The sequence below is a fragment of the Phascolarctos cinereus genome, unplaced genomic scaffold, assembly GCF_003287225.1.
Source record: "Phascolarctos cinereus isolate Bilbo 61053 unplaced genomic scaffold, phaCin_HiC Scaffold_3;HRSCAF=262, whole genome shotgun sequence".
Lineage (NCBI taxonomy): Eukaryota > Metazoa > Chordata > Mammalia > Diprotodontia > Phascolarctidae > Phascolarctos > Phascolarctos cinereus.
In genome coordinates this window covers 20,103,489-20,542,990 of record NW_027555736.1, presented here as the reverse complement: position 1 = coordinate 20,542,990, position 439,502 = coordinate 20,103,489, and the positions used below count along the sequence as shown (strand labels likewise).

General features: G+C 43.3%; 2 protein-coding genes and 1 pseudogene across 4 annotated transcripts; 1 reads left to right on the top strand and 2 right to left on the bottom strand.

The window, feature by feature from the left end:
- Positions 1 to 19,702: 19,702 nt before the first annotated feature.
- Positions 19,703 to 304,024, bottom strand: BICC1 (BicC family RNA binding protein 1). Of its 2 annotated transcripts, XM_020998233.2 has the most exons (22): positions 303,762 to 304,023; positions 228,891 to 228,937; positions 163,414 to 163,483; positions 83,918 to 83,997; positions 79,689 to 79,847; positions 77,955 to 78,008; positions 76,258 to 76,452; positions 75,619 to 75,870; positions 70,155 to 70,286; positions 66,765 to 66,951; positions 62,955 to 63,116; positions 61,668 to 61,864; positions 61,370 to 61,502; positions 60,220 to 60,376; positions 57,597 to 57,762; positions 51,086 to 51,125; positions 50,207 to 50,361; positions 45,927 to 46,083; positions 37,716 to 37,876; positions 30,028 to 30,127; positions 26,818 to 26,897; positions 22,412 to 22,499 (listed from the first exon to the last, which is right to left on the bottom strand). In XM_020998233.2, the coding sequence occupies exons 1-21, from the start codon at positions 303,946 to 303,948 to the stop codon at positions 26,842 to 26,844; spliced, it is 2,847 nt and encodes a 948-aa protein (XP_020853892.1). In that variant the 5' UTR covers positions 303,949 to 304,023; the 3' UTR covers positions 22,412 to 22,499; positions 26,818 to 26,841. The 2 variants fall into 2 exon arrangements, with proteins under 2 accessions (XP_020853891.1, XP_020853892.1); XM_020998232.2 differs by lacking the exon at positions 26,818 to 26,897 and having other exon boundaries at positions 19,703 to 22,499; positions 303,762 to 304,024.
- On the top strand, positions 129,612 to 133,184 carry LOC110216388 (large ribosomal subunit protein uL6 pseudogene; annotated as a pseudogene).
- A 113,326-nt stretch (positions 304,025 to 417,350) lies between the features above and the next one.
- Positions 417,351 to 431,254, bottom strand: TFAM (transcription factor A, mitochondrial). Of its 2 annotated transcripts, none has more exons than XM_020998267.2 (7): positions 430,956 to 431,254; positions 427,203 to 427,327; positions 425,194 to 425,264; positions 424,144 to 424,293; positions 420,914 to 421,009; positions 419,818 to 419,874; positions 417,351 to 418,370 (listed from the first exon to the last, which is right to left on the bottom strand). In XM_020998267.2, the coding sequence occupies exons 1-7, from the start codon at positions 431,066 to 431,068 to the stop codon at positions 418,218 to 418,220; spliced, it is 765 nt and encodes a 254-aa protein (XP_020853926.1). In that variant the 5' UTR covers positions 431,069 to 431,254; the 3' UTR covers positions 417,351 to 418,217. The 2 variants fall into 2 exon arrangements, with proteins under 2 accessions (XP_020853926.1, XP_020853925.1); XM_020998266.2 differs by having other exon boundaries at positions 427,203 to 427,330; positions 430,956 to 431,253.
- Between the last annotated feature and the right edge of the window lie 8,248 nt (positions 431,255 to 439,502).

Below are 439,502 nucleotides of genomic sequence, written 5' to 3'. Positions count from 1 at the left end.
AGTAGTCTTCAAAGTCCTTTCTAGTTCTAAACTGATGAAGCTTCTTTGCATTCTTTGTTTTGGAAAAGTTTTTTCTCACATCACAGATATGGCTAATGATTCACCAGAGCAACTTACAAAGGTTTCTCAATTTACCAACCTTTAGGTCTATTCTCGGTAGAGAAGTCCCAGTCAATCAATTAAACTATAAGCACTTACTAAGCACCTACTATGAGCCAGGTACTTAGGATATCATACAAAGACACAAACCTACTCCTAGGCAACTGCCATAGCAAGGACCATGTCTGATTTCTCCTAGTCTTAGGAGGGGAAATCCTCCCCTCCTCCAAGCCCCAGCACCTCCCCACTCTCTCTACCATCTGTTCGTGTCCACAAAGTCCAAATATTCTCTGGCACTCACCAGGTCAATTCCATCACAATTAATTCATCTCTTCCCATGTTTTCGTTAAACAACATCTGGGACTGTTGTAGGACTCTCTGTGATAAAAAACATTTTGTCTGATTTGTTCACGCTCTAGCAGAACAGAAGAGGGGGAAAGAATGGCTCTAAACCCAGGGGGAGGAAAGCAGCTTCTAGGCTTCTTCAGGAAAGAGGGGGTGGAATGAGCAGCCAGGAAGAATAGACTGGAGTCATTCTATAAATATTTATTAATTAATCTGTAATAACCTCATAAGAGACACAGTGTTAGAGAGCATACTTGGGGTCAGGTCCTATGCAAGTCATCTCAATCAATCAATCAATCAATAAACATTTATTAAGCACCTACCATATGCTAGACACTGTGCTAACTCTATAAAATTATGAAACAGATGTCAATTTGCATTGGTAGAAGAGGTTTCCTATTGAAAAAAAAATCATTGGGCCAAATCAATCAATCAGTCTGAGACTCAGTTTCCTCACCTGTGGAATGGAGGAGCTAGAACTAGACATGTTTGCTCCCCTCCAGAAGCTTACAGTCCCTCTCATTAGCCCCCCACCATTCTCTGACTTTATCGTCCTTGTTCTTAGTAAATTGACTCCCGTTTCACCATTCACAAAGTCTACACACTCCACGTTGGAAAAGACTTCAGCAGTCATTGAGTCCAGACTGTATTTGAGCAGAAATTCCCTCTGTGACATCTCCAACAAGTGCTCATCTGACCATCGCTTGAAGACCCTCCAAGGATGAGGATGCTGCTGTCTCCCAAGGCAGCCCTTTCCACCTTGGGAGAGGCCTCATTGTTAGGAAGCTCTTCTTACCTCAGGCCTAAATCTACCTCTACATCTTCCATCTGAGGCTCCTAGGTCTATCTTTAGGGGCCTGACAGAACGAGTCTAGACCCTTTTCCATGAGACAACCCTTCAGATACTTGAAGAAAGCTTTCATGGTAAAAAGAACTCTTCCCTTTCATCCTTGCTTAGCCCATAAGGAGCTGCTATCACCAAAGTTGGTGATGGAGGAATGGCGGAAAGGGAATGGAGTCACTTCTCATCAATGCCACCCAATGAAGAGAATGGCTCTGCTTTGCCAAGGCAGCACGGCATAATGGGAGGAGCTCAAGTTCAGAGTCAGAACATCCAAGTTGTCTGACCAGCTCTGCCACTTACCCTCCCTGCCTGGATGAGGTGAGCTGTCTAGTGCTGTGGGAAAAGCACTAAACTGAGAGTCAGAGGACCTGGGTTCAACTCCTGCCTCTGATGCTTACCTGTATGACCTTGACCAATTCACTTAACTTCCCTGGGAATCAATTTCCTCATTTGTAAAATAATGGTCCATAAGGATCCTTTCATCTCTAAATCCATGATTCTATGACTTGGAGAATCCTTTGCCATGTCCTACCTGTGTGAGTTTGGCAAGTCATTTAACTTCTCTGACCCACTTTCCTTACCTACAAAGTAAGGTGAGGTTGGTTGAGGAGGCTTCTAAGACTTCTTCCAATTCTAAGTCTATAGTCCCTTCTCTTTCTCCCAAACCCACCCCAAGCTTTCTCTTCTCCAAGCTGAAAGTACCCATTTCTTTCAACCAATCCTTTGATATGGATGTAGGCCCCTTCACTGTCCTGGAGGAAGCTTCTTTCCTGAAGCTTGTCAATGAATGCCTTCCTAGAATGCAATGTCCCACACTGAACCCAATGCTCCAACTGAGTCTGACCTGGGTTGTGTAGAGCAAGACATAATTTAGTCCTGAATTTGTATTCTACCAGTGGAATATCTGGGCAGGTGAGTGGTGCAGTAGATAGAGTGCTTAGCCTGGACTCTCATCTTCCTAAATTCAAATATGGCCTCAGACACCTACTAGCTGTGTGACCCTGGGCAAGTCACTTAACCCTGTTCGCCTCAGTTTTCTCATCTGTAAAACGAGCTGAAGAAGGAAATGGCAAACCACTCCAGTATCTTTGCCAAGAAAACCTCAAATGGGGTCACAAAGAGTCAGACATGACTGAAAAATGACTGAACTGAACAAGTGGAATGTCATAAATTAAAGCTTGACTGGTTGATTGATTTTATTCATTTTATGTTGCTTAGAGATTTATCTGTCCTCTATTACCCTCTCCATACCTGATATGAGCTCCCTCCCAGGAGAGAGACAGAGATGGCGATGGAGACAGAGGCAGAATAACAGAGACAGAGATGGTGAGAGGGGAAGGAGAGAGAAAAGAGAGGGGGGTCAGGAGAGGAGAGAGAGAAAAGGAGAGGGAGGGAAAAAAGGAGAGGGAGAGAGAGAAAGAGAGATACAGAGAGAGAGAGAGAGAGAGAGAGAGAGAGAGAGAGAGAGAGAGAGAGTCTTAAAATAGCACTTTTAGGCTCACATTCTTTTTCACTTCGGATGATTTTTCTTAAAATGATCTTAGCTGTGTGACCTTCAGTTACCTAACTCAATGACCATTCACTGTGCTGGCCAAAGATGCCTGCTCAGAGTTTCCTGAGGCCTGTCCAATTCCCTACATTCTTCCTCTGGCTCTCTAGCTCTCCCTTCCCAGAAGAAACATGGACCTAATGTGCCTGGGGCAAGGAACGTGCAACAAGTGATGAGGCATGCTAGGAGATGAGAGGGCATAGAGGAGAAAAAAATCCAAGAAAGAACCTTGAATTCAAATCCATTCAGCAAGCATTTGTTGAACCCTCGAGAGACACAGACAAGGAAGCTGAGGCCCAGAGTGTCATTATCTCCAGAAATCTTCCTTACTTCCTTCACTTTGCATGTGGTCCTTGAGACAAGGCTCTTAAAAATCACTCCCCCAGAGCATGAGAACAAATTCAGGTCAAGGCAAGTCAGAGGTAAGAGTAAAAGCTGATTCTTTCCCTGGCTCCTCCCTCTTTCTAAAGCCATGTTGTGTCACCTATGGCTCTTACCTGGAAAAGATCCAAGATAGAAATGGTAAGACAGAGAGTCCTGTCTTTCTCCCCTCCCCCACCCCCCATGTGCAATGGACTCCAGAACACTGACAGGTAAGATGCCCACATGCAATGGCAAATGGAGCTCGATTTTAACAAGCCATTTTCTAAATGCCCTAACCTCCATTCTCTCCAGTGGACATCTTGTGACCAGCTGGTTGATTCCCCTCCCTGCCTCTTTCCCCAAATCCCTGATTTTCTTTTTCCTTTTGTTACTGCCTCTTGGGATCTTAAGCTCATACATTCTGAGCGTGAAGGAATACAGTCACGGAATCCTAGAGTTCAAAGGGACCTTTGAGGACAGCTGGTCCGATCACTGCTGTGCAGAGAAAAACATTCCTTTTGCAGCATTCCCAACCTATGCTCATTGAGCCTTTGCTTAAATAGCTCCAATGAGAGGAGAATCTGCTGCCTCCCCAGGCAGCCCTCTCCACCTTTGGACAGCACCTATTGATAAAAGCTTTTCTTGACATCAGCCTTGAATCTGCCTCTTTGTACCTGTTGCTTCCAAGTCTCCCCTCCCCAGAGCCAAGCAGAACAGATCTAATTCTCGTGGATGGATGGATGGAGAGAGGACTAACCCTGGGATTTCGTTAGTAGAGAGAAGTCCTGGATAGGGAAACTCTCTCTACTGATGGAAGTGAGCAGATTCTCTCATCGTACTGATGCAAGTGGGTGAATGTCTAATCTTAGAGTTTCCTAAAGCACTGAAAATCTAAATGATTTGCCCAGAATCACAGAGGAAGGTATAACTTAGAGATGGAACCTGAACCCAGAGCAGCCTGATGTCAAGGCTGGCTCTCTACTCACTGTATGGTGTGCGTGTTCTTGTGCCATAAGGGAACTGGCCAATGAGAGCCCAGTCCTTACAGCATGCTCAATGTCCCCTGCATGCTAGCCTACATGGAGCCTTGGTGAGCGTGCCCTACTTCAGAGCAGGCAAAGATCTGCTCTTCTCCTGTCCACTTACTGAGTGCTGATGAGAAGACCTTTCATTGGCTGCTGAGGGGACCTGAGCACATACAAAGGGGCTGAGGAGAATATTTCTTCCAGGGTGACTTTTGGCTCCTTTTTTTTTCCTTTGCTAGGCAATGGAGTTAAGTGACTTGCCCAGGGTCACACAACTAGTAAAGGTTATGTGTCTGATGCCGGATTTGAACTCAGGTCCTCCTGAATCCAGGGCGGGTGCTCTATCCACTGTGCCACCTAGCTGCCCCTAGGGTGACTTTCAAACAAGGAAGAAGAAATACTGACAGCCTCTAAGTACATGTGAGGGGGGACATGTAGAGAGCTGCTGGAGTTTATACTTTAGGAGGATTAATTTGGCAGTTGAGTGAACAAAAAACTGGGGAGGTAGAGCCTTGAGGTGGGGAGACCCATAAAAAAGCCATTAGAACTGACCAAAGTGGACAGGAGGTACTGGGCCCTCTCTCCTCTCTTAAAGCAAAGACTGAACAACCACTTTGCAGGATGTTTTATTCAGATATGGTTTAAAATAGATGGTGTCTAAAATCCAGCCATTCTGTGATTTTATGAAGGCTTGAAAAGCATTCTCCTGGGGCAGCTAGGTTGTACAGTGGATAGTACCAGTCCTGAGTTAGAAGGACCTGAGTTCAAATCCCATCTCAGACCAAATACTTGACACTTACTAGCTGTGTGACCCTGGGCAAGTCATTTAACTCCCATTGCCTCAACAACAACAAAAAAGCATTCTCCTCATAGTCATCCAATGATGTAGAAACACAAATATTCTTATCCCCATTTCAGAGATGAGAAGACTGAGGCTTCTAGAGGTCACCATTTACCGAGGGTCCAAAGCAGAACCATAGCATAAGTCTGACTGCAAATGCAGAATACCACCTGGTCTTTTGTGGTCAATATTACTGGAGAGAGAGAGAGGTACTTCAGTTGGTGGCCAGACCAAACTCCCCTTAAAATCAGCCATTTCTTTCAAAAACACACAGACCACAACCCAACTTTGGCAGGAAGTGCAGTAGAAGGGGAAGAGGGAGGAAAGGAATGCTTCTGAGACTCAGGCTTCCATAAAGTCATCTACCCAGAAATAAATAAGCCGCTGAATTGTGTTGTTTATTTCAGCTTGGCCTCCCCACCAAGTGAAGACCTTGAGGGAAGGACGTTGGCTTGGAGTTTGCCACGGAAGGAAAAGAGGCCAAAGGTGGTACAGGATGCTGTTCCAGCATGGAGACTTGTCTCCAGTCTCCCAAATCAGGTCACTGATCCTTATTCGTTTCAGCTCAGAATTTAATATGGCACCAGTCAATTGGACCAAATGTCTGAGAACCTACCAACTGTGCCTGAGAAAGGAGGATGAACCCTAGGTGCCAAGGTCTCACAAGACATGAGCAACGGGGGAAAGGAGGCCTGGGTCAAGAGAGTTTGCCTTCAGTGCTCCTCATCCCAAATGACTGGTGCTTTCTTCTGCCCCTGTGTCCAACTGTGAGGCAGCCAGCCCAGGTTACATGGGCCTCTCTCCACAGAGCCAACAAACCCCACATAGGGTGTAGGGTGCCAAGATTTTTGTTCACTAGGTCACAAAATCATAGAGCTAGAATGGGAACTTAGAGGTCATTGAGTCCAACTACATTTCACAGATAAGGAAACTGAGGCACAAAGGGTTAATCACCAAGTTACCGGGTGGCAGAGGTGACTGATTTCTTGACCCCTGGGCAAGTCACTTTTCTGAGCACCCTCAGTCAGCTCTTCGAGCCTAGCTGCCGAGCAGTTGCTGACCACCATTGGTAGAGGGAATGCCTTTACAGAGACAATTTCACCAATGAAATCACAGGTCTAGACAAGAAAACAAAATCCTCCCACATGAGGATTCTTTTTTTTTCTTTTTGGTGAGGTAATCAGGATTAAGTGACTTGCCCAGGGTCACACAGCTAGTAAGTATCAAGTGTCTGAGGCCAGATTTGAATTCCTGACTCTAAGGCAGGAACTCTATCTACTGTGACCCCTAGCTGCCCCAGGATTCCTTCTTTTTAACCTGTGACTCATGGGAACACAATGCCTTAACCTCTGAATTTAGTGGAAGAATGATTGAATAGATCCATCTCTCAATAAGCATTTATTAAGTGCCTACTATGTGCCAGGTAGGGCAACTAGGTAACACCACAATGCATAGAGTGCAGGGCTTGGAGTCAGGAAGACATGCATCTTCCTGAGGTCAAATCTGGCCTCAGACACTTACTAGCTGTGTGACCTTGGACAAGTCACTCCACTCTGCCTCAGTTTCCTCATCTGTAAAATGAGCTGGAGAAGGAAATGGCCAACTGCTCCAGTCTCTGCAAAAAAAAAAAAAAACCCAAATGGGGTCACAGAGAGTCGGACACAAACGAAAAGTGACTGAGTAACTGAATGTGTAACAGGTACTGTGCTGGGCTGTGGGGATACAAGTCCAAAGAGTGAAACAATTCTTGCTCTCAAGTTTACATTCTAACAGAGGAAACAAGTACATATTCATACATATGCAGCATAAAGACAAAGAGCGGGCAGTCAATCTAATACAAAGTAACGAAATGTAGCCAGGGGGAGCACATCTTCAGTGGGACAGATCAGAAACAGTTTCATGCAGAAACTGATACCAGAGCTGCTTCTTAAACGAAGAAAAGGACTCTGAGGCAGAGAGAAGTCGTGGTGCATTCTAGGCCTGAGGAAAAGCTAATAGACTGCCATGGGGAGGGGAGATGGAGTGTCCATGTGAGAAGAACAGAGAGAAGGGCCAGAGTGAGAGGGGCAATAATACCCATTGAAGCTGGAAAGGTAGGTTGGGTAGATCTTTAAAAGTCTACATTTGATCCTAGGGGCAATAGGGAGTGTCTAGAGATGATTGAGTCGAGGCTAAGATCTGCTCTTAAGGAACATGGTTTTGGCCACCATGGAGAGATGGATTACAGTGGGGAGAGGCTTGGCCTCTTTAGAGACCAATTAGGAGGCTGTTTCAATAATCTAGGGGAGACGCGATGAGGGCCTGACGTAAGGGATAGCTGTGTAAGTAGACATGGTAGAAGCAGCAAGTTTGGCAACTGATTAGACATGAGTAGGGAGGGGAAGTGAGGTGTCCAGGCTCTGGTCTGGACTCTTGTGACTTCTTGAGGCTGCCCCATCCATTTTTGCATAGCAGTAAGTAATGGGACTTTTTTCCTCTTAGGAAACCAAAACCTGCCTCTTCCCAGCTCCCATTGCACCTCATTCTTCCCTCTTCAAGTCTTTCCAATGCTAGATGATGGCCGCCATGTCAAAGCTAAATAAGTGTCCTTATGTCACATGATCTCAATTCTCACGACAACATTTATAACAACAACAACAGTTAGCATTTATATAATGCTTTGTTGCCTCATTTTATCCTCACGACAATCCCGGGAGGCAGGTGTCATTATTACATTTTACAGATGAAGAATCTGACGCAGCCAGAGGTTGTGACTGGCTCAGGATCACACAGCTAGGAAGTGTCTGAGGCCAGATTTGAACTCAGACCTTCCTAATTCTAGGTCTAGTGATCTATCCATCTTCGATGCCCCTATCTCTGGACTCCAGTAGGTATTATTTTGTTGTTGTTCGTTGGACTCTGTGACTCAATTTGGGTTTTTCTTGGCAAAGATACTGGACCAGTTTTCCATTTCCTTCTCCAGATCATTTGACAGATGAGGAAACTGAGGCAAGCAAGGTGATGTGACTTGCCCAGGGTCACCCAGTTAATAAATGTCTGAGGCCAGATATGAACTCAGGAAGATGAGTATTCCAGATTCTAGGCCCGGCACTCCATGTACCATGACGCCACCTAGCTGCCCTTCTACATACTTACAGTAATATAAACCAGGTAAACTAATGTTTTATTCCTTAAAACTGTTGCCTAACAGAAGTCCTTAGAGGGGCTTTAATGAATAAGGGCACCTAATTTTAGTTAACATGTCAGTTGCATTGATATGGGTGTTTCTGAAGTACCTAAGGACTCTGAAAAGTATTCTTTCACCTGCCGGAAATCTTCTACATAGCATTACTTTATACTTTGTTGCATGGATATGCAAAGGTACATGCTAGCCGGTCTGCTCAATTCTCACAAACTCAAGTTCATGGGAGCATAGATTTACAGTTGGAAGGAGCTTAGAGGGAAACTAGGAGAAGACTAGAAGCATCTGAATCAATGAGGATTTACTGTCTGGTCCATTTCTCATTATTAAGGGCAAGGATGATATAGACACAAAAAATTCAAAACAAAATAGAATTAACTTTAATTTGAAAATAATTTATGGTAGTCAGCATGCTTAAGAGGCAGGGAGTGCATGCAGCAGAAGACAGCCAGTGACAGGGTGTCAATTGAAAGAAGCAATTTAGGAGATGGAGAAAGAATGTGAAGAATCCAGAGACCTCTTGCTCTTCCTCTCCCATAAAATGTTTCTCAGCACCTCCATTATAGACAGCTAGGGGGTGCTATAGTGGATAGAGAGTGCTGGGCCTAGAATCAGGAAGACTCATCTTCTCTAGTTCAAATCCCATCGCAGACACTTACTAGCTGTGTGACCTTGGGCAAGTCACTACACCCTGTTTGCCTCAGTTTCCTCATCGGTAAAATGAGCTGGAGAAGGAAATGGCGAACCCCTCCAGGATCTTAGCCAAGAAAACTCCAAAGCGGGCACAAAGAGTCAGCCATGACTAAACAACGACCACCATCATAGGCAGGACAAGAGGAAGACCAAAGAGAATGGACCACTCCATTCTGACCCTTGTGAAAGGTTGTGAGTGATAGGCTCAAGGAGAGGAAGAGATTGAAACTGTCCACTAAAGTAAGTTTGGAGAGTAATCTACGGATTGGTACAAATTCCTTAGCTCAGCATGGAAAGCCTCTCTCCTTGCCAACCTTATTTCCCACTACTTCACCACAAGAACCCTCTCCTGTGGACAACTGAGTTCACTCTCCTTCCCTGACCGAGCCCTAGGTATTCACAACTTCTTCTGGTAAAGGTGAAATGCCTACTCCACAATCTCACTTCAGTGCTTCAGGTTTTAATGATTTCAGCATTAATGACCTAGGAGACACCTGGAGAGCTATGTCTGCTTCACTTTGAAGCATTTGTCAGTGTAAGCTTAGAAGTCTTTTGTGTTTTAAACATTTCTTTTGTGTGGAAAAAAAAATAAATAGCTGTCCTATACCTGGCCTATATCATACTTCTTTTTTTGAGAACTCTAGACATGAGCTCAACCTAAGCTTTATATGATCTCAGGGCTCCAGGATAAAGGCATAAAGGGCCAGAAAGACAGAGCCTGAGCCATTGTACTAGGAACAAGGCCCTTTCAGTGCTAAATATGACCATGCATGTGGAGTGAGAGCTGGGAACCCTTTAAAGGGAGAGGATAAGAATCCCCCCAAGTAGGGCCCAACAGCCATGTTATGTTGCTACGTGATCTCGTTTAATCCCCACAACCATCTAGTGAGACAGATACTGCTATTATCCCTATTCTACAAAGGAAACTGAAACCCAGAGGTGGAATACCTGGCTAAAGGTCACATAGCTAGAAAGAGGCAGAGCCAGGATTTGAACCAAGGTCATCTGACTCCAAATTCAGGCCCCTTTCCATTGTCCATAGAAGAGTCAGTTTGTGTTCAATGGGCCCTCAATACTCCCTAAGGATTTGGCAGGTTTCACTCTCCCCAAAGTTTTGGTCCCTTCTCTGATCCTCTGACTGCTGATCAAACACAACCAGTCTCTTCCCCTGAAAATTTCCACTAAGAAGGTGTGCATGGGCAGAGCTCCCATGTTCAGCCACTTGCCACTTTCTCAAGACTGTCATCACCTCTGCTAGGCAAGCTGGCTTTCCTCTGTTCTTCACACAGGACAGCAAGGGAAAATGTTTCAGAAACTAGACCCAAAGTAAAATTACTCAAGTGTCTGGAGCACATCTCTGCCAGTTACTCCAAGGCACATCCAAAAGTCTCCTCCTCATCTCCAATGCTGACTCAAGGCTCAGGCTTTCCAAAGAAACAACTCCTTTCAAAACACACAAGCAAAAGAGGCCCTGGGGTCCTCAGAGCCTCAGCTAGGTGGAATCTCAGGGCCATAACCTGCTCTTAGGGTACAGAGGAGGAAACTGAGGCCTGAGAGATGAAATTATGGTAAGAGCAAAGCCTCTGATGCTACTATGTAGCTTTAGGAAATCCTTCAGAAATTCATCCTTCCTCAGTCCTTTCCCAGAGGAAAACTCTTTGGGCTCTGATTCTGGGAAATATGACCCTGATAATGTCTTCAGTAAGAATCAGAGTGATAACGATGATGATGTTAATAATAATACCTTGTATTTGCTTTAAAAAAACAAATTTTTTCACTTGTGCTTTCAATTGTTATTTATATTCATTAATTGATTCATTAATGTAAAATGATTTAATAAGTGCTATGTGCCGGTACTGTGCTTTCCTCTTGGGAGCCAAACCAAAAAAAAAAAAATCAGATAGTTCTTCCTCTCCAGAATCTCACTTTCTAACAGAGAGAGACCACATCTTAGGAGGATTCCACTGTAAGTCAGACAGAAAAGCCCAGTGGGCCTTAAGGTGCATCACGGAGGCAGATGACAGTACCCAGGGCTCTGGGAAGAGGGGAGGGCCTGGTACTCCTCTGTTTTATTGAAAGGATTGTTGGTGCTCATCTAGTGTAGGAGGGCATGCCCTCTCTGCAGGTGGGGTCTTTAGTGGCCTGGCTACTACCAATGGGAGGTAGCGAGTGAGTCTAAGGGTCAGAGGAAAGGAGGGTTCTGGGTTCCCTTCCCCAAGGGAATGGATGGGGGTGAGGGTCAGTGTTCAGTAAGGAAAGGAGGAAGAATAGAGGCTTTGGCAGTAAGGCCCCTAGGAGAAAGGCATCTCGTAACACTCTGCCAAGTCCAGCAATGCTAAAATGATATCTGGGCAGTCTTGGATGGAGGAGGAGGAAAGGCCTTCCCACAAGCATCTGTCCCAACGGTGCCCACATAGGTTCGTTTCAACCTCAGGACAACTCTGTGATCATAGAATGTGGAGCAACTCTGTTGGTCCACCCTAGAGGCTAACCCTGACCCTGGAGGTGCCAGCACACCTAGCCCACCTAAACCTAGTTTGGAGGCTGGAAATTGTCTTCTCCATCTAACGAGTACGGTGCCTGGCACACAGGAGGTGCTTCATAAACATTTGTTGATTGATAAGAAAACTGAGACCCAGAGACTTGTGCCCTCCCCACAGTCACACAGCTTGTTAGTGGGAGCTGGGACAGAACCTAGAATTGCATCAGTTTCCTCTTTGCCTCATGGCCTCCCCCAGTAGTAGAAGAGCATTGGACCAGTCATGATCCAGATCAAAAACTGGCAATTCTCTGCCCTCAAACCAAAGACTGGCATACGACTCTAAGGCAGAGCTGTAATGAGGGTGGGGTGACTTCAGCTATGCCCCCATGGCACCAGAAGTTAGTGGCTTGCATTCCTTTAGTGGGGAGAAAGAACTAAGCTTAGCACCAACTGTAATTAGCAAGAATCCTTGAAGAGGAGGCTTCCTCCCGCAATCCTGCCCACGGTGTGCATCTCCCACCCACTCCCCTCTGCTCTTCTCCCTCCCCATGCACAGGCCTCCCCAATAGCTGCCTTGAAGTGTCCTGGAGTCTCCACAAGGTGATACCTGTGATAGCTCCCACCTTAAAGTAGTCTCCAATTCCCACCCTCCCAGCACCCATCCCTAACCTTCATGAGTGAACGTTTCAAGCTCCAGACTTTCTCTTCTCCACGTGTCCAGTGGGGCATCCAGCTCAACTGCTTCCTGCATGGCCAATGGGATATAACGGGGCTCTGAGGATTCTAGATTTGGAGCTGAAAGAGATCATAGTGACCTTGCAGTCCAAACCTCTCATCTTACAGATTGGGAAATTGATCCCCAGAGAAGCAAAATGACTGTCCAAAGTCACCCTGGCAGTAAATGAATTGGAACCTAGGACCTCTTATGCCAGATCCAGCATTTTTTCCCACTACCTCATTCTTCCTCGCTACAAAGCCTCAAAAGGCTAGCCAATTCTCTGGACAATCTGTGGACCTGCCCTGAAATGTCAAGAGCCAGCTTTTAGAGTAGGGCAGGCAGAACTTCCCAGAAGAGAAAATCCAAACCATCAGGTTCCTGCTTTTAAGTTGAGGCCTAATAGGTCTTCCTGTGTAATGAGATCCCTCACTTTTCTTTTCTTTGACAGTGCACTTGGTTATTTTCCCTTCCCTTTAAAGAGCTGGCCTTCAAAATCCCAAGGCAGATTATATCAGGTTTTGTAACTGTCACTTTACCCAACACCTGGTCAGTCATGACTCATACGTCTATCAGCCATCCTCATCACATCATTGTTACCTTCATCATTCAAGATGTGGCCATGAGTGGGGTTTTGCTGATGATTCTATTGCTATAAATTTATCCTCATTGCTACTGGCTTGAGGTGTGGAGACAACACAATTTTCCTGTCGTAGAAAAACATTCAATCTCTCTCTCTCTCTCTCTCTCTCTCTCTCTCTCTCTCTCTCTCTCTCTCTCTCTCTCTCTCCATATATATATATATATATATATATATATATATATATATATATATATATATGTGTGTGTGTGTATGTGTGTGTGTGTGTGTGTATAGATATAGATATATATATACATATATACACATACATACACGTATACATACACACACACATATATATATATATATAAAACATACATATATTAATGTTCCCTAAATAAAATAGCTAAATTTGAAAAAAGAAAAACCCATATGATTGGAATAATGTGGCATAGATTAACCTGTGTGACCTGGGGCAAGTCACTTATCTTCCCTAGGACTCAGTTTCCTCAATTGTAAAATGAGGGGGTCAGGCTAGTTGACCTCCAAGGTCCCTTCCACTTGCAGAACTATTATTCCCTGAACTTAAATGGTTAAAAAAGGTTGGCAGAAGTCAGACAAGGAGCTCTAAAGGTCACCTGAGAGAGGGAAATCATCTAGCACAGCCTCTTCACTTTACAGAGGCCCAGAGAATGCCAAGGTCTCCCAAATAGCTCATTCTGGGTGGGCTGCTCCCCATAACTGGATGTCTCCAAGCAGAGCTAGGTGAGCCCTTGTCTAGGACATTATTGTAGGGGTTCTTTTTGTGTGGGAATTGAACTGGGTGACCGCTAAGATTCCTGGCAACTCAAATTCTGTGATTCTGTGATTAAGACCAGTAATGGCTGCCACGGCAGAGGGTGACCAGCCTCAAACCCAGGAAACCCGAGTTCAAGCCTTGCCTCTGACACAGCCTGCTCATATGACCTGGACAAGTCACTTAACTTCTCAGTGCTCTAGGCAGTTCTTCAAAAATATAAGTTGCAGAAAAGGTGCCAACCTATATTGGTAGAACTTTCCTCACCTGAGAGTTCCCCATAGGAACTCCCACATCTAGTTCCTTGCTCCTCCCCAATATAGTCAATGAAATAGCTAGAAGTTGAGGGACTTAGGGGAAGGTGAACTTGCTACACTGAGCAAATGGATAACTATTTTAGGATTCGTGGAAGCAGACCTGACAGAAGAATAAGAAACCCAACAAAAAATACACCACATATAAGAATATTCTGGGAATGCATTTTGGTGTCTCCAAAAGTCTGAACAAACTGAACCTCTGTGATTCTCATTCATTGAGAGGAGAGACTGCTTTATTCTTTCCGTTATATGTCATATATGGGACATGTTTCTGGCCCATAGGAGGTGTTTAATAAAATGATTGTTTTCAATTGTATTTAAGACATTTGAAACCATTCACCCTTACACAGCTGATGAAATATTGCAGGTGACAGTTGATCATTTTGCTCATGTCTAAGTTTCTTTGTTTAAAAAAAAATGGAATTTTTCTTCTTCCTCTAGATATTTGTTTCCAGTTTGGGAACTCATTGGCATCGTTTTCCAATGTGGCTGTCCTCATTCCAAAGAAGGGGTTTATGATGGGAGGCAGGAAGCAGGGTGGGAATGAGATACTTCATTTCACCAATATTAAAACCAAAGAAGAAGTTGAAAGAAAAGATCTAGAAGCCTGCCCCCCACCCCTACCACTACCTTGAACTTATAAAGATCCTGACTGCCTTCCAAAGCAACTTCTTCCAAGGCATGCACCAGAAAGCTGAACAAAGCCAGCCCTGTGCTTTGGGGAAGTATGTGCCTGAATGCGTTTTTTCCCCTAAGAGCTTGGCTAAGGTGTTTGTCTCACTTCCCACAAGGGATCTCCAAGCATCCAAGATTGTGTGTTCAAAGCCCTTTGCTTTCACCAGCCTTGGGAGGGAAGTGGTCACATATCCCATTTGCTCAGGACACTCTTCCCCAGCTCCTCTACCCAGGACCCTGGAACCATTCCAGCCATTCTGTTCTGAAAATGACCTTGCAGGGACTGATAGTTTTTCCTAAAGATTTTTGTTCCCACACTGAAGTCTTTGTCTCCACAGTTGAGAGCCTAGTTACCCACATTGGTTCCAAAACTCATTCAGGGCTGGACCCTTGGGAAGGAGAACATTGTATCCTGTTTCTTTCAGAATGAGTCAAAGAATTTTTTTAAAAAGCAACAGAATCTTCAAATTCTTGATGAGGTGTTGGTGAAATATCTCTCCTGGATCTGTCTGTAATGATAATAATCAAGTAGTATTGAGCTCACTTAGATAAATTTATTTTTAATGAAAAACAACTGTATACTCTACAAGCATAGGCAAACTGGATAATACCTACCCACTTCCAAAGGGAATTTTAAATACACACAGTATTTCAAATGTGTTAATAGACAGACTTAAAACCCAAAGTGAGCAGAAATGAAGAAAAATAGTCTGACCAAGTGTCATCATTCTTCTCCTTCACTGGGCTGGACAGTATACATGTTTTGGATGTTTGCCAAAATCAAATCCACCTTCAGGAGCCAGTCTGTCAACCACTATATACCTACTATATGCAGTATATACTGTATATGCAGTATATGTGTGTGTGTGTGTGTGTGTGTGTGTGTGTGTGTGTGCGCGCAGTATATACCTACTATATACCAGGCGCTGTGCTAACTGCCAGGGGTACATAGGAAGGCAAAAGACAGTCTCTACTCTCAAGAAGCCCATGATCTAATGGAGGAAATAGGAATTGCCTCTTTCTTCACATCTCTGCTGTATTTGCTATGGTTGGCTGTCTGTCCTTTTCTCCATTCTACACTCTTCTTGCTGGGTTGGGGGTTTTTTGTGGGGTTTTTTTTTGCAATACTGTTCTCTCATGGTTCTCCCCTTTCTTTTAGGATCACTCCTCAGTCTCCATTGTAACATCGCCATCCATGTCATTCTCCTAACTCTGGACTTTAGAGTTCTGTCCTGGGCCCTCTTCTCTTCTTTCTATACTTTCTCACTTAGGGATCTCATCATCTTTCATGGGTTAAATTATCATCTCTATGCCAATAATGACCAGATTGATATATCCAGGCTCAGTTTCTCTCCTGAGCTTCAGTCTCACATCACCAGAAGCCAAGAGGACCTGGATATTCACCTCATACCCAAAATGGAAATCCTTATCTTCCCCCTTACACTCATCCCTCCTTCAAACTGTACCATGAGGATATAATTATCCTTCCAGTCACCCAGGTTTGCAATCTTAGAGATCTCCTCAAACCATTTTGCTCCTTCCCACCCCACTCCCATGTAATCTACCACTAAGTCTTTCTGATTCTACTTCCATCTCACTTTCATTTCCTTCTTTTCATTCACACATCTATCACCCTAGCTCCAGCTTTATCACTCCTCACTTGGTCTATTGCAGCAGCCTAATTGAATTCTCAGATCCCAAATTATCCTCTCTCTAAGTCATTCTCTTCCATGACTGAAAAAAAATGATCTTCCTAATTATTTTTGACCATGTCACTGACCCACTCAGAAATGTGAATGGCTCCATTCACATTTCCTCCAGGATCAATTGCGAATCCCTCAACTTGGTATTTTAAATGTTTCACTCTATAGCTCCAGACTACCTTTGTAGACTTATTGCCCAATATTCCCCTTTATAGAGGCTACAAATTAGCCTACTTGTGTTCTCTGAACATAGCATTCTGTGACTTTGCCTGGCCATGCCCCATGTCTAGAATGCTCTTCCTCCTTACCTCTGCCTCTTTGAATCCTTAATTTCTGTTAAGACTTTCCTTAAGTGCAACTTCCTACATGAGATCCTTGTTATCATTCATTCATTCATTCATTTTCTAATCCCCAGAGTATTGTGTGTGTGTGTGTGTGTGTGTGTGTATGTGTGTGTGTTCTCTCCTCCTCCAAGTTTACTTACCTGTTTACATTTCTAATCCCCACAAAAGCATTAAGATCCCTGAAGGCAGAGCCCTTTTATTGGTTTCATTTTTATGTTTTGTCCCAATCATGCACCACACCATAGGCACTCAGTTGCTTGTTAGATCAGATGGATATTTGAAAGCAAGTACTTCCGGGTCTGAGGCCATTCCAAAACAGGAGTTACAGGATGACTTTAAGCTACAGGAGCACTAGGCCATCTCCAGTTATTCTGATGGATATCTGGCCACTGGACCCAGATGGCTCTGGAGGAGAAAGTGAGGTCGGTGACTGCACAGCCCTGCCTCACTCAAACCAAAGTCAATGGCAAGTCATGTCATCATCTCCCTGATGTCACGGTCTTCTTCAAGAATGAAGGACAAACCACAACCACACAAGCTACAGGAGCATTGCTGACTGTAGAGGCTGACCTTGATGGAGACAATGCATATTTGAATCATTAAGTTCTGGTATGTTTGCATGTTGGTTTCAAGTTCATGTGATTCATTTATTTGTATTATTACTCTCTAAGTCTCTGTTTCTCTCATAAATATTTGTCAATTAGGCTACATATTATTTATATCACGTGGGGTGAAATGAATTGCAAGAATCTCCTGAGTATCTGCAGCTACCACACTGGCATTCCTAACCCCCCTTACTCAAAAATCTTCAGTAGCTCCATTTTGCCTATAGAAAAACACATAAAACCTCATTCTAGCTCGTAAAATACTCCACAATCTGCCATCCACCAATATTGCCAGTCTTATTTCTGTTGACATATTGTGTTTTTAGATCATCATTTCCAAATATCCTTTCTCCTCACCCCCACTCCTTTACCTAGTAAATTATCCTTTGTAAGATGGCTAGGAAAGGATGGGGGAAGGGGGATGAGTAAAGTAGTTCAGAAAAAAATCAAAGACTCATCAATTCCTAAGGATCCTTATTAAGTCACGGAAGAGTCCCCATCTGTTCTGGAGAGAGAGTACACAGGCTCAAAAAACTCAGATTTTTGAAGCATTGAATTCCTTCTGTAAATTATCTGACTAAGAATCTGTCCAGCCCTAGGGCAATAGGCAATTGTTTATTGTTTGGTTATGTTTGTGTAAATGGATCCCGGGGAATGCTAATAAACATTTAATAACCATCTGGGGGAAGGAAGAGGGGTGGAGTGTGCAGACAAACTTTTAGCTTTAATCTGCATTAACATTTTCTTAAGTCTGGACAATCAACAAAATGATAACTCAATCCCTGATTTGTGGCAATGGCTGATTTCCGAGATTAAATAAATGCTCACAATGAAAATTAAACACTTGGCCCTCACCAAGAGTCGGAAGAACTGCTTCCAGCACATCCCTGTTTGGATCATACGACAAACTATCCCACACCACAAACATTTAGTAAATGCCTGCTGCATACTGTGGGCAAAGCACAGACAGCTTTTGTAGCAGTTTCTGAATTTACAGAGTTTAGGTCTTTGGCCTCTGAATCATTACCTTTAAATGTTCATTACCTTTCTAAGTCTTTCTATCTTTCTTGTTTTTTTCAAAGCTCTTTTATTTTTTGGGGGGTGGCAATTGGGGTTAAGTGACTGGCCCAGGGTCACACAGCTAGTGAGTATCATGTGTCTGAGGCTGAATTTGAACTCAGATTCTTCTGGCTCCGAGGCTGGTGCCCTATCCACTGTGCCACCTAGCTGCCCCTTTCTATCTTTTTTAATACCATTCCCCCTCACATGCTGTACAATCCCTACTTCCCTTCAGAGCTCAGCCAGGTATCTCTCCTTAATGAGGTGCCCCAATTTCCCTAGTTATTAATCCTCTGGCATCCTCTTTAAATTACTATATCTAGTCTTCTGTTTACTTTGTATTCACTTATCTGAGGTACATGTCACATCTTCCTAGTAGAATGGGAAGCTTTCTGAGGGCAGGGGCTCTTTCTCTCTTTTCCTGGAGCTTAGAACAGTACCTGGCACATAGTATGTGATTAATACTCATAGGTGATTAATTACCTTTTCATAGGTGATTAGTACTCATAGAACTGAATGTGTACATAATGCCTCTTTTAGTGGAAGGATAAAAGCTCCTATTATGTAACTGCTGAGTAATTCCAGGGTATGCATTATTTCTCAAATGGGCTGAAAGCTCTCTGGTGCTGGTTTGTATCATGTGACCTCTGAGGGTCCATTCCAGTTGAGATTTAGAGTGTATTTCTGTGTTTGAAAAATCCCAGTATCTTTCCCCATACCTATACACACACCCATGACAGTGTACACACTCACACATCCATACAGAAGCCAATACTTAGACACGTCTATGTATATACGCTTCTCAACCAAAGAAAAGGCCTGGGGAATAACAGCATCTAGAACCACAAGGAATCTTAGACAGCAAGTCCAAATGTTTCATCTTAAAGATGTCCAAACAAAACTGAGGGCCAGAGAGGGAAAGTAACTGAATCGGGATCACAAAGGTATTTATTTATACATTTCATGATCATAGACTAATAGACTTATAATTAGAAGGGACATTAAATGTCATTAAATTCAACCCTCTCATTTTACAGGTGAAGAAACTGAGGCTTAGAGGTTAAATGACTTCCTAGGGTCACCTATCTTGTGCTTGAAACAGAATTTGAATCCGGGTCCTCCTGACTCCCAAGTCCAATGTTCTAGTCACTATTGCACGCTGCCCTAAGCATGGAAAGATGCAAAGCTGGGATTTGAACTCAAGCCTTCAGATCCCCAATTCAGGGTTCTATCTTTGAAATCTGCATTCCCTCCTTTGTTTGATGTTACCATTCTTATTTTATACACCACCACCACCACCATAAAGGATAGCTGGAAACCTCTTTCAGCAGAGCCCACTAAATCTGTGCAAGAAACTGGGAACGAGGGAATTGTTTCTAAGCTAAATGAAGTGTCTCTGACCCACTTTGGCCAAAATGCAAGTGAGGCTTCTTCCAGATGGCAAGAACTCTTTGTACATGCACAAAAAAATACTGCACTCACCATGGACAATACAAAGAGGTTATATCAATTTATTTCTCATGTAACAATTGATTAGTTTTGAAAATTTTCCATTTTTAACATTTAATTCCATCTTTCTTCTTTAAAAAAAATCAGTAAAAGGACAAAACCCACACAAAAAATACAGTCTGTATCTGCTCCATATTTACAGATAACTGGTCACTATTAAGGCACAGATTTAAAACTAACATTTGAATCTATCAATTCCAATGTTTTGTGCATCACGTAACACTGACCACACTGCCCAAGGCAGCATTATATTCCCTTCGTGGAATCCAAAAGAAGTGAGAAAAATTCATTTCCAGTGTTTTTTGTTGCTGGTTGGGTGATTGGGTTTTGCACCTCTGTTGACTACTGGAGGGGTCCTGGGGTATCCTTCACTTTGGTATAACTAGCCAAGCCTTAATCTCAAGCCACACAATCTACTGAATACCAGACACATTTTACCTTCTTTCTCTAGCTGCAACGCCTTGTGTTGATCTCACAAAAGAAACAACTTATTTCCCAACTAGGGAGGTCTTGTTCAAGGAGAATGGCAGAATTCAAGATACTAACTCAGCTAAATCTAAATCTCAACTGGGATTCACTACCTGGGGCAGATAATTGAGCATGACAGGTTTAAATGAATAAAGCAGAAGAAATGACCAGAATCAGATCTATTTGGAGGAAAAGGCATTCCAATCCCACATCATGAAAAAGATTTGGCCCCATCCCCGGGTAAGCAGTCTCTCATTTGCAATTATTACTGATTATTCCATGATTACCTTTTTATCTATGCCTTCAATATGGCCACCTTTATTTTTTAACGTGAAAATTTTTCTGTGTGTGTGTGCAAATTTTCTCCTCAATTTTCTTTCCTTTCCTTAAAAGTAGGATTTCTCCATGAAAAAGTGTCAAGAAAGTATTTCTCATCCCATGTTTCCATTTTTAAAAAACCACACAATAAACTCAACTACTGTAAATGCTTATCTTAATGGCTTCTGCTTAGAGCACTTGACAGTGGTTTGTGTCCATTTTTAAAGTTCTGAATACTGACCATAAATAAGGCTTTACAGTACAGGTGAATCCCAAGATTTCCTATGGGAAAGTATTTCTACAAATTTAATGCACTTGGAACCTGACTGGGGAGAGAAAGAGAGTGAGAGAGAGAGAGAGAGAGAGAGAGAGAGAGAGAGAGAGAGAGAGAGAAGAGAGAGGCAGGCACATTTGGACTTTTTTTCTTCCATGTAAACCCTTCCTAAGTCTATAAGAGGATGTCTGAAAAGAGACACAGGGAACAACATCGCCAGGTTCTGTGGACTTTCACAGTATCAGAATGTAATCAGGAGCTCTGACCATGGACATTGTGGCCTTGGGTATTTCGAGCCTAGCCATGGTTGGAAAGGGCACATCTGAAGATGTCCAACTTCCCCTGCCCCAGATGAATCGCAGCCAAACAATGCATGTGATGGGGATACCTCCTGTACTTGTCCAATGCCTCCCAGTGGCCTATGGAATCAGCAGTGGCAGCTGCTTCCCATCATCACAGCATTGGTGCTGTCTTGTCAACTATGATTAGGTATCTGTTTAAACAGGGTTGGATTTGAGCTCCAGTCTCATGAATGCCATTCATTCTCTACCATATGCTTTAGCAGGTCTCAATTTCCTCTGTTATGTATGCTAATGCTTATAGTACCTAAAAATAAAAGTCTGATATAAATAAATGTCCTTTAGTGGCAGTATACTAAAAAATAGCCCTTAGCCTTCAGACAACCATTAAAATCATTTCTTTTTGGCAATACAGGCAGCAGTTAAATATGTTGACTGCAAAGGATTAATATTGCAAGATTCATTTTGGTCTTTCATCACACTGATTACAGATGAGCGAATTTCAGGGCTAAAGGTTTCTAGGATGCAAAACCTAAATGGACAGAATTGGTCCAGAACCAAGTGAACTTTTTATATCACATTCCTCCTCCCCCCTCCCTCACCTACCATGAAGTTATAGGACAATATTCATATAGATTATAATCTTGTACCATCAGGGGGAGAAATTTTATCTAGTAGGAACACATGGCTAAATTTGATTTGGGCCAATATGAGTTGATATGAAAAAATGGGAGGGAGAAAAAAATAATTTCCACAGGACAAGAAATCAGGACATGTAAAGTGCTGAAAGACCTCAATAATTATTTTTAAGCAGTACCAGAAAATTCCAACTTGATAAAAAAAAAAAACCCAAACAACAAAAGAAAAAAACCCAAATCCAAAAACCCACCCCCAAACAAAACACACACACAAAAAAAATCTACGCTCTCTGGCATCTCGGATGTCAATTCTTAATCCTTCATTCAAAGTAAAAATTCAGTGCATACATTTTATAGGAAATAAAAAAAACTAAACCCCTCATTATTATCATTATTATTATTATTATTATTGCAAATTCTGTCGATTCTATATAAGAAAAAGAAATCCACATTTTGGTGTTCTGAAAGACTACAGACAAATGTTTCTTTTCTTTTTTTGGCACCAAGTACATGTGCAGGCAAAATGCTTTGGTCCTGGTCCCCAATGCCAAAGTGCTGAGGGTGGTGTGCAGTGACAGCTGGTCGGTCACAGGATTCCTGTGTCCAACTCTAGAGTTATCTGTGTGAGAAAGCCAAGGGCTGAGCGCTACCAGCGGCCGCTGACACTAGCAATGTCCGAATGATACTGACGCGGCAGTCTCCCACTGGCTCCTCCATCCAGAGAAGAGGCACGCGCGTTAGGTGGTTCAAAAAGTTTTCGTCGGTTTTTGTTCAGTTCTAGGGAAGAGAAAGAGAGAACGGGAGAAAGAGGAGGGGGGATGGGGAAGAACACGAATGAATTACCAAGAATTGAATCAATATCTAAGGTAGCCTATGAGACCTAGGACAGTCTGTTCTGTAGCATCTCACATTGACACCAGGATCTGTATTTACAGCTCAAGGTCTACTATTAAGAAAAGGCAAACTGTTTTGGTTAAAAAATCCACTGCCCAGTTAGAATATAAAGTAGTCCAATTATAATGGCGAAGGCTTGGCAATGCAGAGTGGATGCTTGTTAGTTACAGATGCGAAAGCAACTCCCAGAACCCTCTGGAACCCAGAACAACAAATCAAACAGCATCCTCTCCACACCCCTCCCCAATAATGTCCTTGTAGGAGGAAAGGAAGGCAGCCAAACTTGAAGATATGCATATTTAATAGAGTAGCTGGCACAGATTTCTTGCGTGACAGAGGAAATGAGGAACGTTATTAAATTTTTAAAGACCAAGCATGTGATAATATTTGGACGGTTACAGCCCAATATAGAAGGATGAAAAGTAGAAATGTACCCAGCAAAGAGGCAAGTATGAACCTGGAAAGTTACTTATGTGTTCAAACCCCAGACCCGACCCCGACCCCTTTCCTCACCCCCATGAACTGGTCACAAGAAAATCCTTTTGACTTCAAGTCTCTTTGTCTTCAGAGAAACAACCAATTCAAACAAACAATGAATAATCACATTGGTAAGACTGTCAACCCCAAGAAAGTTCCTACTGCAAATTAAGCATATCACAATTTTTTCATGAAATGACTTGGACTATTTCTTTATACCCAAAGGTTGGGCCAACTTAATAAATAAACAAAGATATACACACATACATATACAAATATACATGTGTGTGTGTGTGTGTGTGTGTGTGTGTATATATATATATACATATATATAAAGATTTATACATACAAATATACATATGTGTATATATATAAAGATTTACACATACAAATATATATGTGTGTGTATGTATATGTGTGTGTATATATATATACATATATATAATATATATATATATATATAATATATATATATATATATAAAATGTATGTATGCCTCAAAAGTAGAAAGCCATGAAAAGTTGACCTTGTTTCCAAATATCTAGGAGGTGGGGGGAAGACCTGTGATTTCATAGGGCATGGGGAACTTCCAATGAGAGAATTCCATTGACCAATGCAGGTCCACATCTTCTCTGTCTTCTTAGGAGAACTGCCAGAGGTTATGTGACTTGCCCAGGGTCACACAGGCTCTGTCGGGGTGGCTGTGCGTTGAGCTTAGAGTCTTCCTGACTCCAAGGCCAGCTCACTGTCCACTCTATGCCTCACTGACTCTCATAGGCTCTCTCATAAATAATAGAGACCAGAAAATAAGGCTTGGGTCTGGAAGGCAGAACTCTTCTGAATGAGGGCTTTTCCCCTGATTATGATAAAAACTAGTCTCTAAGTCCGTGATACTCAACCATTTGAACTCCTTTTAAAGTTTAAAAACATTTCAGTCCCTTTCCCTCTCCCCCTCTTCCCCCCACCCCACCCCACTCCTGGGTGATGGCAGTTGTACTACACCCATCGATTGAAGAAACAAATGAGGATTTTTAAAAAGCTGGTCTGGCCTCAATAATGCTTTTAATACAAATTTGTGTTTTATTCATCACAACAGGATGGATGCCCATTTGAAAAATAGTAACCCTTAACATGTGCAAGACATGACTTGCTCAGTCAGTAGATGATAGGTTTGCTAATTTATGAGATTAAGTCACTTAATGAGATGGCTGGGACACACGTGGTTCTGCAGATACTTTGCAATTACTCCTCTAGTCTTGCGAACCACAGTTGGTAGAACCACTCATAGAGCTCTACAAAGAGGCATATCTGCTACCCCCTTCAAATACAAGTATTCAATCTCATCACCCAAACCACAGTCACAGTTGAGCAGGAAAGCTGGCTTAACTAGCTGTTTAATGGGAATGGAGTAATACAGATTGCCCAGCAAGGTAGTGAGCTCCCACAAATGGAGATCTTCCAGCCAAAGCTGCAGGAGCACTTGTTGGGGGTGCATTTGAAGGGATTCTTGGTCAAGCTGGGGATGGGCCATCTGACCTCAGAAGCTCCCTCTAAGATTCCATGATTCCACAGAAAGGACCACAGGGACATCATTAGTTATAAAGTCTGCTGTTTGGGAGGATGGAAGCTTGATACTGGCATAAGTGCGATTTTTTTTAATGTCTCCCCCCCACACACACACTCATTACACATAGGATCTACTTCACAGTTATCATAATTACAACAATAGTAATAACCCTAGATCACATTTCTGAAGCAGTTTAAGGGCTGCAGAACATTTAACATACATGATCTCTTCTGATCCTCATGACAGTGCTATGAGGTAGCCGCTCTTTATATTCCCTGCTTAGTGACTTGCCCAAGGTCCCTCAGCTAGGATCAATTTAAACCCAAGTCTTCTTGACTCCAAGTCTAACACACTCTCTCTTTAGGGCACCACTCTGCCTCTCTAATAAGTTTTTAGTGTTTGCTGAATGTATGAATGAATAAAATATACTGTCTCATTTAAGTCTCCAAATTACCCTATGAAGGCAGGCTATTTATCCTTATTCTTCTTCCCATTTGACAGAGAGAAAAACTGAGGCTCACAGACATTAGTTGACTAGTTTTCCAAAGAGAATCAGGAAAGCCCAAATTTCCTGATATCTACAGAACCCAATTCTGTTGACACTATATCCATACAGTCTCCAAAATTTTGAGATAATTATCTCCCAAAGTTTTAGCCTCAAGGAACATGTACTTACATGAATGGTTTCCATTCTATTCACTGGGGTCAGGGATAGTAAGTGGGTGTTAGGAAAGAGTCAAAGGAGACCATGTAGAAGAACACTATTTATATCTTTGTTGGCCAGAATATGACTAATCAGGGGCCCAACATTGGGCAAACGAAGTTTGCACTCTATATACGATGTCTTGCCACATTTTTCCAAATGGTCCCAAAAAACCCAACTAAGTTTACCTCTGAAGAAACAAAAGGAGGCTGGCAGCATAGTACAGTGGGGGGAAAATCAATACATTTGCATCTAAACAACTTGGGTTTGCATCCAGATTCAGCCACGTATTTAGCTGTGTGACCTTGACCAAATTACTTAACCTTTCTGAGCCTCGGTCTCCCTGCCTGTAAAATGAGGCAGTGGGTCTAGATGACCTCAGAGGCTCCTTGCTGCTCTAAGTCCATGATCCTCAGGATCTTTAGACCCACTGTCTCTCTCTTACACACCCACCCCCAGATACAAACACATGAGGATTTTCTGTTTCTATAGACCTATGATGGAGGAGCCATAACGTTGTCCATGGGTGGAACACACTCCCTCCACCAATGATCTTCCAAAGGCTAGAGCACTGAGTTGGGAAATCCATCACCCGGTGGCCCACCTAGTGCTAAGTACTTATATCTTATAGAGAGGTCACGGTTTCAATAGAGTGGTAGCTCCTTGAGGCCAGGGAATGGTTTCCATTTTTTCTCTTTGTAGCCCTAGCACAGTGCCTAGACTTAGTAAATTCTTTCTGATTGGCTAATGACAGCTTTCCTGATAAAAGCAGTATATGTCTATCTGCCTGTACCCCCTTCTTCCTCCCTGCCAAAAAAAGAAAAAGAAAAGAAACCACCCAAGAGAAAGAACTCCACTGAGGAGTTTTCTCCAGGCCACAGGAAAGTGTGGGTGCCTTCTGGCTCCTTCACCTCTCAGGCTTTCTCAGGCCTCCATTCCCTAGTGGGAGGATAACTTACAAGTCCAGGAGATGATAGCTACCGCTAGGCTCCAAGGAACACGTGGGGAGCAAAGGCCATAAGGCCGAGGTGGATTGTTTCTGCAATGCTTTCTAGCCTTGATTTCTTTCATAGACAGACAGAAAGCAATGGAGGCCAAGACTCCTTCCCCTTGCACTAAACACGCTGGGAAGTTCAGGAAGGCAGTGAGATCCAGTACCTATGCTAACAAACTACCATTGGCAAGCTTGAGGATACTGCCAGGAAATGCCTCGTCCCGAGGGTCTTCAGAGGTGCCTGGGCCAAGGGCTGGCGATCCCGTCAAGAAGCTCAGTTACCCTGATGCCCTAAACCCCCCACATGCCAGAAGTAAGAAAAAAACCTAACTCTGAATAGATTACCACAGTTTACGCCCTAATGATGAACTATTTTTTCTTTCATTTTAAAAAGCCACTTCTTTCCTATTTTTTTTTTTGTTTCCAGCAAAGCTGAGGGATAGTTTAGGAGAATACCAACCTTTTGTCCTTGTATTTCCAAGGTTCACACAATCCTGGCCGCCCTCAGGATCTTGTTGCGCATCTGACCAGAGTCACAAACTAAAAGAATAGGGCGGGAGATGTTAGATCTAACTGAGGCCTGGGAGTGAAGCCTGCACTTCTGCTGGGTCCCTGTCTAGGCAGTGGGCCGCTTGCTACCAACGTCTTAAATAGGGAACAGAATTCCAGTTTTCTGAGGCAACTGAGCTGGGTTATGATGACGCCACCATGGCTTTCATTCTCTGACACCCCTTCTAAATGTCGATTTTCTTTGCCCTTAATTAACATGCTAAAAGAAAAGCCTTCTGGCCCCAATTCTTTGGTAACCTGGTACACTATTTAGAGCTAGAAGGGACCTTTTAGGTCTGACAGTCCAACCCTCTTTTTACAGAAGAGGAAACTGAGGCTAAGAGAAATGTCTTGCCTAAGACCACAAAGCACAGGTGAAGTTTGAGTCCCAGGCCCCCAACACAGCTCTGTCTTCCCTCTGCACCACCCTCCATCCATCCTGCTCTCTACCCAGAAGGTCAGAGTGGAAACATCTTTTTGCCACCCTGAAACAAGTAGAAACAATCCTTTGAGGCACATTAACTGCCATCTTTCATCTCAGAGGAATCCAGTTGGCCAAAGAAGCCTTCTGAATTCTGGCTTCTCAGGGAAGCTCTGCTGCCAGGTGACAAAAGGAGCCGCTAAGTTTGTTCCTGAGTTCTTTACAAAGGAAAACAAGCCACTTCAACATAGTGTCTTCCTCACACTATCAGTGCCTTCAAAAACAGTGTCTTATTCAAAGCGCTCTAGACCCTTCAGAAGCTGATGAGCACTTTAGAATGGCCCCATGGAACTAGATCACACAGGAGCTGATCGCGCTCTCCAGTGCCATCCAAAAGCCAAGGTCTTTCCCCAGTTGGTCTCTTTGGGGAAAGACAAAAAACACTTCCATGGACCCATGACCAGTTGGAAGGCACACTGACCTCTGAAGATCCCACAAGCTACAGAGCCTTTGCCAAGGAGTTCTTCACTAAATTAAGTGATGACTTTTCCTTGGCATCTATTGTGAGCAGAAACTCCAAACACTTTCTGAACCCCTCATCAACCAGAAGAATTTAGTACAGTCCCATGTTCCTCTGGATTATGCCAGCTGGGCCCTGCCAACATATTAGAGGCAGCAGAGATGTGGTATGTATTCAGTTTCATTGGCTTTCAAGGAGTGATCAAGCTTGCCTTCCAAAGTCATACGAGGTGGGAACTGGGCATTCATCCCATTTACTCAGCTCATTTCTGTTCAGGGGCTCCTCTCAGGGGCTCATTATATTTATTCCAAACCACAAAAGAAGTTTAAAAAAAAAGAAAGAAAACTGTCTACAGTCAAACAGGATTTTCCAAGAGAGTCTCAGTGTTTTGTGTGTTTTCTCTTCCTCCCCATTAAAATGAAAATACCATTTAGACAAGACTGATGTCCTTCTTAGCAGGTGCTCATTAGTTTATGACACATTATGGAAGGATCACAGGCTTTCAGAGGAATACAGACATAGTTCAAAGGGACCTTATGGAGCAGTTAGTACCATCACCTTATTTAACAGAGCAGGAAACTGAGGCCCAGGGTGCTAAAAGGACTTGCCTAACCTCCCATAACTAGGGAGTGGCAGAGCCAAGATTAGGACCCAGATATTCCAACTCCCAGCCCACTACCCATTGTCATTAGATCACAGACATAGACTGAAAAAGACCTCTCAGCCACCTAGCCCAACCCCCTAATTTTATAGATGAGGAAAATGAGGCCCGAGGTTAAGTGACTTGTCCAACATCACAAAGCTAGTATCAGCATCAGGATTGGAACCCATGTCCTTTGACTCCTTCCACTGTTTAGCCCTTTAGCCTTTCACTACCTGATGCTAATCCAAATTAAGTAGCTAGGTTTGTGGAGCTGCATTCACTCCTCTATGTTCATTACAGATCCATTAATACAGCGCCTAACACAAAGCAGGCACTTTGTCATAGCTGGTGAATTGAATTACTAAAATGCCTTGGTGACCTTTTCTAGTTGGTCACTAATGGAGGCTGTGACCGACTGGTTTAGGCTGGTGATCATTCTAAGACAACACACCGAGATCAACATTTTCAAGAAGATGATGGGTCCCTCTCTTCAGCATTTTGAAAAAGAATTGATGGTCCCCTCTGAAACAGCTTTTCCTAAGTTTTTTCCGTCCTCTCTTTGGAAGGGAAGGAGCTCCTAGGTAGATAGTTACAGACAAACAAGTTTCACTCACCTGAAGCTTTCATGGGGAAATATTGAAAAAGTGACCCCTTCATTTTTCTCTGACTCAACACTTTATATTCCTTCAACCCTTTCTTACATCTTCCAGATGCATTTACAGACTCTAGACTCACCATCTAATCCCATTCCACCCACTCCCTGGAGACTTTTCAAGTCAGTGAAACAGCCAGTATATCCTTCTGCAGTCTTGGTGAAGGCCAGACTCAATTCTCTACAGTGACATGCCAAAGATTCTCACGGGATAAGTCTGAGAGACATTGTCTTCTTTCCTTCTGGTGGCCACCTAGTGGACACCACACCCCTCCTGTGATTCACATGGTCTTGTGATGCTGTACATTAGAATCCTAAATCCCAAAGCTTTCAGACTATCTCTGTCACGTCCCAAGACATAACAATGACCTTTTCCTAAGTTCTCTGCAGGCAATAGCCTCTATTCAATTAGATTTAATACCCATATCTGAAACCTATTGTCTACAAAGAAATCTATGTTTCTTAAATCACTGCCCAGGACACAAAACAGCAACCAGGAAAAACATTAACAGTCAAACTTTCCTGGACCCACCATTTCCATGCATCAAAATCCTCTCTCCTTTTTAGCTATTTCTGAGGAGCTCTTTGACAAGGACATCATATTTTTTAAGACAAGTGCTTAGATTTCAGGAGTTGGGGGTTCTCTTGGCCATGTGACATTTCATAAACAACTGCAGACCCAGAAGTTACCATTGATTTTAAAAAAAAGTCAAGATGGAAGAGAATTGGTCAAATAGCAGAGCCTATCCTGTGAGCTCCGAATCTGGACAGCCGGTGCTGTAAGGATCCCCAGAGGATGGCCGGGCACTGATGGGTGATCATTCCCATCCAGGAGATCCCAGGTCTAGGGGCGTCCTGGAACCCTGGGAGCTTTATTATAGTTACCTGAAATGGCGAGCAGCATTTTCCTTCTGGCCCCAAAAGTTGTAATTCCCAGCTCCTTTAAGTCCTGATCCGTAAGGGTGAGGAATGTCTGAAGATCAATCTATGGATATAAAAACAAGGAGAAGGTCCATCAGCAACATGAGATTCATCTCATTAAAGACCGGCTCTAAAATGATTGCTCACTTCAGGGACCAGTGCTTCCCGCTTCCCTCTTCCAAATTACCTCACATTTGCTTTGCATGAATCTAAAGAGTATATGTTGTTTTCCCTGACAGAATATAAGCTCCTTGAGGGCAGACTACTTCATTTTGGTTCCTGAATCTTTAGCACCTAGCAGAGTGTCTGGCAATAGCAGACTGTCAATAATTGCTTCTTTTCAGCTAGGTGGCACCATAGTGCCAAGCCTGCAGTCAGGAAAACTTGTTCTGTAAGTTCAAATATGGCGTCACATACTTACTAGCTGTATGACCCTGGGCAAGTCACTTAACTGTTTGCCTCAGTTTCTCCATCTGTCAAATGAGGAGGAAATGGGAAACCCCTCTGATATCTCTGCCAAGGAAACCCCAAATGGGGTAATGAAGAGGTGAACTGAAACAACTGAAGAACTGATCTTTCCAGTTCTTTGCGACCACAAAAATTGTTGCCATAAATACTCTTATATAGGAACATATCTGATGTACCAGGTAGCTAAGTAGGTAGGAATTAGCGACTTCTTGGGCATAGTTCTAAAACTGTTTTTAAGATGGTTGAAGTAATTTATAACTCTACCAAGAGTGTGGGTGGCAGCTAGGTGGCATCATAGTGCATAGAGCACTGGATCTGGAGTCAGGAAGACTCATCTTTCCAAGTTGAAATCTTGCCTCAGACACTTACTAGCTGTGTGATCCCGGGCAAGTCATTTCCATTTGTCTCCATTTCCTCATCTACAAAATGAGATGGAAAAGGAAACGGCAAACCACTCCAGTATCTTTGCCAAGAAAAACTCAAGTGGGATCATGGAGAGTCAGACACAACTGGACAACAGCCAAGAATGCACTAGTGTACCCATCCTCTCCTATCTTCTTCATTTGCTTGACAGATAGCATCACCTATTAACCTTCAGTTCTAGTCATACTAACTTTGTACAAAAGAACTGCCCTATTGGATCATGCAGCTCAGTACTCCATCTCTAATATTAGCAACAAGGAATATCTTGAGAGAGGGCATTGCTAGGCTCATTAGTTTAAGGGTACACTTCAAGGACCCTTAAATTCCCTTAACTAATGGCTGAGTAAGACCTCTCACTTATGAATTTATCAAATATGTCTTAAGCCAATTTATATTAAATACTCTTAACTGGCATTGGCATTGCCAATGGATGACTCTTCTAGTTAATTAAAAATCTTAATTAATAAACAGGAACCACATATACCCTCCCTCCAAATAAAAATACTACTCAAATGCCTCATCTCAGTGGAAAGCTAACCTTGGGTTGCTAAAGGCAATAATGGCCAGATTCTGGCTCTGACAGGTCCTACACCAATGAGGAAATCATCAAGCATTCATTAAGTGCCTATGATGTGCCACGCAGTAAGTTAAAACAACCCAACTGGAAAGGCTTCCAATATGAGACTCTCAATAGGATGAGTATGTTTCCTAAGGCCAGCTTAGTTAAACATAAAAAGCTTGTTACCAGAAGGTTGGCCACTAGCTACTTAATTGTTTTGGGACTCACAGATCCATGAAACAGACACAAATACAAAATGATTAAGCAGCTATTCTGTCCAAAGCACGGTACTAGGCACCGGGGTCTCAAAGACACATGAACTGGGATCATAAGAACTAGAACTGAAAGAGAGCCCAGAAATCATCTGGTTCAACCTCCACATTTCATAAACATGGAAGGACATCCAGGATCACGGATTTCAGAGCTAGAAGGAGCCTTAGAGATCACACTGAGGTCAATTCTCTTCCCTTGATGCATGAGGAAATCTGAGGCTGGAATGGTTAAGTACTGTGCCCAGCATAACACAGCTGACAAGTGTCTGAGGCAGCATTCAAGCACAGACCTTCCTACCTCCTTGGAAAGTGGGCAAATGACAAAATGGAACATGGAATCTGCCAGTATCCTGACTGTGCCCTGTTCTCATTGGTAAGAATGATGGAAACTCCACAGTTGGACTCCATCACCTCATTAACCAAGCAAGCAGAATGAGAAAGGGGCACGTGAAATAAAGGAGAAAAGAAGAGAGGACAGGCGTGACCTGAGTACATACAGAAACAATCTGTGCTGGTGGTGGCACCATTTTTAAAGGCACTCAGGGGTTGATATTTAATACACTCCAGGAGAGGGGAGGTTTCTACAAGGATGGAAAGATCCTGGATGATGCTTTTACCACTCTCCTCAAAAATAGTGATGGAAGACAGGGCTAGCAACTAAGCCATGCTTGCTCTTCCCTGACTATATAACCGTATATAATATATATCTTCAAAATCTTCAATAATCAGAGAAAGGTAAAGTGACAATTACAATGAGATACCACCCAATACCCATCAAATCAACAAAAAGAGTTAAAAGCAATAAAATTCAACATTGGCCAGACTGTGAGAATCCACTGGTCAATCAATTAACAATTATTAAGCCCCTGTTTAATAATATGAAGCGCTGCATGAGGCACTGCAGGGATACAAAGACAACATGAAACAGTTCCTGCCCTCAAGGAGCTTGCATTTGATCTGAAAAGACAAACATGTGCATGCATATAGAGGCAGGTGTAGATGGTGCTGTCAGCAAAGCTCTTCACTGGTGTGACAAGGTACAAAATGGATTGTATCCTTTGACTTGTGATCTCACTACTAAGACTATATCCATGGGATTTAATTAAAGCAAGCAGCAAAAAGATCTGCCCAAAATTTTTCAGAGAACCTACCTGTTGTATAATAACAAAAATTAGAAACTATGTATATTTATATTTAATATATGTCACACACATAATAAATTGATGATTGTATATAATAAATTACCATGTTATATATAAATATATTTTAAAATATAATAATGTAAAAACTTTTTATATATCTTGTTATATATTAATATATAAAATATATAATAAGTTACCACATATAACATGGTATAATATGTATAATATGGCTAACATATATCAATATATAAAATATGTAATAAAATACAATATGTAAAAATATTTTATAACAATATACCATAAATATTTAACAATGAGAGGGGTGGCTAAAAACACATTGGGTATTAATTAGTGTGATGGGCTATTACTGCGTTGAAACAAAGAAATATGGGAAGAGAGCTCCAAAGTCGATACAGAGAGAACACAATTAGAACATGTATCTTGACAACCATAAATTGAGGGGGGAATTAAGCAGCATTGCAAATGAAAACAGAAGAAAAGGTAAGAGAGAAAATAAATCACTGTGTCATTATTTTTGTTAAAGTATATTTTTTTGGGGGGGAGGCCAGGCAATGGGGTTAAGTAACTTGCCCAGAATCACACAGCTAGTAAGTGTTGTCTGTCTGAGGCCAGATTTTAACTCAGGTCCTCCTAAATTCAGGGCTGGTGCTCTATCCACTGCACCACCTAGCTGCCCCTAAAGTATATTTTTAATTAAAGTACAACTTGTTTGTGGTTTGAGGTTTTTACTTGAGATATCAATTTGTATTCTTGTTTCTTCTGCGACACTGTTATTAAGCTTATATGACATATAACCCCAGATACAATAACCCATCCCACTGGAACTACGGACATTGTGACATTTTTAAGAAGGAATGGAATCTTGGGGGAGAAGTAGTTTCACTGTTCTGGGGACTGTCAATAGTCAATTGTCATGGCTGGAGAGAGACTGTGAGAGACAGAAGGGAAAGGACATGATTTTCTTCCTGAGAGACTGAATAACTTATGTGTCAAGGAGAAGATGTTTCTGAGAAAGTTTAATTCAGGATATTTTGTGCAGAAGATACAATGTAGAGAAGATTTCCTAAAGAAAATTACTGAGAGACATTGGCTACCATCCTGAGAGAACTGAATTGTTGGATTGAGGTATCAGCAGATGCAGTCATGGTTAGAGGAGACTCTAGATGGTATCTTTCTTCCAGCTGATACACTGTTGACGTATTTAACTATGCCTGTGTCTTGTTACATATTAATAAATTGTACAACCGGTTACATTGATGCTGCTAAAGCCAATGGGATGAAAGAGAGAGGAGTATTTTGCAAATTGGTTGGGGGCTCAGATCTAATTGATTAATGAGAAAGATTGTCCATTTCTATTATTTTATTAGGAAATATTAGGATACATACTTTGACTGACTTAGAACCTAGAATAAGAAACAAAAAATTAAATAACTGCTGTTAAAGAAAGATGAGCTGAGATTACAAAAAAAAATTATTGAAGTAAAATCTTTATGAGAATGGTTTATATATACTTTAAGGGTATCCTTGATGAAAACCTGAGAAGGAACTAGGAGGGCTTCTACAGTTTTCTGTAGCAAACGGTCTATATCTCTATGGTCACACAACTGACTGATTATGATCTATGTCAGCTGTTTATTTTTTTAAATTAACTGAGTAGGAAAAAAATTTAGCATCAAAAGCTTTCCTCAAACAAGCTATCAATATATGGATCTATGACAAATGTGACCATGCAAATAATTTGGTTCAACACTTGGCCAAATGCTGACAGTTTGAAAGTGGGAAATGTATTTTCACGTAAGGTGTGTGACAGTACCATGGAAAATATCCTGTGCAGAATCCCTACAAAAGAAGCAATCCCCACATGTTGATGGAAAGGTTTCACAACTGCTCCTTTTCATAGATAACATTGTATAGAACCCCAGAACACTTGCAAAGCTTCCCCAATAAAATTCATGGCACTGTAAAAGAGATAGGGCTAACCATCCACACTGGAAAAACAAAATAGAAATACATAAATATGTATATACATACACACACACACACACACACACACACACACATATACTGCATCATGCAACTAAATAAGTAGGCTGTCGAGTTGGTCCACCAAGACTCAAACTTCAGACAGACAACAGACGATGTGCTGGGCCCAGTACTGAGTAGAAGTTCAGGTTGGACTATATTTGGAAAAATTCCAGCTCCCCAGAAACATGAATTATTATTACCATAATGAACTGAAGCTTATTACTGCTCCAAAGCCTATCTCTTTGATGCCAACACTGACATCATCTCCTAATGATGCTATGTGAATATGAAGCTTAGAATGAGACAATATTAGAAGAATCCAAAGGACAATGGATGGGTGAATGATGGGCACATGCAAATGGAAATATACTACTAACAATGACTCCCCTGTGAGAAAGGGCATAAAGATACATCAGTGTGGATATACGTGATCAGTGGGTCATGTAGAGCAGAGGCATTAAGCACATGGTCCACATTGCTCCTAAGTGAAGCCTAAACAAGACTAAAATGGAGTTCTTACCTGATTTTATTTGTTGATGTATTAATTAAAAAAAGAACACATCAACATATTTGGTTTTCTAGGTCAATCTGCAGGCCACAAGGACCTTTAGACGTGGCTTGGTTGGTGGTCCCCGTTTCTATCTAAATCCAATACCACTGCCCTAGAATGTCTTCAGGTCATCAGTGATCGTTGCCCTGGAGGTGTGCAGGTCACAGAGCTGCCTTAATTGATCAAATGATGGAAAAATCACTTGTTCTGGGTTGTTGGACACTCCACCACCTCCAGAGTCGACAAGTACCTCTTGCCTAAGCACGGTCTACATGAAAGCTTTTTTCTGCTCTTCCCCAGACAGGGAATAAAGCTCAAGGGAAAAAAGAAAAAAAGCCAAAAGGATCACTCTGTACCATTTAAACTCTGACTCTGGCACCACAAGGGTCTTTATACATCATCATGGTTTCTTCACCTGAATTTCCTCTAAGAGAAATCCCTGCCTACTCAGCCTAAGGATTTCAGAATCCTAGAAGGACAGAACTGAATTTTACATCTAGAAGGAATCTCAGAAACCATCTATAAGGGCCAGTTTTACAGGGTGTTAATGAAAACATTGTCCATTTTTGAAAATCTTTGGTGAGCTGAACTCAAACAAAGATCTCCTGGGTGGGGGAATACACCAACGCCCCGAAATGTAACCTGTTCTCCATAAAACTTCCTTTCTCCAACATGAGAAGGAAAAAGCCTGAGAAATTAAATTCAATAATTTATTGAACTATGTAAACATGAGCTGAATTTGTGGCACAAAGCTGGGATATAAAAATCAAGGCTTTGTTATGGAGAAGTGCACAGCTGGGAATTGCTGACTCAGTCAGCTGTTCTCTTAGAAGCAAAATGACAAAATCAGGCATGTCCAAACTAAACTTTGACCCCATTGTTGAGCACAGAAGAGCAGAGGTCCCACAAACGTTCTGCCCACACCCTTCACTTGAATGGTTCTACCAGGGTCTGCTTCTACCCCTCAGCCTCTTCTGATGACCTCACCATAAAATGTCCATGGTCCATGAGGCTGATGGAATATGGAAGTCAGAATGAATCCAGTACCATTTGGTCCCAGAGGTTATAGAAACTACTTTAGACAGAGGAGCAAAGACATTGTTCCTATTGCAAGCACTTCAGGGGAATCCCTATTGCCTCTATGGTAAAATACAAACGGGGCCTCTGTAAAGGCCTTCAGAATTGACTCCAGACTACTTTTCCTGGCTTTTACACACACACACACACACACACACACACACACACACACACACACACACACACACACACATATGTATATATCATTAATCATTCCCCTTCATTCACTCTGTGTCTCAGCCAAACCATACTACGTGAGGTTCCCTATACATGACAATCAATCTCCTCCTGTTCCTGGACTCTCTTCCTCATCACCTCTGGAAGGGGCCTTCTTGTGTCTCCCAGGTATTCATACTCATCACCTGTTCTCTCCCAAGTTACTTTGAATGTATTTCATATGTATTTTGCAGTCCTTGATCTTTGTATGTGTTATTCCTCCCTAGCAGGATGTAAGCTCCATGAGGGCAGGACTGGTTTCCATTTGTATTTATGGTTGTTCTGAAGGTACTTTGTCCCACTAGGAAGGAAGCCAGTGGAGCAAAGGAAATGGTAGGAAGGATTTTAATGGAACTCTCCTGCCAGACATCTTTTATAATGTACTTGTAGTTGGGGTCTGGCCTACTGAGTAGAACGTCTATTAAAAAAAAAAAAGGAAACAGCGCAGGCATCAGCCAGGAAAGGTGATGGATCTGGGACTTCACCTTATCCCTCTAGATCAGAGGTTCTTAACCTGGGGTCCATGGACTTGGATGGGGAAAAAATTACATCTTTATTTTCCTTAACTTTTGTTTTTCTTCATAAGTCTATGTATTTTATGCAACTTAAACCATCCTGAGAAGGGGTCCACAGGAGTCACCAGTCTGACAAAGGGCTTCCACGGCACAAAAAAAGATCAAGAACCCCTGACTTAAGGGCTAATTTGAGAGCATCACTCAAGAGTCATTGATTAAATCTCTCCTATGTGGACCAGGTGCTGGGGGTGTACAAACAAAATTGAACTGCCCCTGTCCTCAAGGATCTTATACTCTATAGGAGGCGATGATACGTATTAAAATAAGCATAGACAAAATATTGTGATGTTTTACAGACACATGTATGAGCAAAAAAAGACTGACCTCCTGCTGCTGGAACACGTCGGTGTATTTACCCAGTCCAAGCTTGCTGAAGAGCTCAGGGAGGTCAGACCCCTTGAGGGAGCTGTTCAAGCTACAGCCATTGCTTCCAGTCAGCGAGGAAATACAGTCCATGTAATTGCTGCTGCTGAGATAGTGTTCGGCTAAGAGGCCAAAGAGAGACAGAGACAGACACACAGAAATACTTGAGATTAAATACCTGGACATTTAAAACATGCTTTAATTAAAAGTTTTAATCATCCCCATATTTCTGATCCCCATTGTTGGTCTGACAAGAGCATCAGACTGCAGGAATATAGAAAGCTGTGACCCCGGTGGGCTGGCTTTTCATTAGTGGCATGTGGATTATTGCTCTCAGAAAGCTCTTGCCATTTAAAAGTTTACACTTGGGAGCCAGTAATCCAGCCACAAAACATCTGCAGTTATAGCAATTAATCATATTCTCACCAGGCATTCAGAAACATTAATTCTTTAATTTAATTTTAATTTAAAGATGGGCTTGGGGGAAAAAAGTCTGAACTAAATTAAGTGAGGAGGTTGGGGCAGCCCTAGAGACACAAATTCCAGGTTCCTTTTGAGGGACAGAATGGCCCCCCCAATAACCCAACCTACCTTTCCCTGTGGTCTAGGAAATCTTACAGTATCAGAAGCTACTACTCTGGTCACAACACGCATCTGCATGGACAGACAGTTGCATCCTCCACAAAGATGCCAAAGAGATATTCCTTCAGGTCTAACCATGCCACTCTGTAGTTCAGGAAGCTCCAGGACACCCCCATTACTTTTAGGATAAAATGCAAGCTCCCCTCTTTGACTTCTAAAGACCCTGACAGCCTGGCTCCAGCCACCTTTCCAAGCTGGCTCATTACAGTACATTATTCTCCTTCTCAGACCCTATGTTCTGCTCAATGGGATCTACCCACTCTTCCCTACAACCGAAAGGTCAGTGGTAGGAATAATGGCTTTGGAATCATGGGTCCAAATCCTGCTTTGGATGTTTCATGCAATTATGCCCTTAGATTAGTGACTTACCTCCTCTGAACCTCAGTTTCCTCATCTCTAAAATAAGGAGCTTGGATGATATGACCTCTTGAGGTACTAGCTCTTGTCCTGTGATCCTATGAGCTCCCATCTCCAGGTCTTTGTACAAACGGTCTCTGACACCTGGAATGTACTCACTTCTCCCCTCTACCTCTTAGGATACCTAGCTCCCTTCAAGATCTAGCTCATGCCACTTTTTACTTGATATGCCCACTTTGTGGTCCCACCTCCCACTTGAAATTGTATCCACTTTACATACAGCTTGTGTTGACATATCTTTGAACACATTATTCCTCTGTCAAAGAATAAACTCTCTGAAAGTGATGGGGTGGGGCATAGGGGTAGGAACTGTTTCGTTTTTATGTTGGTATTTTTAATATCTGGCACAGGACCTGACCCATAGTAACTGCTTCTTAAGTCCTCGTTGAAGCAATCAGTACAATTCACCTTGGGCATGCCAGCAGACTCTGGGCCACCCCAGGCCTGAACAAATGCCTGTCTAGGCTCCACCAGGAGGTCTTAAGTGAAGAGGAACCCAGGCCTTCCCAGGGCCCAGGGGTCCACTCTTGGAAAGTCCTGATGTTAGCTACTCTTTCCCTGGCATTGAGCCCAAGTGAGCCTCTCTGAAGCTTCCTCCCATTGTTCCAAACTCTAACCTAAGACTCTGCTGTGCTGTTGTTTTAGAAAAGGCTAAGCAAAGTTAAGTCTAATCCCTCTTCCATCTGAGAAGCCTTTGAATGCTTGAGGAACACCTTCTAGTCTTTGTGAATCAAGCACCTGACCTGCAATAGAGACTGTTCCAGAGCCTTGGAGGGACAAGACACTAAGACAGGTAGGCTGGACTTTGCACCAAGCTCTGCCCTGGATTCTTAGGTACTAATGGGTCAGTCACTTAACTTGTGTCTACACCTTCTACTGAAGTTATCACTCCCACAAAAGATTAAAGCCTGAATGATGGACTAGTGGACTGTTCCAACATATCTAAGACCCCGCCTTGCTATTGTCTTAGGAAAGACAGAAGATCTCAGCCAGGCAATTTCCTCCCTCAGTACTGGCCACTGGCATACAAAATAGAGCCACGTGAAAGTCTATGAGAAGGCTCCTGTTAGTTCTTCTGCCAAGTCTTTGAAAAGTAGGTAGCAAACGAGTCTTAATCCTGCATGTTTATTATTTAATGTGCTCTGTAATTTACCTCCCCACTTAAGTTGTCTCAACTGTTCCTAATTCTGTATGCCTACATCTTGCTACTTACAGTTACCAAAACCGTATGGTACTTCTGAACCTCAAACATGAAAAGTAGAGATCCCCCCATATTCAATGGCATCAGTCATCATCACCATTATTGTTGTTGTTGCTGTTACACCTGGCATTTAGTATTGCTCTAATGTTTACAAAGTCCTTTAACATACGTCTCATCTCACCGAATCTCACAACCATCCTATTCATTTCAAAGAAGACAATATTTGTAAAGTACTTAGTACAGTCTCTGGCACATAGTGGCTGCTTAATAATGTCTAACATAATAATGCCTAATAATTCTTAATAATGTCGAATAATAGTGGCTGTTTAATAAATGCTGGCACCTGCCCCTGTACTAAAGGCATAATTACTGCATTTTAAAGATGAAGAAACTGAGGCTTAGGTGGCTTGCCCTGGTCACATGGCTAGTGTCAGAAGCAGGATTCAAACTGAAGTCTCCAAGGCACATAGGATCAAAGAGGCAAAGCTAGAAGAAAGCTCAGTTAGTCATCTGGTCCAATGCTCTCATTTTATAGCTGAGAAATCAGAGCCTCAGAGAGTCTGGCATCAGAGGGTGGACTTCAAGCCCGAGGCTATCCTGCCTCTGAGTCCAAGACTATTTCCCTCACCTGTTAAGGCAAATAAACGATTGTATTCATTGAATCATCTTCATATATTAAGAATCCTGGGGGCAGCTAGGTGACACAGTGGATAGAGCACCGGCCGTGGAGTCAGGAGGGCCTGAGTTCAAATTCGCCTCAGACACATAACACTCACTAGCTGTGTGACCCTGGGCAAGTCACTTAACCCCAACCGCCTCATAAAAAAAAAATCCTCTCATCCCCTTGAATTTGCATTCAAGTGTTGCTGAGCTTCCCTCAACCAGGCAATTACTAGCATGGTCGTCTTTCCATTTGTATGAGAAGGTCCTGGAGGTTGACTGGACTTCAGGTTCAATTTGAGTTAATGGGATGACAATGATAGCCCCAATAGGCTGCCCCAAGGCACCTAATATCTGCTTGCTGACTGAACAGCTGAACATCCCACCGCACTCTGCCCTGGCCAGGCCCTATCGGAGGACTGTGTTTAGTTCTGGGTTCCCTATTTTAAGAAGGGCTTTCAAAAGTTGGCAAGCACCTGGGTGGGGGTGACCAGGATGGTGAAGGACCTTGATTTAATGCCACTTGGGGAGAAGTGAAAGGAACGGAGAATTTTTAGCCTAGAGAAGGGAAGACATAGAAGGGGCAGGATAGGGGCCTTCAAATATCTGAAAGTCTATCAGCTGAAAGAGCAGTCATGCTCACTTTGTTTCCCCTCAGAACAAGATTAGGAACAATGGACAGAAACTGGATGGAGTGGCAGATTTCTTTTGAGAGCAAGGACAAAAACAATCCACCAAGAGCCAAACACGTGGGAGTGGACTGGGATGGCTCCCTAAGGGTTTCCACCAAAAGCTCAATGGCCTCTTGTTAAAGATAGTGTTGCAAGGACTCCTGTTGAGGCTTGGGCTAGAAGCGATGGCACTGGAAGTCGCTTGTAGCAGTGGGATGATGGGATTCTCAGAGTTGATGCTAACTGTAGGTGGAAGAACCGGAGTGGGCTCAGGAAGACCGAGGGTCAGGTCTTTGAATACTGTCAGAGCCCCATCCTCAGACACACAAACACTTGTCAGTCTCAGGCCTGGCACCAAACCTCTCCCAACTCTCTCCAACCGCTAAGGTCCCAAGGGTCAGGGGAGGGAGCTGACAAGAGCAAGAAGAGAATCAGAAGGCAAGAACTGGAAGGGTGAACCATTTCCCCCTCTGGGCCTCTCTTCCCGCATCTGTAAAAAGAGTGGGTTAGAGGAGATGCTCTGCATCCTGTCCTACATTGCTACCAATAATGTGCTTGGAAAGAGGAGAACAATCCTGGATCTTCTGGTACTTTTTCAAACAGGAAGAGTTAGCAGTGTCAAATTCATACAAAATACCCTGGCTTGTCAAATTCTTGGCTAGCTGGCAAGATGATACATCCTAATCAGTAGCCAGCATGACTTTGCAGGCACCTCACCAGGGGCCTTCCAGGATTCAACAAAGCCAGAGAAGACAGCCGGGCCATCAGCAGCACCTGCATTTCAGAATACTGGAGCCAGGTAGGGGCCACAGACTTTGACAGGGAGGGTTAATGAGGAACAGAGCAGAGAGGGCTCTCTGTTCCCCCCAGACATGGATCGGTTCTTCCCTGTTGAAGCTTAGAGTCCTCACCAGAGATCAGTGCTCCAGAGCTCAGAGCCTACTGTAGCTACCCCTGCATCATCTAATTAGACAGGCATCACTGTCCTGGGAGCTCTCCTAGGACTCTGGAGGAGGCAGCATCTGGCCACTAATTGATTTAATAACAATTCCTATTTCTATGTTACTTTAAGTTTGCCGGGCAGTTCCTCACCATAATCCAACAAGATGTAGGAATCCCAAGTGTCATCATCATCGCCATCTTATTAGTGAGGAAACAAGCCTCACAGAGGCTGCAACTGACCCAAAGTCACCCAAGGAGTGAAGGGTCAGAATGAACACTGGAATCCAGGGCTCAGTTCCAAGGCCAGCACTCTTTCCACTAATCACTGGTCCTTAATGAGAGGTCCAGGGCCCTCCTGAGGGGATTTGGGGTCTGTGGATAGATTTCAGGAAATCTGTGAAGTTGGATGGGGAAGAAAAATCACATTTATATTTTCGGTTGCCTCTAAATAAGCATTTCTTTCGATGATTCTGAGGAAGGGTCCACGGGCTTCAGCAGACTGACTGCCTGCCCAAGGAGGCCACAACGCACAAAAGGTGAAGCACTGCTGGGCTAGATCATGCTCCCTATTATTAATGTTAACAACATACAATCACTTTACAAAGCACGTATGTGTTATCTCATTGTTATGATGACTGCTCGTGGCCTCCATGAGCAGTCCATGTCTAGGTGGGCTAATGGCATTTTAGCTCAATGTTTAATGGTACCACTCAAACTGCATTCTTAGAAGGGATGGGAAGAGGAAGTCATGACTTCTCAAACAGTCAAAATGTTTTCCCACTGGCTAATTTAAATCCCTTTTGCTTTCCCTCTTGTCCAGTCTTTGACAGAAAAAGAGAGACAGAGACAGACAGAGACAGAGACAGAGAGACAGAGACAGAGACAGACAGAGACAGAGACAGAGAGACAGAGACAGAGAGAGACAGAGACAGAGACAGAGACAGAGACAGAGAGAGCCTAAACCAGTCATACAATGCTTTTTCAAGGCTTTGAGATTTGTGTTTTCTTCACAATAAATCTCAGTTTCCACTTACTGGTCTTTGAACGGACCCTAATTTTCAAATTATTTTGTTCATTTTGTTTTAAAAAATCCTAAAACATACAGAAGCCCAATGTCACATTGTTTAGCCTGGACAATGACAGTCACAGAAATGTAATGTGTATCCTTTACTGGAGCGAGATGTCTCAACCTCGCACTCATATCTCTCTACCAACCATCAACCCAGCATCAACCCAACTTTCCCTTGAGAAGCAGTGACAAGTCAAGAGGATTTTTAAAGCCCTTACTATGTGCTAGGCACTCTGCTAAGGGATGGGAATGCAAACAAAAGGAGAAAGAAAGGCAGTCCCCACCCTTTGCATTCCAATGACACAATGGATATAGTGCTGGACCCGGAGTGAGGAAGATCCAAGTTCCAATTCTGCTTCAGACACTTAACTATCTATGTGACTCTGGGCAAGTGACTTTACCACTGTCTGTCTCAGTTTCCTCAAGTATAAAATCCTACCTTGCAGGATTGTTATGAGGATCAAATAGGATAATGTGTAAAGTGTTTTACAAACCCTAAAATGCTATAGAAAAGCTGGTTATTATTATTATTTGCTCAATTTCAGGAGGCAGCCTGGGACAATGCGAAGCATGCTGATTTAGCATCAGAGAAGCCAGGCTTATCCAACTTCTGTTACACCTGTGTGGGAAGGCAGTCACTCTCAGGGTCTGGACGGGCGCAGTTCTGTGGTCCCTGGTACCTCCAGACCTATAATGGGACGCCTGGACAATCCCCCCTCCTCCTGCTGAGCCAGGCTCTGTGCCATCCCGCATGTTCTGAGTTCACCTTTGGCTCTTTGCTTCTTTTCTCCCTGTTCCCTCACAACCACTTCTGTTGATCGATGGCCTACAAGTGCTTTAAGGGCTGGCTACCAGACACATCTCCTCTACACAAAGCCAAAATGACTGACCCTTCCCCAAATGGCCAGTTCTTACTGGCAACATTATGTTCCATTCAACGCCATATCTCATTCAGCTCTTCCCTAATCAATGAATGCCAACTTAGCTTCCAAGTCTCTGCTGTCATGAAGGGCATGACTCTGACTGTTTGGGCAAACTCGCGGCCTTTGTTTGTGTTTGTCTCTTTGCTTGTCCTTTCTCTGGACAGCCCCTTCACTGACACTGGAGAATGCAGGAAGGGCTTGGCAGAGGAAGTGTGAGCCGTAATCATTGGCCAGAAAGCCAGCGTCCCTGGACAGCAGAGGCACTGGAGGGGGGGCAGGTGTAAGAAGACTGGAAAAGAAGGAAGAAGTAAGGCTGCAAAGCACTTCCAAAGCCAAAGAGAGGACGTTACATTTAATCCTGCAGGTGACAGGGCAACACTGGAGCTTTGTGAGTATGGGAGTGAGATGGCCCAACCTGAGCTTTAGCGAAATCATGCTGGCAGCTGAGGCTTGGACTGGAGTGGGGGAAGCCTGCAGGCAGTAAGGCCCACCAGCAGCTCTGTGGTAGTCCGGGCATGAGGGGAGGAGGGCCTGTACAAGAGTCCTCGCTGTGAGAGGGGAGGGCCCCCAGAGGTGAGCAGAAGGATTAAGAAAATCAGCTTCAGAAAGGAGAGAACCCAGAATACTTGGCTTGGTAAAGGTCAAAAAGAGGTCCAAGCAAACAAAGTTTTAGCAGCAGCCTGACTGGTTATCCTCAGTCCTCGAAGGCCAAGACCTTGTTCAGCCCTGGGAGAGTGATGGAAGAAAGAACCAGCAGCAAGAACTGGGGCTCCAAAAAGAAAAGATTTGGTGTAAATGAATGAGTGAAAAATCATTTAACTGTCTACAGTGTGCCAAGAACTGTGCTAAGCACTGAGGAAACAGTTTAAAAACAAATCGACAGTCCCTGTTTTCAAGGAGCTCACACTTTAATTGGGGGAGATGATACATAAAAGAAAATGCAGCCACAAGGCAGAAGCGAAGGCCAGAAGGCCTTAGAAAAGAAGCAAGGAAGTATATTTGGAGCAAGACCCCATAGAAAAATCGACAGTGAATGATACAGAGAGACAGAAGCTGAGAGCAGAGAAGAGATAAGAACTTATTCAAAGGAAAGCATCTCAGAGGAAAGCCAGGTTCTCAGTGGACAAATACTTCACAATAACAGCAACTTAGTTGAACTCTAATGAGGAAAGTGAAGATATTCCAATAATTTCTACAAGGCCCCTCAAACAAGAATGGAGCAACTCCAAGAATGTCCAAATTATTCAGAAAAGCAATCAGAAGTAAAATAAAAATACAAAGTAAATAAAGACAGCGACGAGAGCACTTTGAGGAAGAAAACAACTCTAACAAGCAATGAGGAAATACAGAACAAAAGACAGAGACCCATCATAACAGCAGATTCTCTGAAAACAGAAGCAACAGAATTAGAATGGATGGGTGGGGAGGTAGAAAAACAATTAATAGAACAAGTTTTTCAAGTCTGGAAAAACATGAGAGCTCTGTAAAACTAGAAATACTAAATCTGAAGATGGAAGCAAAGACACAGTCTAAGGATCATAGGTCTTCCAGAAAGACAACCTGAAGAAGACAACCTGAAACGCGAGGAAGTCTCTTCTCCCCAAGCCACAGACTGAAGGTGAAAGCCACAATTAAGCTGAAACTCACTTGATTTGTTTTGCTTGCGTTTCGGGCTCCCCAGAGAAGGCGCAAATTCATTGTGAGCAGTAGGACCAATTCCGTTCCGGTCTCTCCAGTTCTCAGATTCACTTCCACTTCCCAGGTGTTCACGACTGTTAGACCGTGAGAGAGACATTGACGACCCCTGCCATTGAAAGAAGAGTCCAAAGAAAGACAATGATGAGTAACTTAATTTGTGGGTTGGGGGAGAAGTGGGTAGGGAGGAGGAGAATAATTACAGTCTGCAGAAGAGCACTTAATTTAGTTTTATTATGGAATTAACTTTCTGAAAGGGGCCTTGAAAATCTAGTTCTGCACTAATGCATGGATAGTGAGGTTGTGAACTGATCCAACCATTCTAGAGAACGACTGGGAACTATACCCAAAGAGCTAAAAACTGTGCATGCCCTTTGACCCAGCAATACCACTACTAAGTCTATAACCCAAAGAGATCAAAGAAAAAGGAAAAGGAAAGATATGTACAAAAATATTTGTAACAGCTCTTTTGTGGTAGTAAAGAATTGGAAATCGAGAGGATGCCCACCAACTGGGGAATGGCTGAACAAGTTGTGGTATATGAATGAAATGGAGTATTATTGTGCTGTAAGAACTGAGTTACATGAACTGATGCAAAGTGAAGTGAGCAGAACTAGCAGAATATTGTACACAGTCACATCAATACTGTATGACGATCAACTGCGAATGACTTAGCTATTTTCAGCAATACAATGATGATTCCAGAATATTTCTGATGAAAAATGCTTTCTACCTCCATAGAAAGAACTGATGGAGTCTAAATGCAGATCAAAGCATACCTTTTTTTCACTTTCTTTGTTTTTCTTGTTTTGTGGGGATTTTTTTTGGTCTATGCTTTCTTTCACTACATGACTAATATAGAAATATGTTTGACATGACTGTACATGTATAACCTATATCAAACCATTTGCCATCTTCGGGGGCAGGGAAAGGATGGCGGAAGAGAGAGAATTTCGAACTCAAAAAATTTTAAAGCAAATGTTAAAAGTTGATTTTACATGTAATTGAAAAAAAATGTTTAAAAAAGTGCCACCAAAAAAAGTCTAGTCCTACCTCCTTATTTTACAGATGATGAAACTGAGGCTGAGAGGAGAAGTAATTTGCCCAAGGTTACACAGCCAATAAGTGGCAGAGATGGGATTTGAACCCAGGTCTTCAAACTTCAAATCCAATGTTCCTTCACTCTATAGCTTCCCACTTGACTACATTACCTCTGACAATCTCTAGAGACTGGAGCTCTACTCTGGTGTACTGATATCATGGAAGGAGAGTCAGACTTAGATATGTATCACATGAATGACAGTTATTAGCATCGCATGATTTCCCTGGTGCATGGATGTTCCCTCTCCAACCTCAAGGCTCAGAAAGTGGTCTTCCAGAGCACCATGAGGTTCTGCCTTGCTCCTGTCATAGAGCTAGCATGTATCAAAGGAGGGAACTAGGCCCAAGTTTTCCTGGTTTCCAATCTGGTATCTAGTCACTCCACATGGTCTCTCTAAAAACAGAAGAGAGCAATATAATATAGATTTTTTTAAAGGGGTAGAAAAAAGAAACTGAACGCTTTGATAACATCTCATTCAATTGTGGAGGATTCCCACAGCTCCCCACCCCACCCCTCCAAGGAAAAACCAATGAAGACATCCCAGGGGAATGAAATGTGCCATTGTTTCAGGAAAACTAGCTTGGCAACGGCAGGTAAGAGAGACCTAAGAAATGAGTAAATTACAGCAGAAAATTTAGTTTGGAGACTATTTCCATTTAAGGAGGGATTGGAGTATAGCAGAAAAAGCCCAAGATTTGGGATCAGAAGACCTGAGTTCAAATTCCTACTCTGCCAACTTACTACCTAGGTCACCCTGGGAAAATGACATCACCTCTCTGGCCCTCAGTTTCTTCATCTGTAAAATGAAGGGGTTGGGCTGGATAGCACTGAAGGCCCTCCCAACGCTAGTTCTATGATCCTCTGTCCCTAGTCTGCGATAACAAGGGCCTAGACCAGGCGAGACGTCAATGGAAACAAAGGGACTGATACAAGGAAGGGACTGACAGAAGAAGATATTGATAAGACTTGGTGCCTGACTTGTTTTAGCCTAGAAAAAATAATGGAGTCATGGACCCAAATTGGGAAACCCAGAGAGGAAACAAAGAGGAAAAAGAAGATGATGGGCCATACAATGATGTCTAGCAGACCATCAGGTGTTGAACTATCAGAAAAGACATCAGGGTTTCCAATGTAGATTGAAGAGATGTTCACCTAGAGTTGAATGTAAAGCCATAAGGACAAATTAGATTGCCCAGCTGAAGAGCACTAAAGATTGAACCTTGGTGTCCATGACTGGTTAATGTAGAGAGAGCAAAGTATAGTAGATAGAGCACTGGATGTCGTCTCAGAAAGATTTGGGTTCAAATCCTTCCTTGGACACTTCCTGGTGTTGTGATCCTAGACAAGTCATTTAACTTCTCATCTGTAAAATGGGGATAATAATAGCTCCTAGAAGAGTCTTCCTAGGAAGCTATGAAAATTCCAGAGCAGGGAGAGACAGGTCTGGCCCCCTCCCCTGCCACACAGTCTGCATTACCCTCAGCCAAGCTGCCTGGCTTCTCTACCCTGTGCAGGCCATGGCGGCTCTTTGGGCCAAGAGACTCTGGGTCTCTGAGCTTCTCTTTTTCCCCTTCAGTGATCACTGAAAAGCCAGACGTGAGAGGCTGTTTAAAGCTAGCTGTTCCAGGACAGCTGTGGCAGGGTCTGCAGCAAGGAGACTGCCTCCTCCCAAAGGGCTGACATTAGCAATGCTCAGGCTTCCTCCTTTTCATCGTGGCTGTGCTATGAAGCCTGGGGGCTGCTGCACATTGGGCTGAGCGTTTGTGAGCTTGGGGGCTCTTGGGTTTGATGAATTTCTTGCTCTCTGACCACCTATCTCTACAAATTGGAAAGATTGGTCATGCTAACAGTGGAACAAACTAGGGCTGGCGTTATCTTTGATGGTGCTCTATGTGGCATAGAGAGCCAGGGTGGGGTTCGGGGGTTAGATTTTTTTTTCTTTTATAACAAAATTCAACTCCACCACTATGTAATCATGGACAAATCACTTCTCTGGGCCTCAGTTTCTTCATCTGTCAAGACTAGATTTTTAAGGACCCTCCCAAGAAGTTAATAAAACTAATTTAAGTGTTTATTTCAGAGTTACAAAATTTTGAAAGTAACTCAAATTATATTCCTCTAAGTCCCTTGCACCACTGATGTAATGTAACCCTGAGAACAAAATGCACCAGAGCTCTCTTTCCAGGCCCTTACAAATAGCTTCCTTGTCCTTGCACTGGAAGTTTTGAGGATTCAAAAGGAGCACTGAAAAAGAGCATGCTTCCTGGAACTTTACAGGAGCAAACTGGTCCAGTAGAGAGGAAGAGAAGGCCACCTTCGAATCATTACACAACTGTCTTCCAAACAAGGAGTCCAGTAAACATTCCACTTTGACTGATCGCTGATCTTTTTCTCTCTAAAATATGGGTTTGGACAACTTCCTCATGTTTTCTCATAGGAGCCAACAGCCAAAAGCTGGCTATCTCCAAACTGGCAGGTCCTTGCTTGTCAGTCCTGTGTAGCCTAATAGGGCACGGACCAATGACCCTGGCTCCTACCGCTGTGCGTCAGGAAGCCAGGCTCTCCACTTCAACATATGCAGCAGGGCCAACATCTGGGACCCATGAAACACTGCAGAGCTCTTCTTCGAGATATTTCCTGCTTGGCTTTGGCAGGTCCAGATGCCCAGGACTGTTTGCTACTTGCCATTCGAAAAGTGGGTCTTCCTTTTCTATTTGCATCATTTACTTCTGAGGTGGTTCTGTCAGAAGACAGACCCTCAGAATGATGATCTTGTCTAAGCATCGTAGAGGATGGCACAGCCATCCTTTGTCTACCCTCAGCCCCGTGGTTTGATTTACTGTGTGTGAGTGTGTACACACACACACACACACACACACACACACATACACACACACCCCCCAACAGCAAACGGTCCCTAGCTCTGAAAGTCGGGGATAGGTCACTAAAACTATTTCCATTTTATGACAATCTAGTTACAGAGAACAGCCTCAGAGCCAGTCCTCTCCCTTGCCCACCCCTTACCAGTACGTGGTAGATTCAAAAAGGTGTGTGGCACTGAGCGGAAGTCCAAGGCCTCCACACGCCGTCCACAGAGCCGCTAGAGGGGAAGCACCCAGGGTGTGTTTACCTCATAGGTGGTCCTCATCGTGGGCTTGTAGGAGACGTGGTTGGCCCTCCTGAGCTCCTTGATGGTTTCAGCCGGCATGGACTTGGAGAACCCCAGGCCGCTCCACGTGTTGGTTGGTGTCCTCACTTCTGTCACCACCGGCTTTTTCAGCATTGCTTTGGGGGAGGAAGAGAGGGACAGACACACACATGGAGCAGTCAACCCTGGTGTGTTATCTTCTCAAACAAGATTACATACAACTGAGGATGTGATCTTTAACAACAACAATATTAACTAGTAATTATAGAGCACTTGAAAGCCCGCAAAGCACTTTACAAACATTATCTCATTTGATCCTCATAATAACAATGGAAAGTAGGTGCTATTATTGTCCCTATTTTACAGCTGAGGAAAATAAGGCAAACAGGGTTAAATGACTTTCCCAGGGTAATATAGCTCAATTAAGTGTCTGAGGCCGCATTTGAACTCAGGTGTTCCTAACTCATTTGAACTCAGGTGTTCCTAACTCCAGGACCAGAGCCACCCAACTGCCTTTAAGCATCACAAACCATCACAGAATAGGCAAAGGTCACATAGGTCCCAAGCCAAAGAGCCAGGATTCAAATTCAGGACCTATGACTTTAAAAATCAATACCCTTGCCACCGCATCAAAAAGCCTTGTCAATTTAACTTAATCCTTCATCAGGCCAACACAGACTTCTTACAACGTGGGTCGATTTTTCTTGTTTGTTTTGTTTTTTTCTTCTTTTCTTTTTTTTGAAGCACAGATAAAACCTTTTTCATTAAGAGCAAAGCAAGTCAAACACAGGCAGTGGAAAATATGTTTATGGGTCCACTGAGAAATGGAGGCATTTTGGAGGAGGCTCATGGACTACATACCTTTGGTTGCTAGCAGCTTCTTCTGTTCATAGTCAAATGCCTAAAAAATGAAACAAACAGAAAATCCTTTACTTCTCCTTTCACCATGGGTCACACCAACACTCACATTCTAAAAACAAAGGCTTTAACTGCAGCTCATGAATTCCCAAGGGACAAGTGTTTAATCTCAGTTTAATAATATACTAGCAAGGGGCAGTTAGGTGGCGCAGTGGATACAGCACCAGCCCTGGATTCAGGAGAACCTAAGTTCAAATCCAGCCTCAGACACATAACACTTACTAGTTGTGTGGCCCTGGGCAAGTCACTTAACCCCATTGCCTAGACCAAAAAATAATAATACTAATATACTAGCAATCCATGAAAAGTCTGATGCACCTAAATGGTAAACCAATCAATCAACAAGCAGCTACTAAGTGCCTACTACGTACCAACCACTGTACTAGGAGCTAGAGAGAAAAACAAAACAACCCTCCTCCCCTAAGAGCTTATATTCTATTGGATCATTTAAATATCTCATTAGAGCAATAAATAACTATCTGACTTTCCAAATAGGTAGCAGTGAGTCAAATTGTCTCCTTTAATTAAAAAAAAAACTATTTGTGATTAATATTTAACACACTAAGGAAAGCATACTTCAAATATCAGTGACTCAAACCAATAGTATGCAAAAATCTGGTCTGGGTTACCACATTCCTGAAATACTGAGATTCTACCCCAAATTCCTACACTACTCTTTCCCAGAAACCAGTTGTTAAAAAAAAAAAAACCTCTCACTTATGATAAGCACAACTTATCATGCCTATGGCTTTGATGCCAAGGATTTGAAGAATCCTTTCCAAAAAAAGAGAACTTGATGCCAAGATACCAGTGGACTGTTTTTAAAAATAAGTTTGATTTCTGTGAATTATATCTCATTCTGTATTTGTTCCTGGAAAATTCTCTCTTCCTCTCCCCCATCATCTAAGTTGAACCCTCTCTTGTAACCAAAAAAAAAAACCCAGTTAGACTAAATCCTCCCAATTACCGCAACTGTGTCTGAGAAATTATATAATATTTTGTCTTCTCAGCCTTCACCCCCACACCCACACCCTTTGCTGATGGGAGAGAGATTTGATTCATTATCTGTTCTCTAAGACCATTATTGGTTTTTCAATTGCTCCAAGTGACATTATTAAATCAAACTGCAATATCGCTTGACTTCAACTTGCAATGACATTGGATGATATTTAACAGTCAGGCCTCGAGTTCTACCTGCTGGCCAGCACTCACAGAGTACCTTCAAACCAGGTGCTTGGTAAATATTGACTAAAGGAATATTTGAATCCCAGAAGCATATTGTAGGGAAAAGAGGACCTGGGGTGGGAGCCTAGAGCTGCCTTGCTGGGACTCAGTTTCTCCTCTATAGAAGGAGGATCTTGGACTCAATAACCTCGAATATCTCTACAAGCTCTGTTATAATCCCATGCTCTATTAACTCTACTGAAACACAAAATGTTAGAAATCAAAGGGACTTTAGAGAGAGCAGCAATATCACAACGGATGGACCAGACACAGAACTTTTAAGGTTAACTGAATGCTTCACACAGGCATTATCCTATCTGATCACCTGCTCCAACCTCCTCACTCTGAAGATAAAGAAACAGAGACTCATTACTCACAATCACTCTGGACACAAATGGGTCTCCTAACCCACCCTTGGAGGCTCTGTAGCCCCAATGATTTCAGTCAAAGATCACTAATCAGTGACTGTCCAGAGTGCTCAATTCCAGAAGATGACTGTCCCTGACAGTGCTGGCTTGGAAAGTCAGTCCAGCTAAACTACTCATGAAGAGCACGAGTCCACCGCACTGACGTTCGCTTACAAAAACCTCTAAAATGAGGTTTGAGGATCATAGCTTCTCTCCGTCACAGATGTTGGCAAGGATGAGGGAAGAAGAATGGTATTTATGTGCTGAACAGCAACATGGTGAACAAAACAGAGGACCAGACCCACTTTCTGATCTTCACAAACCCTTAAAACTCACCTACATAAAAATCTGAGCCACAGGTAAATGCAACTGTCTCCGAAGGTCAAGTCACCAAGAAGTACAAGGAGGTAACAGTCTGATGAAAAAACAGTACAGAGGGCTAGCTCCTCATCTCTAACACATACACTCTGTACCCCCTTTGCAACCAGCCTCCACTCTCTGGCAGGACAGCACAAGGGGACTCGTAACCATAGTCTCTGCTGGCACATCCTGTCCCTGACCTTACTCTACCTTTCTGTGACAACAAATAGCAGGATTCAACTCGACCCACTTCTCTCCCCACTCATGCAGAGAAGGTAAGGCGCAGGAAAGTGAACATACTTGGCCTGGGATGGCAGCATGCTATACTGCAGCGGCTCTTAGCCAGAGAATTAAAGAACAGAGGTAACTGGGGGAAACTACCACTATATGGGGGTGGGGGGCACTACCTAAGGAGCGAAGAAAAAGAGTCTGCCATCCAGTGTGGGCCAGTGCTGTCCCCTCAGAAGTCAGTTGGGGCAGAGACTGAGGCTGGTTAAAAATTAATTCCTCAGCAAAGGAAAAGGCTGAGATAACTCTTATGTCAAATGCCAGGGAATCTGACATCAAAGAGGAAGGAGTCATAAAGTGAACAATAAAGGAATATAGGAAAAGAGATTTAAATTACCAAAAATCTGAAGAGAGGGAAAAATCAGTCAAAAATTTTTAGTACTGGCACATAAATCAATAAGGAAATATATTAAAACAGAAGGAAAGATAACCTCTGGGACATCTAAATGAGTCTAAACACTTCTGAATAAATATTGCCAAGCAAAAGAAACTGAATCAGCATTTGAGAGGCAGAGGATCCTGTGGATTCCTAAGAGAAAATGGTACCACAGCAATTCCCAAGAGTTCAAGAGAGAAATAAGAAATAAAAAATGGTGATGATCTGCACAGTAGAAATAATTGGCAGAACAGAAAAACTTGAATCCACAATGGCAAACCTTACCAAGAAACAAAAGAAGAAGCAAATACAAATATAAAGAAGTGAAAAATAATCTAGATGAGGAATAGCAAAAAAGCAATTATATTAAAAGAACACATGATACCTAAACAAGAAAAACATTGTGCTCTTGAAGACAGGATACAGATAAAACTTAAGGTTCATAGGTCTCTTAGAACACAAGTCGAAAGACCCTGAACACCATAATGCAAGAAGTAATACAGTAAAACTGCTCAGAATTTCTAAAAACATAAAACAAAATGCTAATCAAAAGATTCTATGGATTGCCTCCAAAAAACAAACGAAAATTCTATGCTACAAATTCTAAGAGAGCAATGGTTAAATTCAGTAATTTCCAATGACAAACAATAAATTCTGCAAACTACCACAAAAAACCTTTTAAATATAAAGGAAAAGAAATGCGAATAACTCAAGACTACTCTGCACCCACTAGGAACTACATAAGGGAATGGAATGACGTGTTCTGAAGAGGAAAGGAGTTCAAGATGCAGCCCAAGATGGGAGCCTAATCATCAGTTTGAAAAATAGACATTCAATAAAAGAGAATCATTTTAAGAATGTCCATGGACTTGTTGTGAGGAACAAATGAGATAACATTTGTGAAGTTTTTAGCAAATCTTAAAGCACTATACATATGTCAGCAATGATAACAATGGTATAAAAGTTCACAAATAACCCCTAAAATTTCATTTTCAGCAATCTTCTACCTCCTCTAATTTTAACCAAGTTAACAATAATGAAAGGTGGCATTTCACGGTGAGTAGAAATCTGGCCTCAAAATTCATGGTTCAGATACTGGCTGTGCGAGCTGGGCAACTCTCACTCACAATGTCCCAGGTAACCCTCTAAGACTATAAATTTCAAAGCCAGTCTTCATTGGTTGAGGGAGTTTTCTAATCAGGAGTTTCTTATGCCAAGTAAATCGTTAAGTCTTGTCCAAATAGCACTAATTATAGCCCGACATTCATATGGCACTTGAAGCAGAGTGCTCAAACTATATTATTTCATGTGATGCAGCTAGGTGGTACAGTGGATATAGAGCATCTGCCTCCCAGGATTATTGTGAGAATCAACTGAGATATTCATTTGTTTGTTTTGTTTGTTTTGTTTCTTTAGGCAATTAAGGTTAAGTGACTTGCCCAGGGTCACCCAGCTAGTAAGTGTCAAATGTCTGAAGCCAGATTTGAACTCAGGTCCTCCTAACTTCAGGGCCGGTGCTCTATCCACTGCTCCACCTAGCTGCCCCCAACTGAGATATTTGTAAAGTGCTCAGCACAGTGCCTGGGACATAGTAAACACCAAAAAGAAGGCAAATTCCCTTCCCTTCCCCACCATTATGTGATCCTCAAGACTACCTTGCGAGGTATGCACAACAGGTATTAACATCCCCATGTTACATATTATTGGATAACAGAGCTAGAGGTCACCTAGTCTATCCCTGTCATTTTATAAATGAAAGAAGATTCAGAAACTAGGCTCAGAGAGCCTGCATGTATAGTGACCTCCATATCTTCACAGGACTAATAGGCATCAGATGTAGGAATGAAGCCCAGGGGTCTCCTGACTCTGAGACCAGCCCTCTGAATAGCATACCAAGCTGATAAAATGTTCCACTTGGCATTCCTCCATATTTCCCTTTTCCTACCCAGTCCCTGACAAATATGGTGCACACAAGATGATGTAAGGAGTAGTGAGGGGTCCAGATGTCCACGACTGGATAATTAACTCCAATTTTTTCCCCTAGACCTTTGGCTTCAATAGTATAGGGAACTACCAGTAAGAAAACTCCCTCTATCAATGCATGTTGGCACCTTCTTTGCAATAGAAAGTTATCTGGGGAATTGAAAGGAAGTGACTTGCTCAGGTCACAGAGCCAGGATGTGTGTGAGGCAGGGCTTGAACCTGGGTCTTCCTGACTCCCAGCCTCTCTCTCTCTGCCATGACACACTGCTGCTGCTCCCATCTCCCAAGTATCTGACAACTGACTCCCTAGGAAGATGGCATCCACTGATGCTTGATTTCTTGGCCCCCACTATCACTGATGACTGCAGAGAGCTTTCTTCTTTGTGACTGCAAGGGATAGAGATGATTATTGGACTGATGACATAAATGTACCTCTCACATATGAAAATCCTGCAGCAGAAAATGGTCAGCTGGGCCAAAGGAAACATTTGAAATCTTTATTGCTACACATTGCTGAATTATCTTTTGTCAAAAAGAGAACCAAGAAAAGACAGAAGGCAATGAAGATTCACCATAGTCTGAGAAACAAAAACTAATAAATATGGCAAAGAGGTTCGCTTGGATCATAAGGTTGACACTGAAGCTATAAAGGATTTATCTATGCACACACACACACACACACACACACACACACACACACACACACAGCCCAGCTTCACCTTTTCTGACATTTACAAATTGTAATTTGTCTTTTCCAACAACCAAAAGCAAAGCACGCAACAAAAGCCATGAGTAGTCATTTATCCATGGGTAAACACAAGTTAATGATGGTTTTATGACTCCCAAACAAAATGCCATTGCTAATATGCAAAGTGGCATTTAATTCTAAAGGTAAGTATTACTGTCAAGTAAACAATTTAAGAACTCAGTTTACAAGGATCATATTTTAGTACTTTCTCCTCTATTGAGCTTTGAGATTTTTTTTAATGGAGTTCTGATGGTAAAGTCTATGCAGGCAGAGACCACATGTGTTCTTGTTTCTGTTTCTAAGAGTGCCTAGGAACACACACTAAGTGCTCAATAAATACTTTTTTGGACTACTAAATTTTGGAGTTAAATAAGTACGTATATAAATATGCATAACAAATATCAATTTAACTCAAGGGGACTAGGCCAATTGGTACCTCATTCCCTGAATATGCTTAGCACGCTCTGCCTACTTCCAGGTCATTTAAACTACACTGAAGAGCCTGCTTCTGGAAAGGCAAAAAGACATATACCAGAGGAATCCTGCTCCTGGATTCTGAGCACACACAGGCCATTCTGACTGCTTCCTGTCTGCGTAACTCATAAAAGAGGCTCTTCGGTCGGCTACCAGACCAGACCTGGCAGGCAGCTAAAGACTCACCCAGAAGTCACTCACTGCCTCACTGCTGCCTGGCTGGTCTGAGTAAAGAAGACAGGCTGTAAGTCTCAGGGTGGGGAAAGGCCTGTCCCTCTCCCTCATCCGACCATTGTGTGGGCTGTGAGCGCATGCCTCTGTTCTTTGGCATGCGGGGTCTGTTTTTTTCTACTCTTCAGCAGAGGACGACCTTGTGAGTTTCCAAAGATTGGAGAAGCATCCTCGATCTAGAATCTAGGATCCATGCCAACCAAACCAAGGTCAGGCCAGCCATTTACTACCGTTGGTGATGTACCTTTTATCAACATACCCATTACCGTCACCTCAAATGGGAGTAATCGATAGACACCTCCCTGTGGTTAACTGGGCAGTCTCTCGTTGTATCAATTCTACCGTCTCTGCATAAGCGCCTACCTGCATGTTGATGTAGGACGATCGTGGAGTGAGGCGCACTCTCTCTGAGTTCTGCTGGGCCGCTGCCGCCCGCTCAGCTGCTCGTTCACTCCCTGGAGCCTTCTTGTCAGCCAGAGGACTCTCTGAAGCACTTAGCTCTGGATCCGAGAGCAGTCGTTCAGTGGTGCTAAGAAAGAAAGCTTGAACGTTAGCCCTCGACCATAAACCAGAGGTCTCCATGTTTATGGTCCAAGTAAGTATCAGTGGTCTCCCCATTTACCACCAGCTATACTGCCTTTGGACTTCTTTGGACTTTTTCATCATTCCCCCATAGCCAGCTACCTTCTCCTACTCCCCCATCATTCTATACACCCACTTTCTGCTTTTCAGCTTCCTCCATTAGACTATAGGCTCCTTGAGGGCAGGGTCTGTCTTTGTTTTGATTTGTATTTGTATCCCAGTGCCTGATACTTAGTAGGCACTTTGAAAATATCTTCTGATGGAGTAAGCAGGCCTAGTTAACCTGAGAGGTAGCAGGGTGTATGGGGGGGGGGGGGAGAGAGAAGCTCACAGATCTAAAGGATTGTATTATCATATTGTAAGACAGAGGCTCACAAGATTCTGAAAGGTACTCTCAGTGGTCATCCGGGTTAGCCTTAAGAACACAGAGCATCTGACGCCTACTCTAATACTCCATCCCACTAGACCACAACCACTTCCCATGAAAGTCAAGGACAGAATTCAAAAGAAGAAGGCAACATCAATATCCAATTGTCAAATGAATTCTGGTGCATGCAGGCCAGCCTAGCTGAAGTAGCACTCTGAGGGAGCAGCAGGAGGGAAGGTCACCAACACCACCACTTTGGCTCCCATCTCTCCCCAAACTGAGAGGGAGTGGGTAAGAGCCCTGGACCTGGAGCCAGGGCTACCCAAGTTCAAATCTCAACTCAGACACTTGCTAGGTGTGTGACCCTATCCAATCACCTAACTTCTCTCAGCGTCACCTGTAAAAGGGGGCTCATAATAACACTTACCTCAAAGGATTATTGTGACGATCAAATGGGACAACATAGGTAAAGTGCTTTCTAACTTTAAGCACTACATAAATGCTAGCTATCATTATAGCTATGGACTATAAATGGGCTGCTCTGGGAGGGGTGGATTTCCCCTCAGCTAAGGTCAAGTTCAGGTTGGATGGCCAAGTATAGAGGGTACTGTAGGCAGCTTTCTGGTTTAGGGACAAAGAGGTTGGATTTAATGGCCCCTCGGGTCTCTTCCAACTCTGTGGTTCTGAGATATGCACACCTATGTGTGTGACAGACATGATCTGGAATATGTATGAAACAGTGGAAACCATTCTAGAAGGAGGAAGTCCTTGAGGGCTTGGGAGGAATCTTTTGTCACAGACTGGGGTCCTCAGCTGAAGGCACTCAAGGACGAATTCAGAAGTAAATGCAGACAAAATTATAGTGGGGAAATGGTAAAAGATGAATATTAAGAGACAGCCATGATTACAACAAACAAGATGATTATGGAAGATGAACAGAAGGTCAGTCTTAGGTCAGCAACATTTTCAGACCTCAGAGGGAAGTGTTTCAGAAAACTGAAATAAACTCAAAAGTCTAAACTGAAGGTGTGGGGATAGAAGGGGGGGAAGGGGAAAAGATGAAATGGGAGTAAAGGAGAACATGGAAAGGAAAGGAGAAAAGGAAAGGAGGGAGACAGAAGAGAAGGAAGGAGAGAAAGGAGTATGCAAGGATCAATAGGAGAAGAGAAATAAAAGTGGTGGAGAAAGAGAGAAGAGAGAGGCAGACAGGTAGCACAGCAGATAGAGAGCTCCAATAGCAAAGTCTAAAGATCTGGGAACCAAAAGTTTTTTAAAGCTAAGTCACACCACACAACTGTTCCCTGCAAAGGCAAAGAATGACTCACTGAAGAATGTAGAGCTGGGATTTGAACTCAAGTCCTTTCATTTTCCCATATGGAGCTAAATCGCTTTCAATATAGACTTTTACAGTGAATCATCAGAAGGATAATAGTGAACAGTAAGCATCATAAGACAGAGAACAGAATGGGTCGAACTGGCCCAAATCAGCAATGCAAAATTTATCAGGAATCCTCTTGGGCAAAGTCAACGTTACCCAGAGAATCCTAGCTCAGCAACAATTCAGCGAGTTCTAAGAGTGCTGGGGTTAGAGTCAAAAGGCCTCGATTTCTAGACCCATAATCCTGAGCAAAACACAGCGGCCTTAAGGCTTAGAATGGAAGGATCACAGATTTAGATCTGGAAGGGAGAACAATTATGCTGAGGTCCAGCAAAGGGGGAGTGACTTGCCAAAGGTCACACAGGAAATAAGGAAGAGCTCTCGAGGTTCAATGTTCTCAATGACAGATGGGGAACCACGACCAAAGAAAGGGAGCTACTTTTCTGGTGTCACACAGGTGGCACATGGTACAGTGAGGATTCCAAGTCAACTACTCTTCTTTACCTCTCAAAGACTCAGTGTCTCCCTGTGTAAGATGTGGATAGTATGACTACTTAGAGGATTAGTTGGAGGAAAGTGCTTCCCAAACCTGAAGGTGCCATGAAAAGGAGGAAATGATACTAGAATCCATAGGAAGCTGGTCAGAGGCCAACACCTACTGTAAATGAGAGTTCTTCGTGCCTTGAAGTAATTCTACTGTCTGCCTCTTGGAACAGGACACCTTGGAGGACGTCATCATCTGCTTGAGCTCAGTGGCACTGGCTGAATGCGAAGGACTTCGAGGCATGCCCACTTCCACAAAAGCATCATTGCAACCTGTGGAGTAGAGGAAGACACGTGAAAATCAAAGCAGCCGCCATCTTGGTATGGTGCCAGCATGAAATCAGCTGCCACAGACTGGTATCTAGCACTCTGGAGACATTACTAGCCAAAAGGACTTGTAACAACATCCTGTTTATAGGAGACTTGGTAGAGACCTCTGTAACCAAGAGGCACTTTTAAAGCACCCACTATGTAACAGATACTGCTCTAGGCACTGGAGATACAAAGACAAAAATTAAACAGCCCTTGACCTCAAGCTGCTTACAGTCTACTTGGGGAGAAAAACATCCACATACAGGTAAAGAGATACAAATGCTTCAGAGAGAAACATTACAGCCTCACAGTTCAAAGCCCTACTGACTGGGGGAATTCTGGAAGTTTCCACTTGAAGTAGGAAAGGCTATCATTTCTGTGACATTAATTCAAGTGTAAAAAAATCTTGGGCAAACATGCATGTGTGTGCATGGCTTTGCAGGTACAGATAGAGATGTGCACACACACCTGCACAGATATACACCTGCTGGCACAGCTGTGCAGATACCCACCACAGCAGCTGGGAGAATGTGTATTATATTATCATATGTTTTACATGTTATTTATGATTAAATTCCACATAGTATCATAGCTTTAGAGCTGGAAGTGTCCTTAGAGATCTTAGCCCAACTCCCCAATTTTACGACAAGGAACCTGAGGCACAGAGAAGTCAGGTGATTTGCCGGTAGTTAAGTGGCAAAGCAGTAACATGAGTCCAAGTCCAATGCCTTATCCACCACACCCTACTGCCCTGATTAATACTACCATAGTAATTATTTGATTTAATTGCTTCTTCTTTCATGGTATTTTCTTTCAACATACCAGAGATAGGACAAAGCTACAACTGGACTCCCATCTGTCTGGGAATGGTGCCTAGGCATTCCGCTCAGGGCCCCTTCAGAGCAGGAAACTCCCCCAAACTAGTGAGGGCAGGGGCAAAGGGGTGGCCCCTACCTTCTGGGGCACCGGACTTGGACGACACTTGCTCAGAGGTACTCGTCTGGCGTGATGGGTCACCATGATTTCCAGTCAGCACTTTTTCTCCAAGGGATGAGGTCGATATTGCACCATATTTTATCTTTGAAGACTGAAGCAGTTATAGGAAAAGGTCAGAGCTCTCATCTCACCTAAATGCTCACAAATTTCACATGAAAAAAAATTGTTTATCATGAAGGTTAAAAAAAAGAACAGAGCCGAGCCCTGCCAGATACAAGCAAGCAGTGGCCCAGAGCACACTCGTCACCAAGCTTACCTGCACATGTCCATTCAGAGCTGGAGAGCCTTGGGGGCCTTCTGACTGCATGCCATTGACATGGACTTCTATAGGAGTCAAGCCCGGAGGAGGAGATGGTGTTGTTTGGCTGTAGCTGGGCACTCCAGACAACAAAATACTGGTCAATGTGGCTTGGGCGGTAGAGGGAATCATGAGATGTGGGAGCGGCGGAAAACCTACAGAGGGGAAAATCCGAGCAAAGAGAACACATGATCACAAGGTTCCTGCTGCTACTGTCAGGCCCCAGAGGAAGAAGAACAGCATCCTCAGAGAGGCAACTACTTCACAATTATCCCCCAGGGTTTCATAAGAAGTCCAAGCATGTCTTATGAGAGCTCAGAAGGCCCTGTGGGGCAATCTGGTCCAAACTCTTCCTTAAAATGCACATTCAGACAACGAATGTGGCTGGTCCTTGGCCACGGTGCCTAATAAATGCTCATTCTTTCATGTGGCTTGGTAATGGTGTAGGCGGATCTACCACCAGGTCCCCAATCCCTGTTTTGGTATGACTTTCCACCATGTCAATCAGCTAGCTACGTGGCTACCAGGGCAGAACTGCTCCTTAGTCACTAGATTGCCACTTAGGAAGACTATGGGAGTCTTCAGGTTGGCAGGGGAAGTGACTGGAATTTGAGGAAGAGAGCTAGCATGAAATAGTGCAAAGAACATTGGCTCTGGTCAGAAGTGGGTTTGAACACCAGCTCAACTACTCAACTTTGACCTTGGGCAAGTGCCTTCACTGTTCTGGGCCCCAGATTCTTCATCTAGGAACGTCTTTTGCCTCTTTGCATTCCCAGTGCTTAGCACACTGATAGTGATAATATTAATAATAATAACTAACATTTATATGTGCCAGGCACTGTGTTAAGAGCTTTACAAATATTAACTCCTTTGATAATACAGTAGGTGCTTAATAAACACTTATTGACAGACTGATGAAGTGGGACTATGGTTCTTTCCATCTTTATAGGCATAACGATTCAAAGTTCCTTTAATCAGACTTTTTTTATATATGTTCAGATATGTCCCTTGTCTGGCTACTAATTTGTCTTAATGACACTATAAAGATTCTATTTTTATTACCATATCCAAATCAACCCTACAAACATTTGTCAAATGTCTATCGCTCACACGGTGCTGATCAACACAACAACTAAAAATAAAAAACAGAGCCTGCCCACAAGGAGCTTACAATCTACCAGGGGAATGTCTCCCATAAAATCCTTAGGCTCCTGCTGCCTTCCTTTAAATTCCCAGCATGCTGACCTGTAGCACTTGAAGTGCTGGCAAGTGGGGGAGCCCAGAGCGTGGGGCTTGGAGTACCAGAACTTGGACTCTGCAGAGGGCTCACAGAGCTGTTCAGAGCATTCAGGAGCGAGTTTGGAGTCGTCGAGGTGTTTACAGATAAGGCAGTCGGGCCGAGAAGACCTGTGTGGAAAGTGTGGAAAGTTAGCCTGTGTAATAGTTCTAGATTTTACTGTAAAGATGCCCCTAGTATTACTCCTTCAAATGTAAATTATAATAAGGAGCCCTTCTTTAAAACAAATAGGGCATCCCCAAAGTCTAAACTCAACTCTAAGCCACTAAAACTTAAGAAAGTACTAAGAATTCTGGGACACCCTATATACTATACTTAGGAAATTCCTCCAATGGATTTGTCCCCTGGTGTGTTAGTGAGTTGTGGGGTGACCCTGGGTCTTCAATGTCTACAAACCCAGGAACTGTGGTCTGAGGACTGACCTAGCTACATGCAGAGAGGCTGGTCGCCAAGTAATGGAGATGCAGTGACTGTCACAAGAAGGGAGAGAGAGGTTATGCACAGGACAATGTCTGACTAGGGTACGTTACGGTCTCTGTGTGAGGCAGGCTTGGCCACGCCAAGTTTGTTTAATCTAGAAACCCTCCCCCAAGAGAATCTAACTTCCTTGAGGATAGGAACCACTTTTTTTTTAATTTTCTATCTCCCGCTCAGCACATAGTAGATATTTAACAAATGAACGTAAAATTGAACTGAAAAAGGAACCTGCCCTCTCTCAGAATCCTAGATTCTCCAGGTTGAGAATGATTTCAGAGGCCACCTAGCTCACCCTATTCCTGGGATCTTACAATAGGTGAAACAGCCTATAGACCTCGAGGAGGGAGGGACCCCCTTTCTCCCTGGGCAGCCCTCCCCATGTCAGAACAGCTCTCATTCCTATGAAGAATTTTCCCATCATCAAATGTAAATATGCCTCTTTGCAACTTCAAACCCTGGCTATCAAAGGGCTTACTCTACCCTCTTGTAGGTAGGGTAAGGAGATTCTCAAGTCTGCTGCCTTTTCTTATAGAATTCATCCAAGTCAAACTCCCAGGCTTGATGTCCACATACCCCCTTTTCCGTAGGTTTACATGGGATGGCGGTCGTGCTTACATCAGGTACCAATGGTCTGACACATGCACCCCTTATCAGTCTTCTTGCTTTGAGCTGATATTGCAGTTAAGTCCTTAATGTTTCCCCTCCTCTACCCCTGTAGAGCAATGGGCTCTAATGTTCCATTTGCAGATAAGCCAGTCTATTCCCAACAGGCTATTTGTGGTAAATGGGACATAACCAATAAATAAATAAATATATCATTTTTCTGATGTCCACCTCAGTACACTTCCTCCTCTCCTCCATCAAAAAACAAATGACCAAAGGCCTTTTTTATGTTTGGACATATCTACTTTAGCACTTCAAAGGGCAGAGAGATTTGCTCTTAAATTCAGTTAAAATGGTTGAGAACATGTGTATGAGCGTGATGTGGCCCTGTGGCTGCTATCTGCTTGTCAGGTGTCATCCACAAAGTAATGGCATTGTCAGAAATGCCCAGAGTCACTCCACCCTCTCCCCTAAGAGCTTCACAAGGTGAAGGTCCCAGAATGGGCCTCCCTCTGCTCCCCTCTCCAGGCCTATGTGAGGCGGAAGCTGGTGTGGATTGCTCTCCATGGGCCATATTCCTTCAAGGGCTCCCCCCATCACCAACTGAATAAAGCACAAACTCCTCTCAGCTAATCAACCTGCCTGTCCAGCCTTATATTACAGTACAGTGGAATAAGTGTTGGACTGGGGTCAGAGGACTTGAGTTCAAATCTTACTACCTGCATGAGCCTGGACAAGCCTCTGTTTTTACATCTGTAAAATAAGGAGGCTGACCTAGATGATCTCGTAAGGACACTTCAAATTCTAACTCCAGGATCGAAGGCCTCTTCCTTCTCCCCATTCTGTCAGGAAGTCAAAACGGACCAAATCTCTGCCTGGAAACACAGTCCAGCCTCCCTGGCTTCACTTTCTATTCCCTATGTTAGTTTTCCTCCATTGTCTCTGCTTGTTGAATTCACTTGTAGTTTTTATAGCCCAATTCAAATGCCACCTCCTCTAGGATGCTCCCCCTGGTTCTACCATATTGGTAACGATCTGCCCTCTCTGACTTCCCAGAGCCCTTTGGGTTGTAACAGTCGTGAAATGTTATGTTTCACAGTTATCTTGATGTCTCATCTCTCCCTACTAGACTGTAAACTACCTGAGGGGAGTCTCTAGGCTTCGTACCTGCCTCTCAATGCCCCATGGGCTCTACGCTAAATAGGTGCTTAGTAAAGCTTTTCTGTTGTTACGGATTTGCTACAACAAACTTTGATTAAATTAAATGTACATGCACCAGACAGTGCGAATACAAAGAATAAACTGAAAGAGCTCCTACCCTCAAGAAGCTTCTATGTAATGGGTAGAGGGAGGAGGGACACAACACACAACACACACACAGATAAGAAAACAAAAAGTATCTAGGAAAGTATATCCAAACGAGATGACACTAACAAGTGGGGAGATCAGTCAGTACTCCTGCAGCAGAAGGCGTCTGAGCCGGGCTGAGAAGGAAGGTAAGAGGACTCAGAGAGAGAAAGAGGCAGAGAGGCAGGGAGAGACAGGAGAGAAAGGGAGAGACAGAGAGAGAGACAAAGACAGAGAGAGAAAGGGAGAAAGAGAGAGAGAGAGAGAAACATATAAAAAAGGAGAGACAGAGGCAGGGAGAGAAAGGGAAAGGCAGGGAGAGAAAGGGAGAGACAGAGAGAGAAAGGGAGAAACAGGCAGGGAGTGAAAGGGAGAGACAAAGAGGGAGAAAGAGAGAAACAGAGAGACACAGAGAAAGGGAGACACAGAGACAGAGAGGTAGAGAGAAAGGAGGAGAAAAAGAGAGAAAAAGGGACAGAAAGAGACAAAGACAGAAAGAGAATGGGAGAGAGAGAGAGATGGACAGAGACAGAGAGAGAAAAAATATATAGAGGCAGAGATAGAAAGGAAGACAGAGACAGAGAGAAAAGGAGACAGAGAAAAAGGTGAGGACGGAATACAGTCAAGGCACAGGACAGCCCATACAAAGGCCTGGTGGTAGAAAGGAAGGTTGCGGATGGAGAATATTGTGAGTCGGCTGGTTTAATGAAAATGGCGAGTTCATGGAGGGAAAGGATCTGAAAGACGCCTAGAGAAGCATGTGGGAATCACTGCAGACTGAGGATGCTGAATCTTCTCCTAAAAACCAGAAGGAGCTGTGGAAGATTTTTAAAGAGAGAAATGATATCATCAGATTTGTGTTTCACAAATATTGATTTGGCATGGGAGGCTGGTTGAGGATTAGGCAAAATGGAGAAGAAAAAAGAAAATCTTGTTCCATAGTTAAGGAAATCTGGGCATGACTCTGCTTAAAACATGCTAGCATTCACTGGCAATCAGTTTTCAAAAACACCTTATATCCCCATCTCTAGACTGATGAAAATTTTGCAAAATCCACAGAAAACACATACGTCACAATAGGCCATTAGTCTCGCACCCTCATATTATTTCTGGTTTAAAAGGACAAACAAGAATAGTCCCTGAAAACAAAGTCATCAGCTCTGGATTACTGAAGCCAATCCCAGAAGAGAGAGGTGACAGAAACACACGCATAGATGTTAACGAGAAGCAAAAGCTGGGGGCAGGGGAGGGGGAGAGCATTTTCCTCGGAAGGAGAGCTGAAGAACAGCCCACAGGGCATTGACAGACAGCTGGAAGAACGTATTTTATACCTAGTCCAGTGAGTCCCAGGCCCGCAGAAGCTAAGATATCCAAGCCCGGACATGACAAGCCGGCAGGGCACGAGACTGGAGATGGGCTGGTTGTTATGGTAACGCCACTACTTTCAAGTCCGAGGAGACATTTCCTGGCTTCATACATATTTAAGGCATTTCGCTCAACGCTTTTCACAATCACAGACTATGAAAATACATAATGGAGGGGAAAAAAATGTGAGATGCAAGTAGAATTCAAGGAATTGGGGGTGGGGAACAGTGATGAATGTGTTAATTCCAAATTCCACTCAGGGAACCATAAGCATTACCTGAACCATCAGCTTAGATACCAACAAAAGATTGAGAATTTGAACATAAAGCTTTTCCTTTCCCCATTTTTCATAAGACAAAGCAAACTGGGCACTGAGTATACCTAAGAGGGAGGCTTGGAACAGTGGAAAGAGAAGATGATTTTGAGCCAGGGGACCCAGAAGGGAGCCCCAGCGTTGCCCTCTTAAGACCAGTGTGACTCTAAGCAAAGCACTTTAGCTTTCCGGGCCTGGGTCTCCTTGTCTGTAAGATGAGAGAGCTGGACTAAAATGGCCTCTCAGCTCTGAATCTGTGATCTGATGAACTCTCTAAATTCCAGTTTCCAGAGTAGTACAAGGAAAATACCAATGGCCTTCTCAAGGAAGACCAGAGGATCTGGGTTCAGATTCCCACTCTGATACTTTCTATCCATGTGATCTTGGGTAAGTCACTTCTCTCTGTGCTTCAGCATCCTCAGCTCTAAAACGAAGGCATTAGAATAGAAGCCGGGAAGGTCCCTTCCATGTTGGCCAACTCTGACTCTGGACATAGCGGATCCACGAGGTGTCCTTGAATCAGAGCAGGTGAAGGTAAAAAGGGCCTCCGAGGGCATCCAGGCCAATACCTCATCTTTACAGAGGAGAAATCTGAGTCCCAGAGAGGTAAAGACCTTAGGATCACAGGCTTATAGAATGAGAATTAGAAAGAACCTCAGAGATCATCTAGCCCAATCCCTTCACTTTGCAGATGAGGAAACTGAGGCCCAGATAGGTGACGTCTGTCCCATTAGATTGTAAGCTCCTTGCGGGCAGGGATCATCTCTTGACCTTTTTTGTATCCCTAGCATTTAGCACAGTGCCTGGCACATATTAGGCTCTTTATCAACGATTACTGACTTGAAGTGAAGTAACTTACCCAAGATCACTGAGACAGTAAAGAACAGAGCTCAGACTCAAATCCAGATTTTCTGACTCCTATTCTCCTCCTCCCATTTCACTATGAACTCTGGGACTCAAAGAAGAGTTATCTTTCACTTTATGGAATAGCTGCATACCAGCTAAGCTGGCTACAAAGCAATTTTCTATACAAGGAATCCTATTTTCCCTATTGATTTCCTTTCTAAATATGGAAAAATATTCATTCCCATGGCACAAAACACTTAGCAATATTTTAAAAATTGGGTGGTAAAGAGAATAAGATGGTAGCTATATCATTAAGTGACTCAACAACACACAGTTGAATTCAGTGGGAACAGCAGCCTATACTGGCAGGCTCCATTCTCCTGTTAACCCTTTCCTGACCTCCACTCACTTCTCCACTCAGAGGACTTGGTCATTCAGCAACTCTTCATCCAAACATTGTTAACTTTGCTGGAAAGAGGGGGAGTCGCTACACCTGAATTTGAATCACCCATTGGGCTTTAACTCACTGGATGAGCACAGATAAGCCCCCTATTCTATGTGAGCCGCAATTTCCTCATTTGGGAGATAGAAATAACAATCATGGAATTCCCACCTCCCAGGATAGTGATAGAGGGAGTACTATATAAATTGTAAAGTGCTTAAAAAATGTGAAGTGTTGTCATGAACCTTTTGGCTGGGCAAGTACAGTGAAGTGCATTAGCTGATCTAGCTGTCTTAAAGGGACCCTCCAAATATGACCTGTGTATGATACTCATCCTTCTTAAAAGTGTTTTAAGAACCATATAATCTAAATGCAGATCGAAGCATACTATTTTCACTTTTTTGTTTGCTTTTTTATCTTTTGGTTTTTCCCTTTTGTTCTGATTCTTCTTTCACAACATGACTGATGTAGAAATATGTTTAATATAATTGAACACATATAGCCTATATCAGATTGTATGCCATCTTGGGGATGGAGAGGGAAGGGAGAAAGAAAAAAGTTTTGAACTCAAAATCTTATAAAACTGAATGCTGAAAATTATCTTTACATGTAATTTGAAAAAATAAAATACTATTAAGTGGAAAAAAGTGCTTTATGAATCCTACAGGACTATCACCATCCCACAGATGCAGTGCAGAATAGTGAAAAGGTTCTAGTTTTATGGAGATGTTCACCACCTGCATGACCTTGGGCAAGGTCATTGAACACCTCTCAGCTAGAGGTTCATCTTCTGTAGGACGAGGGGCTGGACGAAAGGCCCTTCTAGCCTCTATGAGTATTATCTCAATACATTTTTACAGTACACAGAAATGGTGGGACTCCTTGGCTTCTTGGAGACAAGGTTCAGAAAAGTGAAGACTGAAAACAAGGTCATTTTAATATTCAAGGCCTGGCTGAATCTCAGAGGCTTTATCTATACTCAAATAAGGAAGTCTACTTGACAAATAGACATCTAGCCTTTGCAAGAAGATGTCCACTTGGGGGAAACTCACTACCTCTGCAGGTAGCAGCACATTCTGCTTCTGAGTTGCTTGATATTGAGATTTTTTCTCACCATAGCTCCTAGCTCTACCCTTTGGGGACAGGCAGAAAAAGTCTTAATTCCTTTTCCATGTGAAAGATCTTAAAATATTTAAAGACAACTCTTATGCCCTGCCCTCTCCCCAGTTCTCTCTCACATTCCTAGTTGCTTCAAATGATTCTAAAATGGCGACGTCTTTGCTCCTTTTATCATCCTGGTCACCCTCCTCTGGATATACTCCAGCCAATGTCACCCCTAAAATAGGGCCACTAGAACCAAACACAATAAATAGTTAAGAGAGTGTTCAGAGAATTAAAATTAACACCAAGAGATTTCCACTCACCTCTTTCCTTCCCACCTATAATACATCAAACACACTTAAACTAGAAGATTGAATACAGTATGTTTCACTCCAAATGAGTTATTGGCTGTGATTCATATTTGAAATTTTTAAAAAAGAGAATAATTGAGAGGAGCGGAAAGACTTAAGAGAATCCGAGAAAGGATTTCAAAACAACCAACACTTGTGTGGGGAATGGTCAGCTGCCCCCGACAACAAGGAGCTCCTGCCTGGTTCCATTCCAAGTGATATGTACATCTGAATAGCAGAGAGCTTAGCAGGAGAAGGTGGGCAGCACGGCTCTGGGTTCCCAGTGTGCGGATCCAGAACCCACCTTGCTCGGCTGTTTTGGCTTGGGCTTGATGCTGATGAAGACGTCCAGCTGTTCCATCAACTGAGCGATGAACTGAGGTTCCACATCGATCTCTTCCTTCATATCAAACATCAACACAAGAGGAAGACAGCCCTGGAGGATGTGACCAAAAAGGCAGGTAAGAAGAACAAGGGAGTGAGCCTTCTTCAAAACCCAAGATGTCCCATGACCACATACAACAGATTCGGTAAAATGTGAGCAGATAAAGCCTCAACACTGCACTGGGTAGTTCGTTTTGCTGAAGAAGCTACTTTTGTTTCTCTTTCTGTGAGGCAATTGGGGTTAAGTGACTTGCCCAAGGTCACACAGCTAGTAAGTGTTAAGAGTCTGGTCTGAGACTGGATTTGAACTCAGGTCCTTCTGACTCCACAGCCAGTGCTCTATTCTCCACACCACCTAGCGACTCCCTAGAAGCTACTTTTGTGAATGTGAAAATAAGACTCTTAAAAGTCTCCTCCCCTCCATGATATGGAGCAGGACTTTTACTGTGTTGTCACTCACTTGCTCAAGACCCAACACAATGACCTCAATCAGGGCAAGTTTGGATGCTTATTCTGGCATTCAAGGCTCTCCATAATTTCAGGGGCACAATTAGGAAAGAGCGCTAGATTTGGAATCCAAAGACCACAGCTCGAATTGCCACTCTGCTCACTGGGCAAATCAGTTACATCATCAGTAAAATGGGGAGAATGATCACTATCTGTGCTGACAGCATGCAGCCACACAGCTCAGCACAGTCTCTTACATCCTGGCTATGTGACCCTGGGCAGGTTATGCTCTAGGAAGCACCTGTCCTGCATTAAGAGGAGGAGCATCTTCACTGAACTTTCCTAGAAAAATGAAAGTCTGGGCCCCAGTCTATCACCAATGTGACGTAGCTCTTCTAAGAATCCAACTCTTCACAATCTGTTGGCGAGTTATTTTTCTAGAATGAGTCCCATCAGAGCTCCTCACACATGCCGTTCTAGCCAAACAAGCCTGATATTCTCTGAATTTCACGTGCTTTTCCAGCCTAGGCAGCTTTGCTCAGGCTGTACTCTAAGGTACTTCTCACCCTCCTTATCTGAGTACCCATATCTCCCCATTAGAAGCTCTTTAATTTTTGCCTTTGTATTCCCAGAGCACCAGGCACACTGCAACTATATAATAGATGCTTATTGTAGACACAGCTTGATGTAAGAGATAGACGGCCACCCCAGACTGAGGAAAACTTGGTTTGAAGGCTGCCTCCCAAGGCAAGTCACTGACCTTGTCAGTATCCTCAGGACACTTTCTAAGACCCCAAGGTGTGGCACAAGGTGCAGACCCCCATTGGTAGCAGCTCATTAGAGTCTGCCCACACTTGATAAAATCAGCGATCAAAGAAAGGGGAGAAGAACCCACATTTACAAAAATATTTAGAGCATCTGTTTCAGTGGCAAAGAATTGGAAATTGGGGGAGAGTACATCAATTGGGAAATGAATGGCTGAACCAGCTGTGGATATGAATGTGATGGAATACTATGGTGCCATAAGAAACAATGGAGAGAGAGAGTTTCAGGGAAACCTGGGAAGATGCATATGAACAGATACGCAGTGAAGTGTGAAGAACCAGAACAACTTATACAATAACCAACAGCTTTGAAAGAGGAAGGAACTCTGATTAATACAATGACCAACCATAATTCCAGAGTATTCATAATGAAGCGTGCTCCCCACCTGCAGATAAAGGTGACTGACTCCAGGTACAGACTGAGACATACTTTGAGGGGGATGTGGTCGATGCAGAAATTTGTTTTGCTTTATTATGTGTTTGTACAGGGCTTTGATTTTCTTAGTTTCTCAATGGGTAAGGGGAGGGGAGGGAAGGGAGATGGAAAGGAGAGAATATAGACCTGAAAATAAAATAGATCTCAATTTTATTAAAAAAAAAAAAAGAAAGAAAGAAAGAAAACAACTCCAGTTTAATTATGTGTAGGCAGAGTAGTGAGGCCTGGAGTCCCTTAAGAAACATTTAATCCTACTGAGAAGCATTTGGGTGGAAGTTCTAGTTTATTGCGGATTTGATTCTGACTCTGAGAATTGGAACTTCAAACCTTCCCCATGCTTGACATCAATGAGCAGAATGTTTGATGGCTCAGTGTGCACTGGAACTACCCGGGACATCCCAGACAGAAAAACATTGCCGATTCACAGGCTTTACCAGGTGTTTGTTTTTTGTTTTGTTTTGTTTTTTTGTTTCCAGAAAAAAATCAACAGTTTTCATGTTTTATCATTTAGGTTTTCTTAATTCTTGAATGGTTTTCACTAGGCCAGGTAGGTAAAGATCCTACAAAGAATTTCATCTGCCATCCTCAGCTTGATTAATCAAGTCAGAAATAAACCTGAGGCCTGAGACTGAGCTCCCTGGCTCCTGGTACCTCAGGGAGGGCTCTGTTTGCCATCAGCACTTCTGTAAAGGATGGGCTACATGGAGGGTGGAGACAATAGAATGAGGGGGCTTCATCAGGAGACCTCTATAGTCCAACTGAGGGATGATGAGGGTCTGACGAGGATAAGACAGAATCCACAAGACTTCCCAACTGATGTAATATCAAAGTTGAAGGAAAGGAAAGAGTCAAGGATGAGTCCAGGTTTGAAAGCCTCAGGCAGCAGGTACTGATGCCCTCAACACTAACAGTGAAGGTCCGGAGGGAGATGGGCTTATGGGAGGAAATAAAAAATTCTGGTTTGGACAGGCTGAGCTGGAAATACTTTATAGGACACAGAATTCAAAGCATCCAACAGGCAGTTAGTGATGCTATATGGGAGCTCAGGGGAGAAGTGAAGGCTGGAATTATCCATTTGGGAATCATCTGCATAGAGATGTTCACCAAACCCATGAGAGGTGACATGAAGGAAGATGCTACAGAGGAAGTAGAGACGTGATCCCCTCATTGTGAAATACCTATGGGGATGGAGTCAGGACATGATCTAGCAAAAGAGATTCACAAGGAAGAATTGACAGGCAGGAAAGGAAGCAGAGGAATGCAAGGGACAGTTATGCAAACCAACGGGTGCAAAAGTATGTGGGAGAAGAGGGTGGTCAACAGTGTCAAGAACTACAGATGGGGTCAAGAAGGAGGAGGACAGTTTACAGAAAAACATTACTCACAAATGAGATTTAGAAGAGCTAAACTGTAGAGTTTAAACATTAGAATGTTAGAATTTCTTTTACAAATGAGAAAAACAAATTTTCTCTTAAGACAGCCCTGGATTTTCCTCAAAGACTCTGGTTTAAATAGTGGGTGATGATGGTGAAATTGTAAAGCCTAAAGGCTTCCAGCCAGCTAGTCTGTCATGCATTCAATCCCATCTGCATTTATTAAGCGCCTCTTGTAACTCAACAGTTGCTAAGCTTGGATTCTCCAAGGCAATGGTGCCCTTCGTTTGCATTTCTATCAGGTAGAGTCAACACATTTATAATTGCTCAGAATAACATTTTCAAAAGTTTAATGAATTCAAAAGTAACTTGTAGAGAAGTCAAAAGGAGAGGGAAGAACATGTGAATAATAATCACAGTAATCCTTGGGTATTAGTAGGCCAGTCACACTGCTGCTGCCTTCCAAAGGTGAACACAGAAAAACTCTTAGCTCAGGAAATTAAACCTGGGAGATACAGGAAAGCAGACTTTACTTTGAGAGGGGAAAGTTGGTCAAAAGAAGCCATTCATGACTAATCGAATCCTATCCAATTCTTCCATGACCACAATCCTTAATGCTTAGAAAACTAGCTGTCAGCTGCCAGGGGTGGGAGCCACCATGGCAAGGCCACTTTTCTCAGCTTTGAAAAAGTGGGCTCGGGAAGGCAATCACAGCAAAGGTCACGTCTCGAGCTTATTGAATCAAATATCACTAAAGGTCAGGCCCAGATGAGCACTTGGAATGGAAAGAGAAGTGCTACAGAAGGATGTCTGTGTGGGCCTAGTCTCTGCGCCTTCAATTAAGGGATTAGATCCCTGTCTAGACCAACATGTTTGAAAGTCAACACAGGAAATATGGGTTGAAAACATGACAGATGGGGAGGTTTGCTGAATTCTAATGCAACCAGTGGACTTTTCTTTTTATCACTGACACCCAAATATTCTTTTCTGAACATTTTTTTTCAGTGAAGATTTATAAAATTTTCTGCCTACTAAATCTCCCGAGTGGAAATAAAATTTTACCTAATGCTTGTTTAGACGCTTAACATTTTCCTTTTTGGTCTTGATCTACAATTTCATCAGAACAGGGAACTCTGTTGAGGTGAGAAAACTCCCTTCACCAATTTCTTGTAACTTATACTCTAAGAGAGTCCAAGAGGCTAAATGACTTTCCCTGGGTCACATAACCAAGACGTGCTTGAGGTGAGACTTGAACTCAGGTCACCCTGACTTCCAAGGTAGCTCACCAATGGGCCTGTAATATACAATCTATCAAATATCTATCAAACATCTATCAATCTAATAATACATGTTATCTATCAATGTGCATGTGTTCCTGTGTATCTGAAAAAAATAGGACTGAATTCAAGCACAAATTGATGATTTTTTTTAAAACTGAAGGTCAGACTTTCACACAAAGACACACAAACATACACATATATATTTCAAAGAATCTGGGAGCTAGAAGCCTATTGATAAGCAACTAAACGAGAAGTCATCAGGTCCAACCTTTTCATGGGTTACAATTGACTCTTCATATATAACATTTTATTTTTCCCTAATTACATGTTAAAACAATTTGTAACCTTTTTTATAAGCTTTGAGTTCCAAATTCTATCCCTTCCTTCCTTCCTCCATCTCCTCCCCCCTCCCTGAGATGGTAAGCAGATATACATTACACATGTCAATCATGTAAAACATTTCCATATTAGTCAGTACAGCTGACTATTAAAAGTCATTTTCCAGGGGCAGCTAGGTGGTGCTGTGAATAGAGCTCTGGCCTTGCAGTCAGGAGGCCCATGGTTCAGATCCGACCTCGGACACTTGACACTTACTAGCTGTGTGACCCTGGGCGAGTCACTTAATCCTGACTGCCTCACCGAAAAGCAAAAAAAAAAAAAAGTCATTTTCCATACCAGGACCAGCCAACCAAAAGGATATAGGTGCCAGCTTTAGAATTGGAGGTATCTCAGAAGCCAGCCGTTCAATTCATCTATCAACAAGCATTCATTAAGTGCCTACTATATGCTAGGTACTAGGGCAAGGAGCTATCACTCCCCCAATGTCATACAGGTAAGAAGTAACAGGGGCAGGATTTGAAACCAAGCCCTCCAGCTCCAAATATCACACTCTTTCTCCTGCTCCACAGTCTTTGTTCAAAAGTTTTTTGGAGAAAAATTTACCACATCAATACAACATACTGGCTTATGACAAACACTAGCTCCGACCCCAGGGTTTCTGCCACTCATTTCCCTACACACTTACCATAAGATATTGTCTTGCAAGACAAACTGACTCAATGGTGCCCTGGAGGTAGACAGTAGATTTCTTCTGTGGGTTGTTGGGGTCAGGAAAGTGGATCTGAGCACCAGTTCTCTGCATGATCTGTTTGACATGGCTTCCATTTCGACCCATCATAAAGAGATGGTGCTGAGTGGCGATGTCTAGCTGGGTACTCACAGGGATGGCAGATGCCAAGCTCCCTGCAAGATGCTCCAACAGCATGGCAGTTCCTTCCTAGGAGGAAACACAGGTGGAAAAACAGCCTAATAACCAATCCACGCAAAGGGCCAGGCATGAGCCTAGAGTACTTTGGGAATTTCTAAAAATGGAACCTCTTTTGATGTTTACTGAAAATGCATTTGTTAAGAAGCCTCTGAATGCTGGCATTCTTGTGATGGAAGGGATCTCCTTCATTTTTTGTGTTATGGACCCCTTTAAAAGTCTGTGGAAGCCTACCGACCCCTTCTCAAAATCATTTTTAAACATGTGAAGGAAATATTCAACTTCAGTTAGAGGTTAGTAAAAATAAGTATGTCTTTTCTTTGTCCCCTAAGCTCCTGGGTCCCCTGAAAACTACCTCGGGGCAGGGGAAGAACCGTTACCCTACACTATGTGATTTACCTTCACTGCACTGGAGTTGTTTTGGGACCCTCGAACAATGACGGTAGCACCATACATGCGGGAACGCTGCTTAAATGATACTGAAATGTTGTACGTTTGCGATATGTGCTGAAGAGTGGGTGAATTGGGATCTGGAATGGGCTGCAGAATGCCAGCGATGGGCAGCTCAAACATCAGGACCAAGGGAAGCAGCTCCTGGAAAGAGACCATGAGAAGGCCAAGAAGAAAGTCATGCCTTGAGACATGGGGAAGAATGATCTAGCTGACGAATGCCTGCCTGAAAAGGGATTTCTTAAAATATCTCTTATTTCTGTTGCAGAATTAGCTTAGGTTATATAGTAGAGTCTCAACATAATACAATAGCCTCAATGTTCTCAGTGCCATTAGAGGCAGATAACAAATGTAGGGAAGATGCTAAAAGTCTCCAACAATAAAATTATCTTCGTTGGAGATATTTTATTTTTTAAAAGCAAACAAATTATTTCACCTAGGGTAAGACTTGGGAGTGGGAAAAATGAGACAGTGGCAGCGTAAGAGATAGTCCAGACACAAGGAGAGATGCTCCCAGCTGGCTTAACCCAATTGGCAGTGGCTGGAGAAAGGTGGGCCGTGACACTTTGCAACAGGACCCTAATGATGGAGTTTGGGGACTAGACAAGGGAGTTGAGTTGATTCAGGCCACAGGACAGGAAGAACAATTTCTACACCAGCTGAGTGATTTTCCTCAAGTGCAAATCTGACTGTTTCACCTCCTCTGACTACCCAAAAAACCTCAGTGACTCCGTTACCTACAGGATCAAATATAAAATCATCTGAAGCATCTGAAGCGTAGCATCTGAAGCTATTCCCACCCCACCCCCTCTACGTCCAGGCTTCCTATGGTTTAATCCTACCCACATAGTCTACACTGGCCTGAACTCCATTAGCCACACAGAATAGACCATTTCCAGACTCACCGGTTTTTCACAGGTCGTACCCATGCCTAGAATCTCACTCCCCACTTCCTTATTCCAGCTTCCAGGCATCCCCAAGGACTCAGCTCAAATATCATTCAGAGGCCTGCAATGGGCCTCTGGTCCTAGCCCTCTACTTCCACCAACTCCCTCTATGCCTTCCCTCTGAGAGGCCCTTTTATTTACACCGCATAGAGCTTTTATGTACATAGTTTGCATATTGTCTCCCCACTTAGCATGTGGGCTCCTTCAGAGCAGGGATCACGTTCTCATTTTTCTTTGTCCCTCCAGTGGCTAGAACAGTGCCTGTAACTTAGAGATCATCTACTCAATCAATCAGCAAGCATTTATTAAGCACCTACTATGTGCTAAGCACTGTGTTAACTACTGGAGATACAACCCCTCCCAACTGAAAGATGGAGAACTAAGTGAGGGACAAGGAGATAAAAGATTGCCCCCACTCCTTGAGCAAAGTCAGACCACTGGGGCAAAGCACGGGTCACTCTGTCCTAGTTATGGCTTTAGTTAATATATAAATCTGTGAAGACATTTGGGGGGAAAAAAAACAATTTAGAAGGTGAATACAAAGAGGGCATCAAACCCAGGCTTCCCAGTTCTTTCTTACTTACCATAGATGGCAGCAAATGATTTTGATGTAAAAATAAATTACAATAGTGCCCTACTTCTTCTAATTCTAGTAATATTGACACTGACTTACATTATTCTAAGTACATAAATAGTTACCCGAATTCTAACTCGGGCAGACTCCACACCAGCTGGCTGTCCTGCAATAGACACCTGTGAAAACCAGAAAACAGACAGTGAAGCTTCTTTTAAACACAATACAAAGCAACAGGCTTCTCCTGAATTCTCAGTGATTTGCATCTCCTCAGTGCCAGGTACCACCAACTCATCGAAGAGAGACACCCACAACTGGCCTTCTTCCCATCACAAGACAGGGAGATCTTTGCACAGCATTTTGTGCTGGAAATGACTTTAGTTTCTCTTGGAGTTCAAACCCTCGACAGCCACAATGAGCAAGCCTGGTCTCAACCACACCTCAGTGGACTGGAATGAGCCATCCAAAGATTCTCTCAGGACGCTGATGAGATGTTCGCTTTCAGAGAACATTCACAACCTGACACTTTCCCTCTCAATTCATACCTAAGATCATACGCTCCCTTGTCTTTCCACCCCAGCCAGCCCCTGTTATTGTTTGTGATAATAAATATGAGAAGGCTTTCATAGCTACAATGTAAAAGCATTTACATAGTGCTTTAAAGTGCATAATGAATTATAATTCTCAGAACAACCCTGGGAGGCAGGTCATGCAGGTATCACCATTCCCCTAATGTAAATGGGAAAACGGAGGCTCAGAGTTCAAATAACTTGCAGACCTAAGGTCATGTAGCAAATTGAGCTGCAAAAGCTGAATCTGAATCCAGGTCTGAGTTCTACTTCCAGCAAACCTCATATATCTCTTACTACCTAAATGTGAGGCGTCATTGCTTGGCTATGCTCCTAGAGAGAGGCAGAATGGAGCGATGGATATGGGGAATCGGGAAACCTTGGCTTAAATCCCGACCTCTCACACATACTAACTATTCAACCTGGGTCAAGTCATGTGATTTCTCCGAGCCTCAGTCTCCTCATCTGTACAATAGGGGTAATAATGCCTATACTATTACTTCCTTTATGACTCCCTTGGAAGGCTCCAATGAGACGGCGTATAGAGAGTGCCTGAGATACCCTAAAATACTTTAGAATCTCTTTGAAGGTAATGACAGGGAGGATGAGGATCACAAGGGAAATGGCTGCTATGATATTTTAAATTCTCTGTTGTTTTAACGGAGCACAGGTAGAAATGCCTTCAGGGTACACTTCAGAGTTCCCAAGCATGTCTTATATACTTAAGTCACCAAAACAAAGCTAATGGTTTGCTTCAGACACCAAGCTCTCATCCTTACATGGCTGAAGGACAGAGCCTGAAGGACCCTCGAGGCAATTTGCTCCAGCCCTTTACTGGAATACCCACAGGACTGTCCAAACACAGCAGAAGAGACCAGATACATCTCTGGGATTTCTGGACTCCACTGAGAAAGAGTCTGACCCAGCTCTGTAAAATGCCTGACCTGACCAAGAAACATTTCCTGAATATTTCTATCTTTATGTCCCTTGACTATTCTATGCATTTTCAATTTCATGTCCTTTCTTCCCCGGCCAAAAGAAACAAACAGCCATCATCCCCTCCGCAAAGCCCCATCAGCCATTCCTAAGACCATTGGCTGCCATGTCCTTCCTGCCTTTGACATTTTCCATTGAACTAAACATGATTCTTTTTATCTCTCCGTGGACATCAGGTTTTACAGGTTTTACACATTCTCATCTCTTGCCCTTCTTCAGCTCAAAAGAGGCTTGTGTGACATCACAAACATTGGCGGCCCCCCAAGAGTCCCAGGCAACGTTAGAGGAAATCACCTGGTTGCTTTTTTCTGCTTGGTTGTTTCTATTGGAATCTGGAAAGTGGATGTGACATCCTGTTTCCTCCATCACTTTTTTAATATTGTTCCCACCTTTGCCAATTACATGAGAATGCTCTGTGTGTGAAACATCCATCTTCAGGGTGACTCGGTTGCTCTATGTAGATACAATGGTATTAATCAACTTGAATACATCTCAAAAAACAGAAAATTATAGTTTTTTTAAACTCTTTTTTCCCAATGGAAAGATAAGCAACAATGGACAGAGCCCCAGTTCCTTGTTGGCTTTAGCATCTTAGCAAAAGTTCTTAAGATACAAATCTAATGTCCAAAGAAACCCTTTCCAATCCTCATTTTTTCAGTGTGCTATATATTCCCTAAGGGGGGGGGCTGAAGGTAGGGAGGGATGCTTGTGCCATGATCTCTCTTCCAGATCATTTCTTTGGGAAAGTAGGATTTTAAATGAGGTAGATGACAATCATGAAATGACACATTTTCCCCTTAGCAGATGTAGTGAGTGATTTAGTCCAAATAACTCAGGCCAGACAAAATTCCTGAACAAACTGCTTGGAAGATGTGCCTGACGCTCTACAAGATTTAGTCAATGTCAGAAAACAGGAGCTAAAAATAGAGCCCCCAAGTAAGAAACAAAGCAGGGGTCTGCTAAGGAGCTCACGAGAGCTGCCTGAGCACTTTCACACGGATCTAGGTCACACTGGGAGAATGTATACGTCACAGGACTCTCTGACGAGTTGAAAGGAAGCAGGGGAGGAAAGGAAGAACAAAGAAAGGAAGGACAGAAAAAAGCAAGGAATCAACTGATCAATCAGCTCTTACTATGTGCAGAGCCCCAGGCTAAGCTTTAAGGATACAAAGACCCAAGGGAAGCAGTCCCTGCCTTCAAGAAGCTTACATTCCATCAGGAAAGACAACATGCACGTGTTGGAATATGCAGAATAAATACAAGGTAAGTTCTCTGGTTTTGCAGTAGCAGCTGCTGAGAGAGAAGAGCAGAGAAATCCTCCAGGAGAAGGTGATGCTTAAGCTGGGTTTTGCAGGAATTACCAGGGATTCTAAGAGGTGGGAATGAGGAGAGGACTATACTCTAGGCATAGGGACAGTGTGGGCAAAGGAAGGGGAAGAGGGAAGGGGGATGGGAAGAAAAGAAAGGAAGGGTAGGAAGAAAAGAGGGGAGGAAGGGGAAGAAGAAATGAAGGAGGGGAAGGAAGGGAAAGAAAAGGGGAGGGAAGAAAGGGAAGAAGGAAGAGAAGGAGGGAGAGAAAGCAGGGCAAGAAATATGGAATGTAATGAAAGAGGGAGGAAAGGAAGCAAGAGAAGGAAGGCAGGAAGATAAAGGTGGAAGGATGGAGATGGAGGAAAGGAAAGGGAAGAGGAAGGGCAGAAGAAATCAGATAAGGGGCAAAAGACAAGAGGAGAAAGGGAAGGAGAGAGGAAGGAAAGGGAATGGGAAATAAGAGAAGAGGAAGAAAAAAGAGAGTGTAAGGGGATGGGGAAGATATCCCAGAAAAGAAGGGAGGGAGGAAAAGGCATGAAGGGGAGGGAGAAGAGAGAAAGAGGAGTAAGAGAAAGGAGGAAAGAAAGCAATGAATGGGAAAGCAATGAAGGGAAAGGAAGAGGTAAATAAGGAGAACCCATACAGAGAATGTAACACTACCAACACCATATGGGTTTAAACAATAATGAAAGCTAAATTACTGACATCAAGATCAAAATTTAAAATCAAAGACCTAAGAAAGAGAAAATGATGGAGTCTCATCTTAAGAGACTGTCAATCCATCCATTATAGATAATAAATGTAAAACAATACAGCTAGCTCATCTATCTTTGGTCACATAAGATTATCAAAATATTTATTCTTGAATCATGCAATCTTTCACAGACTAAATAAAAACGCCCAAATACCGTGAAGCCTTAGGAAAAAAAATCCACAGACTTCTCCATAAACTTCCTGACTTCTGGGGGTTTGAATCTGATCCCATTAAAAAATGAACAAAAATCCCCTGGATCCCTGGCACCTCTGAGCTCCTCAGCCCTGGAGCTCTCTCCCCCAAGCACAACCTCCCCTGTTCCTGACCCTTCTAGTCCTTGTTCCTCCTACATCTGCTCTTCCTCTTCAGGATGGCCTCCAGACCAGCATACTCCTTCTTAGCCATTAGCTCCCTTCAGCTGCTCTTGGTCCTAGACCTAGTCTGGGTTCTAAGGCCAGTCACTTTCATGTGCTCATCGCCACCCTAGAATCTCTTACCCTCTTGAATGTACTATTTGTTATTGAATATCAGTGATTATTATTGGTTTATTATTGATTTTCCACCACTTCCAGCCTGCCTGAAAATTCCCATTGTAGCACTGCATCACATCTATACGTATCAGTGGACCATCCATACATATTGCTGGACCACCTACATGTATCACTGGACCATATCTACATGTATCCGAGGACCATCCACATGTATCACTAGACCATCCACGCAAATCGCTGGACCATCTACATTCTCTCTTCCTTCAATGCTAAGAGCTTCCAGATAACAAGAAGTCCTCATTCATTTTACTCAGTATAAATTCATGCTACCTAACCTCAGTGGTCGACTCCTGTTCACCAATCCTTTTACTTATCTCTCTCTTTTTTTGTTCTGGACCTGAAGTCCCATCAGTATGAGGATTTCCTACCGTTGTCTTTGAAGGATGTCTGAGCGCCCTGACAGGTTAAGTAGCAGATCCATGGCCACACAGCTAGGACGTATCATATCAGGGGTAGGACCTAAACCCATGTCTTCCTACCCTGAAGACTGGATCCACTCTACCACATCCACTACACCACTCAGCCTCTCTATTCCTCTCTCAATGATTCTCTTTGGCATACCAGCAGCTGTTTCAAATCTTGCCCAATCCTTCTCAAGCTACCAAGCCTCCTCTCACCCCACCAGATGACCCTACTTCCCACTCTGAGATCAAAGTCATTGGACCTAAATTCTTGCATATGAGTCTTTATAAGTCTTTCCTCTATTACACACCCTCAGACTTCTGCATGTTTGCCTATTCATTCTTTCTCACCTCCTGTTTTCCAGTGGAAGAGACATCTCTCCTTTTCTAAGGCTGATCCTCACCACCACCATGTACACAACCCCATACACTTGGCCCCAATCCTACACCACCAATGATAGGGCACTCCCTCTCCCACTGCTCTCCAGTCTTCTCACAACCCCATCATGTTGCCTCCTAAAAGGTCAAGTGGGTGAAGGGGACTAGTAGGAAATAAGGCTGGAAAGGTGGTTTGCAGCCAGACTGAGGGCCTTAAATGCAAATGCCAAAATGAGGAAGCCAAGAGGGAGTCATTGAAGGGTGGCAAGCTGATCAGATCAGTGCATGAGGAGGAGGATTTTGGCAGTTGCTGGGGGGGGGGGTGGATTAGACAAAGCAAAGATGGAGTCATGGAGGCCAGTTCAGGGGCTTGCATTGGGACTGCAAGTGAGGGGACAGAGGTGAGGGGTGTTGGGGAGGCAGAACTGCCAGAACCTGGCATCTGACAAGATGTCCAGCTGAGGGAAGGAAAAGATCAAAGGCGATTACTCTGAGGACTTGAGTCTAGGTTACGAGGAAGATGGTGACCTCATTCAGTTTGGGATAGTTTAAGCTTGAGGTTTAGAATTCAAGTGGAACTATCCAGAAGACAGCCTGAGAGGCAAAAACAGCTGAGATAGAAGGGGCCAGAGGTACTGGTCTATTACCAGTGTGACCCTGGGGAAGTCATTTCATGTCCTGGGCCTCAGTTTCCTCAGTAAAATTCTGGGGTTGGCCTTTGACATCCCTCAAGCTATGCTCTTCTATCAAAAAAGTCATCTCACAGATGACACTTGATTTCCCCCTGGCAGGAAGCCATACGAGAGGCAGTGGCCTAGTGAATACAGTTCTGGACTTGGAGTCAGAACGAACCGGGTTCAGATCCTGCCACTGTATGATCAAGTCCTTCACCTTGCTAACCCCCAGCCAGCTTGCCCGTAAAATGGAAATAAGAGTAGCAGAGTACAGAGTTGTACACCTCAAAGGAGCTTGTGTTTAGAAAGTGCTTTGCACCCTCAGCCAGCGTCCCAAGAGGAGGCACATCCTTTAAAACACACAGTCCCTTTTCTCTGATTTGTCTTCCTCACACGTTTTCCCCCAAAGGAAGATGAAGCCCCCCCTCAGAGTCATATCAACACACTGACTTACTTTGGTGTCCAAGACAGACATTATCCTTTCCTTGGCTTCCTTAACATTTTCCTTCTTTCCAGAGACCTTAATATGAGGATCTATAAGAAAAGAAAAAGAAAATTAAAATGACACATGTGAAAACTCCCAACTCTTGAATTCTGCTTGTTTTACCAAGTTTTACTGATGCCCTTTGTTTTCGAAGTCTTTGTTTCCTCACTCCCACCCCTCCCCAATCCCACTTAGTACCAAAGGAAAACAACTAAAAAAAACAAATCTCCTGAGAGGAGAGAAATCTGTTCCATTGTCCATTCCCCTTGACCAAGACGGTGCTAATCAGAGCTCTGGCTCTAACATGATCAGTAACAATCTAACACAGGCATCTCAGATTCAAGCAAACCACTCTTCACAAGGTTGTGACAAGTCAAGTCCCTGCCACATGAAACAGGAACTTGGCCGGCCCCCTAATGACCTTCTTCTCTACCACTAATTTCTCCCCATTCTGGGAAGTCATCCAATCATTTTACTTTCATTTGGCTTCTACATAAAACAGTCACATGAAATACACAAATACCATGACACTATCAAGTCAACCTGGAGGTCAACAGGGTTTAACCTTCTTAGGCCAAAGGTTCAGGTGAGTCAGTGGTCAACACATTGGTAATGGTGGAAAGCCAACATTCTGAGTTGGAGTCATTCTAACCCTGAAAATGGGCTCCAGCCTTCATTTTGATGCTTTAAGAATTGGCATCTTGATTGTTGAGGTTACTTCTAACACTGATGGAGAGCCCACCCCAACCCTCTAGGACAGAGGTTCTTAATAGTTTCCATGTATATCACAGGACCCTCTGTCACTCAGTGGCACTTTGTCCCCTCCTGGCTGTTTCTGATTCTCTTGACTTTGCTCCTCTGTCTCTCCTGCCACGTCACCCTGAAACTTCCCCCTGAGCCTGGAGCCTCCTGACTGAACATCTATCCACCAAGATGTTGTTACCCTGGAACATCCATCCTCCTCTGCATCCTTCTCGCTGTGGAACATCCCTCCACCATGCCAGTTCCCTTTCACCATTGGTGAGCTCCTCCCAGGGCCTCCATTTTGGAAAGGGGCCTTTGTTTCCCTCCAGGCTCTGCTTCTGACTTTCCAGCTTTTGACACCATGCCCCCTCTGTGGGCACCTTCCCCTTTCCCATCCCCCTTTTCATCTCCCTTTTGTGTACTGTCTTGTTGTCTTCCTTCATTAAAATATAAACTCCCTGAGAACAGGGACCATCTTCCTTTTAGTTTGCTCAGGAAGTGCAGAATAAATGTCTGTTGCCTTTCCTTGGTTGCCTGGTGAAGTCTACAGAACCCTTGTCAGAATCATGCTTTTAAATAACTGAAGGAATCACATTTCAGGCAGAAATAAGTGAAGATAAGATGCAAGTTTTCCCCTCCAAATTCATGAACACCCTGAAATCTACCCCTGGATCTCAGTTTAGGACCCACTTTCCTAAGAGATGGTCTCTACAGTCAAAAAGCGCATCACCCTCCAGGCCACCTGGTGTTGAACCACTCTACTCTGGGCTAGGCTATGCCTCAGATGACAAACATTTAATTCAACACCAGGCCTATAGCAGAAGTCTCCACGATTCGGCTGGGCCTGCCTGTGTTCCATTGGGTGTTGCACCTGAAGACCCCAGATCATCTCTGTGCCACATGGCAAATGGTCACAGTTGCAAAGAGGGACTGGTTTGAGGTTCGAATTTGTGTGTGTGCGTATGTGCTTTAATATCTTAGAACTGTCATTATTTGGTTAACATCTAGGGAGAGTACGATACCCCTTAACAGTAGGGGTGTGTGTGTGTGTGTGTGTGGGTGTGGGTGTGGGGGTGTGTGCGTGCTTTAATATCTTAGAACTGTCATTCTTTGGTTAATATCTAGCAAGAGTACGATACCCCTTAACAGTAGGTGTGTGTGGGGGGGGGGTGCGCGTGCTTTAATATCTTAGAACTGTCATTCTTTGGTTAATATCTAGGGAGAGTACGATACCCCTTAACAGTAGGGGTGTGTGTGTGTGTGTGTGTGTGTGTGTGTGTGTGTGTGTGTGTGCGTGCGTGCTTTAATATCTTAGAATTGTCATTCTCTGGTTAACATCTAGGGAGAGTATAATACCCTTTAATAGTAGATGTGTGTGTGCACACACATACCTAGAGCTAAAGATGTACGATTTCACTGGTGGGAGGGACTCCCAATGTGGGAACTCCCTCTTGTCTGACTTAGTAGATAAGTCTTAAGAGAATAGTCTAAGGCACAAAGCGGCTGATTACTTGCTTAGAGTCAGACAGCTGGTAAGGACCACAAGCAAGACTTAAGCCTAGGTCTTCCTGATTTCTAAGTCCACCAGCCTGTGGCATGTTTTCTCACATAAAAGTAGATGGGAGACACAGACAGCAGAGACCCAGAGAGAAATGTATCCACACCCATAAGTGTATAAAGATGACAGGATCATGGCACTAGAAGAAACGTCTGGGATCATCTAGTCCAACAGTCTCCCTGGAGGCCACACAAGAAGCCTCCTATACACAACAAGCATGCCTGTGTTCATCCTAATGACAGCTTTAACCCAGATCGAGGCTGACACAGTAAAGGTTGCCAAGGTGATATTCATAAGCCACCAACCACTGCTCTTTCAAACCCATGGTTTCCAAATCTTCTCGTCAATCAGTCAGCCAATGAAGAAGCCTTATGAAGCCCTTCCTGCATGCCAGGCACTGTGTTAAGGGCTGGAGATACAAAAAAAGGTAGAGAGTCCCAGCTCTGGAGGGGCTCTCATCTTTCATATCCTTCCACCCAAACCCAGGCCATGCTCTAAGCCAACAGCCAAGATGGGCAAGGAAGGGGAGACTGATCAAGAGATCAGCCTGGGAAGTCTCCTGGTCCCCTGCCACAAAGACATAGCAAGGGTATCTCCAGACAATGCCATGCCTCCGGAAGCAGAAGGTCAGAAATGGACACACCTAAGCTCACCCAGGCAATAAGGAGCAGATGAAAGAGACTCTGCCAAAGCAAAATGGTCTTATGAGCAGAGCCCAGGTCTGGGCAGGTCCTTCAATGCCCTTCTCGCTCCACTTACCTACCATCTTAACATTTATGTTATACGTATGCAAATATATGCAGATAAATGAATAAGACGTTCATGAAGATACAAATATGAATAACACATGTACCCACATGGGGGTGGGGTAGAGCAACAAGGAAAGAGAAGCAAAATCTTAATTATGACATTTTATGTAACTCCAGGGTTTAATGAACTATCTCAAAGGCTTTTTCAAAGATGATCTCTCTGGAAAAACTGATGGGTAGGTAAGAAGAGAAACAGACCGTCACAGAAAGAGGGAAGCATGTGTGTGTACGTGTATACATATGTGTGTGTGTGTGTATATATATATATATATATATACATACATATATATATATATATATGTATGTATATGTATATACACATACATATATACACACACACACATATACTCAAATACACATATAAGACAACATAAGAAACCTCATGTGAACACTGGACAGGTCCAGCAAAGGCTCTCACTTCAAGGCCTTCATCAGGGACTGCGGTCTCAGGGTGCTTTAGGGCAAAGAGAAATAGAGTAAGAGTCAGTAGACTGAACTTCTAGTCCAGGCCCTACCCTTGGCCTTTTGAGTGACTTTAGGCTAGTCATTGTCTCGGTTTCCACATCTGTAAGATGAGAATGAAGGGCAGCTAGGTACTGAATAGAGCACCAGCTCTGGAGTCAGAAAGACCTGAGTTCCAGTCTGGCATTAGACATTTACTAGCTGTGTGACCCTGGGCAAGTCACCAAGCCTTGTTTGCCTCAATTTCCTCATCTGTAAAAATGAGCAGGGGAAGGCAATGGCAAACCACTCTAGTATCTCTGCCAAGAAAACCCCAAAAGGAGTCACGGAGAGTCAGATATGACTGAAACAACTGAACAACAACAACAAAATAAGGATGGCACCATTCATTCACCAGACGCTTGTGAAGCAGCCCCTCTGCACCAGGAGCCCCTGCCCTCATGGGGCTTACATTCTACTGGGATCATGCCATCTGTTCTAGCCACTTCTCAGAGATCCTGAGAAAATCAAATGAGACAAATACGGCAAAGCAACGTGCAAAGCAGAAGCACCCTGGCCTCGAAGCTTCCCAAACGCCCACTCCTCTGTGTGATCTGATGATTTCATGCCTGGTCCATACAAAGCGAAGATCTGTGTTGGTCTTTACAGCTCCCCTCAGCTCCCCCAAGAATTGTCTGCAAGATACTGACAAAACGTGTGGTTTGTCCTGCACTGTAAGTATCCACTAAAACCTGGCAGTGGACGTAAACATCTATATTCCACTGGAGAGAGTCTCAAGCTGCCCTCAGATCACCCTTCTACTCTGGTAAAAATTATGGGTGGCTAGCCCCATGGGAACCTGCCGCTCCAGCCCAGGAGATCTAAGCAGACGTGTCCTTGGGGGCTCCAGTTCTCCTTTCTCTTACCGTCTGCATCAAGAAGATAAAAGTGTACATGTCCAGGAGGCATCTACAGGATGGAATCACTAGGCTTTCGATCCCTTGGTGCCTCAGAACACAGCTTAAAGACCATGTGCTATGAAAGCCTTTCCCGAGCCTGCTCATCTCCAGTGCTATCCCCCTCAAAACTGCGGAGAATTTTTAAAAATCGATTTTGTATTTATGTTCATTAGTATATGTTGTCTCCAGGACAGAATGAGGACAGGGACGGTTTCATTTTTGTATTTGTATTTTGTATCCCCAGTGCCTCAGCGCCATGCTTGCTGGATGACTGACTAGCTTAGAGCCAGAAGAGACCTATAGATCTTTTAACACAAATTGGTCATTTCACAGATGGGGAAACTGAAGCCCTGAAAAAAAAAACATACCTAGGAAGCCAGGTGGTTCAATGGATAGAGCCTAGAGTCAGAAAGACCCTAGTTCAAATCCACCTTCAATCACTTACTAGCTGTGTGACCCTAGGCAAGTCACTTAACCTCTGCCTCAGTTTCTTCTACTGTAGAATGGAGACAGTAACAGCACCTACCTCCCAGGGTTGTTGCGAGGATCATTTGAGATAATATTCGTAAAGCCCTTAGCATAGGAGCTGGCCCACAGCGGTGTCGTTCAGTCATTTTTGGTCATGTCTGACTTCTTCGCAGAGATGCTAGAGTGGTTTGCCATTTCCTTCTCTAACTCATTTAGCAGATGAGGAAACTGAGGCAAAACAGGTGAAGTGACTTGCCCAGGGTCACACAACCAGTAAATGTCTGAGGCCAGATTTGAACTCAGGAAGATGGCTCTTCCTACCTCCAAGCCCAGCACTCTATTCACTGCACCACCTAGTGCAAATTTATTATTACTATTTTTATTATAATATCACTCTCTGCCTCAGTTTCCTCATCTGTAAAATGGGGATAAGAACAGCACCTGCTTCATAGAGTTGTAAGGCCCAAATGAGAAAGTCAGCAGCAACAACTAGCATTTGTACCGCATGTTAAAGGTGGCTAAGTGCTTAGCACAGCATAGGCACCATGTAAATGTCCATTCCCTTCCCTTCCCAAAGCACTAGACACGTTTGTCAAATGACGTGTAAGGCCTCACCTAGCTCTAAGAACTTAGCAAAGCTTGACCCTGCAGATAAATATTGGCTATTAATATACTCAAGGGAACACAGGAGATATGGAGGACACCCAGAATTGGAACCCAAGGCCCAAGGCTTACCTCCCTGGACGGCACAGAGAATAATAATAAGAGCAGGCAGCACTCACACCTTACTGGAAATTCTGCCTCAAACACTTAACTAGTTTTGTTATCCTAGGCAAGTCATTTAACCTCCATCTGCCTCAGTTTACTCAACTATCAAATGGAGCTAATACTAGCAGTTTTAAAGGGTTGTTGCAGAAATCCAATGACATAGCATTCAGGAAGCGCTATGCTCTGTAAATATTAGCTATTATTATTACTATTATCACTCCCGCCATACCTCACTGCCTCCACAGTAACACTAGTTATTCAGTTGTTCATCATCAAATCCTGGCAATATGTAACCCAATTAAAACTTTCATGACACGGACCAGACTCCATAGGGTGAAAAGCTGTGGAGACCATGTCATCTGTTCTGCAACACAGAGACTCCTGAGGAGACCAAGGGATTCTAGATTTGGAGAGGAAAGGGACCTCAGAGCTCATGTATCTCAACACATCATTTTACAGATGAGGAAACAGAGGCTCAGATGAAGTGACTTGCCCAAGGTCATATAGCTAGCTAGTCATTGGCAGATCATATCAAACCTTAAAGATGCCCCTCCTAGAAGACCACCAGACTTTTTGTCCAGTGAAACAAAGTATTTGGGGTCAGAGGATCTGGTTTCAAAATCTGGCTCCTTGGGCACTTCACTCTGAGCCTCAATGTCCCCATTTGAAAAATTAGGATGTTATACTAGATTATAATATCTAAGGTCCTTATGCCTCAGCCATATAACCCAAATTATGAATGTAAAAATACAAATGATGCCCTATCCCTCTATATAAGGGAAAAGACTGAATTGGATTCTCAGAGCATAAAACAAAAAGTTCAGCAGGGAAATGGGGGCTCAATTTAAAAGGTTGATTTCTTTCAAAGGAGAATATCGCCATCTAGTGACCAAAGTGATAAATGGCCACTAACACTGAAAGGTCCATACTCATACCGATGCCCAATCTCAAACTCACTCTTCAACCCCAATACCACAGCCACTGGCCTCCAGTTTCTAGATCAGGGTCACCCAACACATCGCCCCCATCCAACTGTCTGAGGGTTCACCAATATCACCAATTCCCATGATCAGAGATAAGCAAAAAGCCAACCTTCCCTTGCTCCACCGCAGCAGTTTAGAAAGAAGAGGGGAAAGATGAACTCGCCTTTCCTTGTCACTTGCTTCAAATGTAAAGGGGGCTGCGGGGGGGGGGGGGGAGTGGGGAATTTACTTTCCTAAATTACCTGGACCAACTCTAAGCCCTGAAACAAGGATCTCTGCTTTCACTATGAGCATGCTCCATTGGAAATTCAATCCATCCCATCCCAATCAACAAGGGGAATTGAGCCACAATAATTTTCAAAAGATCTGACGAGTAAAAGCAAACAGATCCCAGCTTCCTAACAGTTCTAATAAGCATGGAGAGAAGGGAAAGGTGACCCTCTGAACTCTGATGGAGGGGAGTACGGTAAGAAGGAAAAGACTTCACCTCAGAAGTATGGAATACAAGGCACACATGGGGAGGAGTGACATGCTAGGCCCTTACGTAACCAAACCAGAAACATCTTATGTAATCTCATGTGTCAACAAGCCCTTTTGTTTCCTTTATCTTGGACAGACATTGCATTGTTTGGACAAATCAATCACTACTTTATGAATTTTTATTGTGTGGTGATGGAGGAACATACAAAACATGAGAGGCAGATTGGCAAAGTGAGAGCAGGCTCCAGAGTCTGGAAAACCTAGGTCAAAACTGGCCATTAACATGACCATGTTGTGTCCACCAGGAAACTCTCTGTGATTCTAATTCTGTAGAGCAGGTGCTGATCCTTGGAAAACGGACTGGCATGTACCATCACACCACTGAATCACATGTAAAGTTGTCCTATAGCCACCAAAAGGAAAGAGAATCCCAGCATTGGACCTTCTAGCCCAGAGACTGAGACCAGACCTCGTTCATATGACCAAAATTAAGACTCTCATGTGAGGTGATATGTTCCTGAGGACATATGTGTACATGTCTCTGAACATGTGGGTATGTCCAGATGTACATGTGTCTATATGTACATGGTTGTGTCTGAGTATGTGTGTATCTAAACGTATGTGTGTTTGAGTGTGTCTGTATGTGTGTCTAAGTGTGTGCACGCTCATGTGCCTGGGTGTGTGTTTATGTTTGTGTGCATGTGAATGAGTGTGTGTGTGTGTGTGTGTGTGTGTGTCTCGCAGGGGGGAGCATGCACACTGGTAGGAAACTGGGAAGTGTTTTCTTTCCTTTATCAGATCTTATGGTCAAAGTCTCCCTTTTGATGGAGACAGTTAAATGAACTTGGAGTTCATATGAATCATGTTCATCAAAAGCAAAGATTAGTATTTTGGGGCTTAGGTTGAGTTTAGACAATGTAGGAAAGTAATGCTTGCTCGCACACACACACATGCACACACACATACCCCCCATATTTGTACTTGTATGAGCAAGATCTGGCGGGCTACATCCTGAGGCTAGAAGTTCAGATGCCTGGACTCTGCTCCCTTTTGATTACTAATTATGGGAAAAGCTTTCTGTGCTTCAGTTCCTAATTATGTTGACAGAGATCTATAGGAATTGGATTTTCAATGAGAGGTGCCCAATTCCATTGTATGGGACCCTCTATAGCCAAGCCAAACAAATCTGATCCCTTGTCTAGCACAGCCCTTCGCCCATCTCTCCTGAGTCTTCTTCTCCAGGCCAAATGTTCCCATGGCCTTCCACTGTTCCTCCTATGGCATGAACGCAAGGACTTTTTAAGGCAAGAGGGCTGATTTCTGACCAAATGTATTTATTTACTTCCCATCCCTTTCTGCCTCAGTGGAGGGAACTGGCAAATTGATGAGATCTCAGATCCAATTAGAGGATATAGTGAACACAGGATGGGTTGTTTCAAGGATGGATGCTTCCATCAGCATGATCATTCCCCATCGATGCAGACTGTAAGGCCTCCATAATACAACAAATGATCTTCCAGAACTGCTGTGACTAGGAAATGGACCTCCCTGTGGCCAGCCTGGTGATGAGCCCCTCCAAACTCACTGCCAGAGCCCTTCACCAGGCCAATACTCTGTCTCGTCAGCCCGTTGGAACTTGCCAAAGCATGTGCTCTGCTGGCTCAGTCTTTAAGAATCCAGGCTGCAAGGAGGCACCAAATGGAGGCTTTGATGGATTACAAGTGAAAAACAAGTTTACACATCCAAATAAGTACCAGGTTGCTTGGAGCAGTGGAGAGAGTGCTGGACTTGGAATTGGAAAGACCTCGGGCTCAAATCCCGCCTCAGATATTCCCTGTGTCACCCTGGACAAGTCACTTAACCTCTGTTTCCTCAGTTCTTTATCACTAAAACAGATACAATATTAGGATCTACTTCCCAGGGTTTGAGAATCCATATGTAAAGCCCTTTGCAAATAGCTATATAAATTATTATTATCGTTGTTGTTGTTATTATTAATTATTATTATTATTCCATGGTATCTTTTTTTTTTTTTGATAGGACAGGCTAGTGAAGAAACCCTCTCTGCCAAGGCAGGTCAACACCTGCACTGAAAGCTAGACTCTTATGGGGTCACCAAAGGTTAAGTGACTTGGCCAGGGTCACATGGCAGGTAGGTGTCAGGGACAGGATCTTTCTAAATCCAAGGCCAGTCCTCTATACATGATGCCAAGATGCCTCTGTCAGGAAGAAACACATTTTCCCAAAACTGCTTCCAGTGCTCAAAACCTTTCCTGAGCTCCTCCCAGAATGCCACATTTTAGGAAGAATACTGACTGGATCATACAGGGGAATGTTAAATAGTAAGTGAAAGGCATTGATTCTTAGCTAGAGGAAGGCCTGGTTGAAGGAACTGGGAGGTGGTCATTGTCATCATCACCATCATCATCGTAGTTGCATTTGTGGAGAGTTTTAATTTTTGCAAAGCATTTTACCAATATTATACCATCTTGTCTTCTCAAAAAAATCCATCTTATGGAGGAGAGATTAGATTTGGTCTGCCTGGACCTAGAGGGATAAACTGGGAGCAATGAGTAGAAATCATAAAGGGAGAGATTAAGTCGTGAAGTCAGGGGAGGTCTTTCCAACCATCAGACCCATCCGAAGGTGCAATGGGTCATCTCCAAGGCCGGGGGGGGGCAGTCTCCCTCTCTGGATGTCTCCAAGCAGAGGCTGGGTTGGCCATCTGTCAGGTGCCCTGTAGAAGGGACTCTCACTGAGCCATGGGAGGCACTAGATAGCTTCTGAGGTGCCTTCCGACTCTGAGATCCTGTGACATGGAATAGTCTTCAGTGGCTCTCCATATGACCATTGCTTTCAACTCTTCAATTGTGAGTGTTTCCAAAAGCATCCCAGAACCATGGAGGACAGTGGCAGCATCATTGTAACAAGCTACATACTCTTTCCCCCAAAAAGGGTCTTTTGAAGAATGATGCTGATTTGGAGGTTTAAACTCTGACCTTTTGACAGATACATGACCTCACTGAGATCACTGAGGTAGGTAAATGGAACAGTAGATATAGTGCAAGCCCTGGAGTCAGAAAGACTGGAATTCCAATATGGCCTCAGACACTTACTAGCTGAGTGACCCTGGCCAAATAACTTAATCTGTTTGCCTCAGTTTCCTCAACTTGAAAATGGGGATGGATAATAGCACCCACCTCCCATAGTTGTGATAAGGATTAAATGAGATGATATTTATAAAGTGCTTAGCCCAGCATGTAACACATAGCTGACATTGAAATAAATACTTGTTCCTGCCTTCTTTTCATTGATGTAGCTATTTCCTCCAGTAAGCAGATCCCAGCTCATCCACATTTTCTCAGCATCTGTGACTCTCATTCACATCTGTCCATAAATCCTAGCTGGAATACATCCAGATGGTCTTGGTCAACAATCTGTCCCATTACTTTAAAGATGCTCTGACTCCAAGCCTAAGGTACTCTCCATTCTCCCCACCACTGCCCCTCCTGCGGCACTCAGCACACAGTAGGTGCTCAGGGCATATTTGTTGAGTGAATGAAAGAACAACTCCCACACCAGACAGACAGGTGGTGATATGGAGTGAGTCAGCAAGCAAACAAGGGGCAAATCCCCCTGCTACCACAGCCAAACACCATCATCTTACATCATGGATGGAAGGAACCAAACCAAGTGGGGGGCCTGCTCATTCTTTGGTAAGCAAACAAGAAACAGTGTCAAAATTTAAAAGGACATCTTATTGTCTGGGTACCTTTAAAAATGCAGCAGAAAAAACATCTGTGGTTTTTAAATGACCTCTTTTAACAGGAGGTTCTAATGAGATCCATCTGGCCTCCTGTGAGACCCTAAAACAACTACATGTCCTCAGAAGTCTATTTCTTATGTGTTCTTCCCTTCTGACAAACTAGACACTCCATTAACTAGGTGGGCGCCTCAAAGAATGTAACTTCCTTGTGGATGATGGTAACTGATGATGATGACGGTGGTGGTGGTGATGATGATGATGATGATGATGATGACAGCTAGTATTTCTAGAGCACTTTACAAATATTATCTCATATGAACCTCACAACAGCTCTGGGAGGTAAGTGTTATTATTATCTCCCTTTTACAGATGAGGAAATTGAGGCAGGGAGAGGTGAAGGGACTTGCTCAGGGTCACCCAGCTAGTAAGTGTCTGAGGTAGGACCTGAACTCAGATCTTCTTGACTCCAGATCCAGGGTAAGGATTGTTTCATTTATTTTTTGTCTACACAGTATGCTGTAATAGAAGGATCACTGGCTTTAGATTCAGAGGGGGGTGAGTTATAATCCTGCCTCAATCCCGTATTGTCTATGTGACTCATGCAAAGTCACAACTTCTCTGAGACTCCGTTTCCTCATCTATACAGTGAGGGAGTTGGACTAAATGGGATCTAAGGCCCCTTCTAGCCTCAAATCTATGATCCTGCGATTTCCCAATGCCTAGTACTGTGCTTGGCACAGGCAGTAGGTATTTAATAAATGCTTGTTAAGTGATACTCCCTAAACAACATTTACCAAGTGCCTACTGTATACAAAGCACTTGAGCTAGGGTCTTCCTCTCAGCCATTCTCTTGCACCACTGTGTCTCCTGGTAGTCAGAGAGCTCCTCCAAGCCCAACTGTAGGATGCCCCAGGTGCTATCACCAACAGCAGCTGCCGTTTTCCTGGCCCGTAGTCCACCTCTGCTATTCTCCTTGATTCTTCAAAGACCATTGCCAGTGGTTTCTTCCCAGGCCGTTATGCCCACCAGTTCTTCTATGACCCTGGCTTTCGGTTCATCTGTATCTAGTGATGGGACCACAGCAAGTGATGGGCAGTGATGCACTTGCTCATTCCTGCCCTCAGATTCCAAACCAGTGCCTTTACCATTAAACCATGACGGCCCTCTACACATACTCAGTGTCCTCATGATGAGGGCATCTTGCTCCAGTCCTGCTGGGGACCTGATCAGAATTAGCTTTGGTCGTGGGACCAGAAGATCCTAGCTACAGACCTGGAAGAGACCTTAGGAAGCACCAAATCCAACCCCCCTCCATTTTACAGAGGGGGAAACTGAGTCCCAATAAGGTGAAGAGACTTCTAGAAGAGAGCATTCAGAGCCAGAAGGGTCACCTCCAAGGCCATCCAATCCAACTGCTCTCCCCTTATTTTACCAATAAGGAATCTAAGGCCCTGGGAGGATAAGTAATTAGCTGAAGTCACCCAGGCTGTAAGCATCAGAGAAGGGATTTGATCCCAAGACTTTTGACATCTGAGCCAGGTCTCTTTCCCCTGTATCATGTGACTGTCTGTGACTCAGATCAGTGTACCTTTAAGTGGGCAACTCAACAGTCATTATCATGAAAGAACATTCCTCCCAAAGTCTTCCTGGCTACAGCCCATGGTGGATTATGACCCAAATTTCCCCCTCCAAGAAAATCAGCTTCTCTTTGTCAAGAGCTTCGCACAAGTCAGATACCTCCCATTTCAACATGTGAAGGGGAGTGGGGTAGAAAAGGCTACACAATTATGGTTGGAAAGCTCATGAAACCAGCCTGGAAATAATTTCCAAAGAACAAAAAAAGAGACGACCAGAAGCAAATGCACGGTCAACTTCTTCTGTCGCCAGTAATATGGATTCCAGACTTTTTCAGGGAAAGCTGCTTCCCAGCAAGGTTTCCAAGAGAAGCCGGTCAAGTTCCCATTCTAAAATGGACCAGAGTCAGAAGAGAGAAGAAAGGATTTGGGAGGGGGATTGGAGCGGCCAACGGTTTGCCGTCTTCTTCACCTCTGGGGCTAATCTCCATTTCCAGTAAAAGACTGGCAAATACCCTGCCTAAAAAAATACAAGCATTTTCTTCCTTTGCTGATAGCCCCTCGAACACTGGCCAGTTGGCCAATAGTTGCCCAGAAGCGAAAATAAGCCTTATTTATCTTACTTTAAAAAAATGAAAGAAAAATCCCCTTGCTGGTCCACCAGAAACCAAGAGAGAACCCCTAAGGGAAAGGAAGCCAGAAGGACACTTGGGCCTGGATTTGGGAAGCTGACCTTGTCTACAAGCAAGGTTTCCACAAATAACTATAATCCACCTAGATATGGGTGGATTTCATGATGGCTTTCCCACCACCTTCCTTCTACTGAGGGGCAGCAGGAAATGGAACACTCAGAGGTTCAATGTCCTTGGGCATTAGCCCTTCAAACCAGAGGCCCGCCACCCACTCCTTAAGAGGCAGTTGACTCATTCTACCTACCTGGTAATGATAAAAGTTTGGGGCAGGTGAATGGAGAAGATGGTCACCTGAAAAAGAAATTGAAATACCTGGGGCTCCAGGGCCCCACCCCAACTCTGACACCTGCTAGCCAGGTGACTTTGGGAAAGTTTCTCAAAGCTTCAAGCTCCTCATATGTAAAATGAGGGTGGCGATCATAAAGGGTGGTACAGTGGAGTGAGTGCTGCACTTAGATTTAGGAGAACTGGCTTCTAATCCTTGTTGGGCCACCTTTCTGAGCCTCAGTTTCCTCACCTGTTAAGTGGAGATCATAATACACCACAGCATAGTGGAACAAGGGCTACTGGGTTTGGAACCGGAGGAAGTGGGTTTGAATCCCTATTGTGTCACTTACTGTGTGACCTTGGCCATGTCATCTCTTCTATGGCTACAGTTTCCATCTGTAAAATGGAGATGATAATTCAATGTGATATAAAGGAATGAGTGCTACTGGGTTTGGAGTAATAGGGGCTGGGTTCGAATGCTCTCCCACCTGGGGCAACCTTGGCAAATTATTCACTATCTTCAGGCCTCAACTTCTTTCTCCATCAAAAAATGATAATACTTGCACTTCTTACCTCATGGGGTTGTGAAGAAGAAGGTGTCATGTAGACCTTAAAACACTATGCAAAATGACTCATTGTTATTATTCAGGAGCCATGGAGAAGCATGACTGTCCAATGAATAAAGTCAGTAATTCACTCAGAACAAATGCGGACAATACTGACTCCATCCATCCTGGTACAGTGGAAGTGTGGAGGTCAGAGGTATCCCAATTCAAATCTTGCCTCCGTCACTTTATAACTGTCTCTGGATTTCAGGTCCTTCCTCTGTAAAATGAGAAAATGGACTCAAAGGCCCCCAAGGTCACTTCTGTCTCAAACTCACTGATTCTGGGATTTGGTGAGCTGGCTAGAAAGGAGTTCTCAGCTTGAGGAGCCCCAAAGCTGACTTGAAAAGGTGGTGGAGTCTTGCCAGATCTTTGTGACCAGGAATTACGTGGAAATACAGAGGGCAGGAGGGAGAGTTGGGTCCAATGAATCTGGCCAGATGGCTTGGCAAAATTATGAAGAATTTTACAGGCTTAGCAGAGAAGTTCCTATTGGATCTCCTCACGGATAACTAATTCAACTGGCTAGTTGTGAGTGTGTACTGTATGCAAGGCACCGGTGCTTAGTGGTAGAGATACAAAGGTGAAGCAGGACCCAGGGCCTGCCCCCAGGAACAGAGTCAAGGCAAGCAGGAAAGGGAGTGGGGCATGGGGAGTGGGGGTGGGCAGCGGCCCGACAGGTACCTACCCTCAGTATGAGATAAAGCTCTCCGCTTTGAGAATCTGCGGTGTTTGTCTAATCAGCAAATCCCAGAAACGTGACGAAAAAGCAGCCTGGAAGCCATGCATCCAGCCCGTCATGTAAAATCTGGGTGATGGCTGATAAGATAAACAGGAACCTCCTCATGAAAAGACCATGAGATTTAGACAAGGACAAACCATGTTATCTCCCGCAGCATAAACCTCCTTATCTTCTGCCCTATAAACCAAACCAAATTAGCAACTGAAGTGTTGCTGTCTAGGAAGGCAAATGGAGGAAACTCTGAAGTCAAAAGCCAAAGTTAACCTAGAGAGCTGGGTCATCATAAACACGGTCAACAGACACTGAAGACTCGACCGTGCAGGCTCAGTTACTAGGCCTCAGCAGTATGGCACCATGATCTTATTTTCCATTGATTCAGAGGAGGATTAAGAGGAAGACTGGGACAGCTAAATGGCACAGTGGACAGAACACTAAGCTTGGAATCAAAAAGACTCATTTTCACTAATTCAAATCCTGCCTCATACACTTACTAGCTGTGTGACCCTGGGCAAGTCACTTTACCCTGTTTGCCTCAGTTTCCTCATCTGTAAAAGGAGCTGGAGAAGAAAATGGGAAATTACTCCAGTATCTTTGCCAAGAAAACCCCAAACTGGGGTAAAGAAGAGTTGGAAATGACAGAAATGACTCGACAACAACAAAGAGGAAAACTGAGATAGGAGAGCTTAGAACCAGCATAAGTCTCTAAAGAGTAAATACCTTGCTGGCAGGAGGGACTGCATAAATCAGCTGGCCAAGTTTTATAGCACTGAGGAATGTAATATGGCAATCTAAGTGGCTGGCAGCTATGTTGGATGCCTCCGAAAGGGTAAAATAAAAAAAAAAGGGGAAAATTAGCAAAATTGATCAATAAGTTGGAAAAAATCTGGCAACATGTAAAATGTTCCACACCTACACATCTCTCCTTCATCTCCATCTCTGCAAAGTAGTATGGGGAAGTGTCTTCTCTTATCTCTTCTTTGGGACCATGTTTGTGCTTTTAGTGCAACATTAATTTTTTTTGTTATCTTGTGGTACTTCTTTCCAATTACATTGTAATCGTCCATGGCTCTGCTTAATTCACTCTGCATTGGTTCAAGCAAACCTCCCTATGTACTCCTTATACTCATTGTTTCCTATGTCATAGTAACATTCCACACCATTTACGTTAACAACTTATTCAGCTATTCTCCGATGGTTCAATAGACATCTACTTTGTTTCTAGTTCTTTGCTACAACAGAAAGTGCTGCTAAAAAATATTTTGGCGCACATGGAGACTTTGTTATCAATCAATCAATTAATTAATTCTTATTCTTCTAGAGGAACTTCCTAAGACTTAGAGCTGTCCAAAAGTGACCTAAACAGCCTTGAAAGGTGGCAGTTTCTGCCTCTTCAGATTCTGGATGACCACTTGCTGGGTGAGGGTGGGGCTTACTTTCATGTATTGATGGGAGTAGATCACCACTGAGCCCCCTTCCAACTGTCCAATTTCATTATTCTGTGATTCTATGGAATGTTGCCATAACAGTTTGTCTGTTACAAAGGAGAGTTCTCTGAAAGAGTGGCCATACAGGAAATGACTATAATATATAAAACAAAGAAAAAAAAACAAAAAGGCATCACTAAAACCTTCTTAAAGACATGTATATGTTTGGAAAGTTGAAGGCAAATTTTTTAACTAGACATATTTGGTATGGAAGTGATGGGCAGGCCAATTTGTCATCTTCAAAATGCCTGATTTCAAGTCCCCTTTCCCAGCTACTTCCTAAAGATGAGCAGAAAGGAGTTAAAAAGTTCTTATGAAGATTTATGTATGTAATGATTTAGTACACCGGAAAAAGGAGGTGGAGGAAGGACATCATTTCTTACACATTTTATAGAATGGCTTAGTGAAAACACTCAGTTTGTCTCTCTTCTGCTAACCTTTTCCAGCAACTACATCAGAGCCAAGTATCCCTATCCTCTGTTCCAAGGGATTTATGGCTTTTAGGAAAAACAAAATTTAAATACTCTAATAGCCATAGATAACAAGAAGTGTCCAACTTTTGCTAGCAATTATGTATGTTGTCCTGCAGCTTGCCGGACTCCAAGATCTGCCGGCTGGACATTTATCTGGGGGAAATAAGTGCTGATGAAAGGCCTTGCCTAATGGTGATTTTGGTCAACATTAAAACAGCCACTTAGGTTTGTTATGAGAAAAGCAGAGAGCTGGCACAGCCACATGCCTCAGGAGGCTTCTCTCCAAATCCCACAGAAAGCAAACAAAAGTCCCAGTCTCAAGCAAAGGCCAAGCGGCTCCTGGGGCCTGACGCAGACTTTGGTAAAAGCTTCCCGGCATCCTTTACTCCCAAAAGAGTAAGCTCATCATGATCTCCCCAATATACATACATACACACACACTAGCTCAAAGTAAAACTTCTATTTCTTAGTGTGCTGACTTTAAGAAGAAAAAAAAACATTAACCTGTAGAAACTTCTGACTCTAATTAAAAGGGAAGATACATTATGTGGCTTTATAATTATTTTTATCAATCCAACAAATACTTTTAAACTAATTACTATGTAGTAACAACTGGAGATACGTAGACAAAAGTGAAACATTTGCTGCTGTCTGGGAACTTCCAGCTCCATGTGGTAGATAATGTATAGAAATAAGCAGGTACAAGGTCACTTTGGATGGACTGGTATTAGCAGCTAGGGAACCAGGAAGGGCTTCCTGTAGAAGGGGATACTTGAGCTAAACCCTGAAGGAAACCAGTGGTTCCAAGAGATGGAGGTATGTCAGGTGTGGGGGTGGAGCACAGGACCAGAAGTGTGCGCAAAAGCATAGAGTCAAGGAATGCTCTGGGATGCCAACAAGAGAACTAGGAACAGAAGCAATGGCTGTGTCTACACAGGAGTAAATTCAGGGATGAACAGGACTACAAGGGATCTTCAAGGTTACATGAGGGCAGGATCCCAGAGACTATCAACTCAATCAGTCAATTAACAAGTTTTTATTAAGCACCTATTGTGTGCCCAATTATGGGGCTAGGAGTAAAGACAGAAGTCAAATCATCCCTCTACGACAAACCTCAAAAGTAGTCATCCAGTCTTAGCCTACAGATTTTCATGAGTGGGAAGCTCCCTGGTGCTGCTGGAGCCTATTCTATTCTGGGAAGGTGCTAATTGTTTCCTTACATTAAGATACATTAAGCAAAGTCCCTTTGCACTTTCTACCCACTGGTTCTGCCCTCTGGGACCAATCAGAACACATTTACATCATGTTCAAGGAGGAAGCCAATTGGGTACGTGAAAACTGGCTGCTGTGTTTCTCTGCCTCACATATACAGGTCTTCATGTCCCTTCTCATCTTCACCTCCTTCAAGTCCCAATTAAAATCCTCCCTTCTATCCTCCCTTTCCTAACTCCTCTTAATTCTAGTGCCTTCTCTCCTTTAATTACTTCCTATTTCTCCTGTCTATAGTTTCTTTGTATGTATTTGCTTGCATGTTGTCTCCCCCATTAGGCTGTAAGCTCCTTGAGGCCAAGGACTGTCTTTTGCTTTTTTTTTTATCCCCAACACTTACCAGTGCCTGGCACATAGGAGATGCTTAAGAAACATTTATGGATGAGTAACTGACAGTTTGCCAAGAAAAGGGAAGTGACTTGCTTGGGGTCACACAGAGCACTTAGTAACAAAGCTGGAACTCAAACCCAAGTCCCCTGGCCCTGGTCTAGAATTCTTTCCCCTAAATCTCACTGCATCCCAGTTCTATCACTAAGCAGTGAGACCTTGGACAAGTCCTTACCCTCTCTGGGCCTCAGTTTCCTCATCAGAAAGGACTGGACTGGGGAGGCTCTGAAGCTCCTTCCAGTTCCAAATCCACATTCTGATGATGCCTCATCCATTGTTCAAGTAACATCAATGATCATTGTAATCGTGCGCCCCGGCTTCAGTGAGTGCCTTGAACAACCATCCCTTTGGGAACATTAAAATGAATTAATCCAATCCAATCCAAACCAACAACTTAACTAAAGCACCTACTATGTGCAAAGCACTTACTAAGCATCTACTGGTGCAAAGCACTTTGTTAGGGTCTAGTGGTACAAAGCCAAAAATAAGATTGCTGAAATAGCTAACATTACAAATTGATTTAAAAGCTCCCCTGTTTCTCAACCACAATCCCACAACAAAACACCTTAGGAAGATGTACTAAGTAGTTGGTGAGGGGCATGTGCTCCAAAGGATAATGGGAGGGGTATAGCAGGGGAAAGATCTCTGCATCTGGTGTCAGGAAGACAGGGTGTTTGAATCCCAGCTCTGCCAAACAGAAAAGGTTTGATCCCTCTTCTACCACATTGTTGTTGAGTTGTTTCAGTCATGCATGACTCTTCGTGACTCCATTTGGGGTTTTCTTGGCAAAGATACTGGAGTAGTTTGCCATTTCCTTCTTCAGCTCATTTTACAGATGAGGAAACTGAGGCAAACAGGATTAAGCGGCTTACCTAGGATCACACAGCTAGTGCGTGTCTGAGGCCAGATTTGAACTCTGGAAGGTGAGTCTTCCTGACTCCAGGCCTGGCACTCTATCCACTGTACCACCTAGCTGCCTTTCTTCTACCATGACAGTTCCAATCTAACTATCAAGTCCCCTCTGAGCTTTCACTTCCAAAGGCTCAATAGCCCCAGCTCCTCCAGCCAATCATCAGAACATAAATTTTAAGTTGGAAGGGAATGCTGAAGTCATTTACACCAATGCCTTCATCTTCATATAAGGAAACTGAGTCACAGAGGAGTGAAGTGATTTGCCAAAAGTCACAGCGGGCTTTAAGTGACCAAGGCAGATTTGCAGCCCACATCTCCTTACTCTAGATTCATCCTTCTTTCCTTATGCCAGCTGCCTGATGGCCTCAAATGCCAGGATCTCTCATCACCCTGGTTACCTCCTCTGGAACCTCTCCAACTTGTCAGTGTGCTTCCTGAAATAGGTTGCCCAGCGCTGCATAGAGTATTCCAGCTGTGGTCTGACTAGAGCAGGCTACAGTGAGACTGTCATCTCCTTATTCCTGGAACCTATGCCTATGCCTCTCCCACTTTCACAACTATACCCAATAACCCCTAATTAACTTATTTTTTGCACACAGATTATGCCAAAAAACCACCCTTCACTCCCAGTATTCCACTCTCTTTAGTAACAGACATACATTACTGGAAGTGTCTTGGCATCTACAGACATTCCTTGATAAATGTCTCTTGTAAATGTTTACAGAAAGCAGTTCAAGATTGTGTGCCCACTTGACAGTATTTCTGAATTCTGTTTCCATAACATTGTTTCTGGCTCCAACCCAGTCTTTACCTTTGAAGGTATTTCTCTCATATCAGCAAAGTCTTTGGGGTTTGGCCTAGAAGACAACTTCTAAATGGGAATCAGTCATGCTGAATTGCCCTCCAAACCGACTAAGGCAAGGCGTCAGAGGGGTGCAACAGTCTTACAAGCTTGGGTCTCTAGGAACACACTGGAGGGTTGGGATTCTTTCCAGCCTCCATTCTGTTGTCTCACACGGATATTTTTAAAAGATACTTCAATGACAAGCGGGCCACAACTCAAGGACCCACCCATGACAGGACTTCCCTGCAAATGCCCATTAACAATCTCTAAATTAGGAGTCAGGACATCCCTCCATATCAGCCCAGCAGTTAGACTGAAACACTATCGGTGTCCAAGCAAAAGGACAGAAAATGTGTTCCTCATCCTCATCACTTAACTTCTGCCTTCATGGGAGACACTGGCTCTGAGAAGACCACTGAAAGAGGTCAGGGCCCTGGGAAGAGGAGCTGCATAGGGAATCTCCTGCAGCTTCCTCGGTGAGGTAATATGCAGAACAGATAGGCACTTGGACCTGCAGTCAGGAAGAGGAGCATTCAAATCCTGCCTCGGACCCTAATTATATAACCATAGGCAAGTCATCAAACCTATCTGAGCACCTCTCCTCACATATAAAACAGAGATAAATGTACCCATGGTATCTACCACGACGGGTTGTTGTGAGGCGCACACATGATAATGGAAAGAAAAAAGGAAACAGGCATTTATTAAGTACCTACTATATGCCAAGCACTGGTCTAGGAGCTCTACAGATATGACCTCATTTAAAACTCAAAACTACCTTGGGGGGTAAGGACTATGGTCATTTTCCAGCTGAGGAAGCTGAGACAAGCAGAGGTTAAGTGACTTGCCCAAGGTCACACAGTCAATAAGTGCTTGAAGCTAGATTTGAACCATTGGGCCACCCAATTGATGATGTGTCTAGGGATCAGAAACTCCTAGATTTGCGTTGGATGAGACCTTAGAGGTCATACAGTCCCACCCCCTCATTTGACAGACGAGGAAACCAGACAGAGTGAGCAAGTCACAGGGTCACACAGATACTCTGGAATTCTAAAGTGACAGTTTGTAAATGCAGTTGTTTACTATTACAATTATCCTCCTTCTTTCCTCGCCCCCTTGACTTCAGATTTTGTCCTTCAGCTAACTTATGAGCACAGGCATAGAGCTAAAATGGACCTGAAGAGCCACTGAATCCAACCCCTTATTTTACAAAGGAGCAAACTAAGGTCCAGAGATGCAGTGACATGCCTAGAATCATTTGGGCAGAGCCGGGATTTGAACCTAGGTCCTCTCGTTTCACTGCACTGCTCTGCCTCTGGAAGAGAGAGCTTTTTTCTCACTGGGAATAGTTTGAATTCAGGCAGATGTGAGCCTCAGGAATAATCTCAACACCTTACAGAGTTGCAAGAGATGATTTAGGGAGGAACCCTGTCTAACTTCCCACTGGGATCGACATACTTGATGGGGTATCTAGCCTCTTCTTGAGCAGCTATTGTGACAGGAAGCTCACTACTGTGAGAAGCAGACTAAAAACTCCTTGAAGGCAGGGAATAAGTAACTTTTGTTTTTTAATAGCTAATGCCAAACACAGCATTTGGCTCATGGTAAGTGCTCAATAAATTTCTGTTGGATTGAATTTGATTGTTTTCTGATACTTCTTATTTTTTCTCAATGTTCTTTCTTGTATTGACCTGAAAACAGCCTCCCTATAACTTCCACCTGTTGGCACAAGGCCTCCCCTTTGGTGATATAAAGAACAGGTCTAAAAACAAATAGGTCTAAGCAATGTTCTACATGCAATCCGTCTCATTTTAAGATGGTGGCCACATGCCTCCATTCCACTGGCAGTCTTGTAATATCGACAAAGTGTGAGGAAGTGCCAGCATATTGGGTGGTAAGTTTATAGAAGGGCATGTACAAGGGTAGCATTTGCTGGTCAGGTGTGAATAGATCATTTTCAGCACCAATGAAGGGAGTCACCTCATTGACAGATCACAGATCTACTGGAGTGCTAGGATACTGTGTGCCACATCTTTCCTCCCCATCCTCCACCCCCTTTCTTCTTGTCCTCCATTTCCTGCACTGGTTGTCAGACAATGGGGCAACTTCCAGGCCTGGTCATCTTCCTCCCAGGGGCATTCAAGTTAGTCAACGTCCTACTTACAAAGTGTCCCCCGGAGCTGAACAATGGCCTTTCAATATGGTCTGACCAACACAATGGGCCTTTTATCTCTAGACTTCATGTTAATGGATCTTTAGCCAAATCATGCCAAAGGATAAGACTTTGGGCAATGAAAGCTTCAGGTCTCTCAAAGAAACTGCAGTAAACCCCTGCTGCCTCACCCCTCAGTGTCCAATCAAACGCAAAGCACTTCTGTCCTCTGTGTCAGAACTGATTATAAATTGTGTCAAAGTCTCACATTTCAATTTAATGGCATTAGGCTTTGGGTTTGGAGTCTTTATGGGAAACTATTGAACTGTCAGTATCATCTTCATAAAAACACTAATAAAAATAACATCTAGGGATAAATTTCTTCCCCTAGTTTTCTCATGAGGTTCTAAGTTATTATGGTTCATTTTTTTCTTCCTCTGTAAGCAGATCTCTGAAAATGGAAGGAATATCACTGAGATGGCTTCACAGTAATGATGAGTCTGTTTTCAGAGTCCATAAGGTTGATGAAAAATGCTATCCACCTCCATAAGAAGAATTGATGGTGTCTGAATGCATATCATCTTTCGCTTTCTGTATTTTTTTGTGGTTTTTTTTTTTTGGTCTGCATTTTCCCCCACAACATGACTAACATGGAAATAAGTTTTGCATGATTGTACAATTATAACCTATAGCAAATTGCTTACCATCTCAGGGAGGGTAGAGGAGAGGGAAGGAATGTGGAACTCAAAATTATAAAAAAAAAAAAACTAATGTTAAAAATTGTTTTTACATATAATTGGGAAAAAATAAAATCTTATTGATAATAATTTTTTTAAAAGGCCATCAGGTTTACGGCACAAAAATAGTGATGGGGCATCCAGCCTCCTCACTCCATCCCCACCATGGGCAACAATCTGTATCTGAAAACAGCAGGCAGCAGCTGTGTGACCCTGGGCAAGTCACTGAACTCCAACTGACTCAAAAAAAAAAAAAACAGCGAGCAAAGGTAGAAAAAGCAATGACCTTGGGACTGGTAGACCTGAGTTTGGCCCCTACCAGCATGTCATTGAATAAATAAGTCACAAGCTCCCTGAGCCTCAGTATCCTTATACGTAAAATGGAAGGAATGGATTGATGGCCTCCAAAGTCCCTTTCATCTCTGGATCTAAGATCCTATGACCTCTCTAGACCACAATCTCTCACCTATAGAGTAGAAGGACTGGTTGCTTGGGCTCCTTCCAACTCCAGATCTATGATTAGGTGAAATGCTACTTCCAAGAAGTCAACACAATTCTCCCTTCTACAAGAAGCCTTTCCCAGTCCTTCTTAAGCCCCATGTCCTGCTCTCTGCCATTAGCTCCAATTTATACTGTCTGCAGCTGTTTGCCTGTTGTCTCTCCCCCACTAGAATGTGAGCTCCTTGGGAGCAGAGGCTGTCTTCTGCCTTTCTTTGTATTCCTAGGACTTAGCACAATGCCAGGAACATAGTAGGCACTTAATAAATGCTTTCTGACTTTTTTTAAACAAATATTTATTAAACACCTGCAAGATCTCCTTCTGTATAAAAGACTCCATAGGTATCTTTCAACAGATAGCCCATATACTACATCTCCAAGCTTTATCAAGAGAACTTGGGAAGGGCCCCCAGCTGTAAGGTGTGGCCCCACCATGTGGGGGAGCAGGGAGAGGTGCCACAGGCCTGCCAGGAAGCATCAAGATATAAGAGCTTCAGAGAATGACTAAGAGAGGAACAGAGCCAAGATGGAATCTTCTCACCCTGCTTCCAATAGCCTCAAACACTCAGTAATGGTCTTAGCAAGTGGAAAGATTTCACTCACCCATGTGGACTAACTTTAGTGTATGCCTGGAAAGAGGATTTTTGGACAAGGTGGAGTTTGAAATGGCTCTGCTTCTCTTTCTCTCCAGCATCTGCTTTTCTAAATTGATTAAGGTTTGCATTTTTTTAAAAGGGGGGGCAGAGAGAATGGTGCTTGCTGCTCCTTGCGTGAATATACCTAAGAAAACATTAATAATCAAAATGCCTTAGATAGCTGGAAAGGATGATAAGAAAGCTCACGGCTAGGTCATGTTCTCACTAGCAAACATTTATCTCAAACCTTAAACCAGGAGGCCTTATGGAAGAGCCACACCTAACTACTGGATCTGATAAAGCCATGATCCTATTATCCTATGAACTCTAGTACCCTGGACAAGCAGCACACATATCCTCAAATCACCTTTCTAAAAAACAATTCAGGGGCAGGTAGGTGGTGCAGTAGATACAGCACTGGCCCTGAAGTCAGGAGGACCTGAGTTCAAAGCTGGCCTCAGACCAAACACTTGACACTTACTAGCTATGTGACCCTGGGCAAGTCACTTGACCCTAATTGCCTAAAAAATAAAAAATAAAATAAAAGACAATTCAGTTGGGAATGGGGGTATTTCTCAAGGACAGACCATCAAACACAAATCTTTATGATGGGGAAAGAGACTTTTAATGAATGCTTATTTCTCTCCCTCACTAAATTTTGGTGGCCTAGAGCAAAGCCCCAACTATCCTTTCTAGTTACAACCTTGCCTCTCGTAATAATAGTAGTAGCCAGTATTTATTAAGTGCCTACTATGTGACAGGTACTGTTGTCTTTCTTGATTCTCATGACAACCTTGGAGGATAGGTATTACCATCCCCATTTTACAGCTAAGGAAACTGAAACAGATAGGAGTTAAGTGACTTGCCCAAGGTCATACAACAAGTACATGTCTGAGGTCACATTTGAACACAGGTCTTCCTAACTCTAGGCCCAATGCTCCATCTACTACACATTGCTGATACAGTTATCTAGTGTGTGGTAAATTGAGGACATTAAATGAGTTGCCACATATCTTCTAGATTAATGGTGTTACCATGTCCCTAAGAGATTATATATCAGAAAGTTCTGACTGTAAGTTTGTGTTACATGGTAGCATCCCATTCATTTCCACAATTTTCATTCCAAAAATATGACCATTTCTACAGGACTGAATTTTGCATTTGCCTTAGTTCCAAAGAAAGTGTCTAACAAGCAAAGTAATAACGTGAATAAGACTGCAGGGGAAATATTGTCAGCTATCATTTATCAGGCCCCTACTACATGCCCAGTACTGTGCCAGGCGCTAGGTTCAAACAACTCAAAAGAAATGAATTTCTGATATTTTAGAAGTAGCAAGGGCTTTTTTATCCTTTAGAAAAATGTAACAATGACCAATTATTTTTGTTTAAACAGATCACCATTTGTTAAACAGATTCCCTGAGGAATTCTTTTAAGTAACATTCGGTTGGCCTCCTTTGAGCCTTCACAGGCTTATGGAATAAAATAGCATTTCTATTAAAAATAAAAACTCACTGAAATTCAGACCTTTCATTACTTTCAATTCAATGGATGCTAATTATTGCAAAGTTAAAGTAATGATTCTTTCCTTAATTTTACCTTAATCTATTGACTGAGTCTTCAGGGAGCTGATTTCCAAGTTTGCTGATGGATTCACCTTTGAGATGCCATTTTGTATGTACAAGAGGAAAAGCAGTGAGCCTGGAAGCAAAGGACATGAGTTCTGCAATTTATTAGCTCTGTGACCTTGAGCAAGGCACTGTCCCTCTTTAGGCCTCAGTTCCCTGCCTGGAAAATGAGGGCAATCAGATGAAACTATCTCTAAGGTTCCTTCCAGCTGTAAATCGATCAGTCAGTGACCCTCCTGACAACCCTCAGAACATGACTCTTTTTAGCTGACAAATAGGGTTCTCAGAGGTTCGGTGACTCCACCCTGAGAATCACAGTGGTTTTACTAGTAAAGGCCAGAACAGAGATTCAAACCAAGAAGGTCTCTGTAGACCCTAAGTCCATCCAGTTCCTCACAAGAAAAGTTACTGTTCATCTTCACATTCTGTGATTTACCTACATCAGCTCATCTGATCCTCCAAGCAGCCCAAAGGGGTAGGGAAAAGGGGAAACAAGCCAGAAGTCCAGACCTGACCACAAACTAGCATGGCCCTGGGCAAGTCACTTCCCTTTCTATTCTGGTCATCTTACCAGATGCAACCCAAACTAATTGTTTTTATCATGACAGAAGGAGAGAAGTGGGAAGCTGCAAAGTGGTTTAGGGATTAACAGTGGATTCCAATGATCTGGGTTTCCCTCCTAGAGCCCCCTTGGAATTCCTAGTTTTGCTTACTCATCCCCAGCCTCAATTTCATTATCTGTTTGGCCTCTGGGGTTAGACACACATGTAAACACATGGCTGTCTTCACCTCTCATGTACTTGGGGTTAAGACAAACACACCCATTTTCTTCAGGGTTTCTCCACCCAGCTGCTGATTCTCCTGGCTTGACTTTGAACTCCTTCCAGGATTTCTGCATCTTTCTGGCATGAAAGGATCCAGAAGAGCCTTCTGACTGTAAGTTCTCCATAATCATATAAAATTCATTTCTGCTATCTCTGATTCACAGCCCACATTTTTAATAATAAAAAGCAGGCACACAGCACATCAAGGTTTGTAAAGTGCTTTCCAAACATTATCTCATTTGAGACTCACAACAACTCTGGGAGAGAGGTGCTAATCATATCTCTACTTCACAGAAGAAAGTAAAGCAGGCCCAGGTTAAGGGACTTGCTCGGTCACACAGCTAGGATGTAGCTGAAGCAGGATTTGAACTGGGGCTTTCTTAACTTCAGCATTCTCTCCACAGTACCACTGAGCTCCCTTGCAGGGATCAGGTGTCCAGACCACAACTGTTGTCACTTGCAGCTGTCTTCCTACTCTTGATGGCCTGAGTTTTCTGTGCAACATTCAAAAATCTATTCCATCCATAAGCTCTCCGTCCACCAGAAAACACAACTGACTTCTCAGCATTTACCCGACAGCTAGAAGCAAAGGTTTATAGGTTCTGAAGAACATGAGTCATTCCTTAAGCCCACCATGCTTACTAACTTATTTCAACTGAATTCAAGCAATATTTGTTAAGCAAGGCACTGGGTTAGACACTGCAGATATAAAGAAGGTAAAGAGATCACACTTTCTGCCCTCAAGGAGCTTACCTACTACCTCTGCTTGCCTGGCTTTGGTTGCCTAGAATGCTTTCAAAATTTAGCCATCTTTCAAGGCCTGGCTTCAGTCCCCTGGTCACCATGAAGACCTTCCTGACTTCTCTAGTGCTAATCAACCTGCTTTGCTTCTGAAAAGGCTACAAATTTAGAGTCTGCACTAGACAAGTCTGCAATTCTTTGCCTAACTCTTTCAATACTTGAAGATGGCTATCATGGCCTTCCATCCTCCCCAGCCCCAGTGTTCTCCACTCCGAGCTTCATATTTATGTGTTCCTTCAATGAATCATTATCTGGCAATATCTCGAGGCCCTTATCTCTCTCAGTTGCTCTCTTTTGGACATGCTCTGGCTTGCCAATGTCTTGCCTAAAATATGGCGTCAACACCAAACCCACCATTTGGATGATGCGGACAAGCTGAAGGATTATTCCCATTGGATGGACACAGCATTGTAATATCGCAGCAATATGCTGTGACAATCATCCTTAGATGTGCCTGGCAAACCGGAATCTTTTTTTAAAGAGGAAGCACATTTTCTTGAGTGAAATTTAAAAAAAGATTCTTGAGAGAGAAAACGTTGAATTTGTATCTCTTTCTTTTTGTCTTTGTAGCCCCAGTACCTAGGACAGCACCTGAAATGGAGGGAGGGATCCGTAAATGTATATTGATTGACTGCTTGATAAGACCTGAAACTTTCTGGGGAAACGTGACACCTAATTGAGTCAACAAAGGCCATTACCCTACTACCTCCTGAAGAACAGTCAAGGTACTCCATATTAGGAAGGGATGGGGAGCTAGAGTGGCCCCATCTCATTGCCTTCATTCACAGCAAAGAACTTTGAGCACCAGCCTCAAGCAGAGTATGCTAGCCAAAGACACAGTGGTATTTCTGTAGAGGCAGCCAGAAGTGAAAAAGCTCTGGGAAAACAAAGGAAACAAGAGCCCTTTGCCCCTGGCAGTGCTCAGAATCTTGGGCAAGCTGCTACTGTCCAAGGTCTCTGACGTTCCACTCAAAGAAAGAGGAATATCTCAGAGCTTACCACTTGCCACCCACAGCGTGCCACACAAATATCACAGTCACAGCAGGCATGTGCAGTATCCACGTTTTCAACTTAAATTATCAGTAGCTTCCACGACAGCTGCTCCTGGGTGCTTCCCACGTGCGCTATTCAGCAGCCGCATTGGCTGGTACCATGCTCTTTGTTTGACTTCCCCATCCCTGGCAGCCTCTCAGTTTCTAACAGCCCCAAAATATATCAAGTTCTCTGAAATGTCAGAAGGTGGACTCCAAGAAATGGGTCTAAGCCCAAGGTCCCACAGTCACTGGCTAACAAGTTCATAATGTGAGAGCTGAAAAGGGCCTTAGAAACCAACCCAGTCCAAACCCCTACATTTTACCAATGAGGAAACTGAAACCTCAATGGTAAAGTGATTTGTTTGGTTGTATCTGACTCTTCGTGACTCCATTTGAGGTTTTCCTGGCTGATATACTGGAACAGTTTACCATTTCCTTCTCCAGCTCATTTTACAGATGAGGGAACTGAGGCAAATAAAGTGAAGTGCCTTGCCCAGGGTCACACAGCTACCAAGTATCTGAGGCTGGATTCGAACTCTTCCTGACTCCAAGCCCAGTGTTTTATCCACTGTGCCACCTAGCTGTCCAAGGTCAAAGCAGAGGCCCAAAAATTCATCACTTCTGACTTGAGACTTTAGAGGCTATTTAGTCCAACCCACTTTACAGATGAAGAAGCTGAGACCTAGAGAATGAGTTATCCAAGATTACACAGGCAATAAGTAGCTGAGCTGAGATGTGAACCCAGGCCCCTCTGGATCTGAATCCAGGGCTTCTCCCACTGTACTAGGCTGATTATCCTGATTATTCCATGCACTGCCTTAACTCAAGACAAGTTCATGGAGATAACACATATGAAAAATTGCTTAGTGTGGCTGGTGATTCTCTATCAATCATTGCTTTAAACCCTGGCAGCTGGTATCTCAGTTGTGAGAGAACATTCTTAAATAATGAACTTCCCCCAATAAAGAAATATGAGGGTGCTTCCAAACTAATGACTTGGAAGAGTATGGACATAGCTGAAGAAACTAAGGCTCCTCTCTCAGGAGCAGCTGCAGGACAGAGAAGCTTCAGTAACTTTTAGTTTCACATCTAGGGATTGGGAGACTGTTAGTAAAGTGACCCCTTCTCCCCATCCAAGCTCAGTTCCCTCTCCTTCATTCCTGAACACGGAAGCTCTCAATGCCTGGAGACATTCCAAGATCACTGCAAGGTCTTCTGTCTCCAGTCAGGGCCTCAAAGATTCAGAGAGGCCAAAAAGCTGAGAACTTTTCTGGTCCCCACTGCAAAGTTGCCACATATGACATGCTCTAAAAAAGCAGAAGGTGAGAGGCCTCTGTCCTTTACAGAAGACACATCAATGCTGAAGTCTACATGCAGAGCTAAGCATGGAAAGAGGCCAATAGTCTCCAAAGTCAACATGCAGATTAGGCTAATGTCTATAAGCTTCCATCCCACATTAAAAACTTGGGTCAAACACTGATCTTTTTTTTAAATCTTGAAAAAAACAATGAGTACAGAAGCTAATACCACATATCCCAGTGAGCCCATCTCTGTACTTGGCACTATCCAAGCAGACCATCCTGTCATTCCACCAGCCTGTGCCCAAGCCAGGCTGGCACATGTCTGAATGTGGTCCTGACACTAAGACACTAGAGTTTATATAGATCCATGCCAGAAACTCTACCCTATTCTTTTTTCCATTTACTGTAGCACATAGAAACAAAAGAAAACAAATTTGACTGCATTTTTGGCCAGACCCAACTATATAACATGTCATTTAAAACCCTACAGTTCTTGATTTTGGCATTCTCACTGTATGCTTTAGATTTGGGGTTGTTATTGCATTCAGCAAACTTGATACCCACGTTCACCAATATTTCATAGGTTTGCCCATCGACATTGGGCTAAAGTCAGATCTCAGGCTCTGAGCATCATTTCCTCATGTTTATGTTACCTATTACTATTTCTCTTGTTTTGGGACCTGGAAGCTTCCACATTTTTGTTTTTCCAGTGATGGAAAAACTTTGGCTTCCACGCGCAATGCCTCAGTATCAAGAGATCTTAGACTTCGAACTGCCTCAGAGAGGTCATGTCATCCACCTCTTTTATTTAAAAAATGAAAAAACTGAGGCTGAGAAAGGTGAAATGAACTGTCTTTACATATAGGAGGAAAAGACAGACTCTGAAGCCAGGTGTTTGAACTCAAAACCACACAACTGCTGAGTTCAAAGGGACCTCAGAGCCAGACAAGAGAGTCCACCTTGTACCCCAAGATATGTCTGACAAGCAGCCATGCAGCTCCTGCTTCAAGACATCCCAGGAGAGGGAACCTCCCACCTGCCCAGGTGGTCCATCCTATCCTTGGACAGCTCCCCCAGCCTAAATATGGATCTCCTCAACTTCCCTCATCATCTTCACTTACACAAGGCAAGAAGACTACTCTGCCTCTTTGCTTCTAATTAGAGGGGAAAAGGAATGTGTCTGTGGTGAATGTAAGGTCAATGACTAGAAGTGGGACAGCTACGGAGTGAATCAATATGGGCCAGAAGCTAGGCAGCAGAGTTAGTTTGGCCTTCTGGGGCCAAATAGGACATTCCTTCAAATATCAGAAGCTGCCTAGCATGTCTCCCCTGGTTCTTCTGTCCTCCATGCTTTGCCTCTTGTTCTCCTGCCTGTGACCAGGGACCATGTCTGGGGAGCATTTCACCTTCCCTTGCCCAGCCTCAGTGCCACCAAATCACTTTTTCTCTCCATATGTCCCACTGGGCTCATACATTGCCCCCTCCCCCGATCAACATGATCATTCTTGGCAACCACACCTCAATCGATTGCCTTCTAATCTCTGTGACTTCTGCATGGTTCCCACTCCCCTTTATGCGTTATTTCCTCCTACTAGAATGTAAACTCTTTGAGGACAGAGACTCTCTTGCTTTACTTATATTTGAATCCACAGGATTTAGCAGAGTGCTAACACACAGTAAGAGCTTAATAAATACATTTTCATTCATTCGGGCTGCACATTCCAAAGTCCTTGAACCGATTCATTCCTATTACATCAGTGTCTTCCAACTCTGAGATTTTTTTAATACACATCCATACACGTGAATCGCTTCTGCTTAGGCACAAGTGAGGTGAGAGGTGTCATGTCTTGTACAAGGAACATCAGGCGGGACAGTTTCGGCCCAAAAGAGATCGATGTCTCTTTTGAAAAAAAAAATCTTTTTTTAATCTAGAAACTGACAAGAGAAGGATATTGTGCTCTTCTTTGTCTATTTCCTCTTCATTTTATGCCACTTCACCAATAAATAATACTGACCATTTCTATCAGCAAAGTCACAGACCGGCAAAAATCTCAGTAGAGCAAACTTAAATTACACATCAGATTCTGTAGTTGAACTAGAGTTTCATTACAATGAATACTGGTTTTTACAAGCAAGTCACAAACTAAGGCTTGTCACTCTCTGTAATATATCAACTCTTGCTGTGAGAGTTTGTGATATCTTAGATAAGGTTGTGGACCTGGGATATAATTGGAGACCCACCACCCCCATAGGAAAGAGGAGATCAGAGATAGATAGACAGACAGATACATGTGTATCTATGAATATATCAGCACTAAGGTGGTAATATATGGCCCTGCCAAAAAGAAAAAAACTTGACCACATCAACTATAGGGTTGGTAATTAATCAACCTAGGGCTTCTCCATCCTCTCTACTTTGTAAATAACTTATATTAGTAGTGCCCACATGATGGGGTTTCCTGAGAAAATGTTTCCAATTTCTATACCAGGGGAGAACTGAAATCCTCCAGTCAATAGCACTCCTAAATTTTCACAAGACATAAACTCACACCAAATTTACTCTAACTAGGATCTATGTGCTAAATGTTTGTCTATTATTTTGACAAGGAAGAATAGCTAATGTAATTGATGTGCTCGTAATATACTTTCTTGTATGTCATGGTAAACAGAAAGAAGAATGACGTTATAAATTAGCAAAATCCCACAGAGGAGTTCCCTCCCCTCTCTCTTCCCCAATGTCCCTCCCCTTCCATCACTCTTCTCCCTCTCTCTCCCCCTTTCCTCCTCCTCCTCCTCTTCTTTTTCTCCTTCTCTCTCTCACTCTGTCTTCCCCTTCTTCTTTTCCTCCCTTTCTTTCTTCAAGAAGCCAAATCTGTTTTTATATTTTAGACAACACATGTCTTTCACATACTCAAAAGGAGTAAACAGGAATCATTCCCGAAGTGACAAGAAAAAATGTATCACTATTTGTTCCTTCCATGGCTTTGATTTATAACTTAGTAAGGCACCTGAGAGCACTAAACATGTGCGGTCAATAGACAGATCTGTAGCCCCTTATTAATGTCTTCTGGACCCAAGCAAACAGATTAAAATACTGGGAACACATTAACAGGATCCTGTGTTCTGTTTTCCCACAGAAGGAATAGAGGCTTCACATTTGACAAGACTGTTTTTTCACATCTCGGTACCATTTTCTCTCTTTTAAAAATGTTTTAGCAAATGATCCTACTCCCCTTGGATCCTGAAATCTGAGACCAACGGCCAACTTCCAAAAAGCTAATATAAATGAAGTCTTTAGTTTTATTTGCAACTTCAGATGTCATCACATTTCCAGGCTGGAGCACTTTGACAAAAGACAAAAGCCATCATTCCCAGGGTCCTTAAAAATTCCCAGCAGATGAAAAATAACAAAGACTGGCATTACTGATTTGCCTATCTTGGTAATGACTGACTTGCAGAGAGGAAGCTGGCAAAGCATTTCTCAGAGCTAATGACTTTGTATACTTATCTGTCCAGGGGTGGTGGATTTCTTATGCACAAGAACATAGAATGGCAGGATTAAAAGCAAACTCTGTAGCTGTATAATTCAAACTCCAACTGAAAAACAAATGCCCCCTCTCCTATCAGGTCCATGATTATCTGGCCTCAGCTAGCAGGCCTCCAACAAGGGCCACTCACCACCTCTCGAGCCAGCCCATCCACTTTTGAAAAGTTCTAATTCAAAGACTCTTAACTTAGGGCCTGTGAACTTTTCCAATTTTTTGATAACTGTACTTAAATATAGTTGGTTTTCTTTGGATTTGAAATTATTTTATCTTGTGCATTTTTAAAAGCATGATTCTGAGAAGGGGTCCATAAGCTCTGCCAGACTGCAAAAGCAGCCCAAGATGCGTGCGCACACGCGCGCGCACACACACACACACACACACACACACACACACACACACACACACACACACAAGATTAAGGATCCCTGTTTTAGTTGGAGGAATGTTTTCCTGACCTCAAGCATAAATCTGTCCTTTTGCAACTTCCACTCAATGCTCCCCCTTCTACCCTCTGGGGTTAAAGCAGAACAGGGCTAATCCTTCTTTCATAGCACATCCTTTGAATACTTAGACCCAGCTACCACAGCCCTCCTGAATCTTCTCTGCTCCAAGCTAAAGACCGCAATTCCTTCACTCAATCTTCACATGGCATGACCTCAAGGTCCTTCACCAACCTAACTGCCCTCCTCTGGGCAATCTCCAACTCATCAATGTCCTTCTCCAACTCCAGCAACTAAAACTGAAAATGAATAATCCAGATGGTATCTGACTAGGGCAGAGCACAGTAAGGCTATCACTTCCTTCTTCTGAAAGCCTGGCTCCTCCCAACGAAGCCCAAGATGCCACCATATTTTCTGGCTGCCTTATTATGTTTCTAACATATCTGTACTTGCAGTCCACTAATACCCTCAGATCAGTAGCTAGGTAGCAAAGTACACAGAGCCCTTGGACTTGGAATGAGGAAGACCTGAGTTCAAATCTTGCCTCAGACATTCCTATGTGACTCTGAGCAAGCCTGTGTCAGTTTGCTCACTGTAAAATGGGGATGATAATAGCACCTACCTTCCAGGATTATTGTCATTATCGAATAAGATAATGCGTAAAGTGCTTTGAAGCCTTAAAATGATATATAGGTGCCAGCTATCATAATTGGGTTTTTTTAGGCAATTGGGGTTAAGTGACTTGCCCAGGGTCACACAGCTAGTAAGTGTCAAGTGCTTGGTCTGAGGCTGGATTTGAACTCAGGTACTCCTGACTTCAGAGCTGGTACTCTATCCACTGTACCACCTAGCTTCCCCTACTGTTATCTTTTTCAAGCTGCTAACTAGCTACCAATTCCTAACTGAAGATAAAAGCATCACAGTAAAATACAAAGAATGCTAGACAAAGTCAAAAGAGGAAGATTCCAATCCCAGCTCCAATAATCACTAGCTCTGTGAGGTTTTTTTTTCCCCCTTTTTCCTTTGGGGGCTAGAAGAGCCCCTTGAATACATGTGTTAATGTTTGCACACTACACACAATGGACATGGTATGGCATAAATTACTTTATAGGGAGAGACAAGATGTGACAAAGTTTTGTTTATATGCTATCTGTGGTGGGATGGGACGCGGATCATGACCAAATGAGCATTTCTTGCAATTCTTTGCCAACATCCTAACAGTTACCCCATGATTTTTCCCTTTTGGGAAGAGGGAACAGAAGTCTTCCAAAGAATCTCAGCCGCAATGCTAGATACACATGTCAAGGGGTTCCAGAACAAAAAGAAAGGTTCCAAATAAATCACAACATTCATTCAGCACTTTTTATGATAACAATGAAACTGAAACAAAGTGGGTTCCCATCAATTGAGGAAGGATTGGACACAGTTTGATACTTGAATGTAATGAAACATTGTTGTGCCGTAAGAATGACAAAGTTGAGTAATTCAGAGAAACATGGGGGAGACTGGTATAAACTGATGTGGAAATAAGTAAGCAAAGTCTGGAAAACAACTTACACAGCCAGTGCAACAATGTAAACCAAGGAAACAATAAAGCAAAACTGAGCACCATGTAAGTATAGCGACCGAGCTAGGCCCCAGAGAAGAGATGAGAAAAGGCATCTCCAGCCTTTCTCTGGGAAGCTGGGAACTATAGTCGCATCTAGGGCAGCTAGAAGGCAGAGTGCACAGAATGCTAGGCCTAGAGTCAGGAAGACTAATCTTCCTAAGTTCAAATCTAACCCTCAGACACTTACTAGCTATGTGACCCTGGGCAAGTCACTTAACCCTGTTTGCCTCAGTTTCCTCATCTGTAAAATGAGCTGGAGAAGGAAATGGCAAAGCACTCCAATATTTTTGCCAAGAACACCCCAAACGGGGTCACAAAGAGTCAGACACATCCAAAACGACTGAAAAACAACAAAAATGTTGCATATGTTATCAGACACAGTCCATGGGCGGGCAACTGGTTTTTATTCTCTTTCTGTGCCCCAAGACAAGAGCTAAGGTGGATGAAAATAGACTTGGAGGCTCAGAAAAAGGAGTGGAAACTCCACCAGAAACAGCAACAGCAGCAAAATGGAGAGAGGGAACAGGGCACCCAATCTCAGAAAACATCACTTAGCAATATCCACCAGAGGGGCTCGCTGTGGCAGGTGCGGCCACTTTGGGATGCTCAAAACAGCTACTCTTGGAAGCGAATCCATATGCAACTGGCACTGGGAATATTTTCCAAAACTCAATTTAAATTCATTTCTCTTCATTTTCTGGTTATCGTGCAAAAGCTATGCCAACAATTAAAACAACATTCAAAACCAAAAAGCAAACCTTTGCAAATGACGCATGTGTTTGTGCCATTGCTTGCTGTCCTGAAATGGATGAAAAGCCCTCTCTGAAAGGTACCCATGGAAAATACCCAATATATGGTAAGTATTTCAGAATCAGCAGAGACTAATGAATTCCCTATCAAGGAAACAAATTCCCTTAAAAACCATCCCATGAAATTTCTGAGAATACGCAAAACAAAAGTATGAGAGCTCTGGTCTACCATGAGAACCATTTATGAGGAGGTTGGCCAACCTAATGATGCTAAGCAAAGTCATAATTAGCAGGGTACAACACGGGATTTGCCCTAGGGAACCAATATCCAGGAAGTGATTGCCATCAGTACAGCAATCACCATCCCAACGAATTGTGGTCACCATTGTTACAACCACCCCCTAGCCACCAGCCCAACATCTCCTCAGTACAACACTCCTCCCTACCCCACCTCCACCCCAGGTCAGATATTTCCCCATAAACTCAGCAAGCTTAATGGTCAGACTTGGAGGAAGAAATACACAATGGGACCCAGTCAGACTGTCCTGGGGTACCATCACCACCATCTCACTTGCCACGGGTTCAAGAAGTCCCAACTATAATACTGGTCCTAATCCCTGCACAGGCACAGTCTGGATTCACACATGAGAATACTGTGTTCTCCCCATCTATCTCCAAAATGGCAGGTAGAAAGGATAAAGAATTCAGAAGTACTATGGGGGGAGGAAGCTGCCACTCCCTCTAAATGCTTATATGTGTATCCTGGGCAAGTCAAACCTACAAAAAGTCACAAGGCCAAGTTTGGGATGGGGGTGGGGGGGGTTGTTTACATCTCTTTCACCCTAACTTACTTTGTTTAAACAGGAGGCTCACTGATGCCCCAAACAACTCCTCCCTGAAAACAAAAACAAAGAGAACCCTGTGATCTGGCCACAGTTGCCTCTCAGATCTGTCAGGAAGAGTCAGGCCTGCACACTCACAGACTCTGGCCGACCGAGGAACGTTAACGAAAAGCAGATGTAGCCCAAAATACAATGGCCGCAACACATACTGTAATTCATCTGGTATTCCAAACAATAAACACAATGTCTGTAGGAGGCCTACCCTCAGTCTTGATGGGCTCAAGGCTAAGGACTGAGGGCATTAATGAGGCTTTAGGAAAAACCTTTTTCCCATTCATGGGGTGCACCTCTCCAGAGGCAATGCTTAATGGAATTAGTATCCTCTGTATTTTTTGTCTGTTTTGAGGCTTCTACTTCCAAACTGTTTTTGGAAGGCAAGCCATCTCAGCTGCCCAGCTAAAGCCAGAATGAAGGAAACCCTTTCCCGCCTTCTGATCTCTAAGGCACAGGCCACAGAGCTGCAGAATGAATTTTCCCAGCCATGCCCCGACAGGTCCCTCAGCTCTTTGGGGATGGACCACCCACCCAGACAGTGATGGGATCATCTTTTTGCTCTCTGCAGTTCAGGACATGTACCGAGCAAGGGCCGTCAACCTTTGGCAACTCAGGAGAAAAAAAATGAATCAAAACTGCTCGAGGTTTTGGCCTTCCCTCAAAGTGGGAACACCCTCTTGAGAACAGCATGAAATGTATGTGAATGTGTGTGTGTGTGTGTGTGTGTGTGTGTCCCCATGTGTACATGTACACACCACGGAAGGTGCCCTAATGTTTCCAGATCTCCCCCAAACCTACATTTGTAGCTTTAAGGTTCTCCAGTATTAACTACTAGATGATTAATATGGGGCAGCTAGATGGCACAGTGGAAAGAGCTCTAGCCTTGGAGTCAGGAGGACCTGAATTCAAATCTGACCTCAGACACTTGACACTTACTAGCTGTGTGACCCTGGGCAAGTCACTTAAACCCAATTGCCTCACCAAAAAATAAAATAAAATACAATAAAATAAAATAAAATACAATAAAATACAATAAAATAAAATAAAATAAAATAAAATAAAATAAAATAAAATAAATTACTACTGTCTGGCAATAACTAGTAATCTTAATGGAAAAAAGCTCCCTCTGCCCTTCATTTTCTTCTCAATTTCTGCTCCAAACTATTAGCTCCACAATCCCCAAGTCAAGCAACTACGGGATCTTCAGCTGAAGTGGACCTTAAAGACAACTCAGCCCGATGTCCTCCATTTCAAATGTTATTTTTATATCTTTTATTTTTATACCATGTTCACCTCCCAATATACCCCCTCTTCTCTCTTGCCCCTCTCCAGCAGGCCATTAACCCTTTTAACAAAAATGAAAAGGGGGTGGGGGAAGTAGATCAGCAAAACCAATGCATCAGCCACATCTATGTTCCATACCCATACTTCTCCAGTGCCACCAAGGTCCAATGTCCTAATTTCATTATCATCACAGCTAGCATGTTATAGTACTTTAAAGTTTGCAAAGTGCTCCAGAAATCTTAACTCATTTTCTCCTCACAACAACCTTGGGAGGTGGGTATTATCATTATCCCCATTTTATAGATGATCAGACTGAGGCTGAGAGAGATTAAATGACTTGTTCGGTCACACACCTAAGGACTGAGGCTGGATTTGAACTCTAGTTTTCCTAACTGGAGGTCCAGCATTCTATCCACTGGGCCATGTGGCTTTCTCTATGGATGAAGAACTGAGGGCTAGTCAAAAATCCTTTTCTTCTTTAAACAGTGGCAATAATCCTGGTTTCAGAGGCAGTTTCTGTGATTTTAATCCTAGCTCTGTTCCTTAGATGACCTTGGGAAAATGACTGCCCATCTCGAGGCTTCAGGCTTCTAAACTGTGAAATGGAGGGTGTGCCCTCAGCGCCAGTGGACAGAGCTGCTGGTCAGAGGAGCCTAAATTCAAATATTGACTGGTTGTGTGGCCCTGGGTCATTCTCCTAATTTTTCAGCTTTAATTTCCTTCCCTGCAAAATAAGGAAGGAGTCTCAGCCTCTAAGGTCATGGGTGCAAGGATGGGGGAGGGGAGGGAACATTCATTAAAGCACCTACTATGGCCCAGACAGGCACTGTGCCAAGTGCTGGAAATACAAAGAAAGGCCAAAGGCAGTACCTGCCCTCAGAGCTTACACTTTAACAAGGGAAGACAATACATAAAAGGAAGCGGGTGGGAGTGGAGGCAACCAAGGGAGGTGGGAGACAGAAAATAAACAAGCAAGAGATGAAGGGAAAGTGGGATCTAAATGTTCTTAAGGCTCCTGGCCTGTCAGGTACGCGGCACTATCCTACCCACCAATTCAGCTCAACTCAAACAAGCATCCATTAAGCACTCACTACTGGGCAGCTAGGTGGCGCCAGACCTGGAGACAAGAAGACTCCTCTTCCTGAGTTCAAATCCAGCCTCAAGACACTTACTGGCTGTGTGACCCTGGGCAAGTCATTTGCCTCAATTTCCTCATCTGTAAAATGAGCTGGAGAAGGAAATGGTGAACCACTCCAGGAGCTTTGCAAAGAAAACCCCAAACAGGGTCATAAAGAGTTGTGTCCCTAGCCCCTCTGCTAACGGCTCCAGGAAGGACTTTTGTTGTTCGGTCACTTCTATCTGACTCTTTGTAACTCCATTTGGGGTTTTCTTGGCAAGAATACTGGAGCGGTTTGCCATTTCCTTCTCCCGCTCATTTTACAGATGAGAAAACTGAGGCAAAAGGGGTTAAGTGATTCGCCCAGGGTCATACAGCTAGTATGTGTCAGAGGCCAAATTTGAACTCAGGTGTTCCTGACTCCAGGCCTGCCTATGCAAAAGCAAGGCTGTTTCCACTACGACTCCTTCCTAATACTTGGGTTTCTAAACATTTCTCTGTGAGGGTACTTTACAAGCTCAGCTTCAACTCACAGATGAATTTGAGAAAGCTCCAAGGCCCCAAGATTGTTCCTGTCCAAAGGAATCCACACAAGCACACCCACATGCTTCTGGCACTTCAAAATAAAACCACATAGAAAACATTGGATGTTAATTGTCTCAGAGGCCATCTGAAGTATTTTAAATGCCCCGTAAAGGAAATTTCACATATGAGCAAAGGCTGTATGACACTGGGCAGAAGCAGCCACATTTGCAGTGGAATAACCTTCCAGGGGCCTTAGGGGCTGGGCTTCTCTCGCCTGAGCTAACACCCTTCTGCAAGAAGGGCTCCTGCCCCATTGTGTGTCACCAATCTTTTCCAAAGCCTGGCAAAGCCTGGTGATCCCTCTTCAACATTGGATGCTTTTAAATGCATACAGTAAGACCCACAAGATTACAAAGGACACCTCTTGTGCTGAAATAACATTATCTAACAAATATTATCTAATTAAAAACACTAATATTTTTATTATGATATATGTTTACAGACTCCCAGGTTATGAACCCTGCTTTGAAAGTGAAGAATGTGTTCAATGAGTATTAATACTCTCCCACCTTCACTACATACTATCTCTAGAGGCTACACGGTCAGAGAGAAAAGAAGTTAGAGCAGGAAGTCAGGCAAGACCTGGGTTTGAATCCTGTCAATAAAGTTTAAGAGGCCTGTGATTGTGAACAATTCAATCCCACTCAAAAAGCAGGGATTAAGTGCCTGCTATTGTTCCAGGCTCTCTGCTAGGCCAGACAGGTTGAGGGGAGGGGGAGAGACAAAGACCAAAATGAAACTGACCCTGCTTTTAAGGAGCTTATAGTCTATTTTCAAGTCAAAGTTTCCTTCAGTTTCTTTATCCAGGAAATGGGAGTAATATCACCTGTGGAAGGTGCGTCCAGGTTGTGAGGCCCCAAAGGATGATGCACCTTAATTAAAGCATTCCACCACCCTTAAATCCCTCCGTGTGTCAGCTGTTTTCATTACCATCATGATTATTTTCCAGCACTAATTTACATAGCTGTGACTGTCACCACTGACTTGGAAAGTCATCAAGTTGTAGTGGAGAGAGCCCCAGCCTCGATACCACGTCTGGGGGAAATCTGGCTGAAAATCTTCCTTCAGATACTTACAAACTCTTCTCCAATAGACAATTCCCTCAACCTCTCTGGGCCTCAGTTTCCTACAAGCTAAGGGGGCTGGACTCCATGGCATCTAAGGTCCCTCCAGTTCAAAATCTCTGATCTTCTGACCTTCCCCACAACCTCCAGGAGGGGCTGGCCCAACTCACCTTTATTGGTCCATTTACCAGCTCTATATTCTGGCCCAGCTGATCACTAGCTTCTCTTCCAGACTAAGTACCCCATCTCCAGGTGTCATACCTTGACCCATTTTGTCTGTCATTCCTAGAATGTACCTTCCTCTCCATGCCTCTGCTTCTCAGAATCTTAAACTTTCTTGAAGCCTCAGCTCAGAGGCTGCCCCCTCCACGAAGTCTTCCCTGATCCCTCCACTTCTTTGTCTTCTCTCCTTCCTCAAATTATCTTGTATTACCTGTGTACATGTTGTGCCCCTTCCTTGGTAGAATGTAAGCTCTTTGAGAGCAGGTACAATTTAATTTTCATCCTTCAACCCCAGTGCCTAGAATATAGGAGGTATCTCATATGTGCATTCTTGGCTAACTGATTCATATCTCCAGGTTCTAGCACATTGACTGGAAAACAGTAGGTATTTAATAAATATTTCACTGATTAATAGGTTGGGTTTTGTCCTCAATGCCTAGAATATTTCTTGGTAAAGAGTAGGTGCTTAATAAATGCTTAGTGATTGATAGTCCAGTCAAAACTCAAAGCTTCTCCTCTTTGGTAGGACCCACTGGACCATGTGCATCCTTGGAGAATCCAGGGACATCTCCCTGCTATAATGAGCACTAGGTGAGTGAGATCTTTGTGAAGGCCCTGTGTAAATGCCAAATGGACTTGAGAGGTAGGAAGCAAAACCTTCTCTTTAGATATCTGAACACCCAAAGTACACAAGGTGAAGCTGGAATACACTGTCCTGCCTACCAATTCCTGTCATTTATGGATTTCAATTTCAGAGATGTTGACAGTACATGTTTCTGTACTGGAGGCATTCTCTAACAGAATCTTTTAGCAGCATCAACTCAAAAAGGATGTTTCCTGAATTCTTCCAGGGCCTGGTGATAGAAACCTTCACCAGGGTAAGGAAACATTTGGCCACCAATGCCCAGAGCTAAGTCCTTTCAGTTCCTCTTGGGTTAAGAACATCTCCTTGACAATTGAAGTCATGCAGAACTTCCAGAATTATGGATTTGAGGGTGTAAATCTTCCATTCCAAAATGATTTAATGGATGCTATAGGTCAAGAATTTATTCTTCAGCTTTGTTCTTCCTTCCCCCAAACCTAGGCTTTCTTTTTCCTTAAAAAAAAAATTACAGTAGGAAGTTTTATGCTGGGAAGCATCTTAGTTCATTAAGGTATCCCTAAGTTTCCCCAAATTCATCATATTCATTGTTCTCTGCATGTACCACAACAGATCTGGCCACACCCCACTGGATGGGCACTCCCTCTGTTTCCAATTCTTTGCTGTGTTTCCATGAATGACTCCATCTATAGGGGACTTTTCTTGCCTTGACCTCCTTGCAGGAAAGGCCTGCAGTCTGGAACCCTGGGTCAAGACATGCAGACATTTTAGTTCTTTTTCCACAGAATTCCAAATTGTTTTCCCTCCAGCGTTTTTACTAGTTTTTAGACAAACTGCTCTTTGACCATGCTTACCCCTCTATGTACTTGTGACACTGATGTAAGCCTTACTAAATTTCATTTCATTCAGTTCAGCCCAGTGGTCTGATCTGCAAACGATGCCCAAAAAACATATCTGCTGGGGAACAAAATCCTTCAGGAAGAAATGGGCTGCTCATTGTTCACATCTCTTCCACTCGCCTTATAAAATCCTGAGAGGCTTTTAACTACACAGAAGGCTTCTAATGAAAACTGTCACAGCCTACCATGGAACAAATTACCTCTCTCCTGTCCAGCTGCCAAATGATGCCAATAAGATGTGTGCCAACAAGCAGCAAAAATTAGCACTAACACCTGTCCTGGCTACAAAAGATTACAGGGAAGGTCATTCAATTCTGTGTACATTTATTAAAAGTCTGCCTTGTACCAGGCACTGTACTAGGCATAGGGAAAACAAAGACACTAATCCTCAGGGAACTCGGAAACAAAATGTGTTTTTCAAGTGCTAGACTTAATCGATATCTGCTTGAACTGTCAGAGGCTTGTTTCATAGGTATCACTTTAATAGTCTCCAGGGAGAGGTAGTGTGTGGTATGACGGCCAGAGGCCAGCCTGCCACTCATAAGGCCTGGGCCCAAGGCTCCCCACTACTACAGACTGATTGCTGAACCCTGGGCAAGCTCTTTTACCTGGCAACGTTCCAGGCAACTCTCCAAGGCAAGTTTCAGAACGGTTAATGATCTGCAATGGCAGAGAGATTTTCCTCATTGGGAATCTCTCTACACTGGCAAAATCACAGGGGCAGACTGCACGGAGAGACAGAAAAACAAAGAAATAAGTGAATGCTGATAAATCTGTATAATAATTAATAAGTGAATGGTAATCCATTCAGAGTGATGGCTGAATAAATAAATGAAGGTATTTGGAGCTGTAATTAAATCAACTCACAGCGAGTACTATTTTATTCATTTTCTTCTTCAGTTGTTTTAGTCGTGTCTGACTCTCTGTGACCACATTTGGGGTTTTCTTGGCAAAGATACTGGAGTGGTTTGCCATTGCCTTCTCCAGCTCATTTACAGATGAAGAAACCAAGGCAAAGAGGGTTGAGGGATTTGCCCAGGGTCATATAGCTAGTGAAGGTCTGAGGCCACATTTGAACTTGGGGCTTCTTGACTCCAGGCTGGATACTCCATCCACTGAGCCACCTAGGTGTCCTTATATTTTATTCATAATGACAGATAATTTGAACTAGACAATAATGATAATAGTAATAACAACTAACATTTGTAAGCTGTGTTAAGATTTGCCAGACATTTTACATGTTATCTTATTTGATCCTTACATCAATCTTGGAAGGTAGGTGTTCAACACCAAGGAGGGGAAAAAAAAAAACACAGAATCAGACTTGGAGGAGGAAGAACCCTGGGAGGCCAGTAAGTCCAAACTACCTGCCCAAGGATCCCCCACCCCCAGAAGTCATCAAGCCTTCAGGTGAAAATCTCTAGGATGGAGAAACCATTATACCTATGAAGGCATTCGCCTGATCTACCAGTTGAGACTTTTGAAGTATTATTGTATCAGACATTTGAGAGCCAACTCTTAGAAGACAACTTGTCTTTTTGGCACAGTGCCCACTGCCAGCTTCTCAAGAGCAGAGATGAATCAGTCTGAAGAGGACAGAAACTAGAACAATGTCCGTTAAACAGACGGTAATGTTACATAAAGATTTTGTAAGAACCCCTTTAAAGATAATTCCTGGGCCATGTGGATCTTACATATTTGTTGAAAGAGCAACTCAATTTGACCACTGCACAGAATCCAGCGATTTCATTAAGTTTCATCAGTTTCATGGAGAGTCTATGATCATATGCAGGTCACAAACTCAGAAGACAGCAACGTGAGAGTCTATGAAGGTACCGAGAACTGAATCAATGACATCCAGGAGATCACGAGATTCTAGAGGATGCGACTTTGGGCTTCGTTATCCAATACTTCCCACTGTGCCTCACACAGAGAAACAGCCTCACAAATGTTTGTTAAATGAATGGCTACAGGTATCACTTACTAAGGATAAGACCCACGGTGTCCACATGGTGTTCAAGAGCTCAGAGAGAGGAGACATGTTTGGAGAGTGAAAAACTGTACCCTGTGGAAACCAAAAACCCAGAACCAAAAACAAACAAACAAAACAAACCTAGGAAATACAATATCATATCCCACCAGCCCCTCTGGACCCCTTGAACCCAGATCCTTCCACCCCCAAATCCCTCCAGCCCAGATCTCTCCAGCCTGCATTCATTCATGAGACCCACCAAAACCAGAAGACTGTGGAAAATGGGGAACATGGAATATTCCACAGAAAATTACGTAAACATGCACATTCACCCCAGTTTTGCTGATTTTTTTTTCACAAGCATTCTTTTTTACATGAGATGGCTCTCTGGGATGGTTGAAAGGGAGAGATAGGGCAATTTAACCAATGTAAAAAACAAAAGATCAATAAAAATTTATTTGAAAAAAAAGAAATACATGTTCTAGGGCTAAATTTTTATATAATTCATAATGAAAAGTCAGTGGCAAACTTTTAAAAGTGTCACAGTCAAAGAAAATAAGTCTCTGCATTATTTAATACAGAGAATCAATTCTCTCCTCACCCTGGGGAATTAAGTTCCCTGCACCTCTAGACTTCCTGCCCTGGAAGCATGTGCTAGCCCTCTGGCCCTTTCCTCTGACTGGTTGTTTCTTCCCAGACCTCCATTTTAAATAAAGAGCCTAGGCCAGCCAAGTCTTCCTCCTTCTCTGGGCTCTACTCACTCTCCAGACTTTCCCAGCTGTTAGTGCCTGCCCCTTTGAGATCCTCTTCTACCTATTCAGTATACATTGTGTTTCTCTATGGCCATGTCGTATCCTCTGTTAGAGGGCAAGGATCGGTTTTTTTGTCTTCCTTTGTATCTCCAGTTTTTAGTACAGTGCCTGGCACATAGTAGGTGTTTAATAAATGCTTGTTAAGCTACTGACATTTTTGAGAATAAAAACATTTATGAAATATTTTTTAAACTCCATTGTTGAGTGGAGAGTTATGTTTATTTTAATGAGAAGCAAGCACAGAAAATAATTGGAAACTATTTTAAAAACTAAAACCCTTTATTACATCAACCAGAGAAACAATTTGCTATTGAAATTCCATGGTTTAGTCAGACTCAGAAACTCCCCGGGGAAATCTGGGTTTTCAGTGTCTTTTGTGTCATGCAAATGGAGGCACTTTTACCAGAGAAAAAAATCAAAATGCAAGCAGGATGCTTTGGGAAATTAAGATGCCTTCCTCCCATCCCCCTGCCAGAACATCTTGCTTTATGAAACAGAACATTTAATTAACAGCTAAAATGAGAAAAATAACTCATTGTCCAGAAAACCATCCTGTGGAATCTCTAGAGGCGATGATGAAGAAAGCCCAGATCATTCCTCATTAGTCAGTGAAGAGGGACAGCCTCTCTGGAGGGAAGACCCGCCCACTGAAACAGCAGCCACTCACAGACACAGGAGTCTGGCAGCGTTGCCCTGTGGAGGGAGTCAGAGGGCAGGAGTTCAGACCTGAGTCTTAATTACTACGTGTGACCCTGAGCAAGTCACAACCTCTCTAGACCTCAGGGTTTGTTTTTTCTTTTCTAAAATGAAGGGTTTGTACTCGATAGCCTCTGAGGCCACTTCCTGCTCAAAATCTGTGACCCTAAATCTGTGGCACCAGGTTGGTGAAAAGGCTGCATGTTTTCTTCAAGTGATGCCCTAAAATTTACACAAACTCTTTCTTGGATGGAGAGGAGAATAAACATTTATAGGGAACAGAATCATCAGGGTGTACAGCATTCAGTTTAACCACAGAAGAAGATGAGTACTTGAAGGAGTAAGACTTATCTCCTAAGCTTAAAAGTATCTATTCTTCTACTTTTAAAAAATTGTCCCTACAAAGTAGAAACCTACTCACTAGGGAATACCAGTGGATAAAGCATTAGACTTGCGAGTCAGAAAGATCTGAGTTCAAATCTGTCCTCAGACACCTCATAGCTATGTGACTCTGGGCAAGTCACTTCACCTCTGTCTTATCCCTTCTGAACCTAGAACACCCTAGGACATATTTACTGAGTCAGAGAAGGGTTATGTTCTGAGTTACTTCACTAGCTTTCTTCAAGACTCACCTCAAATCCCTCCTTCTGAAGAAGATTGTCCTACCTCCCCCTCCCATCCATTACTAGTGCCTTCCTTCTGCAGTTCAATGGTTTGTGTCCAAGTCTCCGTGACCCCATTTAGGATTTTCTTGGCAAGAATACTGGAGTGTTTGCCATTTCTTTCTCCAGCTCTTTTTACAGATGAGGAAACTGAGGCAAACAGGATTAAGTTGCTTGTCCAGGTCACACGGCCAATAAGTGTCTGAGGCCAGATTTTTAACTCAAGAAGAGTCTTCCTACTTCCAAGCCCAATGCTCCATCCACTGCACCACCTAATTGCCTCCTTTTGAGGTTACCGTCCACGTATCTTGTATCTACATAATTATTTACATGTTGTCTCTCCTATTAGAATGTGAACTCTGTCAGGGCAGGGACCATGTTTTTTACTTTCTTAGTAAGCACTCAACAATGTTCGTTGATTAAACATTTTGGTCATTTTGTGGACAAAAGTATACTCTCGTTTATTGCTGCTGAAATTGTAAACTTGTAGACTTTTGGGTTTTTTTTAAATTTTCTTTTATTATTTTTTTAATTAACAAACTCTCTCCCTGTGACTCAATGAATGTTGATGGAGGGAGACCCTGCACCTGGACTTATCCATACTGGGAAAAATTATAGATGTTTTATATATTTATCTTAGAAATATATAGTACTATATAAATACAGGTCAGAACTTGAAGGTGACCATGAAGGTCATCTTATTCAACCCTTTTATTTTATATATAATTTGCACCTAATGAGGCTAAGTGACTTACTCAAAGTAGGTATGGTCATAATAAGAGCTGGGATTTGAACCCAGGTTCTTTGACTCCAAATCTACTGCTCTTCTATCTGAAACATGGAGGCTGCCATTTCAACAATAAATTATTGTCAAATTTTAACGAGTTCTGTTTGTGTTAACACTAGGGGGAGGGGGATAGCACCACCAGACTAGCCTAAGGGCCATCTTCTATGGGCTGAATCTTCCTCCAATGGTCTTGGGAAGAGCAAGTCAATCTCAATCTGAGGAGGTCGGCAAAGGAATGTCTGCCTCACTCTCAACTCAAAGCAGAGAAGACTCTGAAAGACCTGTACTGACAGCCCTGTTGCCATGGGGATGGAGGATGAAAAATCATGCAGACTCCAGTCTTAAAGCCTTCCTGCTCAGCCATAAAGTCAAGCTTATGTCTTATACCTTGGGAACCAAGGTGGAATAGTTTTTCTCTTAAAATAAATAAATAAGTCTTTGGCAAGCAAAGAAAAAGAAGTCATGGCTTCCCTTCACCAAGAACCTCAAATTTCCTTCCATGACAGGCTTCTGACAGTGGTACATACCAACCTGGGGAAGTCTGCCACCTACCAGGTCACCATGGAAACTGAAACACACACACACACACACACACACATACACACACACACAAACACACACACAGCACTCAGAAGAGTAAGAAAAAGATAAAGCCATTATGGTTTTGGTTTTATCCAAGTTTTCTCAGGTGCTGCATCCTTGCTTTATTTCTTAGGTTAAAATATACACATACATGTATGTATTGTGTACACACACGTATGTGTGTGCACATATATGTATTTTCTCTATCTAAATATGTCTATATATTAATAGATAGACAAACAGATACATCAGCTAAGCCTACATCCTTCCCTTTAAACATGCCTAGAGGGCTTTCACAACCAGAATGAAGAACCATTCTAAGCTACCAGACCTTTGACATCCCAGAAAATGCTGACATCTCTCTTAAGGGTCGGACAGTTACTGTGAAGGGGCCCAGAGGAATCCTCCACAGGGATTTCAACCATATCAATGTTGAGCTCAGTCTCCTTGGGAAGAAGAAAAAAAGGCTCGGGGTAGACAAGTGGTGAGGAAATCGAAAAGAACTTGCAACCGTACGCACAATCTGTAGTCACGTACAAACCATGATCAAAGGCGTTACCCTGGGATTTCATTACAAAATGAGGTCTGTGTATGCCCACTTCCCCATCCATGTTGGTATTCAAGAGAACGGCTCACTTGTTGAAATCAAATTTTGGGGGTGAAAAATATATCCAAAGAGTGCGCATGAGACCAGGTGTTGCTTGTGCCGTTTCTCAAGCCCAAAAAGATGAGTCAATTCTTGAAGGAAATTATATTGAACTTGTATCAGACTCAGCTGCCCTGATTCAACAGGCCAGCACAGTCAAAAACAAGAATATCAGAAAATTTTTGGATGGCATCTATATTTCTGAGAAAGGCACAGTGCAACAAGCTGGCTGATGAATAAGTTGGAAAAGATGCCAAAGGCCGTGTCCTGAGGAGTCAACATTTATTCAGATGTCAAAATAAAAATAAGTTTTGTCATAAATAAATAAATAAATGAACGAATGAATGAATGAATGAATGAACACGCCTAGACACAATGATCTGAGTACCAAATCCTCGCCCCATCAATTAATCGACTGACGAACACTCCCAAAGTGCCTGTTTCCACTGCTAGAACTACAAAGACAAAAACCGAACAATCCCTGTGTCCTTCAGAAGCTTATATTCTACTGTGGAAATAACATGTACACATAAATAATTACATACAAAATCAATACGAGGCAAAATGTAGGCAGAATTGTAGAATTAAAGGATTTCTGTGGGGTTTTGTTTGTTTGTTTTTTGGCTAGGCAATGGGGTTAAGTGACTTGCCCAGGGTCACACAGCTGGTTAGTGTTATGTGTCTGAGGCCAGATGTGAACTCAGGTCCTCCTGAGTCCAGGGCCAGTGCTCTATCCACTGCACCACCTAGCTGCCCCAGAATTAAAGGATTTCTGGAAACCACAAAGTTAACAGTCCCATTCCCAGAAAGGACTGTCAATCAAACTACTCATGACTCCACTAACCATCCTTGTAACTTCCCAGACCAAATCACCCTTCATACAATCACAGCTCAGTGGCTCAGTGAGCAGAGAGGGCAGGGCCTGAGGTCAGGAGTTCAAATCTGACCACAGACACCATCTGTGTCACCCTAGGCAAGTCACATAACCTTTGTTTGCCTGTTTCCTCAACTCCAAAAAAGGAAGAATAATAATAGCACTTACAGGGGTGTTATCAAGATAAAATGAGACAACATTTATAAAATGCTTAGCAGTCTCTGGTGCATAGTAGGCCCTTTATAAATGCTTAGATACTGGTGGATTATAAATCATAATTTCCATTCCACTTTGCAGTAATAGTGTGTGTGTGTGTGTGTGTGTGTGTGTGTGTGTGTGTGTGTGTATTCCTACCTGATTAAGACTAGTTTTAAGTTGACTTTTCAAAATCAAATTGACAGAAAAACATAGGAAGGTATAATGTTAAGATGTTAAATCCCTTACCAGATAACAGTCCAACAGATTACCTACTCCCCTGGACAGTGCTGGACACTGTGTCTGTTACAGCAGCCAATGCAGCATCCACTTTCTGGGCTGCATCCCCAGTGATAGCTGGTATTTCTCTTGAGGTCCACTGAAACCTGGAGATCTTTTTCAGATGAACTGAGCTTGAGGCATGCCTACTTGCATCTTATATTACATTGGGTTTTTTAACCCAAGTCTAAACCTTTACATATATTTCCAGTTGGGCATAAAATGTCAGTAACAATAGGCAATAACGTTCAAACTCTCTAGTGGCAGAGAAACACAAATTGAGGCAAGGCCGGGGCACCACCTTAGCCCCAAATAAATTGGCAAAGAGGAAAAAATGATCAAATTCACAGTCAGCAGACTGTGGAGAAACAGGTATGCTATTCTACAAGGGGCAGAGCTGGTGATTGGCACAGTGTTTGTGGAAAGCAAGATGGTGTCCTGAAATGAGAGCAATAAACATTCTGAGGACACTTTGAGTAATGGTCTTACTACAAGGATTATAACCTAAGGATGTTGTCTGAAGTGAGAGGAAAAAGAATTACCCATACCAAGAAAAATTTCACAGGTTCAAATATAAAAAAATTAATAGAAATACCCAATCTGTCCTATCATTGAGAAATGGAAAAATTATGGAAAGTAAATATTAAAAATGACAAACATGAAGAATAAGAAGAAATGTGGGAAGATATATAAGAAAAGATGCTGAGAGAAGACCAGATCAGAAAAACAATGTATGCATCATGAATATGTTAAAATAATGAGAACAGCAGGAAAAACTGCATCAGTGTTTCAAGGCTCTCTGATTTTTTCCATGGGGGAATTCTGCCCAACACAGATTCCCAGCCACCTTATAGAATTCTTGGAAGTTAAGTGGACTTGGATCATCAAGTCAGAGATCTCACACTGGGGGAAAGGGATCTCAGAGACCATTGAGGACAAGCCCCTTATTTTGCAGATTTGGAAACTGAGGTCCAGAGAGGTTAAGTGGTTTGCTCACGGTCATAGTGGGTAAACGGTAGAGACAGGATTTGAACTAAGATTCTCTGGGTTCAATTCCAGTGCTCTACCCACAATGCTACACTGCCTTTCACACAGCAACATTTTTTGGTACATACAAAAATCCCAAGAGAATTTTTGAAGAAAAAAATACCCAAAAAAGAGCTAATAAGGAGACAAATAAGCAAATTATATTTTTGCAATTATTTTGTTAATGTATATTTAAAATCTAGAAATAAAGACTTCAAATTTATGGCTTTGTGTAAGACTTTCATTTAAATTTCAATTTTTTACTGACAGGACCAAGTTTAGAATCAAAATATATAATTTTAATTCACTTATGAATCATCTGCTCTTGGTATAGCAGGGTAATTCAAATTCCCTCCAAACATGGATTTAGAAGACCAGCTTCCTTTAGATGGCAGTTATCAAGGACTTCCCGAAAGTCTTGGAACAAGAGCCACATCTTGAAAACTCTACTGATGTGATACTTCCAATCCATTTCAGTATTAAGTAAATACTGTTAATTAAGGCTGTCAAATTCTTACCAAAGAGCAGAAGAACAAGGTTCAAATTCCAGCTCCATTACTGGGGAAGGAAGGAACGAAGGAAGGAAGGAAGGAAGGAAGGAAGGAAGGAAGGAAGGAAGGAAGGAAGGAAGGAAGGACGGAAGGAAGGAAGGAAGGAAGGGAGGGAGGGAGGGAGGAGGGAGGGAGGGAGGGAGGAGGGAAGGGAGGTAGGGAAAGAGGAAGGGAAGTAGGGAAAGAGGAAGGGAAGTAGGGAAAGAGGAAGGCAGGGGGGAGGAAGAGAGGAAGGGAGGGAGGAAGGGAGGAAGGGAAGGAGGAAGGGAGGAAGGGAAGGAGGAAGGAAGGAAGGGAGGAAGGGAGGAAGGAAGGGAGGAAGGGAGGTAGGAAGGGAGGTAGGAAAAGAGGAAGGAAGGAGGGAAGGGAGGTAGGGAAAGAGGAAGGGAGGGGGAGGAAGGGAGGAAGAGAGGAAGGAAGGGAGGGAGGAAGGGGAGGGAGGTTACATTCTCATGGTGGCAACTAGACAGATAGATTGATAGACGGACAGCTAATATTTCATATGTATATGTATGCTTATGTTTTGGGGTACTATGGTCCATGGAGTCACAAAGAGTCAAACAACACTGAACAATTGAACAAATATATGTGCATATACATGTGTATATTTACACCCAAATGTATGCATATGTATATAATTACATATAAGATATATACAGAAGAGATGAAAGCTAGTAGCCTTAGAAAGAAGGCAGTAGCAGCTAGGGGTGGGGCAATGGGAGGAAAGCACCCCACAGGACCCACTCAGAGAACAGAGATGAATGCTAAGGTCACTTCCACTCTAAATCAATGGTCTTGTAGTAATGTGTTTATATCTACAGTAAGCAGAAGAAATATATTGATCTCATTAATCTAGCTCATGTACACACTTGGAAACATAGAAATGTTTAAAAGAAAAATAAATTCAACTTTGAAAGTATTTCAGGAATCTCAAGTTCATGGTCACAACCAGAGTAGACCAAAAACCTCACTGACCAGAAAACATTGTCAAGCTTTTCCAGGAGGGGTAGGGTTCCCCCCCCCAATATAACAGACCCAGAAAATCTCATTGTGAATGGGCACCCAGATGGACCCAAGGACCCAACATTCTTCAGGCCAGTGACAGAATTAGTAAGATGCAATTGAAAAATTAAAGGCAGACCCAGCAGATGAGTAATTAGACCCAGTCCTGGCTGTGGGTGCAAGTTCTCCTCATTCTTCCCTAGCCCCCAGCAGGAGAGCTTTCCCAGAGATGGGAGTGGGAGCCAGAATGCCTATGTGCCCCAGTGAAGATTAAACCCATTTGCTCAATTCTAAGGCGTGTATGAGGGGAAAAAAAAGTTGGCTTTTTCTGTCTTCTCCCATGTTTGTGCCTCAATCTGGAGAAGCACAAATCATTCTGAAGGTCTATCCACATCCATCCTTATCCCTCAGAGAGAGGGGAGGAATGCTAACAGCAAAAGAACAGATGCTCATTCCAGTAATTCCAGGGTACAGGCTTTCCTTGAGGTGAGTACTCCATCCATAGGTGTAGATTGCTGCCCACTCCACACCTTAGTGTATGATCCTTACAGATTGCTATAGATCAAAAAATAAATAAATGAATGAATCTACCACCTATGATGTCATTTGTTTTAACATCATATTCATTTCTGAACATACCTCCTTCCCACTATAACTGAGCAAGCTCTTGTTAATTAAAAATATTGTAAAGAGAAGAGTTTAGCAAAAAACCATCTACAGCGTCTGATGGCACATAGGACAGAATCCTGGAACTGGTTGTGTGACCCTGGATGAGTCACTGAAGCTCTCCCAGCCTCAGTTTTTTTTTCCTTCTAAAATGGGGATAATAAGCCCCTTCCTCACAAGGTGGTGGTAAGAATCAAAGGAGAGAAAATGCACAGATCAATCTGCCGATCTTAAAGCACCATGAGACTGTTAGTGACAAGCACGTGATGATGACGCAACACTCCCCAGACACAGGCCTCCCATCTGCAAAGAAAGGCAAGAGATCACAGCGTCCTCTCCTCTCTTTGCCAGGGCCAATGTTAGTCAGTAGAGGCAGGCAATATTCAGTTTCACTTTTACTGTTCTTTCCCTTGACACCCTTCACTTTGTTTTCCTGATTCTTATTCCATCCTGTATCAGTTCACACAAGTCTTAAAAGGTTAAATTGGGTGTGCTATAATCTACTTCATGGGTGGCCCATTTCCTAACTACTAGAGTCATCCAAAGTAGAATGGGGGAGAGTGCTCCAGTGAAGAGAATGCCAGGTCTGGAGTCAGGAAGACTCATCTTTCTGAATTCTGATCTGACCTCAGGCACTTACTAGCTGTGTGACCCTGGGCAACTCACTTCACCCTGTTTGCTTCAATTTCCTCATCCATAAAATGAGCTAGGGTAGGAAATAGCAAAACCACTCTAGTATCTTTGCCAAGAAATCTCCAAATAGGGTCAGGAGGAGTCAGACATGACTGAAAAGACAGCACAACAATCTTCCAGGCACTATTCTAAGTGGGAAGGGCACGCGTGCATTCCAAGTACATACTTAATATAAGCATTTATTAAGTTCCTACTATGTGCAGGGTACTATAGTAGATACTGGGGATACAAAGGCAAAAGCAAAAGAACTCTTGCCCTCAAGAGGCTTACATTCCACTAAAGAGAAAAGGTACATAGAGAAGCAAATTAAAAATACGCATTATCTAATTACCAGCATTTATCTAGCACTTTTAGAATTGCAAAGTACTTTACATACATTATCTCATTTGATCCTCCCAACAGCCCTACAAGGTAAAGGCTATCATTATCCTCATTTCACAGATGAGGAAACAGACTCTGAGAGAGGTTGCACCTGCTCCAGAATCACACAGCAAGTATTTGAGCAGAATTCAAACCCAAGTCTTCCTGCCTCCAAGTCCAGACACTATTCATTATATCACTGTTCCTCTTACAGATACAACCTAAGTGCATTAATAGTGAGCACAGCACAATTAGAATGCCAATGATCTTTTACAGACAGCTCCCTTGCCCAAAATGTCTAAGTCATACTCCACCCCTCCCTGTCCTTATAAGTCATTCCCAAACCCATCCCTGCACACTCCTCCTTTCTTCATAATTGCAGCTGAAAGATCAATGGCCCCTGGGAGAAACCCATTCTTTGTATTTGGAGAAAATAACAAACATTACCCATCGAACACTGCATTTTTTTAAGTGACCAAGTTATCACAGAGAGTCCAGTCATTAAGATGGGAAAGGAGGCCAGTCAATGGCTTGGACCCGTTTTGGGGTTTTTCCATATGGAATTTGCATAAACAGAATGGATTTGGGAACACAGTGACTTGAGCTGCCTCCTGTTTTCACCATCAAGAACAAAAACAAAAACAACAGGGGCAGCTAAGTGGGCAGTGGATAGAGCACCGGCCTTGAAGTCAGGAGGACCTAAGTTTAAATCCGGCCTCAGACCAAACACTTGACATTTACTAGCTGTGTGTCCCTGGGCAAGTCACTTAACCCCAATTGCCTAAAAATTAAAAAATAATAATAAAAATTAAAAATTAAAACAAAAACAACAGAAACCTGTTCTAGAAGTCAGTTCAAAGCACCTGGAGAACAGTCCTGTCCCTGCCACTAACTACTGGTGTGAATGTAAGTTTCTTCAGGCCTCAGTTTACTCAACTGGAAAACAGGAGTGATGATACTTGTCTACCCACCTCAAATGGATGTTGGAAGGACAGAATGAGGTAATGTGCCATTCAAAAGTATTCAAAAAAGTAATTCAAAAAACGTGTATACATTATAAATAAAAACAATTTTGAAATACTTTAGAGTTCAGTTCAATGAAATGGTAAACCATACTTGGAGGACCAAAGATAAACCTTCCATTCCTCTCCTGCCAAAGGTGATGGATTTAAATGCAAAATGGGCCATACACTGGTGGATATAGGCAATGAGCAAATTGACTTTGCTTGACTATGTATGCTTGTTATGAGAGGTTTATTTTTCTTTATTAGTTGTTCAACGTGGGAGAGGGTAGGAGGGAGAGAAAATAAATGCTTGCTGATTTTTAAAATTAAATTAAAATTTAAAAATAAGAGATTTGCCTAAGTGTGTTCCTATGAAGACAATTTTAAAAGGTTGTGTGTAGGCAGGATTTAGATAGACTAATGAACTTTCATTTTAATTCAAGCGAATTAACAAAAACTTATTGTTACTAGATAAAGCTGAAGTACCACTAAGTAAAAACAGGGAGGGGAGCTCTGATCTCAGGACAGGAGCTTGTCACCCTCATTTTTATCTGCTGATACAATGGAAAATGTGTCAGAATTGGAGTTGGAGGATTGGGTCCAAATCCCAACTCCACCACTTACTCTCTACATGGACACGACCAAGTTACTCAACTTCTTCTGGGTGTAAAAAAAGAGGACTGAACTAGCCGCCTTTAAGATCCCTTCTACACCAGCACCTGAGGATAAAAGGGAGATGACAGGGCCCCCTGGTATCTCACTCTACAGCCAGAGGACTAGAGGCATATGGGGATGGGGTGGGGGGATCAACACGAGCACAATCTAAGAGGGCCATGTGACCGTGGCTAAATCATTTCATATCTCATGGCTTCAGTTTCTTCCTTTGTGAAATGAAAGGGTTGTGCTGGGTGATCAGGCATTTTCTACCTCTAAGGCCCATAATGAGTGGTTTCACTTATGTGGGCTCATCTTATACCACCAAAGACCACAATCTTTTATGTTTTGGTGGATGACTTTCTTCAGCTTCTATATCTGGGGAAATAACAGGGTAGCCAACTTTCCAGAGAAGAGGCCCTCCTCCTCGCTTGGCCCACTATCAGGGGGGGCTCATGCAAAGTCGTTCCAGTTTGGGAGATCCGACCAACTGCTGGGATGGCCAATGGGAGAATTAGGCCATCTCTCCACCACAAAGGGACATCAGAGTAATCCTGTATTGAAGGCTCATAAACAAGGAAAGGAAAAATCACCAAGTCTAGAATCTGAGGATTCAGATCCTAGAGCTGCCACTTAATGGCCAAGTGCCACCAAGTTAATTAACCTCTTTGGGTCTGAGTTTTCTCATCTAGAAAATCAAAGGGAAGGACTAAATGGTCTCTAAGAGCCCTTCCTGCTCCACAACTATGATCCCATGATCCTACAGTATTTTGAGTTAGAGGCTCCAAAATACCAGAGAGATCCATGGATGCACCAATATACAAGAGAATTGGGCTTTAAATTCTTTTTCACTATTCCAAGTGTCTCATTCCATCACTCCTGCCATTGGCATGCATCACAACGCTTTCCACGCCTTCACAAGTTGCTGTGGCCAAAACATTAATCAGCCCACAGCCAAATTCATGAAAAGTCCTCATCAAGCATCACTTAGCCAGTCCTTAGACAGAGTCCATCACTAAGGTCAAAGCTAGAGAGAGCCTTCCCCACTGGGTAGTCCTTGTTGGAGTTTTCATTTCCCTGAATCAGGCACCTCCATGGCACAATGAGGCATCAAAGGAAGGATTTAGTTGGGGCATTTGGATTCTTAACACCCCCCCCCAGATCCCAGTGGCTCTTCCCTTAAAAATGACCTGGTATTCTTTTTATATATGGTATATTTCCCATTGCCTCTTTCCTCACTGAGGACAGGGGACCATTTCACTCTTGTCTTTGTATCTACAGCGACTGCTACATACTTCATAAATGTTGATTCATCAATGCACAAAATCTGCCTTAAAAAAAAAACACCACCACCCTTGGTGGTTCCCACATAAAGGATGGCATTTCTGTACACTGCATCATTTCTCCCACAATAGGAAGCTATGAGCTTATACAGTTATTGAATTATGTAACTGGGAAGTTATGAAGCTAATGGAGTAGGGGAGCGCTGAAGTAACATGGACGTATTCCTGCTCCTTCGACCTATGACACAATCCTCCCAGGAAAACACGCAGAAGTTATGAGGTGTTTGCACATGTTGCCTTCAAAAACTGGCAGACAGTCTGAGCTGCTGTTATGCAAGGCCCTCCTCCTCTGTACATGAGATTCAATCACCCAAGGACCATTAGTTTGGACGCTGAAAGCCTTGACGTCACATAGAACCCTAGTGAATGAGAAACCAAATGATGCCTAACTTCTCCAGATTCTTCTGTTTAACTTACTGACAAGCCACTATTCCCCTTTGAAATTCAACAGTAAGTAGACAAAATGAACAATGAAGTTAATTTCTTTCAACTATTCTACATATGCAATTAAATTTATAATATCAAGCTGGATGTATTCACGAGAGTTTCATGGGTCCAAAGCTGGAACAGATCTCAGAGGACTTTCCAGTTCAACCCCCTCATTACAATGATTAGGAGACTGACACCCAGAAAGACTTGTCCAAAGTCAAACAGTTAGTAAGCAACAAACAGATTTATGATTTCAACTATGTGTATACTCTCTCAAATGGCTTAACTCAAAACGCATGGATGTAGCAAAGGACTTAGAGTCAGAGAGCCCTGAGTTCAAATCCAGACACTTCACTCCAGATGCTTACTAGCTGTGTCATCCTGGGCAAATCACTTTCTCTATCTGGGTCTAAGTTTCCTCACCTGTAAAATGGGGGACAGGGAGACGTCTCTAGAGGATCTATGTTGAAGGGCAGAAGGATATGGGAAGGAATGTCAGTCATCACAGACTTCTCACTGCCTAAGTTTCTATGTGATGCCCAATCTGTCAGTATCCAAGGGAATGGGCTTTTGTTAATTAAGTCTCACATAGAGAAGGGTCTTCAATAAGAGAGTCAGAGGAAGACCCGAATTTGTGTTCATGGCCACCATAGGATTTGTTGTGTACGACCTAGTTCTTCCAAGTTTGGGTTTGGGTTTTTTCCCTTCTTCTAGTTATTTAACTAGAGGTTATGGAGGGGAGAGGATGGATTAGCAAAACTGATTAAAAAAAAAAGTCATTGCCTCATTTTTTTAATGCACAGAAAAGAACAAAAGGAAGTTCAGAAGGATGCACCAACAAGGCACATGTGAAACTTATTATACTTTTTAAAAAACCAAGGGGCATGAAATAGAGATTTACAGTTTCAGATGCCATCTGCTGGGTATTTGGAAATGCTCTTTTTTAGTGTTCAAGATCAAAACAAAATATATTTTACATCATTTACACGTACATGCATATTTTTAAATGACGGATGCTATGGCCTCTAAGGTCCTTTCCATCTCTAAACATATGAGTGTACGACCCCCATCCACATCTAAGAAAATTAGCACTGGACTGGATAAGAAAATTACCAAAAAATGATTCGGTAAGTGAAAACCAAGGTAAGCAGGGAAACTGTTCATTCGTTTGCAGCCACATCCAGCTCTTTGTGATCCCGTCTGAGGTTTTCTTGACAAAGATACTTCTTCTCCAGCTCATTTTACAGATGAGGATACTGAGGCAAACAGGGTGAAGTGGCTTGCCCAGGGTCACACAGCTAGGAAGGGTCTGAGGCTGGGTTTGAACTCAAGTCCTCCTGACTCCAGGCATGCCTAAGCAAAAGCAAGGATGTTTCCACTATGACTCCTCCACTAAACCACCTAGCTGTTCTTGGACTTGTTCTGCTCAGTCCCAAAGGTCAAGGACTGCTATATACAGAAAAAGAGATGGACAGTTAAATGAGATGGATGGATGGGAGGGAAGGAAGGAAGGAAGGAAGGAAGGAAGGAAGGAAGGAAGGAAGGAAGGAAGGAAGGAAGGAAGGAAGGAAGGAAGGAAGGAAGGAAGGAAGGAAGGAAGGAAGGAAGGAAGGAAGGAAGGGTGGGTGGATGGATAGATATATGAATGTATAAATGGATTAATGGGTGAGTGGCTATGTGGACAGATGGATAGAGAGATGGATAAACAGATGGATAGACAGATAGATAAACTTGGAGTGGCATCTGGACCTTTAATTTCATCAGTATAGTGAATTCCCAGCATGGAAACTCCCTTGAGGTATACAGATCAGCCACTCAACTGAAACTTACAAAGTCCTAGAGTGTTTCCTAGAACACTTAGAGGGTAAGTGGCTTGCCCAAGGCCCAACAGGTAGAAGTAGGCAAAGGCAGGAACCAAACTCCGGTATTCCTGGACCTGAGGCGGGCCAGCCTTTTAGCCACCACACCGTTCTGCCTCTCTTCTACATACAATGTCTGCATTTTAGGGAGAAAAATGAAGCTCCGTTGCCTGGCCTCTAGCCATGAGGATATGGCTCAGGAGGGAAGTTGAAGGGTAAGAGCAACATGCTGAAAGCGTGCAGAGGAGCAATCTGCCATCGACACAGCAAAGATGCACCCTCTGATACACAAATGTTTGTGTAGGACACACCCTGATTTTATAAGGAAATCCAGTGAGAATATAGGCTTCCCATATTGAGAATTATGCTTTATAGTCACTGATTCAGAAAAGCATTAATATCATTTCAGGAAAATATTGGGGGTAAAAAAGGCACGTTTGCTGCATCATTCAGTGAACGAGGCGCCTTCTCGCCACTGCCTGTAATCTTTGGCTAGAAGGCCAAGTTTTTCAAGCACTTTTCTTCTATCAGCTGTTAAAGTGATTAGGGGGAGGCCTCCTCTGAGAGCGAAACATTTCTACTTCTCAGTATCAAGAATATGAGGCAGACTCTCCACAGAGAACCGTTAATGGCCCGCCATAAGTCATGGAAACGCTCTTGCTCACTTGGCTCAAATCGCTCACCCCTGACTTTCCAGAGAGAAAAACAAAGGCCCCAAACGATGGCGTGGCTGAGGCCCTTCCCCAGCATGATCCTCCTGCAGTGCTGGTGAAAACCACGCCAGCTGCTATAGGCAAAGGATCCCCAAGCGGCCCTGGAGAGAGCCCCAGCACAATGGGAGCACTAAGGCCCCCTGATCCTTGCCTGCTCGCATCACGTTCCTCCTGCAGTCCTGCTGCTCCAGGCCCTCCCTCACTTCTTACATCCTCCTCTCCCTTCCCCCTCCTCTCTCTACGTATACAAATTTATCTGTTGTTGTTGACAAGTACCTAGTGTGCCTGGAAACTATTCCAAGGGCCTGTGTGTGCACAGGAGAGCCTTGGGACACTTTCACAGATGCCTCAGACCATGTGTCCCCCGGGTTTGCTGTGCTGGCTAAATCATTCTACCACATTTTTACAGTATTATTTTACAGAAAATCCAGTCAAGATTGAGGCATTTGGTCAGTTGCTGGGGAACATGAGAAAATCTCCGTATGTAGTCTTAACTGGGGAAAGAATGTCAACGCCTTTCTGCCAAACCAATTCAATACAACAAATATTTATTGAACCAAGTGCCATGCTAGGCACTGGGGACACACACACACACACACACACACACACACATCACACACATACATGCATAGATACACACATATACACATGCACACACACTCACACATATACATGCACACACTCCATACACACACAAAATACTTTGGACTCTCAACACACTTCCATTCTACTTACAACGTGTATGTAGAAAAGTGGATGCAAAGTATATACAATCATTTCTAGTGGGAGAGAAAATCTTCACAACTTGAAAGACCAAGAAAGGCTGCCTGTAGGAAGAGGCAGCTGAGCAGGGCTGTGAAGGGAGCTTGAAAGCCTATGAGGGACGGGGGGCAGTGAGTGCAGTCTTGGGGAACACGCAGCCTGTGCAAAACCAGGGAGGCAGAGAAGCCAGTCACCACCTCGCCTCTGCAAGGACGTCACCCTGCTCTCAGACAGCTGCCCGGGGATATTCCTAAAGGACAGGTCAGATGCTCCCTTGCTCAACAGACTTCAGTGGCTCCCTACTGCCTCGAAGATCAAACACAAATTCCTCTCTTTGGAACTTAAAGGCACTCACAAGCTGATCCCAGCCTGACTTTCCAACACTTTACTCCCCTTCCCACACACTTTGGTCTAAGCAATCTTGTTCTTCCTCACAATTTCATCTCCTCTCTGCACCTTCTCATCAACTGTCCTCCATGTTTGGAATGCATGCCTTCCTCATCTCTGCCTCTAGACTCCCTTCGAGATTCAGCTCAACCACATCCTACTTGGGAATCTTCCTCATTCCCATTGCGCTAGTACTTGAACACATACACACGCACACAACACACACACGCACACACACACACACACACATCTTATTTTGTATAAACGTGCACATGCCCCTTCCTATAAAATGAAACCTCCTTCCTTCTATCTGTTGGAGCACCTACCATAACAAGCACATGTTGGGTACTTTTAATAATGACTTACTGACCAATTAGTCATCCAGGCACAATGATCCAGAGTCATTTTTGAAACGTATTCTGCCCTTTTCCCCTAATAGCTCCCAGGCCACCGCCGCCGCCATCATCATCATCATCATCATCATCATCATCACCACTAGTATTATTTAGTGATGAGGAAACTGAGGCCTTTGAGTGACTTGCCCAGGGTCACACAGCTGGCGTGGGGTCAGATATGAACTCAAGTCTTTGTGCCTCCACCCAGCACTCCGCAGCACCTAACTGCCTCCAACATCTTTCTTCCTCATTGGTCCTTTCCCCTCTTCCTGAACTACAAAATGAAAGGGCTGAATCAGCTCCCCTTTAAGTTCCCTGACACCACCAGGTCTCGGATTCTGTACTGACTGCCACCACCTTATCAAGTCCTCATGCCCAGGCTACTCTAACAACTGTCTGCCAAGTCTCCCTAAGGCCACCCTCTCCCCACTCTACTCCATCCTACCAACCACTGCCAGATTCATCTTCCTCAAATACCAAGTGGATGGGATTCCCCTGCCCGATCACCTTCAATGGCCTCAAAGCCTATGGAATAAAGTTTAAACTCCTCAGTCTGACATTCATGGTCTTCTGCACCCTCGCCACATGATGACTATTCCCCTCTCCTCCCTCTGACGATAATAGGGCCCTCTAGTGCAGGTGCAGAAAGGTTCACTCCTCCATGTATCTGGAATACACCTTCTTCTATCTCTCTTAACTCCAGATCTTTGCTCCTGCCACTTCCCCTCCCTGGAAGGCCTTACTCCTCTTCCTAGTGCAGCACTATCCATTCCTTAGGACACCACTCCAATCCCATGCCCTCCTTCCTCCCCAGCACTTACTGACCAGGAGACTCAACAGGCCACCCCCCAAATTTTACAAATGAGACCACTGAGGCAAGGAGAAAGGAACTGATTTGCCCAAGGTCTCAAAGGAAGCAAGTGACAGAGCAAGAATTTGAACCAAGCCCTTTGACTCATAACCACTGCTCTTACTACCATAGCACACCATTCCAAATACTCCAGATTCCAGGACCAGCACAGGCCCACATAGCCAAAGAACAAGGCCCGTCTTCCAGTCTACAGTGGAGAAGGATGTTTGCTTGTTTCCAAGGTTTTTTTTTTCAGTTCAACCACCATTTATTAAGTACTAACTGTGTGTAAGATCATCCACAAAAGTCTTACTCTGATGTCTCATCAGCATATGAAGATAACCCTAGGGGTTTTTTAAAAATATATTTTAACTTATTTTGTTAAATATGTCCCAATTAAATTTTTAAAAATTTCTTAACATTCATTTTTTTTAACTTTGAGTTTCAAATTCTCTCCTTTTTCCCTCTCCCACCCCTTAAGGAGGCAAGCAATGTGATATCAATTATACACGTGACATCATGCAAAATATATTTCCATTTCTGCCATGTTGCAAGAGAACACACACACACATACACATACACAACCCAAGAAAGTGAAAAAGTCTGCTTCGATCAGCACTCAGAGCATATCAGTTCTCTCTCTGGAGGTCAATGGCATGTTTCAACATGGATCCTTTGGAGCTGCCTTAGCTCTGTCTTGATCAGATTAACCAAGTCCTTCACAGCCGATCATCATTAGCAATATTGCTGTTACTGTGTACAAGAGTCTCCTGCTTCTGCTCACTTCACTTTATACCAATTCACATAAGTCTTTCTAGGACTTTTAAAAACCATCCTTCTCAACACTTCTTGTAACACAATAGTATTCTATAACGTTTATATACCACAACTTGTTCAGCCATTTCCCAACTGATGGACATCCCCTCAATTTCCAACTCTTCGCTACCACAAAAAGAGCTGCTGAAAATATTTTGTACAAATAGGTCCTTTCCCTTTTTTTTTAATCTCTTTGGGATATAGACTCAGTAGTGGTACTGCTAGGTTAAAGGTAAAAGTTTTATAGCCCTTTGGGCATGGTTCCAAAGTGCTCTCCAGAATGATTAAACCACTTCACAACTATTAGTGTCCCTGCTTTTCTACACCCCGGCAAGCCTTTGTCATTTTCCTTTTCTGTCATCTTAGCCAATCTGATGGGTGTGAGGTAACTCAGAGTTGTTTTAATTTGCATTTCTCTAATCATTAGTGATTTAGAGTATTTTTTCATGAAACTATAGATAGCTTTGATTTCTTTGTCTGAAAACTAACTGCTCATGTCCTTTGACCATTTGTCAATTGGGGAATAGCTCTGAGAAGATACTTTCCATTTTCATCAGTAAACTTAGTGAAAAAGAAGGCATTTTAACTTTGCAGACTGAGCTCCTTAATTTACACAAATCACTATAAAAACAGCCAAGACAAGCGTAACTGAAGGGGTCCCTGAGCTAATGAACAGACTCTTGAACTGCAGAATGTTCACTGTGGCTTAAAAAAATGAGTTGATCCAAAGTAAGTGAAGAGATTTTTCAGTGAGCCTCCACTTTTACAAACAAGACTAATAAATATGGTATAACTCACCTTCCTTTACACTAAGAAGGAGAAATAAAAACCTTCCCAAACTGAGAATGGGGAGAGGAGAGCAGGAGGAAGAGGACAGAGGATCCCACACCTGAATGGCAGTGGAGGATGGCGGGGGAAGCACCGAATGTGGAATCACAAGACCTGGGTTTGAATCTCAGCTCAGCTAATTACCTCCTGCATGAGCTTCAGCAAATCCCTGCTCCCCAATTTGGACCTCATCTTCATGTATAAAATAAAGGAGATGGGTTGGATTATTTGGAATGTCCTTTCTGGCTCCAGATCCTCAGGTCCTATGGACACTAGGAAGGCAAAAACATGCTCTGAACCTCATATTCATCTCCAACTAGGAAGCCAAAACACTACAGGATGCAGACAGGAAAGGGACCTTAGAGATCATATGCGGAACTCTGGAGTCAGACGGCCTGGATCCCAAGGCCCGCTTCCATGACCTTCAGCAAGTCACTGAACTTTCCTCATCTCTAAAACAAGGGGTTGGCCTTGATGGCCTTTGAGGTCCCATCCTCCAGTGGCTCTTTAATTCTGGGATCTACAACTGCTGGACAATCCTGATAATAAGCCACACTCTGACTTCAATTGAAATGGCTCCATTAAGGGGACCATTTCATGAAAAACACCAGAAAACAGAGCTGAGAAAAGCTGGCACTGCAGGCAAACTTGAAAAAAATCATTTCACAGCTACTGATAAACCTGTAAACAAATGCCGAATTTTGCCACTTTCCTGGCCTCCATACAGTGATGAATTGGAAGACAAAGAAACAGAAGAGAGAAAAGGCGTGCATCCCCAGGAGACTAGGATAGTGCAGGGCAGCTCTCCAGTCTTCCATGAAAACAGCTGGGCCCCAATGCAGCAGGGAGAGATAGGCATGGCCGGTGCCATCTCACACACCCACTTGGCTGCATCCTCACCCCAACAGGGAGCCTTCCCTATCAGAGGTTCTTTGACCTGGGCTCCATTTATAGATTTCAAGGAGTCCATGAATTTGGATGGGGGAAAATGCCATCTTTATTTTTACTAACATTAGGTTTTCTTTGTAATCCTATGTTTTGTTTCATGTACTTAAAAATCTGACTCTAAGAAGGGGTCCCTAGGATTCACCAAATTGTCAAAGGGTCCATGAGCCCCTCTCTACCTCATGGACCACCACAAACCCCACAACAACATGAAGCAGGAGGGCTGTGAGCCCCCAGCCCTGAAGTCGCAGACAGAACCTCTTCAGTCCCAGAGAATGGCTTGACAGGCCTGACTGGGGAAGCTCTAGCAGAGATCAGTGAAGGAAACACTGGACCCAAGACAAAGGACTGGGGTTCAAATCCTCATCTGCCGCTTGTGATCTGTGTGATATGAGGCAAAGTCACTCTCTCTGAGTCTTAATTCCCCATCTCCTTCAGGGAGGAACCAGAGGAGAAAAACAGGAACGCTGATCAACACAGAAGACTGCTGATGAAGCAGGTGCCCCGCCCCCTGACACAGAGATGAGGGACCATCCAACCACTGTCTTCCCTATTTTACAGATGAGGAAACTGAGGCTCAGAGAGATAGATTTCATATCAGCCAAGAGGTAATTGTTGAATACTTCCATTCTTGGCTTTTTATCTGAGCCACTCGCCACCCCACCCCCCCAGCAGTCTGGTGGTCAAATGAATTGTCATGGCCAATATGCCCAGAATAGATAACATGTCTCTGGACACAAAAACCACGGGGACTTGTTTTGACTGATGATGCATAATGTTTACAAGGATTTCTCCTTTTATGGAGGGAAAGAAAAATAATGCTTGTTAATTGAAAAAAAGTGTTTTTTTTTCTCAATGAAAGAGTAGAAGAGCCACAGAATCTTCACGGCCCCGTGTGAGGAGGGTCTTCCAGTGTAAAGAATGAAGAGAGCCTGAGGAGCAGACACAAAGTCCAGGTTTTCCTCCCACCTTGCAGATAGGTGCCTCTCACTCTGGATCCTTCAGGTACCCAGGGACTTCTAGCTAAGTGGACCTCTGTCGCCCCCTACAGGGCCTTGTGCCAAATAATAACAGGAGTCATTTTTACAGCCAATAAGATCAGAGTCCTATTATTGGAATCAGAAGGCATCACAGGATCTGAGTTTAAGAACTGGAAGGCAGTCCAGCCCCCTGTTTTGCTTTTGACTGGCCCAACACAAAGACTGACTCCTGCTGATGCAGCATCAGTGAAATGGGCGCGTCCACAGCCTTCACTGGACTCTGTAACACAAATCCCAAAGAGGTTCAGGTCCCTATCAGGTCACCAAGGTGATCAATATCCTGTCCCCACTCAGCCCCCCACACTCTTACAACATGTTAAGACTCCGCAACTTTCACCAATTCTGCTACTGAATTTTCTTATTAAATGAATTCCTATTCTTGCCCATGTGGATTCCCTGTTAACACAGCAGTAAAAACCTATCGAAAATCGAGAAAGGGCTGGTTCTGCGATTCAGAAGGCAGGGGAGAAGTTAGAGACACATATTCCTTTTCTTCCCCCAGGTGGACTAGAAAGAAGCTAAGAAGAGAAGGCCGGACACCCCTGGGGCTATGTAAAGAGAAAGGGGAGATGACTAGGAAGCAGGCAGTGGACTAAGAGGTGACCCAGGGTGGCTGCCCCAGCAAGAGACTGGCCCTCGCACATCTCGTGCTCTCCTCCTCCTTGCAATAGGAATGGGCCGATTCTGGAGCAGTCAGAGCCTACCCAGATCTTCAGAGGTCAGCCAATCGGATCCCTTTGCTTAGTTCACAACACCAGTGAATACAGTGGAGCCAACTGAAAGCAGACAGCCTGCTGCCCCCGGAACTCGAGGAAAAAATGGTCTCATTTTATCAATGAGTAAACTCAGGCCTAGAAAGTACACTGCCCTGGCTCAGATTTCACGGAGCCAGGACTTAACCACATGGTCCACAGAGGTCCCAAGCAATTTAAAATTGAGAGGACTTTACAATGAACAAAGAGCTTTTCCCACAACAATACTGAGAGTCGAAGAGGACAATAACAAAGACAGACATTTCCATAATACCTTAAATTCAGCTAATAAGCTTTTCACTAAGCACATTAGCCTCACAACAATCCTGCTTGGTGAATACTACAGGTTTTATTGCTCCCATTTTACAGAAAAGGAAATTGAGACACAGAGAAGGTAAGGGACTCATTCAAAGCCACAAAGTTAGTAAGTGTCAGGATATGGATCAGGAATGGGATTTTTAAACCAGGTCTTCCTGGTAATGGGTCCACCACTCTATCCATCTCACCACTTCCAACCACTGTCTTCCCTATTTTACAGATGAGGAAACTGAGGCTCAGAGAGATAGATTTCATATCAGCCAAGAGGTAATTGTTGAATACTTCCATTCTTGGCTTTTTATCTGAGCCACTCCCCGCCCCCCCCCCAGCAGTCTGGTGGTCAAATGAATTGTCATGGCCAATATGCCCAGAAGAAATTCTTCTGCCCCAGTCAAATCCAAAGAAACAATTCCCAAGACTGTGGTTATCCAAGGGCTTCACTTATGAAGCATAACTCCAAGCCTTTTCTAACTCACTCTGGGGCTGCCACTCAGACCAAGCTGCTGACCTAATGACAAATCCAGAGAACGGTGCTTCCTGCTAAAAATCTATGAGCAAATAAGCCACTAATGACCAGTTAATGTGGTTTGCGGCCATGAGCTTAAAACGTGAAATATTCACACGGCTAATTGTGGTTTTCATTCCCTAATTGTTCAGCACTGGCTTCTGCTGAGAAGAAGCCGAATTCCTCAAGCTTATCTACGGAAGGAACAGAGCCAAAGCTTGGGAGCTAACTCACCATCACTCAACTTCTTGGGTTTTTGTGGGTTTCCATGGGTCACAGATTATCTGTAAATGGAGTTCAATTTTTGACAAGCCATAGAGGGAATTGACAACAATGTTCACTGAAACAAATACCAGGCCCAAGACCACAACGATGCCACTTCAACTCAACTCACCTCAACATAATTTCTTTTTCTTTCTTTTTCTTTCTTCTTTTTTTTTTTTTATTTTTTGGTGAGGCAATTGAGGTTAAGTGACTTGCCCAGGATCACACAGCTAGTAAGTGTCAAGTGTCTGAGACCGGATTTGAAGCTCTATCTACTGCGCCACCTAGCTGTGCCAACATAATTTCTTAAACACCTAGAGTCAGGTACATAGTAGGCCTTTCATAAAAGTTTGTTGACTGACTGATTTCTATGTGCCAGGAGCTTGGAATGTGACTATTCTTGGCCTCAAGCAGTTTACTTTCTTCTGTCCTGGTCTAAGTGAGTGAATCTCTTCATTGTCTGTTCAACACATTGTGGTATATTAGAAAGGATACTGAATTTAAAGCTCACTCATACTACTGAGAACCTGTGTTACCATGGATAAGTCACCACCTTTCATAGAATCAAAGAACTCTGAATTTAAAGCTGGAGGTAACCTTGGAGGTGACATGGTCTCATGCCCCTCCTCCATTTTATAGATGAGGAAACTGAAACCCAGAAGGTAAAGTGACTGATCTCCTAACTCAACTGAAACTGTTCCCTCCCAAGTTACCAAAGAGATAGTCACTGCCCAATCTAATGGCTCCTTCTCAATACTCACCCTTCTTGGCCTCTCTGCAGCACATGACACTGGTGACCACCATGTCCTTCTGGGTAATCTCTCCTCCCTAGATTTCCTTATTTCTTTCTTGGGCACCACCAACCTTGGCACCTACGGAACTCAGTCTCTCCATTCATAGGCCCTGACCCCTCTTATCTGGACTACCGCAAGAGCCTTCTAACTAAGCTCCCTGCATCAATTTTCTCCCCACTCCAATCCACCATCTACACAGCTTCCAAAGGATATTCCCATTGACTTGACGATGTCACCCCTGCAAAAAACAATTCAAGTCACTCCCTACGACCTTTAGGATGAGTTGTCTTTTGGACCTATTGAGTTCAAGATATCTGCTAGACATCAAGTTCAAGATGCAAGATTGGAGGTCAGCAGAGAGTGTGGGGTGGAAGGCAGGGGTCTGAAAATCACCAGCATACCAATGGTAATTAGATCCACAGGAGGTGAATCGCTGAAATAAATTAGAATGATATGTAATTTCCTTGAGGGAAAAGAGTCTTCCACTCTAGTCTTCATTAGTACAGTACCTGGTACATAATAAATGCTTGTGATCAACTGAGTGTATTCCTTCTAGGGGACCCACTTCTCACTTGTGAAATAAGGAAAGTGGGAATAGATGATTTCTAATATCTCTCCTAGCTCTAAATCTACAACGCCATGACTGCTAGGAAGTTGAATCTATTCGGGTCAGAGTTTCAGGCCCACCCAGGAGCAGACTAGAATTCAAACTCAACAAACAATTTCTAATATAAATTCCCCCTTCAGGGATCCTGTGGGTTAAAGCCCAGACTTTGCAAAACCCTCCAGACCAAGCCTCACTCCAACCCTCCCATTCCCACCCCACCCAGAACCACTGGGAAAACTTGACTGCCCTCCAGTCCTGTGAATGGAAGGAGCCTCACTCTCATCCCAATTTTTTGCTTACAGAAAGATGTTAAAAGATTAACCACAAAGCTTTGTTAAAGAGATGTCCTGCTCCTACCTCCAGCAATGGCTTTAGTCTCTGCACACTCAAAGTACCTTAGGGAATAGGAGCCTTTCCCATAAGGTGGGAAAATTAGAGAGGCAACCGAAAGGTGAAGAGGGACAGGAACAGTAGTAGTGGGGATAAGGTGAAGGCTGGGTACAGGAGCTGGGGGAGGTTAGGCTAAGATGTCCTTACATTTCTGCTTATACTGATGGCATCTTACCAAAAATGCCAAAGTATATTGGAATTCTGGTAATTCTTGTTTACTCTGGATAGAAGGAGAGAAAGACAGAAAGAGGGGGAGGAGGGAGAAAGAAGGGAGAGAGAGAGAGAGAGAGAGAGAGAGAGAGAGAGAGAGAGAGAGAGAGAGAGAATATGAATGAGAATCCAGGGCCAAGCCCCTCTCAAACCCGAGCATGTCACATAGCCCATCCAGTAACACATATGCCTGCCCACCCTGAGACAATCCTGATAGAAGAGAACACACCAGATTTGAGGTCAGTGACTTTAACTTTGACTCTCACCTCATACTTACTAGCTCTGTAACCCTTAGCAAGTCATCTAAACAAATGAGTCTCAGTTTCCAAATCTGGAAAATGGACACGATTTTACAATTACCTCATAAAGTGGTCAACCATCATAATACAGGGCAAAGCCTGTTGGACTTGAAGTCAGAGGGCCTGCTTTCAAATCCCAGCTCTGTCAACGACTGTTCACTTGACCTCTGGCAAAACACTTCTCTGGGTCTCAGTTTTATCAGTAAAATAAGGGGGTCGAACTTGATGACCTCCAACACCCCTTTCAGCTCTAACACGATGATCCCATGATCTCTTTTCCTAAATGAAATAACACACATAAAGTGGTGTAACACACACAATGTGCTACGATGAGAAGAGCAAAAGATTTAGAACCAAAGACCTGAGTTTGAATTCTACTTCACTCACCTATATGACTATGGGTAAGACACTTAACCTCTCTCAGCCTCAGTTTCCTCAACTGAAAAATGAAGAAGTTGAACCAGATGGTCTCTAGGGTCCCTTCGAGCTTTAAGTCTACAATCCTATGATCCTAATATTATTCTTATTCCTTTAGTTTAGCTCTCAATTGAGAGGCCTTCTGAGGGACCACAGGCAAGTCATTTCCCCCTCTCTTCCATCCATTTCCTTACCTGTAAGAGGAAGATTTTACCTATAAGATCTGTCAAAGGTCCTTTCTCACTCCAAAATCCTAAGAATCAGAGAAAGTGGAAACCCCTTGAATCCTGAACGGGTTAATTTGAGACTTTCCATTTGTTATAGCAGTTTAGACAAGATCAGGACTCAGCTAAAATTTACCCAAGTCCACCCACAAAGAAAAGTCTGCTCAGCAAATAGTGTCAAGAAGATTCTATGAGAATCAGTAACCTTGTTCAAGGGGAAGAAATGTTTCCAACTATTAGACAGCACCTCAGACGCACCAATCTCAGAGATTTTCATTACCCATCCCTCTTATCTGTTTCTTAAAGTTGACTTGGCAGGACTTCATCTTGGCAACTGCAGGGAATCATGTTCAAATTCACTGTTCTCTTGTAAGTAATAAAACTGCTTTTCTTTCCAAATATGCTATGATTTCATTTTGTCTTTTTTTTTTTTTTACAATTTCAAGAGAAAGTATCACCCCCATTTTATCTAAGTTATGAGGACCTGGTGTGCTTCACTGATGGAAGTATTATAGTGTCAAAGTTGTGTGTAACATGTCTTCTTTTCCATTAGAGTGTCATCTGGGGACAAAAATGCCACGAAGTATATAAGAATTGAGAGGCAGAACTGGAAACAAAGTGGATGCCCGTCCATTGGGAAAGAGCTAAACAAATTGTTGTATGGGAATGTAGTTGTATAATATTACTATGCTATAATAAATGACAAATATGATGAATACAGAGAAGCCTAGAAAGACTTAGAAGATCTGATACAGAATTAAATAAGTGGGGCCAATGAAACAGTAGACACAATGACTACAACAATATAAATGAAAGAGCAATCACAAAACAATAGACACAATGACCACAATGTAAATAAGAACAATCACTAAATAACAGACACAGTGACCACAATGTAAATAAGAACAATCAAAAACAACAGCCATAATGACTACAACAATGTAAATGAAAGAGTAAAGTGAATGTTGCAAAATGACCAAGAATAAGCAAGGTCCCAAACATGAAAAGATACCCTAAGCCCTCCCCTTTACAGCAGTGAAGGTCCAAAGATGTAGATCACTGAACATAACTGCAGACTTTTCCAAGGTTCTGATCAGTTTTGCTGTGTTTTCTTTTCTTTTTTTTTCCTTAAAACATATTATTGCTCTAAATAAATGATAACATTTTAAAATAGATATTATTTGTTATATGGGGTAGGGAGGGAGAAGGGATACTAGGAGAAAGTTTGGTGAATATAAAAAAGAAATCAATTAAAATTAATATTAAAAATAAGAGTATCAAAAATATTTTAACATACATTTAAGAAAATAAAAAGGAAAAGAACACAAACAGGGTGGTGTTGTTACTACCTTTACAATTAATGTGTACCTAAAAAAATACACAATGGAAGTTCATGATTTCATATGCAATCTTTTTTGTTTCTCTTTATACACAGAAATGTTCATGTTTGGTGAAGATTATTAAATTCATAATAAAAAAGAAAATTTAGATTAAAAAAAAACATTAGAGGCAGCTAAGTTTCATTCTGGTTAGAGCACTGGACTCAGAGGACCTGTTTGAAAATCTACTTTGGGGCCCCAGGTGAATTACCTAACACCTCTCTCCAACTCATTTTTTTTTCTCATTTGCAAAATGGAGGTAATAATAAGCCTCAAAAGTTTGTGGTGAGGATCAAATAATAATAATACACATAAACATAATAATAATATATGCAAATGCTTTTACAAATGTGCTAGATGAATATTAGATTGTTATAATTATTATTGTATGTATATTTTATATTTCTTTAAACAAAAGTAGGTTTATTTTGTTTCTAAGAAGGACTCTGTTATTATATATTTCCTTCTTCTTTTTTAATTACCTCATAATTACTTTCTCTTTTTAAAAGCATTCAATCTCCCAAACTCATGTCTATGTAGACAAATCACAACTTGCCTATAACTCAGTAGGCAGAACCTAGAGTGTCTCCTGAGGCTCAGGTTAAGTGACCCGCCCTGAGTCACACAACTATTAGGAATCCTCTTAAGTCTGACACCAGGACTACACCATGTTGCTTCCCCTGCAGACATAAACTAAAATTCTACCTACTGTGATAGATTCTGATTATAAAATACCTATTTTTTCTGTTTTATCAAAAGCAAATTAAATCTTTCCTGAATTTCAGGCATTAGGAAAAGTTCTTTGAATTCCTCAGCTCACAGCCAATGCAATAACCAATGGAACAAGCCAATAGCTATTCTAGCTCTTCTTACCTAAGCCCTCTGACAAAGACCCTTTTGATCTTAAATGAATTTAGCCACTAAGTCATTGGGTGACCTTTGACAAATAACGTCAGCTCTCTTGGTTATATCGTCCTCAATGGTAAAATGAGATAGCTGGAAAAGATGCTGTCAAAAGCCCCTTCCTCCTCAAAACCCTGCTATGTATAAAATGAGAGGGTTTGTTGGAGCTATAGGGAGGCTTAGAGGTCACCAAGCCCAACATCCCCATTTCACAGATATAGAAGTCAAGGCCCTGAAAGGATCAAGGACTTATCCCAGGTTACCCAGGTCTTAGGTAGCCGAAGTAAGATTTGAACCCCCAAATCCACCTGTCTACTACACTTTACTGCTCTCTTGTGTTAGGCTGGAGGGTCAACAAGCCGAGCTAGCCCGGTGATTCAGTGGATAGAGTGCTAGCTTCCTGACTCTGTCTACTTACTGAGCAACACTGCCACCCTCCTTGCAACATGTCCCTCAAAGCAAATTAATAAAAAAAAACACAGTTCAGTGGAAATTCATCACTGGCTTACTAGGAAAACTCCCAACAAATGTCCCGTTGGTGTTAATGGGTCAATAGATATATCAGCCTCCTATCTAACAAGGACCTAATGAGCACCTCCTGTGGGCAAGTTCATAACCTAAACAGGGAAGGAAAGGGTTAATTTCATACTATGATCAACTCAATTAACAAATCAAAGGAGAGAAGGTGATATCACCAGCAACGACCTCTTCTGGACCAAAAGAAGATGGCAGTCTTTTACCCATTAAAGACAGTGGTCGCTCTGGGTCATATCATTCGGTACATGAATGATTTAGGCCTTTTGCTTCTCGTCTTTCCAGTTACCAGACAGCTCTCAAGCCCTTCCACTAGGGAGAAAAGCCTCCCATTGGTCCGATTCACCAGAGGAGTTGACCCATTAGACTAAAATAAGGAAAGCACGTGGCCCGGAGGAAGGAGGACTGGTCCTGTGCCCGAGACAAACCTGGTAGGGAACGTCAACTCGGTCTGGGGCTCCATAAAAGCCTCTTAACTTTCCTGGGCCTCGACATCCCCCTCTGTCCATCGTTTGTACCCCCGGGGGCGGGGCGGTTACCAAGATCAGACGATGTGACGTACAGAAAGTGCCCAGTAAGCCTGCTGACGATGTAGCAATGTCGGTGGTAGTGCTGCTACCTTTGCTAGATGTTAGCACAGAGTGAATGGGGCTGATCCTGGCAGGGCAGCGGGAGAAGTCTGCCTCCAGTACCGGTTCACTGCAAGTAGGCTCGCACAGGAAAGCTCTAAAAATCCTGACAAGAAAAATAAAGACTACAACTGAGGATGCATCTCATGACCTGGGTTTGAGGATTACCTATGGGTCTGGAGCGCACATACCATATAAAAGCTCCCATAAAAACAAAGAATTGAAATTGAACTACAGTTCAAGACCTGAGCAGAGGCCCCTAAATGCAGGACCCTTCCTCCACGGGTCTCTTGAATAACATTTGGGGAGATAAAGATGGGTTTGGAGTTGAAACTTTCACAATGGAAGGAAAAAAAGAGAAAAAAGTCAGTTTCACCAGCCCCCTAAGACTCCCCCAGCATATTCATTCCATCTTTCCTGAACGCAAATTCCAGACAAGCAAATTTCATCTCTGGATTGCACCTTTCCTAAAATACAGAATTAGACATGAGAGATGCCTGCCAAGAGCTGTCTGAATCCATAGTGTCAGCTTTAAGGAGTGCAGCTGCACAGCTAAGTAATAAGGCTGGCCCCGATGACTTTGGGATTGTAAATGCCCCTGGGGCAGACTTTTGTCTTTTTATTTTTTTATTTTTTTGGCACATTTCACTCATCATACAGCACCGTGTACATTCACAGCACTACCTACATACTGAGAAATAAAGCCACGTCTCTGGGCCTGGAGCCAGCCAGGGCCAGTCCGAAGGCACAAGGCCAGAAGTTAACTTTTACCATGTGTGCAGGGGACTAACTGCCCTCAGATGCACTGCGGGGATCCTCTCACTGCTGGGACAAAACCGATCACGAACAACGAGGCCGAGTTCCTCATGCCCAAGGTGGAGCGGGAGCCACGACGTCAGCCCTTTGACAAATGCTGCCCGGCATCTTCACATCTCGAAAACAGTATTTTCACGTCATCTGGGCAACAAATTCAGTCAGTTCTCGTGCTATTGGAGGAAAAGGTGAGGCTGAGCTGACAGAATGGAGGATCCCACAATCATTTAGAATTACTGGCAGAGGATTTTCTTATCACTTATCTAACAATGATTTTTTTTATCTTGTTTTATGGTTCAGTCCTTTTCAATCCTGACTGTTCCTGACCCCATTTGGGGTTTTCTTCACAAAGATACTGTAGTGGTTTGCCACGTCCTTCTCCAGTGACTTCTTAGGTGACTCGCCCAGGGTCACACAGCTAGTAAGTGTCTGAAGCCAGATTTGAACTCAGGTCTTCCTGACTCCAGGCCCCACCCTGTATCCACTGTACCACCTCACTGGCCTGACTTTTATTAACCCAATACTGAATTGAAGAGATAGTGGGATATAGTGGAGAGAGAGTTGGATTTGGAGACAGGAAGACTTGGGTTCAAATCTCACCCCTGCCAGAGAGTAGCTGTGTGATCTGGTATGTAAGTCACCACATCTATGAGCCTAAGACCATACAGTAGATGGAGAGATGAAAGAGGCCTCTAGAGGCCATTGAGTTCAACCCTCTCAGTCTACAAATGAAGTTACTGGGGTTCAAGAGAGGCTAAGTTACTTGGCCAGGGTCAACACCTAGGGAGCAAATGTCAAAGGTGGGATTTGAACCCAGGGACTCTGGCCTTTGAGTCTGTGTTCTTTGCACTGCCCCATGCTTATCCATTTACAGATTATCTACTGAGTCACAGGTGGACTATAGTCTGCTCTGATGAAGGGCACTCCCATACCAACAGTTCCTTATGTGGATAAAACCATAGTATCCTTTTCAAATATAGTTATCACATGCCCCAAGCAAAGAAAGGTAGAGAGGAAGGAGTGGAGTCAATACTTGGAGTCGATAAGACCTAAGTTCAAATCTAGCCTCAGATACTTAGTAACTATGTGACCCTGAGCAAGTCATTAATCACCTCTCAGCCTCAGTTTCCTCATCTATAAAAAGGGGATAATAATAGAACCTACTGCCCAGGATTGTTTTGAGGCTAAAATGAGATATTTGTAAAGTGCTTTTGGAAAATTTAAATTAAAAACAAGTTATTATGGTTGTGATGCTGTTTTTCTAATTACTGTTATTACCCCTACCTAGGTGGTGTAATAAAAAGGAGGTGGGGAGGGGGCCTTCTAGGTCCTCCAGTGCAGTCTTTTGACTGAGTCCAAGTTTTACAGAACAAATCCTATTATTAAGGGGATTCGTTCTGTGAAGTTTGGATTCAGTCAAAGGGCCGTACTTGAGGACCTAGAGGGCCACATGTGACCTGGAGGCTGCAGGTCGGCCACCCCTGATAGATAGGAAGATCTCAATTCCAGGCCCAGCAGTGTAATTCACTAAAGTAACTTCCCTGTGCCTCAGTTTTCCCTTTGGTAAAATGAGGTGGTTAGAAAAAAATACTCTCAAGCTCTTTGTAGCTTACAACTATGGTTTAACAAGGCAGAGAAGCATTATCTCTACAGTCTGATCATTTGGTTTCAGGTTCTGGCTGGCTCTGTAGGAAAAGTCTCTGTTTCCTTTTTGAATGAGGATAACAATACCTGTACTTGTAGTGTTGTGGTTAGGAAGACCCTAGGAAGCCTGAAAGCTCTCTAGAATCAGGAGTGCTGATGGTGATTCAGATTCAGGAAATGGCAAAAGGCAAGACAGTTGAGAAGTCCCTTAAGGGACTGGCATGAGATTGAAATGTACTGCAGACGATCCATAAAGCATATGATTCACAAGTATACAATCGAGAATCAACCACTTCTATGTTGTTTGTGGTAGGGGGAGGGGGTTGTTTTTATTTAATATTCATCACTTCCTTCACAATGAACCCTCTCTGGCCACAATGGAAAAAGTTAAGTAAAACTGACGAAGGAAGGAGCCACATAAGACAGCAATGCAACATAGCACATCCATAGGCCACCACTTCTCTACCAAGTGCAGGCTTTTACGTACTCCTACATTCACCAAACCTCCTCATGGCATTTAAAAGCACCATTTCCTAGGTCTTTATCACCACTAAAGGGTATCAGGCATAAGTTGCTACAAGATTCCATTCCATCCAGGGGCTGGTACCAACACTCAGTCAACAGATCCGATTTAATCTAATTCAACAAACTTTTGCTGTCAATACAGTCATAATAAATGAATGCTAACTTCTAGCTAGTGGACATCACAGACATCAGGCAACCATTACAAACCTCATACCAGGTGCTCAAAAAAAAATCTTTAAGCTCTCAAAGCTTAAAATTGAACTAAGACTTTTGGCGACACCCTGTATAATCAGATTTCTAAGATAAAGGCAGAACCAGAAATAATTAAGAAATCATTGGGAAAATTATACTCATGGGGTCCTCAATGGTGGGGGATTAAGGAAAAGCAATAAATCCAAGACCTTGGGAGGAAAAGGGGAGACAGAACTATTCTTAAAAAGCTATGCTTCATTTGGAAATTCATTGCTAACTTTTTTTTTCACTCCAAATTTCATGTAAGGCAATAAGATTAAAGAAAAACATGAATCGAAATTCCTTTTCACAGAATGAGCTAGAACTGAAGCTTTCACTTGAAAAAGAGTTCCCACCCCCTCATCCCCTCCACCTCCCCAAAAAAGGCTCTTGGCAATCTACACCAAAGATAAATATTGCAAAATAAATGAAGGAAAGAGAAAAACAGCAGAGATTTCCACTCCACCGTGGGATACTTCATAGGGTCAGGGATTAGAGGATGGAAGGGATCTCCAAGGCCATCTGATCTAATGAACACATTCTAAAATTGAAGAAAATGGAGCACAAGATTATGTAACTTGTCCAATATCATAGAGAAAATAAGGGTCAGAGACTGGATTTGCACCCAGGTCTCCTGATTCCAAATCAAGCCCTCTTTGCACTGTCCCACAGTCTCCTGTGTAGACACTGGATGAAAATACATCCTTTCCCTACCCTAACCCCAAACACCATCCATCACAGACTATGAGGAGATTACAAGGCAGAAAAACAGATGACCAGGAGGAAAATGCCAGACGTTTCCAATCCCCCTTTGAATGATGATGGGTAAGAAACACACCCAGAAAGGAAAATCAGAGTAAATTAGTTCCTTAGGCCTATATCCCCCTGGGGAAGAGAAAGCTTTCTTAAGTCTCCATGATTCTTAAATCACACTTTTGCATTCTGTGATTCTTAAGCAAGAAACATATGGAGGACACAGCAGAAGGTCATACATTTAAATGAGCTATATCAATTTGCAGACAATACCTAAAAATTCTCATCTCTGGGTGGGCAGATTTGAAACTCTAAGCTACCACAGTCACTTGCCATCCAGAGATTCCATTAAAATGGTAGTCTATAAAAATGTAATTGTTGCATGTGACGAAAATTAGGGGAGAAGTGTAGCATACTCTCTCAAATTACTGTAATCCCAAATAAACAAAGGTCTTCCAGTATCTGAACTTGCTTCCTGGTAAAAAGGTAGAAACAAGTGTTATGTAGTTAAAGGAAGGTGATAGCCTAACTACAAAATTAGTCATTTCTACGTCTCTGCAGATCAAAATCAGCAATCTTCCCCTGAATAGAAAGACATACCTTTCTTAGATTTCGCTCCAATTTTTAGCTTTGACGGCCAAGCAATCTGTGTGTTTGTCTCTTCCATGATCTGTGAAAAGAAAATAAATCTCAACTGAATTAAATGCTAAAAAAGGAATAATAATAATAAGATAGCATATCTATAGAGCTTTAAGGTTTTCAAAGTCTTTTACAAACAGTATATCATTTTATTCTCATAGAAATCCTAGAAAGTAGCAAGCGCTATTATTATCACCATTTCACAGATGAGGAAATTGAGAAAGAAGGTAAGTGACTTGCCTAGGATCATGTAGCTAGTGTCTGAGACCATTTTAACTCAGGTCTTGGGTCTCCAGATCTAGTATTCTATCTACTGTGCCACCTAGATCCTTAAATTTAGAGATGAGGAGATTTTTTCCAGTTTAAATTTCTGACTTTATGATGACCCAAAATGAAATGATCTTTTTTGAAACAATCTAGTAAACCTATTTGGAGAAGAAGAAAGAAGGGAGAAAAATCACCACAGATTTGTTGTTCCAAGACTTTGACACCATTACAAGCATCTGTGGGCCTATCTCTACTTCCACTCAACTCCTCAAGGCATGGGAGGATTTCAGCCCAGAGACAGCCGCCCTGCAAATATGTGAACAAATAATGATCCTGGGGGCATTCCAGAGTCTTTGGAGATTCTGGTATTGAATCAACATCTCCTCTACATTTGCCAGAGGATTGCAACATCCTTTAACATAATACGTGTAAAGTCAAATTACACCCGCTAGCCCATACTAAGGATATTTTTTTCTTCATCTCGGGGCGGGGGGAGTTATGAACTGTTCTGGACACATTTGTATTTCATTAAGCTTGAGGCAGGTCACCCAACAAGATGTCGGACGTGAATCCGCTCTCTCCCCCCTCCCCCCGTCATTTTCCCTACGTACAGACAAGAAGCCAACAGTTTCCTGCTGCAACTTCCTCCCACATTCATGGCCCAAGAAGAACCCAGGATACAACTCAGCCGGAAAAGAAGGGAATGTGTAAGCTGAAGCTCAAGAAAACTCCATGCCAACCCAACTTAATTCCAGAAGTAAGCTTAAGGGCAGCTAGGTGGCACAGTGGGCAGAGTGCTGGGCCTGGAGTCAGAAAGACTTATCTTCTTGAGTTCTAATCCAGCCTTACAGAGCTACTATTTTGGTGACCCTGAGCAAGTCACTTCACCCTGTTTGCCTCAGTTTCCTCATCTGTAAAATGAGCTGGAGAACAAAATGGCAAACCACTCCAGCATCTTTTTGAAGAAAACCCCAAATGGGTCATGTGCCAGGTACTACCCTAGGCTGTGGATATAAAAGAAGAAGGAAAGGAAAGGAGAGGAAAGAGGAAGGGAGAGGAAAGGAAAGGAAAGAAGCAGAAAAGAGAGGGAAGGAGAGAAAATGAGAGGAAGGGAGAGGGAGGGAGAGGAAGAAAGGGAGAGAGACAGACAGACAGACAGACCCTAGCTTCAAGGTTATACTCTTGGAGAGACAGAACTCGCAAACTAATATGTAAATACAAAGGAGAAAGAATGATGAATAAGGAGAAAACTAAAGGAAAATATATAGTTTTCTCATCCAATCATTTGAGTTGGTCTGGGCTAAAGTATAAATCTGTATCTTATGAAAAGGTTAAGCACATTCCACATTTGATAAATGCTCAAAGGATACAAATAGGTGGTTTTCAGAGGAAGACATCCAAGCTATCAATGGCCATATGAAAAATACTCTAAATCACTAATAATTAAAGAAATGAAAATTGAAACACCTCTGAGGTACAACCTCAAATCCATCAGATTGGCAAAGTTGACCCCAAAAAAAGGAAGATGAGAAATGCTGAAGGGGTGGTAGAAAAACAGGTGTATTAATGCACTGTTGGTGACCTGGTCCAGCCATTCTGAAAAGGAATTCGGAATTGTGTCCCAAAAGCTATTAAACCAGGCATATCCTTTGACTCAGTAATATTGCTACTAGGTCTGTACCCTAAAGACATCAAAGAAAGAGAAAAAGGACCCATATGTACCAAAAATGTTAGCACAGCTCTTTTTGTGGTGGCAAAGAATTGAAAGATGAGGAAGTACCCCATCAACTGGGGAAGGGCTAAACGAGTTGTGATATATTCATTAAGCTGCAAGGAATGATGAAGGAAAGTGTTTCAGAGAAACCTGGGAAGATTTGTACAAACTGGTATGAAGAGAAATGGACAAAACCTGAAGAACAATTTAGACAACAACAACAAAATTAAAAAGACAGACAACTTTGAAAGCTAGAGGAGCTCTGATCAGCACAATGACAATTCCTGAGGACTCGCGATGAAACATGCTGCCCACCTCCCGACAGAGAGGTGATGGACCTACAGTGAAGACACACACACACACACACACACACACACACACACACACACACACGCACACACGCACACGCACACACGCGCACACACACACACACACACAAATTTGGGACATGGACAACATGGGCTTTTTTTTTTTTCATTTGACCATACATGTTTGTCTCAGGCTTTGTCTTTCTTGCTTTCTCAATGGGCTGGAAGAAGGGAGAGGGGAGGAGGGGGGAAGGAAAAATATCAGACCTGGAAATAAAATGAAAAATGTTTAAAGCTAGGCAAATCAGCGGTATAAGATTACAAGAAGATTGTTTAACTTACTTGAGAACAACCTCTTAATACACTTTAATCAGTCAATTAACAAGCGTTTATCAGGTGCCTGCTATGTGCCAGGCACTGTGCTATTCCACGGGGGCACACAGATAAAAAATAAAACTGTTCCTGACCTCAAGAGGTTTATATTCTATCCAGAGAAAGGACATGCAAATCTATAAATATAGCGACCCCTCTGGCCTTCCTCCCCTAGGGGGCAGGTTCAGTTGTATTCCTATCAGGTGCATATTAGCTTAGGACAGGTGGCTTCCAATGCGGTGTGGTGGAAGGGTCCTCCCACTTCCCCCTCCCCATGATCTACAGGGCATGATCACTTTGGGGCTGCCCTATTTGAGGATGAAAGGTCTTCTAATGACTCTTGAGCCAGAACTCTGTGAATAGACTAAAGGGACAATCACTATTCCTTTCAAGATCGTTTGAGTACTATGTCAGAGAGTCTGGTGGGGGAGGGCAGCCCTGCTGTTCAGTCCTCCGACCAGCCCCGAGACACAGGCCAAGGCAAGTTGGTACCTAGGAGTAGACTCCCCCCGTCTTATATCTTCTTTTCTTTACACACGGCATCTTCCTGATTCTAGGCACCAGAGCAGGTACAGTAGAAGAAGCAGACAGGACAAAAGGGAGTCGTCTGAAGAGAGACCACCAGAAAGAAAGAGCCCATGTGCCAGAGCAAGTGAAATGTAAAATGGTGAATTAACAGCCCTTGTAGACACTGCTTATAAATAAATATCCCAACAATATTATGGCTAATTAACAGCCCTTGTAGACACTGCTTATAAATATCCCAACAATATTATGGCGAATTAACAGCCCTTGTAGACACTGCTTATAAATATCCCAACAATATTATGGCTAATTAACAGCCCTTGTAGACACTGCTTATAAATATCCCAACAATATTATGGCGAATTAACAGCCCTTGTAGACACTGCTTATAAATATCCCAACAATATTATGGCTAATTAACAGCCCTTGTAGACACTGCTAATAAATATCCAACAATATTATGGAGAATTAACAGCCCTTGTAGACACTGCTTATAAATATCCCAACAATATTATGGCTAATCAGTCTTCAAAACAACTGCACTAATACTGATAAATTAAGGATTCTTCTCCTCCCAACACAGAATTAGCCAGATTTTCCACAGAATGGATGGAGGAGAATCTAATTAGAAAGCAAGAAAGAAAAGATCCACGGTTTCCTTGGATCACCACTACAGTGAGAATCGTTCTGAACCACAGTCAACAGCTTCACGAGCTGCTGTAACCAAAAATATGCATCCTTGGCCAACAGCAAGTAGCCAGCCTTCTCAGGATGAGGACGCTTTTTGTTGTGTTTTAATTATTTGGCTTTATTATGACATTCAATGTCTTGTTCCAATGGATGGAGATATTGCCTTGTGATAAGAGCAACCATGCTTTTCTTCCTGTCGTGAAGAGCAATTTACCTTTCCAAAAAAAAAAATCTAAGTTCAATAGCAGGGTTAGAGATTGGGAAAGATTGGAGCTTTTTCAGCAACATAAGATTCCTGCTATCCTGCCATCCCCATTCCCATCCTCGTGCCACTATGCCCACCTTGGGCTAGTCAAGGGCAGAGTTTCATCAACATGAAGCTTTGTGCCTAGCTGATTCAATGACAAGTTTAATTGAATAATATATAAACCACAACAACACAGAGAGGAATTTAAAAAAAAAAAAGGTCTATCTTTGTTCACATCCCTGCCATCCAATGGGTTCCATCTTTGGCTCAGGGAAACAAAGCTATTCACTAACATCTCCCACAAGGACAGCTATAGACACTAAAGAGCCTAAGTATAAGGGCCAAGGAGTTTTATAGCGAGGTAGACAAAGTCAGTCACCCATCTCAAAGAAGTCAAATAAGGCTAAAGTCAGGTCTGCTAAGATTCAATCCATCGATAAGCATTTGTTAAGCACTTATATTGATCCATGGCAGGAAAAGACTTGAAGACTATCTAATCCAACCTTTGCACTTTACACATGAGGAAAGTGAGGCCCAGAGAGGGCCTTCATTTAAGGGAGGGTCAAGCATCTCTTCATTTCACACCCAACTGCACACCTCTGGGCTTCTCCATCATCTCCCCCACCCTACCTCCATTCCCCACATGGTACCACCTACTCACCCATGTATACCTTTCCAGCTTCCTTAACGTGTTGTCCTCCCCAAGAGACTGCAAGGTCCTTGAGGGCCAGAAGCAGCTTTTGCCTTTCTTTGTATCCCCAGCACTTAGCGCGGTGCCTGATACACAGTGGGTGCTTAATAAAAGCTCCCTGACAGACTCCCTCACTCTAGATCCATGGTTCTTTCAACTGTGCCACCAGGGCTGATAACTATCTGCAAGTTCCCTTCTCCTCTGGGCAGAAGGCGCCTGGCCCAGCTGGCCAACTTCACCTGCCCACTGCCCTCCAACAGTTCAAACCCAAGACCACCTTCAAGGGCCAACTCAAACCCTACCTCCTCCATGCAGCCTTCTAGGATTTCCTCCCAAATAGGGATTCTGGCTTCTGCATTCCTATGGCATGCCCAGCCTACCCCACAGAGTCTAGTTTTGTCTTATGCCATCCTCTAGTTATTCTGTATTTCTGAATCATGTTTCCCAAGTAGCAGGAGCTCAAAGTACAGAGATAGTGCCTTCCATGACTTTTCTATCCCTCACTGGGCTGGGCTCACAGCAGACACTCCAGAGATATGCTTCTATAACTTGGGCCTGAATGTGCATATCCAAGTGTGAGTGCCTGAAATGTGGGTGGGCCAAGTGGCAATAGAATGAAGCCAATCATGTCCTACAGCACTTTCTGGAAGATGGTGGTGGCGACGTATGGCAGAATTGGGAAAACCTGCATTGGAATCTTGACTCTGATGGTGATGAGGGTGATGGTGACGATAGCATTTATTCATATAAATTATATGTCATCTATACACATATACAGACAGATTATATGTGATATATGTTGTTATTGTTGTTTGTCCTTCCTTCTCAAAGAGGCCCATGACATCAGGAAGGTGCGGCCATGACTTGCAATTGAATTGGATTTAAGTGAGGGAGGGCTGTACAAAGTCACCAGCCTCATTTTCACCTCTGGAGCTGTCTGGGTCCAGTGGCAAGATGTAGATCAGGACAACCGGAGATGTCCGCCATGTAATATATAACATATATTACATAGAGAAAGATTCTATATAATCTCAGTTAATCTTTACAATCCCCGGGGGGGGGCAGGAATAGGGTAGGCGATGTTAACCCCAAAGGTAGAGGACTGAGACTGAATGAGGCACACACAGCTAATACAGAATTTGAACTCGGGTCTTCCTGTCTCCAAATCCAGCATTCTCCCCACTGTATTACACAGCTGCCTATAAACAGTTGTATGACCTAGGATAAGTCATTTAACCTCTGTCTCAGTTGCTTCATCTATAAAATGGGGATATTTTCTGAACTACCTAGATCACAGGGTTGTAAGACAAGAACCTTGTAAAACCTTCAAATGCTCTAAAGATGTAATTTTTTATGATCATTCTTCACTACATTAAATAACCCAAGGCCATCAATGGGGAGTTCACAATCAGATTGTTTTTAATCTAGTTAACAAATGTTGCTTTTGACTTTATAGTCAGCCTCACATTAATATCTAATTATTTACTTACCCAAATGAACCCCATACCCTCTACCCAACTCAGGTAAATCAAGCCTATGCTCTCTTGGCCCTACTCCTTCTAGGCCAGGGGTGGGAAGCCTACAGCCTCGAGGCCACATGTGGCCCTCCTTTTATGAAGGGGATTTGTTCTGTGAAGTTTGGATTCAAAGAGCCACACTTGAGGACCTAGAGGGCCACATGTGGCCTCAAGATCACCGGTTCCCCACCCCTGTTCTAGGCTGTGGTCTGGCCTAGGACATAGCATGCTCAAACGGAACTCAGAAAGCCTTGGGTCTGAATCTTTTCACAGATTGTGTGACCCTGGATGAGTCACTTAATTTTTCTCAGCCTCGGTTTCTTCATCTCTGAAATGGGAATAACCCAGTTGCACTCAACTATACCAGTTCGTGAGGATCAATTAATCAACAAGCATTTTAAAAGTTCCTAAATGGGGGTACAAAAAGAAAAATACAACTGCCTATGTCTTCAAGGAATAAACTAATGTATACTACGGATTTTGTAAACTACAAATTCTACATACATGCAAATTATCTTCATCACCATCATTAGTTAAGGAGGCACAGAAAGGGAGAAAACAGTGGGAGCTTTCAGTCATCCTACCAGTCTCACAGAATCAGGACCCACATATTAGAAGTGATAAAGTCAGAAGTGAATTCCCAAATGAACTGGGGAGATGAATATATGAAATATCAATTACTCATATTTTTATACACAACATTTTTTAAACATTTACAAAGATAAAGACAATAAATATGACTTTGATTTCAAAGATTTCAAAGATTTCAAAACAAAATCACATTTGACTGTCCGAACATCTCACTGAGGTAAGTAATCTAAGCATTGTTCTCCCCATTTTACAGATGATGAAACCTAGCCACAGAGAAGTTAAATGATTTGCCCATAGCTAGAAAGCGAAAGAGCTAGGATTGGAACCCACATCTTCGGAGTCCAAGTTCATTATCTTTGATGCTACACTGGGTCTCTTTCAGGGATAGATAGAATGAGTAGCCATCTTGACATGAACCAAGTTACTTCTAAGTGCATGTTACGTAGTTTCCAGGGGATCATTAGCACCTGCAAACAGACCCCAGGCCAATATGTGAATAGCTGCCCAACACATCTTCTGGTCTCAGGTAAAGAGGTAAAGAGAGGGGGCTGAAGGTTTCATCCAACACTAGGCCCTATGAGCAGTGACCGACTGAAAGCAAGGTGTTAATATTCCTCAAGTGTATAAAATCAGGCTTCTGGGTCTGATAGGTGCAAAGTGTCCAGCACTTCCTTGGGGAAACAAAGTTTGGGGGGTTTTTGGTAATTTTTTTTCTGGGCTATTTTAGTCTCTTACAAAACTAGTTAGAATCGAAAAAAATGCCAACACGCAAAATTACTAAACCTCAGAGAACAGCAGATATCTGCTCCTTGCCCCCAAAAAATCTTTAAGGGAGCTCCAGCCATTTGGAAATTTAGGAGCTTGCTTCGTTGTGTTCTGTCCCTGAAATCTTCTGACCACTCCAAAACCAAGTGAATTACTCACTGGAATCATTCTCAGAGTCACTTTGCAATGAAGATTTTTAAACAAAAAAACTTCAGTTTTTCTTTCACAACAGTAGATGCTACAGCTTGGACCACCATCTTTCTACTTAGTCATACTCCCCACAAACCTGGAAGGATGTACTACCAAAAGCACTTCCTCAGTTACTAATAGGGAAGTTTTCTCCCTACTCCATCTCACTTTTATCCTTCTTTACTTCTGTCCTAAGCCATATAATGAGGGTGGGACATCTGGGCTTCGCCCCAAGGTGCCAAAACTCAGAAGGTACTGGCAGCCCCAAAATATCTGAGTACAGTCCCAAGCTAGAAAGACTAATGAGTCAAAATATGAAGCTACCTGATTGTAAACTCAATGGCCATACTCTAGAAGACGGTTCCCATTCCTGTTCCCCCACCTACCCAAGTAGCGGCCAACCCAGCATCATGAAAGCCTCTACTTCACCTCTCTCACCCTGAACACACTTAAGGCAAGCCACAACTGTCTACACTGCCTGAGAAGAACAGGCTTTCTGGAATTATTCCAGAGTTAGAAAGAACCCATCTGCAAGCTTTAAAAATTGGGGTAATTGGCTTATTGTGTCTATTCTGTTCAAGATGAAAATAGTTGTCAGTCAACCAGCATTTGTTAAATGCCTGCCATGTGCCAGCCACTGTGCCAAGAGCCAAGGCAAGAGTCCTAGGCCTTGAGAAGCTCATGGTCTACTGGAGAAAATGGTCCCAAAACAATGCACCAAGAAGCTACAGACAGGATAAATGCAACAGAGGAAAGCCCCAATATTCAAGGGGATTGCAAAAGTCTTAGTCATTCCATAGATTTGGGGAATAACATTTCACACACCAGAATCAGACTCTCAGAGCTGAGAAGGGAGCTTGGAGGTTGCCTGCTCCAACACAAGACTGACCAGGAATCCTCACAATTCAGCAAGTTCTCATTCTGCCTTTCCTTGAAAGGACCTTCATGGAGGGCGAGCCCACTGCCTCCAGGCAGTTCCTTCTACTTTAGGAGATCTCTGATGGTTAGGAAGCTTTTCCCCAACCTCAAGCAGAAATTTACCTCTTGACAATTTCCACCCAGCTCATCATTCTCACCCCTGGGACAAAGCAGAATAAATCAAATATCTATTTTGTGTGACAGCCTTTGAAATACATAAAAATGTCCTAGCCCCCAAGTCTTCCCTTCTCCTGGTTCCTTCACGAGATCTCTATGAGATATGAGCTGGAGGCTCTTCACGAGGGCTGGGTGAACAACTTTCAAGCTGTTAATGTTTCACAAAACCCAAAATCCATTTCCCAGTTTGTGCTCCTTCTAATAGCGAGCGCTGTTATTGTAATCAGCAAAGAAGCTTAATGAATAAGGCGCTGGACACTTTCCCATGGTTTGGGTTTCTGTTTTTCAAAAATATTTCCACAAGCTCCAAATCTTGAACAGAGGGGAAATAATACCATCAGATACCGAAAAAGGTTTTCAACATGTGCTTTGGCACCAGGTCACTGAAATAAACTCACATTAGAAAAATAAATAACAGGAGCTAAATATCCCTCTACCCACCCCTCCAAAACCCCCAGAGCCAAACTCTTATTTCCATATGAAGGTTCCTACAAGCAGCTTTATCCAAGACTGAACGAGAAGTCTCCATCTCTAGTCTTTGATGCCCAGATCATGATGGAATGTCTCCACGCCCCCACACTTTCCAGACAAGCATGCCATGTGGAAAGCAAAACCTTTGGCTGGTGTGCACCAGCCTACATACTTTGCAGGTTTGCAGCAATTACTGGAGAATAGGTTGCAGCTGACCACAATTGCAACCCCGTGAGACTCCAGTTACCAGCAAATTCTTCCTTCCAGATGTGGAGGAAGAAATACACAGGTGAGGAATCCAGGGGTTCTGAACTCCCAAAGCCCACTCGTGCTGACTTTGCTTTTAAGGGGAGAATTATTTGCACTTGGAGCAGAAAAGGACATCTGAGGTTCCAATCTGACACTGCACTCTTCTTCCCTTTGCTGCTGAAATTTCATTCATTCAAAATGGCCCCCAGCTGGCAGCCAATAGAGCTAGGATCAATCACATCTGGGGAAGATTTGACAAAGGGCTGGCAAGCTAAAGCTTTGTTTACTGTACTAGGGACATTAGACAAGTAGAGCCCACCAACTTGGGAAGTCTATCCTCATGGAAAGGAGGTGCCCAATCCAGCTCTGGCAGACATTAGGGATGGAGCTGGGGATTTCAGAAAGGCTCCTCTCCTTTCTCCATCCCCTGAGAATCCAGAACCTCACTTCCAATCACTACAGAAGTTAAGTGACTTGTCCACGGTCACACAGCATCAGAAGTAGATTCTGAACTCACAGCTCATGACTACAGATCCCTGGTTCTCCCTATTCCATCCTGTCACTTGCCCATCAAGTTACTATGTGAAAATAATAAAAGGTCTTCTTGTTGTTCATTCCACTGTTGTATTTTTTGTTGGAATATTTTTAAATGAAACATTCTCACACCTTGATTACTATCCCTCTTCTACCCTTGCTCCTAATTTTCCTTTTTCCAATCCACAGTGTTTTTCTCAACTCTGCCCCCGCTTCTCCCCACAAAGCAGTGTAGGGTCATTGAAAAAAGCATCAAGAATTAGTAACTACCACCTTTGATGACAGTCAGGATTAGAAATGACTGTGGCAAACCAGAACACTGGGCTGAATCTAAGAGGATCAAAGTCAGTGGGATAAACGTAAAGGCTGAACATGGGTTCAAAAAACCAACATCACAAGAATAAATAAGTGTGGGAGTTCACAGCTAAGCAACCAGTTCATCTGAACAAATGGAAACATTTTAGTGGGAATGCATGATCAATGAAGTAAAAGCACAATATGGCACATGAGGGAGGCTAAGGCAAACTGAAGCTTCAGCAACTCTCAAGTCGAGCCCGAACCCAATTAAAATGCAATTAGAAAATCTTTAACAAATAAAATACAACAAAATACAGATAAATGCTTTGGAAAAACTAGGGTTATAAACTCTTCTCAGGACCCTGTGAGGCACTCCTGGCCACAACAGCATTGGATAGCGGGAAACGCCAATCGGGGCCCGTTGTTAGGACACCCAGGCCTGGGTCTTCCCTCTGCCACACCCTCTCCCTGAGCAAATCACCTCAACTCTCTGGTCCTCAATTTCTTCACTTGTAAGATGAAGGCCTGGGAGCAGAAGAGCTCTCCATAATTCTACAAACACCTGCTATGGCTAACACTTAATACGGCACTTTTGGTTTATAAAACACTTAACACAGGCTATATCATTCGATATTCATAGCCTTGTGAGTTAGGTATAATTATTATCCCCATTTTACAGATGAGGAAACTGAGGCTGAGAGAGAAGTGACTTGCCCAGGTTCACACAGCAAGTAAGGCAGTATTTGAGCTCAGGTCTTCCTGACTCGAGTCCCATTCTCTATCCACTGGGCCACATAGCCCCCTGATATACTAATAATTCTAGTCACTAAGCAAGTGTCTTAGATTTTCCACTAGGGAACACTTTGCTGACCTAGTTTGAGTTACTGGTCATACTCAGACTTGTTTCTTATGTTAACATAAGATATCTGCATGTCTCTTAAAACATGCTACAATTAGAACTGGAGTCAGAAAGCATGAGTCTAAATCCCAGCTCGGCCTCTGGCTCACACCAAGGGTGACCTTGACACAGTCCAATCTCTCAGGGCCCCAGGCAAGAGTCCCTGACACCAGTGAAACCACAGCCCCTGATCCCCAGATAAATAAATAAGCCAGATGCCCTGAAAACTCTCTTAAGTTAGCTTGCAAAAGCAAAGGGGACCTGCTCAGTCAAGATCATCCCCCCATCAGCTGCCAAAATCACAGCTGGTTTGTTCTATATATGTAAATTCCCTGATCTAGCCCACCTCACCCCTCAAACCACAGATGCTCCATTTAGAGCTTTGTTCTGTATCTCTCTACGGCATTGAAATTGAAATACTGGATCGTGGGCATGTGTTTGTGCCTTATCCCCACCCCTCTAGACTGTAAGCTCCCCATGGGCAGGGCCTATCTGAAACTTCATCTTTTTCCCTACCCCTAGGCAGCTAGGTGGAGCAGTAGATAGAGCACCAGAAAGACTCATCTTCTTGAGTTCAAATCTGGCCTCAGACACTTATTAGCTGTGCCACCCTGGGCAAGTCACTTAACCTCGTTTGCCTCAGTTTCCAGTGAGGAAACAGCAAACCACTCCAGTATCTATCTCTGCCAAGAAGACCCCAAATGGGGTCACGAAGAGTCAGACACAACTGAACAACCACTACCTATAGGCAGCACAGAGCTCTCTACCCAGAAGGCACCTGACAAACCTGATAAAGCTTTGTTTCTTAAAAATTAAATGTTTTCCTTTCTAAAGTTATTTTTTTAAAAGAAATTAGCTTTCGAGTCAAATTTTCAAAGCCTCCTTCCCAGGCTGGAGTCTAGGTCTCCTGCTTCACCCTGGCTGAAGGTACAGTAGCCATTCACAGGCATGACTCCACAACTGATCAGCATGAAAGCTCTGTTCCATTTCTGACCTCAGGCAGCCTGGGGCCCCTCATTCTCGGATGCTCACCATATTGGAGCTAAATTTAAGGACGCCAGAATGGCTTTAACCCAAGAGCCACTCAGGACTCCCAAGTTCAAGTGACCCACCAGTCCCAACCTCCCCAGGAACAGGGATCCCAGGAGGCACCAGCACCCGGGCTTTTTACCAGTGATATTTGGAACGCTGAATGAATGCCACCCTGAACACCACCAGCACCAGCAATTCTCACTCTTGCAATTACTCTGTATCAACTTGAATCTACTTTGTATACAGGTACACACTCTGTGTCCCTTCAGTTAGAATATAAGTTCCTTGAGGACAAGGAGTATCTTTTTATTTTTAGTAAATGTATCCTTAGAACACAATGTTCCTTGAACAAAGTTAAGTGCTTGACTAATATTTGCTGAAGTGACTTGAACTGAAATGACCCACACGTCCTAACGGATCACAGGAGCCAAGACTTAGAGTGAGAAGAGAGTCTAGTCAAGCATTCTACAGGGGAGAGGATGGGCCTGGGCCAGCCACGCTTCACTCATCCAGTTAGGCATCTGACTCTCCAATGTGCTTTCTCACCAAGTAACTCCCCTCATCACCCGGGGCCTTCTAATACTGTATTATCCCTCATCTCCCACTGGGGAGTTATTTCCAGGAGCCTCCATTTTCCTTCCTGACCGGACTGTGTTCAAGACAGCACTCTCTAGGGGCAGTTAGGTGGCGCAGTGGATAGAGCACCAGCCCTGAAGTCAGGAAGACCCAAGTACAAATCCGGCCTCAGACCAAACACTTGATACTTACTAACTGTGTGACCCTGGGCAAGTCACTTAACCCCAACTGCCTTTAAAAAAAAAAAAAGAGATAGCACTCTCTAGAATCTACCATCATACCATGCCTTGGCATGGGAACCTTCTCTCCCACCCTAACTTTTCAGCTCACTTTTATACATTATTTTCCCCATTAGAATGTAAACTCCCTGAGGGCAGGGACTGGTTTTCTTTTTGCTTATACATGTAGCACTCAGCACAGTCCTAGGCACACAGGAAGCACTTAATGTTTGTGGCCTGCCTGCCTTACTTGAGAAGCCCAAAGAAAGTAAATGCCTCATCCTTGGTCAATGGGGTTTGAACTTAGGTTTTCTGACTCCAAACCCAGATCTTTCCATTGCACCATGATGCTAAGGAAGATGGGAAACACCCTTTAGTGCTTTTTGAGAGATTCCTATGGATTCCCCCAATGTTCTACTTCCCAACCCAGTAGGGCCTGAACAGAAATGCTCCAAAAAAAAAAAAAAAGCAAACTCCCACCAGAGCCACAAATCAGCAATAAAGCTAAATTTTCCAAACAACAGAACATTCAACAACTCTCACATCTTTCGACAGCGACAGTTCCTTGGAATAAGTATTCCTGTAAAGGGCAAATGAATCATTCGAATACCCTTCTCATGACTTGAAGCTAAAAAGCAGCCCCTGAGATCAAGGATGTCAGGTCAGAGGGAGCAGATGAGTTTTTCAGCCAGGATTAGGCTCAAAGGCATGAGCAGGAATGCTTGGAAATCAGCTGGAAGAGAATGAAGTGGGAAATCAAAGCTTTGAGATATTGCAGCTATTTCTCCTTGCTTTTTATAAGGTTATTCGATGAAGATTGAAAGTCCAAACTGAGAGAATCAATTTAAGAAAGGTCAAAGACAAGCCATCAAACTGCTTTGTGCAGAAGCAAAACATACCTGTCTGGGCCAATTCACTACTGGCATCAGCAGGGATTAGAAAACTGCAGGCCATCCCAGACTCCCACACCCATCACTTTCTAGCTAGCTAAGGGGAGCCAGTGTGGGGCAGTGAAGACAGCTCAATTTGAAGCTGGAAGAACAGATTTGAAGTCAGGAGACATGAGATGAAATCCATGCTCTACTACTTATTAGTTCTGGGTCTTTGAGGAAGTCATTTAATCTTCCTGAGGCCTCAGTTTCCACTCTTCCTGGAAGAGGTGGGTCAATCTACTTCCCTACAGCCCCACTAAAGAAAGACTTGTGTTCAAATCTGGCCTCAGACACTTACTAGCCAGACCACCCTGGGCAAGTCACTTCATCCTGTTTGCCTGTTTCCTCATTTATAAAATGAGCTGGAGAAGGAATGGCAAACCACTCCAGCATCTTTGCCAAGAAAACCCAAAAGGAGTCACAAAGAGTGAGACACGTACTGAAACAACTGAACAGCAAAGAGGGCATACATCTGCTTGATAGATCTCCACCTTGTCTTCTCCTATTGGGTCACTGGTCTCTCTAGCAAAGGATATCTCAAGGGAAGGGACAGCTCAAACCAGGTAGGTGAAATAATGATTATCACACCTTATGAAAAGTTTGGGAAGGGAGGTGATTGAAAATAACAAGCTAAAAACCAGCTTGTTAGGACAACCTGGGGGTTTCATGGGTTCCTGCTAGCCTTCTTCACTTGAGAGTTGATTTTGCTGACCTCCCTTCCAAAGGTCTCATCTCTCCCCCAAAGAACTCCCAACTCATGGTTCCATGAGAGCCAGCTGAGAAGGAGTGCCTCTGCAGCTACTGGGCTGTTTCATGTTTCCACTCCTTCCATCCCTCAGCTTGCAGGTGGGTAAGTCCAAATCAAGGAACCTCAGGCAGGAGTACTTGTAAGGACTCTGTTTTCTTTGGAATCCCTGGATATAATTTGCACAGATAAAATGTATGGGGAGCATTCCAATTAGATAAGTTAACACATTCTCCCTTCTCCTTGAAAGCAGCAGGGGCCCAGGAAGCAACTGCAGTCATATCTTATCTCTCCAATTCTTGTACCAAGAAAGCAAACCCCTCCCCAGAGATAAAGGAGAGGAGACCTCCCATGGCTTGGTCAGGGGGGCCAACACATGTGGGGGATGCAGGTAAATCATTTGGGAAGGGTTTCAAAGTTTTATCCAAGATTCCTTCAAACCTGGGGTAATCACAGGAAATTGAGATGGCCTTCACCAATCAATCAATCAACATTCATTAAGTGCCTACTATTTGCCAGGCCTATGAGATACTTACAGAGTACTTTGCAAACCTTAAAGCACCCTATAAATGTTAGCTATAGTTGTTATTGGACAGGTAGGTGGCACAATGGATAGAGCATTGGGCCTGAAGTCAGGTAGACCTGAGTTCAAATCTAGCCTCAGATACTCACTAGCTAGGTGACCCTGGGCAAGCCACTTCATCCTGCTTGCCTCAGTTTACTCATCTGTAAAATGAGCTGGAGAAGGCAAAAGCAAACCACTCCAGTATCTTTGCAAAGAAAACTCCAAATGGGCTCATGCAAAGAGCTAGTCATCAATGAACAGCAGCCTTTTCTTACCATTTAATTGAAGATTCTATTTTTTTTTGTCTTTTAGTTTTCCACTCTTAAAAGTCCCAGCTTAAAAGCAGAAAAACACATTTTTGCTCTCTTCTAGCCTCTCACATCTCTGAATTAGTATTCTCTCTACTCCTCCTTTTACTTCTCTTACTTTCATAGACACAGAACCTCTACTCAAGACTGCCTTCAAGGCTTCAGAGGATGTAATGAGGTCATCTAGCCCAAGCCTTCCATTTTACAGATAAGGAAACTGAGGCCATGCAAGGTAAACCGAGCGACATGTCTGCAGTGTCACCACAGGGCTGGGATTCCAACCCAAGTCTTCTGACTCCAGTGTTCTGTTAATGGCAACACACTGGCCCCATCCTGGCAGGCAAGGAAGGCTGGGTCCTCCGAGGTTGGGCAGGGCCCACCCAAACCCAAAAGATTTCCAGTACAGCTTTGGAATGAGAGGATCTCAGAATGGGAAGAAGCTTCCAAGGCTGCTGTCTAAGCAGAACCTGAACAAGAATCCCCCCACGCTGTTAGAGAGATGCCCCCCCCATCCTCGCAAGCCTGCTCACTGCACTTGGGGAGATGAAGGGGGGAGGGGTAGTTCTTACTGTAAAGGTTTTTTTTTTTCTCAAGTTTGAATTATCACTTCCATCCAACACTCTCAGTGCTGCCCTCTGCTGCTAAGCATCAGTAGGGTTCTGGATTATAAAATGACAGATTTAGCTGGCAGGGAGCCTAGGGGCCAATCTATAGAGGCCAATCCCTCAGTTTACACATGAGGAAACAAAAACCCCAAGATGGGAAGTGTCTTGCCCAAGATCATAGGGATGGTGTCAGAGACTATTCGCTAATAATAATAATCATTACTATTTTTATACCAATAATAGCTATCATACAGCACTTCAAAGTTTACAAAGCCCTTTACTATATTTTATCTCATTTGAATTCCAAGACAAACTTGTGAGATCGGTGCTACTATCACCTCCATTTTACATATGGGGAAACTGAGGCACAGAGAGATTAAGTGACTTTACCAGGGTCACACAGCCTGAAGCAGTATTTGAACTCAGTCCTTCCTGCCGCTACATGCAGTGTTCTATCCACTGCACCATCCAACTGCCTCTTCCAGGTGATGATGCTTCAAACATCTGTAGGTTGGAATCATGTCCTGTACCTCCACTTGTTTCTTCTCCAGGCTAAAAATACTCACTTCTTCCAAAGACCATCATCTGATTTGGGGCACCTGACCATTCTGGCTGTCATCCTTTGGATATTCTCTCTCCATCTTAGCAATGTGCTCTCTCTCAACAATAAGCTCTCTATTGGGCAGCTTGGCTCTATTCAGAGAGATTTATTCACCAGAGACCTGACCACTAGGTAATTGTCTTCCTTCCTTCTTTCCTTCCTTCCTTGATTCCTTCCTTCTACCCTTCCTCCCTTCCTTTCTTCTGTCCCTTCTTCCCTTCCTTCCTTTCTTCCATCCATCCTTCCTTCCTTTCTTCTTTCTTTTTTTTCGGGGGGGGAGAGTCATAGCAACTTATTAAACCATTAGCTAAGATGTGGCAAAGTTGCAATCAACCATGACGTACCACCATGATAAAATCATGGATCTTTGGCATGTTGACATGAGTCACAGAACACTGCACATACTTTTAAAAACTTCAAAGTCTGAAGCCCCAAGTCAAAGTTATGCTTAGATTAAAAACTGATCTGGTTATCTGAATACTAAGTCAATTCAAAAAGAAAAGAAAAAGAAAAAATTGTGGCCTTTTTCTCAGTTTCTTACCAACAAGGTTGAATGTTTCCATAACAAAGGTGACTCTCTTCCAAGTCAAAACACAAAATCATCTGAGCAGAATGGCTCTACAGCCGCACACGCCCATGCCCTAGAGAATCGCCTGATGGACAGTTGAGGACTCAGCTGATCAGAGGACTGCCCCACGACACCAAACCACTGAGCAGAATCTTCAGAAAATAAGAAACGGATGAAAGGCCTTAGCGGAATCATCAAGAAACCCAGAGCAAAGGACTTCCTGGATTGTCCCTCTCACTGTGGGTCTTTACAAGGTGACCACTTGTCAGCTGTGCTAGAAAAGGGATCCTTCTTCTTCCAAGGTCCCTTCTAGTTCTACATCTATGGTCCTGAATTAGTCCAGACCAAGGAGAAAAGACCCTCAGGAACAGAGTGGAGGATGATGGCCACTTTCAAGAAATTCAGGGCCAATGAGGGGGTGGCTGTCTGCTGGCCTTGACTTCCTGAGCCTGTGGTTGGCTCCAGTTCTCATGAGTCCACAGACCACATTCCCATTCCCAAAGGGCTCCAACATTCTGGAAGACTAGGCCTTCATCTCTTACCTCACCCAATAAAAACAAAACAAAAAATCATGGACATCACACTGCTCCTTCCTGCCCTTCTGTGATATAACTTCTTCAAAGGCCTCTGAATACTGTTATAGTGACATTCTAAGCCATCCTGTCCAGAAAGCCTTCCTTGATCTATATAGGCTCTCAGAACCTTCCCCTTCCAACTTTACAGGCTCTTGATTTTTTTTTCTTTTCTATTTTGTTTGTGGGTTTTGTTTTCTTTTTGGTGGCAATGGTTGTTTTTGTTTTGGGGGCAATCAGGGTTAAGTGATTTGCCCCAGGGTCACACAGCTACTAAGTGTCTGGGGCTGGATTTGAACTCAGGTCCTCCTTGACTCCAAGGCCAGTACTCTGCTGTGTCACCTAGAAGCCTCAGAACTCTTGATTTTTGACAAATCTGATGCCCTTCTCCTAGACCATTACGTATGGTAGTTATCCTTGTGAGAGCAGAAAGGGACCCCAGAGGTCACTGAGGCAAACCTTTCATTTTAAAAATGAGAAAACTGAGGATAAGGAGAGGGAAATGATTTGCCCAGAGCCACACAGCTAACAAGTGTGTGATGAAGCAGGATTTGAACTTGAATCTGGCTGCCAATGGAAGCCCCATGAGGGCAAGAACCTTTTCTAAACTGTGAACTACCTATAACACCTAGCAAAGGGCTCTGCAAACAGTCAGTGCTCAATAAATGCTGGCTGTTGTGGAGCACTAGCTTATGCACAAGGAGTAAAAAGGAACAAGGTGTTTCTTAGGAGCCAAAAAGGCAATACAGAGAGTAGAAAACATTTGTCCTGAACCTCAAGAGAAAATGGATATCTGTTAAGTAACATGCAGCTGACAAGATGATTGGCCAAGCCCTTGCCATCGAAAGAGCAGCCTCCTGACCTGGGGCACCTGAGGCACTTTCTGAACACCCAGTTCTCAGGTGAAAAGCATCTGGGAGAACCCCCTTCTCCACCTCTGGTCCAACACTCACTCATTATAGAATGGCATAAATATTTTTTATGAGTTGACTGGACCATGTTTATTTTCAGGAGGGTGGTTTTGACGTTTTGAACAGACACCTCATTAGAAGGCTAGATATAGCCCATTTAAAAACAAGGTCAACAAATCATGACATAGCGGAAGAATTTTGTGGCTGCCACAGAGGGCCCCTTTCTGAACACCGTCTATTTCCTGAATATTTTTACAGTTTTGTTAAAGCAAGCCAAATATGGCGCTACTAGCTGATGAGTTTCTGCCCTGGCAGGCAAGTCCCTACATTTAAGGAAAATGACAGGACTATTCCTTGCCTCTACTGATGTGGCAGGCTCCCATAAAATTAAATTCTCACCCAGGTCTGCCCATGTCACTCATTTTCCCTCTTCAAGTAGTGCCTTCCCTCTGTGGATTATCTCCAACTAATGCTGCGTCTATCATGTTTGTACATAGCTGTTTGCATGTTGGCTCCCCTATTAGATTCTGAGTTCCTCAAGGGCAAGGACTGTCTTTTGACTGTGTTCATATCCCCAGCACTTAGCACAGTGACACGTAGTAGGAACTTAACAAATGTTTGCTGACTCATTCACTCACCTCACTATTCAATTAATTCCAGTGATTCCCTATTGTGTCCAGGATCAACTATAAATTCATTTGTTTGGGATTTAAGATCTTTCACAACCTGGCTCCAAGCTACCTTTCCAGGCTTACCATATACAGTACTTACTCCCCTTACACCAGCCTTCTTTTGGTTCCTAACATATGAAATGCCATCTTCTACCTCCATGTATTTGTAATATCTATTCCCTCTGCCTCAAATGCATTCCCTCTTCACCTCCAGCTCTTAGAATCTCTAGTTTCCTTCAAAGGACTGCTTACAAGCCATTATTCACATGAGTCCTTTCCTGATACCTCACGGGGCATCATGAAATTACTTTGTACTTCTCTCTATACTTTGTATATCCTTACATGGATTCATGTTGCCTTACCCAAAAGAATACAAGACCCTTGAAGGCAAGTTGGTCTCATTTCTGTCTCCGTATCACTAATGTCTAACAGTGTCTGGGACAATTCTTGTTTGGTGTGAGAGTTTTTAAAAAAGAACATGTGTTTTAAATGTGTATTAACAGTTGGAAAATCTCTTGGAGCCTTCAAAGGTGACTAAAATCATAGCAATAATAATGATAACTTACTTCTACATAGGACTTTAAGGCGTACAAAGTATTTTACAGACATGATCTCATTGGAGCCTTAAAACAAGCCTGGAGGGTAAGTGTTATTATTCTACCCATCACCTCCGGACGTATCTCACCTCACCCATGGACAGCTCCCTTTACTGGGCACTTTTTCCCAATATCAAGCCTAAATTTGCCTCTACAGAGCTATTGTTCCTTGCTCTTCCCTCTAAAGACAAGAAAAATGAATCTGTTCACCTACTGGCTTCCTGTAAATACCAACTAAAATCCCTTCTTCCATAGGAAGTCTTTTCCAACCACTCTCAATTATTTTTGATTTATTCTATAAATAACTTGTTTGTCCATATTCCCTTTTTGTTAACTCCATTGGATTGTGAGCTCCCTCAGGGCAGCAACTAACTTTTGCCTCTTTTTTTATCCCCAATGCCTAGCACAGTGTTGGAACATAATAAATACTTACTAAATATTTACTGACTGACTACCCTAATTTGTGCTTCCTTTGTCTCCAGCAGGGTTTCTTAATCTGTTTGCATGTCATAGAACTCTTTGGCAGTCAGAAGCCTATACACTGCTTTCTTAGAATAATGTTTTTAAATGCATACAATAAAATCCCTTTTAATTTTTTCATTTGTAATTTTGTAATAAGATTATAGAGAAAACCAATTAAATGGAAATACAATTATCTTTTTTTTTTTAATTCAATGACTCCAGGTCTAGGTTAAGCACCCATGGACTCTTATATTCAGGTTCTCCAGGTAGTTTGAGTACTGCTGATGGTATTTTCCACTAAATGTATTTTATGAATTCCTTGTGGTATTATCTGTCCTATAATTACTCAAGAACACATCATTGGAAGTAATTGGAAGAATCAAGCAAGAATAAAAAGAAATATAGATGTGTTCAAAATTGGAGGGAGAAATATGAATGGAAACCAGTTGATAAAAGAGAAATGCATTCCAATACATTTTAGAAAAATGGAAAAAAAAAAGAAAAGAAAAAGGAATCTGTTGTTCCCTCTTCTATAAGACAACCCTTCAGATTTAGGCTTATTGTAAAGAAAACTCCTCCATTGCTCTATGGATCCCACTGGAACCAATGTTCTGTCTCAAATCAAAATACACACTTTCATGAGTGTGATGATAAGTCATACTGCAAACGTAGGGAGAAATGGTGATAACTAACTCCTTTAACACAACCCAAAGTCCACCAAATGCAGGAGACAAAGGGTTAGCCCTGCCTGGGGCCTTCAAGCAGTATGGTTTAGCAGAGAATCCATGTGTGTGCTAGGGGAGGGAGAATTCTAAACATTCATCTAAACAAATTGAACGCAATGGAGGTGAAGTTACTTGGGAGGAAGTTTAGCACAATGGAGACAAGCAGAGGAAGAGAACATGCATTTATTAAGCACCTACTATGTGCCAGGCTTTATGCTAAGCACTTTACAAATATTCTCATTTGACAGACTGACAGACTTGGAGTGAGGAAGACCTGAGCCTAAGTCCTGCCCCTCCACTTACCAGCAGAGTGGCCAAGGGCATGTCATTTACCCCTCGGGCTTTTGTTTTTTCATAATATTGACTTCTCAGGGTTGTTAAAAGGCTCAAAAGAGGAAATGGATGCACAGGAATTTTTTAAAGTCAGATATTATCACGGGAGTATGGCACAGTGGATGGAGTCTTGGCCTTGGTGTCAGGAAGATCCTGGCTCAGATCCTGCCTCACATACTTTCTAGCTGTGTGACCCCAGGCAAGTCCCTCTGAGTCTCAATTACCCCACCTGTGAAATGAGAATGCAAATAGAACCCACCTCACCACGTCATGGGCATCAAATGAGAGGCTTGCAAGCCACATCACCAACATTAAAGTAAAATATAAAAGTGAAGTCCTGGGGACTACAACCTCCTGTTCAGGAATGGCTGGCACTGGACATCCCCTTCTGTCCCACAGCCTCTGAACAATTTGACATTACTCACCTCGATTGGGAATCTTTCACCTCTAACGCTTCTATCATTTGCACCGTCCCCATTCACAACGACCTTAACCATGGCCCCTCATCCCGTTAGAAGAGCAGGAAGGATCCTGACACTTACAAACACCTAGCCCCTAGCAGGCTCAGACCAAAGAGCTGGTTCTAAATGTCAGGCTACTTTCTGTACACAAGAATAAGACAGAGGCCCAGGAGGGAAGCATGACTCGTCCCGAGGAAAGGAAACAAGCAGAGTGCTCGGTTACCAGTCTATTAAGAGGTGTCCCAGAAGAATCCTGTCTTTAGCACAGATCATGCCGAGTTATGAAGACCTTCCACCTCATCCTATGGGCAATGAAATGCTGACATCATCACTGGAAACTCCTGGACCATGATTAGCGCAATGTGCTTTTCCAGAAAAACAAACAAACAGAAGGACATTTCCTTTCAGATTACTTACCTGTGGAACACACTCCTGAATTGGGCAGGGTTTCCCATGACAGTGAAACCAATAAAGTAATAATTACAGTATACATGGGACTGGAAAAATCAATGCAAAAAAAAAATAGGATAAAGATAGGGGCTGGACCTATGATCTCACTGTAATAGGGAACTCTTAATTGAGGAAATTCCCTCTACCACACATCAAAACATTCCCTGCAATTTATCATCTTAAGAGATGGCTGAGGCACTGAAAGATTAAGTGATTTTCCCTAGGTCACACACCTATGTGTCAGGGGCAGGATTCGAACCCAAGTTTGTCCTGCCTCTGAAGGCCAAACCTGGCCCTTGGTCACTATACCACAAGGTGAATGGGAAAAAACAATATCTCTCTGGTAAACAGGAAAAAGTAAGGACTCAACACCTGTCATTTCACTGGTATGAGGGAGGTTCTGAGTGAGGAAGTTCAAACCTTTCAAATAAGTCTTGACTCCACCTCCAAAGCTGGCCTAAAATTCAGGTGATGCTGAAGAAGGTTCTGAGGGTTACTACTCACTGGCAAGTCCCATCACCTGTGGGCCTCAGCTGCCTCACCTGCAAAGGAGGCAAGTGAACAGAAGATGCTTCTGAAGTCCTTTCACCTCTAGCTCAAGGCAGGCCACCATGATTATATCCCTGTTACAGAAAACTTGACCCAATTCCACATCAATTTTGCTCTAATTTTTTCTTTAAAACTTACTCAAATTGAGGGTTGGCTAACTGGAGGGTGGGATTTAGGGCTTAGACCTTAGAGACCACGTCCAATCCTTTCATTTTTCAGTTAAGGAAATGGGCCCAAAGAGGAGCAGTCACCCAAGGTCACACAGGTAGTACATCGGATTGAGGCCCTATGATTCCAAAGGGCCCCAACAATGGTGAACGTGCCCTCCAGGGCAAAAAATAAGCCTTTATAAGACAGGCTGAGCCTAGCAGGGGAATCCAGCAGCGCAAACAGAGGCCATGCAGTGGGGCCCACAGCTGCTCATGGCAACACTGAGTTACTTTCTTAATATAGTCACTTTTCACCTTTGAAGCAGTTCAAATGTTTTGGCCCAGGCCTCTTGGCCCTCATCTTCTTTAAAAAGTCAGGCCACTAGCTGCCTGGGGAAGCCAGCCCAGCCCATTGGCTGCAACCGAACGAAAAGGAGATTGTTGGCAAAATGCGAGGATTCTCACAGTTCGAACACTAGGATGATTGACCAGAATCCAGCCAGAATCATAAAACTGAAATTAAGAAAACTGCTGGGTTTGACTGTTCCTAATGTCCCTTTTATTTGTTTCCGTCTGCCTAGCAACTACTGGTGATCTTTAAAGCCTATTCATTCTAAATGTGCACCTGCCAACATGCCAACACCCCTCTGATTGCAAACATACCTTTTTCCTCTGCTTTAATACACCATCAACTTTCCTGCTGGGACCCATGGAAATCACGCGGGTACAGTGGAAAGAATGATGGACTGCACTTGGAGGACGTGGGTCTGCACCTCGGCTCTCACGCCGGCCAGCCTCTGGGATCTCAGACAGATGGCCTCATCTCTCTGACACTCGGTTTTCTCCTCTGCAAAAGGGGACTGTTGGACGAGGTGACCTCTCCACTTTGATTATTTTGATGCACTCAAAAATGTTTTGAGTGCAAGCTCAAATATCTCCAAAATGACAGAGACTGTTAAACAGAGGCAACATTTCATTAACCATTCAAACAGTGAGATACAATCGAAACGTCTGCAGGCCTTAGCCTCCTGGGACCTCAACTTCTTCATTTTTAAGTTAAGAGGGTTGGACTAGATGGCCTTTCACTTCTAAATCCACAATCACTTGACCCTGATTATATTTTCAAAGTCTACAGTTGTTGTTATTATTGTTGCTCCTGATGGAGGCCCATGACATCAGGGAGGTGATGCCGCGACTTGCAAGTGAATTGGATTCAGTGAGGGAGGGCTGTGCCCAGTCACCAGCCTCACTTTCTCTTCCGGGAGTCATCCGGGTCCAGCGGCCAGACCTCGATCAGGACGACTGGAGATAGCCCCGGATGCAGGGAAACCTTGGCCTTTTAAAGCTAAGGTCTCGGTTTGTCTGAGGCAACACCTTTTCAACGATTAAGGCTAGGTAAGGAGCGAGCAGACCTAGATAATCAAACGTTTCCTGGTCACCAGACCTGACTTTGGTGCCATGGAGGAAATAAAGATGCCACATACCAAAAACAAAGGAGGGAAAGCCTCTTCTGGTTCACTCAATCCCTTCCACATTGCAAAGGCCAAACACGCGTGGCGCAGGCGGCAGGTAACCCGTCGGCACGGTACGCTGGCCAGGAAGGGCTCAACGCTCTGCTGGAAGATGGTGCTCTTTCTGGACCCCAGTGCACACTAAGAGGACCCTAAGGAAGAAAGCTCTCCCATGGAGTTCTTTGGGGGATTTGGGTCCTGTGAAAGAAAACAATCCCATCTCCTTTCCCTCCCCACCCCCCACTGCTTCCTGAACAAAATTCATGACTCCATACCTAAGGCACCTGGCCTCCAGTTCTCCGGATGTGAAATTCTCCAGAGGAGAACGCTCAAGAATAGGAACACTTTGCTCTAATTTGAGATACTAACAGCTAGCCTTGGCCTTGAGGACTCCTGGAGCAAGCGTAGATTTCGCTAAGTTGGGCCTCGGCGAAGCACCGAGGCATGTGAGCAATGTGTCGGATAAACAGGTGGCGAGCAAGGGAGCAAGGGAGGGGATCTCCTCAGGAAATACCTGGGAGGGCTGGCCAGAATTAGCCGTGCAAAACGAGGCCACAGAAGGGCTCTGAAATCAGAGGAGGCTCCCGCGGCATGTGCTCGTCGTCTTAATGAGAATGTAATCCCTCATTCCCGGCTCCTGAGGACGGCCTGTCTTCAGAGGCATCCCGGGGACGAGAGGTTCAGCGACCGGAGACAGCGGTCATCCTGTTTGCAATCTGAGATCCCGGCCTGCTAGAGCTGTTTGCTCAATCACAATTAACTGAGAACCCCAATGGAAAGAGCTCAGCCCCAGGAAATCTGGGTGATAGTGCTAGCAAGGCTCCTGATTCACCAGGGAACACTGAAAAACCCACTTCCCAGGTCTGGGCCTCAGCTTCCTTGTTTGTCAATTAAAGAGAGCTCGACTAGACCAGAGTTCTTAACTGGGCTGGGGGGGGGGGTTGTTCTAGGGTGGATTTGCTTTTTTTTTTAATTTCATCTTCATTTTTACTAACCTCAAAACAGGGGCATGCAGGGCACTAAGACCTGCTCACATGAGCCAACTGTTCGATTTTCACTGCCAGCATTTATGCATCAGAAATCCACCTATGCTACACATCGGGCTTGATTTATTGTTTAGCTGATTTCTAGACACAAGAAAGTGGTGAAGAAAATGTTAATGATGCAGATTAAACTAAAACACGTAATATAGATGTGTATATATATGTGTATGTATGGGTATACATATGTGTGTATATGGGTGTATTGTGTCTTTATGTGTGTATGCGTGTATATATGTGTGTGTGTGTTTATTAGTTTGTTTGGGGGGCAGCCAGTTGTTACACAATTTACTAGCATACCTCTGTCTCTAACTGAAATTTCACATTTCCTTCGGTTATGAATGGAGGTATCCAGCCACAGTGTACTGTATTACGTGTTAGCAGATTGTCACTGAAACAAAACAAATGTTCACAAGTCCTGGGCCCAAGAGTCCTCGAGCTCCCATTGTGGCTATCGGTCTGGGAGAGGCACCCACCTCCCTACCTGCTGGCCAGCCAGCTGGGACATTCTTGATTCTAACCAGACTCTGGCTCTTAAACTTCTGGAGAGCTCAGACTGAGAGCTGAAAGGATCGCTGGGCCAACCTCTTCCTTTTACAGATGAAGAAACTGAGACCCAGAAAGGTGAAAAAGTAGACCCAAGATCACACAAATAGTAAAAATGTGAACTCCAATCTCCTGACTCCAAAGCTAGCCTGCTTTTCATGGTACCATGAAGAAAGAGAGGAAGGGGAGGAAAGGAGGGAGGGAAGGAAAGAAAGAAGGAGGTAAAGACAGGGGGGTGGAGGAAAAGATAGAGAGAAGGAGGGAGAGAAAAAGAGAAAGGGGGGGGAGACAGAGACAGAGAGGGGAGGGAGAGGGAGAGAGGCAGTGCTTGGGGTACAAATACAGTACAGTCATCCCTCCCAGATCACAACTTTCCCTGACTCAGTTTTGATATATCACAGCATAAGAAATTAAATGGGAATTTTGGGGGAGTTTTGCAGAAGCCAGAGACAACATGCAAAGGCCAGCAGACAACATAGAAAAAAGTTTAAAAACTCAGAAATGCATAAAATATATGTATACTATTGTATAATAGCAACATATTTTATCTTTTAATCCCATAATAATTCAGACTTTTTCTCTGGTATGAACGGAGAGCCAAAAACTTTTACAAGGATTTTCCAGATCATGGGGAGGCACTGCACCCCTAACCCCGCCGCGATGTGGAAGGCATAACTGTACAAGCAAATCAGACTGTCTCTGCCTTCAGGGAGCTGACATTTCACAAGGTAAAACAGCGAAGATCAGGCAGCTGAGGAGTTGGGGGAGAATGACTTGAGTGACTTTGAGGAGGCAAAGCAGAGGCCAGGGGAGTAGGCCAAAATGTGGGAGAAATCAGCATCCCTGGGGCCCTCCATGAAATGGCGATCCTGATGAGGAAGTCACTAATCATGAGGGCAGATCTTAAGTAGAGCCAGAGAAGAGCCAAGAGGCAGCCTGGCAGAATGACATCGAGAAGACCTGGGTTCAAATCTTGCCTCTGGCCCAGGCTGGTTACGTGACCCTGGGCAGGTCTCAGTGCTCTGGACAAATCTAAGATCATAAGTCACTCAGAAGGTACCGACCCGCCTGGGCAGAGAGAGTTTCCTTATCTGGGAGGTAGCTGTCCTGATGAACTTACAGGTCCAAGCCCTTTCTCAAATGAAGGAGGTTCATTCAATGAAAACCAGCGCTCCCTCATTAGTGTGCTGTTCCTTCATTAATACAACACAACTGATCAGAGAGGCACAGTTATCCTTCCACTAGGACGACTGGAGACACTCCCTTGTAACAGAACCTGCTGAACACAAAGATACAACCCACGGCAATCAAACTGTCAAAGACCCTCTCCCTGCCACATGTGTCGCTCCTCTGCCTCCTACACCCAAAGTAATGTGGATGGAAACGTGTCTAAAGGAATCACCAAATCACAGGACCCCGGAGTTGGACAGGACTTCAAAGGCCAGCTATTCCAACCCAACCTTGACCAAGAATTCCTTGCACCAAGATCCCTGACAAGTGGCCACCCGGCCTTTGTAAACAATTCCTCAGGAGTTGGGCCCCACCACCACTAGCGGTGGCCCGTTCCAGTCTGGGATTACTCACTCTCCTGAGTGAGAAACTTGCTATGTCAAGATCCAGTGACTTCTCCATATCTTCCTCCATTGCTCCTGGCTCTGCTTCTGGGGCCAAGTGGAACTCAGCAAGTCACCCTTGCACGTAGCAGCCTTCTAAATATGTGAAAGTAGCTATGACGCCTCCTCTTCCCACCTCTCCTCTACTCCCTCCATCCTCCGCCAACTTCAGTTCAGTTCAACAAGCTTTACGCGCCTACTTAGCACCAATCCTCAATTCCACTACATGCATGCTATATGTACGTAGATACACAAATACAAAACACAAAGCAATTTCAGAGGGGAAGATCCTAACAACTGGGGAAACTGGGAAAGTTTCCATGCAGGAGATGGCACCTGAGCTAGGCTTTGAGGGAAGCTAGGGATGGAAGAGGAGGTGGAGGAGGAGGAGACCTGGTAACTGAATAACTGGAAGGGGTAGATGGACACGCAGTGAGGAAGTGTCTTTTCTTGGCTAAACATCCCAATCCTCACATGGCATGGACTCCAAGTTTCTTACCACCCTAGCTGCCCTCCTCTGGATACTTTCAAAAATGCAGTGCCCAGAAGCAAAAGCGATACCATGTACACCAGCAGAGGACAGGTGTTAAGTTCCATAGCCAGGACACCACACCTCTCTCAAGGGAGCCCAACAATATCCCCGCTTTCTTGGGTGCCATCTCACACTGGTGACTCAGACTGAACTTGCAGTCCACTAAAACTTCTAGGTTTATTTCAAGTGAAATGCTGACTCCCATCTTAGATGTGACATTGGGTTTTTGGGAAAGACAAATATAACACTTTTACATTTCGCTCTATTGTTGTGTTTCAGTCATGTTCAACTCTTCTTGGCAAAGATACTGGGGTGGTTTGCCATTTCCTTCTCCAGCTCATTTTACAGATGAGGAAACTGAGGCAAACAGAGTTAAGTGACTTGCCCAGGGTTACCCAACTAGTGTCTGAAGCCAGATTTGAACTCAGGAAGATGAGTCTTCATGACTACAGGCCCAGTACACTATCCACCGCACCACCTAGCTGTCTTTATCACTATTACATTTCATCTTATTTGATTAGGCTGTCAATTTTTTTTAGATCTTGACCCTCTTACATCACTTCCAGATCTGCGCCATCTACAAATTCAGAAGTATGCTACCTAGACCTCTTTTTATTTTTAAACAGCATTTTCTTTTCCCCAGTTACTGCTAAAATGATTTTAACATTCTTTTTTTTTTAATTTTGAGTTCCAAATTTTGTATCCCTCGTTCACTCCCCTTCCCTGAGACAGTAATTTAATATAGATTATACATGTTAAATCATGCAAAACACATTACCATAGCTAGATCTCTTTTTAAAATATCTTGTAAGGGGTAGCGAGGTGGCACAGTGGATAGAGCACCAGCCCTGGATTCAGGAGGACCTGAGTTCAAATCCAGCCTCAGACACATAACACTTACTAGCTGTGTGTCCTTGGGCAAGTCATTTAACCCCATTGCCTAGCCAAAAAACAAAGAAACAAAAAAAATAAATAAATGAAATATCTTGTAGATGCTTTTTTAAGCTATTGCTATCACTTTCCACTCCCACAACACACCAACACACACCAACACACACACACACACACACACACACACACACACACACACACTCCTTTTTTGCCTTTATCCAAGTCATTGGCAAAATGTTCAACAGCTCCAGGCCAAGCGTAGCTCCCTGCAGCCCACCACTAAAGACTCCTTCCAAGATGACTTTCAACTTTGAACAAATACTCCTTGGAAGCAGAGATTCAATCAGTTCTGAATCTCTCATATTTCTCATCTTGAGGGGCTTTAACAAATGCCTTACCCAAACCCAGGTAAACTATATTGACAGTCCTCCCCATATCTACCGGTTTGGGAACCCTGTCAAAAAAGGAAAAGAGGTTCATCCACCAGCATCTGTTCCCAATGAGGCCATGCTATGGCTCTCTGTGGTCACCATTTCCTTTTGAGTTAGCAAACAGAGCAGGAGTGATCAATGTGACAGAAACACAATACGTGGACTCCACAGGCTCCAAGGATGAACACATGGGAACAGCCTTCGAAAGCAGAATGGTAGGATGTGGACAATCAAATGTCAGAACTGGAAGGGCCCTTAGAACTTGGAATGATGTCAGGACACAGAATATTCTCTGCGGAAGAGATCTTACAACAAGGAACACAGCATGATACACTTGGAAAGTCTGAGAACTCAGAATATGCCAGGCTGGAAGGCCCCTCGGAACTCGGATTGTTCAACTATGAAACATAAAGTATTAGAGAAAGAAGGGACCTTAGTGTTAGAAACAGAGACTCATGATTATTATTATTAGAAACACAGAAGGTAGAAAATCTGAGAATGCCAAATAGCAGAGCAAGGTACCTTGGAGCTTAGAATGACAGAACAGAGAATATTGAACATATAAAGAGAAGGAAGGGGCCTTAGAACAAGGAACATAGAAGGATGTAATCAGGAGGAATCTTAGAACTTGACAAGGTGACAGAAAACTAGAAGAAACCATCATCACCATCATCATAACCAGCATTCATTTCATACTTCGAGGTTTGCAAAGCTCTTTATAGATATTATCTCATTTTACCCTTACAGCAACATGGAGTGGTAGGTGCTATTATTATCCCCATTTTACATTTGAGGAAATTAAAGCAGAGAAAGGTTAATGTGGCTTCCCTAGGATCACATAGCTGGTAAGTGTCTGAGGCTGAATTTGAACTCAGGTTTTCCTAATTCCAGACTCAGCATGCTATCCACTATGCCACCCAGCTGCTGGCAATAGATTATTATACAGATAATTTATTCCAAGTGCCTCACTTTGCAGATGACAAAACTGAGGCCCAGGCAGATAATGACTCACCCGAGTTCACACAGGTTACAAAGGTGGCAGGGCTAGTAACTGAGGCACCTGAATTCAGGACTCTCTTAGGATTGGTCTGATCAAAGCCTGCCACTTCCCATGGATTTCTCAGCCTGCCTGACAGCAACTGCTCCTGCAGGGAACCCCAGGGGTGCAGCAGGAGGGGGGCTTCTGCTCTACTTTGCAATGTATTCTTTGGAAGGTTTTCAGAGAAAGTCTGAATGAAGAATTTGGCCCAGAAATCCAATCAGTGGCCCCAAATATGCCTGAACCTCAGAGGCTAAAGCCAGAGGTGGAATGTGCAGGGAAGACTGAGGGAGCTCCTACAGAGACCAGGGTCCAGTTACAGGCCCTGCCTTGGGGGTGGAAGGAAACAAGGGCACCAGCCACACACCCTGGGGTGCCAGTGAAGGCTGGTGAGGCTGTAAAAACCCACCCAACCAGTGGGGGCAGGTGGTTCGGCCCTCAGCGGCCATGGAAATGGAACATGGCTTCTCAAGGTGAAACAGGATCTACTGCAGTTGTATACAGCAGTAAAAAGAAGTACAGGGTCATCTCCTGAAAGACACCAAATCAGCCATTTGGAACAGAAATCCCTCTTCCTGCCTCACTCCCTGACACGGTCTCCGTGTCTGCCTCTAACCACTTTCAAAGCTGGGGAAGCCCTGTGGTACAAAGTTGTTGCCTCCTCCCACTTTTGGAGAAGCAGGAAGGAGGAAGGGAGGGAGACAGGGAGAAAGGAAAAGAAGGAAGGAAGAGAGGAGGGAGGGGAGGAAGGAAAAAAAGGGGGGAAGAGAGGAAGGAAGGAAGGAAGGAAGGAAGGAAGGAAGGAAGGAAGGAAGGAAGGAAGGAAGGAAGGAAGAAGGAAGGAAGGAAGGAAGGAAGGAAGGAAGGAAGGAAGGAAGGACACATGATTTTTTAAAAACTTTTCAATTAATTTCAAGGGGCCAAAAGCAGTGCCTTCCCACACAGAGAAGCATTGTTTATTCCATGAAAAGACATCTTGTAGGAACTGCCTTGACATCGCAGTGTCATGGGGATAGAGTGTTGAATTTGGATTTAAGCAATGTTGTTGTTCAGTCATTTCAGTTATGTCCGATTCTTTGTGACCCAATTTGGGATTTTCTTGGCAAAGATACTGGAGTGGTTTGCCATTTCCTTCTCCAGCTCATTTTACAGATGAGGAAACTGAGGCAAATAGGGCATAAGCTAGTAAGGGTCAGGCCAGATTCTGAACTCAGGTCTTCCTGACTCCAAGCCTGGCAGTCTATCCACTTGGGCTTAAACACTGCCTCTGACAGTTACTGGCTATGTGACAATGGACATTTCACTTAGACTAGCTGGTTCTTAAGGTCCCTTTCAGCTGTAATATGATAATTTTCCCTAAGCCTCCATTTTTTACTCTGAAAAAATGGGGATAATAATGCCTGTTTGACCATACCTCATAGGGTTGATGTAAAGGTCATCTTCCAACTGCCCAGATAACCGTCTAAGACCAGAAGCTGCAGAATAGTTGCAGATTTACATTGAGGCAAGGCGATCCCTTGCCAGTATCTTCCTCTATGGATGAAATCTCAGGTCTGGACCAAAACTATAGGTACAGACATAAGCATGCATGGCTAGATTTACATGGTGCTATAAAAGTCGTAAAACATTGTGTCAGTCTTAGGGGAGGTGCTGTTATTATCCCTATTTTACAGATGAGGAAACTGAGGCAGACCAGGTTAAGTGCCTTGCCTGGGGTCCTACTGCTAGTGTCTGAAGTCATAGTTGAACTGACATCTTCCAGAACCCAGTGCTCTGTGCACTGTGGCGCCCCCTAGCTACCTCTCTGTCTAGTTGTAGATCTGTGTACATCTATGAAGCTATGAACCTCTAACCCTAAATGTGTCTCATACATATATATACACATATATGTATATGTATATATAGGCATGCACATACATACATATATACAGAGAAAGAGAACCTCCTAGTGTAATTCTTTTTTTTTTCTTTCAGGCAATTGGGGTTAAGTGACTTGCCCAAGGTCACACAGCTAGTAAGTGTCAAGTGTTTTGGTCTGAGACCAGATTTGAACTCAGGTCCTCCTGACTTCAGGGCCAGTACTCTATCCACTGCGCCACCTAGCTGCCCCCTAGTGTAATTCTTTCTACTCTTTTTCTCTATAGTTAACAATTTCAGGCAATTGAAATTTGCTGCATAACATCTAACTTGTAGTAAGCGAGCATGACTGGTTTGTCTACTTGAATAGAAAAGAGCTATGAGAATTAGCCTGAAGAAGCACAGATTTAGAGCTGGCCATCTAGTCCAAGACCCTCATTTTACAAATAAAGAAACTGAGGCCCAGAGAAGTAAAGTCACCCAGAGTCATACAGCCATCAGGTGTCTGTGCTAAGATTTGAATTCAGTCCTTCCTGACTCAAAGTCCAGTACTCTATCCACTGGGCCAGCTAGCTGCCAATATTAACTCCAGGAGGGTTTCCATTGTTGTCTCTCTATCTCCCAAGGGAGATTTTACAGGAAGACATGAAGAAGAGCTACCTAGGGCAAGAAGGTATGAATGGTCTTCACTGGAGGAGAGGAGACAGTCCTGTTATAACAGTAGCATAAATGGGGGCTTCTTCTTGTTCAATCTTGTCTGACCCTTCACGACTCCATTTGGGGTTTTCTTGGCAGAGATACTGGAGGGATTTGCCATTTCCTTCTTCAGTTCATTTTACAGATGAGGAAACCGAGGCAAGCATGGTTAAGTGACGTGCCCAGAGTCACAAGCTAGTAAGTATCTGCAGCCAGATTTGAATTCAGGATGAGTCTTCCTGACTCCAGGCCCTGCGCCTTATCCACTATGGCACCATCTAGCTGCTCCTAAAAAGCGGGGGAGCTCAGCATGCTAAAAATGACAGTTTTTGGTGAATATTTTCTGTGGGCTGCTCATTGACCTTTCCTGCTAATACTGCTTCCTCAGCCCATCCGTTGAGAAGCACCTGAGCTGTGAGTCTGGGACCCTCCTCTGGAGTTACATCAGCTCAAGTGTCTTAAAGACCTGCTATGTTCCAGTCACTGTACTAAGCACTGGGCTCCTGTAGTGTCACCCCTAAGCCAGATCTTTCACCCCAGAGCCTTTCTCTTGTCACTGCCACCATCATTAGGTATGATAATGATGGTGGTGATGATGGTGATGATGATGATGGTGATGATGATGATGATGATGATGATGTCTCTCCGATTTGCAGGGTACTGCTTTGGACTTACAGGTCAAGCCAACATCCTGTAAATCTCCCACAGAGAAGTCCAACCAGCATTCGAGCCTTCCCTTATATGGCTCAACATTCTAGGGACAACAGCGGAGCATGAAAGCCGCCCATTAGCCGAGCCATGATCTTGCTACATGAGCCCATCTTTTTTTCATCATTTCCCAGATGACAATCTCCTTCTCTTGCAGGATTTTTCATTGCAAGTACTGCAGCTCACTCCTGACCACCATGGGCCTCTCCACCATACTTTGGGGGACCCTCAACCTTAATTCTTCAGACACTGTGGTATTCCAAGAATAACAGCCCTATATCACCCGCAGAAGAACAACAATCTTAAAGAGATGGGCCTCTGTTTCCCAGAAAACTTGGGGTTTTCATCCCTGGAATAAAAGATTCCAGAAGTTACGGGCTGTGAGTCAAAACAGAGAAAAGAATTGGGACAAGGGAGGGGAATAAGAAAGGGTGGCCAGCACCCATCAGGACCAAAATGGGACATTTTTGTGGCTTGACCATAAATCATTTTCTTGGGCAATAGAAAGAACCAGCAATTCCTCTTACCCCCAAGTATTCTGGATATTTGACTCCATTCCACTGAGCTCAATGGAAACATTTTGTGCATCCAGAGTAGGTCTGTTTTCCCTCCAGTGTAATTCTGGGAGAGCATTACACAGCAGGGGCCAACTTCCCATTTCCTAAACATTAGTTAGATATCAACATAAGCAATAAGAATCCTCAGCAGGAAGCTGAGATAGCAAACAAGCCAGGGATTGGAGTCAGGGTGGAGAGCTTCCCAAGTTAAATTATAATCACCCAAAGCTATGCCCAGGAAAGTGCTGGGAATATCAGAATGATCCTAGGCCTCGATGTTCTCAGTTGCAGCTACAAATGGCATGCAAGACCTTCCCCTGATCCCAAAAACCACAAAGAGCCACACAGACCTGACCATGTCACCCCCCTTCTCAATAAACTCCAATGGCTCCCTATTGCCTTTAGGATCAAATACAAAATGCTCTGTCCCATTAAATTCAATAAACCCAACCTCCCCATGAAACTCCCCAAACAAGACAAATAGCTGGGATAGAGAGCAGGACTGCAGATTCAAAGCTGTAAGGATCCAGTGATCACTGACTCAATACCTCTCATTTGATGGAGGCACAGAAATGTTAAGTGACCAGCCCAGGGTCACAGAGCTGTAAATGTTTGAGGCGAGATTTGAACTCAGATGGTCATGGTTCCAAAAGCCCATGACCTACTCACTGGACCATGCTGAATCATTCCAGCTGATGTATAAAAAGCTCTTGGCAAACCCCAAAGTACTAGGTCATGTCAACTGCTCGGACACCTCTTAATGATGTCCAGACTGCATTTACTCTTCATCCTCTCTGCTCTTTCCTTCTCCCTCTCCCTCAGTGGGCAGGTTTCAGTCCTTTTCTTTGTTCATTCCTTCAAGGCACAATGGAAAGATATCTAAACTAGAAGTCAGGAAACATGGGATCGAGGTCCAGTTCTACCACCAAATGGTTATGGGAATGTGCAAGTTACCACCTCTCATGAGGACTTAGTTATAGTAGCTATGCCATCAAAAAAACCAGCCAGCAGCTGAAATCTTCTAGATATGCTTGTAGTTGTTCAGTCATATGTGACTCTTCATGTCCCCATTTGGGGTTTTCTTGGCAAAGATACTGGAGTGGTTTGACATTTCCTTCTTCAGTTCATTTTACAGATGAGGAAACTGAGGTAAGCAGGGTTAAGTGACTTGCCCAGCTAGGAAGTGTCGGAGGCCAGATTTGAACTCATGAAGATGAGTCTTCCTGACTCCAGGCTGGAATTGTATCCACTGCAGCACCACCTAGCTTCGTACCCCCAATTAGAATGTAAGCTTCCTGAGAGTAGGGACTACCCTACTTTTCTATTTGTCTTCCCACTGCTTAGCACAGGGCTTGGCACATTATAAGTAAGCCTGTAATAAGTGCTTTTTCATACATTCATTCAAAAAGTTTTGAAGATGATCCCCAAGCTGTCATTTTAATATTGATTACTATAGGATTTATTGAGAATCTATTGGAAACCATGGTATATATCCCAAGAACAGCACTGCAAAAATTGCAGGAAATTGTCCCCTGCCTTCCACTGTTTCCAAGATAAGCAGTGTGGTTCAGTGGGAAAAGCCCTGGATTTAGACTGTAAGACCAGAGTTCAAAGTCCACCCACACTACTTCCTTTCCATAACTATAAACAAGTCACATCTCTGTAGCCCCAATTTCCTCAGCTGCAAAATGAGGGGACTGGACTCCAAGGGACTAAGGACCCTTCCAGCTCTAAATCTATATTTTACAATCCAGAAAGCCCTCAGTATAGCCCACCTCTGACCAACATTAGCTGTGATATCATCATCTCCCTCTCAATTTACTCAACTATAAAATGGGAATAAGACCACCTAAGGTACCTGCCACCCAGTGTTGTAGTGAGGAAATGTGATCATTTCTGTAAGGCATTTGCAAGCCTTAAATTAGCAGCTTTCTCTTTTATCATTACTATCACCCAGATGAAGAGCTAAGACAGAGAGTTGGGTAGCAATACAAGACAGTAAAGTCCATAGGTCCTTACATGCTACAAGATCACAGAATTAGAATAAATAAATAAAAGACCTTAGAAATGGTCTAGTCAGTGAAGTGAGCAGAACTAGGAGAACTTTGTACACAGTAATAGCCACATTGTGCAATGACTAACTTTGATAGACTTAGTCCTCAGCAATGCAAGGATCTAAGACATCTCCAAAGTTCTCATGATGGAAAATGCTATCCACATCCAAAGAAAGAACCATGGAGTTTGAATGCAGATTGAAGCATACTATTTGCTATTTTTTTCCTTCTGTTTTTTTGTTTCGTTTCGTTTTCTCTTTCTTGTGGTTCCTCCTATTGGTTCTAATTCTTCCTTACAACATCACTAATGTGAAAATATGTTTAATAGGAATATATATGTATAGCATATATGAGATTGCACACCATCTTGGGGAGGGAAGGTGGGAGGGAAGGGGAGAAAAATTTAAAACTCAAAAGCTTATGGAAGTGATTGTTGATAAATCAAAATAAATTAATAAAAAAATTTTTAAAAAGAAATGGTCTAGTCAGATCTTATTTTCTGGATGAGAAAACTGATGAGGGCCAGGGAAGGGAGCTAATTTGCCCAAAGACTTGGCACAAGAATAATCTGATCACTTAAGCCTTTATTAGCCTAATGTGAGCCAGGTACTTTGGATACAAACACAATAATGTGACTGTCCTTGTCCTTGGGAAGTTTCTATTCTAGTGGTAGAAGTAATAACAGATAGGATTTGAACTCTGATTCAAAATGCTGCAATCTTTCCACTACCCAGTACCTCAATCAGTCACTCAGTAAGCTAGCACCTAAAGCTCTATAAAAATGCTCGTATATTTATATCTCTATTTTTGGATGGGATCTGTGTTTTCAAGGAGGGGATGAGAATGTGGGGGTTAGGGACCCATGGAGCTTGTGTTCCACTGGCCTAGCCTCAAGAGCCAAGAGTCACCTCCACACTATGATGGAGAACCATGAGAGGAAGACATTAGGAGAAGGCTCACCAACCTTAAGATTAAACTGGCAAGCAACAGGAGAGAAGAAAGGAAAGGAGGGAGCCTAGATAATTCTCAGGGTTGGCAACCAGCCTCAGAATAATGGACAATGTACTACATTCATCCCACCCACAAAAGAGTCTCAAGCATCTTTGCTAATTCATTCACTTGGAAGGCCCAACGCCCTTGCAATTATTCCAGTGGTTTCCAATGGTGACCCACCAAACCCAAGGCCAGCAGTTCTTTAATAAAATCTTTAACTTCATGTAAATACAACCAAAGGCTAGACCCCCCAGCCAAACTCAAGTCAGGGATATCTTTTTCTCGGATTGTTTTCAGTTTATTTTCCATTAAAAAGGCCAGAAGGAGTTGTCCGGCCAAAAGTTTCGACTGTTTTCATGGAAAATAAACTTTTCCTGAAGCTGAAATAGCGTGGAGGGATCCAAGCATCAATCGGGTTGTCCAAGGTTTCATTCTGATAGCAATACTGTAACTCCTACTGCCCAAGAACATTTATGTCCACCACAAGGCGCTATCAAAAGAGCCCATGAATGACTGACAACACTAAACACAGCTAGTCCAGTAGTTTCCACCTTGGCTACCATTTTGTATCTTCATCCAGCTCTGAGAAGAAGTGACCAGACTGAGTTATCTTCTAATTCTATTAGCAGTTCCCTAGTGTAATGGGAAGAAGGCTAGACTTGGAGTCAGGAAAACCAAGTTGAACCTTCTACCCCTCCATCTCCAACTGCTAGAACCTTCCCTGCAGCCAGCTCGACTCCGGACTCTCCAGACTACTTTTCCACCTAGTGAGAGAATATCTTCTTTCTCTCCCACCATCCCAACCTATCTTCTCGACTCCTTTTTATGTGTTGTCTTCCCCCATTAAATGTAAAATTCTTGAGGGCAAAATCTGTCTTTGTATTTGTATTCCCAGCTTTGCAAGGAGCCTGGTACATTGTAAGCACTTAATAAATGCTTTAGCAAATATAAGGTTACCTAGTATCTACTCTGTATGGGCCTGGTACTTGTCTCCTCTCATTAGAATATGAGGTCAGGGACTGTTTCTGTTTTTCTCAGTACATAGTAAAGACTTGAGAAACAGTTTGTTGAGTGATGACTGCTGCTTGCTTAAACTGTGTGACCTTAGGAAAATCCTTTAACTTCCCTGTGCCTCAGACAATTCAATGAAACCTACGAACCAAATCACAGACTACTGAGCAATCTGCTTAAGTGGAAGAGACACTCAGAGCTCATTCCATCAGGAAATCTCCAACTTCCCAAAGAAATCACTCTTAATTACTCATCTATTTTCTTAACCTTCCAGTTGTCTTCAATCCCATTCAGAAAGCTCCACAGAAGAATCAATAAGTAACGAGCCTGGCTCTTGGCTCACCACTTCTCATGATGTCTGGAGGACCAAGGTCAAGTCTAGCACTGAGGGAACAAAGATAAGATCTTTTCTAAGACTATTTACATTTAAATTCTATGATTCTAAGCATGACTGAAAAAAGGCATAAGGATTGGGGCAGCTAGGTGGCACAGCGGATAAAGCACTGGCCCTGAAGTCAGGAGGACCTGAGTTCAAATCTGGCCTCAGACCAAACACTTGACACTTACTAGCTGTGTGACCCTGGGCAAGTCACATAACCCCAACTGCCTTAAAAAAAAAAACACACAGAAAAAAAGGCACAAAGATGAGACACAAGACCCAGGGCAAAGAAAGAAACTTCTACCTTCAATCCAAGGAACGTTCGTTCTAGCTTTAAGACACTCACTAACCAAGCTGAACAAAGCAGTCTGGAGAGCGGACCTCAGGTAATAAACACACATATAAATAGCTGAGTAAACCAAAAGGATAACTCAGTTGCTTTAGGTCAAGGACTTTTTTGCCTACAAGTGGAGTGGAAAGAGAACTAGCCAGGAGATCAGAGGATGTGGGTTCAGATACTAACTCTGCTACTCACTAGCTGTGTTCCTTCAGACAAGCTATTTAGCTTCAATCTATAAAACGAGGGGATTGGTTATTTTAAAAGGTAATGAATCACTAGCAATTAGAGAAATGCAAATTGAAACAATTCTAAGGTTCTGACAGCCATGTGATTATAAAATATGACAGGAAGGAAAGAAGGAAGGAAGGAAGGAAGGAAGGAAGGAAGGAAGGAAGGAAGGAAGGAAGGAAGGAAGGAAGGAAGGAAGGAAGGAAGGAAGGAAGGAAGGAAGGAAGAAAAAAGGAAAGAAGGAAAAAAGGAAAGAAAAGAAAATGACAGATGTTGGCAAGACTGTGCAAAAACAGGCACATTAATACACTGCCAATGGAGCTAAAAATGGGTACAACCATTAAGGAAAACAATTTGGAGCTCTACCCCCAAAAACTCATTAAATTGCGCTTACTGACAAGAGACACCAGAACCAGACCTAAAGAGATTAAAGAAGAAAGAAAACTACCCATATGTACAACACTATTTGTAGCAGCATCATTTTTTGTAGTGGCAAAAAACTAGAAACTAAGGAAGTAGATATCAACTAGAGAATAGCTGAATAAAGTATGGTATATTAATGTAATGGAATACTATTGCAGCATAAGAAATGGTGAAAGGGGTAGTTTCAGAGAAACCTGGGAAGACTTGTATGAACTGATTCAGAGTGAAATGAGCAGAACCAGGAGAACAATTTGTACAGTAACAACATTGTAAAGACAAACAAGTTTGAAAGAGTTAGGAACTCACATCAATACAATCTCCAACAACAATTCCAAAGAAAAGAGGATGAAAGATGCTACCCACCTCCTGACAAAGAGGTTATAGACTCAGAAATGCAGAATGAAACGTATGTTTTTGGACATGGCTAATGTGGGAATTTGTTTTGATGGACTATGTATATTTGGTTTTTTTTTAAAGTTTTATTTTTCTTTTTTACTTTCAATTTCAAAAGATGTAGGAGTAAGGTAAACAGAAAAAAGAAAAGAAAGTCATTGGAGCCTTTTTTTTCCCTTAAGGCACAGAAAAGAACACAAGGGAGGCCAGAAAGAATTGCAAACAAGGAGGACAGTCTTAAAAGTCATTTGTTGAATGAAATAGAAAGATAGACAGAAAGAAGACAAACAGGTAGACAGACAGACATGTATAACTGTGTGTGTATGTATACATACATATTAAACTAAGCTTGACATGATGAAGATCCTGTTTCATTTAAAATAAAATGAAATACAATGAGAGGGGAATTCAATGGTCTCTGAACTTCCCAGCTCTGATTCTCTGATCCTATGACCCTTCTCCCACTCAAATTCTTTGGGGGTTTTTTTTTTGGATTTTTTTTTCAGCAAGATATTTCTTTCAACTTCTCTGAAATACCAATGCTATCAATTTCTTAGTCACCAATACCTTTGTAGAAAATTACAAGTGGGATCCAGGCGAAAACAGTTCTTGAGCAGATGCCTGACAGTCCAAGAAAAGGGAATACTTCATCCTCTTCACAAACTGCCTCCACGCTAAGGCACCACAACAGTGGAAAAATTCATTTCAATTCCCCATGAAAAATTAACTCACCCTGGGAAGGCTGCTGGCCAGAAGGAAGACGGGAAGGGCAGCACACACACCCAACCGACACAGCTTGATTACTTTCCTTTGGGTCTTTAAAGACTTTAGGCAGGTTTTCAACTACAGTAAAATGCAATAACCAAGTTGTTATTGCAGAGGAGGGCCCTGGGTCCTTTGTGTGAGACACTAACAAGAGGGAGTGAGGGAGAGAGGACTGGGATCACCCAAGTACTTTCAAGGTCTAAGGAAGCCACTATGGAGCTAAGATGCTGAGTGCTATTTTACAATGAATTTGGAATTGAAAAGACTTTGCTTCTTTCCAGAAAATGAATCCCAGAACATTTAGAAGGATAACGTTGCCCAGACACTAGGCCCCCATTTAACAAAGGATGATTTAGAACCTCAACCCTTGATTAATAATGGGGGGGGTACTTCCACCCCCCAGTTAAGGTAACAGTATATTAAATCATACCATCTAGAATATCAGAGTTGGAAGGGACTGGGAGATCATCACTGGGCTGATGGGGAAACTGAGACCCAGGGACAGGAAACAATCCAACTACCGTCACCTAGTTGGGCAGTACAAGAGCCCCTTTCTTCTCAGGTGCGGAGCTGGAAGGCACTTCCGAGACCTTCTGGTCAAATGGACTTGTTTTTCCAAATAGAAGATTCTCCCAACACATACATCAACAGAGTCTACATCAGAGTACCTCAAATCACCAGCCTTGGAACATCAGAAGAGGCGTTAGAGATCACTGAGTAACCCCTTCATTGTGTCCATGTGGAAACCGAGGCTTGGGGCAGGTGAGTGGTTGGCTGACTGCCTATCATCCCTGAGCTGGTTTTTCTGAGAAGGACTAAAGCCTTCTTTTCTGAAAGCAGTTAGGAGTGCCAGAGTGCACAGAGCACTGGGTCCAGAGTCAGGAAGACCCAAGTTCAAGTCTACCTTCAGACACTCAGTAGCTCTGTGATCCTGGATAAGTCACTTCACCTCTGTCTGCCTCAGTCTCCTCAACTGCAAAATGAGGATCATAATGGCACCTCCCTCTCAGAGTTGTGTAAAGCGCTTGGCACATAGCAGGCACTGTATAAATGCTTCTATCTTCTCCCCCAGCTCCTTGAGGGCAGACACAATTTTCATTCTATCCTTCTGTCCCCATAACCTCGCACGGGCACAACACAGATACTTAATAGAACTGATCATATGATCATAGAACCATCTAGTCTAGCCTGTTCATTTTGCAGATGAAGAAACTGAGGGTCAGCGAGGGCCAGTGATTTCTCCAATATCACATAGCTCCTAAGAAAAAGAGAGAGGCAGGATTTGAACATAGGTCCTCGAATTCCAAACTTCGAGTTCTTATAACTTCATCATGCTGGCTCCCATTGATCCCTGGGCATCAGTGGTTTCTTCTCATCTGAAAACATCCACTGCAATCCGGAGTCTCCCACAAATCCATTTTCCTTTTCAAGTAATGGGGATAGTATCTAGTATCCAAGTCATCCCCACGTCCAGCCAAGTAACAATGCTGCTTTTGGAGTTCCTTCAAGACTTGATCATAGAACATGGGCCAGAAGGGAGCCTAGAGGGGGTCCATTTTCCAGATCAGGAAACTGAGTTCCAGATAAGTTCCTTTTCCAACAGTAACACAGCTAGTGAGTGTATGAGATGAGATTTAATTTTTTTTTCCCTTAGGCAATTGGGGTTAAGTGACTTGCCCAGGGTCACACTGCTAGTAAGTGTCAAGTGTTTGGTCTGAGGCTGGATTTGAACTCAGGTCCTCTTGACTTCAGGGCCGGTGCTCTATCCACTGTGCCACCTAGCTGCCCTTGAAATGAGATTTAAAACCAGGCCTTAGAAGTGCAGGATTCAGAGATGGTAGAAATCTTACAGGCCACGTCTAACCCTCTATTTAAGAGAAATGAGGCAGAGAGATTATGATTTGCCGAGGAATTGAGGCAGCATTTGAAACCAGGTGTCCCTGAGTCCATATCCAACCCTCTGTTTGTTGAATTGAACTGACCTGAATTGAATCCTGCCAGTGAAGAGGAGTATAGACGCCAGGCATGCCCACCCATGGACAAGAACACCAGCAGCCTGACAGAGGAAATGCCATTTCCGAAGATGAGCAGCAGACCTTCTTCATCCCATGCTGGCTCAGCCCGGGAGCCTCTCAAATCACCCTGCACAAGGCGAAGAGCTTAAAGAAACCAAGGTCTGATCTCATCGCACCTCACTGTGACCAGATGCCCTGAGCTGCTGCAGACAGACAGACATGTAAAGCACTTATTAAGCACTACCTGTGTCCCCCGCACCAGGCTAAGTGCTGGGGATACAAATACAAGTGAGCAAAACAGGTTATCCCCTCAAAGAGCTTACATTCTAACGCGGGGAGACAACACACAGCAGAGTTAGAAAGGGAGTGGGGGGATGAGGATGCTGGCCAGAGGGCAAGGGGCATGGTGAGCAGATGGCGGAAAGGCAGGCACAGAGGCCTCCAGACTCACGGCAGAGAATGAGACATGGCAGATGCAGGAAGTTCAAATTTGTTACGAGGCTTTTATCTTTTTTTCCCCAAAGGGACATATGGGACAGAGAATGGATGGAAAAGAAGTTAGGATAGGCTTTCCCCTCATAACAGGGAGAGAGGGGGAGAGAGGGAGATATAGAGGTAGGGACAGAGAGACAGAGAGAGAGACAGAGACACAGAGACACAGAGAGAGGACAAACAGCCAAAAGGGAAGCTTTGAAACTCACATACTGATTTTATTAGATACTTAAAAAGAAAACCAGCCAGTCAAAAAATATTTAAGTGACTACCATGTACTAGGCATTATGAAAACCAAGTTCTATGTAATGGAGATTCCCAATTCCATGCACAAATCTTTGACTTCTGTTCTGCGATGTATGTGGAAGTTTCATTTTATTGGGTGTTTATTAAGTTCTGAATAAAGATGAAATGAATTTTTTAAAGTTGTGTGAAGGCCAGGTTCCAGGAAAGACAAGACAAATGCTCGCCTATCAGAGCCTGAGGACTCAGGCATGGAGGTAAGGGGCTGCCCTCTTGATCCCTGCACAGGAGAAAAGTTCTTTCTTACGAAACATCAAAGGGAAATCTTATAAAAATAGATCTCTTCCATGGACTCCAACAAGCAACCCATCTTGGCATTTCAGGTATGTCATTTTAGTTCTAATGCGACCCTTCCGGTACCTTTGTGATGATCTTGGCCAGTTTGAGTTCATAGGACTTCTACATAGACCTCCACCTCAACCCAATCAGGATTCACAGAATTACAGAATTTCAGAGATGGAATGGACCTTAGCAGCCCCCTAGACCAACCCCTACCTGGACAAAAATCACTTCTGCTAAACAACTAAAAAGTGGTCAGCCAGCTATCACCCAAAGACTTCTAGGGAGAGGGAACCCACTAACTTCCAAGATGTCACATTCCCCTTTGGGACACCTCTCATTCTTGGGAAGATGCCCCTCATCCCCAAAATACTCTGTATGCATTTGTATAATATTATTCACATACATATGATTCCCACCTCCCAGTAGAGTTCCTTGACAGCAAACATTGTTTTTTGTCTGTCTTCTAAAATTACAGCACACATTTGGACAGACACCCACAGAGACCATCCCTCAGTATTCATATCTGGAACAGTCAGTTTGGGGGCACAATGAGCTGGGCCCAGAGCTGAGCAGAGGAAGAGAGCGGATGGATTACCTTCAGGAAGCTGTCAACCTCCTTTACTGACCCAAAACTTTCCATGAGAGCAGAGGACTGCCTTTTCAATGCCAAACACTCCATAGGTGTGCAGTACGATAGCAGGACATAGATTACAGCCACCTCCAAAGAATTAAAAATTAGCATCAAACAGGGCACACTCAGAGAGAGGCATGGTGGGTGTGAGCAAAAAAGCAGAAACTGTGATGAAAAGGGAAACATCTAATAAGATGTGCTGGTCTGCTGGCAGGAAAAGGAGGTGAGATGACTACCAGAAGGATCCCCTTGTCCCTTCAAAATGGCAGGAGAAATGGACAACGGTCTCTGGTCCATTGGATGGACCCCTGACCGGCCAAGAATGTGAGGACATGGATGGAGCTGAACCTGATACCAAGGCGCAGAGAGGCTGCAAACGTCATCGCTGGAGGGAACTCCCAAATCAGTGAGCCCAGCATTTATCTGAACACTTTCATATCCCCAATGGCTAGCCCAGTGCCTAGCACATAGTAGGTACTCAATAAATGCTTACTGAGGAGAGGTAAACTGAAGTGTTTTCATCATTTCAAATCTAAATTCGCCTGTCCACAATTTCAACCCGTCAACTGATTGACAACTCTTGGATCTACCTTCGGGGGTTAAGGAAAAAAAGTCTAATCTTTCTTCCCACTGACAGCCCTTTGAGGACTTGTAGACAGCTATCATGGAGGTCAGCTCCCTTATATTCCCTTCCCAAAGAAGGACAAGAAAGAAGATTGATTCCACGAGAGGAAACACACACCCATGTCTAAAATCAAGTGCAGAGAACTCATGTTTCCCCAGTTTGGGTACTCAGGTCCTGCCAACTTGTTTTTAAAAGACAAAAGCCAAGAAAAACTTATACCAAAACCTACCAGAGCAGGGGACATGCCACAAAGCTTCTCAAATAGCACCTCCTACTGACTTACCCATGAATCCCAAAGAGTGTCTTGCCTAATGCCAAGGAAAAATAAAACTGGAAGACCAAATCTTAAAAAAAACAACTGTGGGCCAGCAAAGTTTATACTGGTTTCCTTATTCACTGGGGATCAGGGTTTCCCAGTAACTCCAAAATCAATATGGAGGCCCAAGGAAATGGATGCAGGGTCTGCTATCACCAACATGGATGAAGGCGACCTCAAACAGGAGAGGGGAAGGAGAGCAGAGGGTGTGATGTTTTTCTTCCAGTGGGTTTCATTCCTGGCGCCCCAACCCCCTACTCTCTACCACTGCTTTTTACCCTTATGAAGCAGAAAATGAGGGAAATGGAATGGCAAGCTGAGGAAACATCTGAAAAATATGAAAAGTAGTACCTGCTAACGGTGGAGGGGAAAAGCCGACTTCTCCTAGACTATTTGGACTAAACCACAAAATGTAGAGAAATGGGAGGCATTGAACTTCTAAAAAATGCTATGCATTGTTTTTCCAGACTCAATGAAAACAGATGGTCTCTACAGCCTACCCAAAAGTCTCTGCATCGTGGCCAGAGAACTTAACACAAAAACATACACATGAAAAACAGAAATCACAAAAAACATCATAAGGGACAAGAGCAGGGGAAGACACCAATGGGCTGGATTGTGGAAAACCCTGAGAAAATCCAGTCTAGGCACTGACTTTGTCACCTAAGATAGCAGCAAAGGCAGTTTTATATTTCTTGAGCATCTAGAAAGCACTTTAAAAAAACCAGAACCCAGTGCAGTGCCTAGCACGTTGCTGTCATTTTTTTTTTAATGAGACCTAGGATATCATTGTTATGGGCAGCTCCCAGACGAATGTGCACTCCCAGCTCCACTCTGAGCTCTCACTACTGCTTTCCCTACAATCCCCCAACAGCCACCTCACACAGGAAGATCACTCCACTTCCTCTGACTGGTCATCTGCTCTGGCCAGGCCAGCAATGTCCAGGATCCCCTCCTGAACCTCTGGTCTTCTCTCTCCTCCAAGCCCCAGAAAGAACCTTCTCTTCCCCTCACCCCCTCCAGCCCTTTCAGCTGCATTTTATGTTTGTCTTTCCCCCTAGAATGCAAACTCCCCGAGGACAGGACTTTCCTTTGCTTGCTTTTTAGCTTGGCACATAGTAAGCGCCTAATCAATGCTCACTGACCAGTAGACTAGCGCAGGGGTGGGAAACCTGTGGCCTCAAGGCCCCATGTAACCCTCTGGGTCCTCAGAGTGTGGCCCTTTGACTGAATCCAAACAGTTCCCCTCGCCTGGACTAGCATTTTACAATCCACAATCTTAGGGAATTGCTAGGAGCACTGAGTGATCTGCCCAGAGTCACACAGTCCAGAAGCAAGACTTGAACCCAGGGCCAATTCTCTGTTCACTACACCACACTGCCTTTCACCTGACAAACAGTCATTAGTAAAGGACTATAGAGTGACTAATTGAACATCCCAGTGAGACAATAGTGTAAATATAATTACACCCATTTTACTGATGAGGCTCAGAAAAATTAAGTGGACTGCCAGTCAGGTAGCTTTTGTCTGGGACTAGGCTCTCTGATTCTAAACCTGGCCCCCTCCACAAGCTGCCTCCTTCCTAAGCTTTCAAATCCTATGACCTCAAAAAAAACCCTAAACACCTCAAAGAAAAATGCCTGTCTTAAAAAGGACTGAGAATCTGGGAATGCAGGGCCTCCCAAATGATGAGGCTGCATGTCATTCATCTTCTATGAGAATGACTGAGCGTAAACTCACACTGATACTAAGGCAAGAGAAGGTTGGCTCAGAAAACTCCAAAGTGAGGAGCTACAACGACGCTTGGAACAGAAAATGCTTGCTAACTCAGTCCTCCAGAGAGTGGCAGGCAAGGGAAGACTGGGAAAGGAGGGAAGTCAAAAGGATGAGGAAGAAGGTCTGGATTGTCCGAAAAGCAGGGAAGCAGAGCGCAGCACGAGCGGGGAAACCCATGAGGGAAATTCTGGTTTTGGTCGAGTTTGTTAAATGAAAGAAGAAACAAGGAGTGTCTCAGTCCTCTAGAACGTTTGTATATTGATGTTTACATGTTATATTTATGCCTGAGAAGTAGCCGGGCACAGGGGAGATTGTCAGAACTGGAGTCAGGAAGACGGGTTCAAATCTCATCTCTGACACTTAGCTGACTTTACTATAAATCACATTCCTTTTCTGAGACTCAGTATTTTCATCTGTAAAATGGGGATGATAAAAGATGCCATATCAACCTCACAGAGTCACTATGGGGCTCAAATGCAATTCTGCCTATAAAGCTCTTTGCAAGATTTAAAAGTGCTGCATTAAACATTTCTGGTTGTTATTTTCTCAATTCTCACTTTCTCTATGGAGTTTATTCAGATAGAAATGGTCCTAGGACAAGTCACTAATTATCCTAGCCTTCTTTCATACTTAATGTTCTGCACAAATAGATAAAATAACCACTTTTGTTGTTGAATAAAAGTATTAGGAATATTATTGTTGTTGACATATAAATCAAGCCCTAATGATTTCTAAAAACCTGGCTGTTTCAGATACATAGGCTGGCTCTCTCTCTCTCTCTCTCTCCTCTCTCTCTCTCTCTCTCTCTGTCTCTCTCTCCACAGAACCATCTGGGAATAAGAAACCCCCCACCATTTGTTTGATGTTTCTCTTCTGTCTCCACCCTTCAGGGTGCACCTCAAAGAGGCTAAAGAGCTCCCCAAATCACCCAGCCTCAGAACAACACTGAATTAACCACACTGGCCAGAACATAGACTCCCACAACAATCCAGGCCACCCAAGAAGGCCTCAGCATTGCTGATTTAAGAGAAAATGTTTACCTTTTCTGAACAATAGTCAAATTATGGAAGTGAAAAAGCCAAGAGTTGTGGGTTCTAGGCCCAACTCTGCCAAAAAACTAGCTGGCTGACCTCGACAAGCAACATAACCTCTTTGTACCTCATTTTCCTCATCTGTAAAAATAACAGTATTAGACTAGATAACCCTGAGACTACTTCAAGGTATAAAATTAGAGGATTCTATAGTGTTGAACATGGAATTGGATTTAAGTCTCAGCTCTGCCACCACTAACTGTGTAACTGTAGACAAGTAGCTTTCCCTCTTATAAAACAAAGATGTTGGTTTTGATAACCTCCAGGGTCCCTGCCAGTTATTAATCTAAAATCCAATGCTCCTACCTTTAATTAATTTTTAAAATCTCCCAGCAGCCTAGAACTCTTCATTCAATTTCATGGCATTCCCACTAAAAGGAAGCTGAAAGAAAAGGGAGGTCCGGGACTTTCCCAAAAATGTTCTAGGGCTTCTTGGCCCAGACTTGGTGTCATCAGCCACATGTGCAAGGTCCCTCAGCTGATACAAGCCACCCCACCCCGCCTCTGTAAGGCAGAGAGCAGGCAGGAGCTCTGATGGACTCATCTGACACAGACAGCTGGTGCCAAGTGCAAGCCTTGAACCCAGGACTTCTTGACCCCAAGGGGTAAAATCATAGTCAAGGAGGAAAAGAAAGCCATGTTCTCATTTCCATGTCCATGGAAATCTCTAGCCACAGGAAGGCTGACAGAGTTCTGACCCATGGATTTAGGTTGTCAGGTGTCAGCCCTGGGTGACAGGGGCAGGCAGGGGTGTAGCCAGGAAAGTCTTCAAGGCAGCAAGAGGAGGAAGAAGAAGAAGAAAAAGAGAATGCTTAGACAGGGAGTTAGGTGGCCCAGTAGACTGAGGACTGGGCCTGGACTTAGGAAGACCTGAGTTCAGTACAGTTTCAGACACTTACTTGCTGTGTGACCCTGGGCTAGTCACAACCTATTTGCCTTAGTTTCCTCATTTATAAAATCAGGATCATAATAGACCCTTCCTCTCAGGATTGTCATAAAGATCAAATGAGATAATATTTGTAAAGCACTTAGCACAGTGCCTGATACATTATAGGCACAACATAAATGCTTACTATCATTATTATTATTACTGAACACGTGCTAATTCTTTCTCAATCTATACACATACACACACACATGCATGCACACACATGCACAACTCCCTCATCAGTATTTCCTCTACCATCAGCAGGACAAAGTACAGCAGGGAATTTCAAGCATCTGTGACCAATTTCTCACACATGGCGAGTCACAAACCCACTGGACCATAACAATAGGGCCGATCTAAGACACAACTTAATAAGGCTGCATACAAATTATTACCCTTGGCTTCATAAAACTGTCTTCATAAACACAAAATGGGAAACGCATGGCTAGACAACTGTCCATGTCAAAAAGGTGGGGGGGGGGCAGGGAATTGGCAGACCACGTGCACAAAAGGAGACAGCAGAGCAACATGGCAGCCAGAAAACCTAGTGAGAATTTGGGCTGCATTAGAAAGCAGTCAACAAACATTTATTTAGCACCTCCTATGGGTCAAACTTTGTCTTAAGTGATGGGATTCCAAGACAGGCAAAAATATGGTCCCCGCCCTCAAGAAACACACATTCTAATGGGGGAAGCCAACATGTAAGTAACTAGTCCACAGAGTATATGGCAGGTAATCTCAGAGGAAGGAATGGCAGAGACCAGGAAAGGCCCCTGGCAAAAGGTAGGATTTGAGCTGAGTCTCAAAGACAGCCAGTGAAGTCAGGTAAAGGGGAAGAGACAGAGCATACCAGTCCTTACACCCCAGACCCAAGAGCCAAAGAATTCCATTGTACTTTGTTCTAGTTAAACTACACGAGGCATACTGCATTCCACCCTCAGCGTCCCATTTTTTTGTTGTTATTCAGTCACGTCTGACTCTTCATGACCCATGGACCACAGCACACGAGGCCATTCTATCTTCCACTATCTCCCAAAATCTGTCCAAGCTCATGTTTGGTGTTTCCACGACACCCTCTGTCTATCTCATCCTCTGCGGTCCCCTTCACTTTTGCCTTCAATCTTTCCCAACACCAGTGAATCCCGTCTTCTCATTACGTGGCCAAAGTACTGAAGCTTTCACTTCAGAATCACATTTTAGAAAGGACATTGGCAAGCTGTGGAGTCAGTCATTCCACAAGCATTTATCAGGTGCCTACTGTGTGCCAGGCACTGTGCCAAGTGCTGGGGAGATGAAGAAAGGTCAAACATAGTCTGGCTAAATGCTAGCTGACTGACTGAATTCCAGTCACAATGACCTTGATGATCCCAGAGAGGACAATCCTTACATAGATTATCTTTCACCATCCAACCAAAATGTGGGTAGAAAACCTGGAAGGTCTGTCTAGGTTTGGGTGGAAGAAATGGAAAGCCCTAGTGCCGACAAATTATAAAACTAAACAATGACAACAAATATGACACCAGTGGGGCTCTCCAATGAATCCTGAGGCTATGAGCAAAGGTCACCTAAACTTCTCCCATTTCTGGACTGGATAACTCAATGTAAAGAACTGAGGGTGGGTATTGAAATCTTATAACCAAGTAGAGATGGAAATGATTTGTACAAAACCAAGATTTAGCTCTCTCTTATAAGAGAGAAAGGTTAAAAACCATGGGAAGTGCATGACACATGCTGGAAGGTCATAGAAGCAACTGAATTATCAACCTAACAGATCTCTGGCCAAATCCTTCCAAAGTATTTTACCTTGACCACTTTGTCTTGGGTACCTCGAAGTACAATAAATCAATCAATGCGCATTTAAGTGCCTGTGATAGTCAAAATATCCTGGTAAAGAACAGGGATCTAAAGCCAAAGTGAAAGAACCCCTTCCCTCAAAGGGCAGCTAGGTGATTCAGTGGATAGAGTACCGAGCCTAGGGTCAGGAAGATGAGTTGAAATTCAGCCTCAGACACTGACTAGCTGTGTAACCCTGGGCAAGTCACTTAACCTCAGCCTGCCTCAGTTACCTCAACTATAAAGTAGGGACAATAATAGCACCTATCTCCTTGTGTTGTTGTGAGGATCAAATAAGATAGCCATAAAGCCCTTCGCACAGTCCCTGGCACACAGTCATCACTTAATAAATGTTATTTCATTTCCCCTATCCCAGACTTTTATTCTCTTGATTCTATGGGTAACTCTGAGGGGCTGCATTGTGCACACTGACACTCATGAACCCCCATCAATGTGTTTTCCTTTAATAATCAGGCATGTAGCTTTTTAGTAAAGGTATTTACTAAGATTGTACAGCAAAAACAGTGATTACAAAAACAATCCCCCAAAATCTGGGGGCACAGTCTTCTACAAAAAAAAAAACACAAAACACACATGATTTATTGAAAGAATGGCCACAACTTCAAAGTACAAAGGTAGCGAGGCACACATGCAGAGAGCTCATGTGGCAAAGGGGAATCATTACTCTTGTTTATAGACATCCTTTTCTCCCCACATTGAGTCCTCATGAAAGCCCCACTGGATGCAGCTCTCTGCTGGGCTATGAGGGTTCATTCCTTTGAACAGCTCACAGTCAGCACTTTCTCTACCAATGGTGCCTGTCCTATCTTCCAGACGGATGTGTTCTTTCCTGCTGGTACGCCGTCTTTAATCCCAGCTGGATACACCGTCTGCTACTGATCCAGTCTCTCCAAAGACAAGGTCGATGTGTAGGATTGGGGGGGTGGGGAAGTTAAGGAGAGGCTAGAAATTTTCTTTTCTTAGCTGCCTAAGGGCATAAAGTGCATAAAGCACTGGGCCTAGAGTCAGGAAGACCCGAGTTCAAATCTGCCTCAGACAGTAGCTGTGTGACCCTGAGTATGTCACTCAACCACTGTCTGCCTCAGTTTCCCCAACCATAAAATAGGAATAATTCTAGCACCTACCTCCCAGGGTTGTTGCAAGGATCAAATAAGATAATATTTGAGTGCTTGGCATAGCTCCTGGCACAAATAAGTGTTTAATAAATGTTCGTCTCCTTCCTTCTTTCCTCATGCCCAAGAATTATCTCCTCTCATAGGGATGGCCCAAACTGAACTGATTTGCCATTTGACTCGACTCATCGTATGACTCTTATTGTGATACATGCATGGGTCGGGAGAGCAACCTTATTCTTTCAGCCAATCATATCACTGAATCCTGGGTGACGTCACCTGCTTTTACCCAATGGCCAAAGCACCAAAATCCTTTCAAATTAAGAAACTTTTTACACTGATTTATACTTGTAATTGTTTTCTTGACTGAATGAAGATAGATGTATCTTCAATAACTATATCAATTTTGGAGGGCGGGGAAGTAGAACCCTAACCTTATATAAGGACATAGAAAACATACATTTTTCAAAATTCTTTGTATCTCTCCTGTATCTCTGTTTCTCTAGCTTGTATTATATTTAATGTTATATGTAGATTATAAACTCCTTGAAATCAGGGACTGTTGTCAGTTTTAATATCTGTAGCCCTATCTGAACAGAAGTGAACATTAATATTTGTAGAAACTAAATGAAAAAGTTGTAATTCACTAGATGAAGAAATTTTGGCTCAGAGGCTACGTGATGCATACATGTACATATATGTATATACATACACATATGTTCACAAATATATATGTATATACATACACACAGACATCCAGCGAGTAGTAGAACCTCCTAATCTAGTATTCTTAGAATTTATTTTATGTTGATCCAAAAGGCAAAACCAAGACGAGGTGAAAGTCACAGGAAGACATATTTGGCATTTCATCTCTCTCTGTCTCTCTCTCTCTCTCTCTCTCTCTCTGTCTCTGTCTCCATCTCTGCCTCTCTTTCTCTCTCTCTCTTTCTCTCTCTCTCTCTCTCTCTCTCTCTCTCTCTCTCTCACACACACACACACACACACACACACACACACACACACATATGCATGGCTCTTTTACAATGGAAGGAGCTACTTTCCATTGGTTGCCATGAGAGCCAAGAAAGCTCACATGATCTTGGGCTACATTAATAGAAGCATAGGATCCAGGACTCAGGAATGGATAGCCTCCATTTGGGGCAGACAGGGCAGAATTATTCTACACAGGCTGGGCAGCACATTTTTAAAAGGTCATTGATAAGCTAGAAAGTATCCAAAGGAGAGCAAACCAGATGGTGAAGGACCTCTCCAGGTCACACCTCATAGAATTCAGGTAAAGGAACCAGGCATGTTTAGCCTACAGAAGAAAAAATTGCAGGAGTAGGGGAGGGAGATCATAGCAGCCTTGAAAACCTGTCAGGTGGATGGAAGCAAGATTAGACTCATCATCTTTTGCTCCAAAGATAAGAATTAGGAATAACGGTGTAGGGGCAGCTAGGTGGTGCAGTGGATAGAGCACCGGCCCTAGATTCAGGAGGACCTGAGTTCAAATCCGGCCTCAGACACACAACACTTACTAGCTGTGTGACCCTGGGCAAGTCACTTAACCCCACTGCTTAGCCAAAAAAAAAAAAAAAGGAATAATGGTGGAGAAGTTACAAAAATGCAAATACAGGCTTGTTGTCAGAGAAAACTTCTTTTTTTTTTTTGGCTAGGCAATGGTGTTAAGTGACTTGCCCAGGGTCATACAGCTAGTAAGTGTTATGTGTCTGAGGCTGGATTTGAACTCAGGTCCTCCTGAATCCAGGGCCGGTGCTCTATCCACTGTACCACCTAGCTGCCCCCTTAGAGAAAACTTCTAAGAATTAAAACTGTCCCCAAGGAGAAATGGCCTCGTCAGGAGGTGTACATGCATTCAAATTTGCACCAAAGTTATGACTATGTAAAATAGGGTAACTGGTTCCAGCCCAGTGGAAAGATGCAGTGTAAATTAGAATATTACAACCATTTCACAAGTTTCATTATTCACACTCATCAGGACCTAACTGTGGTAGGTTTCAATAGAATTCAATAGAATTATTCAAGACTGGGTATGAGCTGGTCCAAGGTATCATAAAGGGAATTATTTTTTAGATCTGAGCAAGACTAGACAATTCTTTCCAACTCTGATGTTCAGTGGTTCTGCGATACCTCATGCAGTAATGAGCTACTCATCACCAGAAATATTTGCATAGAAGCTGGATGACTGTCTGGCAAAGAGGCTATGGAAGAGATTCCAATGTTGATGGACTAAAGCCTTTTCCAAATTATGGATTCCATCTTTGTTTTGGTATCCCTCATCCTGTATCTTCAGTGAACTGTCATGTACTAATAACACACATTCCCAGATGCCTAAGACTCCCTTAGAAACTCAACCATCAAATAACTAATTTAATTATTGCAGTGGCCAGATCACATAGATTGCCACAGACTGATGGGCTTAGAAGACACTTCATCAAGGCTTTCCACCTCCAGGCCACAGACTGATGGGCTTAGAAGACACTTCATCAAGGCTTTCCACCTCCAGGCCTTTAGACACAAAAGCCACTCCACAACAATATGGCCCCCATATCCCACTGGAAAAGTGGTTGTACAAGGCCTCTGGACACCTCATTCCTAAGTCATCACTGTCTTTCAGGAGTAGATGAATTTTAAGAGGAACTGAATTATTGCTAGCAAGAGGATTAGTGTGCCAACCACCCAGATTCTGAAATACTGGACCCTTCAACTTAATTCACAGTGGCCACCACTTTTTTAATATGTCAGGCCAATGAAGGTATATAGTAAGTATTTACTATGTGCCAAGCACTTCACCAGGCACTGGGGACAGACAGAGAGACAACAACTGAAAAAGCCCTGGGTTGGAATCACAGCTCTGCCACTTCCTATCTGCGTGACCCCAGCAAAGTCACAGCCTCAGTTTCCTCATCTGCAAAATGGAGGGGTTAGACATGACCACTCAGGTCCCCTCTAGCCACTGTGAAAGTCCTGTTGTACTCAGTTCTGGTGCCACATTTTAGGAGTCAATCAGTAATCATTTAGGAAGGGCATACTACCTGCCAAGTGCCGTGCCAAGTCACCGGGGCTGCCAACATAGCTAAACAACCCCTACCCCCAAAGAGCTCACACTGAAGGGCACTGATAAGCTACAAAAGACACAAAGAAGGGCAACCAGGATGGGGGGGAAGAGCCTCAGGACCATGCCATGTGAAGACCAATTAGAGAAACAGGTTTAGCCTGGGAAGACTGAAGAGACAAGATGGGATGTGAAGGGCTGCCAGGCCCCTGAAAAACCAGCCTTGCTCTGGTTGGCTTCTGAAGACAGAGAAACCTCCAATAATCTGGGCCATCCCAAAACGGACTGGGCGCCTCCAGGAGCAGTGCCCATCCCCCTCACTGGGCTGGAGGGGCAAAGGATGGAGAACCACTCGGGAAGTCCAACGTGGTTCTGGCTTGGACCAGAAGGCCAGTGAGGTTTAAAAAATGGCAGCATTGTAGAGTGAGGCAGAAGGGACCACAGAGGTCATCAATGCCCTCCCTCTGAGAAGACTCTCATCTACCCAGTACAGATCTGTAGGTACAAGTTGTTTGCGCATTGTCTCTCCTCCTCCTCTTGAGGGCAGGGACTGTGTTTTTGCCCTTCTTTGTATCTTCAGTGCTTAGCACAGCAACTGTAATATATCAATGAATGCCTGTTGACTTGCCTTGAAACACATTGGCCAATGCCACACAAGTCAAAGCTAAGATTTGAACCAGAGCGTCTGACTCCAAATCCAGCATTCTTTCCATTCTATCAGGCACCCCGCCAACTCTGAAATCTGATGATCCGTGTCTTACAAAAGCCCACTTCTACAACTTTCTCAGGTGCCAACAGCTGGGACCATGCATGCAGCCAAATTCTATTTGCTGCCATTCCCCAGAAGACAGCACTTGCTGCTTCCTTGTTTAAAAATGCCAAAAACAGTATGAAGGTATCCAGGGGATGATGAGCACACTTGAGGCGCACCCCAACATCTACTTGCTATGACCCTGGTGTTCACACTCAGGAAAAGCAGGAGGTGTTCAACCACCTTTTCAAATGGGTCAAGGACAGCTCTTCAGGAAAACTCTTGGGAACGAAAAATAATGGGGGGGGGGCAGCTAGGTGGCACAGTGGATAGAGCACCAGCCCTGAAGTCAGGAGGACCTGAGTTCAAATCTGGCCTCAGACCAAACACTTGACACTTACTAGCTGTGTGACCCTAGGCAAGTCACTTAACCCCAATTGCCTAAAAAAAAAAATATGGGGACTCACCCCTAGATAACCAGGTACCCTTTTGGAATGGGACACAACAGCATGAAATAGTTTCTTAAAATGTAATTCTTATGAATCATTTCCATCCTCCCCAGATCATTTTCTTAGGGCATTCACCTCATACTAACAGATGCCAAAAACAGATTTCGGATTAGATGAATCACATCTGTAACACAATCACTGTACATATTCCCACCTAAAACAATTTCCCTCCAAAACTTGGCCATTGTTACTTCCCATGAGGGAAAAAGAGAAAGGGGGTGGGGGGAGAGAGAGTAAGTGATTAAAAGGAAACAGGACAGACAGTGAGTAAGCGATGAACAACTGTCCAAAGAGCTGTAAAAAGGACTAGCCGATTGTTTCCATGTGTTTCAATTAGATACAGTTTTCATGACAGTGGTGAAGGAAAAAGAGGAAAGGGAGAAAAGGATTGATATGATGGAGAAGACTGGTTTAGGTTGGTGCATGTGTGTGATGTACACCGATGGACAGAATAAGGTAAACAAAGGCACACTAATGGGTCCAGGGAAGTGAAAGAGGAAGTAGATTGCTCTCCCAACACTGCTCCCTTGCACAATGACCTCAATAAAGATGTGGAGAAATGCTTCCAGCTGACTGTATCATGTTTCCTATCCTAATCTGCCAGTTTCATCATTTCTGGGGAAAGCATCTGTGGGAGTCAAACATGGGGATTTAACTCTAACCTAGATCATGCATCCACATGTCCCAAAAAAAAAAGCCCATTCCAGAGAGAGGGAATGATAGCTGGATGGACAGATAGACTAATAGATGGATAGGACAGATATACACAGAATATGATAGACAGACTGATGGATGGAGGGATAGACAGATAATATAGACAGAATGATAGATAGATGGCTAGATAGAATGATCGATGGATAGGACAGATATAGATAGAACATGACAGAAAGATGAATGAAGGGATAGACATTATAGATAGACAGACAGACAGACAGACAGATAACATGACAAAAAACTCTATGTAACATCACATTCAGTGGTTATTCCACTGAGTAATTGAAACGTTACAGTTTAAATCGGAGATTCAGGCAGTCTTTCATCTATCTAAAGCTTATTCTCCAATTTTTTTTTTTAAATCACTCCACGGAGGGGAAGGGAATGTGTCCTTAATTCTGGTTTCGGGGGTGGGGGTGGGGCAGTGTTCAAAAAGCCCCAAAGGCATTAAACTTTAATGTGTCCAAAACTAATACCCTAGCAAACTGACAATATGAGTCAGGATGAAGATGTGCAAGGCAGAATCAAAACAAGCCACAGCTAAATGGGGAGCTACAAACCTCAAAGCCCTCTAAGTCTTTTCCATTTTAAGGTATTATGGGGAGGTGGGGGAAGGGAGAGACTTTTCATCTAAAGTGCCCAGGACTTCAATTCAGTGATTAATAAATATTTATTAAATGCCTATACAGTGCTAAGTGCTGGGCATTCCAGAAGTAGCAAAATTCAGTCCTTGCCCTCAAGGAGCTTACAATCTAAGTAGCAGCCAAGGTGGTCTTTTATTCCCAAGTAATCCCCAAAAGGGCACTGTGGGAAATCTGGCATGTGGAAATGAGCCAAAAATGGGAAGGAAGTTTGAGGAGACTAATTTGATACTTTCCCCACCCCAATTCATGCCGTTCTTTTAGATCCTAGACAAATCAACTGCGTCTCAACTATGTGCTTAAAGCTAGAGAAACAGCTTGCCCAAGAGAGCTGGTGATTTTGTCTTTTATAGGTTTGTAAGGTTTTCAAGATCAGATCTAAACACTTGGCAGACTTTCTATCCTGAACAATGCCTCTGGTGCATTACCCAAGAAATCACACGGGTAAGTAAAAGGATTAAGAGCAGTTCCTCATTATTAAGAGAATCTGTTACCAAGTATGGCAAAGCTCCGGATTCAGATGACTTGAGTTGAAATCCTTTCCCTGATGCTTAATGCACGTGGGCAAGTCACTTAACCTTTCTGGGCCTCAGTTTCCCCATCTGTAAAATAGGCCTCGATGGCCCCTGAGCTGACCCCTTTCAGCTCCAGATCTCTGGTCCCAAGGAGGGGTCTTCTCATGCCCTAACCCACACATAATCCAAGGAATACCCAAACTAATCATTCTTTTTTCATTTAGATTTCTGGTTTGTTTGTTAACACATCCTCTAGGACTAAAACTCCCTTGTAATCAATTTGGATTATTAAAAAGAAAGAGCTTTACCAGTCACAAAAAGCCAATCTACCAGAATTCACAGACATATATCACAAAACTCTGTCCATCCTGCTTTGGCTTTGACTGATTCCCATGCATATAGCACTTTGATCTGTTACTGCTACCTCCTGGTTTCCCTCAACACGACTCAAATCTCACCTTGGGCAGAAGGCCTTTCCAGATCCTCCAGGGGCTAAAGCCTTCCCCTTTTGGATTACCTTCATCTACTCTCTATATACCTTGCATGTATTTATATGTTGTCTTGACTATTAGAATGTAAGCTCCTTGAGGGCAGGAACTGTTTTTGCTTTTCTTTGTATCCCCAGCACTTAATGCAATGCCTGACACAAATGACTCCATGTACAATTTTTTTTTCAGTGAGGCAATTGGGGTTAAGTGACTTGCCAGAGTCACACAGCTAGGAGGTGTTACATGTCTGAGTCCAGATTTGAACTCAGGTCCTCCTTCCTCCAGGGCCGGTGTTCTAACCACTGCAAAATGCAAAAGGGGGACAACCCCTGCAATCAAGGGGTTTCCATTCTACTAGGGCCATCTGTGGGCTACAGACCTTAGAGGCTGGGATGGGCTGGGCATCACTGAGCTACTACAGGGTATCTAGGTAACATACTTTATCAAATACTAGACTTGGAGACAAGAAAACTGAAATTGAATCCCATCTGGGACACTTCCTAGCTGTATGACCCTGGGCAAATCAGTTCCCCTCAGCCTCAGTTTCTTTATTTGTAACACGAGGATAATAACATCTACTTCACAAGACTATAGTATCTGTGCAAACTTTAATGTGCTATATAAGAGCTAGTTCTTAATATTATCAGCTGTAGTAGTCAAACCCAGTAATCTAGGTAAGGATTCTTTATTGCTGATGAGTTTCAACAGGTAACTCATTCTTTGTGTTTGCATCCCCAGCACCTAGCACAGAGTAGGTGCTTAATAAATGCTTTTGGATCGACTGAAATTGGGGGAGTTCATAATCTATATTTATATTAATAACAATTCTAATTCTTAAGAAACAGGTCTATAGATACAGGTGTAAACACATGTCTATTTACTGAGAAGCAGCATGGTCTAGTATATAGGAGGGAAGTCTTGGAGGCATTACCCATTTGCCTTGCCTCTAACTGCTGTGTGGCCACGAGTCAATCACTTAACCTTTCACTGCCCCAGGCAACTCTATTAACACTATAAATTACAGGAGCTGCCAATCTACACTGGTGAAAAAAAAATGCTTCTGACTGGGAATTGCTCGTATTAGTAAAATCACTGATTGAAAATGCCCCACTCACCCCAAAAAAAGTGTTCACACATAATCCGTGCACATGTTATACATGGATATTTATATCCTAGAAGCACTGGAGCCAATACATACATGACCAATTATTACACATGGCAGCTTTTAGCAGGGTGTAACTTCAGCTGTCTCTAAAATTTATTTTGACACTTCAATGTATGTATGTGAAACAAATGTATGTATATAAAGCAAATAAATTTAATCCTTCAGGGCTGACTTATAGGAAGACAATGCCCAGGATCACTAGCTTAACCTAAATAACCAACTAAGGATTAAAACAATACATGAAATGCCTACCAGGAATATTAGTCAGACCATGTTAACATTCTTCATGCTGACATAATTATATTACTACTGTTAAGGAGAATGATAATTATCATTACTATGCTTGACATCAATATAACAATTTAGCATTTGAGAAACACTGTTTGTATTTCATTGGAATCTCACAACAACCCAGAATTGTGGACACTGGAGGAACTGCCATCCCCATGCTACATGTGAAGATGCTGAGGCTTAGAGATAGCACTTGACTTGCTGATGGTCCCACAGTTAGCAGGCTATAAACCCAAGTCGGTCTGTCTGTCTTTCTGTCTCTCTGTCTCTATGTGTGTGTGTGTGTGTGTCTGTGTGTCTGTGTTTCCCTCTCTCTCTCTGTCTGTGTCTGTCTCTCTCGCTCTCTTTCTATCTCTCTCTCCTGACTCCAAACACAGCTTTCATTCTATCATTCTCCAAGGCAGTATGGCTAAGGTCGACATTATCCACCTCAGTGGAGAACTGACGACTTCCCAAATATATGTTGGACATCAGTCAATGGGTGAGCTCAGCTGAAGTCAAGGCTCGGCCTCAAGCCATAATACAGGCAACATGTGTCCAGCATGAACTAAAAATCCCTGTGTACCTCCACTGAAATGTTTGGCATTTCAGCCCATGGATTTCTGACTCATCCGATGTAAACTATCTTAAAATCTTAGCAACACAATGAAAATCAGCATCAGCTACGGAGTCCAAAGCTCCCAGAGGCAGGCTAAAGGGACTCTCCTCTCCATCATAGCACCCAAGGAGTTCAATTAAATGAATGCAACTAGGAAACACACTGCGAGGACCACCCTGCCCTCAGAAGGTAATGCTGATGAACAGGGAAGAGGACAAAATGCAAGCAGGAAATAGGGACACCAAAGGTCTGGAAAAACCATTTCTGAATGATTGAGAACATGCCGTACTTCTTTGCTTAGAAGGTCCAAGGATGTAAAAGCCCTCTAAAACACAGCAGACAACACGACTTTGGGGTCTTCTAATATTTTTCCACCATTTTTATCTAATCCATAGTGGATGCCAGTTGGTTCCCTGGATGGGTCTTTGCCCTTGTTGGCCTATCCAATCATACTTCTACTTTTTCCCTCTTCTCCTTCCCTTCCCCTCCTCTCAGTCTCCTGCAGCACGATCTAAGCCAACAAACAGAAATGAAATGGGCTGTAGGACTAATGAGAAGAAACACAAAGGTTGGTCAATTTCCAAAAAGATGTACATAAAATTCTCCTTTGCCTAAAACACTAGAATTTTCCTATAATTAGTCAGATGGCCTTCGCTTTTCTCTTATCCATTTTTCTCTGCCCCTTATTCAGGCCACTCCTCTGCCTCCGTCTTCTCAGTAACACCCCATTGACGATAAGGGATTTTTTAAGAAAACTTAAAAAGGTGAAACGGATCAGAAAATGAAGCTACGACCCTCTTCTCTCATTCAGCTAAGAAAAAGTTGTGGCCAATATTTTCCAGAAGGAAGATTAGTTACTGGAATATCTGGAATTGGTAATAAAAATTCCATAACCTCCAGGGGCTCCTGGGAGACAAATCAAAATTTAAGGAGGAAGAAATATTCCATCTCCTAGGAGAATCCCAATTTAGAGGAACTCATTTTAATTAGAGACGGTACAAAAAAGGCCCAGACTGGCAGTTAGGAACCCTGGCTTCCGGTCTTTGATGCCACCACTAATTAGTTGTATAACCTTAGGACAGTCATTTTCCTCCTCAATTTCCCCATTTGCCATTGTATCTTCAACACATAGCCCTTTGCCTTGTCCACAGTAGACACTTAATGACCTTGTGTTGATTTCATACACATTTTATATTTACTTACATGTGCACATGTTCTTTTCCCCCTATAGAATGTAAGCTCCATGAGGACAAGGATGATAGTTCCTTTTTTCTTTGTATTCCTGGCATAGTGCCTAGTATATCACTGGCACTTCATAAATATCCAATGATTGATTAAGTGTTTGTTAAGTGAAATTTCTAAAACAATAGGTTTAGGCTAGAGGGTCCCCTTTAAGGTCCCCTCTAGTTCCAACAATCTATGAACCTTTCAGCACAGAGAAGACATCTCTTACATTCTACATCCATCACTCTCTGAGACCAAGCCTCTTGCCACCTCCCCTCAACCTTGTGAGGCATCCATTCCAGATCTCCCTTTTGCCATGGATGAGTTGCTGGGACATCACCATGCAGCTAGTTCTTCCCAGCCATATCTGCTACCCCACCAGGTCACACTGCAACCTTCCATGGACATGGATGAGCCAAGTAAAGGCAAAGACACAAATTTCCTTTGGCTTTTCCCATAAAATGGGACTGGCTCAATCTCCAATATATTCAACAATCACTTATTAAGTGCCTACTATGTACCAGATGCAAAGTTGAGCACTGGGGATAGAAAGACAAAATTCAACAGTCTTTGCTTCTCAAGGAGATTACATTCTACTGGGGTAAGGGGAAGCAAGCACAACAGGCAAATATATACTAGATCCAAAGTCATTTCTGAGGGGAGTGCAGGGATACCAGCAGTCAGTTTGTTTTATAAAGCTGAGGATTCTTTACTTTTTTGATTAATATTTTACACTGGACTAGTTCTTAAAAATCAGGTTAACATCAATAATTCTAGGCTGGATAACATCCTGCTGTCCGAATGAAGTAACACTCTTTTCAGTTTCATATGGAAAGCGGAAGGCTGGATGTAAGTTTACCAAATGAATTGGTAAAAGCAGATTTGGCTGTGATCAAAGGGATCAAGGTCAAGGACCCTTTGACTGCAAGTTGCTAATACTGACCCCTAGCTCCTAAATTCAGCCTTAATATGAAATGTCCAGTAAGAAAAAAAGTTGTATACAGGTTATGAGGAAATGGAGGAGAAAGACTGTCCTAGAATTAGAAGATAATGGACTTGGGGTCATCTAGAACAGAAATGGATCCCTGAAGGCTTCATATTGACTTAGGAAAGCACAAATTAACACCATCTATGTGGTAATATATTTTTTAGGGCAACTAGGTGGCACCATACTGCATAGAACATGGGCATAGAGTCAGGAAGACTCATTTTCCTGAGTTCAAATCTGGCCTCAGACACTTATTAGCTGTGTGATCCTGGGGAAGTCACTTAATCCTGCTTGCCTCAGTTTCCTCCTCTATAAAATGAACTGGAGAAGGAAATGGTAAACTACTCCAGTATCTTTGCCAAGAAAACCCCAAATAGGGTCACAAAGAGGCAGACATGACTGAAATAACTGAACAACAAAAGGTATTTTGATTTATTTTGTTAAACATTTCCCAAATACATTTCAATCTGGTTCAAGCCTCACCTCTAATCTAGACCAACTCTCTCATTTTATAAAGGTAGAAACTGAGTGCTAGAAAAGTGAAGTGACTTGTCCAGAGTCATACCGGATCACAGATCTAGAGTTGGACTTAACCTTAAAGGTACCCAAGTCCTGCCTCCTCATTTGAAAGCGATTTTCCCCCCAATGTCAACAGAAGAGGCAAAAGTATCAACTCATCTACCCCAACACTAGGGCTTCAGGAAAGGTACTTTACATTCCTAATTTACATGTGTAATTGAGAAGCTCCATCACCCAAAATAGTCTCAAAATATCCAATTAATAGGAACCACCACCAAGTGTTGTTTTTGGCCCTAAAAGAGGAATTAAGTAGTAATTAAGTCAGTAGGGAAGGAATAAGGCAAAATGTCCTCAAGACACAGCTAAAATTTTCCCTTTTTTTCTTTCTTTTTTTTCTTTTATCAGTCTTCTTGCACAAAGTGACTAATGTGGAAATGTTTTACACAAGTGCACATGTATAATCTATATCTGCTTACCATCGCAGGGAGGGGGGAGGGGAGGGAGAAAGGGAAGGAGAGAATGTGGAACTCAAAACTCTAAATAAAAATGTTAAAAAAAAAAAAACGACTCAACTAAAGAATTTTGAGTTTGATGGTTTAATCTGCCATGTCGGTGAAAGTCCCCTCAATGGCCTAGTGCAGGGGTGGGGAACTCAAGTGGCCGAAGCTTCCCCACCCCTGGCCCAATGCCTCTCTCCCTATGACCCAAGTGGTAGGGGTGGAGAGAGGATTCACCCACACTGTCTTTGTCCCCTCCCATCAAGCCAACAGGGGCAAGGAGCAGGCTTACTTAAGGGACTGACCCAACAGACCAGGGCAGTCCAGAGCTGAGCTAGGCTAGGGGATCTCTCTCCCTCTAATGACGCTGATTACCTAGTTATTGTGGCCTCTGCCCTAGCTGGCTCCTCTCAGAACATCCTTCTTACATTATAACAGAAGTCAATTCTGAACACAGGGTGAGGATCAGAAATAGAGAAATTCATTTCATAGAGGTTCGTTCAGAATGTCTCTTCCAGGAAAAAGTGACTGGCTGCATGCTAGCCCCCCTCTGCCAAAATGACAGAGAAACATTGTCTTACCTTTTGGAAAAAGTCTTCTCCACTCTTGCCTTTTCCTTCAGCAGCAGCTGTAAACACAAAGGAATAAATACATTTTAAATAATTTCTTTTTTTCCTGGGGTGATATTTTCTGGACTTTCAGAGGTCAGTAAGGGAGGGTGAGAGCATCTTATTTCTTACTCCGCCATCTTGGCTCCCAGAAGCAGAACCAATAATTTCTTTTTTTAAATCGACCTATTAATGTTTGTCCCCTACAAAGGCAGCTAAGGAATGTAATGGATAGAATTCTGGACATGGAGCCAAGGAGACCCGAGTTCAAATCCTGCCTCTCACACTGAACTGTATGACTCTGGAAGACATTAACCAGTCTGATACTCAATTTCCTCATCTGCAACATAATGCTTATAGCCCCTACCTCACAGGATTGTTGTGAGAATCAAATAAGGTTTGCAAATATGCAAGGTGCTTTACAAACTTCAGAATGTTACCTAAATGTATTTATTACTATTATTATTATTAATTACAATTCATTGACTTCCATTTGGGGTCCATCTTACAATATTTTATTTCTGTCTTTACCAAGGGTCTCACAAATCTGTTTATATACAGGGATGAGACTGACCTCAAAAACAAGTATAAATATCAAAACAATCAACTATAACTATTAAAGCAGATAATTATGGACAACAATAAAACACCCTTATTAGCCAGCACAAGCTCTGGACCTGTGCCAAGGACACCATCATCTCCTCCAACAGCTGCAGCTCCTAACCATCTGGACCTAAGCCCTCAGCCAGAGCCAGAGCAGGCTCTGCTCAGGACTCTCCAGAATTCACCCTGACTCCTCACTGCCTTCTTACCCTGGAACTTCCAATTCTCTTCCCTCCCCTCCCCTGCTCCCCCTCCCTTTCTGCCCCCTTCCCTTGCCTTTTCAGTTCAGAACATCCCTTCTCCCATTAGTGCACTCGCCCCAAACCTCCCTTTGGAGGAAAGACCCCATTGCTGGTCACCCTTCATTCCTCTCCTCTCCTAACTCTGCTTCTGTCTCCCTGGCTTCACCTTCATCAACTTCCTTTTGGGTGTTGTCTTCTCTCTCTCCCCCATTATAGTGTAAGCTCCTTGAGGGCAGGGACTGTATTTTTGCTCCTATTTGCATCCCCAAGACTTAGCATGATGCCTAACATATAGTAATTACTTACTAAATGCTTACTGACTATTGAAATGATTAAAAGTGAATACCACACAACTATCATGACCAAAGAAGAGCTATAAGAAGGTGCCTTCTCCCACTTCTTAACAAAAGTGAGAAACGATGGGCATGTAATGTCACGTAACTTCATGTAATGTCAACATTTTTCAAGGTGTGAGTTCATTTTGCTAAATGTTTTCCCTCTTTTTTTATTCTTTCATAACAAAAGGATGGCTCTCAGGAAAGGGGTCAAGGGAAGAGACACAATGGGAAATGTGGGTGATGTGAAAACAAAAGATGTGGACCGCCATTTGTTAGTTGTGGTGCAACTGGGCAGGGAGGAGCTAAGGCAGATGGTCTCTGAAGGCCTGCCTCCATCACCTGCCTGACTTTGGGCAAGTTCTTGGCCTCAACATTGTTGTCAGTAAAATAGGAGGATTGAACAAGATGGCCTCTGAGCTATCTTCCAGCGTCTCAATTTATGATTCTCAGATTCCTTCCAACGCTAAGATTCTGATATTGAACTGAAATTGCTCTTTCTGTCACTAATCAGTACCAATGACTAATCTTAATTTTAGTTTCCTCAACTGCCAAATGAGGTCAGGCAAGAAGTCCTCAACCTCTATGTTCCTTCAAATACTACAAACTGATAGATCTAAATGTTGGTATATTTGGACAGAACCCAAGACTTTGGCCTCTACTGACTGAGAATGAAAGTCTTAATTGACTTTTCTCTAGTGTGTCAATAGGACACAAGGGAGCCCTTGGGATGGGGGAAAACCTACCAAGATCTGAGCAAGAGAGCAGAAATTAAGAAGTGATGGCGTCAGCTTGGCCAGAGCAGAAAAGCTCAGACTACCTGCCTTGTCTGGCCCCTCCTGAGGCAAGCCCCAGTGGGGATTCTCTGAAAGCTGAAAAGAGGGGAGCCGGTATAGACAAGGAGAAGAGAAAAAAGAGAAAGTGAGATTCATGTGGGCCAGACTGGCATCCCATACCAGTCATACAGAGAAGCCAGACCCTATCCCTCCCTCCATCCATCTATCTATACACACACAAACACACACACACACACACACACATAAAGTCTGAAACACACACCAGTATGCTCCCATGTGCCAGGTGGGAAAACAAGTCTAACATAAGAATTTAAGTACAAATAGATGCTGTGTAACTCAGGAAGGGGATTCCCACCTCAGGGGAACAGAAAATGAAAAAATCTAGATATGAAACTGGATGGGATCTCAGAGGGCATCTAGTCTAAACCATTCATCTTACAGATGAGGAAACTGAGGCCCAGAGAAGTGAATGAGAGAAACATCACTTGATTGTGAAGCTGGAACTCCTCATTCTCCAAACTTGAGCTAGGCAAGGTCTCAGAGGTGTCCTTTACGTGCCCATTGGGGAAGTCAGAAACACAAGATGTGAACCCTGGCTCTGGGAGTTGGGACCTGTGTGACTTTCCCCTGGACTACACTCTATCTCTGATGATTAACACCTTGTGACATTGGGCAAGTCCCTTAACCTCCAGAGGTCTCAGTCTCCTCACCTGTAAAATGAGAGGGTTAGATTTGGTGGTCCTAGAAGTCCCTTCGACATATGGAACCCTAGAACCCAGGTGCCTCCAAGACTCAAGCCTAAGATACTTCTCCAGAAGGAGTTTCATCTGTCAACCTAAATTTCATTTAGTTCTGCCACAGGCACACACTGTGTGTGTGACCCTGGACATGTCACTTAACCTTTCAGTGATCTAGGCAACTCTCTAAAACTAGACAATACAGAAGAATTACTAACCTGCATTGGTAAGGAGAGTTTCCTTCTTTGGTGTACCCTATCCCAATGAAATCACAAGCTTGATCCCTATCTCCATTTTAAATTTCCATTTATAATTATTAGAAAAGACTCATTCACCCAAGAAAGTAGCCTCCCCCAGCTCTTTAGCTCCCTTTCTGTAGATTGTCTTTCCCATTAGAACATATACTCCTTGAGGGCAGGGGCTGTCTTTTATTTCTGTTTGTATCCTCAGCACTTAGCACAAAGCCTGGCACATAGCAGCCCTAAATACATGCTTGTTCTCTGTTTTCTTTCCTTCCCTATGAGCCACTTAGAATCAGAGTAAGGTGCCCAGGCTTCTAATCCCGGCACACTCCTGTCCTTGGGTAACTTGAACAGCTCCAAGACAGGCTCCATCCTCCATCACCACCAAACCCAAAAACAGCCAAGGGGCCATTCTAAAGGGCTTCTAAAGCCCTGGACGGGAGGTGTCCAAATTCTGATGAAGCTGAGCTGACTGCCCTCTGGGCCAAACATTTCTGGGTCACAAGCAAATAAGAAAAAGAAAGGTCAATAGCCTGCAAAACATTGAACTGCAGAGTAACAAGGACAGTAGCTTATCCCTCATTTCTATCTGAGCTCTACTAAACTAGCTGAGAACAAATTAATGATAAGGTTATCATTATGATAATAACCAGCATTTACTGGTTATCACACTCTCAAGTATGGAAGGTGCTTTATAGACATTCTCTCTTCTGAACTTCACAGCAGCCCTGGGAGGTGAGAACAACAACTATCATCCCCATTTTATATATTAGGAAACTGAGGTTAGCTTGCTTCTGGTAACATCACAGATAAATGTGTCTTAGGTAGGATCTGGGCCTAGGCCTCGCTAATTCCAAGATCAGCACTGGCACAAGCTCCCCAAAGTGTCCCCAGCAAATAAAAGAGAGGACTTGGAAACAAAACACAGCTCTCCTTCATGAGTGGTTCCTCAGCGTGCTGAGGTGAACAGCTTGACTGCCGTCAGGACAATGTAGACAAAACGTTCAGTCTCCAGTCCTTCCCCTTGGGCCTCAGACTAGGGAGATGCAGCCAGGTGTGGCATTAAGAGCGCTGGACTTGGAGGCAAGAAGCCTGGGATTGAGTTTGAGCTCCAGCCCTTAACTAGCTATGAGACCATGTGACTCCCTGAATTGAGCCTCAGTTTCCTCATCTATAGAATGGGAAAACAGTGCTTGAATCACCGAGTTACCATGAAGCAAGCACTTTCCAAATCCTAACGTGCTATTAAAGCATAAGGTTGCATCAAGACTTTTGGGACACAGTGTAGATTTCAGTGAATACCATTATGCCAATTATTACTTAGAAAGAGAAAGTCTAAAATTGATCCAGAAGCCAGAGCCATTCTGCCTCAAGTCACTTTCTAAGTGACATGGTCACTTATAATCATAACTCAGCATTTTAGAAGCCCTGTGATATCCATAAGATCATTGGCTCATGGAAAGTTGGGGCTGGGGACCCTCTAGTCCAAACCCTTTGTTTTACAAAAGAGGAAACTTAAGGCCCCAAGAGAGAAAGGGACTTGCAAACCAAAGAATTAATCAAGCATCATGGAGCCAGATTTAGGTTCCCTCCTCCACAGCTTCTCACTCCCACGATGGTCATATGTTATTCCCTCCCATCCTTTGAGGTCCAATGAGACGATGCCATCCTCTAGAACTGCTCTCCTCCCTTCCCCGACTCAGCCTGGCCCTCCCCTTAGCACTTCTCTCACCTTCCCTTTTGTCCTCTCTGGAAGATTTTGGTTCTTTAGGCACTTTCCCTACCTACCCTTTACATAGAAAGTTCTTTACAAGTAAGGCCAGCCATCCAGTCAACAAACATTCATTCAAGAAACCTTTACAGGTCCCTACCGTGCATAATTGCAGGCTTTTTGTTCAGCCCTGGAGGAAATATAAAATTTTGGTTAAAAACACAGCCCCTGCCCTTAGGGAGTTTACAATCTGGTAGAATAAATGAAACACAGATAAAAGTAATTCACAGTATTACTAAAATTGGGGGATTGTGATAGTCTGAATGAGAGGAGTGAAGGGCAGACTGGACTTTTGATTTCACCAGCATAGGAAACTCCTGTTGCAAAAATTACCTCCCCCAGTGCAGAAGAGTGAAGCATCTAGGACATTCATCTTAGACAGCTGCTGGCTCCCCCAGCTGCTACTGCCAGCCTTCCAAGGTTACCTGGAATCTGATACAGATGAACTTTGCATCCACCTACATACATTTTTGTGTTATCTGTTCCATTAGAATGTATGCTTCCTGACAGCAGGGACTACAATTATCCCTTCCACATTGCAGGAAGGGGGAAGGGGGAGTGGTGGCATGGTATTAGAATAGAGCACCCCTTTGATTTGGAAAATCCATGTAAATTTTTGGGTCCTCCCTTCATATCAAAATGTCTGAATTTGTTTTTCTTTTGTGGGGTGTTGAGTCACTAAACTTTTGAAGATATCTCTATATTTCTAGCCTTTGTGTGTCGTCTGCTTTCACATTCTTTTTGCAAACTTTAACTTTTTACTTATTTTAACTTTAAAAAAGAAATTGCATATATTTATGGTATTAAAAGATAAAATATGTTGATGTTATACAACACTATACATATATTTTATGCATTTCTGAGCTTCTAAACTTTTTCTGTGTCATCTGCTGGCCTTAGTCCATGGCTTCTGCAAAACTCCCAAAAGTTCCCATTTACAATAATTTCTTATGCTAATCCCCTAAGGTATCAAATCAGCAATGGAGAGAGTTGCTATGTAGAAGGGATAATTGTACCTCAATTTTGTCTTTGTATTCTTAGCACCCAGCCTAGTGCCTGGCCTAGAGTAGGTGCTTAATAAATGTTTGTTGATTGATTAGAATAGAGAGAGATCAAGTGCCTAGCCCAGGTTCCTACCCTAAGTAGTGCTCAGAAGCAAGACTGGTCTTCTATCCACTCACAACACCTCATGGCCTCTCCTCTCCTAAACATCTGAGAGAAATGCAAAGCTAATCAAAACTAAAAGTCATTCAATTCCCAAGCCCAGAAACAAATGGACCGTTTAGAAAATGAACTTCTTTCCCAGAGGTCTTAGCACCTGGCTCAGGCCTGGTCACATAACAGGTACTTAATTAGTGTGTACTAAATTGACTGTCTATCTCCTAACTCCCAGAGAGGCCTGGGGCACCCTCCCTACCATCACTGCCCCTCTCCTTAGCTGGCTTCCCTGAGTCACAGTTCTGAGGTAGCAGCCACAAGCTGTCACCAGCTGAACCACTCAGGTGGAATAGGGTGAGTGAGTGGCCACTGAGGATCAAGGGAAGCAGCTGCCAGCCTGAGTAGCATCCTGACCTGAGCATCGGTAGCTTAAGTGGAACAGCCACGAGGCCAGCCACAAGTCCCTCCTGACCCCCCAGCTCTGCCCAGCTCCTCCAACCCAGGGACTTCACAAGGAGATGATCTGCACCTCCCCAGCAACCTCTGCCCTTCAGAGCTGGGTGGATGGTAAACACCGAGTCTCAGAATCACTGCGAGCAGAGTCCTATCCAGGGAATACAGGCTATTTGGAAATCCAAAGCCTCAGAGGCCATGTACTCCAGGATGTAGTCTAGGATGGTTAACACAGATCACACAGGAAGTATCAGAGTGGGAACTGAAGCCAGACCCTACAATGCCAGAACCAATATCCTTTACATTAGACCACGTTCCCTACTTATCACAGGCTTTGAAAGTAGGAGCTTTAGAGGCCACGTGCTCTTCTTTTCCAAAGTGGTTTGCTAATTATTCCTCAAACACATGCTATCTCTGATCTCTGCACCTATGCCAAGGCTGTCTCTTTTATGCCTACAATGCACTGTCTTCTCATTATCACCTCTAAGAATCCCTGGTTTCCTTCAAGACATAGCTCAGATGCCATCCCCTACATCCCTCTGGTTATTAACACTGTCTCCTTCTTGAAATTACTTTCCATTATTTTCCAACATTTTGTATTCACTTATCTATGAACGTGTTTCCCTCCTGGTAGAATGGAAGCGCCAGGAGGGAGCAACCATTTCATTTTTGGTTTTGAGGGCCTCCTGCTTATCACAGGTAGGGGATGCCACAGAGCACCAGACCAGGAGTCAGAAAGACCTGAATCAAATCCAGCATCAGACACTTATTGGTTGTGAGACTCTGGGCAAGTCACTTAATCTCTGCATCAGTCTCCTCATCTATAAAATGGAGATAATAATAGCACCTACTTTCCAGGGTTATTGTGAAGATAAAATGAGACATTTGCAAAACACTTCGTAAACTATGAAGCACTGCACAAATTAGTGTTATTATTACTTATTATTAGGATTAGGATTGTATTGCCTGGCATGTATGCTTGCTGAATTAAATCAATTTAATCTTAGGTTAGAAACCCAACTTTGCTACTTACTACTATCTAGCAGAAAACTACCAGATCCCCTTTGCATACCAGTTTCCTCATCTGCACAATAGTGCTGGGCCTGGGGTTAAATGTCTTCCAAGTTACCATCTAGCTGGAGATCTTTTACTTAGGGGAACTTAATATTAATCTTCATTTTATCTGTCAAATCAACTTTTATTAAGTGCCTAAAGCCCTGTGCTAAGCACTGGGGATGCAAAAAGAGGCAAAAGACAGCCCTTGCCTTCAAGGGGCTTATAATCTAATGGAGGAGACAAAAAGCAAACCACTATGTACAAAGCAAGCTACATACTGGATAAACAGAAAATAACAGAAAAAAAAAATTGAGAAGGCTAGGAAAAGCTTCCTGTAGAAGGTGAAGTGATTTGTACAAGATCACTTGGTAAGTTAAAGACAAAATGAGAACTAGAATCTAATTCTCAGGATCTCTAGGCCTGGGTCCCAAATGAAAACTATGTAGGAGTACAGATTTCTAGCTCGAATGGACTTTAAAAGTCTAAAGGCTAATAAAGTGACAGAAGCAGGCAGTGAACCTGCCACTAAGCCACATCCAGATTTAAGTAGCTCTGGATTCCACTGAGCCACCCAACAACAAGGTCCTTTAGTCACTGAAGAAAAAAGGTTAAGTATTTCCCGTCTCCTGATCAATGTTCCATTCAATTGATCAAACATTTATTAAGAATTGACTGTGTGGCAGGCACAGTGCTAGGCACTGAGGAGACAAGGTAAGAAATGGAGCTGGAAGCTTCTAGGTAGCCAGGAATGTTCAAAAGCAAGGCCATGTAAGTCAGGCCAGATGGCAATGAGTTAGATTGCAAGGGAAAATATGATAGTATGATAGTATCATTTAGTCAAAGGGTTTTGTTTTTCATTGTGTTTGGAGGGAGAAACGTTGCCTGTTTCGGAGCCAGCCCTTACTTGAAGCCATAATACTTCCTGACCTGAAGTCAGATTGTATCCTATGGCCCAGAGTTTTCTCTGTTTAGCAGACTACAGCCAGCCATGCCAGGCTTCCCATCTCATTGATGGCTGGTTTCTCATCCATCTCATCCCATGTCTACATGACCCATGCTACAATGGGGTGGGTGTTTTTGCTGTCTGCCTGTCTCAGCTTTGGAAGGGAGGTTCTGATGGTCTAAAACTGCATAGCTCAAATGGAAGGACCACAGGCCACCCTTGCCAATAAAAGCAGTCGTCCTATCCCTCTGATTCCAGCAATAAATCACTTCAATACTACCGAAACATGGCTGTCCGAATCTGCTGGATAAGCATTTGAGATCTTACAGTGAATAATTCAGTTTTTAATGTTTATTGTCACTCCTCCAACCCTGCACCATATTTCATTTCATATTTTTCCTTCATGAGAATTATGGGATTGTGAAGAACCTGGCCAATAAAAACAGCAAGAAGTTAAAACAGGTGTAAACCATTACATCCCCTCCTCGCCGCCAGTGGCACAGTGAGTTTGGTGAATTATTGAATTAAGAAAAAAGGCTGAACTGGCCATTCTTCTGAGGTCACATGGAAACTTGTGCTTAAATGTCCTTTGGATTCTAGTTGTTTTCTTTTACGACAAAACATATTCAAAGAGCACGATCAATGACCATCTCCTTCAGTATGACTGACACTGAAAATCAAGGCGACAGGATTACTTTGTCTTTCTATTTTAAGTATACACTGTATTTACTTACAGGATCATGTAGCTAAAGCTGGAATGAACCTCACAGGCCATCTAGCCCAACTCTATCATTCTACAGGTGAAAAAACTGAGACCCGGAGAAGGTAAGAGACTTGTCCAAGGTCACACAGTCAGCATCAAAGATAGGATTTGAACCCAGGTCCTCTGACTCCACAGCAAGTGTTCCTTCCACCAGACCACTGGTATGCGTGTTGTTTCCCCTCCCCCTCCTCCCCCACTACACTCTAAGTGACTATTCCATGCATCATGGTACAATGAAAGGAACATTGGCTAGAGCCAGAGAACCTGTGTTCAGATTCCACTTCACAAGCCTTGGACAAGTGACTTAAACTCCCAGGACCTCAGTATCTTCATTTTCCTCCAACTGTGGATCCTATGAGCCCCAGTACCAAGTATAGTGTCTGACACATAGTAGGTGCTTAACAAATGCTTATTGAATAAAACTAGCAGCTACATGGTGTTTTCCCTAATCTCCACTCCCCTACAGGATCCTGGGGGAGTCCATATGACATCAGTGGCCAGAAAGACCTGGATTCAGGTCCTGCTTCTGTGTGTGGTCATGGCCCTACTAAACTCTGGCACCTCCAAACAACTCTCTGAGACTTTACATTACTGAAGGAGTTGTTCATCTGTATGGGTGGAGGGTTTTTCCACACTGGGAATCCCCTACACTGATGAAATCATGGATCTTGTCCAATGGAAGGGAAAACTGAATACTAAATGATGAAAAACCAGGTGCAAAAAATGATGTTTCCCTTACTCTCTGGGACCCCATTTCTTCACCTATAAAATGAAGGCAAGAGATGAACCAGCTGCCTGCTCAGGTCCTTCCAGCTCTAAAACGCTCAGTCCTGACAGAAGATACTTCAGGTCTGCCAGGAGGCAGGAAGGCTTTGCCTCCTGACGTTTTTGTGCACGGCATGGCACAGCCCACCTCGAAGATGTCTGGCCATATGAAAGCAATGGGTTTGCAGTGTTCCCCAAGGGTGGCCAGATGATAAAGGTAATGATTTGAGTAGTCTGCTTCTAAAAAGATTTTCCACTCAGAATTCAAAGCAGTCACATGTTTTACTGATTTAATCCATATATCTCTACCTCCCCCCAAAAGAAATGTCACACGTTTCCCTCTCCATTAACTATTTCCCGAGAACTTCCCAGACAGCCTGGTCCAGAGCACTCAAAAAGACTTGGAGAATTTAATTTACTAAAAAGCATTGTTATTAATACACCACTAATGGGGAGAAAAGTTAATTAAATCCAGTAACTTCTCTTGAAAACAACACCTAAGACTGAATACTGACCGAGGAAAAGATGAAGTTCATCTTCACAGAAGCTTAAAATCTCAGAGTTGGAAAGGCCACAGAATCAGAGATTTTGAGCTAGAAAGAACCTCAGAGGTCAAATCCAAATCCTCCCCCTTTTACAGATGAGGAAAATGGGGCTGAGAGGGGCTACAACTTACCAAAGTGTCTGAGTCAGGATCAAAATCAGGACCTCCCGATTCCAAGTCAAGAGATCTAACCACTGTTACACACTGCCTCCCGAAGAAGGAGGGACCTCAGAGGACATCTAATACAATCTGTACCTGAAGCAGAAACTTTTCTACAAAATACTCAAATAAGTGGGCATCCAATCTTTCCTGGAAGATCTCTGGGTAGTAAGTAGAAACCCCACTACTTCCACAGAGACATTCTACTTCTGTTCATGAGCTCACAGATCTGGAGCTAGAGGAAGCCTTAGATGTCATCTAGTGTAACCCCCTCATTTGAAAAGTGGGGCTTATAGAGAGGAATTTGCCCAGCCAATTTGCCCAAGATCACATAGGCAAAGAGTAGCAGAATCAAGATTTTAACCCAGCTCAGCCTTTACATGCATCATTAGAATGGATGGATGAAAAAAGGGTTTATTAAATGCAGAACAGTCACTAATAACTTTCAGGAAGGAAACCACAAGTGGGGTCAACCGTGGTCCATTCAAAAACACAAGGCAGGAGCAGCTAGGTAGCACAGTAGATAGAGCACAGGCCCTGGAGTCAGGAGGACCTGAGTTCAAATATGGCCTCAGACACATAACACTTACTAGCTGTGTGACTTGGGTAAGTCACTTAACCCCAAGTGCCTCACAAAACAAACAAAAAAAAACCACAAGGCAGCTAACTCCTCTAAGAATTAAAACCATCAAGATAGAGGAGCCCCAAAGAGATTTTTGCAGAGAGATCATACTTTTTAAATTCCATCCACCTGATTTTGCTCTTCTAGGTTGAGATACCCTCTACCACCGCCTTGGGAATTCATGGGAATCAATATCTGACTATAGATCAGAGGGTCATAGCTCCACAAGGATCTCAGAAAGCATCTAATCCAATGTCCTCCTTTGACCTCAGAGTCCAGATGGGCCACCCCCTTCATTTTACAGATAAGGAAGTTGAGGCTAAAGGAGGTGATTTGATAGGCTGAAGGTCACATAGATAATGAGCATCAGCTTAATTCACCTTGACAGTTATGAAGTGCCTACTATATGGAAGGCGCTAGGGCAACCACCGGGAATGAAAAAATAAAAGACAGAATTCCTGGCCTCCAGATGTTTATAATCTTTCAATCGAGCATCTCTTCCCAGTCCCTCTTCTCTCCATACATCCTCTAGTTTCACCATCTCATTCATCACCCAAGCTTTAGTCCCTATGCTGATGACTACCAACCTTCTACCGCCAGTCCTGATCTCTCTTCTGAATTCCTATCCCCAACTGTTTACAGAAAGTCTCAGAAAGGTCTCCAACTCACGCAAAAAAATTCAGCTTCTCAACAGCCCCCTTGAACTAGCTCATCCTTCTGACATCACTATATCAACCCATGGCACCATCACTTACTAGGTCACCTCATCCAAAGCCTTGGAGTTATCTGTTCATTTTCCTTCTGCCTAACCAATTCCTGTCAATTGCCAATCCTGTCAATTACCAATTCTTGTCAATTACCAATTTCTGCCAATTACCAATTCCTGCCAATTACTAGTCCCTGTCAATTACCAGTCCCTATCAATTACCAGTCCCTATCAATTATCAGTCCCTGTCCATTATCAATCCCTGTCAATTACCAGTCCCTGTCAATTACCAATTCCTGCCAATTACACCTCCACAATATCTTTCATATCACAAGTCACAGAACTGTTTCAAATCGTGGCTCTGCCATCACCTCATTAGCTGTGTGATTTTGGACAAGTTCAAACTCTCTGGGTCTCAATGCCCTCCCCTTAATTCTCACTGGTACCATATAGGTCTTCATTACCAGGTTTTTAATTACTGCAATAGTCTCCTAACAGGTCTTCCAAGCTCCACCATTCCAATCTATCCTTCACAATGCCACTACAAATGTTAGATCATGTTACTCCTTTAGACAAAAATCTTCAGTGGCTCCCTTCCACTTATTGGGTAAAATGCGACCCACTGTGCCTGGCATTCAAGGCTGTCCAATATTGTACAGGAGCCTTTCAGACTCATTTCATATTGCTCCATTTCTATGTTCCTGCCAAACTGGGCTGCTCTTTGCTACTCTAACAAACAGTTTGTTTGCTATGTCTAGAAGACTTTGCTTTTCCTTCTGTGCCCATTGAACTTCTACCCTCCCTTTAAATTCTACCTCAAAAGCCACTTCCTCCAGATAGTCTTCACTGACTTCCAGCCAGTAACAATCTTCTCCACTGAACTTCACTTTGCACTTGGTTCTGCTACTCTCTGATACTTACCCTGTAATACTGTACTATGTTTTTAATCTACATATGGGTATGTCCCCCTACATTATTCTGTAAGATCTTGGTAGGTTGGGAGAGTTTTCTCCGACCTCTGCATCTCTTTCAGAGTTTAGCAGTGTGCAGGCACTAAATACATAGGTTATCCCAGACTGATCAATGCGGAGATACAAGTGCACACATAAAACATGACATAAGGTAGGCTGTGATGGGGTGAAAAGGAGATACTCCCTTGTACCCTAGAGACAACTGAGGACACTTAAGAAGTCGATCCATCCTATGAGAGAGGCAGGTTGGTAAAGTGGGAGTTAGGTAGAAGACCTAGGGTCAGGTCCTACCCCTATACCCACGAGCTGAGTGACTCCTGGCAAGTGTTAAGCTGTCAATACTTCTGGGAGGCCATGGGTCCTAGTGGAAAGAGGGCTGGATTTGGAGTTCATGTCCAGGACCTGGTTTCAAATCCCACCTCTGACACTTTCTAACCTGTGTGACTTAAAGCTTCTATAGGCTTGATTTTCTTCCATATAATTTCTACAGAATGAGAGACTTGGACTGTTGTTGTTCAGTCATTTTCAGTCATGTCCAACACTTCATGATCCCATTTGGGGTTTTCTTGGCAAGGATACTGGAGGGGTTTGGCATCTCCTTCTGCTACTCATTTTACAGAAGAGGAAACTGAGGCAAACAGTAACTTGCCCAGGGTCACACAGCCTACCAAGTGTCTGAAGCTGGATCTGAACTCAGGTCTTCCTGATTCCAGGCCCTGTCACTCTATCCACTGCCCTAGATGATTGCTAAGGTTCCTTCCAGTTCTAAATCTATGGTTCTAAGTTATGAAGGGGTTGTCAATCTGTATTGATGGAGGCAGTATTCACACAGGGACAATCCCACACAATGACAGGTCCAGATAAAAAAAATTATTTTCAACTACTTTTCAAAAATTGGACCACTATGTCTTAAGTGTAATATAGAGATAATGTCTCTAAGAGCACTTTGTAAGCCATAGTACTTGACTATAAAACCATCTGTGATTTCTGTTAGTAAGGAATTCTCAGTGTGGAAAATCTTTCTATGAAAGCAGAAAAACTGTACTGTGACTAAGGAGATTAATCAGTAAATATCTATCAAATGTCTAACCTGCATCACAAAGACAAAACAGTCACTAAGCTGTCTGAGACACACAGAAGTTGAATGACTTATCAAGGGTCACAGAGCTAGTATCAGGTGGAATTTGAACTCAGCTCCTCCTGATTCCAAGCCTAGTCTTTATCCAGCAAACTGCACAGCCTCACTGTAAACCATCAAGGGCCAAATTCATGTGAATTATGATTATTATGTCAAACCCAGGTTGGAATAACAGGCTGAGCCGGGATTTACCATATCCAAAAGGCACAGCAAGCCAGCACTGTGAAAATGCCAGACACACAGGGCTAATAACTCTTGATTATCCACAGTAACCAGGGCCAAGAACAGCACAGAGCATTGAAATGCTCAAATCACCCCAAACCTCTTTTTAAACAATTTGCTTCTATTTCCTCCTATGTCAAACCCCTTATCGGAAGGGCTAATATCAGTAAGATCAACAAAGGCGATGTTCCAGCATTTTGACAGCTGCTTCATATGGAGCTAGAACCCAGAACTCAGAGCAGGGCAGAGCAGAAAGAGCTATGGATCAGGAGACAAAGAACTTAGGACAAAGCCTGGTTCTGCCACCTACTCTCTGTGTGACCGTGGAAGTCACTTAATTCAGTACAGAGACAGGACTACATACAGAGCTTTCCACAGGTCTCTTCCTGAGCCAAAATTTTGACCCTATAATCTGCTGACCCCTCCCAGAAAAAGAGATTAACCCTTAGCTAATTTTAAATTGGGGAATGGGAGAGGAACCCTAACTAACATGGGAAAAGATACTATTAGAACAGAGGAAGCCTTGCCTCACACAGGTCCACCAAGAGCCAAAAAAAGCATGAGCATCCATTAGACCAAACCACTGGGGAAAAAAAAAAAAAGATACTGACTGCCATCAACATTCAGAATGGGTCATCCAGGAAATTTGGGTGCTTGGGAGCTACATTGTTCCCTACTTCAAACTCTGCCTAAGAATTTATTTGACCTTCAAATTTATTGGTCTGGCAAAGAAGCTTTCCTTCTTAGACCAATGACCTCTAGCATACGTCAATGGAATCTGCATCCAGCTGATTACCAGACATTCTGGTCAAGTCAACCAACTTGCTTTCAGGTCCCATTCCTTCTTATATAACAAGTCCCAGAGGTAAATTCAAATTCAAATCTGGGCTTACAAGAGTTGACAGGGTTGAGAATTTATTAATCCTGGGCTGTTGTTTTGCTTTAAATAAGATTACAACCATATGAAAGATTACTCTGAATCACTAATAATAAGAGAAATGAAATATAAAACAACTCTGGGTTTCACTTCACACCCAGCAAACTGGAAAAGATGACAAAAGAAAGAAGTGGCTGGTGTTGGAGGGACTGTGGGAAGATGCCCAGCAAATAAAAGCCCTCTTGGTGGAGTTGTAGAGTGGTCTAAACAATTCCACAAAGTGATCTGGAAGTAAGAAAGTATAGTATTAACAGCTCTAGACCCAGAGGTAAGAATAAGAACAGCAGCTGTATGTCTCCTCAAGGTTCACAAATGACATATGATATTTATTGGGATCTTTACAACAACACTAAAGTAGGTGCTATTCTTATTCCCATTTTACAGATGAAGAAACCGAGGCTGACACAAACTAAGTGACTGGCCCAGGGTTACACCATTAATAAGGATCTGAAGCAGGATTTGAATTCAAGCCTTCCTGACTCCAAGTCTAGGGATCTATCCATTATTCTACCTAGCTGCCAGTGAAGTATATACCTTAAGAAGGTTAAAGACATATAGACCAACATACTCGTAGAAGCACCCTTTGTGGTTGTGAAAAATGACTGGAAACAAAGTGAGTGAGTGCCCATGAGCTAGGGAAGGGTTAGATAATTAGTAGAATATGAATGTAACCAAATGTTATTGTGCCACAGGAAACAGAATATAAGGAATTGAGAAGAACACAGCAAGACTTATATGAACAGATGCAGCGGGAACAACTAGAACCACATACCCAATGACAACAATAATCAGATAAACGAAAAGCACACAAAAAAGGGAGCCAGACACTGTATCGTTCTAATGCCCAATCCTGGCTCCAGAGAAGAGGGGAGGAAATACAACTCCTTCCTTTCTTAGGAGATTTAAGGGACCATGAGGGTATAGACTGTGGCATCCTCTGTCAAGGATAGTCAACTGTTGGTTTTTCTTGTGTAACTTTTTTTTTTTAAGGGAAGACTTGCTGGGGAGGTGGGGGTGATATGGGACAGACAGATTCTGAAATGACATCAATATGAAAACAAGGAGAATCAGCAAAATGTTAGTTCAAAAAACCAATATCTGTTTTCTTCTAGCTTTGTCAAAAAAAAAAAAAGGTTCAAAAGATTTGGTCCCTTGTGAGTTGTTTAATCCAGTTGTACCAATCCACTCTGCAGGGCATTGGGAGACCTGTTCATGGCCTTCAAAGGTATAACATATTAGGCTGCTAACAAATAATTTGAAAAGAATCCCCAACTCAAACAAAGTTTCTGCCAATGCTAATATTGTGTTAATGTTGTAGGTTTAAAATGTTAAATACATTATGTGCTCAGACACCATGAGAAGACACGGAGGCATTCTAAACTTTAGCACACACCGCTGGAACCCAAGAGCACATTAATAAAGCCTTTCAAATCCACTGGCTCCATGTGGTCATCTTGGGCTGGCCATCCAATTCTCTCTCAATCCCCACTTCTAACTAGGATCCTTGATAAAGCAACCTGTTTCCATGAGCTAACTAAGCTGAAATTCACTGCCCATCTCTCAAATTCACGCTTTTTTGAGTTGAACAGAACAATACTCATTTTTTAGTAAGGAATCCCTTCAATAGCTTCACAATCAACCCTGTTCTAGGTTCTAAATGTGCTAAATTTCTCAACCCTCCTCAGGACCAGAGAAGCTGGGGGGCTTCCATGTGGGAGTCCAGGCTGCCTCAGAGAGTTTCACCTCATGGGTGATGCTCCTGATTCGAAGAAAGACAGCCCCACCAACCACAGAAACTTGCAGCCCAACTTTTGACTCTTCTCCGTGGCTCCCATGAACCAATTTTGGTTCACCCGTGGGGTGAATAACTCACCAGGTTTCCACAACCCATCCCCCTTTCATTGTGTGTTACTAATGGCCCCAAAAGTCAGTGTTAGCATCTACCACTCAGAAAGAAGACATGAAACAATTCACCATCGCTTCTTGAAAAGCATCTGAAGAAACAGAACCTTAAAACCATAATACAGAAGTAAAGAAATGACACACACACAAAAGACAATATTAAGTTAGCAAGGCAGCTTTTGTGGACTTCACCAAAAGAGCTCCGTTGTATATGATTTTATTTTCATTAAAGGCTTAGTTTAATTACACAGAATCCAAACCCAAGAGGGATTCCCTGCAGATGGTGAGGTCTCTCCAGATGTGGCTACTTACAGAGGGCATTGTGCTGACTGAGTCAAGTCCTTGAATACTAAAGGAACTCAGCCGAATCTATGACCGGCGAGAGAGCTTGACAGTCCACATCAGAAATCACCAGATGGACGACAAAGCCTAGCATCCCAACTGTGACATGCTTCTGGATGGTGAAGCCCACTGAATTAGGGAATTCAGTACATCTTTTTCAGACAAACAACAAAGCTATGTATCACTTTCGATGACCCTAAGCCGTACCCCAAAATCAAAACCGAAAAGCCATGATTGTAACTTCAGTATGTTCCCGATAACACAATGCGGCTGACAGTCACATAATGCCACAAAGTGAGCCAAATGGTGACGAAGAGACACACCCAAAGAAGCCGCAACTATAATTTCCACATATTAATTGGTAGAAAAGCTACGATCCAGGAAATGTAGGATTAGAAAGAAGGTGGGCTGATGACACAGCCGGAGCGAGAAATAGCAGATAGACAGTTTGGCCCCTGACCTAGACAATGTATGGGAAAGACTCGGGCAAGAGTCACACAGGATAAGAAGGAATCTATGTGTTCGAGCCCACATTCTCAGAGGGAAGACTCACATCAAACTGATGACAATCCAACGGAGTGTCCAATAATCAAACTACATACCCGAGGCCAACACTCTCCCAATGACACCAAAGGGTCACAAGAATCCTAGCACACCATGATGCCAGAAGAGTTAACATTACCAATAAACCAAATGGCAATGTCGCTGTTTACCACATTCTGACAATAAAAAATGAGACACAAAAAGTCTGGGCAAGGGAATCGTGGGAAAGGGTCTGATTTGGATTCGGAATGTCTGAGACACTGGACTTTCCTGCATCTGTTTCCTCAGGTGGGAGAGGAGAGATAAATGACCTCTAAGGCACCTTCTAGTTCTAAGTCTATGATCCCCCCATGATCCTAAGAGGCAGGATGGGTTGGCTTTGGAGCCAGGAAGATCCAGGTTCGAGTCTCGCCTCTAACTCATGCTGGCTGTGTGACCCTCAGCAAGGCCTTTAACTTCTCAGTGCTCCGAGGCTGGTTTGAGAGCACAGCCAGGGACTGCAAGGAACCTTTGGGTAAATCCTTACAGAATGCACCCTCACAGACACAATGCCCGAATGAACAGCTTGTATCCACAGAACACGCAAACATAAGAACAAAGTCCAAACCAGTGCATCTGTCCTGTCTCAGCACAAGAACACGGACTCTCACCTTGCCTGGGAGCCCTCTGCATCCACAGCCTCGAGAGAGACCAGTCTCAGGACACCTGGTCCTTTTCCACCAGTAGCTGCTACTTTAATATTCTTCCTAATCACAGCCTGAACCCAGGCAGATGAGCTGGTGCTCTCTCCCAGCAGCAGCTGCTTTGTGCCCACCCCCGCAGCACAAAGGGTATGGGGAATTCGAGCCCCAACTCACACTCACCAAAACCCAGGACACTGCAACGTATCTCGCACCACTCCTGTGAGTGGCAGGCCAATAATAGCAGGCCAGTGGGAGTTGTTTCCTTCATTACAGAAATAGAGATGTACCCAAGCAGGCCTTAAGCAAGATTCATGCATTCATTCATTCTAGGAGCAGGCACTGACTGTGTGCAAGGCACTTGGGTAAACAAAGTGAAAAACAGCCCCTGCCCTCTTGGACCTTATATTCTATCGAGAGAAACAGCAGCACACCTCCTCATCCCTTCCATTCTCCCCCTCACTGTTGCCTACATCCTCACTCAACAAGATGGGGGCCTTTCTCACTTTCTCTCAACTTCAGGAGAACATCCATGGAGCCCACTGGCTATTTCCAACAATTATATCCCTCCCTGCTGCCACGTGGAAATAATAAACAGAACATGAAATATAGATAATATGGGGAGGGTGGGAACACTAATTGGGAAGATCAGGAAAGCCTCCCTCTGGGAGGAGGTGATCACAGAATCATAGATCAACACTGGGAAGAGACTTCTGAGGCCAATGAGCACACAAATGTCTCAGTTTAGAGAGGAGAGAAGTGACTTGCCCAAGGTCACACTGACCATGTCAAAAGTGGACTCTAGGGCAGCTAGGTGGCGCAGTGGATAGAGCACTGGCCCTGGAGTCAGTAGGACCTGAGTTCAAATCCAGCCTCAGACACTTGACACTTACTAGTTGTGTGACCCTGGGCAAGTCACGTAACCTCACTGCCTAGCCAAAAAAAAGAGAGAGAGACAAAAGTGGACTCTAAAAGATGGGGGTGGGGTGAGAAGAAAGCACATTCTGGGTTTTCCAGCCCTGAGCTTTCGCAGGCATTGTGTGTTCTGTTTCAACAGGGTGCAGCCCATACTCACTCGCTTCAATGAATGCCTCATCCAAGAATTGCCTCGTTTCCATAATGACTTTTTTTATTTGACTTTTCCCTGAAACACCTTTAATTCATTAAAATGCCTGATCAAGGGTTTTTCTCTTCAGAATTATGATGGGAGAAAAAAAAAGGTGAGCTCCTATTTCATCAACTCAGCAGCAACGTTCTACTTTTAAATCACAGGCCACTCTCGACAAAATTAAGCAGATCACTTCACCTCAAAAAAAAAAAAACACACAGCTTAAGAACTTGAAAAATATGATCAATTTTTTTTCTTAAGGAGCAAGCCATCAATTTTCATCTCCTGAAAGAATGGTTTGTTTCGACTCTAACTTCACATCTGACTGTAATTTCTTTCTCCTCCAGGTTCCTCTTTCACTAACCCGGACTCGCTTTTTTCATCCACAGAAGAAAACCACCTGAAAGGGGGCTCGGAGTCCCGGACCGTGCTTGAATGGGGCTCTGTCAGTAATCGTCATTTGGCATGGGATAAAAGCCAAAATGTCGAGGGGCTTCTGTTACCCAAAACGTAAAACATGGCTGCCCATCGATAATGTAGCAGTAGTCCTTGGTAGTACTTACACTTCCTTGGGGACTCCCACTCCTATTCCGGGAAGTAACTTGACCTCGATTAAGATGTAGCAGATACTTTGACATCCTAGGTCTGCTCCTACTCTTTTTTTTTTCAGACAATTCTATTTTTGCAGCTGCTTCTGGGCCCCCTGTTTGCCTTGGAGGGATTTAGTCAGTTTCGTCTTCTTAAGAGTAAAAGTTCTAAAGTTTCTAAGGCCTATCCCCACAAGAGTGGGGCTTGTTGCAAAGGGAAAGGAAGTCTTTTGTCCAGCTGGAAGTCAAGCGGAGGCAAGCGGAGGCAAGCGGGCCGGCCCTGCCTGCTGCTTTAAGACCTGAATCCTCCCTTCCCCCACCCCCAGCTGCACCTAAGCTGGGCTCTGAACCACAAAAACTCCCAAGTGTCATTTGAGGAAGCATGGGACCAGCAAGAAGACCTAGAAACGACATCATAAAACACGGCTCACCTTCCAGCTCTGACCTGGGCAAGCCACCTCTTCACCTGCATGGGCCTCAGATTCCCCATCTGTAAAATGAGGTAGCTGGACTCAATGGCTCTTAATGTACCTTCCAGCTCAGAATCTGTGGTCTTCTGTCGGATGCCACAAGGTGCAGTAGCAAAGGCTAAACAATTCGGAGTGAGGCTTTCCAAGGGTTTGGAGTCCAAGACCCCAGGTTCCAGCTGCCAGGCTCTGTTCTCTCACAGGCTGTGTGACCCAACTTCTGGGAGAAAGGTTCCTCATCCACACAGTGGGTATGACCACACAAAGCCAACCTCCCTCAGAAAAATCCTCATGAGATTTGAGAGAAAGAATCATATAAGGCACTTGCTTAACCTTTTGGTGCTCTGCCTGAGGAGATTTGGGATCAAAGAACTTAGGAATTCATTCGACCCTGAAAAGGCCAATCCGCCTCTCTGAGCCTCACTTTTCTTATCTGTAAAATGGGAATAATATTTGACCTCTTTCTTAAGACTGTTGTCAAGGAAGTGCTTTGTAAACTAAAGCATTATCAAAATGGGAGGAGTTATTATCACTAATAAACTCACTTTTTAAATCACAATAGGGTATTTCCTTTTACTGTGTTTTAAGGCTTACACAGGAGGCAGTGTGATATAATGACAACAATAAAAATGGCATTTCTGTAGCACTTTTTACGATTTGCAAAGCACTTTGTAGAGGTGCGAGGCAGTCATTTCAATCATGTCTGAGTCTTCATGACCCCACCTGGGGTTTCCTTGGCAAAGACACTGGAATGGTTTGTCATTCTCTTCTCCAGCTCATTTTACAGATGAGGAAAACAGGGCTCAGAGAGGTTAAACTACTTGCCCAGGGTCACACAGCGAGTAAACAACAGGGCCAAGATTCGATTTCAGGGCTCTAGACCCAGGCTTCATGTACACCACCATCCTTCAGCTACTGAAAGCCTCACTCAAAATGCACCAACTAGTTAGAGGTAGAGACCAGACAACCCTTTTCAGCCTCAGTTTCCTCATTTGTAAAATAAGATTGGACTGGCTGAATCTCCTTTCTTGTGAGCCCCAAAGAGAAACTGCCAAGGTTCAGAAACCTAGATTATCCGATAAAGAAAAACACCTATTTTACTTCTAGTCTTGCCCAGTGGAGCCAGATGTAAGAAAGCAATTTTTAAAAGCTGAGTTCCTGAAGCCAAGTCCCAGTGACCCAAACTCTCACAGGATCTTAGTATCCAAATCCAAAGGCTGCTAAATGCATCCTGGGTCTCCATAAATATTGCACAAATTTCCCATGTATTGTGGATCTCTAGACTAGGTGCCAAAGTGGATAAAATGCTATAATTGGGAATGAGGGAGACCTGAGTACAAATCCTGCCTTAGACCCTTACTAGCTGTGAGACCTTGAGCTAGTCACTCAAGTCTTCTTAGTGACTGCATCTCTCAGCCTCAGTTTCCTCATCTGTAAAATGGGGATAATAATGGCACCTACAGGGTTGCTGTACGGCTCAAATGAGAGCATATTTGTCAAATTCTTGGGAAAAAAAGGTGTCATGGAAATACTAACTATTGTTGTTGTTGAACTGAAATCCCTAAGAGGCCAATTTCAGCTGGATGTCCATCAGGAGAAACTTCCTAACCAACAGAGCCGTCCCAGCACGGAAGCGGCCTCAGGAAGCAGTGGGGGCCCTCAGGGTTGGCTAGTCACTCGTTAGCTGCATTTAAGTGGGCTACAAGTGGGACAAGACGGACCCTTCCAAACTCTCAAACTCCATAATTCTCATTCTGTAATTGAATAAAAGTGTAATTCACAATCTGCAGAGAAACCCTCAAGCAGGGAGGGGCTCTGTGGACCTGTGATGTTAATAGTTTGTCGTCTGACATAATCGGTTTCCTTTGCAATTCCATGTATTTTATTTTATGCATTTAAAACCATGATTCTGTGAAGGGGTCCTTTATACATCTAACTGCCTGAGGGGCCCATAGCACCCCCAAACTTCAGAACCCTTGATCAGAAACATAACCAAGTCTTTATATTTTTTAGTCGCTGCTGAAGAATTCTCTTCTTTAGCAAAGAATTCAGCCTGAGCAAATTCTCCTCACAAACCAAAGACTTCAGGTGATAGACTTGAGGTCTTTGCTTCCTGACCCTGTCTGTCCCCACATCCTGGATCTCACTATGAAAAAGAAGCCAGCTTAATTGTACCAACTCTGTGGCTATAAACAGAACTCTGATCCATGAAGCTTCCCAAAGAGTTCCTTTTACAAGCATGAAGGCAAGCCAACAAACATGACGGCGAAAGAGAACAGGGCATCCATGTGCCCATTAGCATAGCTGGGGCAAAGGGACGGTTTCTGGGAGACAAGCTACGCCAGGCAAAGGCCAAAGTGTCTTCCAGAGCACTGATAAGTGAAGGAAAACCCTTCCTTCTTCTTAACAACGAAAGACGGCTCTGGGTGTGGAATCCTGCGCATGTGGCCAGACACAGCTTTCTTCTACTTGACTCTTTCCTTCTGACAAGGGAAGGTTCTAGTCGGTGGAAGGCAGATATTGCAGAAAGAGTGAAGTTAATCCAAAAAGCAGCAATAAAACTTTAAAAGACTAAAGTGCCTAAAGACACACACATGCATGTACACACACAGAGAGAGACACATATATGCTATATCAATAAATGCGGAGAGAAGGGGTAGGCTAGGGGCAAGACCTATCTTGGTAAAGAAGGGCCTTTGGCAGGCTCAGGCACCAAGCATCAGGATGATGCTATCTCATTTTCTAGAAACCTTCTACAGAGTAGAAGAGAAGGGAGCAAGGAGGGATGAAGGGAGGAGAAAGACAACATTCACCTGGAATGATTTTTAAGTGTGAAGGTATCAAAAGATAGAGGACCGGACTGGACGCCCACAGCTTGTCCCTAGCCCTGAAGCTCATGAAAAGGAAGACTTTCATGCCGGCTTTATGTGTATCCTACAAATATTTCAGCTAGCCAATGAGACTCTCAAGATTACAGCAAAGCTTCTAGCTTAATGAAGATGACCCGGGGTCAAAATAAAAAGAGATCTGTGCACAATAGTCCACCTCACCGTCCAAAGTGAGAAAAATTACTTTGAGGATGGTAGAATCCACCAAGAGAAGGAAACATGGTAGACTGGACTTTGGGGAATCCGGAAGAACCAGGTTCAAGGCTGGCCTCTGCCATTTCCTAGTTGATGGGTCCAACTTGAAGTCTCTGAGCCTCAGACAATTCTCTAAGACACTCCCAGAACTAGACCCTCCATCTCTTGGCTCCCGGCATTTTCTCTGCCTGTCCCCCAGGCCTGGAGCCCTCTCCTTCCTCAACTCCACCTACTGACTTGTTGGCTTCCTTGAAGTCCTAACGCAAATGCCACCTTCCCCATGAAGCCTCCCCCAACCTCTCTTAATTCTAGTGCCTTTCCTCTGGTGTTGATTTCCCACTTATCCTGCATAGAGCTCTTTATAGCTCCATGTGTGCAGGTTGTCTCCCTCATGAGACTGGAAGCTCCCTGAGGGCTGAAACTGTCTTTTGCCTCTTTTTTCATCCCTTAGTAACTAGCACATACCGGGTGCTTAATAAAGGTTTACTGATTGATTGGTAACAACCATTTGAAAAGTCACCAAAGAAGCCAACTAAAGACCAGGGAGATTAGGACTAGAAGGGTCTTTGGAGGCCATTTAGTCATGGCATGAGACGTTTGGAGATGGAGGTGGTCTTGTCTGGCTGCCTCATTTCGAGGGGAGGGAGCTGAGGCACCTGGAGGTCCTCTGATCCAGATGCAGGGCTCTGGCCTCTCTACAAGGAGGCTTTCTGCAGGGGCTCCCTCCTCAACAAATATTTACCAAGCACCTAATAAATAAGGTTTCCCATTTGTTCACAACTTTACAGTGTACAGGGACTTCCTCATAAACACGATGCACTGGAAATATTTCTGCTGCCTTCTGTGGATCACTGACCAGCGGTTACAGGAGAGGTACAAGGTAGTAGAATGGGGAAAATGCTGGCTTGGAAGGCAGAGGGCCCAGGTTCAAGTCTCACCTCTGAGGTTTCCTACCTAGGGGCCATGGGTTAGTAACAATCTCTGAGGTCCCTCCAACTCCCAAGCTAAGATTCTATGATCCTGAGCTCCTATACCAGCTTTTCTAGACATGGTAAGTCAGTCCCCCCTTGGGGTGAGGGGGGGGGCCAGTCTAGTGTAGACATAACGTGCATCTGCACTCTGTGGCTTTCCACGGAACTCTAGCCATGCACTGGCATTTCCTAAGCCTGTGTGTAAACTGTGTCTCTCAAAGGAGACCTAACTCAGTCAGATATGCCTCGCTATGCGGAGTGAATTTTTCCATGTTATTTGGGAAATGTCACATGTTTAAACTTCGTGACAAGTCCATGAATAAACACCCCACATAGCTCGGGCCATGCCTCCAATCCCTCCCCCTGGAGATTCAGATCCTGCTCCAAACCACCTCAGGCTTTGGGCAGCAAACTTGGTTCTCATGTCGCTAGGTTCCAGGCCTCACCTCACCTCCCAACATCCCTAGCCATCCCACCTGTACCCTTGGCCCCTTCTAGCTCCCCACTATGTGCTGTCTTCCTGCATTAAAATGGAAGCTCTGAGAGGGCCGGGGCCATCTTGTTCGCTTCTCTTTTCCCTGTATGTAGCACCCAGAGCAAGCACTTATAAATGCTTTATCGCAAGTGTAAACACATAAGCCACTTTTCAGAGCTTTCTGGCCCCACTCCATCCCCAGCACTTTACACTAGGTTAGACCTTGTAATGGGCACTTCAAAAATCCTTCAACTAAATTAAAATTATTTTTTTCACAACTCTCAAAGGCATTGGGTTGCCTGATGGTAATGTCACATGACAATTAGTGAACGTTCACACCCATCAGGCATGGGAGGGGGGCAGGCTAGCACGCTTCAGCATTGTCAACCCTGCCAGGTCTATTTTGTTCCAGATTTCTTTTTCTTCCTCCTCCGACCACCAGCCCAGGGCCACATCAGAAGCTCACTCCAAGTCTTTTCAATTCTAAGGTGACATAAAGGGACAAACCTGGAGGAGGGGGAAATGAATAAACACCCCACATAGCTCGGGCCATGCCGATTTGAGGCAACTGATTTGAGGACCAGTGGGTCAGACCATTAAGGCTAGATACACACTGTAGATAACGTCTTCTCCCATATCTGGCTCGAGTTCTGTAACAAACTTCTTCCAAAAGCATAATTTTGCAAGGGCTTGTCATTTCAGTCTTTTTTTTTTTAATTTAAAATGCCTCATGGGCACGTGGAGATCGCCCCAGGCTTCCCCAGGCTCTGCCAAAGGAGGCCAAGGAGGGACTTGGCTTCTGTGGTTCATGCGGGCCAAAGCACCAGAGATTTGGAGCTCAGAAGGATCTAGTGAAAGGGCCTTTTAAAAAGGGCTAAGCGCTGTGCTGGATCCTGAGGGACCTCAAAGGCAAAGTAAAAACAGCCTGCCCTCAGACTGCTCACTGTCTATCAGGAACACGACGTGGAAACAGAAGGAGGCCCCAGGCACAATGGGAAGGACACGGCTCTGTAATCAGGGCACGGCTCTGTAATCAGGGCACCTGGGTTCTCAATCGGCTTCCCATACTGCCTGGTGGTATTGGTGTTGGTCTGAATGGACCCGGAGGTTCCTTCCAGGTCTACAGCTATGATCCTAAGTCCCTTAACTTTCCTGCACCTCAGTTTCCTCATACGTAAAATAAAGGAGCTGGACTATATTGCTTCTGAAGTCTCTTCCAGCTCTAGACTTATGGCCCGAAGTAAATAGATGATCATTTGAAGAGGAAGAAAACACTCACCAGCAAGGGGAATGAAGAAGTCTCCCCAAAGGAAAGAGTCCCAGAGCTGAACCCCGGAGGAAACAATGGCACTCAGAGATGCCCATTACCAAGATGGGCATGGGGGAATCTGCAGCACTGTTCTGCCAAAGAACTTGCGACCATCCACACGGGGCAGTCACTGACTGCAAGAGGAAGAACCCACAACAGTGAATTCTTAGAGCCCTTGAAATAGCTCAGTATTTTGTTTGCAATGGCAGGCGATGTTCTCAAAAATGATTTGGAACGATAGGAGAAAAATCACTAACTGTCCCCTTCGATCCAGCAATCTACATGCCCTAGGGAGTTCAAAGAAAGGTCTGTAAACACACACACCGTTCAGATCCTATAAAAGGAAGACAGACAGATGACAGACGGAGAAAGCATTTATCAAGGCTTACTGGGCACCAAGCAATGTGCTATTTGTATCTTCCCACAGCACTGGGGGGATGGGGAGCTACAAAGTCAAGCAAGCAAGATAGCTCCTGCCCTCAGGGGACTTCTTTTCTAAAGAGGGGTCGACAACACCAAACGAGTACTTGGCAGGGGAGAGAGAGAGAAAGGTACAACGATATCTAGAGCTGAAAAGGACCTTGGAGATAACCGAACACAACTTTATCATTTTACAGATGAGGAGACTGAGGCTCAGAGAAAAGAAATTCAGAAAAACACAGGGGAGGCTAATTAATACGAACTGAAGCAATGCAAAATATAAAAACCAACATAACTATAATTGTATAAGTATATAATGACCACAGTAAAGTACACACTAAGTCAGTTAAATCTGATGAAACTGAAATTGACCCAAGGAACTTCTTGGGAAACATCCCCTCTACTCTTGAGATTGGGACTGCACTGTGTTGTCTTATTTAAATTTAAAACGCTTTTCTTTGTTACAAGGTCAGGGTCAACATGGGGGGGGGGCAGTGATTATGGTGTAAAAATAAGAGACAATAAAACATTTTAAAAAGCAAATAAATAGTAGGTGATTATATCCATGAGCTAATACCCATACATTTCCAGTTTCTCTCCCCCAAGGCTCACTCCAAACGATAGGGACGTTTGCCAACGATAACAAGATAAGCCAAGTTCAAATTAGAAAAATAGCAGAAACTAGAGAAAGGAAGGTAAGGATGTCACAGAGCAGGCCCAGCTGGCAGCATCCATCAGGTAATCAATCACCAAGCATTTATTTGGCACCTACTGTGTGCCAGGGCACTCTGCTACATTCTAGGAATCCCAAGACAAAAAGCCATCCCTTCGCATCTCTGGCCAAGGTCATAATGGATAGGGAGGAAATGAGGTCCTGGAAAAGGCCCTGAATGTGGAGGTATGAGAGCTGGGTTCAAAGGCTACTTATCAACCATGGGACCAGGGCAGTTTATAAAGGAATTTTCTCACTGAATGAAAGGCCTGCAATCCCTGCCTTGTAGAATTCCTGGCTTCCTTTGAAACTTCGTTCGAGCTCCACCTCCCATGTGGGGCCCTTTCTGACCCTCCAGTGCCTTTCTCCACAGCTCCAAATACCTGGTCTCTACTCCATAAATATTTTATATCTACTTATATTTCTATAGCTCATTCCCTCTCCCCTGCCATGGAATTTAAGGCCCTTTGGGGAAGGGACTCCTGGTTCCTGGGGTGTGTCTGCATCCTCAGAACTTGACACATAAGAGTCACTTCATAAATACTACAGACCGAGACAGAAAGGACCTTTGAGGACCAAGGTGGCCATGCCCCATGTTAGTACACCTTTCTTCTTCTTCCTCTTTTGCAGGGGATCTGACCGGTGGGCTGGGCTGCTTTCCAACCACAAAGTGACCCTCTTGTTGTGATTTAACCACTTGCACCACTGACCACCAGCAGCACCAGCGTCACACCGCCCGCCCTGCTCTCATCACCAGCTCTACCACCACCTCCTGGCCCTGCTTGGCAACAGCTCAATCAATCCCAGCAGCCACAGAGGCAGGGGAAACAGCAATTCTGGTGAGCAAGAAGCATGACCAAAGGAAACAGGGGGGGCTGAAGGGTGCCGGCTCAGTGGGCTCACCTTTGGACACACTGCAGCTCCAGAATGCCCAAGATGGTGGCGGCAGCAGCAGCAGCAGAAGCAGCAGCAGCGATGGTAGCCTCTGAAGCAGAAGCAGCTTCTGTGCCTCAGGAGGGGGCTCAGTTCTCATAGTCAGGGGAATTGGGGGTGGGAGGGGGTCTCCCCTACAGAACAGCCACTTCACAGGCAGCTGAGCTGGACCCTGCCGAGATCCACAGAGCCAACAAAGAAGCCACCCCTCCCCCCCAGTGGGAGCTACACTGGGCCTCAGTTTCTTCAGCTGTAAAATGAGGAGATCCAACTGGATGGTCTCAAAGGTCCTATCTAGATCTGAAATACTAGAATTCTAAGAACTGCAGGAAAAAGAAATGGCGCAAATAAGCAGCATTCATTCCATCCCCTAACTCATTCCAGCTGGGGGACATTCAGTACTCATCTACTTGGGTTGACATTTTTCTTCCCTCTAAAATGTAAGTTTCTACAGAAGAAAAACCTTGCGGCCTTGTTCACGTCTGCTCTTGCAAAGCCCCCTCAGTGTCCTTGGGCAGTGAATGGGGAGTCAGAGGCCCTGGGTTCAAATGCTGCCTCTGACCCTCACAAGTTGTTTGGTTTCTAGTAAAGTCATCTTGCCCTCTACACCTCAGACTTGTCATACGCAAAGGAGGGATAAAAATCCTTGTACTGACTACCTACCTCACATGACAGCTGGAAGGAAAGTGCTCTGCCTGCCTTGAAGTGGTACAGAAAAAGGAATTACTTCATTCATTCGCTAAGCCTTTATTACACCTGCTGTATGCCACACACTGGGCTGGGAGCTGGTGATTCAAAGACACAAAGTGATTCTACATCAGAGGTGTTCTCTCCCAAATGCAGCCCAAACCAGACTAAAATGCAATTAGGAAATGTTTAACAAAATAAATAAAAATACAGATAATCTTAATTTGTGGTTTTCTAAATCACAAGATTCCCTTTCTATTTGTGTTTGACACCACAGCCCCACATCCACTAATCCACATTATTAAGCACCTGCTACTGTGCTGGGCACTGTATTAAGCACTGGGGATATAAAAAGAGGTCAAAGACAGTTCCTGCCCTCAAAGAGCTTACAATTCAATGGGGGAGACAAGAGGCAAACCAATTTCTATAAAGCAAGCTCTTTACAAAAGAAATAGGAAATAAGTAACAGAGGGAAGGCTTAATTAATTAAAGAGGCATTGGGGAAGGCTTCCTGGAGAAGGTGGGATTTTAGATGGGATTTCAAGGAATAACAGGAAGCTTATATTCCAACCAAGGTAATATTTACACGAGTAAGTGCAAAGTAATTGGAGAAAACATTAATACCTGAGAGGAGAGGGGGAGATCAGCAAGGGCCTTGGGTGGAAGGCAGCCCTCCAGCTAAACTTGGAGGAAGCTAAGGATTCCAGAGGTTACCAATGAGGCAAAGGGAAAAAGTCTGCACAAGGAATGACCCTTTGGGTCATCTGCTGAAGCCTCTGGACTCCATTCTTTGAATAATGTTCTTAAATGCATAAAATGAAATAGAAAGGATTACAATGGAAGTCAATTAGATGGAAATGCTGTTTTTAAAACATACACACACACACACACATATACACAAATATATGCATTCATACTTTTTAAACTAAGTTCATCGACTCCAGGTTAAGACCCCTTGCTTTACAGATTGGTACAAATAAGAGTCTCCAAGAAAAAGGAGGCATGAATGGGTTTCAGACTATACCATTGTAGGGATCCCTGATAAGGAGGAGGAGGAGGAGGAGGAAGAGGATGGTGATGGTGATGATGATGATGATGATAATGATAATTAATACTACCTGCCAGGCCCCCTGCTTAGTATTATACTATTATTATCTCTGATCATAGATCTAAAAGCAGCAAAATAAATGGAGAATAAATTTAAAATGAGTGCTTTAAGTCAACTACAGCTACTCATGGGATTCCCCAGGTTAGGTCCTACTGTGGCCATAATGTTACATCACATTAAAATCCTTTTTTTCTTCAATGTCTTGTTCTTAACTCCCATTAAACATGATTTGGCCTCAGCAAAGTCAGTATTTAAACCTCACTTTTTAAAAAAGTTAAGTGATTTAACCATTAAGGATAGAAAATGCCCAATGTGGGGAAATGGGAAAGGAAAAAGGGGCCTGCATTCTGCCAAAATCTGGGGGGGGAGGGGGGAACAGAACAATAAAAAAAATAAAGTTGGGAACTCTTTATTTTCAGGGCTACCTCTGACTTCAGTTCTTGTGTGGGAAGTGGGAACCAAGGCACATTATAATTTTTCCACTTGAAGGAGAATTTTTAGTTCCCCAAATGGGGACTCAAGTGGGTAACCTTTGTTTGCTGGAGTTATTTCCTATGTTATACAACTAACTGATTTCAAACTGGGGCTGCAACGATAGAAAAGCATTATTAAGGGGCAGCGAGGTGGCACAGTGGATAGAGCACAGGCCCTGGATTCAGGAGGACCTGAGTTCAAATCCAGCCTCAGATACATAACACTTACTAGCTGTGTGACCCTGGGCAAGTCACTTAACCCCATTGCCTAGCCTAAAAAAATAAAATTAAAAAAAAAAAGAAAAAAGAAAAGCATTATTAAACACAGCATTTTCTCCCTAGGTAGACCTATGTTTCAAGTCTCTGTTCAAGGACTTAACCTTTTAAATGCATGAGAAATAACTCTATACTGATGAACCATCAAACTCCAACTAATTCTAACTACAGGTACAGCATTAACTTTCTCCTGCAAGAAGAAAGACATAGAAAGCACCACTGGAGAGAAAGCCATCAGATAGAGGCATTTCTGTTTTGTTTTTCTTTGGGGGGGTTATTGGGGTTTTTTGCTAGGCAATGGGGTTAAGTTACTTGCCTAGGGTCACATAGCTAGTAAGTGTTATATATCTGAATCCGGATTTGAACTCAGGTCCTCCTGAATCCAGGGCTGGTGCTCTATCCACTGCGCCACCTAGCTGCCCCTGATAGAGGCATTTCTGGAGAAATGACATGGGAACCTGCAATGGCACTGAGGAAAGGGGCATGAAAACAGTCAATTTCATGTGTGCGCATGTGTATGCCTGTGTGAGAGAGTGTGTGTGTGTGTGTGTGAGTGTGAGTGTGAGAGTGTGTGTGTCAGAGTGTGTGAGTGTATGAGACTGTGAGTATGTGTGTGAGTGTGTGTGGGTGTATGACAGTGTGAGTGTGTGTGAGAGAGTGTGTGAGTGTGTGTGAGTGTGAGAGTGTATGTGTGTGTGTATGAGACTGTATGTGTGTGAGTGGGTATGGGTGTGTGTGTGAGAGAGAGAGAGAGAGAGTGTGTGTGTGTGTGTGTGTGTGTGTGTGTGAGTGTGTGAGTGTGTGAGTGTGTAGCTAGCAATTGGGAATGGACCTAGGAATTCCTTGATACAGGGAACTTCAGAGTGAGGAAACACCTATTAATTCAGATCAGCACCTTCTCTGTATCTCATATTCTTAAGAAAGCCACCTAGAGCACTGATTGGTGAAGTGATCTGCCCAGGCACAAGCCAGTATGTGTCAAAGATATGAACTGAGCTGAGGTCATCCTGCCTTTATCCATTCTCTATCCAAGTAGTCATGGTGCTCCCTCTCCCTTTACCTACCCTCCCCTCCCCTTCTCTCTCTCTCTCTCTCCCTCTCTCTCTCTCCCTCTCTCCTCGCTCTCTCTCTCTCTCTCTCTCTCTCTCTCTCTCTCTCTCTCTCTGTCTCTCTCTCTCCCTCTTCCTCTTTCCCCATTATAGTAAGCTGATGAGACAGGGTAACTTTCTTCACTTATAAGATTTTCACCATCAGCATCAAGGGCATGAGACCACCAAAGAAAGGGGGTGGGATGCACATGGAAGGAGAGAGATAACAAATGGAAATGCTGAATGATGTCCTCTGTAGAGCCATAAAACTCAAACATACCCCGAAGAAACCATTCCAGAAAGCCATGGAGAAATATGTAGAGAAAGAGCCATACATGCCCATCCCTTTGAGCCAGAGATTCCACTACTAGGCACATACCGCAGGGAGGTCACTGACAAAAAAACAACACTACATGCAACCAAAATATTCATAGCAGCACCTTTCATGGCAACAAAAACTGGAAAAAAAGCACAAACCCTTCCACTGGGGAATGGCTAAACAGTGGTGATACATGAATGTGAGGCATTTCATTAATATTTACACAACCATATTTACTATGTTGTAAGAAATGCTGAATGTGACGAATTCAGGGAAGCTCAGAGAGACACATACCAACTGCCATTGGCTGAAATAAGCAGAGCCGGAAAAAGAATGGACATGATGACTACAACGATGCGAATGGAAACTTAACAAGCCCACAGTCACAACCGAACACAACAAAATTGTGATGACCAAGTTTGGCACCAAAGAGGAGCTATGATAAGGCAGCCCCTCCTGCCCACAGAGGTAGGTGCCTAGGGGTGTGCAATACTGCATATAATGTCAGATTTTCCCATATGTTATGTTTTACTTTTAACTTCCCCTACCTTTTTTATTCATTATTAAAAGGGATGAGGGGCAGCTAGGTGGTGCAGTGGGAAGAGCACCAGCCCTGAAGTCAGAGGACCTGAGCTCAAATCCAGCCTCAGAACACTTGCTAGCTATGTGACCTGAGCAAGTCACTTAACCCCAATTGCCTAAAATAAATAAATAAATAAATGAAATAAAATAAAAAAGGATGGACTGTTTGGGAGGGGTGGAAGGGAAGAAGACATTGGGAAATGGAGATAATGTAAAACTCAAAGATCAATTATAATTCATTTTTTACAAATTATATGCCTAAAGAAAGCTCTCTAACATACTGGGGAAAGATGTAATTAAGAACAGCATAAGATTAGAAGACAGGAATGGGTCATTCTCTGTCCAGAGGACAAAAATACCCTCATAGATTAGATTCCAGTTAGGGAACCTGCAGCCTCAAGAACACGTGTGGCCTTCTAGGTCCTCAAGTGCAGACCTTTGACTGAATCCACACTTGAGGACCTGGAGGGCCACATGTGACCTCAGGCCACAGGTTCCCTACCCCAGATTAAATCATGGAATTGAGTACAGTTGTATGCTCCATGTTCACAGGTTTCAATTATTTTGGTACTGATGAAGACGGAGGCTTTTTGTATTTTAATCTGCATCTAACAAGTAATTCCACTCAAGTGCAACCAACTAAGTAATTGGATCAGTTATATGGTTATCTGCTGGGGGCTATGTGGTCCTGAGTTCAAATACAGCCTTAGACACTCACTGGTTGTGTGACCCTGGACCAGTGTCTTAACACTCTCTATAAAATGGAAATTACAATAGACCTTGCTTCCCAGGGTTGCTGCAAGGAAAAAAAAAGAGAAAATATTTGTAAAGTGCTCTCTAAATGTTATTAGTCTCTACAAGGGGCCACCTACAAAAATCTGTTTCCCTCCACAAGTTTCAGGGGCCTTCCAGAGGACTTTCCAAAATGGCCTCTCTTTGTAAATGGCTTGGAATTTAAAGTGCTTGTTACATCTTTCTCCTCTCACTTTACAGCAGAGGAAACCGAGGCCCGGACAGGGTAAGTGACTGAGCCAGAACTCACACCCTGGTCACCGAATTCCAAATCCAGCACTGTTCCCCAAGCTGTCTAAAACAGACCTTAGAAACCCTGCCCCTTCATTTCACAGTGAGGAAAACGGAGCCCAGAGAGGCAAAGCGATTAGTCCAAAGTCATATAGCCAGTAAACAGCAGAGTAGAAATTCCGATGGTGGGATTCAAAAGACAGCACTATGCCTCCTATGCCAACAACCTGGAAGGATGCTTAGAGACCACTTTGTCCCAACCCTTCATTTTACAGTTAAGGAAGATGGCAGCCAGAGAGGGGAAACAAGCAGCCCACCTGAGAGTCTAGTTTTTAATGGAGACAAACATGCCGCTCTAACATGGAGGCGGAACGAAAGAAGCAATAGCCGAGCAGTTATAATTAACATGTACTTCTCAAAGCTCGCACACACTAAAAGAAAACGGCCACAGCAGGAAAGGTCTGGGGATAACCAGGGGTGGAAAGAGAAGACCAGCTGCAAATATCACCGCGTCAGAGAATTAAAACCCTGCTCAATGTCCGTCACCTCGGTAGGAGAAAACAGTCTTTTAAAACTGTCCTGTAGCTTTCAAGTGGTTTTTAACACTCCGTAAGAAAAGCTGGTGACAGAAAATGCTAAGAGCCGCAAAGGCTGCGAAGCCGCTGAGGAAAAGTCGGATTCATCAAACATAGATGGCGGAGGAGGAGGAGGAGGGCGGAGCAAGAGGACAGGGGCAGGTTACTATGGCGACAAACATTCTCTTGTGGGAGAGATGGAGAATGAGCCCGGGGGCTAGATGCAGGGCTTGGTTTACTTTGGGGATTGTGTTCACGGAGCCCGAGAGAAAGGCGGACGGATTTGGCTGCTTCCAACCAAGACGAGAGAATCCCAGGGGGCGAGCCCGAGTACATCATAGCGTTCTAACAATGTCATGTGGCCGCAGCACTTCATTAAAGCCTAACTTTCGTTCACAAGAGTGGCAGTTCAGGCGACTGCTGGTCGCAAGAAAAACAAACCCAGCTTATACTGACAGGATGAGGATGAGGACTGACCTAAAAGACCATTGAAAATTGTTTCTATTGTAGGAGGAGCATCTGTTGTGCCTTACATTTATTTCTCGTTTGGACCTTGCTCCTCATTGTATTTCCATTTATTCCTCTTTTAAAGAGTAGTTCAATAATTCATTTTCTTATTTCGATGAAATAAGTTATATTTTATATCAAAAGGAATTTTTATGCTGTTTTACATGTTTTTCTCTTATTTCTAAAAAATCCATACCCATGGTAAGATGCAGAGATCAGACTAGCACCAGTATCCACCTAGTGGCAATTAACTGGAGTGCAAACAAACATTGTGCCTGGAAGGGACCAATATGCCTCTAGGTTTCCCCAATCCATACTTTTTCAGTCCAGTTTTTTGACAGTGCCTCCAAGACCCTGCTTACACAACTAGAATTCATACTCTATTTCCCCTTTACATGGGGCATGGAATTAACTTTAAAACTGAAACAACTTAACCAGTCCCTGCCCTGTGGAGGGGGAAGGTAGTTCAACTGAGGCTGGTAAGAGCTATTTACATCCAGAGTAGGTGCCAGAAAGACCCAATGGGGTCAAGATGAGAGGAAAGGGAGAGCTTCCCTGAAGGCTCCTTCTCAATGATGGTTCCCTACTTTATTTGAGGCCAAATCCCCAGTGAAATACACCCATATTAAAAGACCCAGCTCTACCATATTAAATGAACTAACCTACTCCCCTCTCTGAACGCTTAACCTGAATGAATGGGGTTGAAGAAAGGCAATATATTACTTATATGTAGTCTTTTACCCAAAGATTCCTACTCCTGGGCACTTACTGTGGTAAGTGACAGAAAGACCCCAAAGATTAAGGGTGTGTGTGTGTGTGTGTGTGTGTGTGTGTGTGTGTGTGTGTGTGTGTGTGTTCAAAGCAACACTCTTCGTCAGACCAAAAAACTTAGGGAAAAGTGAGTGCCCATCTTTTGGGGAATGGCTGAATGGTCTGTGGCCTAGGAATGCAAAGCAACATTACTGCATTATAAGAAATGTCAAATCCAAGGAATTAAGAGAAATCTGGAGAGAATTATATGGACTTAAATGAATTTACGTGATGCAGAGCAAAGAAGGCAGAACCAAAAGAACAATGCACATGACATCTAGAATGATACAATTAACAACACTAAAAAGCAATCAATCCCCAATAAATTGTAATGGAGACACTCTGTCTTTGAGAACTGAATAAAACCCATCTTCCTGTCAGTAAAGAGGGGAGGACTAGGGATATGGAATGCAGTGGACCCTGACAGACATGGCTTCTGGGGCAAATGGCTTTGCTTAAATGCTTTTATTACCTATCCTACCATATTGATTAAATGTTAGCCTCTGTCACACAGAGTCCAACTCCACAGTCTAGTCCAAAAGACCTACTCATTGTTCCCTGGACATGAGATCCCATGAGAGTCTCCCACAGCTAAGACTTCGCCCAGGCTATCCATTCAAGGTTCAGACCAAAAGCAGCCTCCTACAAGAGGCCTTGGCCAAATCCCCTAGAAGATAGCTCTTCTACCAAAATGACTTTGCTGTTGGTTTTTAAATACATATTATTTGATTTATATTTTTATTATAAATTTGTTTTATTATACAACCGAACTGTGTACCTATACATACATATACATATACAATCATCTCTTTGGACCTTGACTTATCCACATCCATATCGTTTCTGCCCAGGAGAACATAAGTTCCTTGAAATTTTTATCTTTGCATGCCTGGTGCCCAGCCCAAAAGCTGCCACATATTAAGCATTTAATAAAAGCTTGTTGAATTAAACTGAATTAGAAGCAAAGGTTCCTCTGCAAAAGGCAGCAATATGAATGTTTTTAAAAGAAAGAACATTTTTAAAGGAGCCGACAGAAGGATCCAACAAGGAGACCACAGTCACCTGGCACTAAGTCAAGTTCACCTAAATCATTCAGTGTGGTTTTCACCTGACAGCCATAAACAGCACATAATGGATGGACCTCGAGCTCGCTCTCGTCTCTCTCTCTCTCTCTCTCTCTCTCTCTCTCTCTCTCTCTCTCTCTCTCTCTCTCTCTCTCTCTCTCTCTCTCTCTTTCTTTCTTTCTTTCTTTCTCTCTCTCCCTCCCTCCCCCTTTCCCTCTCCTCTCCTCTCTCCTCCTTTCTCCTCTCCTCTCTCTCTTGTTGTACCTCACTCAAAGCTCAACTTCGATCCGTTAGGGTGATTACTTTGACACTCCGAGCCTTGCTGTGGCTTCTATTGAGCCTGTGAATAAAGCATTATCAGGGGGAGCCAGGATGGAAAACCAAGGACTAGCATGAAGTCCTGAACAAGCCAAAACAAACAAAAGCATCTTGGGAAATTAGAAGGAATGCTGGCCTCTCAGAAACCCAAGTCCCAGTCTTGACTCAGCCAAGAGTGAAAGAGCTACATGGCCTTGGGCAAGTCCCTTCCCCTCCCCTGTTTCAGCTGTCAGTGGAGTGGCTTAGACAAGACAATCTCTAAGGACCCTCCCCTCTGTTTTGCCAATCCCATCATCTCCTGATTTTCTTCTCAGAACTGGGAAGAGGTAGACCAGCTGTTGAATGACAGCAAATGATGTCAGTGGTCTCTTTGAGAGTTTTAAGAATCCTTACTTTGTGTGGGAAGGAAAAGGAACTTAGGGACAACAACAAATTCAGATGACCAGGAGCTCTGTCAGCATCAGCAGCCACAGCTGGGAGGTGAGGGTTATAGAGCTGATGGGAGATGAAGAAAGGACATGGTGAGCCACATGCCTAGGTGCCCCACAAACATGAAACCTTGAAGCATGTGAATGGAAGAATGTTTTGTTTTGGTTTGGGTTTTTGGCTAGGCAATGGGGTTAAGTGACTTGCCCAGGGTCACACAGCTATCATTATGTGTCTGAGGCGAGATTTGAACTCAGGTCCTTCTGAATCCAGGGCCGGTGCTCTATCCACTGCGCCATCTAGCTGCCCCAAGAATGTTTTTATAGTAGTGGTTCTCAAATGTTTTGGTCTCAGAACTAACCCTCTTCTACTCCTAAAAATTACTGAGGACCCCAAAAAGCTTTTGTGTATGAGGGTTACATCTATCGATATTTGCCATATTAGAAATTAAAACATCTTAATATTATTATGAAAAGTAGTTATGACCTCATGAACCTCCTGAAAGGGTCTCAGGATCATACTTTAGGAACTTCTGTATTATGGTGTAACTTGTGGACCATGACAAAAAATTGGATACAGGGTGAGGAGGATGGAGTCCATTCATGTGATACTACTAGCATAATATAGAAACCATTGAAACACATGAGAAACTCATCCACAACCAATCTGGAATTGACAGAGTTGCCTGAGGCACTGAGAACTTGGGTCACAGCTGCGGGGCAGGGTGAACAGGTCCTGAGTGTGAGCCTTCCCAACTCAAGGCTGTTTGAGTCATGGGGCCTGAGTCTCAATGTCAGCTCTGCTACTTGCTCCCTGTGTGAGCTTAGAAACATAACCTCCAAAGCCTCAGTTTCCTCATCTATAAAATGAGGAGGATGGAAAAGGTGGCCTGTAATAATACTAATGATCGATCCAAGGCTAGAGCTCTGTCCATGGAGCTCAATGACCCACTACCTCTCAACTTCATTATTTAAGTTCCCAGTCAGGGTTTCTCTTGCAGACCATACAGAGTGGGTCCTGGGGCTTCTCTCTCTCTCTCTCTCTCTCCCTCTCTCTCTCTCTCTCTCTCTCTCTCTCTCTCTCCTCTCTCTCTCTCTCTCTCTCTCTCTCTCTCTCCCTCTCTCTGTCTCTCTCTCTCTCTCTCTTCCTCTCCCTCTCTCTGTCTCTCTCCCCTCTCTCTCTCTCTCTCTCTCTGTCTCTGTCTCTGTCTCTCTCTCTCTCTCTCTCTCTCTCTCTCTCTCTCTCTCTCCTCTCTCCCTCTCTCTCCTCTCCCTCTCCCTCTCTCTCTCTCTCTCTCTTCTCTCTCTCCTCTCTCTCTCTCTCTCTTCTCTCTCTCTCTCTCTCTCTCTCTCTCTCTCTCTCTCCTCCTCTCTCTCTCTCTCCTCTCTCTCTCTCTCTCCTCTCTCTCTCTCTCTCTCTCTCTCTCTCTCTCTCTCTCTCTCTCTCTCTCTCTCTCTCTCTCTCTCTCTCTCTCTCTCTCTCTCTGTCTCTCTCTGTCACTGTCTCTCTCTGTCACACACACACACACACACACACACACACGCGGAGCTCTGACTCAATCTGATGTCTCTTCTAAAATGACGGAGTCTGGATTAGGTGACTCAGAATCACAGAAGCACAGATTCAGAGCAGAGAAGGTCTTGGATCCCAACCCCCTCCTTTTACAGATGAGGGAACTGAGGCACAGTGAGGTTGTCGAGCCACCTACCCAATGCCACCCAGTGGCAGGAAGTGCCACGGCTGGGATTCCATCTCCCTATTTTCCATATTCTTCCACATCCCTCCCAATTGTTATTGTATCTTTAAGTGCTAATCTGGTGGACATCTTCACTCTTAAATATTTCAGGCCTGGGAAATAAGCTTTGGGCTCTCTAAAATTGTCAGTGTGCTCACTCCTCCCCTGGGTCTCGTGCTCCCAAATGGAGTGACACAATTATGCATTAATTCCAGCATGAACACATCAGGGCATCTCAAACCCAGGAGAAAATGAACCTCAGCGTGGTGGCTCTCAGCAGCCCTCCTTCCCACTTCTGTCATCAGCCTCCATCACAAGAGCCAGTCATCTTGGCTGGCCTAGCACCCATCGCCCTCTGAGGGGCAGCCAACCAGACCCCCTTTAAGCCTAAGGATGCCAAATGGGAGAAAGTAATGCATCAGGAAGAGACAGTGCGCTACATCCCAGGTCTGAATGGCAAGAAAAAAGATGGCAGGAGGTGGGGTGAGGGAAGGGCAATCTTAGGCAAGGATCATTTCTCCAGCCTGACTTCAATGTTATGGGGCCTTGTTTCTTTCCATAAAAATAACCATGGGGGTGCTTTGAATTCCATAGGATAAAGTCAGCAAAGAAATCAGAGGTGTGATGAGTGGCGCAATGGGAGTCAGAGGACCTGCGTAAAGTACTACTTTAGCTACTTAATACTTTTCTGACCTCAGGTGATTCACATCACTTTCCTGGGCCTCAGTTTCTCCATGTGTAAAGTGAACTAACTGGACTAGTGGCCTCTGACGGCCCTCCGTCTGATTCTCAGGCCTCTCTGGGCCTCAGTTTCCTCATCTGTAAAATGAGAGGGTCAGGCTCCTTCCAGCTCTAAGTCTCTCAGCAATCCACCCACCTGCCTGAAGCTACCTTGAAGGAGGCCAGCTCCAGTCAGTTTTCTCTGGGCTTCCCAGAAAGACAGACCAGAAGCCAACGTGGAAGAAAGAAAAACTTCCACAAAGGACTCCCAACATTCCACTGCAGTGACAAGGCCCAGGGCCGGCTGAGGGATGTGTGCAGAAAAAGGACCCCGACAATTGCTCTTTGGGGCAACTGTGACAAGAAGCCAAACAACCTTTCCGGGTCCAGGAGCCCCACATACACCCAAACATGTATATCGTGAGTTATGATTGTTATTAACCAAAAGGGGACCTTTGAGATTATCCTGTCCAATGCCTCATTTTACAAATGAGGCCCGGGAGTCAGAAGACCTGGGTTCCAATCCCACAGCTGATACTTATGAGCTATATGATCTTGGGCAAGTCACAAGCTCCCTAGGTCTTTCCTTCCTCATCTACAAAATAGAGAATTGAACTAGATACCTTCGGGGGCAGCTAGGTGGTGCAGTGGATAGAGTGCCGGCCCTGAAGTCAGGAGTACCTGAGTTCAAATCCCACCTCAGACCAAACACTTCACACACTTACTAGCTGTGTGACCCTGGGCAAGTCACTTAACCTTAACTGCCAAAAAAAAAAAAACCCGAGAATCGAACTAGATGCCTTCTGAGGGCTCTTCTAGCATGTGATCCTATGGTTAAGTATCTTGCCCAAGAAAGCCAAGATTTGAACTCAGGTCCTCGATTCCAAATCTGGTGTTTTTTCTACTATAATTCATCCTATGAAACGTGATCATGTGTTCTTATAAGGCATTTGTTTCTTTCTTTAAGACAGCAAGACACACTGGGGCAGCTAGGAGGCACAGTGGATAGAGCACCGTCCTGGGGTCGGGAGGACCTGAGTTCAAATCTGACCTCATACAAATAACACTCTCTAGCTGTGTTAGCCTGGGCAAGTCACTTAACCCCAACTGCCTCACAAAAAAAAAACAAAGACAGCAAGGCACAGTGGGAAGAACAGGAGTGGAAATCAAGAAAACCTGGGTTCCAATCCCAGCTCTGTCACAAACTAGCTGTGAGACCTTAGGCAAGTCAATCCCCTTTCTCTGGGCTTCAGTATGTTAAAAAACGGTTCTTAAAGGGGGGAGGGGGTCTAGGGAAGGGTTTATTAAGCATTGTGATAAACACTTCACAAATATTATCTCATTTGAACCTCACCATGACCCTGGGAGGTAAGTGCTATTACTATCTCCTTTTTACAGATAAGGAAACTGAGACCTGGGAGAGATAAAATCACTTGCTCCAGGTTACAAATGTAGAAAATGTCAGAGCCAGGGTCTGAGCCCATGCCCTCTGGCTCCACATTCACATCGAGTGCCAAGGGAGCACCCTGCTTCACTTAGAAGGGTGTGGGTTTATGTATACAACACATACAGGGGCACACCCACGCATATGGATGTATAATCACTTGGGGGGGGCCTGGGTTCTAGTCTTGCTTCTGACAAACCCCTGCTGTGTGAGCCTGTGCAAAACTGCCCCAGGCAACTTGGCAGAGTGCTTGGCACACAGTAGGTGCTTAATAAATATTTTCTGGCTGCTAAGACCACAAGTTACAGATGAATTAATCCACTTATATCACGGGAGAGAGCTGATTAAAACACAGATGTCTATGATCATTAGAGCCAGATGGGGACCTCAATAATATGATCTAGGCATACGGAAGTAACTAGGAGTCCCAGGGACCACAAATCTACCTCCTCCCCTTCTCAGTTTCCTTCCATGCTTTGTCTTCCCCATTAGAAAGTAAGCTCCCTGAAGGCAGACTGTCTTTCTGCTTGTATAGGTATTCTCACTTCTTAGCACAGTGTCTGGCTTAATAAAAGCTGGCTGACTTATCACCTAGTCCAATCTTCTCATGCTGTAAGATGAGAAAAGTGGAGCCCAAGAAGTTAAGTGACTCACTCAAGGTCACACAGGTAAGAGGCAGAGCTTTAAGTTGAAACCACATCCTGGGACTCCAAACCCAAGTCCTGCCCAGGACTAAACAAACAAACAAAAAAAAGCTAAATAGATATATTGTAGCTCTACCAATAGCATAAAGTGTATCCTGCTATCCATCCAATACTCTCCTCCCTGATAATGTGGCAGGGGCAGGGAGGAGGGTTCAAAGGACAGGATCGTCATGTTTCTGTACTCGGTGTCACAATAACTACCCCAAAGAAGCCTGGAGGCATTCTGGGGATTGAGAAACCTCCTGGCTTCCCAGTGCGGATGTGGTGAACTCATGTGGGCCTGGGCGCACAAGCTGTGCGTCTCTACTCTGTTTTTGCTGGCTCGGAGTGTTTCTTCCTTTCTTTTCGTCCTTGCCAGGGGGATTTCTCGGTTTAAGTCAACACAAGACTTTGGGGGCAGAAAGATAGCCAGCGGGAGAGTCGAGCCAAGACAGCATGAGACAGAACTCACTTTCCGGAGGGCCTGAAGAGGACCCACGGTCTAGGGTTCAGGCGGAAGAGAATGTGGGTTTGGAGACAGATCCAAGACATGGAGTGGTGCTCTGTGAGATGCATTCGCGAGGTCGCCCTCATTTCTCAAGTAGTGCTGATCTGGTCTGGCCCCTCAAGAACATGACTTTGGAGACCCCAAGGAAATGGGGGAACATGATAGCTGCTTCAAGTATTTGAATGTGAAAGAGGGATTCGACTTGACCAAAGAACTTGGAGCAAAGGTGAGTAGTTGTAAAGATACCAATTCAGACTTGATATCAGGAAAAATACCCTCACAATTAGCCCTCTCTGGGTCTCACTTTCCTCATGGGTAAAATAAGGGAGTCGGATGAGAGAGATATGTCTAAGCCTCTTCCAGCCTCAAGTCTCTGATCCCAGGGTAGGAAAGGCTACACTGGAAAATAAGAGGAGCCCCCTTGCTGAAGGCTTTCACCCTATTGGTTCACACTCTTGGTGACTTCTTGTGGTTTTGTCTATCAGGTCTGGGTTGGAATAATTGGTCTGGGTGGTCTGTCCTACCTCTGAGATTCTGTGACTCGAGGAAGGATTTGTATAGGAGGGGTACTCCATTTGCACTCATGCCATCATCTTCATGTTCTTCATCACCACCCCAAGGACCCACCAGAACCCTGGACTCTTCCCCTGGGATACTGGTGGCTCTGATAGGTAAATATTTGCCAGACACCATCTAGAACGAGCCCTCCGCATCACTTCCTGGCAACTATCTCCAAACCACACTATCATACCACACTCACATCCATCACCCTTGCCAGAATATAAGTTCTTTGAAGGAGCCATCACATCAGACTGTCTTGCCTTCTGAAATCTGAATCCCCAGCACTTAGCACAGAGCCTGGTACAGGTTAAGTACTTAATGAATCCTTTATCATTCATTCATTCATTCATTCAAGGAAGAGACAGGGAGACTGATGAAAAGACAGACAGACAGAGATGGAAACAGAGATAGCACTATAGAGACAGAGAGAACACTTTGGAAAAGGACAAACATGGTGGGTAGAAAGAAGACAGCAAGGAAAACCGAAGCTGGTGGGTGTTGGGGAATAGCAGACATACAAAGACAAGATGATGAGAATGGGACCTGGAAATACGGGCAGAAAAGCTTGACTTTGGTGAAGCAGACAACAGGGAGCCATTAGAGATTCCTAAGCAGGGAGATGATGTGATCCAAGTGAAATGTGAGGAAGGCCACACTGGCATTAATCCACACCCTATGAGCTCTGGAAGAAATAAACCACTTTGGGGAATGTTCATGAAATGCACTGAAAAGGGTAGCAAAAAGAAAGGCGAGATGACCATCTCTGGTCTACTAAAGATGACTTCAGGAATCTGGGCTGTGGAATGACCACATTCCAAGAAGGCACTAGACTGAACCAGAGCAAACCATTTAGATTTATGAAATGCGAAGCAAAGGCAAAAAGCTTTCCCCAGGGGCAGCTAGGTGGAGCAGTGGATAGGGCACCGGCCCTGAAGTCAGGAGGACCTGAGTTCAAATCCGGCGTCAGATCAAACATTTGACACTTACTAGCTGTGTGACCCTGGGTAAGTCTCTTAACACCAATTGCCTAAAAATAAAAATAAAAAATTTAAAAAAGAAATAAAAAGCTTTCCCCGTAATGTCCAAGTACTGATGGTCAAGGTTAGACCTTAGACATTCTGGGGTTAGTGCTAACGGGCCACACTTTCTACTCCTATTCTCCTCACCTCCCAAAACCACAGCCCAAACATATGCATGCCAAAAGACTCACAAGAACCAAGGGAACGTTTGTCTTTTCAGAAAAGCCTTGACATCAGCTGCATAGAAGGCGACTGACACAGCAGCGTCGATCTGCCCTGAAAAGATGGCTACAGTGCTGCAATCATGGATGCACTGGGAAATGCTGAACAATCAGTTCCCTGAAATAAACACTTTGGGATTTAAAAGCCCTTCCCATCCTGACTGCAGAAAAACCTTGTACCCACAACACACTTTTAAGCTTAATCTGCATCATTAATATTTTCTCCATGACTTTCTTAAGTCTAGAAAATCAACAATATAATAAATCAAGGTCTGATTTCAAGGGAAATGCACACACAGAAAATTAGCCAGCAGCTGTCCCTTGCCAATACGGGGTGGATCCAGTCCACTCCTACATCTCAGACAGGTCTTCAGTTATCTGAGAAAATCTGTCACGTACAATGGCAGTGTCCAACTCAAATAGAAACAGAAACTCTACAGATGGATGGATCCCTGCAGCAGCAGACTGACTTAGAAAACCACATATTAACATTATCTATGTCCTACTGTATTTTAAAACCATTTCCCAATTACGTTTTAATCTGGGCAACATAACTGCCATCTCTGAGACGTTCCCTTCCTTAGAACTGGGATTTCGTCGGTGGGGGCAAGGTTGAAGCCAGAATGTGAAAAGCTTCTACATTCCAGAAGTTTCTCTTTTACCCCAGAGGCAAAAGGAAGTCACTGATGCTCTTGGAGCCAAGGAACCAACCGGGCTTTGTGAAGATCAATTTAATGACCTTTGGAGGTTGGACACATAAAGTACAGTCTTCAAATTATTTTTTAACACCATGACCACCAAGGGAAAAAATTGAAGAGGACAGTTTTGATACAGTTGACCATAAATAAAGGTAACCAAACACTTTGATGGCCACCAACAGAATCACAAGTTCTTAAGAACTGGAAAGGATCTCCGAGATTATTCCGTACTACCTGTGCTTGAGCAGGAACTCTGTAACATCTCCCCAACAAATTGTCATCCGGCCTCCCCTGGAAGACTCCAGCAATGGGGAACTCACCCCCTTATGAGCCAGCTCAGTTCATTTTTGGACAATTCTCATTGTTTGAAGTCTTCCATTTCATTGAAATGGGATGAGCATCTCTTGGCACTTACACCCATGGCTTCCATTTCTGCCATCTGGGACTAAGCAAACCGAACTGAATCTCTCTTCTATATGTCAGCCCTCCAGATACTTGAGGGCAGCATCACCTTCCCCCCTCCTAAAGTCTTCTCCTGCCTGAAGCTCCCCAATTCTTTCACCAGTTCCCCCCGTAAGGCACAATTTCCAGTCCTCTTTGCATCCCGAGCTATGTCTTCTGAGACAGACCAGTTGATGTCCCTGCTAAAGTGCGGCAAGAGCTACTTACTGTCCTCCAAAGGCACTCTGGACCATTGCCCTCCTTCCAGGCACTGGGCATCACTGAAGCCCTTCTCTGTCTCTTCTGGCAGCTCCTCACCCTTCTCCCTCCCCTGAAACACAGACTCTCCCTGAGGGTCCACTCTTAGCCCTTTTCTCTGTGCATATTCTCTCCCCTCGGGGACCCTGTCCATCCCTGCTTTGGATTATCACCTCTCTGCTGATGGCTCCCACGGCATTATCTCTACTCCTAACTTCTCCCCAGGGCTCCTGCCCTTTACTTCCAATGGAAGTCCCACCAGCACCTCCAAAACTGGCCCTAATACCCCCAGCCTCCCGTGCTCAAAGACTTCAAGTCATCTTTGGATTCGGCCACTTCCTCCACTCTCATACGTGACTCCCCTCCACATACAGTCTATGGTCCAGACATACTGATTGGCTTATTGTTCCTCAAACATGGCACTCCATTTCCCATCTTCATGTCCTTGCATTGGCCATGTAGCACCATTAACTCCAACTGAACTCGGGTCCACTAAGAACCCTAGATCTTTTCTATAGAGGGAGCTAAGTAGTCCAGAGGACAGAGCCCTGGACTTGGAGTCAAAAAGACTTGAGTTCAAATCCTGTGTAACACATTTACTTAAGTTGTGTGACCCTGTCACTTAACCTCTGTCTCAGTTTCCTCATCTGGAAAATGGGGATAATAGCTTACCTCCTAAGGTTGCTGTGAGGATCAAATGGGTTAATATTTCTAAAATGTTTTGCAAACCTTAAAATGCTATAGAAATGCTAGCTATTGATATTATTTTACAGAAACATTTTTGGATGGTTAAATTTATTGCTACTTATTAATAGTTCCTACTATTACTTGTGAAAAGCATGCAACCTACGTTGCATTTTTCCACTACTAATCTTTGTTTTATTGCAGGAATCCTGGTAACCTTACACTAAATCCACGTGACTCAACCCAGCTCCTACTTCAGGGGGGACAGACAGGGCCACCCACAAATCTGATAGCAATGTTACTGTCCTTGCCAGCCCCACTGCGGGGGGAGGGGGAAGACTCTCTTCTTTCTGTCAATGGTCTCAGAAAACATCTGCAACTCTTAGTCACAGCAAATTTCAATTATTTTACTTACAGAATGATCTTACCGAGAATGACCCATCAGAACATGCCTTTCTTCTCTCCATACAGAGGTGAGGGCCTACAGGAACAGAATGGCACATGGTGCCATCGGACTGAATCATTTCACCCTTTTCAGATTTGTTTAATTGTTTTGGTTACAAAGGCAGAGGGTCTATCAGGAAACAACTGTCATGGGGAAAGTGAAAGGCATGAACATGCCTTTATCAATTTACAGTCATTTTTGAATACCCTGAAGAATGGCCCATCAGGATGAGCTGTGAATAAATAAATAATAAGTGATGGTAGTAGTATAAGCAGCTCATATTTCTATGGCACTTTTAAGTTGGTGGGGTGCTTCCCTAAAAACAATGGAGCATAGATAGCACAAGTACTATGAGCCCCATTTTACGGATAAAGAAACTGAGTCTGAGGGAGGTTTGAAGTGGTTTGTCTGGACTCACGTGGCTTGGATGCATCACAGCCTGAATTTGAACCCAAACTCCAAAACCAGTCCTCCTAAAATACTGCTCAGACCAAGCCTATAGCAATCACAGCGCCTTTGATTGGTTGATAATGTTTGTTCAAAAAGCTCAGTAAGAAAAATAACCTATTGTGAGAGAAATAAAGGACAAACTCCCACAAGGTGCCAGAATTAACATATTCAGATTTGGTTGGGTGTTTTTTTCAATCTTAGCCTATGCTTTCATCACCATATAAAGATGAGGATTTGAGGTGAACAGAACATTGCGCCTAGAGTCAGAAAAACCCTGGGTTCAAATCTGGCCTTACACACTTACTAGCTATGTGACCCTGGACAAGTATTTTTATCTCAATTTCCTCACCTGTAAAATGAGGCTAATAATAGCACCTACTTTGCAGGAGTTCTTGTGAGGTTCAAATGAGATAATATTTATAAAAAGTGCTTAACAGTGACTGGCACACAGTTGGTGCGATATAAATGCTTATTTCCTACCTCTTCCACAGAGATCTCCTGATAAGAACACACAATCCACCAATGCTGACTGACATTTGTTCTGCCCTTCAGAGATCTAGTTACCTAGAGCACTGAGAGATTCAGTGACTTGCCCTCAGATCACCCATGTAGTATATGTCAGAAGCAGGACTTGACCCCAGGTCTTCCTGACCCCAAGCCCCATAGTCTCTACTCCCCAGTAACAACAACAAAAAAAAAAACCTGATATCCAAAGAACAGTTTCTGATCTTAAATCACTCTCCATAAATTGTTAATTAGATGTCATTGCCTCCTCAGAAATCTCTCTCTGTCCCGTGTCCCAGACATGGACAAGGGGGACCCTATTCAATGGAAGTCACTGCCTAAGTTGGCATCATTTCGTCTGCCCCCAAAAGCCGTTTGATTTTTAAAGCACCAATATGGGAAACACCCCACAGAAGGTTTTCCAGGCCATCTCCATGGCTGAATCCCACCACTCCAGTCCATTTTCTAGAAACACAGTCCTAAGGAAACTGTTTGTTTGTGGTTGCTACGAGTCCGAGAGAGGCTCTCAGATGCTCCATTGTTTCTGTGTCCAAAAAATCTCACCAGCTCCAGGGTTGAGCCAGGCAGGGGCTAAACTCAGAGAGCTTGGACTCTAGGTAGAATGGTGGAGAAGGCAAGGTGGGCATTCTTAACCTTTGTCAAATTGTTGACAGCTTGGATCTGGGCACAGCACTTCAATGGAGCCATAAAGCAAGGTGCCTCCAAGTTCCCAACTTAGGATCAGGCATAGGAGGAACCCAAGAAGTCCCCTAGCCCAAACCCCATAACTTACAAATGAGGAAACTGAGGGCTCCAGAGAGAGACTTGCCCAAGGTCACATGGCTAGAGAGCAGCAGAGCAAGAATTCCACCCCAGGTCCTCAGATCGTAAATCCAGTCTTCTTTCCACTATATCATCTTCCTCAATTGTTACAATCACTACAATTCATTATGCACATGTGAGCAAAGTAACATGAGTCAATACGTAAAGCAATGCAGAGCAAAATGAACAGACCCAACAGAGCTGGTCTAGTCTATCAGGGCTGCATCAAGAAAACAAGTACTAAATGGAAGCCGAATGCTGAGTAATCGAAAAACCTATGCATGAAGAAGTGAGGCGGGGGTCCACAGAGGCAGAATGCTGCAGGCACTATCAGCTAAAGTCAATATACTGATGGTATTTCTTCTTTTTTTTTCCAGCCAAAGACAAGGTTTATTAGAACACTGTCATGTTGGGCAGACTCTTAAGGAGTCTGAACATGGGTAAGCAGTGGCTAGATTATAAGAATCTAAGCAGTGGCTAGATTTTAGGAATCTGAGCCATGGCTAGATGATAAGAATCTATTGATTGTATTTCTAACAACATTGATGTTGTTATTTGTTATAAGGGACGATTCAGTTAGGTGGGGGGGGAAGAGGTGTATCCAAAAAATAATGATGATTTGAAAATACAAGACACCAATAAAACATGTTCTCCATACACTGATGGTCGATGAGACAGAAAAGACTTAGGGGTCTAACAAATTTGTTCAAGAACTCTCAGGACCCAGAAAAAAGAGACCTGAAGAAACCCTGGAGTGCTTAGCATGATTACCCTATCATACCAACCTCGGATTTTTAAAAAACAGGCTTTGATCTCAGCTGCTGACAATCACACGCGTGTGTTGGAATGTCAATATTCTATGCAGAATGTACTTAGTTGAGCTTCAGAAAATTTCCCTCAACTAGGTTTTTGAAATTTATACAAAGTTTAGATTTATGGTCCATCAAGAATTTCAATTACAGTAACATACATTTTTCCCTATCATGAAATGCTTCAGTGCACTGCTTAATTGACCCGTTACACTATTTATTTTGGATCCAAGTCTTCATTTTTAGAATTTCTGAAGAGTTGCAAGCAAAATTCATCCTTTCCACATGCAGGCATGCCTGCACACAGCAGGGTCCTCAGCAAGGTCTCCCATTCAGCAGCAAAAACCCGGCATTGTGAGCCCACCCTGGGGGGTATGCTGGAACAGTCATATCTGGTTAATAATTTGTTGTGCTATTAACCAGCTCCACCTACCCAAACAGCAGGCACCCAGTTACACAGTAAAGCCTTTGTGTGTTACGATTTAGGAAGAAGCCAAATAATCATTTGGGGTTATCTACAGTGAAACTCACACACAGACACAGACACACACACACACACACACACACACACACACACCCTCAATGACTTAACCATTTGAAGACGGCTTATCAGGAGGCAGCATGGCGCAGCAGATAAAGGTCCATGGAAGCCTGGGTTCATAAGCTGCCTTTCACACAGTGTGACCAGGAACCTCTCGGCATCCCAGGCAGTTTTTTTCAGACTCTGAGCTACAAACCAGTGGCCAATCTGCATCAGTGGAGGAAGTTTCCAGACTGGGAGTTCCCTATGTTGATGAAATCACTGATAGGGGCTAAATGTCCAGGAATGAAAGGAAGGAGGCTATATAAAGTCAATAAGCAGCCTGGTCTTTTTCTCTTTTTCATTTGAAGGACTTGGGGGTCCGAGGAAGAGGCAAATGATGGATTTCTTAAAATATCTGAAGGCCATCATGGGAAGGATAGTAAGACACTTTCTTCTCCAGCTCATTTTACTGATGAGGAAACTGAGGCAAACTAAGTTAGGTGACTTGCTCAGGGTCACACAGTTAGTAAGTGTCCAAGATGAGTCTTCCTGACTCCAGGCCTAGCACTCTATCTACTGTGCCTCCTAGCTGTGTTAGTTATCTCTAATTTATCCCGTATATATCTCGTTTTATACACATATATTATATTTATATATATAAAACATATGTTTTATAAAGACATTTTTATTTTATATATATATATGTATATATATATGTGAGTTTTTTCAATCCATTGATTATCTCTGCTTTAGAATGTCTACACCTTATATGTATAAAGTTGTCTCTATATTGTTCTCCCCCATCAGATGATGAGCTCTTTAAGAGCAGGGACTTGCCTTTCTTTATATTCTCAGCACAGTGCGTGGCACACAACAGGTGCTTAATAAATGCTCGTCATGCTTGTTGACAGCTGTGAATGGAACCAGCCGCTCTAGAAAGCAATTTGTAACTATGACCCCAAAAGTTACTGAATTGTTCATACCTTGGGACTCAGCGATAACTCTACAAGGCCAATACCCAGAGATCAAATAAAGAGGAAAAGGACCCTTTTGAACAAAAGGATCTCTAAGATGCTCTTGCTGTGGTGGCGAAGAACGGGAAAAGTCTAATAACTCTTTATGAGGTGTGTAGGACCAAAGATCTAGGGAAAAAAGGGACCTCAGAGACCACCTGATGTAGGCCCTGAATTTAACAGATGAGGAAACTGAAGACCATTTCAATGACCTGCCCAAGGTCACAAAGATGGCAGACAGGGAGAGGTTTTTCTTCCAGCGTGGGCTGGAGGAGAAGGTCACTGAGATCCTTCTTACTCAGTGCTCCTGGGACTATGTTGTAGAGACTGAATCTTTCTCTGCTATTCTAAAACCCACGGCGGGGCTTTGAAATGCACGCACTGATTTACCAGCACCGTCTGTGTCTGCTTAATGATTAAAAACCCTGCTTCAAGGAGGCCAGCCCCCCTTGGCAGGCCCCCTGAGTTCCCAAGGGGCCAGGTCAATGCTCGGTTCCACATGATGAGTCTAGCTGACCCTCATTTTCCAACAGCTCCCTGAAACCTGTCAGACCAAAGGTTACATACCATTATCCCCTGAATGGGCAGCCTCCTCTCTGGGAATTCATTGACTTCATACACACACATACACACACACACACATTACCCAGAACACAGCTTCCCCTTTGTGATCCCTTAGTCCAGAAGGGAAATTAAGCATATCTTCACTCAGGATTTTCTAAACTCCCTCAAGTCATTACTGCTTAATCTACCTTCAAACTGCCTAGGTGGTCCCCCTCAACTCCCAAACTCACACAATGGGGTTCATGAGCATGGGGCTACAAATTCTGCCTGTCCCCATCAGCTGGCCTGGGCAGGTTGCCTGGGAGGAGGGATTTCCAGGCACCTCTTTTACCAAAGGTTTCTGCCTCAGTTTTCTTCAGTTGGAAATGGACTTCTACCAGCAAATAAATCTACCCCATCCCATCATCCCAAGCCATTCTCCCCACTATACCAGAGCTTTGCTAAAGGCTTTACCTCAAGAGAATCCATGCTGGCCATTAACTCTGACTCTAACCCTAAATTCATATGCTTGAAAGTTCATCACCTCCTAGCCATACTAGATCTCAAACTGTATTGTAAAGTGGTAACCATCGAAACAATCTGGTACTAAGAAACAGAGTGGTGGATCAATGGGATAGATCAGGTGCACGAGACACAGTAGTAAATGACCATAATAATCTAGTGTTGGATAAACTCAAAGACCCCAGCTTTTGGGACAAGAATTTGCTATTTGACAAAAACTGATGGGAAAACTGGAAAGTAGCATGGCAGAAACTAGGTACAGACCAACATCTTACACCATATGCCAAGAAAAAGTCAAAATGGGTACACGATTTAGACATAACGGGTGATACCAGAAACAAATTAGGAGAGCAAGGAATAGTGTGCCTGTCAAGTCTATGGAGAAGTTAAGAATTTATAACTAAACAAGAGATACAGAGCATTATAAGATATAAAATGGATAATTTTGATTATATTAAATTAAAAAGGCAGAAGGAAAACAGAAGCTGGGGAGGAAACATGTTTACAAGTATCTCTAATAAAGGCCTCATTTCTCAAATACATAGAGAACTGAGTCAAATTTATGAAAATGCAAGTCATTCCCCAATTGATAAATAGTCAAAGGATATGAATAGATGAAGTTTTCAGATGAAGAAATCAAATCTATCTATAGTCATATGAAAACAATGCTATAAATGACTATTGCTATAAGAAATGATAAACAGGATGATTTCAGAAAAATCTGGAAAGATCTACATGAACTGATGCAAAGTGAAGCAATTCAAAATCAGAAAAACACTGTACACAGTAACACCTATACTGTAAGGATGATCCCCTGCGAATGACTTAGCTATTCTCAGCAATACAAAGATCACCTCCAAAGAAAGAACGGATGGTGCCTGAATACAGATTGAAACATACTATTCTGTATGACTTTTTTTTTGGTCTGTGTCTTCTCTTACAATATGACTAATATGGAAATGTTTTGCATAATCACACATGTATAACCTATATCAAATTGCTTACCATCTCAGGAAAGGGTAAAGGGAAGAAGGGAAGGAGAGATTTGAAACTCAAAACTTTAAAACATGAATGCTAAAAATTGTTTTTACATGTAATTGGGGGAAAAAAATATTCTAAAAAAAGTTTGCCACCTCTCTCCCAAAGAACTTTTCAACAAGTATACTCAATTCAATTCATTCTAAGTAATATTGATTAATTGCTGCCCTCAACATGCTCCTAGTCCATGGAGTAGACAATGTGAGTTCAAATCCTAACATGGCCACTCACTACCTATGTGACCTTAGACTCACTAACCCTCCCTAGACTCAGTTTTCTTATCTGTAAAATGGCCTCTGAGGTCCCTATAATCCTATGAATAGACGACTTCTGGGGTCTCTTCTAGCTATACAAGCCTCTATCCCCACAGAAATAACAAACAAGGACATACTAAGGGATAGGAAGAGAGAGAGAAGGCACTGGTAAGTGCAACCAATCAGGAAAGGCCTCAGAGAGAAGGCGGTACCTGGGACAAGCCTGGAAAAAAGCAGAGCTCTTCAGAAATGGCGGCAAGAGAAGAAAGGTCATCTATAGGGAAGAATAATCATTCTCAGACGAAAAGCCTTTATAGAGGGATTTAAGGTTTGCAAAGCATTTGAAAACTATCTCATTTGATACTCACAACAACCGTAGGAGATAGGTGCTATTATGTCTACCATTTTACAGATGAGGAGACTGAGGTTCAGTAACTTGACCAGTCACATAGCTAATTTGAATCTGAATTCAAACTCAGGGCTTCCTGACTCCAGGCTGAGAACAGTCAGCAGGCCAGTCTGACCAGAAGAGAGGTCGTGAAGGGGAGTATTGAGATGGGGACGGAAAGAGAGGTAGGAGCCAGTTTGCAAATGCCAAAGCTCTGGATGTTGTATTTTATCCTCGAAGTAAAACTGAAAACTTTTGAGTGGGAAAGTCACCACGTACAGAGTTGTGTTTTCAGGATATTATTATTCTGTGGCAATGTAACCAGAATAACCCAGCCCCACCTGAAGGTCAGAAGTCATTCCTCGTAACATCCTATCCAATCCAATCCAACCAGTCTGACCTGAGCACCTCCCAGGTTCATAACAAGGCCAGATGAAAAACAGTGCCTACCCTCAAGCAGTTTACATTCTAGTGGAAAGACACAGCATGTAGAAGTACAATTATATACCAAAAGCAGCCGCTTTCCTTTCAAAAGGAAAATTAAAACAAGATCCTATGAACAGCCTATCATGAGGTGAGAAGCACAGAGAAACTTGGCAAAAAAAAAAAAGGCTGTAGGGAGTTCAGAGAGCACATCTCTGAGTGTGTTCTAAGGCAGGCTAGAAGCCAGGAGAAGAACCAAGGCCCGCAAGCACAAACATGACACAAAGAAACATAAAGTTCACAGAATTTAGTGAAGAAGTAGCAAATGCTCCATGGGCCCAGCCAACACAGAAATTACAATTCGAATCCTAAAGAGGAAGAGGAAGGAAATCTCTCTACTTAACTCTCTTCTGCAGTCAGAAAATAAGCTGATTTAAGTAACTCCCTGAGCCATGTTTCCAAATACAGGCCCTGCATTTTTAGCAGGCCACATTTTCTTACACTGAGAATGTAAAACCACATATGAGGCCTATCTGGACTATGTTTTCCTATGTACGAAAATGATTCCATTGATCCACCCTCAAGAGGAATGTCAATGCAGCACACGTTCCTTAAACTCCTCTTATGTGCCAGGTGCTGGGGATACTGAATTAAAATGGAGGGGCGACCCCTGCCCTCAAGGAGCTTACACTCAAAGACGTCCATAGAAAATTAGATACAAAATAGATGCAAAGTAATTTGCAGAAGTGGGGTCTAATGGGAAGGGCAATTTATTAACAATAGAACCAGGGCTCCAGAGGGCACAAGAGAAAGATCGGGTAAGTAGGAAAGGATACAGAGTGAAATGCACCTCCTGAGGGATCAGAGGAACCAGAGCTGGAAAGGGAATAGTCGCAGAGGAGGCAGAAAAGTCCAGAGATGAGGAAGGCTCTTGTCCAAGGCCACAAAGGGAGGAAGAAGCAGAGGCAATAATAATAATAATAATAATAATAATAATAATAATAAGTTGAGAACCAAGAAAACAATATATACAATGGCTACAATAATGCACACTGACAGAATGACAATGATTTAAAAATCAGAACTGAATGCTGTGTAATTATAACGACCAAGGTTGGCCCTAAATAAGAGATGAGAAAATGTTCCTCCTTTCACTGCAGAGGTGGGGGACCATGGGTATGAAATGGTGTGTACACTGTCAAGCTCAATTGATGTGTGGGATATTTTTGCTGATCTGCCTTTACCCTCCTCCACTTTCTTTTTCCATTTTACAATGGATTCTGGGTAGGGAAAGGGAAGGATATGTTTGGAAATGAAAGTGATATAATAGCAAAAGATATCAATAAAGTGATATTTTTAATGGGAATGACTATCACCCACCCACTTTTAGAGGACACCACCGAGAAACTGAAACAAAAGGCGACCACACACCCCAGCGAGAAAGAAGAAAACAAAAACACTGAAGCTGGTAAATGTCCCTCCTGTGTTATTACATGTCCTGAGAGGCAGGGTGATGTCGCAGCAAGGCTACTGGAGCGGGGACAGGGAAATCCTGGGCTTGAATCCAACCTCCGACACAACATGTGTGACCATGAGCAGATCCCTTCACTGCCTGGGCCTCAGTTTCCTCATCTGTAAGAAGGAGTAGATTACTACTTGTACTGTCTAACAAAGGAGATGATGAATGCAGGAACTTTGTGAGTCTTAGGATATTACATAAATATCCATTGTTATATTATTATTGTAAGGGGGGAGGGAACAATTAGGGAAGTCCTCGATGAATCTGAGCTCCCTAATTCATTTGTGGAATTTATTAATTAGGGAACTTATCAGTTGAGCCTGGTATAGCGAACAGATCACTGGACTTTGGAGTCAGGAACGCTTACTAGGCAAGTCCCTTAACCTTTCACCAGCCTCGGTTGCTCCATCAATAAAATGGGGAAGTTAGACACAATAAAATTTAAGGCTCTAAATCTCTGGTCCTTTGTTTCAGGCCAGTGAGGGGCACAGACATCTGCACTGGCATCCTGTTTAGAGAACACAGATGATGCCTGGTTGGTTTTCAGTGACTGGGGCTGCCTTCCAAGATGAATGGCTGTCTGTGATGCAGGAGGATGGACACTCTATGCTCAATAAAAATGAGCTAATGGACCAGCTCAGCCCTTTTGGTGGTTTGCCTTCCCCTGTTCCTAAGGCAAACCAGCATGTGGTGTGCCAGAGTGAACAGAGCTCTGGGGGTAGGGGCTGCAGGGGTGAGGAAGGCCGTGCATTTGCACAGTCTCCTTTCCCCAGCAACCTGTAATACCTTGAGGCAAGAGCACCCATACGTGTGCTCACCCAAGCTTTGTGAGCATAGGTCAGAGACTAAGAATTCCTAAGACGAGACGACAGCGGCTGAGGCAGTAATAATTCCTGCAGAAGACGAAGGGAAGGGCAGACGTGCGCTTCAGCCTGTATCTGGGAGGGAAGTCCATGAACCCAACCTCCTCCATAGCAGAGGGGATCCTTTGACTCCCTGGCATCATGCACAGTCCAAGAATCCAGCCTTCTGGGCAGAGAAGGGAGATTTCTGGGGTGCCTCTCAGGCAACCTCAGGTCGGAGATTTCCAAAGTCTAAGAATGTAGGCTACATCCTCTCTTTTAGAGACAGATCATACAAATGGCCCCTGTACCCAAAAGACTAAAGTCAGAGAGATTGAACCCCTGTCAGTTACTCAGGTCCCACTTAACAACCTGGCGTGACTGTGAGAAAAGTCCTTTTACCTCCCTCAGACTCAGTTTCCCCATCTGCAAAATGAGAGGGCTGTACTGGACAGCCTCTCGGGTGGCTGTTGGCTTTAGCTCTGGAGATTATGGCTCTGACCATATGCTCTGCTAGGAAGAGGGCTTGCTAATGGCTTTCCCCAAAAAACATGTTCCCCTTCCCAGGGAGTCTTAAGTGCTCAAAGGGTCTGGATGGGGTTAAAGAAGGCCTCATTCACATTCTGAAACGACTGTATGTCCTCTGTGTGTCTTACTAACTGTGGAATTCGGGCCCCTGTGAGGCCTTTTGTGTCTTCTGCATCCTCTGCAAGGTGACATAAAGGCACCCCAATGTGCTTCTATTATTTTTAGTGCTTCCGTGGGTAGTTACAGGGGGCCTGGTTATCCACATCTGGGAAAGCCAAGGCAGTGCAGTGGAAAGGAACTCTAAGCACTTCTTCCTGAGTTCAAATCTGGCCTCAGACACTTCAAGTTGTGTGGCCCTGGGCAAGTCACTTACCCTGTTTGCTTCAGTTTCCTCATCTGTCAAATGAGTTGGAGAAGGAAATGGCAAAGCACTCTAACATCTCTGCCAAGAAAACTTCAAATGGGCTCATGAAGAGCCAGACACAACTGAAATGCCTGAACAATGAGACCTAAACCATATCTTAGATTTATACTGAAGATTTCTCCATAGTAAACGCCTGGTCAGGAGCATAAGAAGCCAAAAAGAGAAAATGATCCTTCTGAGTAAGACCAGATCCTTGTCAGTGAGGACTCTCCCCGCTGGTATGTGTGAAGACTGTCCCTTCTCAGTTCTCATACATGGTCTTCAAGCATTGCTGTGGCCAAAACTTTCACTGCTCTATGACCAGGGTCAGTGAGAAGGCTAGTCTGGTTTTCAGGTATCAGGCACGTAGTTCATGCCTGGGTCAGCACTCAAAACTTTTCCAACTCTTCAATTGGGAAGACCAGCCAGAGCTTGGCTGCCACAGATTGAGACAGCCCGGGGTCACATCCATGAAATGACGACAATGAGGATTCTGAGGATCATTTGGTAAAATATTCTATGTGTGTTTCATGCTATGGAACTCAAACCTGGATTATGCCAATTTTGATAAAGAAATCTATCACAGCTTGAACCTCTCACATTCGTAGGTGCTACCAGGGATGAGGTGATGGGGTCCCAGGGTGCAGGAGCTAGGAGTGAAGAGAAAGCAGGCAGAAGAAAAAGATGGGTTGTAAAGGCAGAATCGTTGGCAGAAGATAGAAAGTTGGCATTGAGCTTGTCGGTAAGTGCCTTAGGTAGTGTCAGAGCCAGAATTTAAACTCAGGTCCTACACCTCCAAAGTCAGCACTCGTCCAGCACTACCAAGGCTGCTTCCTCTTTCTATGATTCTATGATTTGCTACTTTCCATAAATTGCTACTTTACTCAAAAATGTGCATTATCCTCTTCTGACTTACTAGCCAGAATTAATTTATTAGCCTAGTACTCAAGGCTCTCTGTCCTCTGGCCCCAAATTCTAGCTCCTGTCATCACCAGGATCCTCAGATCAGGGGCAGGAAAGCACTGCTGGAGTCCAATCCAGCCGCCTCATTTTACAGATGACAATTCTGAGCCCTAAGGAGGGTAAGTGACTTGACCAAGTAGCTGGGATTTGAACCCGAGACTTCAGAATCTGAAATCAGTGCTTCAATATGCCCCTCCACCCAGCCAGGGTAATAGCCAGGCTACAAAAGTCATTATTCCCAGCCAACACTGTTCTAGTTCCCTGGAGTACTCTCCAATCAAAATCCTGGCTTCTTTCTAAGCCAGCTGAACCACCCTTGCCTTTAGGAAGGCATCCCTGGCTCCCCTTAAAAGTGTACACACACACACACACACACACAAACATGTGTGTATATGTATAGTTTCTCCTCTGGATCCCCGTAAGAGCTTTCTTTTCCTTCCTTGTATAATAATTATTCCTATATCACCAGCATCCCTCCTCCCATCTCCGGACCCCACCCTGGATTGCACTAGGGCAAAAATTGGCTTTTTCATCTTTATATTCTCAGAATGACCTAGTATAGGACCTTGCCTGTAGGAGGTAGTCTTCCACAGCCCTACTCATGTGGGTATTATCATGACCCTTCCATGCCTACATATCCTGGGTGAATCTCATCCATGTTTTCCCAAATTTTTACCACTGGGGATCAATCCAATGCACAAAGGGCCTCACTCTCTTTCCCTTGGCATGAGGATACCAACGGAGCTCAGTGGCTCTCTGTCAATGACCCCTCACCCTTGCTATGGGACCAGGCCACCTTTTTGTTCCCAGGCACCCATTCCTCTCACATTCTTCACATTCCTTCTCCGGCATGGTGCCCTTCCCCATCTGTCACGTATTCCTGGCCTGGTCTAGCCCCATGCTTGCTCCTCCATCTCTGTCCATTACCCTTTGGCTACTTCTCACCTCAAATTCTTGGGAGAGTATAGAGGCACGTAAGAAGTACTCACTGAGTGAAAGGTTTTCAACTCACATTTAAGAAGAAAAAGCTGAGTCGGGTCAATGGGTGCCATTGCTAGAAACAAAGGCTACATCAAGTTAAAAATTAACATTGGAACAGTAAAAACACTAACATTAGCATAAAACAGTTTCCATTTTCTGTTCAGTTATTCCCAGGTTTCAGACTGCGCACAAGCACTGGCTTTTTCTTTCTTTGCACATGGAATCCTTGCAGAATAAAAGTGTCAATGTAGCACGTTAATGTCTGCCAAAACCAAAAACTGACCCACGTTTAAAATAGCTGGAAAAGCGGATGTTGCCTGGGCAGCTAGGGCAAGCCACAGTGCACAGAACTGCAGGGCTGGAGCAGGTCCCGAGTTCAAATTTGGCCTCTGACACTTCCTAGCTGTGTCCACTGTAAAATGGAAATAATACATCTACCTCACAAAACTGTTGTGAAAATCAAATGAGATGATCGTTGTAAAGCCCTGAGCCCAGCACCTGGCACATTGTAGGAGCTCCAGCAATACTGCTGCTGTTTTGCCATGTCACTCATGTCCAACTCTTCATGATGCCTTTTGGGGGGTTTTCTTGGCAGAGATACTAGAGTGATTTGTCATTTCCTTCTCTGGCTCATTTTACAGATGAGGAAACTGAGGCAAACGGGGGAAGCGACTTGCCCAGGGGCATGTACACAGTAAATGTCTGAGGCTGGATTTGAACTCAGGTCTTCCTGACTCCTGGCCCAGTGCTCTATGCACTGTACTACCTAGCTGGCCACACACATGTTAGCTCTTGTTATGATTATTATCTGATCCACCCAACAACCCCACAGTAGGGATATTATTATCCACATCATACAGTTGAAGAAATTAAAGCTAACCGGAGTGAAGCGATTTGCCCAGGGTCACGCAGACAGTAAGTGTACAGGATGCAAACCTGCGGTCAGGTCTTCCCAACTCCAAGTCATCTGTGTAGCCGTCATACAGCACTTTAATGTTAGTGAAACCCTTTACATACATTATCTAACTTGATCTTCACACACCCGTGGGAGGTAGGTATCATCATAGCCATTTTACAAACAAAGAAACCGAGGTCAAGTCGCTTACCCATGATCACTCAGCTAGTACCAGTTTGAAGAGTTCTTTTTTTCTAGCTTTTCCACCCAAATGCTGTGCTTCCTTCCACTTCTGTGACTGGGAAGGGAGGGAAAGGAAACACGGATGAGGTGAGGCTGCCCATAGACTGTCAGCACTCCTCAAAATGGGAGGGCTGGATGAGATGAGGTTCAGCCGCGGGGTGCCAGCTTGGAATCAAAAGACCTGAATTCCAGTCCAGCTCTGCTACTTACTACATGATCCTGGGCAAGTCCTTCTTCACCTCATTCTGCCTCCAATTTCCTCAACTATAAAATAAGGGTTTAAATTGGAGCCCTTAAATTAAGGACAGCTAGCTGGCAAAGTGGACAGAGTGCTGGGCCTGGAGTCAGGAAGATCTGGGCTCAACTGCGGTCCCAGACACTAGCTGTGTGGCCCTGGGCAAGTCACTTTACTCTGTTTGCCTCGGTTTCCTCATCTGTAAAATGAATTGGAGAAGGAGATGGCAAACCGCTCTAGTATCTTTGCCAAGAAAATCCCAAATGGGGTCATGAGGAATCCAACCCAACTGAAAAAATGACTGAACAACCACAAAAAATTGCAACTCTTACCTCGCAAGGGGTCTGTGAGGGTCAAAGGAGGAAACTTACTTAACATGTCTTACAAATCCTAAAGTGCTAGATAAATATAAGATCTTGTTATATAAAATATAAGTTTATTAATATATGTCATATAAAATATAAAAAGATATTTTAGTCATGAGTTTTAAGAGTTAAAGAAACAAGTAAGGCCATACCGTCACTGCCACAGAGAAAAGAAACTGATCCCATGGATGTCTCCATGGATGCCCAGAGCTGGTACCCGTGTGCCTCAAGCTGAATGTGCTCATGTAACATTCCATCCCGAACCTCTTCTTTCAATTCTTTCACTATAAAAATCCCCACTTCTTCACAGACACTAACTTTCTCCAAACCAGTGTGGTGTAGGACAACTTTACTTGGTAACTTGTGATGGACCTAAGCCTTTATTTCAATTTATTTCACATACATACAAATAAGCAAATATTTCTATGTATATGCATGAGAGGCTATATATCACAGAGAGCCAACCTTGGAGGCAGGAAGACACTGGCTGTGTGATCATGGGAAGGAAGGGCCCTTCACTTTTCAGCCCAGGCAACTCTCCAAGCTTGAGGTTCTTTCCTTTTGACCCCTCTGGCTGGCTAGTGAAATCTGTGGACCCTTCCTCAAAACTGTGGTTGAACACCTAAAATAAAATATATAGGTTTACAAAGGAAACAAATTATATTGAAATGTCATTATTAAAAAAAGTTTTTAAATTCACAGGCTGTAGATTAAGAACCCCTGATCTAAGACTAGGTGACTGAAGAGTCGGGAATCCGTATCGGTGAAGGGAGTTTACATGGCAAGAGTTCCCTACACCAATGAAATCAACGGTCTTGACCAAAAAAAAAAAAAAGAGGCAGTTAAGTCTATGCAGAAAAAGATTAATAAGACAAAGAAAGAACAAATACACTTCCAAGTTCTTCCATGGCTAAACAGACTGCTTCAGGCCGAGTGGCCTGAAATAAACATCCCAAATCAGGCATATTTTCCAAGGGAGGTAAAGATTATACCATAACCAACAAGAATGTGCAAGCCAGCAGGCTCTTGGCTTCCTGTTCAGGCCAAACCATGACAGGCCGCTGGACCCCCAAAAACACAGAGAAACTTGAGAATGTGATCCTGTTACAATTGTTAACTGTGGAATGCAAAGAAATGCTTTAAGCTACAAGCTACACAAATCTATCTCCCGTATTTATTTTTCAGAAGAAGAGTCGATTCAGCATATTGGGGAGCTGAGAGTTTAAAAAGAACTCGGCCCTTTTCCACCAGCTTGCATGGCAATGGTGAATGGCAAGGCGATTAAGGCAAGTCTGGCTATGGCAGGATGCTGCCTCCCTCCACGCTTGTTTCTGCGCAGGGCACAGGAGGAAATACTCAATACCCAGGTTTTCATGGAGGAGTATTTGAGCTTTGATGAAATTGGAAAAAGATTCCTTTCTGCTAACTACAAAAGATAACAGAATCAAATGCAATCAGATGGTCTTGAAACAACAGTATTGGACTTGTCAGTCAGAAAGCCTGGAGACATTCCCAGATCTTCTGTTTGTTAGCTGTGTGACTTAGGACACGTTATGTACCTCCTCTAGTCCCTAGAGTTCTCAATCTCATCTGCATTAATGTTCCCCATTGGGCAGCCCGGAGCCAAAATGCAGCCACAGGGGAAAGAGGGCTCTTTGGATACAAAGCACCAGAGCAGCCCCGACTGTCGTTTGTTTTCAAAGACCATCGGTCAGAGAGATCCTTATGATTGTGCACAGTTGGCTGAGTCTGAGAAATTGGACCAGTGAACTTTTTTTTTAAGCTGGCCTATAATTTCATTAGTATACAGAGCACCCAGTGGGACTGGCATCTTCTCTGCAATTCAGAGACTTAGAGTTGCTTGGGATATTAAAAGATGAGTGACTTTTCCAAGGTCACATAGCCAGCAAAGGACTTGAACCCATGCCTTCCTGAATCTGAAATCAGCTCTATCCATTACAGAACAGTGAAAGACTAGACAAGAGTCAGCACGTGTTTTTGCTGATTCACCAATAACCTGTCCAGCCAGAGCCAATCAAGCATTTCTTAAGGATCTATTAGGAGGGGCAGCTAGGTGGCGCAGTGGACAGAGCACCAGCCCTGGATTCAGGAGGACCTGAGTTCAAATCTGGACCCAGACACATGACACTTACTAGCTGTGTGACCCTGGGCAAGTCACTTAACCCCATTGCCTAGCCAAAAAAAAAAAAAGAACCTATTAGGAGCCAAGCACTGTGCTAGGTGCTAGGAATATACATGGATATTAAAAAAAAAAAACCACAAAGGTTCCTGCCCCAACAAGGCCTATATTCTACATTCTATCAATGGAGGGGAGGAGGGAAGGCGCGGGGAGAGGGAGAAGGAGAGAGACAGGGAGGGGGGAGAAAGAGAGAAAGACAAGGAGGGGAGAGAGGGGAAGGGAGAGGGAGAGGGAGAGAGAGAGGGAGAGAGAAAGACAGAGAGAGAGAGAGAGAGAGAGAGAGAGAGAGAGAGAGAGAGAGAGAGAGAGGGAGGAGAGAGAGAGAGGAGAGAGAGAGAGAGAAGAGAGAGAGAGAGAGAGAGAGAGAGGGAGGAGAGAGAGAGATTTTGTTGGGGGAAGGAAAGACACTGCTTGATGTCTTTCTCACTGGGAGGCAGCAGGTCATGGCAAATGGGTTGCTGGCCTTGTAGTAAGAAAACCCCCCTTCCTCCCAACTTGTACCACAACAAATAAGTCTCCTCATCTCTCTGAAACTCAATTTCCCCCACTATAAAATGAAGATATCACCACCTTTGTCAGGGTTTTTATAAACCCAAAGAAAATCATGTAAATTGCTGGGCTAACCCCAGAGCACTTTTTAAACGTTCTCATCACCATTGTCATCACTATTATTTAACTGTTAAGACTGAAAGACTAGTTTTTCCATTGCCTACTGGGCTCTTAAGCTTGTTTTTTTCAATCTACCCACAATCTCCTTCCAGCAGAGCATTGGTCACACAAATATTCTTCAATGGACCTGATTATCTTGGCAGTGTAGATACACCTTCAAGTAGCAAAGACTCATCCACACCTTCTGGTCCTGGGCAACTCTCATCTACACCTTCCCTAAGTGCCGGTCCACCCAATGTGCATCAATGCAGGGAGGGCTTCCAGAGTGCCCACAGGAGTGCCACCACCCACCACACCCAGGCTGGACAATTCTTTGTGAGATACATGTTTCAGCCGACTCCTAAGAACAGGTGTCTCTCACATCAATCTGCATTAATAACCCATAAATGCCTATTGATTGGCTGCTAATACAATCAGGCATGGAATCATTTCCTGTTCTGTTTTCAGATATCCCCAGCCTCTTATTTTCACAAGGCTCTATGGTTGCCCTTTTGTCCATCTGACTTGGTGAAGCCCCCCTCATCTGGAGATGTTCATCAATACAGGTGAGATAAGGAATGCGTAGCCCACACCTCTCTCAAAGTAGCATCTCCCGCTAAAGCTGAGAAGCTAAGATCTGAGCATTTAGTGAGAAGGTCAAAGAGTCCCTGCAGAGAAACACTCCACCCTCAGGCCTTGTTTGGGGCCTTAGCCCACCTCCAAATAATCTTCCCTTTAATTAAAACAGCATGTGTCTCATGTAAACATAGAGTTTCAGAGTTGGAAGGGAGGTGCAAAATCGTGAAATCCAACCTTCTCATGATGGTGAAGAAGAGACCAAGGCCCAGAGATGACCTGCTCAAAGTCCCAGAACCAGGACTGAAGTCCAGGCCTCCCACCCCTCCTCTCTCCCTCTTCACCCCTGGGCCCCAGAAGAGCTTTTCCCACTAGACCAAGGGTTTTTAACGGGGGGGGGGGTGACTAGTCATTCATTCAGATGAATATGCAGCCTTCCCAAAGACCGCCAAAGCCAGGACTTCCAGGGCCAGGAAAGACCTCGGGGCCACCTGGGCCAACCCAGCCTGGGGACCAGAAACAACATTCTCGGTTCCCACCCCTCTTCTCAAAATCTGTAATGATGAGTGTAGAAATACACCCTTCAGGTTCACAAAGTTACACACGCATGCGCGCACACACACACACACACACACACTCCTGGGAGAGCAGGTGCTACCTTGGACAGTCACTCAATTTCTCCAGGCCTCAGCTTCCTCATCTCTAAAATGGGGGTTGACCTAGATGACCTCTGAGGTTCCTTCTAGGTCTGTATTTATAATTCCCTGATTATTACCCCCGTTTTAGTAATAAAGCACTGAGCCAAGCTCTGCGCACACTGGGGTCCTGACTCCCAATCCACGGCTGTTTCCCCCACGCCACAGTCTCTCCCCACCAAGGTCAGCCAGTGCTAGACACTCTGCCTTATATCCTGCCATGCACCTCCCGCCCCGCTAGAATGTGCAGTTAGCAAATTAAGGCGTCCAGGCTAACAAGTTGAAATGTAGTTGGAAGTCAAACCTCCTACCAAATGACTAAGACGGTAGTTCCTTCCAGGCCCAGCTTGGCTGCCGCCTTCTCCTGGGAATCGCATCCTGACGCCACCCCACCTGTCCGGGCTCTCTCCTAGATAAAATTCGCTGCACTGACTTGGTCCACGCCTCTTATTCCCTTCACTGTGTACATGCCGTGTTCTCCCACTAGAACAAGAAGCACCTCCAACATGAGGAATGCTTTGCGTTTCATCTTTGCACCAGCAGGGCTTTGTACAATTGTTGTTCGGTTGTTTTCAGTTGTGTCTGACTCCTCCAGCTAGTACACACTAGGCACTTAATAAATGTTTAATAAAATACTGCATTGGGTCTGTGATCTCACCGATATGGACGTTGCCTCCAAAGATGCAGATTTCAACCCATCCATGCTTGCCCATCCTGAAGCTCTTGTGCATGTCCTCCTATAAACTGCCCACAGGGGATCTGCCCAGGAGGCCTTCCTGTCTTTTTCCTGATATTAGGAGGACGCTAGCAGAGCCCTTAGCCTGTCTCTCTGTCATCCTTCACCACATGACTAACCCATCTTCTCTTCCCATCATACATTTCTCCGATGACATATTTTACTCCTGTTACTCTCCAAAGCCCCTCATTCGCCCATCATGGGTTGACAGGATACAACATATAACCAATAAATGCTTGTTGAATTAAAAGTAGTGCTAGAAGCAATGATGGATGTTGGTATTCTAAGCATAATTCCAGATTACAAAAGGAAGACACAAATTCAAAAGGCCAAAAAATTTTAAGCTAGAAAGGAAAAAAAAATCAGATTGCACTGAAAAGACACGTAAGCAAAAGAAATACAATTCTTGTGAGACTCAAGGTTTGAGAAAGGGTCATTAAGATCGTCAACTATGAGATCAGTAACTTGGGGAAAGAGCAGATTCAGTTAAGTGAGGTCAGAAGTCATACCTCAAAGGGTTTCAAAGAGTGAGAGAAGAATCAGAAACAGCGAGTGTAGAACAGCTTTTTCAAGGAGCTCGGCTAAAAAGATAAAGGATGACCAGTTGGCCAAGGATGCTAGGGCACGGTGAGGGGTGTTTTTGTTTTCAATGCTGTTCAGTCATTTCTCAGTCATGTCCAACTCTTTGTGATCCTATTTTGGGGTGGGGGTTCTTGGCATAGATACTGGAGTGATTTGCCATTTCCCTCTGCAGCTCATTTGACAGATGAGGAAACTGAGGCAAACAGGGTTAAGTGACTTGCCCAAGGTCGCACAGCTAGTACGTGTCTCAGGCCAGATTTGAACTCAGGAAGATGAATCTTCTGACTCCACTATGGCGCCCCCTAGCGATTCCTAGCTGTTTTTAATGGGGGAGACTTAAGCAGCAGAAGAAGAGTCAGCAGATGAAGCCTTCCCTGTCTTCCCTGCTCTTGGTGTTCTCCTCAAAGCCTTTTGCCTTATTTTGCCCAGATCCCTTCCTACCATGTTCCTGTTTTCCTTCTTTCCTGCCTTCCTTCCTAGTACATGTACATACATAGGATTTCCTCCCCCAGCCCTGTAGCCTGTCATGTTCTGTCTTTGTATCCCCCAAGGTCCAGCATGGGACCTTTCACATAGCTGATACTTAATCAATGAAGCAATCAACAAGCATTCATGAAGCACCTACTACGAGACAACCACTGTTTGCTAAAGAAATGCTATCCCATATGACACCCTCCCCAGCTCAGTTCCCTTTGTGAACAATTTGGTGCTGAGTGTAGAAAACCTCAAGAAAATGGGGGTGAAAGTGAGATTTAGCTTGTTGACTTGGACTACTTCCACAGGTCTGAGAACCATCAAGGAAGGATATAGATGGATAGTAATAAAATGGAAGGATATGTACGAAAAGAAGGAAAGATGGGCTGGTCACATGGCAAGAAGAAGGGATGATGGCTGGACAGCCTTGGAAAGGGTTCAAGAAATGGAAGTTAGGTCGCCCCCTTGTGGTGGATTCTTGGGAGACCATGGACAGTTGCACAGGATGGGCCAGCATAGGTGGCTGCAATCTAAACCACTGGAGGGAAGTCACAAATTGATGACATCTCGGATTGATCTCAATACATGAGAGAGAACTACTTGCTATATTTACTGAATGTAGATTTAGGTTCTATGATCTCAAGTTTAAAAGTAAATCAATAGAACACTTGACATAGCCCTGTTTTTGCTTTTTGCTTCATACTTATGGGACTCAAGACAAACCAGAAGCACCTCTTCTTAATGTCTACCCAAACCTCCTCTAACCATCCCCTATCATGCCACAGTCAAGAGCAGAAACCCTGAGAAAAGTCCATTACGTGGAGATGGAGGCTGAAAACCAATTTCTCATTATTCGATATCAGAAGTGTCCCAAGTGTCCATTCCTAAACCTGCTCCTAATCGGATGGTCAGATTTTAAAAGGAATACTTCCACATTTAACAGAAGCACTGCCTGATGAGGAAAGAAATTTTCCATCTGCCCTCAGGCCAGAGCAAGACCTTTTGTGAAGTACCTATTCAGTTGGAACCTGTCTGGGTTCTGTGCTAGGGACACAAAGATGAAAAATGATACAATCTCCAACCCCAAGGAGATGACAATCTACTCCCAGGGAGAGGGTATGTATGCGAAGAAGCATGGTGTATGACAAACATGATGAGGGAAGAGCGAGATCACAGAATGTCCTAGAAATGTCTATAGAGGGAAGGTACGGGTGGAGCCGGAGTGAGAGAACATGGCAGAGAGGGGAAAGAGAGAGAATCAAGCTCACCCTTCTCACCTTATTACACATTACTCTCTTTGGCCTTGTTGCATGCAACATTCCATCTCTCATCTGTACTTTTGTACGGGGCGTCTCCCATGCCTGGAATGCACGGGAGATACAACAGTATCAGTAATGCCACCTGCTCTGAAGCAATCATCTTTTTTTAAAAAAGTATAATTTTTAAAAGGTTATTCAACTGCTTTTCCTCTAAAATGTGTACCTTGGTTCTTGAAAAATTCATTGCTTTTTTAAAAAAAAAAAACGTTAGCTAGAAGGATTTCTGAAATAAGGAGCCTCTCTTGTCATATCAACATTTCCCTCTTGGAATTTCTAGTCCATTACATGGAAGAATTTCTCTACCAGTGAAAATATAACTGATTAAAGATTAACTTACCCCCAGGACAGTCTCATTTGGAAAGAAATTCCAAACATTATAATCTCCAAATCACACTCTGTACGTTTAGGGAAAGACAATCTTGTTAATTTGCTCATTTCCCTTGGAGACCTCCAATCAAGTTCTTGTCCCCAAAAAAAGGGTACGTAAGAGCTACTGAAAATGATAACAAACAGATCCGATTCATTTTAAAAGAAAACAGCCGAAGGATATCTGGCCCTTATTAACAAAGTAACCAATACAAATGGAGTCTAAGATTCCAAGAAGTTTGAAGGTGCTAATTTTCTTGAAGTGTGTGCTAGGGGGATTGGGGAAGGGAAGCAGCAAACCAGTCACTGTCATTGTAGAGAACTCCTAGTACAAAAATCCCTCCCTGATGTGGGTCAGCAATCGTCATCTTAGAGTCTGAGAGTTGCCTATAACACAGAGGGGGTAAATGATGTTCCCAATTGCTCCTTTGGGAAGACTAGAACCCAAGCCTTCCTGACTCCTCTCTCTTTTATGCACAGCTGCCTCTCAGCAACACACTAAATAATCATTCAATAATTATGAATGGACTCTGAATAAATATTCACACCACACAAAATTACATGGTAGTCCTGTCTGTTGACTCAAAAGTAATCAGGGGCACAGTCATTTGTCTGAAGACCTAATTAGTTAAGCTCACTGAAAGCTAGGATGGCTTCATTCTTTTTCTCTTCATCCCAGGTGTCTAAAGCAATGCCTGGCACATAGTAGGCACTTAATAAATACTTGCTAACTGATTGATTGGAGATCAATTAGAAGTGGAAACATAGGGGCATCTAGGCACCAGAGCACCAGGCATTGAGTCAGGAGGACCTGAGATCAAATCTGGCTTCAGACAGCTGTGTGACCTTTGGCAAGTCACTTAACCAGGAAGGAAGGAAGGAAGGAAGGAAGAAAGAAAGAAAGAAAGAAAGAAAAGAAAGAAGAGAAAGAAAGAAAGAAAGAAAGAAAGAAGAAAGAAAGAAAGAAAGAAAAGAAAGAAGAAAGGAAGAAAGGGAAAGGAAGAAAGGAAGAAAGGAAGAAAGGAAGAAAGAAAGAAAGAAAGAAGAAAGAAGAAAGAAAGAAGAAAAGAAAGAAAGAAAGAAAGAAAAGAAAGAAAGAAAGAAAGAAAGAAAGAAAGAAAGAAAGAAAGAAAGAAAGAAAGAAGATGGAGGGAGAAAGAGAGAGAGAAAGGAAAGGAAAGGAGAGGAGAGGAGAGGAGAGGAGAGGAGAGGAGAGGAGAGGAGAGGAGAGGAGAGGAGAGGAGAGGAGAGGAGAGGAGAGGAGAGGAGAGGAGAGGAGAGGAGAGGAGAGAGAGGAGAGGAAAGGAAAGGAGAAAGGAAGGAAAGGAAAGGAAGGAAAGGAAAGGAAGGAAAGGAAAGGAAAGGAAAGGAAAGGAAAGGAAAGGAAAGGAAAGGAAAGGAAAGGAAAGGAAAGGAAAGGAAAGGAAAGGAAAGGAAAGGAAAGGAGAAAACTGAACCTGAGTTCAAATTCAGCCTCTAAAAACACTTACATAGGCAAGCAGGTTAACCTCTCTGAGCCTATTTCCTCATATGCAAAATGGGGATAAGAAACTCACCCACCCACCCCAGGCCTGTTGTGAGGATTAAGTTCGATGATGCCTGTAAAATGCTTTGCAAACCTTAAAGTGTCATTAAAATACCTATTACTATTATTGTAACTTTGCTTGCTGTTCCTTATCAGGCCCAATTTCTTCACAGATGGTTGGGTACCTTTGTCTGAGGACTAAAGGGACCAGAAGCTTGCAGGCTTTAGAGGTAAACATTCAGTTTACTCCATTAGATGCTGGGACCCTGGGAAGGGATCAGAGACTGCACGAATTTCAGTTACTTACAAGAAAGTGAGTTTAAGCCAAGATGGCTTAAGTGTTCTGAGTCAGGGAAAAGCTGCATTACATGACCCTGTACAGAAGACTTCCTTCTGTCACCTCTTTCTTTCCTGATGGTAAAGGAACAAAAGAAGTCTGATGGCAAGAGATCTGTTTTGTGCCTATAAATTTTGGGGAAAGGAAACACAAAGACTGCTCACACCCTTGCCCACTTCTCTGGGACTCAGTTTCCTCCTCCGTTAAATGAGTGGGTGAGACAAGATGACATCGGAGGTCCCCTCCAGTCCTAAAGGAGCATTAACTTTGTTATGTCTTTCTACAATAATAATAGTGGGGAGGCAGCTAGATAGCACAGTGGATCGAGCACCAGTCTGGGAGTCAGAAGGACCTGAGTTCAAATCTCATCTCAGACACATAACACACTTAACTAGATGTGTGACTCCGGGCAAGTCACTTAACCCCAATTGCCTCATCAAAAAAAAATAATAACAATAATAATAGGGGCTTGTCCCCAGGACTTTTTTCTATCTAAATTCCACTGGAAAAATATGAGAACAATGTATTGGTTTTAATTTTTACTTACAACTTCACTAATGTGAAAATGTGTTTAATGGGTATGTAAATGTAAAGCCTATATCAGACTGTGTGCCGTCTTGGGGAGGGTGGGGGGAAGGAAAAGGGAGAAAAATTTTCAACTCAAAAGCATATGGAAAAAATTAAAAAAAATTAAATTTAAAAAAAGAAAAAGAAAAATACGAGAACAAGATAATTCAAATAAATAGACATCACTGCCTTTTGTAGAGCATTTTAAGGTTTCAGGTGCATTTGACAAATTACATGAGCTCATTTGAGGCTCACAACAATCTTGTGAGGTAGGTTCTATAGCTAGTATTACCCCCATTTTACAGATGAGAAGAGAGATGAAGTGGCGTGCTCATGGTCAGATAGGAAGCATCAGAAGCAGGATCTGAACTGTGGTCTTCTTGGGCCAAGACTGGCCTTCTCATGACTACAACCTCTCAAGCCGAAGTCTGCCAGCTGCAAAGGAGGACAATTCTTGGAGAGCACCAGGCCTAACCACCACCTCAACAGAGGAGCTACCCATTAAGGAAAAGGTTTAAACAAGCTTCATTGGTTAACACAACCACCAATAAAGTACATATATGCCTCCTAGAAAGGGGCTCAACTCTTTATAAACAGATGATTCAGAAAACACAGACATCAGCCCATAGAGAAAACAGAGGAGTGGCCAATTCCCACTGAACCACAGAAGGTCTAAGATAGGACCTCAGAGTTCATCTCATCTAATGCCATCATTTTACAAGTGGGGAAACTGAGGTCTAGAGAGGGAAAAGAACTCAACCAAGATCAAGTCACTATTTAGTGTAGACTTAGAACCCAGGTCTTTGCATCGCAAACCCCATGTCTCTTTACACTAAATGATACTGACATAGTAAATGCCTAGAAATCCCTCTGATCTGATCTGGCCTCTCCTGTCAGCATGGTGTGCATTGGTACTCATTCACTCCTACATTCATCTTTCCCAAGTCAACTCAAACACATCCAAGAAACAAGTGTCCTGAAACGTCTTGAGAGGGATTTTTTGAGACATCCAGTCCACAAGAGAAGTTTTTCTTCACTGATATTTTCCTTTAAATGATTTGCTTTAACAATTACGTTTTTCTTCAGGAATGGAATACCTAATAAATGACAACTAAAATCTGTCATACCCAAACAAAGAAAAGGTTACTACTTGGGAATGTGGGTTATGAAGGCTTTATCAAATAAGTTGGAGGAACTTTCCTGGAAAGTTACATAATTCAAAACACACAGAGAAACATCCTTCTCATACCATCCAGATGGTTTTCCAAGAAGGAACGAGTGAGGATGATGGCAAGTGTGCAGCAGACCCAAAACCAAAGAGCCAACACCCCCAGTTATGCATTTCCAAAGTGATTATTTTGGAAAGCATGTTGTCCTCTCTCAGAAAAACTGCTTCACCATCCCCAAAAGGCCTCAAGTGACTACCACAAGCCGGAAGTCCTCCAAAGCTGAGGCGTCCTCCTAACAAAGTTCGAATAAGCAACGGGAGGTTTGAACAAGACTGATTTGCCTTGAACTTGTCCTCAAGCTACATGATGAACCCTCACAGGAAACTCTGGGTAGGTGGTTGTCTTGGTCAGACCTTTGTTTTGCAAAACCACCACTGGCAATCCTTACAACTGTCTGTCCTGGTTTCTTACTGTCACACCAAGGCAGGCACAAGTGCTTCCAGTCACTCTGGGTCCGCTCCAGAAAGTCAGAGACCTTGGGCTCTCTCTAAACCCCAAATGTTAATGTGCTAAGCCAGAACTGATCTGGAGCCTGGCATGGCTACAAGCTTTTCTGGTCAGGGAAAGGAAAAGAAAGGAATAAAGCAGGAGTTTAAAATCTGCCCTCTGTTGCTCATCCCTCATTGATGTTTGTTTGTACTCAGATGTTTGCATGACGTCTTCGCCGTTAGACGGTGAGTCCCTTGAGGGCAGGGGCTGTCTTTTCTATCCCCAGCACTGCAGGGCCCACAACTGGCAGTTGACAAATATTTGTTGATTCGACTTGTTGCCTCGACTTGTGAAACGCAAACTATGCCGCCTATATTCCTAGGAAGGGAGACATATTCTGAAATGCATTTGACTCAGCATGTGTCCTCCTAAGCCCAGCAGGAGATGCAGGCAACCCTGTGCTCACACACATCGGCACTGCCGAGAATCTCTCCGGGCGGTAGTCACAGCTCCTCCCCCCCACACACACTTTCATCCTGGATCTTTCTGCCCAAAAAGGGGGTGGGGGTGGTTACCCCATCCTAAAACGTGAGCCACATCCCCGAGGCCCCTCAGCTGGAGGAAGTGGATACTGACAAGGGGAAGAGGGGGAGGCGGGAGGAAAGTGACAGAAAGAGAGAGCGGGCAGGAAAGCGGACGTAGGCCGAGCTTGGCCAGGCTCAAGGCGGCATCCTGCCCCAAGTTCGGGTGCCCTCATCCTGCTTGGTGTTGTGCCGGTCCGAGGGTGCCCAACTTCAAGTTCAAGGGCCTCTCCCAGGCACCCCTCAAGGAAAACTCTGGCTGCCGGTCGGGTCAGGACCGGGCGATCCCGCCGGTGGGGAAGTGGAGGAGGGGAGTGAGTTTCCTAAGTTAGCAGCGGGGCTCCCCACCCCACCCCACACCCCCGCTGCTGAGGGATTCCCTCCAAGGAGGCCCTGCTCCACTCTGCTGGGGGAGACTGGAGGCGGGAACGGGTAAGGAGGGCGAGGGGAGGAGGAATCATTTCCTCCAGGCCCCCCTAGGCCAGGAGGGAAGGGGAGGGCTCCGAGAAAGTGAGCAGCAGCAGCTGCGGAGACCTTGGAGCCAGGCGGGGACCCGGGCCGGGGGAGAGGCCCCCGAGCTGGGCAGAAAAGGAGATGGCCAAGCCCTGAGCGCCCGGGCTGGGAAGGAAAGCGCTTTGTTGACCTTAAAGCGCTAGCGAAAGGCTGCCATCCCCATACTCATCTAGGCAGATTCTCAAAGGAGTAAGACTTGGGAAGGGCGTTAAACATCTTCTAAACGGACACGCACCCCCTCGTTTCGCCGATGGGGAAACTGAGGCCCAGGGAGACGTAGTGACTTTTTGCAAGAAAAGAGAGGAGTGTCCCAGCTGGTACAGTGGAAGTCCCGGGGAACCCTGGACTGGGCGAGGCTACAGGGTAGGGAGAGGCCCGGGGTCCGAGGGGAGCAGGGGTTGGCCCGGGCTCCGATGTGGGGCAGGGGAAAGCTACCTTGTAACATGGCCTCGAGTTTCTTCCTGTCCACGCGGAAGCGCTCCTCGCTCCACTCGGGGCTGGGCAAGGGGCCCCCGGCCAGGTCGTCCTCGGACCCCGGCACGGGCGAGTCGGTACTGCGCTCGCTCGTGGAGCCCGGGTCCGACTGCGCCGCCAGGTAGCCCGGCTCGCCCTGGGCAGCCATGGTGCGAGGGGGCTCGGGCTCGGGCTCCGGCTCCGGCCGCCGTCCCCGCCGCCGCCGCCGCCTCCTCCTCCGCGGGCGCCGCCGCAGCCGCTCCTCCTCCGGCGCCTCCGCCTCCTCCCCTTGCGCCTCCTCCGCCTCCTCGGACTGGCCCTCCTCCGCCTCCCCGGGCCGCGCTGCTAGCTCGCTCCCCAGCAGCCCGAGCCGCTGGAGCCCGAGCCGGAGCCGCCGCGCCCCGAGCGCATCCCCGCGCGGGCCCCCCCAGGCTCCCGGAGGTGCTGCTGCCCTCGGCCCTGCCGCCGCGCACTGAGCGCCCAGCTGCCGCCGCTGCCCCTGCCGGTGCCGCTGCCCCTGCTGCTGCCCGGCCACCCGCCGCCCAGGCTGAGGCTCCATCCGCCCCCCTCCGCGGCCTGGGAGACCCCGCCCACCTTGGCCGCCTCTGCCTTCCATTGGCCCAGGCAGGCCACGGGGCGGGGCGGGGGCGGGGAGGCGGGGGGACCACCCCCGGCACCCACAAGCACCACGCACACACGGACCTCCAGCCCCTAACTCTCCAGTCACACACACACATACACACACACACACACATATCCCTATACACACACATACACATCCCCACTGACTGCCAAACCAACGCAAACAACCCGGGCATGCAAACATCCCACCCATCCTAACCCTCCTCCAAAGTACATGAACACAGCCCTAGCCGCACCTCCACCCGAAAATACACATCACCCAGACAATCACAAACACACTCATCAGTATCCCCGTTACCCTCTATTCAGATGTTACATCAAAGACCGTGCCTCCTACCTCAGTGGACACACACACATCCCGAGAGGTGATATGACATATAGGAGAAAGTCAGCAAACTTTTATTAGGCACCTATTATGTGTGAGGCACTATGCTAAGGGCTGGGGATACAGGGAAAAGTCAAAGACAGTCCCGGATCACCAGGAGTGTCCAGTGGGGAGGCAGCATGCAAACAAGGGCATAACCTTCCTGAGAACTAGAGGGAAAGGCTGAGGCTTTGACTGGGCACAGCAATGTGCTGCCTGTCTGGTGGGGAAACTGAGGCCTAGAAAAGTAAAGAGACTTACCCACATAGCAAATTATAAACACATGAGATCATGGATACCAAACCCTTTGCAAAGTTAAAGTGCTATGAAAATGCTGGCTATTATCCTGAAGGAAAAAAAAAGGAAGCATTTATTAAGCACCTACTATGTGCTAAGTGCTCTTAAAATAGCATCTCGTTTGATCCTCACAACAACCCAGGCAGGTAGGTGCTGTTATTATCCCCATTTTACAGATGGGGAAACTGAGGCAAAAAGAAGGGGCTTTTTGTTTGGTTTTTTTTAGTGTCTTGTCCAGGATCATACAGCTAGTGTCTGAGGCTGGATGTGAAGAACTCAGGTCTTCCTAACTACAGGCCTAGAGCTTGATCCACTTTGCCACCAGCTGCCTCCACTGCTGCATAGAAGTTCCTTCTCTCCCCCCCCAACCTCCTATTCCTCATGATCTTAAGTCCACACTTCCAGATAATGTGGTTGTGCCTCTAAGGGGTTTCATGACCCTGAGTCAATCACTTCACTTTCTCCTTGAACCATTCTCTCCTCCTCTTCCATCCACCTCACCCTTTCAAATCTTCCTAATGCCTTCTGTCTGGCTCTCTCTCTTTTGTCCTTATCATAGTCTGCTTTGTATCATACTTAGAAACCAAGAGAGACCAACAATTCTTGGTTATATTGGGCACTTGAACTCAAGGAGAGACAGAAGGGTTAGAAGGACATGGTGAGAAGGAGGTAAAATGTCTACAGAAATGGAGAAGATTCACTCTGGCCGTGAAACAGTTCCCCTTTAGGAGACTGGGATGGATGCATTTGGACCAGAGCTGGTTGGAGAGGTCAGTAGTGAGGCTGGAGGCAAGACCAAAACAGAGCCTTCTACCTCAAGGGAGAAAAGGGGTTCTTGGGCAAGTCACTTAACTCTGATTGCCTCACCAAAAAGAAAAAAAATTATGCCCAAAGGGCTATAAAAATATGCGTACCCTTTGACCCAGCACTAGCACTTCTAGGGCTATATCCCAAAGAGATCATACAAATGGGAAAATGACCCACATGTACAAAAATATTCATAGCAGCTCTTTTTGTGGTGGCAAAGAATTGGAAATTGAGAAGATGCCCACCAATTGGGGAATGGCTGAACAAGTTGTGGTATATGAATGTAATGGAATGCTGTTGTGCTATAAGAAATGATGAACAGGCTGACTTCAGAAAAACCTGGAAAGACTTGTATGGTCTGATGCTGAGTGAAATGAGCAGAACCAAGAGAACGTTGTACACAATAACAGCCACATTGTGCGATGGCAAATATTCATAAACTTAACCCTTCTCAGCAATACAAGGATCTAAGACCTCTCTAGAGGCCTCGTGATGGAAAATGCTAGCCACATCCAAAGAAAGAACTATGGAAGTTGAATTGCTATTTTTTTTTCTCTTCTGTTGAGTTGTTTCCTCTTTCTGACGGTTCCTCCTATTGGTTTTAATTTTTACTTACAACATCACTAATGTGAAAATATGTTTAATAGGAACGTAAATGTATAGCCTATATCAGATTGTGCGCCATCTTGGGGAGGGTGGTAGGGAGAAAGGGGAGAAAAATTTTAAACTCAAAAGCATATGGAAGTGATTATTGATAAATCAAAATAAATTAATAAAATTTAAAAAACAAAAAAGGGGTTATTCCCACATTATGTCTCCAAAGCTCAAAGAGGAGCTCTGTCCCAAGAACCAGGGTTCCTGAGTCCTTCACTCTGTGAGTCAAACATCAGTTGAGATCTTCTTTATAGTACCTATGTTCTTTTGCTCATTCCCAGACGGAGATAGAGTGAAGGAGAATAAAACAAGCTAAAAGGTACATTGTTCTCTTCCAGGGAGTGGAGTTGCTGGCTGTGAGACCAGGACCTGAGCCTCCAGGGTTTAGAGCACAGCTATAACCAGCTAAAGCTGGCCTGAATCTGGGAGAAGCTGTAGGCATGCACTAGATGTCCTATTGTGTATTATTTTGATTCTTTTATACATTCAATGGTAAAGATTAAGTCGCTGCATATAGAATTTGTGAATGTCTATTTGCTTGCAAGGACAGCTTATGACAAGGTCTCACAATTAGCATTCAACGAAATATAGCAGATTCAAGGAAGGAGGTTTTTGTAGGTGGGATTAACAAGGAGCAAAGAGATCAAATAAAGGAGGAGGAAAAGGACTGATGTGTAAAAATATATTTAAGGCTGCTCTTTTTGTAGTGTCAAGGAATTAGGGGGCAACTAAGTGGCACAGTGGATAGAGCACGGGCCCTAGATTCAGGAGGACCTGAGTTCAAATCCAGCCTCAGACACATAACACTTCCTAGCTGTGTGACCCTGGGCAAGTCACTTAACCCCATTGCCTTGCCAAAAAAAAAAAAAAGAATTAGGAACTAAGGGGGTGCCCATTAGATGAGGAATGGAAGAACAATCATGATACCGAAATGCAATAGAATACTATTGTGCTGTCAGAAATTATGCAAAAGACAGTTTCTGAGAAACTTGGCAAGACTTAGGTGAACTAAAGCAGTGTGAAGTGAACAGAAGCAGAACAATTTATATTTTACACCCACTGTAAAAATGAATGATTCCAAAAGAATTCAGAACTCTTATCGAGGCAATGATCAACCATGACTCCGAAGGAGAGGCTGAAGCATGCTACCCGCTCCTGACAGAGAGGAGTTAGACTAATGTGCAGAATGAAATGCATATGTTTGCACATGGCCTATCTGGGAATTTGTTTGGCCTGACTAAACCTATTTGGTGTAAGGGAAAAAAATAAATGATTGACCAGGGAAATAAATGAAATTTCTTTTTTTTTTTAAATGGAGCATGGCCAGCCAGAGAGAGAAGGAGCTGGGGGATGGAAGAAGGTCATCCAATTTCTTTAAACTACAGACATCTTGGCATTTCCCTAGCCTCTAGTTAGTGTGGGATGGAGTGCCAGGGTGAACTTCCTAATCCCTGATCTTTTGTAAATAGGTGGCAAACAGTGCCATCTAGTGGTTAAAGAGAACTGTCTTTGCCTGTCATTAAACTATAAACTCTCTGAGGGCAAGACTATGCTGCTATTTTTTTCAATCTTTGTATCTTCCCTAGTGCATAGCACAATGCTTTATACAGAGAAAGTGCCAAATATGTGTTTTCTGAATGTTATTGAACTTTTAGGCTTCAGTCTTTTTCATTCCTAAAATGTTGAGCTTGGATCCTTCCAGCTCTAGCATTCTATGACTAGGAATTAAGAGAACATCCTCTTTCCAGGTTAAAAAGATAAATCCTTCATGGAAAAAATAGATGGGTGGAAGTTTTGAGGGAACACAGAAATATTTTGTTTTACTTGGTTGGAGACTATTTACTTTTTGTGGTTTTGATCAGAGAGGAAAGATAAAGCAAAGCCTCATGCTAGATTTATGAATAAGATACAGACATATGCTAAGAGATGTCACATGTATCTAGGTGGACTTGGAATTCATTGAATGACCACATGCAAACAGCAGACATTAATAGTTCAAGGTGAAGTAGGAAAGGGTTCTCCAGTGGTCCAGGGATCTGTGCTTGGCCATATGCCTTTTAAACATTTAACCAATTACTTGAATCAAGGCAGAGATAGCATGCTAATCAAATTTGGTGGATTTTTTATTATAAAGTATTTTCTGAATAATAAAAATATTTTGCTATAAAGTATTTTGATCAGTTGGCAGCTAGGTGGTACAATGGATAGAATGCCAGGCCTGGAGTCAGGAACACCTGAGTTCAAATCCAGACTCGGACACTTTCTAGCTGTGTGACCCTAGCCAAGTCACTTAACCCTGCTTGCCTCGGTTTCCCGATCTGTAAAATGAGTTGTAAAAGGAAATGGCAAACCATTACAGTATCTTTGCCAAGAAAATCCCCAGTGGGGTCACAGAGAATCAAACATGACTGAAAACAACTGAAATGTATGATTTTTTATCAATGACTTGAATAGAAGCAGAAATGACATGCTTCTGTTACAAGGGATCGATCTGTGGCCTATCTGACACACCCAACTCAAAATCCATTTCTTCAATCAGCTCTGACTCGTGAAGCCTATGAGGACCCCTATTGATTTGGGACTCAATAGCGATGCTGCTTAGATAAATCTACATTGACCACAGGCTTAAAGGGTAGGGGTTGCCAGTTCTCTGGACCAGAAGACATTGGTACTTCCCTTTCTTTTCTCTGGTGTTGGGCAAAGTATACAACCCACAGAGTGAGCAGGGGTTTTCTCAGTTCCTGGTTATTATAGTGAGTAGGATCAGCTTAGTAGCAGCAGCACCACCTGGTGGTTAAGCCTAGCATATTTGCAAATGACATACTAGCTAATGAGCTGGATGAAATAGTCTGGATTCAAAAAAATCCTAACAGGCTAGAATCATGAGTCAAATCAAATTAAATGAAGTTTAATTAGGATAAAGGTAAAAGTTTTACATTTGGATTCCAAAAATCAGCTTCCTAAATATATAGTGGGTAAGTTTTAACTAGACAAATGCTTGTTTCCTTTCCTCTCCCCCTCCGCATGAAAAAGAGGTTTTACGGATTACAAATTCAGTATGAGGCAGTAGTGTCACATAGAAGCCCAAAGAGCTAATGAGCCCTTAGACTCCATGAAGAGAGGCATAATATCCAGGTCTGGGAAAGTAACAGATTTGTTGGACCCTGCCCAGGTCAGACCACAACTATGTTCCACAGTCCTCTGAACTATACTTTAGGAATGATAAAGCTGTAGTCTATGTCTCTCTGAAGATACTTATTGCAACTTTCATTCTCACTGAGGAGCTGGATCCCCAGAACTTGGATGAATACACCTAGGGATGGATCCCCAGATTTGTCTCCCCCTGAGTGTCCTAGGGAGTATCCTTGTGGAGACAAGGATGATTCTCTCACAGCATCAGCTCTACCCCCCCCTCCCAGTGTGCTTCTTCCATAGATTATCAGATGAGATTCAATTTAGTCAGCCAGACTTAAGTAGCTTTTAGAAAGGGGCGTTTACTAAGGTGTTACAATAGGAAACAATTTAACCCAACAATCAACCCAAAAGTCTGCGACATAATCTCCCACAAGCATATATAGCATCCGGGGGAAAGTGAGCTCAGGCTTAGAAAGCACATATAACTCTGGTTTCAGGGAATTTCTCACTTGGTCTAAAGCTTATCATTGATTGATTGACTAATTGGTTGATTGAGTAGGACCTGTTCTCCCCCAGTTAAGGTATTTAGACTAAAAATAGATGAAGTGGTTTCAACCCCATGAGTCCAGAAAAGGATGACCACGAGGAGGTGAGGGAATGATAGACCATGCTCTTCAAAGATCATTTGATGGAAATAAGGATGTTCAGACAAGAACAGAGTAAATGTAAAAGATGGGGTAAAGATAGGACATTATATCTGCATTCAAGTGTCTGGGAGGCTACTCTATAAAAGGATTAGCTTTATTCGGATTGGCCCCAGATGGTAGAACCAGGTCCAATGGGTGGAAGGTATAGAAAGGCAGATTTCAGTTTGACATCATTATCAACTTCCTAACAATTAAAGCTAAACCAGAGTTGGCTAAAGTCTGTGGAGGTAGTATCTTCATTGAAGTTGTGAATCCAAGACTGTAAGATCACTTGTTGAGAATATTATAAAAGTAATTCTTGAGAAAGTACATCATAGTGGATAGGGTGCTAGACTCGGAGTCAGGAAAAATGTGGGTTCAAAGCCTGCTTCTGACAATTCGTAGGTATGTCATACTGGGCAGGCCACTTAACCTTCTCATTCAATTTCTTCAACTATGAAATATGGAAGTGACTCCCCAAAGTCATACAGCTAATTAGAGGTGGGGGAGTACTAGAACTCAGATCCCCTAACTCTTTATTTAGATGTAGTCCCATCCCATCCTAGCAATGGGATTTTCTAACATTTGAAGTCACAAGGACAATTAAGTTGAAGGACAGACCAGATCCTCTAGCACACCTGATTATCTCAAATTATGGACTTGGGAACTGGAAAAAAAAAAACCTTAGCAAACATCTGCTCAAAAGCTGAGAAACTGGGGCCCTTAAAAACAAAGATATTAAAATAGATATATTTGCCCAAAGTCATACAGATGGTAGATAGTGGAGCTAGGATTAGAACCTAGGTCTGATGCCAGAGCTGGGGTTCTTTAGCCTACACCAGACTGAGTTCATCTGGGATCTAATCAAGGCTACTGGGGATTGAAAACTCTTCTCTCATAATAAAGACTTTTTCAGACAGAATGAGAAATGAATTTCCGTCCTGTAAGATGTTGACAAGGGCACCTCCTATTCCATGCCAAATTGTGATCTTCGTAGCCTTGGCATGTGAAGATGATGTGACTAACCCACCATTTGGGGGGCATCCACCCTGAGCTGGTTTTTGAGCAGTGGGGATGGATTCTCACTGAGCCCCTGAGCCATCCACACTCCCTTAGTGTACTCTCCAGGCAACGAGCCTCACTCCCCCCACAGTGAATAGTCACTATTATTGGTGGAATAGAGCGAAATTAAGGCTTCCATGAATGGACTTAAAAGATTGAGTCTCTATCCTTCAACTCATTAGCGCTCTGCTCTTATGTAATGATACTGCTAAATAAATGAGATTCTTAAATGGACAAAAGCTGAATTCAATAAGGAATTCTAAGAATAGGATAGAAGTTCTCTATATGACAAATGGAGACATGGAATGGTGAGAAGTAAGAGCCAAGACTCTCCACCTTACCTTCTCCTTCCTCCCCACCCCCCCCCACACAAGGAAGCATATACACTGTCCTAGAATTAACTACTCTAACCCACAATGAGCTCTCCTTTCTCTGAATTCCTGTGGCATTTATCATCCAAACCATGCAGTCTCTGTCCTTGATCAACTCAACAGTTACTAACAAAAGAGTAACAAACAGTTACTAATAGAGAAAGAATACTAGATTTGGTCAGAGGGCCCAGGTTCAAATATTGGTCCTATAACACTACCTTTGTGACCTTAGGTAAAGCACTCAACCTCTCTGGGCCTCAGTTTCCCCATCTATAAAAAGGAGGTTGAACTCCATCACCTATAAGGTCCCTTCCAGCTCAGAATCTATGATACTGTGGTCCACAGTGGAGAAGACTCCTAAATTCTTGTTTACTCTTTAAAGCCCAGCTTATATACTACCTCTTCCCTGAATCCTCCTAGTTAGTAAGGACCTTTCCCACTTTGACATCACATAGCCCTTAACTTGTGCCTCTCATGCATTACATTATGCACTAATTTGTATGTGGGTCAGAATTTCCTCATGCTAGGCTGAAAACTCCATGCGGGCAAGGACTATTTTAATCTAGATCGTGTATCTCCCCAGCACCTAGCACAGTGCTCTGCATACAATAGACACTTAAGAAATATTTGTTGACAAATAACTATACAAGAAGTCTATTTCTGTGAATCAGAGGCATACCTTTAGAGCTGGAATGAACCTGAGAAGTCAGGTGGTGTAGCCTCTTTGTTTAATCAAGGAAGAGCTAGGCAAGTGTCTCGTCCAAGGTTACCCAGGCACCACGTGGCAGAGCGGGGATTTGAACCTTGGTCTTCTGACTCCAAATGCACACTCTTTCCATGCTGAAAACTATGGAGATTGCCAACAAAGAGCTTGCGGTCTAGTTGAAGAGGCAACACATAGCTACTCATGAAAAAGACAATAACAATGAATAGTGTAAATATACATTAAAGACAATAGGAAAAGTAACACCAGAGAAACTGTCAAATCAACTAGATGGTGTGTTGTATCCCTTGGCATATATGACTTAGAAATAAGTTAGTGCAACTCTCATTTTTAAAGCTGAGGAAATTACCCCAAGACAATGGTTTTCCTATAGTCTCAGAGGTGGTAGCAGAGCCAGGATTTGACCCCACGTCCTATGCCTCCTTTTCCTGGGCTGCTTCTCCTATACCAGGCTGCCTCGCAGCACTGAAGGCCCCTGTTGAGTCTACTTTTTCTGTACCACTTACTCCCCAAACACATAACCACAGATCAAGGTTTGTCTCCCAAGAGGTCCCCTATTGCATGCCTGCAGACTTAGAAGTAATTCTTTCTTGATGACTCAAAATAATTGGGCTCGTGGGCTTTCCCTTCCACAAGGTGTTAGGCAGAAATCAGGCTCAGCTCCAATCTTTGCCAAGCTCCCCTTCCTCTGGAGCAGCAGTACAGAGGCCAAGACCAAGGCCCCAGCCAGTGACCTGGCCAGCAGGCTCTGGATTGCTAACATAGAAATGAATTGCAATTCCACATGTGAATAGATGATTTAATGATGATGCATTTTAAAGGAAAGTCCAACCAGACAGCTATGGGGGGAAAGTGGAGAAAAGGAGTAACGTAAGATGGAAGGAGAGGGAAGGAGGAGAAGAGAGAGAGAAAGGTAGAAGAGGAAGGTAGAGAGGGAAGGTGGAGGTGATAGATGGGGAATAGGCAGAAGAGGTATCAGTGACTGCCACTGGGTGAGGTAGTCCACATTCCCCCAGTGCTGCAGAAAAGCAAGCAAAAGAAAAGAGACACGAACAAGGTGTTTGTAGGAAACAGAAGAAACTCTGGGAGAGAGATTTTTGTACTCAAAGGCACTTGTGAGAGATGTTCTTAGTAGGAGGTGCTGTTTGAGGAAGAAAAGGGGAGAGAAGTTTACAGTAGAGGTATAGAGCAGAAGTAGAGAAATCTCTCAGAGGAGGAGAAACTGTTTGAAAGAGAAGCTACTCCACTTAGGGAAGAGTGGATGAAGGATTGGGATAGGGAGGGGTTTGTGGTAGTAAGCAAAGAGATGGGAAGAGCTGGAGGAAAGGGCTTTCCTCCTCAGAGAGAAGTAAGGGATGAGGAAGAGAAAAAGCGGGAGGAAAGCAAGCAATGGGTAGATGAATGGATGGATGGATGGATGGATGGATGGATGGATGGATGGATGAGTGGATGGATGGATGAAAACACATTTGTTAAGGGATTGCTATGTACCAAGCACTCTCTAAGTGCTTCACAGAAGATTGAGCTCACAATGTAATTGAAGGAGACAACATTGAAAGTTGAATGGGAATGAGCAATGCACAAAAGACATATAGGGAGCCTGCCAGGGTGGAAATCATAGGTGTTTGCTTTGGGTGCCTGACAAAGTGAGGGACAGAGACAGACAGAGATGAGAGAGAGAGACAGAGAGAGAGAGAAATGGATGGATAGAAATACAGAGCATTTATTAAGTGCTTACTATATGCCAAGCACTACACACATAATAAGTATTCCTGTATGCTTCAGAGAAGACTTTCCCTATAGACACTGCTCAGTGTTCAGTATATACCTCTCTGGAGATGTTTAAGAAGCTATTTCATAAATGAGGTCTTGTCATCACTGCAGAAGAGAATGACCCATCCCAGGTTTCCTCACTGCTGCCCTCCTAGAGCCTCTAATGAGCATGATAACACCAGCTCCTTTACCAAAGGCCATCAAGTTGTTTCTTCTATTGGCCTTTAGAGATAGTTCCTCCAGCAAATATTTGAGGCAAATATGAGTGAAGTAATAGAGGAAGGCTGGGTTTTCCATCTGTAACTGGAGACTCCCTGCAGAGTTAACTGGGTCATGCTAATTACTTATAAATCTGCAGTATCAAAACATGCTTACATCCTCCATCCCTGGCAAAGAGAAAAGAGGTACTTTATATTGAGGGAGAAGGAGGGATTGGATCCACAGCACCTCACACAGTGTGTGACGCATAATAGGTGCTTAATAAATGATTGACAGAGTCAGGATCCAGAAAGACCTTGACTAGCTAGAAAGTTGGATCAAATAGAGTAAGATAAATTCACTGAGGATACGTATGAAGCTTGACACGCGGGTTTAAAAAAAACAACTTCCTATATGCAAGACGGAGGAGGAGTGGCTTGTCATCAGTTCTCCTGAAGGAGAGCTGGGACTGTTAGGGGGCTATAAGCTCAACATGAGTCCACCGTGCAATATGGCGGCCAAGAAAGCGAGTGCAGCCAGGAGCTACATTTAGAGAACCATAGCTTCCAGGAATAGGGGGGCAGGAGTTCTTCTGCTCTGTCCACACACTTACACATGAAATATACACCTACCTATACATATACATGCACACATATACATATACATGTACACATATACTCGTACATGTACATACATACACACATAAAACTACAGTATTGTCTTACTTCTGGATACCACCTTTTAGGAAAAGCATTAATAACCTGGGGAGTATACAAAGGAGAGAAGAGGCCTCTAGTTAACCCTATGTGAGGATCAGGTAGAGGAACTAGGGGTATTTAAGAGGAAGAAGAGAAAACTCAAGGCGTGTTGACTGTCTTCCCATCAGGCAGTGAGGTGACACAGTGGAAGAGTGCTGGGCTTAGAGTCAAAAAGGGTGAACAAACACCCTGCCTCCAACGCTTATTTGCTGCATGATCTGGGCCAAATCACTTCAGTCCCTGGGCCTCGTTTTCCTCATTTGTAAAATGAAAGGGTGGAACTAGACGGTCACCAAAGTCCTTTCCAGCTCTAAATCCTATAACCAGGAAGGACGGCCATGTGGAAGAGATTAGATGTGTCCAGTTTGACTCCTTAGGGCAAAACCAGAAGCAGTGAGTGAATGCTTCAGAGTCAGAGGTCAGGGAAAGCTCCCTAAGGCCTGGAGCTCCCCCAAGGTGGAGTGAGCTGCCTCAGGAGTCAATGGGCTCCCCCTCACTAATGACCATTTGTTGGGTCTGTCATATGGACTAGAGAGGACTCTTGCTCAGGCATGGGTTTGGACAAGGTGGCCTTTGATAAGTCTTCTGGCTCTGAATTTCTATGATTCTGTGGATGAGGTGGGTGGAAAGAAGGGTAGATCGTGGAACTGAAAGGGGAAAATATTGTTTTTAAGTTCAGGTTTTAATAAAAATGCCTTTGGCCAATGAAAATCTCAAAAATGACTCAGTGCTGAAAAGTTGCAGAGAAAACATAGACAAGTAAGAGGAGAATGTGATGGATCAACAGGAGAGTTTGCCATGGGAAAGGAACAGGGAAAGATATGTATGGTAACTGCTGAAAATCAAAGCAGCCACACAGGAAATTTAAGTGAAGAGCCTGGAAGGGAGAAATGAAGCTCGCTTTCGATCCAATACCTGAGTTCCAAGATGGCCCCAAACCCCAGCCTGGATCAGAATCCAAAACCCAAAATTCTTATTCAAGCAAGTTGAAACTGACCACACTTGCTGATAAGTTGGCTCCGACCTCACAATTCCTGCAGACGTCTTGGTTTGAGACTATAGATGAAGCGTGCTTTTCATCTGCAGTCCCAAAATGTTTATGTGACTATCTTTCATCTCCAGACTCCACCTCACAAGTGAAACCATTCCCTCAACACAATAGTTGGAGGAAGACAGACTACAATGTGTGAGTCCATGTGAAATCTTGCTGCCCCTCTCTGGGTTATCTGTTTAAAAGGGGCTGCCATCGGGCTAGCCATGTGGCATTTGGAGCCAGCCAAGATGAAAGCATATAAATGTTAAATGCTGTCCGATCTTCATAGATGTTGAAGAACTGACTTTGTTACCAACACCATGCTCAGTTACTGGCTTCCAGAACTTCCAAAATGGAGGGCCAATGCAGCAGGCTGAGCTCCACTGAGCAAAATAAATCCCATGGCAGCTAGGTGGCGCAGTGGATAGAGAACTGGCCCTGAAGTCAGGAGGGCCTGAGTTCAAATCTGACCTCAGACCAAACACTTGACACTTACTAGCTGTGTGACCCTGGGCAAGTCACTTAACCCCAATTGCCTAAAAAATAAGAAGAAGAAGAAATAAGTTCCAGACCTATGTGGAGAAAATAGGTCCCAGACCAGGAATTTATGAATATTTTGAGAGGGTTTTTAAAGAAATAAATGAAAAAAGTAGGTCATAAGAAGAATCACTGGAACTAAAATCCAAAAAGATCTTGAGAGGTGCTTGATCTAGAGCAGCAATTCTTAACCAGAACTCCAGCAGGAGATTTCAGGGGATCCATGAACATGGATGGGAAAAAAATTGCATCTTTATTTTCAATTACATCTAATTGAAACTTAGCATTGCCTTCACTCATTTCAAATATGACTGAGAAGTGGTCAACTGGCTTTACCGAACTGCCCAAGGGCTCCAGGATACCAAAAAAAACAATTAAGGATTCCTGACCTGGATCAGAAGTTCTTAAGTGGGAGTCCATGAATACCCCAGGGGATCTAAAACTTCTGCTGATAGATCAATCAATCGATAAATAGATGAACAAATTGGCAAATAAATAAGTGGAGAGACAGGCATAGATATGTACATATGTACCTGGAGAGATTTCAGATGGTCTTGTGAACTAGAATTGGGGAAAAATGATATCTTTATTTTCACTAACTTTTGCTTTCCTTTGTAATGTATTGAAACTATCAGTCCTTGGGTTCACAGAATCTCAGAGTTGGAAAGGAACTCAGAGGGCACCTAATCTAACCCATGTTCAATAAAGGACCCCTTTTACTCCAAACCCATCAAGTGCTCACCCAGCCCTTCCTGGCTGATTGACTAAAGGTTTGAGAATGAGCTAGGGAGGATATCAGCTAGTGAGTGGGAGATGAGTGTGTTCCTGTTCTAAGTAGACTCAATAGTTATTCAAGACTCATTCAGCCAACACTTAAGGGTCTACTATTAGGCAATGTGCTAAATCAAGAGGAGCGACAGAGAGAAATAAGACAGGATCCCTTCCCTCAACATGCCTGAAATCAGAAAGGAGTAAATAGGAGACTTGCTCAGATCGCCATATCATTACCTCATGTAATCATGTAATCTCCCATGCCGGGAGAAGCCTAGGAAACCATCTAGACTTCATTGTACAAGAGAGGAAACTGAGGCTCCCAGAGGTACAAAGGAATTTGCCCATCATCACACAGGTAGCCAGTGGCAGAACCAAATTCAGACTCCAACTTCTTGGTTCCAAATGTTCTTACCACACTATCTGTTGTGCTCATGGAATGGGAGAGGCCATATATTTCTGCTCTGTAATTATACTGTGGCAATTATCCAGTGCATTAAAAGGTGCATTAGAGAAATACATCAACATCAAGGTTGATAAAGATCAGCTGAATTCCTACTGTGTCCAAGAACGGGATTATTTGATTTCTATGTGGAAATGCCACAGGATTTGGAGTCAGAGGATCTGGGTTCAAATGCTAGTTTTGTTACTTCCTACCTGTGAGCTTCAGTTTCCTCATGTCTAAAGTGAGGAAGTTGGCCTGGATTACCTCAATGGTCTTTGCAAATTCTCCTATTCTAAGACACTCACATGAAGAAATTTCAAGTACAGGGTTGTTGTGGGAACCAAATCCAAAAATATGTGTCAAGCACGTTGCAAACAAATTCCTCTTGCCAATATTAGGGGATTTGGGGAATTATTATTAGGGAATGAGACAGTATGAGCCCCCTCCCCATCATTAGGGTATCTGATCTTACTACCTCAGCCTTTCCCTGCCCAGGATCCAGCTGGCTTCTGTGCAAATCTCTATTTCACAATGGCCCGTTTTCAGGCCCCACAATATGTCTCTCATCAAAGCAATAATAGACCCAATTACATATTCCTTCCTTTTAATAAAAAGGGGAAATAAATCCTTCAGTGGTATTTTTCATCCTGAAAATCAAAAGAGATACTCATACACCAAAATTACAGACCCCAAACCCCACATATTTGTGATGCTAAGCTGCCCTGTCTTGTAGGGGCCAACTCCTATGATTAGTTACGTGTGTGTGTGTGTGTGTGTGTGTGTGCTGCTCCCCAGAGCCAGAGTCTCCCCTCAGCACTCCAGGTCCAATTCTCCCTGATTGTGGGAGGCATTCGGGAAACGCTCCTAGACAATAATTGCTTTTGTATAATATAAAGTGCATTTTATAAAGCCACATACTCGATGGTTAAGATAACATGGAAAGTAAGGATGCCATTGGTCCAAACCCAAAAGGAAGTAGGAGATTATCAACTCTCAAGGTCAGAGCTCTCATAAGCTCAGGCTATCTTTGGCAGGCTCTTCCAACACCCGCCATTGGCGGAGGGTGAAAATACTCAAATGCAGTGAAGAAAAGCTTAACTCTTCTTGGCAAAGACCTCCCATTTTTCTGAATTCTTTCCTCTTTCTTTGGCTTCGATCCCACATATCTCTGTCTGTTACTCTCTCTTGCTATTCCACCAACAAACAGTTCTCTGTCTCACATCATGGATCCAAAATCTCTGCTGATAGATAGATAGATAGATAGATAGATAGATAGATAGATAGATAGATAGATAGATAGATAGACAGACAGACAGATGAGTGGTTGGATGGATGTATACATTTGTCAGATTTATTAAAGAAGACTCTTTGGCTGTGTCTACAAAATTCCAGCATAACTTACTGAAAAATTGAAGAAATCAAACAACCAGGGATTTTTTTTTTTGTTCTACAGGCTGTCAAATACTTGCTTGGACTGGGTTTGGGGCTAAACTATGTGGTCATTTCTATGTGTAGATGACATCCCTGTTGTATTCATAGAATCACAGAACTAGAGATAGTAGGAACCTCAGAAGCTATCTTGTCTAATCCTTCTCTTTACATACAAGGAAACTGAGGCCCAGGGAGGTGATTTGCATCAAAGTCAAGATTCAAAAGTTCTTTATATTGTGCCAGACTGCCTCATTAGTAGCTTCTTAGTTGCAAGAAGAAAAGGAGGAGGAGAAGGAAGAGGAGGAGGAGGAGGAAGAAGGAGGAAGAGGAAGGAAGAAGAGGAGGAGGAAGAGGAAGGAGGAAGAGGAAGGAGGAGAAGGAGAAGGAGAAGGAGAAGAGAAGAAGAAGAAGAAGAAGAAGAAGAAGAAGAAGAAGAAGAAGAAGAAGAAGAAATTTAATGAGTGAATTACTAGAAAATGGTAACTGGTGCTGTCAAAATGCCCAGAACTATTTCTTCTACCATTTTCTAGTAATTCACTCATTAATTATCTGAGCTGTTGATTAATGGAGAAAGAGCTATAATGATAATATCTGACCTTTCTGTAGCTTCTTAAGATTCACTGATGACTTTTTGTAGATCATCTTGTTTGGACGCTTTCTATGCCCTGTAAGGTAGGTGCTCCAAATATTATTACCTTGATTTTACAGATGTGGAAACTGAGGCTCAAAGAACTGAAGTGACTTACCTGTGAACACTCACCTGGTAAGACTCAAACTACGCTTTCTTTGGTTCCAAGCATTCTACCCCCTATGCCCTTACATAGACTCAGTTAACCCTTGCTTAGCTGTTCAGCTCTTACTTTCACTTTTGTTTTCTGCACCAAGGATAAACACTTTTGGGCTGGAAAGGACAGAACAAATATGGATAATATGGTGATGATAATGTAGCTACGTAAAGAGATGGTAAAGGAATACTTAGCTTCCATTGTTGAGAAGTCATGAAGACCGTGTAAACCATGGCATGTCCTTGGGCCCTCAATGAACTGAAAGGTCTGATTACTGAGTCGCTGCCAGAGATCTTCGACTGCAGGACAAGAAAGAGGTACCAAAGGATTAGAGAAAGAAAAATGTTCCATAAAAAAAAAAAGAGTATAGAATCTGTATACTATGAGATGTGGGCTTGAATTCCATTTCTGGCAGAATTACAGAATATGTTTTAGGGAGACAGTGAACATTTAGAAAAGGAAGCAGTGAGTACAGAGAGCCAGGCTGGCCCAAGCAAGAATGGGTCATGCCAGATCAACATTATTTCTGTTTCCTTTTTTTTTTCAGAGTTACTTAGATCTGGTACATCAAGGGAATGCTATAGAAATAATTTATCTTTATTTTAGCAAAGTATTTGAGAAAATATTATTCTTATGGAAAAGATAGAAATGTGGGCTAGACATTTGTAGAGTAAGAGGAAGTCAGAATAATTGAATGGCTGGACTCAAAATGCAGTTATCAATGGTTCCATGTCACCTTGGAAGGAGGTCTTCATTGAAATGACCCAGGGGATCTATGATTGACCACATGCTGTTAAACACATTGTTGATGGCATCAACAAAGGCCTTTACGTTGCTTACAGATTCACAGGTGACACAAAGCAAGGATAGATAGTTAATGATAGATGATAGAGCCAGGATCCCCAAAGATCATGTCGGGCTAGAAAATTGGACTAAATCTAATAAGACTCAATGTAATAGAAATCCACGTAAAATCTCAGGCTTGAACTAAAAAAAATCAACTTGACAAGTATAAGATGGCAACATGAGGCACAGTCAGACAGGAGTTTGTTGGGAAAATATTTGGGAGTTTGAGTGAACTACAAGCTCTATATGAGTCAACATTGCAATCCCATAGCCAAAAAAACTAACGTGGTCTCAGGCAAAGACAGCCATATCCCTCAGAAGAAGGAAATGATAGTCCTACTATACTTGGTCCACATCATACCGCGCATCAACTAACAAGCATTTATTAAGCACCTACTTTGTGAAAGGCAGTATATCACAGTAGATAGAGAGCTGGCCTCAGAGCCAAGAAGATCTGGGTTCAAATCCCACTCTGACGCATACTGGTAGTATACTTTGGCAGAGGAATTTCCTCTCCCAGGAGTTTCCCATACCAGTGAAACCATAAGCCCCTCTCCTTATCTCTACTTTGTGCCAGATGGAGATAGGAAGACAAAAATGAAACAGCCCTGCCTCCAAGGAGTTTGTATTCTCAAGGGGAAGATGTGTGAGGACTCTACACAATTCCATTGCTGTCCTCCACGCCTGGAGCGCTCTCCTTCCTCATCTCAACCTCCCGGCTTCCTGCAAGTCCTGGTCAGAATCCACCTCCTCCAAGAAGCTTCTTACAAGAATGTTTCTTAATGCTAAAGCCTTCCCTCTGCGGGTCTCCACTCTATCCCATATGGAGCTTGTCTGTATGTTGTTTCCCCCATTAAACTCCAAGCCCCTTTTGGCATTTCTTCTTAATTTTTTCCCTTTGTATCCCAAGAGCTAAGCACAATTCCTGGCACATAGGGTGTTTAATAAATGCTGGTTGACCTGTTGAATTGACTTGAGGTGAACTTTGATGAAACATGGAGATTCTGGGAGGTGGAAATGAAAAAGGATTGTGCTCCAAGCAGGGAGAAATGCTTATTCAAAGGTATAGAGAGGGGAGATGGGATGTTTCATATGAGAAACAGTAAGAAGGGCAGTTTAGCTGGCCTGAAAAGTATGTAAAGGGAAATGACGAATAATTAGACTGGAACTGGGTTGTAGAGGGCTTCAAATGCCAAACAGAGAAGCTTGTAGTCGATCCTAAAGGTAACAGTGGAGGCAGGGAAGGAAAAGGAACAATCATTTATATGGCGCCTACTGCATGCCAGGCACTGTGCTAAGTGCTTTTTACAAATATGATCCCATTTAGTGAGCCCTGAGAACTTATTGGGCAGTTCTGAGGGCCATGAGCAGTGCTGGGCTTTAGAAGGACCATTTTGACAGCTGAGAAGAGGATGGATTGGAGAGGGGATTAGAGAGACTGAGGCAGGGAAATAAATTGTTGCACGTTGCAACAGTCTAGGTGAGAGGTGCTCATAATAAGAGTTAACAATTTATAATTCCTTAAGGCATGCAAAGCACCTGAACACATCTGACTGGACCCTCTCAACAACTCTTTAGGGTAGGTACTATTATTATATTCATTGTACAGACAAAGAAACAGAAACTGAGAGGTTAAGTGATTTGAGGAGAGTCACATGGATAAATAAGTGCAGATAACAGTGTCTGAGTGCAAACCTCCTGAACTTCCAGGACCAACATTCTATCCACTTCCAGGTCCAATGTTCTATCCACTTCTCAACCTAGGTGATGGAGGCCTGAACTGGGGGATGGTTGTGTGAGTGGAGAGAAGGGGACAGATGGTAGAGATGTCCTTGCAGGGAATAATTGACAAGATTTAGCAACTGATGGGATGCATGAGGTGAGAGATAGGGGAGATTTAAGAATGACCCTTCAACTCTGTACTACAATTCAGGAAGGGGACGCCTGACAGATATTCATCAGGTGCTAATTTTTTTATAGCCTACAGGGATACAATGCACAGTTTCTACCATTTCCTTGCATATTCTGCCTTGATTATTATGATTACAATGGTTATTATTGCAAGTATAATGAGGAGCAAAGCACACAATCAGTCTCTGCCCATCTCAAGCAATTTCTAAAAAACCCTCTAGCTAAAAGAAAGGAATTTTTTTAATAGATGAAAGAAGTCAGAAAATCAGCATTAAAAATAATGAATAGCTCCTAAACCATCCTTAGAAATACCTATGACAGTTTTCTGAGTCCCTTCCCCCACCCAATAAAATGAATGTTCTTTTTTTGTACTAAAGCCAACTTAATAGTTTTATTTTTTTAATATTATCCGTGTTTTATCATGTTTTTATGTAAACGGTATTTTATTTTTCCAATTACATGGGAAGAGTTTTCAACATTCATTTTTTATAAGATTTCGAGTTCTCAATTTTTCTCTCACCCACCATCCTTCCCCTCCCCCCTCCCCAAGAGGGCAAACAATCTGATACAGGTTATATATGTGCAGCCATATTAAACATATTTAAAATGAGTATTCTTTAAAAAGTTTTCAATCCTACAATTTCTCAAAGCCATAACCCCAGAGGGGAAAGGCATCCAGCATCCCAGACCACTTACAAATGTCCCAGCATTCAGCTCTACGTTGGCTCACGTTTAAAATCCTGAAAAATAACCTTGAAAGAGTGTCAAGCTCAGCATGCTTTGTGGCATGACACAGTACTTGCTAGACTCATTGTAAAGCCCCAGAAAATATTTTTAAAACTATGGAGTAGGCGGCAGGCCAAGGGTGCTATTACTGAAAGACCAGATTTTTTACTCCAGAAAAACTAAGGAGCTTTCCTCCTAGCACCCAGATCCCGGCTAGACTCACCCATTTTTATACTTTTTGTGAGTCCTCACTGCCCATCTTAGCCCCAGTCATTTGACTCTGGTCATCAGTAAGACCAAGCCTCCCTCATCCAGACACATGGTGCCTAGAGGGCGCTGGATCTGGAGGAAGAAGACCCAGATTTGAATTCTCACCAAGGTGACTCCTCCACTAAGGAAACGGTCACCTTGGTCAAGTCACCTTCCCATGCCTCGGTTTCCTTAATAAAAAGGATGATATACACATTCAATTGGGTATGGAAATCTGTCTTACCCTACAGGAAAATAGGGGGAGAAGGGGACAAGAGAGCAGGGGGGTAATCGAGAGGAGGGCAGATTGGGAAAGAGGGTAATCAGAAGCAAATACTTCTGAGGAGGGACAGGGTCAAAAGAAAGAATAGAATAAATAGGAGGGCAGGATAGGATTAAGGGGAATAGAGTTAGTTTTTCACAACACGTGTACTAAGGAAGTGTTTTGCGTAACTGCACATGTACAACCTATATTGAGTTGCTTGCCTTTTCAATGAGGGTGGGTGGGGAGGGAGGAAGGCAGAAAATTTGGAACTCAAAGTTTTAAAAACACATGTTTTTAAAAAAATGTTTTCACATGCAACTGGGAAATAAGAAATACAGGAAATGGCGTACAGAAGTCTATCCTGCTCTACAGGAAAATAGAAGGGGAAAGGGATAAGAGAAGGGAGGGGGAGAGATAGAAGAGAAGGCAGACCAGGGGAAGGGGTATTCAGAATGCATGCCATCTTGGGGTGGGGGGAGGGGTGAGAAATTTAGAACTCAAAAACTTGTGGAAGTGAATATTGAAAACTAAAAATAAATAAATTTATATTTAAAAAAATAAAAATAAAAAGGATGATAGATTTAGAGTCCTAGGACCCACATTTAAGCCTGGCTCTGCCACTTGCTGCCTAGAGACTTTGGGTAGGTCACTCAACTTCTCTAGGCCTCAATTTCCTCAACTTTAAAATGAGGAAATTGACCTGTCTGAGCTCTGAGACCTGTCTAGTTCTCTAATTCTGTGGGAGTGAGTCTATCGGCAAAGATTCGCCTTGATTTTGTTTCATGGATGTAAAACACTTTCTATCCTCTGGATTTAATTCAGGGTTTGGCCCACAACTTTGATCTCTGATTTCTGCTAACCACCTCAGCAGCTAAGGCAGCCTGAGAGATTTTAATGCATGGGATGCTTTGTCAACCTCAGAATGCATTTCCACTTCCCTGCTGGCCATAAGATGAATGAGAGTTCTTCTACTCCCTGACTTTGAGAAAGCCAAACTTGGAAAACATGAAGAAGTGACTTTGGGCCAGTGGTCTGGAGAATGAGGGGCCCCTCAATCTACAATCCTATAAAAGCTGATGGAGAGTCCCAGGACCCAGATTCCAAGCCCTCATCCTGACCGCCCCACTAGCACAGAGTAAGCGTGAAATAAAGGCTTATTAACTAACTGACAGCCTGAGACAAATCCCTCCACTGAGCTCCCTTTCCTGAGCTCAGAAGCATCTTAGAGATCAACCAACCCAATGCTTCATTTTATAAATAAGCATGCAGAAGGCCAGAGTGGCAAAGTCACTTGCCCAAGGTCACGCTGCCAGTCACTTGGAGAAGCAGGACTCAAACCTAGGTCCTCTGGCTCCCTGTCTGGAGCTCTTGACAGCAGGCCACATGTCCCTCTATGCTAATAAATCACTCTTTGGCAGTGCTAGCCTTGAAGTCAAGAGCCTCCTGTGGTTTTCTAAAGCATCGGTCCAACAACCTCAGCCCCCTGCTCTGTGAGCCCCAGTGGCCCCCGTGACCTACAGCATGCACTATAAATCCCACTGCTTGGCATTGGAAGCTCTAGCCTGGTTTCAGTCTTCTTACTTTCATTCCTCTCTTCTACCATCCAGCTACATCAGCTCCTCCAGCCCAACCCCCACTTCCCAATTTGGCGCCATTGTACCTGCTGTCCCTCAAACTTTCTACTCCCTCACCTCTGCGTCTTGGTTCCCCAACTTACCTCCAGCCTTACCTCAAGTCCCACCTTCTGCAGCCATCCTTTCCCAGGTTCCCTTGGTTCTGGCCCACTCACAAACGACCTTCTATCTGTCTAGTTAATTATGATGTCTTCCCCATTGGGACGTAGGTTCCTTGAAGGCAGGAACTGCTTTTTTGCCCTTCTGAGTCCTTACAAAGGACTTGGCTCAGTGTCTGTCTCAAAGTAAAAGGTTAATTAATATTTATGGACCAACTCACTGGGTTCTGGTCCTAGGTTGGCCACCACCTGCCTTTGTACCTCAGACAAGTTTTGATTCTCAGTTTCCTCATCTATAAAATTAGGAGAGTTGGAGAAGATGAGCTCCAAAGCCCTGTTCAGCTCTAACTGCGTAAACTCTATAATTCGGAGCTATTTTTTCTAAACCAGAAGGGTTCCTTTGCTCATGAAGCTCCTTTCATGCCTGAAGCATTTATTATCAGGAGTTAAATGGCATTCTAGGGATGGGGGAGAAGAGGAGAAGTGAAATATGAAATTGTAGACTGTTAGACACCAACTTATCAGGAGAAGAAAAAACTGTCTAAAATTACAATAGGTCAATGGAGTCATTTAGTGAATATTCAGTCTTCACATAAAATCCTGGGTATGTTTCTACTGCATGAACCAGTCACTGCTGTAGGGCATGGGGAAATGTTTTTAATCCAGTCTGAGATTTCAGTGCCTTTCAGGGATCGTGGATCATGTTGACCTGTGCATGCCCTCCCTTGGAGAGACCACAAGGCATCTGTGTGCTTTTGATCCTGTGTAATTATTGATGCTTTCCTATTAATCACAGAATTTCTGAGTTGGAAGGAACCTCAGTAGCCAAAAGTTCAGCCCATACTAGAAAAAATAATATCTTAGAATTGGAAATTGGGAGGATGCCCATCAGTTGGGGAATGGCTGAGCAAGCTGTGGTATATGAATGTAATGGCATACTATTGTGCTATAAGAAATGATGAACAGGCTGACTTCAGAAAAACCTGGAAAGACTTATATGGTCTAATGCCGAGTGAAGTGAGCAGAACCAGGAGAACGTTGTACGCAGTGACAGCCACATCGTGCGATGACTAATATTGATAAACTTAACCCTTCCCAGCAATACAAGGATCTAAGACATCTCCAAGGCCTCATGATGGAAAATGCTATCCACATCCAAAGAAAGAACTATGGAGTTTGAGTGCAGCTCGAAGCACACTATTTGCTATTTTTTTTTTCTGTTGAGTTTTGTTTCCTCTTTCTGGTGGTTCCTCCTATTGGTTCTAATTCTTACTTACAACATCACTAATGTGAAAATATGTTTAATAGGAATGTATATGTATAGCCTATATCAGATTGTGCTCCGTCTTGGGGTGGGTGGTGGGGAGGAAGGGGGAGAAAAATTTTAAACTCAAAAGCAAAAAAAAAAAAAGAATATCTACTATAAGATATTGAAGAAGTTATCATCCATACTACTTAAAGACCTCAGGCAAGAGGGGTCCCCAGCCTCCTGAGGCAGCCTGGCCCATTTTGGGGCAGCTCTAACCATAAGGAAGATTGGCTTTGACATCAAGCCAAAATTTGCCTCTGTAGCTTCTCATTGATTCTACATCTCCCCGCTAAGTACAAACAGGTCTTTTTCATTACTCAACTAAAACGACTGAACAAAAACCAGGAAATGAGCAAGTCTAGCTCCTCTCTATTATCAGTCATTATCATCCTCCACTAACTTCATACCCAATACTCCGGAAGGCTTCCGATTGATCTTCTTAACCTTCCTTTGGTTAACCTTCCAACACTCTAGTTATCCATCTTTTATCCGTTAGTCTTCTCAAATGACTTGCCCACCTACTTTTTCAATCATACATTTCTTTAATGGTGTCCCTTAACCTACTTCTTGAATATAAGCCATCATTGGCAATATGCCATGGCTTCCTCCTGCCCAGCCTCTGTTTCTCTCCATTGTCTCTTGGGTCACCTGCAATTTTTATTCCTGAGATTTGTGGCATTCTATGAATTGTAGCTATCCAGAATCACCGAGGATATTGGTGTTAAAAAGATGAATTCTGTGTTAAGGAGAAGCTTGGGATTACTGAAAGTGCAACAAAAACCCAAACACAATCTCTTTTGCTCTCTTCTGACGATATAGTTCTGGGCTTTATTCATCATCCAGCTGTGCTGGACTTTGGGAATACCAAACTTAATAGACACACAGCTGTGTGTGAAAAACTATAGCTATGAACAGCAGCCTGTCATTGTCCTCACCCCACCTTCCCCTCCCCCTCCCCCAGCCCCACCACACACACTCACACCTGGCTATCAAGGAGAATCAGGATGTTCTCCTGATGCTGGTAATCTGTGGAGTGAAGCTATTTAGCAGCCATTCTCTGGTCATTTGTGACAGAGTGCATTGTGGTTAGGATTTGAACATAATGCACAGAGGGGGTATGAAAGCAGAGAGCTCATAAAGGTGGTGGGACTGTGGAGTCATGTCAGTGGGATAGGAGTGTAAGTATGTCATGGATTCAGAATTCCGGTCAGATTGAGGGACCATGATAACAATGCCTGGTTGATGTGAATGTGTGATTGGCACGGTTCTGAATTCCCAAGTCTTGGAGAATTAAACAGCACCTGGAATGATAAGGATTTTAAACAAGTCCAATGACAGTGCACTTCAAGGGTGCGTAAGGGTCACTGTGAATCTCATCTGGCCATAGAGCCCAAGTGTCCAGACCTAGAAAGGCCTCTGGAAGTCATTCCATCCAACCCCCTCATTTCAGGGATGAAAAACAGTCCAAGATGTGAAGTGAATTGCCTAATAATGATAATAATAATAAGCAATGATAATAATAGCCAGCATTTATATGGTGCTTTAAGGTTTACAAAGTACCTTATATGTTACCTCATTTGATCCTCAAACAACCCTGGGAGGTAGGTACTATTATTATCCTCATTTGACGGACGATGAAACTAAGGCACAGAGTAACTTGACCAGAGTAACACAGCTTGTCAGTGTCTGAGGCCAGATTCAAACTCAGTCTTCCTGACTCCAACTCCCAGGCCTATCACTGCACCACCTAGCCACCCAAGGTGACAGTAAATAGCAAAAGTAAGAACTCAGGGACATAACACTTACCAGCTGTGTGACTGGGCAAGTCACTTAACCCCATTGCCTAGCCCAAAAAAGAAAAAAAAACATCTTAAAAAAAAATAAGAACTCAGGGAAGAAAAGCTAAGCACTCAGGCTGTCTGCCCCAGGTACAGGGTCCTCTCTGTTACTAGACTTATACATGAGATACTAACTTCTAAGACCTTCTGTCCTCCCACCTCCCTCTCCCCTTTCAGCTTCTTTTTATTTGCTGTTTCCAACACCAGAATAGAAGCTACTTGAGGGCAGTGACTAACTTTCATTACGCGTGTATTTGTAACTCAGCACGGGGTCTGGTGTATACTAAACACTCAATAACTGCTCGTTGACTGTTTTGTCTCAAGACACTTCAATCCACTGCAGAACATGAGGACTCATCATGGTGCCTTGTGAAAAAGAATGGATTTGGAACCCAAGCACACAGGCTCAAGGCCTGGTGTTGTTCCTTACCACCCACGTGACCCTGGGAAACTCACTGCTTCTCTGACCTTCAGGGTGTTCATTTATAAAACAAAAAGGTTAGACCAGATGACCTCTGAGGTCCTTTCTAGTTCTAAATCTGTGGCCCTATAATAAATATTTATTAAACTGAATTGAACATACTTAAATGAGTTTGCTAATTTAATCTTTGGCCATATATACATTTTCATTAATAATAATACCTGACATTTCTATAGTACCTTATGGTTTATAAATCCCTTTCTCAACAAGAACACTGTGATGTGAGTGACACATATATTATCTCCACTTAACAAGTGAACAGATTGAGACAGAGATGGGTTAAGGCATTGGCGGGTTGTCACGTAGCTAGTGTCAGAAACAAGACTCAAACACAAATCTGTCTCATTCACAGTTTGGTGTTCTTTCCTTTTTAAACAATATACCCTTTCCTATTCTTCTATGCATACTGAAATATTTATGTTCGCTGATATTCTTAAATTCATAATCAAAAAGAAAGCTGATATAAGAGGGGCTGTTGATTAATCAAACTGATGGAGTCATCTCACCCCACTTAAGGTAAGTAATAAGACGGCCCAGAATCTCATGGAGAACAAGTCTCAATCAAGCAATCACAGGCTTCAGACTAAGTGTGAAAACGTCTTTGGAACTGGAGTGACCCCTGCCCAGGAATCATTTTCAGGATGGGCAGATGACACTTGATCACTCACATACAAAGGGTCATCTCTAGTTAATTTAGAACCCTAATTATTGCAGGCAGTGGTGTGTGGTGTTCCTTGAGGAAGGACTTAGTAGAGGAGAAGGAGAAGCCTTGGCTTTGGCCTCAGCCTATGTCTTCACTTTTTCCCACCCTCAGAACTCCTCTCCAGAGCCTTGCCTGGAGGAAGTCATTTGAATTTCAAAGGGTCCAGAGCATTTAAAGAGAACTTTAAAAGGGAAAAGGGAGTGGTGAATTATCTCTTTGCCACATATGCTTTCTAAGCTGGAGCCCACTTTCCCCCTGGACTCTATGAATTTGTGGGAGAATGTGTCTCAGACTTTGGGGACAAGTTTGTGCCAACATTTCTTACTGTATCACCTGTACAGCTTTTACCATATGCCCTTCTAAAAGCTACTTGAATCTGGCTGAGGACAGAGCAGCCAAAAGTGAGAGAAAGCAGACAGGCCAGCTCCTTCCACATCTACTCTAACAAAGATCGAAGAGCAACTCTGAACCAATTAATTAGTGATTGGGAAATCAATGGGAAAACTACAGTGGTTCATCTTTCCAGCCCAAGATCACAAATTCAACATAGAGTCAAGTTACCAAACAAGGAACTATGGAAGAATAGTGGGCCACGGTCATTACTTGATGCCCAGAGCTCTAAAGTGGACCAGAAGAACAGGGATGCCCAGAGCTGACAGATCCCCCAAAGGGGCCAAGAGTAGAGGCTGACTGTCTAGCTCTCTGGGCTAAGCCAACAGCTCAGGGAAGCCCAGAGTCCAGCACCCAACCAAAGTTATCTCTCCAGCTCAGTCTAGAGCACATACTCAGCTCCCAAAGCTTCCAGCCAGGACAGCAATGAGGGGATACCCAGACCTGATGGCTGACTCATCTCCCCTCCTGCTCCCCTCCCCAGGCTAGTAGCTCTTGACCTGGAGCACAGACTTAGCACCCAAAGTCCCAAGCATGAAGTTGCCCTGAGTAGATCTTGGGTTCAGCCCCCAAGCCAGGACAGCAATATGGGGGGAGGAAGGTGCTCCTAGGAGGTTTGGAATTGCAGAATCAACCACCAGAGCTCCCAGATACACCAGCAATAGTAGTTGCCCAGAGCACATTATTGGAAAACTGACCAAACAAAAAAAAAAAGAGAAAGAGTTATTATGATGGGGCAGCTAGGTGGCGTAGTGGATAGAGCACCAGCCCTGGAGTCAGGAGGACCCAAGTTCAAATCTAGCCTCAGACACTTGACTAGCTGTGTGACCCTGGGCTAGTCACTTAACCCCATCGCCTAGCCCCCTCCAAAAAAAAAAAGAGCCATTATGAGGCCACAGATATTCAAGACATAAACTGAGAAGTGAATTAACTCCAAAACACCTGAAGCCTCCAAGAAAAACAACCAGTTACAACTCCTAGAAGAAATGATGCTAGACTTTAAATAATGGTACTATAAGGAAAATGAGAATGATAGAGGAAAGAATTGGAAAATAAGTGAGAGTTATAGAGGAGAGACTTAGAAAGAGAATAACAGTTTAAGATGGAAGGGAGAAAACCTTACCCAAATAGCAAACTCCTTAAAAGTTAGAATGGACCAAATATAAATTAATGGTTCCATGAGACAACAAGAAACATTAAAGCAAAATTAAAAGACTGAAAAAAGTAAAGTATCTCATATCAAAAGCAACTGATATAGAAAACAGATTAAAGAGTGAAGACCAGGATCAAAAAAGAATTTAGACATCATGTGTGAAAACGTACTAAAAGAAAACTGCCCAGGTCTCTTAGAACCAGAGGACAAAGTGGAAATAGGAAAAAATCTAACAGTCACTTCATGAAAGAAACCCCCAAATGAAAACTCCTGGCAACATCATAACCAAAAATCCAGAGTTTCTAGATGAAAGAAAAAAATACTGCAAGCAGCCAGAAAGAAAGAGTCACAGTCAGTATCACACATGATTTAGCAGCAACTACTATAAAGCAGCAGAGATCTTTGAATATAATATTCCAGAAGGTAAAGGATACAAGCATACAGCCAAGAATAACTTACCCAACAAAACTATGGAAGAAAAATAGAACTTTAATGAAATGGAGGACATCCAAGCATTCCTGATGAAAGATCAAAGTAGAAACTTTGAAGTTCAAATACAGAAGTTAAGAGAAACATAAAAAGGTAAACATGAATGAATAACCATAAGGGACTAAATAAAGATAAACTGCTTACATTCAAATACAGAAAGGTGATACGTGTGTCTCCTCTGAACCCTGTCATCATTAGGGGTCATAGGAGTCTAATTAGAAAAGGTCTAGAAATGGTTCTGTTATGTCTTGATGATCTTAAGAGAAGAATGGAAAGGGAAGGCAAGAATAATACACTGGGGAAAGGGTGGGGGAGAGAAAATGACTTCACATAATCAGTGTGTGGAGGTAGACATTTATATGAACAAGGAGGAAGGGGGAGGGGGAGCAGCTGATTTCAACTTCACTCTCATTTGAACTGGTCAAAAGTGGGAAGAATGCGGATACACATACGCAGTTGGGTACAGAAATACATTTTATTCAACAGGGAAATAAGAGGGAAAGGGGAGAAGGAAGGAGGAAGCATTAGAGGGAGGATAGGTTAGAGGAGGATTAGACCTGAGCAAAACAAGCTCCTACTAAGGATGCCCAGACTTATAGCTCTTTTTGAGATGGCAACAAGTGGGAATCTGAGGGAGTACCCATAAGTTGGGGGATGGATGAACAAGTTATGGTATATAAATGTGGTATGTGGTATATACATTCCATCCATAAAAATGGATGGAATACTATTGTGCTCCAAAAAAATGATGGAGATGGTTTCAGAGAAATCTAAGAAGACTTATACGAACTGATGCAAAGTGAAGTAAGTGGTACCAGGAGAATAGTTTGTACAATGTCAACATTATGATGAAGATAAACAACTTCGAAAAAATTAGGAACGCATCAGCATAATGACCAACCACCATTTCAGAGGATTAATGATGGTAGGACCCGCCTCCTGACAGAGAGATGACGGACTCGAGTGCAGAACGAATTGTTTTGGATATTGCAAATGCAGAAATTTGTTTTACTTGATCTTACATGTTTGTAATGAGTTTTGTTTTTCTTTTCTTCCCAATGGGGAGAGGAGATTGAAAAAGGCAGATTTTTGCTGATTAAAAATGTATGTGTGTGTACATATACATATATGTATATGTAGGTTTTTTTAAAGAAAATAGAAAGAATCCATTAGCCACCCCTCAAAAGAAACCCCAAAATGAAATTCTCAGGAACGTCATAGCCAAATCTAGACCTTCCAAGTTAAAAAACAAAATTACCAACAGCTGGAAAGAAAAAGTTCAAGTAGTGAGGAACCATGATAAAGATCACACAAGATTTAGCAGCTACGCTATATAAGAATGGAAAACATGGGATACCATATGCCAAAAGGCAAGAGAGATACAGGCTTACAGCCAAGAATAACTTACCCAGTAAAACCGAGCATCGTGCCACAGAGGGAGAAAGGGCTCTTTAATGAAATAAAGGACCCAAGCATCACTGATTAAAAGGTGAGAGCTAAGTAGAAACACTGAAATAAAAACATACAAGTAGAGAGAAAAATCAAAAGGTAAATCCAAACAAGCAATTGGAGAACACTTTATAAGGATGAATCACTTGCATTCTAATTGAGGGAGAGCAAATCAAAAAATACGAAGAGCCTGGGGGTGGTTTTTGATGCTTTGATGATCTTCAAAGACAAAGGAGAGGGAGGGTGGAAAAGACAAACGAGGGAAGAAAAAAGGATATATTAGAGGTCTTATTGTCTCACATAATCATGGGACATAAGTAGAAATCTATGTAAATGAGGCAGGGTAGAGGGGGAGTGAACTCACTCTGAACTGATGCTGAGAGCAGGGAGCAGAATGAAAACAATTGTACTTTGACAATATTGGAACAATTAACAATTTTGAAAGACTTAAGAACTCTGATTAAACCAGTGATAAACCAAAATGCCAATAATTTAGAACATCACCCACATCCTGAAAGAGAGACGATGAACTGGATATGCAGAATGAGACACATATTTTTGGACACGGACAATGTGGGAATATGCTTTGCTTGACTTCGCATATTTGTTGCAAGGGGTTTGTTTTTTCATTATTTTTCCCATAGGGAGAAGGAGGAGGTGGGAGAGGGACAGAGCAGATACCTGTTAATCGAAAAAATATATATATGTTTTAATCTGGTTGATTAATTCTCAACTGATAATCATAGCATGGAGTTCACTGGTAGGAGCTTGTGAACCATATCACTAGAAAAGACACACCCAGTCCTTCAAGAGCACCCCCTAGATCCCTGAGGAGATGTAGCAGCCAAGCTCGGGGACTCAATTTATCAGGACAGTGAGTGGGAGTCAGGATGAATTTCTCAGAGCATATGTTACATTTTAAAAATACATATTTTACTGATGCCTTTTTTTTCTTTTATGTGGTCATCATTTCTCTGACAGCATGCTCACAGGCACAAAGCCTCCCTGGTAACAATGAAGTACTTTAATAATAGGAACTGATGTGCTAGATTCAAATCCAAGTCTCTGACTCCAAACACAGTGCCCTTTCTAATATACCACACTAATTTTAAAAACAATGGTGTCAATCAAGAAACATTTATTAAGCATCTGCTGTGTGCCAGGTGCTGTGCTAAGCCCACAGTTTAAAACTTGCTGAGTTTGAAAATGATGGATTTCAAAGCAATGAAATTAACAAGTTATACCACTTAAAAAAAAATCACTGATCCATTTAAAATCATTTAATTATTTTTAATTTATGTCAATGCAGATATTTAACAGTGTAAATTTAGCTATTTTGCCTTTGAAGATTATTTTTATTAGAACATTATTTTAATTGCTTTTTTTTAACATTCTGGATCAGATTTTCTCTTATACTTGTGCAGATCCTGTGTGCCAGTTCCTGCATGGACTGGCTCTTTTGCAAACAGGTTAGGCCCTACACATGAACCTTACTATATGTATGCCATTTAAGCAACTTGAATCTCTCTCTATCTCTAACTCTCTCTGTCTCTATCTCTCTGTCTGCCTCTGTTCTCTGTCTTTCTCTCACACGTGCGTGCACACACACACAAACACACACACAGCCACACACACACAAACACACACATACAGGGGCACACACACACACACACTCCTCAGAGCTAATAGACAAGTGGATATTTACAAACCTCATTTTACAAGAATGATCTTGTGTGACCTTGTTCTTTACAGCCTCAAAGGTTCTTGAATTTAAAAAGGAGATAAATCAATTAGAATCCAAAAATGCAAACATATCTGAACCATGTGAAGAGAAGGAAGGAAGGAAGGAAGGAAGGAAGGAAGGAAGGAAGGAAGGAAGGAAGGAGGAAGGAAGGAAGGAAGGAAGGAGGAAGGAAGGAAGGAAGGAAGGAAGGAAGGAAGGAAGGAAGGAAGGAAGGAAGGAAGGAAGGAAGGAAGGAAGGAAGGAAAGGAAAAAGAAAAATTCACAGCACAGACTAACCTAACTTTTCCTCTTTGTACAATCCTGAAACATCTGTAAAGATTTAACCTTCTCTCAAATGCTCACCTCTGAGCTTTTTCTGTTCCAAAGGAAGAATTTTGAAGAAAATTCTTCTCAAGTTAGCACAGACAGCTATAAGGAGATTTCAGTTTCATCCGTTTTTACCCTGACACTGTCCCAGTGTTTCTATATCTTGTTCCCAGGAGGGTCACTATCTGTTCTTCCATGAGATAAATATTTGCTTCCCTGGTGAGTATACCTTTCGTTTCACCTCAGTTTTCTCTGTTGATTTAAAGTCTTACAGTGAGGTGCAATTCAGTGTCCATTTGCCCTTAGATTCTTTGAAGTCTTTCTTGATACCTGGCCCCTTCACACATACCCCCATCTCCATAAAAAATATTCTCTCTCACCTCAGATTTCCCCAGAGCATTTTATGGGAGGCAGCATAGTGTAACAGAATCAGATCTGTGTTCAAATCCCCGTCCTGCCCCATGGCAGACCTGGGAGACCTTGAATGAGTCATCTCACCTCCCTGGGCTGCTGCTTCCATATGTATGAAATAAGGCTTTTTAACTAGATGACCTCCAGTATCCAAGTTCTAACAAATCCATAAGCTCGATCTTTCCTTTGCCCCCATCACGTGTCATCAAATACATGTGTCTGTGTCCACGTCCTAGCCTCCCTCCTAATTTGTGAGATTCTTGGGGGCAAAGACTATCATTTTTCGCCTTTTGTAACCCAGCGTCTTGCAGAGGGTTGATGCTTAATGAATGTTCATTGAATTGAATTTATTCTTCAGTTTGGTCGACAATTGGAGGTATTTATCTTGTATAAGCTCCTTGTCTCCTCTGCCCCTGCCCCTACCCTGGTGCAGACCCTCCTCACCTCATGTCTGGACCATGGCAATAGCTGCTGGTGTGTCTGCCTGCCTCAAGTCTCTCCTCACGCCAGTCCATTCTCCATTCTGCTGTCAAATTCATCTTCCTCAAGCACGTGTCTGACCATGTCACCCTACCTATACAATAAAGTCTCAGGCCTCCCTGTTACCTCTAGGATAAAATAATCCACTGTTTTCCATTCAAATCCCTTCCCAACCTGGTCCCCTTCTACCTTTCCAATCTTCTTAGACTTTCACTTTTCTCCAACCTCCCTCCCAACTTACTCTGAGATCTAGTGGTGCTAATCTCCTTGCTGTTCCTCTTATAACACACTCCATCCAAATTCTGGGCATTTTCTCTGGCTATCCCCCATGCTTGGAATGCTCTCCTTCCTCATCTGTGCTTCCCCACTTCCCTAACTCACTTCAAGTCCCATTTAAAATTCCATCTTCACCAATGCAGCCAGTATTAGATTAGAAGGATTAGAGGAGAAGCAGGAAATTGGGGAAAATGTTTTTACAGGTAGTATTTCTGATAAGGGCCTCATTTCTCAAATATATAGAGAACCGAGTCAGACTTAGAAGAATACAAGTCATTTCCCAATTGATAAATTGTCAAAGATATGGATAGGCAGTTTTCAGATGAAGAAATCAAAGCTATCTATAGTCACATGAAAAAAATGTCCTAAATCACTATTCATTAGGGAAATGCAAATCAAAACAACTCTGATATACCACCTCACACTTATCAAACTGGCTAATGTGAAAAGAAAGGAAAGTGATAAATGCTCGAGGGAATATAGAAAACTAGAGATACTAATGCACTGTTGGAAGAGTTGTGAACTGGTCCTAACATCCTGGAGAACAACCTGGAACTGCGCTGAAAGGGTTATCAAACTGAGCATACCCTTAGATCCAGCAATACCACTACTAGATCTACATCCCAAAGAGATCAAAGAAAAAAGAAAAGGACTTCTATGTACAAAAAATATTTATAACAGTTCATTTTGTGGTGGCAAAAAAATGGGAAATTAAAGAGATGCCCATAAATTGGGGAATGGCTGAACAAGTTGTATATAATTGTGATGGAATACTATTGTGCTATAAGAACTGATGAGTAGGATGGTGTCAGGATAACCTGGCAAGATGTATACGAACTGATGCAAAGTGAAGTGAGCAGAACCAGGAGAATATTGTACATAGTAACAGCAACATTGTACGGTGATCAACTATGAATGACTCAGCTCTTCTCAGCAATACAATTATCTAAGACAATCCTGAAGGACTTATGATGAAAAAAGCTATCCAACTCCAGAGAAAGAACTGATGAAGTCTGAATGCAAATTGAGGCATACTTTTTTTCACTTTATTATTTGCGGGGGGAGAGGGGCTAATCTCTGTTTTCTTTGACAACATGGCTAATATGGGAATTTGCATAACTGCACAGGTATAATCTATATCAAATTGTTTGGCTTCTTAAGGATAGAAGAGAGAAAGGAAAGAAGGAAAGAATTTGGAACTCAAAGCTTTAAAAAACAAATGTTAAGAGCTTTTACTTACATGTAATTGAGAAAAAATTGAACAAAAGTTAAATGTAAAAAAAATAGTAAGTTATTGCAACAGTCTGGGTTATCCATTAGCTGAAAAATAAATTTAACAAATGGAGAAAAATAACTATCATTTAAAATCATTTTATACAAATTGTAATCTTACACTGAAAAAAATAAAATGAAGGTGGTATTAAAAATATAAAGTCACATCTTCTATGAGCTTTTCCTGATCCATTTTAATGCTGTCTTCCCTTTATTGATTATCTCCAATTCATCCTATGTATAGCTTATCTGTACATAGTTATTTGCATGTGTTCTACCTCATTAGATTATGACCTCCTTAAGAGCAGACACTGTCTTTTGTATTTCTTTATTTCCCCATGGTTTGCCCAATGTCTAGTATATAGTAGGTGCTTAATAAATGCTTGCTGACAACTGACTTTTTCCTTACTATGCTCTCAAATGCAGTACCTTTCAATCCCCAACAAAACTATCAAGAAAAAAGATCAGGGGCAGCTAGGTGGTGCAGTGGATAGAGCACTGATCCTGAAGTCAGGAGGACCTGAATTCAAATGCAGCCTCAGACACATAACACTCACCAGCTATGTGACTCTGAGCAAATCACTTAACCCCAATTGCCTCACAAAAAAAAGAAAAAAGATCAGATCAGCCATGAAAAACTTAGCTGCACTAATGTATACAATGATCCAAGACAATTCCAAAGGAGGAAAAATGATGACAAAATGCTCTCCACCTCCAGAGAGAGAACTGATTAACTCTGAGTGCAAATTGAAGTATTACTTTCTCACTTTATTTTTCTTGCTTTTTTTGTGATATAGCTAATATGGAACTATATCCTACATGATTTCATACGTAAAATTGATATCATTTTGCTTGCCTTCTCAGAGGGAGGAGGACAGACAGGAGGGAGGGAGAGAATTTGAAACTCAAAAAATTTTTTTAAAAGGATGTTAATGATAAATACGTAATATGTTATTTTAAGAAAGAAAAAAGATCAGAGTACAGGGTTAAGGGGCAGCTAGGTGGCGCAGTGGATAGAGCACCAGCCCTGAAGTCAGGAGGACCCGAGTTCAAATCCGGCCTCAGACCAAACACTTGACACACTTATTAGCTGTGTGACCCCGGGCAAGTCACTTAACCCCAATTGCCTTAAAAAAAAAAAAGAGTACAGGGTTAAGCACCCTCCTAAAATGAACTATTTTTCCTATCCATTTAACAGGAGAGGAATGAAATTAATATCTTTCTTTGAAGAACTAGGACACTATTTGCCTCATTAATTTGCATGTTTGATTCGTGACCTTTCTATTTTTCATCTCAGTTTCTGTAATTAGTTGGGGATTTTTTAAGCATTCTCAATAGGCTTTCCTCCCATATTTGTGCCTATTCTGTCCTCAGTTCCCAAATGGACTAAGCTCCCACTCCATCAATCACTTTCCCATCTGCTCCACACATCACTCTATTAGTCACTGTGGGACCCCTTTTTATCTCTACTCCAGGTTTAATGTGCTGTTTGGGGGCAATGACTATTTCGAACTTTGGCCCAGATCTCCATCCTGTTTGCTACTTTATTGCTAGATACGTGAGATATATAAGTCATACAGAAAAAAAAAAGTATTTATTTAAAAGATAAAGTGTCATAAATAACAAGGAAGTCAATCAAGTAGTATGTACCCTTTCAAAGCCACCTTGGCACTCAGAGGGTCCACATCCACTCACAAACACAGCCTCCATGAACGTGCTCACTTTTACTAGTAGGTCACACAATTCAAAACAAAAGCATGTAATGCAATACCATCGTAAGAGGAGTGACAATAGGGCATTTCTATTCGTAAAAAGCCAGGGCACAGTTAGGTAGCCCCATAGCGCATAGAATGCTAGTCCTGGAGTCAGGAAGACCTGAGTTCAAATCCAGTTTCGGACACTTATCAGCTGTGTGACCCTGGGCACATCACTGAACCCTGTTTACCTCAGTTTCTTCATCTGTATATTGAGCTAGAGAAGGAAATAGCAAACCACTCCAGTATCTTTGCCAAGAAAACCCCAAATGGGGTCACAAAGAGTCAGACATGACTGAAAATGAACAACAAAAATTCATAAAACTGGGGCACATTCTCCCACAAATACACACACCATCACTGGGATGATTGGAAACACTCAGAGGATGTATTTGGAGGAACAACTCATGCCTGCTATGCTGCAGGCTCACCAGGGTCTTCCAGTAATATCCTTGCCATGCTCCTGCTGGACCTGCCACCTGCTAGGCTTACATGACATGGTCTCTCCTGAGCTGCATGGGACTTTCCTGATCTCATAGTCACTGCTAATCTGTCAGGCAGGGCTCTGCTGGGTACGTGGTTGTGGAGCTGTTCTCTGATTCAAGATTTCAGAGGTTTCAGAAGTTCTCAGACAAGGTGCTATCTCTTCCCCACTGGAAGAGTCATCTCTACGAATTCCCATTTAGGTTGGAGACCAGAGGCTTTCAAAATTTAGCTCTTTTAGGAAGATGAACCCAGCACCAAACCAGGGGAAAATCTCCAGGGGCTTTCTCCTCGTAAAATGAGTGAAATCTGCCAGTTCTCAGAGAGCTGGCTTTGTCACCTCTCTGTCTCCAGAGGAAAAGGACCCAGTCTATTTCGGAATACAGAATAACCAGCCAGCTTAACAGTGTGCTTAGGCATGTAATGTCTTTGAACCTTCTGTGTTAGGCTAACTCGGTGGTCATGATACTGGACAACTTGTTGACTTAAGGTTAGAAATTCCTTTATACTAGGTGGCCCTGGACATGAAAGGGGAAAGCTTTACTGTGAACAGCTTAGCTCTTTTAAAAAGCACATAATAAATTCAGTTAATTTCAAAGCTTTGCTACTGTTTTGCTGTTTGTGCATTCCCTCCCCCACCACCTCCAAATCTCCTTCTGTTCTTTTCCATTTGCATTTTTTACATTCTATTTGCAGTGTCCCTGTCACCTACAACCCTTTTCCCTAATCCCTTCCCTGAATTAAAAAAGAAAAGAAAATGGAAACTCCCTTGTATCAAATAACCCCATTGCACAAAATAAATCTATGCATTAGTCTTGTCTGAAAATGTGTATTTCTCATTTTACATTTTTCTTTCAGCTCTTTGGGGATCCAAGGATCACAGTTCTCACAGAGGGCAACAGAGTTTGTAAGAGCCAGAGAAGCTCTATTGACCACAGGGGACATTTGGGAGCAGGAAATCACCTAGCAGAATAATGGGCCGTCAGATGAGGACACCAGCAGCCAAGGTGGACTGCTTCTTCTACCCTTCTGCTGCCTTCCAGACTTGCTGATCCCTTTAGGAGTGAACCACAGCTGACCTTGGAATAGGTAATGCTGACCTGTCGTGAACTGGAGTCATCAGTGAACTGGAGTCATCATGGCCGTAGCCAGAGCCTTTCAAGAGGCAAATTACCAATAAGAAAGGCCTACCTACAACTTAGACTTAAGGGAATTAGGATAGGTGTCTTCAGGTACTTCTATGGCTATCACAAAGAAGAGGGATTAGGCTTGTCATGTTTGTCCCCAGAGAGCAGAACCGGGAGAAAGGAGAAGTTACAAAGAGACAAATTTATGTTTGATATTGATAGCTATCCCTGAGTTGACCAGGCTGGACTGGCCTACCCTAGGAAGGAAGGGATTGGCTTTCCCTAGATATCTATCTGCAGGCAAAAGCTGGATGACCACTAAGGTTGGCACAGTGGGGAATTCTGCCTGGGCAGCTACTATGGGTGTCTGGGTCGGGTCAGGTAATAACTGAGGTCCTCTCTTCCTCTACCACCATCATCCCTCTGTGCTGGCAGCCCTGGAAGGCTAACAAAGAGAAGGGGGTGGACAGAGTGGAGGAGTGTTTAGCCAGCTGGGGTAGTTGTGTGGGAGACAAGCCCATGATAGGTTGGAGGGGGGAGAACAGTGGGAGGGGGGAGGAGATAAAACCCATATTCCTACCCTCCCATTGTTTCATCATAAACTCCTTGGGAATCAAGCCACACATACACCCTCCATTATTTCACAATCCTCACTTGGAAGATGGCCTCTAAGGACTCTTCCAGCTACAAGATTCTGGGGTGCTGTGATTTTTAAATTCCCTTCTGGATCTAAATCAGCTATCCCTCCCAGACCCCAAGACTGCTCAGAAGCTGCTGTTCCCTGCCCCCTGCCCCTATGGATCTCACATTGGCCCAGGGCCCTAGCTGTCTTCCCACTATCTCTGCTCCCTGAGCTCCCAGCTACAAAGCTATCAGAACCTGGCTGGTGTTTTCCTTTCCCAGGGTTCTGCCCTGCCCTTACCCCCTACTTTGGTCCAGTGTCCCACTGGGGGTCCAGGTAAAGACTCTGTTTCATGCATGGCAGTGCAAGGGGTGGCCTTATACCTGGGGACTATGTCCCAGGAGATTGGCCATCAGCAAACTAACATTGTTTTCACATTTAGGGGGAAGGGAGCGTGAAGGAGAAAGGGTTAGGGAGAGGTGAAGGTAAACAGGAAAAAGGGGGGGAAAAGTTGTCAGAGGAAGCCAGGACTGTTCCTACAGAAAGGTGGGAGGTGGGAGGAGCAGGCATAGAGGTCAAAAAGTGGATCCAGAAGGAAGGGAAAGATGGAGCCTGGGAAGGGGCCCTGCTTGCCTGGCTCCTGCACCTGGAGGGGAGAAAGAGCTCAGACTTCACAAAGCTGTCATCACCCATTTTGAAGTAAATCACCCTCGATTTACCACAGCACTGGTTAGGCCTACAACGGTTCCCAGGCCTAGTGTATATCTCCTCAGCAAGTCCGAAAAGCCCACAGCAGGGATGTAGAGCTGGAGGGGACCACAGAGGTCAGCTTCTCCAACCCCTTTGGTTTACAGACACAGAAACTGAGGCCCACAGAGGTGGCCGTAACTTAACCAAGGTGACACAGTCAAAAAGGAGAATCGTGAAATCACGAATATATAGATTTGGATGGAAACTTTGAAATCATCAAGCCTGAGGGTTCTTTTTGAACATCCTAAGGGATCTGGAGCTAAATTTCAGAAGGTCTGTGAACTTGGATGGGGAAAATAATGAAAAATGTTATTTACCTAACCTGTAACCGCAATTTAGCATTTCTTTCCATTGTGAACATAGCACTGTCAACAAATATTATCCTGAGACTCAGGCCACAGACTTGCCCAGTCTGCAAGGGGGCTCCATGAACTATTCAATTCACTCATTTTACAGGTGAGGAAACTGAGGTCCGGACAGGAGAAATGGTTTACGTAGGTTCACAGGGCAAAAAAAGGAGAATTGTAGAACTAGATCGATTTGGAAAGAACCTCGAAGGCCATCCTGTCCTGGAGAAGATGGAGAGTCAAGAGTAAAGTGACTTGCCCAAAGTCATCAGGTCCTACTGGCAGAGGCAGGATTTGCACTTCCTCCTTCCCTAATTCTAACTCCATTTCCAGCACTCTGTCAGTCAACAAGTCAGTCTTCAACCATTTAGTGAGCACCTGCTATGGGCTGGCACTGCGCTAAGCTGTAGGGACACAAAGAAAGGCAAAAACCCAGCCTCCGCCCTCAAGCAGCTCACATTCCAATGGAGGAGATGTTTGTACATAATATACATGGTCTGGTGTCAGAGGCAAGGTGTTTCCTCCAGGAAAGGCCTCCTGCAGAAGGTGAGGTTTGAGCTGAGCCTTGAAGGAAACCAAGAGGCTGAGGTAAGGAGGAGGAGCTTTCCAGGCCTGGGGCAAAAGCTTTACACACACACACACACACACACACACTGCAGTATATGTATTCAAATGGACATGTATGTAATATACATATACATGTATTACATATATGCCTGTGTGCATACATATATACACATACATATACACACATATAACTATACATACTTTATATACACATCATATGTACTTATACATATAGTATATGTAATATCACGGCATGGAATAACAGTTCTTTCCTGGGTGTCTGTATGCCTATGTATATGGAATCCCAGTGAGGAAGTTCCCTCCAATAATACAGATCAGTAACTCCTCTTTATAGTCTTTGGGAAGGGTTCCTCCTCCCCCAAAAAATTGTTAGTTTAGTCCCCCTTACCTAGAAGTGAGAACCTTGGGTTTGGTCTTTTCTCTCCCATTTCCTGTGTCAGGTAGCATGGTTCAGTAGGATAATCCTTGAATGTGGAGATAGACCTGGATATAAATCCAGCTTACCTTCCATTGGGAAGATGGGGGGGAGGAACAACGTATGCATGTATAAGTAAATAAAAACGTATATACAAAGCAACTACACGGCAAGTCAGGTTTTGTTGTGGTTCAATCATTTCAGTCATGTCTGACTTTTCCTGACCCCGCGTGGGGTTTTCTTGGCAGAGATCCTGGAGTGGTTTGCCATTTCTTTCTCCAGCTCATGTTACAGATGCCCTCATCAACTGAGGTAAACAGGGTTAAGTGACTGCCCGGGGTCACCCAGCTAGTAAGTGTCTGAGACTGGATTTGAACTCAGGAAGAGGAGTGCTTCTGACTTCAGGCTGGGCACTCTGTCCACTGCACCACCCAGCTGCTCCATCCGTCAGGTTGGGGAGATGCTAACAGTACTTATCAGGAAAGGCCTCAGAGGAGGCGGTCCTTGAGCAGAGTTTTAAAGGAAGCTGGGGATTCTGGAAGGCAGAATTGAGGAGGGATTGCATTCCAGGCATGGGGCACAGAGGTGAGAGATGGAGCACTGTGTGTAACAGCAAGTAAGCTGCTTTGGCTGAACTGTGGGGTACATGAAGGGCAGCTGTGTGTGTCCATCCCAGGAAGGTCACCTGGAGCCAGACTGCAGAGCACTTTAGAAGGCAAAATGAGGAACTGTATCTTAGAGGCCACAGGAAGCCATGGAGCATCCTAACCAGCCCAGGCCTAAATTTCCTTATCTGGAAAATAAGGATCATGACAGCTGCCCTGCTTGCCTTGTGGAGTGTCAGGAGGCTGCACTGAGATGGGATCGTGGATATAAAAAAGGCTTTGCCAATTAGAAAGCGCCAGGAGATGGAGCTGCCGCTATTGGCTGGGTGACCCTGAGCATCTCTGGGCCTCAGTTTTTCCATCTGTAAAATGAAGGAATTGAACTAGCTGAGCTCTAGCTCTAGGACTTCATCTGACACCTGCCTGCCTGCCGAATTGGATTCTGGGTAATCTATAGAGGCGGTGTGAATTCAAAATAGTTTATGACCTGGAAAAAGCTCCATGAAAGGCAAGGTGGGAGGGATGGAAGAAAACCTGGGTCCAAGTGCTCTGTCTAGTATTTGTTCGCAGGGTCACCCTCTCTCACTTCACCTCATGGTGCCCCCAAAGCCACACCCTCAATTATAGACAAGTTGCTGATTTGTATCTAAGAAGGGATTTTCCATACCAGAGGTTCCCTGCAATGATGAAATCACAGGCTTAGTCCTGCACCCTCCCCCAAAATAAAAGAATTGTTAAAATAGTAACACTTAGCACCGTGACACACTTAATAAACATTTAATGAATACTTGCTGATTGGTTAAAGACAGACGGACAGACAGATAGATTTAAACCTCAGATACTTCCTAGAACCCGGGCAAATCACTTAATCTCTCTGTCTCAGTTTCCTCGCCGGTAAAATGGGGATGATAATAGCACCCACCTCCCAGAGTTGCTGTGAAGTTAAAATGAGATATTTGTAACGTACTTTGCAAACTTCAAGGCATGATATAAATGTTAGCTGTTGGTTATTTTTAGTAGTAATAATTAAATCTTTATCATGTGGGTCTTATCAATGACGTTGCGATACCAGAATGCTAAAGGACATAGAATACTGTGGTAATTCCCTCTAAAGCCCTGCCCATTTTCTGTGACAGTTTGCAATTCTCACAAGGTCCTGGGTGGGCAGGTGCTTGGTCATTCTTTCTCCTCGGACACTCGGCACCTGCCATGATGGCAGACACCTTGAAGGTGCTCAGAGAACTGACCTGGATTTAGAATGGCCCAGCGGGCAGGCAGCTGGAACTGGACTCAGTTCTTCCAAACAGGCTCATCTAATGACCAGTCACTTAACCTCCTTAAGTCTGTGTCCTCATCTGTAAAATGCAGAGGCCAAACTAAATGGCCATTAAGGTTTAGGGGCACCTCGCGGGGCACCATAGCGCACAGAGCACCAGGCCTGGAGTCAGGAAGACACCTTTTCCTGAGTTCAAATCTGGCCTCAGACACTTACTAGCTGTGTGACTCTGGGCAAGTCACTTAACCCTGTGTGCCTCAGTTTCCTCATCTGTAAAATGAGCTAGAGAAGGAAATGGCAAACCAACTATCATCGCCAAGAGAACTTCAAATGGGGTCACAAAGAGTCAGACACAACAGAACATAAAACAAGATTTTTTATAGCTCTATATTTGTGACCTTAAGCTGAAGAATTACCAATGTTTCTCTGCGTTTTCCATCTTTCATATTGGGGGGGCATATGTGCTTGTGTGACGCTTTCTGTTTTTGTTTCTCTCTTTGTCTCTCTCTGTGTCTGGCTGTCTCCATCTGTCTATCTTTCTCTCATGCACAGACAGACACCCATGCATACACACATATACACCCACATGCAAGCATATACACATATTCAAGACTTAAGGAAAATACCCTGATCAAATTCAATAGCGATCAGAGCCCTAACCCCTTGGACACTGGGAGACTCAGTGTCTCTAACATTTGGAGAAATACAATCCAGAAGGGGAGAGGAGGACAGCCCTTGACAAAATTCCTAAAAGCTCAGAGCCAAACCAGGGAAGACTTGAGGAAATGAATCACTGAGGCCAGAAGAAAGAAAAACAGCCGAGTGATGGCAAGAGAGAATGAAGAGAATGGAGTCCTGTGGTCCACAGAGGCCAGGGGAGGAAACGCCAAGATGGCTGCATTGCATTCCTGAAACTGACAATATTACTTTATCAGGCCTGAGGCTGGGCCAGCCAAGAAGGAGGTGGGGAGAGACTCCTAATGTAGCCTTAGCATTGTCTGCCTGTTCTTCGCTTCTCTCTGATCACCCACTGTGATGGTTCCTTCCACTATGGAATCCTGCCAACAGCCTTCCATGTTTGGCTAGGAGGCCACAAATGCCAAGCCACACAGCTGGGTTCTCTTGTTCCTATCCCAGTCATTTTTAAAGAAATAGGATAAGCTAATGTCTGCACCAACCCCATGAAAAGACTTTTAGCTACAAACTCATATGACAAATAGCTCATTTAAACAAAGGAAAAGATGGTGGATTTGGGGCATGAGGCCCAATTGCCTTCCCAAGTAGTTAGTACACTCCAGTCAGCACTGTTCAAGCCAGGGCCACCCAGAAGCAAAACTGTGGGCAGTTTTCATTGGATGCCCTCCCATCTCCCTTTTTTCCTGAGCCCCCTCTTCCCTATCCAGTTGTACACCCCCCTGTGTAAGGGATGACTGCCAATTATCAACAAGAACTGCCTCAGTTTCTCCCTCGAGCCCCAGAGAGTAGACATGAAGGGGGACGCAGAACAGTCCAATCCAAGAATGACCATGAGGCTGCCCACCATTCCATGGAAGACCGTCTCTGACCTTGAGTATTGAAAGACCAGGGCAAGTTGAGAACATTTACAAGGTTGCAGACAGGTAAATGCAAAGGCATTAGTATGGTGAGAAGAAAAGTCGGGCTTGATTGGGTAGAAATCCTGGCTCAACCCGTCCCACCCAATTGGATGGTTGGCTTTCCCTCTCTGGGCCTCAGTCTCTTCACCTGTAAAATGTGGAGGAGAAAGGGTGTCGAACTGAAGAGGGATGATAGCAATCCTATTCTGGCCCTAAAGGGCAGAACTATAAATAGTAGACAGAAGTGGCAGGGGCAAATTTAGGCTAAACATAAGGAAAATTGCCCTCAGAATTAGAACTCTCCAAGAGTGGGAGAAGCTGCCTTGGAAGACAATGAGTCAGCTTCTCCTCTTCAAGGCCTCCAACAATGGATGGATGACCACTTGTCAGGGAGGATGTAGAGGGAGGTCCTTCTCAGCTCTCAGATTCTGAATTTCTGTGGACTGGGCAATCTCAAAGCCTCCTTTGGGCCCTAACCTGTCTGAGGGGTCATAGAGTGAAAGAAAGAAAGCAGAGAGAGGATGTGGTTAAATATCTCATTGGCTCAGATCTAGAGCTGAAAGAAGCCTCAGATGCCATCAGTGCTGACAACCTCATTTTTGGCCACAAAGTTCATGACAGAGATGGAATGAGAAGGCAAGTCCTCTGACCACTGAGCTGGATCTGGAGGTAGAAGGGACATTGGAAGTCAGATGAGGAAACTTTAGGAGGTTATGAAATAGACATGCCCAAGGAGGCTAAGTGGCTGGCGACTTAGTAAGCCCTCCCAGAAGCGATGAGTTAAAGGACCCTCTCACATGCTGAAGCACATTGGCAATGTTCCTGTCTTATCTTCTCGAGTAAAGGAGAGACTCACAGTGAGGACCTGTCATTTCTCCTGATGAACAGCAGGCAGCTTAAGCTGCTGGCTATGAATCTTCTGAAGGGTGCCTACAACAAGACTGAACAAGTGAATGAATGAATTTATTAAATTATGTAGAGAGATATATCTCCATAGATAGATAGATGCCTAGAATTTAGTACAGTGCTTGAGATATATAGATACAGATATCAGAGGGAGAGAGAGAGAGAGAGATCACACACTATGCTAAGTTCTAGGGTTAAAAAGACAGCCAGGAGTGATACCTCTCCTCTAAGAGATGTATAAAAGCCTCCTTACTTTAACTGCCTACCAAGAGGCAAGCTCCCAGGATCTGACAGCAGAAAGCCCAGGTTCGAGGCTGGACCTAGTTCTCTGGAAGCTTACATTCAAACAGGGAAGATCATACCTATAGGAGAGTGGTGGCCAGAGATGGGTGTTTTGCCCTTGAAAGGCACAGGGTGGGTGGTACAATAGTAGACTGACACCCCCTTTCCAGGAGCCAAAACGAAGTTGATTCAATGACAATTCTAGAACAGTGTTGGGAGAGGAGGGAATAGACAAAGGTCTGTGGACGACAGCTGGTGAGATGGCCCCGGAATGAAGTAGAGCATGGCGGGAGCTGATTGTAATGGACAGCCACCAACCAAGACCCAGGGCATAGCTTCTGTTGGGTTGGCATGGCAGCTGACAAGGAAGTAGCCAGGAAGCATTTACACCATGAGAATAATCCAACTAGAGGAAGTTCCCAGGGCTGTCCTTCTGCGTCACTTCTGTATTCCATGGGGCACAAGGGTCCCTGTGTTTTTCTACTCCCTCTTAGCCCCTCTTCCTTCATCTATCAGTCCCTCTAATTAATCCTGAAAGGTTGGGTACAACAAAGAAACATAAAAGAAATATGAGGTCAACTGGTCAGTAAGCATTTGTTAAGGGCCTACTATTGCCAGACAGTGGGGCATATAAAAGAAAGACGAAAACACATATTTTTGTGCTTGTGTGTTGTTTCTCTCATTATTAGGTAAGCTCCTTGAAGTCAGGGACTATGTTTTCATTTTTCTCTGTAGCCCCCCAGCCTCAGCACAGGGTCTGGCATGCAGTACACACTTAATGAATCCTTATTGATTGCTTCCTTGATGGCAATCTGATTATTGAGACCTAAGCAAGAGGTGTAATGCAGAGACGATGGGGATCCAGGTCCTGAAGCAGGGAAAACAGAGATGTTCACACTGACTGGGCCTTGGGACCCCAGAGGATAGCTAGAGAGTGAAGGAGAAAAACTGAGCAAGAGGTTTCATGGGAGAAAATATATAGGATAAAGCAGCACGGCTTCTGAGGATGAAGTTATTTGGAATGTGAAGAGTGAATTTAGGGAAAGAATAAGATGTGCTTGTCAGGATGGGGAATGACAAGATCTAATGTGTGTTTTATAACAAAAACCTTTTGGCTATCTTGATATCCTGTGGAAAACCATTATTTTCTATGCTTTAATTTAAAAAAAAATTGCAAGTCTACATTAGATGTGGTCACATTGAATAGTGCAAAAAGCATTGGACTTTTGCGGTCAGAAAGACCTGGGTTCAAATTCTTCCTCAAACTTTTACTAGCTGTGTGACATGTAACTTCTCTGACCCTTTATTTCCTCATCTGTAAAAAAGAAATAATGTTGTTGTTCAATCACGTCTGACTCTTCATGGCCCCATCTGGAGTTTCCCTGGCATACATACTGGAGCAGTTAGCCATTTCCTTCTCTAGCTCATTTTACAGATGAGGAAACTGAGGCAAACAGGGTTAAGTCACTTGCCCAGGGTCACACAGCTAGTACATGTCTGAGGCTGGATCAGAGCTCTAGTCTTTCTGACTGCAGGCTCAGCGCTCCATCCACTGCTCCACCTAGCTTCTTCCCCCCTCCCAAAAAAAAGGAATAATACTAGTTGTAATAGATACCTCAGAGGGTTGTGGGGAAGCTCAAATGAGATGATGTTCGTAAAACTCTGGAAAGTTTATAGCAATGTAGAAGTGTCCATTGTTATGATTTTCATTACTCTTGGGCTTCTTTACTTCAGGTTCCTGATTGGGGCAGGAGGGGCAGCGAGGCACCTCTGAACGGGAAAACAAATCAGTGGGCATGCAGCTCCTGGTGCTCTCCTTGCCCCTTCCCCATGCCTGCAAGGCAAGGGTCCAAGCAGCCACATTCCTGCCCTTGCCCGCTGGCTGTCAGCTGGCAGCTATGATTCTTTAGCTATGAGAAAATGTCTTCTGAAAGGCCCAGGTTGGTTAATATTAGACATTCCTGTGTACCGGGAGAGATAGCACTGTTTGTTCTGATAAGGAGCAACACTTTCTCCTCCCTTTTATCTGAGCTTGAAAAGGATCCCCCAGGCCGATCATTTCAAGCATTTCCTTTTTTCTCCTCTCCTTCTCTTCTTTTGGACAGCTTGATGAGGCATGGTGAATGTCAGAAATAACTTTTCCTGAAATAGCGGGAATTTCCTCTCAGATGAATAGTCATAAAACTTGGAAATGTCATATTTTACTAGCATGTCGCTCATCGCTCTTAGGATCAGAACTAAAAGAGGCTTTAGGGATCAGCAAATCCAGCCCCCTCGCCTTGCAGATGAGAGAACTGACACCCAAAGATGGCTAACTGACTTCTCTGAGGTCACGCAACTGTAAGAGCACTGAACTAAAATGGATAAATACTCAAAAATATTTGAAACAGTTAGCTCCTTGGTGGCAAGGCTGTTTTCTGCTTTGTCTTTGTATCCCTAGTGCTTGGCATGCTGTAGGTCCTCAATAAGTGCCTTTTTATCCATTGAATTGACCATTTTTAAAAAAGGAAATAGATTAATAGTGACTTAAAAATATTCCACCTTATGAATCACGATACAGATAAAAATTAAAACAATTTTGAAGCAGTCTCTTGTACCTATCATTTTGGCAAACATAATTAAAAACAATGAAACTCAATGATGGTGGAGTTATGTAGAAACAGGTGCACTTAACCATTGCTGGGGGAATTGCAAACTTGTAGAATTTTTTGTACAGCAATTAGGCAACACACAGTGAAAGTTACAAAAAGAATCATCTTTGATCCAATAATTCCATTGTTTTGATTCTATTCTCAAAGTAGAGTATGTGTGTTTGTGTGTGTGTGTGTGTGTGTGTGTGTGTGTGTGAGAGAGAGAGAGAGAGAGAGAGAGGAGAGAGAGAGAGAGAGAGAGAAGAGAGAGAGAGAGAGAGAGAGAGAGTGAGAGAGAGGGAGGGAGGGAAAGAGAGAGAGAGAGAGAGAGAGAGAGAGAGAGAGAGAGAGAGAGAGAGAGAGAGAAATGTGTTCAAAGATTTTCATAGTAGCATTTTATGTAATTGCAAAAAAAAAAATTAGAAATGACATGAATGCCCAACAATAGGGGAATGGTTAAATAAATTCTGTATTAGTAGAATAAATACTATAATTCAATTAAGACCAAGCCTGAGGAATACAAGGAAATCTGCGATCTTTTTTAAAAAGAGGAAAGCCAAAAAACAAGACCCCAAAGAATAGAGTGTATGTGGATAAAGATTGCAGTGATAAACAAGAAATCGGTGAAGAGCACGGCAGCAGAGAAGTGAGGGGAGGGCCTGCTGTTGCATGGCTATCCCCATCACCAGCTGGAAGGAACCTCAGAGGCCACCTAGCTCAACGTCCTCTTTGTACAAAGGAGGAAATGGAAGTGCTCCAACCCTTTCTAGACCGTGTTCATCTCTTCCTTTGCTCAAACCCCTGAGTTCATACTGACTTATGACTGAGATATAAACATCACAGAAGTGATTTGCTCAAAACTAAATACCAAATGAAGGGGAAAACTCCAAAAATCAAAAATAAAATGTAAAATTGCTACAATGGAACCTGACAAAGCTACATTCTAGTAATCAAATACCACAACAGCTACTAACAAAGCCACAAAGTTGTGGAATGTTTTGAATTTACTTGGTGTGGTCCTTTCTGTTCATCTCTGGGCTACAGTTTTCTTCCTCTGTCAAAGGAGATTGGAACTGGATGATCTCCAATTTCCCTTCCAGCCGCCAATGTAAGATCAGAAAAGATTCTATGATTATTCCTTAGCCTCCCTATGTTTCAATTTCCTCCTCTGTAAAATGGGGCAGTAGGGATTAAATGGCCTCTCAAGTCCTTTCTAGCTCTTAATTTATGGTAGGACAGAATGTAAACTCCTTGAGGGCAAGGATTCCTTCGTTTGCGTCTTTGTATCTCTGGTGCCAAGCCCAGTGCCTGGCATGTAGCAAATGCTTAATGAACACTCATTGATCTATGGCTGGAGATGGACTGATGCTGATCCTAAGTCACTTTGTCTCTCTTGGTTTCATCTATAAAACTGAGGGATTGACCACCACGATCCCCATGGTCCTGATCAGCTCCAGATCCTCAGAGCCTAGGATTTACATGACCCACACAATTCTCTAGAAGCTTCGATAACCATTCTGGCATGCTAGTCGAGGACTCCTAACTCACAGGCTTCCTTGTCACGTTCCCAGAGAGCAGCCGGCATAGGTGGGTGACGATCAGGCTGACTTTGTTCGCTCTTATTCAATCACCTCTCAGAGTTGCTAGTTCAGCAAGAAAAAAACCCACAAAAATCCACTGCTTATTGGAAACAGTAAGTCTGCCAATTCCTGTCTTGTCTGTTTTAGACAAGAACAAACACTATAGCTGCACTCCCCCTCCCCAAATCATTGGCTTTCCCTGTTTCATTCTGCGTTTCCCCCCCAACCAAAAGCTCGTTTGTACATAGCTGGTTTCCTATCCATTAACCCGCTGGTGGGACTTCTGATACAAGTGCACAGTCTGTTCAACTTTCCTTTCTAGGAGACTCCCCAGATCTCTATGTCATGGAGTGGCTTACCATAGGGTGGAACCAAGGAAAACACTCACTTGCCCACTTCCCCTCCCCTCTGACCTCTGCTCTCCCAATTCCCAAACAGCTGTGTGCTCTGTGTGGGGTCGGAGTGAGGTGAGGTGAGAGGAGAAAGGGAAAGGATCTGTAGTAGTATTATTGATGTGCAGTGGAGGAGTGAGATTTGGAATACAGAAGGATCTGGATTCAAATCCCAGCTTCGCCACTGACTCACTGTTTGACTTTGGGCAAATTACTTAACTTCCCTCTCTCTAAGTTTTCCTCCTCTGGACTGGACCATCTTGAAGGTCCATTTCAGTTCTGTATCTGTGAGGCTACTCTCACCAAATAGGAATGGGTCCTAAGCTTCTAAATACTATATCCCACAGGCTAGAGGGGCTACCCGTGGCAATCAGCTCATCAGGTGAATCTATAAGGGTCATTGAATCCCTAGTCTATGGGACCTGAGGAGGGACTCAGAAGCCGTCTCATCCAACCTCCTCATTTTACAGATGAGGAAACTGAGGCCCAGGGAGGTTAGGCGATTTACCCAATGTAGCAGAGGTGGCAGAATTGAGTTTTGGACCCATTTCTGCTACTTATTACTACAAATCCAGCATTCTTTCCATAGTTCACATGAATAAAAGAGACTTTTTTTCTCATAAATATACCAGAGCACCTGTACCCAAAGACTGATGTACCCCTCCAAGTAACCACCTTAGGAGACCAAACATTTAGTCTAATGGTGCCACATGGTATACCATATAGAGCAATGGATACAGAGCCAGAAAAAGCAGGCTCCAGCTCAGGTTCTGCATTCCACTGGCTGGATGTGACCTTGGATAGCCCTTTCTCCTCTGTGGATCTCAGGCTCCTAATCTGTAAAATGGGAATAATAATATGTATGCTCTTGCATTGTGTGGTTGAGTAAAGTGTCTGGTGAACATCATGGTATTAGAAAACTGAGTTTTATTTAAAATAAGAACAAAGATAAGAAAGATGATAATTACTGTTATCAATAATGTTGGACTGCCATTACTCAAATGGAGTCTGGAAATGTTCCTTTAAGATGCCTCTGGAGCCAAGGGCATATTCCTTTGAAGACCACTTTTTCCTCCATGAAGACTTCCATGGCTCTACCCCATCTTTCAATTGTTAATGTTCTTTTCCTTCTCAAATTAGTTGATATTTCCTTATCAATGCACCCTCTCTGGGATCACTCTCCCAACTTATATTGGACTAGCTGAGTAGATTCCTTAGAGGGCAATGACTATTGGTCCCTTCAGGATTCTAAGAGTAATCCAGAGAGGGTGAGATTTCCAGTGCTGTCATTCACAAGCCCCTGTCTGGTGCGTTCCTCAATATTAACTCAGCATTTACTGAGAAGCTATGGCAAAAACAATAGTTCCAAAAGGATCCCCCTACTACCCTTCCCCACAAAAAAAACCCAGAGAGTATATTTTCATCTTCTATACATATAAAGTTCCTAGGGAGAGTGAGTTCAAACTTAGAGTATAAATGCAATGTGGTACATACGTAGAGAACACTTTGGGGCTGAATGCTATCTCATAACTCCTGGCCCCAGAAGCCTTTTTCTGCCCTCACTGTGTCCTCACACAGTTTGATTCAAGGCAAAGCATCATGCTGGCTCACTGTTGGACAGGTCTTGGCTAACAGGTAAATCTGCTGCTAGACTGAGTCAAGCAAATCATTTGGCTTGTAAGCTACAGTGTCAAGGGACTTTGCTGCTACGGCTCCTGGTAGACCTGCTATTCACTCTGGCTGCTGGAGGAAGGCTCCTTTGATGGCTGATTGATTCCCAAGAATTACTGGTCACCTGAACATTCCAAACACAGGATATTCCTGCCCAAAATCAGGAAAAAAGGAACATAAAGGAAATAAAGGCACCATGTTTTCATGGACACACGGTAGCCAAGTGGAAAAAAAAAAGCCAGCTTCCCTTCCCCCTTGATAGCTCACAAGGGTTTCCCTTGCTTGAAAACCACCAAGAAAGAAGGAGCTAAGGAGCAGAGATTGCCCCCTTAGTATATCCACAGAATGCTGGCTCAGCAGCCAATTATAATAATTTTTGTCACCACTTGATATGAATTCCTGGGTCATCATGGTCAACAGGGAGCAAAGGATATCTGCTCATGCTCTGAAGTGGTGTGGGGAAAGTTACTATATCTCCCATGCCCCAAGCTACCCCAAAACCTGACTGCAATGTTGCCTGAGCATTTCCAGTGAAGAAAATGGGTGGCCTAACCAAATAATTCTGCTTTGGGTCAGAAAAAAGAAAGATGCAAAGGGATAGTTTTTAGAGAAACGTGGAGAGACTCATATGAACTGATGCAGAGCAAAGTGTATAGAACTAGAACAATGTATATAATAACAACACCATTGCACAGACCAAATAAAGTTTAAAACTTACAGAACTCTTTTCAATGCAGTGACCTACCATAATTCCCGGGAACTGATGATAAAGCCTACTACTTGCCTCCTACCAGAGACTTAAGGTGAAGAGTGATTCATAAAGTTTTGGACATGACCAATGTGGGAATTTTTGTTTGACTGCATATTTGTTGAAAGAGTTCTGTTTTTTCTTTTTTTCTTTTTTTTTTAATGACAGAAGGAAGGATGGAATAAAGAGAAAATAAATGCTTTTTAATTAAAAAAATAAAAATTCAAAAACAAGGTAAAATTTAAAAGACAAGTTGTCTTGTGTAGACAGGCTCTGAAGGCCATTCTATTCTTTTTTTTTTTTTTTGCTATTTTGATGAGGCAATGGAGGTTGAGTGACTTGCCCAGGGTCACATAACTAGTAAGAATCAAGTATCTGAGACTGGATTTGAACTCTGGTCCTCCTGACTCCAAGGCCAGAGCTCTATCCACTGCGCCACCTAGCTGCCCCCCTGAAAGCCATTCCAAAAGAATGGTTTAGCCTGAGCAATGACAATATCATTAGAATAAATCAAATGAGGGAGGGTGGATGACATGACCTCAAAGGACCTACTCAGCTCTAAATCCTTTGATCTTTTGTGACAGTTAAAAGAGAAATGGATTTTGAGGCAGAAACCCTGGATTCGGGTCCTGGATTTTAGTCAATGGCCACTTCAATGTGAGTGAAAAGTAGAGTCTAGCAGCAGAGAAAGTTGGTAAAAAGCTGCATGACGAAGGTTCAGGACAAGGGAGATGATGGTCCCAAGGCACTGTGCCCTAGTCAGGCCACACCTGGAGTACTCATCCTGTTTTATGCACCCCATTCTAGGAAGGGTATTGATAAGCAGATGGGTATCCAGAGGAGAGGGTCTCAAGTTCATGTCATATCATGAGCAGATGAGGGAGCTGCAGATGGTTAGCCTTGAGAAGAGGAGGCTGGGGCAGAACATGGACTTCATGACTCTTCTCAAATTTGAAGGATTATTCATACAAAGGAGAACTTGTACATGCTCTGCTTGGCCCCAGAAGAAAGAATGAGGAGCACGGATAGAAGTTGGGCCAATTTAAGCTCAATGCCAGGAAAACTCTGGGACTGGTGAACCAAAAGTGGAATGGACTGCCCTGGGAGGGAGTGGCTCCCCCACACAAGAGATCGTCCAGGATCTGGCTGGGGATGTGGTGGCAAGGCTTTTGTTCACGTCTGGGTAAAGCTAGATGGACCCCAGGGTCCCGTCCAGCTTCGGGATTCTCTGATCCTGTGAGAACAGATAGAAAGGGAGTTCCTGGGGCCTCCCTTGGGCCTCTTTCCTGCCACCCCCACTGATGGAGACTTTTCCTCCTCTTAGCCTTTGTAGCTCTTCCTCCTACAGTACCTATTTTTGGTACTTATCCCTTGGACTGTTTTTATCTTTTCTTGCCTATCTTATCTCCCCAAGTGGATTGTAAACTGTGAGCACAGTGAGGTTCCACCATGATACTGAAAAGGCAGCCTCCTTTGGAGGAGGCCATGGGAGGAGGTTGGTACCTATCCAGAGCTATGCCCACCCAAAAGACTGAGGTGGGGGCTGGAAAGCATGCTGCCACATGCATGTACACAAACACACACATGTACACACCAGCTTAAATATCCATAGACATATCTCATAGAGCCAGATAAAGTATGAGAAACTCTTTGCTCCCCTCCACCTTGACCTGTCTGATACCCAGCATGGACTGACCCCGTACTTGGCATCCGGCTGTGGAGCCTGCCTGCTCCTTGGATTCCTCTGACTCCCTGTTGCTGATTATGGCCCTTTTGCTGACTTGCCATTAACGAGCTGCTATTTTCCCATCTCCTGGCCAGCTCTTGATGCTCAGCAACCAAGGCACATTCCTTCCAGCCCTCCTTGGGGCCTGGGGAGGGGGGCCTCTCCAATAGGGAGGAAGGTCGTAGAAAGGGGAGCCAAAGCCTTGAGAGACAAGCTTTGCTACCTCCCCTGGGTCACGGTGATGCCCCCAACTTCATCCTAGAGTAGAGGAGCCCACGGACACATAAAAACTCCCTATTTCCTTGGTAACATCAACTCTAGTTAACCCAATGAATATTTATGAAGCACCTACTGCTGGATTTGAGGCCAAAAGGCCCAGATCTCAAATTCCAGTTCTGGTGCTTATCACCTAAGTGACTTTGGGCACATCAATCATCAGTTCAATTCAATTCAGTAAGCACAGGTCAGGCGCTGAGCTAGCCGCTAGTGGTACAGAGATAAATACCAATACCAGTACTCACGGAGCTCACATTCCACTCTTTAGAACCTCAGTGCTCTCCTCTGCCAAGTGAGGGGTGACATCACAGCCTCTCTGTCGGAATGGAGAACCTCTAAGGTCACTTTCAACTCTAAATTCTTTGCACAAGACACTATGCTAGGTGCTAAAGAAAGAAAGCTGAAACAAGACATTATAGTCCCTGCCCTTAAGGAGCTTCCCATTTAACTTCTCTCTCTATTTTCAGTTAGCACCCTGAAAGCAGACCACAAGATCATAGTTCTAGAGTTTAAACAGGGATCTCAGAGGCCACCCAGTCCAATCCCCTTGTTTACAAAAGAGAAACTGAGGCCAAAGGAGTAGAAATATAAAATTATATCTATCTTATCTAAATGGTGTAACTCCCCTAAGGCCTGGCACACTGTTCTGCATCAAGTTGCGCCTCATAAATAAATGCTGGATTGAAGGTAGTCCCTATTTGTCATTGCTTTTTATTTTATTTCTCTGTTACTTCTCAGAATTTCATTTCTCCCTACCTGTATGTGCTCATTGGATGATTTCTGCAAGCATCCAATCAAACAAAAGTCATGTGGAGCCATGAGCCAGCCCTGTGAATGCGCGGTCAGGCTTGCCCGTGAGAGTGGTTCCCTTTGAGCTCCTCAGCCCTTCACTTCAAAGCACAGTTCATGCCTTCTGTGATGCCCAAGCCCACCCCTAGGTGTCAGTGCTCTCCACCACCCCCCTGAAATTACTTCCCATTATTTTTCTGAATTCACACTGCATTCCACAGCCCCTCCCTTTCCTCCACCAGCAGAATGGAAACTTCTTTAGGGCAGGAACTACTTCCTTTTTGGCTATTTTGTCCAACAGAGCCCTGAAATACAGCAAACACTTAGTGAGTGTTTACTGAATTAGATCGAATAGCATGTCACATCAGGGATTGTCTTTCTGAAGTTGAGCAAAACCTTACGGTTTTGCATTTTCATGGAAAGGCAGTATTCCCCTTTACAACACTCTACGTGAATTAAAATTGATGTGCCATAAAGTGACCTGCAACTAGGACTTATCTAGCAGCTGAGGGTCGGTGGGAAACCTTTGAACTAGCTAGAACCTCCACAAACCTTGCTCCCTGTCATGTTCTGTGATTTCCACTTAGTATTTTTTTTTGGCAGAAAGATCATTAACAATGGCTATTCACATTTTTTTTAATCTTATATAAGAAGCCCAGCTCTAGCTAAGTCTCTTGACACATGAAGCAAATAAGCTTCCCAAAGTATTTGCTGCAAAGCTGGAAAGGAAAGACATTTTGAATAGTTTACATGGCTGGGAATCAGGCTTGGGAGGAGGCCTAAAAAATCCTGGCTTCCTGCTGGGAGCACATTCAGCATAAGTGGGATATGTTGGTCTGGATGTGATATGGAAATGATCTCCGTTTTGTACTTATGCTTGAAATTTTCACTGATTCCTGTTATTTCAGACCACAGACACCCACGCCAGTTTGGTTACTGGGAAGCAGTCTTGACTGGAATCCATCAGGAGTAATTGGGTTGGTATGCCATCTTTTGTTGATAATTGGGAACTCTTGGATGCAGTACAAGAAGTTAACAAATTCCCCTGTACTTCCCCATATGGTGGAGTCGTTCCTGCAACAATTCTCAGGTCATTCATCTCCCTGGAACACAAGGAGAAACATGTGACCACCACTTGGTCCCTGCCTTCTTAGACTTTGGAGTATTATTTCATAAACAGAAACAAGAGCCTTGGCTGATCAATCATTCATAGACCTGCTCAGGACTCCATATATTGCACAAGGTTTATTCAAAGGGCCTTCTCTTTTCATTAAACTACAGTGAAGGCTGCCTGAGCAAAAAGATAAAGGTTTCCGTGGCAAGGCACATTAAACACCCCAGTGCAATTTATCACATGGACCTGACCCATTTCAACTGTAGGATTCAATGGGATGTTAAATATTTTCCACATTTGATTAGAAAAGGGAGAGAGAAAACACAGATGGGGAGGACTGTGGTTTGGATGAACTTGGGAAACTAAATGGTTTTTTCCAAGTCTAAAGCTTCAATAACCAGCCTTGGTCCTTAGAGAAGAGATTTTGATGTATGCCTTTCTGTTGGCAGAGAGGTGGAAGACTCCATCAAAGATGCCTGTTGCCTGCTTTTGCTAAACTACCTCTCAGTTGAAAGGGAAGGGAGGAGGAGAAGGGCAGCACAGCCAAAAAAAGCCTGAGATTAAAAACAAAGGGCACCACTAAATCTGTGATTTTTAAACTAGTGCACAGCTCCATCTCCTTCATTGTGGTTTGGTTGTTGTCTGGCTCTTCCTGACCCCATCTGGGGTTTTCTTGGCACTGGTACTGGAATGGTGTGCCATTTCCTTCTTCAGTTCATTTTACAGATGAAGAAGCTAAGGCAAACAGGGTTAAGTGACTTGTCCGGGGTCACCCAGCTATTAAGTATCTGAAGTCATATTTGAACTCAGGTCTTCCTGACTCTAGGCCCAGTGCCCTATCCACTGATCCACTTAGCTATCTAGTTCCTTGTCCTACAACCCAGCTAATATATAGCAACAGATCAGAGGTCAGTCTGCCAGTCAATTAATAAATGCCATTCACAGAGTACCTTCTAGATATGTTATTCATTGGAGGTGATTTTTTTTAATTGTAGGAGGTGTGATCTTACCTTTCAGGAATTTGTAATCTATTGAATTCATACAAGTTGTTAAAGCACCTGCTGGGCAAGGCACAGAGGTGTTAAGACAAATGTACTCAAAGAAATCCAGAGTACATTATCTTTTAAAAGATCATACAGGAAGGGCAGCTAGGTGGCACAGTGGATAGAGCTCCAGCCTTAGAGTCAGGAGGACCTGAGTTCAAATCTTGCCTCAGACACTTAACACTTACTAGCTGTGTGACCCTGGGCAAGTCACTTAACCCTGATCACCTCACCAAAATGCAAAAAACAAAAAAACTAAAAGTTAAATAAAAAATCCCATACTAGAATTAGTAGTGGCCTTAACAATGATCTAATCTAACCTTCCATTTTCAGAAGATGAAGGAGAGACCCATAGAGGGAGGGAAAGTCTGGCCCAAGGTTATATATGTAACAAAAAGTAGTGTCAGAATTTGAACCCAGGGCCAACAAATTCCCCATGCTTTCCACTACAACACATGACCTGGCTTCAGTGTGGCCACGACCTCACTCCCTATGGGTGGTGCAGACCAGAACCGGTCCATGCCTCCTTGTCCTCCCTTAAATACTCCATCGATGATGTGCCCCACATCCTGGAGGCCAAAGCTCCTCACATCCCATGGATACTAGAACAGAACTCAGGATGCCTTTCTGTTATCCCTCATTCTCTTCCAATCACCCATCTCCTAGAAGATATTACAGATATTATGGACATATCTATCAGTACAAACCCAAACCAGTCATTACAAATTCATATAGCATCCAGAAGTCCTACCCTTTTCCACCTTTCTGTCTCCCTGATTCACCATCCCTCCCTCATGCCACTTAGGGCCAATCCCTAATCCCATGATACATGTCTTGTTACATAAGCTCAAACCGTTTTTGGATGTATTCGCGTTATAGGCCTGGGATCTTAGAGACTGCAACATCTTTAAGGCTAAAAGAATAGGTTTTTTTTTTTATATTGATGGTGTGAGTGCTTGGCAGTGGCTTCTCTTTTAGAGATAAAAATATTTTTCCAGGTTCTGCCACTTATCTGTTTGACCTTGGGCAAGTCACTTAACCACTCTAGGCCTCAGATATTTCTTCTATATAATAAAGGAGTTGATTAGATAGTCTCTGGTATCCCATCCAGCGCCAGACCTATGACCCCACTAAGCCCTCTCCCCTGCCCTAATCACACCATGCAACCTATTTCAAACTTCCCTAAGTTCAGTTCTAAAAAGGAGACCTCTTGCTCAGGACAGAGCCACCTGCCTGGAACATTGTGGACTTTTCTTTACTACCGTCTTGTAGGTGATCCAAAGCATCGTGGGGAAATGTGTAGGGGGCAGAATTAGCTACGCCCTATAACTAGCCACCTTTCCTCAACTATAAAATGGAAATTGAACAAGATGGCCTCTGCAGCCATTCCAGCTCAGATCATAGGCTCAGGTGTATATTTCAAGCTCATCACACCCACCTTCCTCTTTGTCCAGAGGAAGAAACTGAGGCCAGGGCAAGCCAATTCTCCTCTCTAAGCCCCAAATCCTCTTCTGTAAGAGGAGGAGGGTGGATCAGATGAACTCTCAGGTCCTTTCTGGTTCTCAGCTTGGTAACATCAGCAAAAAACATCACAGAAAGGGGCCTATTTAAGACGTGCAAGATCTGCAAGAAGCAGAGAGAGTCATTTAGGGAAATCACAGAGTAGCCCCCAGACAGCCTGAGCGTTGCACTGATGTCCATGAAACAGCAAGAAACAAAGGCCCCCAGTGTTGGACAGATCCTGTAGAAAGAATCTATGGAAGAATAGAGACAAGAATCATCCATATAAAAAGGACTGCAGGGTTGAAGTTGCCCTGGTGAAAGGGAGTTCTCATGTGAATAAGATTCCGAGTCCATCCTGCTCTTCCCTCAACACATTGTGATTTCTATCACTTCTGACTGGGAGGACTCATCTGAGTGGCCATTAACCCCTGAAATGGCTTGTGGCATCCTTTGTGTGTTTCCATGACCATTTGTGGGCTTAGCTTCACAATCAGATTTTATGCTCTTTGGGAATAAGGATGATATCTTATCCTTTCTAAAAAAACTCCCACAGTTAGTCAAGAACTGGAAAGAGGGTGCCCATTGACTGGGGAATGGCTAAACAGACTTTGGTGTGTGAATGAAATGAAACATGGTTGTAGCTGTGTACTGGGATCCACTTCCTGTCAGGACCACATTCCAGGTGAGTTTCCCTCATTGTTGCCACTTGACATAGGGGCTGACATTGCTAATTACTGGCTGGGATCTGTACTGACAGACATGTCCATAATATTTGTAATATCTTCTAGGAGATGGGTGATTGGAAGAGAGGAATGCTTGCCATATGATGAGAATGAAGGATAACAGAGTCTGAGCTCTACTACCCATGAGACATGAAGAGATTTGGAGGAAGGCCCCTGGATGTGGGGTCAATCATTAGGGGGAGTTTATGGGAGGAGAAGGCATGGGAAGTGCGGAGTGAAGTCAGCAGAACCAGGAGAACAGGAACATCAGATAAAACAAAATAAATTAAAAGATTGCCCTGAGTAACCTTAGTACTCAATCTTGGTCCTGGGTGAGAGAGAAGGAAACACACCACCCTCCACTGAAAGAGCAGTGGAGTAGATGGGACAGCATGTTACAGTCACTCTCAAGTGAGGCCCCTGGATACATTGTTTCTGGTTTTCTTTGCTACCAATGATGCATTGTAGCTACTTCTACTCTGCCAGAGTTTCTGCCTTTGTTCTGTATCATGGGTGCCTTTGGCAAGCAGTCTGATAAACCTGTGGGCCCCTTCTCAGAGTCATGTTTTTTGGTTTTTTTATATATATAAAACATTTCCATATTAGTCGCTTTGTACAAGAAGACTCAAATAAAAATAGCCTGCTTCAGTCTGTATCCAAACAATATCAGTTCTTTCTCTCTAGGCAGATAGCGTGCTTCATCATTAGGCCTTTGAGATTGTCTTGAATCATTGTATTGCCAAGAATAGCTAAGTCATTTACAATTCTTCATTGAACAATATTGCTTTTACTGTGTCCAACATTCTCCTGGTTGTGCTCACTTCACTATGCGTCAGCTCATGTAAGTCTTTTAGGCTTTTCCTGCTCAATCATTTCTTACAGCACAATAATACTCCATCACAATCGTATACCACAACTTGTTCAGCCAGTTCCCCAAATGATGGCATCCCTTTGATTTCCAATTCTTAACCACCATAAAAAGAGCAGCTATAAATATTTTTGTACAAATAGGTCTTTCCCCCTCAGAATCGTGTTTTTAAGTGCACAAAATAAAATCCATAGGATTATAAAGAAAACCAATTATACTGAAACTCAAAATATATATAATCAACATATTTTTTATTTATTTTAGTTTTCAACATTCACTTTTATAAGATTTTGAGTTCCAAATTTTCCCCTTTCCTCCCCTCCCCAGGACAGAAAGCAGTCTGATATAGGTTAAACATGTACAATCATATAAATATATTTCCACATTAATCATGTTGTGAAAGAAGAGTCAGAATAAAAGGGGAAAACCACAAAAAAGAAAAAAGAGAGAGAGAAAATAGTGTGTTTCAATCTGCATTCAGACTCCATAGTTCTTTCTCGGGATGTGGATAACAAAAATACATATTTTTTAAAATAAGTTCACAGACCCAAAGTAAGAACCCATGCACTATGCATCTTTTCATTTCCTTTGATATCAGAAAATGATCAATTCTATGGCAGGGGCTAGGGTGGGGAAGGAGAATGTAGATCACTGGAAATGACTTCAATATACAAATAAAAGGTGTCAATCCATCCACCAGCATTTTTAAAAGTAGCTACTATATTCTAGGCACTGGAAACACAAAGACAAAAATGAATCAGCCCCTGCCCTCAGGGTGCTTATGTTCTATCTGGCTCGAACTAGATAGATATAGACATAGGTATACACAGACACAAAGACACACACACATAAGTAGATATAAAATATATATAAAGTATAAAACTTACTTCTTAAAAATCAGATCAATATTGCACTGACTCTGGAGACAGAGGACCTGGATCCAAATCCTTATTACCTGTGTGACCTTGGAAAGCCCTCTGTGGGCCTCAGTTTCCTCATCTGTAAAATGAGAAGGTTAGACCGAATGGCCTCTGAGGTCTCTTCCAGTTCTATATCTATGATCCATATATCTCACAGTGCCTAGCACATTGGAGGCATTCATTAAATACTGCCTGAGAAATCAAGACATTCCTTCTATTAGGTTTTTTTCTGGTAAGAATTTGCAGTATCCTGATGCACCCCAGGACTTGTGGATTTTTCTCCCGCCATGAGACCAAAACATAGCAGCTAACCACCTCCATCAAGCAGCACACTGAAAATAAACAGGTCCCAAAGCTCTGGAAACAGCAAAGGCTGTTGTCAGTAGACATGTAGGCGAAGATAAATACAGCTGGGGGAGCTGGAAAATTCTATTTACTTTTGCTCTTCTGGGATCTACACTGGAGAAGGGATCTTCAGCAGAGAGAAGGCCACTGCTATCTTCTCTCCCAAATCCAGAGGTGAACGCTGCATGGACTGGTGACAGGGCCCTTCTTTGGGCTATGATGGAAGAAAGCCAGGAGCTGGGGCCCAGGCTGGCCCCCAAGTTGTCCATCCAAGCAACATTTAATGATTTGTTTACCAGATGGTCAAGGGTGACCATTTTGCCAAATTCAGTTCACTTAATTTTTTAAAATTCAATTCAATTCAAAAAATATTTACTGGGAACCTACTATATACTAGATGCTGGGAATACGCAGGCAAAAGTGTAGCTCACATGCAATCAGAAAGTTTTAATTTATACACGACTAAAAATACTGACAACTAACATTTATATCACACCTTAAGGGTCAAAGCACTTCATGCATATTATCTCATTTTATCCTCAAAACAGCATTGCTATAATTATCACCCCCATTTTATAGACGAGGAAAATGAAGACAAGAGGATGGGAAGTAACTTGTCCAAGGTCACACAGCTAGTGGGTGTCTAAGGCAGAGTTTGAACTTAAGTCTTCCTGATTCCAAGGCCATCACTCCATTTACTATGCCACCAAATATACACAAAACAAGAAATCTAAGAGCACTGGCACCTGGAGGCATCAGGAAAGGGTAACATGATCATCCATTTTAAGCAGAAGGAAACTTAGAGTTCATCAGATCCAACCCTTTCATTTTATATTTGAGGAAATTAAGGCCCAAAGAGGACTCTTGACTTGGCCACGGTCATACAAGTAGTGCCTGCATAGCAGGTGGCAAAGGCCTGATGAGTCTTGTATGTTCTGAAAGTGGAGCTTCGCCAGTTAGTACTGAGGGGGACATTCAGTGTTCCTTAAAAATTAGCTTGTGCAGGGGGCAGCTAGGTGGCGCAGTGGGTAGAGCACCGGCCCTGAAATCAGGAGGACCTGAGTTCAAATCCAGCCTCAGACCAAACACTTGACACTTTCTGGCTGTGTGGCCCTGGGCAAGTCACTTAACCCTGTTGGCCTCAGTTTCTTCATCCATAAAATGAGCAGGAGAAGGAAATGTCAAACTGCTCCAGTATCTTTGCCAAGAAAACCTCAAAGGCAGTCATGGAGAGTCAGACATAACCGAAAAACTAGACAACAAAAGCCTATTTTTCTATAAAGGACCCAAATGAAACAAAATGGGGGCTTCCATTTATTTTTTCAGATGAGACTCTCTTTGTCATCTGGCCTGCTCTGGCTTGTTGGCCCATCAAAGAGACCCCCAGTGGAAATTCCACTTAGTAGAAATAGACCATTTCCCCATAAGGCAGGGGGCCACTAACACTTAGAACTGAGGTGGTAGAGTGAATAGAGGCAAAACCTTAGCAGGACAGAATCGAAGGCTTTCTCGTGATAATGTCAACACTCTTGATGCCTCTAAAATGCAACTTAAAATAGCCATGCTCTTTTGACAGCTGACACTCAGAGCTTTGCAAAGATTGCAGGTTGCTTTTGAAATCAGACTGCAACATATTGGCAAAACAATGATAAAAAGTATTAGGAACAAAACCAGCTCATTTAAATAATGAATGTATAGGATGCAATGCACTTTCCTCTCATACACAGATCACCCCAAAAAAAGCTACCCTTGGTCCAAGGTTCTTTCTGGGTCCATGCCCTCTCCAGACTATAACTCACAAGCCCCCACCAATGCGTTCACTTTACTAGTCAGGAAGAGGAATACAATTAAGCTCAAACAAAGGCATTTAGTGAAATAATAAAAGTAGCAATAGAACATTTCCCTCACAAAACTGGGGCACACTCTCCCCTAAATACATGTACATCAGTGGGAAGAGTGGACACCCTTAAAGAGCACCACATTAGGGGCTATATACGTAGGGAACTTACATAGGGAAGGCACATGTGGGGAGGGCGATTCACACTTCATGTCTTCTAGAGATGTCACTATGCTTTCCTGCTGGTCTCCGCCAAGTGTGTAGTCTTTACCAACCATGAGTGATCAAGCGATTGAATGCAAGTAGGCACACCGTGTTGTCACTGTTGCAAATGGCTCCCTGCTATTGTGGCCCCACTAGTTCTATGGTTGTTTCTGGCTGCTGATGGGAGTGACTCCACTGGGCATGAGGTTGTAGAGTTTCTTTCTCTTTTCTAACTTCTGCCTATATTTGGAATCTTCCAATGAGGTGCTACATCTTCTCCATCAAAAGATTAGGCTCTGCCATTTCTCTTTTAGCTTAAAACCCTTTGAAAAAACGACAGGCTTTTTGCTAAGCCATTTTTAGACCAGGAAAAAAAACAACAACAACCTTACCTTCTTTATCTCCCCATAGAGTGTGTAAGTTGTCAGAGCCTTGGCTTTGATCTGCTCATCTCTCCAAAAGGACTGTCTTGCCTCCAGGGGCCAAGTCCTTTTGGTATACAGCATTCAGCCTGCTGAGTTTTTCAGCTTTAACTTCTTGGTCACCAAAGGCAATGTCTTTATCCCAAGCCTCATTATGACTTGAGACTAGAAAGTCTTTACAATGCCTGAGTGTCAGATTACTACCCTTCAAAAACATTCCAGGAAGCTTTCTCTTCAACATTGGCAGAGCACGTCTGGGTCTGAAGGAGGATTTTCTGAATCCTTCAATATTTTCTCATTCCTCTCTAGGACAGGAAAAGGCACAGAAACATAATGCCTAGCTGATATTTACATTGGGCTTTAGGGTTTACAAGGTGCTTTCCTCACAACAACCCTGTGAGAATGGTGGTGCAAGAATTATTACACCATTTTACAGATGAGAAACTTTCAGCTCAAAGCAGGAAAATAATTTGCTCACCATCACACAGTAAATAATACATAGGATTGATTTAGCTTTAGAGTTGTGAGGGACCATAGTGGATAGAGCACTGAGCAGGCCTGGAGTCGGAAAGACCTGAGTTCACATCTGGCCTCAGACATCAGCTTTGTGATACTGGGCAAATCATTTAAGCTGTCTGCCTCAGTTTCTTCAATTGTAAAATAAGGATAATAGCACCTCCCTGCCAGGGTTGCTATGAGTATCAGAGGAGACAATATTTGCAAAGCACTTAGCAGAGTGCCCAGTGCAGAGTAAGCACTATATCAATGCTAGCTATTATGATTCTTATTAATCTCCCAGTCACAAAGGTGGTAAATGACAGATCTGGGAATCTCAATCACGTTTTCTGTCTCCAAATCCAAGGCCCCTTTCCACTGTATTGTGGAATCCTTATCAGAACTCAAATTCAAGGCTTCAGACCCCAGTGTTCTTTCCCATCATACTACAAAGAAAAAAAAAGAAAGAAAGAAAAAAAATCAAACCAAAACAGAGTGACTTGGCCCTTAAACAACGGAGCTGGTGACTACATTATTGACAAGGGAAAAAAGACATATGCACACAAAAATACTCCCGGCAATTATTTGTGACCATATGAAAATGGAAAACAGCTAAATGCCCAATAAAAACTGGCTAAACAAATTAGTGGTTCACTATAAGGGAATTCTAGTATGTGGGGCTGGGTAGCCAGCCAGAGAACATCCAGGTGGGAGACCGGCCCTCAGGCAGGAAGAGCAAGCAATGACAGACATGCAGCCTGAGCACTAACGCCAATGCCGCCATCATATTAAAACAGAAAGACCTCTAGCACACTTCGTGGCCCACTTGTGGAGGATGGATGGAAGGACCTGGACATGAGCCGCAGGATGAAAAGGTCTGGTTAGGTTGTGATATGTACCACCAGAAAGAACGTCCATACGCAGCAATGAAACACACAAAAGCGAAAAGACGCCCAAAATCACAAGGAAGGAAGAGGAACTCAGACGGAATATGGAAGCGAGCAACACATTTTTGTCCCTATATTTTGCTGATTTGTTTGTTTCTTTTTTATTGCTATCATTGATTTTTTTCATTCCCTTCACTTCCCAATAGATCAATCCCTCCCTCTCCCCCACACAAAGAGCCAGCCTAGTAAGAAAGAATGAAAGAGGAAAAGAGGGCTCAGAAAGAATAAGAATGTGCATCAATCGGCCAATCGTCTTGTTAACAGCACCAGATACCCCCTTTTCTGCAGCAAGAGATAAACAACGGAAGCTTACTGTTACAGGGAAGGCCTTGTTTTATTCTTCTGGTGTATTTGAATGTTTTTGTTGAACATTTTTGTTTTCTCTGGTGTTTGTTTTTGTGGTCTTTTGTGGTTTCATCTGCAGTTAGAATAAGTTTTTAGAGGAGCTGACTGTGAAACAGGAGGTCCCACCATCATCCTTCAAGAGGCAGTGTGGTTTAGGGGAGCCAAAGCTGGCCTTGTAGTCAAGAAGGCCTGGTCTGCGACCCTTGGAAAGTGGCTTCACCTGTCAGGGTCTCAGACCATTCTCTGAAACTGTAAATTGCAGTCCAGATCTGCATTGGTAGAAAAGTAACCACACTGGGAGAGCTCTGCCTACTGGCTAGACCCAAGACTGGACCTCAGAAACTGTGCCAGTCATAGAATCTTGGCCCTTTGACAAGTATATTATTTTTACAATATAATAATAACAATGGGGTGTATGGGGTGGTCCAGGAGGACTAGCGCCTTTAGCGTGAGGGCTTGCGCAGCACTTTTCAGGTTGCCCATCCACTCTTGGGGTCCTCCTTTCACCCAACTATTTCACCTGTGGCTCCAACAAGCTGCAGCATGCACAGTGGCCACACCTTGCTACACTGTCTCAGCAGATGGGCTAAACCCGATTAAAGGTAACCAACACGCCTCAAACTTGCGAGTGAGTCAGGGGATGTCTACTCCAAGCATATGAAGACTTCCCTTGGTGGAATGGGTAGATGAGAACAATTTGTTCCAATGGCCACCAAAGCTCTGAAGGCAGTGCTGTGGCGTGCTTAGAGCTTGGTTGGACACTGAAGAAATCAAGGTCATCAACAGCATCCCGGGCCATTACCAGTGGTCCTGACTTTTGCCCGGACTTCAATGACTCTGGAAGAGAGAGTGAGGTTTATGACTTTGTGCAGCTCTGCCTCACTTAAGTTCAATTCTCCCACGAGTCAAGGTATCACCCATGATGTCACTGGTCCCCTTCGAAAACAGACAAACAACAGTATTTTAACAATGTACTAGTGGTGGTATACATAAGAAGCCCAAGGCAAGGACCTTGCCAATGTATTTAGGGAGGTAAAGTATACGAGGCAAATATATGGGTCAAAGAAAAACCACCTCCTTTGGGGCTGGAGCTGTCAAAGAAGACTTTCCAAAGGCCTGGGACTTGAGGAGGGCAGGAGTAGTCCCTGCTCCAACTTGGTGTTCTGCACATCTGAGAAGAAGAGCTGGGGAAATGTCACTGTACTGTATATGGGGACCTATTATTAGCTGAGAAGTTCACCAGGAGAAAATGCTTTGAAGAGCTGCTGCCAAACAAAGCATTTTGTTATTAGTGCTATTGTTTCTAATGTGAAACAGACCCAAAGGCTCCCAAAATCACCATTTTACTGGGCTAGGACATCTCATCAAGTGCACCTGGGCATGGAAGATCTTAAGCTGAGGGCAAGCAGATGGCCACCCATGTGGCATGGCTGGAGGGGCACTAGGAAATGCTCCCACTGGCACGCTCTGGATACCTGAAAGCTCATCATTAGAGATTTTTTTTCTTTTTGGTTGAGACCGCCTGTCTCCAGGAGTTTCCTGTTAAAGGAACCTTAAACATTAACTGGGAAAGAGTCACCCATTAACACATCAACAGGCCTAATTTGTCAGACCACTTTCCAAGCCTACAGCCAGCAGGAACAAGTAGAGGGGCCCAGACACGTTTGGATAAGAGGATAATGGGGGCTGTGGAGCAGTGCAAGTTGAGGAAGGGCAGGAGGCATACAAAACAGTTGGAAGCTTTAAGGGGCTGGCAGAGAAGGCACATCTGAGCAGCCAAGGGGCACCACGAGGGCACTCAATCATCAATAACTAATTATTCAACACGCATTTATTAAGCACATACTGTGTGCAGGGCCCTGGTCAGGTGCTAAGAGAGAGAGCGATACAAAGATGTTCTCATCTCATGGAGCTTCCTGTTTAATAATGAGCTGCCACAGAGAGTGATCTATAGGGGGTAATAGCATTACCCAATAAGTGGATGGGGATATGGACTGGACTTGGGGATACAATAAGAAAATGCACTGATTCCACATGCCTTTCTTAAGGAATTAACTACAGGTTAGGTCCTATGTGAGCTGGTAAGGATTCAAACACAAAATTTCTGCACTTAGAGAAGTAAATACAAAATAATACAAACACAGTTCGTTGATACTTAAGCACCTTCTATTTGCAGAGGATGATGCTGGATAATGGAGAGCAACAGTTTGGATAGACATGGGACTTGCCCCCAAGGAATGGCAGGCTGGAATAGGAACAAGATTACAAGACAGCACCAACATACAAACTTCATTCACAGAGGAACTTCTTCCACCAAGAAAGTCGCAATCTGTCCCCAATGTGTGGACTCCTTGCAGACTCTCCTGAAGCTCAGAGTAAATAAGTGACTTTCACACAGTCAGTCAGTAATTGGGCAAGTCCCTCCATCTACCCAGCATGCCTTGTGGTTCCTAAGCATCCTCATTTCCCTTGGCAGATTCTACCTCGAAAGAACCTTCGGTCATTTTCATTGTTTGTGATTTCATTTATGCAGCTACCTCTACATTCACTCAGGCAACATTCTACAAATTAGAGGCTTAGAGCGTTGACCTGCGGCATACACCTCAACAATGGAATGAAAGATCCCAGACACACCAAGAGTCATAACTTCAAGTCATAACCTCAGTTTTGCAGGAGATAAAGAACTGGAAATAAAGTATCACACAAATGGTGATACATGAATGTGCTAATCCATTAGTAATGATGAATGTGAAAAATTCAAGACTTATGCAACAAGTGAAGTTAGTAGAACCAGATAATGAATGTAGACAACTACAACAATGAAGAAGGAAGGAAGGAAGGAAGGAAGGAAGGAAGGAAGGAAGGAAGGAAGGAAGGAAGGAAGGAAGGAAGGAAGGGAGGAAGGAAGGAAGGAAGGAAGGAAGAGGGAAGGTGAACATTGTATTATTGTAACAACCAAGCTTGGCCCCAGAAAAGGAATGAGAACGTGCCCTTTCCTCCCTTCTTGGTGGAAGTGGACTATGGGTACAGAACACTGCACACACTCTCAGATTTGATTGGATTTGCCTAGTTTTACTAAAGTGCTTTGTTGTCCTTTTCTTCTTTTTTTGTTGCAAAGGATGTCTCTTTGGGTAGAAGACAGAACAGGAACATATTTAGAAATTAAGGTAATGTCAGAACAACAGAGAGGGATAGAGACTGGACCTGTGATTTCACTGATGTAAGGAAGAATAGATTGGCTTCTATTCTCAGAGACTTCCCTGGAGCAGCTGGGTGGCCCAGTGGATACAACGCTGGGCCTGGAGCTGAGAGCTGGCCTCTCAGTTCAAATCCAACCTCAGCTGTGTGACCCTGGACAAGTCACTTTGCCTCTATTTGCCTCAGTTTCTTCATCTGTAAAATGAGCTGGAGAAGGAAATGGCAAACCTCTTCAGTATCTTTGCCAAGAAAACCCCAAATGAGTCAGACACAACTGAACAAAAACATTGGGAGCTTCCGTGCTTTCCCAGGATCCCTTAACCTTCCAGTGACAGGCACTGGACTTCCCTGTGCTGGTTTTGAGGCTGGCTCTCAACCCACCACACCAGCTGCCTCCCAGCCTTAAGATACAATAATATGCTACAGCAACTTGTTGTACTACCACTAGATGATTAAGTGCCTATGAGGAATGTACTCAGTAACTGCCCCACAATCCAGCACAAACCCCCTGGAGCCAGTTTCCTCCACCAGTTATCAGCCTCAGGAGATGTTTTCTTTTCTAGCCTGAGAGACAACACAAGCCTTCTTCAACTAAAACACATAAAATTAACAACAATAACTTAGCTTTATACTGTACTTCAAGGTTTGCAAAGTGCTTTACAAATATCTTATTTTTATCCTTACAACTCTGGAAGATAGGAACTATCATTCTCCCCATTTTACAGATGAGGAAACTGAGGAAAATAGAGGTTAAGTGACTTGTCCAGGGTCACTCAGCTCGTAAGTATCTGTGGCCACATCTGAAATCAGCTCTTCCTGATACAACTGTGACTTCTTCAGTGTCTATCCCTGGACTCCCAATGAAGGTCATGAGAAGTCAGTACTGCCTCTGATGTTTTACTAGGGAGATGAGACACACTGAGATAGCCTGGGTGAGTTAGTCATTATATTGGACGAATCGGAGACTTTTCCTTTTGCACACACGCATACACACACACACACACACACACACACACACCCCACAAAGAACATTCCACACGTGAGAGTGAACCTAAGGAGCCCACGTCTCATCTCTACCATGATTGACCACGAGCTATAAATCTGGGGCTTGACTCCACATCAACCCCAAAACCTTTAAGCCATCAACTTTCCCCCTGAAGCCAATGGCAGGGAGGCCTTTCTAAGGGCTTGAAGCCAGAGCCTGTGATGAATGTCCATGATGGATTGCCCAAAACCACTCTTGCTGGAGGACAGAGCGTCAAAAACACAAAAATCTGCTTAGGCAGACATTGGACCAGAGACCCACATGGAAATGTGATTTCTTAAAGCTGAAGGCAGCTTCTGGATTGAATTCTTCGGGAACCTGGAACGACCCAGTGGACAAAAACAACACCCCGTCCCACAAGGCCTTCCAGCCTGTGTTGTGAAATTAAACAGACATGAGCTTTTTGCCCTCAGAACACAAAACACATCCCTGAACTTCCCTGGGCTCTGAAATCAATATGGGATGTCAGAAAGGAGGTGGAATGGTTCCCTGGCCCCGTTAAAAAATAATTATGGGACCGTGTTTGTTTCCTTCGGCCTGAGTGCGTTGCCAAAGAATGATTCCAAAACGATCCCATTTCCCAATCCTTCAGCAAAGAATGCTTGGTATGTTTTGATTGGTCAATGCCCCATCACACATGTTTATGAGATTGGCTCTTTAATCTAATGCTAATATATTCTCTTCAGGCAAAGGGGCCTGGCCAGGCCAAGAGGTGAGGCCACGTTTACCTGAATGGCCCAACAGAGACTTGCCTGGTCTCTGTGCCCTTACTAGTCAACACGGCCCCAACTGCAGCACAGAATAATAATGGAAAAATAACCAGCATTTATATAGCACATTACCTCATTTTTATCCTCACAACAACCCCGAAAGGAAAGTCCCATTCTCCCCATTTTACAAATGAGGAAACTGAGGATCAGAGAGTTAAATGGTTAGTCTGGTATCACCCAGCTAGTAAGTGTCTCCAGAGCTAGCTGACCCTCTGAGCCCAGGTCTCTCTCCAAGTCTAGTGTTCTAGCCTCTGCACCACACTGCTAAGTTCTTTGAGGACTGGAACTGTTTCATCTTTGTAGTACTGGTGGCTTACACAGCGCCAGGCAGGTAGCAGATATTTAACAGAATTACAGAATTAACTTACAGAATTTAACCAATAATAATAACTCACATTTCATAACACTTTAAGCTTTAGAAATTAATTTCTTCTCAAGAATCTGGTGAGGTAGTAAGGCAAAGACCTTTCTGTTGTCTCCCTGGAAGAAAATCAAAAGAGAAAACATACTCTCTTTTCTTGGTGGATCCGGACCACTCTTATGGTTGTTCATAAAGATATTGGTTTCTATAAGCACCACCTTACCCTCTCATTCAGAGTCTGTTCAGACCACTAGGTGGAAAAAAATTTAACTTGGGGCAACTAGCTAGCTCAATGGATGGGGCACAGGCCCTGAAGTCAGGAGGACCTGAGTTCAAATCTGGCCTCAGACCAAACACTTGACACTTACTAGCTGTGTGACCCTGGGCAAGTCACTTAACCCCAATTGCCTAAAAAAAAAATTTAACAGCATTTATATTTTTTTAAAAGGTGATACTGGGTAAATGTATTTTTCACTTATATAATTTAAAATAATAAATGTCCAATAAGGGATTGATGGGTCAAAGAGTATGAATGATTTAGTGCCTTTTCTTATATGGTTCTAAATAGTTTCCCAGAAATGTTAGATTAATCCACTGCTCCAAAAACAAAATATTGGTATGGCTGGCTGGCCACAGTCACCACAATACTGACAAGTCAGTCAATCAGTAGACAGTAAATATACATTTATTAAGCACCTACCATGTGCCAGGCACTATACCAAGTGCTGGGGACGTAAAGAAAGGTAAGACAGTCTCTGCCCTCAAAAAGTCTAAAGAGAGAGAAAGCATGCAAATAACTATGTGCAAAAACACTATATAAGAATAAGTAGGAAATAATCAATAGAAGGAAAGCACAATAATTATGAAGGATTGGGAAAGGCTTCCTTTAGAAGGTGTGATTTTAGCTGGGACTTAAAGAAAGCCAGTGAGGCCAGGACGAGGAGAGGAGGAGGGAGAGTGTTCCAGGAATGAGGATAATCAGCAAAAATGCCCTGAGTGTCTTGTCCCAGAAGCAGCAAAGAGGCCAACTGGATCAAAAAGTACATGGGAGATGTAAGATGTAAGAAGACCGGGAAGGGGGAGGGGAATGTTTGTGAAGGGCTTTAGATGACAAACAGGGATTTACATTTGATCCTGGAGGTGATAGGGAGCCATCTGAGATTGTTGAATAAGGGGGTGACATGGCCAGACTTGCCCATCAGGAAGATCACTTTGATAACTGAGTGGAGAATGAACTCGAGTGGGGAGAAATTTGTGACAGGCCAACTAGCAGGCTATTGTAATGATCAGGTCATGAGGTGATAGGGGTCTGTGCACAGTGGGGGCCACATCAGAGGAAAAAAGGGGCATATTGGAGAGGGGCTGAACAGGTGAAATCAACAAGAGACTCTGCAGGTGAAATTGACAAGAGATGGCATGCACGTGAAATAGACAAGAGAGGCTGCTCAGGTGAAATTGACAAGAGATGCTGGACAGGTGAAATAGACAAGAGAGGCTGCACAGGTGAAATCATCAAGAGGCTGCACAGGTGAAATAGGCCTAAACCACAGATTAGACATGGTGGGTAAAAGATAGCAAGGAGAAATTGAGAATGATACCTGGGTTGGGAACCTGGGCACCGGGGAGGATGGAAGTGCCCTGGACAATAATAGGGAACTTTGGAAGGAAAGGTTTTGGGGAAAGGTCATGAGTTCAGTTTTGGACATGGAGTATAAGATCCCTTAAGAGTTTAAGATCCCTCTTGAGGTGTCTGAAAGGCAGTTGAAGACGCAAGACGAAGTTAGCAGAAAGGTTAGGGCCGGATAAGTATATTTGATAATCATCAGCATAACAACGGAAATTGAATTAATGGGAAGTAATGACATCACCAAGTGAAATTGTATAGACAGAAGAGAAGTCCAGGACAGAGCCCTGTGGGATGCCCACACTTAGTGGGTATGACCTAGATAACGATCCATCATTAGTCGTCTTTCTCAGGTTGATGGACATGAAGTAAAACATCAGAGCTGCTTTGATTTGAATTTGTTTTATTGGTTGTGACTTGGAGCATTTTTTCCGCATTATGGGTTGGTCCATTTCAGAGAAAATTTCACCAACTCAGGTCAGGGGAAAAAAGGATTTTGACTTAAGACTCAAAGCAAAACACTCCCTCCCTCCATGCTGGTCCCTGGCCCCCATTCACCAAGTTTGTGAGGAAGTGGTTTCCACTGAGCTGGCTCTGAGTATGGTCAATTGTCATGACAAGAAAATTACTTGTGGTCATGCCCCCCCAAAGAGAAAGAAAATGTCTCTTCCCAATGCTGCACATGCTCTTCTAATTTTCTTTTTAAAGACAGAAGCCATGGGCAGCCTCTTTTAGAAGAAGCACTTTCAAATCTCTCTGTTCCCCAAGCACACAAACTAGGCCTAAAGGCCCAAACATGCTGAACCTTGCTCTGCACAAGAGCAAACATTTTTCACACATCACCTCCTTCCATAGGCTTCTTTGTAGGGGAGTCTTCACACCCCTGAGATCTGTGATATGAAAGGCCTAGGCGACATCTGGGGGACTCCTCCAAACTCTACTCTGAAACCTGGGACAGTCTCTCAGTCCAACAGTCAAGAAGACTAAAACAAACTATTGCTCCATAAGAAATGATGAGCAGGTGGACTTCAGAAAAACCTGGAAAGACTTTAACCTGAACTGATGCTGAGTGAAGTGAGCAGAAGCAGGAGAACACTGTACACAGTAACAGCAACATTGTACAATGACCAACTTTGACAGACTTAGTTCTTCTCAGCAACACAAAGATCTAAGACAATTCCAAAAGACTCATGATGGAACTATTATCCAGCCAGAGAAAGAACTACGGAGTCTGAATGCAGATCGAAGCATGCTATTTTCTCTTTCTGTTTGTTTGTTTCTTCTTTCTCATGGTTTTCCCTTTGGTTCTAATTTTTCTTTACAATGTGACTAATATGGAAATATGTTTAATATGATCATACACCTATAGCCTATATCAGATTGCATGCCATCTTGTGGATGGGGGATTGGAAGGAAGGGGAGAAAATTTGGAGCTCAAAATCTTATAGAAGAGAATGTTGAGAACTAAAAACAATAAATAAATAAATGGATGGATTAATTAATACATAAATAAGTAAGAAGACTAATTCCATTAGTCTCTGGGATGGAATTAGAAGCAGGGCAGAGGACAGAGGTTCTCAGATGTTTTGGTCTCAAGACCTTTCATGCTCTTAGAAATTATTGAGGACCCCAAAGAGCTTTTGTCCACATGGACTCTATCTATAGATATTTACGGTAGTAGAAATCAGAACATCTTATGATAGTTTTTATCACATAGACCCCCTGAAAGGATCTCCAGGACCCCCACAGATCTGCACTGGCAAAGTTTAACCACTGGAGACATCTCAGTGACCCAGTGAGTAGAGCGCTGGGCCTGGAGGCACAACGACCTGAGTACAAATCTGGCCTCAGACACTTACTAGCTGTGTGACCCTGGGCAGGTCACTTAGCTTCTGTCTGCCTCTATTTCTTCACATATAAAATTGGGGTAATAATAACACCTACCTCCCAGGACTGTTGTGAGAACCAAATAAGGTAGAATTTGTAAAGTGCTAAGCACAGTGCCTGGCATATAGAAGGTGCTTAATACATGCTTGTTTTCTTCCTTACTCTGGAAAAAATGTACCCTGGCCCACTTTTGAGTTTAATCTCATTATTAGTGGTGTTCCCATCACCTTCTTAACTTTGGACAATCAACAAAACAATAATTCAAGCCCTGATTGGCAATGCATGGTGATTTCTGAGTTGTGAATGCTGACAATGAAAATTTAAGAACTAGCAGACTGGAGCCAGTACTGTATTGACTCCTGCACACTCCTGCCCAACCCACGCTTTGAGAACCACTGGCCTAGCAGATGGTCGGCTCAGATTCAGGCAGGCTCTATACCTATCAGCATTGGTGAAGGGAGTTTTCTTACAAGAAGTTCCCTAGAACAATAAAAAGATAGGTCTTGGGACATCTAGGTGGTGCAATGGATAGAGCTCCAGCCTTAGAGTCAGGAGGACCTGAGTTCAAATCCGACCTCAGACACTTACTAGCTGTGTGACCCTGGGTAAGTCACTTAACCCCAACTGCCTCACCCAAAAAAAAAAGAAAAAAGAAAAGAAATGACAGGTCTGGATGTGTTGGGGGAGGGGGGAGAGTCTTTGTCTTCTAGATTGCCTAAATGGAGTCCACCATGGAGTACCTGGAAGCCTGGCACCACTTCCCGGTTGTATGCACTCTGCTTACAGCGTGTCCAAGAAAGCGTCTACTAGTAAAGAATAACAACATAGATTCATCTAGTGGTTTGAGGGAAGTCTGAACTCATGAGCCCATCTGTGTGGGGAACTCCCTCCCCCTATGCCCGTGAGCAGCACATCCATAACTTACAGGATCAGAGATTTGCCTGAGAAGTTAAATGACTGTCAGAGACAGGACAGCCTAGCCCCAAGACCAGCCCTCTATCCTATACCCTACTGCCTTTAATAGAACTTTAAGAAGTGCCAAGCTCTCTCTTCAAAAGAACTTAGTAAGGCAAGTAATGCAAGTATAATTATACCCACTTCACAGATGAGGAAACAGAGGCTCAAAAAAAAGGTTACATCATTTTTCTGGGGGAAAAAATACCAGTTGAGTGGAGGGTGGGGGAGGGAAGGGTCAGAGTTAGGAGTGAAATCCAGGTCTTTCCTGACTCCAGGTCCAATGTTCATCCATCTACACCACAGGGATTGTACATGCTTCCATGAATAAGTTACATTAGCCCCAAAGATCCTAACTTGATCTATTCCCAGCTCCAATTACAAGTCCAGCAACAACTCTGGTCCTTGTGAGGGGCTCCCGGGAGGTCTGTTAAACTGACCTCATTCAGCTGGTTTCCATGTTTCTCTGCTCATGTTGCTTTACTACATCGTCCTGTTCATGTAAACAAGGAGAGAAAATATTCCAAGCATTTGGGACAGCCTATACAAAGGTGTGGAGGTGGGAGATAAATAGAATGTCATGTAAAGAAAACTAAAAATAGATCGGCTGGGCCAGACACATGGTTTGCAAGGGGAACAACATGAAATTAGTAGTACTGAGTCAAAAACCAGGCACTCCTCCTCCAGAGGGTTCTCTCTACCAAGCCCAGCTGCCATTCCTGTACCGTGCTCTGTACAAAGCAGGACCTCATCGACCTCCCCCATTCTGGGCTGCCTGGGCCCTGGGGCAGGTACACTGGATTCCTGTACTTGAAGGCATCTACTGCTTTGCACGTCTTCATAATTTGTCTCATTATCCCCATCCTCATTCTCCTCTCCCCTACCCCCACCTCCCCGTCCCCTCAACTCTCCCCTTTCCAGCCAGAGCTGATATCCACACCAGGGTCTATGTTTATGTCTCTCGGCAGCGCCAGGCTCACTGATGTGGTTAAGGGGGCCCTGGGAGCTGGAGTCACTGATGCTGAGTCAGCAGGCCCGAGCCGGCTGGCTTCCTGGGCCTGACCAAAATGACTGAGGATTTTTCTCATTAAAGCCTCTTTTGGCCAACCACAGGCCCAAGGAGGCGGAGGGCTTTTCCCATCTGCCTGTAACCGCTTTGGGGCCCGTCACATTTTAAGGACGAGCAGAGGGGTGTGTGACTTGGTGGGGGGAGCTGGTTTGAGGACTAGGCCCCCTCATCTCTTTCTGTTTGGATTTGCTGGGCTGTGCACCCTCAAAGAACTGAAGCTCCTGTTGGTTGTTTTCGTTGAACCTGCTGTAAAGTGACTTAATCCAGAAGATAAATAGTAGGCACCTACTGTGTGCCAGGCACTATACTGGGGCAATACAAAGACAAAAGTAAAACAGGCCCAGCCTGTTTATGTTCTGTTGGGAAAACAACATATTCACAAACAATTAAATACAAAATACAACCCAAGTGATCTGCAAGTGGGGGAAGGGGGAGGGGCACCATCACCTGAAGGTATCAGGATAAGCTTCCTATGGGAAATGACAGGGCTCAGACGTGAAGAGGAGGAGGGAGTACACCCCAGTATTGGGGGGAAGCTTAGACAAACTCACTGAGGCAGGATCAAGCCGGCCAGCTGGGCTAAAACACAGCTCATAAAGAGCAAGTGTGTGTGAGAAGCCTGGGAAGGTCAGTGAGAGCCAGACTGTGAAGGACTTTCAATGCCAAAGGAATCCGGACTTGTGCTGAAAGGCAGCAAAGGACCATGGAGCTCTGAGGACTGGATTAAAGAGATCTGGGGCCAGAACGGACCCCACACACTGTCTAGTCCAACCCCTTCATTTTACAGAAGAGAAACTGAGGCCCGGGGAGTGATGTGGTCAGACCTCACTCTAGGAACAGCAGGTTGACAGTTTCAAGGAAGATAAAGAAGGGAGTCTAGGACCTCGATAAGAAGCAATATCCATCTACAAGCCAAAATAAGCAAATGGGGGGAGAAAGAGAAAGGCATGCTACCACCCCAAAGGCCAAAGATCCAGGGCAGCAGATTGTGTGGGTTATTTCTCACATGTCCCTGGCGGTCATTTCTTCTGGTTTTCTTATCTACGTCGCTGGCTTAAAGCCTCTACTATGGCCCCTGACTCCCTACTCCTGCCTCAGTCTTCAGAGCCTGGTGCACCAGAGGAATTCTGATCTAATGGCCTTTGAGTCAGGAAGACCTGGGCTCAAATCCCACCTCAGACACTAACTAGCTGTGTGATTCTGGGCAAGTCACTTAACCTCTGTCTCAATTTCCACCTTTGCAAAATAAGGGAGGGTGGGCTAAGGTCATCACTGAAGTACCCAGAGTCACTAACACCTATTCTAAGTCCCAATGGAACATGCACTGAGTGCCTAGTATGTGCCAAGGACCATGCTAAACATTAGAAGTACAAAGACAAGACAAAACAGCACCTGCCCTCAAGAAGCTAACATTCTGCTGGAAGGAAATCACATATGATTGAACGATTAATCCTTCAGTCAAGGATAAACTTAACCCTTTTTGTGTCTTGGACCTCTCGAGGGCAATGTCTGCTGAAGCCTGGGGACCCCTTCTCAGAAGGAGGTTTTTAAATAACCCAAGGAAATGCTCAATTTCAGTTATAGGTTAGTGAAAAGAAAGATTTTTTTTCCCATCCTAGTTCAGGGGCCCCCTGAAATCTACCCACGGACTCCTTGGGGGTCTCTGGAGCACAGGTTAGAAGCCCCTGCTCTAGTCCATCTCACCCAGTCTATGGATGAGAAAACTGAGAGCTGTAGAGGGTAGTTCAGGTGTCCCAGGTGTCCCAGGTGACCGAGGCAGTGTGGGGCAGGGATGGAATCTGGGGCAGGCCCGATTCCCAGAGCACTGAGCGCTCTTGGCAATCTAGCCGGTGTGTTAGCTATTCTCCACCTTTCAGCCATCACCCCTGAACTGAGTTTCTGAGTGGGGCCTCTTGTCCTCTAGTCCTGCCTTCCTCTGGGATGAAGCTCTTCTGAGTTTCTCAAAGAAACCCTGGATTATACCACCAGGCCACTCAACCCTGGGAAGCTGGCAAGGCTGGGGAGAAGGGATCCTTTTTGAACATTCACCTGTGTCCAAAGGCAGCCAGAGGCAGGAGGAAAATGACCTTCCACGTCTCACCAGCCAGTGCCCAGCCCTGGCCTGAGTGGGACCGATGATCCCTCTCAGGCTGGACTCCACATCAGTTCCCTGGGTGGGAAAACTCTCTAGTAAACTGCATGAAGCCCTCAGAGGTTGAGAGAGGGACAATAATAAAAACACCACCAGATGAAGACACTCAATGAAAGCCACTTCCTCCATAGCTGTGGGCTGATGTAACCTCCGGGGTCAGTGTGTTGAGACAGGAGGTTTGTTTCCAGCCTCCCCACAGCTTCCCTGTTGGCATGAAAGGGAAGGCCTTCTAGCAACCCTCCACACTGGTAGCTGTAAACAGAGAAGGGTGGCCCCTGGGTCTTCTGCTCAGACTCCACAGGCAGGTGTTCCCTAGAAGGCCACGTGTATCCCCCGGGAAGAAAGAGATGGATGAGTGCTTGGGGCCAAAGGCCAAAGGAAGACAATGGGACTGTGTGTGAGTGTGTATGTGTGTGTGTGTCCTCAGGCACTGGGGTGCACTCACTAACCCTCCCAGGCCTTGGACTTGCTGTAAGGGATTGCTATCACGAAATGAAGTTGAAGGTGCTCTTCCAAGTCATAGAAGCCTAGCTCTGCAACTGCAGGGGGCCTCAGAGGCACCTACTCATTTTACATATGAGGAAACTAAGGCCCAGAGGAGCAAAGTGACCTGCCCAATACTATATAGCAGGAAGAGGCCTCAGCAATCATGGGAGCATAGATTTGGAGCTGGAAGAGACCTCTGAGATCAAGTCCAACTCCTAATTTTATTTTATTTTATTTTATTTTTAGAAAGGATATAGTAAAAAGTACAACGTTGGTACAAAGCATTTCCAATACCCAACCTAGGGTGCCTTCTCACACAAATAAATACACACCAAGTCCATGGGAAAAGTAGGCCTGAATTTAAGAGTACAGTGGCTGTGAGAACAGGTGTCGAGAACCCATGTCAGCAAAGGAAAACTCATAACTCCTCCAATGTCTCACCATACAGATGAGGACAGAGGGGAAATGACTTGTCCAAGGTCACACAGGCAATGTCAGAGACAGCCCTCCAACTAGAACTCCAAACTCAGGCTCCTCTCACTGACTCACCCTACCTCTCTCCCAAGAGCCGCCATTTATATGGCATGTTAAGGTTAAGAAAGTACTTTACGTCTATCACCTCAGCCCTAGCAGGGAGGTGCTCTTATAACCATTTGCTAAAACTACAAACTATAATTCATCCTCACCTGCCCACCATGTCTCATCTTGCATCTTAAAGATGAAGCGCTATTCCCATGTATGGTCTTCTCCAAGCTAGACAGCCCCAGTTCTTCTATGATTCCTCATGTGACACGGAATCGAGGCCCTTCACTGTACCTGTCGGCCACCCTGGACACCCTCCAGCCTCTCGACGTCCCTCCTAACCTGCAGCACCAGGACAGAACCCAGTACTTTAGCTGTGGTCTGACAGGGCAGAGGACCATCAGACTGTGACATTTCTGGAAGCAATAGCGCTCAATGCAGCCCAAGATCCAATCAGCTTTTGGGGCTGCTTCCTCCCGTTGCTGATTCATACTGAGCTTGCAGCCACTACAACCCCAAGATCTTTTTCTAGCTAACTCCTGTGTAACCCCTATCTTATAACACTGATTTCTTGGACCCAGGTGTAAGACTTTTACATTTGGTTCTATTGAATTTCATCTTTATATTTAACCCAATTCTCTTGCCTTTCAAGATCTTTTGGAATCCTCTGTCATTCAGTGTGTTAGCTATCCCTCCAAGCTTTGTGTCATCTGTGAATTTACTGAGCACACCACCTCTTATTTAATAATATATTGAATGATATAATAATATACTTAATTATAAATGACCTCTCATTGAATCCAGCCATTCAGCCATTTGTGAATCCATCTGATATCATCTAACCCAATCTCCCCATCTTTTCTATAAGAATGATATGATCAACTTTATTGCCAAATGTTTTGTTAAAATTAATTGTAACTGCTGGCTCAAAGGTCATCTGCATAAAACTCACCTCGTTGCTGGAGACTGATTACTCAACCATCTTCAACTTCATGGAAGACAGAGTAGTTGAAAGCTTGAAGGAAGAGAAATGCTGACCTTCCAGCTTCCTGCTCTGAGAGAGAAAACACGTGGTCCCAAACTCTCTTCAGGTCCCTGAGGAGTGAAAAAGATTTTGGGTCAAAGCTGACATGTGGAGGAGCCAGCAATCTCAATCACGTCAGCTTCTACCCTGGCCTTACAGGATTACACAGGTCAATTATATCTATAGCATCCCACGTAAAATAATAAATGGACTTGGGTTAACATGCCCTAATTGTGATGGAGCCAGTCTGGCTCTTTGTTATTACTGCTTTAAAGAGAGGTTCCCCATTAATGTATTGTTGGTGGAGTTGTGAACTGATCTGACCATTTTGGAGAGCAATTTGGAACTATGCCCAAAGGGCTATAAAACTGTGCTTACTTTTTGATCCAGCAATAGCACTACTGGGTCTGTATCCCAAAGAGATCATAAAAAAGGGAAAAGGACCCACATGTGCAAAAATATTTATAGTAGTGCTTTTTGTGGTGACAAAGAATTGGAAATTGAGGTGATGTCCATCAATTGAGGAATGGCTGAACAAGTTGTGGTATATGAATGTAATGGAATACTATTGTGCTATAAGAAATAATGAGCAGGCAGACTTCAGAAAAACCTGGGAAGACTTGTATGGACTGATACTGAGTAAAGTGAGCAGAACTCGTAGAATGTCATACACAGTAACAGAAACATTGTGTGATGACCAACTTTAATAGACTTAGCTCTTCTCAGCAATATAATGATCTAAGACAATTCCAAAAGACTCATGATGGAAAATGCTATCCACATGCAGAGAAAGAATGGAGTTTGAATGCAGATGGAAGCATACCGGCCCTGTTACTCTGGACAAGTCAGTTACATTCTCGGAACTTCATCCTCCTCATTTGTAAAAAGAATAGTGATTGTACCTGTGTTTTCATTGGCATAAGGAACTCTCTGTTCCAGTGGAGGTCAGCATCTTCTCAATTTGAGAATTAACCAGATCCTCAGTATCAAACTCAAATAGAAATGGAGGCACTGAACTGTAAACAAGCATCCCTGTAACTTAGTATTAGAAAAGCACATACTAACATCATCTATGCTATACTCTACTTTTACTTGTGTTGTTAAATATTTCCCAATCACATTTTAATCTGGTTCTAGGCACTCAGGAGTGTTGTGGACTGAAGGTCAGACACATCTGGCCTCAAGCACTGAGAGGTTAAGTGACTTTCTCGGGCCACCCATTTAGTATGTATCACAGGTAAGACTAGAGCCCAGGTGTCACTGACTCTTTCTCTCTGGAAGTGATCCAGGTGCTCTGGGTCAGAGCGACCATTCTGGGCTCCCTCAGCGGGCAGAACACTCAGATTTCTCTAGAGTATTTCTTAAGGTTGTTAGCAGGGATCTGTGATGTACAAATGAACAACCCCAGAAATGGGTTGGAAGTTGTACAGCAGAGTAACAGAGAGTAGAAGAGCAGGGTATAGTCAGGTAAAAATAGTGTCAACGTTACTAAAGCTTTTAAAAAGCGGAGGTTTGCCAGAAAAACAGAAAGATGGGCTGTTTTTAAAGCTATATTGACAATTATGTGCTGGCAATTAGATCAATTCCCAGATGAGAAGGGAGATCACTGACCTGAGAAAGGGCTTAGAAAAGCAGGCTTAATCCAAACATTTCATTGGGAAAAACAAGTCCGGGGGATAAAGGGAACTATGAACTTGGGGTCACAGCAACTTTCTGAAGCCAAGGCCAACATAGGTTTAAAAAAAATCAAGTAAGTTTGTCAAACTTCATAACAAAACATTAGGGTTTCTATGGTACCCCTTCTTCTTCTCTCCTGTATACCCTTGACTCCCCCCCCCAAAGAACTGCTCTATAGATCAAGGGCTCATTTCTCAAAGAATAAGTGAGATTGTAATTACCTTCCATAATATGGTTGAGAATATAATGGAAAGAGCTCACTAAGAAGCATCATGTTGAAAAGAAAGAGAACTCAGGGGAGAGCTGCTTTCTAACCCTACCTTAAGTTATAATAATAATAAACAAACAAATAAATAATAAAAATATAATAATAAGTGTGAGCAAGTCTCCTGACACCTAGAAGCCTCACCTGTAAACAATTCCCATAGATCCAACCTCTGCCCATTGAGGAAAGGACTTGTAAAATCCCATGTGAATGTCACCTCTTCCTGGGTCTATGATGTAGTGGAAAGAGCCTTGGGATGAGAAGCAGAAGGCCTGGTGTCCCATCCAACTCTACTGGAAACCAAGCGGCCTTGGGCAACTTGCTTCATTTCTGAGTTTTATTGTTCAAAGGAGAGGGCCAAAGAAGAGGATCTTTCATTTCCCTTTGATTTCTAAGATTATAGTCCACAACAACAATAATACTAGCTAACATTTATATGGTGCTTTCAGGTTTGCAAAGCACTTTACAGACATTATCGATGATCATAGGATTTAGAGGTGGAAGATCTTAAAGTTCATGGGATCATAGTCATAGATTCACAGCTGGAATGGGCAGCAGGAGCCATCTTGTCCAGCCCTTCCATTTGACAGGCCAGAAATAGGACAGGATGTGCCCATGGGCACGCAAGGAATGAATAGCAGTCAGGATTTGAACCTGAGGTCCATTTTATTCCAAAACTAGCATCCTAATTGTTTAGAAGAGTTAGCGAACCTTCCAAAGGTGCTCAGCTGACAATCAGAGAAGAGATGGCACAGGTGTGGATCTATGAGTTCAATGGATGGGAACACTGAAGCCCCTTTGAAGAGTCATTTATAATACCTAATAGAGTACTGTGGATGTGTCCCACATCCGTTGAATGAAAGCCTCCATTGGGTTAGCAATCAATCAACAAGTATTTATTAAGCACTGTTGAGGGCAGCCAGATCCACACCCTACCCTCTCTTTTGGAGATCTTTCACAAAGCAGCCCCACGATGATTAGAATAACTGAGCCCAGCTGCCCTCAGAGGAATATGGGGGACAGAAAGACAAGTGGAGAGGGAGCAAGGGATGTTCCCCAGGACCCCCAAATCCACTGTCATGAGGAGGAGCTGTACTGCTCAGAAGGTCTGGAGATACAAAGCACCTGGGAAGTGTAGAATGCAGGGGTCCCCCATCTTTCCCCCCTATACCTACTACATGAAGCCTTGGGGGCCATGCCCCTACATGGCTTAAGACTACTGCAGTTGTGTCTTTTTGAGCTGCAAAGCAATGCTCAGATACCGGTTCCACACCAGGCCAGGTCAGTGAGTTGGACCTCTCGGGAAAAGAACGAATATCTGCAAGAAAGCGGGGAAGTGTAGAATGAGGAGCTGAGCTGAGATGGGAAACGGGCGCCATCTGCTGGAAGAGAGGTGAACTGCAGGAGGTAGCAAAGAGGCCGGCAAGAGAGGAATCATGAATTTAGAGCTACAAGGGTCTTTAGAGGTCAACTAGTCCAACCCCAGCACTTTACAGATGAGGAAGCTGAGGCTCAGGGGGATGAAATGACTTGTCCAAGGTCATCCAGTCATTCAGTGACCAAGCTGGAATCTGAACTCGGGATCTTTGACGCCGTCTTCTTGGGAGCACCAAGGGAGCATTACCTCCTGCCGGACTTGGAGGAGAGCTGCCATGAGGCATGAATGGAGGAGTGATGAAGGGGAGAGATCCCAGTCAAGAAACAAAGCCCAACAGCCCGCCACTGTGGTTCTCACACACACACACACACACACACACACACACACACACACACACTCACACACTCACACACACACAGAGACTCTCACTCATACACACTCTCTCATACACACTCACACACACACACTCATACACACACTCACACACTCTCATACACACACACTCACAGACTCACACACACACATACACACACTCTCATATACACACACAGACTCACACACACACATACACACTCTCAGACACACACACACACACACACACACGCTCACACACATGCCTCTGGGGAGGGGTGCTCACCGGGGTGAGTTACTTTTTAGAAACTTTCATTTTGACAAGCTCAGATGGGAGTCCTAGATGTTTCACTGACTCGAAAATAAAGCCATTCCTATTTTGAACCTTGCAAAACCACATGTGCTTTTAAGGGGAACTTGTGGTTACCTTTGGGAAGTACCCGATAAGGACATTCCCATGAAGGTAGAGACAGTGAGCCACAGAAGGAAGCACTCCCCAAAGCACACCCAGGTCTTTTGTGTCAGAGCTGACCTCTCACACAAAGAGCTAAGCCTCGGAGTATCATCACTGCTGTGTTTATCACCCTCTTTTTTCCCCATCATACCCTTGTTCCCTTTCAAAACAGACATAATGAAACTATCTTGACTAGGGGGAGAGGCTAGTGTTCAAATCTGTGATTTTGTGAATGAATAAAGAAATGTTAAGTTTGTAAGTGGTTACTATATACAAAACACTGCAAAGCACTGAGCATACAAATGTAAAAAGCAAGCTCCCTGCTTCTCAAGAAGCCCACATTCTAAGAATGGAGACCATGCAGCTGAAAAGTGCCAGCCCCAAGTCAGATGGAAAGGTCCCTGGTCCTTAGGTGCAGCAGCAAAGCAGATGGTAAGACTTCTTCTCGTGGGTGTAGCTTCCAATAAGGAAATTCCCTCCACCAATGCAACTTCCAATATAGAAAATCCTTCCACCAACACAAATCAACAACTCTTTGGTAACTTTTAGTCTGAGAAAGTTGCCTGGGGCATGAAAGGTTAAGTGAATTGCCCAAGATGGCACAACTAGTATCATAGGCAGGTCTTACTGATGCCAAGACCAGACCCCTATCCATTATATTGTATTGCCTCTTAACCTAGCCAGAGAATAAATTGTATAGGAAGGAGAATCAGTGAGTTGTTAATCATGGAAGATAGGGGACATGGCCCAGAGCCTTTATCTATTCACGGAATAACAAGCAGGATGAAGAGAGATGGCAAGCAGAAATCGCAGTAAAACCTTTTCATCAGAGCCATACTGAACTGGCTCATTTGGGAGAGTCACTCCTTTGGAAACTTTTGAAATCCCAGATGTCACGTCCAATCGGTTGTTTCAGTGGAGACAACGGTCAGGATTGTGAAATCAGCTCCTTCCAAAATGAACCAGCAATTTTCCAGCCCACAGAAATGTTTACCCTCAGGAAGCGCATGGAGAGCCAGAGAATAGAAAACAGCATTTTTGGTTCTCACCAGCTCAGGAATGCCCTCCATGTGGCAAACAGCTCTTTGCAAAGATGTCGTCATTAGCAAACAGACCAAAGTATCTACTGTGTGTAAGACTCTCTGTTGGCTGCTGCAGTCCCGCTGACTTGGAGGAAGGAATCCTTCTAGAGGGTGGTCCTGAACGGTCCCTGAAACGCCTCACCTCAAAGTGGACAGGATGACACAAGGTAGAAAAATCTGATTAGATACTCACTGGCATGTGGCCCCCAGACTGGCCCATGGGATTTTTGCATGGCAGTTTTGTGTTTTTCCTGTACATCCAAGATCTTCATGGAACTTACCTCAGTTTCCTCATAGTTTCTAAAGTCCCAAAGGCTGAGCCTGGAGTCAGCAAGTCCCGAGTTCAAATCTGACCTCAGACACTTACTGGTTGTGTGACCCTTGGCAAATCACTGAATTTGTGTCTTTCTTATTTCCTCAACTGTTAAATGGAGATAATAATAGCACCTGATTCACAGGGCGGGTTGTTGTGATGGTCAAATGAGATCACGTTTGCAAGTGCTGAGCACAGTGCCTGGGGTACATGATGGGCCCTTAGTAAATCCTTGTTTACTTCCTTTCAGCTCTGAGTGTATGATTCTATGACTGGACTTTTGTTTCTTTGTCATGAAGGAAGGCCTGATAAGAGAGAAGAAGTGAATGATTCAGCTTGATGGAAATACCGTACCACCAGCCAGTCAATCAGTCAGTCAATAAGCATTTATTGAATCTTTACCATGTGCCAGGCCCTGGGCTAAGTGCTAGAGAGACAAATAAAGTTAAAAACAGTCATTGCCATCATGGAGCTCGCGTTCCAATGACAGAATCAACATGTAGAGAAATGGGCACACACAAGATACATGAAGAATATTAGAGGAAAACCTCAAGGTGCAAAGTGATAGAACAGAAACATCGTAGTAGGTGGGCCATCTAAACTTTCTTCTTTTACAGTCTCTCAGGAATTAGTGCAAAATAGACTATTTGGGATCACCATTGTGAACACCCTGATGCTGATTTAGCATAGCTAAAAGGACAAATTACTTGAGAACAAAGGAGATGAAGTTGGGGTTCATCAGTCAGCTTAGTATCATTGATGTTATGCGGAATGGGCAGAGAAGGCAACCCCCAGATTTCTAGTCACCCCATCTGAGGCTGGTCAAAGAGAGGTTGGTACAAGAACCACCTTCATAAGGCTTCCTTCCCCTTCTTAGATTCTAGTTTGTCCCAAGGACATATGTGGATTAGGTCTAGAGGCATATAAATCATGGCCATAATAACATGATCTCCTAATTATGAGAACCCAATTACAAGAAATAATTATGAGAAACTTTTGTTGGCCTAGGGGATATGATCACAGTAAATCTCCCTGTTTGAGGGAAATCCAAATGGGATTCATACACACCCCTACCCTAAGCCTCAACTATCAATGGAAGAATGGTGATGCCTCCTGTCTTTTAAAAAGGATCCAAACCTCTTCTCAAATCTTTTTCCACACAGGCATAAATCATACTTACAGGGAGACTGGTAGCCAAAGGGTTTCTGTTCATAGTTATCCCCATGGACACTCATGATGTGAGGGGAGGACATGCTCAAGGGGTGAGCAGTAGCAGCTAGAGGGTCAGACCTCTGCCTTGTCTTCCTTTTCCTCCCTGATTGAGCTGGGGATAATCTGGAGTCAAAAGCAAATGGCCTACATGCTCCCATCCTGAAGCCAAAGTCTGCCAGCATCCTGGAGGAATGGGGACTGGGGAGCCAGCCTCCAGAGGTCAGCTCAACTGCCCACCTGCCTGTCTCCCATCCTCCCACATGGCACATAAAATGGAGTCTCTTCTGTTCTGTTTTTCCTACAAGTCCCAAAGACAAGTTTGAAAAGATGGCACCAAACAGGTGAACTCGGAGACAGTTCATTTGGCCATTTCTGGAGTCTGATGTTCCGGTGACCATGGATCTCTGGGCAGCCTGGAGTCTCTCCCCACCTAAGCCTGTCTCCCCTCCCACTGCTGCCAAAGGGATTTTCCCTAAAGCCAGGACTAACCGTGTTACTTCCCTGCTCAATAAACCCCAATGGCTCCCAAGTGTCTCCAGAATAAAATATAAACTTCTCTGTTCAGCTTTAAAACTGTTCACAGTCTTATGCCGCCCTCTCTTTCCAGCCTCACTGGACGTTACTCACCCTCCCACACTCAGTGTCAAGCCAGTCTCTCCTCACTGCTCCTCACACACTTCCATGCTTTGGCACTGGCTGCCTCTCATGCCTGGAATGTTCTTACTCCTCATTTCTGTCTCAGAGAATCCTCTTCCAACAAGACAAAGCACAAGCACCATCTTCTAGCAACCTTTCCTGATCCCTTCAAGGCTGTGGCCCTCCCTCTCAAGCTACCTTACATTTATTTGTATTTCTTCTTTCTATATTTCTTCTGAACGTGCGTAGGTCCATCCCTTCTTGCTTCTCCCACAGAACGGAAATTTCTTTCAAGTAGGAACTGTTTCATTCATGGTGTTTGTAGTACAGTTCCTGGCCTAGGAAGGTGCTTAGGAGGCACTTAATAAATACTGATTGATTAGCTGCTGGGTTGCTTACACTAGCAGAGCCAAATGTCTGGTGGCTAGAAGTTGGCACAGAAAGTTGAGAGCTCTTCCTTTCATTTGCTAGAACTTGCCCTTCTCCATCTTCACTCGTCCTCTGCTGAGGCGGCCCTTCTCATCACCCATGCTAATCCTTCCACTTGTGCCCTTGATCCCAAACCCTCCCATGGCATCCAGGAAATCACTTCATTGATCATTTCCTCCTCTTTCTCCTATCTTCAGCCCCTACCTACACCAAGGCCCCTTCTCTGATCCCTAAAGCCCAGATCTCCCCCACCTTTCAAAATCCTTTGTTTGAAAGTGGCTAATCTCTTAAACTACTCCCTTGGATCTCTTCCCTTTTACTGCTAAAACCCTAGAGTCATTTGCATGGGAGGAACCACAGCCCAGGCTTCTACTCACTTCTCAGCCTGGCTTTTGGCTCCACCACTTAATTGAAACTTACTTTCTCATGAAATGAAACAGGAGAGGAGATCTGGGGATCTATAAAGGATTGCCACAAGGATCTAGGCAGAATGGCACAAACTCAAAGGGAGAAGTGGTGGCTGAGTGGTGGGAGCAGAACGAGGATCTGAAAGTGGCAGTGAGGAGGAAAGAATATGCCAACTACTCTTGCTGACCTGTGTGTCAGAGATGGGGCTGGCACTGGTCAAGGTGCAGAGGGAAAGAGCAATTAGCCGTGGCAGGTATGGAATGTTATTGATCCTCTTCTGGAATGAAGCACGAACAAGCAAGAAATGTGTCTTCAAGACAAAGGCAAGTTTTGGGCGAGAATCAGAAGATAGGAAAGACAGGAGGGAATGAGATATAGAATAAAAGGGAATTGGTTAACCATGGAGGAAAGCTCCAGAGGGCAAAGAAATATAAAGACTGGGAAAGGTAGGGCCAAATCACATAGAGATTAGAGGGTGGGGAGAGGTAGAAAGGTAAAGGGATTTTGACAGCAAGGAGGGACAGGAAAAATTATTGTACTGCGGGTAAAGTTATGGAGGGATTAGAGGAAGCTCACATTAACTCCTCCTCCTCCCCACCCCTCACTACAATCAGACACCCTGCTCCCTCACTCTCTTCTGGACTGCCTTCTCCACAAACCCCATAAAGGGGCCCAGGCCATCAGAAGACCACAGCCAGGAAGAGTTGTTATTGTTGTCGTTGTTATTGTGTGTCCTTCATTCTCAAAAAGGAGCAATGACCTCAGGAAGGTGATGTCTTGACTTGCATATGAATTGGATTTAAGTGAGGCAGGGCTGTGCAAAGTCACCCAGCCTCACTCTCTCCTCCAGAGTCATCTGGGTCCAGTGGCAAGATATAGATCAGGACCATAGGAGATGAGCAGGGATGCAGTGGGAGGTCTGGGCCATTTTAAGCTAAGCTCTTTTCCCACCTCTCAGTTTGTCTGAGGCTACACGTACCATTCAGTGCTTAAAGGCAGGTAAGAAATGAAGCAAAAGAGGCTTCTTTTACTTACTAAAAAAAAAAATTAATCTGGGAGGGGAAGACCCTTAGGGTTTTTGGCTAAAACAGAAATAATTGCTATTCACTCTGAGCCATCAAAACCCAAACCATGACCAACAGAGGCTTGGGCTGGGACTTACTGGCCAATTAGTGAGAGCCAGAATGATTTGGATTTAAGGCATACTCGTGTAGCTCCATCTGAATCCAAATGGGCCTTACCAAAGCCTGATTTTTCCCGGGCTCTATTTCAAACGCCAGGAAGAACGGTTCCCCTCTCTAGACCCTCTACCCACAAAGAAAATGGAGCCTTTCCAGATGTCAGTACCTGGAACAAATCTCTCACTGGCTAGGACTCTGCTCAAAGCAAAGATTTGACCACATCACTCTCCTGTTCAAACACTATCAGTAGCTCCCTATTACCTCCAGGATGGAACACAAACTCCTCAGCCTGGCATTTAAAGTCTTCCACAATCTGCCACAAACCTACCTTTCCAGTCTTATTTATATTAATCCCCTTTGTGTGCTATACAATTCAGCTGCGTGGAACAGAGACCACTTACTCAAAATTAAAACAAAGACTTCGATACCTTGAAAGCAGAAAGGAGTTTATTGCTTTCTCATGAGAAAGGGTACCACCCCTAGTTGCCATTGCCAGCCAGGAGAGTACGAGTTGGTTACAGAGATCAAGGCTTATTTATACCCTAACGCGACTCCTCCTCCCTAACCCCCTTCCCCTTATCCCAGTGGCTGGGCTTTCAGGGGGCACAATCTGTTCTCGAAAATCTAGTACACAAATTTGCACAGAGACAAGAAAAGGCAGGAAGTTTTGCAAGGGCAAGCAGTTCAGGCTGGGGGTAGGGCTATTCTTTCTGCTGCATGCTTAAAAACAGGGTCTGAGCAGGGGAGGGTTTTGAAAACATTACAAGAACTATTAACAAGAACTATTGACCCTTTGAGGAGGCTTCACCTCTGAGAGATCATCTCTCACACAGCCACATCAGACTGAACTCAGCTGTCTGCCACCTCCTCCAAGAAACCTTCACTGATCTCCCTGAACCTTCTCTCTCCTCAAATTACTCGGAAGGCATCTGTACATAGGCACGCCTCGTTTTACTGCACTTTGCTTTGCTGTGCTTAGCAGACGGGAAGGAGTTTTTGGTTTGGTTTGAGTTTTTTTTTTTTACAAATTGAAGGTTTGTGGCAACCCTGCAACCAGCAACTCTATGGCACCATGTTCCCAATAGCACGCATTCCCATCATGTGTCTGTGCCACATTTTGGTAATTCTCTCATTATTTCAAACTATTTCATACCTATTATACCTGTTATGGTGATCTGTGGTCAGTGATCTTTGATGTTACTATTGTAATTGCTTTGGGCATCATAAATTGCACCCATATAAGAAGGAGAATTTAATTGATAAATATTAATTTATAAACTAATTGATAAAAGTGTGTGTTCTGGCTGCTCCACCAACCAGCCATTCTCCCATCTCTCTCCCTCTCCTTGGGCCTCCCTATTCCCGAGACACAATATTGAAATTAGGCCATTTAATAACCCTCCAATGGCCTCTAAGCGTTCAAGTGAAAGGAAGCAGTCAATAGAAGTGGCAAACACCATAGTTGTCTTCTTTTAAGAAATTGCCCCAGCCAGCCTAGCCTTCAGCAGCCACCATCCTCATCGCTCATCAGCCATCAATGCTGAGGCAAGACCCTCCCTCAGCAAAAAGATTACAACTCACAGAAGACTCAGGTGACGGTTAGAAATTTTTAGCAATAAAATATTTTTAATTAAAGCATGTACAATATTTTCTTAGACCTAATACTATTGCACACTTAATAGACTACAACTTAGGGGCAGCTAGATGACGCAGTGGCCCTGAAGTCAGGAGGACCTGAGTTCAAATCCAGCCTCAGATGCATAACACTTACTAGTGGTGTGATTTTGGGCAAGTCACTTAGCCCCAACTGCCTCACCAAAAAGAAAGAAAGGAAGGAAGGAAGGAAGGAAGGAAGGAAGGAAGGAAGGAAGGAAGGAAGGAAGGAAGGAAGGAAGGAAGAAGAGGAAGGACAGAAAGACAAAGAAAGACAGAAAGAACGACAGAAAGGAAAAAAAAGACTACAATATAGTGTAAACAGAACTTTTCTATGCACTGTGAAACCAAAAACTTCATGCAACTGGCTTTATTGCCATATTTGCTTTATTTTGGTGGTCTGGAACGGAACCTATATCTTTGAGGGATGTCTGTAGCACTTGTATCCTTCTCCCCCCATGCCCTGCAAAACATAAGCACCTTGAAGGCATGAGACTGGTATCCTTTGTACTAATAGGACACCTTAAATACAGCAGGTGCTTAATGAATGCTTATTGAATTGTTATGAACCAAAGAGTCACTCAAGTGTCGGTAACTCTAATTGAAGAAGGAAGCTTATTTAATGAGATCCATTCCTAAATCTTTTAACAAACAAGCTAAGGAACTACGGTTAAAATAAAATGTGGTTTTTTTTTCCCTTAACTTCCCTAGGCTTTTTTTTTTTTAAACCCTGAAACTGGAAGGCCTGGGGGTTTGGCTGCAAATTCCTTGAGAAGGAAATCATTCTGATTCAACAAAGGCAATCAGAGGCCACCGAGTTGATGAGTAACTGGAGAGCAGTGAAATCTAAGCCTAGCTTTGTTACTAATTTCCTGTGTGACCTTGGGCATCACATAACCAGCCTCTTAATGTGGGTGAAGGTTTTAGAATGACGTGCATTTCAAAGTATCTCTCCCCTCTTTAATCATAAGGGGTAAGGCATTAAATGCCCACGGAATCATGTATGATGAGCTGGGGCTGAAGGTGGATTCATTAGCCCCCATCCCCAGATTCCTGGGAGACTCAGTTTCCTTCCTTTTATAATGGAGAAGGGAGCTGGTTTTGGAGGAAAAGATTTTAAAATGACATCCCAATGTAGGAAGAAGAAAGAGAAGACTGCGGTGGGACAAGATCTGAGGGTGCAGTTGGGAGCTCTGAAAATGAACAATTGCATTAAACTCTGTCAATGTATTGGTTGATTTTTCTGAGCCCTTCTTTCCATTAAAAAAATAATAATTTGTTCCAACGGGTTGACTCCCTAGGCAGATGAAGGAGAAGAAAGGTGGGAGGGATAACTTGATTAGACAGAGCTGTCATCTACAGACCTCCCCTCCCCATCACTCCCCTTCCTTCCTCAGTGAGCTCAGCACTCAGCTCACAATTTTTCTCTCCTCTCCAACTTGTGTCCTTCTACCTAGGAGACTGCAATATATATATATATATATATATATATATATATATATATATATATATATATATATATTGATGCTCTCCCAAATACCTGAACCACTCAGTTCTTCAACCTAGTCCCCTCCCATGAGCTACTCCTCCACCCCACCTCAGTCACATACAAAGATGGTTGGGTATACCCTCCATCTTGCCATCTCCCACAAACATAGCACCTCCATGTTCAATAATACTGAAATCTTCTCATCTGACCATAATCTTTTGGCTTTTCATCTCTCCCTCTACTTTCCCTTATATAACCCTACTCTTTACCCACACTGTGACCTCCAATACTTTGACCCATCAATTCTCTCCTAGGCTACCTTCCCTGTACTGGCCACTCTCTCCTCTTCCTCCCATCTCAATCCCTTAGTGAACCAATTCAACTCTACCTTGTCCTTCTTTCTTGAATCCCTAACCCCCTTATCATATCACCAGTTATGCCCAGCCAAGCCTCAGCCATGGATAACTCCCCCCTTCATCACCTTTGTGCCTACAGAGATGCTGCTGAAGGAAGGTGGAGAAAATCCCATAACCCTTCTGACTGGGTCCTCTACACATTTATTATATAACCTCAACTGGACCCTCACTTGTTCAGTCGTTTCAGTTCTGTCCGACTCTTAATGACCTCATTTGGGGTTTTCTCGGCAAAGATACTGGAAAGGTTGGCCATTTCCTTCTCCAGCTCATTTTACAGATGAGGCAACTGTGAAGTGACCAAGATTACCAGCCAGTGTCTGGGGCCAGATTTGAACTTAGGTCTTGCTGACTCCAGGCCCAACACTCTATCCACTGAGCTACCTAGCTCCCCCAAGGGCCCTCACTGCTGCTAGGCAATTTTACTATACCTCCCTTATCAACTCACTATCCCACTCTCCACAGCAGCTCTTCCAAACCTTTTCATCCCTCCTTAAACCTTCATCTCCCCCCACTTTCCCAGCTGAGAATGACCTCATATGGTGCAGAAAAAATTCCCTATGAACCCTTCTTTTCCCCTCTTCTCATCTCCTATCAGTCAGGTACCTTCTTACACTTTCCCTTCCTTCACTGCTGTCTCACGTGAGGAAGTGACCTTACGCCTTACCAAAGCTAACCCCTCCACTTGTTCAAGTGGTCCCATTCCATCTCATCTCCTCCAACAGACTGCCCCTTCTGTCATCCCCACTCTTTCTATTTATTTTCAACCTCTATTACCTCATTTCCCACCACCTACAAACATACCCATGCCTTCCCTATCCTGAAAAAATCCCCTCATTTGATCCTTCCATCCCTGCTACCCTACAATAGGGGCCTCCTCTGTCTCTCTTAACCCCTTACAATCTAGCTTCTGACCTCATCATTCCACCAAAACAGCTTTCTCCAAATTGCTAACGGCCTCTCAGTTGCCAAACCCAGTGGCCTTTTCTCATCCTCATTCCCTCTGGCCTCTCTGCAGACTCGGCCACTCTTGATCGCCCTCTCCTCCTCCATGCTCTCTTCTCTCTAGATTTCCAGGACACTCCTCTCAGCTGGTTTTCTTCCTCCCTCTCTGACCCCTGCTCCTGTCTCCTTTGCTGGATCCTTCTCTAGATCCCTCTCTCTAACCGTGGGTGTCCCTCAAGGTTCTGTCCTGGGCCCTCTTCTCCCTCTGTGCTGCTCGCCCAGCGAAGCACTCTTTCCTCAACTACACGAGCTGAGGAGTCAGAGTTTCTTCCACTTAAGGCTGGGGGGAGAAGGGAAGGTGAGGGGAAGAAGCATTTGTTCAGCACCAGGTACTTTACAAATATTAGCTCATTTGATCATCACAACAATCCTGGAAGGCAGATGCTACTATTCTCCCCATTTTATAGTTGCTGAGACTGAGGTTACTAGAGGTTAAGTGACTTGCCCAGAGTCACACAGCTAGGAAGAATCTGGGCTGAATTTGAACTCAGGTCTTCCTGACTCCAGGCCTGGTGCTCCATCCACTGCATCACCTCGATGTCCCTGAGCCTTAATCTTACTGAGCCTCAGTTTCCTAATCTATAAAACGGAGGGGGTTGAACTAGACGACTTCTGAGGTCTCTCTGAATTCAGATCTATGGTCCTACATATCTATATGTTGTGTCCCTGGGTTCAAATTTAAGCTCCTTGAGGACAGTGGCTGTTTTTGCGTTTTGTCTTTATATCCCCAGACCCTAATGCTAAACCAATGCTTATTAAGTAAATACATGACTTAAACAGACATGTTTGATTAACCCCAGAACATAGCTAAAGAAATGAATGTCAAAGCATTGATTAAGTGCTTTCTATGTTGTGCTGAATGCAGTGAATGCAAATACAAGCAAACCAGGCATCCCTTGCTTTGAAGGAGCTCGCATTCCAATAGGGGACACCACATGGACAGAGGATTGGTGTCCAGGGAAGAGTGTTTTGGACAGGGGAGTCACAGGGACAGTGATCAGAGTCACAGGACAATTAATTAGAGGAAAACATCCCTTTTTTTTTTGCTAGTAGTTAAGGTCAGATTTATTGTTTCTCTTTTTTTAAAATTTTCTTAATTTATTTTGATTTATCAACAATCACTTACATATGCTTTTGAGTTGAAAATTTTTCTCCCCCTTCCTCCCACCCACCCAAGACAGCGCATAATCTGATATAGGCTAAAGCCATTTTACATACCCATTAAACATATTTTCACATTAGTGAAGTTGTAAGCAAAAATTAAAACCAACAGGAGGAACCATCAGAAAGATGAAACAAAACTCAACAGAAGATAAAAATAAGTGATAGCAATTCGACTTCCATAGTTCTTTCTTTGGATGTGGACAGCATTTTTCATCCCGAGGCCTCTGGAGATGTCTTAGATCCTCGTAATGCTGAGAAGGGTTCAGTTTAACAATATTAGTCATTGCATAACTTGTCTGTTACTGTGTACAAAGTCCTCTTGGTTCTGCTCACTTCACTCAGCATCAGACCATATAAGTCTTTCCAGGTTTTTCTGAAATCAGCCTGTTCATCATTTCTTATAGCACAACAGTATTCCATTACATTCATATACCACAACTTGCTCAGCCATTCCCCAATTGATGGGCATCCTCCCAATTTCCAATTCTTCGCCACTGAAAACATCCCTTTTTGACAAAAGCATTAGGTAAACTGGAAAGCAGTTTGGCAGAAATCAGTATTAGACTGTCATTTTACAGCACATACCACAATAAGCTCAAGATGGATATATAACTGAATACAAAAAGATCAACCATTAAAAATAATGAGAAGAGAATGAGAACACTTTTCAAAGCTGTAGCTAGCTAACAAGATTTAGAAGATAATATAAACAAGTTTAACTACAAAAAGGTTTGCATGAATAAAATCAACAAAGAATTGGAAGAGAAATGGTAGAGTCGGGGAAAATATTTGCAGCAAATATCACTGATGAAAGTCTGATATCCAAAACATACAGCAAATTGATGCATACATATAACAACAAAGAGCCATTCCCCAATCGGTGAGTAGTCAAAGGGTATGAACAATTTTCAAAATGAGCTTTGTCAATGCAGAAATGTGTTTTGCTTAACTATACATATTTTATGACTTTTCTTTTTTTCCAGTGGTGGGGGTAGGAGGGAGGAAATTACTTATTGTTGCTTGAAAAAAGAAATTTTATTCTAGGGCTATATCCCAAAGAGATCATACAAAAGGACCCACATGCACAAAAATACTTATAGCAGCTCTTTTTCGTGGTGGCAAAGAATTGGAAATTGATCCAAGAGAACGTTGTACACAAAAACAGCCACGTTGTTTGATGACTAATATTGATAAGCTTAAACCTTCCCAGCAATACAAGGATCCAAGACTCTCCAAAGGCCTCGTAGTGGAAAATGCTATCCATATCCAAAGAAAGAACTATGGAGTTTGAATGCAAATCGAAGCATACTATTTGCTTTTTTTTTCTTCTGTTGAGTTTTGTTTCCTCTTTCTGGTGGTTCCTCCTATTGGTTCTAATTCTTACAGTTATCACTAATGTGAAAATGTTTAATAGGAACATATATGTATAGCCTATATCAGATTGTGTGCCGTCTTGGGGTGGGCGTGGGGAAGAAGGGGGGAGAAAAATGTTAAACTCAAAAGCATATGGAAGTGATTGTTGATAAATCAAAATAAATTAATAAAAAAAATTTATAGAAGGGGAAGGGTATAAGAGAAGGGGCAGGATAGAAGGGAGGGCAGATTGGGGAAGGGGTACTCATAATGCATGCTGTCTTGGGGTGGGGGGAGAGACGAGATAGGGAGAAAATTTGAAACTCAAAATCTTATGGAAGTAAATGTTAAAAATTAAAAATAAATTAATTAATAAGAAATTTTGACCAAAAAAATAGAAATTTGAAAAAGAAAAAAAATTTTATTTTAAAAAAATGATTATGAAAAAAAAATTTCATTTTCCTGAAGAAAAAAAAAATTCCACAGGGGGGAAAAAATGTACTTTTATGGGGCAGCTAGGTGGCGCAGTGTATAGAGCACTGGCCCTGAAGTCAGGAGTACCTGAGTTCAAATCGAGCCTGAGACCAAACACTTGACACTTACTAGCTGTGTGACCCTGCGCAAGTCACTTAACCCCAAAATTGCCTTTTTTTAAAAAATGGACTTTTAATGAAAAAGAAAAGTTTCAAGAATTCTGATGAAAAAAAAAGCAGACTTGAGTAGGCACCTTAAAGTACAAACATAAGAAATACAGAAAGAGACCTAAAAGGGTAAATTTATTTGAGCAGTTGGAAGGAGCTGTCTGATAATGATGCAGTGCCAACATTCTGACTGGAAGACAAGAAACAATCGTCCCGTCAGAACTTAAAGGTTTTCAAAGGATATCAAGGGAGTTCAGCATGCAAAATAGAGTCTAGGGGCGGCTTGCTTCTGTTTTCCAGGTTTTAAGAGGGGAGAGAGGGAAGAATAAAATGAAGAATACACTAGTGTAGAAAGGAGGAGGAAGACGGTAGGACTTGGTATTTCTCATAATTGGCATGCATGAGAATAATATACAAAGATGGAAAGAGTTGGGCGAGTGGGTAACAGAAGAACCACACTCTTATTTGAACTAAAAGAGATGAAAATACAAGACAGACAGACAGACAGTTTGGTGTAGAAATATATCAAATTCAACTCTGAAACATGTGGGGATGGAGGAAGGGAAGTTAAAGGGACAACAATACCAAGGAAGTAATAGTCACAAGCAAAATAAACTTCCTGAACCCAAAGGAGGGATGGGAGGTGGGTGAGAAAAGAATCAGGGCTTGGCTGAACAAATTGGAATACATGAACAGAAGTATAATATTGCCCTGTGAGAAATGACAAAAAGAGATGCTTTTAGAGATTCCAGGGTAGTCAAAACAAAGAGATCAATTTCTATAAGGTCAACAACATTACAAAGAAAAACAACTTTGGAAGACTTGAGAACTCTGATGAAAGCATTGATCCACCACATTTCCAGAGGACCTTTAAGGAAGCAGGTCACCCAATTGCTGACAGGAAGGTGACAGATAAAAGGTATAGAGAGGAACCTTTTTGGACATGGCCACCACATAGATCTATTTTGACTATGCTTATTTGTGGCAAAGATTCTTCTGTTCCCTTTCTTTCTCTCAGTTAATTGGAAGAGAAAGAGTTGTCAAGGGAGAATGGTTAGCAATGATGCCCAAAAAAGAAGGCCATTGTGACTTTTTTTTAAATGAACATAAGAGAAGTTCAGAAGGCAAGACCTACAAGTAGTACAGTTTTGAAAGTTAATATGTAGAATTGTCTATATATAATATATTCATATGCATTAGAGACAGGCAGATAGACAGGCAAAGCCTGGTGCCTCACATGAGCTCAGGAGTTCTGAGGTCACTGATCCCCACCGTAGGCCGAAAGCCTATCAGGTGTTTGTATTAAGTCATGCATCAATATGGTGACCCCCTGAGATCAGCAGACCACTAGGTTGCTTAAGAAGGGGTGAATCAACCAAGTCAGAAACAGAGCAGGTCTAAGCTTCCACGTCAATCTATAATGGGGCTGGGTTGTGAGTGGCCACTGCACTTCCAGCCTGAGCAAGAGAGGGGAGACCCTAGACGAAAGATAAAAACAAACAAAAATGATATGAAATGAAGATTCATAGTTTCATAGTGAATCTTCTTTTTTGTGTTCTACATGAATGGAAATGATTTTCTCTGTGTGTGTGTCTAAGCACAGAATTAAAAATTTTTTTAAAAACATCAATAAAATACTTTTAGAAAACAGGAAAAGATGGAAGAGAAATCAGCTAGAACATTGATAACTTAGTGGAGTTTCTTCGGAGACACCTCAAAATATACATACACACATACACATACAGTAAACTTTTTAAGGAAGAGGAACATTTGTTTGCATAATGAGGAAAGCAATAAACATCTTGAAAGCATTAGAGAGATATATAATCCTTTGATACACATTGTATCCTGGAGAGGGCAAAATATAAATATATTTGGACTACTTAACACAATGTTAGCTGAAAACATGACCACTGGCCTTAACCATACCAGAGGGAGAATAAAACACTCTCTTAATAACAATGTCATCATCCAGATGAATGATGTACTTTCATAAGTTGCCATCAGCAATATACTGTAATGGACTACAGATTTTTTCTTATCACTCGCTGATCTCTCCAATCAATTTAGGATGTTGCTTAGATGGTAAAGGCCTCATGAATTTAGAATCCACTCTTTTAGAATTTGTGAGAATTCACACAGGGCTAAGTTGACACTTATACTACCCAACATCTACATAAAGGGATTTGCAATGCAAATTAAAATAAAGATTGAATAGGGTTTAAACTACTTTGGCAGTAAAAAAAGCTAATGAATGAATGAAAAAACATTTATTAAGCTCATATAATATGCTTAATAAATATGCTGAGCGTTGAGGTTACAAACACAAAAGTGAAGACCATCCCTGCCCTCAAGAAGCTTATTTCTAATATGGGAAAACAATACACGAAGAGGAATGGTGGCTAGGGAAGAATATTTTTGGTTTGGAAAGTTACAGGGATGGCAAGTAGGACCATGGTGGGGGGGAAGTACAGTGACGCATTCTTTTTAGGAGCAATGACAAACTTGATTTGGTTATGGTGCCAGAACTAGAAAGGGATGGGAGAGCAGAGGACAAGAGTAGGCAGGGCAGCTTGGCAATAATGCAGAGATGCTTGGGGGGCCAAATAAAAGGCTTTCCAGGACTAAGGAAATGGGAGTCCCACTGAATTCCCGCACCCACTGGTGCTGTGAAAAGCATTTAGAGATTTAGCATTCAGTAGCCTGCCTACTATTAACTCCCCATCTGATGCGGAACTCCAGGTGCTTTGCTTTCACCTCTAAAATGAGAGGGGTGAACTAGATGACCTTTACGGTCCCTTAATTCCAAACACACAAGCCGATGACATAGTGTATTCCATTTGGGGCACTACATTTTAGGAAGGATGTCAGTTAGCTGGAGATCATCTGGCAGAGGGCAATCAGAATGGCCAAGGGTCTCATGAGCATGTCATGTGAGTGAGAACACGCTGAAGGAATCAGAAATCTCAAAGGAAACATGACTGCTGCCTTCCAGCATCTGCAGGGTGGTCAGCTGCAAGATGGCTCAGATTTGTTCTGCTCGGCCTCACAGGGCAGTGGTTGCCCTGGGTAGAAATCAAAGAGAATAAGTGTATGTTTTAAGAGTGGAAAACGCCTTTCCAACCAGAAGAGCTATCCACAAGTGGAATGGTTGTGACAGAAGGTGGGAGGTCTTCAAGCAAAGGTGGGGATGTTGGGGAGAAGGTTCTTGTTCAGGTTTGGGCACATACAGATGGCCTCTGCAGATCCTTCTGGTTTTGAGATTCTGTGATTCTTAGATAAGTAAGAGCCAATGATCTTTCAAGTACTCATTCATTCATTCAAACACTTATCAAGCCATACCATAGACAGTGCCCCAACTAAAATCCTCTTCTGTTGACCAACCGTGCCAGAGGTGAGCTTCTAATCTGAAAGGTCATGCATGTTCAACCAAACTAAAAAGGTCTGAGTAAGTGTCCACCAACTGAAGACTTTAGTCTGAAAGGTTCACCACCAAAAGGTTGGCTACTATAGTGAAATTTTTGGTTACAATCATTCATGAAAATCCTATGTTCAAAGCATGGAAGGGTTGCAATCTGCCTTGGTAATGGGCATTCCCACATGGATGAAAACAAATAGACCTTTCAAAGTTCTGAAGCCTAATCTGTGTGCTCTATGTTGTGCTAAGTTTTCGAGGTATCAGCATCATTATCTAAGAATTAAAGCAGGTCTCTGTGCAATTCTACCATGCAACAAGTAGTTTTATCCCAATTACTATTTCTTGAGAGCAACAAAATTGTCATCCTATTAAAATATATAATGCAGTCTCCTCATTAATTCAGATAGTTTTCTCTCATTCTAATTACATTTTTTCTGTCCTTAGTTCCAATACTTTTGTGGTTTAGCAACCTCTCCTGAAGAATCCAGTGATCTCAAGGGACATAGGAATTCACAGCCACAACTTTTCTAAATAAAATTAACTTTTAATTTTAAAAGCCAAACATGTGCTCTATATCACTCTTAGGAGGAGGTGGGGTAGAGTTCACCTAGCAAAATACAGCAATAGGCAACTCACAGGGCAGTAGTTCAAGGGAAATGACATTAAATGCTATGATACTACATTTCAGGATTAGTGATGAATGTAGAAAAAACATTCTTAAAGATGAAAAACTCACCTTATTCACACAGGATTTACATATTAGAGGTAAAACTTCCTTGTGAAAAGATCACTATAGTCATTCAGGTAACTTTGGTGTAACTCATCACATATAGGCAATTGGTTACAAAATCTTGTCATTTTACCTCCAAATCATTTGACTTATACCTCTTCCTCTCCACTCACTCAGCCACCAACTTACTGCAGATCCTTGTCCCCTCTCACCTGGTACAGCCTCCTACTTAAGTCTTTCAGTTTCTCTCTCCCTTCAATTCATGCTCCATAAAGTTGCTAAAACGATATGCCTAAAGTATAGGTATGCCATATCATTCCCCTACTCAATCTCCTCTGGCTCCTTATTTCCCCAAGGATCAAACACTATATATTAAACAATGGTGAACTGGATTCCATGCCTCAGGTTGGCCTTGCCCATAAAGCCCAGTGACCTAGAAGAGCTAAACAAACAGGAAAATGATATAGTTCTCAGTCAAGTGAAACCTGAACACAGGAGAAAAGAGAGAAATTCAAGGATACTAAGGGACAGAGAAGACAAGAGAGAATCTACCATTGATTATACCACTGACTGCTTCAATATTCTGCTATAATGAACAAGCTGAGAGAAAACAGCCAGAACCATATTCAGCCCAGTCAGTAAGTCAAGAGGCAATGGCAGAACAGACTGCTGACAGTATGAAGCAGAAAAAAGAGAAATCATCAGAAGCTAGGTCAGTGAAGGCAACGAGTGAGTTAGCATTTGGGAACTACATAATAAAAATAATAGCCAACATTTATATGGCACCTACTATGTGCTGTTTTACCACTATTACCTCATTTGATCATCACAACCACCCTGGGAGATGGGTGCTAATTCTCCCCACTGTACAGAAGAGGAAACTGAAGCAGAAAGGTTAAGTGATTTGCCCGGAGTCACACAGCAAGTGTCTGACGTTGAATTTAAACTCAGGTCTTCTTAGCAGGAATGCAATATTATCACTTTTTAAAAAGAGAGACTTGAACTAATGTCCTTAAAATGTCAGTCAGTCTCAAATCACCTGGTTTCTCCCTTTATCTAGGAGATATGACTCTGTATGCATGATGGGAGAGTGGGGGAAGAGAAGAGAAAAATTGGGATTATAGTTGAAAAGTTTATTGAAGGATTCAATGATAATTTGGCGTTTCCTTGTGATCAGGTTTGAGAAGGCTCATGTGAGACTCAGCTAGCCATACTTTTGGATGCGTCATAAGAAAACTTTTCACTTCCAATACAGCCAAGTCACATGACTAGCTGTCTTCTTGTGGAATTTAGCTGAGGCTTCCAAAACTTTAACCTAGATGATGAACTGGCTAGTGATCAAAGAATTTCTGGCTCAGCTTTATTTAATCATGATGAATATTTCTTGACTAGCTGTTAATTCCACAACAGATCTCCTAGTGTTTACCAATCAATTTACAAGTTTATCTAATGCAAATCTTCCCCTTTTGCTATCTGTTCTTGCTCTGTAAATCTTCCCCTTCCCCTTAGCCCTCCATCCTGCCTTGTTTCATAAAAGATTGTGATTCTGGGAAAACTGCTTAATCCCTATATGCCTCAGTTTCCTCATCTGTAAAACAGGGAGAATAATAGCACCTACCTCTCAGGAATGAGGTAGTTCTTGTCTTTATAAAATGAAGAGCTCCCTCTTCACCCTCACATGCCTTCTGCCACTCTCTCCTCCTTCACTCCCATTTCATATGAAGAGGCAGCAAGCCCCTGGACCTGCACAGGTGATCCCATTCCATCCCATCTATCCAGCACACAGTCCCCTATAGCATCCTCACTCTCTAATCTACAATTTCTAATGGCTCACTCCCTACTGCCTACAAACTCAACCACGTGTCCTCTAGCCTGAAAACACTCACTTGATTTTTCCATCCCAGCTCTTACCCTACCTCTTCTGCCCTTGTGCCAAAACTTGTTGGAAAAGCCATCTATACGGGATGCCCATACTTCCTCTCCTCTCACCCTTTTAACTCTTACAATCTGACTTATGACCTTTGTAACCACAATTGCTCTCTCCAGAGTCACCAAAACTACCTCTTTTAACTGCCAAATCCAATGGCCTTTTCTCAATCCCCATCCTTCTGGACTTCTCTTCAGCCTCTGACACTGTCAACGATCCTCTCTTCTCTAGGTTTTCGGGACACCTAGCTGACTGGGCCTTGGTCCCTTTTGCTGGACCTTCATCCAAGTCACACCCAGTAATCACGGGTATCCCACAGGGACACCTGTTTTCTTCTCTTCTCCCTCTACTTAGTGATCTCATCAGCTCCCATAGTATTATCGCATATACGTTGATGATTCTCAAATATACCTACCCACCCCTAAACTTTCTGCTTACCTCCAGACTCCCATCTCCAACTGCCTTTCAGACATCTGAACTGGATGCTTGGCAGACATTTTACACTCAACAAGTCAAAAACGGAATTTTTTCCTCCAAACCCTCTCTTCTTTCCAAGTTCCCTATTACACCATCCTCCCAGTCTCCCTAATCCTCAACTCCTCACCGTCTCTCATAGCCCCTCTTCCACCTCACCCCCGCCCCCAAATACAATCTGCTGCCAAGGAATTACGATGTCACCTTTGGAACACTCTCTGCGACTACTCTGACACTGCTGCCACCATGGTCCAGGCCCTTATCTCCCCACGCCCGGACCGCTCCAACAACTGCCACTTGATCTGCCTTCCACAAGTGTCTTGCCATGCAAATCTTTCCTCTTTTCAGCCGCCAGCTTGGTCTTTCTGAGCAGTCCTGACCACATCAACCCCTCCACTCAATGAATTCCAGTGGCTCCCTATCACCTCCAGGACCAAATACAAATTCCTCTATTTAGTGTTCAAGGCCCTTCATAACCTGCCCGTCCCCCACCCCTCCAGTCCTCTTACACCTTACCCTCCACCCCCCAGCGTGTACTAGGATCCAGTAACACTGGCACCACACAGAATACTCCGATCTCTCACCTCTGGTTCCCCACATGTAGAATGCTCTCCCCCCTCATCCCACCTCCTGGCTTCCTTGGAGTCCTAGCTATGATCCCACCTTCTACAAGAAGCCTTTCTCAATCTAATTCTGGGGGTGTGTGTGTGTCCCCAGTGCACAGCAGGCACTTGATAGGTACTTACTGACTGAACAATTCAACATACTCTTCCCACTATTCCGCGTCCCTGGCGGTTAAATCTCCTTGTTAAGCTGGAAAACGCCACCAAGTGAGGAGGCCAGTCTAAATTCAACCTCCTGTTTTTCCAGCAGCCAGCACAGGGTTCCAGAGTGTAAGCCCTTCACACACAGTGAATAGCATGCATTTTCAGATCTGCCTACTGAAAGTCTTTTGGGGATCTAAGTTAGGCAGACGCAGACTCCCCCCTCCCCCACCACACCTCTTAATCTTTAGGCCATCTCTAACAAGCTGTTCTTCTTTCTACACCAGCGCCATCCCTCTCTCCACTGGGTCTCTCCAGTTCTCCCTTTCCCATGTCTTCAGAACACTCTAATTTCTAATTCTATTCCAGAGGTTGGCCACTATCTCCACATCTAAGTGTCATCTTCAGGCTAAGAGACCACAGGTTCAAAGCATTAAAGGAAAGGGGCTCAAAGGCCATTTAGTACTATTCCTTCATTTCTGAGGCCCACAGAAGTAAAGTGACTCGACTACTAGGCATAAGTAGCAGAGGCAAGATGTAAATCCAGGTTCTGTGACTCCAGCTCAAGTTCCTGTCTCTGGCGCTCATCACCTGCGTGACCAGGAGCCAGTCACAACCTCCATGGGGCCTGTTTCCTCTTCTGAAAAGTGAACTAAACTGCATGATGGCCTCTGAGTTCCTTTCCAGCTCCAGAGCTACGATCTTACAATCCTTTCCTTATATAATTTGATATAACTGCTTACATAAAATGTTTGCTTTTAATAAAAATAATAAAACCAGGGCTGCGAGTTTCCAGAGACAAGACACCTATTGAGATTTTCAAGGACGCTCAAAACTAATCATCCATGCCTCTTCATTCACTCATGTTTTAAATCAACATGACTGAATACTAGAAATTCACCAAGTACAAGCAGAGCCAGAGAACCAACAAAACAGTTTCCTTTGATCTCACTCAGAAGTGGACGTGTAAGGTCAGCCCAACTTCAAAGACTGTGAAGCACAAGCCAAAATTCATTTGATTTCATCTACCTGAACCTCAGAAATCAGACCTAAGGCAAAAGAGCCTAGAGAAGGACCAGGCCTAACACCCTCACGTAATGACTGCTGGCATCTATAGGTCTGAAAGGCACTTCACAGTCTTGTTTGCTTCTTACAATCTTTTGAGATGTTATTAGTAAACCTGTTTTGCGGGACAGTAACATGGGCTCCCAAAGGTTAGCTGATGTGCCCAAGGTCACATTCACTCAACAAGCATCCCGACCGGCACAAGTCTACAGCACCTTTCAAAGCTATCTTTGTAACTCCGAGTCCAGCATTCTAATCCACTACTTTAGAGGATGGAAGGAAACAAGCATTTATTTAGCACTTACTGTATGTCAGGCACTCTAACATTTTACAAAGATCATCTCATCTGATTCTCACAACCACCCTGGGAATTATCACTTTAGAGTTGAGGAAACTGAGACAGACAGTAGCTAAGTAACATGACCAAGGTTATAGAGCTAGCCAAGGTCTTGAGGCTGGATCTGAACTCAGGTCTTCCTGGTTCCAGGCCCATTGCTGTGCCACCTAAAATGTACAAGAAGGAACAATTGAGGACAAGGGGAAAGATTAAAAAAAAAAAAAGGACGGAAAACTGAATGCAGAAAAAGAAGAAAAAAGGCAAAGGGACGCACGAGAAGGATGAGACTACAGCGGTGAACAAGCTGAAAAGGCCAGACACCTCTGGCTATGAGCAGGTTGGGGAGGGGAGGGAGAGCTGCGCTTCCTGAAGACAGAAGACTTATTCAGAATGTATCATGGCCCTTTGCCGCCATCTCCAGGTGTGGCACCAGGCGGAAACGAGCTCGCCATCCTGCTCTGACTGACAGGCTGCACTGCCATTCGTTGGCAGTCTAGCTGCTAACATCAACTAGACCAGATTTTATCTTCACACGCACTTCACGGGAACCTAGAACTACGATGTCACATTTAAAGTGAAAAAACCCTCTTCGGGCACTTGAGTGGCACTGTGGACAAAGCACAGGCCCTTCAGTCAGGAGGACCTGAGCTCAAATCTGGCCTCAGACACTTACTAGCTAACTTTGCGACCCTGGGCAAGTCACTTAACCCCCACTGCCTCTTTAAAAAAAAAAAAAAGGAAAAGAAAAAGAAAAAGAAAAATGCAGAAGGAACAGAGGAAAGGAGGGTTTCAAAGAAAATAAGACAAGAATATTTAGAACGTGTATAAGATACACCATGGGAAACAAGGAGGCACCATGGAGACTACCATAAGGAAAGCAGCAATGCCAAGAGGAAAGCCCCTTTTGGACGGGCTCATGGTCCTTGGACCAGCCCTCCGACAACTCTCTACGACTCTTAATTTGGGGAAAGGTGGTTTGCATTGGTGGAGAGCTTTCACATCCAGCTAATCACATACGGGAGGGGGCTAGGTAGTGAAGAGTCAGAGCCAGACTTTGAGACAGAAAGACCTGAGTTCAAAACTAACCTCAGATACTTATTAACCTTTGTTCATTTATCAAATAGGGGAATAACAGCACCTTACTCCTAAGGTTGTCGTGAGCAGCAAATGAAATATTTATGAAGTGCTTTGCAAAGCTTAAAGCACCATATAATTGCGAGCTATCATTATTACAGCCAATGTTGGGGTGACTGTGGGGAAGACAAGCTGTGAAATCAGGACAACTACTACTAAAAGCAATATGAATTATGTAAATGGAGCCATTAAAACATCCACACTATTTGACCTAGGTATCCCACTATTAGACATATATGACAAAGAGGTCATTGGTAAGAAAATCCCTTATAAGTCAAAATGTTTATAGCAGGACTTTTGCTGGTGGCAAAGAATTGGAAACAAAAGAGATGCCCCTCATTCGGCAACGGCTAAGCCGAACATACATGAATATAACGAAATAATACTTCCCCTAAAGAAACAACAGAAAGATGTAGAATACAGGAAAACTTACATGAACCGATGTGGAATGAAGCAACAATCTGTAAAAAATATACTCAGCTGCAACAATAAAAAATGGAAAGATCGACAAAACAATCCAAAGCGAATGTTACTACGGCCAACGCAAGAATCTGTTTTGCTTAATTACACAAATTTTTAATAGTTTTAGTTCAATAGTCTTTCTTGCTTTCTTAGGTGGAGGAGGGGAAAGTGAGAGAGAGAAAAGTCGGACCTGAAAATAAAACCAAATTTTTAAAAAAGTGAAAAGCTACAAAATGACAAAGAAAAAGCATGGCCCAAAGACATGAAAAGACACCACCACCCTATTCCTTTACAACAGTGGGAAGTCTAGAGGTGTAGAATACTACATGCATATTCAGACTCTGATGTATTGATTGGCTTTGCTTAATTTTTCTCTTCCTTCTTTTAATTAAAAAATGTTATTTTGTATGTGGCACGGTTCTCTTGGAAGGGAAGAAGGATACTAGTGAAAAGTTTGGCTATGTACAAACAAAAGATATCAATAAAAATCTATTTTTAAAGGCCACATGAAAGTACACTCCAAGTTACTAACAAATATAATTAAATATAATTAAAACAATCGAAACAACCCACATTCAGCAAATTGGCAAACATATCAAAATATAGGAATAGTCCATGCTGGAGGGGTTGTGGAAGGACAAGGAATTTGAAATTAGACAAAGAAAAGTGCCTACTGACCCCAGAGATTCCTCTGTCAGGTAAATACCCCAAAAAGGTCAATGATAAAAAGGTCTCATTAAACATCAAAATATGTATAACTCTTTTGTGTTATCAAAGTAGATAACCATCAACTGGGTAAACAGACCGTGGTACATGAACCTAAACAATATTACTGAGCAGCAAAGAATCAAAGAACATGAATATAAAAGCATGGAAAGACTTATATGAACTGATATTCATATAAAGGAAGCAGTAATACGATATATGAACAACGGAAATAGAAGTAACTGAAAAACAACAAAATTAACTAAATGCAAAATTAAAATGGAAAAGCTTAGCTCCAAAAAATGATAAGACATATTCCCTTCTCTTCCTTCTTTGGAAAGGTTAAGAAATTCATGGGTATCAAATTCTGTTTATTACATTACTTTTTAAGAGACAGAATAGTCAACGCCAAAGGGTATGGAATACTAATGGACTCTTGGTAGAATTCCGGTAAGAATTAGCAAAACCATTTTAGAAGCAATTTGGAATTATGCAAAACAAGTGGCTAAAATGTTCATACTCTTTAATCCAGACACCCACTGCTAGGTAAACATCCAAAGGAAACCAGTGATTTTTTTAAAAAAGCCTTCAAATACCTCAAAATATTTTTTTTCTGTATGATAGTAAAGAATGAGGGGAAAAAAATGGATACTCAACAAATGGGGAACAACTAAACAAAATGTGGTATCTGAATATAATGCATTACTGGAATGTAAAAAATGATAAATGTGACCAATATAGAGAAGTTTAGGTTAATATGAACCGATACAAAGTGAAAAAGAGCCAAAAAAATATATACAGAATAACTATAAAAATGCAAATGTAAAGAATGACCACAAATACACAAAATGTTGTGAAATTACACAGAACCGGAATGGCTTCAGAAACACCTTCCCCCACATCTTTGCACAAGTGTCTGCATCCACTGTCAGATTTCTTTCAAAACACTGATAGTGTTTCCTGATCCTTTTCTCTCCTTTCTCTTTTAAAAAGTCTTTGTTGCACTGGATAGGTCTAGGTAGAGCAGGCTACAGAGGCAAATTTAGGCAATGTAAAATCAAAATATAACAAAGTATTTTTTAATAACAATTAAGTAAGCAACTCAAACCCATTTCTATTATAACTTTGGTTTTCCTCTAAAATCTGAGGCTTTGACTAATTAGGTAACATTCTTTTACCTCTATTCTTTATCAGAGACTTTCCTGCAGTGATTAATTCAAAATACTGTTAACACTCAAGTACACTTATTTTGAAAAACAAGGTTATTAAGGGCATCTCTTAGGACACTTACTTTCTTGAAAGTTCTACCTTTTCTTAGAAAACTTTTAGATTTTGACAAATTGTGTTTGTTAATGGTAGAAATATTCCGATATTCTATGAGATTTTCCAGTTAAAAAAATCTTAAAGCAGAATGATAGCACTACCAATGAAAAATATCCCAAATGCTCTCTATACTTACTGCATGAGACCAGTACATTTCCAAAGTTTAATTTTAATTATTCACAACCTAAGTTTAGTTACAACATCAGGGAAAGGGGACTACTTGTAAGGAAGCAATAATTGTTCATCTTTACGTAAATCTTAAAAAACTGAAGAGATTGTAATGAAAGAACTACTAGCTTTCTGAGCCCAAAGCCTACAGCACAGCCTGGTGTGTGAAATGACAGGTCTCAGACATGTACAGGAGGCTATCAATAAAATGCTCACGTCAGCTAATATGCTTTCCCATGTAATACTGTAGAAAGTTAACCTTTAAGTTCTAATACTAAAATACTTGAAATCATTATTACACTTCAAAAAACGTTCTAGAGTTACTAAATTACTTACAGAAAGGAATAGAGACAAAGTCACTGTGCATCTGGTCCCATGGAACAATCTCAATTTTCCAAGTTACTACTATTTTTCCTCATCAGAAAACATGCCTCTGTGCACTTGGGAAATTACTCTTCCTTTCTGACTGTTGTTTCACCCACTTCTAACTCTTTGCCATCTGCCATTCTTCCATACCCCCTCTGTGTAATCAAATGAGTGAAGCCTCCAAGCATCAGCCAGGTGTAGACAGAGGCAATGGAATTAATTACAAGGCACTCTAGTTGTCATGCTTAACCATGAGAAATCAGAGTGATTTTACTTTAGTGTCACACTATAGGAGATGTATTTACTACATCCTACAAAGAGGCAGCATCTCACGGTAGATACTGTACTTGAAATCAGGAAGACATGCTTCAACTTTTTTTGTGATGCTGTCTACACTCCCTCCCTTCACTCTTTCCTCTTACTTCTCAATCCTTTGTAAACTGGATTCCAACTCCATCGCTCAACCAAAACGACTCTCCAAAATCAAGGGCCTCTCAACTGCCAAATTGAATGGTCCTTTCTCATTTCTCATCCTTGACCTCTGCCAACATCTGACACAGTTGACCACCTGCACACTCTGGGAAGCTGTTCTCCTTTCATTCTCTGACCAAGTTGGCTGGCTCCTCTACACTCCACTCTCCCCAGGGTTGTCCTGGGCCCTCTCTCTACACTAGCTCACTTGGTGACCTCACTAGCTCCCTTAGGTTTAATTATTCTGTCTATGCAGAGGACTCCCCAGATCAATCCCCTCTACTTACTCTACTGAGTTCTAGCCCCAACACCAATAAAGGGTCTCAAACTCAACAAGTCGCAAACAGAACTCATTATCTTTACCCAAAAGCCAAACTGTTACTGGTGAGAGCAACACCACCCTCCAAGTCACCTGGTTTTGTGATGTCTTCCTGGACTCCTTTGACTCTTACATATGCTAGCTGACAAATCTCATTGTTTCCACCACCACATCTCACATCCAATCCCTGCCCAGTCTGGCTCCTCATCATCTCCCATTTAGAAAGTGGTCTCCCTCTGTCAAGGCTCACCCAACTCCTCAAGCACAGGTTTGACCACATCAGCTCCCCACTCAAGCTCTTATTTGGCACCTAAAGCTCTTCCCAACTTGTTCGACCTCCCCATCCAGTCTTATTACACATATTCTGTGGAACAGTCAAATTCACCTTACACTCTTCATATGCCACTCTTCATTTCTCATCTCCATACCTATTATCCACATAGGAATTTCACTCTCTCCTCACTTCTTTCAGAAATCCCTCAAGGCTCAGTTAACCTGACACTTTCTACATTAAGTATTTTCTAATTTCTCCATCTGCTGCTACTACTACTACTAGTAACAACAAAACAACATACATACGTACATGTCAATCAGTAAGTGTCTACTAATCTCTTATGATGTTCCAGGTACTGAGCCAGCCACTGTCTTTCTCGACACAATGTAGATGATTTCTTTTGGCTTTGTATTCAGAGGATCTTGTAGTGACTGGCACATGGTAGGAACCTAAAAATCCTTGCAGACTACTTAAATTTGTGTGTTCATCAATTCCCTCTCCCATTCCTGGTCCTTAGTTTCCTGCCATTCAAAACAGGGATGACAACACACATACCTACCTCATAAGACTGTCATGCAGCTCAAATGAAACAATGTGTGCGTATCACTTTGCAAATCAAAAAGCACCAGATGGATGTCAGCTGTCATTAGTATTACCAGTCACTAACAGGGTGCACCTTCTCACCTATGATCCTTAAAAAGACTTAAACAATTTAAATTTTAAAAACTGATGACATTTTGAAACAGAAAGAGAGCCACAAGAATATGTGATACATTCTTATCTTCCTTTTTTAAATGCTTTATACGTATTTCTTTGGAATCATTATCAAAAATATCTGTCTTGGTGGTAAAGAGACAAATGGATCTATGAGAGAAGCTGTTTGGGGTATTTTGATAATATGAAGAATATGAGCCTAAGAGCTTCTTTTTCTTCCTAGCATTAGCAGGCTCCAGACCTACCTTACATATAATTCTGGTTACAGGATGTTTTTTACACCCTCACAGAAATATTACATACACCCAAAACCTTACCGCTTTATCCCCACTTTACCCTCTTAGGATGCTCACCAACTCTAAAGTCAGGGTTCAAAGGTCAACACTCCCCAGTTTCAGCCTTAACTTAATCATAATATCTCTACCTACAAGAAACAAAAATATCTGCAATTTTCTTTCAGCGTCTTAGATTCTACAGTTTTAAGGGCTTCATCATGTCACACTTGGCTTTTCAGCCCCTTAACAGTAAAAGCATCCTAGTAACAATGTACATCTCTTGAAACAGGACTTAGCAATTCTTCTTCTTCTTCTTACACAATACTTTGTAAGTTTCTAAATATTCCATAGCATACCTAGAGGAAATGAAAACCTTCACACATCGCAATAAAAATTGATACTGGATGGAGAACTGTTCTATTTAAGAGTAGAAAACATTTGAAAGTAATTTCAAACTCATTTCAAGTATAACATTTCATACTTGAAACTTGTCTACCCAATGCCCAAGCCCAGTGCCTGGCACATGACACTTTTTGATTGATTTTTGTAAAAAACCTAATACCCTCTAAAAGAAAGAACTATAACATTGTTTTTAGAACATTTAAGTATGTAAATTAGGTAGAATGCATTAGAAGATTTTATTCTCTGCGATATAAACACCAACGTGCACAGAGTTGACATAATCTTTACAAAGAAAGGGATGGACGGAAACATTTATAAATCCTTCAGTAGTTTTTTAAAAAGTCATAAATGAAATCAGCAATTGTATGTGTGTCCACTCGTCATTTCTGAATACTCTGAGCTAGGATTACCTAGGAATTAGAACCTGCCTAGATATTAGGACCTAGGACTTACCTAGGTCAGTTCCTCATTCTTTAAAAATCCACAACAGTGACAGCTTAGACCGCTGTGGCTTTTATAATTTAAGACAATTGGAGAAAAGCAAAGCTTGTCTCCTCATTAGGAAACAAGAATACTTTCTTGTCGTCATCCAGTATCAAAAATGTTTCACAGCTTGATTCACTCTTATCTGAAGGTAACATTAATCCCTCCTACACTTAGATGAATTGTTTGGTATTCAGTAGTTCCAAAAGCAAATATGTCTGAATTTAGACTGAGTCTATGCCAGTGGAGCATCCATAGCTAGGGGCTGATACAACATAGGTCGGCATACTGGCTGAAGTCCATATATTATTAACAAAAAGAGATTAATATGGGGCAGGTAGGTGGTGCAGTGGATAGAGCACCAGCCCTGGATTCAGGAGGACCTGAGTTCAAATCCGGCCTCAGACACATAACACTTACTAGCTGTGTGGTCCTGGGCAAGTCACTTAACCCCACTGCCTAACCAAAAAAAAAAAAAGAGAGAGAGATTAATATAAAATGTTCACCAACATCATTCTTAGAAAGTCTGTCATAGTCCTGCGTAGAGAGAGACCTGATTGGTTCGTGAATATTTATCATATTCACTATGAAGAAGCAAACATCAATAGATGTCCTCAAGGTGTTTTCCAATTTTGGCTTTTAGCTTCCTAAAACGTAAAAGATCATCTCGTCCAATTTCAAGCATTTTTTCTTCCCACGATTTAATTTCATTTTCATAACGAATTTTATCATCTTCGGCAAGTTGTTGATATACCTGAGGAAGGAATATATAGTTGTTCAGTAACTTCTTAGGGGAAATCTCCTTTTTCTTTCTGGAACAGTTAAATCTATGACATGTATACTATCTCACACAAATATAGGTGGAACTTAACCACCTCTAGGAGAGAGAGATGATCATGGAAAGAGGGCGAGGAAAGAAGAGGACCAAAAAGGATACACATCTACATGTGAAAGAGTTAATCACAAGGTCACTAAAGGATGCACAGCAATGACCCCCAGGATATTGTCCCACATGCACAAAAAAGTCATAGCAGTAATTTTTTTGGCGGGGGGGGAAACATGTCAGCACAAGAAAGTTGATGCTCAGTCATTTGAGGAACGTGGATAAACTGTGCTATATGAATGTATAGAATATTACAGTGCCATAAGAAATGAAAAGCATGAGGAATCCAGAGAAACTTAAGAAGACTTGTATGAACTGATAAATAAAGTAAGCAGAAACCAAAGGGCAATTTTGTATGATGACAAGAATACAAAGGACAACCCTTAAAGACATCAGACACCTGACTGAAGCAGTGATAACTATGACTTAAAAGAACTATTAGTGAAGCCTAGAGCAAAGGTAGTGAATTACAAAAACATGCTATCAGACATGGCTCTTTTGTTTTGCTTAATTGTATTTTTTTTTGTCAGAAGGGAGGGATTTGTGAAATGATGATCTTTAGGTACTAATGAAACTTTTCTAAAGAAGACAATTCATCACCCCGGGGCAGAGATGGGGGAAACCTTGTGCAGTTTGTATATACGGGTGAAATTTAAATTCAGTTAAGTAACAACTTCATAGTTTTGAGCAATGGGGAGAAAAAAACCTTGTGTTTGATGCCCCCCCCCCCAAATCATTTTACAGTAATCTGTAAGAGAAAAGCAACATGCTCTTTTGGCTACAGAGCCGGCCTCAAAGCCAGGAAGACCTCAGATCTTCCTAAGTCCCACCTCCAACACCTACTGGCTGTGTGGCCCCAGCACTTTGGGCAAATATCTACAAAGTATAAAACGCAGAGGAAGTGCTGTTCTGCAGTGGTAGAGGGAGTTTCCTCACCTGGGAGGGCCCTATACCAATAAAATCATGAGACCAGGCCCAGAACAAACACGAAAGTCCTTCCAAAATATTTTAACTGTCCTGTTAGCAGCATCAAGTTCTCTGTACACTAAGTTTTGAATGAATATTCTACTTGAGCATGAGACTAAAAATTTTACCTGAAACTGTGGTTCAGTGCAAAGATTTACAGGATATGGAATCCAAAACACTTGGTTCACATCCTGCCATCTACAACCTCTGTGGCCTTGGTGAAGTCATTTAGTTTCTTTAGGCCTCAATTTCCTCATGCATGAAATGAGGGGCCTGACTGAATAACCTCCAAGGTCTCTTCAAGCAATAAAAACTGCATTCTAGATCTAAAGCTAGGATTCTATGATCATACCTGCTTCCGAGATGATGACAGAGTTTTCCACTCTTCATTTAAAACCTTCATCATTTGCTAAAAAACAACACACTTTTGTTTAGTTCCTTTTGGGGGAGGGGAAGGGAGATACAAGAAACAAAAGAAAAATAACTCATTTTATGGTTCCTCTTGGGACTCAAGAAATCCACATGTTTTCTAAAAGCAACAGTTAACACTGACCAATTTCTAACATCATTCTACTCTAAACTTAAACAATACTCTCAACTAAATATATGTGTGTAGCTATCAATCTGCAGAAAGGCTCAAAATCAAGCACATATAATCACCCCAACTGCAAAAGCTACAGGATTTTTCATTTCTTCTCAGTTCTGCGTCAAAGTATCTACAGGTTCATAAATCTTGAAGGCTCATTCTCAGTGGTCACTTGGCCCTGGAAAAGTCATTTCATCTGAGTCATAACTGCCTCACCTGTAAAATATTGATGAATCTAGTCAGAAGGCTTGGGTTCAAAACCTAGTGGGCCATTTATTTCCATTTCCTTTCCCTCCAAGAGCCTTCATTTCCTTGTCTGTAAAATGAGGGGGTTGAACTAGATGACCTCCAAGGTATCTTTCAGCTCTAAATCTATGATCATATAAACTAGATTATCTCTAATCTAAATCTCTAAGTAAAAGTTTACAAAAAAAGGATTTCTGAAATGCTGACCAATTAGACTATATGGAATGGAGTGACAGGAAAACATGGTCAAAAAATTAAATCTTTACATGAAAATCCTGACTGCTTCTTATGTTCAGACTTGGCACCGTCCTCAGCACCTGAGACGCAGCACAGATCTGTCTAGTGAATGACACCCTTAAACAAGGGTCTTTAATGACCCTCAGATTTGAGGTTCAAATATAACTGATATGGCTGTACAGTAGAGTCTAGGATTAGATACTCGGAATTTATCTTAGGGTCTATCACTTGGCTCATGACCCTCAATATGTCACTTAAGAAAATAAGGCTTTAAAGATTATCTATGAAATGATGATGATAATACGTGATTATTGAGCTTGAGGATCAACAAGCTAATGTATGTAACACTACGTAATTATCAAATATTATTTTGCTTTACCTGTGCTGAAGATCCTTTCGCTTCCTTAAAGTGTTCAGAAATAAAAATGTTATAACCTGAGCGAGGTTTTTTGGGCTTTCCAAAGATGGTTAATTCCTGAAATAAAAAAAAAAGAGTTAGAAATTTCTGGGAAAACAGGAAAATGGTGACAGAAATTAGATACAGACCAACATCTCATATTGCACACCAAGAAAAGCTCCAAATGGGTACACAATTTAAGACAGGAAGGATGGTATTAACAAGTTAGTGCAGCAAGGAAAAAATTACTTGCCAGACCTATGGAGACAGGGATAGTTCATGACCAAACAAAGGACAGTAAGAGTCACAAAAGACATAATAAATGACTTTGATTGTAGAAAATCAAGTTTTTACATAAATGAAACCATTTTAGAATTAGAATTGTAGATAAATGGGAAAAAAAAATCTTCTAGGAAGCTTCTCTAACAAAAGGTCTCATTTCCATGATGTAAAAGGAACGGATTCTAATTTACAACAGCCATTCTCCAATTGAAAAATTACCAAAAGATGAGAAAAGGCAGTTTTCAGAGGAAGAAACCAAATCTTAATGATAGCCACAAAAAAAAATGAATAAGTCTTCACAGAAACCTGGGAAGACTTAGAGGAACTAATGTAAAGTGAAGTGAGCAGAACCAGCAGAATAATACCAAAATATCACCAGAAGAAAAATTAATTCTGATCACTACAATCACCACCTATGATTTAAGGATGGACAATAAATTATGCTCCACACCTTCGGAAAGGTAATGGACTCTAGGGAAAGATTAAGACACTTTTGATTAAGACAATGTAGGAATTTCATTTTGCTTAACTATGCACATTTGTTGCAAAGATTTTTTCTTTTTATATCCATGAGATAAAATAAGATTTTCATTCATTAAGAAAAATTAAATTAAATTTTAAAAGAGTTAGATGCAATTCCAATATCAAGGTCTTTCCAATGATGCACTGACAAATGTTCTTTGACATGAATGTTCTATCCACAAACAAGTCTCAAAAATTATGATCTATTTCACCATGAAATATAACTGCATGAAGAAAATGTTTGCATTACATATAAAACTTTTCAAAGGAGAGGGATGATATTGAAAAGAAAGTCAAACCAAGTAAGGCAGCTGAACTCAAAGTCACACTGTTTTAAATGAGTTCACCAACTCACTTACCTAGTTTCTTCTTTGCTCAGTGCTTTAAAAAAACAGTCATACTGGGCATCATGGGAACTATCTCATACTTTGGTGACAAAAAGAAGAAAGGTATCTCCAATTTTGAATACTCAGTAAAACTTAAAGTGCCACATAAAAATCAAGTATCACTGGCTATAAGGAAGTGTCAAAGTTGTTGTCGACATAAACATACAAGTCGCTTTGATAACAGGAGATAGAGAACAAAAAAAAATGGATCAGGTACTAGTCATGGAGACAACTGGAAGAACGATCCTGAGGTTGGGAGACAATGTTGTTGTCCTTCATTTTCAAAGAGGACCAAAGTGACATCACTAGGTCAGATTCAAGTTTTAGTGCATCCAACTGGCTGATCAGACCAATACCAGCTCGGAATGCTCTACCACAGGTGGGGCACAAATAGTCCTTGGGAACCTTTGGGATTCTCTAAGTTTGCGTATCTTGCATCTCTCCTGAGCTATCTCAATTCTGCTTTGCTCACAGAGCACAGCACCTTTTCTGATGTGGGCATACCATGCTGAGCAGTCCTGTGCCAGTGTCTTCCATGTCATACAATATCAATTCTAAAGTTCTTAAGAGAGACCTTGAGAGTGTCCTTGTAGCTTCTTCTAAACACCACGTGAAGGCTTGCCCTGTGTGAGTTCTCCATCAAAGTCTCTTTGGCAAGCGTATGTTTTGCAGTCGAACAATGTGGCCAGCCCATCAAAGTTGCATTCTCTGCAGTAGAGCTTCAATGCCTGGCAGTTTAGCTCGAGAAAGGACCTCAGTGTCTGGTATCTTATCCTGCCAGGTATTTTCAGAATCTTCCTAAGACAATTCAAATAGAAGCGATTCAGTTTCCTGGCACAGCACTGGTATATTGTCCAGGTTTCACAGGCATACAACAACGAGGTCAGCACAACAGCTTTGTAGACCTTCAGTTTGGTAGTTCGTCTAATACCTCTTCTCTCCTTCACTTTCCTTTGGAGCCTCCCAAACACTAAGCTAGCTCTGGCAATGCATGTGTCAACCTCTTTTATCAATGTGCACATCCCTGGAAAGTACACTACCAAGGTAAGCGAACTTATTCACAGCATTCAAAACTTCTCCATTTGCTGTAACCAATGTTCCACGTAGGGATGGTGTGGTGGTGGCTGATGGAGCACGTGTGTTTTCTTGCAGTCAACTGTTAGACCAAAATTAGCGTAAACAACAGAGAATCGACCCATACTTTGCTGCCTCTCAGCTTCAGAAGCTGCACTGAGTGCACAAATCATCTGCAAACGGGAAATCATGCACCAACACTCCCTCCACTTTGATCTTGGCTTGCAGTCTTTTTAAGCTGAAGTATTTACCATCAGTGTGGTGGCTGACCTTGATGCCATATTCATCCTCATTGAAAACATTTGACAACGTGGCTGAAAATATCATGCTAAAAAGTATGGAAGCAAGCACACAGCCTTGTTTCACTCCACTGGTGACTGAGAAAGCACAAGAGCATTGTCCAATATCCAGAACCCCGGGCAAGCATGCCGTCATGAAACTGATGTACAAAGCTGATGAACTTCTCCGACCAATCATGCCACCTGAGGTCTTATTCATCACAGCTTAGAGGGAGGGCCAAATGCAATGAGGCCACTGACCAAAGGCTAATAAAGGTTGGAAATAAGTGGTCCAGTGAATTAGATAGAGAGCTATGCCTAATTAGATTGTTCTCAGACCTAAGTAGTCCAAATCAACGAGGTCCTACTCTAAAAGGCAAATTAAGCAATCTGTCCCACCCCACCCCCACCCAATACACACAAGCAAGTGTGACAGTATTGAAATTATCATATTAAATTTGAAGTATACAAAACCAATAACAAAACACAAATTGTGCAGAGTGGAGATCCATAGTTCAAATGCATTTTTTTCTGTCCTTTACATAGAGAAATGTTCATGTTTTTCAAATTTATAATAAGGAAAACTTTTTTAAAAAACACTACCAGAAATACAAACAGATATTCATGTCAAATTCGGTCCTTTGTCAGGAGAAACCAGGTTCAAACTCACTCTTTTTTTCTTTATTAATTCCTTTCTAGCCTTCTTTCGACGGCTCTCTTCTTTCAAAACTTTTTTCTGATTATGATCGAGCTCTGATTTATATTTCAAGGCCTCTTCTCTGTATATTTTAAAAGCTGCCTCAGTAGCTTCTTTATATACCTAAACATACAAAAAGCACAATAATCAAGAGTTATTATCACTAAGCTGTTACAGCTAAGTACATTACACCAAACTTGGTAGGGAAAGCAAGCCGTAAAGCTTTAAGCAGAGGAAATTTCAGTTACTGGGTAGGCAGCTAAACCTATTGGCATCATGTATAACCTATCTGTCCAACTACAGGGAACTATTTAAAAGACATTTTCACTGAAAATTAAACTATACCTCTCAAGAGTGCAAATACCACTCACTAATGAGATTTAACAGCTTCGCTGAAACAGAATTTTTATAAGCACAAAAAAAATTTCTTAAAATTATATTTTCATACTGAATAAGGCATATTTAGACTATACATAATTGTTTTAAGAGTTGGGCGAGGGTTCCTCTAAAAGAGGAGGCTAAGAAGGAGAGAAAATGGATTTTTGGTCACTGAAAAAAATTAGAATTTTTTTAAAAGTCGGGTACATTCTTTTCTAAAACCCATTATAGCTGCCTCAGTGCATATACTTGCTTTACCATCTCTATTCTATCTAGTAAGGACTTAACGGTCCTGAGTGCTCACATTTCTATAGAATAGTTAAAGTACACAAGACACCTTCCTTAATCTACCTTGTAAGGCAGACTATACAAAGTAAGTATTCTCTTATTCCAATAAAGGCTGAGGAGGGTGACATGACTAACCGAGACTTAGAGCTAACAAATATTGGAACCAAGACCAGGACCCAAGCTTTTCAGAATGGAAATAAGTATTCTTTCCAAGTATGCTACAGAGTGAGTAAAAAACAGATTATAAGATTGAGCTTTTTCATTATCCATGAGCACTGGCCAACACACTGGCCTAACGATGTCTAAAATTCATGACACTAGCAACAGCCCAGAATGGTGGCAAGGAACTTAACTCACTTTCTTCTGTGACTCTGGAAGCTCCCTCCAAGCTTCAGCAAGCTTCTTGACTATCTCGGTGCTTTTCAAATCTGAAGATAAGAACGAAATTAAGAACATTTCAATTTACTTTCCTTACGACTAAAGAGTTCTTAAAAAGCCTAATTCACTGGTGTCTTCTCCTAAACTAATTTATATTACAAAATCCTTATGCCAATAACCTAAAGCCCTACTTGAACTTGAGTCAAATGATCCAAAACATTTCCTAAACAGCTTCCAAGTCCTCTCTAATCTTTACTGATTTTTAGCTGACAGTTACCACACACAAGTTAATTCCTAGGACAAGTTAAATTGACATGACATCCATGAGGAACCTCAGAAGAGCAGATCTTGCTGGGCTCCAAATCATTTAAAGTTTTATATCGAGCATCTTGGAAAAAAATACCCCAATGCTCTCATTTTAGACACTACTACCTTGTTTTTCTTCATGAAAATATCTTGAAACATACTGCATTATCCTCAAATGCATCCACTACTCTCATGTTTCTTCCCTCAACTGAAAGAGCAAGATGCAGGTTTTTAAAAGGCATATTTTCCCCCCTCCCTGGCCACAATAAAGTTAGGGGAATGTGATCTAGTTTAAAAGAACATGTTGGGGCAGCTAGGTGGCACAGTGGATAGAGCACCGGCTCTGAAAGCAGGAGTACCTGAGTTCAAATCCGGCCTCAGACCAAACACTGGACACTGACTAGCTGTGTGACCACGGGCAAGTCACTTAACCCCAGGCCTAAAAAAAATTAAATTAAATTAAATTAAAAATTAAATTAAATTAAAAAAAGAACATGTTACTTGCTACTACTTCCTTAGCACACATTGCTGTGGTTTTCTCATCTTTACGGCTGAAGAAGAGAAATGAGATCAAATGGATGAGTGTCTTTAATCTTTCAGAACTTCAGTGATTGCTAACAGTCTTAAAAATAAGTTCCTGCTTCCTTAAAATGCTGTCAGACTAGCAGGCAAATACCCTGGTGTATCTTGTTTTGAGGGAACATGTGATCCTACTCATTTGCTCCTACCACCACCTGGTGCTTCGATGCCACTTCAATACCTCAAATATCTGTTATTTCATTCATATAGGTGCCCCCCACAACATACATAGAATACAATCCATCTCTAAACCCTTACTAATCTATCCCAGGGCACCTAGCATGGCACATGGAGCAGAGCAGGCACTTAATAAAAGCTTCCTGACTGACTAATACTGTCCTTGAGAAATACAATGACCAAAAACTTCATCATCCTGTGTTAAACCAGGGGATGAAGTCCCTCTGAACTTGGCCACCACGGTCCTTGGACAACAAACACACCACAATTCCTTTCTGGACCCAAACTCGAAGCCTTTCCACACTGGAGCACTTATACTCCACTAGCATAATCTTCAAATGTCCAAGGTCACTTATGGCATGAGAAAGCTTCAGAAGAGACCTCATCAGAGCCACAAAAGCTTCACATAAAACCTTATAAATGGAAAGAACAGCCACTCTCTGTGGTTCCTCTGCCTTCACTATGCCAATGTTACTGCTGTTCCTCTTGAGTTCTATTTCAGATCACTGCAGCGCCATAAAACTGGCGGGAACCACGATATCAAAGGGAAGCATGGCTGGCTTCTAGCCCGGAGGTCATGTGGCATCTTCTTGAAGATGTCGCCCGACAACTCACCTAATTACTCCTCAAGGAGCCTCTTTTTAGAACCTTGTGAAAAGTATTTATTTTCAAAGTTTTATAACTTCTAAAAAACTTAAACCTTTCACTTACTCTCTGGGTACCATCATAGCACCTTGCCTTGGTAGAGAGGGGCAGGGATTCAACAGCGTGTCTCCTTATTATAAATAAGGAAACAGAAAAAGGTGAAGTGACAGCCTCACGACCATCAACGGCAGCTCCAGATCAGCAATAAAAGTTTCATGCTTTCTTTTCTGCGCTAATTCCATGAGGTGCTATGGAGTAGACTTCCATCAGACATAACTTACCTGGATTTTGTTCTTTGAGTATGGGTCGAAAGTCCATTGAAAAACGAATGTATGAAGACCAAGGTTTCTTTGGAGCATTAGATAAAGTACAGTCTTTCATAAACCATTCCAATCCACAGATAGAACTGCTGTAAATAAAAGTTGTGTTTAGATTCAGGTGTTTGTTAATGATCTCTTAGAATAAACATGTGTCCACATTTAAACAGCACTAACCTTAAGGTGCTTAATAACACAACTCTCTGAGGTAGATAGTGCAAAGATCGCTATTGGTGTTCTACTGGTCAAAAAACTGAGGGTCAGAGACATTATATGGCTTGTCCCTGGTCATACAACTACTAAGTGTTAGGGGTCCATTTACGGTTCAAACAGAAGGTCAGAGGATAAGATGCCCCAATTTCAGGAGGGCAATTTAGGAGAAAATGCCCAATCATTTCCAGCCTATGGCAGTTGAGATAGCAGACTATGTGCCTTAACAGGAGACCAGGGTTCAAGTTCCGTCAGTCACCATATGTGAACACAATACGACCTTTTTACACCTAAATGCCCTCAAACATGAGTTGGACAAGGATAACTTGTACTACCTCTGAACCATAGTTTGTAAACCTGAAAGTGCCAAAGAAAGAGAGAGATCAGGTGTGCTTTGAGGTAGAGAGGTCATTCTGTCACAAGTGTCTTACAGTGACAATGTAATGTAACTATCTCAAGATACACATGTGTGATGTAAAGTACAACATAGCACAGCAACATTATTGATAACAAAAAGGTGGAAATAAAAACCAGCATTTTGGAAGGGCTTACCATGTGCCAAGCCAAGTGTTATTGCTAGGGACACAAAGAAAGGCAAAGCCAACATCTCTGTCCTCCAGGAGCTCAAGACAAAATGTAAACAGCTATGGATGTACAACCTATCTACAGATACCAAATAATGTCAGAGTTGAAGATGCTAACAACTGGGGGGAGGAGCGCTGAACCATCAGGAAAAGAGTTCCTAAAGAAGGTTGGATTTGAGCTCAGTCTTGAAAGAAGCCAAAGAGGAGGAAGTGAGGAAGAAAAGTATTCTAGGCAAAGGCAACAGCTAAGGACAAAGAGATGTGGGAGGAACAGCAAGGGGCCAACGTACCATTGTGTGTGCAACTGAGTCCAGGGTAAGCCTAGGAAGCAGCCAGGTTGTGGAGTTTTAAACATTGATTTTATCCTGAAGCTAAGAAGTAGCCACTGGTGAAATGGGCAGACCTATACTATCAACTGTGTGGAAGATAAATTAGAGCAGGAAGAGGACTGAGGAAGGAGGACTACTGCAATAGTCCCAGCATGAGCAAAACAGGATCTGCAGTAGAGTGAGTGAGAGAGAAGAGAGATGCTATAAAGGTCAGACAATGCAATGGAGATGGTGGGGGAGTGAGGAGATAAAGTGGTGAACTGGGTAGAAGGACAGCACCCCAACAGTCACAGGGAAGTGTTTAGAGTGAAAGATCATTAAGTTAGATTTTGGTCTTGTTGAATGAGAGGCCTATGGTATACTCAATTTTTCCAACTCCAAAAGGCAAGTAGTGGTATCATACCAGAGCCCAGAGAGCCTGGAACTGGCTACTTAGAGCTGAGTATCCAATGATCCAGGGAATGGTTGAATGAGCTATGGTTCAACTACCGGATCAAGAAACACTTGTAGAAAGTAATATAGAGAGATTGGCTAACATGACAAAACAGGAAAATGATAAATATTGGAGAAGATGTGGGAAAACTGGGATGCTAATGCATTGTTGGTGGAGTTGTGAACTGATCCAACCATTTTGGAGAGCAACTTGAACTATGCCCAAAGGGCTACAAAAAATGTGTATACCCTCTGATCCAGCATACCACTACTAGGTTAAGTCACAAAAAGGGAAAAGGACTCAAATGTACAAAAATATTTACAGCAGCTCTTTGTGTGGTGACAAAGAATTAGAAACTGAGGGGTTGCCCATCCTTTGGGAAATGGCTGAACAAGTTGCGGTATATGAATGTAAAGGAATACTACTGTGCTATAAGAAATGATGAGCAAGCAGACTTCAGAAAAACCTAGAAAGACTTGTATGGTCTGATGCTGAGTGAAGTGAGCAGAACCAGGCGAACGTTGTACACAGTAACAGCCACACTGTGCAATGACAAACTTTGACAGACTTAGCCCTTCTCAGCAATGCAAGGAATCTAAGACATCTCCAAAAGTCTCAAGATGGAAAAAGCAATCCACATCCAAAGAAAGACTTTATGGAGTTTGAATGCAGATTGAAGCATACTATTAGCTCTTTTTTTTTCTTGTTTCTTGTGGTTCCTCCTAATGGTTCTAATTCTTCTTCACAACATGACTAATGAGGAAATAGGTTTAATAGGAATGTATATGTAGAGCATATATCAGATTGCTATCCTGGGGAGGGGGGGGAAGGGGAGAAAATTTAAACTCTAAAGCTTATGGAAGTGATTGTTAAAAACTAAAAATAAATTAATTTTTTTAAAATAAAATTTTTACAAAAGAAAGTAATATAGAATAAAAAAAAAAGCAGAGCCTAAAGAACAAGATATACAATTACTACAGCAATGTAAATAAAGTCAAGAAAGGTAACAAAATTTTGGTCAAATACAGCAGTCACTGTTAATATGCTGTCAAAGGTAAAGGACACATCCCTTCTTTCTGTTAATAAATCAATCAACTATAGTGGAGGCACGGAAGGATGTACTTTATGAAAAAGTTTGGATATCTGTAGGGAAGTGTGTCATAAAAACAAAATGCAGCCAATAAACGTAAACAATTAAATATGACGAAAACAAAAAAGCATAACAGATTGGTACCCGCCATCCCACAAACACCTGCCTGAAATGACAATGCCGGTCTAGATCAACTGCCTCATTTTTCATGAGAAAACTGAGGTTCAAATGAAGCTGTCCTGGCCCTCAAGACGCTTACATTTGTATGGCTCTGTACACAGACACCATCTGCATACGAAGTAGAGATACTAAGAAGTCTGTAAACGTCACCCCGGGGGAGTTGGCCAAGCCCCCCCCTTCTCCCGGTCAGGTGAGGATACGCCCGGATAACGTCCAACGTGCCTCCCAGCCCTGCTCGGGGCTCCTCACCTCGGGGTCTGTGAACGTTTTGAGGCGTTTTTTGGCATTTTGGTAACCGCGTTTGTTACCGTCCTAGCATTTCCTCCAGGACCCCCAGGGATCAGTTTGGGGGGCGCCGTAAGGGCTCGCGGGGAGGCGGACCCCGGCTCTGCCGCCCCCCTCTCCCCGAAGGCTGGGGGCTCCCACGAGGGATCGCGCGGGGCTGCTCCACCCTCCGCGTCTGACCCACGCGAACGCCCCAAGGCGGGTCCTTTAAACTCCTCGTGGTATCCCCACGCCCGGCACTCGATAAAGGCTCGCAGAACCGAGGGGAAAGGAAGGAGCGGAGCCCAGGGGGAAGGGCCCGGCCCCGGGTTCCCGGGCAGAAGCAGTATTCGAACCTCGAACCCCATCCTTGCCCGGAGGAAGCCGGCCCGCCCCCACCTCCACTGCGCCCGGCGAGGGAAACGCTCAGCCGCTTTACAAATGGGGACACTGAGGCCGGGGGCAGGCGGCCCCTGGTTCAAGGCCCAGAGAGCCTCGGAGCCCGCAGCCACGGGCCGGTCCCGTCCGGCGCCGAGCTCGGACCTTCCTCTGTCCCGCACTGCGCAGGCGGGGGCCCGGGGCCCGCACGGAGTGGGCGCCCCCGGCCCCCAGCGGCCTCTCTCTCACCTCGGCGGGGGCGGCTCCAGCAGCCCGCGGTCGGCGGCGGCGGCGGGGGCCCAGAAGGCGGCGGGCCGGCCCAGTACCCTCAACGCCCCCCAACTTCCCCGCAGCAGCGCCATGGTTCAGCCCGGTCCCGTCCTCCCTCAGCCCGCAGAGGCGGCGGCGGCGGCGAGGCCCGAGCGGGTTTGTGTGAGCGCGTGAAGAGTCTCCGGTCCCCGCCACACGCGGGGCATTGTGGGAGGGGGGAAAGGACCACTTCCGGTAGGGGAGCCGCGCGGCCACAGGCGCGGTGAGGGCGCATGTGCCGCCCCGGAAGGAAAGGCCGGCGAGGCCCCCGGAGGGGGTGGGGCACGCCCCTTCCAGCAGCGCCTGCGCACTTGCGAGTCCTCGGGCAAGCAGCACGTGGGCAAGGCTGCCTGCTCCGGCGGGCTCAGAGGGCAAACGCGGGCTGTTCTGCAGGAGTGGGAAGGACCCAGGCTGCAATCTTGGTCCATCTACCTCCTAGCAGCTTTGTGGCCTTAGGAAGTGACTCAAGCTCTCTGCCTCAGTTTACTCATCAGTGAAATAGGAGGTTTAATGCATGCTACAGCAGCATGCCCTCCTGAGTGTGGCTCGTGGCTGTTCCATGAACAAGAGCATCCCTCTCCCGACTCCAAGCCTTTGCCCTAGCTGTTTCCTTCACGTGGAACACCCTCCCTCCTCATCCCAGCCTCCGGGCTTCAGGCTTCCCTCATATCAGCCAAAGCCCTGCCTGCTGCAGAAGTCTTATGATCATGTCTGACTCTGTGACCCCGTTTGAGGTCTTCTTGTCAAAACCCACTGGAATGATTTGCCGTTTCCAGCCCATTTTACACACGAGGAACTGAGACAGACAGGGTGAAGTGACTTGCATAGGGTCACACGGCTAGTAACTCTGTCCACTGCAGCACCTGTGCACTGCCCCAATTTCTCATGTCACCAGACTTTGAGTGTGCTCAGATTGCCTGGCAGGGAGCCTGCTGTGTCCCCTACCACGAGTGGGGAGGCTGCCTGGCCTGGCTCTTCCTGCCATCTTCAGCTATGCTTCTAGCCCTCAGTTTAGGTGCCCTGCCTTTGAGCCCTTCCCCTCCTCCTCCTCTTTTACTGGGGTGTTTGCTTCTGCTTTGTGTGATTTGTCCTCAGTTTCTGGTGCCTGTGGGAATCTGCATTGGATGGGGAGCCAGGAGCCAGGATTACAGGTGGGATGGTGCAGCAGCCTAGCATCTCATTATGGACACCCTAAGAAGCTGGGAGGCCTCCAACTGGAGCCCCAGGGGTTTTGGTCTTGGGCCTAGGAGTGTGCTCTTTGGTAATAGAGCTCGATGAACCTAATCCCCTTCCTCTTCTTAGAGATGGAGGGGGTGCAGCAGAGAGGGGCATTAAGCCTCCCATGTGTGGGGTAGAGTACATATATTTGTGATTTGTGGTCTTTGGAAGTAAATATTTCCTGATTCATAGAAGGAACTTGATTTATTGCCTGGAGTGCAGTGATTTCCTTCCCCAATCTTCTTTTAACCTTGCTTTCCTTTAACTTTTTTGTTAATAAACAAGCTTTTATTTTCTCTCCTTTCTCCCCCTTCTCCAATGCAAAAACAAACCTTTGTAACAAATATGCATACTCAAGCAAAACAAATCCCAGCTTTGATTATGTCCAAAATCGTGCGTCTTATTCTGCATTCTGAGACTATCATCACCTGTCTCTCAAGAGATGGCGAGCAGCCTTTCTCATCTTTGAAAGTTCATTTCAGCCTGCCCAGGGCCTTGAGGCTGTCATCTGCAGCCCTCCAGGTCACTCTCCCCACTAAATTCAGTACCTGGCTCAGTCTTTTCTACCAATAATTCCAGCTCCTTTCAAACACCCTGGCCACTCGGTCTCTGGTGATTTCTATTCCAGTCCACCCCAGCCACACTCTGAACACTCACTGGACTCTCTCTTAACTGATGCTCTTCTCCTTAGCTCAAATTTGCCTCAAATGCCAGGATTCCTAGTTACAGCTGTGAAGGCAAGAGATAGAAACATCATCTTCATTTGACAAAGAAGGAAATTGAGGTTCAAACCATTAAAGTCACTTGTCCAAGTTTTCATAGCTAGGGAGTAACCAAGGTGGTAATTGAAGCCAGGTTTCCCTAAAAATGGGGAGCTAGGTAATACAATGGTTAGAGTATCTAGCTTGGAGTTGGGAAGACTCATCTTCCTGAGTTCAAATTTGGCCTCAGACAATTATCACACTAGTTGTGTGACCCTGGGTAAGTCACTTCACCTTGTTTGCCTCATTTACTTCATCTATAAAATGAGCTGGAGAAGGAAATGGCAAACCTCTCCAGTGTCTCTGCCAAGAAAATCCCAAATGGGGTCACAGAGAGTCAGGACTGAAAAAAAATGACTGAATAACAACCCTACTAAAGTCCAAGATGAGGCCAGAGAGATAAATAGAAGCAATTATAGAGGGAAGGCCTTGATTGCCAACCTACAAAAGAACGATTTTCAGGAAAATAATCTGATAGTGGTATGGAAGAAGTATGAAGAGAGCTTGAAGGCTGGGAGATTAGGGAGGAGGTTGGGCACAGTGTCACAATGGCGCAGTAGGATTAGGAAGCAAAAGAGACAGAGGACATTGTGTGGAAGAATCTATAGAACAGGATCATGGATTCTGGGCTGGAAGGACCTCAGAGGTCATCAAATACACTCCCTTCGTTTTACATATGGGGAAGCTAAGGCACTAGGAGGTTAAATACCCAGGGTCACCCAGCTGGTAAGTGGCCTGGGTGAAAGACTTCCTCATTCCAAGCCCAGTGCCCTACCAAGTTGAAACCCAAGGCTGCCTCCCAGGATCTGGAGATTGATTAACAAAGGGGAAGAAGAACCTGGGGTATCAAGGAGTAATCAGAGCTTCTAAGCTTGGACGATAAAGAGAATGGGTCTAGGGTTAACTAGAAAGGGGAAGTGAGGAGCAAGGGTTACTGGGGGTAGGAGAGGTGAAACAAGCCACGGAGGAAAGGAAGTCAGGCATGCTTAGCTAATATTCCAACTTCCAGCTTCCCAAGAAGGTTGTGATGAACAAGGGAGAGGAGAAGCCTGGAACTGAAGGAGAAAGGTATATGAGAAGGTGATTTTGGAAGAGATTAGAATGGTAACTAAGGGCCAGAGAGTGAATATGCAGAGAAGACATTCAGAAGACCTTGGGAAGCAATCCAAGGAAAGGGGCTAGAGCAGGGGTGGGGAACCTGCAGCCCCGAAGCCACACGTGGCCTTTTAGGTCCTCAACTTCACAGAACAAATCCCCTTAATAAAAGGATTTCTTCTGTAAAACTTGGACTCAGTCAAAACGCAGCACTCCAGGACCTAGAGGACCACCACCCTGGGCTGGAGGAAAAGAAGGAAAATGACTTGATCTGAAGACAAAGGATTAGAGAAGAGGACTCCAGAGCATGCAGGGGAGTATACAGAGGCCAAATAGATGAAATGGGCACCTCATTCCATTGGCATGGGATGCCCCAGAAACAATGGGCTTCCCATCATTGTGTGTCTTCTGTGCAAAGTTTGGAGAACTACTTTTCCAATCTGTTCTGGTGGAGACTCTTTTCTGTATAGATGGGACAAGATGGCCATGAGTGAGAATGGTTAGAAGAGAAGACTGAGGAGTAGAGGAGGAAAAGGCATGATAGTGCTCCAAGTAGGGGGCGGGCTGTCACCTGAAAGAAGACGGGAGATAGGACAAAGAACAATGGGAGGGAGGAGGCCAATTTGGGCTTGATCCAAGGATCGCCTACAACAGGTTTTTGTTTGACATTTAAAGCCCTTCTCACACTGGCTGTGGCCTATGTTACATATTACCCTTCCTGATACCCTCTAGGGTCTATCCAAACTAACCCTGGGGCTCTCCCCTGTAGACAGCATTCCCCCTTCTGTGTCTTTGCACAATGTGTCTCTCGTGCCTGGAGTGCATTCCCTACTCACCGCTGGACACCCCTCGCTGCTGTTGTGGTTCAGCTAAAGTGCCACCTCCTTCAAGAGGCACTCCTGGATCCTCCCAATTGTTAATGTTTCCTCTCCCTCCTCAAAGAAAAAAACATCGTGTCTCCATGATATGTATCTCCCATATTTACTTAGCTGTGAACATGCTGACTCCTGTGAGTCCCACTTTTTGTATTTATATCTTCTACACCTGGCACTGTGCTGGCACTTGGTAAGTGCTTAGTAAATGCTTGTTTGATTGATTGGCTGATTAATGACTGACTGGCTGATTTGAAGGGTGGAAAAGATTTAAGAAAAGATTAAGCTTGTTCTGTGTGTTCCTAGAGCATAGACCCATGGGCCGTGGATAGAAGTTGCAAAGAAGCCACTTTAGGTTTGATGTCAGGAGAAAAACTGGCGCACCATCAGAGCTCTCCCAAAGCTGAAAGGTCTGCCTGTGATGGGGTGCCTTCACCCTCCTTGGAGGTCTTAAACAAAGGTCCAGGTGACCCCTTGAGAGATAAGCTGCAGAGAGGATTCTTGTTCTCATCAGAACTGGGCTATTTGGTGTTTCTGATCTCTTCCAACTCTAAAATTCTGTAGAGGCCATCGCTGATCATTGACTTACAGCTTGCCACTGGACTCTGATGAATGGAGGAGAGAGTGAGGTTAATGACTTTGCACCACTCTGCCTCACTTAAATCCAATTCCCTCGGAGAGTCAAGACATCACCCTCATTGTGTCATTGGTTCTCCTCAAGAATAAAGCAGAGACAGTGATATTCTGTAACGAAATGACTAAGGCACAAGAGAATAGGACAATCACCCCCTCATTCTGGCCATTATGGTGATATTACTGAGCTTCCTCTAGGTCTCTTAGTGTTGGATTTTCCCACAAAGGTCACTCAATGCAGAGAACGCCTAACTCTTTGTCTTTGTCTGCAACTTCTCCCCAGAATTCCAGACATATTTTCACCAGGGTGCTGGATATCTCTGCTTGAATGTGCCACTGACATCTCCTACCTAAAATGCCCCAAATAACTCATCCCCTAAACCTATTCTTCCCTCCAACTTCTCTCCTTCTAATAACAGTTACCTCCCAGACTACAGTATATTTAACTACTTTCAATATAATTGTGCTTGTTCAGTTTATGTTTATTCTGTAAATATTTATACTTATTCCTGTTGTCTTCCTTGTTGGGACGTAATTTCTTCATGAGTAGAGATGATTTCATTCCATTTAGAGGTATTCCCAGCACCTGGCACAGTACCTGACTCCTAGTAGGTGCTTTAAAAATGCTTGTTGATAAGCATAATATGTAATGGGGACAAACTAAAACATTTCCAATAAGATCAGGGGTGAAACAAGGATGTCCATTATCACTGCTGTTATTCAATATCATGCTGAAACGTTAGCTTTAGCAATAAGAGAAGAAAAAGAAATTGAAGGCATTAGAATAGGCAAAGAAGAAACAAAGCTATCACTCTTTGCAGATGACATGATGATGTACTTAGAGAATCCTGGAGAATCAAGTAAAAAACTACTTGAAATAATAAACAACTTTAGCAAAGTTGCAGGCTATAAAATAAACCCACATAAATCATCAGCATTTCTATATATTACCAACAAAGCCCAACAGAAACTTACTGTAGACATTATAAAATATTTAGGAGTCTACCTCCCAAAACAAACCCAGGAACTCTATGAACACAATTACAAAACACTTTTCACACAAATAAAGTCAGATCTAAATAATTGGAAAAACATCAGTTGCTCATGAGTAGGCCAAGCTAATATAATAAAAATGACAATTCTACCCAAGCTAATTTACTTATTCAGTGGCATACCAATCAAACTACCAAAAAATTATTTTATAGAGTTAGAAAAAATAATAACAAGATTCATTTGGAAGAACAAAAGGTCCAGAATATCAAGGGGAAAAGAAATTCAGGGGAAGGTGGCCTAGCAATTCCAGATCTTAAATTGTATTATAAAGCAGCAATCATCAAAACTGCTTGGTACTGGCTAAGAAATAGAGTGGTGGATCAGTGGAATAGGTTAAATATGCAAGACACAGTAGTCAATGACTATAGTAATCTATTATTTGATAAACCCAAAGACCCCAGCTTCTGGGATAAAACCCACTCTTTGAAAAAAACTGCTGGGAAAACTGGAAAAGAGTATGGCAGAAACTAGGCATAGACCAAAATCTCACACCATATACTAAAATAAAGTCAAAATGCGTTCATGATTTAGATATAAAGGCTGATACTATAAGCAAACTGGGAGAGCAAAGAATATTTTACCTAACAGATCTATGGAGAACAGAAGAATTCATTACTAAACAGGAGATAGAGAACATTATGAAAAGCATAATGGATAATTTCGATTACATTGAATTGAAAAATTTTTGCACAAACCCAATGCAATTAAGATTAGAAGGAAAGTAGAAAATTAGGAAAGAATTTTTACAACCAGTCTCTCTGATAAGGGCCTCATTTCTAAAATATATAGAGAATTAAGTCAAATTTGTAGGAATACAAGCTATTCCCCAATTGATAAAGGGTCAAAGGATATGAACAGACAACTCTCAGATGAAGAAATTAAAGCCATCTATAGTCATATGAAAAAGTGCTCTAAATCACTATTGATTAGAGAAATGCAAATCAAAACAATTCTGAGGTACCATATCACAGCTATCAGATCGGCCAACATGACAAAACAGGAAAATGATAAATGTTGGAGAAGATGTGGGAAAATTGGAACACTAATGCATTGTTGGTGGAATTGCGAAATGATTCAAGCAATTTGGAACTACGCCTAAAGGGCTATAAAAATGTGCATACCCTTTGACTCAGCACTAGCACTTCTAGGGCTATATCCCAAAGAGATACAAATGGGAAAATGACCCACATGTACAAAAATATTCATAGCAGCTCTTTTTGTGGTGGCAAAGAATTGGAAATTGAGAGGATGCCCATCAATTGGGGAATGGCTGAGCAAGTTGTGGTATATGAATGTAATGGAATACTATTGTGCTATAAGAAATGATGAACAGGCTGACTTCAGAAAAACCTAGAAAGACTTATATGGTCTGATGCTGAGTGAAGTGAGCAGAACCAAGAGAATGTTGTATACAATAACAGCCACATTGTGCGATGACTAATATCGATAAACTTAACCCTTCCCAGCAATACAAGGATCTAAGATATCTCCAGAGGCCTCGTGATGGAAAATACTATCCACATCCAAAGAAAGAACTAGGGAAGTTGAATTGCTTTTTTTTTCTCTTCTGTTGAGTTTTGTTTCCTCTTTCTGATGGTTCCTCCTATTGGTTTTAATTCTTACTTACAACATCACTATTGTGAAAATTTGTTTAATAGGAATGTAAATGTATAGCCCATATCAGATTATGCAGAGTCTTGGGAAGGGTGGTGGGGGAGAAGGGGGAGAAAACTTTTAAACTCAAAAGCATATGGAAGTGATTGTTGATAAATCAAAATAAATTAAGAAAAAAATTTAAAAAAAATGCTTGTTGATAGACCGACATTGGAATAATTAATTTCAATAGAATGGTGGGAATAGAATCCAGATGTGAAGGCAGCAAATATTTGTTACAAGGATTCTATTTTTCTTTCCAATGGGGAGGAGAAGATGGGAGAGAGAGAGAGAAAAATCAATTTTTTTGTTATAAAAAATAAGATTTAAAAAAATTTTTTTAATGATACATGGTAAGAAGCAGAAGGTGACATGGGCTGGTAGCATGATCAGGCATCTGGATTGAGGCAAATCTTTGAGGATTAGGAGATTAGAGTATGGTTGTATAAAAGGAAAAAGAGTGGTGGAGAGGGAGAGATTAAAACTACCACAGACAGAGCAAAGTTCAGGAGGAGGTAAGAAAAGAAAGAATGAGATAAAGGAAGGGCTTAGCCTTAGAGAACATTGCTTTCTACTTACTCTAAGACACATAGGATTTTTGATTCTGGAAAGGACAGACAATAGAAATTATAAAGTCCAACTGCCTCATTTGCAGATGAAGAAACAAAGAACCAGAAGGATATAAGATTTCCATAAGGTCTCAAGGCCATTGGAGGTATTGTGGATAGAGCAGTGCACTTAAGTCACGAACACCTGATTTCAAATCCTCCCTCAGGTACTTACTTAGCTACATAAACTTATGCAAGTCACTCAACCTCTGTCTGCCTCAGTTTCTTCATTTGTAAACTGGAGATAAATGACAGCACCTATCTCTTAGGTGTTCTCAAAGTAGAAACATGTCTCCATAAAGAACTGATGATTTGGGCCAATTTCAACATTTTGGAACTCAGTTTCCTCATATGTAAAATAGGGATGATGATGATAATTGTAGAATATGGTTCATAGGGTTGTTGTGAGGATAAAATGAGACAATACTTACAAAGCACTTTGTAAATCTTAAAGTATTATTGAGGGGTGCTGGGACCCCGACATCAGAGCACATGAGTCCTGCCTGAAAGAATCCGACACAAGCCTTCTTTCAGCCAAAGACAAAGTTTGTTAAAGATCCGCCACACTGGCCAGACTCTTAAGGAATATGAGCA

What these genes read in the sequence shown, in the direction of transcription:
- BICC1 (XM_020998232.2), bottom strand. Translation starts at nt 303,948, where the DNA reads ATGGCTGCCCAGGGCGAGCCGGGCTACCTGGCGGCGCAGTCGGACCCG. An exon ending in CTCTGAATGGACATGTGCAG is followed by an intron (nt 61,503 to 61,667) that starts GTAAGCTTGGTG and finishes TAACTGCTTCAG; the next exon opens with TCTTCAAAGATAAAATATGG. An exon ending in ACGCAAGCAAAACAAATCAA is followed by an intron (nt 37,877 to 45,926) that starts GTGAGTTTCAGC and finishes TTGGCCTCTTAG; the next exon opens with CCGAACACTATCTCAGCAGC.
- TFAM (XM_020998266.2), bottom strand. Translation starts at nt 431,068, where the DNA reads ATGGCGCTGCTGCGGGGAAGTTGGGGGGCGTTGAGGGTACTGGGCCGG. An exon ending in ACTCAAAGAACAAAATCCAG is followed by an intron (nt 425,265 to 427,202) that starts GTAAGTTATGTC and finishes TCTTATCTTCAG; the next exon opens with ATTTGAAAAGCACCGAGATA. An exon ending in TGTCATCATCTCGGAAGCAG is followed by an intron (nt 418,371 to 419,817) that starts GTATGATCATAG and finishes TTCCTTCCTCAG; the next exon opens with GTATATCAACAACTTGCCGA.